The 576,716-nt window shown below is 42.3% G+C and overlaps 20 protein-coding genes and 1 long non-coding RNA gene across 37 annotated transcripts; 18 read left to right on the top strand and 3 right to left on the bottom strand.

Annotated features, from left to right (window-relative positions):
- The first annotated feature begins 55,732 nt into the window (after positions 1-55,732).
- Positions 55,733-168,654, top strand: LOC117738063 (A disintegrin and metalloproteinase with thrombospondin motifs 2-like). Its single transcript, XM_034544357.1, has 23 exons — positions 55,733-55,820; positions 57,335-57,744; positions 105,516-105,684; positions 142,994-143,199; positions 150,857-150,940; positions 152,597-152,753; positions 153,786-153,891; positions 154,226-154,369; positions 154,813-154,945; positions 155,610-155,639; positions 156,701-156,814; positions 156,924-157,069; positions 157,305-157,480; positions 159,217-159,350; positions 159,442-159,565; positions 160,037-160,117; positions 160,219-160,382; positions 160,605-160,761; positions 160,882-161,017; positions 161,205-161,412; positions 161,725-161,854; positions 162,341-162,427; positions 165,638-168,654. The coding sequence occupies exons 1-23, from the start codon at positions 55,733-55,735 to the stop codon at positions 167,683-167,685; spliced, it is 5,232 nt and encodes a 1,743-aa protein (XP_034400248.1). The 3' UTR covers positions 167,686-168,654.
- A 12,263-nt stretch (positions 168,655-180,917) lies between these two features.
- On the top strand, positions 180,918-182,164 carry LOC117737367 (C-X-C motif chemokine 10-like). The gene is made up of 4 exons (XM_034543286.1): positions 180,918-181,047; positions 181,185-181,308; positions 181,610-181,687; positions 181,861-182,164. The coding sequence occupies exons 1-4, from the start codon at positions 180,984-180,986 to the stop codon at positions 181,928-181,930; spliced, it is 336 nt and encodes a 111-aa protein (XP_034399177.1). The 5' UTR covers positions 180,918-180,983; the 3' UTR covers positions 181,931-182,164.
- Positions 182,165-186,684: 4,520 nt separating this feature from the next.
- Positions 186,685-187,925, top strand: LOC117737366 (C-X-C motif chemokine 10-like). The gene is made up of 4 exons (XM_034543285.1): positions 186,685-186,840; positions 186,974-187,097; positions 187,336-187,413; positions 187,587-187,925. Exons 1-4 carry the CDS (start codon positions 186,777-186,779, stop codon positions 187,654-187,656), a joined length of 336 nt encoding a protein of 111 aa, XP_034399176.1. The 5' UTR covers positions 186,685-186,776; the 3' UTR covers positions 187,657-187,925.
- An 848-nt stretch (positions 187,926-188,773) lies between these two features.
- Positions 188,774-196,035, top strand: LOC117737656 (putative monooxygenase p33MONOX). The gene is made up of 8 exons (XM_034543744.1): positions 188,774-188,958; positions 189,909-190,017; positions 190,128-190,315; positions 190,480-190,591; positions 190,845-190,972; positions 193,352-193,491; positions 193,682-193,872; positions 194,807-196,035. The coding sequence occupies exons 2-8, from the start codon at positions 189,990-189,992 to the stop codon at positions 195,007-195,009; spliced, it is 990 nt and encodes a 329-aa protein (XP_034399635.1). The 5' UTR covers positions 188,774-188,958; positions 189,909-189,989; the 3' UTR covers positions 195,010-196,035.
- A 6,485-nt stretch (positions 196,036-202,520) lies between these two features.
- gfpt2 (glutamine-fructose-6-phosphate transaminase 2) lies at positions 202,521-220,482 on the top strand. The gene is made up of 19 exons (XM_034543780.1): positions 202,521-202,642; positions 203,619-203,726; positions 205,099-205,206; positions 205,334-205,459; positions 205,866-205,924; positions 207,391-207,525; positions 208,623-208,684; positions 210,397-210,473; positions 212,622-212,736; positions 213,418-213,581; positions 214,387-214,482; positions 214,721-214,818; positions 214,975-215,095; positions 215,266-215,423; positions 215,517-215,631; positions 215,842-215,969; positions 216,678-216,845; positions 216,938-217,099; positions 219,226-220,482. Exons 1-19 carry the CDS (start codon positions 202,636-202,638, stop codon positions 219,268-219,270), a joined length of 2,052 nt encoding a protein of 683 aa, XP_034399671.1. The 5' UTR covers positions 202,521-202,635; the 3' UTR covers positions 219,271-220,482.
- A 492-nt stretch (positions 220,483-220,974) lies between these two features.
- On the top strand, positions 220,975-235,176 carry mapk9 (mitogen-activated protein kinase 9). The gene is made up of 12 exons (XM_034543290.1): positions 220,975-221,191; positions 226,564-226,710; positions 227,794-227,923; positions 228,504-228,562; positions 229,683-229,821; positions 230,127-230,292; positions 231,009-231,080; positions 232,013-232,195; positions 232,648-232,772; positions 232,852-232,915; positions 233,246-233,317; positions 233,528-235,176. The coding sequence occupies exons 2-12, from the start codon at positions 226,595-226,597 to the stop codon at positions 233,662-233,664; spliced, it is 1,263 nt and encodes a 420-aa protein (XP_034399181.1). The 5' UTR covers positions 220,975-221,191; positions 226,564-226,594; the 3' UTR covers positions 233,665-235,176.
- Positions 235,177-245,423: 10,247 nt separating this feature from the next.
- On the bottom strand, positions 245,424-271,358 carry LOC117738062. 2 transcript variants are annotated; one of them, XR_004610074.1, is made up of 4 exons: positions 271,273-271,358; positions 264,729-270,733; positions 263,572-264,566; positions 245,424-245,465 (listed from the first exon to the last, which is right to left on the bottom strand). It is a non-coding gene; the product is annotated as an uncharacterized LOC117738062 (long non-coding RNA). The 2 variants fall into 2 exon arrangements; XR_004610073.1 differs by lacking the exon at positions 245,424-245,465 and having other exon boundaries at positions 263,493-264,566.
- LOC117738060 (ras-GEF domain-containing family member 1C-like) lies at positions 271,322-289,771 on the top strand. Of its 4 annotated transcripts, none has more exons than XM_034544352.1 (14): positions 271,322-271,667; positions 281,771-281,986; positions 282,185-282,307; positions 282,543-282,680; positions 283,960-284,181; positions 285,188-285,262; positions 285,883-285,981; positions 286,495-286,597; positions 286,692-286,771; positions 286,860-286,955; positions 287,048-287,143; positions 287,226-287,349; positions 287,721-287,793; positions 287,876-289,771. In XM_034544352.1, exons 2-14 carry the CDS (start codon positions 281,777-281,779, stop codon positions 287,898-287,900), a joined length of 1,464 nt encoding a protein of 487 aa, XP_034400243.1. In that variant the 5' UTR covers positions 271,322-271,667; positions 281,771-281,776; the 3' UTR covers positions 287,901-289,771. The 4 variants fall into 4 exon arrangements, with proteins under 4 accessions (XP_034400243.1, XP_034400245.1, XP_034400246.1 ...); XM_034544354.1 differs by lacking the exon at positions 271,322-271,667 and adding an exon at positions 271,941-272,452; XM_034544355.1 differs by lacking the exon at positions 271,322-271,667 and adding an exon at positions 272,473-273,354.
- Positions 289,772-290,499: 728 nt separating this feature from the next.
- On the bottom strand, positions 290,500-291,553 carry tmem126a (transmembrane protein 126A). Its single transcript, XM_034542932.1, has one exon. It carries the CDS (start codon positions 291,156-291,158, stop codon positions 290,541-290,543), a length of 618 nt encoding a protein of 205 aa, XP_034398823.1. The 5' UTR covers positions 291,159-291,553; the 3' UTR covers positions 290,500-290,540.
- On the top strand, positions 291,554-298,958 carry clk4a (CDC-like kinase 4a). Of its 2 annotated transcripts, XM_034542929.1 has the most exons (13): positions 291,558-291,728; positions 293,168-293,328; positions 294,639-294,873; positions 295,507-295,609; positions 295,896-295,962; positions 296,063-296,179; positions 296,275-296,441; positions 296,549-296,643; positions 296,737-296,866; positions 296,950-297,032; positions 297,120-297,199; positions 297,335-297,425; positions 298,236-298,958. In XM_034542929.1, the coding sequence occupies exons 2-13, from the start codon at positions 293,168-293,170 to the stop codon at positions 298,416-298,418; spliced, it is 1,512 nt and encodes a 503-aa protein (XP_034398820.1). In that variant the 5' UTR covers positions 291,558-291,728; the 3' UTR covers positions 298,419-298,958. The 2 variants fall into 2 exon arrangements, with proteins under 2 accessions (XP_034398821.1, XP_034398820.1); XM_034542930.1 differs by lacking the exon at positions 295,507-295,609 and having other exon boundaries at positions 291,554-291,728.
- Positions 298,959-299,983: 1,025 nt separating this feature from the next.
- Positions 299,984-409,278, top strand: si:dkeyp-44a8.4 (collagen alpha-1(XXIII) chain). Its single transcript, XM_034542931.1, is given in 32 exon segments — positions 299,984-300,289; positions 300,804-300,873; positions 376,599-376,663; positions 380,716-380,742; positions 387,713-387,739; positions 387,825-387,851; positions 390,203-390,229; positions 391,120-391,146; positions 394,950-395,024; positions 396,723-396,839; positions 398,978-399,004; positions 399,123-399,149; positions 399,306-399,359; positions 399,446-399,505; positions 399,980-400,024; positions 400,112-400,189; positions 400,376-400,399; positions 402,820-402,864; positions 403,320-403,364; positions 403,457-403,537; positions 403,623-403,676; positions 403,833-403,898; positions 404,002-404,028; positions 404,113-404,172; positions 404,254-404,325; positions 404,425-404,451; positions 404,572-404,625; positions 404,722-404,808; positions 405,033-405,131; positions 406,077-406,115; positions 406,291-406,299; positions 406,888-409,278. Coding segments are annotated over 32 exon segments (1,887 nt in total). The 5' UTR covers positions 299,984-299,995; the 3' UTR covers positions 406,939-409,278.
- A 2,062-nt stretch (positions 409,279-411,340) lies between these two features.
- Positions 411,341-416,257, top strand: rack1 (receptor for activated C kinase 1). Its single transcript, XM_034543422.1, has 8 exons — positions 411,341-411,554; positions 413,112-413,283; positions 413,958-414,105; positions 414,777-414,872; positions 415,057-415,167; positions 415,463-415,603; positions 415,807-415,917; positions 416,144-416,257. The coding sequence occupies exons 1-8, from the start codon at positions 411,446-411,448 to the stop codon at positions 416,207-416,209; spliced, it is 954 nt and encodes a 317-aa protein (XP_034399313.1). The 5' UTR covers positions 411,341-411,445; the 3' UTR covers positions 416,210-416,257.
- A 511-nt stretch (positions 416,258-416,768) lies between these two features.
- nme5 (NME/NM23 family member 5) lies at positions 416,769-418,787 on the top strand. Of its 2 annotated transcripts, none has more exons than XM_034543734.1 (5): positions 416,769-417,165; positions 417,596-417,801; positions 418,187-418,287; positions 418,374-418,492; positions 418,633-418,787. In XM_034543734.1, exons 1-5 carry the CDS (start codon positions 417,040-417,042, stop codon positions 418,714-418,716), a joined length of 636 nt encoding a protein of 211 aa, XP_034399625.1. In that variant the 5' UTR covers positions 416,769-417,039; the 3' UTR covers positions 418,717-418,787. The 2 variants fall into 2 exon arrangements, with proteins under 2 accessions (XP_034399625.1, XP_034399626.1); XM_034543735.1 differs by having other exon boundaries at positions 417,599-417,801; positions 418,633-418,716.
- A 1,539-nt stretch (positions 418,788-420,326) lies between these two features.
- Positions 420,327-424,077, top strand: hnrnpaba (heterogeneous nuclear ribonucleoprotein A/Ba). Of its 3 annotated transcripts, none has more exons than XM_034543079.1 (9): positions 420,327-420,438; positions 420,942-421,195; positions 421,586-421,754; positions 421,841-421,999; positions 422,086-422,217; positions 422,337-422,427; positions 422,590-422,745; positions 422,855-422,940; positions 423,371-424,077. In XM_034543079.1, the coding sequence occupies exons 2-8, from the start codon at positions 420,957-420,959 to the stop codon at positions 422,923-422,925; spliced, it is 1,017 nt and encodes a 338-aa protein (XP_034398970.1). In that variant the 5' UTR covers positions 420,327-420,438; positions 420,942-420,956; the 3' UTR covers positions 422,926-422,940; positions 423,371-424,077. The 3 variants fall into 3 exon arrangements, with proteins under 3 accessions (XP_034398970.1, XP_034398971.1, XP_034398969.1); XM_034543080.1 differs by having other exon boundaries at positions 420,332-420,438; positions 420,930-421,195; XM_034543078.1 differs by having other exon boundaries at positions 420,361-420,490.
- A 351-nt stretch (positions 424,078-424,428) lies between these two features.
- On the bottom strand, positions 424,429-429,330 carry phykpl (5-phosphohydroxy-L-lysine phospho-lyase). 3 transcript variants are annotated; one of them, XM_034543074.1, is made up of 13 exons: positions 428,884-429,330; positions 428,087-428,205; positions 427,818-427,977; positions 427,660-427,734; positions 427,487-427,574; positions 427,281-427,397; positions 427,067-427,149; positions 426,771-426,996; positions 426,236-426,390; positions 425,368-425,457; positions 425,130-425,263; positions 424,936-424,981; positions 424,429-424,630 (listed from the first exon to the last, which is right to left on the bottom strand). In XM_034543074.1, exons 1-12 carry the CDS (start codon positions 428,940-428,942, stop codon positions 424,959-424,961), a joined length of 1,329 nt encoding a protein of 442 aa, XP_034398965.1. In that variant the 5' UTR covers positions 428,943-429,330; the 3' UTR covers positions 424,429-424,630; positions 424,936-424,958. The 3 variants fall into 3 exon arrangements, with proteins under 3 accessions (XP_034398965.1, XP_034398967.1, XP_034398968.1); XM_034543076.1 differs by having other exon boundaries at positions 428,087-428,179; XM_034543077.1 differs by lacking the exon at positions 428,087-428,205.
- Positions 429,331-429,650: 320 nt separating this feature from the next.
- LOC117737873 (protein FAM53C-like) lies at positions 429,651-435,858 on the top strand. The gene is made up of 5 exons (XM_034544104.1): positions 429,651-429,700; positions 431,743-431,992; positions 432,107-432,167; positions 432,258-433,087; positions 434,460-435,858. The coding sequence occupies exons 2-5, from the start codon at positions 431,909-431,911 to the stop codon at positions 434,712-434,714; spliced, it is 1,230 nt and encodes a 409-aa protein (XP_034399995.1). The 5' UTR covers positions 429,651-429,700; positions 431,743-431,908; the 3' UTR covers positions 434,715-435,858.
- Positions 435,859-436,235: 377 nt separating this feature from the next.
- Positions 436,236-448,465, top strand: ctbp1 (C-terminal binding protein 1). 5 transcript variants are annotated; one of them, XM_034543118.1, is made up of 11 exons: positions 436,236-436,417; positions 437,521-437,569; positions 437,884-438,027; positions 442,460-442,614; positions 442,875-443,019; positions 443,100-443,306; positions 443,568-443,782; positions 444,507-444,637; positions 444,729-444,856; positions 446,113-446,230; positions 446,351-448,465. In XM_034543118.1, exons 3-11 carry the CDS (start codon positions 437,967-437,969, stop codon positions 446,526-446,528), a joined length of 1,338 nt encoding a protein of 445 aa, XP_034399009.1. In that variant the 5' UTR covers positions 436,236-436,417; positions 437,521-437,569; positions 437,884-437,966; the 3' UTR covers positions 446,529-448,465. The 5 variants fall into 5 exon arrangements, with proteins under 5 accessions (XP_034399009.1, XP_034399013.1, XP_034399011.1 ...); XM_034543122.1 differs by having other exon boundaries at positions 436,265-436,417; positions 437,884-438,021; XM_034543120.1 differs by lacking the exon at positions 436,236-436,417 and adding an exon at positions 436,564-436,686.
- A 6,351-nt stretch (positions 448,466-454,816) lies between these two features.
- spon2a (spondin 2a, extracellular matrix protein) lies at positions 454,817-465,941 on the top strand. The gene is made up of 6 exons (XM_034544347.1): positions 454,817-454,974; positions 458,522-458,750; positions 460,647-460,867; positions 464,258-464,449; positions 464,794-464,965; positions 465,116-465,941. The coding sequence occupies exons 2-6, from the start codon at positions 458,522-458,524 to the stop codon at positions 465,301-465,303; spliced, it is 1,002 nt and encodes a 333-aa protein (XP_034400238.1). The 5' UTR covers positions 454,817-454,974; the 3' UTR covers positions 465,304-465,941.
- Positions 465,942-467,137: 1,196 nt separating this feature from the next.
- kdm3b (lysine (K)-specific demethylase 3B) lies at positions 467,138-484,764 on the top strand. 2 transcript variants are annotated; one of them, XM_034542908.1, is made up of 25 exons: positions 467,138-467,618; positions 472,625-472,792; positions 473,516-473,629; positions 473,849-473,954; positions 474,327-474,451; positions 474,689-474,742; positions 474,890-475,588; positions 475,697-476,894; positions 476,970-477,186; positions 477,340-477,554; positions 477,678-477,830; positions 477,991-478,098; positions 478,228-478,355; positions 478,454-478,751; positions 478,862-479,115; positions 479,311-479,583; positions 479,718-479,889; positions 480,006-480,096; positions 480,610-480,740; positions 480,838-480,957; positions 481,245-481,268; positions 482,690-482,829; positions 483,151-483,327; positions 483,452-483,586; positions 483,899-484,764. In XM_034542908.1, the coding sequence occupies exons 1-25, from the start codon at positions 467,409-467,411 to the stop codon at positions 483,977-483,979; spliced, it is 5,391 nt and encodes a 1,796-aa protein (XP_034398799.1). In that variant the 5' UTR covers positions 467,138-467,408; the 3' UTR covers positions 483,980-484,764. The 2 variants fall into 2 exon arrangements, with proteins under 2 accessions (XP_034398799.1, XP_034398798.1); XM_034542907.1 differs by having other exon boundaries at positions 478,451-478,751.
- A 1,549-nt stretch (positions 484,765-486,313) lies between these two features.
- Positions 486,314-498,083, top strand: reep2 (receptor accessory protein 2). Its single transcript, XM_034543689.1, has 8 exons — positions 486,314-486,518; positions 488,524-488,596; positions 491,248-491,324; positions 491,631-491,751; positions 491,899-492,012; positions 492,919-493,099; positions 495,502-495,665; positions 497,754-498,083. The coding sequence occupies exons 1-8, from the start codon at positions 486,487-486,489 to the stop codon at positions 497,823-497,825; spliced, it is 834 nt and encodes a 277-aa protein (XP_034399580.1). The 5' UTR covers positions 486,314-486,486; the 3' UTR covers positions 497,826-498,083.
- A 2,940-nt stretch (positions 498,084-501,023) lies between these two features.
- On the top strand, positions 501,024-505,256 carry LOC117737085. Of its 2 annotated transcripts, none has more exons than XM_034542732.1 (5): positions 501,024-502,916; positions 503,511-503,577; positions 503,708-503,786; positions 504,541-504,615; positions 504,812-505,256. In XM_034542732.1, the coding sequence occupies exon 1, from the start codon at positions 501,281-501,283 to the stop codon at positions 502,379-502,381; it is 1,101 nt and encodes a 366-aa protein (XP_034398623.1). In that variant the 5' UTR covers positions 501,024-501,280; the 3' UTR covers positions 502,382-502,916; positions 503,511-503,577; positions 503,708-503,786; positions 504,541-504,615; positions 504,812-505,256. The 2 variants fall into 2 exon arrangements, with proteins under 2 accessions (XP_034398623.1, XP_034398624.1); XM_034542733.1 differs by having other exon boundaries at positions 503,708-503,837.
- The last annotated feature ends 71,460 nt before the right edge of the window (positions 505,257-576,716 follow it).

Raw genomic sequence — 576,716 nt, 5'->3', positions numbered from 1 at the left:
AGGTTACCTGAACACAAAAGAAAAGTGGTTCAGAGGGAATTAGCAGCCATGCTGGAGTTGGGGGTAATAGAAGAGTCCAACAGTGCCTGGTGTAGTCCCATTGTTCTTGTGGTCAAGAAGGATGGATCTATACGGTTCTGTGTGCACTATTGCAGGGTGAATGATGTGTCACGTTTCGATGCTTACCCAATGCCCCGGGTCGTCGAACTCCTGGACCGACTCGGCACTGTGCGTTTCTTTATGACACTGGATTTAAGCAAGGGCTACTGGCAGATTCCTCCGCCTTTGCCACTCCGTATGGGTTATACCAATTCACCACGCTTCCCTTTGGGTTGTTCGGGGCCTCAGCCACGGTACAATGCCTCATGGACTGGGTGCTGCGTCCTCACGCTGCATATGCGGCCGCCTACTTGGATGATGTGATCATCCACAGCACCACCTGGGTGGAGCATGTGCAGCGGATGGGCGCGGTGCCGGAGTCCCTGAGGCAGGCGGGGCTGACCGGGTCAGTGTGCAATTGGACGGAGCAAGGTACGGTATCTGGGAACAGATTTGACCAGCCCCTCAGATCCGGTCCAGTGGACGGAGCAGTGCCAGTTGGTGTTTGAGAAGGTAAAACAATCTCTCTGTGGGGAGCCACTCCTCCATAGACATAACTTCTCTCTTCCCTTTACCCTGCAGACTGATGCATCCAACAGAGGGCTGGGGGCCGTTTTGTCTCCAGCAGGTACAGGGAGTTGACCGCCCTGTGCTGTATATCAGCTGCTAGCTTTCGGAGAGGGAGTCCAGGTACAGCATGGTGGAGAAGGAGTGCCTGGCCATCCGGTGGGCGGTCGACTCCCTGCGCTACTACCTCCTGGGATGCTCATTCACCCTCTGTTCGGACCACGCCCCGCTCCAGTGGCTCCACCGCATGAAGGATACTAACACCTGGATCACTCGGTGGTATCTGGCTTTGCAGCCTTTTAATTTCAAAGTGATCCATAGGCCGGGGACGCAGATGGTTGTGGCCGACTTCCTCTCCCGATCTCACTGGAAGAGGGGGGGGGTGTAGGTTAGGCCGGAGGGCGTTAGGCTCAGCTGCAGAGGGGAATGGGGGAGTGCGCTCAGGGAACGGTACCAGGTGGAGGCCTAATTGGCCTCAGCTGTGGCTAATGATGATAATGCTCCCCATTATGAACGGCAGTAGGTACGAAGGAGAGGGGTTCTTGCATTTGGCAGAGCACCGGACGTACGCTGCCGTCAACGAAGTAGATCCACGGACACAGGAGGGCGCTCAGGGGCGAGGCCAAGAGAGTGCGACGGAGACCGCATCTACCTTAAATAATAAAAATCTGTAATCAGTTCACGTCTACAGCGTCTCTGTGCTATGGGTAACATGCACCTGTTACAGCTGACCTATCACCTTCAGTGAGGCGTTTGAGGCCCTTCTACTGTTATGACAAGTCTCTCTGGTGTGAATGTAGAGCCGCATTCAGCGCAACATTGGACTGGTTATATGCTTTGGCACAGCGCTGGAACGAAGTATGCAGGTTTCACAGTCTGTGTGCGAGACTAGTGCTTTGAGCATGAACGAGTAGAGAAGCGGAAATTGGAGCCGACTGAGTGCAACAATTGGTTTGTTCGAGATGATCCACTCCAGCAAAGAATCCATCACGGCGATCGGCGCACAATGCATGCTGGTTAGATTTGTGTCCAACTTGATCCCGACTTGCTCTTACGTCATGCACACTTGGTCAACTAAAATCTCACAAGAGCAAGGCAGCCGTATTAGAGCCAGGCGCCGAAGTAGGGCTGTGGTCGAATATTCCTCTTTGGTTAGGAAGGTTCCTAACGGAGTGAAATGACCCGGAAGTATCTAAGTGGCCGTCATATTAAGTGCTGGTCGAATTCTTTAAATGCAAAGGAAAGGAGCTTCAGTGCTTCCTTATTTAGCTCCTATAGCATAGGAAACAATGGACCTTCCTTTATGAAAGGAAAGGAGATAATGCCGCTCCACAATTCCTTGCGGCGGCAACATTTAAAGTGACATGTCATTCGGCCGTTCACAAGAACAAGCGATCATGGTCGAAAACAGCAGATCATGTAAATAAGGTGTTTCATAAACTATTGACTGCATATCCTTATGATCATATTGTAACCTGCATATAAACCATAACAACAAAGAGTGATATGAGACATTGTTGGTGGAAGATCTTATTTCAGCATGTTTGAAACTAAACAATGAGACACTTTAGTAGATTTGTTCTCTCTGTGATGATGACGCTGCTCTGGTCTACATTCCAGACGAGGCGCAGTTCTCTCGAACGAGCCACTTGTTGCTGTGGGCAACAAAGGACCGCAACACAAGGTTGTGAGCACTTCATGCGCCAAAAGTGCGCAGCCCTATTTCTGCTTCAATAGGCCTATTGCTGCTGTGGAGATTTTATTGTTTTAAGCAGCTCTGTGTTCTTTTCTTTGGCGATGTTTTTGCTGTGGATTCCATAAGCAGTTTATTTAATAAATGATACTTATTGCACCTCGTAGCTCTTTTTATTTACTGTTGGTCATGTCTCAGTTGTGTCCTCCTTTCTCTTTAATTCTAGTAAGATTTCAGTGAGAATGGAAGGCAGTTGAATAATTGATAACGAGCTGAACGATGGTCAAAGACTAATAAGGTTTTGAAAATGTAAAGAAAAAACATTCACCTACATTTTTTAAAATAGGGTTAAGATTATTTTATTCCACTAAAATATCATTCAGTAAAATGAATTTACACAAGGATGAAGTCTATGTATGTCTGAGATGTGTGCTTTTATTTGTAAGAGAAGTGACACAACTTAAACATTTTTCCACAAAGAATAATCCCTCCCACTTAATCAGACAATATTGTTAATCATTAATTACATTAAAATAATAAAATGTGATAGTTTTATCATATAACATACGTAATCATATATATGTGTTCTTTATCCTCCCTCCCTTTTAAAAATGTAACAAAGTAACATTTACTCAGTTTAACAGATTTATATTTGAGTAAAATTGTATTACATTTTGTCACCATGTTTTATTTTATATTTAGTCTTAGTCCTCCTGTCAAATGCCATTGTTGTTGTTGTTGATTGCTACTCTCAGTCGTCATGGCTGTGCTCATTGCGTGTCATGTCAGAGAGATGTTGTTTTTGCTAAATTTTCATCTCGCATTTTTTTGTCAGCAATGTTGATACAATCAGTAAGTGTTTAATGACGTCAGTGCTGTCTCGTCTTAGTAATGGGAAAAAATATTTTTGAATCAGTTTGCCCAGTTTAAGCAGTGGCCTGCTCCCTAGGGTTCACACGGTGGGGGGTTTCAAAGCGATCGTTTCTCCATAGCTGACCCCGGATCCCCGGATGTGGACTGTGGTTATAATCTTGCCATTGGCCGCCAATTTCAGCCGGCATTCTCCTCCCCTTCCATTTTGCAAAAGGCACCGTTGCTGCATCCTATGTTTTGTGCTGCCCAAGATGATGATTCGTTAAGAGAAGTACGAACAAGCTAGAGCGTGTTTTGTATTCCCCCGATAGCAGAGTGATGATGTGTGGAGCCGGACCTTTTTTTTAGCGATGACACAACACTGTGGAGATAGTCTGGCTATGCGATACTACTACTTCTGTAATAAATAACTAAACTGAGGTTTAATTGTGAGCATCCGATAACTGCTGTCGCTGGTGCAGCAGTTATTGTTACTGCTGTCAGAGCTTGTGGGAAAGAACTGAAGTTGAATGTGAGAGGTTGTTGGCTGCGGTTGTCCCTTTGTTTACTGTTGTTTAGTCTCTGGTATTTATAGGTACACTGCTGCCTGTTTTAGCTAATTACACTGTGGAAGCCATAGGGCCTTAATGACTGGTTGGCTTTCCAAAGCATTCTGAGCTTCCCCTCAGTTCATAGGAGGCAATTAAGGAATTTGTGTTTGAATGTGTATGTTTTCGTTTGTAAACGTCTGCCTGCGTGCATGCACATGCAAATTTCTCAATTTTTCATGACGAATAACCCATTCATTCTCAGCTATGAAATTGCCCATTTAATTGGGGCCCAGGTCTCCTGCAACCTCAGCAGCTCACTTAACATGCAGACACAGACCCCAGGAATGTTCTTTAATCAACCTTAATTATAGTTTCCCAGATTCTGCTGCTCCCAGGTCAGTTGTTAATCCAGGCTTCTGGTTCAAAAGTTCAGAGTGTCGTTTTATCAGACGGCAAGTGCCTCTGAACACCTCTTCCTAATACTAACCAACTCAAACACCAATGCAACTTACATGATAAGGGCCTCAGCTGGGCACCCACATATCAATGCTTTGCTAACCGCCTGTGTTAATTATGAACAATGCTGAACTTTGAAATGCCCTCTGTGTTTTGGTTTGTGTCTGAGGGTCCAAATTCAACCAATAAATGTCTGAGTATTCTCAGCATTTAGATCAACAGTGTGGCATTATTAGTTTGTAGCTACATCAGGAGAATGAATGCAGACACTGTCAGGTAACACACACACACACACGTGAAGTGTGGATGTTATAGGCATAGTTTGGAAGAACAGCTGACATGTTTTCAAAACAGTGCATGCCGGGTTGAGAGTGTGCTGGATGGGTCAGCGAGGTTTGACAGGAGAGAAACAGTCTGGTGTGAGCTGAAGATACATATTTCATCTTGTCTGACTGTCCACAAACTCACAACCTCAAGAGGCCTCATGTTTAATCATGACCACTTAAGTCTGAAACCATTTTGTAAAAGGAATAAAAGGTTGGCAGAATTTTGTTTCAAATCTTTCCATTTTCACTTTAAAAGGGTTTAGCTAAATAATTTGTGTGGTCTGACCAAAATGAGGTAAATGTTTGCACGTGGTTATGTGAATGTGAATTAGTGTGTGCAGAAGAGCTTGACTGATACTGAATTTCTGAAGGCAACACAAAGTGATATTTCCTTTAACAATATGTTGTCTAATTCTCCATTATTTTGGGGGGTAATCTTTCTTCTTATATTGATCTTTCCACCTCTTAGGGACAATAAATTAATCAGTCTGAGAAAAAAAAAAAAGATTCTTTCACCAAACTGCTTTCAACTACACATGATAGGGTGTGATGGTTGATGCTAAAGTGGGTGGTCCATGGGGTCCTGACTAATAAGATATCCTAACCTTAAGTCTTTGTCCCTCTAGACCAGGGGTGTCAAACTAATTTTCACCGTGGGCCACATCAGCATCATGGTTGCCCTCAAAGGGCCGGTTGTAACTGTAACACTGTAGCTATACATGTTACTACCCGAACATATTGTTAAATAACTGTGGGTGCATCGCAGCCGTAACAAACCGGTGATTAACCGGACAACCACTAGGTGTAGGGTTCTCACCATTAGTGCGCTTCACCTCTGATTCTATCTGCCATGTTACCACTCCTACCACACGGTTCAGTGGCAGGATGGGCTCAGGTTCCTTGGCAGCTCGGGGTCAAACCGACGAGACAGGCCATCCGGCTTGGTGTTCTGGGACCCCCCAGTGGTAAACATCTCCTTAAGCCGGGTGAAAATCTCCTCAGCTTGGGAGACCACAGGAACGGAGCTTGAGGAGAGGTGAGAGCATGAAGAGGAGAAGCTATGGTTTCTGATAAACCGCCTGTAAAAGTTAGCAAAACCCTTGTTCGGTTATCAGGTGTAGGCCACTGAGCCACAGCGCAGACTTTAGCTGGATTCATTTGTATCTTTCCAGGGGCTATGATGAAGCCCAGAAAAGACACAAAATTGGCATGAAACGCACCTTCTTCTGCTTTAACATAAAGCTGGTTCTCCACCAGGCGCTAGAGGACCTGGCGGACATGGTGAACATGAGTCTTTGTCAGGGGAGAAAATCAGGATGTCGTCCAGTTAGACAAATAAACCGATTAAGTAACTCCCTCAGCACGTCGTTGATCAGGAACTGAAACACTGCTGGAGCGTTGGTCAGGCCGAATGCCATCACGAGGTACTCGTAATGACCGGAAGGAGTGTTGAAGCCAGGCTTCCTCTCGTCGCCCTCTCTAATGCGGACCAGGTGATAAGGATTTCTCAGGTCTAACTTGGTGAAAATCTTGGCCTGTTGCAGTTGTTCAAATGCTGATGACATGAGGGGCAGAGGGTACTGATTCTTAATGGTAATGTCATTTAATGGTCCATAGTCGATACAGGGTCTCTGGGAACCATCCTTTTTCCCCACAAAAAAGAACCCTGCTCCTGCTGGGGACGATGAGGGGCGTATGATTCCTGTTTTTAAGGAATGTACTCTGTCATAGCTACCTTCTCAGGGCCGGAAATAGAATAAAGTCTCCCCTTTGAAATCGGTGCTCCCGGGATAAGGTCAATGGGGCAGTCATAAGGTCGGTGGGGTGGCAGAGAAGTGGCCTTGCTTTTGACAAAAACTTCCTCGAGATCATGGTAGCAACTGGGAATGGAGGTTAAGTCTGACATATCAACCTTTAAGTCTGTGTGGGGGGAAACAGGAACAGAGTTAATTAAGGTCAGCAACAATGCCAATTTCCACTACTTTGCTAGGGTCTACACCTGACCCAACCCCTCCCCAACTCATAACCCTCCCTGTACACCAGTCAATGTGGGGGTTGTGTTTCTTGAGCCAGGGGAACCCTAGGATCAGGTGTTGAACCGAGTGAAACAGGTGAAAAGTCATTAGTTCATAGTGATCCTCAATGCACACTGCCACAGGTTCAGTCACATGTGTTACTTCAAATATGAAGCTGCCATCGAAGGCACTGGCTTTCAAGGGCTGAGGCAAAAGTTCAGTCTTAATACCCATCTTGTGGGCAAAACTCCAGTCCATAAGACTTTCATCGGCCCCAGAGTCAACTAACACTTCCAGTGAGAGTGTGCTGTCATGGTGTACTACCTGGATGTTAGTAAGTGAGCGAGAGGGACTGTCAGAGGTGGAGAAGCGACTCACCGGGGGTCCCCTTTTCACCTGGTGGGCCTTCCCTTTTGCTGGGCACGCTTCCAGTAGATATCCTTGTTCCCCGGCAGTAGAAACACCTCCCTTCCTGCAGGCGGTGGTGAAGTTCTTCTGCAGACAACCTGGCCCATTCCAGCTGCATGGGTTCCTCCGAGTCGCCGGAAGATGCTGTTCTCCGCAGGACTGGCGATGAAGGGCGACCTCTGGCGTGATCATGAGGGACTGTAGCTCGTGACTTGTCCTTTCAAGCGATGATCAGTTCTGACAGCTAATGCTATCACAGTGTCAACATCTTCACACAAATCGAGTGGAACCAATATACGGCAGCAGATGGCATAGTCTGAGACAGAGTCCACCCCTTGCCTGATGCTGCTCAGCTCCCGTGCCGTTTCTCTGCCTGACGTGGTGGGGTCGAAAACCCTCCTCAAAGTCTCTTTGAACTGGTTCAGTGACTGACAGATTGGTGAAACACAAGACCATTCTGCCGTTGCCCACGCCCTTGCTCTCCCAGTGAGATGGGAGATCATGAATGCCACCTTGGATCCTTCGGTGGGGAAGGCTGATGGCAATTGTTTATAATGAATCTCAGTTCACTATGAATGAGCGGCATTCCCCAGACTCACCGGAGAATTTTTCAGGTGGAGCAAGGCGAGGAACTGGGGCGTGGGGAGCCGGAGGCACTTCGGCAGCCACCGGAGCAGGCGTGGCTGAGGAGTCTTTGGTCAGGTGAGTGAGCATCTGATGAATCTGATTAGACAGGAGATTCACCTGGGCCGTCATGGCGGACTTGAAATCCCATTGACAGTTTGCCAGCTCTGTCACTCCGTGTTGCAGGGCGGACAACTGATCCTCCTGCTGATTAAGGCGGGTGCCTTGGGAGTGAATGGCTGCCGTCAGGTGGTCTGAGTTGGCTGGGTTCATGCTGACCAGTTCGTTCTGTCACGACCGAACTATGGACTTGAACCCAAATCCGCGACTTGAGGCAAAGTTTCAAGATCACAGTTTTAATAGGTGATCAGGAAATCACGAGACAACATGGACACAAGACAAACTGATTAAATTAAGTTAACAACATTTCTTGTTAGTAGTTTTAAAAGCCTAAAATTATGTAATTTGCAATTTTTAGTGCAATTCAAAAAGATTCAAGTATACAACATTAACTTTTCTTCTGATAACCTTATCAATAAGTAAATACTGAAAAAACATTGTGCTTTGAAGAAAATAAGCAGCACTCACTTCAACCAGAGGTGTAACACTGACGAAGACCTGAGTCTGGAGGAATTAATAATGCGAGAACTGGGGATATTTTTTGGATACAAAGTCAATGCACAGATGCGTCCTCATCCACGCAGTTCCTGGAGAAGCTGTGTGCGGCTACGGATAATATATAATATTAATATTATGAACCCAGACACGAGTGCTTGATGTTCCAACGTTTGTGCTTCTTCCACAACATGTACAAAGCAGAAATAGTGGTTATTTCTTCCAAGGTGGAGATAAGCCGCGCCTCCTTTCCGGCGCTTCTAGAGCGAATGATAATAGTAAATAGTAAAGCAACGCAATAATTTGCTTTCTTTTGGTGTGAACGCAGCATGAATGAGTGAATAGACGGTACATAAAAAATTACCTTTAAAATATAAGCACAGGATTTTTTCTTAATCTTTTTTTCCCCAGGCAAAGGGGATCATATGTATTTCAAGCCTTGTGTTTGACACCTGTGCTCTAGACCATCCATTCTGGCATCAACCATCAGTGATGAAGGGTCCATAGCAGACATTACTGTGTTTTAATAGCTCCCAATCCAAAACGGTTGCCGTCCTACCTGACAAAGTTGTGACCTATTGATCAGACTTTTGATTTGATTTGTCAAAACACTAACAGCAAATATAACTGTAACTTCTGTTACTAGATATACACTGGCACCACACAAGGATTAAGGAGCAGAAAGACAAATGTGTGTGTGTGTGTGTGTGTGTGTGTGTGTGTATGGTTGCAAGCGCAAGCCTCTACACGTGTATAAGAGATTGTGCTATTCTCCATGACACAGCCACACATCCTGCAAAAAGCACTTTAAACTTCATATGATATTGCCTCCATCTTCTGCTCAAAAAACAGGAACAGCACATCAACAAATTAGATCTCTGCTTGACTTACAATCACGCTTGTTTGAATAACACAACTTTGAGTTCTTGGCAAGGCATCAGCCTCAGCCCTGAGCAACCAACCCAGATACCACTGCTGGTTTTATGGCTGATGAGACATGTACGGTTCGCTAGCAAAAGCTGCTGCCAAGGGAGGTTCTCACATTCCTCTTCTGGATGCTGCCAATCACTGTGATACTGTGTTGGTCCATTTAAGCACAACCAAGCCCGACTCTGGAGATCCAGCATTGAAGAGAAGAGTACACAAGATCCAGACAGGGCTTGATCTCGGCAGTCAGACAGGACAGTGTGTGGCCTCTCTCCACTGGGGCTGGAATAATATCACTCCCCAATCTAGGGCACGATAGCTATGGCTATGTTTACTTTTGTATTCCCCTAAATTAATACCTGTATGGCAATACGTTAGCCTTATTATTTCAGCTGCAACTCCAGTGGTATGAAACAGAAGAAAATGATTCAAAGCACAAGCGATGTGCCAAAAAGTATGAAGCTTCAATCTACATGATATTGACATTCACTAGTAGTATTAGTATTATAGGCCTACTATTTATATAATTAGATATAGAAACATATCCAATAACTCCAGAAAAGTCCAAAGTCGACATTTATTGAAAAAAGATTGATAGATATGTTTTTATCTGTTGTGAGGGTCAGCAAAGGCAGATGACCCAGTTATCTCCTTGGGTATAGAACTTGCTTCGTAGTCTAGGCCCCATGTCTGTTGTAGAGGGAGTGCTTATCCACAGACTGCTGTTGGTGCACTTTATTCCCCATCACTCGGGGTAAAGAAAAGGGAATTATCAATGTGTTAAACCAACTTTGTAGAGGAGGGATTGACAAATAATTTGCTGAGAGAGGGAGCTATTGTGAGAGACGGAAGGAGTGGAGGAGCTGAGGTGAGAAGAGACAATGATGCAGCTGGCGGGTGAGCCTCTGAGAATTCTGGAAAAAAAACCTTTGTGTCCTGTGGCATCGATCACGTGACTGCTCTGTTGTCACGAGACCAGGTGAAGGGCTTTGACTGCAGAAACGTGTCTGCATCGCTGAGTGATTTCATCTTCTTCTGTTTGTCTTTCATGTTTTAGTTGCGCTCGTGTGGAGTGTGACACAGCTGTTTGTGCGAGCGTCTGTGTGTGAGCATGCACGTGTTTGGAATGATTTGAAACCCGGCAGACTTACAGATGCACACTTTATGGCCGTATTAACTTTCTTGGGAACTGATGCCAGACCTCCTAATTTCCCACGACAGTCCCCTGTGTCAGATGTTTCTTCAGCTGGTAATAAGCAGCTTGGAGTGGCAGGGTTTTGCTCTCTTTTGAATATGGTTTGAGAGAAATCCTACCTCTCCGTTTGACTTGTCGCCATTGCAGATGGAGGATAGCGCACCTGCCGATTAGCCCAGCAGAGGACAGCAAGCAGTCTCCTGAAAATCAAAATGTCCTCACCGTCCTTCACAGAAGCACTGCTGCACTGTGTAACACAAAGGCCCACAGCACAGAGGTGGTAAATGTCTGTTGTGTAAGCAGCGCGAGCCTTTGAACTACCTCCCCTTGTTAGAAAACCAGTGGGGGCACCTGTTCTCCCTGCCCCGCCATCTCTTTAACTCGCGGCTGGTGACACCTGAGTGTTTGTTGTCAGAAACCAGTCTATTAGTTTGACCCCGTGCCTGTTCTTTCAGAAATGGCAGCCTTTTCCTTCCTGTCGCCACTCAGCTCCTCGGCTCCCCACCTCAAGCAGAAATGAACACTGAGATGTCTCGCTCTGTTCCGCTGACCTCCAAAAAGTTGAAAGAGAGATGCCACCGAGTGCGGAGTCAGAGCGGAGAATGACGGATGGCTCTGAGCAGTCTTAATAGTGTTGCCCTCCAACAAATATCTGCCAGGGCTGAATGATGTGCGCGGCCTCTGCTCCCATCATACCGTGTGCCAGGTTCCTTGGATGTACTGTAGATGTAGAGATAGAGAGAGAGCCGTGTGGACAAATAGCACGACGGAGAGGGGTGCGGAGAGGGGGTTAGTGTGACATTGGGAGGCAGAGAAGAGAGGTCTCAGCTCTGCCAGGCTGCTTGTCTCCACGCGGTGCAGAGGGATGGTCCTTGGCTCTTTCCTGGTCTAATGATCCGTTTGACGTCTTCTTTACGGTGATGCGTAAAAGCAGGTAACATCTCATGAATGTCATATTATCATGACGCCACTGTTCAGTCACTGTAGCACAAAAACATTTGTGCAAAGATTTGGTTCCTGCACAACCACTAAACTGAACTACAGTTTTATTATCACCGTACCTACGCTACATTCTCCTAATCTATACCCAGGTCACAATCTTTGATCTATATTTTAGATGGTCAGAGTCCGTGTCCAGAATAGATAACGATATCACAAGCTTGGCACTCCTGTCTCGTAAAGCCTGGCAACTTTTTTCATAAATTATTGCACGCCGCTGCGAGCCGTGGCCCTGAGGGTTTTGGAGGAGACCTTTAGCTGAGTTGAGTCTGCTTTACACCTGTAATATAAATTAAGTGCAGGCAAGGGAGGCGAAGGGATCGACACCTGAACCTCCTCCATGAAGCACAAGCTGCAGCCAAACTTTCCCATCTCATGATTTATAACCTATGGATGCAGGATGTAAAGTTTGTTATCCTAATGTTCTCCTCTGGTGACCTTATTGACATTTTCTAAACAAGTATATTGTCAGTGTAGAAGGCAAAGTAGGACCATGAAATCCATCTCGACTACCCCTGCTGCACATCTAAACTTCATTATGCCTCGGGTTTTGACTGCCCGAGATTATCATATATTGCTGTTTGAGATGGACTATTTACAGAGCAGTCGCAAATATTGAAATAAGGTGATGAGGAGAATCTTTATGGATTATATTTAAATATTAATTTCTATTGGATATGTCTCCATCATTCTGTGTTGACAAAAACCGAGAGAAAAGTTTTGCTGGTAATAATAAATGTGGACCCTTTGCTTCATAGCTGTTGTTGATTTTTATTCCAGACCGATTGAGTGTGAATCTTTCAACAACATAAGCAGAGGACTTGATCAACAGCAGGAATGTTCTATTATGGGACAGAAACCAGAAGGGCTTGTTGTGAAAGTTACCTTCTGCTCAGAAGCATGCTCATGCTGGACACACAGACTGTTGTACTGGCGTACTGGAAGGAAGTTTACCCTGTTAGGAGATTGATGCCACTCTTTTGTGTGTGTGTGTGTGTGTGTGTGTGTGTGTGTGTTAACTATAAGCCTGGAGAAAATTAGCTTAGCATAAAAACTAAGCCAGAGAAAAACGCCTAACCTCTCCAAACAGTGGTTGTCACTTCAAGAAAAAGCAAAGCATTATTTTGGGGGGGTGGGGGGGATTATCTCAAGTGCAATGCACGTCGCCTATCCAAAAATATATAGTAGGATTCATTTTCTGTTCATTCTTTTTGCGCTTGAGTGATGACGCTATGAATAGCAGCAGCATCCTGCAAATGGTAAATTCCCAATTCAAATTATGAATCAACAGCACTATAATTACAGCCCCTCTAAAGCTTTATGTTGTGTCCCATTTGTTTGATGCATATGAATCATCCGGCTTAACGTTATAACAGGAAGCAGAGGGAAACGGCTAAGTTAAGAAATACACAAACACAAACAGAAATGTACAAATGACGACGTCTCTAACAATAGCATGGGTTGCCAGATACAGTCAGTTGGCAAAGGTTTTAATATAGTCTATAGTCTATCTGTGTCCAGGCATGATGGCAATAATGTGACGAATCACTGTGCAGATGTAACTCCAAGAAGTCGCTGTTTGTGTCTGTTGTTTGCCAAGACATGGTCAGAGCATGCACCACCCAGATAGATTGTAGTCTTTACATTTGTGTTTGTGTACAGGGAAAGGAATTTAGAGATGATTTTGAAGCTTTAGGGCTGCTGATATTTTAGGCTAATTGCTTCATGGCTCTAGATCCATGTTTAGAAGCAAATGATGTTCTTCTATGAGCTCATGACATCACCGCGACCGGACCTGTGGGATACTCAAAGCCTGTTTTCATTAGATTTCAGTGTGACCTCATGTTATCTCCTTCCTGGGCCTCCAAGTTCAGAGTCAAGTCAAGTTCAGGCATGTTGGAGCTGGCCAAACCATTTTAGTTGTGCGGGGAGAAGCTTTCCAGAATGACATGACAAAGTGTTGGACTCTGTGTCATCAATTTAGATACAATAACATCAGGACAGACTGGACAGGATATTGGCCTTTTTTAAATGTATATTAAGAGTGTGTGAGGGAGAAAAATTGAGTCGTGTCTCCCCCACCCCCACCCACGCTGTGGATGTTTGCTCATCGTTGGAGAAACAATCAGCAATTCTGGAAGCTTCCACAAGCCCTATTAAAAAATCATGAATCAATTTAAGCTTGTTCAAAATTTCAAACAGAGCTTTCATTAAAAATTCACTGGGACCTCTCTGTCTGTTGCTTGTAAATACATCATTGGTATTGCTGTGGCTGATGAGGGCTGCCTCAGAATAAGCCCAGTGCTTATGTGCTTGATCTTTGACTTTGGTGTCAAGGGCAAAGCTGTAGACCTGGTTCACAAGGTCTGTGTACTGATAGCAAAACAGCAGCTTTTCAAAACACATTCAACCGTTGCATTAGCTATGTGTCGTTGTACCCATATTAACTTGAATTTTACACCGTTATGGTTCCAGACATTCCCATCTAGCATCCTTTTATCATTTACAATTGCTCTTTACTCACATTTCTAATGTGAACAACTAGGTGTTAACAATGAAGTGAGTTATGTTAGATGCAAGCACTTTCTTACCTGCAAACTCTCTTGTTTTCTCTTTCTTGAGCACACACACACACGCACGCACACACACGCACACACACGCACGCACACACACACACACACACACACACACACACACACAGACACACACCCTGCCTGCTTTCCTTGGTTTCCATGGGAACCTGTGGCGAAGGAACAAAGAATTCAAGGACAGGTATGTTTGCAAATGAGAGTTCCTCGGATCATATGTGTCCACTGAGCCACTATCATAAGCCCATCTCATCCTCCAACTCATACTTTTGTTCTCTGACACTAACAGGGACGCTTCTTCTTATGGGGAAAATAATTTGAGACTAAACATGACACATGATGCTATTTGCATGTTTGCCTGCTACGAGTTTGGTACATCTGCAGACCATGCTGTGTTTGCATGTTTTCTCTTGGATGAGTGTGTGTGCACCACGTGTTTGGCTGCATCACGTACAAGAACAGATGTAAACACAGACATACTCCAATATGGTCCCGGATTGACCAGACTGTCCTGACTTCACTGAACTATCTGTCTATAAATAACAATAACGAACAGTGTTTTGGAGGTAGTTAAATCAGTTTTAAAAAAATGCATATCAAGGACAGTGTTTCAACATTTGTGAATGTTCTCACTGTGTATCTTCATGCCCTTATCAGTGGGAAATATGAACACAATATCTCACTTCAAGCGCTCTGTGAATGTGCTGTTTTCATCTCACGTCTTTCTGTGATCGCTTGTCTACTGTCCCTCACAGACGTGTGTGTGGGTGTCAGACTTTGGTAGGTTACATTCATTAAAGGTTTCTCGTTACTGCAACAAAATATAAATCAGTACTGGAAGCAAAGGGATATTTTGTGTTCTATATGTTATATGTGTTAATAGTTGGCTGTATTTGAGATAACACTTAAAACTATTACATGAAACTGGTTCAAAGTATTATTTTATTAAAGCTGCGCAAAAAAAATATCTTGCATTAGCAAAGGCTCAGATGTCTGTGTAATGTGAACGTTTTACCCACAGGGCTTTATAGCTCTTTCAGCTCATTTGGTTTACGGCCCACACCTTTACTGTTCTGGTTCAGATATAGTTAGTGAATATGTGATAGTGAATCTGATCAGTGGTCTATCAAAGCCAGGTAATTCTCTTTGGTCATGCAGGAGGCTTATTGAGGCAAACATGGAGGTGGCAGCCTTCATGTAATAGTTTGTGGTAGTCTTACATTAGACAAAAGCCATTGTAGCACCAGTAGCCTTCAAAGTTAATGAACTTAGTGGAGCATTAAGCAAACGTTGGGTGTTGGAAGTCAAACCAGAGCAAAAAAGTACTACTAAAAAGACTACTGACAAGTAGTTGCCAAAAACATGACCAAAAACATGACTCCAAATGAACGCTAGAGTTGCTCTGTGTCTGCCGGGTTCATAAATGAGCATTTCTTTTGCCAAATTTCTCCTAAATGTTTTCCACTAACCTCAAGTGAACAAAATCAATCAATGCAGTTTTAAGATACAAAACAATTATGTTTAAAACATGGTATGTTATGAAAAAACGACATATTACTATCTAGCCACTATTAGTGTTGGGTAGTCTATAGCTTAGGTTGTCCATATTGTGCATGTGTGTATGTCCTATGTATTACAGGCTGCACTAAAGGGCATGACTCCAGGAACACACACATGTACAAACAGGCTTTTCTGCCCCCCTATAGCATTGCATACCATATGTCATCCCTCGAGGAAAAGCTAGCTCAGGCTGTTGCCACAAAGTGTGTATGCCCTGCTAATCCTCAAAACATCACTGAGCCATAAAAAAACACACTTGCACTTTTTATTTACCTGTCACTATGTGGCACCTACATGTGCTCACGTGTACACACTCATCACACATGGATATGTACAGTAATTCTGTCATCACTGTAAACTTGTGAAACGTGTTAATACATTTGTATTGTGTATTGTTGCATGCTTATCGCTATGTTTTCTTTGCCTTCCATCAGGAGGTGTCATTGACCCTGCCTGGTTGGTGTAGGTTGTAATGTTAACAGGCTAGATGTTGTCTGGGTGATGGGCTGATTAGTAGCAGAGTGGCGTTCTCACAACCTCCACACATCTGCATGGCAACCAACTTGTTTGTCTCCTTTCTGTCTTTCCTTTGTTTGTCTTTAACTCAGGGTCATAGCCAGCGAATAAGGCTCTGTTAGAGGGAGAGTGTGCATGTGTGTCCTCGTTATATATTGGTCCTGTATATAACACAGAAGCATCAGTTGAGTTAATTAAATCCACATTTTCACATGTACAACTCAGAGCTTACTAAAATGTTGTAAAACTTAAGTCATGATGACAAGCTCTGATAAACCAATGATACGCTATCTGCCTTGCACCAAATGGCAAAAAAGCAAAGTCAGCAACTAGCTGGTGAATGACCCGGTAGTATCTAAGTGGCAGCGGATGGAATTCTCTAAATGTGATGGAAAGATGCTTAAATGCTTTTTTTCCTTTTCTTCTACTTTAGCATATAGGATACACTGAACCATCCTTTATAAAAGGAAGTGAGACAGGAGGGCGGCCAGAGACATGCAGTAGCAGCACGGTGCTTCATCATTTTGGGCTTTCCTGTTTATGACCGCTTTGGTCTGCTTAAGTCAACAGCCAGACAGGGAAGAAGTAGACCTGGTATGCATTTCTTTCCATCATACTCTCACACTCCCTGTATTGGTTTTAATTAGCTGTTTCACTATCTCTCTCTTTTTATCTTTCTCTCTTTCTCTCTGCCTCTCTCGCTCACTCTTTTCTGTCTGCCAGTGTTTTTCAGGGTGTTTTCCCTCATGTCTTTCATCCAACTATTGTCTGTCAATCCATCCGTCTTCTCCCTCCCTCTTCCTGCAGAGACACTGTGTATGTGTCAGGTCTTGGCATGGGTGGCATGCTTCCATATGGAAGTGTTCAGGAGATGATATAGAACATATGTGACCCAGCTCGCTGGCTGGAGACGCCGTGGAGATCACACCATGTCATTAGTGGCAGTGAGAACGCCAGCACTGCAGTGCAAGGGAGGAGAAAGAAGGATAAGGACAGATATAATTAGGTTAAGGAAGGAGGAAAGGGTGAACAAGAAGGAAAAGAACGAGGTGGCGCTGAGTACATTTTGTCCTTTGTGGAGCTCAGTGCATGCGTGTGTGTGTGTGTGTGTGTGTGTGTGTGTGTGTGTGTGTGTGTGTGTGTGTGTGTGTGTGTGTGTGTGTGTGTGTGTGTGCGTGCGTGTGCATGTTTGTGTGTATGTGTGTGCGCACTGGCCCCTAGCTGGTTCGGTCTCGGCTCTGATGTAAGCCGAACTTGGCAGAAAGACCAGGTACACTCTCAGGCTTCAGTGTACGTTCAATGTGTGCTTTGAACCTCTATGAGGACCAGCATTAACACGTTGATTTAGACTAAACCTTGTATGTAGCTAGATCTGTCTCGATCCATTAACTTACAATTTTAAAGAAAACAAGTGCCTAGTTAAATACAATACTTTCATAACATTTTGCTGAAATGATGGCTCGTGAAGACATGTGCTGATGTCGTGCAGCTTCTACAGACCTCAAAATGAAAACCAAAACTCAATTGCCACATTTTCCAGATAACGCTTCACAGTTACTGAATCTGCTTTGATTGTTGCTGTCATAGTCTGGCCTGTGTGGAATAATTTGGTCGAGCCAAAGTTATTTTTGTTTAAGCTTATGAAAGTCAGCAAAGCCTAATTGTATTTCTAACATTGCACATTGTGTTAGAAATATTGCTCATTTACAGATATTTCATTGCATTTTCTTTGCCTTAGTCTTGAGTAATAGCCAAACAGGGAGGTCTGACTGGGACGGATGTCAGCTGGTCTTGCTGTATACATAGTGGAGGGTGCAGCCATGATGTAAATGAAGACTTGCTCGCTGTCACCTTTTGAAATGCATCAAAATATGAACAGATAAATAGCAAATTAGGTGCACTTCCATCACCTGGTTTGGAGTAAATAAACTAGGCTGCACAGTTTGGGCTGAAGATGGCAATAAAAGCCACGCTTTACGCATGGTTGCTATCTGGCAGTAAACAGAGTAGAAGTAGTAGTAGTAGAGGTTGTGAACTGGAGTCAAAACAAGTCCCCTTGCCTGATATATGTGTGAGAAATGAAGTGAGGTTGAAGTCGTTAAATGTTTAAAAGGTGTTCCACACATCAACTGCTTCGGAAAAGGCAAAAAACACCTCAAGTGAGCAGTAACACTTTTTTTGCACAAATGAGGACTTTTTTACTGCTTTTATAATGCAATACTACTTATGTTCATTAAGTACATGAATGGAAACATGGCCACCACAAGGCTATTTCACTCCCCTTGGTGGTTACGCTTTAAAGTGCCGATTGACTCTTGTCCCTCTGTGGCCTAAATGCAGGACGGTCAAAACATATGGTCCTTTTCTGCTCTCTGAATGAACCAATTTCTGGCATTTAGCGCTCCTTAAACAATCATAGTCAGAAATAATAACCCCCCCCCAGAGGAAAGACAAGTAACTGTAACGCCCCAGACCTTCTGGGTAGTTTTTGTTGACACTGTCTGTTTCTGTTTTCTGTCCACCTGTGACTCTTTGCCTACCTCTGCCTGCCTTGTCTGATTACCCGTGTACCGAACCCGGCTTGAAGTAAAGACCTTGTTTTGAACCTCATGACCTTGCCTTGAGTCTGCTTTTGAGTCCTGCCCCCTGTGGCTCCCAGCACAAGTGCATAAGAAGGATTAAAAACACAATGTACTCTAATGGAGGGGGAGTGACTTCTGTGAAAGCTTCTTTAACCTTTTCTTGTAAGTTTTGGGGCAGAACGTTTTAGTCTGGTCTGATTATTAATAAATGGATCCACTGCACACTATCTGATCACTACAAGATATCACTCTGATATTGAACCATACAATACATTTGCCGCACATTTAACGCAACTTTTATGAATACTCCAAACTAGATTTTGTTCTGAAAGATTTGCTGGCCCCACGCACCTAAACTATCTGACATCTTAAGGAGGCTGACCTAACCTAAACCTACTGACAAGTCAACAGTTGTGATCAAGACAATCTTAAAATGTTTTCTCATCCTACACTGACTTTACTCAAGTTGAACATATTTGTGACGAGTTAAACCTTCAAAGGAGAAGGAGTTTTTAATCGAATCAAAAAGAGAAAATCCTATAGCTACTGTCAAGGTTGTATCGCCGAATCAGAGAGTAGTTCTTTCATGAAAAATGCTTATAGCAGCAGGTTTTCTTTTACGAAGCATGAAGTCCCTAAAATCTGATTATTAGGCACTAGATTCAAATTTATACCCTATTTTCATCAGTTAGCTGTGAGATTTTTATATTGTGAGACAATCTTTTTTAATGGTACAGGACGAGAGAAGTGTGAAGAAAAGTGGGGAAGAAAAGAGAAAATGAAATGGAAAAACTATAGCCTGTGGGGTGAGACTGGAAGCTGAATAATTTAGAGGGAATTATGAACATTGTAAAAAATTGAGTTAATTAGTTGACGGAGTGGATGTAAAATAGTAGAGATTGAACTCCATAGAATATAACAGAAAAAGGGTCAGAGAGAGCGAGACAAAATGGTGCAGCAGAAGTATTATCCAACAGAGACAAAGATGGCGGCTGAGAGAGACGGAGCTTGTTTGCTCAGGCATTGATTCAGGGCCCCTCGAGGCTGCGTCTTCCATTTACCAATTTGTGTCTTTCCTTCTCTCATCCTCACCTCCGCCCATCTTTCTTCTCTCTGGCGGATCATTCGTCGGGAACAAACAGCGCCGCTCAGGAACACTGGACCCTCGGTTGCCGGGCAACCACACACTGTCTTGATGGAGCGGAGGCAACTTCAGAGGCCTCTGTGAGAACAGTATCAAGGTTTTTATTAGACCCTAGTCCCAATAACCTCCACAACACACACACACACACACACACATACACACACAAAGTGTAGCACAAGTATACACACATGTAGACAAACACAACACATGTGGAAATATGCAACTGTAGTTTAAAAGATGTATAATCTGTCTTACTGTTACCATAAAGCAACTGCAACAGATGCATGCACCCCCTCATCATATGCATTAGTGACAGAAAAAGCTCAACTTGTTGGCTAACGGCTGTTTCATATGTCCTGTATTTTACTATTCTGTTGAGGACGTCAACCTTCTCTATCGCAATCCTCTCTGGTTTTTTACGAGGTATAGAGGGAGGACTTCCTCTCTCCTCCCCGCTAAAGATAAATGTGTGGCTTTGATAATAACAGAGACAGTTATTAATTAAAGGGGAAATGGCCTCACTGCTCCCCTCTTTATTCACCACCATGCCACATGAGGATCAGATGTGGAGGGGGAGAATGTAGGAGTGTATGCGTGCGTTTGTGTCAGGCACTGACCAAGGTTTTGGCATTGAGTGTGTGTGTGTGTGTGTGTGAGAGAGAGATTGGGATCTGCTGAAAGTCCTTTGTAAGTTTTACTTCTAACTAGTTGCAAACTAAGGATTTACTTGATTAGGTTGCACCCAATGCATACTGTTGCGTTGTCCAATCAAAAGCAATCAACCAATAAAAAAAAAAAATCTTTTTCAGTGGCGGGGCAAATAATATCAGCCGGTCTGGTTGTTGATGTACATTTATCTGCAATTTATTTATATCTGTAAAATCTAAAATATATAAATATGTTTGTGTCAACCAGATGTGTCAACCATACTCCATACATGGGTCTGATTAACATCAGTCGGCTCAGTAACATTTGGCTGAGAGGAAATATCTAGTTACAACTAATCTCTACATAAGAACTATTTTGTGTGGTGCAACATGTGTAAATTTAGTGATTTGTGTAAATCTCCACATAGTGATGTTAGGCGATAAATAGGTTTAATTTGAATTCAAAGGAAGAGCTGAGTAGGTATATGCTGACCCAACCGTGACGCTCTCATTTTCACACACACGCACACACACACACACACACACACACACACACACACACACACACACACACACACACACACACACACACAAACAGCATTGTTGGGGATACCTTAAAAGCTTCTGCAGACAAGAAACACAGACATGGGCAAAAAAAGAGAGACAGACATCATGTCCCACTTGGTCACAGCTTAGTCCTCTGTGTTGCTAGTAATGCCCTTATGCTCCCCTTTTTCAAAGATATTTGACTTTTATGACAGTTTCTGAATACTCACGCTGGGTAACATATAAGCTAAAGTAAGTAAAGCCTTTAGGGGCAAGCTAATGCATTAGCTACTAGCCAGAGGATATAATCCAGATATAGGGAGCACTATGAGAAATCTTTGCAATAAAACAGTGCGAGGCGTGGATCTTTAGAGGTTGGGTATAGTGATTAGAGGAATGTGGGGCTATAACTCAATCATCTCTAAGAATATAGGTGTGGTGAGAATCGATGTTCGCTAGAGAGCTTTAGAGAGAGAAGGAGGTCCAACCTCACCCCTACAGCACAAGACAAAAACATGCAGTTTCAACTGCCTCATAATAATTTTACATGACAGTAAAACCCCTGCACGACACATCTCTACTACTTAATTCAGACTCGTTGTGATCACAACTTGGCTATTTAAAACAAGGTCTACTGTAAGACACATCATTTTTTTCCCTCTGTTTTCTTTTTCTGAGTATTTCTTTTTTCTCTACATTAATTCCAAGAATTGTGTATCTCTGATTTCTTTCAGTATTTATTGTATTTATTTACTTATGTGACCAAAGCATGTAGACATTTCAATATCAGTGACATTAATAAGCTGATTCAAAGGCGTTCCACACAATTTCTGAATTTCACAATTTTCTGAGGGATTTTCCCTCAGTGACCAGAGCATTAGTGAGGCTGGCCCCTGGTGTTGGGCAATAAGGCCTGGCTTCCAGCTGACATTCTAGTCTAACTCTTTCCAACTAAGACCAATTCTTCTTGGACCTTGCTTTGTGCACAAGGACATTGGTCACATTAAACCAGACTTTCCAAAAGACTGTTGCCAGAACGTTTGAAGCAAACTGTTATATTAGTAAATAAATAGTTATGTTCGCTGTCGCATTAAGATTTCCCTTAATTGGAACTAAGGTGCGGAGCCCGAACCGTGAAAAAAATGACCAAATGCATATAGTATACTTTATTTTTTAAATGTCGTTAACATGTTTTTTCAATACAAATTTCATCCCATAAATATTCAATGAATTGAACGGAGGATAAGAGAGAGAGAGAGAGAGAGAGACAGAGAGAGAGAACATCAAATGGATGACACACACACCTGCAATCCAGCTGCCATGTTATAGACACTCATAGAGAAAGCAGAAGGAGTGGACGGTCAGCAGAATGCTCTATTCTCATTGCAAACCATGCACAGGTGTGCTCTCCCATGGCTCTGTGTCTTAGCATGCAAGAGTATGTGCGTTCATTGTATCTGTGCACAAGTGCATTGCTGTGTGTGACCCCTGGCCCTCACACATAGCCAGCTTTGGCTTATACAAGTCCATCCTAATTCATGCGAATGAGGTTTTACCTTTTCCAATATGAGTGGTGCTCTTCCACCTGATCCTGATCCACCCAGGTGTTTCTCTCTGGTCCCCTCTAATACCTCCCATCATCCTCTTAGAGGGCCATAGGTCGATTAACCACAATGAAATGTTCCAAAGAGAGGCACACAAGGTGTGTGTGTGTGTGTGTGTGTGTGTGTGTGTGAGTTGATCTACAGTACGTGATTATGTGTGCTTGAGTCAGTTTACATCTATCAGTTGTTGCCGATAGGAGGTGACAGATTCCATACACCATGCTCGGCTTTACCTAAAAACATTTTTCACTTTCAGTATTATAGTAAAGACATTACAATTGGCTTTGCACATTAATAACAAGCTTTATTTATATAGCACGCTCATTAAACAATGTTGACCAAGTGTATTAAGTATTGCATACTATAGTATTGCATATTCAGGTAATAGAAGATATAATTGTCAAAATAAAATGATAAAAGTCCTTGTGGTTCAAATAAATATTCTAAAAATAGTTGTAATCACTGTGTGCTCTCTTTTGTACCAGATTTAGAGTCCAGTTGCTGCTTTTGGAATATGATTGAGATGTGCAAAGCACTTTTTGTCAAATCCAAGATACAGAGCACTACAGTAGTCTAGATATGTGAAAAAAGCATGAATACAACTATCATGTGACCTTAGTTGTTGTTTTTTTACACTAAACTAAACATGCACTAAAGAAGGATAGAGTGATCAGCTGCTACAAAGCAGAGAAAAGGTCAAGGTCAACTACAACCGATGAATGACCAACATCAGCTGCTAAAATCAGGCCATTCATCACACAAAGTAGCATTGTTGCAGTGCTTTGAGCCTGAAAACCAACTTAAACTGAAGAGCCATGCTTGCTCTCCAATCAGTGAACTGTCTCTGACATAATTGTTTGCATTCCATTTTGAAGATTAAATGTATTTTTAACAGTAGTTGCAAAAGAGTGTTGGAAATAGTAGACATATTTTGAAAGCAAATATAGATGACAGCATCCACGCCTCAGGATTTGTCCAGGGTCATTGTAGTACTTTGAACCTGCTGACCCAGAATGATCTGTTTTATGTCATCCACTCCTTCTCTGTGTGCATTAATCTCTCATCCCTATCGCTCTGTCGCTCCTCCTCTTCCACGGCCTAAGCTTAGCAAAAAATCCACTCAGGGACATTGACAGTGTACTGAAACCTACTGACTAAACAAAAAGTCTGGTGATGTCAAGGTATGACTATCGGATTGAAAGGGTGAATAGTAGAAACAAGATTGTTGGCGCAAGAACAGCGATCGAGACAGCAAGTTCCTCCACGAGTGTACTTCCTGAGCGGGACATATCGGAGCTGTATCGGAGCGAGGCCTCCCAGAGAGCAATGTCTTCTGATTGCTCCTGACACCTTCTATTACAGGGTTATGTGGTCATCAACAGTGGTTTGAAAAAAGGGGTCAATGTGTGAATGGAGCTGCTAAAAAACAGAGCCTGTTTCACACAAAACATGAAGGCGAGAGACTCTCCATTTACCACAAACTCATCTCTCGCTTTCTCTCACCCTAACCCTCAAATGAAACAACACAGCTCTCCAGCTGTTGTTGAACACTTTCCAGCGTGTGACAAAATGTTCTAAATCCTCAACGTTATTTTATGGCGACTGACTATATAACTAATCATAGTGCGGTGTGCTGTTTATTGCATTTTTGGCTCCACGTAGATGGAACCAACTCTGCCGCTAGGATGCCTGCGGCAGATCCGCCGTTTGGCGAGGCCTGTTTTACCCTGTTCATTTGCTGTGGAGCCCCGGGGGAGACGGAGAGGAGTGAGGTCAAGGGGAATTTGAAATCTGATCCCCATCCAAAAACAGTAAAATGACATTCCAATAACCCTGAGATTCTTGCTTGGGCCTGCCTTAGATAACAGCCTCGGGCCAAGGAGTGTGTGTTTGTATTTAATTTATACTGAGAGCATGCGTGTACATGCATGTGCATGCAGTACGTCTTGCGTATATGGCCACCGCCGAGAAGAAGCAAGTATTCAGTTATTTTTGATTAAATCTAGGGGAGGTCATGTATTTTAAAAACAATCAATTCATGGGGTGACTATGGGTCAGTGGTTAGCATGCCCGTCTTTCAATCAAGAGGTTGGCAGTTCAATCCCCGCCCTAGTCGATGTGTCCTTGAGCAAGACACTTAACCCTGCATTGCTCCCCGTAGCTGTGTCTACAGTGTATAATGTAAAGTGTCTTTGAGTATCTTGAAAAGCAAATTTAATGGATTATTATTAAATGGATTAATTACTCAAATGCTCTGACAAAAAAATTAGAAATCAGATATCAGTGGCTGTCTATTCATTTCATTCAGGTCGAATACCTTCCTGTCTAGCTGCCTGTCCGGCGTTCACTCTGCACTCAGCGAAGTCTTCCACTAGCTGCTATCTTAGCAGCTGTGAGTCATAACAATAGCCATGCTTATGGTTTACATTCATTCATGATCATTTTAGGGGAGGGCCTTTGGAAGGAGTCAGTGTTGCAACTTTCTTGATAGATTTAGCATTTTCTTTAGCTATTGCTGCTAGCTACTTTTATTTTGAAAAGAGTTGGCAACACTGGGCTTGAATGATATTTAAAATAAAACAGCATACTCTTTCTTGCTGGTTTTTCCAATATACTTAAGCTTAAAAGTGGCAGTAATAGTACAGTGTCCAAATCCTGGTTTTGCATTTAAATCAAACAAAAAACAAAAATAATAGCATCATAACATAGTTCCAGGCACTCATTACACAGAATGTCCCATTCTATAATCATATGTGTTGTAGGTTATTAATGTTGATGATTTGATGTGTTCACATCACTTAAATGTGGCAGCTGGTAAAGATGGAGCTCATTTTAATTACTTTAAATGCTGCGAATGTAGTGAAATAACAAGTACACATTTCCCTCTATACTGTAGTGGAGAAGAAGTATAAAGTTACATGAAATGGAAATACTCAATACACAACATGTTACTGAAATACCGTACTTGAGTAAATGTACTTGATTACATTCTACCACTGAGAACGCAGCCTCAAAGCGGACCTTTTTAAAACACGTTCAAATGTACAAACTCACTTTTGTACTTTCTTTTTTAAAACCAAAGAGACCAAGACAAAGGAGCATTTTCTTTGGTTATGGCTTCAACATAAAAATACACAATTTTATTGATGGAAGTAAAAACAGCTAAAAGATCAAGAGTCAGTGTTTTGTGGACAACATGGAGCAGTTAAGCGAATCCTTCCTGTGACACTGATAACTTCACAGTTGCAGGGGATGTTTTGAGATCACCGGGACATGCAGTGTGTGGTGTTTATGTTGCGTTGCCTGGACACTTTCTGGAATGTACTTTGTCTTAGAAGCTTCCAAAAGCAATGTCTTCAATGTTCTCAGTGTCATTTTGTTGTCTGTGAGTGTTGATGTGTTAATGCTATCTCCAGAAATGTGTCTGTGTGCGACAGAGAGCGAACAAGAGAGAGAGAGCAATGACGTGTAATGCTTTTTTATGTATGTGCACACATCTATGATTCACCGCACACACTCGGCACACGCTCTGTTTTTCCATCCTACTCGTGTGTGTGTGTGTGTGTTGACTTCAGCATGTCCAGCTGGCTATGGACTCTAGAGATTCCAAGACGTTATAGGTTGAGTAGGCGTCCACTTTGTGCTTGAAGGTGGATTTGATTAATACATGTAAGTGTCTGTGGTTTTTTTTTTAGCCCTCGGGTGGACTCCCCATCATCTCAGAAGCAGCAATTAGAGTTACAGAATGAAAAAACTTCTCCCACAAAAACATTATGTTGAGACATTTCTTTCTATACCAACAGTCGGCACGCTAAAGAAGAAATGATTAATGAGAAAAAAAATAAACCACTCTAACAATTAGTCAGAATGAGCATAATATGTAAAACATGTTCTACTTCATAATTTCCTTAGAGCTGACCTAAAATTGTGCAATCATTGCATTCCTCTGTGGGGATGTAAACCTCATTTTTCCCAGACTAGGTCAGGTTTCTGGTCGTGCCTGTGTATCGCTCCAATTTCCCAACAAGGTAAGCCAGCGACACTTTCACCTTAATGTTTTGCATGCTTCTTTTAAGTGTCAGCTCAATGTTTCTAAATACCTTTCAGAACTGACATCAATAATAAAATAATGTAAATTACCCCAAAATATTGGAGACAATAGCAGCTTTGAAAAAAACTGCGGGACAAGTCAGACAGTTTTCATTGTCCTTTAAAGAATATACAGAAAGTTTAAAAAAACAAACAAGTACATCTTGTTAGATCCGACCTGTAGGCGATTTATTCATGTTTGTGTATCTGGCTTTGTATGCTATCCTTTGTTCTTTTTATGTCTGTTTGTGAAACACTGTGCTGCTCGCTTTTATGCGTTATATAAATAAGCTTTACTATGTCCAGAAAACACAAGATATGTTTTTATATTAAACCTTCATTGCCCAATATGCGACTAATAGCCAACAAGCTAGCCTTAAGTATTACAATTGCATGGAAAAATAGGATTTTCTACAAAACGTGATGTTTGTTGTCAAAACTAAGAGCCAATCAGCTCTCTGCATTTCCCATCATGCCTTGGGTCATGCAGTCGCCTGCTTCTGAAAACTGCAGCCGCCTCGCTCTCGTAAGGTTATCGTTGCCTCCTGTGACAATGTTCATGACGTCAGAGCAAGTCGGGATCAAGTCGGCCACAAATCTAACCAGCATGCATTGTGCGGTGATCGATTGTGCGCAGGACCGGCTCGTCTCGAACGAGCCTATAATGCTCATCTGAAGTATTGACGGCAGACTTGATGCTGTTTGAAGTGTCTCACCCGATCTGACAACGATTGGGTTCCCTTCAAGTTGAGTTAGTGTGGTACGTCCACATTGTATAGTGGAACACATGCCAGACGGGAGTTTTACCATTTGATGTGAATTTAGTGAGGTCGCTGATGAAAGTGGTGGGAACTTTCCTGTATCCATTGTGCAGCAGATGCATCAGGCAGGAGCCAGGCCCATCTGTGTAAATCCAGTCCATCGCCGATCATTTACTCTGTAAATCATTAGGGGTGTCTGGAGAGGAGACAGGGTTCCCCAGCCGGGGACAGCAAGCAGACAGAACACAAACCTCAGGCAGGGTAAGTGGCTTCTGCTGTATGTTTACACTCCTCTATCGATGAGTGTTGCATAACTTTTGGTCGGGCACTTACCTAACCACTTTTTTCCTCCTCCCTCCTCTGAGGTGTGCCTCTTCATCTGTGAGGAAAGCCGACCAATCACGTGGCCCAGAGAGCTCCGACCACGCCACACTGTTCCCTCATCCACGCTTGAGCTCCTCCCTAATTGGCAGCTCAGACATGTGGTTCACACTGGTATCTAATTAACGGCTGCAACTGGACCTGCAGAGTAAAAGTTAAAATGTTTAGGTCTCAGTTACTGTGTATTTTTTTAATATATTTTGGTAAGACGTTTGGTATTCATAAACCTTTGATATCCATTACTTCATCCCGTTAATTTTAAAAGGATCCCATCTGAGAAATTCATGAACCATACATGGTCCTGCAATGCTTGAGCTTTATTTACAATGTGAACATTACCATGATCAGATTTGTAATGTGCTTGTGACAGCCGTATTAACCTCAGCCCATGTGATTATTCTAATATATTTCACTAACCATATTTTAGTTTGGTTTTACTCTTTACCATACACATATAGACTAGTCCTAAAGCCACAAAGCAAAACACTACTACTAACTGTGAAAGAATACACAAATGAGAATGTGAAGAATGAGAAATATTCAAGGTCAGCCACATGTAACAACACAGCAAAACGCAGCAGTGAAGAATGGATCTTCTTGTCAACAGAACAATCACTAAAGTCATCAAAATCCAACTCCTGGATGAGCTGAGATTCATTTAGTTAAAACAAACACTGTCCCTCACAGTGGATAGAACTATACCTTTAAAGGTGTTTTACTTGCTTTAAGAACATTTGCTCTATCACTGTCACATAACTTTCTCTTCAACAAATGTTTCCACAAGCACATTATTGCCACATTGTTCATTGCCATTCTCGACCTGTCCACCAGATGCCTTGTGTCTTTTCCACCTCCCCCAGTCACCCAAATCTCACATCTGGCCACTCCCTCCTGCCCCGCCGTTCCATTCTGCGACCTTTCCTGCCCACCTGCTTCCACTTTCTCTCATCAGCCCTGCAGTACACATTGCGGCTCTTTTTCCGCAGTCAGTTGCCAGCCACATTGTTGTTGAGCCTCTGCTACCTGGACCTGAACCCCATATGTACCTGCCTGATCTTTTCCCTGCCTCATTCCTGCGAAGGTCTGCTTCTGTTTGGACATGCCAGCAAGCCTATCCCTTTTGCAATAGTTTATTTCTGAAATTGCACAATAACTACAAATGAAGCCCAAGTATTATAAATATATTGATGTGTGTAAACTGACGCTCAAAGAGCAAGATCTCAGCCAAGATCTCCACAACTAAGCACATGTTCAGCCTTTTTTTGAACACTAAACACACATTACTACATTAAACACATAAATCTAATATCATGTCACTTCTTCGCAATATCAAGGCACTGCCTTCTCAAAATATTTTCCCATCAAACAATTGACCCAACATGGCTGTCAGGTGTACAGACATTAAATTGTAAACTCCCCAACCAAGCGTAAGCTCTATAAAAAAGCATTAGGTGCTTGCTTTCTTGTCTCCACAAATATGTTTGATGTGTAGACAATATTCTATATATATAATTTGTTCTGTATGCAAAATGCAGTGGTGTATAAAGTACCTAAATATAATCGAATGGGATGAACCATGTGTGCTATAAGGTGACAACATTGGGTTTTTATAAATGATTGTATTTGAATGAAGTGTTTAAGTTAGCACAATATCTGAGGTGTTCTGCTATGTGTGAGTCCTATATGTCTTTATTATCTTGTGCTTAAGCAATTGCAGAAATATTTGACAATTGATAATTAGAGGTAACATTATGTCTCCTTCGCGTACTAAATACTTTCCCATCAGTGGTTCTCAGGTGTCTGTCCACAGAGCTTCAGCCAACACTTCACTTGTTGTGTTTAAGTGTATATACATTGCTTGTGTGTTATTGTTGGAATACTTTGCTCCATTGTACATTAGGAGGCTGTAGTCTAGACATAATATAGAATTTCACTGAGCCCAGCTGGTCACCTCCGGGGACATTTTGAGGCGTTTTCCCCTTTTAAGGAGATGCCAGACACAGTGAGCTTGGCAAATACTGGAGGTGTGCAGTGGAATACATTACTGGACAGCCAGAACACACAGGCAGAGATTTATTTTGCTGTGTCTGAAAGAGTCCACAAGAAAAGAGAGGGTATGCACACAACATGTACTGTGTGAGTGTTTGTGTTCACTGAGCATTTCTGTGGATAATTCATCCTTGGTGTATATATACATTTGTATAAAGATCAATAACATGTTCTTTGTGTAGCCCTGAGTACTCTGGCAGAATGTAAACTGGAGGTTTGCATTAGGGTTATTGATGTCCGTCTCTCTGAATCCCCTCCCAATATGTATGTGTGTATGTAAGTGTAATTGTCACCTATCCGCTGGCTGCAGAAAGGGCTTTTAGGATTTTAATTGAATGGTGCCTGCAGATGCAAAGTGTATTTCTCAAGAGAGAGTCACAACCCCTTTAATGTTTCCTGTATTCTATTAAAAGGTACTGGATCTCAAAACAGAAGAATAGAAACCTCTACGGCTCCCAGTTTGATCGTAGGTGTTTTAAAACACAAACTAACTCCAGTTAAATACAAAACACACGACAATAATGTATCTTATACTGTTAAAAGGCCTGTTTACTTCAATGATGTTTGTAGACATGGAACCAGACCTGGGCTTTGGCTTTCATATGTGCTTCCTTTGATTGTCAATATGTCAGTTATTCAACACATCTTCATCTCAGATTATCAAATTAATCCTCAAGTCTAACTGAAAGAACTGAGTTAGCTGTAAGAGATAATTTGAGCTGGCGGCTAACATCATATTAGACTGGATTAGTCTAGCCAAGTGTGAAGAATGAGGCATAGGTCTATCATTTTAAATGTAGACATTAAACTCCCCATACAAGCAAAATAAAACACCTGCCTTTTGAAATTATGCAATTTAAAGGAGCACAATGCAGACAAGATCTAAGAAACACCTTGGACAACTTTTTTTGTTTTTTTGTCCGGATGTTAAATGTTGTGTTTGAACCCAAACTGCCCATCTTGACTACCAATACCTTCAGGCCAGTCATACTTGAATGACTCAATCGTTTCACTCAAGAAATGTGTACAAGCACGTGCAAATGCTTGAATGTAGCTGTCTATTGAACCCATGTGTTCGTGTGCAGCTCTTGTTTTAGGGCTGAATTCTGTGTATCTTGGCAGCAGTTGGACCACGATAAATCAGCATCAGGATTGATCCAGTGTTTTTCCAGCTGGGGTGTATTGCATTTAGGAATGAGGAGTGTTTACAAAAACACCCAACCCCAGTTTGTCCCTATTATACAAATATATACTGCTGATTCCATAGACAGTGAGTTGGTGTCAATTTACGCACATGCATGTATGTATACACACATCCACACTGGTAACAACTGGTAACCAAGCTATTAAGACCACCCCCGGGTGCAGCACTTTCCAATTGTGTTTAGATTGTTGCGTGTTATCCTCCTGCAACCTTGCGATTGCTGTGTGCATGCGTGTCTGTGTGTGTTCTGCAGAAAGGGCCAGAGGTCATTTGGCAGTAGAGTCAGGTGTGTCTGGCAGACAGCCTGCTCCTCAGTGAGACAAACCCTGTCTCTAATTCAGGCCCAGTCTGTTATTGGCATATGGATATGAGCCAATAACTATTATGTAATACTTACCGCCTCACACCGTGGATGTTACAGCAACTGACACAACATCATCAGTTCCGATCTAGGAGCTTTTATTACCCATTTCTCGCAATAAAGATAAGTGAAAGCACAATAATACATGTAATTTAGTGAATGGAGGGGCTGATGTGTGATTAAATTCCCCAGCATTGAAGCGTGTGCTTTGTTGTCAGCTTCACTGTGCTGTGTGCCTTAGAAAAAAATCAGTTTAGTGTATGTGTGTGACAATGTGTTTTCTTTAGTCAGCAAACTTCTGAGTAGAAATTAGCTTACATGAACGCCAACATAGTTTAGATCTGTTTTCTTTGCGCACAGCTGTTTGAACCAAATAGATGGGCTGTGGGATGCCAACTCTACCAGCAAAACCATCTCTTTAGCTCAGTGAGGACTGACCTTTGAATGAAGTAATGGACTTTTCTGAATAATCTGTTGTGTTAAAACCAAGTTTCCCTCAAGTTTGTGTCAGTGGTTTAATTGTTTCTCAAAGTTGCACAGTTTCAATTGAGACTAAATATGTTGGTTACATTTCAGCGTTTTAGCAATAAAAGCAGCTAGAGGCGTTGGTCAAGTAGGTTGATGATGTCATTGATGACGAGGTTGGTAGTTTAATCCCCGGCTGCTGTGGTCTACATGTCAAAGTGCCCATCGGCAAGATACTGAACCTTAAATTGCTCCCAATGGCTGTGAATGTTAATCACTCCTGATGAGCAAGTGGCCCTTTGTATAATATCCTCTTCCATCAATGTACGGATGCGTGTGTGAATGCGTGAATGCAGACTTGTGTTGTGAAGCACCTTGAATAGTCTCTAAGACTCGAGAAGCGCTGTACAAATGCAGTCCATTTACCATTCTGTGGACATCTTGCTCCTTGGTTAGTTATCAAATGAAACCACAATTCCATGACGAGACTGAATTAGATTATTGGATTGTTTGTAGGTGTCGAGAGCTTCATGGCTTTCCAGACATTTTCACTGAATTCTGATATCTCAGATTGTGATTTCGGAATTTCAGCGAAGAGGCTTCCCACTCACCGGTTCATAATTATGGTCTGAATGCTATGATCGGATATAAGTCACGATGGATTCCAACCATTTCAAGTGAAAACGTATTCATAAAATGCACATGTCTTAAGATACTCTTGCAGAATAGTTTGTCAATCTATATGTATTTAAAAATAGTCACATTTGTGCCAAATTATAGCTTTACTCACTTTGTCATTAGCACAGCGAGCTGCTCTGGGTAATTTACTGAATGAGTGTCATGCTGAGCAAGTGGACAGAGAAGTAGATTGTGCTGTTACAGAAGTTGCTGTCAACATCTTGATACCTTTTTGGTTTTTGCCATTGGAATTTGTTAAATGGCAAACTTTTGTGAAGTAAACACTAACTGACTACAGATATATTAAGATATTTAAAACAGTTGTTTTATGACGGTAAGTTAACAAAATAAAAAGTATACATGATTGAAACGTGTATTTATGGGAAATGAAGTATAAAATTCAGGTGGCCTTTTTAAATCTTTTTTTCCTCTTCAGAAAAACAAAGAGAGGCTGCAGCTGGCGACAGTATGTATGGCAAGACAGATGTTTAAGTATACAGTAGGCCATGTGTGTTGTGTTTGTGGAATTTTCCTTGTCGCTTCCTGCTGCCAAGTACTTCTGTGCTTCAGTGCTACAAGACTGCAGGGATCTTTATCTACAGATAGTGTGTGTGTGTGTGTGTGTGTGTGTGTGTGTGTGTGTGTGTGTGTGTGTGCACGTGTGTGTGAGATATTGTGTCAGGGTTAGACCGTGAACTAATATGAACTCTGGATCTGCCAATGCTTTTATGGAGATGAAAACTAAATGGCACAAATTCTGGAGGACGTACCAGTTCATTTGTCTCCCTCTCATTCGCCCCATTTCACTTCCTCTATACATGATCCCAAGAAGTCTGGGTTTGCTCTAGACGGCTGGTCTCACCTGGCAAGTGTCTGGCTGAAGGGGAATGTGTTGTTGGTGGCTGCAGTCATAAATACATGTTGGTTTACAGAACACAAAAGACTATTAGATGGTTATGACTGAAAAGGGACGAGAAAGGGAGGTTAGACGGAGACGAGTCAATGAACTCTGATCTCAGATCACGTGTGTGTGTGTGTGTGTGTGTGTGTGTGTGCGTGTGTGTGTTTGTGTGTGTGTTTTTCTTGCCATTCCCTTTCTTTTCAGCTTCATTCTGCCCAAACTTGTTATATAGCAACTGTTGGTCCACCTCCACTCATTAGCCTTTCACATGCTGGTACTTAACTCAGTCTCACTGGGATTTACCTCCAGCTGACACGGTTCTGTGACGGTTTTGACTTATTTCTTCTCCACGCCGTACCGTCACCCACACTTCAGGATGACGATAGCCTTCAAGTTGATGATAGCCATCTCCACTTTCCACACGGGGACAGTTATTTTGAGGTGACAAGTGCTGATTTCAGTCGTTTGATGGCTCATAGAAATCCATAGTGACTGCTGTTCAAAACTATCAGATGTGTTTTATGTACCTGACTGGTCTGGACTGGCTGTATATAAACATTGACAATATGGACAATGTAACACTGAGGGGCAGATTATTGAAGACAACAATAATGTCATTGAGAATGTGTTATGCTGCAAACGTCTCTTTTAGCACCTCTTTCTGTCCATTATTTGGAATCAGGCTATATTTCATAATAGAATACTCAGATGGGGAGCATAGAATTGAAATAGAGGGAAATAGTAAGCGCTACAACAAGATGGACGTGTGGTGCTGAGCTCCTCAGAGTCGGTTATTCAATATACCTCTTATTAATATAAAGCCGCACATATATTATACTAAGTTGAATATGAGAGGAGGGAGATTGCAAAGGAAGTGTAAGTCTGACAAGAAAATGTATAAAAAACAAGAAAACCCGGTTGTTACCAAAGTCGGTAGTCAGGAAGACGGCGGCAGAGACGACACAGAATCAGCTGCAGGTGAAGAAGCCACCGTAGTTCACCAACACGTGCTGCTGGAGGGCCTCGCACAACTGTCTAAGGAACTGAGAGGATTCAAACACGATGTGAACGGATGTCAAAAAAACTATAAAGGAAGACTTTAATGAGTTTAAAGTTGAAGTCATACGCGAGCTGCAGAGTCAACACTCAAGCATCACCGAGGCACAAACCCGTATAGCAGACCTGGAATCAGCGTGCCTGGAGATGAAAGACACGCTACTAACTGTAGTGAAACAAAACTCGAGCATGCGCAACAAACTTGTTGATCTGGAGAGCCATTCCAGGAGAAACAATCTTTGTATTTATGGAGTCCCAGAAGGTAAAGAAGGGAGATCAGTCATTGAATTTGTAACCGAGTTGTTTAAAAACAATCTTACGCTTCCCGACTAAATTACAAACCATCCGAAATTATACAACACACTCTTAATTTAAATTGGAGTTCTAAAAGAATGACGTACCTCGGGAAAACTATAACTTAATAATTTAGGATCTATATAAAGTAAATTATACTAAAGTAGATCAGGACATTAAGAGTGATATGGAGAGATGTCAGTTTATTGTTCAACCATGACAACAGATACCGTGTTAGGGGAAGACAGGTATCTGCTGAAAATTCTGCTAGCAGCTATAAAAGGCTATTACGAAGAGATGGCACATGATAGAACCACCATCACAAGATGGATGGTTGAAAATCGTGACTGATATACATGATATGGAAGTATCATGTATGGAAGAGCGATGTCGTGAGAAGAGGGAGAAATGGACGATGTTTATGGTCAACGATAACACTTGAATGTTTCTCAGGATTTATCATGCTTTTGAGAGGACAGAGCAAACCAGACCCCTTTTTATTTATTTATTTTTATTTCTCTTGCTGTTGTTATTATTTGTTTTTCATTTCTGTATATATGTGTTCTGTCTGTGGTGAAAAGACAAAGAATAAAGTGTAAAAAATAAATAAAAATCTGATCAACACAAGGTGAATTTATCCCAGAGAACATTTGTTGTCTTAGGCTGCATTTTAATTAAATTGTTATGATATGACCTTGTGGAATAAACTTTGTATCAGCATAAACAAGACAATGAAGAAGTTAGGTTGACTTGGAATTACTTTGTGATGTGCATTTGATGGGTTCATCACAATGTGCTGTTGTCTAGGTGTACACACACACACACACACACACACACACACACACACACACACACACACTTGAATCTCAGCCCTGGCAACTGTTCTTCTTTCTTTTTTTAATTAGAGCAAAAGATCAGAGAAATACCAAGTGTCAATACCGCAGAGAATGAGAATATGGCAACGGCGACCTTTCAGAGCTCCCTGATCTTTTATAATGTCAGGGATGGAGCATCTTGTTCTTCTCTGCCCTGAGTGTATGCCCCCCGTTACGCCCCCCATATGGATATATAGAGAACTGCACACTAAGAAGGACCGTAGCTTTTTTTACACGGCTATATTTAGGGATGGGTATCGTTTGGTTTTTTTCCGATACCGGTGCTAAAACGATACCTTTAAAACCATACCGGTGCCTGAACCGAAACTTAAAAAAAAAAAACACACAAAATGACGATTGACGACATTAAAGACATTTTTTTATTGCCAAGGCACATTTTTTTCTTCAACCTGAACAAAATATTAACTGTTTAAAAGTATATTATAAACAATACAACATTCTTGGCTTCAAACTACAGCTTCAAACTTTTTAACTACAATCTATGAACAATAACAACAATTTACAGTATACTTAAATAAATATAAAGAAATTCAAAACACACACACACACTCTGTATACAGCTTCAAACTTCAGCAATTCTTTTGCAGAAATATGAACATATTTGGCTTCTCTGGCAAAATATGACACCTCTCCTGACTAATTGCATGTCCTGCACAGGAGAAAACCCTCTCAGATGGTGTCAATGAGGCCTGTACACACAGTTATGTGTCTGAAAGTGCAGACAATATGGGGAGGCTGTCCCACTTCATCCACCACCAGGCTGCAGGGTCTTGTCCTGATGGGATTGAAGGCAGACTTTTGTGGATTTCAATCTCTTTCTGGACCTGTTCAACGATGGAGAGGGCACTGCCTTTAGTGGTCGTTGCCTATAAAAGTAGTGTTTAGACTAATGCTTCAAAAGAAATGCATTAATTTGAATAAATAAAATATATTTTTTCTTTTTGACGAATTGTATTAATGGAACAGATCTTATACAAATATTGTTTTCACATCACTTCTTTTTTTACCTAAACCATGGAGATTCCACAGTGGAAAAACAATGCAGTCCCTTGACCACGGTGCATGCCTCTGCTTTCAAGTGGATGTTATGCGTTGCCAGATGTTTTATTAAGTTTGATGTATTCCCCCCTTTACACACAATTATTTTGTTGCATTTTGCAAAATATAGCCACACTTTTCACCGGTTTTCGATACCCAACCCTATTCCTCATTGGTGGAAATAACCAGTTGGCATCAGACATGTTGCTAATCTCAACAGGTCTTAAAGCCTTTCATTAGAATATGTCAACAGAATTTGTAGTGGTTTTCAGCTGTGTGTAGATACAACGGCAGGAAGATTTAATTGGCGACTGTGGGTCAGTGGTTAGCAGCTCTGTCTTTCAATCAGGGGGTTCGTGGTTCAATCCCCGCCCTAGTCAATGTGTCCTTGAGCAAGACACTTAACCCTGAATTGTTCCCTGTAGCTGTGTCTACAGTGTATGAATGTAGCATGATTGTAAGTCGCTTTGGATAAAAAGCGTCAGCTAAAATGACATGTAATAATAATAAATAAATAGTTCATGTTTCCTCTGAAGTGCAGCTGTAAATGCTAGAGATTGTATGGCCTTACTTATTCTCTTTTTTTTCTTTAACTGGATCCAGTTTGAGCGATGCTATGAGGCACTATTGCCGCACTCAGCCACGGTGGCCACATGCTCCTTTCCCACATTCCCAAAGCAGCAGGCAGAGGATGAGATAAATCACCCAGCCTAGAGGTCCACTGGTTGGGATCATCTCTATCTGTGCAGCCCTGCCCTCTCCTTCCCATGGATGAAGGTGTTAGCAGTTAGCACAAGTATCAGCCTCAGGCTGTGGGTCAAGAGAGGATTTCATTGTGCTGCTGGTGCCCTGGTCAAGTGGAAAGCAGCCTTATCTCCTAATCCTGTTAAATAAATGGCCTGCATTTATGTTGTCAGTAGGCTGGAATAAACAGGACAGAGTAGGAAGATCCGTAAACAATTGCCTGTCAGATAAATGTGCTCTTTGCCCTTCTCTGTGGATCATGGTGGAGGTGGTGAAATGATAGCCTCGGAACTGTATGACCCTCCACCAGTGTGTTTGTTCTCCTTGTGAGCCACTTACGACTTAAAGCATTATGTTCACACAATAAAAAGGACTTTATGATTTTCTTGCTAACCTCATAAGTGCAGCAAGAGAAAAATCCAAGTTGAAGAGATAATAGCAGAAAGGGCAAATCTATCAAAGGTTGCATCAGAAAGATTGAGAGTGAAAGAAAAACATCGCTTGAGTAAACGGGAGCCACAGCGAAGAGTAGCAGTAATGTGTGTGAGTGTGTAACTGTTAAGTGAGTGCATGCACTGCTCCATGTGTAAAGATCATACAGTATAGCTGTATTCTCATGTACACGTGTGTGTGTGTGTGTGTGTGTGTGTGTCTCTGTGTGTGTGTGTGTGTGTGTGTGATCTCATGTTCATGCATGGCTGCCAGCAAAGTGGGTTGGCCTGGCTGTTGTCCTACGTTTGTTTAGCTGTGAATTCTTCCTCCTGATCCAGTGACTCACAGCCTGTGGCTTAGGCAGAGTTTGTGTGCCCAGAAAACACTAATCTGGAGCACACAGACCCAAGACCACAGCATCAGTATTACTTCATTGCTTTCAATGGACGCTCAATAACAAAGGATTGAAACTTGTTTGAAATGGGGGTTTTTAAACTAAAAATCACTGAGTATTGGGCTTGTTTGGTCATTTTAAATAGTTCTGTCAAAGGTAATCAACTTCAGCTGACTTTTACAATCATATATATGACATGACAACGCAGCTTTTTCAAACTCCACCTGTCTTTGTCTGGACTGAGGATGCTGTGCTGGCTAAATATGCGTTATGTTTGACTTCATGCGATTGCTTTTATTATAGAAATGTCTCCTCAACTGCATTTCATTTGTTGCAATCAACAAACACCCTGTAAAGAGTAATTTGTCAGAGATTGTACTCAGTGCCCAAATCAACCTTTTACTCAAAAGATGATTCAGAAATGATGGTAAACATCACCCTTTGTTATTGTTTTACTACAGTACCTAATGCATTACTGAGCTGATCCCTGTAGATTAAAGGGGAGTTCCAGTTTCCTAGAACTTGGGTGAAGGGCGATCGCGGAGGTTTAATCCCCAGATCGGTATGCTCGTTACCTTGCATGGCAGCTGGATTCTCGCGATGTCGCAAGATAACGCAGGATCACATGAAAATCCATCTTGTCGTGCTTCAAGTTATGCGTTTGTGTCCTGTAAGCCAGTGCAATCCGTGTCCTGTGAGGAGCTACTGGCAGCTGCCGACTTGACTTACTGTAGGTGTGTGAGAGGCCTTACAGAGAGGCGACAGTTCCTTCAAAACAACAATGGAGGCTCCGGAAGAGGTGAACATAGATTTTTGCAATACTGTCAGTTATTTCCGTATTTCTTTGAAAGAAGAGCAAATAACGAAACTGAAAGAGCTTGCCCTTTTCCAAATGGGTTTCTATGACTGCTTCTCAGAGGATTCTGTTTAACAAACCATCTGGCAGGTCAGGTTAGGAAAACCCTTTGGGAGGAGAAATCCTTGGCAAACGGTAAAACTATAAAGCATACTGTCCCCTTTAAACATTGACCTTACTGTCATAGTTGAGCAAGCACCCTTTTACTTCACTTGGGTTTCACCTCTCTACAAAGTGGTTTAGATAACCAAACTGTGGCTTTGTTTACGACTTGTCTGGTCATTCGACTGTTGGGGTTTCCCTCCCCAGCACTAACATCCCCAATTCATTGTCATTGTTGTTGTTACTTTGGTAAGTTCAATGTTATCATTACCAATAGAAACGTGGAAAGAAAATAGCAAAAATAAGACTTGAATTACAATTCAGTGGGATTTTCTCTTTAATTGATTGCCTCTATTTCCCCTTTCAAGGCGTCAGCTACACCTCTCTCATTAATTTGAGGAAGGACACTTCAGCAAACTTTATACATTTCTGTCTGGCAGCTCTCAGGTGAGCCTTCTGACTTTGACAACCAACCAATATAATCAACAGGTATTCAGTTCTGAGGACAAAAGGCCCAGTTACGTCAACAGAAATTATATAGATTTTTGACAGGTCCATCTTGCCTTTCTGAGATCAAAAGTCATGCCAGTAGTTTCCTAAACCTTAACTCTAACAGCGATGGAGCAAAGCCAGTTTGAGGAGCACTTTAAAAGACGCTGTCAAGGCTGTGCAACCAAAGCTGTTTTCCTTCCTCTGAGTTGTACTGACTGCTAATTTATTCCCAGAGAAACAGCACTGTGTGAATATCATATATTAGAAATGTATAATTATTTGGGAATTGTGTGGCAGTCATGGCAGGAGAGAGACAGGGACTGGGAGAAAGCAAGAAAAAGTATGTATTAATAGTGTGGTCGTGTGAGAAACAGACTTTGTAAGGCCAAAGGGGCATTAAGGGGGTGTGAGGAGCAGTACTGGCAGTACACTCCGTTATTGTGTGTGTGTGTGTGTGTGTGTGTGTGTGTGTGTGTGTGTGTGTGTGTGTGTGTGTGTGTGTGTGCGTGTGTGTCTGGGACCCAGATGGACTGTACTGAGGTTACTTGGAGAGAAGAAAGGAGTCGTGTTGCTTGGGAAATGGACTTGCCTAAAAAAAACTGTTTAGTTCGCTACATCCTTCTAGAAAAACACTTCTGCACAAAATGCTGTTGTACTGCTTTGTAAGCAGTCAGACTGCATCTGCGCTGAAGTTTGGGTCAGACTGAGGAAGACGAGAAATCAGAGTTGAAAAAGAGAGATGGGAGGGATACAATGAAAACTGTGTGTGCGTAAGTTCACTTTACACACTTTACATCAAGTCGAATAAAAACTCTTTACTCGATGTATGTTAAAGTAAAACCTTAACCTAAATCCTTTTGTACACATTGCATGAATGCTTTGACCACACACACACTCCTAAGGATTGTTATACAAGTGGCCAGCTGGGTGGAAATCAATCAGGTAAACTAGGTCAGGGGAGGAGAGGAGAGAGAGATGCGGGAGGTCTCAGAGGAGCCGGCCTTTGTTCCACATAGGAGGTGGATTCAGAGAGATGCATCAACAAAATGCCTTTGGCGTTTCCCTAAGGGGCAGAAAACACATCAGGTACCCAGTACACGTCTGCATATGATGCATGAACACATGTAGACATATCATTTCTTTCATTTTTTTTGCCGGTGTCCGTGGTTCAACACGTGGGTTACACAACATCTGATCTAGGCTCAGTTGATCTCCCCCCGGTCTCCGAGGCGATGCTGAGGCATTACTGCCCTGACCCCTCCTTTTCCATGGAAACTCCAACAAGAAACCGCTGGACTAAGCCCCATCCAGATAGACGGATGACCATGTTATATCCTCTGTAACCTAATAAAAGCTCCACGTTCCGCTCAGCAGCTATGAACAGACAGAAGCAGCATTGGATCAAATCTATTCAGAGCCAATTTCTGCGTATCATTCCTAATAACTGGTGTTATTGCCTCCACAGTGTTTTCCCGTATACACAGAGACGTAATGAAGCGCATAATCAAATCAATGAGATCCACATCCCCACATTCATATAATAGAAAAGATGCTCTATAAGTTTACATGCTTATTCATGCTGTTCTTTCAATTATGCACTGCCATGTTCTCAGGATTTATCAATATTTATGTTTAGGTGTTGAATTTCAAATCATAAGTTATATAATAATTTGATTATGCATTGACACAAATTATTTTGCATTCTCAGTCTTTGTGTGGGTGTGTGTGTGTGTGACAATCTGCTTCTCCGCATGAGCTGCAGGGCAGTTCCATAAAGTTTAATTATATGTTGCATTCCCAGTGGAGAGGTTGAGATTAAACTAAATTAAATTGTGTTGGGGTGCATAAAATGTTTCTGTGCCGCGGAGGATATAAACATGCTCACGCATCAGAGTAAACGCATGCAATGGAAGCATTCCGTGGAACAAAAGGGGTAGAAACCATGGCCTCAGTGAAAGTGATTCACCCAAAGTGAAAAACGATTATGCTAGCGTCATATGGTCATTACAGTATATCTGTCTGTCTGCTGTCACACCTTTGCTGAAAATGACCTGTGTGTGTTGAAAGTTTAGATCAGGCTGTCACACAAAGTGATACCTCAAAACATTTCACCTTAAAAGATAAACATGTCATGTTTTTGAGCACCTGGCAAATGTAAATCCCATATTCCTTTACATTTTCATCTCTGTTTTGGTCTCAACCGATCCTGAGAAATAGATGTGTGTTCAGCTGCTAAATGCTCCACTATGCTCACCAGCTAGAGTCTGACCTTTTCACCTGAAGGTAGAATGACCATTTCACTTTGGTGCAACTCGAGACGACTGTTATGAGAGCGATGAGAGTAATCCAGCAAAAGTTGCGGGCTGAAGAAAAGCAAAACAGTGAGCTGATAGAAACTTGATTATTATTATATTGATTATAGAGTTAATCTATCCACTGTTGATATGAAAATATTGATTTGCGTATCTTAAAAACAACTAACACTTTTTGGAAAAAGTCAGCACTAAATACTAGTAGGGGACAGAATGTGAACCTCAGGTATGGAAGGCCGAAGGGGTCACGGGCCCTGACCTCCACACCTTTTACGTGTTGCTGCCTTATACAGACGTAACAACTCACTGTCTTTACCTTCAGATGCTGTTTCTACCTCAGACACACAAATGCCATAAACACGCGTTTACAATCATGTGCCTATCGACACATTCATTAACAACTGATACACTCGTTGGATATTACTCCATTATGTCCACAATCTCACATAAGAACTTTTCATCTCTGTTTTTCCTCCCATCTAGTCTCATCAACTCCACCTTTGAACAAGATCAGTTTTTGGTAAACACCACGATGTTAGTGTTTTGGTCTCTTTTAGGTTTACTTTCATAAGTTCTGGTGTTCAAAATATGGCTCAGTGTGCACTGTGAGTGTCCAACTATTTTGAAATGGTATACAAACATGCCATGAGTTTAATGAGGATTAGGGCAGTGATTATGTTTTATTATTATTGCAATAATAGTATGACACATTTTACATTTAGCTATGTTAATCCAAGGACAATTATATATAATACAGAGAAAAATGTGGATGTCTGATTGCTTGTTTTATTTCAGTGCTTCAATATTTTTGTATTCTTAGAATAGCACAAAAGAACAGTGTGTGAAGAACATATCGCATGTGGTCTTTGTTTGAATGAACACGTGTGTGTGTGTCAGAGTATAATTATGGTGATCAGAAGTGGTCCTGATGCGTTCCATATGGGGAGTGTCAGATCATTGTTGAAGTTTGAGCCCACTGATTATAAACATTCCCCTTGTGTGACTCTACTGCATGAAGTGGCTCCTAAAGAGCAGCAAAATACAGGTTGCTGTTTAAATGTAACATTGAGGTGAAAAACCTGTCTGTGAGACACAGTCCTCAACCTCTTTGTGTAACTTAGTAGACGGTGTGTGTGTGTCTGTGTGTGTGTGTGTGTGTGTGTGTGTGTGTGTGTGTGTGAGAGTGTGTGTGTGTGTGTGTGTGTGTGTGTGTGTGTGTGTGTGTGTGTGTGTGTGTGAAATGATAGAATAATGCTGTGAAAATAACAAAAATATGAATAAAGGCAGGGGAAGTATCTGTTTGTGCAGGGTTTTATACTTTGATCTCAGGGTTCTATGCTCTAATCTCAATGTTCTATAGTCTAATCTCAAGGTTCTATACTTTAATCTCAGGGTCAGATGCTCTGATCCCAAGGTTCTATGCTCGGGTTGTCCGATCTCAATGTTACATGATCTGACATCCGGGTTCTCTGATTTCAGGTTTCTATGCTCTAAACTCAAGGTTCTATGCTCTGATCACCGGGTTCGAGGCTCTAATCTCAGAGGGCAATGATCCCTGAGATCATAGAACGCTTTGGATAAAAGTGTCAGCTAAATGAAATGTAATGTACACTGCTAAGCCTGTTTTAATTAGTGAACAATATTACACAATAAGATGTTTTAGCCATGTTTTCATTCCGTCTGGTCCTCCATTCATCACCTTCTGTCCTCACTGGTGCCCTAATCTGTCAGCCAGCTACCTCCCATGCACACCCTGACTAACTCCCTCCCTTTGGCTTCAGACCTTTGACCATGCTGAAACTGCTATCCAGGGCAAAAAGAAATGCAGGGAAAGCCCACCGTTCATTCTGGTGTACACAACTCAGGCACTTATGCATGAGCATGAGCTTTTCTCAGAGAATTTTAAAATGTGTAGAATTCAAATATGATGGTTTTGCATACAAATATTTGAGATCTTTATTGGTGGATTGTGATAAGGTGAATTTGTTGTCTAATATAAACATTTTGAGACATTAGAAGATTTCCTTGGATTTTCTAAATCATGCATGCTCAGATTAGTTTTGTTCACTTTTATATTTTTCACTGACAAGGAATCAAAAACTGCCTTAACGACTGTCCCGGGCCTTGCCTCATTTTCTTCTGAGACACTACACACAATGTACTTGGCTTGACAATCATATAGTATAACTTCAATTGAGTCTCATTAGGTGATATATTCACACTCCCTGCCATCTGTATATTGATTAACACTGGCTGACATCATGTATGTTAATATCAACTCTGCATTTGATTAATAATAGAGTCCACTAAACCAAGGATAACATTCATACCAGACTCATGTTAATTCATTAGTGCTGCATCAGTAAAAGCGCTTCCTATCTTTGTGTCACTGTAACACCGGCGTCACACCAATCTCTTCTGAATTGAATTGTTCACGTGTGACTGCGCCAGCCTCGACCCTGAACCCACACTATGCAAGCGAGGAGAAGAAAAGTTCCTTTCAATCACTAGGCCCTCTTGCCCCCTTGCACTGATAATGCACCTATACAGGATTGTGAGTGTGTGTGTGTGTGTGTGTGTGTGTGTGTGTGTGTGGGCACGTGGCTTTGCTATCATACTTATCATTCTTCTGAAAGCTGGACATGCCTCTCAGGGATTATCCCACCTCGTGAGCAGCATTGTGACTAAAAGTCCCTTTGTCCACTTCATAGAAATGTTACATTTCCACTTGCTGATACACACACAACGGGAAGTCAAATGTTGGTGTTAACACAGTAATGTACAGACAGTTAAGTCTCAGAGACTATTTTTACACTAGGTTGGTTTTCGAGTTAAAACAAGAGCTGTTTTGATGAACAATAGCTCACATTATTTCATGTCACACACATTGCTGTTGCTTGCAAATTGTAGGTACATTTGTGAGTCGCATGCTCATGCATGGGTTGCAGTTTTTGTTGTTTGTTATGATTACTGAAATGTGTACATTTTTATCAGAGAAGAAATTAGCTCACGTTACAAAAGGCATGTTGCAAATATGGTGAAACTGGCTTCCGTAGTGCATATTTGTATAATGCATCATCAGAGTTAAACTGAGTACCTACGGTGTACTTTAGAGGAAAAGAGACTGGACTTATATTGTAAGTATTTAGTCAGCACTGTGTACCTCTGGTGTACACACACTGGAGAGATACAACTGCAGCTGGATTGTTTCGAACGCAGTATCACTTTACATTTTCTATATTAATTATAAATGGCTGAACAAACCGGTCCAGTGATTTGCAGGGGAATTACATGGTAGATGTCGACACCATTAGATTGGAAACCAGATTGATACATATTTAAAAGTACAGAAAAAACATTTCAAGTTCTTTAATATTGTATGGACAATGACAGTGAAGCAGTTGTTGGCAATGAAATAAAGTGGCAGGAATCAAGAATCACATTTAAAATCCTTCTCTTCACCTACAAAGCCTTGATTGGTGATGCACCATCATATCTTAAGGAGCTTGTAGTACCATATTGCCCCACTAGAGAGCTGCACTCACTAAATGCGGGGCTACTTGTGGTTCCTAGAGTCCTAAAAAGTAGGATGGGAGCCAGAGCCTTCAGTTATCAAGCTCCTCTTTTATGGAACCAGCTTCCACTTCCAGTCCGGGAGGCAGACACAGTCACACATTTAAGAATAGACTTAAGACTTTCCTCTTTAATAGTGCTTATAGTTAGGGCTGAATCAGGTTTGCCCTGGCCCAGCCCCTAGATATGCTGCTAGAGCTCCTCTCTCTTCTTCTCTCTCTCCTTACAGATTGCCTTCATTGCATATTACTAACTCTACTTCCTCCCCGGAGTCTTTGTGCCTTCTCGCCTTATAGGGTCCATTGGAGCTGGCTGTGTCTGAAGCCGGTCCTCGCTCCTGGGTCCTGCCCCCCTGCCTCCTTGCCCCTGCTTCCTGCATCCAGTCCCTGGCCTGGGCCCGGCCTCCTTCCCAATGGCCCTGCATCCTTCTTTGTGTCTCCTGCCTCAATGGCCTGGCCTAATTGGTCCGGCCTCTTTTGCGATGCCTCCTGCCTGGTGGGCTGGCCTCCTGCCGTGCCCCCCCTCCTCCCTTCCTCCTTCTGCTTCATGGATTGTGGAGGTCTGGATCGTGGTCCATGCCTACTACTCATTATTCATAATTTCTGTCATATTCATTGAATAAGTTGTAACTCTGTAACGCTGTTCATTCTGTACACATGACATTGCATCTGTCCATCCAAGGGGAGGGATCCTCCTCTGTTGCTCTCCTGAAGGTTTCTTCCCTTTTTTCCCTGTGAAAGGTTTTTTTCTGTTTTTTGGGAGTTTTTCCTGATCCGATGTGAGGTCTTGGACAGGGATGTCGTATGTGTACATATTGTAAAGCCCTCTGAGGCAAATTTGTAATTTGTGATTTTGGGCTATACAAAATAAACTGAATTGAATTGAATTGACTTTGAGTTTTTCAAGCCTCAAACTCTGCATTCTGGCCATTGTCATCTTAGTTTTCAGCCATTGCCTTCTCGCTCTTTGGCCTTCGCTATCTTGTTTTTCATGGTACCAGAAGTAACACTAGAGTGTAAAGCGAAGTAAAACTAAATCCTGTACATGACATTTTTCAGCAAACTAAATATTACAATACACTTTATTGAACCTTAAAACACACTGTGAAAAGGATAAAGTTCGAAGATACAAACACGGACAGCTCACAGACCAGACAACGTTGTGATTCTGACCTGTTAATCACATGGTAGCCACGCCCTAAAGGATTCCCTGCTTTATCATCTATTTCACTCTAAATGGGGCCATACTTTACTAAATGAACATCATGTTTCATTGAAGAAGACTTCAAACTAGTGATTGAGACCATAAACTCTTCTACAATGTTTACTGAGTAATAATTCAAGTGGGAAGTAATGTCCTTTTCTGAAAGACTTCCCATACGATCTGACTTTTCTGACTTTTCGCCTCCTGATTGGCCAGGTTTAAGGCACTTCATACAAAGGCTTCACTTTTCAGAACCAGAGGTTTCCACCTAGTCTGCACTCAGGTATGGAGAGAGTGTTCACGTTACTGAACTTTAGGCAAAATTAACCCAGATCTCACAATTGTCAGTGTGGAAGCACCCTTAGAGTTGTAGTAGAGTGGAAGACATGTTCTGTCTACCAATGTGCCAGCTACTCTCTGATGTGCTTAAAAAGACTCTCTCAGACTCACACACCCATATACATTCTTTCCCACCAATAATTACAGTACAACAATAGTACTCATTCCTGGGCAGGACCTTGAGCTTCCTGTGGTCTGGTTGAATGCAGTGGCCAGTATGCCACAGAGGTCAGGGAGCAGAATCTTTCTGTGCTGGCAGGGCAGCCTGGGAAAATCCACTTGTCCTATGCCTCAGTTGCTTGAACAAGCCAAGTCCACAAACAAAGATTAAAATCATCCAGAAAAAGAAAATTATATATATATATATACATCCTACTTTTCTTAGGAGTGTGGACGCTTTATAAATAGTATTTAGTGATGTGCAAGAGAGGAATTTAGAAGAGAAAACAAGATGATTTCCCCAACAGCTATTAGAAAATGTGAGGTTTCTTTCTTACGTACAGAGCGTAAATATATCCAGTAAAACACACTTGATTACTCTTTTTCAGATGGGTTGCATTAGATATTGGTAATGCAGAAACAAGCCTGCCTCCATGCTCCAGATTCGTGGTGATTACTTATCCAAAAGAGCACCCGGGCCAATCAGATCAGTTAAGGGCATAAAGGGAAATAGGCCACAGGCACCCACTGAGAGCTTAGATAACTATGGTGCATAAACAGTCGATAGCAAAGGCAGTGCGTGTGTGTGTGTGTGTGTGTGTGTGTGTGTGTGTGTGTGTATGTGTGTGTGTGTGTGTGTGTGTGTGCGCGCGTGCACGTGCATGACCGACCAAATAAACACACACCTGAAGGTGGTCCTGCAGTAGACGGCAATGTATTGGCATTGCCGGTGAATAAGTAAAGGCACTATTGACCTGAGGGTTGAGCTCCATGGGCTTTCACAGTACTCCACCCAATGAAAAGTGAAATGTATTGACAAAGCCAGTTAACCTAACCATGAGAGCATAAAATCAGTGTTTGTAGCAGATTGCTGTATCCATTTTGCAGTACTTTGTACATGTCTCTATCTTTACTGCAATATAATTACACAAATGGTTCGCAGTAATCATTGCACGTATTTCTGCATGGACTCTGCTATTAGATGGACAAAGTGCCAGTATATATTCCCACTTGGTTGTAGTGTATTAAATCCATTGTTTATGTCACAGTCTGAAAAGTCTATACCACAGTCTTTGTTTCTCCTGCTGTTGCTTCCAATAGTAGTTCATGATGATCCATATGCTTGTTGACGGTGCAACATTACGATTGTTGGTCTGATCAGAGTTATGCTTTGGACATTATGGCTTTCTGTCAACCTCCCTTATGCAAAGTTCAACAGACCTCCAACTCTCTTCTGTTTAGTCTGTTTCCTTTAAATCTCTGCTACTAATTTTTTCTTTGTAGACAAAAAACAACATAATGAAGCAAGGCACATTGTTTATGATATTGATACAGTGGTATTGGTTTTATTGTGGGGTTTGTCCAGTTACACTTTCAGCCAACTCTTGATGAAGTACACTTGTATGATGTCTGCCGTATTTAGATGTGCATAAGTGGTGTGCTTATTTACGCATGCACACATACACACACACACACACACACACACACACAAAGATGCACATACTTATCTACAATCCTCTGTGCATTGATCTCCATGTGGAGTTATGTGAATTGACTTTCAGTAGCCACCTGTGCCGAGGTTCATGGCTTTGGCTTGATGTGCTGTCATGGGGATTTGATGTCTTATCATGTAACCTCTCTGAGACACTGGGAACACCTGTCCTTGCACTCATAAGGCATGCTAATACATCAATTCACGTGGTGGCATGATGCCTGACCTTGCAAGGACAGCAGGAGTTATTGAAGAGACGGGCCGTGGCGACCCTGCAGGACACAATATGGCATATGCTCACTCCGTATAGCCTTTAACACATGCTGCATAATCGAGTTGCAAATGTGAAAAAGCTGCATAATGTTCAGGTGGGGTACATAAATGACCAAGATCAATAAAACACATATTTGAACAACCAAGAATCGGATCTTCTTTTTATTTCAAAATACCTTTGATGAATAACCTTCCGTATAAAAAGATGACATTCCTTTGCTGATGGCAACTGGAGGTGAATATCATAAATGAATAATACAGTATGTGTGGGTTTTATTCTTGTTCCATTGTTGTTGCGTGTTATAGTACAAACAGTTATTAAGAATTTGCTTGAATGCCACCACGCAGCATTTACTGTAATTCACAGAAGTTGAGGGTAAACACTTCAGTTGTCAGCTAACATGATAACTTGTAATTAGAAATATTAACCACATACAGTGCTGAAATGGCACATTGAGAACACAACATATTTTCTCCACTCGTCTGACCATGTAACTCTATTTCTCCACTCACAATCTGTTTGCACATGCACAGACAGCGGACGTCTGAACACTCACCTCCCAGAGAAATACAAAAACACGTGCCTGCACACACACACACACACACACACACACACACACACACACACACACACACACACACACACACACACACACACATCTTGCCAAACCTTGCTATAATAACCTCCACAAACACAAGAGTTGGTGTGTGTGTCTGTTTGTCTGGGGAGAGGTATATTATTGTCTGTCGCTCCCCTGCTCCTTCCAAGTGCACTTTTCAAGGTGCAGGGCTTGGTATCTCCATGGCAACAGCAAAGCGACCAGGATCGGTAGCGAGGGAGGAGGTAGTGGGAGGTGGGGATTGAGGAAGGGGAGAGGGTGGTGGTGGGGGTGGGAAGGGGTCACATGCTGGGTACATAGACTTTGGAACACTGTGACATTTTCGGGTGTCGTGACGATGCGGACTGAAGGCACATAGGGTGTGGCTTCCTTCAAGAGGTGTTTGGGTGTGTGCATCTGGAGTGATGCTTCCGATGTCTGTGTGTGTGTGTGTGTTCTCAAACGGCCCGGTGGAGATCTATGCACTGAGAGCCAGGTGTGATCTCAATGCTTGGTGAAAGATCACCTATCACTGTTATACACTCGCACACACACACACACACACACACACACATACACACACACACACACACACACACACACGCGCGCACACACACAAACTCTTTCTCTATCAGTGGAGGCTCAGTGTCTGTGTTTGTATAGTAGAGACCTCTAGTTATTATTGGACATTGTTTACATGTGCATGTGTCCATGCTGGCCTAGATATGTCGACCTCTGTCCATGTTTCTCCTCCTTCTCGTTCTCTCTTGACCTTTGCTCTCCTCTGGTTGCTTTTGCCTGTCTCTCCATCTTTGTCTGACATCTAGTTGTGCTTTTCTTTCTCCTGCTTTTCTCCTGCCTTTCCCCCATCTGCACCCTGTGTCTAGGGCCTCTGCAGATGTGTGTGGCATCGCTGCAGGCTGTGATGCAGATCATGAATAGCAAGGTTCAACAATAAAACATAATATTTCACTCAACTTTACCAACAGAGGGAGAGTGAAAGATAACGTAAACATGATTTGTAAAGAAGGACATTTCTTTATTTACAATATACTTTTGTCTGTATAGTGGACCTAATTAAAGTTGCATTCACACTACGAGCCACAGGCTATGAGTTATTTAAATGGAAACTGGTGACATCAAGCTATAAACTTCAAAACAGTGATTCACTGACAATGTAGCTGGCCATGCTTGGCCATTTTGTTGATTGTGCCACTCGTAATGTGAACAAAGAATTAGCCTCATGGGTAGATGTTGTGCACAGTAAACCCACTCAGTGATTTATGTTCAGTCTCAGTGCAGAAAGTATGTGCGATGTTCATATATGGCAGTGAAAAGTAAAGGTGTAGAGGTCAGGGCTTTGGTAGGAGTTTGCCTTCAACCTTGGGTTCATTTTGTGTCTCATACTAGTTCTGAACACATTTTGCTCGGACGTCTTTCTTTTTCTCTCTTAAAGTTGTTTTAAGTGTCTAACCTCGACCCCTTTTTTAGCTGCCATGCACAGATTTTACTAGAACAAGTAAGTAAAAACTGCTAGCATATCTAGATATGTTCAAGATTAGTATGATGTCTAGTATGTTGAATAGAAACAAAATCACAAACTAAATGTATTTTTGGTGTTGCTAAATATAAATTAATTTGCAGGACATACAGAAGGTTGAGTTTACGTTTCAAAACTGTATTACTTATGACATCAACATTTAACTGATCTGTGTTGAAAGAATTGAAAGAAATAAGGCGATTGCCTTCAGAAAAGCTTCACTCCTACCACGTTGCTGGCATACAGTTCCCAAGTAGTGCATAGTAAGATAATGTATGATTCAAGAGACGGAGGTGGAAATATATTCAGTATGCTCTCCAGAGCTTCCTTCAAAGGTTCAGTGATGATGTGGCAATTGAGGAATCCCTGGTGTTTCACTTATCCTATAGTTCATGAAACCACTCTTAATTAGGGGACGTGGTCATAACAGAATGTAAGAAAATCTGAGAAAGTGTTGATGCCACAAGGTAAAAAGCAGTTGTGTGCACATGGACAGACCATATGTCTGTGACATAGGTTTCTGAAACGGTTTAAAGTATTTTAGTTAAAATTTACTGTTTTTTGGTATATTTAAAAACGGGAAACCTCCAATGGTCAATGGTGTTGTGGCTGAAAGGGGGTGAGGTGAGCTATCAGCCACTTTTACTGAATGTAACAAGCTTAGAGACCTTTCTATTTAACGTCTCACATTCCAGTGAGCCACCAAAATGGAACAGGGCAATAATAAATGCTTTTATTTGCCCATCCAATTAATTGCCACCATAGCGTGGTGGTGTGCCCCAGTGACCCTGGGAGCTGTGTTGTCGGGGTCTCCCAAGGCAAAGTCCCAGGGTAGGGCCCAGACCAAGAGTAATTCACTGACCTTATATCAATCATCCAGAAAAGAGTTGTCGCACCTCGCCCGGTAAAGGGAAACTAGGGCCTCCCCAGACCTGTGAGCAGACAAAGGGGACCTAGGTTTGCCAACCTCGGGCATCCAAGACTCTTGGGAAGTGGAAGAAGTGGAGTGGTAGCAACTAGATAGTCCGGCCTGCACGATCTGATTCCAAGGGGTGCTTTGTTTTTGCACTTCTGTGCTAAGCACGAATAGGCCATAATAAACACCATGTTCGATCATAGGGTGGCTTATAGGTGTACTTGGTACCAGAACACACTAGGCCAAAGATCGAACTTTGTGGTTGTATCATTAAATATACAGCCGTATGTCTTGGACACTTGGGTGAAGAGAGGAGCAGAGCTATCAACTGATCACCAGAGTTGGATCAGATGGCTGGAGAGGCTGCTGGACAGACCTGGTAAACCCAAATGTGTAATGAGGGTGAACTTGAAACCTGCCTGAGGACCCTGTCTGTGAGGTCTTCAACTCCCACCTCCTGTAGAATTCTTTTCAAGCATGTGGGCATAGAATCCAAGTGTGCCAAGTTCAAAGCCTCCATCTGTGAGGAGCTGTAGTCAAAAGGTCATCAGTGTCTGTCTTGGCGGCAATCTAATAACCTCCTGGTGGCCATCCAGTTGAAGGAGCCCTTTCGGGCTTTGCAGGCCCAGGTATCCGGAAACAGTAGACAGGTACCAGTCTAATTGAAAGGGCTTCAGATACAGTAGTGGCCAAAGCAAAAACCAAGGTGGGGTAGTTTGGGTATACTGTTGAAAAGGACTTTCAGTTGGCCTCAAGGAAGTTCTCGCAAACCGTGAGATGACTGACAAAGGGAAAGCAGGGGAATCCCTGCCAGAGGTTGCAGAGGAACTCGAAAAGCTGCTGAAGGCATTGTTAGGCTGTCTTGACACCTCTTCTGTGTTACGTGGAGGTTATGAACAGTGCCTGTGAAGTGGCCGAATGGTGGTGGTGGCACCCATTTTTAAAAAGTGGAACTGGAGAGTTTGCTGGAAGTACAGGGGTGTCACACTAATCAGCCTCCTCTGCAAAGTTTATTCCAGAGTGCTGGAAAGGAGGCTCTTAACCCTTGCAGAGATGTTGGAAGGGTCATGGGATTTTTCTCATCTTGTCTACATGTGTTTTGTGGACTTGCCACCATGTCCCCCGGGAGTCATGTTGGGGGAAATGTGGGAATATGAGGTACAGGGTTCGTTGCTACAAGCCATCATGTCCTTGTATAACCAAAGTGAGAGCTGTGTGCCTATACTTGGCACAAAGTCAAACCTGTTTACTGTGGGTGTTGGCCTCCACCAGGGTTGCCCCTTGTCATTGATCCTGTTCAGAGGATCTCAAGGCATATGAAATGCCTTGAAGGTATGAAATGCTACTAAGGTTCCAAGATCTGAATCGAACCCAGGACTTTGTGGTTACATGACATGCCCTGTAACTGTCCGACTACCAAGGTGCTGCTATCTGTGTAGTCATTATCATTATTACCACAGGAAAGTTTATACTATATATATATAGGACATAAAACACCACAGAATAGTTGCAAATGACCATAATTGACCATAAATGGTTTTCAATGAAGTTCCGACTACGAGATGGTTGGCTTATTGTATGCTAATAAAACAAGAAAACCACATTAATAATACAAAAATAACAAGCCCAATTACTGACATGTCAATCATAAATCTAAGGTGGTGAACAAGGAAGAACAGTATATCATATTTGTTTCAACAAATTCACAGCAGTTCAGATTTGAGTCTTTTAACCAGGATATAATGATACAATTATGTTACAGGGAAAAAATGACATTTGCAGCAGCGGATGGCAGGGCCACCAAGACAATTAACAGTTATTTTGTTAAAAAATCACACTTTTAATTTGACTATAGCTTCACATTAATATTTAGGTGACATTTGAAAAACACTGCCTTTGGGTTGCAACCAATGCTTAACTAACTAAACTGCATGTGCAAAAAGTTGTTTGAAGAGAGTCTTGAATATTAACATTAAACAATACTTTTCTCTTACTGACCATACATACAAAGAGAACTCAGCTTTATTGTTCTGTAAATGTACCTAATTGATCCATTAATCACATTAGCGAATGAATCGTCAACAATTTATCTGATAGTCAAGTAATCGCTAAAGTAAGTTTTTGACTATTTATCAGACAAAATAAGCAATTTGACAATGTTACTTTGAGCTATGTGATCGCTCTAATACTCATCAACTAAATGATTACTGATGAATCAAATTAATTTGATTAATCAATAATGGAAATAACTGTTGCCATATTGTGGGCTTATACCAAAATAATTTGCAGTATTGACTTTAGTATGATATATACAATTTACCTAACGTTGCAGGAACAATATATACTTAAAAAAACTATTTAAAACTAACTGGAGTCGGCTAAATGGTCTCATTGTTATGTGGTAAGTCATTATTTAGCATCTTGAAATTATTTTATTATAATTAGTTTTCTCTTCTGTGGCAGTTTCTGTAAATAGTGTAGCCTACCTGCAAGGAGACACTACAGTGCTTCTTTGGATCTCTGTCTGCTGGTTTGTGTTGCCTTAAATGTCTGGGCACACAAGTGAATTCAACACCAAAGAATATAAATAATAGCAGGGCTTTTTAAAATTAGGATTGACCTTGCTACCTGGATTTGGTAATATTCAAAGACTTTTTTTTTTGTGTGTTGTCCTTGTTATTCAATTTATATTATATTATTTAAAAAAAATAAAGAGAGAAGAGAATACATTTCTGGAAATGTAATTGGTTTTGTTCATATCAGTAGTTCGCCTTGTGCTGCTCAACGATGTTTGCAACAATATAAGATTAGTGGTCAAGACGGGTAAATGATGTGTTAAATGAGGGCGAGCAGGTTAGGGCTAGTAAGACTTTTTCTGTCTGTAAATTGGACCCTTGGGCCCCGAACAACTGAGTGCATTTCCGCCAGCGAGCCACGCGGGGCGCTGCTGTTCATCCAACCGAGGACGCTTGACGGGATATTCAAAGTTTATGCAAGGCTTGCAGCACACCAGGGACCGGCGGAGGGGAGAGTTGAACAGTAGTTTTCATACCAGAAAGAGCGTCCAAGTTGGCAGAATAAATGACCCTTTGGCTCGCCGCATGCTGGAGGTGTTCATTTCACTGCATTTCTTGTTGGTGCGAGCTGTCCGCGGGCCTGTCAGTCAGTCTGCAGCACGGCCAGCGCTCCCTGAAGTACCCGCTCATCTCACACAGCGGAGACACACCGGGAGTGGACGTGGAGCGTGTGGAGTGTCGGGGAGTTGTCAGAGCACCAAGTAAAAAAAAAAAAAGTGGGGGAGCACACACAATGTGAAAGGAGTTGAGAGAAAGAGAGAGACATAGAGGAGGAAAGAGAGGAGGAGAGTTGTGTGTGAGTGGGAGAGAGCGAGAGAGAGAGAGAGAGAGAGAGAGAGAGAGAGAGAGAGAGAGACTTCGGCAGAAAAGGAGGAGAGAGAGAGAGAGGGGAGGAGAGCTCCGTCTCTCCCCGTGCACTTGGCAGTCTAGTTGCGGGCTGCTGTGCTGTTGCTGTCGTGGCGTGGCTGGTCGCGCCGGGCGGGGAACTTCACCACACTGGAGCCCGGAGTCCCACTCTCTCACCTGCGCAGTTCGGAGCTGCCATGGGTCTCTCGCCTGGATTTACTGTCCTAATTATTTTACCGGCCTTTCTGCTGCACACCAGCGGCCTTTACATCGCCAGTAGCGTTGGTACGTACAGGAGGGTTAAACGTGGTCAGTGTTGATGTTGTTCTACGTATCTGCTGATCTCTCATCAGCATGGCTGCACGGGGGCTCTGCGTGCGTCTGGAGCTCAACGTAGCGGCAAAACATTGTTTCTCGTGCTTGTGTTTATTTTTTTCACATGCTTTTTTGCTGTTTTTGCAACAACAAAAAACATTCTAGGATGCATTTGCAACTTCTGTGCGTCTTGCTGTGGTGTGTTCAGGGTCTTTCTGGAGGTCTCCGCCGTGCAAGTGCAGTGTTGGGATTTGCTTTCTCCAATCCAGGGGGATAATGTTATCTGAGGTGTAAAGGGGCATCAGATGCACCGGTTTACTGTCGGATCTTGCAGGGAAGTAGTCTAACATTATCTGAATCTGCCGCTGTCGCATCTATCGATCTGTCACAGGACGCTGGAGTCGGATGCCAGCCTATTGATCACACTATTATCAAATCATCCCTCTAACATGTGAGCTAAAGAAATATTAACAGTGTGTGTTAGATGTAATCAGTCAGCTGACTTTATAAATTCGATATGAAAGATGGATAACGTTGTAAAAATACTAATAATAATAAAATATCACATGTACATGAGGACCACATTTAGGTGATAGCCTTACTGTCTCTGACTGTGATGCATTGACACCTTAATATGGCCCTGGCTGTGTGTGTGTGTGTGGTGTGTCGCCTTTAGAATGCACCTGTGTTTTTTACTGCATGAAATGTTCCTTAATCCAACACAATGTGCATTAACTGTCTTTAGGAGTCAATACTGACAGTGAATTAATTTCCATGAAGTTAAGATAGTAATGATAATTAATGATGAAATGATAAATGGCTGCAAAATAATTCAAATTAATTAAAGAGGCGCTATATTTAGTTTTCCTTGGCTTATTCAGTCGGTGTTGAGGTTATATAAATCACTTTCCTCAGATCGAGCAGCCTGACAGTGAGAAAACCGAGTGAGAAAGTCGCAATTAGCACCTTAATCTTGTACTGGCTTTCCTGTTGATGGTAGAAGGGCACAGGAGGTGTCAGGAGCGCAGCGCGCTCTGCTGAGGCTGCCGTTTCCAAACGCGCACTGCCGAGCACCGGGGTCGCCTCTGGGTGGGGCTGTGTGTGTGTGTGTGTGTGTGTGTGTGTGTGTGTGTGTGTGTTTGATAGGTTACAGCTTTTATTTATTATTGTAATGCAGACTAAAGAATATAAAATCCCATGCCTGACATTTTAGTAATCCCTTATTTTTCCTCCTACCTCTTTTCCATCCTCCCATTCAACCTCCACCATTGACATTTTTATCACAGTTTATCCCACATACTATTTCCATGATGTATCCTCCTAACCCTGCTGTGGTTTCTTTTTCTCATATTAAACCTGCATTGTTTTTCCTTACCACATTTTCACATTTGCACCAGATAAACAGTCTTTCCACTCTCACCTGCCACTGCCTCATGTTGTCTCTCTTGTCTCTCCCTCCTCTGCTGCTCCTGTCCTGTTCCCAGACTCCCTGCAGCATGTCCTGGGGGAGTATGGACTGGTGAGGCCGATCAGTGTGGACGCAGAGGGCCGCTTCCTGTCACACGCCGCCTTGGCTAGCCGCATGGCAGGAGGGCAGTCCCGTAGGCGCCGGAGGAGGGAGGTAGGAGTAGGCAATGATGAGTGGGAAGAACCAAAAGGAGAGCCTATGGCCTTTCGGCAAAGGCTTTACTACAACGTCACCATCTTCGGCCGGGAATTCCACCTGCGTCTGCACCACAATGCCAGACTGGTGGCCCCCGGAGCCAAGATGGAGTGGCATGATGACAGCGACAGCACCCGGCATTCTGAGCCACTGCATGATGAATGCTTGTACGTGGGGGACATCACAGACACACCAGGAGCCTCTGTGGCTATCAGCAACTGTGACGGCCTGGTGAGTGGACAACCTGTGTTACCTTTTATCTATCTGATGCTGCAGTGTTTACCGAGCTCACTGTAAGGGTGCTTGTGAACAAAATGACATGAGGACTATAGGCGATAGGAATAGACCCTTGACTATGTCTTTTTCCCTGTGAGTGTTTCTGAATGACCCCATAGTTCCGAAGTTGTCTTGGGGTCAATCTTTTTACATCTCTTTTCTCCCTCCAAACTGGTTCCTTTGCCCCCTATACTCAAAATGGGGAAAGGTGTATTAAAGGAATACACAGATGTTTCACTGATAACCATTTATTTCTATATCTCAGCACAATGCTTTCAGAATGACATTTAGATGACTTGTCCTGTATGCTGTAGGACCGGACAAATAGCGGACACTTCAAAAGCATTTGAATTCAAGCTGCCACCATCAAATATTTTGGTTGCACAACAGCCTGTGTTGTAAATGCTTTTAATAGAGCGGAAGATGAATTGAGGAAAAGGAACAGAAATGGCAAACAGTTGGTGAATGGATTTCGGCAAGGGAGAGAAGTGAGATATAGGCCGTGTGAAGAATGTTCACAGGAACTGCTAAGAGGAGAGGATGCAGAAAGATGGAGACCAGTGACCGAGGAAGCCGTGGAAGGGACAAGTGTGAAAGATAAGTCTCGCGGCGGCAGTGGAAAAAAGGCAAGTAAATAAGAGTAAAAAATGTGACAAGGATGCGGACAGGGAATAATGGGATTGGGGGTGGTGTTCCCTTCGTTAGGAAAAGTGTTCATTAGTCAGTGGGATCAGCCCGCCACTGGAGCTGAGTAGCAGCGACTGGATCCGTTTAGGGTTGAGGACACAGGGGACTGAGCAAGCAGCTGAGAGAGTAGGCAGGGAGCCAGGACAGCACAGGCCTGACATGCCCACTTAGCCTGACACAAGCAGCAGCAGCAGCAACTCACTGCTGCTGCTGCTGGCTCTCGCTCCAGCCCGTCACTCCAGGGCCTTTTGGTAATTTCTAGGAAAGGTTGCTGTCAAAGTGTAGTTGGTTATAGATAACAGATCACCAGTGTGGCTGACTGCACATGTCATGCATGACAGGATTTTGAAGGATGGGTTCACATGTTTTCAAGTCTTTCTTACATAAAATAATACTCATATGCCTGTGTTTTTGATCAGCAATTTATCCTGTCCACATTGGTGCTTTCTATTGTGACTCCAATTTAAAAGGTGGGCTGCACGGTGGTGTAGTGGCTAGCACTGTCGCCTCACAGCAAGAGGGCCGCGGGTTCAATTCCCGGTCGGAGCGGTCCTTCTGTGTGGAGTTTGCATGTTCTCCCCGTGGCAGCGTGGGTTCTCTCCGGGCTCTCCGGCTTCCTCCCACAGTCCAAAGACATGCTGCAGGTTAATTGATCTCTAAATTGCCCATAGGTGTGAATGTGAGAGTGAATGGTTGTATGTCCCTACATGTGCCCTCGATGGACTGGCGGCCTGTCCAGGGTGTCCCCTGCCTTCGCCCTATGTCAGCTGGGATAGGCTCCAGCGCCCCCGCGACCCTAATGAGGATAAGCGGTATTGAAAATGGATGGATGGGCACAAAATCCACAGTCCTCCTGATCTGCAGAATTGCATTCTTAAAAGTACCCTCTCGAGTTTTTGTCCACTAGTAGTGCTCTGGAGCAATGTTTTTTTTACGAGCCTTTCCTCCTTTTGTTTGCTCCATACACGTGCACAAATATGGACATGTATGCACTCGAGAATGCGGGTGACGCGATACGCAAATTTATCAATTGGGGATGGTAATTTAGCAATGTGCCCACAAAGGCCAGCAAGAAGAATACTGCAAGATTTATGATGGAGGAAAAACATTCAACACAGTTATCAGGCCTCAAGGATTCACATTATATATTTTGTTGAAACATACTGATTGTAAATGTAACTGTACAGGGCACCTTTGTCAAGTGCAAGCTAAGATGTGGCTTTCACAATTAAAGTTAGATGAATCAAGTGGGTGTCTTCTAAAGTTATGGTCTTTTTTTGTACAAAATGATCATTCTTTTTTAATGTCCCTCCACCGCAGCATAGCAAAAAAATGTTGATTGAAGAAACAAAGAGAATTCTATTCTAAAAATAATGTAATATATGAAAATATTCACTTTGTTTGTCTTACTCACACACTGGCTTTTTGCACATAATAAGGACTGTGAATTTAGTCTCCCATCACTTACATTAGAGTTGCATTAGAAAAGCATCTCTTCAGGGCCAGAATGGACCAGAGGAATTATGTGATTGTTGTTTCAAGACGGGCGTAAAAACAATATGAACCTACAGGTTTTTTTTAGGCTGTTTTCAAAATTTGATTTTGAAACTCCTGTGGAGTAAAACAATATTGTTACACTAACAATTTGTAGGACACATATTATTAATATGAGCACTGTAATATCCACACTAAATAGTAAAAACAAAAAAAACGAAAACCCCTATAATAATCACATTAGCCACTTATATTTAATTTGTTTCTCCTCGCCCCTGAACAACTCATGTCATTACTAATCAATTCTTACAACCTCCTCAAAGTTGCCAAGAAATACAGACACGCTCTGTGGGGCCCTGCCTAAGCTCTGCCCACATTTGCCTTTTTAACCCCAGCTCTGCCCTGCTGTGCCCACTTCCTCAGTGACCCAGCCACCTGGTTAGAGCGTCTTCTGCCCCGCGTTACCATTCACAGCCAAGAACCTCTTGCTGGCTGTGATCCGGGGTGTGTGATGGCGACAAGGAGGGAGAGAGCCAAGACAGGGACCGATAAGGTTCAAACCAAAATACAAGAACATTATAATAAAGAGGCAAAGGATGGGAAATGAAGAGGGCAAAGGGTATAGATTTAAAGAAGTAACAAATGACCAGAATAAATTAGAGAGCATGAGAGAGCACAGGGAAACAGGAAAATCTTTGAATGGAAGAATGACCTTTGGAGGGAATTGGATTTCTGTGAATAGAAGCTGTGATCAGCTGGTTAGTTCTTTGAGAGGAGGCAGCACTCTGTACAGTATAAGAACTGGGGAGTGTGCAGGGCGAAATTAAATTAAACTGCAGGTGAGACTGTGTTTCTGTGTGTCTGTTTGTGTGTGCAAAGTGCAGAATGGGGAACTGCATGAATCAAAGAGAATACAAACTCCTAAGCTGAGGAGGTTTATGCATGAATGTTGGTGTGTGCAGTATCTGGGAACACCTGCATTTGTACGTATGAATTAGGGTTGAATAATTCCTTGTGACTTTGAAATAATTTTCACTTACTAATAATGACAAGACATGTGACAGATGGCTGAATTCCATTTAGCTGCTTTGGTTTCAGGCTCATGTAGAACAGAGCCATTGTTGATATTATTAGTAACACTTTTTCTCCATGACAATCTCAAAATATCTGCTGTGAAAATGCCAAGTTATTGGTTTACCTGTTTGCCTTTAAAACAGTGATCTGCAAATAATCACTCAGTAACATGTCGATATTCATTCTTTTGTCTTTATCGGATAAGCATTAGACAACAGTTCCAAATGATATAGGACCATTGCAGAGAGGTTAGTATTCAATAGTTGGGGTTGGAAATGCTGGCAGAAAACTGATCCAGGATGTTTTGGAGTAACATTAAGGCCGTCCTCTGCTATATTGATGCAAAAGCATGGAGACGTCCACATGTTGATCTGCACTGAACCTTTTAATTCCAACGAAATTCTGTTTTGCAGTTGAACTTAGGTAAGCATCCATTTTAGCATGACTGGTAATAGGAACCGCCTTTAGGTTAAACCTGTTTTATTTGTGTAATGCTGCAGGATCTATGACAATTAAGGTACAATTGAAATTTGGAGGTGGTGGTTTAGTTTCTTTTCGTCCGTCATCTCAGACACACAAATGCTAAGAATGAGGGAAACCTGGAGAAATGTTTCTCAGCAAAGAGGTGTCGATTTCAGCAAGAAATCACATATCAAGATCTCAATTCCTCAACTTCAATTCCATGTGAATGCATATGTGCATGGTGTGCATGTCTGCATGTGTGCATGTGTGCATGTGTGCGTGTGTGCGTGTGTGCGTGTGTGCGTGTGTGCGTGTGTGCATGTGTGCGTGTGTGCGTGTGTGCGTGTGTGCGTGTGTGCATGTGTGCATGTGTGCATGTGTGTTCGAACCATTGGCCCCACTTGTGGTCTTTCCTTTAGCCTCACCGATAGTATTTGTTCGGAGATGTAGAGGCTGTGTCTGGCTGATTTAGTGCACATGTGGGTGTGAGCTCAGGTGCATTTCTAGAAGTGTCATAGTGATGGGAGTTACACAATTATGTCTATTTAATTTCACCATGCTAAATAATTATGCCATTGCGATGTGCTAAAGCAGTTAGGGGACTGTTACACTGTACACAGTGTCAGAGAGCAACGCTGTCAAACTCTCAGCTAGAGACGCGTTAATTTTCACTTTGAAAGTTCATAAATTTTCATAAAATAATTAAATTTTGATGAAAGTTGGTACTTCTGCGGTTTATGAGCCTTGTTTACTGGAGCATAGTCAGAGCATGTCCTCCACACAGTACTCATGTGGTAACAAGGTGAAGAGGTCTTATTCTTTTACAGAGATTCTGTTCGGAGCGATTAGTATTATATGTGACCGATTCTAAACTTTTAATGCTCAGCATGCACCAATGCGATCCAGCTAAAGGTAAACAACAACATCAAGGCTATGTAAAACTATAGATACACAGAGTGAGTCAAATCCATAAAAGTCACTAAACGTGTTAGATTCCCTCATCTTCCACCAGGATGTACTTATCTTTTAATTAAACCATGTACAGATACCCGTGCAGCAATATTGTTAGAGCTGTGAAGTAAAACATTTCATGTCAACAGATTATGTTTAAATAATCCCAGCAATTGAAACAAATGATCGTGATTAATAAGCATAATTGAATTAATTACAATTCGGAGACAACTACTTTACATGTTGCACTCACTTGACAAACACACACACACAAACATACTCTCTCGTTGCACTGCAGATATCAATCTCCAGTGTGCGGCTTCCGGTCTTCCAGATGGGCCACAGCTCCTCGGATAATCAGCGAGTTCTGACAAATGGTGGGGCAGTTTCAGGTTACCGTGGGAACAGAGGGTCACACAGGCCAGAAATTAAATCCAGCTGGGTGAGAGGTGATCCTCGTGTTTTAGAGGTTTTAAAAGAGGAAGTGCGTTTGTTCCCCTGTCATTTTGGGGGTTGCTCCTGAAATCCAGGTGGGTGCACACCTGGATGAGGGAACATGTGTTTCCACAGCGGTGATGAACATTGTACACTTTCACACACACTTTCACACACACACACACACACACACACGCACACACACGCCACACCTGCAGCACGGTCAGATGCTCAGACACACTGCAGGGACGGACAGCAGCCAAAAGCGAAGTTCCTGTGAACCATCTTCACCTCGCTGCAAAAACCTGTGCATACATTTCTCTAATTGTCTCCGCCCCCATCGCTTAGCTCGCTCTATTCTCTTGCGCTCTTCTCTTGCTCTCTCTGTCTCTCGTTTCTTGGCCAGCAGCGGTAGCGAGTAAGCAGGAGAGCTCTCCTAATGATGGTATTAAAAGAGTCAGGAAAATGACAGAGAAAGAGAGAGAGAAAAAGAATGTGGCAGACACCCACAGATTCGGAGCGTTGGCAAAAAAAGAAAGAGCCAGCAAGATGCAGGGTTCCTTTAGTGAGCAGTCTTTGTCTGTTTTTAGCAGCAGATCTGCTCCCTAGTGTTGATCCGACAAGTGGTGTTGAGGGTTAAGGGTGTTGCCCGCTGTCTATGCAGAAAAAAGTTTCGAGCCTCGAAGTTATAGCTCTAGGTTTTGATAACGAGAGGATATTTAATGTCTGCTATTTGTATATCACCATTTGTTGGCAGATAATTAGCACTGATCCTGTGCAGGTGTTGCCCTTTGTATATTCTGATTTGCCATATTTATGTTTGGCTGTGTGCTTCAGTGTGTTCATGTGTGTTATTAGCGCACAGCAGGAATGCTGGAAGGCAGCCGTGTTATTTTGGTGCTTTCATTGAAAAGACTCAACATCAACAGCAAGGAGAAATGCCAAAGCATTGACAGGTGTTTTATTTATTTATTCACTGTGGGCGGATGCATGGAGATGTTTATAAAAAAATCTTATTTAGGGTTACAATACTAATTGCACAGATACAATACAGATATCGGCCATCAGGCCAATACTTTGGGTATCGGTGGCAATGGAGCCAAGTATATAATCTATATACAAAAATATAAATATATTTTTGTTTCTCTTTAAGTTTTAAACAATTAGTTGTTGCTTTATAATGGTTTACAATTTAATTTGAATTCTGTTTCATTTTGAAGATTCTTACCACGTTGCTGGTGTATGATTAATTATTGTAATAATAATTTAGTTTTAGTAATTTAAGAAAGCAATGTTTAAGCCAGATGTTGCCTTAGACATGAACGAGTAATCCCTAACATTTCCACACAGTGAGGTTCACAGTTTATTAACTAAAGGATCATATCTGTATCGGCCAATAGTCAGATTGCTGCATCCCTTATTTAATTTTTTTAATGACATTTTGACGTAACATGACTATAATCAAAACTATTGTAAAGTTGCTGACATTACAAAGCCACATAACACACGCGCAGTCTGGACGTACACAAACCCAGTTCTGAGCCAGCAGAAGGCTTAATCATGTGAGAGTGTGTTAACAAAGGGGCGAGACGATCACAATTATAGCCCCAGAATTACACTAAATGCCAGCGACACGGGCTCTTGCGCCAGCCATGGCCCTGGAATACACTCAGTCATTACCTCTGCATTAGGAGTCAATAGAAAAGGCAGCCCTGGGCTGAACCAACCCATCCATCCAGCCATCCAGCCAGGCAGCCCGACAGTTTAGCTTGGTCAAGCGTGGCAGCTCACTGGGCCCTACAGTGTGTTATTCCACCCCGGGTCACACGATAAGCAGCTCTCAACTCTAATCAGCTCAAATTGAAATGATGACATCAATTACAGCACGGTGCACAGCTGTTATTGACCCCAGCCCTTACCGGCTGTGTAGAGTAGGCTGTGTGGAGAGGGGAAAAAAAAGCTGAAAGCTGATGGTTGAGGAACGCCTGCAGGAACCGCATGGCTGGAGGGAGGGCCGGGTGTAGAGAGGCCAGACTGCTGAGGCATGGTATGAATGGAGAGACGGACAGCAAGAGAGAGAAACAATGTACTCTGTATCTGATTGCAGGTTCCACCCTGCAGTGTAACTCCACTCAAACACACAATTACTCAATCTAGAGCTATTATCAGACAGAGAGAGAAATAGAGGAAGGGGGGGGGGGGGGGAGTCAGACAGAGCACAAGCTCATTCTAAGGAACACTATACAGAGCAAAAGAGTGCTTTTACCAGAGCTGTGATTACTGCCGCTCATACAGTGCACTTAACCAGCCCCCTTGACTCTCTTTCGTCTCGCTCTCTGTCATTCACAGAGTGCTGGTTTGTTTGAGTGGTTGAAATAACAGGATTCATCCGAGAAAATGGAGCAGCGGAACCCCAATGATTATAACGAAACACCTCTGTGATGTCACAATAACAGCTGGTTGTTTTGATGCTAAAATCAGGTCCAGCACGCTTGAATGATGAAGTGGAGACGGAATAATTCACTGTACATGTGATGATGTCATAATACAATACTGTGACGTCACAGTGATATTCCAGACTTTAGGCTTTATGTTTAACGGTGTTATAGTCGTTGCTTGTTCTTTTGGTTCATATACATGCACTGTGTTTTGCACTGTGTGGTGCAGGTGGTTGAAGTGCAATCACAGAGGGGGGCACAGTAGCACTTACTCCATACAATTCAAATCGCACATCTCTACTTCCATCCCAGTGTAGAGGTGAGTGCAGATTCCCAAAACAGGAAAATGATGTTGTCGGAGAGATGCAGAGTGGTGAAGCATGACTATAAGAATGGCAGACTACACTCCTTTTATGTTTGTGTGGAGAGCACAGGCCATCACATTCTCACACCCGACTCAAATACAGACGCTTTGTGGCCCTAAGCTTCAAACTATGACTCTCTACGTACCCATTTAGAGGACGGAACGACACTTTCCACTAAATGGAGTGTCTTTTCAAAATAAACTTTCATTTTCACAGGACGTTTACATTTAGTGAACAAAACCACATTGTTAGGTTCAGGAAAAGAGCGTAGTTGTGACTAGCGACTGAACTGACAAAATGTCAACGTTAATTCTTACTGTTGTTATTGTTGTTATTGTTTCACACTGGACATGAACCGCAGACTCCTGGACAAGAGTCCTGTGTCCTTCAATTATCATCTGTGGAAGGCGAAAACAGCATTTCATGGTCGGAGCAAAACATGATGTCTTGCAGATTTTAAAGAATCAGGTATGACAATAATCAGAATCAGGTTTAATTGGCCAAGTAAGTTTGCACAAACAAGGAATTTGACTTGGTAAGGTGACTCTCAGTGTGCTTACACAAAATATACAACACAATACAATACACAATACAATACAATACAGTATACAAATATACAACATAATACAAATATACAACACAATATACAATACAATACAAACAAACAGTGCAATGGACTAAGGAGTTTAAGAGTATGTAAAAAGCACAAGAGAGCGCACCACCGTGTCGACCATCCGCGGCGCCATCTTGGAGAGCAACTGTGATGTTTCAGTAACCAAGACAATGTAAATCACTCCCGAATAGCCTATACTGTAGTGGTGCAAACTATGGATTACAAAAAAATTAAAAATAGACCAGACCTTGAATAGAATAGTTTTTTCTTGCCTGCTGGACAGTCATCACCAGTTCGTCAACCAGCTAGTCCCACCGGCCGCAGGACCGTGCAGGGAACTGATCGATGCCAGAGCCACATCAGCAGTTCTCCAGCTAACAGGCCCCAGCAGCCTCTGAGGACAGTCTTGGAAACAGGACGAGACATCGTCCACCGTGTGCCATCATCTTACCAAACCCTTCGTCTCCTGTGGCCACCGCGTCCTACCTCCCATCTGCAAACATAGGCGGATTCGTGCTCTTAAACTTTTCCCTACCTGATCCGCACAAAAATATCATAACATGAGAGAGAGAGAGAGAGAGAGAGCGAGAGAGATGAGGAAGCGAGGGAGGCAGGGTAGAAAGTGGCAGTAACACAAAGGGCGAGGGAGGAAGAGCGCGGTGGAATCTTAATGTGCCCAAACCTGAAGAAGAACAACAGCAGCATCATAACGGTTGCCACCTGCTCAGTCAGAAGGGAGGGAGGAGAGAATCTCGCTGATTAGCATGAAGAAATTCACTTTTTATTGTCTCTTACTCCCCGCTAAGGTCACTTTCCTGCTTTCAGAAGCTAGTACGCTTCTCTAACTGATCATGGATGTTCTATGTTTGCCGGCTTTCACTGCATGAGTGCATACATGAAAGAATATGTGTGCATTTTTTTCCCAGCCTGATCTATTTTGCATTTGTTCTTCCTCTGGGTTGACTTGTGTATCTGTCGTATTTGTAATTTCTGTTTGCATGTTCCTTAATCGAACAGAGCCGGTCTGTCTGTCCTCATCTTTGTCTGTCTGCATACAGTTTCTATGCTTGAAAGTCATTTTGCTTGGCGCGTGATGCAGCAGGCGGCTAAGCGGCAGGAATCGCACTTCATAACAGAAACTCACACCCTCCTCATTTTACTAAGGCTGCTTGTTTTTGTTTTGTGCAACAGAGAAATAATCACTTTTTCTCTCCGAGTGTTTTATGTTTGGGGGGCTTTGTCAGTGCATGAGGAGCTCGGGAATTGTTAGTTTACCAGCATATGTAATATATTATATAATAATATATTGTATTCTAATAACTGACTCTGTGGGGGCTGGAGTGGAGCAGCAGAAACAAAGAAACACATCTAGCACTTTGATCACTGGGACTGATCGTCTGCCAGAGTGTACAAGGAAAGCTTTGGATACTGCCTTACAATTATGTAAGATGTAATGGAGACTTTGAGATGACCTTGTCCATGTATAGCTTTGTGTGCGATTGAGTTACCGAATAGTTGGGCTTCCGAGGTGTGCTGGATGTATCTTCTGGATCAGGGACGGGGCCAGACATCAACACTTGCAAAAGCTAAATATTTAGTTAGCAAGTAAAGGTATATTTATCACACTATAAATCACACCAGTCGTCTACTGAGTTTAAGATTAACTTTAGATTAAAATTCCCTATTAAGAGATTGGAGAACCTGACCAACAATATCCAATAATTGTGTGATCTTCAGACGAAAGATTATACAATCCTGTCAGTCTAAATCCTTGTAAATCCCAGAGTGTGAAATGTTTACAGTTTATATCTTGAGTCAGTCACATTCATCACTTAAAATCCCTAATTTATGACGATTCCATTCAGAATCATGTCTTTTGCATTTAGAGAAACAACAGCATGTGTGACAAATTGCTCGTTCCTGGGGATAGGTCTAATTATTGTTGAAAATGCAAGCTCTTACATATAATAGCTATGCTGGTAATTCCTCAGGTGGTAAAACATGCTGTGGTATTTGGCATCTTGTTGGCACCTATCTTCTTTGTGTTGGACTTTATGTGCTTTAAGTGCTTAGCCCTGTCTCGTGCACTGCATGGCCAACATGTTTTTAAGTGGCCAAAGTTGCCACACTTTCTCTCCCCATGTAAATATCTGATACCAAAACAACGGCATGGTGTGTTAAGTCCACTCGAACCCCACTGTGCCTACTTGTTGAAGGGGGGCTGTCGTCAAACAGACTGTGATTGCCAGAATGTTGTCAAGCAATGTGACTTATCAACATTTTCTGAATTTACTTATTTAGGAAATTCCCGATCATGATCGGTGTTTTATATGGTTTATGTATGGGCCAACCCCATTTTGCAATTATGCGATTCAAAGCCTCAACTTGCCTGTGTTCTGTTGAAGTGTACTTGAGCAAGTCCTTAGTAGCTGCTCGCTAATGGCTGCTTGTAGCCAGTCCTGACCGCTGGTCTCCCTGGAAAGACGACAGAAAGGCCGAGCTGGGATCAATATAGAAGCATGTTAATATAAGTTTATTTTGTTCTACTGCTGTATATGTTTGTGCATTTTTTGTGAGGGCTGTTGAGGCCTCCTACACTGGGATGTATCAGTCACATGTGTGTGGCTTAGTGTGGCACGAAAGTGCATTAAGGTGTTTAGCTATTAAAATAGGAATGAAGGAGGAGATAAATGATAAAATAGCTCTGCTGTCAGACTTAGTCTATTATTGGCTATGTTTATGGCCATAGAAAGAATTGCGTCCTTGTAACTGCTATCCTCTCTCTCACTCACACACACACACACACACACACACACACTGCTCCTCTAAGAGTGCGATGATTGACAGCATCTCTTGGAACACAAAGAAAAAAAAAAAAATTCTCAGAAGCTAATCCTTTGCCTCTCTCTTTCACACACATTGACACTCAGACGCAGACACACTGGGGAGAAGGGACTTATTGTCAGGTTGTGCTCGATCTCCACAGTTCATTTCTAATCCTCTCTCTCCCTTTCTGTACTGTCCCCTACACACACACACACACACACACACACCACCACCACCACCCGGACTGCAGTCTAGCTCTAGGCTGGGATCCACCACACAAGTCCCCATTGTGGCCAAATCAGCGAGACTGGCAACATGGTGAGAGTGGAGGGAGACGGCTGCATGTGAGGAGGCAGGCTGGATGAGGAATGAGATACAATTCAAATGATACACACATGGAGAACGGGGACTAATGGAGGAAGAGAGCAGAAGGAAGTGTTCTTTTTCCCTTGCTTTTTGCCCTCCTCTCCTCTCCCGGCAGCAGGGTGCTGGCAGGGCGGGTGTGGCTGCAGATGACTCTGATGCGATGTGACAGGGCCCTCCTCTCTGTCCTTTTTGCTGCTGTGTGACAGTGTGAAGCCGCAATCCACCTCCGTCTCTTTCCCCTCCTTCGCATCTCTTCAGCTCTCACCGGTTGGGGGGTAGTTATGTACCCTTCCTCTCAACCGTCTGTTTGCATGCTATGTGTATGGCCGTATAGAGGTGTGTGTGTACCTTTCGCTACGCCATCTTTTCAATTTGACTGAGCATCAAACACAAAAGTGTTTGTGCCAAAGATGACAATATTTAAGGAATAACAGCTGTATGTCAATTTCTTCAAGAATTAATAAAAAAAAGGTCCAAATAAACATTAGGAATTATTAACCATGAAAGGAGACCGTAGAAGAATAATTTAGCATGGAATTCTTTACTCTTCAAGTATTGATTTGAGTTGCATATGAGCAGCAAGGTATTTGAGATCACATTTAATCCGGACATTTAGGAAGTTAAGTCTCCTACCAGTTGGAGGAACTTCATTTTGGCCGCTTGTATCCGAGACGTCGTTCTTTCGGTCACGACCCAGAGTTCGTGACCATAGTTGAGGGTTGGAATGTAGACCGCTGGTCACTCTTCCCAGCATGCATTGTTAGAAGCTGCAGATTTTGTGTGCAGATTTTGTAAAATGACTCAACACATTCAGCTCTGAAATTGCCATTGCCTCCAAATGTTTCGTGGGATTCCGTATTACTCACACAGTCTTCGTTGTAGTAGTGTTTCTGTAGGGTTGCCAGTTCCTTGGGTTTCCCGCCAAACAGTTGGAAAGCAAAGTAGTCCCAATAATTCCTGCAGATGAAGGTAGCAAAGTAATCACTGCCCCGATTTGTTTTGCTGAGGCCCTTACGATTTCTACATGGGGACGGAAAGCAGAATGGCAAATTGACAACGAAATAATGTTATGTTTTTGGTAGTTTCCAGTGGCTCGTTGCTATTCTTATCTTATTTATTGATATGACAATGCAGCGTTTGGTAACTGTGCACGTGTCATTGCCTCGCAGGTTTCATCACCATTAGAAGTGTTAAATCAACCCCTGACTAAGTAGGATGAGAGGTCTAGAGCCTGACAGAGGAAGAGAAAGGGGGCTCAGATTAGGTTGATGTTCAGGGCCGAAGTACTTTGTGCCTGATGTTTTTTCTTTCTTGCTGTTTCTCCCTCCTCCACTGCCCATCCATCTTTATCTCCCTTTTGCCCTCTCCACGTCTCGCTCTCGCTCCCTCCCACTACAGTGCGCAGAGGTCATAGCCCCAGCTGAGCCACAAGCTGTTGTTGCCTCACACTGACTACTCTACCTGCTAATATGATCAGTGAGCCCAGTTTATCACTTTACTCTCAAGCTCCGCGTGGGGAAGATCACACAGATGCTTTCATAAAAGATGGCGTGGGATTGAACACGAGCAACCACACCTGGACGGCCGATCATCATTTTAGACATCCTCAGTTGTTTTGTGTTGATGAAGTGTTAGATGTTAAGCGATAAGTGTTGTGGTGTTTTTGCATTCCTCCTCCACAAATAAAATGGTAGTGGGCTCTAAAATAGAGTTTTTTTCTGAAGGTGTTTGTTTGAAGAAATTCCATTTTCATTCACAGATGTACCATCCAGGCACATTTATTGCCTCAGATGTTCATATGTTGAATCACTAAGAATGTGTACCAGTCCAGACAGAGTTAAAGGAAGCGGTACAGGCACTAACTGAGACACCTGGATGGTGCCGTGGTCAAACCACAATGCCACTCTATCTAACATAGACTGTAAAATGACTTTCTATGTTTTGAGTCACTTAAAGATTACTTACCAGAGAGGGACTTTAACGTGCTGCCCCAGCATTCAAGCGCTACCCTTTTTTTCTGGGAGTGCACGTTGTTGTTTGTTAATAGAGAGTGAGTTTTGTTGGTGGTTTTGCTGCTCCTTGCGACTTTCCTGTGTGCCAGAGGATTTTCACTGGATGTAAAATGAACTGGCTATACATGTCCACAGCACTGGTGTCAGGGATTTTCATCCAATGAGTGTTATGTCTTTTGATTTTCAGCAGACGTATGACAGCCAGGACCTTTGTTTGCTGAGTGCCGTTTGTTTACTCTCATTTTCTTCTCAAATGCTGCTGGACACTGCTGCTGTTTTTTTTTTTTTTTTGAAGCAGCTGTTTTTGAAGCTCATCTCTCACTGTCTACAGGAGGAGGGGGTGGGTGAGGCGGGGGTTGAGGGTAATTTGGTTAGGGGAGGTAACTATGAGATATGACAGAGAGGGAGGCAGGCTTTTTGACACAGCCACTCGCTGGTGCTGTGCTGTGATGTATAATGGCAATACGAGTGAGCTCGCAGAGAGCAGAATGGCCTGCACGAAACACACACACACAGCAAATTGCACACAAATTGAACCTATGGGCTATCCTTCTACCATATGAACTACCAAGCACAAGCCCTTGTGCGTTCTCAGGATTACGGTATCTGTTTGATCTCAGTGAAAGTATTACATGCAAAAGAATAATGTGCAGGACGTCTCTTTGCAAAATTGTATAAAACCGTTTTCCACAAGGAGCTCTAGCCATTTGTGCTCCCTTTCAGAATATGATAGTTTAAGTGGCTTATGCTGAAGCCCTGGCCGGCAGTGCACAGCTCAGAGCAAGAGCGAAAGGGGGCTGATTTCCTCCCAGACAATGTGATTGTATAAAACTGTGGCTGTTGACTCCGCTTCCAGGCCGCAGTAATTGGGGGCAATAGAAGAGCCTGGTGTTTCCCCTCTAGACGAATTCTCTGGTTTAGCTCAGACAGGGTGTGAATTAGTGTCTACTGTATTCTTCAGCTCAGCAAGAGGACGATGCACATGTGTGTCAGTGTGTGTCTCTCCCCCTTCCCCTCTCCTGTGTATGTTTGTGTGTGTGTGTGTGTGTGTGTGTGTGTGTGTGTGTGTGTGTGTGTGTGTGCGTGTGTGTGCGTGTAGGAGAGGTATTTCTCAGGGTGTTTGTGGGTGCACAAGCGCACATTTATTTGTTTGAAAGTGGTGGGATTCCCTGGCGATTGTCAGTTTGATAGCTTGCCTTTTATTTTTTTATTTTTTTACTGGTGGTGACTTTTCTCTGAGGAGACTCTGTATAATTGTCTTTTTTTTCCCTCTATGTGTGACTACATGTGTGCATGAATGAGTAATGCTGCATAGGACAGGCTTTATACTTGTCTGCAGATCTGAGGATTAGAGATATCTGTTTTCAACCTGATATGTTGTATTAACAAAAGCTTGTGGATCAGATATTGGAACAGGGACGCTGTGTAGATGTGTTAACGTTTTAATTTGCACCCCCAAATTCAAGCAGTACAACATAGACTCATGTACACGCTCATACAGCCTCAGGCTGAATCCTTAACCCTTCAATCTTGTCACTTGTGTTTGCTTGCGTACGCACAGTTTATTTCAATGTAATTTTACTCTGTTTAATTGAATGATGATTTCTTTTTTATTAGAATGGCATTCAAGAGCATGTGCCTTATTTCTGTCTGCATTTCTGAAGTATTTTGTGATACTTCATGTAATGCAAATCTTTAGAATGAATACTGTCATGAGCTGTGACTTTGTAAAGCTTTTGCTTTTGCTGGTTTATTAAAGTCAACCAGGACAATATTTTAAAATGGATAGACTGCACATATAAATAATCTTCTGTCTTTCAGCTGACATGGCAAAACTGTGCCTGTACACATCATATCCAAATGTTGTTATTGTGAAACATAGTTCAAACTTGTCCAGAAGTCTGATAATAGTCTTGCTGATTTGTGAACCTATAGTGTCCAAAGAAGGAACAGTTTTCATAATTACATCAAAGTGGTGCAAGTACTGATCCGCATTGAGCAATGTAGAGTCCATAACTTGTAGCAAAAATTGACCCGTGTTTCTGGGTCTATGCACATAGCTCACACCAACACCGCTTGTAGGTGAAAGCAAAAAAGGGTTTCATTGATCCACTTTCCCTCATACAGGTTGGGGAAAACCAAATCTCTTCTTAAATAAATGTTGCCGTTTAGCTCGACACACACTAAAAGTCTGGAACTCCTTCCACAACATAATCCACACAACGCAGTCAGAAAACTGTGTGGCTCCAGTCTGACCCAGATGCTGCTAACAGTCGCAAGTAATCAATTGTCTACGGCAGTCTGGGTTAAAGGCACGTGCGTGTATTTCTTACAGTAAATAAAAACAGCATTTTTAACATTGAAATTCTCATTAAATTTCAAGATATACTGTATGGAGGCAGGTAAAAAATGGTTGCAAAGACTAGTTGCAAAGGGGCGGAAAGTTTCCGGTAAATTTCCGGAAAGTTTCCGGAAAGTTTCCACGGGAATTTTGTCTCGGGAATTTTGGGAATTTTGAAAAAAAAGTAGTTGAGAACAAGACTCTGCACGTCTAGCTCAGCTGGACCCTGAATGCAGCTGGTTAGGAACATTGTCTGCCAGATACATAAACTTTTTTGAACGTCTTTGTCATCAGTGTTGCTTCTGAACGTTTCAGCCCCTATACCTGCCAAGTGTGAGAGCGCCGAGTTGCGTAGAGGCCAAGAGCGGTATTGCAGACAGATAGAGATTTAAATTATAGCTCGCAACATATTGAAAAAAATAACTGAACTAGTTAATTTTTTGGAGCTGTGAACTATGAACTGAACTAGTTCATGTAGAAAGTGAACTTTCCCAACACTGTTTGTCATTACCTAGCATATTGATTACTTGGTAAACTGAAGCCATGTTCAATTTAATACCAAGTTTATTTGTATACAGTAGAACTTTTTACAGCAGTGAGGAGGACGTTGATGAGGTCCAGGAAGAAAGCATTTAGACCTGAAAGGATTCAGGGAAAAAAACAAAAAAATTGGGTTGGGTGGTGGCGATCATAGGGAATACACCTTTTTTATTCAACGTTCATGTTTTTGTTGTTCGATGAAAGAATAAAGTTCTACTCACAAAATGTCAAAAAAGTCAAAAATGTCATTTTTAAAAGTTGTATTATAAATGTTTGCATGCATGTCTGCTTATGACAAGGTAAATACAGTTAAATTACCCCAAAATTTCCAGTATATTCCCGTTTATTGCCGTTAATTCCCGTGGAAAGTTTCCAACTTTGAATATTCCCGGAATTTTGCAACCCTGGACAAGACACACAACTTTATTCAGGTAAATGTTACATTAAACAAAGATTTCCCTGTACATTTAAAGGTACACTGCAAACACAAAATCTCAATTCAAAACGTCACTGACATTTGAAGTCCATCAACTGATCTGACGACTTGAATCCTAAACTAACTCAAAGTGCCTTGAAACTGTGTAGCTCGGTTCAAACAATCAGAGCATGCTTGCAATGCATACATAGTTGTCGCTCTTCTGTATATACAAAAATAAAATAAAACAAACAATACCACACAGTTAAATCTGAAATTAAGAACATGACATTTGATCCATTAATAAATATAAATGATGCAGTATATCTCAATATACTTACTACATGTATCTTTGCGCATTATTTTCGAACATGTAAACCTGTAGGATGGTCTTAAAATGCTAAATGTTATTGACCTTCAGTCCTCTCATGAACGCTCAGCACAAGTTGATACAATCTGTAAACATCGGACCAATTTAATTACAAGTGTTGAAGCAAAATGTTTGGCTCGGTTAAAAAACAGCTTCTCCCTTCACACTCTTTTACTTTACCATCCAGACTCCCAGTTCTTTTAACAAGTGCCTCCAGGGATCACTGAACACTTCTGTAACAATAAGACTGTAGTGAATAGACATACTGCTTGAATATTTGACCTTCTTCAGGAAGTCAGAGTCACATTTCTTTCTTGACATTCTTTGCATTTGAGCAGGACATAAGGGTGTATTTTGCACCTTTGTTCTATTTTGTCTTATGGGTTTACCTCCATCGTGTCGACACTTTGGACGAACGACAAATTGCAAAAATGTTAATATTTTTTCAGGGTAGCGGGCAATGCGGTATGTGTCTATGATCATATTGTAGCAATGTATAAAAGAAAACATGCTACCGAAACAATAAATTGGACCCAAAATTAAAGCAATAACGCCATTAGCTGCAGTTTATAGGTGCAAATTGCTTCAGTGTGGATTTCAGGAATAGGATGTGGAACACTGGGGGAAGGGCTGACACATCACCTCAAAGTTGTGTTCACAAGGCCGCCATGAAACCTTGAAGTACTTGGAAACAGGCGCACACACTGTAGCAGCCTCTGCTAGTCTTGTTATCTCTCACCACACCCAATGCAGACACGCACGCAGCTCCAAGACGCTTAGACAGCTGCATGCCAAAGTCATTGTCGCTTGCAGGGAAGCACATCATGTTAGAATCATCAAACTCATCGTCATTGTGGGATATTTGTGTGTTTGGATGCGGTGCATTTGCGCTTGCATGTGCGTTTTGTTGCAAACACAAGGTAAACAATGGAGATGATTGATTGTATACAAAGTTGCAAAAAAATAAAAAAAGCTTCTTCTCCTTAAGTTTCTATTGCCTTCTTCTGTCCCTCAGCTTGATTGATCCACATATTCTCTCACTCTCTCTCTCTCTCTCTCTCTCACCTCTCCAGACAGAGAGAGTGAAGCTCAGAGCATGTCTGGGAATATTCATACTCAATTTGTGTGTCAGTGCTGTGGAATCACGGCTGCTGGCGGAAGCCCTCCTTTGTCATGGAAACACCAATTTTTAATCTCGGATCCTTAAACCAATGGATTTGAGCCTCTCACATCGACTAACTAACTCACTGACTGGCGCATGCACCCTGGTATAATTGATGCATCTGAAACGTGTGTTAAATACGACTTACACACATTATATTGCAACGAGATGTGAAGATGCAGAATGAGACGAGCTGAGGTGTAAAGGATCAAACAATAACGTGGCTGGATTAGTATTGGGGTGAACATTCTCAAAACTGCTCAAAGCAAAGTACTAACTAAGACTGGGAATGGAATACTCTTTCACAGCAAATGAAAATAAATCGGTTTAGTAAAAACCATAACTAGCTGTTACACTGTTTTTAATCTAGAAAAATGCAACCTGGAGCATAAAATTGTGTCTTAACTGGAATATTTTACATGAGGATGTTGCCGTCGACCAACTAGACTTTGGCCACACCCTCCCTCCGACGGTATCCCTGGCTACCGCTGGTAACCTTGGTGATACCGGTGGAGATATGCTGCAGTCAGTGGGCGTTGCCAGGGCGTGATATGAAAGCATAGCTGGAGCTGTGTGTGTGTGTGTGTGTGTGTGTGTGTGTGTATGTGTGTGCGTGTGTGTCTGAGATCCCCATAGCAGCCTCTGCCAGAGCCTTCATTTTGACGTGTCCTTTGATGACGGCATTGGCATTCGAGCAGCCACACACACACACACACACACACACGCACACACACACACACACACACACACACACACACACACACACACTCACACACACAAGGGAGAGGGGAAGGGGGTGAGATCGAGGGAAAGCTGTGAAATATGAAACAGGAGCAGCTAAGTTCAGGTACACTCTGGCATAAACACATATTAATTAATTGTAGAATAAGAGACGAGGTGTTTTTCACGTACTTGTACTGTATGAAGTGTAATGTGTCCACGTCTCTTGCTGTGGGCCTGTGAGGCCAAAAAAACAGAACTTTCTCTCTGTGATTTATGGCCAAATAATTTAGCCTCATCAACAGTATTTGTATAGTGTATCTCCACAGCAACACCGCTGCACCTTCTCAGCATCAACTAGCTCTTTATTTGTTAATCGATAAAGAAATTAACATTTGGAACTATATAGTGTGAACATAATGCAACTGCTGATGCAACTTTTAATTGCAGTTCTCTGTTTACTTAACAAATTAAATCAGTTTTGTTATTTAATTTAGTACAGTCTACCAAGTATTTCACACACCAGCATTCTTTTTGCCAATAATCTTAATTTTAGTTCTTAAAGCTAACCCATTTGTCTTTTTATTTCTGGGATAAATACTGCTAAGATAACATGGGAAAGTAAAAAATTATATACATGAACGCCAATGAGAACGAAATGAACTGACACTTTCTTTTCATTTTGCTACTTTGTGCTAATCCTGCACACTCCTGCCTTTTAATGTGCATAATCCCTCCCCGTGTTATCTCAGGCGAATGTACAAGGAACAGCACAGCAGAGCGGAGGAGATGCACTCGCAGGCTGTAGCCAGCAGCTTCCCAGAGAGGGTTGAGGCGGAGGCCAGTGATGTTCACTTGTCTGTCGAACACGCACACTGTCTGTCTTCTGCCGGAGAGAGACTCCCTTTGGCCGGGGCTGCCTTCATCAACACATTAGCAATATGCTGCGGACAGCGTTTTCGACTTACTACAACAACACACAGACACTATCCAGAGATAGAGGAAAAAGTGGGGAGGAGGTGTGAAGAACATAGTCACTGACTATAGCTAATATGTAGATGGATTCATTGCCATACTGTCTATGTTTTGCCTTGTTTCATTACATTACATTTCATATCATTTAGCTGACGCTTTTATCCAAAGTAAGTGCAGTAAGTGCATTCAACCATGAGTACAAACTCAGAACAACAAGGATCAAGTAAATAACATTTCTTCAAGAAAGCCAAAGTACAAAAATACCATGAGTAAGTGCCATACAAGTGCCACTGAAGTGCTAATCTGTTTTTATTCAAGGTTTCCTCGTCCTCAACCTTGCTTTCAGTCGTTTTCCTTTCTTCACGACTCTCACTGATGCCCATCTCATCTCCTCTCCTCTTTTCCCTTTAATCAAATATTTGACCTACTGAATGGATATAATTACTGGTTGGCCAGCACTGGAGGTGTCCGATTGCTGCTCCCCCTTTTCCTTGCAATGTATCACTATCATGACAGCAAGGGGTGTATACATGTGCAACTCCGTGTAAAGTGTGTTGCACAAGTGTGTGAAAAAAATTCTTTGAAACGGCAAGTTGAAGGAGTGAGTGTGGACCTGTGTACAAATGTGTAGTTAGATGGCCACTTGAGACTGTGATAGCAGAATGGCTTGTTGGAAATGGCATCTAAACTATGCTAATGCTCATAGTTTTTAAGCACAAGCGGCAAAGCCATAATTTACATTCTTTCTGTGAAGGATCCAAAAGATATGATGATCATAGCTGCGCACTGTTTGCTAGTAAAACAAAAACAAAACCACCCTGACTTCTTCATGTTATTACACAGAGAAGTTGCTGTGCATACAAATGAGAGAGAAAGAGAGCATCTTCATGTGTGTTTCTGTGCATGTGTGTTTGCTGGGCATCAGTGGGCGTGGGGTTGCACAGCGGTGGCCTTCCCAAGTGTAAAATGAGCAGCAGTGGAAGGGTTATGTGAGTGTCCAGACCGTTTAGATTTAACTATGAATTAATAACCAGACTGGATCACAGCGCTGGACGAAGGGCAGGCGGCTGAGGGGGCGAGACAAAGGAGAACAACAACAGAGAGGACTGGGGGGTGGAAATTACTCCTAAAGCCATTCTGTCAGCACGTTGGTGGATGCCAAAAAATATTACACACGGAGGACATCTTGACTGTAAAACCTCCGCTTGACTTTACCTCTTACATACATACAGTTAATAGAGAGATTAGGTTAAGGCACCTAACCTGAAGCTACATGCTGAGCATCTTCAAGATCACTGGTTGATTTGAATTATCCAACAACTTCACAAATTGAACAAGGCCACAGTGAAACTACTTGGCGGGCATTGCTTAACATGAGGCATTTGTCATCTAGGACAGCTGCTACTAACTGTCTTTTACCGCTGTTTACTACTGAAAATGACTAATTCTTCATATTTACTGTTTTTTACTCCAGACAAACATTCTTGAGTCATAGTCATCACATTTTTTTAGGCAAATTTAGGCTTCAGCATTTCTCACGGCTGTTCGTAGGTGAGCATGTACGGGCTACGTTCATAGACCATCTGCAAGACTGTTTCTTCAACGTGATCTCATCCCTACTCTTCATGTTTTGCTGCTTGGGCTGAAGCCCCTTGCGCAGTATCTTGTCACGGAAGGTTTACGGCTGTTTAAAAGGTTGCAGTTAGATTTAGGCAACACGACTACTTGGTTAGGGCTCCAACAAAAGTTCATGGTTTGGCTTAAAATAAGTATGCTCGTTAAGTAAATCAAGATACTGACGTAATGTCATGTGACTTTTGGTTTCACACATGACACAACTGCTGCTCCCCGCTGTTGGATGAGACAACTCTTCTCGCTTCTGCTCGGATTTCTTGCAGGTGCAGCTGGGGTCAGGAAAAAGTGTAAAGTGTAATGAATGCAGTCTACTAATTTTCCATTTTAAAACAGTTTCAAAAGAGCAACATCATAATAATGGTGACAAACACTTTGAGATTGAGTTGTGTCCGTAGAAGACAAAATGTGAGTGGAAGGATGGTCTGTAAATTCAGTTATGCTCCACTTCTTCATATCACACAGCCACTTCTTAACTGTTGCCCCCGTCGTAGATCAAGCCCCTGAGGCCTGATCCTGTTCTGTGGTTCCCGTGTCTGCCTCCTCACCCAGTGAGGGTTAAATAAGTGTGAGGGAATTTGAGGGAATGTGGCAGTTGTCCCAGTCCCATTCCCTTTGCCAGGCCTGTCCATGAATTATTAGGCTAATTCCAGCTAATGAGGGCGGTCATGTTAGATAGATGCGGACATGGAGCCTGTGTGTGTGTGTGTGTGTGTGTGTGTGTGTGTGTGCGTGACATAAATGGCTGGCATCATTTACTGTAACTGCAAAACCACGTGCAAGCCTGACCAACTGACCCCCTGCATTACCATAGCAATCAGGAGTGGTTAAACATTGAGTGTACTGATGTGGCATTGATTTTCAATGCCACATCTTTGCTTTGAAAGGTTGCTGTCCTTTCTCTGTGCTTTCATCTGCAGCCCCATGTAAGCTATTCAAAACCAACTGTGAAACTGAAAACAGCTTTGTTTCTATGTTTCTGTTCTCTGTGTGTAAATACTTTTCTTTTCAAAGAGGCCGATTTCATTTGAAAGCCCCGGCAGTCCTCTGTAACCTTACAGCTCCCAGGAATATCAATGGCATTGCCACTGTGCTTCCTTGACACATCTTGAAGCATCTCCTCCACACAGAGTGCACACCATTCTAGCTGATAGATGTTGTGATGCTCTTCGAAAGGCTGGCTGCTCTGACAGATATCTTTGCTGTGCACGCTGTGCTCTTCTCTCTCGTGTCTTTCCTGCCGTAGAGAGCTGTTATGGCTGCTATTCACTGGGTGGCCTTCTCCGAGGTTTCTGGCATAAAGACGGTTTGACCTCCAGTGTGATCGTGGGAGTGTGCGTGCCGAGGCACAGGGTTAAGCAGAAATGCAGCAAAGCAATATGTGCGCTCACCCCTACCTATTGTGTCCTCACATACCACCAAGTTACACAGTATTCAGTGTGTCTCCTAGTCGTCAAGCACAACATTGATGACTTCACAATTAATTCACAATATGGAATCAGAGGTATCTGAAAACTGATTTATTATGAATCATAAAATGTCTTTCGCAACAGGAGTCATTCATATGTAGGTTGCACGTGTCTGTCATCTCTCATTCTGATCGGCACAGCAGGTGTGGGGCAGAAGCAGAATGGTCCAGGTTGACCTCTTAAAGGGGGAGACCTAAATGTCCTGCTCAACACAAGCTTCTGAGAGCACCAATGGTCCTGGTTAGTGGGACGAGCTGGAGGAGAGCATGTCCGCCCAGTGTCTCTTGGAATTAAGTCCATATCAGTTGATTCTATGTCTCACAATTTATTTCCAATATTCTTGTCTGGTGGTAGAAATGGAACAGTTACAGCTGAGCACTAGTTGGTCACAGAAAAGGGGCGATATGGATAATATCCTCTATCGTGATATAGGTTTTATATCACGATATCGATATACTGTATATCACAATTTCAATTCAATTCAATTTCTTTTCAGTTTATTTTGTATGGCCCAAAATCCCAAATTAAAATGTTGCCTCAGAGGGCTATACAATCTGTACACAGTCGACATCACTGTCCCAGGACCTCACATCGGATCAGGAAAGACTCCCCTAAAAATCAGAAATACCCTTTCACAGGGAAAAAAGGGAAGAAACCTTCAGGAGAGCAACAGAGGAGGATCCCTCTCCCCGGATGGACAGAAGCAATAGATGTCATGTGTACAGAATGAACAGAGTTACAGAGTTACAACACATTCAATGAATATGACAGAAATTATTAATATAATGAGTAGTAGGCATAGACCACGATCCAGATAACCACGATCCATGTAAACAGAAGGAAATAGGGAGGAGGGGCATCAGCAGGGCCACGACAGAAGGCAGGGCAAAGGAGGCAGAGCCCAGGAAACTAACTATTAATTCAATTCAATTCAGTTTATTTTGTATAGCCCAATATCACAAATTACAAATTTGCCTCAGAGGGCTTTACAATCTGTACACATACAACATTAACAATACTATAGAAACTTTGTATGGATAAAATAATCAGACAGAAATGTCATACGCATGAAAAAACTTTATCACATTGATGCAAAAATCTTATACAAATCCAATATTGTCATAAACAGTCCAACTCAGAGTACATTCAATATTGACGACAGTGGCTTCATTATACCAAGATATATCACAGTTAGCATGGTATATATGGCAAAATGTGTGACAAATGTTGTCTCACAGTATATTAAATGTGTTTATATGGGGTGTATCACACAGCTGTAAAATCACCATTAGATAATGAAACTATATCCCCGTTAATAAACAGTGAGTAAACAAAAGTACTTTAGCCATATTTCCATTGGCTTATTTTCAGTCATTATTCTGATGTTATCCTCTCTATCTTCCATTCTCTGTGTCTCTTGTTTTAACTTGTGTTCTTGATAATCAGAAGCCCATCATTGTACTGTATCTAGTTCAGCACTTGAATATAACATCTTGGGATTTCAAGCTGTTGGAGTTGTAGCCTGATATAAAGATAATCAGTTTTTGCACATTCTGCACACGTTTGAACAATATATATATAATATTATATATTGGTTATTATATTGACCTGGTTAAATGTTTTATGCAGTTCATATATAGTCCTTTACAGTAGTTGCCTCTCCTATTTTGCCACACTCTAAAGCTAACAATTTTCAGAACGATGCTTCGGCTGTCCCTAAGTGTCATTTATCCGCTCACATTACACCGCTAGAATGTGAAAAGATGTCTGATGTATCCGTTTTTAAAGTGTGTCGCCCTCCTTCCTCACTAAACACAGAGTCTGTTGACTGTGTCAGAGAGCTCAATAGTTCCATTTGCAAATACTCCCCGTGGAACCAGAAGTCAGATTTTATCTGTTCCAATGCTCCATTTTATTTATCTTGCTGAAACTTGATCCATGCGTGTTTCCAGGGCTATATATTTCTAAATAGGCCGAGGTTATCTATTCTGGTGGAGGACAACAAGTCATTTCAATGTGTCCACGGTACTCTGACACTTTTTTGACAAGATGATTAATCAATTAATTGATTAATAGTTGCAGCCCTCGTCATTTGCAAAAGTGTCATGCTTTCACCAATAACCGTGACAGCAGCGTGTTACACATTCAATCAAGAGATTACACTCTTGATTTGTTAATGACTTCTCTTGTGATGCCTTATACTTGCTCACTTATTTTGGCATTTGAGAATCCATAAACAACATGTGTTTTGTGTTTTTACGTCATGAATGGCTAACATTGTTAATCCGTTTCACAAACCGCAATGTACAACCCTCCTCATGTTGCCTATTTCATGCCAGGGATGACAAGAGGAATGAAGGCTTTTAAATCCCTGCCAAACACACACTAACACACACACACACACACACACACACACACACACACACACAGAGAGGACCCCGTTGGCAGGTAACTTTCTGTCTCAGTATCCGGTGGCCTCTGCTGTAGCGCCAAGATTGCCAGAGGCCTCTCGGTTGTGTTTGAAGTGCAACAAGCCGCCCCTTTCCTCGCTCATGTCGCAGATGGGGAACCCGAGCTTGGCATCAGGAGAGAGAGGGGGCATCCCAGTGAGATCTGTCACGGGAAACAGGAAAGAGTATGAAAGGGAAAGTACATGGCACATACAGATGGCCACAATTTTGATAAAACGATGCGTTGTTTTAAGTCATTTTCTATGCAAAAAGGGCCTCTGGAATGTGGATGCTGGTTTTGGTCAAACATAACAAGCTATTTTAATGTCAACTTTTGTTCTGGAAAATGATGATGCGCATTTTTCTTTAATGATATAGACCAGAAAAACGAGCTGACTTGTCGATAATTGTTTGTTGCAGCCCTAGCGGGAACAGTCGTTACCTTTACACATACACATATCAACAAGATTATGTTGATTAGTATTGTTGATTTTGTTCCTAGCTTAGCCTTTATTCCCCAGAACCGGTCAATCTTTCTTCTCGCTCAAGAATTTGCCAAAAGATTATTGCACGATAAAGGCCAGACAGAAAGCACAGCCAGGTTGTGTCTAGAGACACACGTAATAAGCGCTCCTAGGGAAACACACACAGGACAGTCAGACAGAGGAAAGATCAGAGATGTACACAGACGGTTCGGTGCAGACGGTGCCGCTCACATCTCTATTGGTGTCTGGCAAGAAGAGGAGACATCAGGTAATTAAAAATAAAAGTGAGACAAAGAACAAGAGAGAGGGAGAGTGGGATGGAAGGAGAGAAAGAGGCCAGTAGTGAAAAGATAACTTGTCATTAGCAGTGACAGCAACCTCCACGTTGAAGCACGTGGGTTCTCCCACAGAGCCCGTTGTGTATGTGAGCCGCGGGAAGTTCTCCTGGAGGGACAGCTGTCACCATCAAACTTCACATTTTGCATTTTCAGATGGAGTTTGATTTCCTGTGCATGAATGCTTTTCTGCCCTTCTCCACGTTCACAGTGCAGCATTGCCGCCGTGTGTGTTCGTGCTTGTCCAGTGGTTAAATATTAAGCAGGAACTGTCAGGCTCGCTCAGAAGGAACTTTGCGTTCAGGCTAGTCCAACTCGTGCTCCCAGTGCGCAAGAGAGGAAACATGAGAGGCAGAAGGTGAAGAAGTTCAATCATTTTGCGGTTGAAGGTGAAAACAAAAACACTTTGACAGAGTTAGAGTGAAAGTTTTCACAGGGAAGGAAGAACTCATGTGACAGATTTCTGCCTCTCTTCCCACATCCTTCGCTGCTGTCCACTCTTAAAGAGAGAGAGACTTTGAGCTGCCATTATGAAAATGCAGCATGTTTTCAATTTCTGTTTGTTTTCTGTTGTCATGGCAGTGGGAAGTGAAGTTAGCATGTGGCAGGTGCCTGTTGGGTCGACCCCCGGCTTTGAAGCTGACAAGCGCTCCGAAAGAAACACTCTGAGGAGTTTGGATGGTTCACTTTCCCACACCCACACGCGCACACGCTCATGCATAGTGAAACCAAGCATACACACCGCACACACACACACACGCACGCACACACGCTCATGCATCAGGGAACAAAGCATACGCACCGCACACACACGCACGCACACACGCTCATACATCGGGGAACGAAGCATACACTCGCACACACACGCTCATGCAAGGGGGAACCAAGCATACACACCGCACACACACACGCACGCACAGACGCTCATGCATCGGGAAACGAAGCATACACACCGCACACACAGTAAACATGATCTCAAGTATACTGGCAGGGGCGGGGGGCTTGCCTCGAAGTGTTGAATTCAAAGTTGATTGATGCCTGTCAGTCTGTCTTTAATATGCAGGTATTATATATGAGGAGAGTCCGTTTATTCAGAGACAACGAGAGAGAGAGAGAAGCAAAGAACATGTTGTTAGAGAGACTAGACCAAAAGCACATCCAGCATTAAAATGATTAGAACAACACTTTAAATGAAGCTTGTGTGTGCGTGAGAGAGCACAGAGGAAGACGCATGTGCCTATCAGACAATAAATAGCGAATAGTGACACATACGTTTGTCTCTGCACTTCCTCATCGTTAAACCTTCGCCTGTAAACAAACTGAAGCAAAAGTCCAACATGCCGGGGCAAAAATGAATAAGTAAAACAAAAGGTCACACATGCACATAATTCATGTGGTGCTGCCATTTGACTGCATGTGCTGCTAACCTCAGTGCAGTGCAGAGGTAGGAAAGTGGCCCAGCTCCCTCTCTCTCGCTGCTCCAGCTGATTTGAAGTGAATGAGTCTCTCATTCTGTACGCCATGTAAATATTTCAGCAGTTCAGACGCCTGCGCTAAGCCTAGCCACAGCGCTAACATGTCATTGACCATTAGTGCTGACCTGCCGCTTCGGCTTCTCAGCTTTATCCTTTCCCTCTTTTTGTTTTTTCACAACTTTCCTCTTGCTCCATTCCGTGTGTGTTGTGCATGTAAATGTTAACCATGGAGAAATCGGCTGATTTGTGATGTATATTGAGATTATGAAGAATAATTAATTGTGAGAGCTTGAGAGGCAACACTTGGGGTGCTTTCACACCTAACCTGTTTGGTTGGGTGTGAACAAGCTCCCGTTTGCCCGTTTGGTTCGAATGGCTTGCTGTGTTTTGAACACTGTCGAAACAATCGTCCTTTTTTTTAAAAATGTACGCAAGTTATTTGTTAACCGTGGCTCTTGTTGAACACCGGAAGAGATGAATAGATAAATTAGTGAAGTGTTGCATGACTTAATGTCAGTCACCATGATTTGGATTCCCCCACATGGGTTCATGTAGAATGCAGTACCTGTCATGTCTTCATGTTTACTCCCCGTGGTTTGTTTGTAATCAACTTGTGTGAACAACTAAATGGAAATAAAAGGCAACAATACATATGTTTTCCCCCTCGGTGTGGACCAAATGAATCAAACTACAGGTCTTAAAAATAAATGCGAGTGCAAAGTCAGTTTTTTGTTGGTACTGATTGAAAGGTGTCCGTGGCTAAGAGTATCAAACGCTGGCCTTGAGTGCTTTCTTGGTTCATACACTTTTTGTATATATATTCTTTGATCAGATAGCTTTGAATATAAAAGGCTCTTTTATTTGGACAAGGTTCTATTATAGCTGCTTTGTTAAGCTGAATTGTAAGATTCATTTTCTTTTTTTTATGAAAGATTTAGAAAAACCTGTCTACTCCTCAAATTAAGGTGTGCTAAAGGTATTGTTTTGGAAAATGAGATCCACCCCAAGTTGTCTGACCTCCAGAACCTTGGTTGAGCATGTGCAATGTCTTTAGAGGAACACATAAAATAGGTATTCAAACAGAGGATTTTTGCACAAGGTTAACAAAAAAACAATAACAAAATACGCACATATTTTAATCCTTTTATAAACCTTGATTTTCAGTCTTTGTGACGCACAAACACACATAACACAGAGGATGGATCAATCCAGAGAACAACAGGTCTGGCCTGTCAACTGAGGCACAGTCTGAGTCCAATCGATCCAGAGGCAGGTCTTATTGGTGTACAGACTATTTGGATTGGAACACACACACACACACACACACACACACAAACACTCCACAGACATAGACAGATGTGAGTCATAAGCTCTAGGTAGGAATCTTTTATACTGGCTTTGCTCCTGTCTACTAATCCGCCTCTACCACATAGATGCTGTTCTGGGGATATATGTGTATGAGTGTGTGTGTGTGTGTGTGTGACCAAGTGTCTCTGGAAAATATCTAGGGAGCTGATGGATAAAACAGGCTCCTTTAAGAGCCCCAGTTCTGCGTTTAAACTGCCAAAGATTCACACTAAAATATAAAAGAGGAGGAGAACATGGAGGAGATGAAGAGGTGGTGGCAGCTAAGAGAGATATGCATTTGTCATATTCACCTTCCCTCTTTGGTTCTTGCTGGGTTTAGATGACCATCAGACGCTTTCACATCAAGTAGCTCAAACAACTTGAAAGCGATTTGATTTGTGACACATTTCTTCCTCTGTCCAGCAGTGTGTTTCCAAGCAGTGTTGCTGCAGCGCTAAACAATAAGTGCAAAGAGCCAAACCTCCAGAGATGTAGTTAGAAGTTTAGCTGAAATCCAACTGACTGCAGTCACTCTGTGCTCATGAGGAAACTATTGTGCCGTTAATTTAAATACGTCTATCCATCAATAAATGATGTAAAGCCTCAAGTTTGGAAGCAGACTTAAATACAGAGTAAGCTTGGGCATATATGGTCATTCTTTACATTGGAAACACTGTGTAAAAAAAGGTCAAACTGAAGGTTAAAATTCTTGCTTTTGCTGGAGGTTTACATGGCCTTCTTCAACAGATGGAAGTTTCCGTTGACTTAAGTGCACAAGTTTATGAGCCTATCCCATCAACATCTGCATATACCACCATACTGAGGGAGGCGCTGGGATCTGTCCAGGTTTGGAAAAAGGAAGTGAACTTTACTTTATTTAAGCGTACTTTACATGGTTTTGATTACGTTTTGCACCGTATGAGAGTTTGCAAATGTTCATTCACTTCAATTCATCAAGAATTTTCTCAGATTTCTCAGATTCTTCATTCACTGCAAGGACATGTAAGAAAAAAAAATCTTTAAGGATTCAAGGATAAACAGGGCGAGTAATTGTTATTCAAACGGTCATTTTATATCTCAGGTGGACTGTCACATAGAAAACTAAACAAATAGGAACCAACACATAATTTGTCAAAACTAATTTGAATTCATGTTCTGTTATTTCGTGGTTATTCTGCTGTCCAACTTGAGAGACTTGTTGTGGTAAACTCATTGTAAGACAGTTGCAATTTTAAAAAGGCAGCAACTTAGCCTTAGCTCATCTTAAGACATTCAGCATTTCTTGATATTTTTCAGTAAACTAGAATTCAGTAAGACCTTTTAATTTAATTTTTTTGAGGTAGTTTACATGTTGAATAAAAGTGACGGCCCTTGTGTGTGAACTTCGTGGTACGGCAGTGACCTTAGCACATCCCCTTTTATCTGCCAACTGGATAACGTTCAGACTGTGTGTCTCAACAACTTACCCTTTAAGATTTTGCACGGTATTAGTTTTATCACCATCTCTCGCTCATATTTTCACATGTGCCACTCTCTTTTTGGGCCACTTCAAACCAAATGTCTCCAACTACGTGTGTGTATGGTGTGTTGGACGCTTGTCCTGCATTTGTTAAAGTGATGTCCAAGTCATGTCTAGTGTGTTTTTGCTAATTAAAGCTGAATTATTGATAATGTATTGAATTATTCAGGGGGATAATTAGATATAGAAACAAGGGTAAACCTATAGCTACAGAAAAGGAGAATGCAAATGGAGAGTGAGGAGGGTACGGTATGGCCTTTATTCTTTTGGATCGTTGCCAGCCCTCTCTCTCTCGCTCTCTGTGCCTCCCCCCTCCTGTTTCATTCCCTTTCCTCCATGTTTATATCATTCACATAACTCTGTTGCCTGATGTCTCTGTCCTTGACTCTGCAGTGTTCATCTCTCTCTCAGTTTCACCTCTTCTTCTGTTCCTCCTTCCGTCATTCTATCCTCCCTCAATCGGTTTCCTCCTCCCTTGCCTCCTCTTTCTCGCCTCTACCTGCTCTTTTCGCCTCTCTCCTGTGCCGCACCCATGAGACTTTTCTTCTCCCTGTTGCTATGACATTAGCTAGCTGTAGCAGTGTCAGGCTCGTCTTGAGGGATGAGACTAAAGAGCTAAGTCTTGCTCTTTTCATTAATTACTCCCCCATCTCTTTCTCCTCACCTCCCTCCCTCCTCCCAGCCATGTTCCCCTGTATATCACACCCTGCCTTACTCTCCCTCCCTTTCTTTTTTGTCTCATCCGTATGCCTCTTTGTCGCTCCCTCTGTTTCCACCTGACTCTACCTATCTTCATGCGTGCATCCCCTCCCTTGTGTTCTATCTGTCTCTCTGTCTTCATCTGGCAAAAAGAGGAGGAGGAGACTGAAGGGACATAACATCACACCCACATCCTTCTTATGAAATTGTTTAGATCATATGGGAGCCTTCAGTACTCCACCCATTTGCCTCTTGCATTTGTCATCGTCTTCCTCTTTTTTTGGGGCGTGAATCCATATAAAGTGATGCTTCTGGTTGTAAATGTGTCGCTCCATGCAGCTCAGCGCACACATGCACACTGTATAGTTCTGCAAGGTGTGTGTGTTTGTATGTCTGCTTGTGTCTTGGCCTAGGCTTGACCTTGATTACAACGGTGACGGTGAGGCTCCTCATTAGTGCTGGACTGGAGGAAATAGTTGGGTAATGAGGGAGCAGTATTGTCCTTAGGCACACACACACAAACACACACACACACATACACACACACAGATGCCAATGCACCACTTTGTATTAGTGCTTGCATGCACCTGCTGACACCTGCGGTTATGCAAGATCTGATACATAAGCCTCATGCACACACACACACACACACACACACACACACACACACACACACTCCTTCTGAGTACATCTCAGTCTCATGGCCCCCCACTCAGTTGTCTCGCCTCACCTTCTGTTTAGTGTTTTTTCTCTCCCACACACATTCTGCCTCTTCCCCCCGTCTCTGTCTTCCTCTCTCTGTTCTGCCCACCAGGCAGACCTCGCAGACCTCGCTGCCCACTGAGCTCCTACGGGCCCGGAGCATCACAGTGTTGCCCTCTGGTGGTAGCGCTCACACGTCAGACGGAAATGCCTTGAAATCTCCACACCGAATTCCATTCACAAAATGTCTCAGTCTACATCGAAAAATGAAAGTCGTGATGCAAATTTGATTGAATTTGTCAAATTTGATTGATTTCACAGACAAACTAGACTGTTTATTCAAACTTGTATAGTTAATTACTATATATATGCAGAAAATAATATTGTCGTTAAATGAAGAGCAACCCAATCACGGCGTAGCCCAACATGTTTCCATCTCCCATCAAGATGTTACTGTGATAAATTTTATCTCAATACTAATCACTTTTTGATCAGCCACATAAGTACCTTGTTCACACTCATAAGTGTGATTTTGTTATTAAAATCAACTTAAAACATTTGAGATCAGAATACGCACACCTCTTGTTTTACTGCTGTCCCACACTGCATTTTGCAGGATTATTATCTTTTAGTTAAATGGATACTTTGGGTGTTTGAAGTGGGTTTGTATGGGGTACTTATCCCCATTGAAAAAAAAGGCTCACCTAAAAAAATCTATATTTGTGTATGTGCATGCTTTATTTTGAATATTTTCACCACTTAACCTTGCAGTCAAACGGTCCTTTCCGATGAGGAACTGACCTGAAAGTGAATCTCTTTTTTTTAAACCATCAGATTTACAATATGGATAAGTTTCAGTTTCAGCTTCTTTTTTTTTTTAGGTGAGTCTTTTTTTAAGTTGATAAAAGACCTTTTGCTGCTCCCCCGTCCACTGCAGTACATGACTTTGCTCCCATGTCGGTACTCCGGCCTGGTTCTCCAACCTGGGTGCGTACCAACCTCCATCTACTCCAGCTAACACACTGACTATGAATGACAACCTCATACAACCCCACTTCAAAAGACCTGAACAATCCGTTGGAATGGGAACTACTATTTGTCCATTTTCATAATTCAGACTTACATTTCTGGTTTATAGCTTTGAGAGAAAACAGCTCATGTTCACACATATTGATTGAAATTTCCTGGAATATGGAAATAACATGTTAGAATTCTTAATTCAGGTGGAATTCTGCTTTAAGTGTTTATGTGTTCAGTACTTGTATCACTCCTATAGAGCATGTATTGTTTTTTACACATGTTTTATGAATGTACCATTTCCTGCTAAATTGATTGTTTCAAAAGAGACTAACCATTTTGAGCTGTAATACTGCTGCCGTTGTAAACTCTATATGTGCCATGCGAGAATGAAAAGCTTGACAGGCATAGCAACAGTAACTAAGGGTGGTGGGGCTCAGCGAACGGTCAATTCCTCTATGGATTTATGCCAGATGTGTGCATACATTTAAATGAATTGTACTGTGATGGTGAGGCTATTTGAGCAGCGGTGTGTTATTCACTGTGTAATAATACCTTCTTAGTTTTTCCACAACTGACCAGGTCTTCACTTCACACACACATTATGTCGGCTGGATAGACAGTCACCCGGGACAATGCATACTAGAAGTTATCCTGCGCAGACACACACTTGAGTGAAAAAGCACACACTTTTTTACCCATAAAAGATGGTTTATTTAGCATTTTCTTGTGTCTATGTGCTCTACATGTCGTTAGCTGTACAATAAGAATGAAAGCGAGAGTAAAAGATAAATAGAGAATTACTTACTGGAAAACAAAGAGGCTCTATGGTCCTTGTGGTCTTGGTTCACTGACGCTCCCATTGATTGCCCCAAACGGCTCCAATATGCTTCACGCACCAGCCCCCTGCATCCACTCCGGTATATATAGTTGAGGCACTTTCGTCCTTGCACTTTCGTGGAGAGAGTTTTCATTGTTTCGCTAAAGAAGCACTGACAAGGTTTTAAGAGTCTCTTTTCTTAACAGGAAGTAAAGTAAATATGATGGATACGCTATTGAAACTCCTGTTTTGGTTAGTTTGATGTTTTTTGAAACATAATGATGGAGGAGCTCTCACATTTAATGTACTAAATGTCAGTTTTAATGCTTAAGTACAGCAGGATTTGTTAAATGAAGGGGTAAAACATTACAACGTGTATACATTTATAAACGTATAGGCTTTAGCTTGGGCAATGATTAGTAATAAAACTGACGAATGATAACAATTTGTTATTGTACTTGCTGTCTCCTTCAATGTATTTACGGGGATTTCACCATTATTGTGACTGCTCCAGCATTATTGAAACAACGTGTTTAGATTGCGATGTCACTAACCAAAGCGCAAGTTGTCCTTGATACTGCCTCCTTACCTCATTAGCACTTTACCACACGCCACACACACAGTGGTTCTTGGAATACTAGTCGGAGGTCTTGGTTTTCTTTTTTTGTTGGAAACATGGATACCTTTTTGTACAGAGATAACAGACACTTTAATGCTGGTGATTTTCCTCTAGTAATATTCAGTGTGCGCAGATGAAGTCAAGGCGCACGTGGACAGGAATGTTTGTAGTATCAGATGTGTATATTTGTGTGGACTGAGAAGGCTCTCCCTTCTCTCTGTCTCTTCTGCTGCATTTTCCCTTCTCCCTCTCCATCTATCCAACAAGAATCTGATTAATTCTCACAATTGTCCCGCTTTGATTGCTCCCCTCAGAAGGAGTGCAACCAGAGCCGTCGACAAGAGCATGAGAGGGAGGTCTTATGATTCAAAAGTAGATAAGGGACTCTCTGCCTCACACACTGCCTTCATGCATTACCACGTCCACAGAGTTATAACAGATTCCAGTGGAAAGGGGGAGTAATGTGAAAAGAATAGAAGCAGGAGGCAATGAGACAGGTTAGGAAAAAGGAGGGAGATTAAAGAGGGATTGGTTCAGGAGAAAATCTGTCATGCCACACAGATGGATGATGTACAATAGTAAAAACAACATGAAATAAAAATGTATACCTCTCATCTATCATGACAAAAAGCAACAAACACAAATTGAAGGATAAGATAGAAATATCAAGTTTATAAAAGTGTATTTCAGGCAAAATGAGCTTCAGTGAGTCAAAGACTGTCAGCAGATCGCCCCACAGTGCAAGCTCTATCAGCAAAGGTGTATTTTTTCACGCTTTTGTGTCTGACTAATGGAGACAACAAACAATAAACGGGCAGTAGTGTAATCGTTCGGGGCAACACCTTTATGGTGGTAAATCTATGTCCACTAAAAGTGCTTTTTTCTTCCCACTGACCAGCTGGGGTTGTAATCCTAAGAGTCTGGCAACATTGTGGAAAAGACCCGACAGAGAAATAAACCATGTTTCTTACCTTTCGCTTGATCCGTTCTGTTTGTTATGGTGTGTCTCGCTTTGGAAGTCTTGTTTTGAAATCCCATGTTGCATCCACATTGTCAAAATCAGCTCGACTTTCAGCCATGACATTGAAAATATGTTAGATAACACTGAGCTACGCTTTCTGTACTCCAACTCAACAAACTCCGAAAACACCGGCACTCCTCTCCAACCGTCACCCACATTTCCACCTTTCCTTTTGGCAACAAGTCACTTGAAACACAATAACAAGCAATAGGTAAAGAAAAAATATATTATATTTCTCTGGAGTTCCCTTTCTATAATGTTGTCAGACACTATCAATCTGTCAGTGGTGAAAACAAGCACTTTTAGTGGACATAAATTGACTGTCAGGAATTGCCCCGAGCGATTACATTGCAGGCTGTTTAGCGGCTACTGGCTGCAGGGCTTTTGGTCAATACAAGACCAATTTCATAAATTGTCCCCATTAGTCACCTAGACACAAAAACATGGGAAAATAGGGTCCAGGTTGAAAAATACCAATGTTACCCTTTAAGCCAGAAGTACCCTGTTGGAAAGGTAGAGCTGTAAAAGTTGCAATAAATCATAAACCATAGCATACGTGCCAAAATAAGTTGTATGACCTTTGTTACGTAGGTGTAGGTTACATACAGTTTGAGGGGAGGTGCAAGCCTAAACCTGCAGAGAGTGCTCACTTTTGTTATGTTATCCAAACCTAAACAAGATGGCTTCTAAATGGCACGCAAAACATCTGTCACATCACATCTTCATTGGTCAGGTAATCAGGAGTTTGGGATTTCTTTCAACATATTTCATGGGCTCTCTAGATGCAGGACCTAGATAACAATCAGAAAACCTATGGATGTAATGCCTTTCTTTGAAGGCCTCATGGTGGATTCTTGTTTGTGGCAACTTAAAGTAATTGTGTAAGCAATTATTTCAATGAGTTGGATCTTTGCTATGGAATAATACAGTTTTATAGCTGGCACTACACAATCTCTCACTGTGTGGACCTCTTATCACTTGGAAGAACACAGTGTATTGGCACATGGTGACACCAGTGCTTATAGAAAGACACATGTTGATTTTAAACCACAATCGTGCAGCAGGAAGCCACTAGTCACACAGTTTTACCATCACACGTGACATTAATCACCACATGCAGAGAGAAATAAATCAAGAAGTAGTCAGCAGTGGTCAAAGAGACAGAACAGCACAGAGGATCTATTAGATTAGACCTGATGTCTGGAAGTCTCCAACAGAGAAGAAATATGGCCTGACAGAGCAGAACGAACTGGCCGTACAGAAACAGCTTGTTCTAACATGAAATATATTTCACCTAGAATTACCTGTGCATTTTCTGCAGGTCTCGATCCTGCTTTTAAATATATATATATATATATATATATATATATATATATATATATATATATATATACATATAATCGTGGTTGCTTATTTTTGCAGCTTTACATCAAAAGTTACACTTACCCACAAACACACACTTGCGTATCATGCTTCCACAGGTAACATTATTTGCTGGGCTAATGAAGCGAAATCAACAGGCAAGTCAGCCCAATCCTGCGATCTCTCCTGGTGGCCTCAAGAGAATAACGTTTGCATTGTGACGTAGTGAGTGCACAAGCATGCCTTATATGTGCATGCGCTTGCTTGTTTCTTTGCCCACATTTGGGGTCAACAAGGTGGAGAGCAGTGGGCAGCTCCCAGTTATAGCAAACGTTTGATTGTCTCTAGTTGCTGCCCTGACACAATGTGATTGGCTGTCAGGTCCAGCAGTCAGCGCACTCGAGCAGGTAGGGGAGGGTCTTCACTCTGCTCTGTTGCTAGGTTACAGGTATACCCAATAGATGTGGAGATATATAGATAGAGTGGCGATAAGGATGGGTGTGGATCTGAGCGTGAATCCGAGTGTGTGTGTGTGTGTGTGTGTGTGTGTGTGTGTGTGTGTGTGTATGTGGGTGTGTGGGTGATTGTCACAGAATCAGGGAGGGGTTGGCAGGACTGAGGGTCAGAAGGGTGGAGGGAAGAGTGAGACAGAAGAGGAGCGACAACTGAGAGACACAGAGGGATTTCTTCAAAAGTGAGAAGAACAATTCAAGTTTATTGTGTTTTAGATCAGAATCTTCTTCATACAGACAAACATAGATGGAGGGATGTAGTTGTGACTAGCTAGCAGATCCCAGGCCTGTGGTTGGTTTATAATTCATTAAAGTGTCGTTATATTAATCAAAGACTGCTTTAGACAACACTGCTCTGAGAACAGCTGTTCTGCTGCACTTAGATTGCAATCATAGAGCGGTCAGTCGCCACTAATCGGGGTCATTTATCAATACGGAAGACCACACACACAAATGTGAACGCACAGAAATACACTTGCACACTAACACACTAACACACTAACACACACACACTAATCGATGGCAGAGCTAGACCGGTAAGAGGAATTGATGGGCGCTTAGCTGGTGCTCTTTACGTGTGCGTGTGTGTGTGTGTGTGTGTGTGTGTCTGTGTGTGTGTGTGTGTTGTGTGTGTGTGTGTGTGTCTGTGTGTGTGTGTTGCGTGTGTGTGTATGTGTGGTGTGTGTGTGTGTGTGTGTGTGTGTGTAAAAGTGTGTGTTAGTCCGCTTGTAGTCAACATGTTACTCGGACAATCATTTTTGTTGCATTAAACAATGCAATTGATGGGTAAATATTGCATTGCAGCAGTCTAGTGGTTGACAGTGACTAATATCATTTGGCCCGGTTTTAGGAGAAGAAAAAAACACAGATAACATTCAGGCTTTAATCATAAAAATAGGTCTGTGCTTGGGGGTTGTTAAGAGTTCTCATGGCTTTTCTTTTATATGTCTACATAACGTATCATGTTTAGTTTCTCTTTCTTTTTTTTTTAACCCACCTCTTGACAGGTGTGTACGATGAGTCTGCACAATGACCTGTTATCCAAAAAACACCCTTTACTGTGGAGTTTTGCAGATATGTTTCTGTGTATCTTTGCAGAAATGTATAATAATATTAATGTCTACCTGAGCAAACAATTAAGCCCCAGTCGTCACCATTTTGAGAAGCAATAGAAATGTTCCTCCTCTAGTATATAGCACCTTTAAGTTATGTTAATACAGTTGCACAGCCAGGAACCAAGAAGAAGTCAAACCCCAGTATTCTATAATTGTGTCTGTCCATGGCCTGTATCTGTTGGAATGTGTCTTGCATAAATCATTGTCTATCCCTAATGCTGTAATGTGAATGCAGGTCTTATTTTGTCAGGATCCTGAATGTGTTTATTATGGAGATCCCCAATTTACACAAGATAAAATTAGGATTTCCAAGACTTAAACAAACATTTCCTCAGAGATTGTCTTTGTTGCTCTGCCCCAGGGTCTGTTTGGAGTTCTGAGCTTTCCTTAATGGCATTTTGGCATTGTTGCGGATGCTGTAAATGTAACACAACATCAGCCACCCTGAACCTTCCTCTGGGGTTGGGGTAAGTTTGATCCAACAATATATCAGCTTGATGTTTCACAGCCTCTGCAAGCAAACTGCCACCTCCATAGAAAGTATACAGGCCCTCTGCTAATACCTGAGCCACACAAAGACAACAGTAGAGACCCAAGTGTGGATGCCTCTGATGATTGGATCTTATAAACATTCCCTCCACTTGTCCTTACTCCTCCATGGTGGTCAGGCCAAGAACATTTGGCTGTCTGAGAAAGCTGTCAGACTGCTTTAGAGAAAAAGAACGAAAGACTGAGACAGAGAGGATAGGGAGGGAAAGGACCTTTGCTTTAATTCAGTACTGACTTGATCATGAAGTAAAACACTCTAATTCATACATTCTCTCCAATATTTTTCCTTGAAGTTGTTTCCATCTGTTAATCCAACATTCCTTTAAGACGTATCCTCGAAACCATTCTTGTTTCCACTGCTTTAGTATTATTTTCTTGTCTCTAAACGTTTACTCTTGTTAATTCTCATCTGTCATCTTTCAAAGTCGCGAATATTTACCCACTACTTAATTTATCCATCACCTCCTCCTGGCTGGTTATCAAACATATCTTGTAACTGCTCTCTATTTCCTTTATGTTTCCCTCACTCACACTGGTGATGCATAATCTCAGTTTGGACAGAAAACAGAGGGATGGAGCTTTTGTCTTGATTAATAACAACAGAAATTGGGAGTGAGAGAAAGCAAGGGATAGGATACTGAGGCAGCCTCCTTTTCAAACTGTCTGTCTGGCTGGCACTCTCTCTGCTGTCTGTCCGCCAGACTGTCAGTGACTGTGTTTATGTGTGTGTCAACGCTCTCGCTCTGAACCAAAATTTCCACAGATCATGCGGTGAGGCTTGCCAGATTTGGCTTACTACTGCTATTCTTAGGCCCGTGCCATCCAGAGTCTAAATACTATGACCTGTGCTCTGTTGTCTTTTGTCTGTCTTCTTTTTCCAACACCTGTCTTTACTTTCACACATTTAGAGAGCCTCTTTCCCTCAGTATTATTAGAAATGGAAAGAGACGGATAAAGGGAGGGTGGGATACTAATGGAATTGTAAGGAAAAAAAATTAGGGGAGAAACAAAAAGAGAGATGGAAAGAAAAAGAGGGAAGCAGAGAGCAGATTATATGGCAGCAAGGAGGGAATATGAGGATGGAAACACAGAACTGGTTGACCAAAGTGCACCATTGGCGCCCGACTATAAGTAGGAAGATTTTCCTGGAGATAACCGGCTAAAGGCTCAGAGTGGTGTTGTGGGGAACTCACAGAAGGCCTTTCCTGTTTGTTGATGTGTCCTCTTCTTCCTTTGATTGCTGCATTTTTACAGTTTCTTTTTTCTTTGGAGGGGTCACAGACACTTGATGGGGCCAGCCTTGAGAGTTAAAACGCAAAATGACACTGACTTTGTGTGTGTGTGTGTGTGTGTGAGTGTGTGTGTGTGTGTGTGTGTGTGTGTGTGTGCGTGTTAGAGAGAGAGAGAGAGAGAGAGAGAGATCCAGTATTACAGTATTAAAAGGATTAGCACAACACTTTAAATGAAGCGTGTGTGTGCGTGAGATAGCACAGAGGAAGAAATATGTTCATATTTATAATTCAGAGTGAGTGAGTGAGTGAGTGAGAGAGAGAGAGAGTGTAGTTTAGTTGACATACTGGGATCAAAAATAGGTCAAAGATGAACAATTTGCAAATGAGGTGGAGAAAGCAGGAAAAAAAGAAATAGAGGGTGACTGGGACAGGGCTACCATGCATGTGTATGTATGGGAGGGTGTGTAGGTGTGTGACCTTTTTTAGAGACCACTCTATGTAATCAGCTGAGCAGGGTGACAGGGATGGAGCTTCATCGCTAAGTCCTGCATGGCTTAAATCACACTGGCATCTGGCTTTCTCAAACGCACGCACACACGCACGCACGTGCGTGCGTGTGTACGTGCGTTTGAGAAAGCCATATGCCAGTGTGCACGCACACACACACACACACACAATTGCAATTTAATAGGACTTAAAAGCTTTTTGTGAGCATGTGGACCTCCAAAACATGTTTTACTAGTTTGGGGATATGATCTGGTTGACCTACCAACACATATTCTGTGTCCTATTTAGCATCTCTCCGATAACAAAGCGGAAATGCTGCAATTAGAGAATTCTTTAATCTCTCTCTCAATTCAATTAAATTCAGTACAATTCAATGTGACTTTAAAGTTTCCACAAACAATGTGGAATAACGAATCATTGAGGGGTCATTAAACTCTTTTAAATCTAGGATTACAGAGGTTTTATAGACCTACTATTCTTTTTAGAGACCTTATTGATCTCCGTATTAATTCATGTCACTCACACCGACAGTTTAAAATGCCTTCCCAAACTTTAATACTACTTTTGACCAATAGAAGTAAGAGAAACAAACTCCGATGCACACTTCCAGAACAACTGATGTCATGAGGACTGCAGTAGTCTTTGTAATACCTTGAGGCGCATTCATACATAGTCACACAGATTTTTGTCTTGAAAATGCCTTTCATGGAGACTTCCTTGAAAACGACATGGGGCGTGTCTAGACACTGTTTTGAAGCTCATGGGAGAGGTCTGCCATTGTTGGTCCCCACGGTGACACGAGTCCCCATGAGTCTGTTTGCACTCAGGTAAAAGTCCCCACCGGGATATAAGTATAAGAACACACACACACACACTGACAGTATCTGTGAGCATTTAAATGCATGTGTGAGAGTGCGGTTGAGCAACTGACAGTTGAAAAAGACATGAGAAGGTTTATGTTTGACAGGGCCTCCCTTCTTTCATGTGTTTATGTTTGATACATCTCCTCCTTGTTGCATATCCCTGATTAACATAAAAGTGGGTAATCACCTCGCTCTTCAGGACATTAATCAAATAATGTAATTCACTTAATTAATCTGTGTTAATACGTTACCTTAACTGCAGTTCTCTCCCTCTACCTGCTCCCTCTGCTCTCTACCTTTTCTCCTGCCAGAGTAAAGCAGCGCAGTGCCAAGAGTCACACGAGTCTTCATATAGCTCCCCTGAATGTTTTGAATAGCTTTGCTTCATGCCGCCTTCATACATTTCAGATAAATCAACATTTTTGCCAGAGCAATATTCATAATCCAAACACAAAACGTGGCTTTCTCAGAGCTTAGCGGGGGAGCATAAAGGTACAATTTAATATTTACGCTGACGCATTCTCTTAATCCCTCTCTCTGAAGTGTGTCTAATTTGTCAAATCAGCTTTACTATTGTGCAGGCCTCCTTCTCTTATGACTCAAAGGGTGAATGAATTGAAGGCTTGCACAGTATGAGTGAGTCACTATCAAAGCTATATTTGTCCATGGATGTGTGTGTTTGTGTTTGTGTTTGTGCTTGTGTGACAACCTGTGAATGTGTGTGTGCAACTGTGTGTGAAGGTAGCCAGCAGCAGCAGGGTTATTAATCAGATCAAACACACACATAGTGACTCCAGATCAGACACACACACACACACACACTCGCTCACACACTGCTTGTGGTGGACCGAGCTGAAGGGCCCTGACCGGGTGTGACTTTGATCTTTACTACAACATCCGCTCCTCCACTCCAACACGGCTTTTCTGCTGCTCGTCTGTCTCACGTGGCTCTCAGGACACTTACCCAGGACTTGAGTTAGTCCTTTCAGATCCTCAAATAGAGCTTGCTGTGCCTTCAAACACAGAGGATCCTCCTGTTGTAACTGGACTCTGTGTGTACGAGCAAGATCTGGCTATAGGTTTTAGAGGGAGGGTTGTGGTTAGTGTCACCATCTCAATGGCCACGACAGGAATAATAGCATGTGAGCGTGTGTGCATGCTTTCTTTGATAATGAGCCATATTTGGATATTTGGTGCAGGTTGCTGATTGAGCGAATGTTTTTCTCTTCTTTAATCTTGATGATAAATTACACTGATGTAATTTGCATCATTGTTCCTTGTGAAGGAAATCTACTCTAAGAAGGGTTTAAATTGATTGGAATAAGAACCGAAATACATCAAACGACTCAACAGTAAGACGTCTTTCTAGCTTTGCTTGTTCATTTGAGTCTTTGCAATGCAGCAAATGTTGACAACATTTACAACGAAGTACGGATAACATCATATTTAATCTTAGTCCTGGTGGTATCTAACTATACTTTCTTAGACTTCAGCACAGAAGATGAGAAGTGAAAGGAGGTTTGTTTGTGGCGCTCAAAGCATTGAACTACATTGAACTACTACATGTGAAAACATCAGCGTGTCCTACCAGAAAATAAAATGCATATATGATCGACATAAGGTTCATTATTTAGGTTATTTAAGTTATAGATAGGGTAGCAACTTATTAAGGTTTACTTCTGCCTCGTCCATTTCAAACCTTTTTTTTTTTTACTTCATTCAAGATGTGCTGTATAAGTTCACTCTTCATTTCATTGAATTCAAATATTTTTTTTCAATTATTATTTCAGTACATACAATAAATCTATTGATAAAAAAAACTTTGAATAATACCCATACTACAAACTTTTATTGGATGTTTTTTAATGTATTTTTAGCATCTTAATAATTCATAATTACATTATTAATAATTTCTTTAAATCTCATAGTATAATGTTGGCACCATTAGCATTCAATTCAGAAACTGTTTATTTTTCTACTAACAAAGCAATGTTTCTATCACCATGTTGTCTACAGTACATGCTGCCTCCACTATATGCATATGATCAGATTTTGAGACAAAGACCCAGTAACAGCGAATATATAATAGAAATCCATATAAACTCCAGGCTCAGCCATGACGTGTTCAGTTAGATGTGCACTGACACGGTGTGTGTGATGTGAAAATATTTTATAATCAATGAAGATAATGATGAGATGCAGAAGGCAACTGTGTCAGATGTAAGTGTCTCATGAGAGGAGTGAAGCTAATAAGCTACATTTTAACATGTCAAACCTAATAAAACATCTGCAGACTCATCACCCAAAGGAGCACAATGAATTTACTGTAATAAGTGAACAGCAGCTAGCAGCTGATGCCACAGCGATCCCGGAAGAGGCGAGTCATCGAGTAATGCTAAATATATAACAATTAAAGGAAAGTCATAGCAGCAGATGAAAAATCAAGAGGTTCTATCATCTCCTGCTTCACCTTGACCCGACCTGTTCAACTGACGTGGCCACACTAATATTATTATTATGAAAGTTAATTAAAACCCTGGAGACCGCTGTTTGTGAGAAACGAGAAGTCAACGTTGATTTATTCCCATATTATTACTCCATAGTTATTTTAAAACAAACCACAATCTTTTTTCTAAACCTAACCAAGTAGTTCAGTTGCCAAAACATAACTAAGTTGTTTTCGTGGAGACAGAAGTTTATTTATAAAGTTTGTATGCAAGTGGAAATTTAAATCATGGTCAGATAGACATTTACAGACTTTTTTAATAACACATTGAAATCATACACCCACTGCTGAGATCAGTGGAGCTCATCCTTTACAGTGGTGTCCTTGGAGGATACATTTCCATAATTCAGTTTCAGAAATAAGTCATCAGAGTTTTTTCACTGTTCAAAGTAATAGGAACAAATTACAACATGTAGGTTCAGTCATTCTTCAAGGTTCATCCTTGATAAAAAATCCCCATACAGTATTGGTTTGGCACTGCAGGATAAAGCTTGACTGATGTTGCCCAGATGCTGTCACCACCGCGCCTGGAGCTATGAAAAATCTTGCGTGACTTGACAGTCGATGGGAAAATAACAAGCTCAATTTAGGGGCCATCTTAAAAATGCATGCAAAAATAGCAGAGAAGTTTTACCATGCTTTCACAGTAGTTAGACAGTAGTAGTAGTTTTTTTTCTAGTGGTGTTAAACTACAGCGCCTTCTTTCTTTATTAGAGTAATTCAGGTACATTAACTCCACTTCGACCAGATCATTTTGCATTACAGCCGTTCCAACAATGGGTCGTCATTGTTGACCTTTGCATGCAGCTTATCTCCACGTGGCCGTTAACCCTACCCTGTCTTTGAATAACCCAACGGGTGTTGCCACATTAAGGCTGCTGGTGTAATGCCGATGAGTGTGAATTACTCTCAGTAGTTCTGGACACAGTGTTTGGACAAGCCTCCCTGTAATCCCCTCGACTGGGACTTGGCTGCCCTTGCTTTAGAGGAGATGAAGACAATGCTTCTCACTATGGAAATGCGTGCAGGCCCTTTGATGCTTTATACACTTTGGCTTTTTCAAAGCAGTTGTCCAGTTCTTCTGCTCCCTTGCACCTTCCTCTCTCTAACTCTCCGCCCCCACAATGCCGGCTGCGATCGATCCAACCATGTCTCCCAGTCCCACATGTCATCTTTTTTCTTTGACACGGCTCTCCTCTCTCCGCTGCTTGGTATTCTGGAGTGGGAATGCATGCACCATCGCAGATCCATCAGCTCCGATCGGAATGCCGCACCACGGCTCGGGGAAATGGAGGGATGAGAAGGGTGGAGGCAGAAAGAGGGAGAGGGGCGGGGAGGGAGGGAGTGTGAGAGGGCAGGTCAGTTGCATGTCGACATCCTTCCAGGACCAAAGCCTCAGGCTGGCGGGGAAAAAGAGAGAGATAGAGAGGAGTGGCAGAGGAGGAGAGTAAAGAAAATGAGCACCTTGTTTATTTCTGAGGGGCCAATTTTGTTAATATCCGTTTCCTTTCAAATCAGCCTCTCTGAGGAATTCAAGAAGCACACAAGTTATTGTACTAGATTTCCCTTAGAGCTCAATAAGTAGTAAGCGAAAGGGAAAGAATAGATTTTAGAGCAAGGCTGCTCTCATAAATTAAAACCCCTTATGTGTTAAGTTCAGGCTCCATGTAGATAGTGATGTAAGTGAAGACTTTAAGGATAAAGGTGTGTTCAGCTCCCTCTTCTCATGACGGCACCTCCTACAGTGGGCGGTCAGAGGACTAACGCACATTTTATATCTGTTTTTCTGTTCTCTTCACATTAAGTCATATTCATGTTATTTATAAGTGGTTGAGAGAGCTCAATTCACTGTAACAGAAAGAAAACACATACAAATAAATGATGAAACATGTTGCCCACAAAAGAGAAAGACATTGAACTTCAAAATAATAAACATGTGGAGTAGAGCTACAGAGGAAGGACAGACAGGCAATAGGTGGAGGTTCTGCGTGGAAGACGGAGCAGTAATATCATTACAAAATCGAGAAACATTATTACAATAAGTCAATAAAGTACATAGCATGAATATTCAGTGTAGTAAGTCAAAGAGTGCTATGTGTTCATCCTCTCAAAAACCTCTTTATCATCTCTGTCTGAAAATAATATAATCTTTTTTATTTTTTTTTACAATAATTCTCCCCTTTAAATATATTCTGTATATTTTCATCCATCCCTGTAATACGTTTGTAGAGTTTGACTTTACTTCTGTCACTATGGAATCCATATTAATTTAGGCTGTGGGTTAAATGTGATGACAGATGTAATAGGTTCATATAGACATATACCTCTGCTTCGCCATCAGCTCACTTTTCTCTATTTAACTCACTCATCATCCCTTCCTTCTCTTGTCAAAGCGGGGGGAGAAGCAGACAAGCGCTGATCGCATCGATGTTGTCTCTCTTCATTTATCGCTCTCTTTCTTTTGCGCTCTTCCTCTCTAAAGCCTCTCCATCCTCTCTGTGTGTTCTCCCCCATGACTTTCCTCTACAGCAGTGCGTTGCCTTGGTAATTACTAGTTGTCTTAAACAGACAGATGGAATAAGAGAGAGTGACGGGCAATTTTCCCAGTGCCTGTTTTCCCCGTTTATGTGCACGCAACTCCTTTGTTGTGTGTGTGTGTTGTGTCTGCATGCTTCTTAACTTCTCACCATCTCTTTCGCAGTCTCTTCCCTCACTTCCCTGCTTGCACTCTCTCCCTGTGTGTTTGCGTTTGTGCACTTGTCGTGTGTTTTTGTGAGTATGTGTGTGCGTGCATGTGTCTGTGTGTGTGTGTGTGTGTGTGTGTGTGTGTGTGTGTGTGTGTGTGTGTGTGTGTGTGTGTGTGTGTGTGTGTGTGTGTAAGGCGGTCATGGGGAATTACCTGACAGAATGTGTTAGTCCAGGATGGTAGTGGGACCGTTTCATCTCCTGCTGTGTGTGGGCCATTTTAGATGCCAGTTGTCACTCTGGACCTGTGCCCCAGGAGGGATCACTGCTGTCCCGTCTTCTTCTCTTTCCTCCCAGCATGCCCCTAACACAGCAGGGGAGTAAAGAAAATGACTATTTCTGTCAGGGCAAGAGAATATGTGAAGGGCGGATGGAGAAAAGAGTAAAAACCAGGGAGGAGCAGAAGCTCTGTGTTTTGTGTTTATATGCATTAACATGATGTCAGAGTTCACCTACAAGTATTCATGTCATCCTACTAATCTCCCCCACTCTCTTCCAGGCTGGTATGATCAGGATGGAGCAGGAGGAGTTTTTTATCGAGCCAGTGGAGAGGGGTGACGGAGTGAGAGAAGAGGAGGAGGAAGGAGGGAGGATGCACGTCGTCTATCGCTCCTCCGCCGTAAAGAAAGCGCCCATCAGCAGCACGGCCGCAGACTACCACTCCAGAGGTCAGTCTGTGGCTCCGACTGAGCCACCCTCCACTTTTACACACCCTTCACTGAATGCTGCACTCTTCAGCTCTGTGCTTTATTCAACTCCATCTTCCTGACGTGGAAATAATTATGACACTGACTGCAAGCTTAGTCCCTGACGGTTCATCCTACAGACTTTGTGTGATCACTGATGTTCTCTGCAGTACATCTGGAACCCTACGCAGACCACACTCCCCTGAAAGTATCTCACCTGCTTATATATATCAAACAGCGAGTCGCAGCGTGAGCACACCCTACTGTCAAAAAGATTACACCAACACACTCAAACGCATCCTCCTGTCACTGCACTCATTTTCCAGTGAGAAAGGAGCGACATATGGAAATACACATGTTTGATTGGTAAGGTAAAACCCTCTGTATCTTTTATACAGAGGGTTGCCTCAACAATTAACAGCTGGCACTCATCGTCGTCTGCCTCCATTTTCCACTCCACGGGTGAAATAAATGAAGTGAAACGACAAGTCGTGCTATTGTTTTAGAGGAAGCATAATACTTGGAGTTTGACACAGTGTGTCGGCTCTGGGATATCAAGGAAGATGAATGTGTTTTGAAATGGTGCTTTAAAACTAAAGGTCTGAACACTATTATGCAAGCAAAATTATATTTTCATCATACAAATTCAGTTGTGTCTTGTATGCGGGTGGAGGGTGGCTCAGTCGGAGCCACTCTCAAATCGTATGTCTTTATAATGAAATTTGAAAATCAATGTTACCTCGTTGCAGTAAAATGAGGTTATTCAATTTACTTCAAAGTAATGTCACATCACTTATAATTGTTGACACAAGAGGAATTTAATCAATTTAATAAAATTAATTTATCACACAGTTTTTTTAAATTATTTATATTTTAGCTGAGCGTATAGAAATTGGAAGTTTTATTCCATTAGGAAACTGACAATATTCTTTTACATAAACCAAAGGGACAAAAATACATACATTTTTTTCCTGTTGCTGCTCTATTTTGGTAACTCTCTACAGTAAGATGAATGTGTGAAAAAGCACAGAAATATATGTGCTTCAAGCCTGCATGGAGCATTTAATGAGCATGAATAATAAGAATATGGAGCCATGTCTTAATATCCGCACATATGATCCACATCAACTCCTACCTAAGACATTAGATAACATTAATAGACATTAATAGATAACACATGACACCAAACATATTTTAAACTAATGTACAATGAATCATATATCTTGTTGCTTTAGTTTTGCATCTATAATATTAAGGGTTCTATTAAAAATTGTGAAAGAAGGCTATATTATTCATTACTCCTAAAATATATACACTGCAGATTGTTTTAGTTTTTTTACAATACCATTGTCTACTTAATTTTAATCTTTTTCGCTTGTTAGTATCTTTTGTAAAGGTAATCTTAAACCAAAAAAACATACCAAAAGAACAGGAAAATAGTAAATAGGATAGTCAGTGTAGTCAATGGTGATTGCGCCTACGGCTTATTGATGAAATGAATGCAATATCTATACCTTTGCATTATTACCAAATGTCTGTGGTTATATTCCCGGGAACAATACTGTGTTATAGTTGTTCTCTAGTGAATACACACAAATATTTGAGCTATATACAATTCTGAAAACGTAAGGCTCATGTTTTAACAAAAAGTCTCCAGACTGCTGAACTCTGAGCTCTGAATCCCATTGTTTCAACTCCAATAGAAAATCAACCAGGACTGAAATCTTAAGCATCAGCCTGCAGGGAAAAAATATAACTACGATGCCTTTCTCAGGCTCGTGTCAGAAGTGGGTGCCCGGTCACCGTGATTGATCTGATGCCTACAGGTCAATCAATTGTGACCCCAACCTGTGCAACAGTCGGCATCTTAACCAACCACCAAAGCAAAGATATTCTCACCGAATCAAGTCTCCCATGTTGTACAGAAGCGAGACGAAGCGCCTTATAACGAGTGTATCACAATAGATAAGATCTGTGTCCTCCTATTCATAGCAGTTGACTCAATAATGTCTAATAATATACAGAGAGAGAGAAAGAGAGACAGAGAGTTTCCATAGGAACACCCAGTGAGGACAAACTGCATTAGAGTAACACAGATCTGCTCCCACTGTTACTGATACCTGGCAGTACATCCACACACACACACACACACACACAGGATGTAACACACGCAGCTTACACAACTGCCTTCATCATACATTTACACTTCTGAACACACATACGTGCTGCATGCACACAGACACGCAGACACACACAACACGTCTCACTGCTCCTTGTTGTCTTTGAATCTTTCTTTCTAATGAAGAGTGGGGTGCAGATCAATAGCGTATGATAGAGCGGGCCACAGTGTGTGTGTGTGTGTGTGTGTGTCTTTGTGTCTCTGTGTGCGTGCATGTATGGCGTGGGCATGAGTTCTGTGGTCGTCTGGCTTTGAGTGCTGGGATTTTCAAGGCCAAGCCGACAGACAGACAGAGAGACAAGCAGGCATGTGCTGCTCCCAGTGGCATTTGATGTGGATTTTTCTCTTCGTTTCTCTTCTCTCTTTCCTTTTTATCTTTGTCTTAGCTATTCTAGACCACAGCATTATGTAAACATAGGTTTACCTTCCAGTTCTTACATCATATCACTGTAATATCACAGCCATGTGGATGCATAGGACGCACATTATAGATCCTGCTGCCATTACACATCTTTCCATGTATAAAAAGAAAAGAACAAAGAAAATGTTTTATTCCCTCATATTGCCTTTCTCAGACAATCACTCCTCCCCGTAGATCAATCAGGGGCATTAGTGAATTAATTAATAATCAATCAATCATCTCTGGACATCTCCTTCGCAGCCAGTTATTGAAAGTTGGACTAATTTCCTGGCTAAAGACAGAGGGAAGTAAGTTATATTTAGCAAGGTAATAGAGAAAGGAGAAAGAGAGAGATGAATAAGGAGCGAGATTGATCGGTTTCTTACACCTTAAGCTGAGGAGGTGTAAATCAATGTCCTAAGTGGAGAGAGCAAGCGTTATTATTAATGTGGCACGCTCGTCAATTAATCGCTGCGCCGATAGAAAACGAAGGATTGGCATTCTTTTTTTTCTGGGCGGACAAAGCTCCGTCCGTTTCTTCGCCCCTTTACAATTTAATTGTATCTGTGCTTTTCATCAGTGTCTCTCTGTTCTGCTAATTTAGTTTCCCCTTTCCCACCCTTTTTTTGTGGGGTTTACTGTAGCTGTACGTGCAACTTTTTGCCTGAAACAAACTATTGTCTTGATGCGTTTAAAAGAACAAAATGTTCAGGCTGGACATTAAGGGTGTGGTTTGGTATTTTGCTCGCGGAACTGGACTGCCTGTGTGGGTGTGTTGTTTAATTGTGTGTTTGTGCCAGTGCAGTGTTTTGTCCAGGGTACTGAGACTTGCCCAAACAGATGGACTACCAGAGGGCTTTTTCCCATAATTCCCCTCACCTAGTCTGCTACCTGTACTAAACTCCCACAAAATGATTTTACATAAAATTCACAACTTTTCTTACTTTTTCTTGTTTAGTTACGCCTTTCAGCACAGAAGCAACATGTTATAATTCGGTAGCATGGTAACTATCATTACCATGCAGGGTTATAGAATTGTTGTTAGATAATGCAGTCCTTTGCAGCTGACATTTCAGAGATCTGTATTGTTCTCAAGGTACAAAGGTTGCCTGCAGCTTCCATGGAAAAGCGATTTCAATTAGCTGGTGGCCTGACAATGGGCGGAGGTCTGAGACCGCTACGGGACAAAAATCTGCACAAAATCTGCACAAAGCCAGCATTGCTGATCTGTGCTGTTCTTCTTTGTGTTGTGCGTTACTGTGCTGGGTTGATGTGAGATGTTGTTGTGTTGGTGGTGTATGCCACGTCGCACAGCACTGATACAATGATGCGTGTGCTTGGGCCTGAGCTGAGAGGAAATTGGAGGGGGTCAGACAGAGGCCAGCAGGAGCTCCCTCGAGAACCCTCTCTCTCTCTTTCTCTCTCTCTCTTTCTCTCTCTCTCTCTGTCTCTTACTTTACGCCCTTCTTCTTTCTCCCCATTGCTCTGTCTCTGCCGGTGTGACACAATGATAGACATATGGTGCGAGGGTTTTAAGAAGAGACTTGTGACTAAGCACTTAGAGATGTGAGCACACACACACACACACACACGCACGCATGCACCTCATAAATGGCCTAAACTCATCTTCATCATGTAACATTTGCAGTACAACGTGCCTCTTGTTGAAATCCCAAATAGCCACCTGAACAACCCCGATAAAGTGACCTTATGAGGCTTATTTAAGAGATTGTGCTGAGAATGTCCTCTAAATCCTTTACTTTGCTCCTGCACTACCACAAGCTGCAGGTATATTGAGGAGAAATTCCTAAACCGACATCCTATTTTGTATTTTTGTAGGTGTGAAAGTGATAAAGATAATTAAATTAAGGTAATTAAACTTGTGTCCAACCTGTCTGACCACTACATTGTAAAAAAGGAAATCTCTTGTAATCACAATTTAGCAGATAAATTGCATTTACTCAATCAGGTTTCTCAAAACACCACACATTTCATTTCTTAACTGCAAGATTAATGCCTCTCTTGCCATTTCTATTATCTAGCCAAGTTCCCTGGTGCAACATATTCCCATTTCAGCACAGTCTTCCCATTTGCCCCAAAGCAAAATTGTCTGCCTAAGCCCTCGTCTGAATAAAACCAGGAGCCGTCTGTAAGTGTCTTTAGGCTGCTGTTTTGAGCTCTAAAACCAGTAGTTTAAGAGGGGAATTCCTTCTCATAATATATATATATACAGCCTATGTAAACAATAGCATCTGCCAAGGCTTTTCTGAGGCTGAGCATTTTCAGCACAATAACACTTAAAGTTCTCCAGAAACATTAACTTCAGTGAACCATTATAGCGTGGATAAATATGGGTTGTCCAACATGTAAGTATACTCTACTCAGGAAAGGAAGGTGTTACTTGGAAATCATCCAATTAAGACTTTCACAGGATCCAGTGTGAGAAACTCAATATGCCCCCGAAAGAGTTCTCAAATTGTGATTCTACATTTTTAATCCTTTTATTAAAATATCGGTGTAATTTAATTTTACCTAACAAAAACCTTTATAACAGTTTTGACTTGTTTTGTATTCATCAAATTAAACTCTCTATAACAAGATATTGTTCTCAGATCAACTGGTTGTTCCATGTTGGCCACATTGTAGCAGCAGCTGAAGCTGATTTCAGGTCAGCAGAACAGCGGCGCCACATTCTGTTTCACAGCTTGCATTTTGTACGAAACATGTGTTTTATGTATGTAATAATGTGTAATGACATATAATAATATGGGTGTTATATTGGGCAGCAGGGATCCACTTTAGATCACCAGTGTGCATTAGTGCACACCTGCAAAAGCACGCGCACATGAGCCAAGCAGAAGCATACACACACACAAAGGACCAAACCCATACACTGGTGCAGGCATACTCTCACATGTGTGCACTGTACACACACACACACACACACACATACAGAGATACAGTATTTACTGTATGTGGGAATGAGTGCTGGCCCAGGTGTGCCTCTGGGAGGAAATTACAGTGTTAGGAGTGGAAGTATTTCAGCAGCCAGCTGCTTCCTTTCTTCCTCTCTGCGGCCACTGGTCCATCCCTAGAGAGCACGGCTGGCTTTTTACCACACTGTGTGTGTGCGTGCGTGTGTGTGTGTGTCAGTCATACATGTTGGGACCTATGGGTACCTCACTGTGCGTTTGCAGGTTTTATTTCTTGCCTGTCTCACTCATGACTGACTGACAGCATGTGTGCGTCCACCAGTGTATTAATGTGTGTTTTTGTCCGTGTGCCTGCACCGCGTTCCTCTGTGTGTGTTCTCCCTCCGGCTCGCCTGACTCCTCACCTGCTGGTAAGCTCCCAGCAGGCCCCTCCATTGAGCCATCGCTCAGCGTGTCCCAGCGGTGCTTTTAAACAGAGCAGGGCTCCTGGGATAATAGCAGGGTGCGGCCGACCTCTGCTCCAGTCCGCGGCCACCGCTGCCGCAATGACCCACGCACACAGTCTGTGTGTGGGTTTCTGTCCGTCTGTGAGACAAAGAGAGAGTGAGCAAGGAGAGGATGGGATGGAGGGGAAGGGATGCCTTCGAAGCAGGAAGAGGTACAGAGTTATTACAGACTTAGTGATTACTAGAGTCACTGTAATCATGGTGATCAGAGTGACATGGCAGTAAGCCTTGGTACTGCCTCTGATGTGGTGTTCATATTTTCAATACCAGACTTTTGATGTCAAAACCCTGCTACATAACAATGTGCGTGTCGTTGTGTTTCTTTATATTTCTGATTAACATTATATTCAGAGGAAAAGTTTGTGATAATGAAGCAGTGGTCCCAATCTGGAGAACTTTAAGGTCGCAGGATGATTACCTGAATCTAAAATACTGGAAGAAAGTACAACATTTTCAGACAAAAAAGTAATATTTCCTTTCCTTTTTTTTTTATTGTGTCCTTTTCTTTCAGCCCTGTATGTCTCGTAACTATATCAATGATCGCCATGAGTGCAGTTAATGCCTCACTACTAACTCCCAATGTCTATAATATATTTGTTCTAACCGTAACACCCTGAGAAAAATGTTGACATTGAAAGATAAAAAACATCTTCAGGGATCATAATTATGGGCTTTGCTGAATGAAGATACACAGTTTAGTTGTACCTTTTCAGAAGCCTGAAGTGTTGAGTAAGATAAGATATATAAATGTAGAGATTAAACATAGGGTTAGTGTTTTTCACGGAATGTGTTTGACGGCATTAGAGAACCCATTCAGCCATTATGATTAGATCATGCAGCTGTCGAGATGTAATCATATTTTTGTTCACAGTTTAGATCCTAAAGGTGCAATCTACAAAGGAGCAGGATCCAGAGCATTAATAAAGCAGCAAACTACTAAACAAATGGAGTCGCTCTCCCTCCCTCTGTGTTGTAATCTGAGTTTCGTCTTGCTTTGTTTTGGTTTGTCTCTGACCCCAAGCGCACGACAACAGCAAGGTTTAGTTCTAGCCGAACACACGGCGTAGTTTATTGAGCACAACAAGTCGCTTAGAAAAGAAACACAAAAAACTCAAAGTGTCCCCTTAGTCCACGGGTGATCGAACATCAAACCCCAAAAAATCCAAGAAAATACTCCACACAAAAAGTCAGCAAAGACACGAGGGAAAGTTCAGTTACGACACAAGGAGGAAAGTCCACGGACATCATGGCACGAACTCGCAACGTCAACACAGACAGTCCTGATCTTTATCCCCCCGAATACAACGAGCTGACGAGCTGCAGCCGTGGGACGAGCTGAGTGGCTTCAGGTGTGAGTTGGAGCGCCCCTGGCTTGTCCCCGCCTCCAAGCCCGTAGCTCCCTGGCAGCGTGCTCTGAGGTACCGGGTGTCACTGTGTGAACGGGCTGAGGAGGGAGTCCGGCTGGCTGAGTCCTGACAATACCCCCCCCTCTACGGGAGCCACCTGGCGACTTGCCAGGCTTCTCGGGATGGGCCTGATAAAAGTCAGTCAACAGTCCTGGGTCCATGATGAGCTGGCGGGACACCCAGCTTCGTTCCTCCGGACCATAGCCCACCCAGTCCACCAGAAACTGGTACCCACGTCGGCGAACATCCATCAGTCGGCGAACCTTCCACTGAGGGTGCCCATCTACGATCTTAGGGGGAGGTGGAACTGGGGCAGGAGGCATCAGGGGACTGTGGGAGACAGGTTTAATTCGCGACACATGGAACACTGGATGGATCCTCATGGAGGTTGGAAGTCTCAGCCTCACCGCTGCAGGACTGAGCACCCTTGTGATCTCAAAGGGTCCAACGAACCGGGGATCCAGCTTCTTAGCGGTTGACTGCAGGGGAAGATCCTTGGAGGACAGCCAAACCTTCTGCCCCAGTTGGTATGCGGGCGCTGGGTTCCGGCGACGGTTGGCTCCTCGGCTGCCACGTTCAGCTGCTCGGAGTAAGGCGGCTCTGGTGACCTCCCAGATACGACGACACCTGTTCAGATGGGTCTGCACGGAGGGAACTGCCACTTCCGACTGCTGAGCAGGAAAGAGCGGCGGCTGGTAACCCAGAGACGCCTCGAAGGGGGAGAGGCCGGTGGCGGAGCTGACCAGGGAGTTGATGGCGTACTCGACCCAGGGGAGGAACCGACTCCAGGAGGATGGTCTCCTGGCTGCCACACAACGGAGCGCAGACTCCACGCTCTGGTTCATCCTCTCAGTCTGTCCGTTTGTCTGTGGGTGATAACCAGAGGAAAGACTGACAGAGGCGCCCAACCCCTTGTAAAATGCTCGCCATACCTGGGAGATGAACTGGGGTCCTCTGTCTGAGACGACGTCCTGGGGGAGACCATGAAGCCGGAACACGTGGCTCGTCAGGAGGTCCGCCGTCTCCAACGCCGAAGGGAGTTTAGGGAGGGCCACCAGGTGCACCCCTTTACTGAAACGGTCCACTACCGTTAGTATCACCGTCTTCCCCTGGGAGGGCGGAAGTCCAGACACAAAGTCCAATGCCACGTGGGACCAGGGACGGCTAGGAACTGGAAGGGGCTGCAGTAGCCCTGCGGGAGCCCGGTGAGAGGCCTTGCTGCGGGCACAAACGGGGCAGGCCAGTACAAAGTCCTTTACCTCGTTCCTCATAGTAGGCCACCAGAAACGGCGAGCCAGAAAGGTGAAGGTGCGGTGGACGCCAGGATGGCAGGCAAACTGGCTAGCATGTCCCCACTGAAGCACTCGGGACCTGACCGACTCCGAAACAAACAGACGGCGTGGGGGCACGCCACTCGGAGCAGGATGGGAGCGCAACGCCTGTCTCACGACTGTCTCGATGCCCCAGGCCACCATGCCAACCACCTTGCCCTTGGGGATGATGGGAACTGACTCCTCAGCAGTCAGGCTCCTCCCTTGGTGTAGTCGGGACAGGGCATCTGCCTTAATGTTGCGGGAACCGGGACGATAGGTCAGAGAAAAATCGAACCGACTGAGGAAGCCGGCCCACCGAGCCTGTCGACCATTGAGACGCTTGGTCGCCCGGATGAAAGTCAAGTTCTTATGATCCGTCCAGATGGTGAACGGCTGCTCAGCCCCCTCCAGCCAATGGCGCCACTCCCCCAGAGCAGCTACCACTGCCAGCAACTCCCGGTTCCCGATGTCGTAGTTCTCCTCAGCAGGAAGGAACCGGCGAGAGAAGAACGCACAGGGATGAACCTTCTGATCCGCCACGGCTCGTTGGGAAAGAACCGCCCCCAAGCCGGTGTCCGAGGCATCCACCTCCACAATGAACTGCCTCTTAGGGTCGGGATGGAGTAGAACTGGGGCGCTGGTGAACCTCCTCTTGAGAGCCAGAAACGCGGCATCGGTAGCTGGGGACCAGATGAACGGCTGGGAGGGAGAGGTCAGCCTGGTGAGAGGTTCCGCCACGACACTGTAGTTCCGGATGAACCTCCGGTAGAAGTTGGCAAACCCGAGGAAGCTCTGCAACTCCTTTCGCGACGTGGGGTTCGGCCAGTCCACCACAGCCTGGATCTTGCGGGGGTCGGCCCGAGTCTGACCCTTCTCCACAACGAAGCCCAAGTAGTCGACAGAGGTTGAGTGGAATCGGCACTTCTCAGCCTTGACGAAGAGCCGGTTAAGGAGGAGACGCTTGAGCACCCGGCGGACGTGCTGGACATGATCCTCGAGGGTCCTGGAGAAGACCAGGATGTCGTCAAGGTAAACGACCACAAACTCGTCCAGCATGTCGCGGAGCACGTCGTTCATGAGCGCCTGGAATACCGCCGGGGCGTTGGTAAGGCCGAACGGCATTACCCGGTACTCGTAGTGACCTCGGGGTGTCTTGAAGGCGGTCTTCCACTCGTCCCCCTTCCTGATTCGAACCAGGTGGTAGGCACTCCGGAGATCCAGCTTGGTGAAGATGGTAGCCTGGGTGAGGGGCTCAAGGGTGGAACTCATGAGGGGGAGGGGGTACTTGTTCTTGACCGTTATGTCGTTCAGTTGGCGATAGTCAATACAGGGTCGGAGGCCCCCATCCTTCTTCTTCACGAAGAAGAAGCCCGCTGCCACCGGGGAGGACGACGGCCGAATGAGCCCTGCTGCCACTGACTCCGATATGTACTCGTCCATCGAAGCCTTCTCCGGAATAGACAGGCTGTACAGCCGACTGCTGGGAAGGGAAGCCCCAGGGCGGAGGTCAATTGCACAGTCGTACGGCCTATGTGGAGGGAGCGACTGAGCCCGGGTCTTGCTGAAAACCTCTCCCAGATCGTGGTACTCCGGAGGAATAGAGGAAACGTCCGGGGGAGGGACACTGGGGATTGGTCGGGGTAACGGGCTGGGGGCTGCCTGTAGACACTGGGCGTGGCAGGAGGAACTCCATTCCAGTATCATCCCAGAGGACCAGGCAATGTGTGGCTCATGCTGTACAAACCAGGGGTGCCCTAGGATCACAGGGGCCAGTGGGGACTGGATCAGGTAGAACTTGCGGTTCTCCACATGGTTTCCCGCCACAGTGAGGGAGATGGGACGGGTGCTCTGGGTGATGCGGGCCAGATGGCGGTTGTCCAGTGCAAAGGCCTCTACGGGCTCCTCCAGTGCTTCTAGCGGGATGTTAGCCTGGGCAGCGAACTCCGAGTCCAGGAAACACTCATCCGCCCCAGAATCGAGGAGGGCCCCCACTGTAATCCGCTGATCCGCCCAGGCCAGGGTGACGCTAATCCGCCGGCTCGGTGGTGCAGGACTACGGGAACAGGAAAGGTGACTCACTAGGATCTCCCGAGGTCCTGGTGAGCCTAATCTTTTGGCCGGGTGGGGCAGCCGCTGATGCGATGTCCCTTCTGGCCACAGTAGAGACACAGGCCTGCCCTGAATCGGGCCTCCCGTTCGGTTGGGCTAAGGCGCATGCGTCCCAGCTGCATGGGTTCCTCGCCAGTCGTCGTCTGTGATGAGGGCAGGACGGGAGTAGGGGGAGTAGGTTGAGCTACGGCGAGGGTCCTCTCCTGTGTGCTGGGTCTGTGGGGGGTGGGAAGGGATCCCCGGAGGACTCGCTCCCGCCTCCTCTCACAGAGGCGTCCATCGATGCGGATGGCGAGGTTGATGAGGTCATCAAGGGAAGAGGACTCCTCCCGTGTGGCTAGCTGGTCTCTCACCGCCTCACTGAGCCCCCTCCGGAAGGTGACCCGAAGCGCAGGATCGTTCCACCCACTCTCCGCAGCGGCCAACCTGAACTCCACCGAGTAGTCCGCCACCACCCTGTTGGATACTGCTCAACCGGGCACCAGGGTCCTGACCACTGGCTGGATGATGGAACACCTTACGTAGCTCTGCCACAAACTCCCTATAGGAGAGACAGAAGCTGGCACCCATGACCCAGGAAGCGGTAGCCCACTGGGCTGCCCGGCCGGCGAGCAGGTTAATCACATACGCGACTCGAGCGGTGTCAGAGGTGAACCTGCTAGGCTGGTGAGTGAAAACCAACTCACACTGCATGATGAAGGTGGCACAAGTCTCAAAATCACCCTCGAACGGTCGGGGGCTGGAGAGGCTAGGCTCCCGTGGTACTGGGTTGGAAACCGCAGGGTTAACCGGAGAGGGATACACAGGGGGCGGGTTCACAGGCTGGTTCAGCGGCTGGGTGGTGAGGGCCATCGTCAACGCCCGCAGCTGTAGCAGGATCTCGGCTTGTTGGTCTGCCGATGCCGCCTGCTGACGAGTCAGGATCTCCACAGAAGCGTGGAGCGGCTGGACCTGGGCTTGGAGGTTCTGCACGGCAATGGAGGCCGCCTCCAGCTGGTGAGAGTGGGTGTTGGTCAGATGCAGCTGCCTACTAAGGGCAACCTGAACAGAGCTGGACAATCCACTCTGTGTCGGCTGGGGTCGTCATGGCGAGTTCGTACTGTTATGGTTTGTCTCTGACCCCAAGCGCACGACAACAGCAAGGTTTAGTTCTAGCCGAACACACGGCGTAGTTTATTGAGCACAACAAGTCGCTTAGAAAAGAAACACAAAAAACTCAAAGTGTCCCCTTAGTCCACGGGTGATCGAACATCAAACCCCAAAAAATCCAAGAAAATACTCCACACAAAAAAAGTCAGCAAAGACACGAGGGAAAGTTCAGTGACGACACAAGGAGGAAAGTCCACGGACATCATGGCACGAACTCGCAACGTCAACACAGACAGTCCTGATCTTTATCCCCCCGAATACAACGAGCTGACGAGCTGCAGCCGTGGGACGAGCTGAGTGGCTTCAGGTGTGAGTTGGAGCGCCCCTGGCTTGTCCCCGCCTCCAAGCCCGTAGCTCCCTGGCAGCGTGCTCTGAGGTACCGGGTGTCACTGTGTGAACGGGCTGAGGAGGGAGTCCGGCTGGCTGAGTCCTGACATGTTTACATGCATGCGTGTAGTGCACTGCCGTCACACGGCAGTTACAGATGAAAACGACATTGTCGCGGAAGGACCCACCCTCAGGTAATTTAGCACTGTTAGCTGCGAGCCGCCGGCTCAGCAGACACTATGTTAAGAGGCGTTGAGAGGCAATAGAGATGCTAATCTCCTTTAAATTACCTTTACCAAAGACAAGACCCCTCGTAAAAAAAAAAAAACATTTGTGTTTGAGAATACATGAGCAATGGCCGTGTGCATGCTGTCGCTTGACTATGAATGTGCAACAGTAATAATAAGGCGTAATATAATAGCATCTTCGTTTTCATGATGCAGGCTTAAGTGCAGGGTTCGCACAAAGCAGCAGGTACAACTGTGTGACTACAGTTACGTGCAACAGACCTCCCTGGAGGTGACCAGTGTTCTGTGATAGCATCAGTTATGTAACCTAAGGGACAGAAGCTCATGGAAGATGAGATGGCGTGTGACTTCCTTCCTCCCACTTCTGTCACAATGCTGCAAACACACACTGTACACATGCACACACACACATGCTGTGTTAAATCTTGCACTCCTCAGAGGAGTGTGGGAGCCACTGCCATCGCTGAATAAGCTTCCTTGATGTGCACGCTTGATCAGGGAGATTTGACATTGTTTTCTAAAGTTAAAGCTCCTACACAGTATGAGTAGTCACTAGCTGAAACACCATGTAGGTTAATGTAGCAATGTGTGTGTAAAGCGGATGCAATACGTTAGAGGTTAATGGAGCCTCTCATGTAGATGAGCTTACATTGGGAACCTCAAATACATTCACCACTATTACAGCAGTTTCCTGAGGCTGAGTCTCTGTGTGTGTGTGCAGCAGGTATCTATGATAAACATAATGGAAGTGTGTTGTGTTGCCCTTTTATTGGTATTTGTCTCTATAAATTCTATATTGCTGCCATGATAAATTTGAATCGTGTGAACAAAAAGGCAGAAACATGAAACAAGAGAACATTTTGACAGAAGAACCTTAAATTCAGGTTCATTTACTAGCTTTTTCTGGAGCCTTCATACGCATCACATAATCCAGACTCAGTAACTGTTCATCCACATTATCACACTGTTTGGACTTACACATTAAGCATGAATGTTTATTCTTCACCGTGTATGTATTTACATAAGGCACACTTTCTAGCGCTTACCAGAGTTGTCAACTGTATTACATTTAAAGGTACAAACTAGAAGTCCAAAAAGTCCTGAAAGTGTGAGAGCTACTCATCTCTCCTGTGAACAGATGCATCCACATGACACCAAAACAAAGTCCATCTGCTGAGAAAGATCATGTGAAATGGTGGAAATCACCAGGAAATTATTTTTATTGTAAAATTGTACGATTTTCTATCTGTGTACACAATGGCAATAATGTTCAGACTGCTGCTGTCTGATTAACAGAGTGATGTGTGGTGGGAGTTTGTTAAGCTGTAGTCAATTTGCCACTGTGCACTCTGGGGAAGTTCAATTGAATGAAACACAGCTCTGTGCTTCTTTATTGAACGATGGCTATAATCCTATGAGCATCGAGGACAGACGAGTTTATGGTTTAGACTGTGGGTTAAAAATGGGTAGGACAGGTTGCAATGTTTATCTTATTTTAAATAAGTGATGAAGAACTGTTGGATCTCGATACATAAGAGAGAGGGAGGAATTCAATCATCTTCATCTTCTTATGTCGTCATTTGATATGTCTTGTAGCATTAATCTGATGTGTTCAGATTTAGCTCAAATAAAAGTGTAGAATAGCTTTAGAGATCAGAGGATGGAGAGAGGAAGGAGAAAACAAGGCCCGCTTAGAGCTTAGCAGGGGCTGAAAATACACATTTGTCATTCTGTTTACTGCGCCCACTGAACTGGAGTGACTGTCAAGTGCTGATGGGTCATGTTGTGGTTGTCCGTACGCTCTTGGTGCCTGACCTTTTAATGGCGTGTGCTTGTATGGAGCAATTACAGTAACACAGTGATGGGAGAAGGCCATCTGCGTGCTGGGTTATTAGTCTTCATTTTTCAAAGCTACAATGATACTTTTTAATTGTGCTTCGTCGTCTCACAGGCTCTGTTTCCACCCTTTATAGTGTGGCTGCCGCAACATGATTTAGTTACTCTTGGCAGGTTGAAAGGCCATGTCGGGCAAAACATGGCCTTTCATCCATAATTGAATACTGTAATGAATTGCAGTTTGATATATAATTTTACTTATAAACTATATAATAACTGTATAATTCATTATAGAAAATGATCCATATTATTACGTCAAAATTAAATATTGAAATCACCGCCAGAAGGAAAATGTACAGTAAAATGAAAAGCACAAATGCCTGATGGGCAGTATTTAGTAGTTTTTTCTATATGACCTGTTTATGATTGGATATATACAGTTAAACGTAATACCTCATTCTCAATCAAATGTGTATCACAGAAATACAAATTGGTGGAGTAAAATGTATGGCGTGTTGAATGTGCACTCAGATGCAGGAACAAGAAAGCACATCTTGTCACTGCAACGTATTAGACATGGTAGAATGCATAACCTAAATTTGTTATATATATAATCCCAGTCACTATCCCAGTTCATATGTTTCTGTACTTTAAATTAGCTTTGCTAAATATGCTTTGGATGAACGATAATTGCTGCTTTGGATTGCGTTAAGGAAAGTGTAAATTATTTTTTAATGGATCACTGTGAGCTTCTCCCAAAGTTGTTTTTTGTTTTGTTTCTGAAACAAAGCAATCATGAATCATAAAAAGAACGCAGAGGTTTGTTGCTCAATCAAATGCAGTAACCTTAAGGAACTCTTGATGATATATATATATATATATATATATATATATATATATATGTGTATATATATATATGTGACAGTGACTGTGAAAGGCCTTTGCCTTTATGAAATGTGTCCTCTGCAGCTGTGGTAACAATCACGCTGAGACAATTAAAGAGAGCACGCTGGCATGTCTACTCTTTCCGTGTGTGTTGCCACAGAGCAGCTTATGTGAGAACTCTGCCTCTCCTGCCACGGGTCGTCCTGTAGCAATGAGAGGGAGACAGATCATCCTCCACAGCAGATGTGCTGACGCCAGACAAAAGTTAGTTCACTTCCCTGGCATGTAACCCACATTCCCCCTTGTGATCCTTCTCTTCCTCCAGACTTCCTACCGTCGCTCAGAACTCTGGGAGATTTCTGAAAAGATTCCCAATCAAGCTGACAAACCCCAGTGTTCTGGCTTGTGCTTGTTCTGCTCCACTCTGGGTGTTTCTACTAGAAGCTAACCCCCGCCTTTGCTGTCTTCTTTTGACCTCTATTGTTCATCGTTTCCTTCCTGTGCTCCACCATAAACCATCTGTCCCTTTTTTTAAATGTTCCTTATTTTTGTTATCCAGCATCCATATTACGTTAGTATATCCAGCATCCATGTTACATTGTTATATTCAGCATCCATGTTATGTTATTATATCCAGCATCCATGTTACGTTAGTATATCCAGCATCCATGTTATGTTATTATATCCAGCATCCATGTTATGTTATTATATCCAGCATCCATGTTACGTTGTTATATTCAGCATCCATGTTATGTTATTATATCCAGCATCCATGTTACGTTATTATATTCAGCATCCATGTTATGTTAGTGTATCCAGCATCCATGTTATGTTATTATATCCAGCATCCATGTTACGTTATTATATTCAGCATCCATGTTATGTTAGTGTATCCAGCATCCATGTTACGTTGTTATATTCAGCATCCATGTTACGTTAGTATATCCAGCATCCATGTTACGTTGTTATATTCAGCATCCATGTTATGTTAGTGTATCCAGCATCCATGTTACGTTGTTATATTCAGCATCCATGTTATGTTAGTGTATCCAGCATCCATGTTACGTTGTTATATTCAGCATCCATGTTATGTTATTATATTTAGCATCCATGTTATGTTAGTGTATCCAGCATCCATGTTATGTTAGTGTATCCAGCATCCATGTTACGTTATTATATTCAGCATCCATGTTATGTTAGTGTATCCAGCATCCATGTTACGTTGTTATATCCAGCATCCATGTTATGTTATTATATCCAGCATCCATGTTACATTAGTATATCCAGCATCCATGTTATGTTATTATATTCAGCATCCATGTTACATTAGTTTATCCAGCATCCATGTTACATTAGTATATCCAGCATCCATGTTATGTTATTATATTCAGCATCCATGTTATGTTATTATATCCAGCATCCATGTTACATTAGTATATCCAGCATCCATGTTATGTTATTATATTCAGCATCCATGTTACATTAGTTTATCCAGCATCCATGTTACATTAGTATATCCAGCATCCATGTTATGTTATTATATTCAGCATCCATGTTACGTTATTATATTCAGCATCCATGTTACGTTATTATATTCAGCATCCATGTTACATTAGTATATCCAGCATCCATGTTATGTTATTATATTCAGCATCCATGTTATGTTATTATATTCAGCATCCATGTTACATTAGTATATCCAGCATCCATGTTATGTTATTATATTCAGCATCCATGTTACGTTATTATATTCAGCATCCATGTTACATTAGTATATTAATAATCCATGTAACAATAGCTAGCACATTACTGCTGCGTGTGGTCAGCAGTGTGCTCTGTTGCACCTGTAATTACTGTATTGATGCACTCATTTTCTGTCAGTCCGTAATGCTGCATGTTACATTCTGGTAGGATAATTTGTCAAATGTAGGTGCACGGTGACCATTTAGCGACATATGTCAGTCTTCGCACTGCAACACATCCCCACTTCTGGTGTAGACAAAACAAAGGAGCACTTATTTGTTGCTTGGCTAAATGCAGAGTTAAATACATTAAATGGATGTTACTGTAAAAATGACAATGAAAAACGGGATTTGATTTAATGATACTGTTAAGGATTATAACTTTAAATGACAGTTCTCACCCACATTTCCTGCCCCTGAAGCCCCTCTGGCCTCCCTCATGTGATGACTTTGAGCCAGGTTGGAGATCACAGTGGGTCTGACTATGCAAAGAGTGGCGGGCTGAGTTCAGTTCTGGCACATTTTACAAAAGCATTTGAATTCTCGTAAGGCATCGATATCACTCGAGCGTAGTACTCTAGATGTTGTTGACTTTCTCATATTTCATAACTTAGTTAATGTTAAGCTTGAAACATTTGCATACCTTGGATGTTTGCAGTGCATTTTCAATCTTTCCTGTAGAGTCTCTGTATCTTATGCTGCTTGTTGTCTTTGGCTATGAACCAGTAATAAGTCTGCACAGATTGCAAAGGTTGCACTCATTTGGGAGATAAACAAGACAGAAACATCATAGCAAATAAGCAGAGGACGGATACGAGGAGTATAAGACAAAATGATAGGCGAATAGCCTTCTTGTTAAATTCCTTGTCACTCCAGTTCAAACCTCCAAAAGCTCAAGTTCATGGCAGGACTATCTGTAATTTAGCATTGAAAAGAGAAACACCGTTAACAATTTACGTCTTCTTAAAATAACTGCTGGGAACAGTGTTAAATGTTTCACCAACAAAGCTGTCATCGAGGCCTTTCAGAAAAAGAAATAAGAATCTGCAGAGAGGAGCTGTTTTCAGATTTCAGCGCACAAAACAAGAATACTGCTTTAGTGATGGCAGCCAGACTGTCACAACCTCTATGTGGGTTATTTTTACTCTGAAAGCAGATGAACACGGCAATTACTAATGTTTAGCTGAGCTGCTAAGACACCAAGCTTGCTAAACCCTGCTAATTAAGTCCAGAGAGCGAGAAAAAGAAGGAATAATTTTGTTGAGCTATAAGAAGACATTCTGCTGTTAGTGGAAAAGTTATAATCTGCTTTAATCACAGCTTTGATGGGTTTGTGCCTCTTCTCTATTGACACACCCACACAATCTATAAATGAGGAGATCCCTCAGTATATCTTGTTTTGTGTAATTGTGTGATGCTCTGTCAAACTGTTATTTCATGATACTAGCAGGCATATTCATCTCCCTTAGCAGACTTCAGCTAGAGCACATGAAAAACACACACAGAGGCAGACACGGTGGTGGTGTCTTCCTGTGGCAAGCGTGTTGCTCTCTCTGTCTAGGTAGTCAGGGCTGAGATTGCCAATAAATAGTGGCCAGTGGCCTTCAGCATCACCAGCGGGGAGAGATTTGTGTCCTCGTACCTGATAGGTCCAAGCCTGAGGAAGAGAACAAACCATCTCGTTAATCAGGGAACACTGTGGGGACACGGTGTGTGGGTGTGGAGGTGTGTGTGTTTCTGTGCCCCTCACAATCGGTGCTGGTGGCACGTTGTCCAAATATTGCGTGTGTTTGTGTGAGAGACGGAGAGAGATATGGGGTCAGATCAGTCTCAATAATTGCAAATGCACAGACAGACTTACAAATGCAAACACAAGATTTACAAATGCGCACAGAACAATTTACAAATATGTTCGATTTACAAATGCACATAGAAGGATTTACAAATAAATTAGACTCACAAATGCACGCAGAACGACGTGTCTGTGTTTATTTATTTGTCAATCGCATTGCATTTGTTTGTAAATCTTGTGTTTGCATTTGTAAGTCTCTGTGTGCATTTGCAATTATTGAGACTGATCTGACCCCATACAGAGATGGAGAAAGTGAGTGGTGTGTGTGTGTGTGTCTGTGTGTGTATATGTGTGTGTGTAGGTGTGTAGGTGTGTGTGCGAGCAATATTATGTCAGGCGATTGAGATGGCAACAGTGCAGAGCTGAGCCGATGTATGACAGATGACTTGGTGTTAAAGGCTGCAGGAGCAGCCATAACTCACACACACACACACGCACGCACACACAAACACACACACACACATGTGCATATACTCCAAGCTGTCGAAGCTGTCACAGTACAGTCTGAACTGTGCTTATAGTCCTCCAAGCACCAATTTTCACCTTTAGGGCTGCCAAATAAGGTCTAGTGCGATGTCAAGTTTGATTATTCTCACTCCGAGACCTCAAATAACGTGCTAAATTCTCTGCGTTTGCCAAATACTGAACTTTTCATGAATAATATTTTCCAATTGATCACTTTTTTAAGCTGACACAGCGGGCTCGCACCAAAGCTGCACATGTACAGAAGTGTTTATACCATATGGTGCTGCAAATCAAATGTTGGTTCTGCTTTTAATCATTTTCACTTTTAATTCTGCTTTAGTATGAAACCCTACAAAATATGAAGCTTGCGATTGTATTCAGCCAGAGTATGCAACGTATAGTGTTGTGCTCACATATGGAGAACAGCATTGAATATAAATTCAGAGTGAGATGATAAATACACACTGGATCACAGGATTTAGATTTCAGTAAGCTGTTTTCTGTCTCTCCACTCTAATCTCATATTAGCTCACATGAGGATACGGTTTCACAGAGAGATGTATGGTACATGCTAATTCCTTAATAAGAAAAGGTAGACTTTGTAAGTAAGTCTGAACGGATTTTGATTCCTTAAAATAGCACCAAAAAGATTCCCACAGCGCATCGTTCATCACAACGGAGCAAAATGGATTTTCTCTGTGGATTTTCATACAAAACAAAGGCCATCTTGTATGTGACTTAAACAGAGTGCATTAATTTAGCGTCAGCGTTGTCCGACTCACTATGGACACGAAAATTAAAATGTATCAACATCACAGCAGCCGAATCAGAGATGTCGTCTGTGTCTAATCCACCCATTTTTCTTCCACGTCAAAACATGTCAGTTAAATTATTACCCACAATGCAACTCAGCAATGGACAGTTTGGTCTGTTTTAATGAAAACGTTTCACACCTGCAGTAGTCCTTCCCAAAACAGACTTTAATATATAACATTGAGCTTCACAAATAACACAGTTGTCGCACTCACACATATCTGTTGTTTTTTTTACATTTTGGCCCATGTCCCATCTGCTATCGGCTAACATGGAGGGGGCAAGGTTTATGATCGATACTGCAGCCAGCCACCAGGGGGGGAACAAGGTGTTTGGGCTTCATTTTTGGGGAGCTGTCAAGTCGTCCATCTTAACATACAGTTTGTATTCAGAACTATACTTTACTGTTAAAAAAAAAAAACTCTTTAAAGCAGTGCAATGTTGCTGTTATGACCTTTAATGAATTTTCAGATATTACAACTTCTAAATTAGCTACCAAATGAGTTGAGTTAAGTCAGTCGTTGTATCATATCTCTTTTCTTTCTATCTTTTTATATCTCCATCCACAACTTATTCCGCTCCTTGCGTTTTCCTTTCCTTCCCCCAGCTCCATCATCCGTTCTGTCCTGGAGGTAGCCTCGGGGCTGCCAGGTGTGTGTGTGTGTGTGTGTGTGTGTGTGTGTGTGTGTGTGTGTGTGTGTGTGTGTGTGTGTGTGTGTGTGTGTGTGTGTGTGTGTGTGTGTGTGTGTGTGTGTGTGTGTGTGTGTGCGTGTGTGCGTGCGTGCATGCTTGTATATGTGTGTGAATGCTTGTATATGTGTGTGTGGTACTGAGTGAGCTGCAGTTTTTTCAGCTGGTGCTCAGTGAATCAATATTATTTTAAAGTTTGTTGGGTTCTTTGTCTCCAAATGTCTCTAAGTTTGATTGTTCTCTCAAGTTTGTGTCTCATTGGACATTTGAATTGTCTCCAATGCGACTGCAACTGCCTTTCTCTCTCAAACTGCAGCAGTTTTCTATCCCTGGTGTGTAATACAAAAAGTATTATTGTAATTAGAAATAAACTTGAGTTTAAAACAAAAAATTACGTCCATGACGTCTTTACAACATTAAGATTGCTGATATTTTCACATTATTAATCCATTGGCGGCAGTTTTACTGTGATCCTTTGAATCCCAATCAATATCAATTTCTTTATAAGAAATTAATTTCACGAACAATCCAAAGCAATAATGTGGTTGGTCACTGAAAATATTCTCCCCCATCTATATTCACCGTCTGACATACCGAGTAGCAGCCACAGGGTCAGAGCCAGAGAAGGTAAAGGTGATGTGCTGTGTTTAAACACATGAAATATTAATAGTGAGCCAATTAAAATAGGGGCGGCCGGAGTGTCCCAGGAATCCAGAGCAGACATTAGCTCAAAGATAATAAGATGATTTCCATCAGCTATAGCCAGACAATGCATATAACGACAGGCAGTTCCAGAGAGACCGCGAGTGTGTGTGGGGGGGTCGGGGGCAGCGGGTCGGGGGGCTCATCAGGAGTTAAAGTCTGAATTGTGCCTCCGCTTGAGGGTAGATGAGGGCTGAGTATCAGGACGGCCTGCAAAGGTGGACAAAAGCAGCATGAAGTGTGTGTTGCGTGGACTATATATGTGTGTGTGTGAGTGACACAAGATTGGGGAACACAGTTTCTTTTCAATTCCTAAACTGTGCCATGTACTCTGTAACTGCATTACAATGTAAAGAAACACTGATTACATTTCTCTTTCTCTTTCTCTTTCGTTTCTGGTTCTTTCTCTTCCTCCCCTCCTTGTCTCAATGCAGTTCAATGTAATTCATCAAGGTAATGGGAATGTTGTAGGTTTGTTGGCCGCATAAGTACTCACACACACACACACGCGCGGAACAGATATACACTCATACAATCCATAGAAAAACAGCTGGTATACTGTCCAGTCATATACAGGGAAACTAATCAAGCCTTTTGGTTCAGTACATACAATAATTTAATAATGACATCATATTTTAATCAGTATTTGTAGATAGAATTAGTGAATACCCTACTTCCATTTACCACGTGTGCTGCTGTAATTTGCTGACACAAAGGACACAAAGCGCATCAAATCACACTTTCTCCTCGCAGCCTCACTTTCTCTCCTCTATTGTGGCCCGCTACAGTATTGCTATTCTGAGCAAAGTTCTACATTACAACCCAATGGATACTGATGTCCACTCGTGCTTTTTGTTGGCCCCAGTGTGTGTGTGTGTGTGTGTGTGTATGTGTGTGGGTTGTGTCTCGTGCTTTAGCCAGCTGCATCTCACATGCCTCATGCATGACTTAACTAAGCGAATGCCCGTCTGTATGGTGGTTTTTGTATATTTGTAAGTCTATGCATTTGCTTGTGTGTGTTGCTTATCCAAGTTTACTTATTGTTCATGTGTGTATGTGCATGTCTGCTCTTGATAACCAGACACACTTTGCTCCCACTTCTCTTCTCTATCTCACACAGAAACACACAACCTGACACAACCCGACATCGGATTCATCACCATATAATCACCATGTATTTACCTTTAACATCCTCACCTTTATGTAATTCAATTTATTTAATTTACCTCAGTAATGCAATGTCAGTAATCCTTTTGGAGCGATTCACAGTGTAATATGCCAGTGACAGGCAGAACAAATACTTGGCTCACACATTGTGAGTAGGCACACTTCCATATGTATACACACACACACACACACAGTGGTATTCACAGAGTAATCAGCGCTGCAGCTATTATTAATGAGAGAGAACCAGATCATTAATATTTAAGCAGTGTCACTGGGGCCAACGCCATGAGAGTGTGTGTGGTCTCTGTGTTTGTGTGTGTGTGTGTGTGTGTGTGTGTGTGTACACATATAGAAGAGGGGCAGAGGGACTATAAGGCAATTTCCTCAGGCAGCGTAGTGAGACCTACTCCATTACAATAGGATGGACAGAGATGGAGACATATTACTCCCTTAAACAGAGAGGTGAGGAAGACAAAAACAGAAATAGCTGAGTTTGGTCCCCGTCCTCTAGTTCCCGTCCTCTCTTTTCCTTTTTCCCCTCTTCTCTCCGTCAGTGGTTTTGCTCTGTGGAGGATCAAGAGGCTTGAATCGGAAACAGCAGATATCTCATTACATCACACTGCATGGGATGGGCCTGGGAGCTTCCTGTGTGTGTGTGTGTGTGTGTGTGTGTGTGGTTTCCTGTCTGCACTGCCAGCGTGAACCCTTCTAAATGAACACTGTTGTGGATTGCGCCTCTTTGGTCTGTGCCTGGTCCTCCACACTGGGCTTGCTCTGGTGACAGCACATACACATGAACACACACAGACATACACACATGTGCTTTTTCTCACACCCACAGGCCAACATGATGAGGTCTAAGGGTGAGGGTGTGACACAATAAAGAAAGGAATTAGCATAAACACTGTAAATAGTGACATTCTTCCTCTCTTTCTCTCTTTCTCTCTTTCTCTCACTCTCCCTCATCCCCACAGCCTCTCTCTGTGTCTAGGATTAGTGGGTATTACTTGCTCTGCAGAGCGAGGAGAATGAGACAGGTCTTACTGCCAGTTGCTAGATTGGGAGAGCGGGAATAATATTCCTTTATAATAACCTCTCTTTATTAAATCGAGCTGGGGGACATACAGCAGCCTTCTCCGCCCCCCTGAGCCACTCGTCTGTATAGCTGCCAAACATTGTCTTAAAATAATTCAACGTTTTTCTGATTAAGTCATTGTTAACATATTAATCGACAGGTTATTAGTTAATGGTGAATCCTATAATAAGGGGGGGGGGGATTATTGCTATAAATGGGATTATTTTGAAATTGAGTTTCATCACAATTTACAGATACCAAATAAATGGTTTTAAGAATCAACTTAAATCGTTCATCCCCACAATCCATGGATCAGCATTAAATTGTCTGTCCATCATGGAGACGTAATGACTTGGGTCACTGCACCTATTCAGCTTCTGGGGTTTTACTGAAAAGAGGGCTAAAGTGTTTATTTAATAGACTGTATGTTAAGTTCAACAGTGTGGACACTTTCCAGAAGATGTCCACATAATATTCATGTCATTACTTCATAGTGACATGCTGCCATTATGTTTAAGTGGAAGGAGGGTCCGTGCATGAAGTATAATTAATCTACCATTGTTCACATTGTACCATGAATGTCAGTTTCGGGGTATTGTCTAATATCATTGTCCTACTTGTGTTTATCCAAATATATTCTGTGTGAGTTTGTTCTTCAGGAGCGGATGCTGCCTCAAGGCGGTTCATGCTTGGCCTGTGTTGTTGTCGCATTGAATGAACACGTGCAGTGCAGTTCTGCACACCAATACGCCAGCTTACTCCATTATCCAACTTTAAATGAAAATTGAGTAAAGGAAGTCGAGACCTGGAAACAGAGGCACGCTGGCCTTCAAAGTAAAAGATGTGCGTTTTTGCTCCAGCGATTTATTTAAGGAGAGCTAAATTAAATAAATAAACAAATAGCCTAAACAATAAACATAATATATAATTGTGAGTCATTTTTCTGCCACCTTCCCACAACTGATCGGGAATAAATTATTTCTGTATGTAATGATACATTATATTATCAATGTATGTATTTAATAAAGGCTTCTTAAACTATTTGGGTGAATGTTTCAGGCTAACTGTAGATTGAGCCCATTTACCTTGAAGTTTAACTTTATTGCTGGCTCCGTTGTCACCCCACTAATCTCTCCCATGTAAAATCCTTCATGTTTATTTACTGTTTTCACTTTTAACTATTCTGCATAAAATAAAATAAATGAATATATAAAAATCCTTTTTCTAGATAATCCTCTGGCCTTTATGTAACATTATGAATCATATGTTATTACCACCAGAATACAAGAAACAACACTTACTAAACACTTAGTAGCCTTTATATAAATATAGCGTTTTTTAATACGACAGACTCCTACAGGGTGCACATGTGTAATCTGATCAAAGCTCGGTTCTGATTTACAATTCATATTATTAATAGAAATAAGATATAAAACATCTTTTCACTTTTCAATTTGCTTAATTTTAAGAAATTAGAGACATTCTTTTCTACCCATGCCTACTGCTCTTGGTAATATGGAAACATGGATTTTAGGCCAGCCAATCAGCTCCTTTCCATCTTACAACTTTATTTCAGACTCATTTGTCATATATTATTAAGTTGTAATCATTATTATTGATGCTTCCTTGTTAAATCGACTCTTTCTACAGTCAGACTCATCCCACATCTCAAGCCAGTATCATTGTTGATTACACAGGAATAATGGCCACAGGTTTCTTACACTTCCTCAGCTTTTGAGAGTTTACTTTCAGAACTTCACCACATCAGCTCTTGGATTATTTAACAATATAGGGCATGTTAAAGGCAAAACACAAGAAAAATAGTCCTACTATATTTTAAAAATATATAAATGTGTATCTAGCAGGGCAATATCAAAGTAGAATATTCCAGATGCTATAAATGCTCTAAATACTTACTGTTTTACTCTGACTGTAAGGTTATGAATTGGTTATAAATACATTAACCTTGTTTCTAAAGAATTACATTTGGTCTGTTTGGTATATTGCCTATGAGGCTGACCGTTGCTATGGTGAGGACATAAATTATATGTGTAAATCAGCGCTGTTACAAAAGTGTCAAATGTATTCAATTTACCTTTGTAACTTGACCCACCTGAAATTTGCATGTGCACAGTTTTTCTTTGACCTTCTTTACAGATCCAGCTTCTTTTTGTTTCCACTGCAGCTGGTAAACCTTTGTTGTAGTGATTCAGTCGGGAGACCTTCACACTGCCAGTTACCTAATACAGTCTACGCCAGTGGTTCCCAAGCGAATGAGTCCAGTCCAGCAAATGAAAATGCATCTTCAGCCAGATTTAGCAGAGATTAGCATGTTGTCATGCCACGCCATCCACACACAAACATCATCAGTTACATCGGGCTGGAAAAGTACATTTAGCCACATGTTGAAATCAGTTTGGTTCTGCTTAATACATGCAGGTAGACGAGAAAGTACTCATTAGCAAGTTTAAAAACTTTGTCGTGATCCCATCAAAGTGCCCCGGTGGTTGTCCCCATATTGGCCATCTGCCTGTGTGTACAGTGATTTGATTACTTGGGAGCTTCATTAGGATAGAGAGACAGGATAGAGAGACAGCGCTGTAGCTCTGCCTACTGAAGTATAGAGTTACCGTTGCAAGGAAGAGGTTGCATTGATTAGCCATATGCCTGCGAGGTGGATGGGTTTGTAGCCTCTCTCTGTGTAATCACAATCACCTCTGGGGGACTGAGAGCTGGGGAAGTTGGATGTGCAGAGACATATTGTGTCCGGGATACGTTCCCCCAGTGCATCTTTGCATTAAGATCCCATCTCTCTTGGTTACCAACAAAGCAGTGATAATCTAGACTTTGCAAGGGTTTTCCAGGAAAGATATGATCCAGGGTACTGTATGTCTATCAACAATCAGATCAGGCCGTAGTGGTGATTGCCAAGCGCCTACAGGTTGACTCGCTTGTTTGATTTTTATAGCATGTTTTGACGCGTCAACACACATTGACTTAAAACCTCTTTCTTTATATCCGGTTTTTCTGTCACTTTTTCTCCACAGATTTTGCTTCAGTGACCTTGTGTTCGTTTGATAGACACAGTGATCCAGTCCAAAAGCACTAGATGGACATGTGATTGTTACATACAGTCGACATACCTCAGCTCCATCAACGCTGGCCTCTGTTAAAGAGCGCTCGCTGATTACGGGTTTGATTAGATTGTATCAGCCTCTGTGCCAGCGCTGCTCCCTGTACGGAGCCGCCTTTGTAAGAATGATGAATGGCTCTTTTAATTGTTTCTAATTGACAACTGCTCTGAAAGACTTTGTTATGAAACACCGCCAATTTAGTAACACCGATACACTGTAGTGCTTTATTAATTCTCTCCCGTCTGGCTCGAACGCTGGGCAATTGAAAAGAGCCGTCTGTGCGTTTGTGGGCCGACGAGGCAGTAATAACCGTTGGTGTAAAAGCATAGCAGTTTTTTAAGGTCGAAACACTCTTTTTATTTTTTATTTTATTCGCCTCCCCTGTTTTCCAGTCTGTGGTGAATCCAAGTATCCACGCCTTAATTGTTTAAAACATTACAATGATATCTCTAGTGATTTACTGCCCTGCTTATGTAGCTGGGTTAGAGATGGTCTATAACTATGTTACAGCCTGGATTACATGTTTGTCATTATCATTTATGATGAGGTGATATTGGAGGATAAATTCTCATCCTGCCGCCCTTTGGAAGGCATGCTGGGGAGCTGCTAGGTGAGAACATTTGCATACATATTGTCTCACACCTTGAAATAGACTTACTCAATATCTACCCTTTCAAAAAGTACATTTAATGAATAAAAGAGGAAATGAAGGAAGCAGGAAAGAAGAGAATGCAACAACAGAGGGATAATTGGAGAGGGGAGCTTATAGGTGGTCATGGAGACACCTGCAACCTGTTTGTGCCATTTGGTATTTATGTAGGCCATTCACACAGGTGAGCTGTTGGAGTAGCTTTTGTTTATTTGGCTGATCTCAACTGCTTCGACTGTGGGGCAAGTTGTTACTGTGGGGCAAGTTGTTAAGTATGTGGCTGTCTATTCAAATCATCCTGGTGTTCCCACTTTGATCTATCTCTTCAGAAAATGTCAATCGTGAGTGATGAAAATGAGAACGACAGGATGTGGAGATGTAGATCAAAGAAAAGACAAGGAGTGACGAAAGGGCCCAAATGCATGAGACTGTCGGCGCACCTCGTGCGACACCTGTGGTTAGCTGCATGCTAAGCATGAACACCAAGGCACCGCCAGTGGCACTTTGTCCAGGTATATTTTAGCACCACATGAGTCATGTTTAAAGTGTGTTATTAGTCGGTTTGGTTTGCTGTCTGGTTGGTTGGCTGTTGTAGAAAACCTTTAAAAAACAACTGACTTCACAAGCTGCTAAATGTTGCTAATTAATTCTATCAAAATATCGCCCTCTGGTTATGAATGTTGATAGAACGTAGAAAATGACTCCATAGGTGCTGGGTGTTAGAAACTGGTTTTGATTGTAACCCAAGCTTTTGTATCTGGCTTGCGATCATGAGAACATCGCTCTCCTTTGTTATCTCATGTCTTTTTTTTTCATGTTTTTGTCTTTTTCTGCTCTCTCTCCTCTTCCTCCCTCTCCACTCCCTTCATCCCTACAGCGCTCAGGTTGATAGATATTTGGCTGTCATAATAACTGTGGTCCTGGGTGTCTCAGGTGGCTGGCGTTGGCTGTTCTTTGGGTACTTCAAAGCCATGACAGGACATTTCTTTTGGCTATAGGTGAGGAGAAATAAGGTTACGAGCAGGGAGGACAGAAGAAAGGCAGAGCAGTAAACCAGAGGTTTAATATTTCTAGATTTGATCATGCTTTTAGTTTTGTTTGATTTTATAAAGATCTCAAGAAATAGTTTTTTTATCTCAGGAATAGCAAAGTGAGTCAAGAGCCTCCTCAGCAGAGGAGCATTTAGCTGATAACAAACAAAAAAACAATAGAACTGAGCTGAGAGGGCAGTGAACACTAAACATCTTCCAATGAATGCTAATGTTGCTCTCTGTTGGCTAGATGTGTAAATAAGCCATTGTTTCTATCGTCATAATACCTTCTTAAGGTGATATGTCAGTGTTGTGTTTCCAGCGTATTGTGCTTGCCCCAAGTAGCCACAAAAATCCATATTTGGTTGGATATCAACAAAGTCAGCCTCAGTCAAATCGAATAAAACCTTTTTTTTATTTATTTTTTTAAGGTCCTAGAAAATGTGTAGTACCACTTACATATATATTGATGTGCTGACACCAGTGCCCCCTACCTCCAACCTCTTATTATCTTGTTTTATTTTAATATATATTTAACATGATGGTATTATGACTACTATTTTATCCATTTCTTTTGTTTTGTTTATTATGTATAATGTCAAGCGCTGAACTTCAACTTGTTTTCTTAGTGTTTCTTGATATTATTATTGCTGTACCACATTTAAAGTCACTCCTGTTATCTTTTTGCAACAATAACAAAAATACCGAAATTGATCTGCCAAAAACCCTGTGCATTCTGTGTCCAGCAAAATGTCCAGCATGCTTTGGTTACAAAGCAAATATTGTAGAGGAAAAGGAGACATATTGACAGGGAACATTTTGTAGGTAGGTACGATATATAAACATGTCCTCTTTATGTTGATTAAAAACATAATCGCGGCAGCATAACGTTTACTACAAACATATGAGTTGTATAGGGACATCAATTTCAGGAGACAGGGTTGATATATGAGATTAGAGGATGAGGTGACAGAAGGAGAGAGGGGACAGGCAGAGGCAGGGCTGGGGAGAGAGCTGGCAAGGGGGCCACAAACCCTTCAAGCCAGCGGGAAGCTGTCTCTGCAGAGATTTATAGGTTCTCTGGGAGCCGGACCTTGCACCTTGCTGTCAGCCTCTCTCTCTTTATCTCTCTGTTAATGCACACGCCAATTCCCTGTAAGATTGATCCATAGTTTTCTTAAAGTGGACAGGAAGTGGAGCTAGATTTGAAGGTAAGAGATGTAGACGAAGAATGTCCCCTGTCTGCATACACGGTGGTCTGCATACTGCTGCTGTTGTGTGTTTATCTTGGCTGCCCTGTCATAGCTGGAGGTGTTCTCCTACGTTTTGATTTCATAAGAGACCTTTATAAATGTCTGGCTCTCTGAGGCAGATATAGACAGACACGGGAAAGGACAGGTAGACAGGCACTCAGACAGGTCAGTTTCAGACTGGATGAGACCTGCAGTAAGCCTTATATATCAGCCTGGCTTTGCTGTCTTATTGGACACTAAGGCTCTGCAGTTTACATCGAACACCACAGAGAGAAGAGAGAGAGAGTTTGCGGTCGTGATTGATCTTTGCCAACATTATTGCCTCTGTGGATGGCAATGATTGGATTACTGTGTTTTGAGATGTGTTTGCAAACTTTACTTGGGCCAGTCTTCTTTGCTGTAATTATTGATGTGACAAGAGGCGCTCACAAGGCTCTTTACAGCTTGTGAGAATTATCGCCACTCAACTTATGCTCATGTGTGACAACATGCGCAATCACCAGCGTGAATTCTGTCAGTTTCCAACCACTGTTGTTTCAGTGGGGCTGCTTTGCATTATGAATCTGCAGGTAACTCTGTATCTAGACTTAATGAAGAAATAGCTCAGCTCGTCTAATGAATCAGGACATGGGGGGGGGGGGGGGGGGGGGGGGGGGGCGCACTGCCCCAACAGCCTGGTGTCTTTCTGACAGACAGTTATGTAAGAGGGGAGAGCTAAAGGTTGCCTTGTCTCCTGAACCACCAGAAATCCAAACAGACAAAACGAGCAGCACTGTGGTGGATAGGTGGCCCTCTCGCCTGCTGATTGTAAAGGCTGCTTCATGCAACAGGGAGCACGGGAAGATATAATGCATCAGCCTAAATATTATGAATCTTTGGACATGACACTCACAGTCAAGGCTCGACCATTCAAAACACCTCACCAGCAATATTGAAATCACCGTTGAAAATAAACAGCCTTAAAGCCTTAACCTAAAGCGGTTATTAATAAATGGGCAAAGTTCATTGCTTGATGTATGAATAATTATTATGGTCTTCAGGGAGCTGTCCATGTAAAATTAGATTGCTGATTGCCAATCTAAATAATTAACGGCAGTATGATTATGGGAAGCGTAGTTCACTATGGGTTCCACACGCTGCAGTCTTTACAGCTGTCATATGGCAGCTTAGAAATAATGAGCATTCAATATGGGAACATTGTGTGGGACAGCATGGCATGTCGCTACCTGCCCACATGCTAGGAGCCACGACGACGGTCTGCTGTCCGAGCCACTCGTCACCACGACAACCCATAAAACTGTCACCGGTGGAGACAAAATGTCCATGCCCTGAGCTATGCGAAGACGTGTCTGTCAGTAAATGAGTTCACATGTGTGGATAACTGTGCCTCCAGGTGGACAGAAAACCTTGAACTCCGGTAAGCAGTAATGAGTTCACACTCTTCCCTCAGGCCCACTGCCACTCATATGAATGAGAGAAATAACCAAAATGCTCAATGCTCTAATCATCACGCTTGAGTGGAGACTGTGAGGAGGCAGACACCCTCAAAGTCACTTGAATGCAATACATTTTTATTCATATTTGACAATATGACTATAGGCAATGTTTTTACTGTAACTAAACATCCAATTTCTCGAATAACTATTAGAAATCTGTACAACCAATACAGCAAAATAATCCATCATTATTCTTAAAGCCTCCAAGATAAGTACCAAATAAATGCATAGTACTGCATTTACTGTAAAGCCCTGTTCGCACAGGACAGCAGTATTACCTGGGAACCTCTAGTCATTTTTAATAATTGTGGAAGTCTTCTGTGATCTTAATCTTGCCATGTTCTTAATTTGTCAAGCCATATATTTTATAAATGAAAGATTTTACAACATTTTGGGTGCAAATTCTGGAGGCTCATCTCTAAAATATATTTAATATAAGTGGATGTTCAGAATTTGCCATGTAAATGTGACGCACTAAATCACATGAGGTCCCCTGAAAGAATCGTCCTGTGCAAATAAGGTTTATAGCACATCTTGTAATTCAGCAGCTCTCACCACACTTAACCTCCTAAATTAACATAATTCTTTTGATTGTGTTTACTTTAAAGTCCTGCAAGACTTTACCATGAACTGTGAGACTTGTGGATAAAGTCTGAGGTATTGAAAATAACTACTTTGTACGACATATCTAACCTCGGAAGGCCAAAGTGTTTATTGCCGTTCTGAACGGGGTGAAAAGTTGGCTATGATGGGCCACGCAGCCCTTTAGCACAGTCTCTCCTGTCATTCATAGAGTTGAACTCCATTGTTAATTTAAAAAATAACACAAGAAGTTGCCATTTTGTGTGTGGTGTTGCTGTAAAAGAGTATTTAGTGTCACCACTTCACTATATTATAATTCCTCTGTATAAATACTGAGTTTACTTTGCTACATAAATCACAATTCACGAGGGTCTAACGTGGCAGTTATTTTGTTGTTTTTGAGGAACCAAGTTCACCTTAAACCAAAGACCCTTGCTCAATAGTAAGATGTGGATTAACCTGAATTATCATCAACATTCTCTCTCTCTCTCCTGTTGTGTTTTATAGTCTCTCCTTACTCTCTCGCCCCCCCCCCTCGCCCCCACCTGGTATTCAGCGGGCAACCAGACATTCTTGACATTTTGCAAAGGTTGAAAGACAAAGAACCTTTGTCTCCTAATAAGGCCGCGCTCTGCACCCCACCTGAATGAGAATACTTGGGAGGAGAGGGTGGTGTGGGTGTGTTTGTGTGTGATGGTGGAAGTGGACAGGGTACATACAGTAGGGATACAGACTGGAGTGAAAATGCAGATGAAGATAGAGAACGGGTGGGTAGGACAGGAAAGGGAAAGTTTCAGATAGGAACACAGTGTGTGTGTGTGTGTGTGTGTGTGTGTGTGTGTGTGTGTGTGTGTGTGCGTGTGCGTGTGTGTGTGCGTGTGCAGGAATGCGGCGTGGGAGGAGGAGGTTTGGAACTAAGAGAAAAGAAAAATGAACATTGTTATGATCAATCCCCTATCTGTAGGATGAGGGTGATAACAGTTTGGTTTCAGAGGCTGTAAGCGATTGCTGTGAGGAGCGCGGTGCCGCACCCTGGCGCTTTGCCCGCCGTCACACAGAGAGACTCGGATGTTCTACAAGCGAGCGATATTCTCCATCACTGCAGGAGCTTGATGCGGAACTCAAAACACCCAAGGTCCTTCTCGTCTCTTCTCATCTCTCCCGCTCATATCCATCACACCCCTCTGTTCTACCTCTCACCTCCCTCACCGCCTCCCTCAATCTCCTTATTCCTCTGCAATTCTGTCTGAAGAACTTTCTCCAAAACAGCTGAAGCGAGAGAAAAATAGTGTTCCAGCGACTGGAAGCAAGGACAGAGGTGCGACAAAAAACAGAGAGGTTTAAATAGTTAGAGCTCGCCACCTGGTCAAGCACCTTCCAACCTTTCGGTTCAGTCACGTCTTGTTTTCCACTCTGCCAGTGTCGCTTTGGGTTATCTCTGCTGTGCTCGTTCCACTTACCATACAGCTGTGGCCCCGTGTTATGCAATTTCCCCGCATTGTCTCATTCAATTTTGTGAAGGCGCAGACTTAAATGTGAGAACGCAATAGCTTTTTTTCTGTGTTTTGCTTTAACATTACATTACATAAGCAAAAAAATATCTAGACCTGTCTTTAAAAGCAGATGGTGCGGTTATGACATCAGGCTCGTTAAAGGCAGTTATAACTAGGAAGGCCACCGCCCTAAATCCAGCTCCCTCAACTAACAAGAAGACATGTTCACTGTGCGTGTGTGTGTGTGTGTGTGTGTGTGTGTGTGTGTGTGTGTGTGTGTGTGTGTGTGTGTGTGTGTGTGTGTGTGAGATAAAGAAAGAGGAGCTATGAAACGGAACAAAATGATGAGCTGCAAAAATCTTTAAATCTTTTAAACTCTCCTCTCGTAGTGTCTTGTCTTTTCTCAATATTAATCTATATTTGCCCCCTGTTCTACTCTCTATATTATGTCATTCACTGGAATGTGGGCAGATATGGGATCATATTCAGACTTCCAGATTAATTCTGCTAGTGACTCAGGAGCCAATATTATCCACGCGGTCGTTGTTTTACCCATGAGCCTGTTGCCTTGGCAACGTTGCATAAGAGGGAGTGGAAAAGCGGGATGCCCCTTCCTGATTGGGAGACAAGGTGGCAGATCTCTCTTCCTCTCCCCTCGTCTTCCCTGTATCTTCTTCTCACATCTCATAAAACTCTTGTTCTAACTGCATTCGTCAAAACACTGGAGCTCCAACTGTCCCCTCATGCCACGTGTTGAATCAACTCGCACCTCTAAATACAGCTCCACTGTCAAAAACAGCATGTCTATTAAAGCATGTCTTCAACTTAGTTAAAGTTCCTGATGGAACAGGGAAGTATGGCCCAGTTCGACATGTTTGTCCCCACAGTGCTCACAATGCATACACACTTGAACACGTCATCCTTTTGGCCGTGAGGATAGTGCTTTGTTGAATCCACTGAGAATACATGTTCAAGACTGCATGACTCGGTCGTCCATGGCTTCCATGGCCATGCTGTGTCTACATATCAAGAGGATGAGAGAGAGGGAGGATGGCGCATGAGGAATGGATGGCATTGGCTCCGGAGACAGGACAATTTATCTTCTGTGTCTGAATGACGCTTTGCTTGCTATAAAAAGGGGAAAAAAGGAAACAGGATGGACTCTGCAATTAAACTTGAGTCAGGACTGCGGTTTATCTAATAATGCATAAACAACATAACAACGCATTGTTTGCCATACCTATGTAAGCACAAGTGAAATCATTGCTCCTATAGGTTGCACACTTTCCGATGAAATAACCTCAAATTGAGTTTCTTTAGTTATTTCCAGCATGGAGCAAGCCAAGAAAAGAGCAGGGTCGGCAGCCCCAGTGTGAGCGAGCTGTCTTAATCCATGTGTTTACCATCTGCTGCTTTTATTCAGATGGGAGTAGAAATATTTGGTTGATTAGGAGAGGATCTGTGTAGGATAGCCACACCGTTACCACTGGTTACGAGTGACACACATGCCTCATTTTATCAACTGATGTCTCGGAAGGTAAACAGAAGACAGACACAGTCTCCATTGAGGGGGTCAATGTGGAGGTGGTAGGCACATACAAGTACCTTGGGGTAATTCTGGACAATAAACTGGACTGGTCTGCCAACACGGACGCAATCTACAAGAAAGGGCAGAGCCGGCTGTACTTTCTGAGGAGGCTGCGGTCATTCAACGTCTGCAGCAAACTCCTCGGGATGTTTTACCAGTCTGTCGTCGCCAGCGTCCTCTTCTACACGGTGGTGTGCTGGGGAGGAAGCACTAAGAAGAAGGATGCAGGGCGACTGGATAGGCTGGTGAAGAAAGCTGGCTCTGCGGTTGGTGCTGAACTGGAGTGCATCACTTCAGTCGCCGACAAAAGGACCCTCACCAAACTGATCACCATCATGGACAATGAAAGCCATCCACTCTACGGTACCATCACTCGACAGAAGAGTCTGATCAGCTGGAGACTGCGCTCGCTGCCATGCAGAACTGATAGACTGTGTAAATCATTCATCCCCAGAGCCATACAACTGTACAATAAATACAATCTGTCAATCAAAGGTACCTCACTAGAAAGTTCACTAGGAACAATGTTTACTGGCTATGTTAGCCTTTTGCACAGCCCCCAACTTACTTACTTACTCACTGTTTACACTGACACGTTTTCACTGACTACTGGCTATGTTGCCCCCCCCCCCCCTCCTCCTCCACCCCCAGCATGGACTCCTAATAATGTGTGTTTTAATTGTTTGGACAATCTTTTTTAATAGTTTAATAGTGTGTATGTGTATATTATGTTTGTGTGATGTTTGGAGTTACTTGGATCCTGAATTTCCCTTAGGGGATCAATAAAGTACTTATCTATCTATCTATCTACACAGACATCAACCTGCAAGTGCTCAAATAAGTGCATGTCCATACAATGGATGTCAATGTGTGGCACACACAACCATATCAGCCAGGTTGGGTCAATGAAGAAGTTTATTTGTGATTTGTTTCTTTTCAGTAAGAAAAGGTGAATGCACGATGTCCTACCATTGTTTAGATCTACAAAGATTGTAAGGCTTTGTTCACACTGCAAGTGTTTTGTGATTTAAGTGTGCACCGGTCATGGGTTGACCCACATGCGGCAAAAAACAATAACAAAGACATCATATGCAGCCTGCTTTTGACAGAAGCACACTTGGAGGACACTGAAGTCAGCGTTTATGTTCAGTGGAAGCCAGCGAATGTATAACGATCGTTGTCCATCCACTTAGAGTTGGGCTGATTTCCGGTTTTGCCGGGGTAAGAGGAGGGTAAACCGGTTTGATTTCATGCCAACTGGCTGAACCAGCCTTTGTCAGTTTGCACGTCTCAGGAAAAACTTAAACTGCACCAATATGGTAACATTTTGGAGTTGAAGCAGACAAAAGAAATGAGCCAAAAAAGCAAGCGGACTGGAGGCACTACACTCTCATTCATGGGCTCTGTCAGTCTAATTCATTTGGTTTGACATTGTGTATGTTAATGCTGTAGTTGGATGTATTGAACACCATTGGTGATATACAAGTTAAATATATAACCTGGTACATGAAACATTTTTTTTGTTTTAGATGGCACACATATTTCCAAAATGCCAGACTTGAAGATCTCGCCTGAACTGTTTGTACTAAAAGCCTCTCTAGTTATGTTCTGCTTCACTTTATCAAAGTCAAACGTTGCAGAGAGACTGTTCACATATGGCGCTAATATTGTGTAAACCTACAGCTGCATCATTCCAAAGAGATAATCATCCTGAAAGTGCTTTTCTTTTTAGGTAAACCTGAAACTTTTTTATTTTTGCTGTGTATCATTTTCATTTATTCTAACCAGTAACATCTACTGTATACTGATATCTAAACATCTGAAAAAACCTCACATGTGTTCTCTTTATTATAATACACATTATTCAAATAGCCCTTGTGGTTGCAGAGATGAACTCAATTTAGTATGGCTGTGCAATTTTTTCGCAATCTTTGATAAAAAAAAGTACGTTGTTTGGCTTAATTTGGTCCTTTTGGGTCACTGTCTGAAAGTAGCCTAAGATTAGGCTTTCTTTAGTTTGAGTTTTGGGGAAACAGATAATTCAGGTTAATCGGAATAAAGTTGGCTGATCTGGAGGTTTCTGGCTGGTTGCAGTTCATCACAGATTACATGCTCATGTTATGCTATCCTTCTAGATAACGGCATCAAATTAGTTGGATGTTGTCGAGAGATTTGTTTGACATTTGTCGTCAACATTTCAATCTCTCCTGTGAGTTCATGTGCCAATTCTGTATGACTTAAATAACCCTGTAACGTGTTGATCTCCAGGTGCTGACCTCGGCAGTCTGATGGACCTGGAGTCTCTGTACCGCGGTGTGGAGCAGAGTATCAACCACACGCGAGCGGGGCGAATGCGCAGGCAGAGCCTGGACAGGGCCTACAACATCGAGGTGCTGCTGGGCGTCGATGACTCGGTGGTCCAGTTTCACGGGAAGGAGCACGTCCAGAAGTACCTGCTCACACTCATGAACATTGTAAGTGTTGCTGTCACACAGAGTTAGATACACGTACAAAAACACAGACAGAGAATGCATGTCCATTAAAAGAATTGATCAACTGCTATGTCAATTGCTGACATAATGGTTATTTTAGAGTTATTTTATTTTTATCACCAGTGATGGAATGTATAACTAATCAAGTACTGTTCAAATTTGAGATACTTGACTTTACTTGAGTATTTCCCTCTTTTGCAACTTCATTGTTCTACTCCACTACATCTTATAAGCAAATGTTGCACTTTTTACTCCACTACAATTAACTGACAATATCAATTACTCCAGTTATCACACTGTCTGATACCTTTCCTGTACAGTGAAAACTAAAACTAAAAGAATCAGAGTGTTTCTGATTACCTGAAGGATGAAGTATTCTTCTATTGGTTTAGAACATTATTCTTGTAGTTCTTCAGCTAAATAAACCCATCTTGTATCAGCTGGAAATTACATCGACACTAAGCTGAAAACAGGGCGGTTTTTCTGAGCTCATGAGGAGTTGACTGTGAGATAAGTGATTCTCATAGGACAGCAAGGCTACACATATGATGATCTTATAGAATATGATGCATTGCTGTAGATAAAACTACCCAACAGAAGTTAAGCAGTTGCACAACCTTAAACATCACTTATATATATATATATCCAAAAACATAATATGATATAAAAACACTCACAGGGACTTTTAAGTACATTTAGCTAATTATACTTTACATAAGGTTTTGAATGCAATACATTTACTTGTGCTGTGGTATTTTTCCACCACAGCACACCAACATGCTATCACACAAACGTATAAATGCATCTTCACGTACACCCATCATCAGAAATGATGAAATTACATTAGTTCTCTTGCTTTAAAAAAAATAAAACCATTAAATGGGAAAGCTGTTCCATTTGAGTTGAATAGAAAGTAAATCACAGTGAGGTCAAAGAAAGAGGGTAACACACGCACACACACACACCAACTGAATGAGGATTCAATTCCCTTCCTACATGTTCTCATCCAGCAATCAGCCGCGGGTAATCCTTTCTTCTCTATCTGAATATGATGAGATTTCATTTGTTTGAGTGAGTGTGTGTGTGTTAGGTGAGCCCTGTGCTCTGAAGGGGCTTCTACATATCATTTCATCAGGCTTTGTGTCATGTCATCATTCATCTTGTGTGTGTGTGAGTGTGTGTGTGTGTCTGTGTGTGTGTATGTGTGTGTGAGAGAAAGAGAGAGAGAGAAAGAAAAAGAGAGAGATGCAAAAACAGCAGGCAGTATGCTCCAGGCCACAACAACACTTAGCCAAGCACTCAAACTCCCAGGTGTGTGTGTGTGTGTGTGCGCATGTGTGTGTGTGTGTGTGTGTGTGTGTGTGTGTGTGCGTGTGTGTGAGTGCATGTGTGCGTCTACATGTGCTTGTGTGTTGGTGTGGCAATGAACAAACTGCAGACTTTAATCTTTGCAAATTAAACCTGTGGTGAGAGTGCTGTTTGCACGCGTTTGTGCGAGCGCTCATTCTGTTTGTGTGCGTGCCCCTGTTTGCTTTGGCTTGTGTTGCGACCCACTGCGCAAGGAACCAATCTCCGACTGTTAAGCAGCTGCAAGCCTACAGCAACAAATGCTACCACACCTCTTTGCCTCAGCTCAGCGCTTGAGAAAGAACAAGAGCCACTGTGCTCTTTGCCTCCCCTTTTAGATATTTGTTAGACAATATAGGTGAAGAGAATACGCAGCCCTGTCGCAGCCCCCCTCTAATCTGTGGGGAAGAGATGGTGAGACAGAGGGAGAAGGAGTATTTTAAACAGCGCATTCAGAATAAATTACTGACAGCCAGATAAACAGAAATAAATAAATAAGGGCTGCCTCCCACGCGTGGCATCTGGGCGACTTTCTTCTTGAAAGTTTGCTTTGCTCACTTTAGGATGGGTGTGCTCTCTCTCTCTCTCTCTGTTTTGTGTTTCTTTCCCTCTCTGTCTTTCTCTCAGAAGTTCCACACTGAGCTCTTTAGCATTGGTACTTCTCCCTGACATAATTTATGGCAACAAATCCTCACCGATGTTAAAAAAACGTTCTAAGTATAATGTGAGTGATAACACCGGTAGTAAGGAAGTAAGGGCCCTGTTCTGACATTGTAAAACCATCAAATTGGTATCATGATGTCTCCTCACTTCTCCCATTCCAGTATTTTTTCCTGTTTCCACCTGTTCTTCTCTCCTTAAATTCCTCTAGATTCTTTTCCAAACTCTCAGAAACTCATCTGTGTTTACGTCAAAGTGTGTAAAGTGCTCCTCTGTCTTTTGTTGCAGCAGCTGTCGTACAGGCACCCTCAAAGGATAAATAAAGTGCTTGCGAAAGGTTACACTGTAAAACTACAATGTTTGCATTGTTTCTTGAATTTCTTATTTTCACTCATCTATTGTGTTTTGTAATTACACTCTGCATCTCCCTCCTACTTCGTGCCTCCGTCAGTCTGTTTGAATGCCAAAGTGAGCCAAGGGGTCAAGGTGGGCGTGTGTGTGTGTGTGTGTGTGTGTGTGTGTGTGTGTGTGTGTGTGTGTGTGTGTGTGTGTGTGTGTGTGTGTGTGTGTGTGTGTGTGTGTGTGTGTGTGTGTGTGTGTGTGTGTGTGTGTGTGTGTGTGTGTGCGTGTGCGTGTGCGTGTTTTGGAGGGTAGGGGGGGCGGTACCGCTGTCAGCAGGACATCAAAGCGCCCCCATAGAAAACCACTAAATCGTGTCTGCAAAGTTCAACGGGAGTGTCAAAGTGTGTTTTTTGTGTGTTGATGTGTAGGTTGGGTTGAATGTGTGTATTAGTGATTCTGCTTCCCACTCCTTTCCCATGTGTTTACCTCCCTTCAAGACAGATCACATGGCATATACTGACAGAGATGTGGACAAGGAGGATAACACAAACAAACCTTAAAGGGAAGACTTTTTTTACCATTGTCAAATTTCAAAAAAGAGAGCGAGTGAGAGAGAAAAGGGCAACACAGGAAGAGAAATTAATTAATAAGATACAGTGAGGTGAGTTAGAAAAAAAGGAAAGGGAAAGGGAGGATGAATGGTTATTCAGGTATAGTAGCTATGTGCCTTGGGTGACAAAGTGGGAGAGTGTGTTGTGGTAAACCCTATAAAATATGATGTGTGCCAAATGCCAAGTAGAGGCCATTGTGCAGTAATCTTCCTGTGGCGAACATGGTGATAGATTTAGTGGCTAAAAGTGATCTGTCTGTCTACTCTCTGTCTCCCCCATTAATGGAGACTTTAGATAGGTGCTAATCACACTCTCCGTGGATATGAATACCACTGCTGGTGAGGGAGTGGCACCTGTGTATGTTTAATTTAAATGATATATTGGCATACTGAGGTCTATTTTGTCTGCTCCAGGATGTGATAAGCATAATTTCTGCAACAGCTATCTGGAAGGGGTGTTGATCGTTCAGTCTTGTCGTTACCAAAGCTCCTGGAGGCAGAAAAAGTCATCTTATTAAGTGGTAGGAAGAGCTGGGAAAGGAGAGGTAGTCCAGGTAATAATAGACACCTTGTTAGCTGAAAGTGTCACAGAATTGTGAGGAGCACTGTCAGACTGAGAGCTACAATTTCTGGGTCTCACATTTTGAAATATATATAAGTGTGTTGACAAAAAGATGTCGAAAAGCTGTCCAAAGTCTTATCTAATTTATGTAGCACTCTAGCCAAATTTTATTTGATGACTCAGTTCTGTCTCATCAGCAGCTGAGGGTGTTTTTAATGCATATTAAATGAAACTCACTTTCCATGATGAATTGGTTTTATATAAAAATATTGATATTATAACACATCTAAATCTACTTAAATCATATTACTACAATGTGGGCAAATAGACACATTATTACTGTTAATATGTCATTAAATTATGATAAAGTAAGCAATCTGTATTATACTAAATAGATGTGAACTGGTGAAGGAGGTGCCCATGGCTAATAAAGTTCAGATTAAAAGTAGCAAGACAGAACTCTCTAGGTCTTGGGTTTCAGTCTGAACCGTCCCTCCCTTATTCTCTCTTTTAGAGCATTTTGCTTTAAAAGCAGTTAACATTCCTGTGCCCTCCCTCCTTTTCATGCTTTAGATTTTAATTGAATTAAACACTAAACCTGGAAAAACTATCCAATTAACAGGTTGTAAATGCTCAGACCAACAGCAGCATTGAAGTTATTGATGTTTTCTGTTTTTAGGTGACACGAAAGGACATGAGTTTTGTTTGTAAACATGAGTTATATGATGCAGATACACATTTGTTTATTTTGTAATTAAACGTTTTAATTATACCGTATATAATCCATGTGGTTAAAAAGTACCCCTTGCTCCTCCTTCAACACTTTTCTCTTACATTCTGTCTTCATTCCGTCCTGCCTTCTCCAGAGTTAAGTGTTAAGTGAAGTGACAAGCCCTGGCTGCTTCATTTACCTGATAGGAATGAGTTTGTGCCTTGCTGACCTCTCGGCCTGCATCAGTTACGACACAGACAGACACACACAAAGCTGGACAAATCTAGGCTACCTGCAGCCTGGGTGGTAAGTAATGACACCTGGCGTCACCCTTCAGCAGCATTAATGAGAGACATGCCTGTACAGTTGTTAGCCATGACCTCCGTGAGTGGAGGTGTCTATATGTGCACATGCACGGATAAGCACACGCCAATGACCATGTGGGAGTGGGAGTTTTAAGATCACGAATCATTGTGCCATATATCTGTGTGACATGTCCAAGCATTAAAGTGCATGAAGACAAATCAGTCTAAACTTGGGAGTGGAAGTGTGTGTGTGTGTGTGTGTGTGTATCTGTGTCATTAGAGTAGACCTCTTAGTGCCGGGGTCACCTGGAAGTCAAATGCCCCTAATTGGCCTAACGGTTGTCAAGGAAACGGGCTGGATCAGCCCAAGTGTGAACGGACCCACCCAAGTGTCCATGTCATGTCAGACAAACAAACACTGCTACACACACACACATATATACACACACACACACACACACACACACACACACACACAGTCATTATGTGTCACTGACTCCCATATACTTAAGCCGGCCAAGATAGCGAGGGAGTGAGACAAATGTTACAAATGATCCACAGAAACAGAAATATCAGCAGGTAACTAGACAGAGTAAGTTGAAAGCTGCACACACACAAACACACACACAGTCTCAGACAGGGTCAAACTGAGAAGACAACTTAACTCTGTCTTTGTTTGGTGGTTGCTTAACAACTCTATCTTTTTTAATAAGAACTGAAGGTCGCCCTAAAGAAAACTTTGCCTTTCCCGTCTTCTCTCATGCCCCTCACTCCGAAACTTGTGCCTACAACTCACAGTCCTTGTTTTCAGGAACTAACAATATAAGTATATTAAGATAAAATGATGTTAACATAATGTTTTTTTGCCATTAAACGGTATAATTTGCCTTATATTTTACATTTGTCTGACAGCTATATTGACTAGTTACCTTGCCGATTAGGTTTTGACATGCAAAACATATGAGACATTTATAAATATTTATGATCACAGTACAACAGTAGTATGTCAAGATAAAACCCTTGAGGTGTTTTTTAGACATGTCAGAGTACTACAGAGAGTAGAGTTGTACTATGAGTGTAGTATAATATGTACGTATAATAATACAGAATATGTTTCAGTTATCGTCGTGTAGGAAGGATCCAGGTGCTGCGCAGGTCAATGAAACTCAGCTTTGTCAAGTAGGAGAAAAGTACTAAAGAAGCATCACTTGACAAAGATGTGACCAATGATTCGGCGGGGAGGGTTTAACAAAGTTGCATTATGGAAAGTGTAGAATACTGTATTTTTGATCCATACCAGAATGAAACCTCAAATAAATCTCAGCCTCTCATGCATCAATTTTGTCCATTTATATTTAATTCTGTCTCTTGCAAGCCCCCCAACTTTATGGAAAAGCAATACTAAATACCAGCTCCTCTTTTAATGTTGTTGTATTGTCATAAAATGAAAATGATCACAACCCTCAAGTAACGCCCTCTTCTATTCACAGTTGAAGGTCAATTATTCCAGCTTGGAAAACCATCACATGGATGCCTACAAAGCTCTCCTGGCGTAAAAGGCTTCTTCCACTGAAACCGCTAATGTTGCTATCGTGATATTTGGCCACATCAGCAAGTTAGCTTATAATGCTGCCAACTGTAAACTTAAAATCTCGGAAGGTTCATTATTATATTTGATCAGACAGATTTTACCAGACAGATGATCCCAACAACACAGATGCAGATGCTGAAAAAAAAAAATTCTGAACATTCTGAAAAGCTGTTTACGTTCCCACCACATTTATGTGTTAATGTCATCAAAGAAATGTTTTCCAGGCGAGTTTGGTTAACAAATTAGGATTCTGACTTGAAGGATCACTCCCCTGAAATTTTCCAAAAAAGCTTGCTGAAATTTCCAACTTTACATCACGTATGGAGCATTACGTTATTCCACTTGAGTCCCCTCTACTTAAAAAGAAACGCAGGGTACATTTGTTTTCTAAGAATCCATCATTTCCTCTCCCTTGTAAGCTCCGTCTCTTTCCTCACTCTGTGCTCCCTCTCTGCTCAGCTTCGTGTCTCTCCCCCTCTGCCTCTTGTCTCTATTCGTAGCATTCCTCAACTCTACCTTTCTCTCGCTGGCTGGGTGTGTCTGCAATTCCGTTCTTCATCTGTCTGTGTGTGTGTGTGTGTGTGTGTGTGTGTGTGTGTGTGTGTGTGTGTGTGTGTGTGTGTGTGTGTGTGCGCAAGTGTGTGTTTGTACAGTCTGTGTGTTCCTCTTTCTCCACAGCGTGTACATCAGCCATCTCATTACGGCTGTCTGTTTTTACATCCCTTTGCCTCATTAGGCACCGCACACAGTCACTGAGGAAAGCAGGCCTCAACTCCAGCGCCAATGTACCCCTCTCTCTCTCCCTCTCTCCTTTTCTTTGCGTGTGTGTATGTGTATGCGCGTGTGTGTCTGTCTGTGTGTGTGTGTGTGTGTGTGTGTTTCGCCAGCATAATGCTCTCTGCATCTCCCTTGTCACACATTACCTTGTTTCCTTGCATTAGGCTCTTTCCTTCCTTGCATCTTTCTTCCTTCATCTCTTCTCCATCAGTGCTCATGGGAAACTGAGTTTATTGCCCTCTCCTCAACTTCCTTTTCTCTCTTTTGGGGCCTTTCTCTTCACTTCTAGTCTCTCATATCATACATCGTTTATACATTGTACTACTGCATTTATTCATGGTTGATTAGTGATTATAAATCAGTTTTAAGCCATTTATAAGTTATTACTTTTTATTAAAATTGAGTTGTTTGGAATTGATGGATTATTATAAAAACCTTCTATTTATGAGTTACCAACGTTTGTACCAGTAGGCCTAGTGGTTTATTAGAGAGTGGGGAAAATAACTTAAATGTGCATTAATTGGTGGATTACTGCCTTCACAACCCAGCAACTCAAAAGGTGTCCTCATGGGTTATAATTGATTTGTAAAGCATTATTAAGTTAATTACTGTATCAACCACTACTTAAGCTATGTAATACAACTTACAATAGTCTTTAATATTAGTTTAGATATTGTTGTATTTCTTCTTCTGAGACTTGTGTTCCCTCTTGTGTTTTTCTGTGGGACTCCAGGTGAATGAGATCTACCATGACCAGTCTTTGGGAGCAAAGATCAATGTGGTGCTGGTGAGGATTATCATGCTGGGCTACGGCAAGGTAAGACCTGATGAGTTCTACTCAAACTTCGCCTGTGATGCAGTTCCTGAAAAGTGGATGCCTTGTCTCTCTCTCAGCACTATCTCTGATAGAATGTTGCTCCAATTGCTTTAAGTATACTTACAGTAAGCACAGGCAAGTCGTACATGCATACAGAAACACACACACACTCATAAACAAACACACATGCACACACACACTCACACACAATCATCATCACGCACTGATGCCCGGAGCCTGTTATTCCAGTGGACTGAGCAAAAGAGGAACTAAAAGCATGCTGCATCCCAGGGGAGTGTTTTCAAGTCGCACGCCTTCACAATTCAGCACCAAAGCACACAGAAACTCTGCCCGTTATGCAATCAGCCTTCCTCCCAGTAGGCTGCTGCACAGAATCATGGGAAGTCCAGGCAAAGATAAACAATCAATGATAGCCCTCCCTCATTCATAAACAGAGAGACCGGCGATGGGGGTAGCATCCTTTTTCTTCTTGACTGTAACTCTATCTTCCTGCCTGTGCCAAAGAGAAGAAGAGAGTGGGGTGGAAGAGAGGGGAAATCATAGATAAAGCAAGAGATGGCAGGAATGGAGAAGGGCTGGGATTACCCCACAGAAGGGATTTTATTGCTGGATAGGTGCTCTGTGATACACTTATGCTGCCGTTGCCTTATCTCTTCCTCTCCTCTCTACATGTCGACTATCCCAGTGGAGCCCTGGAAACACACACACGGACACACACACACAAACACACGCACACACTCCTACATTGGTCATTCTGGGCCAGCCCCTAAGCAGCTTCAGCCAAAGCTCTGGCTGTCCATCATCCCCAATTACCGTGGCAACAGAGCTGCACCCAGACAGCCTGCAGATTGGCTATGTGACCCTGAATGCAGGCGCACACACACACACACACACACACACACACACACACACAGTCTAATAACACACCATTCCAGTTACATCTCTAAACATAAAACACACTGAAACACACAGAAGCACCTGATGAACATGATGAAGCACACACACACACATGTACCTACTCTGTCTAAGGTGTGTCTGTGCAGTGGCCGACCATAAGTCTTCACTGCAGCACCCTGACAATACACACATTCTTCCCTATTTGATTCAGCTGTGCATTGTGAGTGTGTGAGTGTGTGACAACAGTGAGGAAATGCAGAAAGTGAGACATGGAAAGCGATGTATAGCATAATGTAGGGAGAAAGAAGAGGGGAGCAGAGATCCTAATGAGGAAGAGAGTGAGAGGTGAAGGTGAATGGAAGGAATTGCTGGTATCTGGGTGCTTGTGTGGGTGTCGGTATTGTGCATTTAATCATAGGTAAATATTCTCTAATTGGACATGTTTTTGACTATTAGTGCATAACTCATTAATAGGCAGCTCTGTGTTCAGTGTCTTATTCATTATTGAAATTATAGGAGCATTATTGTGTAAGTACTGTGGATCCCTTGGAGTGTGTGTGTGTTGTACACCTCAGCAATTTGCGCTGACAATATATAACATTGTGACACTGCCCCCTACAGGGCTGAATAAAATGTTATTGTACAAGAGCTGAAACAAGAAGCAGGTCTAGTTACCTGTTTTTGTAGAGTCTTTACCCCCTCTTCTCTCTTTCCCCGTATGTGCCTCTCTTATTCCAGTCCATGAGTCTGATTGAACTGGGGAACCCATCTCAGAGTCTGGAGAACGTGTGTCGCTGGGCCTTCCTGCAGCAGAAGCAGGACACGGGGGACGCTGAGTATCACGATCACGCCATCTTCCTCACACGCCAGGAATTTGGCCCCACGGGCATGCAGGGTATTCTAAACTCTTACTGATTAATAGTACATACATCGAAACGGCATGCCCACCCTCTTGAGTGCCTTGAACTCAGAAGTACACACAGAAAACTCCCCTCTTCCTGCCTTTGCCTCATGAAGCTGCATAGTGCACTGTGGGTTCGGTGGTTTTCTGTGCAGCAGAGTGCAGGCTAACAGGCAGGCCCAGGGGAGAGGCCTCTAAAGGCAGTGGCCTAGCTATTCACAAGCCCTTCAGCTGCCCTTGGGCTCAGCCTTCAGCAGCAGAAAATCAATAGGCAGAGCAGGGCCAGCCACAGTCCCACAATTAAAGGCAGTACAGGACAGACAAGCACACAGGGAGTTGGAAATTGGAAAATGTAGGAGTGGAAGGCGACGGTTTAGGGTTAGGATTAGACACGCATGCACACATTTGTGTGTGTGTGTGTGTGTGTGTGTGTGTGTGTGTGTGTGTGTGTGCATGTATGTGTGTGTGTGTGTGTGTGTGCGTTTGTCTATGTGTAAGTAGTATATATTAGGCATCTTTGGGGAGGAGCTCACAAATGTAAGGTCAAAATGGGAGTATAGTTACCCCAAATCAGTTTCATCTCACAGATCCCATGAATGCACATCATTTAAGCAGATGTGTATTTCAGTATATGGAGTAAAAAGTTGCAGAGAGACTGACTTAAAGTATGATTTCAAATATGATTTAATTTAAGAAAACCAATACAATTGATGGGTTATCACTGATGTGTTTATTTTGGAGGGCATGGAACATATATCTATCTTCCTTTTTTTCTTTTAAGAAGTAGTACACCATCTTTCTTCGTCTTGCTCCTTTTCCATTATGCGTATATGAATTGGCATTTTGCGTAAGATTAATTGTTGACACAATGAAATGTATTTCAATGAAACTTGACCTTTTCACGGCTTTTCAGAGCTAATAAATTAAGTTAAAACATTGCAAAGTGTTTTTTTTTTTTAAAGCTTTTAGTTCAACACAATAAGTCTACAAATCTTGACGAGTGGGTCTCTCATCCTGGTTGCCTAGGTTACGCCCCGGTGACGGGCATGTGCCATCCGGTGAGGAGCTGCACTTTGAACCATGAGGACGGTTTCTCCTCTGCCTTTGTGGTGGCACACGAGACCGGACACGTGTAAGTGCATTTGCCTTAATGAAGTCCTCAAGCCTGCTCTCATGGTGCAGAAAAAGACAACAAAGCAGTCACTCATGTGACCGTATTGATTCATTACAGTGTCGGTCCGTTGGTTATCTCAGTCAATATCTGATAAGAGAATTGCTTCTGCCCCCGTCCCCTTACTTGTTCTTCTTCTCCTCCCACATGTTCCCAATCTGTCTCCGCTGCTTAATTTCCTCTCTCTCTCTCTCTCTCTCTCTCTCTCTCTCTCTCTCTCTCTCTCTCTCTCTCTCTCTCTCTCTCTCTCTCTCTCTCTCTCTCTCTCTCTCTCTCTCTCTCTCTCTGTGTGCAGGTTGGGGATGGAGCACGACGGCCAGGGGAACCGCTGTGGAGACGAGGTGCACATGGGCAGCATCATGGCTCCGCTGGTGCAAGCTGCCTTCCACCGTTTTCACTGGTCCAGATGTAGCATGCAAGAGCTGGGACGCTACCTTCAGTGAGACTCAAACACATACACACCTCTAACCTCATGGAATTTCCTTTCATGGGATTTTAAAGGTTGACACTTTCATCAATATTTAATAATGAGTTTGCGTCTCGTTGTTATTTTCTGTGATTTTGTTATCATAGAAGTTATTATATTACAAAGTGTACAAGTATTACTGCCAAAATGGTCTGGTATTGTGGTCCCACATTTGATGGTTTCACGAAACACCATTAAATATATTTTGGTAAGTTGGTAGCTCCTGAAGGCTGATTCACCACACATACTACTCGTAAAACACTTGAATGAAGAAGGGGTTTCAATAATAAGTGTATAAGAGATAAACCAAGTAGTGATGTTATGAAAATAACATTTGAACACTGATATCGCAGGATGACATACATAATAACTGGAAGAAAATAAAACTCATCCCAATTTTTTGGCTCCTCTTGTAGTTCCTATGACTGTCTCCGTGACGACCCCTTTGACCACAACTGGCCGTCTCTGCCTCAGCTTCCTGGTTTGCACTACTCCATGAATGAACAGTGTCGCTTTGACTTTGGTGTGGGCTACACGATGTGCACCGCGGTAAGAGATCGTGGTCCCTTTACTAACATAACATAGAGTTTACTAACACTAACGTACTGACGGTGACGTCTACAACAGTCACTTTCTCTCCGGAGATGAGGCAGTTTTTCAGAGTTGGGGTAAACGCTTTGAATTCAGTCCGTTCAGTTCATTCCGAATTTGCTGAATTTCACTGTGAAGATCCATTTGTGTGGGAACCCTTGAGCTCTGAAGGTTTTCCTTGTGAAAGATGGCACTTTCATCCTCTATCTCTGATCTACATTGCAATGAAAGAGTCACACATACACAGCTATTCACATTCAGCTGATGTCCTCTGCTTTCCTCTCCCAGCCACTGGTGGGATTGGCATCTTGCTTAAAAGCAGGTTATTGGTTTTTTATAGATGTTATTATTTATTTCTGTTGTTAATATTAAATATGAGTTGAAGACATATTTAATTGAACATAACACATAACCGCAGTTCCTTTACATGAGTCTGTCACAAACAGTACACCAAGCTTCAGCATCTCGCCAGGCATCTAACCTCCCATTGTCATCCTCACCCACTCTTTGACTGTGAAGCCACTGAGGCACACTGTTGCTTGATTGACAAAGGCCTTATTCAGGGGCTTTGCACACATTGCTAGATTACCCTCTATTCTCTTGTCAAACCCATTCCCCTCAGCTACAAAAGGCGGGCCAGTCAGGAACGCAGGTAAGGTAACCCCCCCTCCCGAAGACATGTGGCCCGTCATTTGTTTTCTCAGATTTTCTTTTTCTATTTGTCCTCAGAAGTCGTAATTGTTTGTAATGTTGCTCCTTACTTTTTTTCTTTTTTTTTTTACTGTACTTTGTTTCTCTGTTCTACCCATCGTCATATTTTGGATGTTAGTCTGCAGGATTCTAAAATGCTTTCCAGAAACAGTGGCAGTAAAAAGCCTAAAAACACTGTGACTATACTGGTTCATTGACTATGGTGCAGTTCAACAGTTGAACTGCAAATCTCTGTGTTGAATCACAGCAGCGCTGGCAGGAAGAGCCTCATTATATTGGAACACTATATAAACGAGTGGAAAAGGTTGGAAAGATGTCTTTCCCATCAAGGGCTGAGCCAGAACAGAGGCTGTTTTTCCATGTTTCACTTCAGCTTTTAGGATCCTCCAGTCTGATGTCATTCGTTATTACCTACCACAGTCTAGCTATTGATTGTTACTCTGACCTGCAAAGGTCCGCGGGGGTCATTGTGGGTATGAAAGTCTATGGAAAGGAGGGAGGAGGGCACGGCCCCTCAGACACTGGACTACGGGTCAGTTTGGTGGTATCCACATCAATGGTTCATATCAGAAAAAGAGGAGAATTTGGTCCTTGATCTGTGTCTAGGGACATTCTAGACGTCAATGAGACCTCACCTTTGGCCTTTCAACCTTTTGCCCTCTGACCTCCCTTGTGACCTAATTAAACCACAGGCTGTCTCTCTCTCTCATCCTTTGGTTTAGTTTGCATGAATGGCTGTGTGTTTCTCAGTGGAGTGTAGTGTATAGTGCAGTGACACAGTGCAGGGTTGATGTTGTTATTGTTGGGTATAATACTGTTGTGGTTATTGTTGTAGTGATATTTCTCTTCTCATCTCTATTTTTATTTTCAGTGTTTAGTCTCATTCCAGCTGTCTCATGATGGTTGACTTGTATTATAGAAGGCCAGACTGTTGCCCAGTGAGTATGCTGTGTAATAGGACTTTTATTTGTAAGAAGGAGTCTCTCTCTCTGTGCCCTGCAGTATCGCACCTTTGACCCGTGTAAGCAGCTGTGGTGTAGCCACCCAGACAATCCCTTCTTCTGCAAGACCAAGAAAGGGCCACCCATTGATGGCACCATGTGCGGGAATGGCAAGGTATTTATACACTATTTTACATTAACATATATTCTGTCGAAAGACCTGGTTTGATGGCACAGTGTATCCAAATGGCATCTGTCTCTCTGGCATTCTTTGCCTATTGCAGCACTGCTTTAAAGGTCACTGCATCTGGTTGACACCTGACATCATAAAGCAAGATGGAAACTGGGGAACGTGGAGTGAGTTTGGCCAGTGCTCCCACACCTGCGGTGGAGGAGTACACTTTCGCACACGTGACTGTGACAATCCTAGGTATGAAACTGTGTGTGCGGGTGTGTGTGTGTGTGTGTGTGTGTGTGTGTGTGTGTGTGTGTGTAAATGTCCTTCTGTGCTTAATTGTGCTAAATTCAGCCTGAGTTCGACTTGAGTTATTGCCAGTTAAGTTCTCATAGTCTTCTGAAGGTGATACTATGTGCAAGTGTTAAATGTATCATGTCTAGCCTGAGTTTTGAATGATAATGGGCTCTGTGCACTGCAACCCTCTCAGACCAGCCAACGGGGGCCGTACCTGCATGGGGGCGACTCACCAGTTCCAGATGTGCAACACCAACGAGTGCGAGGATATCTACAGTGACCCGCGAGAGGAACAATGCCACGCTTGGGACCCCCGCTTTGAAATCCACAGCGACAAGCACCACTGGCTGGCTTATGAACACACAGACCGTGAGTATACACCTGCAGATGGAAAGAGGATGAAGTAGTAGATGAAGTAGACACATAAAGAGGCTGTCAGAACATGGCATGATGCACAATGGAAGTTGTAAATACGAATGAAATCCAAAAAGAGGAACACACATAATTCTTGAATTTGGTTGGGTTTTATATATATATATGTATATATATATATATATATATATATATATATGTATATATATATACATATATATAGGTGTTCTGTTAAGGTCATTGACATCTGGCTGTCCTGCTGAGTACAGCTTTAAGCTACGACTACGCCCTCCCATAAAACCACGGCATCTCTTTGGAAATCTCTTTGACGACCATCTTCTTTGAACTCTTTTCTCTCTCCACCCATCCACTAATGTCATTTGAACTTCACTAACCCTCTCTTCCTACATCGTTTTCTCCATCAATGTATCAGTTGGCACATGAACAAACTATTACAGTTATTTACTAAATATCTGAAACGTCTTTACATTATTGAGATGATTTAAAATGCGTGTGTGGGGGGGGTTGTCAGACCACCCTGTCTCTAAGTGGAGGTGTCACTGCATTTCTGGTAGGTATTAAATTATCATCCAACTAAAGGGCAGCCCTAGAGTAAAGTGCTGAGCTGTCTCCATATGTAATCGGAGGTCACGCTACGCACACTCCGCTAAGAGGAACCTTGCTAAATTGTTTTTCTCCGTTCTTATTATTCCTAAATGCCATATTTTTCAGCAAGGCTTTCTCAGTCTCAAATTACTTTTCCGTGAGTGTGTGTTAGTGTGCGAGCACAAATGTTTGTGTCTGTGTGTGTGTGAGGAGGAGAGAAAAAACAGGGAGGTGAAATTGAATTCCATCCATGCTCTGTCATCTCCTGAGCTTCAGATAGTGTTCGGAGAGAAAAAGAGTGTGTCTGCTACGAGGGTGAAGTTGTAGTATTTGTTTAGAGACGTTTTACACACTGTTGTTTTTTTTATCTCTATTTAGGTGTCTTCCTGAGTCAACAGATACACTGTAATATACTCAAAGAAACATGAAACGTAAAGCTGCCCTGTGTGTGTTGGGCTGATCAATCAGCTGTTTAGAGGGATTCATCCAATCGCTGTCCGTTGGTCTGTTTATTAAACCGTACAAACCAAATAGTCTCCTGTTTTTTCACAAAGTGCAAAATATTAAATGACCTCCTGAAAACATTGGGAGGCTCTCAAATATTAAGCTTACTATTTTCTATTCGTCCGCACAAAATGTATATTCATGTTGAAAGGTGGGGAGCAGCTGGAAAAATGAACTGGCAGCTAATGTACAGCAGATCTTAATTATAAATACAGGCTAGCTAATAGTTTGCTAACCTCTGCAGTTCTGCTCAGTTCAGACTAAGAAAAGCGTGTTTTATCCAAATATTATAATTCTACAGTAGCACGTCTGCCACCTGCTTATTAGTGTCAATGCACCATAAAACAAGGTCTCTGGAGTATGTCCATGTGTAATAAACGTGATGAAATAGAAGTGTTCTTTCTCACTGGGATTAACTGCCAGGTTTTGTCTCTGGAGGCTCATATAGTTGTATTATGAGTCACACAGACAGACACAATGAGACAGAGCGCCACACTGACTCACAAATAGCTCATTCAGAACATTTTAAAAGAATCCCATGTTAGTTGTGAAGATGAAATCATCAAAATGGCTCTCAAATGTGCCAATTGGGTAATTTTTGTGTGTTTGTGTTTGTTTCATAGCTAACAAACGCTGCCACCTGCATTGCCAATCCAAGGAGTCCCGAGACGTGGTCTTCATGCAGAGAGTGGTCCTGGACGGCACACGCTGCTCATACAAGGACCCGCACAGTGTGTGCGTGCGTGGGGCGTGTGAGGTGAGTGGCGTTATGTGTGTGAGAGAGCGAAACAGCTGCTGCGCTGTGGTCAGATCTGCATGTGTTCAACTTTCCATGTCCTCATGAACAGAAAGTGGGCTGTGACGGTGTGGTTGGCTCCTCAAAGCAGGAGGACAAGTGTGGAGTGTGTGAAGGAGACAACTCCAGCTGCAAAACCTTCAAAGACACCATCATGCGTACTGCCAAGAAACAAGGTGAGCACACACACTGGCAGTGACAATACTTATCTAAATGTAGCACATACATGACATCAGATGTAGCAGCTGTCTATCATGGTGGTTAGTAGGAAAAGCGGTTGTCCAGTGTTCCTTTACAGTGTGCACAGCACGTTTAGTTATATTCAGCTAAACATCGCCCTCTAGAGGAAGATTAGAAGCAATGTCCAGTCAAGCACTGGCAAGAAGTTACGTCTATGAGCAAATGTTTATTCGGATACTTTCTAGCCTTTGATGTCAGAGCACACCTACATTACAGCACTGACATTTCACAGAATTTGTATAATGTTTACTTTGGATGAAAATAGTCAAGACTGTAAGGGCTTTAACTAGTGAGTAGGGGTATTTGGCTGAAAGTAATAAGAGCTTTTTATGGGATTAGCTGAAAAGCTGGCTTTGCGTCGGGAAACAGTAACATTTGTATGATGTCAGGTGTCTGCTTCATTTTAGGTTTCCTCAAAGTTCTTGAAATCCCCAGAGGTGCGAGACACTTACTGATCCAAGAGCTGAAAGCAACCTCACACACCTTAGGTATTTGTATATTGTTTTTCTTTCCTGCGTGTTTATATAGTATTGTGTTGTATACTTGTGCGGTACTAGTGCAATCAATGAAAATTCTCACCCATCTACAGCTGTAAAGAATGTGGCATCAGGGCTGTTCTTCTTGAACGGGGAAAACGATTACCCAGAATCCCGCTCGGTGATAGAAACGGGCGTGGAGTGGGAATATGAGAATGACAACGACAAGGAGACACTTCAGACCACTGGCCCTCTCAGACATGGAATTCTGATCATGGTACATGTTGAAATAGTGAAAATAGTGTATACTTTGGTCAGACACACCACACCAAACAATACAAATTCCACTATTTATATATATATATATATATATATATATTTATATATATATAAATAGTGGAATTTGTATTGTATATATATATATATATATATATATATATGAAATGATGTCAGCTATCGAAAGTGTTCATTGGGTTTTGTCACTTCTTTCTCTTTGTAGATGAAATTGCATGGAGATGAGGATGTGAATTTGTCTTATAAATACATGATGAACATGGACAGTGACTCTGCCATTCAGAACAACATGCTGGTAGAGGACAGTGCCTATGAGTGGGCTCCAAAGAGATGGTCCTACTGCTCTAAGGCCTGCGGCGGAGGTAAAGCACAGCAAAGGAAATACTTGCTGTGAAACCATTGCGTCTCTGAGATCAACTATAATGAATGTCTGTATCTCTCTGGTGCTTACATTTGTAAAATCCTCCATTCCCGTGCTGTAGGGAAGCAGTACCTGCGATACGGATGCAGAAAAAAAGTTGACAGTAAGATGGTCCATAAGAGCTTCTGTAACAAATCCAACATGAAACCTAGAGGAGACACCAGAGACTGCAACCAAAAGCCCTGCCCCCCACCCATGTATGCATTGTTATATATGTTACCAACTGAATAGAAATAACTAAACTGCGATAGAGACCACTTTAGGCTGTTTCTACATTCAGCAGGCCTTGTTTTTCCTCCTTTTCATTGTTTACTCCAGAATTTTGCCATTTTGAATGCCATCAGAACTCTTGTCTCCCTCTCTCTGCCCCGTGGTGTCCTCCAGTTGGGTGACAGGGGAGTGGCAGAACTGCAGCAAAGCATGTGGAAAGACAGGGATGCAAATCCGCTCAGTCAGCTGTGTCCAGCCGTCAGATGACAACACCACACGCTCCATCCACAATAAACACTGCAACGACGACCGGCCCGAGACTCGCAGACCCTGCAACCGACACTCCTGCCCGACCCAGTGGAGAGTTGGACCGTGGTCGCAGGTAAAATGCAGGGAAAATACTTAACCCTACGCCAATACCATATTTTTGTATGCCCAACAGCTGGTATTTTTGTGTGACTCAGTGGTTTAAATATTAGACTTCCCCATAACTGTATTCTTGGCAGCGTTGAAAGGTCTCTGAGAAACCGATGATGTAATCTTCACTGTGACTTCTTAAAGTAAACCAAAGAAAAGGATTTTTTTTTAAATTTCATGACAATCATGTACATTGAATGTGCTTGTTCTGATTTATGTCCATAAATACCAAGCGATGTGTTCTAAAGTGCTTGTTGGTGATGTCCTGTATCTCCAGTGCTCAGTGTCATGTGGTAACGGGACCCAGCAGAGGCAGGCGTTGTGCCACACCAGGGACAACACCATCGGCCTGTGTCTGGACAGTAAGCCCGACACCATCAGAGTCTGTCGCATGGATCCATGTCCCAGTGAGTGTTAAGGAACCTCCAGTCACTCAAATTATTTTATTTAGACAATTGTCTCAATAATTTCACTTTAATAAAATGTTGATCTTACTTTCATAGTTTTGGCCAACATTCCTATCTCCAATTTTAACATCTTGCTAAAAGAAAGGACAATAAATAGCTCAGTATGATGGGAACAAGCAGTCAAACAATGATAGATTTTAAATAAACTCTTATGTTAATTAAGTTATTTGGAAGTGTTTAGTTTTTTCCTCAGATAATCTGGCTAAACAACACTTGTGTTTCTTGCCCTATTTGAATGACAATATCCCCCATCTTGCCAGATCTCAGCAATTACTTGTAATAAATTGTAAATATTCTTAAACAAAAAAACAGGCCCAGATATCAGTGTAGAAAGGAGATGCTGGGAAAGGTGATCACAATGACTATTCAAAGAGTACCCCTCCCACCTTAACTGCTGCATTACTCTCTCCCTTTGCCTCTCTGCAGAGGGCTCGTCAGACCTCAACAAGAACGGCAACATCCTGATCCAGTGGCTGTCTCGCCCCAACACCAACTACCCGAAGATCTCCTCACGTAAAACCTCCCTCTATAGTTCCCAGCCTGGCCTCCACAGCGGCAGCCGCAGCTGCATGTTTGTCCTCTGCTGGGCCCTGCCCATCTCTGTCCTCCTGTCTCTGCAGGGCCGGCCCCGGCTGGCCCCCTGACCTTCCCCACGGCCCGTGCCTGTACCCACGCCCGTGAGCGAGCGGCAAAGCTTTCGCTTCTCTTTTTTGGGGGGGGGGGAGATGTTGCCTCTCTCTCTGTGTGTCTGAGACGGCTCTGACTGGGGGGAGGTCTCTGGCTCCTGTGTGTGCTAGTTGGTTCTCTCTTGCTCTGTCTCTCTCTCTCTATCTCTCTCTCCTTTGTGGAGCATTGTGTTGTAACCGCTGGCCAGTCGAAAACTCAAAAGATCAACAAAAAAATTGATGTGAAAAGGATTCGAAGTGGCAAGGCGAACAGGTTTTTCATGGGCACCTCCTGAGACGTGTCGAGGAGCCGTTCATGTGTGAGGGGACCCACTCTGCATTTGGCGGCCATACATTTTGCGCGAGCTAGCTGCGTGTTGTCATGGGTTACCACTCCTGAGATGCAGCTGCGCTTTTTTCTTTTTGTAGCGCACTGTCATTGTGGGGAGAAACAGGTGTGAAAATAAACAGAAAAGGTATATAAATATCTATATAGAAAAAAAAGTGATTTAAAAAAAAAATATGAAAGCTTTATTGTGAATGTGATCTTGTCACAATGAGGACATCTTTGCTAAAGTGCTCATCTGACATCCTGGTTCCATTGGAGGATGAGAATGGCGTCTCATTCTACGTTACATTCTCAGATTGACAGGAACTCAGCACAGGGACAGGAAGTGACATAAGTAAACCTTCTGATTTTGGGGGGAGGGAACTGTGAGGTGAAGGATCTTGAAGAAAGGCTATATTAAAAAAACACACACAAAAAAACAGGGTAGTCTGACCGCTTGAGGTTGCTTCCCATTTCACCTCATCATCAGCCATCCTCTCTTTGACTGTTATACTAAAGTTCAATAAATGCAGCTTATTTGTGCTTGCAGACTTTAAACAAATACATCTATAAATATATTTGTATTTATATATACCTATAAATCTAAATCTATATGAGTAACAATAATATTAATAACGTTTTACCATGAATAAGCTGTAGCTTATTTGCCTAAAACCTTTGGACTGCTATTGATCGCTTAGATCCTTGACTGTTATGTGTATTTTTTTATTGATTTTACATAAATACAGATGAATATTTAATAAAGATAAAGTGTTTTGGGGGGGAAGGGGTTAGACCTATATTATGCAGGACTTGGTCAGTTAGTTGCCTCTCCATTCTCTCAGATGGATCAGTGGTTTACTGTCGCTTCTTGTTTTCTTTTAAGGATAGGATCCCGTTTTGTCATGCACATTTGCATCCATCACCTGTATGCATGTGTGTTAGTGTATCTCTGTGTGTGTGTGTGTGTGTGTGTGTGTGTGTGTGTGTGTGTGTGTGTGTGTGTGTGTGTGTGTGTATGTGTGCATGTGTGTTTAGAGGAGTGAATTAACAAATGTTATTAAATGTGATATGCTAGTTTTGTCAGTCAAAGTCTGTCTGATTGTGTGTGTGTGTGTGTGTGTGTGTGTGTGTGCGTGTGTTTGTGTGTGTGTGTGTGCATGTGTGTGTGTGTTTGTGTGTAAGGAAGCTTCATCATTCGGGCTTTTACACATTGCGATCAGATACAGAAATACCTCATAAACTTTGATTTGAGAGTGTCCGATGATCATTTTATGTTGATGAACATTAACCACATGAACAATGCCTTATCTTGGATTGAATGTAATGGCATTTATCTGTGAAAGAGATGGCTTTACTCATTCAAAGTTTCACTCGGAATAGAGGCAGCTTCAAACCAACTTAAGAAACTCACACCCGCCAACCATCAAACCTACCAAGGTGATGTTGGACCAATGTCCGACTACTGGGAAGGGTTTACAAAGGGCCTAGGGTATTGACACATATGGCATCTAGAAAAAAAAAACACTTCAGACTTGTCATTGTATTGTGATCACTTATTTCTGTTGTGACTATGTAGCGAGCTATCCAAGGTTTCCTTCTGCTGGAGTTGGACTGTATGAGACCAAGCCAGACCTAGCAGTGCGACTGTATATAACATTGGTGTTGACTGTATTTAATAATGTTCATGACTGTTATCTTCTTCTATAATATTCTATACTATGGGTAACTGTTTTGTGGCTTCACTGGCCTGCTGCGTGGGGCTGGCTAACGTTTGGCTAACGTTGAAGAAACATTCAGATGGACTACGTGCACTGCGTCTATATGCACTTTGATTTATCAGGGAAATTTTATTAATGTTTTGTAAATGTTTCATATGACACTTAATGTGCCATTCCAGTTTTTACATCATCATGGGAATTATGTAATTCATTTAAAAAGCAAATATCATTTCTGTACTTCATGTTTTTTGTTTTTCAATCGATAAACAGATTGACTGGTTAATTTACAAGTAATGAAGTGTTTTACCAAAGTGACTGTGAACTTGTAACTTTCGATACAGTTGAATTATTTTTCTTAAGAAAAGAATATATCTATATATTGAGCAGGTACATCTCATTGTTTCAGTTACTGTCATTCTCAACAGCAAAGTTGTATCAATAAAAATGTTTTGAAAAGTGTGATCTTTCTCTCACCAGGAATGTTCAGTGGCTAGATCCTTTGTCAGATAAAATGTCAAACATTGCCAGTAGAACACAGTTAAGTTTACTGGCATGGTACAAAAAGGGTACAAGTCAAGTGGTTGAGGATTACAATTTAACAACTGAAAAATTATCAAAGTGAGAAAAACTCAGACCTGAGAGTTATATTTACAACACAAGACTGGCAACCCTTCTTTTTCCATTTCAGTTGCTCTGGACTAATCTCATGACTGCTCTTGATGTTTGGGTTTTCCTCCTCTTCCTTTCTGCATCATCTGCTAATGGTCTGGCTTTTCTACTGTACTCTGCATGGTGTGAAACCAACACACACACACTCACACGTATGCATGTACTTTTTATATCTACGAACATACACATAAAGACTAATGCTAACGTACTTATTGTTGCACATTGCACATTCTGTCACATACAAAGATATATTCCAGCAATCTTATACATAACACTCACCTCTTCATAGTCTCTACCGCTAGCTGCACCCAGTCTCAGCACTCTATTCTCTCCTCCACAGGCCGACGTTGTCATGGAGACCGCTCTGTGTTCTGTCGTATGGAGGTGCTGAAACGCTACTGCCCTCTACCGGAGTACCAGCGCATGTGCTGCAAGTCCTGCAGCAATGTCACCATTGCAGAGCCTCCACCCAACTCCACTTCCACATCCATCCTGCTCAGTGCTTCTCCACCCACCTTCAGCTCAGGCGTCAACACCATCCGACCCACCAGAGCTGTCGTCACCACCATTTCAGCCTCTAACATCAATCCCCAGACCACCACTCATCCTCCTACCTCGATTACTGCTTTTCCTCATTCCACCGCTTCCCAACTAAGTACTACACAAATGATCACCACTCATCCTCCAGCAGCCACCAGTGCTCCTGTCCTCCCTACTACATTTTCCATGGCAACGACCTCAGTTATCACAACTTCTCCCAGTGTTACTGGCCATCCACTACCTCTGCCTGTCCCAGACATAGACGTGAACACAGACCCACAATTACAGAGCACTACAAATAGTCCAGCAACATTTTTTATAACTGCCACACAGCTTCCAGCATCAACCAGTCCAACAATGACAAATCCAACAGAAAGCAGTACAAAAACAGGCGCTACACAAAAACCAAAGCCCAAAAAGATTCCGCCAAAGAAAACCTCCAAAAAGGTGATTCCACCAAAGGTCAATCCAAAGAAGAATACTGCACTAAAAAATACTACAAGAAAAGCGGTTCCACCAAAGATCAATCCAAAGAAGAAAACAAGTGATATTTCAAAAAAGAAAACCCCATCGAACAGCAATCCCCCCAAAAATGGACCGGACAAAACAACTCCAAAAAAGACTACTCCACCTAACACTACTCCAAAAAAGACTGCTCCACCTAACATTACTCCCAAACAGACTACTCCACCTTACACTACTCCCAAAAAGTATATTGCACCAAACAATACTTCGCCAAATACTACTCCTAAAAAGATTCCCCCTGTAAAGACCGGTCTCAATAAGACTCCTCCAGTAAAGAAGACTCCAGAGAAAATACACAAACCCACACTTAAAAAGGAGGCTCCTCCAAAAGCCAATCCCAAAAAGAAAATTCAGCCAAAGACAAAAGTTACAAAGAAAAAACAAACAAAGACAAAGCCTCAAAAGACCCCAAAACTAGGTCCCAAAAACACCACATTCTTTCAGGCCAAAGTTAATCAGACTAAGAGTAACCCAAAAAAGAAAACACTTAAAACAATGCCTTCATATTATACCACAGCCCCCACTCCATATACAACTCCAGAACAAGTGAGGGAGTACTTTTCTTCCACTATCTCATCCAGCACCAGTGAATATGCAACAGCTGCAGGCATGTTGCCTGAGTCCAGAATCAACGCTTCTTACATCAATAATAAAACAGCAAATATAGATGAAACTCCACTGTGGTATCATGATACTTCAACGACAACACCCAGCACTTTTGGTGACTTCACAAGACAGACCGGAACCACTCATTTTGAAGAGGTCAACATGCCAAGTGGAACCGTGCCATATAGTGATGTCACAATGACCAGCAGCGGCGATGTCATAGTAACCAGCGGAACCATTCTCAGTGATGATGTCATCTCAGTGTTCAGCGACGTGAGAGTGGTCAGTGACACCATGGTGCTGGACGACGGCCTCACCATGCTGATCCCAACTATCAATAGTGAAGATATGACGGACCTCTCTTCCTCGCCCTGGCTGGACCTGTCTGAGTATATCCCTGTGACCATCCCTGTGCTCACAACAACCTCAGACCCTGCCACAGCCTCGCCTCCTACCACCATTACCCCAACAACAGAAAAACCAGCCATCACAACCATCACCAGACCTCAGCGAAGACCAGAGGAGAACAGGGAGAACAACTCCATCGACGTCATATACAACAGGGTCACTGGCGTAGACAACGACATCTCACAGAACAATCTGATCCCAAAGCGTCGAGTCAACCTCCGAGAGAGAACCAAGAACAAACGCATCCAGGAGCTTCTGGAGGAGAAGAGGAACTTTCTCCTCCGGATGAAGAGAGGCCATGCAGCATGATAGACCAAGCCTTCTCATTTCTCTTATAGAGATGAACATTATCTTTGCAGACATTTTAAACCCTCTGAACTACCATGACGCTTTCTAGGCCTGTCCACAGAAAAGAAAACTCTGTCATATCACTATCAGGACTGTGAGAATAGTGTGGCCAAATGTTTGAGCAGTCACTTTGAAAAAGAAAAAGCCCTTTAGAGTACAGATTTAAGCAGATTTGAAGCAAATCGCCACGTCTGTGTTAATACAACAATGAGAAACAGAGGGGATGGGAATTGTAAATCCAGTTTCCCAGTTTGGACAGCACTACACAAATCCAAGCGTTCATCCCTCCAAACCACACACAGTGACAGATTCATCAATGATGTTGTTTGTAAAATGGTATTATCCCTACTGGCGCTTATGGAGCAACACAATCTACCACCTAGAAATCTTCATCTCCATATGAAATTACAGCCCAGGACTACAGCTCTTTTCCCCACCAACAGATATATCTCATTCCCTATTGGTAAGGCCAATGTTCCTTTGGGTTTAATTGAATTGTGCAAAGTTTACACTACTTTGACTGTTGCCTTTTCCGAAGTAAACGCCATTCTGACTACGTGGGGTTTCTCATCTTTCAGGAAGTTAAGATGCAGCATGTTGAGAGACATTGCCAAACATTTGGTGCTCCCTGATTGTTGATGATATATTTTTGATATCTCACTAAGCCAGGTGGGAAAACAAAATAAGTGAAGACAAGAAAATATATTGATTGCATTTTCTTTTTTTATGGTCAGTCAAGTACAGTGCTTTTTATGTCTGTTGCTAAAAGTGGTGTCACTTGTGCATTTATTTATGTAGAACAATTTAAATTAAATAAACAAGCCTGTTTGTATTAACTCTATCCAAATAGAAGCTTTGGGGCCAGTTTGTTTTCTTTTGTAATTTTTGTATTATTGGTACATCTCAACCTTTCAGCAGCTGCAAAAGCATCCATGGATCTTTCTGTACAATATCTGTACATATGAAAAAGAACTTAATGTTTAATATTTATTAAAGTTTAAGTGCCTGTGGTATTTTGCAATCTGTCAGTGTTGTGTGCTTTTTGTTCCAGTAATATCATGCTTCCCTTCTTTATCTTGTTGGCTGCAACCAGTAGTTGTTATGTCACAATCCTGATAAACAAAACATGAGCCAATTACTGTAAGCCTCACTGCTGCATCAGTTTTGGGTTAACTGAGATATGACACAGAAAGGGTCAAATTAAGCAACAATCGCCTTGAATTATCAATAGCATGCTTATGAAAGTTTCTTCAATTGACATTTTACGCCCAATTGCACATTAGTGCAATATTTTAAACATGTGGGAGACATAGCACCTATGTTAACTATGTTCACCTTGTTCATGTTTGTGCTCAAACCCTTTACTTGGCCTTTTTATTAATCAGAATATTAGGTTCAGTCAGCATGGCTTTACAGAATTCCTGACTTCAGTAGTCGTTCTCATCATGGGATTAGAAATGTGATCAAGGAAATTACTTGCCTGCAGTGTCATTTTTCTTCACTTTAAGCACGAAAGGATTCACTTCATCTCTGATGTATATATATATATATATATATATATATATATATATATATAGATGTATAAACCTTTGCCAATTAAATCCAAACTGCATAGCTAGATATTCTTGGGGTAAGAGGGATAATGTGTTTTCTTATGATTTTGGTGAACTGACCCTTTAGCATGAGATGAGCCCAACAACAGCCATGTTTCTATGAGTATAAATTAGCTGTAAATGCATTTGATGGGATTACAAGATGGACAGGAAATTACTTACTTATTATTATCATTACTTTGGACTCACTCTCCTGCTCAACGATTTGACTAAACATCTAACTTTGCATCGACTCAGATTGGTTTTGTGAAACTTGATTACTCACTTCATTCATACTCTGGTTTATTGACAATTCCAAAATATTAATATTTTTTGTAGCGGTCTATCGATATGTTACATATTATAATGTAATTATAATAAAAATAATGTTGGCCCATTTTTCTGAAGGTTTCCTTAATTTAGAGAAACAAGAGCAGATAGTTTTTTCCATGACAACTGAGGTTATGATCTTGTTATTTAATTAATTAAAGCATGGCGATTATGTTATGCTTCAACACTATTTGTTGTTATTATTTCCTGTTTACATTTTTCACAAGGCAATCAGTTCTTTTTTGGTTTTGTCTTCTTTTCCCTTTTATCCATTTTCCAAAGCTGACTTCATCTGGCCTCTGTAACGTGGCTACATCACTCTTTGTTACACACACTTTAATCCTGCAGTGGGGTCCCCGTGATGCTTTTGTCATAAGATCCATTATTCCATCAACCCAATTTTGTATGATTTTGTCAATCAATTTCTTTACATTAACTTTGTATAGTTGATTTAGTTTAATGGCATAACTAATACAGTTTTGAGAAGAACATTTTTTGCCATGATGGTTGTTTCTTACTGTTGTTTCTTATTTCCGGGGTCCCCAGTCGATAGTCCTTCTAGAGCGGTGTCTGGAGCGAGCACGTGCACCCTGTGCCAGACCGAGACATGCATTATTGAAATTACCGTAATTCTTCCATTGACATGCAGTATATTACGGTAATGGTAAAAACCAGTGGCAGGATTGTCTCTGGGGGAGCGGTGGAAGTGAGCAGAGCAGGAGAGCAGCAGGGGAGAGTGTTTGAGAAGTGTTTTAGACAGATACAGTTCTCACACATTTATTGCTAAGAAAAAAGAGAAAAGGGACCAGGCAGCCTGTCACCATTACAGCTCTAGAAGGGTTAATGTTGAATAAATTGGTATGAGAATTAAAGGTTTCACTGTGCAGCAATTAAGGACTGCATGGATGCAATAATGCGCACCTTCAGTCATTGTATCGCATAAAAGAAAAAAAGCATTGTATACACACAAATACTAATGTATCCTGTATGTATTTGCATCCTCACAAGTTCAGTTGATACATTTCTTTGGTTTGATAATAATCCATATGTGTTTGTTTCCTCTAGACACTGGTTCAACAGGCGTCTTTTTTGAGAGAAAACTTAAGGTTGGTCTCCTGACTTGTTGCGAATGAGTCACCCCTTGAGGTTGGTTCTCATGATGAAGGTACAAGGGGTCAATAAACAGTAACAGTACCATCTTTCAGTTTCATGGAATCAAACAGCCCACCATGGTGAAGATTATGTTTGTGATCATGATCATTTTTCTTGAGATTGTTTCTGACTAGTGCTGGATTTCTTTAAATTTTTTTTTTAAGTTTTCAGTTTTGTTCCAATGGATGGATCGAACCTCAAAACAAGTGTTGACAAAATTGTAATGACACAAATTGAACACCGTAAGTAAATCAAGATGTATTGCATGTGATTCCGTTTACTGTAACTGCATTATATTGTAATGTGTTCTTTGATATTTGTACACCCCCTGTGATTATAATTTTTCCCAAAGAATATTTCAAAACAACTAGCTCTTGGAAGTCTCTCTGAGGAAACTCCACTCTCAGCCCTTCAAAGGACGATTCTGATAATGTATCAGCGTTCCTCTGGCAGCTGGAAACTCAGAGATAATAATCAATAACCAGGCTCAACAACCAGAGACTTTCTATGGATCCATCCTACAACTGAAAATGTCCAACTCTCTGTACCTGCTGAAGCTTTTATCAGCCAGATAAAGAAGAATCATTTTATAATGACTGAAAAGTCATCATGTGTTTTTGCTGACTTCGATGACACATTAGTGGTTGAGGAAACATGGTTCAATTTAGTTTATTGTTTGTTTCCACAGGTAAGCCCGCTGACCACAATTTGAATGCAGCACAAGAATATGACATCTGCAGTGCACACAGCACAAACATCCGTTTCAATAGCCTCTGGTTGATGTTCATCTGAGAGCCGTGAAAAAAACATGCCAGCTGATGAAAAAAAGATTTCCATGTAAACACACACACACACACAGCAACAAATACCAGCATGACGAGAGTTTAATCTTGTTTTTGCAGTTTCTTTCACAAATTTGAATCTTGAAGGCTTGTTAATGTCGTGTCTCGCGTTAGTCATTAGCAGAATGCTCATTGATGAATGCAGTCAGTGTGCAGTCTGAGAGTCTCTCAAAGTGTGACGGATCAACATGCCTGCGTGTCTGTCTGTGTGTGTGTGTGTCTGTGTGCCACATTTAGACATTGTGACTAAAAGCCAGGAATATTTGTATTGGTTGGATGCAATTAAGATGTGACTTGTGTTACTCGTCAGCGGTCATGCCCCCAACACACACACACACACACACACAACTCCATAAAACTTTCCCCCATGCCCAGGGGCAGAGTTGATGTCCATGTGTATGAATCCTCTGGTGAGCAGTCACACATATACACCAATATATTGCTCATGAATGTGTCATATCATAAATATGACATGTACATCAAATGAGGTAATAGAGCTGCTAAGAATAACTATTGTTCAGCCTGACCCAAATCCTCAAAAAATACAAGCTGTAATGCTTGTGAAGAATCTGCTTTATTATTCATTACTTTTGAATGTGCCGTTGACCAGAAATTGTGTCAGTGTGGGATTTAAGTCTTAGTTTATTTAAACTGCACCCTACTGTGACACACACACACACCAAATTATGATGCATGTAACATGCTTTACACAATTAATGTCAAACATGTTTACAAAAGCTCCACAATATGTATAATAAACAATATACAGTAAGTCATTATTTAGAAATCTAAAAAAAAATTCCACCCCTTGTTTTTATGTTTTGTTCTTCCCTCTGTCGTTCTCCCCCTCATTTCTCTCTCTCTCTCTCTGTGTTTTTCCTCTCTCCATCAATACATTCGGCCAATGACGGTGCTTGGGCTAAGGAAATGGATGGCAAGTCTATTTTTAGAACCAGAGAAGGAGGGCAAACAAGAAGTAAGCTTGGGAGAGAGAGGGCGGGAGGAGGAGGAGTGATGTGAGGAGACGATCAATCTGCAGTCTGCTGCTGCCTCTGGTCAGAGACAGTTGGAGCGACAGCGAAGCAGCAACACTGGCTGGAGATACAGCATCGAGAATAAAAAACAGATTCAGCTACAGGCTGATATTAGAGCAGAGAAAAGAAGAACAGACCGACTGGACCAGGCAAGGAATAAGGTGAGTAAGAGAGAAAATTGTGCAGAAGATCCTGACATAATTTCTGAAAATGCATGAGCTGAAAATACACAGGGTGTCTATTCTGTGCCTCAGCACAGCGCTGCTGCCTTGGAACCATTTTTAGCTGTTGTATACCGAAGGTGTGGTCTAAATTTAGCATTGGTTACACCTTGGAAGAAACTGGGAGAGGCTCGCATTTTGGTTGGGCTTTCACTATTTTTGGCATCGTGGTTAAGACAAAAATATATTGTGGGCTAAACTCAAGGTTTTAACAATATGGGGTTACATAACAAAATATAAGCTGACACATTCTGTGGCTTTACATGACTGAAAGAGTCATCTATTTATGTTGCCTCCTTGCTGGGATTGTTTGTATTTTGGGCTGTTTACACTGCAACTCCAGAGTAAGCAGGAGATGGAGTCTGAAATGGGAAAGAGGAGGAAAGGAAGGCTTATATGTGATTTATATTTGATTGAGTTAGGGGCTCGAATAGATAGGGTTTGGTTTTGAAACGCTACACACTTCAAAGTTATTTGTCCAGATAAAGCAGCAAAATTATGTCATTGGACCCTTGAAAATATACTGTATGCTAAAGAAAATGTGTCTGACTATTGGATATAGAGCAGTGTATGACTATGATCTCCTCAGTTATTAGTATCAGAAATGCTGTTGAATTAAATAATGTTTTGTTGGATGGATTGTACATTGATGTAGGGATATAAACAGTTTTTCTAAAGAGCAGAATCTGGCAGCCACAATTCATCATTTCAATTTGAGCAGCCCATCATAGTCCACTGGTATTACCACACCAGGTTATTGTGTTTAAATCTTGCTTTGAGCATGAAAAACCTCAACATATTCAGTGAATTACCTGTAAAACTGCTTATATTACACACTCTACTGTGTTTGTGGCTCAAAACATGACGTCTTTCCTCCTCGTCTTTCTCTCAGCTATGCGGCCGCGGTCCAGACTGCTGTCCAAGAGAAGACTCCCGCTGCCCACAATCAGAGAGGGCACCGAGGAGACGGTGAGGGATTTAAATGAGGCCAACACACTGCACATTGCTGGCCACGGCCAGGCTGTCTCCTCAGAGGACTACCTCCTCTCCATCTGCCACCTGGCCAGCCCCACCTTCACCGCCAGGCACATCTCCCCCGACCACATCCACACGCGGCAGCTGGACGGCGTGCACCAGAGGCTGAGGCTGTCAAGGCTCAGCGAGACTACTTCTACCACCTTTGTATTCAACCCGACAGAGGAAGCACACGCCACTGACATGCAGCAGAGAAAGGAGATCAAACTGAATGGCAAGCTGATGATTGGCAGCTCTGACCCTCTGGAGTATCTTTATGGACACCAGAACAACCTGTCAGGAGGTGTGAGGGGGGCATTTGCCGAGGAAAAGTTTATAAGGCAGCATGGGAGTTTATGGGAGGGCCAGGCTCACTCCAGAGCTCACAGCATCCCCCACGCTTCAAGCCCAGACCTCCCTTTCCAGCGCAAGAGCAGCTGCCCTGAGTTACACACCAGCACGAACACATCTATTTTTAACATCTCCCCAAAGCACAGCTTCTCCAGTGTGGAGACCAGGAGAGGGAGCCCAGCAGACAGAGGGGCAGAGGGGAAGAGACAGAGTCCAACCATCAAACAATCCCTCATCTCCCAGTGGCTCTCTGACTGCAGGTCGGCGTGGAGGGAGGCGCGTGTGCGAGCTTGCATGCTGCCCGCCATCAATGAGATATAGGGCGCAAATGTACAGACATTGTGACAGAAGACATTCCTCAATAAAGTCTCCCATCTTTTCAGTGAATGAGACATTGACAATAGGGGATACATGTGTATGCTGTGGATATATTAAAAAGGGATTAAATACATTTGAAAACATACAGAGGCAAATAAATTGCCATGATTGCCCATCTGTAATGTTATATCAATGGAACATTTACTTTTACAGCACTCGATGTATGCTGGTGATCACACACACACACACAAACATAAAAATGGAAAAAACGTTTTTGTACCTTCCTGTGTTTTGTGAACTACGTATGAATAATAAAGAAAATGTTTTTATACCCTGAAAAAAAGAATCTGTGCTATGATCTGTGTTTTCTTGTGTGTGTGAATCCTTCATAAATGAACTCCTCTCGGGTGGTGCCAGGCGCTGGAGTTTCTATGGCAACTGTCGTGGGATCCTGCTCTGGTAAACACAAGTGTGGAGAAGCCCATCTGAGCAAAGACGACAGCGCTGAATCTAAACATGCGTGATGCAGGTCATCTGTTGCTTTAGTTTAGTGGTACGACTGCACGTCGACTGCATGCCACAACATCCCAAAGCAACCCCTGGGTGTAGTTTTCAATCTTAAACACTAGAGGGCAGGCTTAGAAAATACTTTGTGTTCACAAATTGTATTTCCTCTTGGTGTGCCACACAATGCACAGTCTATTGAAAAATAGCACATTAAAAGGCCACGCTAAAAGTGACAATTTACCCAAGTTAAAAAAATGAATTGTCTATTTAAGATATAAAGTATAGTTAGGCCAAGCTGAGACATTGGCTGTTTATTCAAATAGTACAAAGGATAATTCTCATCATCAATCAACTTGGTTATTAATTTTTTTGATTTAGCCAGTCTTTCTTTCTGTAATGATAATATTGTACTCAATCAGTTAATTGCTAAGATATAAGACTGGTCCTGCATTTGCCATCAGAACTACGACCGATGGGGCAAGAAACACGAACGTTCAGATAATCACACAGATTTTAAACAAACGTACGCCAAGATACTACCCAAACATAATTTCATGTTCAGGTATTTATTTATTAACGTTTTGGGTGCTCACTTCATGGTTTGTCAAAAAACTGAACTGAAATGTGTCTGAAGTGTTGGTTTTCTCTCTCTGCTTGTCCGATTGTCTGAGCCTTTGTGTGTCTTTGAGTTGTGCGACTTTGATGGAACGATGTTCCCATGTGTTTTTTAGTTTGATTACAATTTGCATTAGAACGAATTGAGCTGACTATTTAAAACGGCCATTAAGTTTGTTAAACACTGAGTCATGAGTCAGGAAACTGCTGAAGAGAAAAAACACCTTCAATGTCTAACGGGTCTTTTCGGGGCTGGAAACTCTCAAAGATTCTCTTGCGGTCATGTCGACTCTCAAGTCTCTCTTTCTTTTCACACTTACCTCAGTACACCGAAATGAGAGGCAAAGCCTGTTGACACAGACTTGTTAGTTTGTCAAGACTGGTGGGGGGAATATTAACTTCATGAAAAGACAAATCAAAAAAGATAAATCAGTCTTTCTATGCAGGATGTTTTCAGAAATATTAAAGCAATAGTCGTAGTTATGGATGACAACCCCATGACAAACAGGTGTCAATATAGTTATTGAAACAAATAAGGAATTGTCTCGACCATACTGTGGAGGGAACCAACCAGAGTTAGGAACCAACCATAAGAACAATCCTCAAAATATCAAATGAAAGTAATGCGTAACCTTTTGACCTGCTCCATCAAGTCAACATAATAACTCTGAATAACAGCCTGGAACTCCAGTCCATGTAACTTCTATGTTTTAAATGTGTAAAGAGATAAAGCGGATTTACTCTAGTACTGCATTTAAAGTTACTAACTGTTTAAACTGGAATGAAATAGTCTCATTACAATACTGATGCCAAATATGACCCAAATAAACAAGACAATCAGAAGATTGTCTCTGTCTATGTTTTTATTCTTAATGCTTGTCATTGGTGCTACTGGGTCGGATTCAACCAAAATCTGATGAAATCATGGAGGTTCACCAGAAATTCTGGCTCAGACTCCAGCCGGGCCCTCAGCAGCGACCAGATCCGGCTTTGCTCCGCCTCCAGCTAGGAGCACCGCTTTGCCTCGCTGCTCTGAAGTTCCACCAAATAGTTATTGTCCTTCTTAATGTCATAAACTGCTCTGCTTCTAGGTTGTTTTCCCTTTGTTTGAGTCATGTCATTCATGCATGTTTTGTGTTTCCTGTTTTATTTTGGTACTCATCTCCTCAGAGCAATTCACTTCCCACTTTTGTGTGTTTTCTCACCAATTTTGATTGTCTTCCCCACCCTGATTAGATTCACCTGTACCTCATTAGCCCTGCAGTCAACAGACCTCCTGCTCACTTGTTCACACTGCCCTTATTTATACCAGCTCAGTTCTTTTGTTGGTTTATTGTCATTGCTGCATTCTTTACCTGTAATCTGCTGGCATTTTGGAGGCTCAGTCTGTTTTTTCTACTATTAAAGTAACTTCACTGAGTCTGTATTTGGGTCCTCTGTGCCTGTGCTGCACTCATCAGTTGTGCCACTAAACCTCTCAGCTGTTTTCATTTAACCCTAGAACACTAACACTACAAATAGTAACAACGTTGGGTATATTTTACCCAATATAAGGTACCTGATAAAAAATACTTCTCAGCAAAATATATTAAAATACAACAATACAAGGCAAATTAAAGTACTCTTCTATTATTTTAAACTATAGAACTTCTCATACAACTTGTTTCATAGGGGGGACTCTGTAAAAAGTCAAAAGAATTAGGGAATGAAACATGAATTTATAACGTGCCTGGTGAAAAAAAACTGGGATTGGAGCAGGGAGACACGCCTACCTTCGATGACGTCAGTGAGCAGCCTGAAGCTACACAAGGGCCCACCCACGCAACTCAGACAAAAGCAACGCAATGAAAAGTACTAACCACAATCACATGGGTAAAAATCACCCGACGTTAGTGTTCTGCATAATACATGAAAAGGTAATTTGATCCAATATTTCACAAAAGCAAAAATATGTAAAAGGTCTAACTTCATGTATTGCAGAACTCAGTTTTCATCTTGCCATGATGCATAAAGAGTGTGACTGTTGGGAGAGGCCACTAAACTAAACTACCGAACAGACTGGGCTAGTTCCTGTCCAGTTGGGCTACTTGTGATTTAGGTTGGGCTGGGAGATGAAATGTGAACTGCTTTTATCAACATTTGGCAGGTTTTTGAAAATATTGTGAAATCAATATCACCAAATATTACCAAAGCTGTCATTTTATTGTAAAACAATATTGATATTGTATTTTAATTTATATAAAAGAATGTTAAAGAAATATTTTATTTACATGAGTTGTATTCACTTATTATGGATAACTACTTTAATGTCATCATTGAAATGATAATGTGTATTTGTTGTCTGACTGCACACTTTGTGGGTTGCAGGATATGTCTAACATGTTCATTTATCTGGAGCATCTACCGCAGTACAATTCTACTTTCTTTTTAATGCATCAGTAATAACAAGCTAATCATGTAGTAATGTATCATTGACAAGGCCCTGTTGTCTGTATAATGAGTACTTCTACTGTTGATACTTTAAGTACAGTTTGTTGATAATACTTCTGTACTTTGGCTTCAGTAGAAGTTTGAATGCAGGACTTTCACTTGTAATGGAGTAGGCTACTTTAACATAAATGGAACTTTTACTTGTACTTCTTCAGCCACTATCCACTTGGTATTTCATCACAGTGTTTCTGCTGATTGATAAAAATCGCTTTTTTAAATGAAATGAGAAGTGCAACCACTCCAGGCTGTATACACAAAGTCTGCAGAGGAAGAGACTCTGCTGACGTGTGTAGTTCCTGTCGGTTTATTCCTACACGGGGTCTCACTTTGTGGTTTGGACTTTTGGTGAAGAGCTGCACTACTTCACAAAAAGGAAACGTGAATTATTACATGCATAGCCAAACCCACATTTACACAGCCAATAAGGGCGACTGAACAAAATATATATTTTCCATGAGCCGTGCTGGTCGTACATGTACCGCCACTGGAAGCTGCTGCAGGGTCGCCCCTTTTTGTTCCTGTGCCAGAGCACGCTGCACTTTACTGATGTGAGCTGGTGCACTCTGCGGTCTGAAAACCCATGAAATATTAACTGAAGGGAAGTATGAAATATTCAAGTTTGCTGAGTGCAGGCTGAAAATAGAGTTCATCAAAGGTCTCAGAAATATATACCACTGTGAGCCGCTGCTTCATAAATACATCCCCTGATAAATAAACCACAGAAGATCTTGATTTGACACATTTTCTGCCCTCACATTTGTTGGTCGGAAAATGACTCCATTCCCCTTAATGCGCTCTCCTCTTTGGCAGTAGTTTGAGGGAAGTCACACTTGCTGACCACTGTTTAGTCTGAACATTATAGAAATAAATGAAAGTCCCTTTCAGTGCCCTTCATTGTCAGGGAAGAACCCTGCGTCTAAAAATAGCACAGCTTGGCTGAGACAGATTTCTGAAGAATTCAATAAAATAAGTCTCTTTTTCAGGATTAAGAAAGGTAGCTTGGTGGAACATCAAGCACAATTATATTTTGACTATAAAGTCCAGACTTTATAGTGAAATATATATATATATATATATGGGCTGCACGGTGGTGTAGTGGCTAGCACTGTCGCCTCACAGCAAGAGGGCCGCGGGTTCGATTCCCGGTCGGAGCGGTCCTTCTGTGTGGAGTTTGCATGTTCTCCCCGTGGCGGCGTGGGTTCTCTCCGGGCTCTCCGGCTTCCTCCCACAGTCCAAAGACATGCTGCAGGTTAATTGATCTCTAAATTGCCCATAGGTGTGAATGTGAGAGTGAATGGTTGTATGTCCCTACATGTGCCCTCGATGGACTGGCGGCCTGTCCAGGGTGTCCCCTGCCTTCGCCCTATGTCAGCTGGGATAGGCTCCAGCGCCCCCGTGACCCTAATGAGGATAAGCGGTATTGAAAATGGATGGATGGATGGATGGATGGATATATATATATATATATATATATATATATATATATATATATATATATATATATATATATATATATAATGCTTGAATACACTATGATCTTTTAGATAAGGGTTGCATGTTCCCACTAGATTGTCTAAGAAATGCACCGTCACAATGCTTCAAGGGTCGGTTCACCCAGATTAGAAAATAAGATATTTTCACACTTGGCTTTCAGCCACGCAAATAGTTTTGGTTTTACTGGCCCGGGATTAAGCAATCAACTTTGGAGGCTTTGGTCCTCACCCCCAAAGGAGATAGATATCTCAAAACCTGGACAAGCAAGACCAGAACGTTGTACGTGGCTAGAAACCATTCGCCTACATGTATGTGAGAAAACCTTTAAGTTTGGTAATCCAACCCTGTAAAACATGCCTTTTACTCCAAATGTCTGAAAGTTAGAGATACGTCCTGCGTCGTTATTATATATACCTATTCTTTCATTCCATATTTGTTGAACAACTTAGAAGAAAAGAGAAGGATATCAAAAACTGAGAAGGAAGAGATGTGAAAAGATGTCCTTTTTTAACAAAAAGTGAAAGAGGACATGAAACTGAAACTTACATTTATTTTTCCTGAAATCAAGCATTTTGTTTCAAGCCCATGACCTGAGGAGGACATACCAGATCCTATTACAGATCTGAGTTAACGTCTAATGATGACCAAAAATGCAGAATCCCTAATACTAATTTATTCACACAATAAATGTCATGTCACTACCACGCAGCTACAGTGGAAATACATAAATTCACACTTGCCTTCATATTATTCCAAGCACCCTTATGTTTGAGTCGGTAATGTATACACGCTGAAGGCGTTAACCACTGATGCACACAACATGCATATAGAACCAGATGTTGCAAAGACCACCTGCCCACTGTTGCCAAATTTAAAATAGTCCACACAAATCTACACTAACTTGAATAGAAATGTTTGGATTGAAATGTTTTGATCTTTATTCTTCATGGTATGAAGATAAATAGTGTGCAAAATGTAAAGAAAAAAAGAACGTCATACGGCAAATATATTTTTTAAATCTTAAATCTGGTTGAATTATAAGCAACCACAATGGAATGAGTGAGTAGTTTCTTTTGTTGGTGGTTTTTGAAGTTTCACTTTCCAGTCTCAAAAATTCCCTTGATCACAGGAAGTATGATGAGGTTTGTGTCTGAAGAGAGTATTTAAGACGACCCTTGGCTTCTACCCCTCACAGTTCTCTTTGACTCTATTCAATCTCTCTAGCTGCACTTGTTACAGCTCCTCTTCATCACCTTCATCACAGCACCAGTGTCTTCTTCACCAAAGAGGAAACCGACGATGTCCGGCATCATGAAAGTGTTTCTACTCCTGGCTGTCATGGTCTGCATGTCTAAAGCCCAAAGTAAGTATTAATACTTCTTTAGCATTTACTACTCTAAAATGGACAATGTGAGGTTTGTTATATACATTTGAACATACTGTAAAAAGTGAAAAATTAACTGAATCAATAACATATTGTTTCTTTATCTTTCTCTCCAGTCGGTCATACATCAGGAAAGCAGTGTCTGTGTCAACGTGTGAGGAATGGAATTGGCTCGAGGAATACCATAAAGGACGTCCAGGTCTACCCAGCAACCATCTTCTGTGACAAAGTGGAGATTGTGTAAGACACGCTGAAATCTTTAATTCAGACTGTGGGATCGTCGTGCAATAATGTGTCCTATTTAGAAAATTATTATTTGCTATTAGCCTGTTTGTGTGCTAATTGAAGCTTTTCAGTAAACCCCTCACCATAACACCTAGGGTGGTATTTTATCATATCTCACCAAGATTTATCAAGGGTTCAAATCTGGCCTCATTTGCAGAGAAAGTTATAACGAACCTTCACATTTGAGGACCTTTTATTCCTCAATCTACCGGTCTGATTCATGTTCCCCTGTTTACCTCTGATGTCATTTCAACAGCGTCACCATCAACAGCGGCCTTCGCTATTGCCTGAACCCCAAGTTGAAGGCAGTGCAAAAACTCATGGCTTCCATCATGTGAGTATATATTTACAGACATGAACCCGAGCCTCATCTTCAGAATACACCGACCACCCAACTTCTGATATGAATCGTTCAGTGAATCTCCATATTTGATAATGAATAATATGAGGCCTTCTCCCCACTGTTGTAATGTGTCTAATGTGTGTTCTTCTTCTTTGTAATTCTAGTAAACGAGGATCCTCGACTACAACCAGACCAACTGAGCTCACTTCCACCACCAACACAGCTCGCATCTGACTCTTTATCTCCTCCGATCAAGAAGAAGAGCAGATGACCTCTGACCCCCACAAACAAAGGCACCTTAAACAAATGCAGATGTAGTTGAATTCAACTTGTTGTCTATTTATCTTCTATTTATACTGATGTGCACTAACAGTATAATCTCCGTTCTATTGTATTTCCTTTTAATCTGTTTTTGTAAATAGATGTATGTGTTCTGAACCAAGTTTGATGTATTTTGACGTCAGTGTTCTTTTAATAATAAAAAAAAGAAAAGAAACATTGAGTAATTGTTTTTTGTTCCAGGTCTGATACTGTCTGTGCCCTATAAATCCACAGTGCTACCTTGTGGTTCAGGGCTGCCAATGCAAGAAATACAGTTTATGTGCAATCTCACATATCTCATCCAATTATAAAGCCAAGCATTAGATATTTTAAGGTGTCTTCTGAACGAAATGAATGGGTCTTACTAGAACTTACATGGATCAGACACCAGAAGACACCAAAGCTGCAGAGACTCTGAGATTATAGGGTGAATAACCCGCCAGCACTATGTGTTTGTTGGCATATAAATATTCTGGTATTTGATTGATCAAAAACTTGTAAGCATCACCTTGGAACTATAACTGAGTAACTCAAGTTCACACTGAATTTTGTATATAGATTTAAGTTATATTTCTTACCATCCTCACATACATGTCTGGTTACAAGACAATAGTGATACCATTTACAGGTGCCTGTCCCACCTATTTGGCCTTGACCCACTTTATCATGCTGCTTTGAGATATATTCGAAACTAAGGCTACAGGACTCATCACTGCAGCTGTAAATTGGTCTTCACTTGCTATGCGCAGCATTGGTATATTTTAATGTACAAGGACATTGTGACAATGCCCTAAGTTTGGTTAACTGAGACTGGATATTTTGTCATGACATTTGGTATTGGAATGATCTGCAAACTAGCCTCAATGGAGACTTCCTCATCTCTCAAACAGGGTTTAAGGTTTAAGGTAACTAAAGCTTTGTTCTTGTAACATTTAATTTAGTATCATCTGTATGTTTCATGTCTTCTGTTGATGCACATTAAAATAGATTTTATCTCAACTGTTAAATTGATTAAAAAACAGAAAACTATTCTACCTTAATCCTGACGGATCCACTGATTCTCATAGGCTGTAATGCTCCACACACACACACACACACACAAACAAACACACGCACAGACACACACACACACACACACTGTGGCATCCAATCCCTGGAGATTTACCCATAAAAACCAGAGCAGTGTCTGTGTCAACGTGTCAGGAATGGAATTTGGTCAACGAATGAAATAAAGGACGTCCAGATCTACCCAGCAACCATCTTCTGTGATAAAGTGGAGATTGTGTAAGACACACTGAAAAGGCTTGTATCTTCCTCAGCTAACTTGACATTTTAATCCAAGTCTGGCCTTGTGGTCCGAAGGTTTCCTCTTTTAGTTTGAAAGTCCCCTCAGCTTGTGTGACTTCCAGTCTTTTTAGTGTTACACCTGTGTTTCAACCTGCTTCCTTGTAGTCTACGTACTTTCCCTCTTTCAGTCAAGTCATCCGTGCTTAACACTCAATGTCTTCCGTCTCGCGCACACGCATGTCAAGTCTTTATATCAACTAAATCACGTGTGACCCTCCTTAAAGAAGGACACCTCTGCGGTTGCGTCCACCAAGCGCCCCAAAGGCACCTACAGGTGATCTACCTCTGGTGTTGGACACCCCAGGCTTGCCTCCCTTTGAATCCTTGGCAAGGGCAGAGCTGAGATGGCTGTCGGCCAAAACGGCTTTTCTCCTTGCTGTCCCTTCTTCAAAGCATGGAGGCGAGTTACATGTCGGTGAGTGATTCATGTCTGAGTTGGAACTCCGATGGCTCAGGTGTCACTTTGGGGCCTAATACAGTCTTTTTTCCCGAAAGTGATGGCACGCTCATATCTCAATCATCCTATCCACCTCATGTAGTTTGACCCTCCCCAGGGAGAGGAGAGGTCAAGGCTGCTGTGCCCGTTGTCGGCCTTCAGAGCTTGTGTGGAGGTCACTGCATGCATGAGGTGGCCGCATGCTGAGTTTAGTCTCTAGGAATCTCATGAACTCCCGAGACGAATCCGTAGGACTGATCTCAGTGATGATACTGGAACTTACCGGGTCATCTGAGGTCACACATGACTTTGACCTCGACCTGCGTGTGTGAGAGACGGAAGACATTCAGTGTTCGGCACTGCCTCTGGCGGGCATCCATGACTCATAGAACTGTTGTTACATCCGTAACTTTTGATTTCCTTTCTCACTTACTCATGTCCTACTGGTTTGTTCTTGGTTCTGTTTTTTGTGGGGGGTTTTCTTTGAACTATGCCTCAGTCTGCTCCCTCAGTGTTTTGTTTTTGGAACCATCTTTTGGGAATAAAGGTTGCCTTTTGTTTAATTCAACCTGCCTGTTTGGTGTTCTACATTTGGCTCCTCCTGGAACTCCTCAGATGTGACCGGTCTCAGTTGTAGTAAACATGATAATCAACTCTTTCTGAGGCAATAATAACCTGCACATTTTAAGCACTTCTATTCATCTATCTACCTGCATGTAATATATTAACCTGTTGAAGAAAATCACCTGAGCTCACCTCTACTGTTCATTCTACTGTCACCAACAACAGCGGTGTTCGCTATTGCCTGAACCCCGAGTTGAGGGCAGTGCAAAAACTCATGGCTTCCATCATGTGAATATATTTACAGACATGAATGTGAACCGTATCTTCAGAATACACTGATCACCCAAAAATAAAATCTTTCAGTGAATCTCCATATTCGATAATGAATTACATGATGCGTTCTCCACACTGTTGTAATGTGTGTTCTTTTTTGTCATTTCTAGGAAACGGGAAACCTCTACTACAGCCAGACCAGCTGAGATCCCTTCCACCCCATACTGAACAAAAAAACAGTTGCAACTACATGGAAATAATATGAGCATTTGTTGCACATAATAAAATCCTGTTTTATTTATATTCAAAAGTCTAAATTGTAATTTGTTAAACTAATACGACTTCTTAATGTATCATGTGCAAAAAATGTTCATGTTGAGTCAACCTAATCTGCTCTATAGGTCTCGGCTATTGAGTTACAAAGCTTTGAGTGATTTGTTCATTAATTACACAATTAATTCAGATAATATTTGAGGAAACCTCTCAAATAACATTTGCATTATCTTTGGAGAGTAAAGACACACAGAGAGACGAGCAGAATCTCTTAATGAGCTTCTGGTGTGATCATCATGGCCTCAGAAGCCCACCGTCTCACTTCATCTGAAACGGCTTGATGCCGACAGCCATCAATAAGATATCTGTGGTGGTGAGGTGACTGGAGAAGGAGAACAATGTGGAGTCTACATGGCGCTCCCTTTTTTTTGTCTCCCTTGTCTGGCATGTCAGTACCGTGCAGCTACAGTGGAAAGAAAACAATGACCCAGAGGACATATTGTATATATCAGATCTAACGGGGTTAATATCACTACAGATTAGAATTAAATGCGGAATCCATCGAATATTACTGATAATACTGACTTAGTCTTAGCATAAATACATGTCATTACAACCCAGCTACAGTGGAAATACATATATTCACACTTGCCTTCATATTATTCCGAGCACTCTGATGTCTGATTTGGTGATGTACGCACGCTGAAGGTGTTAACCACTGAACATGCTCACAGAAGTTGTAAAGATCACCTGCCCACACTTTGTATTGCCAAATATAAAATAGTCCACACAAATCTACATTAACTTGATTTTAAATTGTATCCAAAAGGGTTTTTGACCAAGTCTATACTCACTTAACAGCATAATATAAAGATGTAATGCATCTTCTTTTTCACATTATGGTATTTGTGACAGGTTTGAGTCTCGGGCAGGCACCAAAGATGGCAACACACACAATTGTGAGGGCAGTAACTGTTTTTATTTATTTATTTGTCACACTTCTGGTAGCGAACGATCCGGGCATCCGCTACCCGCTCTTCCCTCCTCTCCAGCTACTCCTGCTCTTATATGGAACACAAAACACACACACACAATTGATCCCAGCTGAGGCTGATTTACACATCATGACACGTTCCCTGAACCACACCCCCGCTCCACCCACTCTGCAGCTGAGCCTAGCCACACCCCGCTGCCACAGTATTCTATTATGATCCAGACATATTCAGTTCAGTTGTCTTTACTTAATTGCTTTGTTTGTTTTAGATGAGATGATTGAATGAACCCCATCTACTTAAATCCAGGAGGAAACAAATGTTGACTTCATATTGGAAATAAGTATAATTGGGAAATAAAAACACAAGTGACCCAAATCCCATTAATAACTTATAAATGACGAATATATGTTTAATAAATGGTTTGTTTGGGTCCTTATTGTTCGTGGTATCAAAATAAATAGTGTGCAAAATGTTCAAATATATGTTTGTATAGGTCATACGACAATTTAGACTTGCTTATGTGGCTTTACAGTCACAGGTTACATTTTAGTTTTTATATTGATATTCTCTTACATATCAAAATGTACTTTTAAATGTAAAGTCTTATCAAATTATTAGTGACCACAGTGGACGACGAGTGGAAAGAGTGAGTATGGGTAATTCTGTGGGTTTTGAAGTTTCACTTTCCAGTCTCAAAAATTCCCTTGATCACAGGAAGTATGATGAGGTTTGTGTCTGAAGAGAGTATTTAAGACGACCCTTGGCTTCTACCCCTCACAGTTCTCTTTGACTCTATTCAATCTCTCTAGCTGCACTTGTTACAGCTCCTCTTCATCACCTTCATCACAGCACCAGTGTCTTCTTTACAAAAATGTCCGGCATCATGAAAGTGTTTCTACTCCTGGCTGTCATGGTCTGCATCTCTCAAGCCCAACGTAAGTTTTAATACTTCTTTAGAATGTACTACTCCAACATGGACAATGTGAGGTTTGTTATATACATTTCTACATGTGTTGGTAGCTGTAAAAAGCGAAATATTAATTATTGTTTCTTTATCTTTCTCTCCAGTCGGTCATACATCAGGAAAGCAGTGTCTGTGTCAACGTGTGAGGAATGGAATTAGATCGAAGAATACCATAAAGGACGTCCAGGTCTACCCAGCAACCATCTTCTGTGACAAAGTGGAGATTGTGTAAGACACGCTGAAATCTTTAATTCAGACTGTGGGATCGTCGTGCAATAATGTGTCCTATTTAGTTAATCGTTATTTGATATTTGCATTTTTTGGGCTAATAGGAAGCTTCTCAGTAAACCCCTCACACAAAACTAACTCCTTGGCTTTTATCAAAGATTTATCAAAGGACCTTTCATTCCTCAATCTACCGGTCTGATTCATGTTCCCCTGTTTACCTCTGATGTCATTTCAACAGCGTCACCATCAACAGCGGCCTTCGCTATTGCCTGAACCCCAAGTTGAAGGCAGTGCAAAAACTCATGGCTTCCATCATGTGAGTATATATTTACAGACATGAACCCGAGCCTCATCTTCAGAATACACCGACCACCCAACTTCTGATATGAATCATTCAGTGAATCTCCATATTTGATAATGAATAATATGAGGCCTTCTCCACACTGTTGTAATGTGTCTAATGTGTGTTCTTCTTTTTTGTAATTCTAGTAAACGAGGATCCTCGACTACAACCAGACCAACTGAGCTCACTTCCACCACCAACACAGCTCGCATCTGACTCTTTATCTCCTCCGATCGAGAAGAAGAGCAGATGATCTCTGACCCCCACAAACAAAGGCACCTTAAACGAATGCAGATTTGAAATGGAATACATGTTTTGTCTATTTATCTTCTATTTATACTGTTGTGCACTTACAGTTTGATCTCTGTTCTATTTTATTTTTATTTGATCTGTGTTTGTAAATAGATGTATGTGTTTTGAATCAAGTCTGATACATGTTGGAATTGTCAGTGTTTTTTAAATAAAAAAATATAAGCTCAAAAGCATTAAGTACTTTTTTGTTGCCATACATCAATAGTGCTACCTTGTGGTTCAGGGCTGCAAATGAAAGGAATGCATGTTGTGTCAGGTCACTGATCTCATACAGAATTTGAATGCCAAGCATTGAATATTAGAGGGAGTCACTCTTTAGGGCGTCTTCTTAACACGCTATATGGGTCTTATTAGAACTTACAATGGGTCAGATACCAGAGGACACCAAAGCTGCAGAGACTGAGAAACAGTGTGAATAACCTGCCAGCACCATGTGTGTATGCTCTACTCTGACAGGGGTGGCTCAGATCAGTTGATTCTCATAGGCTGTAATGCTCTAAACCTATCACACACACACACACACACACACACACACACAAACATTCCCTAGAGATTTACCATAACCACTATATGCCACAAGGTTTATTACATTACAGTTATTTGATCACTTTAATTTCCAGATTTAGATTAATAATGCAAAATAGTATATACAATATGATATATATATATATATATATATATATATATATATATATATATATATCACGTTTTTTTCTAAAAAGAAATGCATTAATGATCATAATTCAGTAACATAACATACATTATTCTGAAATGGACTATTCTGCATGATGAGTACGTTTTGGTACTTTAATATTGATGTTAATACTTTGACATTTTTGAATGCCGGACTTTAACTCGAGCAGTGTGCTATTATTAAAACCTCAACAGCTTCAGTGAGACATGTCCGCTCTTCCTCCATCTATTTAACGGCCGGGTCCTCCACCACGACACCGCACACTGCATCACACGTCTTCCCAAACAGGCTGCGGCGCTCCAAGTTTCGGATGACCACTTCCGTCGCCTGCGTTGTCGGAGGACGACTCGGCGCTCTGTTTACTCTCTGCGCGTCCAAAAGTCATGAGCGAACAAACATGCGGTATTTGTTCGTTCAGTCTGTCAAGTCTGCGCCTCTGTAGCAAAGAACTGACTGTGGCCGTGGAGTGATTTCAATAGGAGCGCAGAGGGACTATAAACGGGGTGAGTGAGGTAAGTGTTACAGTGAATGGAGCGTGACAAGCTGGTGTCCTTCATCGAAACGCTGCAAAAGACTGAACAATATACTTCTTCTTTTTTTTTTAGAGACAATGAAATGCAATACATGGAGTTATGCTCTGCCGTGTTGTCAGTATTTACGTGTTCTCCCTACAATTAGCCAAAGTGAAATTGTTGTTCTCGTTCATAGATTATTTTAGACGTTATTCCCACATTGTGACTTCGCCGGGTCCTGTTTTTGCAAGTCATTGCACGCGACGACACAACCATTGCAGCTTTGGGTTCAGCTGTCTGCAAAGCACACTAGACGACACCTAAATCTGCTAAATCTGAATTCTGCCAGCATATAGATGTTGCAGATGGTGGACGGTCTTCTCATCATTCATTCAGTCTCAGTGAAGGAACAAGCAGGTGGATTGCAGTTGAAAGTGAGCCCTGACCAGGCTGAATGATAAGGAGCACTGATAACAGGTTGTCAGGTTCATGATAACACAAGAGGACTACTTTAAGTGGCGTTCCTTGCCCGTTACACAATAAGGTATTCCATGTAGAACCAGTTCCATTTCATTAAACGGGCAGTATTTCCTCAATTCAAAAAGTTGCACTTCCTTGTGAACATGAGCCTGCTTTATTTCAGAAGAGCGGTTTCTCTCTGCTTTGGGCAAAGGAGAGCGTGTATGTGAGGGGTACTTACCCAAACTGATATTAATTACAGTGCTGTAACCAGACTCTTTGGTTCTATTTGGAGCAGGTCAGAAAAAGGACACGGTGCACTTTACAGTCAACACACGCCACTGTCTTTATTATTCTTTAACTTACCCATGCTTGGGCCAATATAAACACACATGTAACATTTATGTATTCATTAACGTGTTGTTGGATGACACACTTTGCCTCCAGGTGCAGGCCTTTCTATCTGTCTAATGACCCTGTAACACTGTCAGGTGTTGAAGGTTTGGAGTCAAGTGGACCATCACACTGTCACCCTCGAGTCTCCTGGGCAGCCCTTCTGATCCGCTGTCAAAATGACCTCACGACGGGGAGACATGCCAGGTAATGCAGGAAGAAAAATATGTTTGTGTGATAATCTTTTAAAAATATGTAAAATGATTGCTAGTTTTAAGAAAATGTCAGAAATAGTTCCTTATATTTGCATCCTTTAGCACTTGAGTCTAGCACATCATCCGGTCTCTTTGGCGCCTTTTCGGCTCCCATTGGAATGACTCGCCGCAATGTAAGCTATGATGAGCTAATGGACGCCGTCATGCATTCACCACCTCCAGACCTGTCTGTCAACATCTTGTGGAAAAACCCTATCATCCCTCAGCACAAGTTCAGGAAGACTGGAGAGGTGCGTTCCTGTTAGTTCTGACTATCTGAACCAAATGCTTTTGAAATTGTTAACACAGTGTTTGTATGGGCTTGTGTGAAACTTCCTGAAGGTAAGGTGCATGGAATTGGTTTGCTCGTATTATTTTGTAACTGGTTTGTAATTGTATAACCGTGTGTGATCAGGTAGGCGAGGTGGATGGGAAGTTGCTGACTTTTGAGGCAGCATCGGCAGTCAAGTCCCCGGTGCCTGTTGTGAAGACCAACGCCTCTTCTTTAATGAGCACACTAATGATCAGTAAGTCAACAAAACCAATTGAATTGAAATGATGAACATTTATTTTAATTTTGAAAAACATCTAGGCCCTACCTGTGTGTGTTAAGACACATATACACTAACTTGCATTGCTACATGTCACAGAATTATGTAAACATCACCCATGATTGGCCAAATGGCTGCCGAATATGGATAAACAATTTTCAGAACGGGTTAGTATGGAGTGCAGCATATGAAAACACAGATTAATGTTGATGTGCCCATCCTCACTTAGAGCAGAACCATGAGAGCCTCCAGAAGTTCGAGCACCAGGCAGGGCTCACTGATGCCGGGTATTCTCCCCACAAGGGGCTCTCTGCTGAGGAGACACACTTTCACCGACTGGGCGACGGCACAGTGCCAGTGAGTATGAACAAATGTAGAAGCCTTGATGTGCCAAGGAGCAGTAAAAAGTTACTCTCTGCCCCAAAATAATAATGAACAAAAAGTCAAAAGAAAAACTCCAACACACCTGCTTGCTTACAGTTAATTTATATAGTTTAAGACAAAATGAAAGGTTTCAGGTCTGACTTTCATTGGATATACATGCTGAACCTGACTGATAACAAACTGGGAGTAAACTGTGTTAAGAGGTTGTTTTTTCACTTGTATTTTTTTCGACCACCAGGGAACTTTTGGCAAGACTGTTTTTTTTAGATTACAATGGATTGAAGAAATTTGGTTTGGAAACATTACATTGTCACGCTCTGGATATATGTCTTTATGATCATAATGTAGTGCTCTAACATCCCACGAACACTGACAGAATGATGTCTGTGTCATCAAAATATAACTTGCACAAATAGGAAAACAAAATTGGCTGTTAAATATTAACCAGTTGTAAGAATTACGTTTTGGGCTATATTTTTTAAATGGTACAAAGACCGTTTTCCAGTGACAAAGCTGACGCAGGAGAACCTTGTGCACTGTGGATGCACAAAGGTTATGTTTTCTCTTTAGTCTGTATTTATACAGTTTCCCTGGCCAACTACCCATGCTCACTTTTCAAGTGCTATCACCTGACCTACAACCACATTATAAAGTTTTGAGAAGTTGAACACAAAAACACAAACCCTTTATGATTAGTGAGGACTACATTCATACTATAAGTATGGTGTCTGTGTAATTACTCAAAATAGGCACGTTTTATTCTAGTAAATGGTATGATAATAATATGTTGTTTAGCAGTGTCTTGTGTTTTTGATTGCAGAGTAAACATGGAACATCTTGGTAAACAACAAATTACGTAATCAGCTTTGTGCTGTTCCATAGACTGGAGTTTCCGGCAGTCGTGTTGCCAGGCAACTCCCATAAATGATTCAAGCCCTCTTATTTAGTCAACCGGACCAATCACCGAGCTCCTAACAAAAGAGGCATTTTGGAGGCCCACTGTGGTGTGTTCGGACGTTATCGTTTGTGTTTTCGAGAGGAAAAACGTGTTAAAAACAGCTAATTATGGACAAAATGAAGGGATTTGACGGACTGGAACGTCAAAGAAACCGTATCATAAAAAGGTATGCTAATGATTTGTGTTTAGGTGCAGCTATTTGTACAACCCGATCAGAAAGCAGGCCGTTAGCAAAGCAACATTGTAGGCTAACGTTGGCTAGCGAAGCTTGCATTCAAGCTAACCCGTGTACACAAACTAACTCATAACGCTAACGCGAAGCCCTTCGTAACATTACATCTCCCGACTCTGACCTTACTTAAACGAGTTGCTGTATGGCACTTAACTAGCTAGCTCACGTTAAGTTCGGTGCTAAGATAATCGAAGCTAAAGGGAGTAAAAGTCACCAGAGACCGCTCCCATCATGGGGCTGTTACGTCGGTTGTTTTTTTGTCACACTGTTTATGAAACCGTCATGTCCCTATCTCGCTAGCTGAGACTAGTCTCACTTTGGGCCCCTCGTGTATTCTAATGTAAGGTAAGGTTACTGAAATGAGACACAAACTGGCACCAGTTCAACTTGCCATTACATTTGCTAGCCAGGTAACAACATATTCTACACTTGCCCCACCTCACGTGGTATCATTAGTTAAGTGTTCATATCATTTAGTTGTAATCGTATTTGTAATGAGATGAACCTCCATTGCCATGAGAAGAATGCAGGGCCACACATAATAGAGTTTGCCTATGTATTTAGAAGCTCAACATATGGATGGGAATATGCCAACACTGAATGGAAACTAAACCGTGACACTATTGTTACAGAGATCATTACTGAAATAAATCTCAATGTCAAGGCAATAATGTTTGAACATACATTTGTTGGAGTACAGTTGGTTAGAGTTTTCAATATCTTTGCACATTTATTGTTGGAGTAGAAGAGGAGTGTTGCAAAACCATTGCAGGTTATATTCAGGTGGACTGGTGGTTTTCTGTATCTCCTCCTGTCTCTGTTCATGGTCACAGGGTGATATGATCAGAAGTTCTGTGACGCACTTTAAAAAAAATCAATTTTGCTCAGCAGTTTCAGAAAAACACTGCTGACCTTTTTCATTGTGTATTCAGGGAGTGTTTGCTCTTAAATCTGACCATGGCTCTGTCTCTGACACCTTTGACACAAATATGGGCTATATGGTCTAATATGGACATAATGAAAAAGTGTGAAAAGGAAAAATTATCCAGCCACAGTTATGAATAATCTTTAAAATAATCGCTTTCATGGTGATTATGGATCAGTAATGGTGAATTTCTTCATTATTTGTGTGTTTCATTGTTTGTTTTTTCTGTCTTTGCAGAAGTTGAGAATGCCAAGCGGGGACTTCAAGGAGGAAAGGTGTACAACATCAACACAATCCACCCCTTCCGTCACCCCCTCCGTCACCCCCTCCGTCACCCCCAGTGTTACTCCCCACACATCACCGGCTGTTAGTCGCAGGTAGGCATCTGGCTTCTGGAATGTTTAGCTCATGTGGTTTAATCTAAACACAGATCCAAAATGTTATCGAAATGGATGGAACCAAACATCTAATCCTAACATGCTTCATTTCCCAACCTGGCTCATATTGTGTACCATATGGCATATCCTTCTCATGTTTGATTTTTTTTGTCCATGGCTTGCAAAACAGGAGCTGGTTCCAGCTGAGTCCTGCACATTTGCTTGCCACCCCAGAGCTTAATTGTCCAAACCCCAGCATAGACATGGGGGGAAATGAGGGAGGCGGAGGAGGAGGAGGTGGAGGAGAAAGGTGGAGCTTCTTTGGAACTCGATCTGTGGTACAGAAGTCCCCCACTGACCCAGGCTGTGAAACCAGCACAGGTGAGACATTTATTCCCAATCTTAATTTGGATCTTGTGTGTATTAAAGTATAAATGCATAATAGATGGAAGAGGCTCTCATAGCAGGTAGAACCCTGGACCACGACAAACTCTGGCGAGACGCTTGTGTTTTAGTTTTTTCTTTGAATACAATAATGCTGGTTCCACTGCCTCAGATGAACCCTGATTAAAATTGAACAGCTCTTGAAATGATTTTCCAATGTCAGGTTGGGGTAATGTTCCTCAAAATCTGCAACTCAAATATATTGGCCCACCACCCAAAAGATGGGACCCTCTTATCACTTTTATAATACAAAGACTAATATTGAACAAACTAAATCTCAGTCATTAATGTTTTCTGGGGACTGTTTAACTTCTGAACTCATCTATGTGTGGATTAGTGGTTTGCTTTTTATGCTTCTGTGCCAGGGACAGCCATGGCCAGAGGAATTATGTTTTTAGGTTTATCTGCCCGTACTTATCCGTCCCATTCGCATGGACATGATTTCTTAGGAACACCAGCAGGGAATTTCTTCAAATTTTTGTCCCTAACCTCCACTTGGATTCAAGGATGAACTGATAAATATTTGGTGGTAAAAGGTCTCTGTGACCTCACGCCTGGCTCATTCTTGTCAACGAGATATCTCCTGAACGCCTTGAGGGAATTTCTACAAACTTTCACTTTGATTTAAGTATGAGCTTTGCTGAACGTTAATGGTGAAGTGATGACATTTTTTTAAAGATATGGATGTTACATGCTGGCGGCGCCAAATAACCGTAGGGCGAGAATACTAGTTATGCCCCTGAAACTATACAAAGTCAGAAATAACAATATTTGTTATTCAATCATGACACTAAAGCTACTCCCCGTTTTTATAACGGCTAGATTTAGGTTATTAATGTCCACATTTATCACCTTTTCGTCTCTTCTTCAGGCTTACTGCAGTCCTATTTCGGCATGCAGAAGTCCTCTACCATGGATGGCACCAACACCCAGGTCAACTTCAAGCTGGACGACCCTGCCAATTTCATGCCCCCCAAGATGGAAATCTCGGGTATTGAAGCCAAGCAGGCACCCACACGGCCACACAAACTTAAACCTCGGGACATGAATGTTTTAACACCCTCGGGCTTCTGAAGACAGACCAGCTGTGTAGTAACATCTTTAAAAAAAACTATTAAAGATATGGTATCAACTATATCTGTAATAGTTTTTTTTCTCCGACTGGTTGCTCACTTGCTTTCGTGTCCACCTTTGTCCCCTCTGAGAGGAAGGTGAGAGGAAAGAAGAACACCTTGTAGTATTAGTTCATCAGCCCCAGAGTCAACCCCGCACTGTTACTCCTCCCAACAAACCTACTCGGATGGATTGCCATCTTATTTTAGTCCACACCATCCCCTTCCTATTTCCAAATAAAACATCATATGAAGTAACTTCACTTGTCGTCCTTAAAGGTAGTATTGCTTTGTAGTATTATTGTTGTTCTGTCACAGATTGGGTGCATTGACATGCATTGTCTTGGTGTCCTTGTTCCATTGGCATAAGATGGAAGTTGTTGAAATATGTTGTCAGTCCTTTGCTCAAGCTAATCACTTAAGCATTGCCTCTCATAAAACTGACCAGCTAGTTCAATTAAGCACACAGATGTGTAGTTGTGTCGTCTTTTCTTCAGTTAGCATGCTCAGTATAGTCTGGGATTACTGATATGTGCCTAAACTTGCAGCATGTTTGCTTTTGGCATTGTTGCCATCAAAGTACAGCTTTTTTTTATTTTTTAGTATTATTATTATTATTATTGTATGGAAGCGCATCTTATTTTACTTTGAGTATGACTGATGACCTGAAGTGATGTTTTATTTAATTTTTTTGTAATCATTTCACCTTCAGCATTTTCATATTGTTCTACATTAAATCAACATTGATTCTAAATAGTAGTGTATTGAGGTTTATCCTTTTTTTTTTAATGCATCAAAATAATGTTCAACATGCTATGAAAATACAGAGCATTAAAGTGCTCATTTTCTATTTTGCATTTCCTGTATCGCAATTTAAGAATCCATGCTGTTTTTATTTGAAAAAGTTGATGAATTCCAATAAGTAAATGCACAAGGGAGATAGTCTCCCACTTACATCTGTAAATAAATCTGATGATAACAAGCACAACTATTCTGTTTCTTTTCTTCATGCAAACATATGGAAATATAAGCAGCCTAGGCAAAAAACCCACTGTTTTATTGTATTGTGCACACGATGTTTTATCTCAAGATTGCACACTCATTTATAAATTCATTCTATTTGCATTCACAACAACGTATTTTCTTTTGTAAGAAAGACAATTTCATGATTAGCGTATCCTGTTTCGTAGAAGTTGTGTGTTCTTGACCGACCAATTTAATGTTCTGAGTCACACGGGATCTCTCTTTGTGTTTTTGGTTGCTTTGTAAATCAAACTACAGCAGAATGTAAACACACAGCCTAATAATTAGGATGAGCTACCATTTTACTTCACTTATATTTGAATGTCAGAATTTCAAATAGGTGTCTTTACATTTATTAATTCTATACCATGCATCAAAGTAGCAATATAATGCCAGTTGATAAAAAAATAAATACAAATTAACTGTCCCTAACCTCAAATTTATATTGCTATATCAACATATACTGTATAGTGAAATTTGACACCAGATGGTAACCATGTGTAAGGATTCTACCTACAGTCTTTGGCCAGCAGGTGGTGCAATAACCTCAATAATACATGTTATAGTAATTAGTTTGACTTTAATGTTTCACTATCTGTTATATTACCCAGATTAAAACCAAGAACAAGGGTGTTGATGCTGGAATCAGATATATTAAGTAGCCATGATATAATGTTATACCCAAATGAAAAGCATGATAGATAATGAACATATTAAATTTTCCACAGAGATATGAAGGAGGTGAGAAGAATCAGGAGAATAGCAGTCACTGTTGTCTAGTCCGTCAGATCCTCTGCTGTGCACACATTGATTTAATTAGTCTTGTTCTAGACAAGAACAAGGTAGGGAGATTGATTTTTGTTGGAACAACATTTTCAGGATATTGTCAACGATACTGAGCATTAATAACTACCCAATCTCTCCTCTCTACATCAAAGCTAACATCCAGGCCATCTGACAACAAGAAACAGCAGAGAGCAGACTCCCTCACTGTCGGCTCAGCCATAAACCGAAAGGTTTATAGCCTTGTTAAAGCTCTAAGCAGTTATTGTCTGCATGGTGTTCTGTTTATTGTGCGTGTGTGAGTGTGTGCGCGCGTCTGCGTGTGTGATAGACTTATTACAGGGTGTGTCTTTTGCCGGGTTATATTTCTTACACCAGGATGCACATTCTGTACAGGATATTTATATTGCATGTTCAGTCATCTACAAAAGTATTTATCAAAAACAATCTTCATTCTGATTAAGTGCCGAAGTTCAAACAGAAGCAAGGCCTCAACTTGAGCTACTGCATCACTTTCGTTCTCATCAACTTTAAACGGTGACTTGAACTAAAGGCAACCCTCCTTTACTTAATTAGAGGCTGCTGAGCAACCACGTCTGGTATTCAGGTGGTGCAACAGGAGCAACGGTGAACATCAAATGAGACAGGCGAGTGAAGACAAAGAGCTTTCTCTCAAAAGCTGGATGGACAGACACAAAATGAAAGGCGGGCCGAAGATAAGGGTAAGAAAGTGCAGTCGTGGAGAAAGAAGATGTGGTGTAAAAGTTTGGTATAAGTGCAAACACAGACAGAGATAGGCCTGTTCAGTTCGGGGAGAGGGATCCTCCTCTGTTGCTCTCCTGAAGGTTTCTTCCCTTTTTTCCCTGTCAAAGGTTATTTTTGGGGAGTTTGTCCTGATCCGATGTGAGGTCAAAGGTCAGGGATGTCGTATGTGTACAGATTGTAAAGCCCTCTGAGGCAAATTTGTAATTTGTGATATTGGGCTATACAAAATAAACTGAATTGAATTGAAATTGAGACTCGGGACAACTCACACAACAGTAAAGCAAAGGCAAGAGAAACAGTGGGTGGAGGAGTCTGGAAGTGAGAGAAACTGGGAAATAGAGAGTAAAGGGTGGAGTGCCCCAGCATTCATGACATAATACAGATGGCTCTCTCTCTCTGGGTCCGACATGACGTGGTTGCTTATCGCCCCATTCTCGGCTTCCCGCCCCCACCTCTGCTCCGATCCCACACAAATCATTGAGCTCACTCCCAGATGTGCAATGGCAAGCCCCACCCCACCAGAGTGACCACAGACCAAAACAAACACCAGGGTCTCTCTCATCTGCAATCTGACATGACACATTCACTACTCACCTATATTTCAAGAACCGGTCTGGCACGATTTCCTACATGACAAGCTCACAATTAAACACAATTAGTTATACTCTAAGAGCTACACCCAATATGACACAACTTAAAACGTGTCAGTCTGGCCAAGCAACCATGTCTAGCAACAAGTCATTGTCCGTTTTAAGAGAAACCCTGCTCTTTAGGATCACCCTGCTCCCGTGATCAAGGTGTGCGTGTGTTAGTAATGCTATGTTTTTGAAAACTTTGATGAGGGCTATGAAGTACTTTCATCTAATACATGTAGGAGTTGTAGGAGCACTTTATGTCAGGGTGACTCCAGGAATATGTGGGGAAACCCTCCCACCAGCTCGATTCAATTACAGGAATTTTGTAAGATACAGATATTGGGCTTCTGATATCTGACCTGCAAGTCCTCAAGTGGTAATACACTCCTTTCATTCGTGAGATGTTCAACGTTTTAACAAAGAAAACTGCTGTGATAAACTGATAATGATAAAATACCTTACTTTTCATTTATTGCTTCCAATCTATTCACTTATTATCACAACTTGTTTGTGTAAGCATCACCGACCACAGCAATGAGTAATGGAGTGTTTTTCAGAAGTAATTCTCGCCATAACAAGAACACCATTGTGACAAAACTTAGTAAGGGATTTGAAGGGGGTCCTTTCTGACGTCTGCTGCTGGGCGGGGTCTCTGATGTAGGCTACCCCATCTGACATCTGTGTCTGATTCACAGTGAGCTGGCCCGGAGGTGAACCCAGCAAGCTGAGAGGACGGTGGGGTTGGGTAGCAGTTCTTCAGGTACTGTGAAAGTAAGCATCAATCATGCCCACTTGCATAGGGATAGGGTTATAGTGTTACAGCTATTAACACAGATGTGGATAACACACAAATCAAATCAGTGTGCTGATGTTACGCAAGAACAAACTGCTATACCTCACATAAATTGTGAAGACGTCTGTGACAGCATCTCCGTGTCCCGAAAGACACCCCTGCAGAAGACGAGTGCAGCTACAGTGTGTGTAAGGAATGTATGTAGGGGAAGCAAGAGTCTGAGTAGTAGAGTAAATACTACTGTGAGACATGTGAAGTCTCAAAATGTCAACAAATTGTATGTTTTGCCTACAAATAATATTTGACATCCTTTAGCTCTTGTCTTGGTTCTCTTTCCTACTGATCTGAAACTATCGGAGGTTTGTTTAAAAATCAATGAAAAACTACAGAAAACTGAACTGAACAATTGACGTGGACAAGCGAACATACTCTTTTTAAGGTCATCCACAGGAAAACATTGTTTTTGTGTATCAGTTTGAGTTTGTCTGTCTTTTTCCCCATCTTTTGCTTTCTTTGTGTATTCATGTATACATATTGAACTACAATGTTACCAGTTTTGTATAAGCCAGCCTCCACCCTGTGGCCGTCAGGCCGTGTGTCTCCGTTCATCAGGCGTTCTCCTGCCATCCCCCACTGAGAAGCAGAGTGTAATGTTGGGCCCTCCTGTACTGGCCCCCAGGCCCTAACATGAAGCAGATGTGGGAGGGGAGATCCCCCTAGAACAAGGTCTTAACAGTCCGCTGGCGCTCACTAGAGCCACATCCGGTTGATGCACTCACTGGTGTCTAATGCTTAAAGGGAAAATACAAGAAAGCTTTGAGCACTGGAAATGTGTTTGTGTGTGTGCGTGTGTGTGTGTGCGTGTGTGTGTGTGCGTGCATAAGATGATTCATTCATTCCTTCATTTATTATGATCTATTGGTCAGAGTCTTTTACCACAATAGCGTCACAACCCTGCACGTGGAAGGTCGAGTTTGAAGATAGGTGTCATTAAAACAAATACAGATTATATTGACTATTTCTTTTATAGTTGTCGTATCGTGATCACTGTCAATCTTGGGGCCTCACCCACACTCATGAAGCCACACAGGTTTATCTTCATGTATCTGGTATTGTCTGCTATCCAACAATTAGAGATAATTACCCAATGCAGCAATAATATACAATCATAAGAACAATGCACATGACAAACTAGACGGCAGAAGTCAAAGGTTTAAGGCTCAAAGTGAAGACCATTTAAAATGGTCAAACTCTGAAATTGCTTGATTAGCTGTGTCAAAGCCTTTTGGTTTGACCATAATTTTTTATCTTCATACTACTTTGATCTTTTTGGTGGATCTCATTGGATTAGATTGTCATAGAGCATGTTATAGCTACGTATTAATCCCTTAAGCCAGGAGAGGAATGCAGTTCGTTGGTTTCTGTCACTGGTTCTCGCTCACGCACATCCCCAGCACACCTGAACACGTCATAGTACAAAGAAAGACATGTATACATGTATAATATTAGTTGTGGACTGAGCAAAGGGTATTCACATTGAGATCAGGAACATTTTTAAGTGTGCATTTACAGTATAGAAAAACATCCACAGTATATAACACACAGTAATATTGGAATTAAGTATTTTGTGAAGCATTGGGAATACTGGCAATACAGTCAAAAAATATATTTATGTAATTGTACTCTTTCATACACACAACAGGTTGTTTGCAAAATGGTCAATCGCTGTTCTCCTTCATCACGATCACATACAGTTGGATGTGGTTTGGACAAAGCGATGTGACGCGTGTGACTTGGCAGGACGCTAACACATTCCTCGAGCAGAGATTTGGACAGAGAGAAACACACATGCGCCCATTTCATACTTTTCTGATTCTCATTTTTTGACACTGTCTCTCACACTCTCTCGCCGACTATCTCCTTCCATTCACTCAGACTGAGATTAGCAGCGTATCTGACTCATGTTTTTCAAAATGTCGACTACAGTTAAAATGTATGTGTTTCAATAAAGGATTAAACTTACGTCTTTATATTTCCCTTTAGCGTCCGTTTTAAGAAAATGCACATGTTTCACACATGCAATTAATCCATAAAACCTATCCAAGTCAATAACTTTTGATCATTAATTTTCGGCCTGGCATCCGATGTGAGCTCTGGCCCGACCTTCGCACGGGTGAACTAGAAGCAATATAGGAGTAACCTGAGTGATATGTTTGATAAGTTACAGTAAGTGCAGGACTTCATGCCGGTGACCTGGTAGGCCTAATACAATTTACATGTTGAAGCAATTGTATGAGTGAAGTATCTGAATAAACAATAAATAAATGTACATTATCCAGTCATTTATCAAAATAGTGGTTTTGTCATCTCTGTTTGTGTAATTTAAATCTGACCTGGCATTTCCCGGGGGCCGCCATTACTGTTTCCACCTGTGTACATGCACTAATAAGTTGTGACTCCTGGTATTCATTTAAGAGGATGGACAATAGAATATTACTCAACATTAATATATAAAATGTGTCTCAATTTAACTAGCAGGCTATTCAATTGCTAAAGGTTCCAGAGTCCAGGAGACATTCAGAGACAATAAGGAAGCAACGTGTATTAGGATAGGAGCATAAGAAGTGGTCTTTTAAAAGGTACATACGTATAGTTAAAAAGCAGTTGTTCTAAGTTCTGTTTGACATCAACATATCATAGGAGTAGAAATATGTGAAGCATTTGCTAATTGCTCTTTAATACAGAGATCACGTCATGACCACACCTGTAGCAATGGTGTGTTATCTGGCTTCTGCATCTTCAGGTTCCTTGTATTAAAGGACAATAAATTTCATAACGTCTGTAATTGCTATACAGTAGCCTCCATTTATTAAACAAATATATGTTGTGTGTAAATGTACAGGGCATCCGATTTTCAACATAATTAATAAATGAATAGATTATTACATTATTTGATAAGAAACAGGGAAACCAGACGAACCAAAAGTAACAGGAAGTACGATAACATCGACATGCAAATACATATTAATTATCTTTCTCATTGTCATGAGGTTTCTATTATGGTTGTTCATTCAGCTTTAAGGGTTGGGTCAGAAGTCAGGGCCAAACCTTTATGAAACTATCTTGGGATCAGCCGAGATGCGACATTGGTCCAGGTGCGAAACGTGTGTGTAGGGGGCGGGGCGGGGCGGGGGCGGGGGGGGGGGGGGGGCAACGTTGTACCAGCATCGCTGTTGCGGCTGGTAATGATTGACGATTACAACGACATTTATTTCAATTATACAATACACATGATGTAAGACATTAACCATCTCCTCAAGAGGACAAACTCCTGCTTGAAAACTGCTGACGTTAACAGGCAGGTCGACAATTAATAGAGCGTATGCTCGCCTCTCAATCTGTGACAGGTGAAGTCGGGAGGACTGACAGGGCAGAGGGGGCGGGGCCTCTGCCTCCAGGAAACACCGTGACTCCATGGGCGTAGTGCATCGTTCTGGATTTAACAAGGCAGAAGCATCACTCCGACAGGAAAACTACAAGTCGTTGTCTCTCAGAAAAGGTGTCCAGCAGCGAAGGGAAAACTTGAGTCATGTGTGGTAAGTTTGCTTTGTATCGAGTAAATGTGTTTAGAAACTTGTTGGAGGGAATTTAAATGTATTTACGCACCAAAATTGCCTTGACGGGTTCCGACGGTGCCCAGTGCGCTGACACCGATTACATGCGATGAAACGAGGCATACAAGTTACCACACACTTGGGGTCGTGAAGTTATCTCGATGCTATTATATAGTCACGCTGAGAATATGAATTCTGAACTGACACAGTCGGAGAGGTGGCTCTGTTTTCGGACCTGTGCGGCAGCTGCGACGTGTCAGTATTTCCACTCACGAATGTTGACAGGCGAGTCCTACCAATTACTTTAACATCCACCCAATATCTTGCGCTCAGGGACGACGCTCGTACACCCGTCACTTAAGTAGCCTCGCGTGCAACACTCTCGAACGAAGGGGCACGTTTACAGACGAAAGTCAATGTTTAACGGCACTTCGCAGTCTGCGGGTGTGTGCAAGGAAGAGGCCAAGACGGTGTGAGCTTACAGCAGCCTGCCTACCTGGCTGCTGCAACACTGAGAGCAATGTGCGTCCGTCAATGGTCAGCTGTGTGCTTGCGGGAGGAGAGCTTCCCAGAACATTCCTACACGCACACACACACACACGCACACACATACACGTACACACGTACACGTACACGCGTACAAACAAATGAGTTTTAATTGAATGAAGACACAAGAGCTTGACCGACTCATGCTATTAAATGTAATGAGATGCCATTTCTGCTCTGTTCGGCCTCTTGTGCGTCCGTGTCCTTCCCAAACAAATCTATCCGTGTAAGGTGAAGATTATGTCGACTTTAATAATAATAATAACAATAATGTCAGCTATTGGCGACTTGTACCAACATTGTAAATGTATCCTTATATGCGTGGATCAAACGACGCAACTGTGCTCTCTCTGCATGTGAACTCTGCCGACACGGGTTCAGTTCTGTTTCTCTCTCTCTTCCTTTCTAAAAGGGATCTTTGCCTACCTGAATTACCGAGTGACTCGCACTAGAAGGGAGATATTTGAGACGCTGGTGAAGGGACTGCTGAGACTGGAGTACAGAGGGTACGATTCAGCAGGTAAGACACTCGGCCTCACAGCGTTGCCATACACACACACATACACACACGTACACACGCACACACACACACACACACACACACACACACACACACACTTACACACACACACACACATACACACACACACACACACACTTACACACACACACACACACACTTACACATACACACACATACACATACACACACACACACACACACACACATACATACACACACACATACACATACACATACACAGACACACCAAGGCTTACAGCTTCCAGTACTTCTTGGCAGCACTTGTGTCACGTCCTTAAAAAATGTAATCTGGACAATATTTGCAATCAGCAATCAAAGCATTAAGAAACACAATCTGCCAGAAGTGTTTAGATGATTTGGAGTTGAGTCACTGTGATATTCCACCGACACGCAAATCATTTTATCTGGGAAAATGTGACGTTGTTGAACTGTAATGAAGCAAAACTGGTGTAACTGCCAAAACCTGTTACGTGCGTGCATAATTAACCTGCTATTGTTCACGTTGTATCACGAATGTGTTTATGCAAATATATTCTACGTGTCAGTTTGTTCTTCGGGAGCGGATGCTGCCTCAAGGCGGTTCATGCTTGGTCTGCGTTGTCGCATTGAATGAACACGTGCAGTGCAGTTCTGCACACCAATACGTCAGCTTATTCCATTATCCAACTGTAATATTATATAATATATATTGTTACTATTTAATATCATAATGCAACATTTCGTAAAGGAAGTCGAGAGCCTGAAACAGATACAGCTCGCCTTCAAAGTAAAAGTTGCACATTTTCAAATCCGTCGGCTCCAGCTATCAATTTTAAGAGCGCTAGATTAAATAAATACCCCTAAACTGACAAATTAATTATACTTCATGCACAAACTTTTGACAGAGTGGGCCATATGTATTTTTTCAATCATACCAAAACAATTTAAATAGAAGTATTAAGAAATAATAATGTAATTAAATGTGTATAGCTACCAAGCTCATTTGACTTCTATCTAAGAATGTCTTGCCATTTGGACATTTAATATTGTTCAAACACATTCACACTACTGTATATACACACATACACACACTTTGTGTTTGTTAATCCTATTTGAGTAAGATGAAGCCATACAACTAAGATGTCTTTTATTAGCTGTTGAACACTACGTCTTACATGTGCACACAAACAGACAAACCCACATAAATAATACTGTAACATATTAAATCCTGGGTCACTACTCATAACCTATCTGCATTTTTTTTTATGATGAAGGTATACATACAACCTCTAGTCCCTATATACAAGGCTTTCTGTTCGCTTTCTTTCCCCAAAAGTATCTATTTCATTCTCCTCCTGTCTTTTTGCAGGCGTCGCTGTGGATGGTCCGAAGAAGACGGACACTGATAACAACAAAAACACCACCTGCATATTCAAGACGAAGGGGAAGGTCAAGGCTTTGGATGAAGAGCTTTACAGTGGGTTCTTCGTAAAACATGGTTTCTAATGTTTGAATTTTGATGACATTTTTTAAATGTCCCTGAAAGTCTGTTCAAGTTTCTGTCAGTTAAGTGATTGGTGTTTTTTTTGTTGTTGCTTGTTCAGAGAAAGACTCACTGGATCTGGATGAGGAGCTGAACATCCACTTTGGCATCGCTCACACTCGCTGGGCAACACACGGAGAGCCCAGCCCGGTCAACAGCCACCCTCATCGCTCCGACAAGGAAAACGGTAATGTTCTTTCATGCTCACATACCAAGTTCACCGTACAGTATAGATTCATTTGACACCCATGCTTAACCAACTGTAAATCTATGCAAAGTATACTGTAGAAATATCAACATAAATGGCAGTTTTAGGCTTTCAGTGAAACACCTTAGATTCCTTCGATAATGAGGAAAAATCGAGATCAACAGCTTTTTTACTGTGACTCTTTGAAGATCATGTTTTTAATGACTTTATTGTCTTCCAGCCTATACATCTCAGCAGATCTCTCAAGATACCCCATACCTTAATATAACATACCTTCTGTTCAAACCCATCTCTTTGTCATTAGTGTGCCATGTACAAAGGCATGTCAATAATGCACTGTAATAGTTGTTGAACTTTAGCCCCTCTGTTCACTCTCTTTTTTCAGAGTTTGTCGTCGTCCACAATGGCATCATCACCAACTACAAAGAGCTGAAGGCGTACCTGGTAAGTGAACTTATCATCAGAAATTTCCTTTGAATAAACAACGCTTTTCAAAGCTGCTGAGGGACATCTACAAGCTGTATCTGTCAAGCAGCTCCATAACCATCTCTTTGAGAAGCATACCATTCCTCAAATGAGCACAAAAGACTAGTGTGACACTGTTTGCCATGCAGTTCTGTTTACATGTTAGGCAAATGTAAACTTGTGGCTGTATAATTTAATTAGTTTGTTCAGCTGGGTTTGTAAAAGTCCCTCTATCCGCTGCATAAGCAACCACTGCAAGTGAAGTTGATCAAATAAGTTAATTTCATAAAATAATTACACTAAAAACTGATTTATGTAAGACTTTTCTTTTGTTTATATATCCCTCAAGCTGTCAGCACGAGAACTATCTATTGAGGCAACATTATTCAGTATTACTTATTAACTAAGGAGTGACTTGTTGCGACATTGTACTTGGGCAAAAGTCAAACCTGACTGGTAAATACATAGAATAATCATTGATAAAACAAATAAAGAAAATATGTTGTTTGGTAGAATATTTATTGATGGAGGGAGACAATCAAATTAAATCAAATGCACTGCCATGTTTCTACAGTAGCCCAGAGCGAACAAACCAAACACTGGCTCTAGCTGGGGGTAGCTAGTTGTTAACATTACAATATGTTAACAATATTAATATGAGACAACGTCTCACGATATTGATTTTTGCCTCTCTCTCAATGTACTCACACATAAGTAGTATTAACGGACAGATAAATGTAAATAAGAGGCGGGACTGCTATGTATGCAAGTAGTGGACAAATATGTGTCAATGTGAGCCCACAGCAATACAAATACCATAGCAATTTGAACATAAATCTTTCTGTAGTTATCAGCCACAACAACAACACTGGTATTTTCTCCCCCATTATGAGTCTCTGTGTGAGTCTCAGCTGCTGTATAGGAACTACAAAGGATGTGGTTTTGAGTTCTTTGCTAGGTGTTTATATTTCTATCTGTCTGTGGACGCAAAACTTTACAGGTGTGAAGTTGACATCAAAAGGATGGTAGAGTTTAAAGATGATTGAGGTCTGAGCGAGGCAGCCGGAAGCAAGGGAAGTGGAGATTGACTGCCCCACATTATGGCCCCGGCTCGTTTTGATGTTGCGAGTGGTGTGATCCCACTACATGGTTTCTTGTTTGAATATAATTTAAATCAGTGACATGAAGAATGAAAAACTAGAGGCTTTTACCTTTGTTTGGTGATATATATTAAGTTATATCATACTCTAAGCTACAGTTTTGATATTTCTACTGTTACCAACATTTGTTTCAAACATTTTAAACATTTTAAAAAGTGACCAGAATAAAAAATATATATAGATGGTATTCATGAAAGACCTGCTGCAATCTGATCTAGCAGGAGGACTGACAGTTTATGCTCAGATTGTTTATGTCTGTATTCATATACACTGTGCCTTCCTCAGATCAACAAAGGATACGAGTTTGAGTCAGAGACGGACACAGAGGTGATCCCAAAATTGACCAAATATGTTTACGACAACCGAGAGAATGACAGCATCACCTTCTCCACCCTGGTAGAGAGGGTCATTCAGCAGCTGGTGAGTAGTTCACACGTAGCACATAACTGACAGCACTGACTGCTACCACGATAACACAGTACCCCGTGCTAACTGCAGCGAGCAGTAAAGTAATGTAAGCAAGTTCATTCACTCAAGCATTGTACCATTTTTACATTCTTTACTGGAGTATTTCCATGATATGCCACTTTCTAGATCTACTCCACTACATTGCAGATGGAAATATTGGCTCCACATTCACAAACTTCAACATTAACATGCTCTTTTCATTCATCAGTGATAAAAACATAACAATTATTATTCTATAATAATAATATGACACTGTGAAAGGAGCCACTTTACTTCTGTTACAATCCTATAGCTTAGTGTCATAAAATATTGTACTAACCATTCACCGACACACACACACTCATTTGCTTATTTTTTTAATATGAGTTTGCATTTCCTCTCCGTTAAAACGATGTACACCCTCAGAAAAACAGTCTCTATAGTAACCGCCCAAACAGCATCACGAGTGACATCATCAGTCGCAGACACACATTTCATTCGGGTGAGATGGGTCAAGCCTCTCTGCTTCATTGTGTGACTTTCATGCGTCAGAGCTTCACACTTTTATTGGAGCAGGTTCTCTCTCCTTGGAAGAACAGAGGTGGCACAAGCAGCCATTTTGGATTTGGAGTAATGGGAACCAGACAACAGCGTCACAACCACAACACCCTCCCCTCCGTCTCTTTTAACACACTCAAGTCGGTTCTGCCTCTAACCACCGCAGGCAGCATTGCAGTTGGTGCTTTCGAAACACAGCTGATGTTGCAAATATCGTACAATAGAGGTCTTATTTCTTTTACCCCCCAGTAGTGGTGTATGGGTGTACACCACTACTTACAACACTCCCAAACCCCACAGGGCCAGAAGAAAAGACGTTTGCTCGTGTCCTGAAAATGTTTCTCTTAAAAGTTACATGCTTTCCAGGAATACATCACTAACTTTGCCTTTTATATTTTTATTTTTATATGATATTAAGTTGTTCCTCCTCAGTCTGCTTCCACGTTGGTGCATTTCAGTCTTTCTTTAAGCAAATGTAAACTCAGTTTTCTCTCTGCTTCTTTCTGTCTCAGGAGGGCGCCTTCGCTCTGGTGTTTAAAAGCCGTCATTTCCCTTCGGAGGCTGTGTCCACCAGGTTAGGACCACACACACACACACACACACACATACTGACATTTCATTTGGTTCCGTGTCTGAGCATTGGAGATGAGTAATCCCTGTTATGCTTTGAGGAGACTTTAATCAGTCATTGTGGCTTATCTTATCTTCATCGAATACATGTGACTTGTTATGACTGTTGCAGAACGTGCTTTGCATATAATGATGGAAAGATGTTTTCTGCGTAAATATGTGGAAATTCGCGTCTGCTTGCATGTGTCAGTGCGAATTGCATCTTAAGACTCATGCAGAGGTTGAATTCCGGTTCCCCCTCTCCCTGCTGGGCCTCTGGCCTCTACACCGGTTTCTCTGTGACTCATTAACGAAGAGACTCCAGAGTTTCCGGTTTCTGCTGCCGGGAAAACGGCCCTGCAAGAAACTTGAAAGACTCACGGTTATTCACTTATTATTCACTTTCATTTTCATTTGTACCTTTCCTGGTTCATCTGAGCCGTCGTGGATCAGGGGAGAGAAAGATTGCTGGAGCACGGGAGTGACAGAGGGAAACAGGCAGAGGGCAACAAAGTGAGGAGCGATTAGTGGGCTGTTACTTATGGCGTATGCCAAGACCTGCTGCAGTGAACTTTAGCATCTCATCTGTCGTGTGCTTGTAGTTTCTAGAGAAAAGATTCAGATATCAGTATATTGCACATATTGCTTTGACTTACTCAATGCATTTTTGGGGGTTGTAGAATAGTCAGCATTTCCTGGAACAGAGGGATGAGGGGATGTTTGTGATTATAAAGCGATACTAGTCCCACCCTCCCTTTGTCACCAAGCATCAACCTCCCAGCAGGACTTTTACTCTCCTTCTCAGATTCCCTTTCTTTTAACTTTCTCTCAACCTATTGTTCTGCCTTTCTCTTTCTTTCTGCCCCCCCCCTGTCTTTCTCTTACTTATAATCATTAAGTTTCTTCCATCCCTTTGCGTCCCTCCTTCCCGTCTCTCTCCCTCAGGGTAAATATTGTATTGGATGGCGACCACATGTTTCTGTTTGCAGGCGTTCCCTCTTCAAGCCCCACGCCCCTTAAAACAAGCAGTGGTCTTACGTCAGTGTAGCCGAGCCCCAGAGAAGGGCTAACAGAGAGAAAGGAGAGTTCAAGACAGAGAAAGACAAGAAATGGTTTCTCAAGAGTTGTCATAATAACTCATAATAATTGTTGGCCATGAAGTGGTTTCGTTTTGATATCCTGTTTGCACTGTGGTCACAAGATGGTTTCAACGTAGTCTCCTTATACCCTCCTCCCTCAACTTTCTGGTCGCACCTTTTCTGCCTCCACTGCCAATAGGGGAAGTCCACGTGGAATTAGTAGCCGATGAGGAAGCAGTGACTCAGTCCAGGAACTGTGAGCAAATCCGAGAGGGATGTAGACAAATTCAGGATTTGTTTCTTGTCTGATGTTAAAGATTAGAACGTTTAGACTATATTTTGAATAAAGTGGAGCCTCTGCACAGGGACAAACCCAACCTCCGGGTTATGTACAAAAGAATGAATAACTAATGTTACAAAGATTGAGTTTGAGATGGTTCAGGGAAGAAAACAACTTCACAAAGCTCCACATGAGAGTGTACGTATATGACATTGTTGTGTGTCTATAACGCCTAATCCTATACTGTCTCCCACTTCCCCCACACTTTCTCTCCCTCATCCCCTCTCCGTCACTTCTTCCCGGCCTGCTTCATACTAGGAGAGGAAGTCCATTGCTCATTGGGGTGCGAAGCGAGCTGGAGCTGACGGCGGACAACATCCCCATCCAGTACAACGGTAGTGAGCCCTGTTCCTGTCTCTGTGTGCCATTACCTGCTTACACTGCACCCTAAACCTCTGGTGCACACATTCACAGCAGAGTGTTTTAATTATATTTCATTTAATCAGCATATATTCAATTTACAGTCCATCACCACTTGTAAACGCATCTTAAAAGGATATGGCAGGCAAAGACCCAAACCAACGATGCCTTAAGGCTACGTCCATCTCTCAACACTTTCTGACTCTCAGCCCCAATCCTTCTTCCTGAAGTTGTAAATCTTCTCACAATCATGAATCATTTCCTAAAGCAGCTGGACACTGTAGTTTAGTGCAAACTCAAACAGGAGTAAATATTTGTCGGGGACTATTTCCAGCCGGGCGGTGTATGTGGGATCGACTCAAAATAAACTACACTGCCCTCGTTTATCTTAATGAAGGGATATGTCACCCAGTACAACAGTGAGGCTCATTGGTTCGTTTTTAATAGTTTTGTGGAAACAATGGAGCTTAAGCTTTGGCTACAGTTTTACTTGTTAGTAGGATAAATTAATTGTTGGTTTTGCTCTTTTCATTGAAATGGAAACACTTTATATGACACCCATGTCTATAATGCATTATAAACATACCTTTTATAGAACAGTAATTACAGTTATAAGCATAAATATTCATAATGCTGTAACAATAATCATAACACATTATGAATAATGGTATAATGCCTTATAAATGTCAAGTAACATAATACTTTTAATTCCCATCGTTATATATTGGTAGTTACTCTAAGTGGTTATTGATTGCTTTAAGTAAAGTAAAAAAGAAGTTTTCAACTTTTTGTTTTGCTCTAGCATATATTCTAATTCTAATATGATCCTTGCAAAAAAAGGTCAGTGAGTGAATCAGCAATTATGATACTTGACCTTGTAAGTTATTGTACTTTAGTTATTGAACTTTAGTTTTATGATCATTGCTATGAATCACGAGTGCATATAATTATATTTATACTGCAATCTAACATGATGTGTATGTTTATTATCCGGTAAACATGGGCGTCATTGTAGGTGTTTCAGATTGAGAAAGATATGTAGAGAGCAAGCAACAATAGCTTTAAAACATGTATCCTATGAAGCGGGCATCTTCTTTCTTTACTTTCTCCCTGGAACACAGTGTAATATTTATATCACTCTGGAATTCCTCAGATGTACTGAACAAATCCCACATAATGGCTAACTGTAGAAGAAGAACAAGATGTTTTTTCGGGTTCTGTTATCCATTGTGCAATAATTCTGTTAAAAAACTTGCTTCGAAAAACCATTTCCCTAAATTGTTGCCAGGGATTTCTTTGTGTATTTTCAGAGTGTAGTGGTCCTTTGGAAATCCCTCTGGAGAGCGGATAAAGAATGTGGTTCTCACTTTTAGAGTTCCCAGAATTTGTCTTGCAATATTTCAGATACGCTTGTTACAAAAAGCATCTGCTGTTATGATTTTACCTTGTTAGCAACAACCTGGTTGTTTTGCAGTTTCTTCTTCGTCTCTACTTGTTCTGTGTCTTCACTGCTTTATCTGTCCATTTAGAATATATGGTTCTTCTCTAATGGTTGAAGTGGGTCCAAAGTTCAAGGCAGAGTTGGATGGTTTGGGGCCAGGAGTGGGTCAAGCAGGGTGTGTCGTTTTAATGGTTGAAAAAGATCTTTTTTAATTCTCTCGTTTTCTTTTCATACTGTTTTATATAATGACTGATATCTCTTTCAACATGCATCTTCTTCAAAAATCCCTTTTGTTTAAACAATTTATATAATAAAATAATAATAATAAGATCATGGTGCAATAGAGAACACATCTGATCACAAATACCATTCCCTGATGCTTTCCACCAGGTCAGTCACATCAGTTTCATGTCTCATTCATTTGTTAACAAAAAGCAATATGGACATTTATGCATCATCACAATCCATTAAAAATATTCTGTCTTCTTATCTGTTGAACGTCTTCTGATCTTCACGTAAAATCTGAAATCCTCGACATGACAAACACATTTCACAGCAGTGACCTGACTCCATCTGGAAGTTTAGAGGAATCATTCAATTGATGAGCACATCTTGATTGTTTTAGTCATTCAATGTCACTGTGCGATCTCCGATCCTTGACCTCTAAATTCTTACCCCATAGCTAACTTCAAGGATGGAGTCGAGCAGAAGAACAGCCATAATCGTCCCGACTCCAGCGCCATCAACTCTGTGGGGGATGGCAGGCCTGTGGAGTATTACTTTGCCTCTGATGCCAGGTGAGATCCCAAGTGTCTGTGTAGTTTGTTGTTTAATTAGATTTGTATTTGTCATGTTATTAATTTCACTGTCTCCTCCCCTGTCTCTCTCTACTCTACCCATCAACGTAATAATCAAAAAGAAAGAAAGAGGTTCAGTGCCCTGTATTAACACCAGACTAGCGGACATAATTCATCACATATCTTTACCAGACGGCAACCTCCAGTTCTGAAAAGTGAAGTCAATGCAGCAGTGCTTTAAAACTGCATTCTCTCTACTGGCCAACAGGGGGTCCTCTGGTTGCAAAAAGAAGTCTGATTGTATAAAAATCTATGAGGAAATTACTCTAATTCTCACTTGATTTATTACCTCAGTAAACATTGTAAACATGAAATTATGGCCTCAATTACTATAGTTTCTAGTCTTCAATACAGCATAATGTTCATTTGTTTGTCTAGTAGATCTTTAACCCTCTCACAGTTGGTTTCCAGTTCATAAAAGTTAATAGTAACCCTTTTCGTTGCCTAAAACAGTCTTATTCAACATTCAGTTATGCTTAGCTCCTCCCTCTTGTGTCACAAAAAATAAACAAGACGGCAAAGAGCAAAATGCCAAATTCAAAATCGGTGTATAGAAACCAATGGGTGATGATGTCATGGTGACTAAGTCCACTACATCCAATCTATGATCTCTACCCACAGTGCCATCATTGAGCACACCAACAAGGTGCTGTACCTGGAGGATAATGACTTGGCAGTGGTGAACGGTGGAAAGCTCTCCATCCACAGGCTGAGCCAGCAGGTTGGGGAGGATCCAGTGAGGGCAATCAAGACCCTGCAGATGGAGCTGCAACAGATCATGAAAGGTCAGATATTCGTCAAAAAGATAGTTTTGTTAGGTGGTGGATATGAGGACAATAAATTACTTATATTTTATATTATTTGAGACGGGTAGTTTAACTTAAAGGGTAATTGTTAACATAACAGAGAACACTAAGAACACAGCTTCCAACAGATCTTACTGATGAATAAAACATTGTACTTTCAGGTCTGACTCCATTTCGGTGAATGAAAAACACTCTCCCTGGTCTCTGTTTTCTTACAATGAATGCATGTAAAAGTAGTACCAGGAAACAGTGGTAACATAGAGTTTAGTTAAAGAAACAATCCCACCAACTTCAATTGTGCCATAGAAACAAGGTCACAGACGGAGGTGTGTGCCCCGTCTTAGTTACCTAGTCCAAACAACACAATGCCGGTCTCCAGCCTCGACAAGAAACTGAGACACAACATCTTATAACCAACATCTTATAACCATTCTGATTAGACACATGGTGGGACTTTTTCACTTGCTGGACCGGGTCAGTCAACCACAACACTGCAAAAACACATATACTTCATATTTTATTCCTCAACGTATTTTTCCACCACGCCTACTGAATACACTGAGAACATGATACAGAGCTACAGATCGGGTGTAGTGCGTAGACTTGCTCGCCATCTGTTGGCTGAAAGTGAAACTAAATACAGCTGTCAGTTCTTCAGCCTTTTTCAACACAGACTCAATACACCTCTGTATTCGGTCTCATGGGGACATTCTACATGTCCTCAAATGTCATGAGGAGTACTGACCATATAATCTAAGTCAAAAATATGCTCCCCTCCTTGCAGGTAACTTTGATGCCTTCATGCAGAAGGAGATCTTTGAGCAGCCGGAGTCAGTCGTCAACACCATGAGAGGACGTATTTGTTTTGACACAAAAACAGGTGACTGGTGATCTTTCAAACCTGCCCTACCTGTAATGTTTAAAGATATGTAGGGCACCTGAACATGTTCCCAAACCCTTGTACCAATATTAGCAGGGACTAAAACAGGATAAGAGGATATGCAGTTTGTTGTTGTATCCTCCTTATTGTTTGTCTAATTTGAACGGAGTATAAATCAGAGACTAATATGTGCCCTCATTTATATGCACACTACTGTAACTCCCATCTATTTCCACAGTGATTCTCGGTGGGCTGAAGGACCACCTGAAAGAAATCAAACGATGCAGGCGGCTAATTGTGATTGGCTGCGGCACTAGCTTCCACGCTGCAGTGGCTGTGAGTAGAGCTATCAAAAACTCATAAGCATAAACACGATCATTCTGTGAGAAAGACAGCTATTAATATTATTTTATATATATATATATATATATATATTATTTATTTATTTAAAAAGAAAGCTAAAATTGTTGCTTTTGTTTCCTTAATTTTCAGACCAGGCAGGTTCTCGAGGAGCTGACGGAGCTGTCTGTCATGGTTGAGCTGGCAAGTGACTTCCTGGACCGCAACACGCCTGTTTTTAGAGACGACGTTTGCTTCTTCATCAGTCAGTCAGGTGAAAACAAAACCTCAAATTATTGGCTTCTGAGATCATCGTTTGAAAAACATCACGGTCCTGCGTGAAGTCTGTATCATCATCTTTTTGTGTTTTACCTCCAGCAGTTGCCTTATTGTGCTGTAATTCTGCATTGTAAGCATATTAAATCATTCCCTCTGCTTCCTCAGGAGAGACAGCAGACACCTTAATGGCGCTACGCTACTGCAAGGGTCAAGGGGCTCTGACAGTTGGTATAACCAACACTGTGGGCAGCTCCATTTGTAGAGAAACCGACTGTGGAGTCCACGTCAATGCTGGGCCTGAGATAGGAGTGGCTAGCACCAAGGTATGGTTTATAAAATCAGTTTCACAATCTGGCAACAGCAATATGTAAAATAGACAGTTTGTTTTATGAGTGTTTCTTGTGAATGTGATGCAGGCCTACACCAGCCAGTTTGTGGCCCTCACCATGTTTGGCCTCATGATGAGCGAGGACAGGCTCTCCCTACAGAAGAGAAGACTGGAGATCATTGAAGGCTTCCGGGTGCTACCTGGTCAGTCAGAAAAACACGAGTAAATCAGAAATGCAAAGCCTTCATGGTCTCAACAAGAGCCACAGTATCTTTAATGCAGACTGACAGATGCTAAACTATGTTTGGCCAACATTGCCAAATCAAGCTGCACAACAAAATACTGTATCTTTTGTCGGAATAAATGTGCACTCAAATTCTCTCTGTGAACAACTAAGTCTTCTACTCTCTTAGAGCTGATAAGGAAGGTGTTGGCTCTGGATCTGAAGATCAAGATCATCGCTGATGAACTCTATGAACAAAAATCTCTTCTGGTCATGGGCCGAGGTTTCCACTACGCCACTTGCCTTGAGGGGGCACTGGTGAGTTGAGAATGCCACAGTAATCCATCAACACTGCAATTCACTTCTCCTAGAATAGTATGAAATATGAAAACAAAGTAGATACATCAGATGACATAACAAAGTGTAAATGTCGGTAGTGCTCTATGTGTCCTCCTTAAACAACCGTAGAATAGAACATCTGTACATTTCTCTTCGTAAAGTCGTATTACACAATTACACAAATTGCTTCCTGAGCTCGACTGAAATCCAAAACAATCAGTAGTTACAACCTCCAATCAAACAGGCAAGTTAGGTACGGCATTCCTAGAACCCGCTCCATTCTTGGTGAATGCGTTTTTTAAGTCTTTGGACATCATTTTGGTGTGAGTTACAGAGACAATTTTTTTATAACCATGCAATATTTTAAAAACAGGATTAAGGATTATTTGAGCACTGGATGTTCTTATGCTGAAACTAAATGACAATTCTTTGATTGATGCAATTAGCTGGCTTGTTTTTAAGTCTGTTGTCTCTTTTTGTGATTTTAAATGTTGTTTTTAACTTTTTGCTGTCTGGCTGTTATTTGTGTTATTATGTGGTGTTTATGCAAATATTTACACTGACATCTAGGCCAGGACCTCCTTGTAAATTAGATTCCAAATCTCAAGGGTTAAAGGTTGAATTTAAAATGGTGTCATGTTATAAATGATGTTCTGAGCTAGTTTTATTCTTTTCACTCCAATGCAGAAAATCAAAGAGATCACTTACATGCACTCTGAGGGCATCCTGGCCGGGGAGCTGAAGCACGGTCCTCTGGCACTTATAGACAAAGACATGCCGGTGATCATGATCATCATGAGAGACGCCTGCTACACCAAGTGCCAGAATGCTCTGGAACAAGTCACTGCTAGATCGGTAGGTCCTGTAACAGACCTGCAGGCACTGGAAAACACACCTGGACCTTTTTCCAATTGACTGATGTTTTTGCTTGTGACTCTCTCCATCAGGGTCGGCCCATCATCCTTTGTTGCCAGGACGACCCTGAGATCAGTCAGATGGCCTACCACACCATCGAGCTGCCGCATACTGTGGACTGTCTGCAGGGAATCCTCAGTGTCATCCCCCTGCAGCTCCTGTCCTTCCACTTGGCCGTCCTGCGAGGATATGATGTAAGTAATCTGACTGTTTTTCATATGCAGTGAGAATTTGTATTTTTGCTTTAAAGTTTGTTTTGAGTCATAAAGTATTGCCTTGTATCAACCAAAGTTTTTTATCTGCTAATTTGATCACTGATCTGAGCCCCAGAAATGAAGGAGGTCATACAAATATCTGGTCATTAGCAGGAGATATTGAAAAGGTCTGTAGCTATTGTCACATATCAATATTATGTTAGGAAAATTATAACCATATTAATTTGGTCAAAACTGATTAGAAATATTACATTTAAATGCAAATTTATTCTAAAACAGTGTGTGCTTATATAATTAGCCTTTTCTATCTATTTACCAATGGATTTCATATTTCTGAATATTAGTTTTAATGATATACTAAGTCTGAAGTTCAGATACATGCAATGTTCTCAATATTAATGTTTTTAATTTAACTGAAAAAATATAATTTCAACATGTCAATGTAATTTGCATGCAGCACAAGACCCTTGGAGGCTATTTATTGCTTGCAGTTAATTAATTATTAAAATGCTGTAGGCCCTACAGCAGATCAGTTTGCAAAGCTCCACTTACTGAAGCTGCATGTGTGTCTGTATGTGGAAATACAAATGTTTACTGAATAGAGCTTTAATGCATCATAATACAACTTAATGCAACTGTTGTATGTAAGCTGTTAGTTACGTTATTTAGCCAATCAGGACTGTGCTGCACACCGGCTGCTAACAGCTAACGTAGCTAGGTCTTCTCCTGCCAACACAGATTGGTTGTTCATAATGTAGCATCATCATGGACATTTTCTGGTCACCGCAAGACGACAGGATGTTGATTCTTGATCCCCGGTACCTACAATACCTGTGTTACTGTCTAGAAAAACACATTTTCTTTATTTCGCATCATGAAAGTAAGCTAGCTAGGGCGTTTGCAAACTTTAGTCGCCAGATCTTGTGAGGGTATATTGTAGAGACAGAGAAAGATCTTAAACAAAGTACATTTTTCCTGGATTTGTCTGTCTAAAAAATGCCATTTTAGTGTCTGAATGTTGGGAAGATATGTTGCATGTGAAAATGGATCCAATATTTACTTTGATGACTGTTTGAAAGAATCGGTCTGGATCTGTGTTCACTTTAACTTCTCCCATTGGCGTTAATAGACCATAGACTGTATATAAGAAGTGGACGTCGTCACTGCAGTTTGCCGTTTTGTTCGTCAGCATCATGGTGACCAGTGAACGGGAGCGACCATATTTGGACAGTGGATGAGTGACGTAGAGATGCCGTATACGGCTCTGGTAGCGATAGCGTTCTCCGCTTTGTGTTTTTTTTTACTCTAAATAGAACGCTAATTTACTAAATGAACATCCTCCTGTTTTGAAGAATACATAAAATTAGCGACTGAGACCATAAACTCATATTAGCATGTTTACATGTTTATGTTTAAATCAAGTGAGAAGTAAGGTTATTTTCTTATAGAATTCTATCCAATCGGACTTCTTTTTGCAACCGGAGGAGCCGCCCCCTGCTGGCCACTAGCGATAATGCTAGTTTGAGACCTATCTGCATTGGCTTCACTCTTCAGAACCAGAGGTTGCTGCCGGCTCAGGACCTGCCGCTAGCCTCCTAAAGGGGCGGTGCAGTGGTAACCCCCATGTAACCCAGATACAGAAAACGGACTCTGAGTGGAGTATCCATTCTGGTGACTGCTCTCATTCTAATGTGTCACATGGAGCATAGGGCAGTGGGTGTGCATGTGAAGCCCACAGGCAGGTGTTTACAACCCTCTGGTTGGTTAAATTGTGTAGTATTAACAATGATCTTTGTAAGGCTGGGTTTTACATACTGTTAATCTTGCGTTTTCATCTTTCATCCCTCTAACCAATTTGGATGATGTCCTTGAGTAGTTTACACTGTTATGGTATGTGTAATCAGTGACTTTTCTTAAGAACAGGAAGTTGTCAGTGACTCAGAATGTAATGGTTTTTTGAGATTGTTACCCACCTTTTCTAGCTTGCTAATGTGTGTTTGTTTAAGCCTGTGTAAGTGTATGTTTCGTAGATAAAATACAGCAAATACACTATTTGACACAGCTCCAAGTTATTTGTTCCAACAAGCTTCTTTCTCTTTTTGCAGGTTGACTTTCCAAGAAACTTGGCCAAATCTGTGACCGTGGAATAATTACAGTATGCAAAACGCAACAGAGGAGATAGGAGGCTCATAGATCAGTCCAATCGTGCAATTTGTTCAGTGTGTGTGCAAGTGTGTGTGCGTGTGTGTGCGTGTGTGTGCGTGTGTGTGTGCGCGTGTGTTTGTGTTCGGCGAAATTGGGGTTAAGTAGGGCACTTTGTTTGTGTGTGTTTGTAGGGATGAGGGTGTGAATGAGAGAAAAATCTAAAATAGAGAGATATACTGTACAATGACATTTAAAAAAAAAAAGAAGAAGAAAAAAGAAGAGAAATGTGAAGACCAAATCCGACCAATAAATACACTGCTGAGGACGTGCCAGTGCCATTGAGGCTTTCTCGGAAAAGTCTCTGAAACGATATCCTCACATCCAAAGCAACCAACACGCTGTGCCTTCTTCTTATCTCATGATGAGCCAAGAAAACACATACTAGAGACTTAGCAGAAAGGCATTAATATGGTGTATTGAAGTGTTTACAGTTGTGCAATATGGGGACCAAATGTGCATTATGCATGCACACAATCATGAGTGAGGTGATATATTCTCTTTATGTTTTTATGGTTTTCTTATGTCCACTGGGGGCAGCTTACCTCTCTTTGACCAATGGGAAATGTAGGAATCAAACTCTTTTATTTTAGAGTGAGAGAGTTCTCTAAATTATGAAAATCTCTTTTTTATATATATGTTGCTGCACATTTATGCCATCACTGTTCCTGATGAGCCATTGCCCCATAACTTCAATATTTTTAGCAGTTACCGGAGGGAAATTCATTGATCTGACTTTCACATTATTACTTGATTATTTTGGTATTTTTTCCGGTCCATTTTTCTGTTATTACATTTTAATTTTAATATTGTATTGCTATTCTGTTTAACAGAACTGCAGCTACCAAAGACAGTTCATGGTAGATCATGAAACTTTTCCCTGGACTTTCCTTATACTTATTCTTGTTAGAGTTTTTTTTACAAATGATGATAATCATAAATATTTAAAGAGCATTCATGCAGCAAACAAATAATGTACCGTGACTTTGAATAACACTTTTGTTTTTAATAATAATATTCTGTATTTATCAGATTTTTATGTTTCTAAGGGCTTGGAAGGGTTTGATTAATATCTTTAACTGTGATTGTATTTTATACTGTGTGTTTTATATACATAAGGTACTATCAATCAATAAATAGATAAAGGCATGTTATTCAAAGTGTGCTGTTGTTGTTCCTCTTTTCTCCATTACTGAGACAGGCGGATGATAACTGCAGGTATCGTTTTTATTCATTTATTTATGTGACGAAGTGGTGGGTGCCTATACCATTCAGTGTAATCAGTACACTTTACTCCGAAGTGCTTCCATTTTATTCAGATTTTCACTTAAAATCTAAAGTTACTTCGAATAATCTGATTTTACATCTTACAATCATATAATTTATGAGGGATATAACGAGACACAGTGGAAATGAGCTAATTAATGCGTAATAATTTAATAACAATAACCCAACATTGAGCTGTAGGCGGCGACTCCTTTTGTATTACTTACTCCAGAAAAGGATCTGATTACATATTATTCTATGGATTCGTATGCCAATATTTGAATCAAGAATAACATCCAGAGCATCCAGAAAAGTTTTTCCACAAAGTTTGTGTGGAGGAAAAAAGAAAAGTTTGCGCATACGTAAGCTATGCGCGATGACGTCACCCGCATGCTCGCGCTGAGCTTGTTGTGGCGTTCCCTTCCTCCGCATTCGTCCCTCCGTGCTGCCGCCGGAGTTAGCTGCGAGCTGGAGGAAGGTCTCTCTGTCGTGACAACCCATTCTCATAAACTTTTCCAAGTCCAGGTCGTGCCTGAAAGACGGAGCGAGTATTGTCTGTGTTTTCGATGCACGGGAGTGCCCTGGGAGCTGCGAAGGGAGAAGGTAGGTCTCGCCGCCGCCGCCGCCGCCGCCGCCGCCGCCTCCGCCGTCCGTGAGTCCGTCAGAGCTTTCACTTCAGCCCCGGCCTGACTACCGCATTGCTTCCGACACACGTGAAAAAGACGGGCAGAGGAGGCCTCGGGAACTTTGTAACCGACCAGAGGCGACGTGAACGTAACCGGCGTTTATGTCCGTGTGACTTGGGCGGTGTGAACGTGTTCTTTCTGACTGTTATACCACCAAGTGCCAGCGGTGCCAGCGGTGCTGCGGCCGCGGTGTGTCATACAAGGGTGACTTCATACCTTTTTGTGTGTGTGCGCGTGTGTGTGCGCGCGCACGTATGTGTGTATCTTTTTAAGTAAGCATGCTGCGTTAGGAAATTCTCAGTTTTAGGCTGTATTATACTGTATGTCATAAGGTTGCCCAATGATCTAACCCTTAGACCTATTCTGATGTTACTAACGTTCACGTTACATTGAGCCAAATGAATGACATGTTCGTAGGACGAGTGTACAAACACCACCGTTGCCACGAAAACGGGTATATGTGATGAAAGCTAATGCTAGTGCTATATTTTATTTGGCATGGTATGTCAGAGGCAAGTTTCTGCGTGTCAACATATCAGCCACCACGTGTACATGGAATTAATCTGTCATGTCTCAAATGTGTACAAGCATCAGGTTGACACGGGTTGTTATACAGTACAGTGAGATCGTAGTACATATACACACAGTACAATCCACATGTAAAAAGGAAAACAAGATTGTTCCATGGAAAGTATCAAGACCCTTCCCCCATTAACACATCTTTAGCATCATTCATCCTTTTCAAGAGACTGGTGTTACACTCTCCACTGGCATCTCTAGTGCAGCAGCAGGCTGGATGTAGTCACCCCTGTGTGTAACTGCCACATCAGGATGAGATGCAGAGTCTTCAGGCCATGATCTGATGTCATAGCCAACTCACTGACTCCCAACCAGCTCCTAACTGAGAGCCGGTGCCACGTCAGACCCCTGGGCCCCACTGGACTGAACTGAACAGTAGTCATGAGCTTGGGTAGAGGATGGGGAAGGTCATTTCTCGTATTAACTTCATGATAAGAGAAGTGTTCAAATAAACAAAACCACATGCCTTTTTAACTGTGGATTTTAAGGGACAAGAAAAAGAGAACATCATGCTTGTCTGCACATCTTTCATTCATATTAATATACATTGTAATGCCATGATTAGGACTGTGGTATATGGAGAAAATCAAATCAAATGACAATAGTTTTGACCAAATACCTTAATATTGTTAAATTTGGGGTGACTATTGGTGCCTTCAATAAATACTGACACTATGAGATTTTTTTCAAATAAATAATCATCAGTAATGTGGACATGATGACAAAGTGGGTAAGGCAAATAATACAACAGCTAGAACAGTCTGTTAAATTCAGAAAATGACATCACTTTACTGCAATGCAGCCTTTAAAACCAGAAAAAGACAAAGCTTATGCTATATTACAATATCCAAAATATAACACAATGTCTAGTCTCATATCCCAATAGTGGCATAATATTAATATATTGCCCAGCTCTAGCCATAATAAGGCATTCTGACGCTTTAACAAAAAGATTGTAATTATTTATGGTTATAAGATTGATATGGGCTCCATGGTTATGGGAGATATCAGAATTTTGTTTGGAAGAAAAGGTCAGTCCTTAATTGTAGAGTTGGTAGTTTGATCCCAGGCTCCCATTGTTCACGTGTTAAGGTGACCTTTAGCAAACCACTGTCCCTCAAAATGCTCCAGATGTGTGTGTGTGTGAATTTATTCCCCCCCACACACCCAAGCACTTGCCAAGTGAATTTAATTTGTGTTGGTCTCTATAAATACAATTACTTTACAAATTGGTTAATACTGGTCCTAACGAGAAAGCAACCAGCTACATTATTCCTACATAGAAAACAATACACTGACCGGCTGTCTTTGCAGTGAAAGTGCTCTTGCATGCAGCCTTTATGTTTGGGAAGCCGAGATTGGTTATTTACAGCGTTCTCTGAAGAAACATCTATGATCAGTTTGTACATTAGAATATCTATTTGTTTAGACCAATATTGCTACTGTATACAATTTGTGTTAGTTCCCTAACTTCTGTTTTGTTTACTGTAGTCATTCTGCAGTATGACTAGGTACTATGATTGGGTACAGTCCACAGCCCCAGGTTTTTACGACCCTCTGGTTGGTTAAATTAGCATTAAAAATGTCTCAAACTAAATAGAAAATAGGTCTACAAATTGTATCATGACACTGTCATTATTACTAAGGTCAAGCAATGTGATTGTACTGCTATGATTAATGCTATGATTACATCTTCGCTAAATATATCAGTGATGTAATAAGTAGTTAATCTTGTTTAGTCTTTCCTAGTTAAAATCATATTAGTCTTTGATGTTTCCCACTTGTAGCCTACTTGCAATGGCTTAGATTTCCCTCGGTGACGTTAACTTTAATTTACACTAATCAAGCCCCTTTTAAATTTTAACAAGTTCCCCATTGGCAATGCTGTCCAGAACAATAGCAGGTGTCTGCTGGTGTCTGGCTGGCTTTTTGAGCATACATGCAATTTCCACCTCACTGTCAGCTGTTCTCTGTCAGACTCCATACATATCTATGCTGAGTCAACTGTACATTTAGCCTGTAGTTGTGCCTCGCTTGGCAGTGAGTGAAGGAGTCTACATACGCTGTGCTTGCAGCAGCTGAAATCGGTTATGGTTATGATTAATAGCCACATTAAAAGTGTTCTTTCATTTGATGTGTACATCAGTGCACCAGACTTTGAGGTAAAAACATACCGGAGAAAGATATTCAAGTGCCACTTTTAGCCAATGCAGCCTAAAAGCTAAAACGGCAGAGCCAGTATTTTTCTCAGAGGGAAAGATGTTGGAAAATATTTGTTGCATATGGTGTTCAAATGGGGCTGCACGGTGGTGTAGTGGCTAGCACTGTCGCCTCACAGCAAGAGGGCCGTGGGTTCAATTCCCGGTCGGAGCGGTCCTTCTGTGTGGAGTTTGCATGTTCTCCCCGTGGCAGCGTGGGTTCTCTCCGGGCTCTCCGGCTTCCTCCCACAGTCCAAAGACATGCTGCAGGTTAATTGATCTCTAAATTGCCCATAGGTGTGAATGTGAGAGTGAATGGTTGTATGTCCCTACATGTGCCCTCGATGGACTGGCGGCCTGTCCAGGGTGTCCCCTGCCTTCGCCCTATGTCAGCTGGGATAGGCTCCAGCGCCCCCGCGACCCTACTGAGGATAAGCGGTATTGAAAATGGATGGATGGATGGTGTTCAAATGCTGTGGCCTAGAATCCATGCTGCCTGCATGTTAAGGGACACCTTAGCATGGTGTGTCTGCTGCACCTGCATTTTAAAACATAAAATATAATAATTGGGAAAAGCTGTTCTTTGAAAAGCTCTTCTTTGAAGATCAAAATATTTATTAAAATATATCTGTTAATACCACTTTTTACGAGGCCACAGGGAAGATGGGAGGAACCCAGAAAAGGGCAGAGGTGTGAGGGAATGTCATGAGCATAAAAGAACGACAAAGAAAGACAAAGCCAAGGAAAATGGGAAGACTGAGAGAAGCAGGAAGAAAGTAAAGGTCTCTGCAGCTCTCCCCTTGGGTGCAGTGAGAGAGCCAGCTGGATGTGTGTGTGTGTGTGTGTGTGTGTGAGAAGGAGGAGAAGCTGAGAAGGCAGAGGAAGAAAGTAGATAGAGATGAAAAACATTCATTTTTCATCTGAGTAATGCGGTTGCAGTCCCACACAGACTACACATGAAGCCATATTTCTGTCGGTGTTTACAAACGTATTTAACTAGATCAATATTTTAAAAATGAACAACGATGGTGACAGACTTTACTGTGCCGTGATTAACATGGGGATGAAAATAAATGTTCAGCAAATAATACTAATAAGAAAGTAATGTACAGTATATGTATGTTTCCTATCAAATTACTTATATATGTAAAAGGTACCAGACCGTAATACACAATATCAGTTGATTCATTTTGTGTTAGTTTTATCCTTAGATAAAAAAAATGGCTTCAGATGTGTTCTTTTGTTCGTTCGTTGTAGTGTGACCATAGACTGTATGGTGGTACAATAATTTACTAAATGAACATCATGCTGTAAAGAAGAAGACATACAATTAGCGACTGAAACCATAAAGTCATATTTACATGTTAACATGTTTATGTTACTGAGGGTAATAAATTAAGTGAGATGTAGGGTCAGCTGACAGTTTGTCCACATCTACTTACTAATGTAGATTACTGCTCACTCACTGCTGTTCTTTATAATGCTGTCCTAGTGTCAACGCTGAGACAGTAGCTTTACAATTCACCCAGCTTGAGGTGTTCTTTTGCTCCATTCGATCACAACCTCTCCCCTGCTGCTTCTTTCTGTTTCACATTGTGTCTCTCTGACCAGGAATATCAGCGAGTGTCAAACAGACGAGGCTAAAATATCATACTCCATTTAACTGGCTGTTTTCTGAAGCAGTGACAAACGGCCGAGACTGCTCGCTGTTGCATAGCTACACAATTGTGTGTCCTCGCCCACACACACACTCACAAACCCTGGCCAAGAATAATACTCCTCCTCCACTTCCTGCCTGAGGAATCAATGCTAACACTCACTTTTTTATGAACACACAAACATATCAAGTGTTAACAACAGTATCAGTCACCATGTGCGCATCTGATGGCTGTACACACACATGTTGTGAAGCTGAATGTGAATCAAAGAGTAATGAACATGCTTACGCCTAATGCTCATTGCATCAGTGTGTGTGTGTGTGTGAGTGTTATGTATGTGTTTACTGGGCGCAAGTGTGTCAGCATGAATTTAGATATAGCAGCGAGAGCCTCGGGAGCACCCAGCTGTGAGCTGCCTCTGTTCAGCACTACACACACACACACACACACACACACCAAAACATTTTGCAGCCCCAATCCACAGATACCGTTGTCAGATGTACATACTGAGCAGAAAGCGGTGATGGAGTGGTTGGCTTTAGGACTGGGCTTGAAATGGAGGGAGTGATGCCAGGGCCTGACAGATGGAACCATATTAGGCCGCGCCATTCACTGTGGATCATTTGAGTGATTCGGTGGACTGGAAAAAAAGGTTTCAAGTTTCTTTGTCAGTGCAATAACAGCATCACCCTGATTGAGGCGTATTAACGGGCTTCAAATTGTTCAGCATTCTGCACGGCCATCTGAAAATAGATTTGTGTACAGCTGAACTGCCTGGCGGGAAATCAGTCATGCTGTTTGGGCGTTAATCTGTTTTTTTCCCCCTCTGTGTGTGTTTTGTTGGCCCCCTTCAGACAGCGCTGGTGGTCCTGACTGTTCATCAGGATGAGTGAGGCAGAGGGCCAGTTCTACAGCGTGCAGGTGGGAGACTCCACCTTCACTGTACTCAAGCGCTACCAGCAGCTCCGCGCCATCGGCTCCGGCGCCCAGGGCATCGTCTGGTGAGAGGCTATACTTTTATTAGCATTTCAGTGATTGTGTCACCAGCACAGGGTGTTGGTAATAGCCACAGTCCTGCCAAATTTGATACATATGGCAGTTGTTGCATGGGGAAAGAAAAGCGGTGGGACTATTTCATGGCTTAAGTAACATCTGTACAATGACAAGGGAAAATGTCTGCTGTGAAAAAGGCATGTTATGTCTGTAACATCAAGTTTCATTTGATTTCCTCTTGAATAGCTTTAAAATGAGAGAAATCATCTTATTCCTCACTGTCTGACAGTGTGACATATGCAGTTCATTCTTTACTAACTTGTCCTCACACTTCATTAAAGCTATATGATGTTTACCTGGATAAACTATTCTCACTCAAGGTGTTTTGGCTGCATCGTTGCATTAAATGGAAATATTCTAAATGTCTTGTGCATAATTTTATTCAAATATAGCCAAATATTCAGACCAAAATGTGGTACGGAAGTTTCATTGACAGTAGAAATGAAGAGGTTCTTTTTGATTGATTTTACTGAGATTCTATTTTTCCTTTTGATATGGGTCAGTTGGTTTTGCACCACTGTTAGGTCTAAATTGTTGTTCCATGACAATATATCAAGAAAACTAATGGCCACATTTCCATGAAATTTGCTGCAGACATTATTATGGCCCTGATAAAGTTTTTGGATACAAGTCACAGACCTTTTTTTAGGTACCACCGTGAAGGGACGATTTCTACCTGTTCATAAGAAATATCAGACTTATTGGTGAGCATGAGCAATTTCAGGATAAGCCCTTTCCAATAACTTTAACCCAAGTTCTACCCTAAAGAACAATGTTAGCTGTGGATACAAGGCTTCCCGTAAGCTAATAACTACACTGCAGTGAAATTAGCTTGTTCTACTGTGGAGCTGCAAAACAAATTAATTCCTTTTATTTGGGAATTTAATTACCTGCAATTCTTTCTTTGTGTTGACAATAGATGGGTAGCTAGCTTTATAGTTAAACAACAGCTTTTCTGTGCAGAATGCATATATTGTCTTCCTTGATAACCTTTGTCTGTCTGTTCCCTCCTCTGTGCAATGTGCGACCAGCTCTGCCCTAGATTCAGTCCTTGGTATACCGGTGGCAGTCAAAAAGCTGTGTCGACCCTTCCAGAACCAGACGCATGCTAAGCGTGCCTACAGGGAGCTGGTGCTGCTAAAATGTGTCAATCACAAAAATGTAAGGCTTACATTTAAAGGTTCACATGTTTTAAAATCTGTCTTTGTGGAAAGCAATGATCGGGTGCACATATGTTCTTTGGTCTAATCACACCTCCTGCTGATACTGGCCATTAAGAGATCCTTTCCTCATGTGTGGGGTTACAAAATCCGCAGTACTTATTTTGTTTTTGTGCTATATGCCTGATATATTAAATACTGTATTATAACATAATAAAGCAGATATAACTTTTTGTATTTCTTTAATTCTGCAGGGCAGTTAAAAACTGCTTGCATTCAAATGTAAATGTAGCTTGTATCCTCACATCTTCTCATGTATTGTTTCATGAGACACTTCTGAGTTCAGAATTACATTCCACTTTTATTTACCTGATGTGATACAGTCGGATTGGGATATGACTGGAAGCACAAATACTTTATTTGTCTGTTGTTCTAAGAAATACTGAACTAATGTACAAACTTGAAAAATGTAGATTACATTTCTTGCCCACGCTCTGTCCTCCGTTGGCTAGCTCTCCACAGTGGAGTGGCTGTAGATGGGAGAGTAACAGTGGACTAACGGCCTGTCTCTCTGCCTGCAGATCATCCGTCTGATCAATGTGTTCACGCCTCAGAAGTCCCTGGAGGAATTCCAGGACCTGTGAGTGTTTTTTGGCTTCAGCAATCTACTCTGTTCTTCTGTCGGATTCTGAGAGTTTAGCTGAAGCTAGCATTTAACTAGCATCCCTCTATGGACCTGTCACCCTCTGTATTGCACTGTGTTGCTTGTATATGCTCTTTCTGCTTTAAGTGCTTCTTTGCGTTTGACACCGTTCTTTTATAAACTCCTTTACAACCTCTTTACTTAACCTTTTAAACCCCAATCTATTTTCTAGGTTTCTGCTCGAAATAACATACCCAAACTAAAAAGGGTGTATTTCTGCAACCACAAAGGCTTTTTGAATAATGTTGGTGTTATAATAAAAGCAAACCATGTGTGCTTTTGTTCAGATGTGTAAATATTATTATATTTGTTACTGGTTAAGAGTAAATAAAGATGAAAGACAGCAAAAGTTGAATTTCCCGGTTCGCCTAGAAAGAAAAAGCACTTTCAGAAGGATTATCTCCTGGAAGGATGCACAGCAAAGGTCACGCTCATAGCACATTATGGGACCAGTCTCTCTGCAAAGTTTGACTTTGAAAAAGTAAAGCAGAACAAAGTTAGAGAGGTTTTAGTACAGATTCATTAGAATAAATGGGCATTTGGGCAATTTGAATGTTCTCATGTAATATAGCAGTCTTTGTTGATTAGAAGAAGAAAAATGAATAAAAAAAAAAAAAGCCAAAGATAAGCAACATTTGTGACTGTAAGCGATAAAGCGATTCATGTTGCTGTGTTCTTTGGCTCATATCTCGGTGATGCTTTGGTGCAGAAGACATTTAGAATCTGTGGAGTCCTCTTGCTTTTTGCTATCTGGCTTTTTCTGATAGCATCGAGCGACGGGTTTCTAGTTCCGGAAACGTGCTGAGTGGGCTGACTCCTGACAAAATGATGATTATGATATTTTAATAATTCTTTCAGTTGGTGTTTGAGTTGTGTGGTAATGGCTTACAAATTCTTGTAGCACAAGTTCTCTTTTTTGATTTGATGTATAACATCAATATATTTGCTCATGTTTATTGTAAGGTTTTACACAGTCTAACTATAATGTGTAAATTGCCCCCCATATGGGTGCCGTGGGGTTTAAAAGGTCACTCGTATCTCTTGTCCTACCCTTTAGGTATCTTGTGATGGAGTTGATGGATGCCAGCCTATGCCAGGTGATCCACATGGACCTGGACCATGAGCGGATGTCCTATCTGCTCTACCAGATCCTCTGTGGCATCAGGCACCTGCACTCTGCTGGCATCATCCACAGGGTAACAGGATGAGGATTAAGTGTGCTGTGGGCTCTATGTTTATAAGACACAGCCTGCTCTGTTGCACCTGTAACCACATCCAACAATGATGTCACCCTGTACTGGCACACCCTGGAGAACACTTCCACGTTACTGCTTGGAGTGGATGGAAGACTTTCAACTGGTGTTCATTTAGCATTTAATCAAGTATCCAGTCGTAATACAATTTATATATTATATAATAGTTGTCCATTCTTCTCTTTCTCCCGCTACCACCTGTAGTGAAATATATACCTCATTATTATTGTTTTTTTCTCTCCCCGCAGGACCTGAAGCCCAGTAACATTGTGGTGAAGTCGGATTGCACTTTAAAGATCTTGGATTTTGGCCTGGCTCGGACAGCCTGCACTAACTTCATGATGACCCCCTACGTGGTGACCAGATACTACCGGGCCCCAGAGGTCATACTGGGCATGAAATATAAGGAGAATGGTAAAGACAGGCACGCAAAAAGAACTGTAGTTTTATAGATCCCTAAAATGAATAAAGCTCCACCAACACTGCTCTGTCCTTTTACAATCATTTTCAAAATCAACAAAGGTACTGTGAAAACTAGCTCAACTACAAGGTGATATATAAAACATGAAATATCACATAGCGCTAGGATCAGAAACAGGAAGTAGTCGGAAACCTTGTCAGGCATTCACAGTGAATAGTGTAGCCTGTCCACAGTTTAATTTTATGATGAGACTTGACCTTCAGTGTTTTGTATGATCTGGAGACATAAACAGCACACAGAGTGAAGAGAGAAGTTTAAGGCCGTTTGCACATTTTAAAGCGAAGTGTCAACTCACACAGTGTGAGAGAGAAAGAGAGACAAACTACACACATCTTACTCTTCACACAGGCAAAGTGATGAAGAGAGCAGCAGCTGTGTAAACTGATAAGCAGAGATGCAGAGGCGAGGAGAAAGGCCTGGAAGGCTGCGTCTGGTTTCCAAGCCAGAGAGAGAGAAGAAAGCCAGCCTTAAGATAAATATGATGAAAGCATCTGGCCATGGCACAGCTAGAGAATGGACCAAAATAATGCGCGCTTGTGTTTAGCATTTCTGCTGTATATTTAGCATTATACTATGTGGTTGATGTTATGTGATCAGTATTTAATATGTTTTCTCCGTGTTTATGTTTGCTTGTGTTCTCTGTTCCCAGTGGACATCTGGTCAGTAGGGTGCATCATGGGAGAGATGGTAAAGGGCAGCGTCATCTTCCAGGGCACCGACCGTATCCTTCACTGCTCTCACCGTCTATGTCGTTGTCCCACTTCTTCCATCTTTTCCCCGATAAAATCTCCATGAAACATGAAGTATTTCACTCATTTTGACAACCTTCTTGTCTTATAGTTCTTCCAGCACACTTTCCCACTTTCACCCTCAAAACATAATCTGTTGAATAGGACCACTCAAGATGTCCAGCACACGGTTTATTGCCCTCTTTGATGATTATTAATCTATGGAGTTGTTTTTCAGATAGCTATAGTCCCTTTAATTGATACTGGGAATTAAATTGAAGCAATTCAAATCATTTGCATATATATTGGCCGTTTCTCTGTTTCTAATGGGTTTGGTCACCTCTACACTCACCAGCTCCTTTTAGTGGCACCCTCGATTTACACCTGAGAGGCTGAAAATGAATACAGGGCATAGTGCGATTCCAGGATAGATTGCTTTTCAGCGGGGGAAGTAATAGCTTTTTACTGCAGTTGTAAATCAGGCAATGCTCATATCTTTATTGTTGTGCTTTTTAAATGTCTTAACCACCATGGATTGTCATGACATTTAGTCCACACATTCATGTGGACGAAATGTAATCACTTTGGTAATAAAAGCACCATCGTTAGGTTTCAGTTTGTGCTAGACTTTGGTTTATGACCAAATAACTGCAACACTAACAATTTTTCCATCAACCTCAGCTCTAGTTTGTGTTTTCTGCTAATCTACAAATGTTAGTAATCAATTGCTAATATTAGCATTAAGCTCAAAGCACCACTGTGCTTACATGCAGTTTTACATATCTGCTTGCATGACTGTTGTCTTGTTTTTATATTTATATGTTAAACCATAGAGTTTCAATTTCATGTATTTGTCTCTTGATCCAATGCCTTATCAAATCAAATAATTTGCATCTGAGTTCTCCATAACAAGCGTATTGTCCAGACATCGACCAGTGGAATAAGGTGATTGAGGTTCTGGGCACGCCCCATTTGGAGTTCATGAACCGACTGATGGAGACGGTGAGAAACTATGTGATGAACAAGCCGCAGTATCCTGGCGTCAGCTTTGCCGAGCTTTTCCCCGACTGGGCCTTTCCTTCTGACTCAGAACATGACAAACTAAAGAGTAAGAAATATGCACACTAAAATACACTTCTTTACCTTCAAATGCATATATATGTATAATTTTTTTTTTACCCTAACATATACTGTATATTTAAGAGTATTGTCAAATGTATCGTTTTAAAATCTCTTACCAAGGACTCTAACACAAAGATGGTGGTTAAATAAGGGCTTTTGGCTACAGTATATTGATGTAATGAGACTTTTCAAAAGTGAATCCCTTATACAACTACTTCAGTGATTGACCATGTAGGTCAAAGGTTGTTCTGCCCCCATCTGTGGCATTTAGAGTTAGCAATCACAACATTGAAACGAGAATAAATCTTGACATTCCCAGAGTGGTTACCCAACCCTGCAAGGGGGGAAGTAATCAGTTTTCACAAAGACAGCTTAAATGAAGTGAGGTCATGGGCCTGTTTCCATAGTAACATTACCCTTCCTCTGTTGCCATTACAGCAGGTCAAGCACGGGACCTGCTTTCCAAAATGCTGGTCATTGATCCTGAATGCCGCATCTCCGTAGAAGAAGCCCTCAATCACCCGTACATTCACGTGTGGTACGACCCCGGAGAGGCCGACGCGGTGAGGATCCTGCTGCAGTGGTGCTTCACTGTGACTGTGTGGGACCGCGCTGATGTATGTGTGTCTTTTTGTTTCACAGCCTCCTCCCCAGATTTCAGATAAACAGCTGGAAGAGAGAGAGCACTCCATCGAGCAATGGAAAGGTAGGATGCACTGCCCTCTAGGGAAATCTATCAGCAGTGCAGCTTAACCTCCCAAGAGGAAACCAAACCCAGCCTTATGAAGAATTATGTTTCTTACATATCTATATGCAGATATACTGTATTGGTGCTGTGCAAAGCATTCAGAGTTAAAGCAAATAATCACCATTGTGGGATAAAACACTGCCAAATCATTCAGCTAACACACAATTGGACAAACTGAGAACAATTGTTCTGATAGAATGACCACAGAAAGTTCATCAGCCACAAGTTCACGATTCTGAAATCCCTGAACTACACAATAATAGCACTTCATGTTCTGCTTTTCTACAGTACTCATTTATGAAGAGGTGATTGATTGGGAAGAGAGGAACCAGAATGGACTGATGAAAGAAGACTGTTCAGGTACAAATATGCATACTCTTCATACATTTTCTCCAATATTGGACACCAGACAGAGTGGTGTCAGAGCATAATTAGCTTCAACTTAATACTGGTTTCCTGAAATGTGTCATTGTGTCCACAGCTGTACCATGAAAAATGTATAGGAAATGCTCTGTCACTCTAAATATTACCTCAACTTTGTTTCCCTCCATTGTGTGCGTCATGTGTCAGATGTGGTGTCAGGTTCAGCCTCCCAGTCGTCATCAGCCAACGACATCTCGTCCATGTCCACGGAGCACACCGTAGCCTCAGACACAGACAGCAGCAGCATTGACACACTGACGGGGCCGCTGGACGACAGTCAGTGAACACAGTCCATGGCCTCATCTTTCTGCCTGCCTCAGTCCTCCACTCGTATTTACAATATCCAAATATCAATCCACCATCAATTTCCTTTCACTCCCCCCTCATTTTCTGATCTTTTTTTTTTTTTTCTTTGTCCCTTTTTCCTTCTGTGTTTTTCTTCTTTCTTCTTCAACGTCAATAAATAGGTCTATTTTTCTATTTTCTTCCTGTTTATGATCTGCTGATCTCTCTCCATACAACATCAAACTTTTATTTTGGACTGCTTCCCAGAGGTCAAAGCTGTCTATTAGGTCAAAGGTTTATCTTCTTCTTCTTTGTGGATGCTGTTTACCATGATCAAGTATGTATGATGTATGCATCCATATTCATGTTCAGGTTACCAGGAACAGGTGGGGGAATTGTTGATGGTTCCGTATGCCTTTTGTTTTAATAGTTTTATTTTTTTAGCAAATATTTTCTTGAGACCAGAGGTTATCAAATTAGAGTAGACACGCACTGAAAATAGACCACAGCGTCCAGCCGCTGTCATGCACGCCAATAGAACAAAATCTTAGCGTAAGTTGATGGCACCGATCTGATATCCGTCTGATGATGATCAAACACTCATCCAAAGTCTGAACGATCTTTTAGCTAGCGCACAGATCTCCACAGTGGAGCTTTCTGCACCGTTTTCTAATTAATTGACTTGAGTGATGTGGATAATAAGATTTTCCTCCCGACAGCTGGGGGAAGCTGTGGCTGCAGTGTTACATTTACTTTCCAAATATAATGTACTGTATGATGAGGTGATGATCTGACACTTCTAGTGACTATTGAACCTGTCATTACTAATTAATACAGTGTGCTGGTTTTGTTATGATCAATATTTCTGTAGAACTGCACCCCCATTGGACATAAGGTACCGACTAACAATGTGTATGTCAGAACAATATCATATTCCTTTAAATTTGGGAGAGGCAAAAAGATACATGTAGTATTTATTTTTGTTCTCTTGCTAAATGTTGAACGCAATCACATTGAGGTCTGTGTAAAATAAGCCTCTTGTCAAAGCGCCTTTTCTAAACCCTTCCATTAGCCACACAATTCACCATGAATCAGACATCATGTAGATAAAGGCAGTGAAACACAAATAAAGGTGTTCAACTTGCATGAAGGCGTTAAAGATGCCAATAAGATACCGTAGTTCTAGTTATAAAGAGAAATCCGTTCAGGTCAGTTCTCTTACTTGCAGTCTCTCGATGTTCTTGGTTCTGAAAGCCTGTTTGATGCAGATGTTGTATTTTTTATTTGTGTTGTGCCTTGTGAGCCTTTGTGTGTGTGTGTGTTATCAAAATGTACTGTGCACCGCTCTCCTTCATTATCCCCTAAGTCTAGGGAGGAAGTTGTCTCCTCAACAAAAAGCAAACATGTTGTGGTTTGAAGTGAGGATGTGACTGTGGGGCCCTGAAGGAAAGTCTGGACCTTGGAACTCAAGACGGAAACTTAAAGATGAGAGGAATGGACTGTGGAGCTGCTTTTTGCAGGACTGTTTGCACATTGTGATGGACATGCAGAAAGATGACACTATGGAGTCACAGAGGTTTTAAATGTTGCACACTATGCTTTTCCCTTTTTCAAAACGTGACCTTATTCTTTCAGTCATGCCTTAAATGAGCTGTGGAGTGGCAATTTCACTCTCACACATCGTATCAGATAAGGTTTGGGCATTACACTGCTACAGACCTGTTTACCATGTTTACTGTGTTAAAAAGGAAACGCTCCATTGTATACACTGCTTCTCACATTTTAGTTCAGTTTATTCCTCCTTTTATTTTCACAGATGTCCCGTGTGATTGCAATGACCACAATATAATCACCTGGCCGACATCTTTTGCCCTTACGTAACTAATAAAGTGGACATCGGTGGTACGTTTTATTTCAGAGATGTTTTTGCATGTTTCTCAGATTCTTAATGAAAAAATAACTACATCACGTAAAATCTTTCCCAAGTAGGGAAGGAAATATTCTGCATAGATTGTGTGAAACTACTATACATTATCCTATCTAGAGTTTAAAGACTAATGAGTCTTGTGCTTTTTGTCCTTCTCGTTACACACAGTTCACGTCATCACACACACACACACACACACACTTCATGTATTCTTTTCTCAAAAGCTCTTGACGATGCACTCGGTCTTCTTGGCCTCATTGTTGAGCTCTCCGAAGGTGTCAAAGAACTGCTCCATCTTCTTCTGCAGAGTTGCGTTGCGTAGTTCTGCGGCGGCCCGGGTCCTTTCAGACTCCGCAATCTTATTCTGGACAGCCTGGTACCAGTGCTGCTGCAGTGTTAGGTTGGCTTTCAACCGAACGACCTCCACCTGCAGCTCTTCATTCCTTTGCTCTAGGCTGATGGTAAAGACGGGAGAAGGACAAGAATAAAATGGCTAGATGTATATAAGGCTGAGAGCTGAAGTAGGCTTCTTTTCTTCTGCTGATGAGCAGGAGTGGGAGGAGAGATCAGTCATGTATTTATTGGTTATGCTGCAGCATCAATGTTGATTGTTTGTAGGTTTGATGCCTAATATAGTTGGAGAAGGCCGAACAGGTGGCTTACAGTATATCTATTTCCTTCCTCTATGTTACGCTATTAGAATTGCTGGTTTCCTCTTGTCCATGCCAACCAGTAGTGACCTTACACTGAGACCTGCTCTATCTATATCAGTAATAAATGAGGCATGTGTTGTGTCTAGGTCAGCAGCATGGCCCCTTAAATTAGCTCTCTTTCCAGTGTCATGAGCTGTTTCTATCAACCACACAAGATGTGCTTTTTAACTATGAACTGTGGGTGTTTTTTGTTAGTCGGGAACCGATTACAATAGGTGGCACATCCAAGTATATACCATAAAACACATGACACATTTAGATCTTCACAGTAGACTGAGAACACACAAACAGAAGTGGTACAACTGAATGGAAATAAGGACTTATTGAGTAGTAATCTTGTGCATTTTGGGAAATGTAAAGGAAACTAAAAGCAGTTGTCTGTGCGCTTTGAACTAAACAGGATGTAGGGTGACGCTCGGGGTCAACTGAGTGGACACACACTTTCTGAGCCTGGGAACATTGTGTCACCCTCCACTGGAAATACACAAAGGGCTGGGAAACTCACGGGCAAATCAGTGAACTAAAAGTGGTACTGCAGCCGACAGCATAAGCACGTTCAATTTAGGACAATTATTGTACATGTGTGCCTAATCTCTGTTATGTGAGTATTTATGTGTGCTGTGTAGTTTGAAATGGAAATGCAAGACAAAAGAAAATGTCCATTACCTGAGTATTCGTGCCTCGTACTCCTCCCTCTGTCTGACTATTTGCTGTTGGAAGCTCGTGAGGAGGCTGCGAAGGGCACTAGCGGAGGGGTCTGCCAGGGGCACAGGAGGGGGCACCCTAGGAGGCCAGGATAGCGGCTCTGGGTGCTGAGCGTGAGCTGGGGGCCACAGAACCTTGCACTCGGTTTGGGATAGTTGAGGGGAACTTGCTGTAACATGTTGTTGGGGAGGTGATGTCAGGAGCAGGAGATGATCCCTCTGCCTAAACCCACAGGCTCCTGAGTCCAGCTCTGGGTCCTGTTCATGCTTCTTGTCTGGATTCTGCTGCTGGATTCTGGTGCTGTTGTCTTCACTCGCTCCCTCGCTGTCCGTCAATCCCCGGATCTGCTCAGGGGCCCATGCTTGGCACATCTGCCCCTGCCAGTGCTCCTGGAAGCTTGTTTCCATGTCGTAGACCTCTTGGAGGCTGTCGGGAGTAGCAGCGTCGGGGAGGTTATCATACAGAGAAAGAGCACTCCTGTGCTCCTCGCTCTGGTTCAGATGAGCTCTGTCCTTGGCTCCCCAGCTACCTTCCCATTCTCCTGCTCTCCCTCCTCTTACTTTGTTTATTATGCATGGACCCAGCTCTGCTTCCCAGTCCTGTCTTCCCAGGCCTCCTCTCCAGCTGCAGTAGCTATGATCTGGCCAGGCGCCAGTCCCTCTTCCCCCACCGACCAGAGTGGGAACCTCATTTACAACTGGGGCCAGACCAGGCAGAGGGCTACAGGGTTCTGGGAGTCTGGTTACAGCAGGGCACACAACCCTACTCTTCATTTCTTTTTCCCTAGCCCTCCCTCGCTGGGCAAAAGGTGGACAGTTGTCGTACAAGGGGTCCGTGGAGCAGGAGCTGTCTGTGGTGGGGCTCTCAGTAGTAATACAGTACATCTCCATGATTCAACCAGGCACATGTGGGTGCTGAGAGCCTTAGACAACTACCTCTGTCTGCTGCAACTTAGGATTCAAGTCTTGGATTGTAGATTTGTGAGCCTCCCCTGTGCTGATGCGACGTGGGGAGAGGAAGGTGCATGAGCCCTCCTCCCCTTTGACTGGCTGTGCCCTTGAAGCTGCTGCCTAATGGCAGACAGGTTGTAGTGTGTTTGTGTGTGTGTGTGTCTGTGTGTGCGTGTGCGTGTCTTTAAGCAGGACTGACATCAGCTGTTACTTTAGCAGAGCTTCTGAGGGAGGGACCAGGGTGTAATATAGTCTGGCTCATTCCTAAAGACAGTCACACATAACTGGAACCACAGAAATAGACAGTGGCCATGGGCACAACGTGTGAAGCACACACAATGAACCCCATAATCTGCATTTAATATTTGTCACAAAACACATAAAGCTGCAAACGTTAAAGACTGGATATAACATAAACATTTTAACATTTACTTGTACTGGGCTCTGCTTCAATGGGACTTTTACCTTCGCTGGCTCATTGATTTTCCTTCTCTGTTTAATGCACTGTGTCTACATTAACACCGTAGGATGCGTTATTACAGCGTTAACAGCCAAGTGCTTGTTCTGTAGACAGAGTTCACCCCACAGAATCTGCTACAGTGCATTTATCACTTATCTTTGAGAGCCGCTCTGCACTTAACCAGAGAAATCCTGTCAGCAGCAGGACCCAGGTGACAAATCATATTGTGTCGCTTGGTATTATCAAATCATGGAAATTGCCGATTTAACCCACATTGTATGGCAGAGAGGAAAGTGTCGTGTTTTTTCAGTGGTGCAAGTGAAGGACATACATGAATGAAATGAGGAATCTACATAAGAGAGAGGATAAATAACAGAGGCACACTCACTAATCATCACCGGTGTCATGGTCAGTGTTTCTTAATACCACAAGGTGGAGCTATAGACTGCATTATGAAAAGCCTCTCCATAAATGGGCGGTGTATTGTATATCACTTGAGATATTTTGAAGACAAGAATGATGATTCAGAGCTATACTATTCCCATAAATATGATTTATTGTGATGCTCAAATGTAACTTTAAGAGAACATGGTAGTCATTGTGTCTGCTATCCATTATTTAGCATGTTGATGATACATTTTCATCTAAATGTTTCCTTTTTTGTGCGAGTTAGTTTATTTTTGGAGCCGCAAATTACGGCTATTGATCTATTGAATAAACAGCCCAGTGAAGAGGTCCCTCATCAGTGTGATGCAACGGTGGAAATCCCCTCAAGTCAAACGGCTGCACAGTATAGAGGAAGTTCTGTTTGTCCACCTACAGTGTAATGATTCAAGGATTTGAATGTGGGCAGAGTTTCCTCTTTGTGCCATCCTGAATTGATACAGGAAGATGCATCTGGAATATGAGAAAAGTGTTGTAGCGCTCCAGGTGAGACCCTGAGATATCCCTTAGACAACAGGGGCACGCATCTTTAAGACAACAACCAGCTGGAATACAACACACATGCTTTTATCTCGTGCATGTCCCTCTGAGGCTTTGCCCTGACCTCCGTCTGCATTGAACATACGATGGACGGCCTCGCTGTCTTTACCCCCGCACCCCTCACCCTGTGACTTATCACAGCTGGGTCGCCCCCACGCAGAGGTTAAGTTTACTCTAAGACCCCTTATCTCCCCGACCCTCCCTTCTCCACTTCCTGTACAAGTGCGTAGTTGTTTGTAGCCATGACGACAGAAGAATCCATGGCAACACAGATCCCCATGGTTTTAAATAATACAGGTGAATAGATGGAGGTGGGGGGGGGGGGGGGGGGGGGGGGGGTTTGAGGAGGGCCCTTGTTAACGAGAGGAGGGGTCTGCTTAACAGTCACAGTCAGCTTCTCTTTGTTAGTACAGAGGCACAGGGTGTGTGTATATATAGAGTATACAAATATATATGTATAGCCATTCATGAATTTGTATCTATATATTTGTATTTGTATATATATATATACAAATATATATATACAAATACAAATATATAAATACAAAATCATGAATGGCTATACAGCTACACCCAACGGTGTGGCTGTGGATATTGGGCTGAGGAGGGAGGAGTCGAGCAGATAGGCAGCAATGCACCGTCAATGAGAGAAAAGAAAAAGAAAACAAGCAGAGTTTGTCTGTAATGCGATGCAGGTGTGTTTTGGAGAGATTAACATCCCTGCCGTGTGTGTGTGTGTGTTTGTGTGTGTGTGTGCTTGCGTGCGTGCATGTGGGTGTGTGCTTTAAAGCTGCAGTGCTACCTGAGCAGATTACATACCGCCTCTTCACTGTTTTATTAAGACAACCATGGTTTCCTATTCAGCTCTCACTAAATGAAACAAACAATTCTGTTTCTTTATTCCAATAAGTGTAGCTTTACTGACTATTAGAATGGAAAGTACATTTACTCAAATACTTAAGTACAGTTTTGAGGTTATTGTACTTTACTTAAGTATTTCCATTTTACTTTATAATCTATTCCACTACATTTCAGAGAAGAAAACATACTTTTTTTATCCAATTCAATATGTTAAATTGATAACATAATCTCCTTTACGGTCTTCTGCAGCTTCGTTGATTTTCAGAGTATTTACACATTTCAATGTATTTAATATACGTAGTGCAGTAGAACAGAATATCAAGTGATAATGTGGGGTTCCCTTTTTATCTGTTTAAAACTGATTTTATACAGAAGGAAATTCATCATAAGGTTATGAATCCACAATGGTGTGTATTTCTAGCAACACCATGTATTTCTGATGCATGTATTCATCTGCACTGGTTATTCACACCTCTGTTATTCATAAACGTTCTTCTCATATCCAGAATTCAACTGAGACTCCGTTGAACCGTATCATACCTCTTCCTATCAGAAAGCGTCTGTGCCTCACGCTCATCCATTTTAAGCGGTTGTCTGTTTGTTTCAATGTTTCATTAAAAAATGTGGATTATTTGACGAGGCACTCGCCGCATGCATAAACCCTTCTGCGCGCTCTCAGACAATCCCACTGAGATGTAAACATTGGATATGTGCGTCACTGGTACCCATGTGTGGGTAGGTTATGTTGCTGCTACGCTAAATTGGATTAAATTGCTTTTTAAAGCCACCTATCCACTATAAGCATTTATCAAAAATACCCTCCGCACATGTTAACTTCTGACACGTTCACGCCTGTGCGTGAGTGTCCACAGGCTCTACAGTTTCATTACAGCTCAAATCATTAACATTTTTATTAGATAGCTCTTACTATCATCTCCTGGGGCAGCTGTGAGATGTGATTATCTACCCACTAAATTTAATGCAATACATTTGTTTGCAGGGTTTTTTTTCTCATCATGGAGCATCTCACATTTTGACAGTCAATTAACAGACCTAGCAGAGTTACCATGGGAACAACTTATTTTAGAGTAGACAGAATTGGAGAGGAGGCAACACCTTTAACAACCAACCTGTCTGACTGACTCCAGCACAGAGCAATTGATGCGTGTGTTATATGTATATATGTAACTGCCACTTTGCATCCCACAGCTGTTATCGGTGAGACAGATGTTCACTCTACTCCAGCTGAAAATGAAATAAAGGGAAAGAGAATTTCAGTGTAAATCCCTTTTGAGCCGGCATGTTATTAGAGTGTCCTTCTGTTAGATTCCTGGGTGGGCAGGCGACGAGGAAATGTGTAGAGTTTAAGCAATCACACAGATATGTTGGCTGGACGCAGAGGAGGGAGAAGTAAAATAATGGAAATAATCGAGGAGGGGAAGAGGAAGAGACGGAAATACATTTAAAGTTCGATGTGGAACAACTGAAGGGGGTGCAGACATGGGAAAGCATGAAAAGCTTAGAGGGATGCAAATATTTATGCGAGTAGAAAAAAAACAGCACACAGGCCAGGAGACGGATGATAAAAAAGGAAAATGCTGCCTATTTAATGACTTACTCAGGGATACTCCAGAGCTCTCTTCCAAGGATCTCTTTGAGAAGGAGCATGTTTGAAGTGTGCATATGTGATAGTCCGTCTGTCAGTAGGAGGTGGAGCAGGAGCTGGTAGAACAGACAGAAACACAGATACAGAGTGTGTGGAGGTGAGATAGCGAGGGAGGAAGAAGAAGGAGTGGATTGCTGGAAATAAAGAGGATGTGAGCATATCAACGCGCTCCTCGACACTGCGCAGACCTCACTAGACATTGGCAACGTCGGAGCATGACACCGTGTATTTAAGCGCCTAAATATCTCACACTTATAAATCAATAAATACGAAAGGAAGGCGAGAGAGAAAATGCTTTTATATGAACAAAAATACAAAAGCAAGCAATGGAACAAAGGGAACCGCATGGGAATTCAGGCTGGGAGATAGCGAATCAATAATATAAAAAACACAATGAAAAGAAAACGGCAACGGGAAAGATTATGTCTGTAAAAGCTGTGAACTCATGTAACTGCACCCACTGATGCAGGGGGCCATCAGCTTTTGCACGCCCTTGCGAGGAGTAAGGACATGTCCGACCTTCTAGCTGGCGACTAATGGGCAAACAGGCCTGACAGTTCCTCAGTTTAACAGGACGATGTGGGCTCACTGTGTTGGTTCCCAGACCAGCAGAGTGTGCGTGTGTGTGTGTGTGCGTGTGTGTGTGTGTGTGTGTGTGTGTGTGTGTGTGTGTGTGTGTGTGTGTGTGTGTGTGTGTGTGTGTGTGTGTGTGGCTGAGCACACATTTGAAACAAGTCCAGTTTGCACAGAGCACCGGGACAGCTCGCCTCATTGGCCGGCCCCACGGTCACCGTGGGAGACAGTCCTGGGGCGGCTCATTGGGTCTGGAAGACTAAACAATGGGATGGGAATAGCCAATGTGAGGGTCAAAGGTCAGCAGAGTGGATTGCATTTATGATCTGTCACCTTCCTCACTGAGCGCTGGTATTTCAATTTAAACACACACGCGGAACAGACGGCACACACACCTTTCATGTAAATAAATGCTCTTTTTTATGAGCACATTATTCTCGGCAGAGAGAGAGAGAGAAATAGTGCTGATGCAGCATTGCATATGTACACTGTCCAGGTTGACAGGCCTTGATGCAGCATGGGTAAGACACCTGCGTTACCCAGGGTCCCTCTCAGAGAAAGTCACAGCTCATATTTATTTATACAACTGATACAAACTAAGATAGCAGAACCGAGGGCTGTTATGCTGCAGCTGAAGCTGGATGTGTGTATTTATGGGCTCACAGTCAGTGTGGCTTTAAAAAGGGACTGCATTGTTGTATGGATGAACTCAACATCTCTTTTGACATAATACAGGGGTAAACCGATGGTGATGATTGTATTTGCACTGATGGTGTGCGCATGCAGGCCTGTGTGTGCTTGTGTTTCAGTTGCCAGACTCCCATCCCCCTCTGAGAAAAGAGGAGGCCGTTTGTGTGCTGTTTACACTGTAAAGGAACAGGAGCTGTGCACAGCTTTCATCATGGCAGCAGACACACAGGAAGACTGTCGCTCTATCTCACAAGGAAGATTATGATATATTAGTTTTCTCCATTATTTATATCTCTAAGTCTGAGATATTTATGATGGAAACTTTATTTGGAATCATTATTTGGACATAGGACCTAAAGTGAGAATTCCCGAAACGTCGGTCCTCATCCTGAGGAATGTATATCACAAAAGCAATCGCAAACTCACAAAAAGCAACTCGAATATGATTTGCCAATTTTGTGACTGGGCTTTGTATAATGAGGTGTGCTTTGGACAGAAATGGTAACACAGAGGTGCCACGGGAGCTTCAAAATAAAGGCGTATCTTAAAGATGATGATATGTATTGGTGTTTTCACTTTGCAGTGATGATATTGGATCATTGATCATTGAATCGATAAATATCGCAGTTTTTTTGGAGAGAGCAAAATAGATGATGAGAATTTCTAGAGAATTTCTGCCTTTTATCTTTGCAGATATGAACTCACACGCACACACAACAGGATGATTAACCTGCTGCGTGTGAAGCCAACCCACAAATTAAACACCTCTCAGCACACTTGTAAATTTATTCAAATTTCTTTATTCCAAAACAGGCTCCATATGCCTGCTGCCTCACACTACATAGCCAACTATATGTTGTACATATGCCTTAATATAAACATTTAAAAATCCTTTTCTGTCATCCATAGTTTTCACATCCTCACAACCCACTGTAGGATGGATATTTATTTATGTTAATTATTGCAGAAAACATAGTTTCAAGCTCTGTTGGTGCGATTCCAGCAGCCAGGTATGGAGTAATATGATACATTGTTACCTTCGTTACTGTTACAAAGTAGTTTTTGGTGTACTTTTGTAATAGCATTTTACTTTATAGCCAATCTCAAATATTGTAGCTGCTTTTCTGCATTTCAGGTGCATACGTAAACACAAAAAGTCATGATAATGCATAGTCTCATCGTCATAATATAAAAAAGAATATGAAAAAACACAACCACAAAGGTGTGTTCTGGGGCGTGGCTAATATGTTAAACGCTAAAACGCACATGGTGGGGACAGAGAGACTGGGACTGGTTCTATTGGGACAGAGAGGTCGAGTGGACTGGTCGTGTAGTGTTGAGAGAATGAACTGGAAGAGGAGTTCCCCAGGAGCCGATCGAGGAGGACTCCAGACTCCTGCTCAGGCAGGTGAGTACAGCTCAATCTATGGAGGAAAACGTCAACGTTGCCTGGCAACGTGGCATGCACACACAGTGCACTAACACACGCGCACACACACACACACACACACCTGAGCTCTCTTTTTCCTGTGTTTGTGGCTCAGAAGAGTTTACATTGTTTGAACAGTTGAGTGTTGGTGTGGACACACCAACTGTGGTGTGACGCGTCAACGCCGAAATGTTATTGAGTGAATTCTTTAAATGAACATTGCTGTTGCTGGAGTGTAACTCTCTAATAGTGTCACACACACACTGTCCCTTCTCTCTGACACAGAGGGGGTAAGGCCATCACAGCCCACTGGAGCTCTGGCCACTGTGTCAAAGGTTGTTTGCAGCAGATCCATTTAGTCATTTTGACAACCTTTTGATATTAATGATACAACCTTTAATATGAATTATACAACCTTTAATATTAATTGTATGATACAATTGCTACACCATGAAGCCTTGGAGGAAGTGCATCCACATTCCTGGCACATTACTCTAGATATAATTGCCTTCCTCATTGCCGAACACGGGAATTAACACATATTTGCTTCCTGATTTAAAAAAACAAAAAACAAAAAAGGCAACGTTTCCCCTCCGAAGCTGCTGGTTGTGATCCCAGGGAAGGCTCTCCGTCTGTTTGTGCTGCTGTGGAGAAACAGAGAGTGATCCAACTGAAAGGCAAACTGGAAAGCAACAATAAAACTGGGTGAAAGCAGCACTAAAGAGCCACAGGCACATGCTCTGTGTCTATTTCACACAGTTGTCTTCCTCAGTGGGAGGGCTGATGATCACATACTCACCCGTCTACTTCTGTCCGTGGTTCTGCACATACCACTTACAGCCCTGCAGGCACAGACATTTTTTATCTATAGATAATTCAGGCTCAGTGGAGACTACAAATGACAATCATTAAAATCACAGAGCAAACGTTTGCTTCCTTCTCAGGACAGTCTTTCAAATTCCTGTGAATGATACGGAAGTGTTTTATGGCGCACAATAAAAAGACCAATACTCCATCTGTCACGCTTAAATCCCAAACCATTATGAATCCCTCCTTGAGCAAATCCAGGTAAAATTGAAAGGGTCTTATCTTCTACAAGATGGGGTAATGAGTGAGAAGGGAGATCATAAAGTGGAGATTTAATAGGCCGAGGCTGTTCTTTTAATGTACCTGCTGCTGCTGCTGCATGTGCCCACATTCATCAGATGCTCTTTAAATTCTCTCACACAATGACAGGCAGTGGGCTCATTCAAGCTTACAGAGTATTCATACAAGATCAAATTATTGAATATAATATTTTCGCTCTCTATCTTTATCTCTCTGCCGCTCTCGTTTGCACACATGAGCTCTCGCTGTCTGCTTCTCTCGCTCATCCTCACGAACAGGCTTTCTGGAAGATTTTCGAGATTTGCTTCCCATTGGGAAATGTGTCGGGGCAGAACAATTGAAATATTCCTTTTATTTGCATCGGAGTAAAAAATAATAAAAACATTGAGGGCGGTAGATTGCTTCTCCCTTTTTAAAGGAGGATCATTTTAGAATCTCTCAGATGTGTCACCCATTTGCAAGAATGAAGGGAAGTGACAAAGAAAGCGAGACGTCTTTTTAAAAAATCTATTTTGAGAAGGAAAACATTGTTCAGTAAAATTGTGCCGACGGCATGACGGCACTCACATTTAATGTCAGCTCACATCTGATCTGATCCATGTCATTCCACCTTTTCCATATTGATTCATGGCGTATTATTACATGCTGTATGGTTACAAGGCCGCATCAGTCACCCTGCTCTCTGATAGCACTTTGTAGTTTAACTTTATTGAAGAAATTGTACTTGCTTGATTCTTGTTGTTCTGAGTTTGGACTCATGGTTTAATGCACTTATTGTAAGTCGCTTTGGATAAAAGCATCAGCTAAATGACATGTAATGTAATTGAAGGCTATCGCAGCCATTACAGCATTGTTACATGACAGTCAAGACGCTCTAATGTTGCCGTTGTCGTCCTTGCCCACGATTCCTCTCTACATATCTCTATCCCAATAGGCCTTTCTCTCAGAAGATGATTTAAATTGCCGTTGCAGGAAAAGCACAGGTGTAACTAATGACATTAACAGTGACTCTGTGACATTGGAGTGTACCACTGAGTGTGACAGTGACCCAGCATGCACAGCACCAGGACCTCGAAACTGAAGCAGCTAATTGGAATTCAGCCATCAATAATTTACACCTGTGCTTCTTTTTTTCTCCTGTTTCAAGATGTTTCTCTGAGAAAGGTGATAAATACAGTATGTAATATAGTCATTTGTATAGCATATACTGTTTGTTTCAATCTGCTTCCCTCTCATGCAGCTGTGAGCAGGTCAGCTTTGTTTCCTTTTTGCATTTCTTAGTGTGACAATGGTGTCCACCAACAGCTCTTTGGAGCGTGCTTATTCTTTTCTACTTTTCCCATTGTGAATGCACTACATGAGAAATCCTGCTTATGTGTGATATGTACGGGACTTGGTCACAGCTCAGCTGATGACACCAGACCAGCTGTCATTGCTGAGATTTAAATGCAGTGGACCAATAGCTCACATTAATGCAGAAGGACTTCTTGAAGTGTGAAGAAAGTCTATTGTACCTGTTGATAATGTGGCTTGTACTTTGTGCACACTGCAGTAAGTACAGAGGGTCAAGGTAGCTCTGACAGTGGTCAACAACATGGTACATTATTTCAGTTGAGGTCTCTTCTGATCATCTGACTGGTCCTGTTTCTTATACCCTGTTGGACTCAGCGATAAAGTTAGTGGAATGTTCCTTTAAATGTAAGCAGTGAGACAGGAGTTCAGTTCATACTGGAATGATATCCTCTTCCCCGCACACGGAGGGTTTCTCTACAGGGAGTGCATGGTTGTCTGAGGTTTTGGCAGCTTTTATTTGGCACCACCATGTTTGCGTCGTTGGTAGAATCGGTGTAAATATTGTAAATGATAATCTCGTTGTAAACACAGAGTTCTTGATTTGCATTACTTTTTCTCGACTGTTAAAATAAATGATATCTGAAGCTATTGTTAATATTAAAGACAGAATGATTGTGCTATTTTTATAATATTTATAATATCCATCATGATATTTGTCTATCTCAGCACGTTTTATACCTGAGGCTCGCAGCAACTTGCTGGAGGCACTGAGGTGTTGCTTGTAATCATTAAACATGTTGTGTGGCAAACCGTGATTTCTGAAGTGGCTGGAGGCGGTTTCTGTACCTGAGCTCCTCATTGTTTCCCACATTCTTTCCTTCTGCACAACACAAGCTCCGACTGTTTTATCATATTTGAAAAAGAGGTATCCTCGTACCTTGGTTTACGTAATTGCTTTCTGTGTTTCATCGGAGACATCATTAAAGGAGAGGCAGCACCCAGTCTCACACACACTTAATGACTATTCCCCTGGATCTTATTAGGCCTCATCTTCAGGAAATCAATTAGAGAAAGATTACAGAGACTTCTTACCCTGATTAGCCAGCAGTTGAAAAAAGAAATGCGGAGTCATTATTTAACCATTAGATCCACATCGAGGCAGGCTAGGAGTGAAGGATGCAACAAGCCAGCCACAATACCACAGACAGAGTAATAATGGAAGAGAGAAAGGAAGGAAGGAAGGAAGGAAGGAAGGCTACAAAGTGCTGTCAGAGGGAGAAGGAAATCTAAATTGGCCTCTTGAAGAGAGCTGGGGGGAGGCAGAAGAAGGGGGACGAGGAAGGACACAGAGAGTGAAAAGCTTAGTAAGTGGGCCAGCTCTCTCTAAAGGTTCCTGTCACATTAGAAAAGCTCCACTGTCTACGCGGCCTCCTCTCTAAAGGTAAACCTGGTTTGAATGAGCTATCATATTCATCGCTCTTATATCCGAGAAACCAAATTCGATAGAGCACATCTCGGTATGAAAATGTGTCCAGAGCTTTTCTAAAGGGCTGTGATGTGATTTGGCCTGTCTCCTATCCATAGTATTTTACAGACAAAAGAGGAACCCACGACAGCCCTCCTCCTCCTCCTTCCTCTCCCTCCCCTCCTTCCTTCCCTTGCTGCTGGTAGTCATTTCTCAACTATCCATTAACTGCACCAAATAGATGCCTAGAGGAGGAGAGGGAAAGGTCCTCACTCTGTTAAAGGGATTTTCTGAGAGATGGAGGCACACGAAGAGAGTCACGGAGAGTGAGAGAGAGTTGGGTAACAATGAATGGTTGAGAGAGGAGAGGGTGAGGGAGTGAGAGAGAGAGATGTGGGCGGAAGAAATGGCTTTAAAAAGGCGAGATTGGAGGGAAAGAGGAGGAGGTAGATGGATTGCATTCAGCTGGGTGAAAAAGCGATGCAAAAAAATATCCCGTGACCTACTTTCGAACATGTCAGTCATTACGTTCCTCTTGGGCCTGTCGCTGGTCACTCATTAACTCTCTGCATAGCCTCTTATTAACTATGCATGAGATATAGGGCCATCATACAGAGATATGCTAACCTTCCACAGAAAACTACAATGGTAATATTATAGGAAGATGAAGTCCGTCCCTCTTTTCAAGCTGACCTCTCTGCCAGCAGCCTCAGACAGACAGGGATTTTTTTTCATAGAGAGATTCTTTTATTAGTTTTTCTGAAAAGCTGAAACATGATAGTGAGGGGTTTTGTCCACTTTCTTAAGCTAAATGGGTATTAGCTACTGTGCTGGAAATTAAATTCTGAGTACCTTATCATTCTAACCAAGATTAAGCAACAATTCTCTTGTTAGCATTCAACGACTGCGGCTGTGACGGCTCTTCTACGACTCAGGCTCAGCTGTACTTTGGTGAATGCCAACAAAAAAATGGTTGCCTTATATTGGTTCAATAATGAGCTGCTCATATTCTGCTGTCCGAAGAGAATACTCATTTAATTCAGTATAGGGACAGAAAAACTCTTGTAATGTGTTTTCATTATTTGAAAATACGTGGAGAAACAAAAGTCAGGATTTAACTTAATATTCAGGCTTCTCTCCTGAGCATCTGTTGTTAATGTGAATTCAGAATTACATATGAGCCAAAAATGTTCTATTAGAAATAACTAAATAATGTTCACAACTGATCAAAGTATACGGACACTCAAACTTAACACCCATTTTGGATTGTACCTATGATCAATTCCAAGTCGGATAACTATATAATTGTCTACAATCTACATGGACACAGTCAAAGCTTTCCCAAACCTCAAAGCTGAAAGTACGTGTCTATTAAAATACGTTTAGATCTCCCTTAAGTGTGACTCAGGGCATAAAGCCAGCTCTCGACAACTGAGGACAGCAAATGTCAGTAGGTCAATGTCAAGTTTGTTTGTGCATGAACTTAAACGTCCAACATATACTTACATTTCAAGACATCAGCTGAAATAACTTATATATTGATAATACCTTTGGCATCATGTTTTCCTTGACTCGTTTTGCTGTATGACCTTGTGAGAAGGTCACCACAAGATTGTGGGGTTGCCATGTCTTTGTTAGTTTCTCTCACTTGCCCCTTCCTATGTGTGAGTGCATTATTGACCTGAAAGGTTGAGTGTGCGCTTGTCAGGGGACACTTAAATACACAAAAGATTCTCACCCAGAAGCGCGGAGTGAATTTATAGATCACTCACACACACCAGAAACTGGGCCGTATTGCACGCAGCTCTCTGGGTGAGCATCTCCTCAATCTCCTGTCAGTCCTGCGATTGGAAGACTCACACACACACACACACACACACTTACCCCAAACATGAATGTGTATATTGTTAGTGTGGTTCAATATCGTCTGCATGGGAAGAGCCTTTGGAAGAATTCAGCCAACAACTTCTTTTGTTCTGGTAGATTTATTTCAACTCTTTCCTAGAACCGGAAGTTCGGCCCTTACATACACAGATTTCGTCACAGGTTTGTATGCATCATCCTAACTTCTAATTGGTGCTGAACTATCAAGGAGGGGGAGAATTCCATCTCCTCTTCTCTCTTCACAGGACTGAGCCCTTGCAAGGCCAGTTTTGATTAGACTATTCGATGACATATGGGTGTGTTGTGATAAGGCGCTATCTATTCTCGAGAAGCAAACATTCCCAGACACAAATTTCACCTTCTATGTGTTATTCTGAACTTGAGTAACCTGACAAAAGCATAACATTATGACAATATATAAGAATTTATATTATCAATATGCACACATCCATGATCTAAAGGAGGTTAGCAGTGGGACCAGCACACTGTGCATCCCCTGATTCCCATCACCACAGCACAGAGTCCCAGTTTGATACTGTAGAAATAGATGCCTCTGTCTGCTAGTCTGAGACCACAGCCTGCAACGGCGGGGTGTTTAACGGGAGGGATTTTTCTGCTGATGGACAGCCAGAGCCAGACGGTGGGGATTGGCCTGGATCTAGATGTAGATCTGATTCAGGCCCCAGACGAAGTCAGTTAGTCAGTCTCTCTGCCTGTCTGGTCCCAGTGGTTTCAGCCTCCTCTAACCTCAAAGTGAGGTAATGGATGAGCTAAATGCTTTTAGGTCTCCTTGGTGTTTTTAGTTTTCGTCTATTTTCCCTCAATAATCTTTAAAAACATTCCCCCTGGTACAGCTTATTGACAGCCTCTGGTCTTGAAAGCCCTACTTTTTCCAAATTCATAACAACAATACATTGATTATGGAAAAGTTAGGCTTGTTCAAATTGTCCTTTCAGTGGGTATGCATGTGTAATGGGTAGCAGCGGTGTATATTCACCCAAAGCCTTGAGTTTATGCTCTGGAAGACAAGGTTGCTATGACAACATAGGAAAGGAAGGAAAGGGTATCATCCAGAAAAAAGAAAGACAAACTATGTTAGAATGTGGGAACAATGAAAAGCAGAAAGGCAGAATAGTCCACTGTGTTGTGCGCATTCTGGTGTAAAACACCACAAAGGGATATTGTGTTGTCGTGTTTCTCCGTCCAGGTGTGATAACAACTTATCGTATATGACAGCAGACGGGAGTAAAACAGAGATGCAGGTAGGCTTAACAAATCACACATAACACACCCTGCTCAGAACGAGGGCGCCTACAGTAAACAAATGATGTACCCGGAACATGAATTTGCCTGTGGTAATTCTCTGTGGGGCAACCGGTGATTGTATTTTGTTCCCTTGTGTGTGCATGTGTAGCATGCTTCTGCCCATGTCTGTATCTGTGTCTCTGTGTGCAACAACAATCAAAATGTAATCCTTATACGAAAGGCTGGAGGATATTGACCCGCTCTGTAACAGGAACTCTCTTGCACAGATGTCCTTCCATTACGCCCACATTTGATCATTTTTCCTTCTTCCTCCCCAGCGGCCTTCACCCCCACAACCTCCTCACTGCCAGAGCTGCATTCATTAAGAACTAGAACTTTCCATATCTGCAGTCTGCAGACTTCCCATCTCTTGTCTCGAATGAACTGCATTGGTTACAACGCCTTTAGAACTGGTATTTATGTTTAACATGTAGTTCCAGTGTAGGAAACACAAAACAGGTGTGAGAGGTCGGCGTGGTGCTGCGGCACCCGCAGCATTAGACTTCTGCACCAGACACTTGGCCCGGTGTTCGGTCTCGTATTTCAAGTGAGCATTTAGTTGGCTAAACAAAAAACATAAAAGCATTCAAGCTTTAGTTGCATTCAATATTGTGGGGAAAATTAATAAAGGGTATTGCTAGAGAAACCTTTGCAGATTGTGTCACTATATAATATGGGCAGCATTACATTTCCTTCAAATTGTATTTAATTATATGAATTTTACTAGGAAAAAAAATCTGATTTTGATTTTAGGAATGTATTTTATTGAGTTAAACAATAATCAGATGATAATCCCAGGGCTGTCAAATCAAACTTAACTGAGTCTTTGTATATTCTCTCTTCTATAACCGCCATAACACACATTAGTCAACGCAGCCTCATGAATGTCTGTTGCTTTTCAGAACATTTTATTTTGAATATGATCCACCTGACTGGAGGACAATACAACACATTCATAAGCTTTGTCTGTGTGGCAGTGGGGTGTGGTTAGACTCAGCTGTAGAGTGGGTGGAGCAGGGGGGGGGGGGGGGGGGGGGGCTGGAATGGGGCTGGAATGATGTCTAATCAGTCTCAGCTGGGGCTGAGGGTTAATCAGCCTCAGATGGGTTAATCTGTCTGTCTCTCCCCAATAAAGAGCAGGAGGGACTGAGAGGCGAGAGGGAGAAGGAGAAGGAGAAGCGAGGAGCAGTCACTCAGCTGTATGGTGATTGTTGCAAATAAAAGGGTTCTTGAACTACATCAAGCCGTGTTGTTGCCTCTGTTGAATCGGGGACTCACCGGGTAACGGGGAAACCTGTTACAGTCTGCTTTGTTGGTGTCACGTGCTCCTGTGGTGGTGATTGGTGAATGCTTCTGGCAAGATGAGTGAAAGCTTTGGTGCACCCTGTCTAAGTGTCGTGCACGTCCCCGAGTCATCAGTCTTAAGTTGTGGTAGCAGTTCTCTCTCTTGGCTGTGTTGCCGCTCAGTTTCCACATAAATCACCTACCAGTGGGCTTCTCTGCTCGTCTCTCTGTTTGTTAATCCTGTTGCAGCTGATTGTTTCCCAGTTAGAAAGCAGAAGACGCCTTTCGTCTCTCTGTAAGATGCCCTGTGACAGGGTGCTTAGTGACTTGTTGCTATTTGCACGTACGTGTCAGCTGTAGCATGTGGGCTAATTCATCAACTGTCACACCGGTACTTCCAAAGACTGCCCACCCCTGCAGTTAGCTATTATAATGCTAATATTATGGATGGAGATTGGATTGGCATTTTGTTTTGGTCAGCTCAAGCTTCCCTATAGTAATGCCACACCAGACAGAGATACTGTTTTGTAGTAGCGGCTCAATTTAAAAGCCAAAACCATTGATGGAGGATAAATGAGGCGAATCCCAGCTACCTCTAATTTATATGACTAAAGACGCTGTTCCCTGCAGGCAAAGCACTTTGAGCCTCCCACTCTGAAGCAGGTGAATTGACTCAAGGTCTGTGTAAGTAGTTCAGAACACATCAAGTGTGAAATACACATTACTTCAGCAAGAGGAAATTGTCCTGTATCTGTCCTGTGATACCTGAGGCAGGCATACATAGTTGTGTGTGTGTGTGTGTTTGTACCTCTAGCTCTGTGAGAAGGAATTTTAAAGTGATGGCGTTTTGACTGTTCAACAATAGGGTTGTTTAAGGGATGTTTCAGTTATTTAGGATTTCGTAGACGAGTGTGTGTATGAACCGGGAACGTAAACATAATGATCTAGTCTGATGATGACAGATTGGAGAGCAGAATAAGATCAGTAAAGCCTTAGAGGTGATGTCATATCTAAAGGGTCGGTGCATAAGGAAGTCATTATTAGTCCTTCTCAGATGCAGGAACATACACAGTATTCACATTTTTTACTATTATTAAAAAATCAATCACAAATAGCAATATATATATATATATATATATATATATATATATATATATATATATATGGATGTGATACAAATACATAAATGTATACAACATGTCATATATACAATTAAACATACACACAGGGCTACTATTTCTACGCTGTTTGCCTAAATGCAACACTCTTTGCACGCATTGTTGAAAAGAAATCACAATCTTCGGTTTATTTTTTGTAACAAAATGTCTGCAGTCTGTTACATTTCCTTCCCATACAATATTTAACGTTAGTCTGTGATAGTGAAGGAAAAGTGGGGACCTAAGCAATATTTTTTGGCAGATAAGTCTCTAATTTGTTTATAATGTATTCACAAGAAATGAGAACAAAGTGAGTCTCGGTTTCTCAGTTTTCACTTCCTCTCTCGTTGGCCAGCCATAACTTTTTCTTTGTGCCGTCCTGGTCCATTGACCAGACTGTGGTCTCTCTCTCTCTCTCTCTCTCTCTCCCTCTCTCTCTCCTTCCTTCTCCACTAGATCATATAATGAATCACACAGTAGCACAATCAGCCTAAAACACAGACCATAAATCTCTCTTTCTCCATCTCATACACACACACAGCAGTTGTTTTAGTTTGTTCTTGAGCTGGTGCAGCATGGACTTTCTCCACTCCATAACAAGTGTCTTTGCAGCCTCGGGGCTGCAGACCTCCTTCTATACATCAACCAGACTCCAGGTTGGAGGAGGACATTTGTGTCCAACATCTGCTCCGATGTTAAGCATACCTGCGGTTCATCTGTCTGTTTGTAGCCTTACTTTTCCCTTTCTAAAATCACTCGTTGCCCGTTTCTCATGCGGGGGCCTACATGAGCCTTGTTGTTCGTGTGAATTAGAGCCCACTTATGTGAATGGTTTCATGATTGAGCTGGGAGAGAGAGGGACAGGGGCTAGTTATCCACTTGCTGATGTGGGACCTTGTGTAGGGAGCTGAATATACTGAGGACTAATCATTCAACCTAATACAGCGCTACCAGCTGTCTCCAAAGCCCCTGCAATGAAGACAGAGGATCTTGAATGGCTGTGATCAGTGGGAGCGGGAATTCATTTGTTAGCGCGTGAAAGTGAGAGAGAGAAAATAGAGCGTGCACACGTGTGTGTTCAAGCTGTGGAGTGGCGTTAGAGAGGAGCGAGCCATGCTGCTTTTACAGGCCATTTCCCCGAGGCTTTCTGAGCGCACAGACAGAGACAACTATTCATACGGCTTCGAAACGTTCAAGGTAATAGATGGAGCGAAAACAACCACGCTGTGCTACAAAGTGTAGAAGGACTGCTGGTACAATAAAAAGGTATTCAGAGTAAACTTTTACCAGTTTGTTGTCCGTAAAGCACCTCGACTCTAAAGTACAGATTAAATAGATGATAGGCTTTGGATTGGCAATCATAGTTTCTAGCAGCGTGGCTCCAGGGATGGCAATGCCAGCGAGGTCAGTCTCCATTGTATACCACAGTGAATGAATGGATTCATGAAACTTTATACAGACACGCATGGTCCCCAGAGGATTAAGCTTACCGACTTTGGTGACCCTCTGACTTTTCCTCTTGCGCCAGCAGCAGGACAGAAGTGTCTGATATTTAGTAGATTGGCACCAAATGTCTTCATTCCCAGATGCTGTATGATCATTATTGGAATCTTTCCTCTCAAGCGCCACCAGGAGGTTGACATGTTTGTTTCAGAGCGTCGGGTGTTACCCACAGGCTGAATTGGGATAACTGTTTTGTTTGCGCACAACTTTCGCTCACGATGCTTTCAGCTGCTCGCTCGTTCGCGCTTTTTCTCTTTGACAGTATGTGGGCGGACCCTGTAACCATTTTATCTCCAGATGTAGTTGATGGGTTACAATCCTCGTTTTTGGATTGGCCGGATATCACTCCCGACACAGACGCTAGGTGGCGGTATAAAGGTGGTGTTCAATCCGCCACTAAACACTACTGCACTACATCTCAGAGGTAAATATTGTACTGTACTGACACTATAACATACCATGATCTTATAAGATAGTATGCATTGCATAGATTAAACTAACCAATAAAGGAGTTAAAAACATGCAGCGTACACGTTAATGCAGCAATAATATATATCCCGAAACATTAGATATAATTGTAAAAACACTGACAACATTTTACTGTGCGGGTTCTTTTACTTTTGGTACTTTAAGTACATTTTGCTGATAATTTTTTATTTAATGCAGGAATTTCACGCGTAGTGGATTATTTCATCAGTATGATATTAACACTAGTACTTTTATTAGTAGTATTGTTTAATTAGTCTAGATATATTTCTTCATATATTTAAATATATTTTTGTTCTGATCGTCATTCCTTAGTTTAATTATTTGTTGTTGTTGTTTAGTTAGTATATTTATTTTTTGGTTTTGTTTATGAATTGGGTAACACTGTGCAAAAGTAATTTGCATGCAAGACTGTTTGAGTTGTAGGTGCAGGACCTACACACACGCATGTGTGTGGATCTCATTTGAACAGGGATTTGGCCCCATCGCCATTGTCAGGTCCCAATTTAGTGAGGTTGTCTGCTAACATGGTTTTGTAGACTCTTGTTTTTCAGTATGACTTTTGAACAGGTTTTGCCAACATCAAACAATTAAAGTATGAAAGCTGAAAAATTCTCCCGGTTTTCTTTATGTTGCCGAAATATATGCACAAAGCTACTGAGTGAAGAGTGATTTCATGATTATTTTGATTTTACCTTGCTTGTTTTTACTTATTTTACTAAGAACTTTATAATGGTCTTTATCAGCACTATCAAACGCAATAATCCTACTTTGTAAATGCAATGTAATGCACTTAAAGAATTATAATGAGTCTGACTGTGGCAGTGCTCTAAGCTCTTTTTATAAATGCAAACCGAGGTCTTGGCCAAGATTCACACAGGCCATCTGGGTACGTGTGAGGAGGTGCAGCTGATGCCACATTACCAACGTCTCAATCATTAACAGGAAACTAAATCACTAGTTAGGAATCAATATAGTGTAGTCAAATTAATGTTCTGTTTGTAGCCGGCTGGGAACCAAAGATACATTTAAAAAAGATAAATGTTTAGTTGGTGAATCATGAAATAAGGAGTGGGACATTTTTTGCTACTGTGTTTGTCCCCATTTATTTTCCATGTGCTATCAAGACAGTAAGAGATCATCAGCCTCCCCCCCCCCTCCCTGCATTTGATTCCCCCCAGGACAAACATGAATGACACAGAGCAAGAGGTTAGATAGTTATGCAATAAACGGAATGTCGAATCGGGAGATGCCCTTTCCAAATGCTCCCTCTTCTCTTCGCACCTAAGGGACTTTTCAGAGGCCTGAATCTGCTGACTCATTAATGAAAGCAAGAGAATACTGCTTAGTACACACTCTGTGGGGTTCTGTGGCACACACACTCATGCACGAGAAAACACAAACATGTGCTGCTCGTAATCCCCCAGCTCTGTCTTCCCCAGCCTCAAACGTCACAGCGAACACCACAAAGAAACAGTTTACCTCCCAGTTAGCTTTGGGAGTGGTGAGAAGCCATCAGATAACTGTGGCTGGAAAATGTGTAGAGAATCTGACACCTCGCTTCTCTCTCTGCTCTGGGAATACACATTGAGAGACGGACGTGCAGACATAAATATACGCACATTTGCTCACACACACATGCATGCATATGCAGTGTGTTCAAAACGTGTGCAGAGATAAGCACACACACGCGCACGCGCGAGTGAGTGCAGGGGATTCTGTGAAGGCACGGCTACACATGCATCAACCCTCTTATCACCCCCGCCCCCAATAACACAGCTCACACTTGCCATGAGTGGATTTGAATAGTATTTTGGATAAGCTGCCCTGACTGATTGGTGTGGGTGTGTGGGTAGTGGTGGGCACAACATCTTCAAAGACACATTGTTTAGTGATGAGGTGGGCATGAAAACAAATCCCCGGGACGAGGAGTATAACCCTTTGTGCCTCATCCACTACATATATGTTTTCTATAGAGATGACAGTTATGCAATCAGCTGTGTATTGAACCTGTCAGAGTCTTTAGCTGCCGTTGAGACACGCTCTATACATAGACGTCTCTTTCTGCAGTGGGCCTACACACTCTGACTCACCAACAGCCCCACGCTGGTTCTCCCACAGTGTAGATCTTGAAGATCAGCAGTGCAAAACTTTGTCCTTTTGAAAAATATTATTTTAGGAAGTCAACAGGGATGTTCCCAGTAAATCCTGGCGCACTGAGAAAGGAGCGTATATGAAAATGTATTGTAACCACTCTCGTCTCTGCAGAAAGGTGGGTCGTAGCTGGAGGCTGAGTGGAAATGATAGAAATAAATGCGCTGAGATGGGAATGCTCATGGACGTTTAGTGGTATTTCCTTTTCATGGCCTCTGATTATTTGCATTTCAAACTACGTCCTCAGGATATGATCTTTTCAATAAGCATATATGAATAAGAAATAGCAGGAAAACCGAGTCTTTACATCCTTTATTGCAGTATGATTGTCAAACACCCGTCACGATTCTATACATGAGGAAGGTCATATCCACATGTGTCATATCCCATATGCACAATCACTGGCTCCATGTAATTAAATGTCAGAATATGTTAATGAACCAATCAAAATGGATCTGCACTGAATTCAATTGAATCATTGTGAGGGATTAGCTGTGGCATGTTGAAGGTGATGTATATGGATTTTGCCACTTCATAATGTTAAAATCCTTTAATAAGAGATGAGTTTTTACCGCAGCGATAAACAGTGAAAGTGGGGTGAATGTTTAGCCTGAAGGAACATCTTTTATTACTGTACAACCTGTTCCAGCGTGCTCAACATCTCCAGTCACACAATACCGAGTGGGGTACATGTGTATAAACACACGTACTTTTGTACACGTACACAAAGAAACATATCCAAGCCCACATCCCAAATTTAGAGATGCTGTTTCTATGTCTCCATGGGACTTCTTTGTACCAGGCAAAATATCTTGTTTTTTCATCCCCCTCGGTTCCTTATCGTTTTCCTCCACTTCTTCGCCCTACTCGGCTTGTTTAGTTTTTTTCTCATTTTGCATCCATGCATTTTATGATTTGCCTCAAAAGAATCTCAAGTCTCTTCATCATGACTCAAGTCTGATGAATAACATCAATGCTACCCATGGATGACGACATGTTTGTGTCTTTGATTGAGTTTACTACTGCACTGTAGGTGCACTGAATAACCGAGTAATCTCACATGCAAAATAAATAGAAACGTATAGAAATTATTTTAGAAATAAATATGTCTTTACTTCAACATTATTCTGTTTGGAATATAGTTCTTTAAAGGTTCAAATTAGTTCCTTAGTTCCATATGTTTGTAAAGTGACCAGTAATTAAAGCTTTCAGTAAAATGTGAAGTTAAAAGCACAATGTTTCCTTATTAAATATTTATAAATAGATGAAGATGTAGCATGAAATATAAAAGGTCCATGTATCTTACAATTGTACTTCTGCCCAGTACTTCAATAAATGTACCTAGTTACTAGAATAGATCCTCCAGTATGCAATTTTACTGTATAGCTGTGTTTGACAAATAAAAAAAGAAAGATGGAAGCGGAGTAGATGGCTAATGGCCTCTTTGATAGCTGCCAATCTATGGGTCTCGAGCTGGTGGGAGGCACATACCCAGAGAGCCTCACTTCCATTAAAGTAATTAGAGAGTAATCAGCATGGGGACACTGATAACCCCCCTCTCCTCCTTTGTGCCAGACCTGTTGCTAGGAAACCTAACAGAGGGCCTGTGGAAGGACTTTTAAAAATACTAAACAGCCTGATAATAAATTCCCTGCATCATGGAAGGCATCACTGAATGAGACGCTGGCGAAAACACTGTAATGTGGTGGAATAGTGGCCAGGCCGACATGATGCAGTCTGAAATGTATCCATTTCAATAGGCCAGGTTAAAGAAGCAAGGAAAGTGGGAAGAAGCTATGAATAGGCTATGACGCATGTTGTGCTCTCTTTGTGTCTCTATTGGAGCGTTATCTGTGCTATGGTCCATGCAGCCCAGTGTGTGTCCATCCCAGTAAGGATGGAGCGGCATGTGGGTAATTATGGCGAAGAGGGCAAGACACAGGTTCATTATCACACATAATGAGATGAGATGTTTCTTCATCACACACACTTTAAATCCCTTCACCCTTCTCCCTCCCAGTTTTCCTTCCTCTTCCTCTCCCTCTCACTACCTCTCTGTCTATCGGACCATTGGTGTCCCTCCTTATTTGCCCTCTCTCTGAGACTCGCATTAATTATTATACATTTGCTTTCCTAATTTCCTAATTGCTGCCATCTTTATGAATTCCCCCTAAGGGTGTGCAGTGAAAAGTCCTGCAGGCCTGCACGCTGACTGGCTGTACTGAGATCTGCTCGTGCAGAGAAAGACTGGGCAGAGAGAGGAAGGAGGTGTGAGATCATAGGAATGGAAGAATAGTCTTTGATCAGCGGCAGCAACACAACTTTTCTTTTTGTGAAGTTTGTTTGCATCCAGATGAATCTTGAGTGGGTGCAGGGTACTCTGCACATGATGGGGCATGATGAAGGTGACACACAAACATTACAGACACAATATTCCTAACTCAGCCTGCACTATCTGTGAGTCAGACTATAGCAGCACTCTCATTGCGCCTCTCTTTGCATAATGTACAGTACTCTAAGGATCACAATCGTACACCCACTCGGTGCCCCTGAAGAGTTCTCTGCAGCTGTCCGTGACTCGGAGCGCTGCAACAGTGATCTTCATGCAGCCAGTTTCATAAAATAATCCACGGATTATGTATCCTCTGGTAATGTAAAGCCTCATATGTCAAGGATGACAAGCTGTGACCGACACAAGCGGGTCTCTGCATTCTTTTGCTGATTTAATGGCTTTAATAAACAGTCGCTTTTATTTTTGCGTGTGTGAACATGAACATTTCCTGATTTCTGTGAGTCTGAATCAATAGTGCATTTGTCTGTCCATGTGTCGGGAGGATCTGTATGGATGTCTCTGACAGTGTAATGCTGAAGAATCTTCTTTGCTGAGAGCATATTTCTGCTTTTTCCCTCCTCATGCTGATAGGGTGGTGTCAGAATTAATGATACATATGCTGCTGACTAGCAGCTACCAGGCAGTCACCAGGATGTGTGCCAGACATGTGCTCTGTGTGGTGAATTTCATGTTCATATATATATTACCCACAATCCCTCACCTTCGACAATGTGTTTTATCTTACTGTCACTGTTGAATGCTGACAAAACCCTCCTGGGTAGCAGCTATGCCAGTGAAATATTGCTAGGACATGAGTGTTCCTTATTTTCTCTCATCTTGTAAATTGCAGTCACACTATAAATTATTGTCGAAGATCAAATTGACCTCTTAATAATTACATTGAGAGTGGGATATTTTTACTTTAATGTGACAACTGATTCATTTTATTTTTCTACGGTCAAATTAATTTGTGCAGTGATCATATTTGGCTGCTTCACCGCTGTCTTTTGTGCTTTTTTGAGTCATGTTGTTAAGATATGGTGTTTATGTGTGTTTTGGTGGATGAGTTAGCAGTGATGTAGACGAGCTGTAGGTTCAAACCAGAGCTGGTTTCAGGAGTCAGAATATGTCTTTGAACAAATTCCTCACATGTATTTTGAACCACTTCCAGTTCAAAAGTGGTATATGTGTGTGTGTGTGTGTGTGTGTGTGTGTGTGTGTTCATGTATGCCAAAAACAGACGGTGTGTGTACACGTATCTAGACAGACCCTCATGACTAATCCTACAGTCCACCTGGTTCCTCCTTCATTATCGCTGCAGACGGCTCAGCCTTGTTCTCACCTTGTTCCCTTGTCTGATAATTCTCATATGTGTCTGGCTCCCAACAGGGAGATAATATACTCACCTCCAAATACCAACACATAGATAAGAAATAAGCCACAGTTATGGCACCACGGAAATCTGGGGGGTGGGGATTACAGAATAACGATCCAGGTGTACAATAAGAACTTCTAAGAAACAACATAGAGGCGGTTTGGAAGAAGAGATTTAAAACACGTTGTGGGGACAGTGTTACTCTGTTGTTCCTGACCTAATTTAAGACATGACCACTTAGAGCTGCAACCTGGAAGGAATAAGTGCATATGATAAGAGCTTAATGAGCCCTATTTTTATTGGTGTATGTGTCCGTGTTTATGAGCACCCGCTCATGCCTACCAGTAGTGTTTGTCATCCGTTCCTCAATATTGCCGTTTCATCTCCCCGTGGGAACTCACCTCTTTCTGTCGGGGAATCTTATGAGCGTTTCCCCTGATTGTTATTCTTCTCAGTTCTTCCTTTTATTTTTATAATGTCAGCCTGCTTTAAAGACAGAAACGAATACAAAAGATCTACAGTGCCTGGTGAGTTTTCGGGCTCCACTGTTGCTGCTGCAGAGATCTAACAGAAGACATGGCTTACTAGGAAGAAGCATTAATCCACTGACTATAGACTCACCAACCGGTGTACCCACATAAATATGTAACACTGTGACTGAGTGTGCGTGTATAACGAAAGCTGGAATGAGCCAAAACTAAAAAAAATATTTTCAGCAATGAGTGTGTATGGGGGAAGTGTGTGTGTGTGTGTGTGTGTGTATAAAGTTATAAAGTCCGATGAGGTGATGTCACACTCCATTACTCTCAGATAGCTCTCATATGTGTGCAGTGCATGTGTGTATGTTTAAGTGTATGTGTGTGTGTGTGTGTGTGTGTGTGTGTGTGTGTGTGTGTGTGTGTGTGTGTGTGGGTGGGTGGTCTGTCAGGATGGACTAGAGGTCGGTGCTACAGAGCTTGGGAGCAGAGACTCAGCACTGTTTAGATAACTGAAATGGAGGGAGGAGAGGAGGGAGCGAGGGAGCAGGTTTAGGCCACATCTTTCTCTAAAGGTCCCTGTCACATTAGAGAAGCTCCACTGTCTACCTGCCCCGTAAAGGTAGAGCTCATTATGAACCATCGTGTCTGGCTTTCAAAACCAAAAGTTATATTATATGAAAATGTAACATTTGTCTACTTCACCTACTTTACCTACTTCTTGAAACTGCTGTATGTCACAGTGCTTGAAGTGGAAAAAATAAGAGGCAGCACTCGCCTTATTGTCATGTCGGCATGTGTATCTGCTTGTATCAGAAATCACTTTTACGTTTTCAAATTTCGAAAGAACATTTTTGGCCCATTAATGTTATTACTATAGAAAACACAAAAGCTGAACGATGAACTTACTAAAGTTAAATAATATGTGACTGAATCTCATCTGATTGGATGAGATTGGAGACGATTGGGTTGGCTCGAATAGAACAGGATCAGATCACATCGGATAGGATGAGATCGGATCACATAGCAGGATGAAATGGGATCAGACTGGGTCCAACTGCATTGGATTGGAAAGGATTGTGTAGGAGAGCTGCCAGAAAACAAAGAAAGCAGGTGTGCATGTTTACCTTTTCGCAGGTTCACACATGCATGTGTGAGAGTTTGAATGATCCAGCTTGGAGACAGTCAAGATACGAGTCATCCTTCACACCTGGATCATGATGCATGCCCAAATCCTTTCAGGAGTGTGATCCCCAGGAGGGAAGACACGGAAACAGTTTATTAGACACCAGCGATTCTAATATTCGACTCGATGATGATGATGATGATGATGATGATGATGATGTCAGTATCTCCGTAGGGACAGGATGATGTCATGGACTCAACACTAATCATGTCCGAGGCTGCACACTGGTGTCTGGGAGCCTGATTGGATTGGCGACAAGCACAGTGGATGATGTCACCCATCTCACTTGGCATTGGCCCAATTGTGCCATGGGCACAGCTTGTGTGAATTGTGAACTGTGCTCATAGCAACAATGTCAGAGCTGATGCTTAGTGACAAAGAGAATGCCCGACAGAGGGAAGAAAGAAGGGCGCTAAACAAAATGAGAGTCACTTTAGCTGGAGAAGTAGCTGCCTGCAGGCTGTTTTCCGACCTGTTCTAGGTTTTGAATCAAAGACTCCTTCCTCCGAGAGTGCAGGCAGCCACAGCACTGTGTTAAAGAGGCCTGTATGGTGTGGGGGTGTATTACAGGCCCTCACAGGCCCCGGCCTGCTTTTTATGTCAGCTAACGATCCAGCTGGAGAATAGTGTGCAAGATAGGTGTTGAGCAGAGTGTGATAGACTACGAGACATGTCACAGTCTGAAACATAAACGAACACTCACTGTACACTGTTTGTCTGCATCGCTGTCATTTGTCACAGGAAGTGTAGGATGGACCGAGTCTCACCTACCCCTCCTCCTTTCCTCTCGCTCACCAATCTGAGGTGACAGAAATGGAGATGGAGTGTTTTTGCAGAGAAACCCCATCTGTCACCCTGGCAACGGGAGAGGTGGGAGGTGTATTATATAGCGACGACAAAGCAAAGGCCTGTCAATCACTCCGCCTCCTGGAGCCTCTGTTTGAGAAGTGAGAGGATGAAGAGAGTATCAATAAGAAAAGCGAGGGCAGACAGGAAGACGAAGTGTATGGACACAAAATGTGAGCCAAAGAGAGATAAAACAGTGAGTGATAGTGGGGTAATGTTTTACTCATTTATTGTCTGTTAATCCAGATGCACCTGGGCTGTTGATGAATGCACATGCAACGTTGCATTTCTCTCCGTTGTCCTATTGGATCTCGTTCAGTCCCATTCAGTGACATATTTGTCAATCCATCTTTTTAAAGGTGAGCAGTGTCCAGGTTTGAGGTGGAAATAGCTTCACTGTTCCTTTCATGTAATTCCTTGATAGGCTGGTGATTTGGATTCCTGGATAAATAGTATTCAGATTCAGTGTCCTCAGAAGTAAAAGCTCTTAATGTTAATTTGATGTACATCAAAACAGCTTACAGTTGCTATAGCACGTTGGTTGTGAACCATAAGTGACCCCACAGTTTAGCTTTTCAAGTTACACAGACTACACATTAAACCAAGTTTTAACAGATAAATCAGACAACTGCATAAACTTAAAGAAATTGTGATTATATATATTAATAGTTAAATATTCTTTTTTGTTTCAGGCCGAAAAGATTAGGATATAAGCATGGGTCATAGGCTAACACTATAAGGACAGAAAGTCAGATCAATAAACAAGCAAAGAAGTGTTATGAGGTGATACAGTGTGCTAAACAAAGAGGAAGGAAGGTGCAGTCAGCTACAGCCATTCAATATGAATATAACAAGTCCAGCACTCTAAATGCATCATGTAGCCTTCAGGCCATCCATTTAATCTTCACTCTGAAAAGATTGCATTACAGAGTGATTGACAGGAGACCAGTAGAAGACAGAGGAAAGACATCTTTTACATGCCGATGCAATTCATACCGAGATTCAGGTATACATGATATAATGGCTTGTAGATTGCAGTTTCTCTTGCACAGACCTTTTAAGGCATGAGAAATGCAACAGTGACATCATAACACATACATGTTTGTGAGACTTTCATCAACCAAGCAATAATCTATAATGAAAGACTCATAAATGACTGCAGTTTTTCCAGGGCTACTCAAAGCCGTCACGGGGAGAAGACACAACTAATAAAATCATGGGAACCAATGAAGGTGGTCGATTCTCAATGAGTGAAAAGAAAACATAAAAACTCTTCTCAGACAAAGAGAATAAGCACATTTCTCAAAATGTAGAAATGTATACAATAGCTTATTTATTTTTATTTTTGAATTAATGACACTTAATTTACAAAATATTCTTATAAATAGACGCCAAGTAATTCTTGGTTTATAGTTGTTCAAATTCTTGAGAGAAGGAAAATAATTAAAGTAAAGCATATAATTCAACTTCATTATCAATTTCAGATAATTGTTTAACATACACAATACAAACAGAATTCGAACAATATAAAATCAAACCCGAGTTTAACACAATTTTTCAAGAGACCCCAATTTTAAATTCTGTTTCACTCTGCGTTACAGCAATATAAAGAAATCTTCTAGTGGCGGGGGGATTCTTATCAATGCTCTTATATTGCACATTATTCAAGTTAATTAAACATAATTACAATTGTAAAAAAACAGGAACATTATTCTATTAGGCTATACTGTGAATGGTCTTCCTATTGTGTGTGTGTGTGTGTGTGTGTGTGCTCTGAAGCCTTGGGAAAGCCTTAAACATGGATTCCTGGAGCTTCACAGTGACCCAGTATGTACCAATCAGTCCCGTATCCTTTCTCGCTGTCTCAGTTTCAACATAAGACACGACACATGTCATAACTGTCAGGCACAACCATGTCAGAGCATCTCAAATGAAACACGCCCTTGCCCTGGAATCATTGTGAAGAAAAGATTCATGAGGCTGTTTGACAAACGAGTACACATCTTCTCCCCTTAGTCCTGCTAAATATTGCAGCTAACGTGGATTTAGATCAGTATTATTTTGCGCGTGCGTCTGTGTCTTTCAAATACATCAATTGAAACATCAAATAATCCTCTTGTCTGAAAGCAGGTGAGGAACATTGCAACCCTGAGATTCCTCAACGTGAATGAGATTAATAAAGAAGAATGTCTCTGACTATTTCAATAGATATTTTTATTTCTGGATTTGGAGAACAAATCATAAACCCTGTGTGCTTGAGCGGAGAGCACACTTCCCTACTATGTGGCCATGTAATCCCCTGTACCCTGCTGATCCCAGAACCACAGAGAGAGTGGCAGAAGCCGGTAGCCCCTCGGAGGAGCTCTGTCCCTGGGCAGGCTAAACACAGACAGACCCCTTCCCTGGGAGTCCCACAGCAAACAGAATAATTATGATCGCTGCTGGAAATCTCAGCGTGAGATTGAGGTCCAGGCATTCCCGACACATGACGGTAACAACATTAATTACATCTTCCTCCCTGATTAGAAAGGGTAAGTGTCGTGTGGGAGGATGAATAGACGCTTGTCATCATTCTGGTTGCAAATGACAGGTTGCAGCATGCACAGGTGAGGGAAGAACACAACACACACACCAGACACAACCTCCACACCCTGTGGAAGGTTGAAGATGTCACGCTGAAGAAAATCCCTTTTTTAGAATAACCTTTTCTTCTTCTTCTTCTTTGTGTTAATCTCTCTGTTTCAGCTTCTTGTTATCAAACATCTGGGGTTTCCTTCAGTGTTCAGACACAGACGTCTCCATCTTAACTTCACTGGCTTTTAAATGAATTTCAATTGATCAAGCTATTGCACAGGCTGACGGGAGGCCAATTATACGACAGGCAAGGAAACAAATTGGACAAATTTCTGATGTTCTTTCTGTACATCAAACATGGGACAGCTCTCTTTTGGCTTTCACGCATATAAGATACCGGTAGCTTCCAGAACTTATTACTGGCAGTGAAGATGGATGGTTTCTAAGACACACACGAAAACTCAAATGTGATGTCCCAGAAACCATATGAAGCCTAGATTTATTAGACAGCACTTGATGTGAGAAAGTTTGGTATGTCAAGTTTTGACATTTAGATCTCTTTGCTCACCACCATTTATAAGCTATCCATCTCAGCACTTGTGGCTGGTTCGGAGATTTACACTTGAGCTCTGTAAAAAGTTCAAGTTCTAAATGTTTTTAAATGTCTGGTGTGCAAAGTGTTTCAGTTAAAGTAATAAAATGCTTGGAGGAATTTACTTTTTTAAACTTTTTCTAAAACCAAAAACACAAGCAAAAATATATTTAGAACTGTTTCAACTCCAGATCATACCGTCGTGACCTTCTCTGTCTGTACACCTAGTACACAGCATTCTGGGTCCTGTTGTCAATGTCTCAGGTCTCGTTTATTGCATCTGTTCAGTCCTCACCACTTTCCTCATTTTCCTGCCAAAGGGGGGCCTACGGCTGGGAGTGTCAGACAACCCTCAACTCCTTACCCAACCACCACAAAGAAGTGCTCTTGTTTTGTCACCTCGGTCTGTTTACTTCTGAAAGGGGGGATGCGGGACGGGTGGCGTACAGACTGAGCCATTCGCCCGAGGAGACAGAGAGGCGCCTGGGGAAATGAGGACTGATTGGCCGACTAAGCTCCAACAACACTTTGGCTAGCGTGCACTCTTCACAAGTAGCAGTGGACCAACAAATGGGCAACAGTAAAGGTCTCTCAACTCGTATAGAAGCAAAGCATCCAGGAATCTGTGCTGTGAAGTCTTTGAGCTCCCTATTCATGCTTTTCCATTTTAGCTATCACTCTCCTGAATGCCTCTTCTCTCTCTTTCCTCCCACTCATCCTCTGGCAACCAGTTGTCTGTCTGTCCTGTGAGCAGGGGACAGTCTCGACAAGAAGCCTGAATGTTTCTACTGTTTTCTTCCTCCCACAGCATGATTGACAGGGTCGAACTATACAGCACAATGTGTTAGTAGCATTAGATTGAAAACCTAATTTGTTTAGTAGAAAGTGCAGCTGTATTTACAAGGGATTTATATTTGTAACAGATGCAAAAGCAATTTCTTTTTGTCTTTTTTTTTTCATTTTAAGTGGCATAAATACTAAATATGCCCCTGGCAAGGCATGCTGTGCCCTGCGGGAGAGGCATGGAAACAGGGTTTTTAGAGAGAGGCAGAGGAAGAGAGGTGTGGAGAGAAAACAGACAAACACTAAAGAACATCTGGAGGTCAGAGAGACAGCGGAAGAAAAAGAGATCTGAGCTTTCTGAAGAAAGATGTTGAGGCTTTGGGTCCGTCAGTACCCATTATGCATGTGACATCTTAAGTTTCCACTAGGTCACCTCCACTGCTACCTTTATTTTTATACACACTGTGTCCGACGTAAGCTGAAAGCAATTGGCACAGCCACGTTTTAAAATGGTCGTATTATTGTGCTAATACGGTGGGAAAGCTGCCGTTTCTGTGAAGACTATATTTGTGAACACAGCGTTCTCACCTCTTCTGGCTGACAGGGCTCGGTTTGATCTGTAACTGTTGATTAACTGCACTTCTCTGGGACTTCGCGCCTTCTCGTGGAACTAAGCAACAGCTTTTGATAAGAGCGCAATGTGGATGTTGTATACTGCATCCAAATGATTTGGATTAAAAAAACAAGGGGCAAAACTGAAAAGAAACGTTGAGACATTATGAGTGTGAAAACTGCAATTAGCATCCGTCCCCGATACTGTTGCAACACCCCCACTGTCTAATGCGAGCATGCAAGGCGAGAGTGGGGAGCAGAGGCGATGTGAAACATTTGAATGTGCCTCTGTCTGTTTCCTCTGCTATTCTAGAAAAGCTGTTTGGAAACTATAAGAGCCCTTCTCGCATGTACAGGTGCACCACAACACTCTGTTGTGTATTCATTAGTAGAGGCTTCTATTCAAGTGACTACACACCGTTACACACACTCACACATACAGGACTAACCTAAGCGTCCCATGAAGATTTAAGAGGCAGAGTTGAATATCTAAAATACTGAAAAAAAATACTCAGAGATAAACTGACCGCAGAAGCTCAAACTAGAAGCTTCTACGTGCTTCTGTATAGGCTGGCTGAAGCATTACTGTGTACTATACTGTGTATTATTCAAGTCTATTTATACACACACACGCACACACACACACACACACACACACACACACACACTTACACACCACTGGGAATGCATCTTCCATCTAGGGAAAAACATGTGGTTACCTCAAGCTTTGGCATTAAGACTTAGTTTAGACTGGTCAAAGGTCGGGGTCAGGCATTTGGCAGTTAAAAGTTTATTATATCATTAATTAATTTGAGGATGAGTACACGTGTGAAATCTCACACATGTTGGTTAATTCTCCCCTCTTACACTGTAGCAGGATCCTTTGCACCTGCTTCTGTGTGTGTGTGTGTGTGTGTGTGTGTGTGTGTGTGTGTGTGTGTGTGTGTGTGTGTGTGTGTGTGTGTGTGTGTGTGTGTGTGTGTGTGTGTGTGTGTGTGTGTGCGTGTGTGTGTGCGTGTGTGTGTATACTGTATGTAGGAGAGATAGCATTTTATCTCTGTCCTCTGCTACAATGTCAGACCCATCCTCTCCCTCACCCACAGGGCCCTGCAGAGCTCCAGGGACAGCAGCTCACACACAGCCCCTCACGGCCCGACAAGGACCTTTACCATCTCATCAGATTAATTGTTTTTCCTTCTCTCCGTCTCACGCTCTATTTCTTTACAACACTTCCCTTCAAATTAATTAGTTTTTGGACATTCCCTCATTGTTGTTTGAATTAGGTTAAAATTAATTACGGTGTTAATGGACATACAGCATGGCTCTTAATGTCAGATTTTAATTTCCATATTCAGAGTTGGCCCTTTCCTTCATGGGTCACGGTTAGCGAGTGTCACTCATCCCACAACTTTGTGGAGAACCTCTCCAGTCTGGAGCTCATGTATAATAGGATGACTCATTAGCCAACCAAAGAACAATTTTAAATAATGAATTAACATTCCTATTCTACCTCTTCTATTGGCTTTAAAATCACAGGCTATTATTGATTGTTTCTCACAACCGTAGTGACTGACATACACCCCAAAGCCTTCACTTAGATGCAACGCATCCTATTCAGTACATTTTACGTCTTGTAATTGTCCTGAAGTAGTAAATAGTTAAATAGTCAATCAGGTGAAAGGATACAATCCATAGTCTGGTGAAATGAGAGTGTCCGAAGCATCACAGCACCGAGAGAGAGAGAGAGAGAGAGAGAGAGAGAGAGAGAGAGAGAGAGAAGACACTGCTTGTTTACCAACAGTAGCGTCAAACCAGAAAAACGGTAAACTTCCAGAAATACGTTTCCCTACAAAATAAAAGTTTCGAAATATTATTCATAACCCAGAATAATTACCATTTCAGCAATGACTAAAGTTACAAGGATGACACCAAGTGCAAGGACCTCAACCGCATCAGGTTCACTGTGTATGGTTTGTGTGGTGAGTGGATTAACTTTACATTGAATTGGTTATATTTACGACAAATGTAACTAAATTGACAGCTGTTCAATGAACCCGTCAATAACGTTGACAAACTAAAATGATTCATATTCCTGTAGGTCACAATCTGACACTATTTGACACTATTTATTATCTATCGAGGCGCAAAGCACATATATTGCATATATTGCAACCCGTTCGTTATGGAGTGTCGTATTTTGAAAACCGAAAGCGGAAGCCATAGTATTTCGCCTACTTGACGGGTGCGCGAGTATAGTTCCCTCTCCTCTCCCGTCCTCGGTCTCACCACTTGCTCCGGGGACGTGTGGATGTGCTGTGCGCTGCGCCGTATCTCCGTGGCGCAGGACAGGACGGTCGCCACGCCTTCAGGGACGCGCTTTCTCTCACGGCGTCAGCCCTCCGCCCGGTGTGAACACCCGTCCACAGCCGGGACATCTGACACGCGACTATCAACAGACATTTCGCCCACTTTCACCAATCAGACTGAGTCCGGCTCCACTTCTCCCACCGACGCCAGTTGAACAGGCGGCTTGGTGCGCTCATTCATTTGGGAATATCTGGAGCGGCAGTTTTATTGATTCGACATCTGATCCAAGTCGGATCAGAGATGGGGATCAAAGTGTAGTGCTGGTAAGTATAAAAGCAAGGTTACCCCGTTACTGATATTGCTATATTGAGATGATGCTTACGGTCGCTGTGTGTGTGTGTGTGTGTGTGCGTGCGTGGTTGTGCGCGCGCGCGCGCGTGTGAACTAGTAAGCGTGCGAGGTGTTGGAATGCTTTACCTATATACGCTTTAGCCTCCGCGAACGCACACCTTCTATTCGATGTGACCAGAACGCTGTGTCGTCACGGTTCGAACTTTACTAGCAACAGTGTGATGACATCATGGTTCCTTATCGTGTTCGAACACACACACGCACACACACACACACACGCATACACACTGGAGCTGATGCTGGCATCACTTTACTACGACAGAGGCATCCCAGTCTGCGGCCGTGGCGTGAGTCAGCGGTGTGCAGTTCCGTCTCCAGGGCGTGTGAGGGGATCCGATCATTTGGGGCGCTGGAGTCACTGCGTCTTCGGCCTCGGACACATTTACGGGAGAGAATGCTGGACGAATCGATAGGGGACATTGTAGCAGTCGATGGATAGCATTGAAAACAAAGACGCTATAGCCACTGATACGTCGGACCAATGTCACATGCGCTGTTTTGATCTGGTTGACCGGCTTCATGGTGCAAAGCGTATCTCGATGTGTGTAATTGGCAGCACACTGTGTAAACTCACTTCGGATTTGGATATGTACATTCAAGTGGCGTATTTATTCTACAGGTGTGGGTGGCACTGTTGACTTTTTTTTCTTCTTCATGGCAGTGAAAACCCATCTGCATCATCCTCTATCCTCTAAGAGTAAGCAAGCTTTTCACCCAAAGGCACTGCACAGATTACCAATACAAACCAACAGGATTTGTTATCTGTCTCTTGCATCTTACTGCAATGTGCATGAAAGTAAAACCAGGCGCTGTCAGAAACCAGTTAGGTGTGGGGAAATTCTATCTGTTGATATTACCAGTTAAGGCACTTCTGCACCCACACCCTCATCTCTCTCCTCCACCCCTCAGCCAGGCTGCACCTCTCAGCCTCAGCCGTGTAGCACTGGGAGTTGAGCATCACGTTTCGAGACCGTGCTCCATCAGTGTGGAGCTCCCTAGATGCAGCAGCAGCTTCTCTTGCATCTTTCTTAACACATGTCCTGCTTCGTAAGCTATTCCCCCACTCCCCCTGCTTAGGGTGCAACCCTGAGAACGGTGTGTTTGCTCACTCTCACCTTCTCCAGCAGTATCTGTTTCTGTTTGCCCAGATGGGTGAAAGACAAACATTGTTTGGTTCTGCCCGTGCTAGCTGAAGAAAAGTTTCCTTTGTGAAATGATCAAATGCTGTAAATCAATCATTTGATTCTCTTCAGTCTTGCATGGAATACTCACTGGATTATTTCAATCCCCTACCATAATCAGCCCCCTGTGGCTTTGTCCTCCTGTGATCAAGACACAGTGCAGCTCTTTCTTCTACCTCTTCTTCAGTCAAGCTCGTCTGTGCTGGTCCCATAAAGCCTCGCTGCTTACAATTGACATGACCGCATGCTGTAACAGTACAGTAGATACGGGTTGTACAAGCATGAGTCACCCAAGTATAGGGGTCTGTCAGAGGTATGCAGGACTGCAGCACATGTTCCCTCCAATTCAGGCCAAGTGTGCAGAGAATAACAGGTGTGCTGTTAATGAGGTGCCGTTTGGCTCGTGAGATTGAGAGAGGTAAGTTCCCAGAGAGTGAGGCCAGTCATTGTGAGTGTGTGTTTGTGGAGAGAGACGGGGAGGGAGAGAGAGAGAGACTGTCTGGGGCAGGTCGACAGGGAGGTGAACACAGTAGCTGTTAGTCTGGTAGCAATGACAGCTCTATCACCACCATAAGGTTTATGGCTGTGAGTGTGTATGGGGGAAGGGGTGTGTGTGTGTGTGTGTGTGTGTGTGTGTGTGTGTGTGTGGAAATTATAGATCATACGATATTCTACAGACGTGACAGAATTCCACTGCCTTGAACACAGGAATCCACTATACAAACTTCCAGTTTATTATGTGATTGTTAAACAGACATGAGGCACTCACACTAATTTATTTTCTTATTGAAGGATCGCTCACTTATTCATGCTGGGATAAGCTTGAAACCCATCTTCTACCCCAATGTGTTTGATGGATATGGTCAGTCGTTTGTTCTTTTTTTTGGTCAAGCCAACACATTTTGTTGTATTTAGAGAAAGGGAAAGTACATCAAAACCAAAAGAAGCAATTCCCACCTTACATAAACAGCTCCTCAGCCCGGCAGGAGCTCGATGGGAAACAGGACAGAACATTGCGAGGGCCCGAGTACCTGACAGGTCTTTGGCTACACGGCAGCTTTGCCACTGACACGGGGATGATGAGAGAGAGAGAGAGAGAGAGAGAGAGAGAATGGATTTTGATGTAATAAAAGAGAGAAGAGGGGATGTCAAAGTAGGGACTCAATAGGCATCTAATTAGCTCCCAATAGGGGCCTTGAGTCCATGGAAGCTCTCTGTTCTCTCCAGAGCTGGTCTTAGCTGCCTCCACATGGTCTGCATGCTGTCATATGGGAAGGTTTTGGCAGTCTGTCTTTATGGATCGGTTGGGTCAAAAAGCAATTGAATATGATTAGATCACCTGTGTGTTCAATAAACCACTGGAGTAAGCATATAGATTACTCCATCAGGTATATGCACCACGTAATGACATTTTACCTATAATGTCAACAGTATGTTTGATAAGAATTGGAGTTGGCGAGCTTCTGCTCTCTCGAGGATCAGTTCATTTCTGATTAAACGTTTTATTTTGTTTTGTTAATTAGTATTTATGAATCTATTTTATTTAAGTCAAATGTACCCTGTGGAGTTTGATGGGTAGTAGTCCTGTTGCGGAAACAACCCGAGAAGGATCGCAGTGCGCCAACAAAAGAATAGACAAAGAGGAAACCTAAAGCTAATAAGCGTATATACAATCTAGCTTTTAAAATATTAATATTTATCAGACAATCAATATTAATCAGTGTTGTAGATATAATCAATGATACATGAAATGTGTTTGGTGAGAGTACATTTAAAAATAACTCCAGTACATACTGGACTAGCACATACTTTATATTGGTACTGAAACTGATGTATCAGCACTAGTATTGAAAAATGTTGGTCTAAGTAGACATTTCGTAAACAAAGGTAAACATAACAACGGTTGGAATTATTGTGCGTGTGCAGGGTTAAAGTGGGGTTGGAAACACAACTGACTTTATAAACCTACCCCAAAGGGATACAGTAGGTCTGAACCATCTTTATATACGTTAATCACATGGTTCTACTTCAACAATAGCGTGATCATTTTAGCATTCAATGTACAAGATATGTTGGTAAAATTGTGTTCTTGATATCAGTAACGCCATCATGGCCACTGGGCAGTCCCCCGATAATCTGTTCACACCAGGCTGCTGTGGTGGCACACTGTTGCTGTGGCTGACATCACTCATCAATAGAAGGACATGCAGGAAAGTGTGATTACATGAAGACATTTCAGAGTATAAAGGAACCATATTTCTGTGAATAAGAGTGTTATCTCAGAAAGCATTATGGACACAAAAATGGGAAGTTATCTAAATAAACTTTTCATATGGAGCAGGTCTCTACTCTTTAATTTACAGAGACCCAATATTCCCCCATGAGCGAGCACAGAGGCAACAGAGGAATGAAAAAACTCCCGTAGATCGAGACCTCGGGCAGAACCTGCCATCAACACAAAACAAGTAGTTGTGGATTAATGAAGCATGCATTCTGACCTCTGTCTCTAATTGTATGAAATCACAAGAGGCATGAGTTATGAACCACTCAATCTCCCAACACTAATTAGTACGCTTCAACATCATACATCAGCAGTGACACACCGCATGGCCTCTGCCCGCGATTGTTGTAATGAGAAGATAGATGTACTTTAAGGAAAAAGAGACAGCCATGATGAATTTAGTAACGTCTGGTTATTAGATTTGCATCTGTTACCGTCTCGCTCATTAGTTTGCGGCAGTTATTGTGCAGGTTTGATTGAGAGTAACATAATGCTTAGTGGGTGTTTGGATGACGTCTAATTTTAAAAGAGTGCTTATAGGACTATTGAGGTAGTGGCACGTAGGCATTGTTCCATTCATCCTTTCTTTCTGGATGCCCTCCATCACTGCACTTCCCATATTCCTCCTTGGTGAGCTGGTAATTCCTCATAAGTGCACTTGTGGCGAAATGACGCCTGTTTAGGACGGAGACAAAATCACTCTTATCCGATTCGGAGCGTGGCATCAAGGGTGGTTGTAAATTGGAACATTATGAATAATACATGACTGTTATTTAAGGCATTATGACCATTGTGAATGACAGATCTAGGGCACTTAAGGCTCAGACATGCGCAACGTGCCCACTAAGAGACAATCTATGCTCAGCTTTAATTATCTCTAAGTAACATGATACATTGCCTGGACCCATCACATGTTACAAGCCTTCAATTCATTTGAATATGACATTTCCATCCACTCCGAACAGGGGAAATAGATTCAGAAGTGGATTTAGTGGTTTGAAAGAGAAGTCAGTGGATAATGCTGCTCAACCCTTAGTGCACAGACCTTCTCTTCGGCTCATGGTTTGGTGTATATGTATATATATGTATCTATAGCCAGGTAATAGTTATACTTCAGAGATTAAAAGTGTGCAGTTTCTCTTGAAGTCTTTGCATCTTGCTTTATCTCACTGTTTTTGTTCTTAGTATGAGAAAATAGACTAGAAGCGGCACCTTTTGGAGAACAGTCGGAGAGATGGTTGTGTTCGCAGTGAATGAATGACTTCACTTGGACTTCGATACGCTCTCCCAGTCCTTTTTACCTGCACGTGCACATGAGTTCAAGCGCACGCACACAAACAGAAACCCAAACACACACATGCAACTGTGCCCAAACCCACCTCAGGAATGGGGAGGGCTACACATGTGCACAGGGTGTGTGTGTGTGCTCACGGAGGAGAATTCCCCATGAGCTTTACATTGGGATTGATGGAGCTGGTGGGTGTGGAACAGGTGCCAGGATGTCAGCGTCACCGCGCTCAGACACAACAGGGGAATTCCAACAAAAGGGATTTGGGATGTCGAGCCCTGAGTGTGATTCCCAACCACCTTCAGGCTTGTACCGCAGAGAGAGAGCGGCCGTGGAATGGGTGGGGAGCTGGAATGCCTCCACGGTAACTCAATCCTGTGTTTGGCTGCTGTGTGGGTGCAAGTGTGCATGCATGTGTTTTGTCATGACACAATGAACTCATTTGTTTTCAGCGTCACTCCTCCCCAAACACACACGCGCACACACACACCATTAACCAACAGTGCGCTGGTTAGATTGTGTTGCAATTGCGTGTTTGCGCGGTGACATATGTGTGGTATTTTGCGCTCTCCCTGTTGTCAGCGGTGCTGTGCAGTCACCGTGCAGTCACCGTGCAGTCACCGTGCAGCTCAACAGCCAGATTGGCTCGGCCCCTGCACCTCGGCATTCAGTTTGGACGCCAATACCCTTTTGGGCTCCTGTTGAGACTGGGGATGATGGTAAGGGCGCAGGGCCAAAACAACTCTTGTGCCAGCAGCTCTCACTGGGCGACAGGCTGCTGTGGGGCCATCTGTACCGCCGCCCTGAACGGGCTCATGGAAAGTAGGGCGTGGAGAGGGAGATAAAGGAGGAGGGGAGGAATGGAGGGGACATGTGTAAAGGAAAGGGGAGAAAAAAAGAAGCTGGCTGACAAAGAGGTGTTTACTCTCCCTTCCATCAGGAGAATACTCCATTCTTTCTCTATTCCCATCATTTCAGCTTTCAAAGAACACAGTGGAAAAAATAGGCCAGAGCTGCAATACTCCAAGGCACACAAAACAGTGTCAGGACCAGAAATCCACGCATTCCTGAAATAGATGAAGTGTTGAAACTGTACTGTGTAAAGGCGCGAATGTGGATCCTAAATTAGAAAGGAAGCGTTCGACTATGTAAATCAGTCGGTGAGGAGGGGGCTGGGGAGTCATATGATGGAGTCGACAAAGCAAAAGAAGACTTTAGTGAGTCTCGCAAGAGGTGACTTTAACATTCATAGAGCCGAGACTGTCTGCACACTACCCTGAGGGGGAATACCCCCCCCCACCCCCCCCCCACCCCCCTCCTCCTCAGCCCACCTTTCTCTCCTATCTTTGCCATCGTATTCCTGTATTCCCCGAGCAAGGTAGGGGATGCAGTTTCCTGGCTTCAGAAATCTGAAGATGTGCAAAAACTAAAACAGGAACTAAAACAAAACATTGCTGCAATAACCATGCTGGATATTTGATGTGCTCACCTCTGATGATGTGCTGCCCCTCTAAGAATAGCATTGCTTCACATCTTGGTATGACTCTTGTTTTTTGGCGTTTCTCAGTATCTATATCCTATCCTTTATTTTAAAATATTACATATAAGCACTCCTAACTAAAGAGCAGATAGAAAACTATTTTATAGTTTAACATTCAGTTACAAACCTCGACTTTATCTATTTGATCCTTTCATCCAACAACACACCTACAATATAAAACTATCTTCGGAGATTTATTTTTCTATACCATCAGTATTTCCAACTTATTTATCAGAAAAACAGCTCATTCTTGTCCAAATAGTATTTTTGCTTCATTTCTGCTACTATGAATTATATAAAATAAAGAAACGTGTCCTTAACTTCCATTTGGAGTGATGATGAGTTGATATTCAGTACCTTTTTTAAAGTCTTTTCTCTTGAAGATCTTTTAAAAATATGTCCCTGACTGCAGACAAAGCATATATGTAGCCAAATTGCAGAGCATAATGACAACAACGACCCCAAAGGGACTTTTGATCCACCTGCCCCCACCAAGGAGCCTTAACTCTTCACCTTAGACCCTTGACTCCTTAATGAGAGAGGTCAGACAGTGGTTGGATTTGTCCTGAATAAGCCTCTTCTGTCTTAATGGAGGGCCATCTCTAATACTGATTGTCCTCGTCCATTAACTCCTTAGTGGCAGATCAGATTTGTCAGCGACTGTGTCAGCGTTCTCTTCAACGAACACACACACACACACACACACACACACACACACACACACACACGCAGAAACACACCCACATAAATGGAAGATTGATGAGTAATACTATAGTTATGTGGCGAAACAGGTTTTACTGAGACGAGACATAATTGGATACTTGAAAACAAAGATTAACAAAGTTATAAAGCTGTTTGAGAGCTTCAAGCTGCTCGATCTTGTCAGGAACGCCATTGGTTCATCAACACACACACACACACACACAGAGCTACACGGTCAAGGGTGCTGATGAAGATAGTGTGTCTACAGACACAGACATTCTGTTAATCATGATAGAACAAAGCAGGCGGATCCCCTGATGTCAACGATAACAAAACACACACGCACGCTGCAAGGACCTGGAACAATGACACTCCCCCAGCTGTCTAGACCGAGTGTAGGGCTGGCTGGCCTTTGCTGGAGATCTCGGGGGGGGGGGGATTAGAGCTCAACACTACACTCACCTGTTCTTTGCTACTTGTTTCTCAATGTGTTTTTTCACGCAGTGTTGATGCAATGTGACAGGCACAGAGGGAGCTGGGTGTATCATGAGGTACGGAAACAAGTTATACATAGAGTACAGCTGTGGATGACTTCTTGGTCACATTGTAGGAAAAACATGGTGTCAGCAATATGGTTGCGAAATAGTAGTAGGAGCTAGATTGATGTGTAACATTGGCGAAGTTCTCCTTTTAAAGAAACTCAATCTTTGTAACATGAAGGGAAATTAATTATTGCACTTTTGGCCAAAGTGGCTGCAGTTCAGCTAAAGGTACACAGTCTCGCCACTTGAGGCCGACTGTAAAAGCGAGTCAATCCCCCATGTCATGCTGTAGCATGTCGCTTGCTGCTAGCTGTCTGCTACATCTCCTGGGCCACCTCAGCTCACCAAGATATTTTAAAATCTTAAACCTAAAACTCAGACCAGTTCCACATCCGCTTTCGTGGCACAGTGTGAACAGTGAGTGTGTCATACACAGAAACGGATGACTGATCGACCGATGGAGACGCAGAGCTGTGATAAATTAACGAATCAGAGCTGAAGAAATGCTGGAGAGGGACTCTGCTGAGGAGGACGCGTTTGGGAGAAATAAGGAGAGTGAAGATTATCACAAACGATAGGGGGAATCATTGACAGTGTGGGCACGTAGAATAAAACTCTCAGTCACTCCCATACATATATGAATACAAACACACTGGCAGAGGGGTGTGTTTATGTGTTTGTATGCATGAGATGACTTGCAGATAAACTCCTGGATTTAGTCAAACACACTCTTAGAGCTGACCATTTTGTCTTCCTGTCAGTTCTATCACAGAGGAAGTTCCTTTCACTCTCCATAATGCTTTTCTACTGCATCTGTGTTACAGAGGCTTGTTGGATTTATCCATTTCCCTGTTTATCGGGCCGTGTCTACTCTGTGGCTGTTGTAATCCAATCTAGACGAGGTCGCTGCAAGGACACCCCTGGCTTTCCCCTTCTGGGACCTCATCTACACAGTGACAATCATGTTGAATACAAAACTTGTATTAAGGACATGATTATGATAGTCATATTTTTCAGCTGGGCTTCTGTGGTAATATCTCACCCTGCAAGTAGACTATTTAAAAGACACACACACAGCACAAATATAAGTTACTTTACTATATGAGTATAGTTTCAATATTTAGATGGATACAGCTCCATCCGATGTCCTCAGCGTCATCTGCTCAGCGAAACATATTTCCTCCTCTCACATCATTATAGCTCAGAGTAGTAGGCAAGAAGATGTCGGCCCTCTTTAACCACAACATATATTATAAGAGATATGGCTGTGGGTGTCAGCATTGTAAGTAGGAAGCAAGGCTGTAAACGCTCCCCACAGTGAGACTCCCCATCCCCCAGCCTTTAGTGTCTTGTCTGTGTGCATTGGTGTCTAGGTGTGTACGAAGTGCACGAATAAGTGCGTAGGGGAGAACAAAGGAAAGCTGAATGCCTGACACAGGAAACTTGAGACATGAGCTGTGCTTCTACACACCAGTGTGCACGTGCCCTTTCACCCCACGGACCTGTGACACCAGTTTATCGAGGTGGCTGATAGGCGTGGGGGACACCGGAGGGTGAAACGATTTCAGTAAACCTGGACCATTCCTAGGTTTCCTTCGGTGATTTAGAATGATGGCTGAAGCCAAGTCATCAAGACTTTTTTTATTTCTTTGTTATTTTCCCACCTCTCTTCTTCTGCTCTCTTACTGTATTTCTGTTACCATTAGTGTGTATATATTTGTGTGTACAGCCCAAGCTGTTGTCTAAGCTATAAACAGCAGGAAGAATATGGCGTGTTTACATCGGAAATAGCTTCCTGCATGTTGCTCAAGGTCTCACTGTGGGTTTGCCGCCCTTCTCGTGACTCCTGCAGGCATTTGAGGCTTTGTGCCCCTGATTTTGCCTGAAGGCACCTAGAGACCACCGTCGTCCTCGGTGATGATGAGTGATTCAGGTAGACGTAGTCGCCAGGTCAAATCAATGAGAGTATATATCTTGAATCTTGAATCTAATGCTTCCTGTTTCCATAGTATCTCTACTCTAGCGTATAGTGCAGTAAGTGCTTCTTTCCACTACAGCTGCAGCATTGGTCCATTGAGGGAAAGGACTTTTTTTTAAATGTAACCCAAAGCATTCTTAAAGGGAAAGATGTACAGGCCAAATATGGAGGCTACACTATCGCTCTCAGCTAGCAACAGTCTCCACGGCGACGGAGTTACCCACATTTCTGTTGTCCCTCTGTCTTGTTGATGTGGGAGACGGTTGGGGGGTGAATGAGTGTGTTTCTGCAGAATGAGTGTGAACAGGAGACGAAACACTAGCAGGATGCACAGCAGACAAAGGTGTGTTTGAGAAGATAGAAAGATGCATTTAAATGCATCTCCTCTCACAAAATCGAACTACTGTCAATAATGTACTCAAGTTTCCATTTCATAAAACCCAGTCGTGTCCCTCTTCCTCATTCTGTCTACATCCTGCTGTGTCTGTCTGTTGGTGTTTTAGACTGGAATGCCCCAGACTGTGTGCTCAGGCACCATGCTCACCACTCCCAGTGGCTTCAGCCCCCATCTGGCCTGTGCTGAGCCTGGGGAAGAGGAGGAGGCCCCACAGGAGGGCCCGGGGCCTGGTGCTTGCCTGGCTGATGGGCCCCCGATCACCTCTGCCTCCCTGGACACCCTGATTCATAACCTGGTGCCCACTGCTGATTACTACCCCGAGGTAAGCAGAAATGTACTACAGTCACTTCTCTGTTCATTATAAACTCCATCAGAAAGTCCATTTTGGTTATTAGTGGTACTTATTAGCCCCATGTCTCTGTTGAAAGAGCTACTCTTCCTTTAATTACAGAAAGCAGCAGTGTTTATTATTGATGTAGTGGCAGTGTCTTAGCGACTGTCTCCCTCCGTCCTTTGACAGAAAGCCTATGTGTTTACCTTCTTGCTGAGCGCTCGTCTGTTCCTCCCTCCTCCGGAGCTGCTGGCCAGGGTGTGCGAGCTGTGCATCAAACAGCAGCAGCTGGATCAGAGCCCACTCGATACGGTCAGCACTGCACCACACACAAATACATAACTCCTGTATGAGTATGCTCAAGCTAAGGAACAGGAACAGATCCGGGCACGGCCAAAGCATTCAGACATGCTTTTGCTCTTTATGAAATCAACCACTGTTTTTTTAAATTTTTTGCCAGATTGCTGACTCGGTCCTGGTGTTTTCTTTTGCTGAAGCAGTCACATATGTAGACCACACTAACCCTCTTTCACTTCTTCAACAACAGGCTAAAGTGCGCAAGTTTGGTCCCAAGATCCTGCAGCTGCTGACGGAGTGGACAGAGACCTTCCCATCTGACTTCAGGGACGAGAAGATGGCCGGACACCTGAAGGACATCATCCACAGGATCGCTCCTTGTGATGAGGTATACCGATGACATTCAGCCATATGGTAGCAGTCTGGTCATCTTTACCAAAGACAGGAATTCTTTTTTCATTTTTGAAAGGATGCTCAATCTTATTTATAAAGGACAAAATAACAACATACTGCTCATGAAGTTTCTACAGGATAATCATTTGTGCTGGGATGTAAGACCCCGGATTTTCATCCGTCGTGTAGTTGTTGCCAATATCGCCTTCGTAAGCCGAAGCTGCAGCGAGAAATGCGCTGATGGGGAACGAAATTCAATTATCATCACTACCACTGTAGCGAGGTGATGGAAGGAGTCAGAGTGTCAGTGTAGGATGAGTAGCCACAGCTCTGTGTTACACACTCTTCCATTACAGGAGAGGAGAGAGGAAGGAAGGATCTTAGAGGAGTGGCTCTATTTTCAGCCTCACGGGGAAATGGAGAGAGGGAGATAGATGGAGAAAACAGCGGGGATGGGATACAGGGGGACGGAGAGGAGAAGGTAGAGAAAGGAGGAGCAGGGCGATGGAGTCAGAGTGGAAGACCGTGAATAAGGGAGGGAGGTGAAGAGGGGACAGAAAGAAGGGAAGGGCAGGGGGTGATGAATGTGCTACTATTTGCAGCTTGCTGTCTACAGTATGGGTATGTGTGTGCATACATGTGGGAGCTTGGGGGGGGGGGGGGGGGGGGGCGTTTGTGAGGCAGACTGACCTCATGGTCTCGGTGACCAGTCATCTGGGGGGAGGGGCACAGAAACACATTCCTGGACACAACAAACGCCACAAAACCTTGAAAACACATCTCGGTTCTACTGAAAAGTTACATTGAACTTAATTCTTGGGCTCATTAAATCCTTTCAAGCCCCATTTGATAATGTCAAAAGGCATCACAGCTGTTCTACGAATAAAGTTTTTTTTTTTAAATCTTAATGTTCACAAAACGGCAGTTAATGAGGTAACAATTTACGCATAGAATTTGCCAGAAAAATCTTAATTCTTTATTAATCAAAAAGGAGATGTTAAAAATTACATTTACAGGATGACGCAGACATAGAGCTAAAACATTACTTGAGCATTCCTGCCAATAACTATAATTAATAACGGTGTGCTTATTGTTCATAAGTTCTCAAATAAAGAGCTGTAGTAAAAAGAGTGAGCATGCTTTGGGAGAGAGTGGAGTGCTTACACATGGGCTCACAATTGAAACAATGATTCATGCCTACTGATGATGAAACATGTATATATTATTCATTAAAGTCGTTATTGAAAGCCCCTCTCCTCTCCTCTCCTCTCCAGGCATACTGGAAAACCCTGAACCAGGTGTTGCAGAAGCTTAGCCAGCGACTGGCCCTGATGAGCCAGGGGGAAGAGAGCATCCTCAAGGTCTCCCTTAACGCCTCCTCCATCTCTGACAAGCTGGTGGCTTTCAAAACGAAGCCCCCGCACATCCAGAAGGACATGCTCTCCATCTGCAACGACCCGTACACACTGGCACAGCAGCTCACCCACGTGGAGCTGGTGAGTGGAGGGGGGGTTAGACAAAGGTCAGGGATGGAGATGATAACAAGAATGGATGAGGAGGAGTGGAAAGGATGCTAGAAGGGTGCAGAGCAGGAGCTAATTATAGAGAAGCCTGGATGGAGACAGAGTCCAAGTCACGGACAGAGAAGTCAAGAACCAAGGATTATAAGACATCAAACAAGGAGATGGGGTGGATTGAACGAGATATGAGGGTGATAGAAACTGATGATGATGATGATGATGATGATAATAGTACATTTACATTATGAACCTGTACCATTTTGAAGCTCACTGTATTATAACCTTGATTATTACTTGTTAGCACTAATTGGTTTACACCCAGTATAATAAAAAGAACAAAGAGAACGATGCAATACAACATACATGAACAAAGGACCTCTGCAGTGTCCCTCACATCTCATGCTTGATGCCTTCAGTCTATTCATGTGTGTCTTGATATGGGCACATGTATCTGTGTGTGTGTGTGTGTGTGTGTGTGTGTGTGAGCTTGTACCCTTGTCTGAGCGGTGACATCACCCCAGAAGTCAGTGATGTGCCCGGGGCTTCAAACAAAGGGGATAAAACCGCTGTGGATATATGTGACCTGACAGCTTCACACTCTGGCACACACACACACACACACACAAGGAGAGAGACAGGCGTGTGCTGTGCACACATACAGAACTATTTCTATTGTTGGTTATAGCAACATGTGAATTCTGATTATCAAGAATTAGATGTCACTGTGTATATGGCACGTGTGGGTGCCGCGCAGTTTTGTTTTTGGATTATATCAAGAATCGAGTCCAATGAATCATTTAGATGTGCACGTCCATGTGATTGCACAGTTGCCTTTTAATAAAGTGAATTTGTCTCCAGTGGCACTTTGAGGAAATAGGATTCCAATGAGTCACGTCAATGAGTTATTACTTCCTCGTATTGATTGCCTTCCATTACTGAAATGAAAGAATTATTAATGGGACTGTCTGTGTGTGTTTTCCAGGAACATTTGCGTCATATTGGGCCGGAGGAGTTTGTCCAAGCCTTTGCTCAGAAAGACCCACTTGATGGAACCCAGGTAAACTTTTATTTTGATTGTTTATAAAACAACATTATTTTTCCTCTGTCAATATTATTTTTTATGTATAAATTCTCTTTTGTCACATCAGTGGAAACCCACAGTCTGTCCTCAGCATTTTATCATATTGTTTTGTTTTGTTGAGTCAGCATTCTAGATGAGATGTAAACCAGTAGTAAAACATTAAAGGCTTTTTGTATTGTGTGGGTTGTTTAATGTCTGATCAGGATTAGCTTCTTAACAGGCTATAAACATGCCAGCAGACCACGGAGGTCACATACAGCAAAGCATTGTGAAACCACAAGCTGGAGCAAGCACACATAACTTATTCATCTTCTTCTGTATAACTGTTGAATGCTTTCACTCTCTCTTCTTTGTTCACTGTGTTTATTTCTCTCTATTCAGTCTCCGTCTCTCTCACTCATCTTCTCGCCCTCTGTCCTTTATGGGCTTTTTTTCTCGTGCTCTCCATTGATCGTGTTATTTCCACACTCCCGGCTTGCTGTCTTTGTCATTTACACTCACCTAGAGTGGTCAGCCTGTAGATAGGAAGCTAATTAGGAATCAGAGGAATTCTCTCTGGTAACGCCGATACTGACTTGTTTGTGTGTCATCGACAGCCATGCTTCAGTGACCAGAAGAAGAAAACCTCCAACCTGGAGGCTTATGTCAGGTGGTTCAACAGACTGTGTTACCTGGTGGCTACTGAAATCTGCATGGTGAGTGGGTGCTCATTTATTCTGACATTAGACTTTAGAAGCAGAGAAACGACACTCTCATTAAGTATGAAAAGGAACACGCTGTTCATGTGAATGGGACAGCCACTGATGAAAAGCACTTTAATCCTGAAGTAGGAGACAGAGAGAGGTGTTCCTTATTTTCCTGTGGTGGCGATGCATTTCTGAAACGGAAAACAGAAATGTCACTATATACTATAATTGAATCAGCATTTTTAGAATATAGTGTGTTCATATTTCCAATGATAATTCCTGAAAAAAAACTCAATATTGCAGTCCAGTATTTAATTTTTATAAGGTATGGAGGGGCAGGAGACATATGCAGTTAGTTGTCACAGAGCGCCACTGCCCCCTAACGGTTACTCTGTGTTACTACATTAATACTAGCCCAGATAATTCAACTGTCTGTGCCAGGGAGACTATATAACGTTCACTATGAAAAATGAAGTCAATATGAAACAATAAAAAAGGTTCTTGTGCCTTTTGTTGTTGCAGCCAGCGAAGAAGAAGCAGAGGGCCCAGGTGATAGAGTTCTTCATTGATGTTGCTAGGGAATGTTTCAACATTGGAAACTTCAACTCCCTTATGGCCATCATCTGTGAGTCTGATTTTGCAATAACTCAAAGTATTATCGCAGAGAATTCTCGCGCACGACCTGCTATTGATAGTTGAAATCCATCTTTGTTCCATAGCCGGTATGAACATGAGTCCTGTGTCACGGCTGAAGAAGACTTGGGGCAAAGTCAAGACTGCCAAGTTCTTCATTCTTGAGGTAAACACAATAGAACTGTTCACTGACTGAGAGGTACAAGACGGGTAATAACTTGAACTTGACAGTGTACTGCTTGTTGCTGTGACAGCATCAGATGGATCCGACAGGAAACTTTTACAACTACAGGACCGCCCTGAGGGGGGCCGCCCATCGCTCTCGGACTGCCAACAGCAACAGAGAGAGGGTAGGGCTCAGACGCACATCGCGGCACCCATTACATTTTTCAATTTCATCTTAATATTTCCGTCATCGTGCTGCCTGTTTTTCTTTCCTCAGATTGTGATTCCCTTCTTCAGTCTGCTGATCAAAGACATTTACTTCCTGAACGAAGGCTGTGCCAATCGGCTGCCAAACGGCCACGTCAACTTCGAGGTGAGCCGGGCACCTTTCCTCCTGACCCTGCCTCATTTTAACCGCCCTCAAATAATTTACTCAGTGAAATTTTGTTTCTTAGAAATTTGTTGAGTTGGCGCGACAGGTCCGGGAGTTCATGACATGGAAACGGGTGGAATGTCCATTCGAGGAGGATCGGGCCATCCTGCACTACCTCCACACTGCTCCCATCTTCAGCGAGGATGGTGAGAACCTGTTTCTACCGGAAGCCTCAGGCATACTTTCAGCTGCGTACTGGTACTAATCAAGCGGACGCTGCAAACTTTCTTAAATAAAGGTCCATTTTTAAATATTCTTGTTAATCAGTGTGCCATAACAACATTATGGTTTCATTAAGACACCATACAAATCAACATTTCCAAAACATTTTACTACACACTTGTTGCTAGAGTGCCATTGGTTCAGCTACCGCGTGCCTGAGGTATCCTCCCCTTCCTCCCTGCTTTAGAAACTTCTCTGCACATGTTGATCCAAGTATTCCACTGTAGTTTGTGGTAGTTTGCTCTTCCTTCCTTATCCTCATTTCCCAACCATTTCTTTTGCCATTCTTCCTCAGGACTCTACCTTGCATCCTATGAGAGTGAGAGTCCAGAGAACCAGGTCGAGAAGGACAGATGGAAAGCACTCAGGTAAGAATAATGACCACAACGTGTACAATGAGAGATGCTCTATCGACACTTCATGGACCTTTCTTCTCTTTTCTGCCATCAGGTCTAACGTTCTGGGAAAGACATGAAGCACTGACGGCAGACGACCAGCAAGAGAGCATGTGTTCTCATTGGACTGAAATGAACTGTGAAGTAACCTAGCTGGTACTTAGGTGGTTTTTTTTGTGAAGAAATTATGAAAAATATGAAACACGATGAACAGGATTCATCAAGAAGAGTGTTAAAAGAAAAAGTTTAAATGACGAAGAACAAATCACAAAAAGTGAATTGAAAAGTTTAAGCTATGGAAACTGGAGCAAAATGCCATCACAGCATATTAATCATCAGTGATGAGGTACAGTATGTCGGCGAGGGAACAGCCTCCCCTTCCCCCTTCCCTCCATGTGTGTTTACTCTGTGAAGATATGTTTACTACTATAGAGAGTACAGTTACAGGGAAAACCTCTTTATATAATGAAATTCCTACTGATTGTCGTTTTTGTATTTGCTCCGTCTCCCCTTTTTTCTCTCTTTATCTTCATTTGACTTGTTTCCCCCTTTTATGTGGAACGTACTGTAATGAAACTTACAATGATGTGAAGGGCGCTGGCTAGCCCATATCAGCTGTCTAATTTTATAGGTCTACTGAAGGATGGCAACTGTGTGTACATGGGAGGATAGAGCACATGCCTTGAGCATTTTACCGGTTCATCTCACGTGTACTTTTATATGTTTGTGATCCAGATATTCATACGTTCTTGTGCATTCGGATTGTCACGGTCTTGTTTTGCATGAGAACGACTGGAAAAGCCTGTTTATTGGTCACCTCTTCTTGTATTATAATTTATTGGATCTTATTTTGGGCGGGGAATATGAACTGTTTAAAAAGTGTTTACTACTTTTAAATGTTTTGTGCCAGTAATGCGAAACAACTACAGTATAAGTTAATAGTCACAATGGGAGCGAGGCCAGGTGTAGATTGTATACAGGTGACATTTCCCCCATATCTTTCTGCTCTTCGGGAAGTTTTCTCTGACTGACATTCAGTTGTCTGATTATATTTATGGAGATTTCTGTGCTGACAGATGAATAGTTTTTATTGTAAATTTCCTTTACTGATAATGAAGTCCAACAGCATGCTACAACAGGTATTTTTAAAGGGGCATTAAGCGTATCCACCTTGAAAAGATTACTACTGCGACACAAACTTTGCAGTGATGATGCATTGTGGGATTCTGTGGAAGGACAATGGTGAATTGGAAAGGCTGTAAAGTAAAGAGGGAAACGTGTGCCATATGAATAACTGGTTGTCTGGACAATTTAGGTTCCTCTGACTTGAAATGTGTTATTTATCGTTTTGTGGGATTGTCACTGAGCTTTGTTTTTGGCAGTTTCGTTGTGGTTTGGGAGCCATTGTAAAGGGTGGGTGGCGGGAGAAGAGGAGGGTTATGGGGAAGTATGTAACTATAAGCTTTTAAAAACAGTCATATTCAGTTTGCTATAATTGATTGATGTCAATGATTTCTCTTTAGGAGCACCTTTCCCTGTCAGTGACAGACTGACTTTGATTCTCCCTCCTCATTTGTCATCGATAAACTAGCTTTCCCTGAAACACATTCCCCAGATAAGTTAAGACTAAAGCGCCAGAGATGTGAAGTCCAACCTGCCCTTCAAGATGAAGACATGTTTTAATAAAACATTGCCTGTGTTGAACATGTGTTTTCAATGACAATTGCAATATTTGACATAGCTCTTTTGAATGGTGTCATCACACTGCCAAGTCCCTCTTTGAATATTTGGCTTTCACACATAAATTGCTGTGTGCAGTTCAAGGACTGGAGTGCATTCAATGTTTTTCAAGGTTATCGAGGCCAAGCAGACACAATTTCGGACCCAATATCACTGCAAAATGTGTGACTAGCCTTTAAGCCATTAATAAAAGTAAACCATGCTTAGCGTATTGCTTTCGGTTCTTTTTGTGTATGACGTTGCTTGGTTTGATTGATTTCCACTTTTCATTCCATTCAAGCTTTGTGCCTTCAAAATCTTGAAATAAAGCATTGCACTGAATTCACACAATCAGGGGTTTCAAAACAAAATAATGAATGAGCCCTGACATTTGATTGATGCACACCCACTTTGTCATTTGCATTTAAAAAAAAATTAGGATTAGGAACGAATAAATGCCACAAACCCTGTGAAAACCCGGGCATCTGCAATCCAGGCATAACTCAAAGATGAGTAAATTGATTTGGAATGAAACAGCCAATTGCAGCCCCATTTTAAACATTATATTCAAAAGGACTGCTAGTAACTATAATTTCCCTTACATGCTGATCTTTCAATTGTTTTCTAAATCAGTTGGTTGATTTGTCTACAACACACAAAGGTCAAATATTTAAAATGCAGAGAAAAGCAATACTGTAACTAGAAACGTCAGCAGCAAAGGACAAACAATTAATGGATTATCCAAATGCTGCTGATTATTTTTTTCTAAGCCTGAATAAATTCATTGTTTTAGTTTCAGAACATGTACTGATTAAGATGATGCAAAATAACAAGTTTCATTATGTTTAACCATGTGCACCAACAGCTGGGAATGTATGCAATGATATACAATCAATCTTTGAAAGGTAGCCCGCAATTTATTTTATTTGTGGGGGACAAAGTCTCACGAGTAGCTGTGAATCAATGAAAACAACGTATTTATTTTAAAGGCCGAGTACATTTTATTCCTCGAAGATCTCTCCACCTGAGCCAAATGTTATCTGCGCCAGTGAGGTGTACGTGTCAAAGTGCCTGGAGCTCAGGTAGGTGCCGAAGACAATCTGAAGCACCATCACCGCCCTCATTCTCTTCAGTATCGGTCTGGAAAGGTCCATCCAGTACCGCAGCATATTGCCCTTCTCTGGCATCGGTGCTGTGCTGTACCTGGTTGCAAGCCCAACATTCACAGGTAAGGCCAGGAGGATGGGGTAGACCCCCCCACCGACCACACCAACAAGTGCACCTCGCATCAGGGCGCAGGTGTGACAGTTGAGGTCACCCGACATGAGGGGGACGGACACTGCTGCATTGTACAGGGCAACTGTCGTCAGAAAGGGCAGCACAGCCATCGGCAGGCTGGAGGCGAAATGCGCCTGCGTGACGTTCAGAACTCTGCGATACAAGCTGTTGGATATCAGTCCTGCAAGCCCTCCGTTCCCCCCCAGATACATAGGTCCATACATGAAGAATTTCTGATCATTGTCAGGTAGTTTGTCGAAATTCTTCGCCAGCATTTCAGTGACCACAGGTCTTGACAGCCCGTGTCCAGAGACCCGTTCCTTCTGAGTATTTTCCGACATCTTCAGAGTTGATGATCAAATGAAAACGACGACGTCCACTGGTCTGCAGTTAGATCCCTGTTTACAATTTGAATTGCTCCGCTAACACATTTGGGTAAGGTTGTCCTCAAGTTGGAAACAGGTCGCAGCCATGTCTTACCCACAATTCAAAGCGGTCCGGGGTTTGGTTGCCCTGTGTGTAGCCTGTTAGGCTATCAACCTTCAACAAATTACATTTTAAATACTGAAAACCTCAAACGCTATTAACTATAGTTCTATTATTATTAGTATAATTGTCCTATTTATATAGTTTCCCGGGATAACAATTGGTAATTTATTAGTTGTGATACGTGCGGCGCTGTTTGCCTGTCCCTGAAAGGTCGTACTCAGGATAAAGGAAACGGTGTTAATGAGTGGGCGGCGTTATTGTGATGGCGTCACGGAACAACCTTCCGGCGGATTCTAGACATTTTAGGGAGGGTCGCCATCTTTGAAGACGAGTAGTCGGAGGCATTTTGTTTTTCTTTGTTCATACTTAACGTGATATCATAACCGATAAACCTACGTTTCCGAATCTCTTGTTCACACCAGGTAAGAACAAGGTCATGGATAGTCACTATTTTATTCTGTTTCCTGTTGTTCAGAGTTAGTGCATTCCCCGTAGTGCTGGTTAAGGTTAGCTAAGATTAGCCAGTTAGCTCAACCGACATTCGACGTCTCGCCAACATTGCAGTTGCTCAACTAGCTAATTAGTTAGCTGTGATTGGCGACGATCATTTACTTTCTCCGGAAACTGCAGGTAACCGATGGTAGATTAGGACGCAACTCTCTATAACTGCAGCAGTCAACATTTTAAGGTATCAGTAGACTATTTGTTTTAAATGTTGTACGTTAGGCAGGGTGACGTAACGCGTGTGTTGTTCTCTGGGACGTTACGTCGTTAGTTGTGTGGTCAACGCTCAATGGGCCCGGATATCGAGCATGGGCTAACTCGACTACTTTCTGCTTTTTTCCCCACGACTAACGTTGGCCATTTGATCCAAGTCACTAGCGTTTGATTTACTGTGTCAGGCCGATCGGAATAGTTCACACGTTGCAGTGGACATGTCGTTAACGTTGGCCCAGAGTTATAACTTGTTTGCATCAAGTGTTCTCCAATTAGTGTATTACATCTTCTGTAAGTTAACGTTAGTTTAAGCGTCTTTGAGTGTCTAGAAGGCTATATAAATAATACTTATTATTATTATTATTATTATTATCGTTTAACGTTGCCCAATTTATTTTGCATTCACCGCATGGCGGAGTGTACATTTTGTTTCTTATCGCCCAGCTCTGTTGTGCATTCGGCGTTTGACGTGATTTGGGGAGATTCAAGAAGTAAACGCAAACTCGAGAGGACAAAATAACAAATTAGCTAGCTAGCTACATGACAAGTGGGTTGCACAACCTGCATATTTCATGGTTGAGTGGAATTGAACACAAACTGACAATTATGTCACGTGACGAATCTTCTGTGTTGTTTTTTTAAACAGTCCCGACTTGGCTATCGAGTTACATTGTGCGGTGGTGTTTAACGATTCATGTAATTGATCAGTAATCTTATGACATGGCTATTTAGCTATAGGTAATGTTTAGCTTGTGATCTTAGCGACAGTATAGTGCAGGTTTATGAAGGTATACGACTTACTTTACCCATCTTCGTTATAGCTGACATTGTTTGAAGTAACTATGTATGGACTTGTGCTTCTGAAGAAATACAGTTGAATAACTTAACCATTAGGTAACTGGACTCAACTGTTATTTCTTTATTATTGTCTACATCGGAATTTTATCAACATTACTTTTTGGATTAACATTTTGAGCTCTACTACTTATCTTTATTATTATACAACTAGCAATTTGTAGCTGGCTACTGTACTATAATACATGCTACTGACTCCATCGCTACAAAACATTGCAATAATTGATAAATAACTGTTATTTAGGATTATGCAGAATTCTATTTTGAGCAGTTTTCCTTTTTCTTTCAGATGCGCCACTCGAAACGAATGCGCTCCCCAGGTGTCTGGCTTGATGAGTACAGCTGGGAAGAGAGAATGGAGTGTCGTAAAAGAAAGAAACAAGATTCGCACAGCAGCGAAAGGGAAAATAAGTCCAGAAGAACTCACCTTCAACAGAAGATGGGTGATGGGTAAATATACTACTATTATACTATTAGTATAGATAGATAGATACGATCAGTATTTGTTGTGTATATAGTGCCTTCTCAAATTCTAAGGCCTTTTGGGGCGTTTTGGTGTCTTATTCTAATTGAGGTCCAAAAGCTATCAAAACAAGTTTATGAGCTTGGAGAATCATATTGTTGGATTAAGTTTCAGATATACTTAAATTCCACATGTTTTGTATCAAAATAAGTGCATTTTATTGACCACCTCGTATAAAAGTTGTTCACCATCATATCATAACATGTATAGGAAAAAATGTTGCAACACATTTGATAAATAGCAGGATGAAAATCAATAAATGATCAAATGATATATATATATATATATATATATTTATTAAATTAATAAATAAGTTATATCTCGTGTCTTCGACCAAAGAACATTTCTGACATCATCTGCAAGTTAGCAATTTCAGTGTTATGTACAGTGTTCATTTTTTGCAATTCTAGCTTTTTATGGGCATGTATGATGGCGGTGGGGTTACATTATATGTTTCCATTTCTACTCTAATTTTAATTCTGTAGCGAGGCAGACTTCCTCCTGGAAGACAACTGACACCAGCAGGGTGCTAGGACCCGAATGGTTTCTGGGTCGTTTTTAGATTCGTAGATGCAAACACGGCCTGCTGGAAGGGATCGAAAACATTCTAAGCAATCGCAACCGTAATGAGAAAACTGTGTTTTCACCAAGGTCTATAGGGAACTGTTTAACGTAATGGTTGTTTATAGTTCTCTGCATTTCGTATTGGCAGAAATGATACCACATAGTTGTCACCTTCTGGCACAGATATCTGCAGGTGCAGAATAACATATAGTATTACACACTATCAGGTTGTGCCCAAAATATTTCAGCTACTTTCGATGCCTCGCACTTTAATTCTGCCTACGTGGCTGACATGCATACAGGACAGCATACTTTTGGTTGCCATGGAGACAGTTGTATAAATGTTAAAATTGCCATAATTTGTTACATTACATTTTTACATTATGGGGGAAGTACTATTTACAAAGAGAAACAGCTAAGAAAAGGCCTTTTTTAACATTGCCTCTCAATGAACAAAGGGGTTTGGTGGCTGTAAACTAGTATGTTGCTAATTAAAAATGTTACATAAAAAGCTTGGGGATACAGTGTCGGGAAACACATGGACCATTACACCATTTTATTTAGTCTTCATTTCGAGAGCGTTCTCCCAGACGAGAAACTTAGCTGTTCCTCGGCTGACCTATGCTTTCTAGTCCTTATTTATTTATGTGTGTCATTTTGTGTTTGACTGCAGGCACTATTTGGAGACCCGCAGTTTGAACCAGGGCCTGGACTCTCGGGACGGAACCACCCAGAAGCACAGTTTGGGCATGGCGTGTGAGGAAGTCAGCCGTGAAGGCACATGCAAGGACAGAGACTGGCACCACTACAGCAAGTCATCTGGGCGCAGTGGACGCAGCAGGCGAAGCAGCCGCAGGCAGAGAGACAGAAGACGCAGACGTAGCCACTCTCGCCACAGGTCCTCCTCGGTACGAGAACCTCCTTCTCTCCTCTACTCCCCTCTCCTGTCTTTGCACCAAATCGAATGGGTCATCACTGGTGTTTAGCCAATGCATAACACCAATCTCTTTGTCTCTCTGTATCTGTGTGTCCCACTCTACACTATTAAGCATGATTTTCAATAATGACTAGTAGGGCGGGGGGGCTCAGAGATTGTGAGTGTTTATATAATTGCTAGAGAAAAATAGACCCAGTGTTTGTGCTGAAATCTTAGTTGGAAGTTTTGTGACTCGATAGTTAAGAATTAAGTTGTTTTTCGAAAGAGTTACAAAGAACTACATGCAGATAGACTGTAATCAATCAAGTTCAGTTTTTTTCTGTACTACTCTGAGAGTCTCATCTGAAAATCTTGTTGCCATGTTTTTCTTCTGTAACACACACTATGTGGTGGCTGGCTCCCAATTTCTCTGACGGGGCTGAATTTGAATTTGCTGCTCCGTCCATTCGTCTGCCGATGTTACTGAACGGGCCGAATCTATCCACCCCTCCACCTCCCCCCCTTGGCCTGGTTGAATGAATGACGATGTCGCATTGTGGTGGCCTGGTGCTGGCTGACTGATGGGTTATTGATGTGATGGCGGATTGCGGCGATTCCGGTGCAGAGGAGGAGCCAACAGCGCAGGAGCAGGAAAAGATCCAGGAGTGTTGAGGATGATGGCGAGGGTCACCTCATCTATCACAGTGGAGACATGCTGAGAGCGAGATGTATAGAATATAATCTTTTTTTTTTCTACTGTTCACACTTTGTCTCTCTCACTCTCTTGTCTGGTTTTTATTTCCAAACAATAGTATTAGTCCAAACAAGTATTTTGTTAAATACTGCTTGTCAGTGTAACATATTTAGCATTGAGTTGTATTCCAGTGTTCAGAAGCCTGTTTATAGTATTGTAGCTAAACAGAGCTATGAAACATCAGGCAATGCACCAGCCAAAGGGCAGTGTTTCACTTTGTCAGTGCTGTGTTTCTAACTACAACTCTCTATTTTCTGTAGATGAGATTGTGAGTACTCTAGGAGAAGGTGCCTTTGGGAAGGTAGTCGAATGCATTGATCACTCTAAGTAAGAACATATTATTTTCAGATGAATTTTTTGTGATATTTCTTTCTCACTCACTTCTCCTGCATTCAATATTAAAAGTATTTACGTTGTGTATTTCCAGTGATGGAGCTCGAGTGGCTCTGAAGATCATTAAAAACATAGGCCGCTACCGTGAGGCAGCTATGTCTGAGGTAGAGGTGCTTGAACAGTTGAAGTCTCTTGACTCTGATAAGAGATAGTAAGTAAATCCATAATAACTTCTAAAGTATTTTTTCAGAATGTCTCCACACAAGAAACTGACTTTGCATCTACTATACTTCTCCTCCGCTTTAGTGCTTGTGTACACATACTGGACTGGTTTGACTACCACGGCCACATTTGTATTGCCTTTGAACTGCTTGGCCTCAGCACCTATGATTTCCTCAAGGAAAACAATTTCCAGCCATTCCCCATAGAACACATCAGGAACATGGCATACCAGATCATCCGGGCTGTGCGATGTGAGTAATTGACACATGGGTGTAAGAAAATACAGTGTATAAAAAAACACTGTTTTTTATTTTAAACACTACTTAGTTTAAAAAATGTATGTGGTCTTGTCTTTCAGTTCTGCATAACAACAAGCTGACTCACACAGACCTGAAGCCTGAGAATATTCTCTTCATTGATTCAGAGTATCTAATGGAGTACAACCCTGAACTGGTAAGTGTAACCATACCTGCTAAAGTATTGGCCAAATGCCCAAACTTCTTGTTTGTCTCCGTGTGACTAGCATGATTCTGTTCCTGTCCTCAGAAACGAGATGAACGCACATTGAAGAACCCCGATGTGAAAATTGTGGATTTTGGTAACGCCACATATGAACACGAGCACCACACCTCTGTGGTGTCGACCCGTCACTACCGTGCTCCTGAAGTCATTTTAGGTACGTGGCCAATATGAAGCACTGTTTAGAAGCTTAGATCATTCAGTGGTGATTTGTTATTGAGTTACGGTCGTCTCTTTCAGATCTGGGCTGGGGCCATGCCTGTGATGTCTGGAGTGTCGGCTGCATACTCATTGAGTACTACCTTGGATCTACTCTCTTCCAGGTAGGAGGCGGTAGAGAGTGATACAATTATTAATACTGTGACATTTACCATGGCATTTGAAAATATGTGTAATTTGTGTGCCTGCAGACCCATGACAGCAAAGAGCACCTTGCTATGATGGAGAGAGTCCTGGGCCCCCTCCCCACAAACCTCCTGCAGAAAACCAAGTATGTAAACCGCTAACTGGCCTGTGTGATTGTCTAAGACACAAATCCCCCCCCCCCTAAAAAATATTCACACTGAGGCAACCGTAACATATATTTTGTTATTGCTACACATTTCATTATCATTATGTTGTACAGAAAAAGGCGGTTTGTTCACCGGTCCAAGCTTGACTGGGATGTCCACGGCTCTTCTGGGAGATATGTCAAGAAACACTGCAAACCCCTCAAGGTAAGAACAATATTACTGAAGACAGTCTGTTAAGCTCCTGTGCACTAAGAATTCCATATGAAAATACATCAATTAATCGAATGTGACTTTGAAAAACATGTTAGCTAGCAGGGTAGCAATCGGTACATCCAAAGCCAGCTGAGTTCTGTTCAGAGTTACAACACTGCACATATCTCTAAACGTCACAGTAGAGACAGGACTCCTAATTTGCTACATGCAGCCACTGAGCCCAGCTGCTTGAATAAATGAAAAGGGATTAGTCTACTTCAGGATTGTACTTAATTTTGAGGTAACCGTACTTTACTTGAATCTTTTCTCCTTCCTTTTTCGATGCATCTCGGAGTGAAATACGGTTTTATCTTCACTACATTTATTTGACTAAATGAATTGCTAGTTCAGCTACTCTTCAGATTTTACCACTAAATATAAATCACCTAATAAACAATGATGTATTAAGTAGTACGTAGCCTAATTATTTAGTATGTAAAGTAGCTCTTTTACCAGTTGTAACAGTTAAGTGACAAATGTTATTTGAATCATAATTCAGTAATATTGGCTATGTTTTCATACCAATGCTTTTGTATTTAAGTAACTTTTTGAATTACGAACTTTTACTTGTCACTGAGTATTTTTACACAGCCCGGCTAAAAAAATTGAGCGACACCAAACTGGTATTTACTGCAGTGCTCTTTTCTGTTTTGTCAACCATGTACAATATTTACCTAGTTTGTAATCTCCAACTACACTTAAAATGCAGCCCTTCAAGATTAATCATGACACACTTTACAATTGTCTTTCCTTTCCCATCAGCAATACATGCTGTCTAAGGGCGAAGACCACGAGCAGCTGTTTGACCTAATTGAGAAGATGATGGAGTATGATCCAGCCAAGCGCCTCAGTCTGGAGCAGGCCCTCCATCACCCCTTCTTCTCCTGCTACCGCAAGAGCAGCAGCAAAAGCACCAGCAGCAGGAGTAGCAGCAAAAAAGACTGAACTCTGAAACCTGTCGACCTCTGTATTGTGACCCTGATCAGGGTCTGACCTGCCTCTGCATCCCGACTCTCCAGGAGAGGAGTACCTTAACTGACTGTATCAGTCCACTGCCCTGCTTTGCTGTGTCCTGTCCTGAGCCAACTGTGCTTCTGATCAGTCTTTCACTCAACAAGTTATGTTGTCATCTGTAGCATGTTTTGATGTAATGAATCCTCCAATTTATTTCTATTTATTTACCGTTGTAATTTAATTTGTACCACTGAAGCAGATAATGGTAAAGCTGTTTTTTTAATTCATGAGAAGTCCAATTGTGTCCATGTTCCTTCTCTGCATTGTCACGGTGGTGAAAGGGAATGTTATTGCCTTACCTGCATCAGTCTCTCAAATAATAATTTATTCAGCACTGAAGAGGGGGGAAAAAAGCGGGCAGAAAATCTTTGTACATAAAATGTGTTCAGATGTTTCCTTTTTCACTCAGTGGTTGTGTAACTTTTGCAGTATAATGTTCATTTTCTCAATAAACGTAAATAGACAACAGAAGTGTTTTTGTTTGTACTTGTGCCGTTTAGGTGCAGCAGCTGCATTCATCCACAGGATGGCAGTAAAACGCTTGATTACTCAAAGTGTTGCCTGAAGTCACTGAAGACCCACGTGGTTGAGTGCTTAAAAGCTGTTGATCCTCAATGAACGAAAAAGTCTGCAATACAACTGAATATTTGATCTTAATTGATGACAACACCGGTTCGACAACGAAAATAAATAAATGTATTACAAACTGAATCTGTATATTATTCAAGCTGAGTCGGCAACGACATCATGCAACCTCGGCTTGAGTTACCGAGATAGATTCCTTTTGTGAACTTCAACCGGAGATACCTCTTTGTACTCAAAATGTTTTCACCCATTGACAATATGGGGCCTTGTGGCGACATAATCTACTTTATATTTAAAAAAAAGTAGATTAAATCTGTTAAAGGCCAACATGAACCGGTCGTGTAATTCAAAGTTTTATTAAATATCCCGCAACTGTTCATTGCATGAACAAGGCACATCATCATTATCATCTGTCACTATTCGAGTTACCTTCAGTTGGTTTATAAACTGACACTGGAAATACATAAAACATACTGTGCTGAGATGCCTGAGTGACCAGAAATTGGCCAAGACAAACCCTCACAGGCAGCTGTCAATCCGCAGCCTCCCACGTGGTCCGCAGGGCGGGCGCATCGCAACTAGTTGAACATGCAACTTTAAGGCAGGCAGACAATTGGACCCGTTGGAAGTTGCACTTGCACATCCATATAGGAAACTCCTCAACAGGAAACAACGACCTGCAAGTTAGAAGGCGCCTCTTCTCTGGTTGGCATCCAGATCACTCCCATCTGTCTCCGGCGTAAACCCGGCGTGCGCTGCTGCTGCCTCTTGTTCCAAGACTAATTTAAGAGCGCGCTTTGAACCCTGAGTGTTGTGAATCGATGCGCTGCCCGAGTACATTTTGTTAGCAGAACTTCAACAGCTTAGCAAGGCATTGTTCTTATTTGTTCTGTTCATCAAGAGGACTTCAGCAGGATTTCAACATGGATACAGCCAGCGACTCTATCGGGGAAAGTAAGCCGGTGTGTCAGTGTGCTCCCAAGTCCGCGGTCCAGCGGTGGCTTCCAGGGTTTCTCATCGCTCTGTGCTTGCTGATGTCCCTGAGCTCCATCACCGTGTGTCTTCTGATGGGCTTCAAGACCTTCATGCTGGAGAACCGCTTGCAGATGGAGATGGACAAAGCGTCCGTCTTCCACCCGCCGCACACCGCTTGTCTAAACGAGGATGGGACTCTAATTCCAGAGCTGAGCTCTTCAATAGGGAGGCTCGTTGAAGAGGTACATGACCTATACTGTCGTTGATATATATATATATATATATATATATATATATATATATATATATATATATATATATATATATAGTCTGTGCGTTTGTGTGAACCTCAGACGCACTGCTCGCTGGTGCGTAACATGTGCGTAATAGCAGGGAACGCGTGCAGTGAGGCACACAAACGCACAGACTTTGCCCTTTTTGGCAATTGTACCCTAATTATTCTCTCTAAAAAGCAATCCCTTTTAATAAATGACCTTAGGGATCAATCTTGCATGCAGCTGGCCAATTAGTTGGCAGTTAAATCTCTTTACAGGGTGACACAACCTCTGATGAGACACACTAACCTGTAATTGTATTACATGGAGGAAGCTTCTCATGCTGTATGCAATGGAAGAAGGATTATGACCTCAAAATTGTAATTGGTGCTCATTGAGATTATTTAAATATTATTCCATGCTCTGATTGTTTCTTAATGATCTCCACATTTTTATTTTACTTTGGAATGTGTGTCTGCAGAAAGTGGTGGTGCTGATGCCAAAATTGCGGACAACTAGGGATGTTGGCCAAGAGTGCTCCTGTCCTCCAGGTATGTCTCTGCTCTTTGTAGCATTGGTACCACTTACCAACAAAACACAAACAAATCAAACAAGACACAAACAATATCTTCCCTATCAGGTAAAAGTTACAGTCTAGACACAACTGACTGCTTGTAAAACCTGATTGTTTGTCTGCCTATGATGCTTTTGGCAGCTCTCTTGAACATTAAGATTGTATGAGTGTGTGTGTGTGTGCGTGTTGGTGATTACGGCCCCGGAGCCATGTGTGGGGCCCACACTGTGATAGCAGGGCTCTACACTTAGCAGAGCAACGGGGTCGGGACGTCCAGCCTGAGCCCGGCGGCTCGTGTCAGTGGGGGATGCTTTAAAAGATGGAGCAGCGGTGTGCCAAGATTGGCACCGTTTGGCTTGCGGTGTTCGTTTCAGAGCTTGTGATGGTGCCACGGGTGGAGAACAGTGCGTGATCCACATCATGTTACACAGAGTCCCACGTTGTGCCTGTGAATTAAAAAGAAGAGGATTTTCTTTTTTACTTTGGGTAAAGCTGCAGCCATGTGTCCCCCATGTATTAATGAACATCAGTTGATGTGACCAACTGATCAGATGTGTATTTAACACATGAGCTATTTAACCTTAACTATGGAGAGGAAATTGTGGTTTATTTCCAGAGGAATTCACTTGCATCCAGATGTGTGTGTGTGTGTGTGTGTGTGTGTGTGTGTGTTTTATTGAGGCAAAGAAAAACTGAAACTCAAGTGAAACCTTGCCATTATCACTTAGTATCTGCTTGCACACATTTTCTTCTATTTAAAGTGTTGTATCCAAAGGTTACAGCAGAGCTTGAGCTTTTTGAGATGCTTATCTTCCCATTTGGGGAGTTTCTCTTCCTGGCTCTTGTGTCTTTCTCTTTCTCTCCGGGTGTGAATAGCCGTGCAACAACAAGAACAGGTGAAAGCGTTCACAAGTGGAATTTCTGGCCCGCTTTCAACACATTCTGTTTTTCAGTCTGAAGTCTGCCGTGCCAAGAGCTGGCTCTGACTGGCTTAGCGAAGTTGGTGCAAGTGTTTGTTGTTTGCATTGGATTCAGCTAAAGACCCTGATGCTGACACTGCATGTGGTAGTTCGTTACTGTAATTCCTCTTGTATACATTCAATGCTGTTCTACTCAGCATGACTTATTAGAATTGTAATTGGTATATGCACCTTGTAAAATGTTGCAAAATTAGGCCACACCTGCACTGCCCTTGCTGGGTACTGTACTTGCTGGCATTTTAATGTAATTTCTTTTATTAGATTGTATTATTGTATCAGATCCCATTTTCCTGTCAATTCTACTGAACTGCTGTGTAATCATGCGGTTTTTGCACTGAAATACAATTCCTCTGCAACTATTCAGAAGTCTATTTAGAGTTCTATTTTTCCAGTTTCTTGGCTTTAAATATGGTATCTTTTTTTGGGGGGCTGAAACAAAAGGCTATTTTTATTGCGGCTTTTATGCAACCAAATGCCTGAGAACATTTATTTTTTTCACATCCCACATTTTACATTCAATTCCCCAGATTGCTCAACTTGTTCTAAGCCGATAAACTTAGATTTGGGGAGACTTCCCCACTGCTTTTTGCGCTGTATGAAGTATGTGATTTATGTAAAAATGGCTTTTATGTAGATTTATCTGAGCCGAGCTGTTCCTAAATGTGTGCATCCCATCTGTGTCCTTGTGAGTGTGCAGTCTGGTCATGGTCTCATATGGCTGTGTGTGGTTTTGTGCGTGTGTGCGTGCCCGCGTGAGTCAGAGTTTCGGTCCCTGAGCCTTTGAGGGGCCGACAGCGGCACCTCTCTCAACACGACACTGTAAGAAGAGACCCTCCTCTCTCTTTAGCACCAGCTCTTCCCACCTGAAACTTGAATCTCTCACCACCAGGATCACAGGCCAAGGTATTTCTGCCTGTATGTGTGTGTGCGAGACACACTGCCACACAGCATGAGTGGCATTTCTGCCATTAAAGCTATGCCCTCAGCATCAGGGTGCTCTCACCTTTCAGCATGCATGAAGACAGGGGCCCAACAGGGGGCAGCACTTTCGCAGCAGCGCTGGACATTTTGTTATTGACGGTTCTGACTGAATGACTTCATTCTGATGAAAAATTAGAATATTTTGAAGGCAAAGCCCTCTGGTTCAATCCCCACTGGTGTAGCAGAGACACTGCCTGTACAAAGCATTTGACACTAAGGGACATTTACCTGCTACAGCATTGTTGTGACACGTTTATGCTCACAGATCCAACACAGACAGCCGTCGTTAAGGCTGAAGGGAAACGATGTCGCTGAGACCGACTCTGCTTACAAGCTTCAGGTGTTTGCAATTAACACCCGCCTGTTGCCTCAACAGACACACACTACGTATGCTCTCACACAGATCTGCACACACACACATTCATTACTTACACATGGACACAACACCTTTATGGTGCCTGAGCTAATTAGAACCATATGGGGCCTGCATGTGTCCTGTGTAGGGGGAGTGTATTGTCATCTCTGCAATTTGCAATAAAGGCTGTTTAACAGGTCTGATACCAGCTCGGGGGGGAACACAAGCGGCCCACTATTGGGCACACGACCAAAAATAAATACCAGCCAGATACAACCGTTAGCGTGACTCAGTCACCGATGCAGTTTTTATTTTATAAGAATTGCAATCTTCAGTGGTGCAACCTCTTGAATGTTTCGTTGAATTTAAAAACACAAACAATTCGTCTTCCCTCCTAAAAAAAAAAATTGATTCTTTGGGTGCTATGACCGCTTTGATGAGACACTTGGGAGTGTGAGGACTTTTCTTTGTCTTTTGGGATGTTGGTCGCACAAAACAAACCAATTAGAAGATGTGACCTTTTTCCTCTATATTTTGTAGACCAAACAATCGTTTAATCAAGCCCTTCTTGATGTATTGCATTTGAAGTAGATTTAAGTTCAAATGAAGTCAAAGTCAGGACTGAGCTTTCGGTGTTCGTGTATATGAGGGCAGGAGGTCAGACCCCTGGTAGTGCGCTCAGATCAATTTCCATCAGATAAGAGCTCATTAACGCACTGAAGGGAAACACAGGCCCCTCATGTGTCTTTGTGTGTATTTATATAACAGAGAGCATGCGTGCAGCGGGGTTCCTTGACGCATTTAATATGTTCACATACATACAAAAATGCACATGAATACTTATCTGCTCTATACAGCTATTCATATCTTTTGTGACACTAGGTTCCTACATATGTGATGGGGGACAATTTTACTCCAGCTATCTGTCAGTGTGACGTGTTGTGTGAAGCCCATCAGCAGTCTGCTGGTGTTAACCGGCCTGTCTGGGGATCAGTCTCTCACTCAGAAGGCTGACCGCTTCCTGCTCCCTCACCTGGAGAAGGAGAGGAGGAAAGCCGGCTTTAGAGAGGCCCGCGATGGAGCCAACACCAAGGGCTGCATTTTGTTTCTAAAGCCATAATAAATCAGACCGGAAGCTTGCAGCTACCCATATAATCTGTTGCCACAGGACCAATACAGCGACCATAAAAGATCCATTAATGACCATTTTAAAAATAGTAAACGCAGGAAATTTGTTTTTATATGTGATCTCGTTTTAGATTTGTTCCGCTGTACTATGAGCTGTAGGCAGTCTTTTTTTTAAAGTATTAATATGCTGGAGAGCAGCACATAACTTGCTGTGTGTGTGGGTGTGTGTGTGTGTGTGTGTGTGTGTGCGTGTGTGTGTGTGCGTGTGTGCGTGCGCACCCATGTGCGAGTCTCTGCTTGAGTGTGCTTGTATGTATTTTGTGCACGTGTGTTTGTTTTGATGTCTGCAGGCATGTGTAATGTGAGGCTCCCAGTGACTGACTAAATTGCTTTAAATTCACTGTATATGAAGTCAGTTATGAAGAGGATATCCTGTGGCAGAAAGCACAGGTGGCTTTTTACAAAGTGCTGCAGATGTCAAACCAGGGAAGAAAATATACAGTTTAATAAAAGTACAACATACTTTTTATCCTGCTGCAGCACAGAATTGAGTTGGGTTTTCTGTCAATCTTTTTTTTTACAGATGCTTCACACACATCTACTCTTTTATTTCCAGAATATAGTTTCCCCGACTATGTAACCTGTCTTACTATACATTTACGGGAGGGAAATATAAAAGTATTAAGTAGATTCAAACAACAGTCTTTAAGAGCAAAATGATTCCCAGGAAATGTTGATGTTTCCTGTATTTGTGGCTTCATGGTGGACTTTGTCAGAAATAACATATCCTCCCCCTTTCCTTGCAGCCTGCTTTGTATTTAGCACTATATCACAGAATAATAGATGCCCTCGTCATGTGGAGTGCAGCTGTGCGAGCCTTGTGTCCTCAGGTTACTTTTAACCGTCTTGTGATGTGTCTATTATTCCCTCTGGGCACTGTAGGAGTCAAATTAATGGGAGTGACTCTTCTTGATATCTTGTTCACATTGGGAAGAGGATCTTGTACGCTTTGAGTGTGCTCCATTTATTTGTAGAAGCCGAGGGGAATGCAGCCTCTTGGACAGTTTGGAGCTATGGAGTTTGGAGATGGTTGTGTTTGTATAATTGGAAACAAAGACTCCACAAACAAAACAAAAAAACTATATTTTGAAGTAATTGAGATAATCTTTTCACTTGAAGCAATTCACCAGACTAGTTTATCTCATTATCTAGTCTGATGAGGATGAAGTACAACCTTGAACATGTGAAAAATAAGGGGATGTAGAGCCAGACCTCTGTAGCTCGCTCCTGACCTTTGCTCGAGGCTATGTTAGCCGCTATTAGCATAACACATCCAAATCTCTGACGCGGAGCCAGATTTTCAACCCATTTTAATTTATTTGTATTACAACTAGGCTGAACTGGAACTTAAGAACAGCTGATGCGACTGGCTCCAGGTGTGCATTTGTGCTTTTGTATGTATTTGTAACACGCACACTACTCGCATCTCACCCACATCTTTAGACCCCGCCCCTCTCTGTCTCTCATCAGCCTTCTGATGTTAGCTTTGTAAGAACCACAGTGTTTAACAGCAGGGCCGAATTTCTTCCTTTTTAAAAATAAACTGCTGGACACAAGTCTGCAGCTCACAAAGGCCCACAAGGACACGCAGAGGGGCAGAGGGGCAAAGGGCCGGGTGCCAAGTAGCGATGCGAGGGATGTGCAGAACACACGAGAAAGGGCTCATCCTGTGATGGTAGTTACAACACTTGTTAAAAGGAAAACATTGCCAGATGCAATTATCTTTTGTCAAAGCATCTTATTCGCGATGAGGTCATTGAGGGAGATGATGTGCAGCGGATTAAGAAGGTGACACCGATTGTAACTTATTTATAGGACTTTGTGTCCATGTGTTCATATTTATGCATCAGATGGAAGGTCGACCCCTCTTAGCTCACAGTGTAAATTCCAAAGATAGCCTGCAACGGCAAGCGTCTGTTTATATTTACATCCTTGTCTTTGTTCCAGTTCAAGTCAAAGAAGTGCTGTAGTAAATGTTCTCATAGCTCCAAATAGTGGCGCAAGGAAACCGAGACAAGAACTGTTCTCGGACACGCGGCCAACCTAAACATGGGCCAGATGAGGGTTTCGTATTACCTCAGGTGAAAGGAAATGTCAAGGAGTTCTGGACTAGTGTGTAGGACTCTGGTGGCATCTAGCGATGTGGTTGCAGATGGTAACCAACTGAATATCCATCCACTCACTCCTCTCTTTCCAAGACGGCAATAACGTGAGCTGCCGAGTGCAAATCCGTGGAACTGCCGTTCGCCTCACTCGGAAGCCATCCACACCATAATAACATATAACACGTGTTACTACGAGCAACGGACGTCAGACGGCGGCTGCCAGTCTGCAGTTTCACAAGTGTGTTGGAGAACCACGGTGTGTTTTTCTAGTGCCAGTGCTGGTGTCGGCTGCAGTGGAAACGTTGCGGTGCAACATGGTGACTTGGTGAAAAGGGTCCGCCTTTAGGTCGCAGTTTTACCTTTAATAAGTTGTTATTTTATCATCTTTACAACACTATTGGATTTAATGAAGTGTTACTAACAAGCTGTTTACAATTATACAATAGAGAACTTGTAAGGAGGCTTGTCGAAAATGAGGAAAACACATGGCACCAAGTAAAGCTTGATTCAGAGGAACATCTGATTTGCTGCTTTCCACACAATAACGCTTTGTCTTCTGCAGCCGTTGTTTTCATCGGACGAGCGTGCATCAAAAGCATCAAGTGATGTGTGAGCCACGGGGACGTGATGCTTCTCTTCAATCTTGGATTGATTTAAGAACATCGCTGCATAATCATTCATGATGTTTCTGGAGCAAGAGAATCGTAAAAGATGACATTTTAAAGGTTTTTATATAGTAATTATTTTTGATAGGTCCATATTGGATATGCTTGTTTTCAATGATGTTTTTGTCCAGAAGGAGGCTGCAAATAATGTCAGAGCAAATTAGTGACTCGAAACATTTGAACATCACATCCGTTCAGAAGTTTAGTCAAATGAAGCACATATGTTCCAATTAATTTCATGTTGCTTCAAGTGTAAAGGAACACGTCTTAAACTATTACAAAATAGTCGTAGTTTGGAGGTATTTTTTAAATTTATTTCTAGGTAACCCTAAAAAGCTCTATAGTATGATCAAGCCATAATAGATTTCCTGGACGTCTCAAATAATCAGTCGGTTTCTAAATGTTTTCAGCGAGAACTAATATAGCCTCGTTGAGAGCAAGTAGGAGAGGCACAAGCTTACTGAGCAGTGCTGCCAAATATGGAAACTATTATATTGTTTTCTTTAATTATCCCAAGTGGCAGGTGACAAGGTGAATAGCCTTTTAATGGGGGAGCAGAAAAACTCTTTAACACCACCGTGTGGCCTCTTGGCTGGCTGACAGCACTGTGAGGTCAAACGATCTCTCGGTGCTGCAGTATGTTCCCAACCTGTTTAATAAAGCATCCAAGTATACAGGACAGTTAAGATCCGAGGCCTAAAAGGAACTCTTTTAAATTTAGTTTTGAAAGAAACAATAATGCTGTCACTTGATAACTCCAACAAACCTGTAAAATATGTATACTGGCTTTAATTTAAATCCCATCATCTGTTAGGATGTCCATCAGGAATGTAGCGAGGCTGCACCGGGACTCACACGAACACACCTGGATTTATTGGACAGACAGCATCTCTGACGTGAACCCAGACAAACAAGGGGTCAGAACTCGAGCAGAGGTTATCATGCCTCCCAGACACATAGTGAATGAACAGTGAAGGTATCTTTCCTCAGGAGCCATTGTGTGAAGGAGGGCATTGGTGAACCAGCTGGTCTCACTGTGCCGAACATGCTCCTGCTTAGTGTAAAAGACCCTCAACAGGCTTGTCACTCTCCCAGCACCTCTTTAATGAGAGCTGAGCTCGTAAAACTGGGCCTGAAGCCTTTGAACATGCCCTCAGCATCACTGGTCCATGTTATTCTGTCATAACAGGGAGGTGAGGGCATCTTGGAGTGGAGCAGGATAGCTCTCACCAACTTAACACCACTGCTTGGAAAGGGTGTATTTACATGTGTCGGGCCTGTTTTCTCTCTCAGCGTGACCTTTTCCAAATGTGTCTCTGTCGTTATGGCCCTTGTGTTCTTCTTCCTGTGTCCCATCTTTTTGCTTTTTTGCATGTGATACACGTCTGTCTCTTTTGTTTCGTGCTCTCCATCCTTGTCTCTCTCTCTCTATATATATATATATACATATATTATATATATGATTTGAGTGAGTGTATATTTAACTCTGGGATCTGGATGGCCTCAGGCTGCACAGTGGGTCAGTCTGTTCGCTGTGTACATTAGCCTAAAGTTCAGCCAGGAGTGAGGTTGGGGGGATGGAGAGGCTATCACGCATACTGTAAACAGACATTGAAGAGATGCAGAGGGAGATTCTCAGCGTAAGTCGGCGCTGCCTCAGGTGTTTCTATCAAACAAGCTAATTTCCTGCTTTTATAGGCGTCAGAACAACAGATTACTGGCAGCGCTATTTTGCTGAAGAAGAAAATGTGCCAGTTGACCTCAAGCCTTATAAATTACAACTCTGCTATGGAATGAGAAATCTGAAGAAACCCCCTCTATTCTATATTTCTGTCTTTAAGAAAAAAGAACTATAGATTATCAGGCATTTTGGTCATTTTTGAGGGAGTTTAATCACATTAAGCTCACACACATTAAGCTAAAACCCTGAATGTCAGAGTTAACCAACCAAGATGCGCCGTTGTCACGCTGTCGTGTTTACAGCCGTATGTAACACATCTACGGCTTAACAGCGAACCGCAGTGTCTGCAGTTCATCAGCTTCATTGTGTGTGAAACAGCCTGCCAAAACCGTTGATGGGTCGTTTCACCCTCTGTGCAAAATCCTCCAATCAGGGTCAGAAAACCTCACTGCCATTTCCCAGCAGTGTGGATAACAGAATATGATTACAAAAATGTTACACTGGAATTACCCCGTCTAACTGGATCAGATCATCGGCCAAGCTAGAGCTTGTGTGTGTGTGTGTGTGTGTGTGTGTGTACTGTATATCTTTATGTGGGCCAGCAATTGTGTGTGTCTATCAGAAGGTTAGTAGCGATAGTGCTGTGACGGTGCGGGTGTTAAATATGTGTTAATGAGTGCACAGTGGTGGACACACACTTGCCACCATTAAATCGAAACACTCGGTTTCTGTCAAGAACGCTGTCGCCGCTGCTGCTCACTGTCTTAACTGCCAGATGTCTGAGTGAGGGGGGAGTAAATGGACTATACCGAAATGTACTATACATGTTGAAGCTTTTTGTCAGTCTTCCATCTGTTTTTACATATTGAGCTTGTGTGCCGCTGCATTCTTGTTGCAGAAAGTGTGTATATGTGTGTGTTGTTCATGTGTGAGCGCGTGTGTGTTCCTGAGTTTGTGCATACCATCCAACAGCCATCTCCAAGGGACTACTTATCTGCATATTTGCAGTTTCACTTGAGAATCAAAATTAAATGAGTCCTGAGTGCATTTTGGGAGCCAGAAGAGATCACAGATGTCCAGTCAGCTCTGGTTACACATGGAGTAGTATCTGGGTCGAACATGTGGACAATCTATCAGGTCCACCATCTCACTTTCCTCTCATTTTCGCTCTGACCGCATAAAAAAAAATGTTCCTCCATCTTTTCTCTGTTTTCTCACCTTTCCTTACAAATCCTGGACAGTCAGTTCAGTTATTTTGAACCCACTTGGGGTTTCGATGGATTGGATTCTGAAGGTGTTGAAGCATCAGATGCATGTGAATGTGATATAATGACTCTCCACACTTGCGCATGCGTGTGCTACAAGATAATTGCCACGGTTCAGGAGCCGCAACCTTGATAAAGAAATAGAAAGCGTGGAAAACAAATGCTTACGCACAACAAAAAACATCCACATGTCAGGATCTGGAGTTGTGTGTCGTGTTTCCTGTTTTTATTTTGAAGTCCCCGTCTCTCATGTCCTCTGTTTCTCTGCACTTCTCGTCCCTGTGATTGTCTGCAATGTCCCTGATTGTCTCCTCCTGTGTCTATTCACCTGCACCAGCCCTCTGTATTTAAACCCTGTTCGTGTCATTCCCCTTTGTCAGTGCGTCTTGTTTTGATCGCTACAGATCACGTGTGTGAGTCCGTCTTTTTGATTTTTCTGCTTGGAATAATTCTTGGATTGAGCAATAAAGTTGCCTTTTTGACAAATTGTCGGCTTTTGGGTCCAGTTCCTGCGGCTACACCCGTGACACCACATGCATTTATACATTCATATGGTGCTGTCACTGTTCTGTTTGCTCTTAATCCTTCTTAAATCCAGGCACAAGGGATGCACTTTTGAAACTGAGCAAGCCCCTTCTTTGGTCTTGTTTATTTACTTGGAGTGTTTTCTCACGTCCATGTGGTTCTGATCGTGAGATTTGGAACAAGGACAAAGACGGGGATGAGTAGAGAGAGTGGGGAGTATCAGAGAGACTAATGAACACAATGTGATTCTGATCAATGCAAATGCAATAATATAAGCTAAATGGGAAGTGGACATGTGAAACCTAATGTTTAAATAAGTTTAAATTGCACTGAATCTCATCTCAATAAGCAAATATGCTATTATTGTAACACCATCTTGGCATGCAGTGCTGCCTCTTCTGCCCCAAGCCCCATAGATCCCGTTTTCATTGTAAACAAAGTGTGGCTGTTTAAAGCAAGGATTAAACCAAAAGAGTATGTATACACAGCTATAACTGCCCAAATGGGCCTTTAAATAGAGAACTGGTTTATAACAAACAGCGCCTCAATGAGGAGACCTGACCCGAATCAAGCTACTCATCTTAAAACATGTTTTGAGTAACAGCCAATACAATTCTCTAATGTAGTTTTAATTGGCTCCTTGACAAATTCAAGTCAGCACAGGAGAATTGTAATGTTGATCAAATTAGTGAGAATGATTAAGATGTTGTTTCTCGGAGACGTTGGATGTCTGGGCCGTGGATGAACATTTTTTCGGGTCTATTTTTATATAATCTTTTACAAAGGAGCATGTTGATTTGTTTCGAGGCTTTGATGTTTTTATGCAAGTCATCGAGTGATCCAAGCTTCACCGCTGCAAAAGGACAGACTTCAGGGACACTGAATGATCTGTTGCTTTACCTGCCGTTTCCTCATTATTATATATATATATTATATCTGTTAACTTTACTTATCCTGATCCATTTTGCGCTGCTGGTAGACAATTTCCTTTTTAAAGGAGCTGTATTTAACACTCAGAGCATTGATATAACAGCAAACAACTACTTGCTGTGTTTTATTTAGTGGAGGAACGTCTAACTGAGCAGAATGAAGTCGCTCTCTGTGGGTGCTTTTATCCGGTCTTCTCGCTTTGTTGAAATAGCCGAGCCGGCCGGCCTTTTTAGTGCATGATTGTGTGCGTGTGTGTGTGTGTGTGTGTGTGTGTGTGCCCCACTGACCCAAGGAAGCGTGGCACCAACCCTCCAGTCCGCTACACGGAAGTGCTGTTCGTGCTGTGAGCTGCGATCAAATGGTCCCATGCCTGTGTCTTACACCGCTCAGACATGCCCAACACATTTTTCACTATTCAGTCTTTCTTATGGCAGGAAACGGGGATCCTACTGAGTCCTTTTAACAAGCAGATGTCTCCTGGCACGGGGACGTCCCGTTGATTTATTTGTGGCAGATGTTTTGATCAAATAGGATAGACGTGACAATTTGTCTGTCTGGTACACCCATTAATTCGCAGTGCAGATCAGCTGATGTTATTCGGTCTAATTACGTCTGAACTTTTAAACTCTCTGTTTTCACATTGGCCCCATTGGGTTTCCTCCTTTATCGGTAAGACAGACAACGGTAAATGGAGCGTAAGTACCAAGATGCTTATCTTTCCTGTCCACGATTTGTGCTCCCTGCACGTCTGAATGCCTGTGTGTCTCTATCTGTGCAAGGTCATATGCTTGTGTGTGTGGACAAAGAAGGCAGAATACACAGCATTCGATGGCTTCTTTGCCAGTTTGAGATATAACATGGACCGAGGGGGTGACTGCAAGAGATCGGAGGGGTGGAAGCGCTGTGTGGACCCCAAGCAAACAGGCCAGATAAGATCAGAGTGGAGGGAGCGCAGCTGGAAGCCTTCCTGCGTTGACCCCTTTCTCCGCCTCTCTCACATTCCTCCAAACCCCTCGCTGCCCTCTTTCTCCCTGTTCTCTTTTCACATTTTACCTCCTAAATTGTTTTCCCTGCTTCATCTCATCATTCTCCCACCCACATTCAGCATATTGTTTCATCCGTTATTTTGTTTTTCAAACAATATCCTCATGTTTTGGAGTTTCCGTAGATGTTTTTTTCTCCTTCTGTGCAGCGTCTCCCCTCCTGTTCTTGACTTTACTGCCTCTTCTTTCTCCATCTTCCCTCTCCTCCTCCTCCTCCTCTCCTTCTCAGCAGGACCTCAGTAAAGTGGGGTCATCCAATAGCATGTAATGCTGTGTCTTGCCTCTGTTTCTCCCCTGCTCTTTGACCATGTTCATTAATACTAGCCCCTCTAAACTGACCGATTGCCTTTCATGTTTTCCCCGGGGCCATTTCCTAGACATGACAGTAGACCTAACATTTCAAAGTAAGGCCTCTCTGGCTTTTTGCATGGATTTACATTTGTGTGTCTGCTTAGGAGCAAGAAAAGGCAAAACAAATTGTGCAAAGCAGCTGTGCTTGTTATCTTTTGTGACCTTAATTAATTACATTAATTGAAGCCAAGGTAGCGTTGTTCATCAGGAGTGAGCTGCAGTAGCGGTATTCCACATTCAAATGAGTGAAGAAGATGAGGAGGATTAAGGGGGAGCAATATGAAACTCTTGCATTCTGTGACGTCTTGCAATGATTGTCATGTATATTTAGCTCTGTGTATGGCAACACAAAAGACAGCTGTTGTTGCCAGCTCACATTTATTTTGGCCTTCCTCCTGTCACTTTAACCATACCCATATCTGTAAATAGTCTGAGCTGCTGACAGACTGTTGAGAAACATCCCACGCTGCAGAACTAAGATATTATCTTTAGATTTTAATACAACCAAGGGTTTAGAGATCTAAATGAACTGAACTGAATCTCCCGTTCAGTTTAAGATGTGTGCTGCAGATCACCAGCATCACTGGGGTTGTTTGTTCAGCCTCTTGTGTCCAGTAATTATCCTCAGCCCACAACCTCACAACCTCTTGACCTTTTCGTAAGAGTGGTGGCCGATAATCGCTCCTCCTGTAAGCTTTAAACCCTAAACTTTTTAGTGCTTCCAAACCCCTCCACCCCCCAGGCCCTACCCAGCCTCAGACCCCTCTCCTCCTCCCCCCAGGGGTTGGAGCTCCATCAGCACGCTCTATTCTCACACCAGAAGTGGAGGAGATGGATGGGGTTAGTGGGTAAACAGAAGAAATTACATTTCAGACATGTTTTCCAAAAAATAAGTGTGCATGAATAATATTAACACCATCATTTTGCTGAAAATGTTATTCTACAACAAATTATTAAATATATATTTTGCATTGGCTATGAGAGTGCAGCTTTTTTTCCTTTACACTTGTGTTTTCCCCGTGTTCAGCAGCTCTCCAACACTGCTGTCCGTTCCCTCTCTCTAGTATAAAGAACAACCTTATTGTGAGACCAATCCAGTTTGGCTTTGGTCTTCTTTGGAAGTAGGTGAACGTGTGCCATAAATCCCTAATCTGCTTAGTTAGAAGTGGTAAAACCCCAAAACAAATCGGGGTTGACACAATATTGGTTCTCTTGTTCTGGACTAATGGTGTAAATCTTACTGGGTGGGATGCAAGACAAACATGAACATAAAAAGAATAATGAGTACCAGGGCTATCGGTCTCTTTCAGGGGTAACGGTGAACTGGAGGGGGTTGGGGGGCGGCGGTGGGGTGTTAAGGGTCCCACGACAGGCCTGATCTGTTCACCCGGAGTCAAATGGCACTTCACAAAAAAACGGATCAAATGACCTGGCTTTAATGGTCCTGGAGTTGTCCGCCTGTCTCCTTGTCAGTCTGTTGGTCTGTTTACAGGTCTGCCAACTGTCAATCATCAGTCACTTAGCCTGTCACATGCGTACACACGCTCCATGTCCTGGCCCCTCAGACCAATATCTGAGCCCAGGCGCTGATACCGGACTCGACTGTGGGTGAAGTTGGAGCTGAATCAAGTTAGTCAAACTCTTATTGGATCCATATAGCGCAAAACAAAAAGAGCCCGAGGAGGATCTCTAACCTGATTATAAAGAGCAAACAAATATGTTTCAAAACAGGGGCCAGTATAGACAGGTATATGAATATGTACACAAACACAAAGCTTGCATGCCAACATATACACACAATACAGTACATACACATACATGGACATCCATGTAGCCATAAGTGCATGTAATAGAAAGAAAGACACACACAGAGTTGGATTCAACCCAGCAAACCCATGTGAACTTTGACTGCACTCCAGCACAAACACAAACACACACACACACACATACACAGAACAGAGAACATTAACCCACCAAGTGCAGGAGGCGTAGAAAGGAGCAGGAAAAAGAAGAAAAGAATAGCGTCTTTCCTGATACCTTTTTTCCTCTTCTCCAACGAGTGCTATAGAATGAGACTATTGTTGTCTGGCCTCTTTCTCCTCATTCCAGCCATCCCTTTTTTTCATCCTACACAACTGTGCTCTTCACATAGTTTGGATACCCTATATGATTGACATGGTCTGTGGAAAAAAGGGCCTGCCTCATGAGACCCACACCATGCCGTCCTCTCCTGCTGGTTGTGATTGTACGTGTGGTATTGGGCTCTTTAGTCTTGTGTACTGTGAGGTCCCATTTGGGCTGTGTGGTGTGGTATTGTGGTAACATTTAGGGGGCGGAGGGCAGACGAGCTAAACAGGGGGCTCTTCTTTAAAGTTAATAAAAAGTCCTTGGTTAGAATAAAATCCTGATTTTTCATTCAGGTCTCTTTGACAGACTCACACAGACATGTGTGTGCGCTCTTGAGGTACTCTGACAGTCCTGTCTCTGATTTAGATGTTTTCTGCAAGTGCAGCCCATGTGTACAGGGTTTGACGCTACCTTTGACGCACACTCAAACACTGCAGACGGCTCCAGCAAAGCATCAGTAACGTTGACCTCGAGAACCTGCATCTGGCTGTCATCATGAACAACGGTGCCTCGTCCAGTGCACAAGCACAGGAGACATTTTAGAGGAAACCGAGAGCCCCAGAAATCACTCCGATTGGCTGTTTGTCTAAAGCTGAAGATAGACTGAAGTGAGGAAAGCAAACAAACGAGTCAAATCAAGAGGGCACACACAGAAGGCTCTTCTCATTTTTCATCTTCATCTCTGATCATTTCAATACACAAATATTTTCACAACGACATGGCCACCTGGGATGAAGTAGTGAGTGAGCGGTGTGAAAATGGTAGGCAAACGCGGTTTTGTTTGATGTATTCATCACAATAACGGTTTGTATATCTGCAGACTGAATGACGAATACAGACTATCGCCACCGGCTGGTATTTCCTCTCACGCAGGCGCAGAGTGTACATGGTAGTTGACTCTGACTCATGAGGCAAATTCTTAATCTTGTTATTAGATAGTTTCACTTTCCAAAGTTGTATCTGCATGCGCATCGACCCTATCGACGTGGAAAGGTTAATGCAACACACGCCACACTTTTTCATTTCTTTGCTCCTGCTTTAATAACTGGACATCCCGTCTCTGAGCAGTTTCTTCATGTGCTTTCTCCCCCGCGGCACTTTTAACCACACTCAATCAGTAACCCCTACTTTTGAGAGATTTTTGTTTTGTCATTTTTCTGGTTAAATTGATCCCAAACTAAATAAAATGTTCAAAGCCGCAATCCTTCTTTCGACCTAAGTTTTTTGTCGGCATCTCACATCCTTTGTTTGACTGGATTATGGGCACAGCAGGGCTCGGCCAAAACCGCCACGCTCACTTTCAATTGACAGGATCTCAGCTGTCGTTTGATTGGCACTCTGGTCTTTTCTGGGCTGTGATTCAGTCAAGATGTTTCCACTTTGGAGGATTGTAACAGTATAAGGCAATAATGAGGTTGCCAGCACATTATTTGACTCCACACACATACACACATACACACACACAACCAGACGCACACACACACACAACCACACACACACACACACACACACACACAAACTCACACACAAACACAGTCGTAGAGGGCTGGGACTCTTGATTTGAAGGTGACTTCTTCTGTTTGTTCACTTCGCTGTTTCCTTGTCTAATCAATCCTTTGTTCTGTTCAGTCTCTTCTCATCAAGTCGGAGTACAGATGACAAGGCCATTTACTTACACTGTGTTGGAGAGGCAGGGGGGGGGGGAGACCACTGTAGAACATAATCATCAATGCTGACTTGAGTTGATCTTTCTTTCCTCTCTCCCTCCCAGATTTGTTCCTCCCTCTTTATATATCATCCCTCTTTCCCTCTTATTCCCACTCTCTCACTCTTGCTCACACTTCATATCTTCCATCCATCGTCTCCTTCAGTTTTTTCTTTCCATGACCAATCCCTGTCTATCTCCTTCTTCTACAGAAAGTGCCGATATAATTTGCCTTATATCATTTGATTTGATGATTTAGAAAAATAATGTCCAGCCAAAGTCATCTACAAAAACTGATGCTACATATTATTTTTGTTTTGTGTCTTTTAATAGTTGAAGCAAACTTCATGATGAAATTCTATTGTTCTTTTGTGGAAAACCACTAACAGTTGAGGCCAAACTAAGCAAGTTTAAACCAAACACTAAGAAGGATTTGTAGACAGTTTAATTTGGATCTGCTATTTACGTAGCAGTACTCACTCTTTTCCACTCAGTTACCGGTCCGCTGACCCGGGCTGTCCTTAACGTCTTTGGACGCATCTCTTTTCCACTCATTTCCTCCACACCTCTCATTCAGTTGCTCCCCGGAGTATTTGGTGTCCATAAATCCCCAGAACGTGGGCTCTCTCTCTCCCTCATATAGCCCTCATGTGTCACTAGAGACATCATAAACATGTGTGCTAGCCTATTAGCACGCTAAGTAGTCCATTCCAAATTCCTCTGATATTTTTTAATGAAGCCACTTGCTGTAGGGATCAGAGCAGTAGTGTTAAATTTAGGTTCTCATTAACCTCTCTGTGTCTTAGTTTCCTGCTATTGTCAGACCACAGGCTTTACGGATGTGGGTGGGTGTGAAGTTAGTAACCCGATGATCAAGTGCAGAGAGCGGAGATGGGTTGAAGGATCATCACGTCAACTGAGGGACAGATAACTGGTAATAGATGTGTCGATGGATAGAGCAGTAGGATGTATAGATAGACAGAGTGATGGACAGATGGAGGTGTGAAATGAAAGCACCTGGTTCAGAGAGTGAGGAGGCCAATCCTGGGAGGGATCAAGGGGTCGTGACCCCTGACAGGTGTGGAGGATGGATGCCATCACTGTATTCCATTCATGAAGACAGCAGAGATGGGAAGGAGTTGCCCACACTGGTTGGGGGGTTTGGGGGGCTGCAGGGGTAGATGACAACTCAACACTTCACCAAATCATGTGTGTGTGTGTGTGTGTGTGTGTGCACTCGCACTTAAAGGATATTAATGCCCACTTGTAGCTCCAAGTACTTTTTAAAGGCCACTGTTAAATACAATTTTGAACTTATTCTCCTTTATTTTTGGCCGAGAAGTCAGAACATACCTCAGTGAGCCTGATTTATCCAGTGTTTGCTCAGTCAGGTATATTTTATTTATTCTAATAAGAGTTTCTCCTGCCAAACCAGAAGAAGATAAATATACCTCAGGGTTGAGCATAAGGGAATCACTTTCCTGTCCTCCACTGAGACGGACTTTTGCTGCTTGGGGCCTCGTTCTGTGCTGAATTAATTGTGCTTGTTTTGTATTAAATTAAACTCACACAGGCAGTAACCTATTGAACCAATTTGGAGGAAAATAGTTAGGTTACTTGTTAGTTGCTGAATTGTGAAAAATATTTGGCAAAGCAGTAATGTATTTTAAGAAGAATAAAAGAGTCTGGTCACAAATAAAGACTGGAGCCGAAATGATACAGACAAATAACTTTTTGGCATTTTGGCATTTTCAAGCAAAATGCCAAACAGATTTTGTCAAAATGCCGTTTCAGATTTTTGGTTGTGAGCATTTGCTGCATTTCTTTATTAACCTGAATAACTTTGGGTTTTCAACTGTTTGGTATTTGAATATGAAGCGACTTCTTTCCATTTTATGATTGAATGATTCATCGATTAATCGAGAAAATGTAAAAGACTAAAGCCACAGGACAGGATGTGTCCATTCAAATTAACAGTATTTGCTGAGGTTACGCTCCAATGACCTTCAACACTGCTAAACGTCTTACTCCACCTTTGCTATCTTTGACACAGTGCTATGAAGTTCATAAAGACAACATAAATAGGCACATGAACCCCCATGCTGGTGAGTTTGAGATGAGTACAGGATGTGCAATGAAGTGCAACATGAATTCAAAGACAGAAACCGTGATGGAAATCCTGTGTGGCCAATTTAAATGAAAAAGAGGGAGTGATGGAGGGAAAGAAAAAAGAGGTCAAATTGGGTGACATCTGATTGGTGTGTTAAGGCTTTGAGTGAGGCGTCGGCTCGTGGTTGGAGTTTGGTTAGTGGCTGCTCATGTGTGGTTGTGGGTAATTGTAAATGTGTGTGTATGTGTGGCTCGGAGGATCTGGCAAATCTTAGCTGACGGAGGCCAGGATGCCAGACACCCTCGGGAATGTTGGGAATGCTAGATGCCCTTTCCCAATGACCTGTGTTTGTGCGCATGTGTGTGAGCGAACAAGTGAGAGATGTAAGGGAGCAAGTGGCCTTGAAGAGTTTTATAAGATCTCCCGTACAAACACAGTGACCCTGTAGCGATGCTCCATACTAACAGCCGAGCTAAATGGACTAATACGTTTTCCATGCCTGCCGTTGCAAATAGACTCTCATTATACGGAGATTGTTTCATTTAAAAGGCATGTAACCTTTCATGCTTGGGGCTTAAAGCACAACTATTTCTAGTTTTTCATTAAACTTCTAACTCTATATTTGTTTGTTTTGTCTGTGAGTGGGCTAATTAAAAAATATCTCAGGAAATCACGATCAGCTTTGGACACTGAATTTGTGGAATGAAACCAAGCACAGATGTTTTGGGGCTAAATAAATCAAATATGAAGGTCTTTGACATCATTTTGCTATGTTTTGCTCACTCTTATAGTCTAATAGTTCAAAACAACAAGCAGTTAGTAGTCAAGTCGGCAAAGTCTGATGTATGCAATCTTCTCTGTGCATTTTAAGGAAGCTGTGTTGTGGTCATTTTTCTTCATGATAAGTCTATCTGTTATTAATGCCCTTGGCATGGAGATTCCAGCCTTGTGTTTAGCATCCGTCATGCTCTTATCAGAACTGTTGGGGGTAAGGCTTCCTGATCGATCGCCTGCTCCTGCTAAGTGGACACCCCCAATTTGTTAAACGGACGACCCAGAAAAAGACAATTTACTCTCGGAGGAGTAAATGTTTGCTGCGGAACATAGATCGCTTTTGGGAACACTGAAGCTCAGGAGTGTCTTGCAGCAGAGGAGTGAAGGCCATGTTGGGAGGAGTGTGGAATGCTTTGGCCCGTTGTCGTCCCACTGGTCTAGTGATGGTGGTGTCAGGTTGACTGTGATCCAAAGTTACTTGCATTCCCATCGTCCCCTCCCTAAAAACATAACACCGAGCAGACCAGTGCTGGATCATGGCATCAACCCTCCAGCCATTATTGTCCCACCAACTTCTTTTCTGTCATATCGAGAGAGGAATGCTAATCCGTCTGTCCACATAAACATACATCAGATGTCAGAGGGGGTAAGATGCGAAGGACACGTTCACCTTGTGCAAATGGGCAGACAAGTGGATAAACAGTCGGGCAGACAACAGACTGAGGCTCAGCCAAGACCCTCAAAACAAAGCCCACCGGAAGGAGCTTGGCATATTTTAGACTTAGTATTATAGTCCTTATACAAAAAAAGCATATTTGAATGTGACCATAGCCTGCATGCGTATACACACACACACACACACACACACACACACACACACACACACACACACACACACACACACTCACTATTACTACAAGCTATTCTTGTCTAGCTACTCATCTAAAAAAGTGCAGAGCTGGTTATGTTACATTGGGAAGGGCCGTGGAGGATTTGGAGGGCAGATTCTGAAGCTGTATAAGCCCTCAGCCAGTTTAATGTCACTGTCATTGTTGTTGGCTCCGTGCTGTGCTGCTGACTACACAACTCCTAAGAAACTTAAACTTCCCCATTATGGGAATAATTCTTCTGGTTAGGTGGAATGTGGTGGGCTCAGTCTGTGTGTGGCCAGGCATCACCTGCCTGCAAAGTGGCCTTAAATGCTTAGCTGCCCTAGGGAAGGTTTTGTGTTGCCACGCTTCGCTTTGCCTCCACACACACACACGGACCCTCGAGGCCGCTCGTATTGGAGAATTCAGAGCTTCAGGGCTTTTGTGTGAGATTCAGTTTCAACAGCAACATATAAATAGAGGATATATGTCCCTACACTAATGAACGGACAGAAAACTGAGGAAAATGGAGGATAAATGCAGATTATTTTTGGGTTAAAGGTTAAAACACAGAAAAACGATTGTACAAATAAATGCTAGGCTGACAGGACTATGTCTCCATTGTCACACATAGCCAACGGGGGAATTTTTGGGGGGAATTACTAGCTAGTGTGGTTTGTTCCTGCATCAACACTGCCCCCTTTTCCAAATTACACTCCAAAGCCTCAGGAATCCTCCCCACTACATCGGCCATTACCTCTCACAGAATTGTCTCATTGTGAAAATAAGTCCCATTAAGCTGTTTGGACTTTCTGTAGCAAGCAGTTGTGGTCCATTGGAAGAAACAATGTTGAGCGAATCAGGGGAGATGAGGCTTCTCTAAAGAATGTTGTGTTTACTGCAGGACATCAATACATTTAGTAATGTTCAATATGTGCATCTCAAAGGGAACATATTTTAACACAATAGCAGAGATTAAGAATAATGGCTCGCAATATTCTATATTTTTTCCAATTGTCAAATAATCCCATAAATTACCCAAACCAACAATGAATCGATCATTCTCACAAGTATTGTCCGTGTAGTCAAAGCCGCTGTCATAGAGCTTCATGGATGTTCAAAAACTATTAAAAACACATCAAAGAGCAGCACTGTTGCACTGACATGTTCCTTCATCACGATAAACTCGGGCGCTTTAGTTCATTGTGAGTACACTGTGCGGCTGCCACTGGCACACACATGCGTGTTAATACGCAAATTAAAATAGTCCTCAATATCTATACTATTTACTCCTGTTTGGGTAACGTTTGCTACTACAGTGCCAGGCTGTTTTAGGAAGATGTCTAGCCTTTTGTAAAGAATGAAGCTATATAGTTGTGACTTGTCTTACATGTTATGTATTCAGGAGGAACAACTGGGCTTCGGGTTCTCACCCCAGTCAAGGTTAGGAAGTCAGAAAGTATTGAGAGACAGAATAACACACTGTTGTTTTTTGTCTTTTGGACGTTGTCAGGCTTATCCTTTTTTTGCATTACTTAACCGACCAGTGCCGAACTTCCCAAATCATTACCTTCGTGTGGCCTGGCATGTTGCAGTTACATGTGCAGAGTGTGTTTGTCGTGCAGTCACTCTCTGATGTCTATCACTGGGATTAGAAGTGTCATTAGTTCCAGCTCTGCCAGGTCCAGCAGAGCCTGAACAAAATTGTTTTTCTGGAGACACATGAAGAATAGGAACATTTGCACACACACACACACACACACACACACACACACACACACACACACACACACACTCGCACACACACAGTACAACAAACAGAGTGAGAGTGGAAAGGTTGGCGATTGCACGACTTTGCGTGAATGGACCTGTGTGTGTGTGTGTGTGTGTGCATGCACGCGTGTGTGTGCGTGTGCATGTCTGTCTGTTTGCCATATGCTTATGATTTATGAGGGTCTAATAGAGGATTTAAAGTTTAAAGAGGACTCAACTCTTTTTGCGTCGCTTGCAAAGGGAAACACAGTTTACATCTTCCTGTACTAATGAACATAAGTGCACCAGTTGGCGTGGCTGCCTGGTTAGATTTGTGTACGTTTTGCTACACAAGCAGATGTTTGTGTGTAAACACTCTTTCTCGTACCAGATGGGACATCAAATGGATCTCTGGAGGGCCGAAAAGGAAAACGTGTCCTTGAGTGCTTTTAATAGATGATTTATGGACACAGACTGTGTATGACTTCTCATTTGGCTCTAAAGGATCTTCTCACGCTTTTTGACCAGATTCTTGAATGAGTGTATCTTGTGTATTAAATGTATTGTTACTTTCCCCGTGTGTATTCATTTCACTAATATCACATTTAATGGCTTCTGACTCGGTCGTACAAAGCTCGTATTTTCTGAGTTTTGAGCCTTTCTGGGAATGTTTTTTTACCATGTTTGCAGGAGGCTCCATGTACTCAGATTGTAATGTCTCTTTTGTGTGTTGTGGAATGTGTTTGAAGAGTTGGAAGGAGTGCGCTGCCCTCTGCCTCTCTCTTTCCTTCATGCTGTCTGAAGTGTGTTGCCCTTGTTCCTCCCATGCCGCCCATCCGTCTACACTCTCAACCCCGTTACACTCCCATAGTGCCTCCTTTCTTATCTTCTCTATCCTTCCACCCTCTTTCCCGACAATTCTTTGTCCTCCACTCGCCCTTCACAAACTTCACCTGCTGTCCAGGCCTCAAGCTCAGTCTGTCTCCGTCTATGTCAGTGCTGCAGGTGTGCCTCTATTGACAGGTCTTCTGGGAGCTTCAACCCCCACTATGCCTTGCTGCAACTCTTCAGCTTCCACGATCTGGAGCTTGATGCTGCGGTAGAGGAATGTGTCAGAGGCTGGAGGTCCACTCAGTGATGAGTCAAATACACATCCACAACTTATGATTTCTGTTTGAAGGAAGCAGCAATATTATGGTGTGAGGACAGATGGCTGCCACTTCTCATCATCTTCTCAATAAATTGACCTCACATCTGGCCGAGGGAACGGCCACAGACCAAGCTGTATGTATGTGAGCGATGCAAGTGTGTCTTATGCATGTGTGTGTGCAGAGGGTAGAGGTTGGATCCCTGCGTCTTTTTCCAGACGCAGGGATCCAACTTGGATCATCTTTTTCCAGATTCATTTCATTAGTATCCGACTCCTCCTCCTCCATCTTCATCCACATTTCTGCCACCATGGCCAAGTGTTGAGTTATTATTGGTCTGTGATGTTGAGCTGGTATAACTCTTCTGCTGGGCCACACAAACTGCCCAATGCACAAACTAGAAACAACGAATGCCAAGGCTTTTGGCTTTGGAATAATTAGATTGAGAAATGGAAGCAGAAAGTTGCAACACGCTGTGAAGTAATCCACAGATATCAGTCAACCTTGTTTGACAAAATTAGACATTTCCCCTCATCGGTCCAGATGTTTTTCCAGCAAGAGACCCTTTTAAAGGAGCGTGAGAGTAGTGATGGGCAACACCCAAGTTGAAATATAGATGCTTTTAATCTATCTTTCTTACATAAGCACATTAGCGAGGAGAGGCTCATGTGAAAGTGGTTTACACCGACGGTGCAGTTATGCTCTGGCCGACAGCTGTTGAAGGCTGCTGAAGTCATTTTGGTTAAGTGAAGTTACCTCTCCTGTTGGACGTATTGAGACCCAGAGTCTCACCACTTTACCTCAGCTCTTTTCTTAAATGTGGCAGATGCTTTGCTACAAATCAAAATCAAACTGAAGGTGTGAACAAAAGTTTGCAATTCATTTTTTGTGTATTCTTCTGAAAATACTCAACTCCGACACTTTGGCTTTGCCTCCGGCAGACAGCAAGATGACAAGCCCAAAAGCGCTGACGGATGAATCTCACACTCAGTGGAATTTTGATATCCTCCTCTTCTTTTCCAGCCCTTTACTCTATCTTCATTTTCCCCAGAGAGAGAGAGAGAGGCAGGGCCAAGCTGCTCTCTGTCAGACAAGCTGGGCTTCCTGGTGGGTGATAAGTGACGGAGCAGGGCCCGAGTGGTCAGGATCCATGGGGAACAACCCCGGGGAAGCCTTTAGGGGTCGGGAGGGCAAGTCAGAGGTCTTGGGTGAGGAAGATGAAGAAAGACTGGGTCGAGCTCCTCGAGGTAGCACAACACAGATGGCCATGAGGGGTAATAAGAGAGGGAGCTGCTGTTGTGGTGCAGGCCAAGGCATGGGAACTACCACTACAGAGATATTCTCTCTCTCTCTCTGTGTGTGTGTGTGTGTGTGTGTGTGTGTGTGTGTGTGTGTGTAAATGACACCTTTTAAACTAGCCCTCCCACACTAATGAGCTCAAACACTCCACTTAAAGCATAATAATCAAACCGGAGCAATTAAGAGGTTTGTTTTCTGAATGCCTGTTTGAAGCAGCTAACATGCTGACCATTAATCTTTCATGGAGCTTGAGGCAGATAATCCACATTATGTTACAGATAGGTGCACATATTTGGGCAAGCTATTTATTTACCATGAAATTTAAACTACAGGGTCATTGGCTCATATTATAATTTGTATCATACATGCTGAGGGGTATGTGTGTGTGTGTGTGTGCGTGTGTGTGTGTGTGTGTGTGTGTGTGTGTGTGTGTGTGTGTGTGTGTGTGTGTGTGTGTGTGTGTGTGTGCGTGTGTGTATGTGTGAGAGAGAGAGAAAGTGAGAGAAAGTGAGGAAATCCTCCTGGGATGAGAGGGGTGTGTGTGGATGTCTGGATGCACGTTTGTACTCATGACTGATTGTGCAGGGCTCTTAGTGTGGGTATGTATTTGCAGAAGATCACAGGACCGGACTTCAGCCGTGGGATGACCCCTAGCTGAGGTCCTGTAGGCTCCCGGGGGCCGACCGCTGAAGTGGGTCGCTGCTCTCTCAGTGGGTGCTCTCAGTAACGGCATCCTGTTAGCACACAATAACTCTGTTAGCTGGAATAATGAGATTTTTAAAGAGCATCATAAAGGTGTTATGCTCAAGGAGATAAAATCTGAGTTGAGTTAAACTCAGGAAGAGGCACAAAACAAGGGAACATAACAGAGTCTTGTTAGTCACGTCATCAAACTGTGGTGTGTCTTCCTCTTGCAGCATGTTGGGCTAATTACCTCCTGTCCTGCCTGGTTCCTCCGCATAATACAAATCAAATCTCTCTACAGATGAGCATTTCCTGTTTGGCAGGAAACTGACTTCAGAGATAAGGCCTATTTGCATAAAAATGGCAGAAAAAGGAGAGTAGTGTGTAATTATTTGCAGGGAGAAGGCGATTCTGGTCAGAGCTTGTTTCTACTCGAGGGTAAAGTCCTTGTCCTGATAGTGGGTTATAGCAAGTTATCTTTACACCGATCCTTTGATTCATTTAATTTATTTGATGTTCTCTTATCACAGATGTCGGCGGCCTAAGGATAGTTCCCATGGCATGAGAATTATTATGCAGTCCAAATGTGCTGATTTATTGAGATGCTATCGAGCGTCAATGTTTCTTAGATGCTTAACAGACCAGGAATCTACCACATCTGACAGTGGGGATGTGTTTGGGGCGATGCTTTTTGCTGTGTTGGAGATCATGACACTACATTTTATGAATAGTTGGACATTTTGGGAAATATATTTATATTCTTTCTCATCAGTAACCTGACAAGAGCGATACCACTTTCATATTTGTTCTTTAAATATGCAGATGGTTGGCTGAGCATAAAAACTGGAGGCCGGGGGAAACGGCGAGGCCGACCGTGTTCAGGGATAACACGATCCTCCTACCAGTACCTCTAATGATCATTGTGATTTACAATAAATAACTTGTTTAATTGAAATAAATATGAAGTTGCGGTTCTAAAGGGAGAAAAGACGATGCACAATTTTGATTCGGTTAAGTCATCTCATGACCTCGACGAGCTGTTGTCACCTTCCCACTCGAGAGGTCTCCCTGCACACCACTCCTCAACAACAACCGCAGCACGAGCCGCCATGCATCCATCCATGCATTAGCGCGAGCTCACCTTCCAAAAACTGGCTGACTTTCAAAGTCGGACTTTGCTTGCATATGATAATGTGTAGCTGCAGTTATTGTCAGATGAGACGTGTTTTGCGGCCGAGGAGATGTCTGTTTGCGATAGGGTTTGGTAGGAACATGCTGCTCTCTGTTTCAGAGGGAGCTGGTCTGTGTTGGTCTATGTTTCGGGGTCAGGTAATGATCTGAGGGGGGCTCATGTGTGTCACTTCAAACACTTGTTATGCTGTTATTTGAACCTCATGTCTCAGTTTCATGTTCAACATTCTTCCTTTTATTTTATCTCCATCAGTGAAATTAGATGCCAAAAGCTCCCAATGTATGTTATGGATTTATTTATTTTTCAAATGCACTTTAATATGTCAGACATTGTAAGAGTGCTGGCCTGTCATTCTGTGGTCCAGCAGAAGTAGAAACACATTATGCATTAACTCAGTGTCAGGTCAGAGACTGACTCTGGCTTTCTTCAGCCACCCTTTGAAACACAGGAGCCAAACTCACGACAAACTTGTGGTTTTAACTTGTGGTTTTCTGTCAGTCTATTTAAGACTAATGAAAAATGGCATCATCATTTTTTGGAGTTAAAGATGAATGGTCTTCAAATTGTTTTCAATTCTAAACAATTCTAAACCCAAAGACATACAATTTTGAACTATATACACAACTGTTTGCTGTGCTGGCTCCTCATTGGTGGAACGAGCTCCCCATTGACATCAGGACAGCAGGAAGTCTCTACATCTTCCGTCGCAAACTAATAACACATCTTTTTCGACTATACCTTGAATAGGGAAGGTAGCGCCGTAGTAGCACTTTAGTAGCACTTAAACGTCTCTTACTGATAGCACTTTGTAGTTTAACTTTATTGAAGAAATTATACTTGCTTGATTCTTGTTGTTCTGAGTTTGCACTCATGGTTTAATGCACTTATTGTAAGTCGCTTTGGAAAAAGCGTCAGCTAAATGAAATGACATGTAATGTAATGTAATATATAGAATTAAAATAGAAAAGGATATTTGAGAAGCTAAAACCAGTCAATGTGTGTGGTGTTGCTTAATAAATTGCTTTAAATTATCAAAATTGTAGGTAATTAATTAGTTCCTTAAACTAATTGATTATTTAATTCTTTCTTCTTTTTCAATATTTTCTGTAATTTTCCAAGATCTTTATAAAGAAAAACTATGCCACCACACCCTCATTACCCCGACCCGCCTCTGTCTAGGACAGGATTTACTTTTTGCAAGGGCGGCTTTTTGAGTCAGACGAATGTACCGTAGAAACGCATCTCTTATCCGAGGGATGCATCAGGCTCCAGGCCCCCCATGGGAGTGTGTGTACTGGATGCGGTTGGTCAGAGGTCTGGCTTAACTGTGGCAGTTTATCAAACTACACTTGACCAATGGTAGCACTGATAGCACCCAGTGGCATGATTGATTACAGTCTGAAACGTGGCCAACTTCACCACAGAGCACATTTACCCAACCACAGAACCACACACCCCTAACAGTGGGATTAGAAGCAACCTGATTGACTGAGAGAGACTTCTGGCAATACTTATCCATCCTCTGTGGTTTTCCAAGCTGACACTGTTGTTGCTGGAATAAAGCTGGGACTGGAATGATGACTTTAAACTGTGTACAGATCCTCTTCAAACTAATTCAAACACATGGGATATTATAAATGTTTGTGTCTTCTCTGTTGTTAGTGGCAGATTTACATGATACAGTCTTACACACACACAAGCATTTTATTTTCCACGGGCACCATTGCTCGCACTAATATACAAACATATTTCTAGGCTACACCCTGTGAGTCAGCCAGTGTTATTGCCATTGCTTGGGCACATACCTGTCAGAGTTTATGGAAATTAAGTGCAGGTGAGGAGATGGAAGAAAGTTTTCCGATCTGTGTTCTGATCTGAGGAGGGTTCATTTAATTTGTATGAGATTTAGTATGAAATATAGCATGAACTACAAATCATGCGTACTATATGAATATTTTTTAAAGTATACACCAAATTGTTCCAAATTGTTGCACATTCTTATTACAGTTTAGACAAGAGAATAGACATGAAAAGTGCTCTGTAATACTGACAGTAATCCAACACAGTCACCATTTCTTTGACAAAGCTACATTATCATTATGTGGTAATGCAGCTACAAACAGGGACAGTTTTGAAAATTATTAAATAATATGGATAGAGAAAGTAAAACAAATTGTGCTGTGTAAAACTAAAATAAGAATAATAGCAAAGCTCTTGCATTTAGAAACCTGCAAGTTTTCTGCATGGGAGTTTAAAAAACTATCTAAAAATGTATGTTTTGCTTTGATCAATAGCTAGCAGCTTTATAAAATCCATTAGATTTGATGGACTCATACACACCCACAGCAATGTGTCTGTCCCAGTACATTGTGTGTTGTGTTCACTGGGTGGTTCCTCTGCTGCAGCTGGGACTAAGTGTCTCAAGGCCACTAATGTGGTAGCTTTTGATTTGGGGAAGAATACTTCTCATTCAGTTTCCTGTTCCAAATCTTTGTTTCCTTTCCAGCCAACCTTTGGGCGATCATCACCCTGTGTGATTATGGGCTAATCAATCGTATTTACTGCCTGGCATGGAACAAAAAGCCGACAGATAACTGTTTCTTCTGCACTTATGTGGACCCCACAGTCTGGTGATAGTTAGCTCTGGTGAATCATATACATGACATCTCAACAGCCACTTCTATAAAGGTCTTCTTATGGCAGAAGCTCCTAACAAGCAGCACATGGTTTCAGTTTTAGGGAGGCATCTCTCACTGTTGTTGTACTCTGTGGTTTGTTGCTCCAAAGCTACAGAACAACTGACACGTACGGCAAAAAAGGAGGGGTGGGTCCTGAATTGTAACACAGTTGTGTTCAGGTTACATGAGAAGAGATGAGATAAAGTTAGAGTAATGTAATGTCATGCTACTCAAAAAGCCAGGTGGAGGCACGCATTACATCAGAATCGACTTATGGGAGAGCGAAATATTTTTTTGCCTCTGTGATTAAGCCAAGTCATTGACTTCTCATGAATGGCTCTCAAAAATGTATTTCAGACTGACCTTTATTTACATTATTATCTTATTCTATCCCTTTTTTGAATTAGCAGCCCTGTATTTTAAGTGTTGTTGGGACTTAATTAGTCACATTTACAGACTTCATGGCCCATGCAGCAGTGTACAAAATGTAAGCAGATAGACCCTGAAATCAGATCTGCCTCACCATTTGATAATCCTGTGCAGCCTGTGAGCGCACGCCTGAGCAGCTCTGTGGAGCTCAGTGCTGTTCAGCTAACGGCGGTCTGGCTGGTGACCTGATGAGGTTCAGTCAGGATGCAGGTTCATAAAACTATTGCACCATCTCCCGCTGTGAACCCCAGCAACACCGGGATAACATCCAAATGTTCCCCTGTTTCCTTTCTCTTTGGTTCTGTGGCTCTCTTATTAAAGTGTGTGTGTGTGTGTGTGTGTGTGTGTGTGTGTGTGTGTGTGTGTGTGTGTGTGTGTGTGTGTGTGATTGTGCGTGTGTGTGTGAATCATGAACTCATGTGTCTTATCACAAGCAGAAATTGGATGTAAATGTATGAATAGTTTGTGTTGAATAGCTGGCAGCATGCTGAGAGGAAGCATTTTGTTTTTCTTGGAGCGTCACACTGACCTTCATTCCCCTCGCACAACCTCTTCCCTCACCAAGACTTTAAATCCGTGCACATGTGACCCACAGTGTGTTGGTTGAAGTTATCAATAACAGCACAAGATAACACTTTTGAGTGGGGAGGATGTTTGATTTTAGGAGTCATTTTTGCTATTTCTAAGCATTTCTTAAACAGCTTTTGACCCTATAAAGCAATTCCTTCACAAAACAGCCCGTGTCTTAAAGGAATAATAAAATCTCATCTGCCTGCTCCCTGATCTCTCATGGTATAAAAGGCTCTGATACGGGACTGAGGAGGTTATTAACCAGCTCGGTGCCTTGCGACGATGACTTCATTACGTGGACAAAGGCAGAGTGAGCCCGAGGATCTGACGGGTGTTTGAAGGCTCTTGTTGGGGTTAAGCTGCACTTTCAAGGAACATCCAGTTGTTGGAAAACCTGGCTCTTCCAGTCTTCCTGCCCCCTGCCTTCTTATTCCTGTCCAGTTGATCTGAAGTCATCTGTCCTACACACACACAATGTTAACTCACGCTGTCTAGCTGAATAGATATGAATCTGGGCTTATTGTCATTTGGATGCTCATTTCCTGCTTCTCACAACTCACTGCTCTGTCCTTAAATACACACACACACACACACACACAGACAATCACACACAGTATGCCCAGGGCTCGGAGGGAGGGAGATTAAGAAGCTAGTCATAGAGGTTAAAGGTTACTAAGTTCCTACCTCCTAGGGATTCTGGGTCAGTATGGTGTGCAACTGTGCTCACCCTTGCGTATGTGCCCATGTGAGCATGTGTGTTAAAGGTGGACAAAGCCGAGCTTGTGTGCACAAGCGCACAGCTGCGAGGGCAACATCGTGTTGATGAGGTCTTAATCAGAGCGCTTACAGCCGGGGTTAGAAGGTCGTCGGGTGATGCTGGATTTTGATTGGGCTCCTGGGAACCCGACGGAGCCCGAGGGCATGAAGGCAGGGTGGCAGCGGAGGGCCACTACACCGTGACACGGCTGATTTCTCTCGGTCAGTACACCCAGCATGCTTTTTTACATGGACACACACACACACACATATTTGATTTTCCACCACACACGGACAATAGCCAAAGGTTTGTTGTTACAGGGCAGGAAGAGCCTACTGTGCAGCTAAACCAGCTCTCCAACCACCTTTAAAACCTTTAAATCACCAGCATGGCTCTTCTCCCACTCCCTTCCCAGCATGCAGAGTGCAAAGTTGCGTTGAGCCCAATGAAGGCTATCAATCAGCTGAATCTGTCATAAAAATGAAAGAATAAAGACAAGAAAGCTTTATTGGACTTTTATAGGGAATCCCTCTCCTTACTGTTCACTGCTTGATCTCATGCCAAGTGGCTGGAGGCAACGATGACTCACATGGTTGCGGAGCGTTCAGACAACTGTTTTAAGAGGACTGGGAGATTTGTGTGTATATGTGTTTGTCTTTGCAGACTTTTTTTAATTTTATTTTATTCTCTTGAAATACCAGAACAATATTTGAAAGTAGAATCAATCAAAGGCTGCTACTGGAGAATTTGGAGCACAGCTTTCCTGTCCACATATATTAACTGAAGAACTTTCCCCCCACGGGCCACTGAAGGTGATTTGTGGCTGAGGCTTTTTTTCCAATGTGTTCTAGGAAAGTAAAATAAGGCGGTTTCTGACCAGACTCCTGTATGAATGTCACCTGAAGCAAGTGAAAATGTTGGCAACGTGCCACCAGCAGTAGGAGAAAATACTGACCACACACAACAATTTCACCAATGGAATATAAAACAACCAATATTGTAGACAGCAGCATCCAAGGGCTAGAAGATGGATTGTTTGGGGTCAGCCAGTGCAGAGTTATGGGAGCAAACTCTTCTGGAAGGCCAGCAGACTTCCAGTGAACATCCTGTTGTCCCTCAGCAGAAGACATCCATGAAGGGATAATGGTCTCGTCTGGCTTCAAAGCAGACATCCCCCATTTTCTACTAAGCTCTGAAAGGTTAGCGAAGATTACTATAAAGTGAAATATGAAAGAAGTAAAGGTGAAGCAGAGGTCACTGCAGAGCAGCTCCTCTGGTTTTCCTCCATCCAGCTGACTTTCACGGGAGGAACAGCGGCAGTCGAAGCCAATCAGCTTCCTTGACACCCTGTCAGTGTAACACATACTTATGTTCTCAATATATATTATCAGCCTGTATACCTTTCATATTCTGACATGGCCAAACCCCGTCTTATATATCATGCATGACCTTTAATATGCAATATTAGAGCCACGTCACGTTTCGTAGTGATGCTGAACATCTGTCTTGTCTCAGGAGGCAGATGCTTTGCAGCATCCTGACCTTTTCTCGGGATCACGTCAAATTATAGGCCTTTCTTTTTTTTCCTCAAAGGGGTGACATGTTTGAGTGTTTATTTCCTACCCAATGTTTGCATGCTCTTGTTTATTCAAGCCGGGTCCAAAGTGTTCCTCAGTGGCTCCCTGAAGATTAATAGGTGTGCAGTTTGGCAATAAATCAGCAAGCGAGGATGAGTGGATGACGACATGTCGGGCTGCTGAGAGAGAAGCATCCTGCGGTTAGCTGCTGGACTCTGATGCAAACATCTTCTTTCACTTGAATGGACTCAGCTGTTGGAACCATGGAGGCTGCCCATATATTCTCTGTTCTCCTTCCATATCTTCCCATGACTCGACTGTTAAACACATCTTCACCCTGCCTGCTCTTGCATTCTTTACCACTTTGCGTTGTCTTTCTCTTGGACACCAAGACCTGCTAAATCAAGTATTAGCTGTCCCTCATTCCCATGAGAATCTTCGCGGCTGAAGGATCTAAGGAGACGTTACATTTGTTATCCTATCTGAGGTGGTCAGCTGCCAAGGTGTGATTGTTTTCATATTGACAGTCTCTATTGTATCTTTGACGTTGCTCTTGTTTTCTTTAGTCACTTTTTGAGAGTGTCAATTACTATCCGCTTGTTGCAGGAATGCTGCTGGCATGTTGTCCCAGTGTTGCGCATATACACATGCTTGGACTCATACTCAAACACACACATATACACATACACACGAGATTCTGAAGCACTGTAATCCAAGCCACATTGGTTCATTTCATTCTTTCTCTGGAGGATCGATTGAAGTAATTAGATGCCATGTGAGATGCCATACTTCGACCATTGCAACATACCACTTGTGAACTCATGTTTTATTTGCAATGAAGTAAAGTATGGTAACTGTAATATGTCAGGGCGTGGGATGTGGAATACCGTAAATGTAGTTAGAATATATGCCAGTCAAAGAGCTGCGTTAGATTAGTCAAGTGAAATCAATCTAACACCATTACATTTGTCTGTGAGAATGTTGGCACAGTGCATGTATCAAAATACAGCTTGTGCACACGGCGATGTACTTGCTGTGGGTCTATTTTACAGCTGCATTACGGGGCTCTCGGTGCTTCCAGTCTGCTGATTTGGACTGCAGGGTGTATCTATAGGGAGATTAGTGGCCTTCCGCTCCCTCAATGGGCTCCGTTAGTTTTAGGACTTAGCTTTGTCACGACAGGAGGGCTAACTGCTTTCCAAACAGCTCTTTCATTCAGCGTCAGTAACTGGACTCAGCGGCTGGGAAGGGAAACAAGCAGAAGAAAGAGAGGCATCTGGTAAAAAATAGAAACTGTAATGACATAACTCACCTTATGAGTCATTAATTAGGGTGAGTTAATCACTTTTGTTGTAGGTTTTTAAATCATTCTGGAGAAGACTGCTGATGGGGCCGACCTTTAAATAAATGCCATTGGCAAGCAGAGGATGATCAGAGATTAGGAGGTAGATCATTATGTTAATGTGTGATTATTTGATAATTGATAAATGCCTTGAGCAAGAGCATGTGTAACCTCTGCTCAGCTCCGAGATGAAAGACAGACCTCCTTCTCAGTGTTTTGGTTCTGTAACACTTTTGTTGTTTCAGCAGGCGTAAAAGCCTACGAAAGATCTTGATCGAGTCAGCTCCATAAAGCGAGGGGGGGGGGGGTTGATGAAGGAGGCTGGGCAGGGGACATCCCTGCCAGGGGTTGGCAGATGTGTGACCTGGCCCATCACTCTGTGACAAAAGCAACAGCTGACTCTCAGCTAGAACCATATTGGGACCCTGCATTGATGCATCCAGTCTGCATGGGAAGAAAGAAAAAATGATAGATACAAAGAAAGACGACGGTCGAGATATGAGAGAGAGGAGATGGGCAAAGTGACAAATGTACTTTTCACAAATAGAAGCAAAGGGAAAAGGGTTTGAGAGAAAGAGGCGCTCTCCTGTTATTCACGTGCAGCTCATAAGCAGTTCCTTTTCACTGAATGTACCGGCGGAGTGGTTGCTCAAGGCATCCGTAACTACCCGCTCACTCAACACAAGCGTTCCATCACTCTTTCCATTATCGTCATAGTGTGTAATAAAACCAGTTTGTTTCACTCTTTTCTCAATCACTCCCCACATCCCGCTCTCCGTGCAATTATCTTCCTAACACGGAGTCGGGCTGTGTCGGTTCACCAATTTGTACGAAGCTTACAGTGGACAGGAAAAGGCGATAGCGATTTATTAGCCAAGTTTGTATTTTAATAAAGAGCAGACACAGCATGACACGGATGTCGGCTCCCATTGGCAGAGAGCTCTGACAGAGATGCCATCAGTGAGCTAATGGCATTGTATCTCTGTGATCTGCTCTGCATAAGACCTCCAGTTGTGCCGAGAGCCTGGACGCTGCAGAATAAAAACGTGCCACATGTTGATCTTTGTTGTTTTAGCCCTCAGGGGAGAGAGGAGAGGCGATAAGGATCTCTGCAGGCAGGGTTTAGGCCAATCCCTGTTGTTCAATAGGCGTGTGTGTGTGTGTGTGTGTGTGTGTGTGTGTGTGTGTGTGTGTGCGTGTGTGTGTGTGTGTGTGTGTGTGTGTGTGTGTGTGTGCGTGCGTGCGTGTGTGTGTGTGTGTGTGTGTGTGTGTGTGAGAGCTGTAATAAGAACAGCATGGTTTAGGCAGCAGAGAGAGCAGAAGACAAATATCGAGCTGACCTGCTGTTATCAGGAGGTCTTTAACAGAACATATCCTAACTAGACTAAACAACTGATCAAGCAGTTGATTGATTAAATTCATTGATCAAGTTAATGATGGTTTTAACAAATCATACAAGTAATTTATCAAGTGTAAATACCAAATATTTTCCAAAACTCTTTACTTGCTTTTCTCTGTTGTGTCAAATCCTTTTCATTTGAATACTGTTGGGATCATGAACTATTGGGAAGACATTGCAACGTTGAACGTGTTTTCTCAATCAGCTTCCTAGAATGATTAGCTGAATTGTTGTGTGTTAAACTTTAACTAAATTATTGTTTACATTTTAATCGTTGCTTCTTTATTCATGAATAGTTCTTTTTTATAAAGAACTATGGGTTTCCGCTTTGGGATGAGGAATATTGAGAGGGACATTTTTCATTATTTACATTTTGTACTGTACATTAACCTCTCAAAGCTTACAAATAAACAAATATCAAACGTCCAGTTTCGTCGTCCTGGTTGCCCCGAGTCCGTGCAACTTCAGTTCCGACTAGCGTTGCGTGCTGGTCCCCAAATATACCGGCTTACTTTTAATTTGATGTAAAACCAAGTGCATTTGGACAATGTATACGTAACCGTGTATATGGGCGTCTGTGTTAATAGGGATCAGATTTGAACACTTGTCATGGATAATATTCAGAAAACGAAAAAGGACAAAGAAATGGATGACGGTGTGTGATGGAGATTCGGTGCCTCTCTTTCACTCTTTCTCATTTGAGACTACTTGACTAACACGAAAAAAGTGAACATAGGGCGAGGGGGGGGGGTCTTTGGAGGCTGTGTGTGTGTGTGTGTGTGTGTGTGTGTGTGTGTGTGTGTGTGTGTGTGTGTGTGTGTGTGTGTGTGTGTGTCAATCCCAGAGGAAATACAACTCAAGTCTGCAACCATGTCGAATGGAAGACTGGCGTACAGGTTGTGTTGTAGGGAGATTAGAAGATGTAGGACTTTCACTCGATCATGATAGGACCATAACATCATGCACCAGCCAACGGAGTTAGGGCCTGTTTTCTCTCTAACAATGTGTTGATCACAGCCAGGGTCTGCTTTATGTTTACAACAGCCCCTTTCACTGTGTGTCCCATGCTCTCATTCTTCCCTGCATACAAGGTATGCATGTGTCGTCACAGTGTGCTTGTGTCTTTTGTTCTGGCTCATTTGGTTTAAGATCACACATCTGCTCTTTCCAGGTTGTTTTAAGCTGTGCAGCACCATCTAGTACAGGAGTATCCCTTATCTCTGTAGCTGGGCTCCCTCAGCCACTGCTCAACCTGTCTCTCCCTGTCCACTTGCATCGTAGAGTGAATGGTTCAGTCTTTGGGCCTCTGCATGACTTTTTGAGGTTATAATGGGAGTGCAGATCTCAGTTGATCCTTGTTGATCCAGATCGTGAACTGTAGAAAGATGTAAAGATTCTGACTTTGATGAGCTCTACGATGGTAATCTCACTTCGATGACTGTCAGAGACTCTCTGGTGATGCTAATGCTGCTCATTCAAGAATAAAACAGACACACAAATTAGAAGTAAGGTAGGGAGGAGGATAAAGATGAGCCAAAGTGAGGGATGAGAGAGAGTTTATTTGGAGGAACAGAATGGATGCAGAAATGGATGGAGAGAGGAGAGAGGGAGAGAGCGAGCGAAGCAGCTCGTGAGAATGATGGACCAATTTGCTCAGGCTGTTTAGAAATGTAAAGTGATGTTTACGGTCATGTTGCTAGTATTTGCAGGTAGAGACATCACTCTGTTGTCTTCTCTGCCCAGTCTGTCAATAAACTCAACTCTAACCACTGTGAGAAAGTGACTCTTCACCAGGGAATAACTTTCAGTGCCCAGAGTTTAGGTTGGAGTGGCCATTAAAGTGCCAATGTTCCTGATTAATGGATAAGCTGTGACGTAAAATACTCTACTATTATGAGGTGGTGGACGCTCCACCAAAACAACAGAGAGGATTGTACGATTTCCTCATGTCATTGTCCGATCCTGTCAATGGATGAAAGATTCATGTACAGTATAATGCAGCTTCTCGACTTCCCAGCTGCCAAAAGGCTCCCCCTTGTGTCCAGAGTAACTTAAATGAGGGATCTCAAACATAAAGCATATGATCAGTGTGTTGCACATGCCGTCCCAGAGTATCAAGACATAAAGACATCTCTGGGCATTACTTACAGCTTTGGTGCAAAGACCAGACTCTCTGGCCAAATGTCCAAGAGACATGTGAGAAAAAATAGTTATTTTACAACTGGTATTTCTGAAGTAATTCTAAGTGATTTCTACAACCACTTTATCGATAATATTTATTTTGTTGTTCTCCTATTTGTTTGTTTTTCTGTTCTCCTGTGACGCATAGAACTTTGTTTTTAAATTGCTATACAAATAAAGGTTATACTAATAATGATTATTATCATGATTGGGATCATTAGGCCACAGGTGTGCTGTTCTGTGTGTTCGTGCTCTTTGCTTCCCTCTCCATGAGGAGTAATTTGAGTCTTAGACATTGACAGTGAGGACACTTTTGGAAAGTGAGGATTTTGGCTGGTCCTCACGTCTTCAAAGTGCTGTGCAGAATTGATTTTAGGGTTAAAGCGTTGGTTGAGGTTAGGTAAGGGTTGGGGTTAGGCATGTGGCTGGGATGGTAAAGGTCAGGTTTAGAGGATCCCTAAAAGTGTAGAAGTTCAAATGTGTGGGTAATTTGTGGTTTGCAGGAGGTTTATTTTGATTGGAGAGCTGAGACATTGGTGGACAGCTGGGTATGTTGCTGCTTGGCTTGCTGAGGGCTTAAGATCACACACACAAACATCCACAGGCTCCCTCCTCATGCATCCTATGCAGGCATACATGTATGCAGGCTCACAGACGTATGAGCACTGATGAAATTAATTGCATTGATATTATTTACTATTAACTATGCTGTTTTTTTCTCTCTCTCTCTCTCCCTCATGTCCTCACAATGGCTTCCAAATTCATCCTTCCTCCTCATGTCAGGTATGTGGTTCAACTTTCCCCTCCCCCTTCCTCTCTCCATTTCTCCCTGTTTTATCACACTGCCACATATTCCCAATTTTCCAATCATTGCTTCTCGCTAATATGATAAACCACCACATTGTCAAGACGTTCAGCACATGAGCATGAATGGCCTCCATGTGTTGAGTCGGCAGTGGTACGGATCGGGGCATATAGCTGTGGTGCATATATTGTATGCACATTGACAACGTGCCAGTAAATATCATTAATCACAGTCTAGTTTTGGCTTGTCTGAGTCAGCCATGTGGAAGTGATTTCTGCGACCAAAACACTGTTTAACTTGGGGTCCTGCGATGTATTCCACTCGTTCAGCATTTTACTGTCTACTTTTTATTTTCTGTTTGAGTCAGACTTGCTCACACGGTGACTTTGCAGTTATTCACCCCATCTAAAAATACATCCTCCCCCCTTTTTCAGCCCCTCCTTCCTCCGAGGAAGTAAAAAGTACAAGTTTTTTTTCTGTTTGTTTAAAAGAATAACATTCAAGCCCAACGTTCGTATGTTAAGTGTGGGCATGCCTCTGTGAAGCACATGCGTCCGTACGTGTTTGTGAATGAGTGCATCCTTAAGCATTTCCTGATGGGTGCTTGGTGGGTCCTGCTGCTGTGTACATCCCAGCAGAGACACAAGTGACAAGGACCCCCTTCTCCTTCAACCACCTCTGAGACTTGCGAGGCATGGAAGTCTCCTGTGGTTGGGGTGCAGTCAAGAGTTCAGGGTGTCTGTGGAGGGCTAAACACAGCCTGGTCCACAGATTATCTTCTGTCTGCTCTGCAATGAGCTTCACCATATCACAGATGCAAACACTGCAACAATCACAGCGTGCAGATGTAATTGTGTCGACAGTGTCATCATGGGTTTCAGCAGCAATTTCAATCCGATGTTGACAAATATAATCACGTCTGGAGTCTAATTGTCTGGTTATAAAAAATATATAAAGACGTCTCGGTGATTCACAGTATGCGTCTAACAGCACTAGCAATACATGCCTGAATCTGAATACTGAATGCCATACAGTATAAAGAGCACTGGAATCAGTGTCGGAGGCGGGGCATGAAGACATAATAGCTTGGCTGCCTCTGAGTATAACTATTGCAAGAGAGGTTTTCTATTTATTAGTCGTTATTCAGACGCCAATTTGTTTGATAATTGCTGAACTGAGCAGCTCTTACCAGTATTGGTGTTTTGAAGCTTCTGCATAAAGTAATAGTCCAACACATATAACACTGTATGTCCCTGTTGTGTTGCCGTAGCCCAAGCTGCAGCAGGTCTGACATACAAAGTAATATTAAGTTTGTTATATTTGTTTAGTTCAAAGCATGTTTTGAGAAGCCATGCATTGTGTCACTTTATTTTGCTGACTGGCCAAGACCTGTAGTAGCTGCTCCTGGGATTATGAGTTTAACAAGCTTTAGGCCTTCCCTAAGATGACTGGACTGATCATTGCTGATAGAATGTAACAATTAGAGAGCTGATTAACTGGTAAGAGCCAGTGAGCGTTGTCACTGTTGTCGATGCAGCACAAAATCTGATGACTGTTCTTCTCAGTGGAGGTTAGCCTGGTTTTCCGACACTTCAAAAGGAAATGCATACAGTACAACAACAAACTCAGAGCTCAGCACTTGCGGCCGCTATTGGATACTGACTGTAGAATCAAAACAAATGTGATAAAGAAAATAGGACCCCCTCCACTGGCCCAACGGATGCGTGCTTTGGGGAGGAGGGGCACAGCTTGGCCTGCTGGGGGGGCTCTTTAATGTGCCGGGGAAGCGCCACGCTGGAATGCTCTGCACAAACAAGCCACATCTCACATGTGTCGACAGCCGGCGTGTGTGTGTGGCAAGGGGTAGGAGTAGAAATGCGAGTGTGTGTCTGTGTGATTTTTCTGCCAAACAGTCCAGGTTTTGTATGGACCTCGTATCGACCACAAACCCACATTGTGGTTGTCAGTGAAAACAGGCCTGCAGCAGATCTAAACAGTGAGAATATAGCTTGAGTTTTTCCAGGTTCTGTAGAATCACAGTTTTGTGCCAGTGATGGTTATCTTTTTTTACAGTAGTCTCTTGAATGACATCAGTGTTACTGAACACAAATTACAACTGCCCAATCCTTTTACCTCTATCTTCGTTTACCGCACAGCGCTTTTGCCCCATGTGCGACAACGTTTTTTTTCCAGATTCAAACCCCCCTCCCTCACCCCCTCCACCCACACTCTGTCTCTCTCTGTCCCTCTCATCTTGCCTGTGTCTAAAACACTTTTCAAGAAGGACACATCTGGTAAGAACAGTAAAAGTTGCACATAAAACATGAACACATAATTTTGTTCAAATGGCAAAAAAACACGAGAAGTCCATTGTGTACCTTACAATATAAAGCATCTGTGATGCATACACAGTAAATCAATTACTTTCTGTACACTGTAATGTTATTACTTTACATCTTTACTGTCTCATTAGAATTATTATGGGACCAATTACCTGAATGCATTTTCTAAAACCTACAAACATGTCTAAATCATGGTGGAATTTAACACAAAACAACAATTTCTGTGATGTATGATTAGGTAGACACATATTACTGTTATTGAGACAGTGCCATTCTTACTAGTGACATTTGTTCACATGTCATTTCCCTCTCTACTACCCTTTAGTGAATAAAGACCCAGAACATCTGTTATTCTTCTTAATAAATAAATTAAAATTAATTTAAAGAATGAAAAAATCCCCAGGATGAGGCAGGCCTAAACATTATTTCAAATCATCATGAAATACTTCCTGTGGGTATTCTGCATTGATAAACACTAGACGTATAATGTTTCAATGATTTTAGAGGTACAACACATTTACCCTGCTGCTGTGGTGTGTTGGTCAGATGTGAGGTTGTCCTGACCCAACTTGAGTGGGGTTGTGTTTGTGATTAGACTGCAATGATGTCTGAAGTGTAAACACATGCATGGGTGAAGTGAAAAAGCAGGTAGGAGTTACATTGCAATAAAATTATTTAAATAACCTGGAGATGAAAGTTCAAAAAAAGTTTCAGCTTTTTTTTTTCTCTTAAATTGAGTTTAAAAAAATGGATCTGGTGTAGATTATCTCTCTGCACAATTGGGATATATTTACAAGTTTAGCTTGGATATCCTCAAGGAAATCCAATTCTTAGTCAGTAAACAAGCTTTCTGGAGTGGTTTATGTTTATGCATGTTTTGTATTGCTCTTTTCGTCATGCTGTGAGTGCTGCCATTTGTTGGTGTTGGACTTCTCCCTCTTCAGATACAACCTTTACAAACTGTGTATCATGTTTACATCATTGTGTAAACAGCTCATGAACTGCGGAAAATTGAACCGCAATATAAAATGCGTATTTTTTTAAAAACCAAAAGAAATGTGTGTGAATGATTGGTCTCTCATGTTGTTGGCCATCTGTCCTTTCATGCCTGATGGCAACCACATTGATGGGTTTGCCTTTATAATTCCTGCCAAGCACTTAAAGGCGAGAACCACATAGTCAGATGAATAACCTCTCTGAGACACAGAGGCTGGAAAGGGACTAAAAGAGCTTTTAATTAGACATTTGTGATTTATTAACCACTTCATTCTCAGTAAACACAACCTTGGGCAGGGTGGAGTGAAAATAGAGAAACTCACCATCTCATTTCTTCATCCTAGATATGTTTTACGTGAGTAAACCTTTGTCAGACTGCCGAGCATTTACCTCCACATGAAAGCAATTCGTAAAGTTGAATAATTTGCATGGATAAATGGATTTTCTACACCATATAAGGATAACTTTGGTAGTATACTACATTTTTCTTTTCTCAACACATATAAGACCAAAATCAGCAATGAATCAACAAGTGTTGCCTGTGTGGCATAAGCCTGATATAGCTTATTCCTCTGTCCAAAAACAGCCATGCAGTCGTACTCGCTGACGGGTTACATTACAATGACAAAGGGCTCTGTAGTTTATTTTGAGTGAATCCCCCAAACACCATCCTGCTCCTGAAAATACTCACCAGAGTGCCACATCAGCTTCTGAAAATAGTCCCCAACAAATGACTCAAACATTTTCTGAAAACACATCACAAATTCAATACAACATGGAACCTGGACACAAAACGATAGACTATATAGACTATACAGATACTATATAGATAGTTATACAGCATATAGCTCAAATAATTATACATTTGATCCTGTTTTAGTAAAGGTGGATTGTCCCAGTAAAGACATATCACACACACACTTAAAACATATTTGGACACATGTATTTTTACAGAAATGTACAATCCAAGTGAAACAAGCTTGGTCTGTGTGTAATTGCCCACTCGGTGTCCAAGTATCAGACGATAATATATTATATATTATAAAAATGTATCCACTGATTGAGATCTGGCTGAGCTATGGCAGCTCTGTAAATCAAGTGTGACAGCAGCTGGGGAAGCAGACAGTGAGTGTTTTGCATCTTTCAAAAGTTGGGTTAATGTGACCTGCACATTAATCTCCTGTAGTTTGCTTGTACTGCATGCTGGATTGATAAACTGTCTTTTTAAGCTGTTGAAATACACTCACATTTTAATATGCGTTATGTGCTTGTGTGCATCCTCTCAATCCTTTAATCTTTCTTTCCCAGCTATGTATGTTGACAAAAGTGCTGAAATGGACAAATGGTCCCAATTAATAAAGTGTGGAGACATTGTGAAGGTAACTGCGTTGAATGAAACAGAATACTAGCCGTACAGTGTAATTACGTGTGTGTTTATACAGCGCACAGACAAAGAAAAACATCGGAAAGGACAATTAACCTCAGTGACTTCATACTGATGCATTGGCTCTGCAGCCATTCATAACCACATCTTCTTTCTATCAATGAATATGAGGAATCCTGAGCTTTTAGGAAAATGGCGTTATTCTTCAGTTTTCCCTCTCCAGCTCTGCTCATGGTGTCATGTCAGAGACGATCAGCTCCCTGCTGAGACGTCAGGGCAAAAGGTTAAATGTGATCTGCCCCTCTGCTCATTATCCTAAACCTGTGGTTAAAAAAGAAGGGAGGAAGAGGGACAGAGTATAAAAGAAGAGAGGCGAAGGGTGGAGTATCGGACCGGAGTGAAATTTAACTCATGGGGAGCCGGTTCAATCCCCGCTCTCCCCATAGTTGCATGTCGAAGTGTCCTTAAGCAAGACACTGAACCCTCAGTTGCTCCCCGGGCGCTTCACTGCAGCCCACTGCTCCTTAATAACTAAGGATGGGTTAAATGCAGAGAAGAATATCCCCACTGTGGAATTAATAAAAGTGTACATCATTATTATTATTATTATTATTACTATTATTTCATGTTTTTTCTACATTTTGAACATAATCGACTTAAAGCAACAGTAATTTGACAAATTCAATAAATAAATACCACTTCCCCCCCTTCACAACAAGATGTGCAAAAGATGGATGTAAACAGTAATTGTAAATTAATTAATTACTTCATTTTTTAACCAGTAAAAATGTCTTTTCTCTACCAGAAATGTCGCGAAGCATGGCTGTAGTCTCTGTGTTGTTAAGTCATCTTGTTGCACTCTCCTCAGAATACTGTAACTTTAATAGTTGTAGGAACTTGGAAAGTGTCTGTTTTCACTTAAACTGAGCACAGAATGAGGATGGAAACAGAAAATAGCTAGCGAGGGAAAAATATAATTAAACAGAGGGAGAAAACACAACACAGACAAAAAAACAAATAGTTGACGCACGAGTCAGGTGAACCGTGTATAAATCCGACTTGTGAAGGGATGTTTGCTCCGTGTCTGCAGCCGTCTGGCTTAGAAACAGACCTCAACACTGATGGATGTGGTGTGAAGCACTAACACACTCTGTATCTGCAGGGTGGGGCTCCAACTGCTTTCTGATGGGCTTGTTGCGCAGTCTGAAACTCCCTTTATACTCCAGGGCTCCGTAAATCTCAGCCCACGACCCGAACAAGAAACCTTTAGTCCCTCTCTGGGACTTTTCCTCATTAAAACCTATTTCTCCCCATGTCATCAGGTTCTTCACTGTTATATTTATTCATACGATATCCTGGTCTTACTTCCTATCTGAGCTGTATTAAATCATCATATAATGAGTGCTTTAAAGATATATAAAGAAAAAATAGTCCAATAACAATCGTATGTAAAGTATACGTCGAGCAGTCCAATATCAGATGGTACGGTGATGTGGTAACAGATTTCAGTTCTGTTGGAAGACTTAAGCTCCTCGGGCGATGGGAAAGTACAGATAAATATCAAAATGAAACACCGTCCCAGCTGGTCGAGATGGATATGAAGACCATAATGTGTCTCTGTGTGTGGACAGTATGTTTGGAATTAGTAACAAACCGTTAGAGGATAAGCATTTACATATTTGTATCGGTGAATGTTCACAATGCCTCAGTCTCAAAATGCCACATTCATTCTCAGCTCACAATAACTTTGATTTGACAACAGTGTGGCAAATTTCAATATTTGTGTCCGTAAGAAAAGAAAATCCCCCCTCTGAATTGATTACATTGCCTGTGAATTAAACCCAGCTGTAGTGTAGCACTCTGTGCATCTGCCGTGAGCGCCAATAAAAGGTCAAGCACACAGGCAAGCGCTCATTCATTCCTGATTAAGAGTCCTTGGTCCTCATTCATCGAACACCAGAGGTATACTTGATGACGTATTACTTCCAGAAACTACAAAGAGACCAGCGGGTTGCTTAGTAAAGGGGTCGGACAATGATGTATCGCTTTTATTTTGCAGGGACAGATGGCCCATTACTGCTTATTACAGGCGGTTCCCTCTGCTTACAGCATAATTTGTTTCCAGTTAGTACAGTAACATGGGCTTTCCTTAAACACAGATGATGGCACATGTACTTCCCCCACTCCATCTCTTTTATACACACACACACACACACACACACACACACACACACTCACTCACTCACACACACACTATAGCAGAGGCCTCCTCGAAGACTATAAAAGAGGCCCCTTCTTTATTTAATGCACATTTACAGCCTTAAAAATGAGTCTGACATGTTAGATGTTGCCATCTGATTGAGTAATCCCTTTTTCTGGTGCGTATCAAATTCTATGTTTTCTATGCGTCCACTTGTTTGTTACTGGGATGGTAATGTGCAGAGCAGCTGTGCATCAGGCCATTCACCGATGCCCATATGATGTGAAGTGCTGAAGAAAGGATGCTAGCAAAGATGGAGCTGAAAGGGATAACAGCAGTTCAATCAGAAGAGACCATATAAAGAAAGGATAATGTGTATTGTTGACAGATGATATGTGATGATAAAGTCTCAGAGACTTTGGAGCTTGGACTCTACAGGGAGATTTATAATTGAGGGCCGTCTGCCCCGATCAGCAATACGATAAATCCCCCCGTGGAGTCCAGACCCGGTGGTGATGGTGGTGGAAGAGTATGGTCTTCCGACTGAACTTGCGCTATCACTTCATTAAAGAGAGCGAACAAGGAAGGACGAGGGTAAAAGGATGGAAAGTGCAAAAAAGGAAAACGTAGGTTATTGAGTGGAAAAGATGCCGGAATGTCAGAGAAGACAAAGAGCAAGTAGAGCGGGCAGAATAAGTGATTTTGTAATCTACAAAAGCTGAGCCAGAGTCGTTTACCGTCGGCCAAAAACATGTCAAAAGTAAAAAAATAACAGATATGAAAGTTTTGAATTAGCCACACTGGCCTAAAATAACAACAGCTATATATAATACTTACTACTATAATACACAGTTGCTCTCTTTCTTAATAATACTGAAATGTGAAATGAGATATCATCTACTTTCAGATGTTTCTCCTCCACAAGAAGGACACATGCTGAGCATCTCTCGTCGCCCCTCACCACATTTTAATGTTCATTCACATAGATAAAACAACCATGAATTGGATCAAACTCCCCATCAATTGTGCCAAGTCGCGGTTATCGATGAATTATTTCCAGCGATAGTTCACATACATCTTGGCAAATGCATGTCATTTTTATTATTATAATATTGTGAAGGTGATGCAGACACTGAGCAGAGATACTGCCAAGGGAAATTCAGTTTGGATCTCCACTGAGCAGAATTGTTAAAGCCTCACATACCGTTTGACACACTGTTTCAAGTCTCTGCTAGTTGATCTTCATTCTGTACACCCTGAACTGAAATGCGTTGGCAAATGGCTGACAGCTAAACGAAGTACATGGAGTGTAGCTAATTATCTATACACCGATAAACCACTGGTGTGATCCTTTTAGAAAGGCTGGGCTGAGCCCCAGGTGTCAGAGATGGGTGTGCGTTGTCCTCCCTGTGGAGCTCCTGCTGATGTAGGAGCATGTGCCACAGTTTGATCCCCATGTCAGGAGACTCCTGTTCAGGCTACAGGTCACCTTGGCCCTGCTCCCTTTCCCGCAGGGAGAGGGGGACACCTGATCTGAGGTCCTGTCAAGCATGGTTAACCAACACCCGAGGGGCTGCACAGGGGTCACTGATGTGGTGGAGGGGGAATATGGGCCCTGCTGGTGCCATGCGGGAAAAACGTTAACTTGTGGATTAAACAAAGTTTATCACATTTACTAATGGAGTTTAGAGGGTAGTTTGTGGCTCAGTCTCCACCAATCTCACCCCCCCCCCCCCCCCCCCCCCCCCCCCCCTTCGCTGCCCTCCTCAAGGGGGGACCATAATGGTCCGTCATGCGTTTCCACTGAAATTGATGATGTTACCTGAATGAGTCAGATCGCTAAGCTTTTCCCAGGGACTCATTTTTCGGTTCACTTGCTTTAACGGGTTGCTTCAGCTGTGCTTTAGGCTGTGATCGTGTGCAGACCTCAAAGAGTTCCTCAAGACAAAAACACAAACAACAAAGTCAATAAAAACGTGTTTTTCATGATCAATATGACCACAAACTGTGTACTTATTCTGCTCAGACTGACTAATAAGTCTACTTTAACTTAAATGATCATTAGATTGTTCCTGGGCATAAAATACATCCAACTTTAGAAGTGTGTCCCAACACAAGAGGTGTCAACTGTCTCCACCCTGAACACGATGATTTGAACCACACTTCCTTTATCCATCATTAAACAGGAGATGGGGACGCTTAATCTTTAGCGTATGATGTGGATTGCGAGGCATAAACACAGCTTGTTGTTTCCTGTGATGAAAACCTTCTGCGGCTCTCACTCACTTTATTTCATGATTAGGGTGTTTAGAAGGAGTTGACAAGTCTATGGTTTGCCAATTTTACTGTAAAGTTTATTCTCCAGATAATTTATCACCGTGCTGTCATTTCTTTTCTTTTTTTATAAATGCTAATTACTGCTATGTAGCCATCGTCACAGAAGATCTGTCATCTGCTCCTCTTTTCTGGAAACCCTACAGAGGAATTCCTCACTGAAGGATTTATCTGACCTCTGTGATCAAAAGCTGAAGAGGTTTTTTATCATAGATAGCAATCTTGATGTCAGGTTTCACAAGACAAAACTGAGAATAAAGCAATAAGACATACAAATATTAGATTAATTTCTAATCACTTTAATGTTTTCATCACTTTACATGTTTTTTTCAATTTGGGATTATATTGTGAGACCTTTATATTGTATTTGACCTTTTTGTGACTGTTTTTCACAATATCATTGTCAATAATCGTGCCGTTACAGCGCTGCGTGTAAACTGTTTAATCACGAAACACAACACGCACTCCTATCCAGTGCTTTCTGATGTCTTCAGGACCTGTCAGTAGTTCAAAAAGAGTTCCAAGAGTAAAACAAACAATAAATGACTCGCCTTTGTGAGAGCATTAGAAATGAAAAGTTCATACGCTAGTCACTTATAACCGTGCAGATTTTGTGATAAAGGTCAAAAGTGACTTTCAGAATGAGAGGTTTTGAGAATTAATGCATCAACATATATTAAACTCATGCCTTCATCTAATATAGTCTTGAAAGGAGAATTTCAATTCCTCTTCTCTTCAGTCATATCTCTGTGTTTTCTTTTCCTCTCTGTCTGTCTTGTTCTATCGTGAGATCGTGTCCTCAGCAGTTGTGATGAAAGGGATCTACTGCTGGCAGTTGTTTGATTGTCTGGTTGACAGCTGGCCCGATTGTTTATTTTTCTATTTATTTCCGGCGCCCTGGATCTCGGGCCGCTCGCACATCGGCAGGCCCAGGTCGGTGAGAAAGGGGAGAGATGCATGGAACGATGTGTGTGGACTGTGACGTTTTACAACAAAGTTTCTTGGGAGTTGTTGGATTTGATACATCTGGACCTGACTATATATGTACATGTGTATGTTTGTGTAGATGCACACAATTACATAGTAAGAGCTGTTTTATTTGCCTGCCTGCACTACAGAGGGGCTCCTGCAGGTCAGATGACTCAAGAGACACAAGCTCATCCTCTGATTTCCGTCAAGTGCCGGCTAGTTACATGTGTTACGGTGATGGCAGGTGAATGTATGCTTCCTTCTTCTCCTCTTTCCCTCTGAGCAATCTCAAACAATCTCAAAGAAGGCCCAGAAGCAACAAAGCTAAATGATGTGGTAGCAGATATATGTTTGCATTTACATTCCTAGTAACAGTGAGTTACTTGCATGCACATAAAACACGACCACGCTCTCATGAATAGCAAGACTAAGTGTCTACGGCTCTACAGACATTTTGAACCACAAGCATCCACACACACACACAAACAAACATCTCTGTGATTTCGGCCCCTCAGTCTTGCATACCTAGTAAAAGTGCAATCACTCCTGCACCAGTGCACATGTGCGTCGTAGCAGGGAACCATTTCCATTGCCATGTTTCGTGTCTATCCGTCCTCAGGCGTTGGAACAGGTTTGTTCCACTGGCTGGAACTGAAGAGAAGGGCAGGTGAGGCCACGCGGCCTCATGACCTCTTAACCCTTGCTGTGTTAACCTCTGGCACCGGCTGTATCTCCTTTAGCCGCTGACAGGATGCAGCGATTTGCCCCGAGAGGTGTCTGTCCATCTGTTGTGTCGCTTTGACCCTGACCGGACATTCCCAGACTATTCCCACACCTTTGACCCTGCAGGAAAAACCTCTGTTACTCATCCTTCCTCGCCTCTCAGTTCACCAGACCTCTCTTTTGGCTACATTTTCCTTAACTAAATTACATCGTCGCTGCAGGGGGGAAAGAAGAGCCGGCCACGAGGATGGACAATCAATGTCGGACTTATCAAAGAGAGGCTGTTCTTGTTGTTTGTCCTGGAGGGCTGCTGACGACGATGATGATGATGATGATGATGATGATGATGATGATGATGATGATGATGATGGTGTTTCTGATGACGACATGAACACATTTGTGGGCGCACTAAGGAACAGGAAGCCCTGTTAGTAAACTCCCTCCTGATGGTGAAAGAGCCACAACTGAGCTGCGGTCAAACGTCCTGCTGACTGATTTGTCAAAACAAGCTTGTGATCTCTTTGTTTCCAAAGATGTAACAGAAATCTAGATGTTTCTTTATTCATTTGTTGCATTGTGTGTGTTTGTGCATGTCATTGCATAAGAGCACCATGAAACCCGAACCACACGTCTGCAGCCTGTTTGCTCCCCATGGGTCGCATCTCGTCTCTTGTTTCGAGTCGAGGAGACAAAATCTGTGTTCCTCTCTGTCGCGCTCCCAGGGGCCGGCTGAAGAAGGCAAAGCCTCCTCCGAAAGCACAATATGTTTGCTCTCTGGGTAAAGTGTGTCCTTCTCATTATGATCTTTGATTTGATCCGTTGGGCTGTTTGTGCTGTTCCTTCATACAATACAAGCCTCCACAACCACAACAGGACAGTAACGCCAGCCGCACTGTTCGACAGGGGAGACAGAAAACACGACCAGATCAAAGTCTGACTCTCCATGCTTGGAATACAGCGAGAGTTTCTTTATTATTTGAATGGTTTTTCTGCTTAAATACAAATAGTTGTGTTTATCTAGTGTTCCGCTAATTTATCTCTCTGTTTTTAGACCTTTGGTCGGGCCCAGCGGCCTCAAATATTCAGACGGATTGTCAGTTTGCCTTGTTTGCTTTGTGTCAACTGCCTTTTTCTCACTGTTTGACATAAATCTTTTAGCACATTAATTTAGTCTGTTTTGCTGTTTTGAACTCGCTCAGCTTCACTCAGACATACAACGGTTGACTTCTGTGGCCGCTGTGTCACAGAACGTTTATGCCACTTTCTCAAACTTGCATTCTTACTTCTTCAAATAATTTACAGTGTCTTACCATTTGGTTTTTGGGGGGGGCTTTGAAGTATTTCCTCACTATTTTCTTTTCACAAAAAGGACTTGATCGAACTGGTTGGGAAATTATTGGTTGTGCTTGTTGTTGACTCTGTCAATCAACTCATCGATAAATCAACTACTCCTTTAATTACGGATGGCACCGGCAGGGCACGGATTTTTTTAAAGTGGAAACGTTTAGTAGTACAGTAACATATTCCCTGACTGACAAATAAAAGCAAGTGAGGACCATCAGGAATTATTTGAATACACTTCATCCATGTCTGGCAAATGGACCAACAAAGGCTTTTGTGTCCTTGAGGTGTCTGTGCAGGATGTCCAGGGACCAATCCAGTGAGACAGGTTCCTCCTTTGGGACAGAAGCTAACTAGAGACATGTGGTGAGGTGATGCATATGGCCAGGTATGTCGTCCCTTCATCATTTGTCTGCAGGGTAGATTGACTGAGCAGCACCTGGACAGGATGCATTTTTCTCCCTGATTCGTGTGCGATATACATTTCAGTCAGACCTGGATTATACAGATGTTCAAATTACTGAGTTTTGCAGCATTAATCATATCTGCTCACACTCATTGTTAGTATCTCTCAGTAGTTTTCTCTTCTCGTCTGTTTACAATATACCGTTTTTTCTTTTATGAAGAACAGAGGGAGAAGCAGAAAAACATCTTGCTTTTCCTTCCTGAGTCCAAGAACAGCAAGACCTTTACTGGAAAGAGGCCTCACAAACTGGCCTAGCTTCTACACATGGCTGAAAGATGAGGAAACTCAGTCTCTGATATTTCTTTTCTCAAGAAGGAACTCACTGTTGAACAACTGGTATACTCACTTGGTTAATAAGGGTTCAAAAGAGTTCAAAAGAAATACATTATTATTGTAAAATTGTTGTCTTGAGGAGGAAACGTTCCACAAGCTTCTTCTCCTTTCCGCCCTTATCTATACTTTTGAGGACAGTAGTTAGGACTTGATGGTCTTGATGGTCATGGTCAGCATCCACAGAAAACAGCCAAACGATGCACTACAGATGATATAGTGCTGGTGACTTTGGCAGCAGGCCTGCAGAAAAGATAATCTAACGCCACCAAGATGTCTGGAATGGCCTCATGAGTTTTCCCAGCAGTGTGCCTGAGGTCTGCGAGGTCCAACTCTAATTCACTGGAGAGAATTCAAACTGATATTCCCCATCAAAGGACCATTTCTCCCTGCTGGCTATAAGCAGTCACAACTTCCCCACTTTCTTCATCAAAATCCAAAGTATTCTGCTTGACTGACGAATACTGGGACAAGCTTCATGACCTATACCCTGAGATTGTTTTATTTAAGCAGGGGGGGGGGGATTGAACAAAAGAGAACGTGTTAGTGAGACAGAGGAAGGACCAGGACAGTTGAAACTGATGTTTGGCCTCCTTCTTTTAATGTTTCCTGGAACTGGACGTTTTGAAATCGGAAACATGTTAATGTTACTTTTAAACTTTCCAAAATGTAATCAAATCTAGGCCCAGAAAAAAACATGGTACAAGTTGACGCCCACAGCTAACTCATTGAATGAATGGAAACATTATTCTTCGAGTTTACATCCCCAAAGCATGTTGTGAACTGTAGTTACTAATGCACAGCATTGATATTATCTTTTTTTCATGTTGTGCTTTCAATGTGTTATTTGTCATTGCAGAGGAATAACATCCACATGGTTCTGACAAGGCTTTGCGTTCATTGACCGGCTGTTTATGCAGTTGTCAGTGTTCTCCAAACAAATGTGATGTTGCTTTGATTCTTCAAAACTGTGGATTTCCTCAAACATTTACTTCATCGGATTCCTCTCCATCCAACCACATGTGCCCGCCTTTGCTCTGTCAGTGTGTCTCTGACTGTTCAACATTTTCCTGCAACCTCTGCCACTCAAACAATCCCATGAGACCAATTACTTGGCAGGTTACACTCTTAAAAGCTTAAAAGCCATTAAATAAATGAGCCATGCAATCTAAGGTCATTATTGTCAATTTAGGTTTATTGTGATGCTCTCAGATGATGTAATCCATTTTTCTTCATCTTCTTCATGTCACTGCTTATTATAATGATGACACAATACCATTATCTCAATGAAATATGAGCCTCATATTCAGTCCTGTTTTTGTGACAAAGATTGACATTTTACCTGGCGGTCAGAGAGAATGGCTTGTAAAGTGTGTGTTCGGATTCGTAACCCACGTTTCTGAATCTCAACGGCAGTATTGATGACTTAATAGATGGGACGGATGTAAGAAAGGTTAAGGGAAGGGATTGGTAGCGCACATTCATGTTCTACAATAATCATTTTGGAAGTTTAGACAGGTGGAAGGAGTCGTTGCCTTCATGCTTTGGGTAAACTGCGATAGGCCGAGTATGTGTAGGAGAACCCTTTCCAAATATACAGAGAGGGTCATTTTCAGCTCCCTGCTCACTGGGCGTGGGGTGCTGAGCGGCCTATAGTGCACAATAGCTGCAGGCCAGCGGTGATCAGTGGCCAGCTTCCACTCACGCCATCTCAAAGGCACTGCAAATAAACAGAGAAGGGTGGGAGCAGATGCCTGTGAGAAATCACAATGGAACACAATATGCGAAAGGAGGAGTTCAGCAATGAGGGTAAATGATGAAGGGATGATGGAGGGGATACAACCAAAGGAGGAGAAAATAAAAAAAGACATCAATAAACAATGGCGTCCCAGGTCTGTCTGTGGCCCATTATGGATATGTTTTCTTTTGTTTGTTGATAACCCTGAGAGTAGCACATTGTTTACCCGTTTTACCGCATGGCACCGCTTATTACACATGGTATTTGCTAAAAAAGGAGCTGGGAGGGAACTTTTACACACGGAACAAAAGGTAGAGGAAAGGTCAGGCCGTTGCCACTGTTGGTTTAGCATCTGGCTAACAGAGGCTTAGCCTCTCGCAGCGTGTTTTTGTAATATCTTGCTCAGATTAAATTCCCTGTTGGTGCAGCTTGAATGACCAACTGTTCACCTTGTTGCTGTGGGTCTCTGAGACCTCAGGAGTCAACATAATCATTTAATCTCAACCCTTTTTGCTCCATGCCTTTCAACTTCGTGATATCTGTGTTAACGTCAGCTTCTGTACAGGAGCTTCAGAGGACTCTGGTGGCGTCATATTATCTTTATCTCTGTTTCTCCTCAAAGGATGGGGCCCATGTGTAAAACGGCTGAATAGAGTCCATTCTTTATTCCTGCAGACCCAATATAACCAATCGACCTCCCTCACTGTAACAGTCTCACTGTAAGAGTGCTGTTTGGGACTCTGTCTCCTTCTTTCTCCCTTTATCTCTTTCACGTGGTAGCTCTGCTCCGACCAAAACTGTACACATACCTGCCTTACGGCTCTCGTCTCAGTCAAGTGTCTGTCGTTCATACGATCTTCAGCGAGGGACTGTGGGTAACAACGTCCAGACTGTGCTGCTACTTAAGGGGCTCTCCCTCTATTGCTCAGACTGTACCGCAGGTCATAATTAACCTGAGACAAAGCATTGACCTGTGACAAATAGACTGTAACACTAAACCCCCCCTCCCTGCTCAGCATAGCACAGTCGGCACAGCACGACTTTTGTCCCGCTTCAGTGTGATGGAGATGGAGGGGTCCAGCACATCAAACCTGGCCTGAGGCGAGCAGCGAGAAGTATGTAGACGCTACAACAGAGGCAAAGCTTGGAAAATAGACCTGGAACTGCAGAGGAATTACTTCTGAATTACATTAAGTGCTGTCCCCCACAGCTAGAAAGTGATATCATCCTGCACTCACTGATGGTTATTTAAACTGCAGCTGCAGTGAGGATTATTTGTAGTGGACTGAGAGTAAAATGACCTTGAGAGCACCTCAAGGACAGCTGTCTGCTTTGTTGGCCATAAACTGATAGTTTATTTAGTACTTGTTTAGTACTTTAGTAGCCAATTGGCTTGTAGCTCCGTCACTGCGAGCTAAACACACTTAAATGGCTCTTACTGATAGCACTTTGTAGATAACTTTATTGAAGAAATTGTACTTGCTTGATTCTTGTTGTGCTGAGTTTGGACTCATGGTTGAATGCTCTTATTGTAAGTCGCTTTGGATAAAAGCGTCAGCTAAATGACATGTAACGTAATGTAATGTACTTTTGTACAATCTATAGTATTCTAGGGCAACAGAATCCTACATTTGTATAGCTAGTACTGGTTCAGTTAAGGATTAGGTTGTTGATTTAACTTCGTGACCATTTTAAAGGACGTAGTTAGTAGTGTTTTTGTGCTGGTTTCCATAATATGTAATTTAGTTCTGTTTATAATAACCATAATCACCAAATATTAGAAATGCCTTTAAAGACCTTTAATGTGGTCTCTTGTTTTTAAATTGCATTTCAGTGGGGGACTAGACTATTTTACTAAGGGAAGCACTGGGCATATACTGGATTAGACAAGAATATATCTTCCAGTCTGTTTTAATCATTCATTTTCAATTGGTTTTAATTTTTTTGTTTTTGCCAAAATATATTCTATTGTGATTGTGACATGCAACAAAATGCATGTCAGTTGCTGCTTGTCTGGTCGTTACTTAGTTCTTCCCTGTGCAGATTGTCTGAGTTTGGCATATTGTGATCGTTTAGACCGTTCTTCATATTTATATATTTTAGAAATGTACCTGCTATTTGGACAAAGAAGGATTTCCAAGCTGTTAGTCACTGAAAGAGCTGATTGCCAAATGGCTTTTATAGTGTACACATGCTTCACGTCTTGTATTGGCCACTTTTGAAGCAATAGCATTAAGATTTCTGATTGTGGGAGATAACATTTTTATTTATTAAATATTTTATAATAATTAAGTATGTTAAATGACCATGAAATACATACTGTATTTGATGTGTAAAACTATCATACTCAAATTCTGACACTTGCATGACCAGCTTTACAGCTCTGTACTTGCAGGGGTCATGAGAATATTATGACCTCAAAACAAATGATTGAAATAGAAAGGTAGAAGGAATGCTCAAGTCAGTTTTAGTTGGTCGGTTTAATCCTCATCGTCTCTCCCACATAATCCTGTCATCCCTTATTCCCGTTCCCAGCTAATTGCAACAGAAAACACACACAGACGCTCCCCACAGCTTTTAACCATGCCGTTACCACAGGTATGTTAACTGGGCCTGGCTTTGGTCTCCGTGCATTAGCTGCACATTCCAGTGGTGCGGATAATGGGAAGTCCTATTAGGAGCTATTTGTGGCTGTGCTGTAGCTTGTTTCACCAGCTCCCAACATTAGCCAGGGCTCTAACCTCATCGGGTGAGGGATACAATGGGAGTGAGGGGCTGATGCTTTGTCTCCATTTGTCTTGTTTGTTTCTGTTGTCGGCCTCCCTCCCTGTATATTTGCTCTGTGTCGTAGCAGACCGCCGTGGGAACGTGTGTTTGTTTATGTGTGCATGTCGTGCACTTATTTGTGCCCATTTCGGCCTCCATCTGTCTTTGTGCTTCAACTTGTGTCTTGCTCTTCGTGCACACGTCTCATACATGAATTTCACACCGTCCCCTCAAAGTGGTCTGTATTTACATACACATGTACACTACATACATGTACGAGTACATGTGACTCTGTTTGTGCGTGTGACCGCTTGTGGCCAAGGCATCAAGGGGTGGCCTGCTGACACTGAGCCATGGCAGGGGAGCTTCCTTCTCCCCAGCTCATAGAAAGCAAACAAGCTAATCAGAGCCAGGACTCGACCCCCTTTCAACTCTGCAGCCATTCAGTCAGCGAGACAGAAGACGGGACGACGGCCGTTACAGTTACTGTGTGTGTGTGTGTGTGTGTGTGTGTGTGTGTGTGTGTGTGTGTGTGTGTGTGTGTGTGTGTGTGTGTGGTGGAGGGGAGCATGCAGATGTGCCCGCAACAAACTCTGGGAAATGTGTATAGTCTAAACTCTCTTAACGCTTCATGAGCCACATCTTGATTAGCGACCCTCATTAGCCTTTTTATACAGGTTTTCACTCGAAATACACAGATTTCACAAAAAGAACAGTCTAAACTAATTTAAGGTCCATTTATTAACTATTTTATTAGTGCCTGAGTTATAATGAGTTTTATCAGCAGAAGGATGGAAAGTTTGTATGAACTTAAAATGACTATCATGAAACATTATAAAGACTTCTCGTCCGTGGTGACTTGAAAATTGCAAAGTTTTGTTCTTGACTTTGTGAAGCAGAATTTTCCTGATGCAGGAATTTTATTTCACGATAACCTGTGTGGGTTTCCTGCTGCAACAAGACATCGATCACTGTACTGTAGTTAGTAAATAAGTTCATGACTGCTTCTGGTTACAGAAATTGAACTGCTGATTATGTACCAGATTTACTCTTATTATATTAAAAAAGCATGAAACATGATCTACAGTATCAGTATTTAGACAGCGGTGTTTGCATTGCAGTGTTTTTCAATCCAATTAAAATTCATTTAAATTCTATTTAGATTTTCACTTATTGTTTTACTTTAAAAAAATGTTCACTGATAAATTCTGTGATTTTTGTTGTGTCTTCATGGCCTAGTGGTTATAACCAAGGTACTATTTATATGGTGAACCTTAAAAGGTAAGGAAAATCTTGTTTCCTAAAAGAAACATGAAAATAATGAGCCTCATTTGTTATGGTTTTCCTACTACAGTTTATTCAGGTGTGTTGATATTTTTACTGACCTCCACCAACCAATCTCTCTCTACCTTTCCCAAAGCCGCCTTTCCCCTTCATTCATGTGTGTGTACTTTAAATGACCTTTCACAAATCAACAAACATAATATTCCACTCCACGCCTCTGCTGGTGTTTGGATTTATTGTGGTGTACAGGTTGCAGTAAGTACAGAAGCTATAAGACTCAACAGAGTTGCATAGTGTAATCAAATATGTTTCTCCAGTGTGTGTGTGTGTGTGTGTGTTTATCAGTGTGTGTGTTTATCAGCTGGTTTAAACTCCTCCATAAACCTCAGTAAACACACGTTCTCCTCGCCCTCTCACCTCCCCTTGAAGAACACAAACAAATAAATCAGATCAAATTAGCATTAGCATACTTCACAGCATACACACCTTGAGGCCGAATAACCTTGCTTTCACCTGATCACCACCAGTGAGTAGTAAAGAAGCTGCGTTTAGACAGGTTTGGGATCACCCATGATCCTCCTCAGCCATCCTTGACCCGCTAAAGGCCAACGGGAGCGAGCTGGTCATAATTTATGTGAACTCTATGCTCGTCCCTTGAACCCCTCTGCACAGTGTCAAGTTATATTTGTGAATTTTGGTCCTGTCCATATCTTCTTCTGTCAACACTCTCACGCTCCACATCCTGACTGCCCTCCAACCGGGGAGAGGAGAACCACAGTGAGAGTGAAAGATGAGCGCCGCTTCACAGCAGCTCTCTCTGCGTCTTTGTTTCATGACAGAGGCTATTTGGCAGCTCCGTTATCTGTCTCTGCTCTTCTTCACTCGAAGTCTGGCCTCCCCCCAAGACCGAGAACACACGCACATCGATGTGCTGAGTACATTCATCACACGTTTTCTCCCAACAAGACTGAACTCTCTCTGGTGGAGGCTAATGGAGTGGATTTTAATGTTGACTAACATCAACAAGATACACGCTGACTTTTGTGTGAATGAACCCTATAATATAGTGTAGAGTTTAGACTCATTGTTTACAGATTCTTTTGTGGTTTTTCTTTTTAAACGTTTTCACTTAGAAAACCACAATTTGTAAAAGAAACTGAATGGTTTGGGCCAATTTTCAAACTGTGTGTAAAAAGTGTGATTTTCTACCATATTGTTTATATCCAAACAAAACATTGTCTCAAAGTCCCCATGTTTCAGGAGATGGCTCAACGAAATGCTTCCTATTTTGCAAAGATGGAACGATATCATTTTAGCAAATGTATTTCTCAAAGCTTCCCCCTGAAGGTGTGGAAACCATTTTTGACATTGCTTGATGAGACCTAAATGTAAAGCTCATGAGCTTTGCTGCATGTTGTCTCCGTACTCTGGTAAACCTCTGCTTCATTCTGCATGACTGATATTCTGTTTTTCTTGTTATTTTAGTTTTGTGTTCTCTCACCCTCTACCCAGAAGGGCCAGCATCCTTGTCAATGATGCTGTCGGTAGGCAGCTTTGTATGTGTTATTACCTTTGCGAGGTATCCCCTGTCTTTCTATTATTCTGTGTTATGGTATTGGGTGTTCTATGTCTTGTTTGTGTACGTCTGGTAAAAAGGAAAAAAGGAAAAGGTGCAAGAGTTGATTATGTAAGCAGAAAAGGCTGCCAGTTCACGTTGATTAACTGCAATCATCTACATCATTTACACGTATTTCAGGAGGACAGAGAAAGCTGTTACATGCGATGCCTATTTCTTAATAGTATACTTAATGTACTGTGGACTCCTTCACTACATGTTGTTATCATTTTGTATGTCAAACCATGTACTCCCTAACAAAAAGAAGAAAAAAAAACTTTGGGGTAAAACTCATGACTCTATGAACACAGTTTGACCTGTTTGTTTATACATTTAAAAAAGTCCAGTCAGAAGTGTAGCCATGAGTATCTCATGACAAGAGACAGGAAAAAAATAGAGAGGAAGTCCGGAAGAAACACACATACAGTATTTAACTATATATCCATCCATCCAGTACTGTAATAGAGATGCCTATCAAACACAGTCTTAAGTGGAAAAAGGTGACGTTCCCTGTGACATAAATGCTGTTTTTCACTACCGTGAAAATGAAAGTCCTCACAGATGTCTTCATATGGCAAACACACTCGTTATCAAATCAACGGCTGCCTCTATTCTGCCCGGTGTTTATGCCATCGGTAACTTCAGAACACTATTGAATAAAGGGGAATAAGCCTCCCTCGTGGCTGCACGGTGTGTCGGTGTCAGATGGATTACTGAAGCATATATAAAACACATCACATCACACACATGGTCCCTGAAGCGATCGTTGCACAGTGGCCCAATCCACAGATTCGGTCAAACAAACATCAAAGAAATTGTAAGTTTAGACAACTTGATAGTCTGTGTACCGCAGCAGAGGAAACCTCATACTCCGTTAACCTGAGAGGCATGCACTTCTAGGTTTCTCTGATTTGCTTTTACATGCACACCTTCCTCTTTCCTGCCTGCAGTGACACATCGCATGATGACACACATGTAAGTGTGCTGTGAGTCTGTGTTGCTTGGTTTGGTGTGTGTGTGTGTGTGTGTGTGTGTGTGTGTGTGTGTGTGTGTGTGTGTGTGTGTGTGTGTGTGTGTGTGATTTGGGCCAGTGCGATACAGAGCATGAGGTCTGTGTATCCCATGTGAAAGTGTGTGTGCGTGAAAACCAGGCTTGAAGCAGGCACTCATGTCCTTGTGGTGAGTCATAGTGTAAGGACCTGGCTCCGGGGAGGCTGGAAGCTCTTCAAAGTGAGTTTTTTGCTGTTTTGATGGAAATGAGCTGAGGATCTGGATGAAAGAAGCAGAGAGATTGGTATATAGCATGGCTAATGTGTGTGTGTGTGTGTGTGTGTGTGTGTGTGTGTGACACCTTTTTAAAAAAATAATCCAGAAAATCACATGATTGTGTGCCTTTTGAAGTCCAAACACACTCCCACGAACATAATAAAAGATCAAAGATGTATTACATTTTTATGATTTATTTATCATCCTTTATTTCATTCCAACAACAGTTTAAGAAAGGAGATTGACGACAGACTTCCATACTCATCCATACTCTCATACGAAGACATTGTATGAGAAACATGAGAAAACGGCAACAGATTAAACCGTGCTTCTGAGGCACGGTAATGACGTATTCATGTGTACTAAATACAGTATACATATTTGCTTTAACTTGGATCCCGAAGTGTTTACTGTTCATTAAGTCGAAGATACAGACATCCTAATGCTATAGCGACCACCTGGCTGACCGTGCAGCTGCACAGTGCGACACTGGCCTTGAGTGCAACTGCGTGACTGCGGGGCCTGCAGAGCTGTAATGAGGGAATCCATCAACAAGGAGCAAAGAGTCCGCACGGCAAGAAGCAGGTGCGACTGTATTTAGTTCCATTTAAAAAGAGAAGTTTTAGACTTTTTTTTTGTTATCAACAAAAAATGGAAATGGAATAATTATAGCAACTTCAGGGCTGACGTTTCTGGTGAAAATCCTTGAAGCATTAAGTAAATGACCGGTTGACAAATTAACAGGCTAGATGATGAATAGAAAGACCTCCGGCACAAAACCTAAATAGTTTCTTTACTTTTGCGCTCCACCTTTTTTACCCCCTTTTTCCAAGTATGGCAGTAACAAATGTGTAACACTTTGTTCTCCTGACAATATTCAATAGAATATACAGTCAGTCAGTCAGTCTAACCTCTGTGTGTGTGTGTGTGTGTGTGTGTGTGTGTGTGTGTGTGTGTGTGTGTGTGTGTGTGTGTGTGTGTGTGTGTGTGTGTGTGTGTGTGTGTGTGTGTGTGTGTGTGTGTGTGCATGTGTGTGTGTGTGTGTGTGTGTGTTCTAACAGCTGGGCTGGTCCTACTGAACCAAAGCACCGTGGATGGCTGCTAATAACCCACCCTAATAGTCCCTACATTACCTAATGTCTTTCTGCGATCTGTTAAATACCCATTCATTATAATGCCAACAGTTAGTGCTATTGTGACCAAGGTCCCTGAGGTGGGACCTGACGCTACATGACGGCTGATTGACTCTGCAGTGGTACAGCGGCCTGGCTCAAGCGCTTGGGTGGTGATGCTTGGTGATTACCGAGGGTTCCACAGAGGTGAAGCCCAGAACGGAGCTCCCTCAGCAGGGTATACAGTTAATGAGCACTGGGCGTGCTGCTGGAGCCTCCAGACTGGAACGATAGGAAATATACACACAAGCTGGATATTGTACTGGGAGACAACCACAACCACACACACCGACAGTTTCAATGTTCATTAGATTTGTGCTCCATTTCCTACTCACAGTGGAGCAAAGGGAGAGCCTGCTCAGGGAGCTTGCAAGACAAGTAGCTGAACATTAAATACACATTTGATGGCTTACATTAAAGTCCTATTTTCTAAATCTGGCAAATTTAACTCTTAACAGCATTCATGTGTAGATGCAGTAATGTAATGCAGTAATGGAGAATGTTCTGCTCCGCTACCAACCTGCTGAGACCATCATTCCACAAGTGTTTTATCAAAGCTGAGTTTTATGATAGTATGAGGCTTAGCTACACATGTCTTGATTACACCACTCTGAATGTAGGGCCTAATTAGACGCACGGAGGAGACTCCCCGGAGGATGGCTGGATATATACTCTGGGGACTCTGGGAACTTTACTGGAAACCATTAAGGAAACAAGACATTTCCGACCGCGGGGAACAAGAGAAATGACTGAAAAAGGAGGAAAAAACGAGACGCTTCAGGCCTGAATTGTTACATGATTGTAGAGTGTGTGTGTGTGAGGGGGGTGGGGTTTTGCATGTGTGTGTGAGGCCTCTTTGTCCAGGTCGCGTGCCAGACATGGCATGGTAACAGCATGGCACTTTCGTCAGCTCATGTCACTTTCTAACGTACACACACTATAACCACAGAGAAACACACACACTAACACCAAGCTGTGAGATAATCACCTCTGTCCAGGCCGGTCCCTTTTCCATATAGCCATCAATCAATCTACTATTTTCATCAGGTTTTCATTTTGATCTTCAACTTGTTTGCGCCCTGTGGCAGCGGCTGCTTCAATCTGTGTTTGCCCTGTGTTTTCTATGTACCGGGGAGCGCTCTGTAGCTGCAGAGTAGGAATAATACACAGTCGCAGTCTTCAGAGGAAGCCAAGAGAAAAGAGGCCGGTCGTCATGTCCCTTTCAACTGCTGTTGGAGAAACTGACCAAAACTGTTCATTCGAGTTGAAACGTAACGTGAAGCGTGGGGTCGGGGATAGTTAGCAGCAACGCAGTTGAACAGCATTGGAATCTGTAACGGCACCAGGGAGCAATTGTGTTTCCCTCCCTGGAATGTTTACGTATTGGTGAATTATTCTGAGTATGCTCCCAGTGTTTATTTCTACAATGGTGTCTGGCTGCATGGCAGAATGAGCAGCCAATCTGTCCACTCTGAAAGTGGATTATGAAGAAAACAACTGAAGCAAACACTCAGTCCAACTGTATCCCTCATTATTAGAGTAAAGTCAGCCCACCTCCCCTCAGGCTGCCCTTTTCATATGCACCACCCCATATCCAAACACTGTTAAAGACTCCTGAAAGCTCGGCATAATGTTTTGATATCTGTCATCGTATGCTGTTATAAAGGAGCCAATGGGAAAGGAAGTCACATTTATTTGTGGTATCCATTCCCATCATAACACACTTGCTCCAGTTTCCCATGGGATGTTTGTTGTGATGTCTTGTGGCACCAACGCAAACAGACACAGTCTGCTGGAGGCCCAAAGGCCTTGTGGATGTGTTTAGTCTTGGTGGCCAGGACACAAGGAGAGGATTTTGGTTTTCTTCGGATGTATGCTTTTTTATCTTTACTGTGGTCTCTGGCGACAGGAATTATTTGCCCTTGGGGCTTTTTTATCTGCAGGGTTGAGGGACAATTCCAGATTATTGAAACTTTGGATTTATTTTCATATATGATCATCTGACTGCTTAAGTTAAGTGGCAGCACGTTGGTTAACTAACTTTGAGAAGGAGCACAAACAGCAAGGTCCAGATTAGTGTGAGCTTCTCTGCAAGTTGATCAATATTACATTGAATTGAAATGACAAGGAAAAATATTACCCTGTACAAACAGACCCTCAGGTTAGATTCCCACAAGCCCCCAATGTGGGATGTTTAATTTCTAACTAAAGTGTTTCGATATAGACAGGAGTTAAGAGGGAGGTGTGTATCGTATCTCGTATGACGGTTCTGGAGGGCGGGGAAGCTGGGTGAAAGGTGACACCCTGGCAAGTGGTGTTTACGAGACTAGAAAATACCAAAGGACAACTGCGGGCCGTCTTGAATATGAGATAGAAGGAGAGAAAAGAGGAGGAAGGTGTCTGAGACAAAGATGTACGTGGGTGAAAGTGAGAGGAAGACGAAGTCGAGATTCTAGACAGGAAGAGGTGACAGCGACATGAAGATCACTCTCAGACTGACACCAACGCTTAACCTGGAGGTCAGAAAGAGAGAGAGGTGTGAAATATATAGTATGACACAACCTCCTGGAAGAAACATGGCAGAGTTTGTCTCTTGTCTATCTTTTATTGGGTGAATGTGTGCTGGACAAGTGTGGCTTTCCAAAGAAAATGTGAATGGGTGTGTGTGATGGACGGAGGTGACCTGTGTTAGAGTACAGTGGCAGATTTATTGGCTCCACCAACCTGAAGGCTGGTGGTCGCATGCTGACTTTGTTACATGCTTCAGCCAACACACACACACACAGACACACACACACACACACACACACACACACACACACACACACAGAGAACATTGGGACACACTGAATACCAACCTGCCGATGCCAGGTCATGTGTGTTGAGGTCTAAGGAATCGATAAAGCAGGGCATGAGGCTTGACTTCCCATCTGGCCTCAGGGGTAAACCATATAAAGCTTGATTAAGATGGAAGACACGGGACATTGATCAGTAAAGAAACAAGCTCTGAACCCGGGGATGAAAGAAGAAAGTTAGATATTAATGATAGCGAGCAATACGAGTGCGAAGCTCAAAACCGCCAGACGTGGATTGATGAGAGGCCGAGGAAGAAAAAAGGCAGAAGTTTCTCAGGGTCTTGCTGTTGCCCCTCTCTTCCTTACTTTCTTCATTCATTATCTCCCTCCCTTCTGCTGTCACTTAGCAATAAGTGCTTTTATCTCCTATGTGGTGATTTGGTTATGAAATATAAACCTTCAGGATTATTATTCTGATGTCGACCTGTAGTGCATGTTTCTGCTACTTCCCCCTCCCCTCTCCCTTTTGGTGTGTTTGGTGTCAGAGGTTTGTCTTACCTGATGGGTGCAGAATATTTGTATATTTGGACTTAACAGATGTATTCAAAGAAATGGTTTATATTTTGGTAAATATGTTTAATCTTCCCATCTTTTCGAGAGTTAGAGGAGAAGATTGATATCGCTCTCCTGCTAAACGTGACCAATAGACAGTAAGCTTAGCTGAGCACAGAGACTGGAAATAGAGCAGTGTTGATGCAGAGCTAAGCTAACTGGCAGCTGGCTGTAGACACAAAGTGGTATCAATCGTCTTAACTAACTCTCAGAAAGAAAGTGAATAAGCATATATTACTAAATGTCCAACAGTACAATTAGAGTAGGATGGTTCATGAGTAGACGGTATGCTTAGAAAACTTCCAGTCACTCACACAATTTAAATATCTGGAGTTCGTCTTAAACGGGTGTTGTAGGTCAGACCTGCTCCTTCTCCTCTTAGTGTTCCCTGCCCAAATCTAAGGCTGGAATTTGAATTTGGCATCTGAAACATTTGGTCCCTTGTGGCACCTTGATTTTCTACATTAATGGATCTGTTAAAAATTGGCTTTTAGAAATGACTTCGACAGAAGGTTGATTGAAAGGGGAGAAGTGTGGTGACCGAATCTTGAGTATTTTAAGGCCATTTTGGATTAGCTACAGTCAGGTGCATGCAGACAAAGCCTCCATTGTTGTAAAACCCCAGATATTTAGTTTTACTATAAACCTCCTCTGACCGATTTACGAGACAGCCCCATCCTGTGAATAAAAACATGAAACATTTTGAAAGCGCCACCACTTGGAGTGGATGGCAAGGGCCCTAAATCACTCTCGAAACTGCCCACAAAATGTATTTCTTGTACCGATGTATCATTTTACCCACAACACCCGTTGATCTGGGACTGCGGCTCAGTCCAAGAACCTGTCTGTTGGCCAGAAGGGCGTTACGTCCATGAGCGGTTTTCTTCCCTCCGCCTGCCTGGCAGAAACTTGAAGCCGTCCGAGAGACGCTCTTGTATGGCACATCAAGCTGACTCCAAATCTTGATTAGTTTTTGGGCTTGGGCTGGGTCAGCACCTCATTCCTTGGTTTTCGTTCAGTGAGAGGGCTTGGCAAATAATGTTTCTTCTGATATCTTTTATCACTGACCAAACAAATCCGGATATACAGAACCTCATTTTCCATTGTTGTTGTTGGCAAGCTGAAAAATGAGGGAGTTTGGCTTTTAGGCCGGCAGCAGCAGCTGAGGTAGCTCAGCAGGAACCAGGTACAGCAGGATAGCTGGAGGCTGGTCAGTGGTTCATATTGGAAAGAATATATCCCATTACATTCAATAGTAAACGTATATGGAGCAAATGAAGGTGACATGACTGACTTCGGATGAGGCGTTAGAAGAGCATGTGTTGAGTGAAATGAGCTAAATGATGGCTTGTGCATTGCTCTCTCTCTCTCTCCCTCTCTCTCTCTCTATTTCTCTCTCTATATCTCTCTCTAGCTCTCTCTCTCTCTCTCTTTGCAGCTGTGGGCCACTATCTTTTTCCTACGCGCTCCCTCTTATGCAAGGTCACTACATTATGAACTCTGATACAGAGATGTGAATGGTTACCAGCAGTGAACGCACATACCTCTGTCATGCGCTCCCAGCTGTGTTTAACTTTCATTACTGCAGATGAAGGCTATCAGACATATCAGCTGTGTCAGCCATCTATCACATTCGCAGCTGTCAGGCAGACAAACTAGCATAGTTTGAGACGCACATACACTCACACAACTGCAAATACTCTTACACATCTGCCGAGAGAAAAGCAAAACTCCAGATACCTTCAAGGGTATTTATTGAAAATGATGTTGTATATAATGGGTGGATGAATGGTGGAATGTAAACTCACAACAGTCTGTAACATCAGACTGATCCAAGTCAATCACCAACTCTGTCAAAGGCTCGACAGCCATCCCAGCCATGTTCTCACCACAGGAACCTGAGCAGCACATTGGACCAAATGTGGATTCCACCAATCGGATAAAGTGACGCATGACCTCCTCCCATAAAGTTCACACTGGGGCAAGTCTGCACCTGCCACATGAGCAGCACACACACAGACACACACACACACACTACACTGTTCTAGCCCTCGAATCACGCAGTATTGAAAGAGGACATGGTTTAGGTTACATGAGTAACATAGAGCGAGGGACATTCAGAAACCCTGCATGGTATCTCGAGGCACTATGAAATGATATCCTCCTTACGCACACCTTACGCACACCTTACACACACCTTACGCACACCTTTGAAATAAACAGATGATCCTCTCTTTAAAAGAAGCAAATGATGACCCTCATTTTGAGATATCTAAGAGGTTATGAGCGATCCCAGAAGGAGCAGCACTGACGTACGTGCATGTTCCAGCAGGCTGCTGCAGCCGCTCAGATGACATGGTGCTATATGGTCTGCTGACTGTGATTTAGTCCAGTTGAATTTCAGCCAGAATTTCATCATTTTGATTGATTGCGGGGTTTTTTTAATTCAGAGTTTCACCTGTTCATTAAGGCTAGATATTGAAGCTGCAGTACCAACTGACTATTTACTGATCTAAATCCTGACTTTGCTTTTGTTAGACAACGTTAAACACTGATGCATTGAGAAGTTTGACTTTTTTTGTTAAAGGGGATTAGAGAAGAACATTTTTACATTCCCTAAACTAAGGTATTGAAAAAGGTAATAAAATGCAAAATGCAGATATATATATTTATCATCAGTATCTAAAATGAATACATTTAAATAACTCTGATTTAAAAAACTAAAATAATAAGCCCTATACCAACCTTTATTATTACATGATGAGATCTATATGTATTAATCGGTACTTCTATGTGTCTCATATTGTATATAAGTGCAAATGTTCTCCTACACAACAGTTTTACCGTTTCCAATAGCAAATGCCTTTTTTTCAGGCAGAAAAGTCAGAACCTATTGTTATGAATGTAAGGACCCTAAAGTAGGTGTGGCAACATCACAGCTGTGTGCATATAGTTGGCATGCATGTGAATATGTAAGTGTTCTGTTTGCAATAAGCCAAGACCCCAGAATGCAGATGTATTCACTCATATTTGTTTCAGTTGTTCTACACTGAATGGCACTTGAATTGTTTCAGGGAGCCATGTGAATATTTTCCAACATGAATATGTTCTTGCCATGTCGTCTGTAATAATGAAGAACAGAGAATTTGCTTCATTTTAAACCCTCGAAATGAGTAATCCAAAAGATATTACATACCATCTGTGCCCACATTTTGCTCAACGCTGTGAAAAACCATTGTGGTCCCACATTGTCAAGCCATTAAAAATAATAAGTTTCAGAGCACAGTGGTGCTGTGTGGAAGGCCCTTAACATCACATCTGATAAACGCTGGACCTCAACATAAATGTTGCCGCTTTATATTGCCTTGTTCACCTAATTTGGCTGCTCCACATAATCAATCACATCCTTACGTAATTCTTGATCTACATATGACATGGCATTGGAGGTTATTTGCCTGGGCCAGAATGGTTTGGCAGTAATTACAACCCGACGAGATTCATAGACACAGTGGATGGATCAGTCCAGGTGTGCCAGGGCTAGTTGGATGACTGCGGTAACGACAATAGAGAAAAAATAAGGTGAGGGTGGCGAGGAAGAGGAACAGACCCAAGCTTACATGGCAGAGATGTGAAATAAAGGAATGGGCAATTAATCCATGAATGTGTTTAAGACCAGGAGGAGTGTTAAATAGTCAGTACAGAGTCCAAAGAGGCAGTTACACTGTGGAAAAGCAAATAAAGCAAGGTTTAGATGGAAAAAGGAAAGTTTTGAAAGCTGTGGCAGGAAGTAGGAGAAACAAATTTGACAACACATATCTGCTTACTGATCACTTTATTTTATGTGCCCGTTTCTGAGAAGATAATACATGTAATGTCACGGATAAACATGTCTGCAGAGGCCCATTTGGGGTAATAAGATAACTCACCTTTTGCTTGTTATTAATGTAAGCAAGCCCTCTTCCATGTATTTATGTAGCAAGCAATAGTTCTGGTATGTCAGTTGTGTGTGTTCATCTCAAGTCATGATCAGCCCCTTTGCACCGTGTTGCCCACAAACTGCTGGGTTTGTGGGCCCGGCGGGCAGCTTTGATATTGCGTGCTCTCACCTTGGCTTCCACAGAGGCGGTCATTAGCCTGTCGGCTTCAGCTGTGAGAGAAGAGGAGAGAGAAACCAGAGCAAGGAGCTAGCTTAAAGTAAGGACTAAGGGCATGAGGGGTGAGACACCTGTGAAAAAGGAGAGAAATAATGGCCGAGATCTGAGTTTGATCAATTGGCAAGGAATTGCACGGGGAAGCAGGACTGGAATTTGGTTTAAAGAAAGCCGAGGGTGGATCTGTCAGGGTTAAAGAAAGAGGCTCGGAGGAATAAAGCTCCCTTTTGAACATTCACTCCATGTTTCCTAAACTGTGGCCCGCACATTATATTCGGTTACACCCACAAACACACACACACACACACACACAAACCCACGCACACACACACACACACACATACACCGACAAATGCTGCGGTTTTCGTTTAAAGTCATGGTGATTAGTGCACTTTTCTCTTTAGTTCTTTACATATGAAGACCCACCCCCACTCTCTCCTGTTTTGCTCTAACATGTTCCAGAACTTCAAACTAGAACCACATTTTATGAATGGATAAGGGATACAAAGATAAAAGAGCATTTTATCCGGTTGTAGACCACCATTCGACATAGACTGGCACTGGACGAAACCGACACTTCAAAATACCCCTGTCAAATTACCACTTCTCGCATTAATGCTGCTGACGTTCGTCACATTAAAGACTCTGATACTTTATCTTGTGCATTGAAAGGAAGTCTGGCACTTTGGATGTTCAAGGCCCAGTCTTGCCATATTAAGGCTCCTTCAGGTGACCCATGTATTTTGGTAATCCCTGCTCTGTGTGCCAGTATGTGTTAACCCTCTTGTTTATTCTCCTTAAGGACTGGATTTCCCACCTTCAGACTTACTGGAAGTCCTTGCAGCACCGATGGCCCCAAGCTGATAGGATCTACAAACATTACCCTCATTCTCACCTCGACACCACACCAATAGCTGCTGTCCTCTGCCTTCAGGCACATCTCCCATTTGTTATGGGATTCACTGGTTCCCACATCTGAGGGTAGCGATTGGTCACAGGAGGTTCGTTAATAGCCAGTGCTCCTCAATTCACGCATGGTCGAACTGTTTGAATGTGCAGGATTTCTATTTCTCAAGCTAAAATCATTGAGGATAAGTGTGTCTGTCGAGGTGTTGGGGATTGCTCATTTGCGTGCAAGTGTGTTTGTACGCCTAAAACCCTCAGTGCTCAGATTCCTGCGTCTGTGGATACAGTCCCTACTTATGGAGGAACCACCCAGGAGTATGGATGAATGGTGCCGAAAACCAAGCCTCTCTCATGCACGCCAACATGCCCAGCGTCAACAAACACACACATCTGAGTGTGAATGTGTGTACATGTGCGATTCACTTGTTTATCTGGCGTCTACCCATTTAAGGCATTGTCACGCTAGGGCTATCTTTCCAAAAAAATAACACACTTGAACTCTTAATGTTTTTCCAAGTCAAAGACGGTCTCTCCTGTCCATTAAAAACAATTACTATGTTATGATATACAACAGCATCAGGGAAGAGGAGAGATTCTCTTTTTTGCCATATACTAAGGAAGAGAAAAAGTTCTGCTTCTTTATTTATATCATGGGATGAGATGCTTGACCTCAGTGGCTCCCCAGCTCAACTAAACAATTTGTTGCGGGGGGGGGTCCCTGTTTGTAATCTTCAAACAGCCTTTTTCTGGCTCACGAACCTGGAAAGCACCTGAAGTCAAAGCCTTTGTCTTCTGGCTGCTGAACTTTGGGTGCTCTGATCCTCTCTGTTGGGCTCTGCTCTTATTTGCAGAGCTCGCTGGTGGACTCTCATTGTTTTGACTACGTCTGTCTCTCTGTATGGGGCGTGTCCGTCTCCGCCTTCGCCTCTCATTAGATCTGACACACGGTGACTACCTAGGCAGCCTTTCAGCTCCCGCATGCCACTCAATGCAAACCACCTGCCGGACATCACAACCACCGAGGTCTGCTTCTTCCACACCTGTGCATGCTCACAAGTAAATATAAACACATGATCAAAGTCTCCCACAAATGTAAGCTCTGTCGCACCGAAAACACAAATGAACTGTCAGAGAATATAGAAACCCAAATAAATGCAGGCATTTGGGCTTTTTGTTGTATATGACCCAATGCATAATGCAAAAGACATAAACAACCCTGCAACTCTAAAAGCATGCATGCATACTTACACACACACACACAAGCAGGTTTACAGAAGCGTCACTCAGCCCTGACAGAGCGTGTCAAGAAAACTATACGTTGATCACACTCACATGGGCATGAAATAGGCGTCCATGCGTCCATGCCCTCACACAAATACACTCTCACACAGACGCCCTCACACTCGGGTACGAGAAATCCACTCTGAAGTCACGCAACACTTGATGCTGAGAGTAAAACAGGAAGGTCGACTCAGCATCGATGGGTTCTCGGCTTCTTATTACTCAATCGCAGACGGCCTTTGCATGAATACCAGAGTGCTGTCAACTGCATAGCATCCCTCTCTCTCTAACCCAATTTCATTAGTCGGAGAGTTTATAGTCAACACACAGGTTAAGAGTTTATAATACATATAACACTTATATATTCCACAAGATTAACAGGTCATGTGATTGTAGTTTTCAAAACACATAGAAATATTAAGAGAATAAAATATTAGTTTGATAATTTTCTGAAACTTTTGTCAGCATTTACTACTATCTATTAACTCTGAGCTATTTGAACCATTTGCTGAACATTCATTGCAAATACCCATTTCATTTGTATTGCTTAGAAACTTAAACATCTTGAACTGATGATATGTCTCAGAAGAAGAAAATTATGCAGATGTTTTCATCTGCTTTTTATCAGTGGTTGGTGTTGACAGTACTTTAAAGCAGCACTTTCACTCCCAAATCCCAAATTAGTCTATTTGAATTGATGTTATTGGAGTGTCATAACTGCTTCTTCATAAGAGGTGTTGGAGCGCTGTGTGGTCATAGGTAACCCTCATTACACATTTAAGCCCAATTTATTAAATTTCCATAATATGTTGTACATTTAGTGTATAATGGTTGAGTCTGGTGCAAAAAGTGAAAAAAAAACACCTGATGTTTGACATAATGGGATAATTTAAACACAGTGCATACATGTGGTGCTGATCTTTATTAAATCTACATTGCTAACACGAGAAGATTTGATGGGATGTGGTTGGATTACAAGTAACTGCTCTTTCCTGTTTGATTCTGGTTATCTGATCGCACCCACTGTGAGACTCTATGGGTATGAACCCTTTCTGAGCCACTGAACCCGGGCTGACCTCGGGCAGCAGAGATGCATGGCAGCTGGCGAAAGAATCACCGCCATGTGAATCACATCCGTTGTCTTTTTCTCTTTCTGTTGCTGTTTACATCCACAGCATGTGTCCCCCATCTTATTGGAGCGAAAGTTGGACAAACATGGGGGAAGTGCTGACAGATCAGTTAGGAAGTGATAGTTCAGGCAAGGAGGCTTTACAGCTGGGCTGAAAGAAGGGAATCATCACAATCACATCTCAGACCAGGGAACTATTTCATTGATAGCAATTGACTTAGACATCTCATTATGAGCCAATAGATTCCGTCTAAAATATTAAAACAACTCACTCACAGTTTAAACAAATGCTGTACCTCTATAATCAATATTTCTGAGCCAAAATCTTAGGTTCTGACTGTCGGAATCTCTGCAATTATATAATATAATATAATAATATATTATTAAAATGTCTTGAGAGCATAAGTTATATGACTATGTGATCAAGAGCAACTATCTATAGTCCCCCCTTTGTCTTTATGTGTGGATGCCTTTATATAGACACCTCTTCCACATTTTTGATTGTAATTGAAGGAGATTAGAGGGAAATCTGAGACTGGGATTTAAAAATATGCCGTGGAGACACATTGCCTCCAGCTGACATGGAAGCAAGAAGTTAACCTTCACTACTTACACCCTTCCTCTCCACACCCCTGACTCACCTTTCTCTTCCTTTGCTGTTAAATTAAATGCCCCCCTGTTGCAAGAGGAGGTTTGGATGGGTGTAGTGGAGAGGAGGGTGGGTAGATGGATGGATTAAGTCCTGTGGTCTTGCATACGGAGTATCACATTCTGCTATTTTCATTTGGCACTTTATTGCTCCCAGTTGCTGGGTTAAACAAAATGGGGCCTAAAAGAAGAGAGAAGAGGAGGGGGCTGCTCCACCAACCCTGCGCTTTGTTCCCTGGTAGCACTTTGTTTGCGAGAAATGTCACAGTAGCTTAATCAAGTCGTGCCAACGGCTACGAGAAACAGACAGAGCAGACGGAAGATGGAAGGATGTGTGTGCCAAGACACCAAAGGTGGGGTACATGTAGCGAGCATATTGACATGCTTTTGGTCACTTCATGTGTGAGTTTATGCATGCTGTTTTTAGCATACAGACATATTTGCCACTGGGGAAAGTGCTGATGTTGAAATTGCTTTTAAACACGCTCAGGTTGATTGCACTTGTCAGCATGGAGGTTTAATATGTCTTAGTATATGCAGCAAGTAATTCCATATGGGAATCTGTATGTATGTGCATCTCTCTGTTTGTGTGTGTGAGCTTATACAGGACTGTGATGTAAAGTATGTGTCGTTCTCCAGTCCCATCTAAAGACTAACAAAGTACTCTAGGCAGAGATCCAGATGTTTATTTCTCTCAGTCTCAGGTATTTGACATTTTCACACACATAAACACACTTCTAGTCCTGAGGGGACGGTTGGACTGTGAGCTGGCTCCCAGTCAAACTTTGGACCGCATGTTTTTCGAAAATACAGAGAAGAAGTTTAGGGTTAGCTTGAGATACAGCACTTCAGGCGAACAAGTGCATGCAGCCATCCACAATATCAAACGCACGTGTTTGTGTGTGTGTGTGTGTGTGTGTGTGTGTGTGTGTGTGTATGTGTGTGTCTGTGTGTGTCTTCTCATTCTGTTCCAGGGAACTCTTCACAACATGCGTGAAGTGAGTGTGCATGAGTTCAGCACTGTTTGTGTGTCTCTCAAAGAGATTGGTTGTAAGCACAGGATGTAGTTTTCTCTCCTAACTGTCTTTGTGGAGGTCCATCTTTCTTTCTTTTGGAGTTGTTCAACACCTGTAAGGATGACCTCATCCTTCAGCAGCTTTCCTCCCATCTCTGCAACACACTTTATTGTGTGCATTTGTTAACTCTCTGTCTGCTCCTTTGGCATCCTCCCGTCTGCTTTACAAAATGTAAACCAAAATATCACTTGAGCTTTGTTTTTATCTTTGAGACGTGCAACCTTCTTGATAGCCTTTAACCTCTAAGAAAAGAAGAGAAAGGAAGTATAATTATGATAAAGCACAATACTGTGTGAAGTAAAACATGATCCACCAGACTTTCTCTTACTCTCTCTAACTTGCAGACTGTTTCTATTTATGTGTGCTTGTGTGGCATTTTTCGACCCTGGTATTCCACAACGTAGCCTTCAGGAAGTCAAGACTGACACCTAAGTCATGTCATGTGGTTGCACGTGTATGTGTTGGTGTGTTTGTTTGTCTGTATCTCAGTGGGTATGTGTTCTCTGCTCTCTCCTGAAATAGGAATCTGAACTACTTCCACACATGTACACAAACACACACACATACACACACACACACACACACACACACAGGCACACATACGCTCTACTCTCCAGTGCTGCTGTTTTTCACATTAATTCCTCCAGTCAGTCCAGTCCTATATCAGCTTGTCATCACCCACCTCCACTCAGGACCAATCCCACTCCCACATTTCAGTCACATTGACGCCCACTCCTCCAACATGCCTTTTATGTCTCAAATAAAGGTACAGCAGGCATGGCCGCCCATGACCCATATCTTATAATGCATATCCCTGCTTGAGGAGGAACGTTAAATGGCCAACGACCATGTTATACACGGGTGTTTAAGGAATTGGGAAGCTATCCATTCCTTCTCACTGACTCCCTTTCTGTCATTTTGACCTCCAGTATATCTCCTTCTCTGTCCCTGCAGTTTCATTTTTCTATCTCCCCATCCCGCCCCTCTTACACATTCCTCTCCCCCCTCTTCCATCTTGTCCTCCCCATCTCCCTCCCCTCCAGCCATGGAGAAATGCTCCGGCCCTCTCTGCAGAGGCCTCGGCCCCCCATCGAACAGCTCCGGTCTGCCGTTTATAGCTGCGGGGGCTGAATGTGAGGAAATAGAGCCCACTATCCGATATGCAGACTGTTCATATAAATGCTGCTGCGGGCAGAGTGTGGGTCTCTATGTTAGCTGGCGTCTGAGGTTTGAAGATGTAGAGGTGTTAAATGATTACAATTGTTTAAACATACATTTTAAATGAGTCAGTAAGTGCACATCTGTACTCATTCTCCATTGTTACATGTTAAATGGTTTCTTCCTGTTGCCAACAAAGTCTGGCAGCAGCTACAAATGGCAAACTGAATCAGATAAAGAACTAGAAGAAACTGTTCCAAGGTGAAAATCTGGTTCAGTGGTACACTGTGGCATGGGCCAATCTTCAACTCGACACAGGCAGCCGTTAACTCTCTTTTTTTTTATGCTATTTCTTAAATCCTTCAATTCCAAAGTAATTGATAGCGTATTGCTGCTGCATAAAGGAGGGAAAGAAGGATGAAAGAGGGAGAGGTGGACGGTAGAGGGAGGTGGAGGAGCAAAATTGAGCTCTCTTTGAAAGGGTTGGCAGAGTCAGGAAGTGATTAGGCCACTACAACAACTCCAATAATGACAATAGGGAAAACATGTCTGCAGCCCCAACCATTTAAGATCAGGACCAGGTCCCAGTATGGTTCCTATTTCACTGAGTTATTTGAGTAAGGGAGGGGGAATATGGAAAGAAATAGAAGAAGTAAGGTGTTACTACCTGGAGTAACCAGGAGGGTTTCAGGCCAATGAGAATGCTTAGTTACTTCTGTTTTACCTCTCAAGCTTTTATGCCTAACGTTCATTTTACAATGACTATATAAATTATTACACATTGCTTGAAACAATGGGTCTTTGTCTTCCTTGCATTTCCCTCAAAGGTTGACAAAAGCAAGCTGCTCAATTCTGGCAGGCGACTGACGTGCCTCGTTCCAGTTGTTAACCTAAAGGGGAGCAGTGGACAATATTCCTGCAGAAACCTGTGATTTTTTACTAGAGTTTTGTCAGTTGCACCATCTCTTAAAGCAATACGTCTGTTAAAAGACCAGTCAGACACTGACGCAGAGCTGTGGCGGTGAAGAAATGATTCATGGCCTTGTAGCAGCATGAGGTATGCGACTCAGACTCTGGCCACATCATCTCCTGGTTTCACTAGAGGCCTTCTGTTATTTTTCACAACTTTACCAGGCTTCTCCATCAACAGCAGACATCCTTTTAGCGGAAAGGCTTTGGTACCATCTGCAGGGTCAGAGGCAGAGAGGAATGAGCCTGATGAACCTGATGTTCAGCCAGAATGTGAATCAGTCTTAAGATGTGTGAATCGCCTGAAGATCCAGGTCGTTCAGTTCAGTCTGACATAAAACCGTACATTTGTTTGTGAGTGTGACGGGATCTTTGTTGTCACTTTGTTTAAGTTGCTAGCATCTGAATCTTTCCCTCCGTCACTTAAGCACAAATAATTCAGTACTGTGCCAGCTCACACAAAGTGAATGCCAGGCAACACACGACCACCTGCAGTGAAACAGCAAGTGATGCTCGCTTGTTCTCTACTCATCCGCGCAGTGCTGATTTGGGGGATTTACTGCTCTGTCTGTATGTTTTCACAGGGCCTCCTGGAAAGCGTGGAAGGATGGGAAGAAGGGGGGAACCTGGTAAGTGACGCTCGCCACCTGCTTTGTTTGTTTATACCTCCTATTCTCTGTTTTCCTGGAAGACTCTCCATCTCCCTCCGCTGTCTCTCCGTCACATGGGTGACTGGATAAGTTCGAGGGCCGTTATAAGCAGTGACCCCCGAATCAGGCCGAGGGATGATGGGCTACAGTCTGCCCTTCTCCCTGTCCCTCCCTATTTGCGCCGACATAGCGCTCACCTCGGCCATGTGGTTGCACTAACTTTGCCCAGATGTCAGTCGTTCTCGCTGAGCGGTAGCAGCTGCAGTAGTGCGAGCCTAATGAGATTCTCCCTTGCCAACATCACTACTCGCCATTATTCTCTTGCTTTGTCTTTCCTGCCAGACCGTAAAAAACACTCATCTAGGAACCAAAACTGTGCAGAGACAAAGACACAACTCTTGTTACTCAAAAGGTCGTCATGACAGATAGAGCGGATGTTCTTTAAGTTTGAGTCACCCTCATTTTAAATGTTGACTCCGCCTAATTGTGGCGCGACACTGTTAGACGATTTGATCAAAACCTGCAGGACTGTAGTTGTTCTGCAGGATATGTGTCAGGTGGGAACACTTCCAGTCTGGTTGTGATTCATTGTTGTGGATATTTAGTAGATGAGCTCTGTTCCTGTGAAGATGTTGTGAAAGCTCACCCGTACTTACACTAGGATACTTTCGGATGCTAACTCACTCTTTCAAAGCAAAACAAATATATTTGAAATTAATTCTTGCAAGCTGTTTTAGTGGCTGGATTTACTGGACTGTGGCTCTCAGTGCCAATCAGTATTGAGTCCTACTGAAGACATACATCTTTAAATACAGGCACTTTAGTCTTTTAGCAAACATTACTCAAGCAGAAATTAAAATTGTATTTGTAGGGTGGCATGACAATGTGTGTTTTTAACAGTTTCTGGACATCAACGGTAGTTGGCTTTGGTATTGTCATGAGATTTCTTGACAATAATAAAAATACAGATTATCACCAGATTTCCTGTAACTCCCCATATCCTCTTAATTATTCAACCTCTTAATCAACAGAAATCCCTCCAAGGTGTGTGGTTATATCCGACGATCACCAGGACAAATACATGACTGTGTTTTATACAGAGGATTATTATTATTACGGGAAGGTTCACCTTTGAGGTTTCTCCCAAAACACGACACCCATAGGCTGATCGTTATTTATCACAGGATGGTCTGCATCTGAATGAGTGGTTCTGTTTAGGTCATGTCTCTTGTTGTTTACGTTTGGGCGCTCACGTTGCAGCCTGGGTTATATTGAGCGGGGTAGGTGGCACCGAGCGGCTGTTGCGCCATCCTCTAGCTGATGACTTTGGGACGACTTTTTACAAGACCAGACAAGGTTGTTCCCGTTGCTTCAGAATAACAAATGAAAGTGGGGAAAAGAAACAGAAACACAAACTTGAATAACAGGAAAGAGAGCAGACAGAGCAGTTAGGCGTCTGCAGCCTTGTCTCCTGCACCAACCCTCACTATTTGGCTCTTCAGTTGGCTCTTTTATTTGGTTTCTCTTCTGTTTACGTCTCTCTCTCTCTCTCTCTCTCTCTCTCTCTCTCTCTCTCTCTCTCTCATTCCCTGTCGCTTTACTTAAATCTCCATACTCACACACACACACACCTGTCTCAAGTTCAGTGGTTAAAGCCGGTCTCACTGCGGCTCTCCAACTCGTGTGCGGTTGTTTACCTAACTGTCCGGCCCACGGGGTCCTTGTCCCGGCGTCTAGACGCAGCTACGTGTGATTGACTTGGTCTTCATGCCTCATAACCCTCAACACCTCTCTCTTCTTTCCGTTTCACGTCTCGCCCCAACCACATACATTTTTTGCATCCCCCCTTCTATTACTCTTATCCCTAAAAAAGCTTTTCCCTTGAACCAATCAGCAAACTTCAAGGCTAACATATATTCTGGTCACGTTAGCACGACTTTTTTATGTTTAAATAGTAACAAAACACCACAAATAGCCCACTTTCCCCCACAGGAGGTCTGTTTTCAATCTTGCTGAGTTTATGTAGATGTTTGGTGTTGCATCCACGCTGATGAACTGTGTTGTACCAGGACCAGCACTGGTGGCATGGCTCCAAATTGTGCCATGGACTGTAATTTTGTTAACAATCAGCATCATGATTGGTTTTGAATTTAGATCAGATACATATGAACCAATCGCTAATATAGAATATTTCATGGCAAAATTATATATTCACTTTGTAGGGGTTTGGGTTGTTTATTAGTGCCCTCGGCATTGGACCTTTAAGAGTGTTTTCTATCAAAATATTCCATTAAGACCACTGGAGAACGAGTGGAGTCTTTTGATCATTACTGTTGTTTTTGGTTAGGCTAAGTAAGAAAAGCAGCATGTACATGTTGCTGCTGAGGCTCAACATCAGAGAATTTCAATCAGATTTGAAAGACTGCCCCGGAGAAATCTCGGAGACATCTTTTTCTATACTTTAAAGGGACGCACTTTGCCAGCATACCCCCGACCTTTACACTGCCTGTTTGTCCTCCATCTCGTACGCCCATATCTTGTTAGGAAACAAAGTCTTGACATGACTTCATGTCCTAATGCAAAACATGGCCCATTATCCAGAAGTCTGTTTATCATAACGGGTTCACCACGAACTCCATTGGCAGCAGCTCTAATGAGCTTGTTCTGTACCATATTTAGGTGGTTAATTATGGTCATCATCTAACAAACCACATTGCCTTCGCAGTTTTTATTTTGTTGTTCACCACTTTTCCGAGGAATTGATTGCTGTACAAACCAAAGGTTACCGTAACCTTCACATGCTGTGCTTTGTGTGTCAGATGTAGAGAATTTATTTACTAATGTCTGATTTCTCTTTTTGTGTTGCAGGACTGCCTGTAAGTACAATTTCATCTCATCCAGGTAGTATTAAAATCAACTCATGAGTTATTGAGCATAGAGCTGTTACAGTTTCTCACTCACATACAAACACACTAGTATGCATTATATCCTTTAGTATACAAACTATGGGTTTTCATTCACAGCAGTAAAACATGAACACATGAACACACAGACACACTCACACGTGCATCCACAAAGCGCAACAACAAATGGACCACCTAGGGAGTGATGTGTGCGTGTGTGTGTGTGTGCATGTGTGTGTGTGTGTGTGTGTGTGTGTGTGTGTGTGTGTTTCATGGCGATGGTTTGGAAGTGGTGACTTATTAGCAGCGACGTATTCTCCTCTGTGGGACTATCACTCCTGCTGACAGACTCTTACACACACAGCAAATACAAAACACACACACACACACACAAAGACTTGTACCAACTGTAGAGTATTGCTGCCTTCAGGTTTGAAATTTCGACATTTTAAAATTAAATGATGTTACCTCTCTGGAAAAGTGACCCTTTCCTGATTTGATGTGATTTATTTATTTGAATTCATTTGGTCACATATGGCACAGGACTGATATGCATATAAGGCCGTATACATTCAGAGAAAAGTGTCTGTACAGTTGGTTTACACAAAATGTGCATGAAACTATTTATTATTTATTTTCCTGAAAACAACCAAAATCTAACCTTGAGCACATAAAGGCGAAGGTGTGGTAATGCGGAGTCACCCGATAATCCACAAAGTAACAATTTGTTTGATTCAAGTTTATCGATTTGAAGCCGCAAAAAAAAATAACTCAAACAATTTCGATGGCAATTTGTTTTCTAACTACACAATCGTACAAAAATCCAATATGTGCTCATGTTTGTAAGCAGATGTAAAGAGGAGCCAAAAAGTTTAAAAGTTGCACTGTAAACATACTGAAGTGTAAAGTTACACCTGCACTCAATCTTCCTTAACTCCAGCTTCAAATGTATACAGAGTCATTTAGTTATTTCATAAAGTCTTTATTCGAACCAGTGAAAACTGAAGCGTGATCCTGTTTACCATTTAATACTTTAGAGTAAAGTGTACCAGGTCTTGTGACTTGGATTAGTGTATTTATATATGCAGCTGTTGGTTTCTGTTCTAACCTGTCTCGATGCTTCATGCTTTAATCTCTAACCTCACCAGGGCAAGGCTGGACGGGATGGATACCCGGTAAATTTGATTTGTTATTCATCCTGTCACTTTTCAATTCACCCAATCACATTTCCCTTACTTTTTTTCTGGATTTATTACAAATTTCCCTGCAGCTTCATACTGGCTTTCTGTTTTTTTCTCTCTGCACATACAATTTACTCGAATTGTCACCTGTTTCCTCACCTCTTCATGCTTCCTTCATTTTTGCTCCTCACTGATGATGCATCCTGCCCCATGACTGATACGTGGCTCAAATACAGTTGTATTTAAAAGCAAAATATGGTTGTAATTAAGCACACAGACTGCCCAATGGTAAAATTAAACAAAAATATTTTATTTTCCACAGGCAATTTGAAACTCAACTTACTGACTCGATGCATAAAAAAAGTGCCATAAAACATATTTACCGCATTTGTGAAAAATCAGTAAACATGAAGATCAGTACACACAAATACAGATTTTGTGAAGATATCCATAAACATAAACCACAAAGTGTAAACTGTCACGACCGAACTATGAACTCGAACCCAAATGCAAAAAATCACAGTTTAATAAACTGGAAAAAACAAACAGAAAACCAATAAGAACAAGGTAGCAAAGAAACACAACCTGGCAAATAGCAAAAAACTAATATGAACAAAGTAACAAAATAACATGACATGGCAAATGGCAAATGGCAAATGGCATGGATACACTGGTTCTCTGGCACAAAGGACAAGACGAACTGGCCCCGGACAAAGAGAGACGCAGACAATATATACACAGGGTAAGGGCACAGGTGGAAACAATCAGGGGCGAGGCAGACAATCAGACCAGCGGGGAAACACACAGGGGAAGGAACAAGTTGCCTGAAACAAGAGGAAAGTTAACTTTCAAAATAAAACAGGAAATCACGAGACGACATGGACACAAGACACATTGATTAAATTAACTTAACAACGTTTCTTGGACATGACATAAACCATATCAATGAAAATGTAAAACATTCACCCACAAGGCACACATTATGGCCTTCAGATTTTAATGGGTTTACTAATGTTTGAACAATTTAAAAAAAGATGCACCTTATTAAAACCTTTAAAAAAAAGAAGAAATGAATATATAGAAATCAGGAGAGAATTGTAAAAGCCATAAACCAATAATACATAATACATAAAAACAAAATGCAATAACTGTGAACACCCATGGCTTCTGAATGCAAAGCGGATCACTGTTGTCCACAGTGGTGGAATGTAACTTTACTGAGGTACTGTAGTCAAGTATAATTTATAGATATTTAAGTACTGTGAGTATTTCCACTTTATTTTGCTTTATAATTCTACTTTCCCACATTTCAAAGGAAAATATTGTACTTTTACTCCAATAAATTGATTTGATAGCTGTAGTCTCCATTTATTTTGATGATTTAATGATATCAACTAATGAAGTAGCATATACTTCTTTTCCCACTGGAGTTCCACCAGTGATGCATCCTGTAGAGTGAGATTCAGGTATTGTGTTATCCAGAGATACTGCGGCCTCTTGTGGCCAGTTAGACTCCTGATGCTGCGCATGGCTCTGTTGCTGCTTTGTGGTGTAGCCATCATCAAATGTTCATCATCTGATACAGATACACCCTCATCATTCAAGAGCTTGGGTTGCATGATCAGATGTACTCCTCAGAACTGGACGTCTGCATGGTGTGCAGTTCACATGAAACATTAGCATGTGCAGGCTCCAAGTGTGAGCGTGTTACATGTCCAGTGAGACGCTCTGTCCCGCTATCGCGTGACCCCGGTGTTGTGTTCCACACCGTCTTATTGGTTGTGTCGTTGTCTCACTGGCAATTTTGGGAAGTTCATTACCCATGGGGCTTGCTCACAGTCCGACTCCCAGTCTGCCTGGCACTGCTGGGCCCTCCTGACGGGAAATGCCTGCTGCTAATTACACACAGGTGGGCCGAGTGCACAGAGAAGGGTGTGCACATTTGTATTTGTTTGCCTGTGACTCTATATGTCGTTGTCACTGCCTTTATTAGAAATCCCATAGTTGTGGCACATGCTGTTTTTTTTACTTTGAAACATCTGCTTATTGAAATGATGTCACGTGCGGTGTATAATCCGGGTAATCCTTCCAGGTCTAGTCACCATAAGGAAATCAATCTGCATAGTCCTTATATAAGTATAAGAGGCAGCCTCCTGATGCGGATATGCAGACTAAAGAAGCTATATGAAGTTACAGTGAAAAAAACAGTAGATTAATCATAATGGCAATAAACATGGACAGTCCATTATTTCATTTTAGCAGCAGAGATTATCAAGTTTCAAACACTGAAGCTTAAAGAGGGAAATTCTTCAGTTGGGTCACAGTGTTTGTGTATCTGTGTCCGTTTGTGTAGATGTGATTGAACGCCATCCAACCGCCCATAGTTTATGTAGATCTCTGTAACAAATGCCAGAACTGTAAGTGGTCAGTGGTCTGTGTGTGATATGTTTTCACTTCTCTCACATGGAGAGGGAATGCGCACATCAACACAAATAAGTCAAGTCAGTTTCCGGAGGGCTTGTATTGTGCAGGAACTTCTTTTTCTTTATTTTCCCATTGTTAAAACAAACAGTGAGATTGCTTTCCAGCACTTTTTCACTCTCGCATTAACATACTGTACACATTAACACATAATTTAACGGTAAAGTACGTTTACTCAAATAATGTGCACGTTTTTAGGTTCTTGTACATTACTTGAGTATTTCCATTTTCTGCTACTTTATACTGTATTTGAGAGGCAAATACTGTACTTTATCCTCCACTAAATGTATTTGACAACTTTAGTTATTTTGCTAATTGAGATTTATGATACAAAATCTAATCAATAAATTATTATGATGTGTCATTATAAAGACTTAATTAATCCCTTCTATCCAGCAGTATATAAAACTAGTCCCACCTTTACCGGCTGCATCATTAACATGATGTACACGTCAATGCATCCATAATTATTATTATCCATTGCTATCATATTATTTGGAAATTAGCCATTTTGCTTAATGAGTATGTTTACTTTTGGTACATTTACTTAAAAATAAAATGTTTATTGCATGACCAAGAGTATTTCCACTGTAGAATTACTACTTTTACTTGAGTGAAAGGTCTGAATACGTCTTCCAGCATGAACCAATTGTCATATAAGCTATGTGCATAATTGTGTGCATGTTTACCAGTGTGTGAGTGTGCATGTTCTTCACCTCATTCAGGCAGCACACACATGTTTAACAGTTGTTAGGTTCATCAGACTAATGCATGCAGCAGTCCACTTCCATTGAAGCATTAGTTATGTGATAAACAGTGTTAATGGCATGTGGCCTGTGTGTACCTCAAGCATAACGCCATAAGTGTGTGTGTGTGTGTGTGTGTGTGTGTGTGTGTGTGTGTGTGTGTGTGTGTGTGTGTGTGTGTGTGTGTGTGTGTGAGTGTTTGTGTGTGTGTGTGTGTGTTTGTGCGTGCTGATGTATGTTTTTTTCTCCTCATGTAACCCCTCTCACTTCTTCCTCTCATAAATCACAGGCGAGAGGTTTAAGTTTCAGAAAAGAGCCTTCACTGTCAAACAATCAAAGTCAAGCAGGCTGACAGAACAGTGCAGAGGGGTAAACACACACCAGTTGATTCTCATTTGAATGTCCTGCCACTGGCGTGTTTATACAAAAGTGCCAGTCTGTGACAGACAGCGGCCCTCACTCAGCAGAAACAGGCCAAGGCCTCTATTGTTCAGCCTTCCAGGCCGCTGAGTGCAGATTAAAGCCAGACAGTCACCCGAAAACATGTCAGTAATTTTCTGTCCCACACACAGCACTCTGGTATGCTTTATTGTGCTGACTTAGAGTGGAGCTCTAACCCTGTGGCAACACGAAAGTAAACAGAGAGGGGGGACTGAAACATATTCACCAGTGGGTAGGTGGACCGCTGCGAGAGAGGAAAAGGTATCAAAGGAGGAAAGTAGAACCAGGGGAGTGGAAAGGGTTCGCTCGCTCTCACCATCTTCCTTCATTTTGACGGCACATGGTTTAAGCTCATTGAGTCTAATGTGAGCGACACATAACCATGTGTGTTTCTGGCTGAGATGTCTGCTCTGATGTGCAGACACCAAGTTTTCAAGCAGCATCCTCAGAAATTACACCGTGCAGGATAATTACCAGTCTGCACCATAGGGAGTACAATAAAGACAGCAGAGACACTCCTCGCCATGTTTCATTGGGATTAAGACACACATGAGCATGCACACACACGTACACAAACATAGACCCAGACATATGCCCCCCTGCAGGCCAAGTTATTTTCCAGAAATGTGTTTAAAAGCCATCTAATTGATGGGAGTCAAAACATTTTAATTTTGTCTCTACTGAGGGACGCTGCAGGACAAGATGGCGACGTCGACTAGAAATAAAGAGCCTCACTTACAGGGAAAAAAGGGGTTGTCTTTTTCCCACACATTCACTTGAGGTTTTGGTGGTAATCTCTGGCCTATTTTTTTATTTTCTCAACATTAAGCTTGTTTTTTTTCTATGTTACTCTAGCCGTCCTTTTATTCGATGACCTGATCCATTTGTTGTTTTAGACTGAGAGATTTTAATATTGCTTTTTTGGTTTCGGCCTGTTCTATTTGTATTTTTTTTATTTTTTTTTCAGCTCTTTTGCATCTTTGACTATTGTGTATACTGTAGGTTTGCACCACACTGCCACACAGTGGCTCTTAAAAAAATACAGATATTTTAAAGTATCTCATCTAATCAGTTGTAGAAGAGCTTCCTGGACTTATTGCTCCAGGTAGCTAATGCTGGGTCATATTTTTGTCATAGAAGTTTGGTCATAGAAGTTATGTATCTACTATATACTTCTAAAGGATGCAAACTGTCAGCTGCCAGTTATTAGATACATGATTTTACTGTTGAGAAAAAACCCTCCCTTGCACACAGACACACACAGCTATCTTATACCTTCTGCTCACAGGCCACTGTGTGGCTTGTTAGCAGCCATAAATCAGTCTGTTTTTGCTCCGGTTCAGACTTTGCCACAACCGATGACCTCACCGTATACACCTCATCTACTCCTAACTCTACCTTATAAACGCTGACAGATGCAGAGATATCACTGCATACAAACACACACACACACACGCATAGATCCAGAGACATAGACACAAATACCCGGGAAAGCTCACTGTGACATTTGTAGGCTCATACCTGCATGCCTGACATGATGAACACAGTGTGCTGCATTTAATAGAGTAGTGAAACTATAACCTGCTCTGTTCTGTATGTAGCATCCAGCATTACATCCTTACTCCTTGCACTGCTCTCAACTTCAGTCAGGGGGAAGTTATTGATTATCTGACTAGTCCCAGTAATTTTTTCCACTACTGCTGATTTCACAAGGGACCCGATATCAAAACGACATCAGGAGCCTCCAAGGCGTTTTGCTGAACTTCTTATAACCCTCTTTTATACAGACTAGCCAGTTACGTTTTTAAAGAGGGTTTATAGCCATAGCCGTCACATTACAAGACTAAAGAGGGGCCGCAGATACGACCACATGAACTATTAATGAGAGCAGCTCCCGAGTATCATTGCCTCCTTGCTGCTTCTCCTCTTTCCTCCATCCATCAAAGCAGGCAGCGATGACACCGGTAGGTTTTTACGACAAGATCTCAGGCCGGATAGCACCCAGTAAAACAGGGAGCATAAGAGAAAAGCCCAATTAATGAAAGCCATCCAAGGACAGAAATGACAATTGTTGAAGATGGTTTCCAGTCTGCAGAGCAACCAGGACTGTGAGCGGTTGTGCAACTCAACGACTCAAGGGATCCCGTAAAAACTGTAGGCTTAAGTTTGAGTGCGGCTATTAAGGAGGAAGTCAACATTAGCCTTTACAACATACATCACATTTAAGTGTTTTAGGGAAGTTTGATCCAACTGCTCCTTCAAGTTTAAATAGGGATCTAAAGGTTTGGGCCTTTGAACTGAAAGGCTGTGTTTTTATAGAGGTAAACAAGGTGGACCACTCCAACTGCTGTTTCAGCACTTGTGAGGATGGACGGGGACTTTAATCGTGTTTAGCTGCCTGCTGGATTATCTCATCACCACAAACACACAGAGATGCGGGAGATGTGGCGTTGTGTGAAAGAGTATTCCATCTGGACCAAATCCACCCTGAGTCTATTATGTTGGACACCGCACTCTAAACCTTAGAATAATTACAAACCACCTGGAAACGTCTTATTATTTGAGTCTCATTGTACACACAGACACACAGACACACACACACATACACACAGAGTTAAATGGGTGCAGTATCAAACATTTGTATAAAAAGTTCTTAATTTTCCTACTTTTTCATCCAATATTTGCAGCTGTTTTCTCTCCGTTGTTTACATGCATGCCTTTTAATGTCCTCCCTTGAAACGTTTGTCTTGCCAAATCCATTTAACTGCTTTTCCTAACCGAAGATCACTTACTTTGTTATATGGAGATAAGACTCAGACGTTAACAATACTAATGAATAAAAGCCTGGAGGGGTGTTGTCAGTGGATTTAAAACAAATGGTGTCTTAGTCATGTTTTTTGCTCAGACTAACAGACATTTTTGGAAGGATTTGGAAATAAATGTGTTGGAAATATAACTGTTTCTGAGACGAAAATGAGAAGGTTGATACCAGTCTGATATCTGTAAAAAGTGTACTAATCAACACAGTATATCTCGTCTGTTTATAATGTACAAAAGCTGAAGAGTAAAAAAGATATGTGGTGGTAGATTGTTTCCTTACCAGTCGCAGTGATTAGCTAAGCTAACTGTTCCTTGGCCCTCGTTCATGAGACTTAAGAGTGGGATCAATCTCATCATCTATTTCATGTCATAAAAGTGAACAATTATATTTCCCAAAATGGCAAACTATTAATTGAATGGTTCTTCGTTGCTCTCGTTTGTCTTTTCATCATTTCTCTTCATCTCTCCTCCAACAGGGTCCTCTTGGCTTGGATGGGAAACCAGTGAGTATTCCTGTGATGAAATGTGTAAAACCTGCTTCAAGTGACTGACAATAGTTTGACTTTAACTCTGTGTTTCTCCTCTCAGGGTGTTCCAGGTCCCAAGGGAAGCCAGGTACACCATCACACACGTTTTGTTTTAGTTTTCTAAATTACACTAAAGCATTTAATTCTCTAAGAATCCAGGTGGGTATGTGACCTGTAAGACAGGTGATGGTTTGCTAAACTTCATCAATCATCTTTACTTTTCCCAAGGGGACATTGCAAGTGAGTGAAAAAAAAACACGGTAGCCGTCTTGTTTCTTGTTCCACCTCTTAAGTCATCCCAGGGCTCATAGCCACGGGGGACTCATGGCTCAACTGAACCGGGTGCTGAAATCCCCTTTGCACTTCACCTCTGAGTCCCATCCATCACTTTTCCCCTACCCTACCTCGCCGCGCCCCCAGACACACCCAGGTATAGCGTGGAAACAGGCGAAGCAGAGCGAATGTGTTACACACCAGTGAGAAAAGTCAGAGAGAGAGAAAAGAGTTTACAACCTCACAGAAGCTCTTTAAAAAGTCATTATGGGACCCCCTCTAACCCCCCCCCCCCCCCCTCCCTCCCTTTGCCCACGAGAAGAACGAGTCATCTGCTGAAAGGTAAACTCTTCACAGCTTAATGAGAGCTGTTTGAAAAGCTCCTCTCCAAACACCATTAAGCTGTTGTTTCCTACAAAAGGAGAACTCAAGCTGAGCCTGTCCTTTAAAGAGGACTCTCCCCATCGCCGAGCGTATGCCGTAATAAAACCCCAGCAGGTGTGACACAGACCACGTGACCAGGGTCGCCTGAGTACACAAGGGATGCTAGGTGCGATGAAAACAGGAGAATAAAGGATGAAAGCAGTTTGGTTTGTTGTTGGATGACGGCCAGGGGAGTCAAAGGGTTAGTCTCCAAGAATAAATAGAGTTTAAAGGAACATTGACGAGATAAGAGGGAGTTCAACCACCATAAACTAAACTAAATGTCATGGTTATAGATTAAAAACAAGGTCAATATTTAACCTTTTATCTTCACAAAAACAGTTTTTCCCACTTCTAAAATCACATGAAGAATAGAAGAATAACTTTATATTTATTTAAAGCTCATGGACTAATTTTTTTTTATAACCTTTGTAAGCATAGACCCAAAGTTATTGACACAAATATCATTCCTGCCAAAAGCATTACAGATGCTATTAAAACCAGGGTAAAACTCTGACATCAAAAACTAAACATTTGTAATAAAGTAAACTTCCAAATGTAGTTGCTCAACATTTGTTATCTCTTTAGAAACTTTGGGATCTCAACTAGAAATTAAAATAAAGTTGAAGCTTGATTTGAACAATGTTTGACTGACTTGGGGAACTAGGAGATTAAAGAGACTGAACTGAAATTACACACCTAATACTACGACTACCTGCAGGTCACTTCGTCCTCCTCCTTCATATCTTCTTTCCATGAACAGAAGCTTAGAGCAGAGCAGGAGATGAGCTGCTGCTCCTTATCATGTCGCTAGTCACGTTAACTCACTGCTGCTCATCCTCTGCACCAGACCCCCCTCCTCAGATACATACTGGGACACAGTTAGAGCTCCAGTCCAGACAAAACGTCTGACAGACAGTGAAGACGAGAGGAAATGTGGATCAAATCAGAGAGGGCGGCTTCACACCGGATTGCATGGCAAATTTGGAGACTGAATCGAAGCAGAGTGAGGGAACAAGAGTGAAATACAGGAAGAGTGGAAATAATAGACACGTTAGAGGATAGAGTTGTGAGAAAAGTGTCCGGGATGTCAGAGGTGAGAACTGCTCACTGTAGTCACTTTTAGAGACTGAGATCAGAGACAGCCGTTCTCCCTGTCAATCTGCGGTGTGTGGTGCCGCCACACTTGGGGTCCTTGTGCCTCTGTGACAGGCAGGCAGACGGATGGCCGAGGGCACGGCACAGCCCAACTGACAGGGTTTAGCTCATCTGCAGGCCTGGTGTTCATGAAACAATGTCAAAGGCCCAACACACACTGTCACTTTGTGTAAGCGTCTCACATATACATGAGTGTATGCCCTGTGTTTTTAGTTAGCGTTTCCAGCATTCCACGTCTACTAAAACATCTTCCCCTCTGAAAGAAAGACGCAACAAAGGAACATGCAGCCCCATTATGTTTTATGTCTCAGCAAAACAGTTTTTATCTCACAAAGAGAAGCCTTGAAAAACCCGCTCGCTCCAACCACATGTCAGATGGTACTCTTATTGTGAAATATGTTCAGACAGAAGTGATTTGTGATTGAGAAGTCTCAATGACACACCTGCATGACTGCCTCGCCTCACCATTTGATTGAATGCTCCCTGCAAGCAGCCAGTTTAAGGTGTACTGCACTGTGCATGTTGCTCATATGATTTATTATTTATCTTGACCAACTGTCTCTGATTATCTCCTCCCTCCTACAGGGACCAGCCGGACCCAAGGGAGAAAAGGTATGGATTTCAACTGTCCTGCCAGACAAGTCAATGATTGCACTGTATAGATGTATTTCTCACAGGCGGACAGCTTCAGAAATGCAGGCACACACACACTTACACACAAGCTCACAGGTGTTCTCTGCAGCCCTCCCACGTTCACGTTTTCACTGCGCGCCCATCAAACGAGCCATAGATTACATGTAGTTGTGTATGAGCTCGTATGTCTCCGCACATTCTCACATCAAGGCACCAAACAGGTTTACAGGCCTTCCTCGGGGCTCGATGACAGCCAGATGTTTCCCCGCTCTGTGAACCTCTGCCCTGCCCGAAGTGACCGTAAGAGCTGAACGGGGCGGGCGGACGAGGCTGTCGCATGCGGTCGTTTGTGTACGCACCGTGTTACTTTGTGTGTGTGTGTACATTTTTTTTTTTTTGCACTCGAGCGAAAATTGTCCGGATAAGCGTAGCCACAAGAACAACGGCAGTAAACGGCATCCGTCGGAGCAGGATTCAGTTGGATGGGCGGGAATTGCAAATCATCATGACGGATGAGGCTGGGGTTTGGAAAATTGGCTCCCTTTGTGTAATCATGCTTGTAGCTCTGTGATGAGAACATGAACTCATCAGTGAACCAACAATCCCCAACAAGCACTCCTACTTTTACTTCCATCCCGTCCTGTCAGATTGTGGTGTATCAAATGATTTATGCAGTAAACGTTGACTTCCTGAGATGGTTTGGTACAAATGACCTTGGAGGCACTTCCTTCCCGTATTCAAGTGTTAGTTTTTAAGCCTTTCTGTCACAGTTGGTCTAGAGTAGCAGTATTGTATTATATGCCTAGTCCTGTGTGCTTTTACAGTGGTAATAGCTGCTGACAATTGTTATGTTCCTGTTTTTCTCCCAGGGTGACCAAGGAGACGTTGGTGCAAGAGTAAGTCATGTTTTCTGTCTTTGACTGAGATGTTATGACTTGATATGTTATGTTATGTTATTTTATGTGCATTTTAGCTGACTGGGCTGGAAAGGCCTTTCCTTTGATTGTCTTCCTCAGCAAATCTTTGCAATTTAAAAATCCTTCCATTTATATCTTCCTTACAGTTTTTGTCTTCTTTCTTTTTTTGGTCTTTCTCTGTCTCTGCCAGTCTCCTTTTTTGATTTGCACTGCTTTTAAGGTCACGAGACACTGTGATTTCACTTCGTTTTACACTTTATTTTGAAACAACTAAAGGTTCAACACAAAGTTTATGTGTAATTAAAGCTGGAACAAGCATTTACAAAATTTGGCATTTGGGGAAAAACACATTTAGATTCAAATAAACAGATTGATACCTCTCAACCACAATGCAGATACCTGGCTGTAACCACATCTGCAGCTCTCTATCACGTATACGTGCAACTGACTGTCTTAGGTCTGCAGCAAGAAACCAACACCAACGCAGGGAATGCATGCAGCTTTATTCAAACCCAGACCAGACAGAGAAACAGACCATCACAAATAGGAAATTCTAGTTTTTACAACATCTGAAAAACTACTAATCATTTCCCTGTTGTCGCGCTGGGGGGACTTTGTGCATGTGCAAACAGACAAACGCATCTGAACATGAGTTTAAGTCACATTGTGTTCTCCCCACATGACATTCAACACTTGGGCTTTTAATAAGTCATAAGAAAGTCTGTTTACCCTGTGCCGCTTGCCCAGCAGCTGCATCAACAACGCAGTCCGCCTTGTGTGATGAGTTTTGAGTTGGCCATATCTCCAAAGCCAGAGATGAGAAATGATGATATTAAAAAATGATGGAAATACTTAAACGTCACCATCAAAACCCAATGGTTGGGACGGTGCACCACAGCTGCCATCTAGTCTCACCCAAACTATGTTTTCTTTTTATTACGGAGTAACCTAGCTCTTCATCTGGTCTATGTTGTCTTTTCATGTGATATCATTCCACCCACTATGAGATCTATGTAATTATCTCTTGTTTGATTCACTGTGGTTAGAAAATATGCCTCTTTGAAGAAGTCTAGAATCCTCACACTGGTGTGAGGATTCTAGACCTGATATTAAGTGTAATATCAGGTCAAAGTCACATTTACTCACCTGAGGTAATTTATGCATTGTTTGGGGTTTAAACTCAACGATTCAAAATCATTTTCTCTTTGATGTTAAATTGTAGAAACATAACGTAGAACAGAAATGATTAGTCAGTTGATTGATACTTTAATGTAACAATTTGTATAATTGATATAATTGACTACTGACAATAGGGAATAGGGAATAATAATATATATATACAGTATATATATTAGTCAATAATTTCCATATTGGCAGTGGCCTGTAATATGAGAACCATAACTTCAAGTTTAAAAAACGCACAAATAAAATGTGTATAAAAGCCTCTTTAAAAGCCACTTGCTGCTTGTCTTTATTATTGTTAACATTCTTGAGAAAATATCCTTCAAATGAGCTACAGAATAATAAGATGTGTGGTCATAAATCGTCTAAGAGTTGGATCATGGCAATATTGGCATAACAGTGTGTGTTACAAGTATTGGAATGAGACTGAATGACTATTGTTTTATAGCAGAGCACAAATCGATTGTGAATTTGACAGGGCTATTTATGATGCGGCTCAGAAATATAACAGAAACTCCTGATTCCTTTCGAGGTGTACACCATTTGGTTTCCCAGCTTATCTCCTCAGATTTTGAGTTGATAGTTTGTGCAAGAATTCAATCTTTTTGGCATTATACATTACATAGTTCTTCCAAATAGCAAATATTGCATTTGGACAAGGTTTCTGGAGCTTGGAAGTCGTCGGTTAAGTCTGTACCCGAAAAAACCTCAGTTTCGCTTAGAGAAACAAGCTTGAATCAAAACAAACCCTGCAGCTCCTAAAACTACTGTATTTATGAAAGAGGTTTGGCATCGGGGGTCCATTTTCATAGATATGGTTAGCAAATGAAAAGTTTTTTTCTTTGAATGTTTAAAACATGATTTCTCACCAGTTCAATCACTGCCGATAAAAGATGTAGCAGTGGGAGTATCATCATCAGTATATAAGCTCAGTCATCACCTTGCCCTGATATCAACATTGTACGGTGATTCACCTCTGAAATCTACGAGAGGATGAGAGAAAACATGTGAAAACAGGAAGCAGCCATGAATCTATGTCAACCCGTGACTTCCTGTCAATTCATCATGTTCAGTGCACTGAGGCTGAATCTGGTCCCAGAACAGATTACAACATGGGTGTTAAAACACAATCAGATGTAAAAGAACCACCAAAAACATATTAAAAAAGGCCATGTGTGGTGTTGCATCTCAAAAAAGCAACTTTTATTGAAAGGCAAAAAGACGGTAGCCATTTTTCCCAGGCTCCATACTGTCAAAAACATGTTGTGAATGCATGTTTAAGTTTGTCTGGCAGCTTAGTTGAAAGACAAGCCACGATGGGAGTTTCATCTCCAGCCAAAACCGCCTCTTGCCTCCCCTGGAGCAGCTACAAAAAGCCCATGGTTAGACGGGGCTCCGAGGTTGAATGGCTGATTGTCTTAGTATCAACCGACGGTCTGATGAGAACAAGGTAAAGGAGAAACCAGCTGTGAAACAGCCTATTCTCTTATGAGAGGTTGAAGGAGCATATGTGTGCAGTATGTGGTCTCCATGGTGGGAACGGTGGGAATGAGTGATTGTGACAGGGGGGGGGGGAGGGAGGAGTGTGTAAGCAAAGAGAGGAAGAGGAGGGGTCTACGGTGTCAGAAAAACCTCAGCTATCCAGCGCTCACCGCAGCCCGTTAACGGGAACCTCATGAGTGGACGAGCATCTGCGCTCTTTCTCTCCCTCCTATCCCCCTGCTGTTATTCCTCCCTCCTTCATTCAATGTGTTTTTGGAGGGAACTCAACCAGAGAAGCGACGCAGTGCTCCGAACTTTGTGACGGCAGACAAACTCTGCTTTTTTCAGCTTGGCAGACCGTCATTAGGGTTACTGTCTGTCGGCTGAGAAGAGCCAAGCCACCTCTGTTTGGTTTGGTCACAAAGGGACGGAGGGGAGACATTAGATGAAACGCACACACAAAATTAAATACATGTTTGAACAAGAAACCCCAAAGGGGACAGTTACTGGGTCTTGTTTTTGATTTTGCAGTATTTCTCACTCTTTATGTCTCACTATTTGCAGATGATGATTGTTCATTCTCAAATGTATATCTCGGCATGCCCTTTTCTACCCCATTGGTATGCCACTGTAAGTTATTCACCTTTCCCGTTGTCACTTCCTCTCTTCAGGGCCCTCCTAACTACGGCACATATGCAGGTCTGCACAGTAATCAGATTCTCACCGTCAAGGTTTGTTCCTCCAAGCAAACTGTCGCGTAGTCCTCCCAGCAGCCTCCGCTCTCTGACAGGCTGCTCATCTGTCGCTATCGCTGCAGACAAATGGGCAAAACGCCCTCCTTGAGCTTTCTCTTTTGGCTTCCAGCTTCAGCGGCCGCTGAACTCTCATCTGTTTTTCTTCCAGCAGTTATTTCCCTCTTGGTTGGATTCTCATCTGCAGTCTCTTTATTAACGATTGGTTTCTGGTTTCTCTTTCCCCTCTCGTTTGTCCTTCAACATGTCCCCCCCCCCCCCCCCCCCCCCTCCACCCCACACACACACACACCTCTCTTTTTCCACTCTTTCCTTTTTCCTCCTGTATTTCTACTTCTTGTCCCTGCCGCACCTCTTGCATCTCAGATGGTCTTTCCCAGATATGACCATGGCTTTCTCTCTGGAGAGCAGTCCGGTAGTTTTCAGAGACGCTTTCTGAAGGTACACCACAATGCATGTGTGCACTTTTAACACTTTAATTAACATTCGTATGCATGTTTTGATTAGCAATGCATCTCCCTTCTTTCGTACTTTCTCAGTTATGTTGCATTTCATTGATACCGTGGTTTTTTTCTGAGTGTGCTGGCTTGTTTAGTTGTGTATGACTTATTCTGTTTAATGGTTTATCAAAGTTCTAAAGCAGCCAGAAATGTATCAAAACATCTTGGAAGATGAGGCACACACATTTCAGAGAGACTCCAGAAAGGTGTACTTCTCATTACAAGAAGGATAGAAAAGCGTTGTTGGTGACAGTTACATTGAAGCCTTATTAGCTTAATAGTACAAGAAAATAAGGTTTTCGTCTACTAGTTGAAGGTCTCGGTAATATCATTTTCTTGCTCTACTATGTTGCTTGCCACAACGAAGCAAATGCTAATGTTCATAGAGATGAGTGAGTACAGAGGAAGTGTCACCATGTGACTGTTGGGACAACAATGGGCCTTCAGTACATCCCCTTCTGTGGGGACTTCTAGGACTTTAATGGTTTCTGTTTGGCCTAAGCAAGAGAGTGGAAGTCATCAAACAAGACATGACCCCCAGTTGGATGTAGATCCAGTGATGAAAGGGTATTTGATAGTCAGATGATACTCTGATATTGGTTTTCTGAATCATAATCATAAAAGAAACACTTCATTCAACAGATGGCATTGTCCTCAATTAACGCTTTCTTGTATGCAAGAGTGCATTTGTCAGACACTTTGTCTGACTCACCAAAAGAGGACTGCTGCTATTGGCCAACTCCAGTCTCCAAGTGTCCCTTTTTAAGTCTCCATCTATTGTATGACATTGGATGACTGGAGTGAATTTAGTTACTAAGCTACATGCTAATGCTGGAAAGGTTTAATTAGGATTTTGAATGATGTAGAAAGGCCTAAATGATTTCCATCCATCCATCCATTTTCAATACCGCTTATCCTCATTAGGGTCGCGGGGGCGCTGGAGCCTATCCCAGCTGACATAGGGCGAAGGCAGGGGACACCCTGGACAGGCCGCCAGTCCATCGAGGGCCTAAATGATTTATTAAACTAATTATATTTAAGACATTTAAAGGCTATAATCCACATTTTTATACCGACAATGAATTAGATGTCTATTTATAAATTAAGTCACTCACAGTAATGAACCCACTGAGGTCCATTAACCTCAGTTCTTATCAGCTCATCTTTTAGCTCATTGTCCGGTTATTTTCCGACCCACAACCATTAGCTTTGTTTTCTGCGGTTTCAGCTGTTATTTATGAAAAACTCTTTAATCCCACCGTATGCCAAGCACAAAACCAGAGATGGACAAAGTTAGTAACTATCTGCAGGAGTATTAAGCAGCTAAACTGCAGGTTTCTCCCAGGAGTTAGTGGAAACTAAAAACAGAGCTAAAAAAAGGGTTAATATTGGACTTAGATGGACACGAACATGGCTCCGAATGAATGCAGCTCCAGCATTGCTACTTGTAAACCAAAGAGGTTTAGGCCTGCCCTTGACAATTCTGATTGGTTTAAGAAATGCAGTAATGGGTTTAAACCTACGCTGATACAGACCAAGATAGACAATACGAGACAACATCTATTAAGACATAATGCTTTTTCATGGATAAAATATTTCTTCCCCTAATTCTTCTGTGTTTTCTTCTTTTTTTTCTCAGGGTGACCAAGGCCAGGCTGGACCTGCTGGTCCTCCTGGTCCTCCAGGTCCCCCAGGTCCCAGAGGCCCCCCTGGGAACACAGGCAAGGACGGGCCACGTGGCCCTGCTGGCGAGTCGGTGAGAGCTTCTCCTCATGCATCACAAGAGACAAATGTATACCCACAACATGAACCAATGCACCCATACACAGCCACACTTTGGTGCTGTTATTCTCGTCCTCCTTTATCATTCTCTCCCTTTTGCTCACCCTCTAACTAAGGTCACACCACAAAGAATGCAGTCATGTAAAACATCAGGAACTGCCGTTACCCCAATTGTGTTGACCTGGTGGGTTCAAGCCCAGGTTGTTACAGATTGCAAATATGTGTGTGTATGCTGTGAGTAAATGTGCATTTATGCACATATATTAAGGGGGTAAGTGCAGTGAACCCAAATCTCCATTCTCCCTGGTTTGCCAGTGAGCTGTGGCTTACCTAAAAGCTTCCAGAATAGCAACTTCTCTCCTGGCCTCATCTGGTTTGTGTAAGAAAGCAGCCACAAAGTTCCCCAACATGCCCCCCTTTCTCCCACCCTCCTATACCACGACTGTGTCGCTGTGCACCCCTGAAACAGATATGGCACTGCGGCGAGTTCATGGCCAGTTTGCCGGCCTCGCCAAACAATAGCTGTGCTCCTCGCCTAAGACAGTTTATGTTTCTCTAAATTAATGTTCTGCTTCCCAGAGTTTAGTTCATATGCAGTGGCAGCATAAAGCTGTGGCTGTAGGATGGAAAAGCGAGAAAGAGGCTCGGAAGGTAATTGTTTTTTAACCAAGTGATGGAATGAATTCGGTGTTACCCTCAACTGGCACAGGGCAGCGAAGGGATTCAAGGGAAAATGTGGGTGTCACAGTGGGTGAGTTGAGAGATTACACAAAAACGACAAAAGAGAAAGCCCGCGCAGTTCAGAAAATATATATTCTTCAAGTTGATTAAAAGCATTGCAAAACTAAAACAGCAAAAACAAAGCGTCACTAGTGGCACTTGGATCAGCTCCATGTTGAGTGGGCTGAGCAGGAGAAAGCAAGTGAGCCTGCTCAGCATGGGCGTCCTTAAACCATCGTTGTTTGTTTCTTTAAAATGGAAAGCTCAAACAAAGTTGCAACTAGTTTCTGCCTGATGTGTAGCTACATGAAACTCCTGTGGTGGATGTGTCCGTATATAAATGTAGGGTTCTTCATATGTAGAAACGTATCTGACATCAGAACTGCTCTCCATCCATCCTTTGCGCTCAGGATAAAAAAAAGTACTAAAAAAATGATTTGCAACGGTGATTTGTTTCCCGCTGCTATGCAGGAAAGATGAAGGAGGAGGTGAGAGGGGTGAGAGAAGAGTAAGAATGAATACATATAATAAAAGAGGACCACATAACAGTAGAGAGGATCAGGACGACAGTTTGTATGTGAGGGCAGAGAGCAGGAGGACGAAAACCAGCTGGGACACTTCGAAGTACCTTCTGCACATTATTTTTAAAATATGAGGACAGAGTGGAAGGCTAATAACCAAGTTATAGCATGCTTTTATTGCAGTGCAGTGACCGATCAAGTAAACACATCAACTTGGTAGTAGGGTGTGTGAGAGAGTGTGTTGCACAAGATCCCAGTAAGTGGTCTCGGCCATGGATGACTTCATAGCAGATGTTGAGCTGCTCCAAGCAGACGTCCACCTGGCCCTCACAAACAGACACGATAGGTCTGTTCACCTAAACAAGCCACCAAACCACCGACGGACAGATGCCAAAAAGTGGACATGGAATACTCTCTCTGTGTTTGTGTTGGCTTATCGCTCATCATCATACACCGAGTTCTGGCCAGTGCTCCGTACTCATCTCCTGCAAATGGGAAACATTGAAAATGTGATGACGCATCAAAGGAAAAGGCAGCAGAAAGTGTTTTAATAATTGTTTTTTCTCATTTTGTGTTTTGATGATGCTCTTGGAGAGCGCTATCTAAAACACCCGCAATCTCTCATAGGAGTTCAATTGGGTTGAGATCTGACTGCGACAGCCATAGCATATGAAACCATTCATATCTTGTTTATATTTGTCACTTGTCTGGAGGCTAAGTACTCTGGCTCAGAACAAGAACGTGCTAAACTCAAGTCCATGCACTCGTCATGCCTTGCTAAACACTGACATCTAGTGGCGGAAGTGGTTTAAGTCGTTAGTAAAGATTTATCTCCGGTCTCGTCACTACGTTTCTCTTCTGTCCTCCTCAGGGGTTTCCAGGTCGTGATGGCGTTGAGGTGAGTTCAGATCAAATCCAGTTCAAGCCATCTGATTGTTGTTCATGAATTATAAGTCTGTGATTATCATTTCTCTGTATCTGGATAATTATGGTAACCAATTAAATTTCTGCTTCAGGGGCCACAAGGATTGCCTGGGAAGCCGGTATGATCATTACTAGACATCTGACCTTGAGTCAACTCAATTTACTCACTTCTTGTTTTCCTCAAGTGTCTTGTAACATTCTGCTGTTTGCTACAGAAGCATCATGTGACCAAAGGTTTGCCCTTTTGACATTGATGGACTTTTATGAATTGACAGGGAGTAGATGGTGAGTCCGGCTATCCGGGACCACAGGGTCCTCCAGGACCAAAGGTACAGATAAGCGTCACTCGTTAAAGTATTTAAATGTGTCTGTCTTTCCGTGGATTGTGTTGAAGGTTTTCTGTGTGTGAAAACAGGGCGAGTCTGGTATCGGAGGAAAAGGAGAGAGGGGCATGGATGGACTCCCGGGATTGAAGGTAGAAAACTGATATGAAATTGCATTTAAACACAAATCCACTGAAATATGTTCAATAACCCAACACTACCTCACTACACTTATGTGCAATATGTGCCATTTTCTTACTTAAAACAATATAATTTAAAACTGTACCCCAAACTGTACATACTAGCACCTCTCTTGTCCTTGTACATAGTACCACCCCTCTGTATACATCACCACTTCTGTACAGTGTTCTCTTTTATATCTTGTATTTTTCTTTTCTTTCTTATAATATTATATTATTTCTGAAACGTTGACTCGGAGAGCCTTGCATAAGAGTTCCAATGTGTCTGGACTGTTGGTCCAGGCACAAATGGCAAATACAAATCTTGAATCTTGAATCTTGAATCAATACTTTTCTGAGCTATAACATTATTTCTATTTAAAACAATTCAAATATCTATTGTCTGAGAGAGTTTGACCATAATATGCCATTTGTGTGATCAAACAGGGAGACAAGGGGGAAATAGGAGAGCAAGGACAACAGGGAGCCATGGTATGTGTATGAACAGAAACACTTGTATTGTTATTATCTTCAGTTGTTTGTGTGTCTCTCGTTCATGTTTCTCTGTCTCTGCCTCAGGGTTTTTCTGGTGAAAAAGGCGCAACGGGCTCCTCAGACATCATCGACTTCAACGGGAAGCTTCTAGATGCTTTCCAGGTGAGTGATATGAAAGCGTCAATGACACCAGATATACATGGTTGCGTCCATCAGACATTTATCACTGAATCTTAAGTTAGGCATCAGGGGAAACTTAAACAAGCCCAGAAATGGTAGCGTGGTAAGGAACACTATTTTCTTTTCAAAACCGCAAAACTGAACATGTCGCCCTTTTCTTCTTGACAGGCCATCGACACCATCAGTGTTTCGGTAACCTGCCGCTATTTCTGCATGGTTTTGGTGGAGTGATCAGTAACTAACACCTCTAATGATCACACAGACTTGCAAAAACAACACAACCCGTGTGTATTCGCATCTTATCACACCTGTCTCAGCCAGTGGATCTGTATGTTTTGGTAGATGCCACCCAGAACTACATACTTCAGATGTATTGGATCTCCCTCTAGAGGCTACATCTAAAGAGCATTACTGAATGTCCCAGGCTCTCTGGCGTATTCATTTGGGATGAAACACACAGCCCCAGCAAATATAGTGCAGCTGTGCTCTTCTATCAGATAACATGCAGCCTAAAGAAGCATGCTCAATCATGCCGAGAAACCACCAAACCTTTTGTTATACTGTTCTGAGTGTGTTTTCATGCAATGTTTCCAACATGCCTCACATGGTATGTGGCTGTAACTCGCTATAGTGCAGCATGGTGTTTTTTTATATGCATTTGTGTTCCACATAACCGAGTGCACAAGGGGAATGCATTAGAAAGGAAGGAAGGGGAACCCCTCATCGCCACAGTCTCAGTTACCGTGCAACATGCTAATAAGAGATGACTATCTCTGCAGTGGAGTGTGTATTTGATTAAAAACCACTCTGCACCAGGTCCCCTCGGACCTGATCTGAAATGGGCTCCTGCATGCAAAGCTGTAGACGGCAGCGTGAGACAGTTACAAAGAAGTCTGTGCAAACACGAACCTGAGATCTTATCAGAAGCCTTTGGCCAACGTGGGTCAGTTGGCACGTAATCACACGCAAGGTCTCAGCTAGAGTTATATCCATCAAGCGGGGAGTGTTCATTGGCCACCCAGCTCTTGTTATGATCTATTCACTTGTTTGTGTGAAGCCGTATTGGTTTATTCTGTGGTAAAGATGTATGTGACGTTGAATTTGGTTAGAATTCTATGCTAAAATTGGTTGCCTGTTACTGTCATTAATTGTACAACTTTTTGTATAATTATTTGCATGAAAAGCCTTCACTTTCAATTGATTGAATATCTCAGATCAAATAGTTGTTTGTAGACATCTATTGGTTTCCATGGTGAAATGGACGATAAACTAAAAGTTAGAAATTTGACAAATCCTCACAGAATCCTCGTGTTCAAACATGGGTTGCTCTGTTATGACTTCAAGATGTCTGAGGACTTTAGAGGGAGAAGTAATAAGCGTAACGTTGAGTATGTAGAGATTACGTTTTTTAAGGCGCTTCCACTCATCAACCGGCATTGAAGACAACATGGAATATGCTATTCTTCATCCATGGTGTTACATAAAGTCAGGTGACTGTTCCTCCTCCTTGTAAACGGTCTCATCCCGCATCAAAACAATCTACAGAACATGAGGCCAGGCTACAGTTGTGTACCACAAACCACATTCAGCACAATCTTTGTAAGATGAAATTGCTTCAAGTTGGTTGTGATCAGTGAACAGAGAAATCATCGGCTGTGATTACTGTCAGGCCTGCGTTGGCCCATGTTCAAGCCTTATGGTGGAGCTGTTCCACCGTTGTGATAAACAGAGTAAACAGACATACATATACAACATGTCTGAAAAGGACAGATGTAAATAAAGCAGCTATAATCTGTATGTTTAAATTAAAAACGGATCACATGACTACATGTTTGTGAAACGGTTCATCAATGGTGACCAAACCACAGAGAGTCCTCTGAGCTATCTGAGCTATCTGAGGTCCAGGTCTTTGTTTGCTCTTTCCAACCCGCAGCTTTATTATTCACTCTCACAGCTCTCATGTTTCTTGCCACAACAGAAAGACATTTTCATCAACCTGGCACATGTTCCCCCATTGGTACGCAAGAGAGTTTTTTGGCAATGGTCTGGTATTTAAGGTAGTTTGACTTGTTCTTTCCTCGCCCACATTCCCCAAAGACCTGCCCTAGTCTGCCTCTGATTGGCTAACATTTTGTTAAGTTTGTTGCGGACGAACATGCGGGTGATTTGTAGGTCAGATGTGGATGTTTTCATAATGATGGCAGCCTTGTATAGACCTCTCATATGTAATTACAATTTCATGGTTATGGGAGAACTTTTTTAAAAATGTTTTTTTAATGTTACTTTTATGCACCTTTCCTTTATGGCTGGAGTAAAATTACAAATGTGTAAGAGATTCACATGTTGTCATAATAAAACTTTGACACATCGATTAACAGGACAGTTATTGAGCATCCATTTCTCAAACATGACTCCAAAAGAATGCTAATGTTGCTCCATATTTGCTGGATGTGCAGCAAATATCAACTTAAAAGGTGTTGATGTTGTGTTTACAGCTTCTTTCCACTGCCCCCAAGTGGCCAAAACATTATTGCAAGTAATTCTAAGATTAGACACATCATAAAGACTATCTGGACATGTATATCTTTTGCTGAATTTCTTTCTCTCTGCAGGGTCCACCTGGACCACCTGGACCGCCCGGCCCTTCAGGGGAAAAGGTAAGGGCTGAATCAATTAATTATTATAACTTAATCTTGATATGACTTCTTCCAACTACAAAAGCAGTTCATTACACATGCGTTATCTCCATAACTGATGCATAGATGTCCGTAGTGTCATCAGGTCCTCCAGCAAGAACCAATGGGAGAAGGGCGCTTTTTTCCTATATTAATTATTCTAGAAGCCAAACGTATTTGAACAGATATTATCCTTGTATGCAAGACAATGGCAAACACACCACAATAAAAAAAATGTTTTTACCAAATATGTCATACACTGTATACACTGGTGAGAATAAAAGATACCACCTAAGTCTTAGAATCTCTGTAATCCTACCAGTGCACTGCCACCAGATAATAAAGGTGCTATACTATAAATCAAATTAGATTGTGTGTTAAAACCTGAGCCAGTCATATTCATCAATTTCATCTTTTCTCTGCTTGTCATCTTCTAGGGTGAGCTTGGTTTACCTGGGCCAGCAGGAATCGATGGGGAGAAGGTATGGTTGCAAAATTACACACAGACGGACTAAATGTCTTATAGCATTGTTTATGTTTATTATTGAACTGACTCTCAATTATTTGTCTCCAGGGACTTAATGGGGACACGGGTGAGACAGGACCCCCTGGTGAGAGAGGAGGGAAGGGAGAGATGGGGCTCTCTGGGCCTGCTGTAAGTAGTAAACATGTTTCTCTGACACACAATCAGTGGAAAGTACATAAACAGCTGGGAGTTCATCTTGCTTTTTGTGGGTCAGGGTATGGATGGATACAAAGGAGAGAAAGGCGACTGCAGAATGGAAGACAACCTGGTTAGTGAAACACACATGCAATACAACATTCCCTCATGAATGTGTATCAGATCAGTGCAGACAACGGCTTCAAGGACTGTACCAGTAATTGTGTGTTTTAGCCCATTTGATACAATTTTGTAAATCTCTGACTTTTCTAATTGCGATGGTGTTCAGGTTCAGATGATTTCGCAGCCAGGCCCACCTGGACCACCAGGGGTCCCCGGGTCGCCTGGATCTATGGTGAGTACTTATAATCTCTCTCCAAATTCAGGGAGAAGCTATTCAAGTCAAGTTTGTTGTTTGCATCTGTAGCTGCTCACACTCACTCACACATGTTTTTCAGGGGCTGCATGGTATGCCTGGTCCTAAGGTAAGACTGCAGGAGCATATACTGGATGTGGTAAAGGCTTTGACATGTGGTTTGGTACTTAATGTTCCTGTCCTTCTAATGCAGGGTGAGCCTGGATTCGGGATGAAGGGAGATAAAGGGGACTCTGGTGCTCCTGGATCCAGAGTAAGTGACCCATTATTATCATAATAAAACATGTTAAACCTCGACATGGCACAGGGATGATAATGTACTTTTTAACTGCAGGGATTAGACGGTCTCCAGGGCACAACTGGGCCTGCAGGGTTAGTAGGTCTTCCAGGTGCGAAGGGAGAAAAAGTAAGCACCTGATCACCTCCCTTAATGTCTTAACTAAATGTTGTATTGTCTTCAATAAACCACTCATTATTATTTATATCTGTGAATGTGTGTTTGCAGGGCAAACATGGGGACCCTGGACTAGACGTGAGTCTCTCGCTAGGATTCAGTCTTGACATTTTCAATGAGATCTTTTTCAATTGAATTGGACTTGAATCTGTGTCCAGTGATAATCTGCCTTTGACCTGTTTGTGCTTCTATCTCCAGGGTTTCCCGGGTCTGATGGGAGGGAAAGGTGAACGAGGGGAAAGAGGAGACAAGGTCAGTTCAGAACACAAACATATATATTATTATCTTCATTAAAATACAATCGATTTAATTTTCCTCAATGTTTTCCACCTTCATCCTCACGTTCAGGGTGACCGGGGATCAGTGGGAAAGAGGGGTCTAAAGGGCCAGAAGGGAGAGCAGGGTCCTCCAGGCCTGGACCAGCCCTGTCCTGTGGTATGTCACTTCCACACACACAGACACACACACACACACACACACACACACACACACACTCTCTAAAACTGCACATTATAATTGATTTAGTTACTACCACTGTCCTCTTACCTTATACAGTATTTCCCTGCTTCCTTTTCTCAACACTGTTTCTGTCATTTTCTGTGTGTTTCTCTGAGTTTCCTCCTCATTGCTGTGAATGTGTAACTGGCTCTTGCTGACAGGGTTTCAATGAGAGTAAAGATGTGTCTAAGGAGGCAAGGCTTTCTTCTCCTCCATCTCCTCTTCTTCCTCCTTCCGGCCCTGAGGCCCCCTGTCCTGTGGTAGAGTATCTCTGTCTTCCTTCCTCCTCCTCCTCCTCCTCCTCCTCCTCCTCCTCCTCCTCCTCCTCTTGCATCACTATTTATCCATCTACTGTTGCTATTTTCTAATCAATCTCTCAAACTCTATTTTACATGTTATGTTAGTCACCAACTCATACTACATGTATGTCTAGTTCAGAATTCACTATGAAGAGAGAAATTCACAGATAATATCAAAAGGTTTCAATACTAACTGGCTGCGGGAAAAGACTGTGTCTACTCCTGATATGTCTTTATATTACATCTTTGTTTTAATGTGTGAAATAAAGGGATGGAAGATACCTGGTTACAAAGATAAAACATTATTCTAACTGCCAAATAAACTGAAAGAAAGTCTACAGTTCACCCACAAAAAGAAGCATATAGAAATAGACGCATACATAGAAAACAAGTGATTGCCACCATAAATCAATAGTTCTGTTGTTTTTTTTGTATTTGCACCACTCACATATCTATTAAATATAAGGCTGCAGCTAGTTAGCTTAGCTTAGCATAAAGAGCGGCAGCAGGTGGAAACTGTTTGCCTGGCTCTGCCCAAAGATAAAAAGTTACTGCCCTCTTGGAATAGGGGAGTGAGTGGAGGGGTATCAGTTGGTTGCAATCTCCAAATACACAACTGTATGCCACAATATCCTACACACTGTCCCTTTAAAAGCCAGTCTAGCTATTTCGTCTTGGTACCAGTCTTTTTGCTGAGCTAAATGAACGGCTACCAATAGTAGCTCTTTATTCAAAATGTATACATATAAAGATATGAGAGTGGTTTCAATCTTAATCTAAATCTCTGCTGAGAGTGCACACCTTGGACATTGTCACAGGTGTCACATGACTGTAAGGTGTGTTTAAGCATGCATCACATGACATTTTCTGTTTTGTAAACATTCCACTGCTGTTTTTTCTCTGCAGGGACAGGATGGACTGCCCATACCAGGCTGCTGGCACAAGGTGAGTGTTAAGAGGTTATTTTAAAAATATATTGTTAACTAATTAAAGGAGGAGCATTGTATTATGATGGCATCATCAGAGGGTAGTAAAAAGCTAACACTATGTGCAACCAACGCATACATTAATAATCATAGTGTTAGTATTAAATTAATTGCTTGACTCTGATTTGATACAGGGACATTTTGTAAGTATATTAAAGTGTGTGAGCTTGTAATCATAAAGCATGAGTATTTGAGATCAATAGTTATTTATGTTTGTATTTTAATTTGGTATGCTACTAATAATGTATCCCTACTATTCTTCTTTTGCAGTGATGACTAACCAGCAGCATGGAATCTGTACATATTGATATGGTATATATTGCAGTTGAATACTACACCAACAACCCACTCCCTTTTTTTTCTTTTTTTCGTAAAACATTTTATATAATATATTGAGATTTTTTTTAACAAGGACATTTTTGAGTCTACAGTATTACAAAAAAATGTTTTAACTTTTGAGAATGCAGCTATGGTTTTGAGAAGGAGAAACTGAACTGGCAGTTGGACTTTGAAGGACAGTCCAGATGACAGTGCTGGAGTGCCTTGACAGTCTAGCGATCTCACTAACAAAGCCTGACTTGCTGCCTGATGGTAATCATGAACGTTGCATGGATATCATGGTGTGTGCACTCACTCAGTCTCACGGATGCTTGGATCGATGGACAGATCTCTTTGGGAGTGGAAGATGGAGGAATGTGGGTCAGTACTCTCTTCTCTCTGTTTTCTAAAAGGAGGAAATGGCGAGACAGAAGCTCAAACGCAAGCGTCTCTCTCAGCCCTGAATGGGTGTGGGGCCTGGTGGACAAAGGACACATAAACAGGCAGAGAGCACAAGGGGCAGATTGGCCTTTTATGAAGAAGACTGAGCCATGTAATGCCTCAGTGACATAATAAACCCTCAGATCCTCCGTCATGGAAACTCTCCAGTAAGGGGGGCGACGGAGAACCCTGCATTTCCACACTCACCTGAGAAGTAAAGACACACCTGTGGCTGATGATGTTGCACAATAGCTTCATAACCAGTCGAAGTTATTTGGGAGTCACTGATGTCACTGGCACATAAGGAAGGATATACTGCACAGATACTTTGAACAAGTTGTGGGGATCTCTTGTATGGCTCTTTCGTAAAGGCTTTCACTAGTTAAATACATGATCATAACAAAGCACGGTGGTGTTTAGCATCCCGACAGCTGTATCACTTCCTCACTGAAAGCTCAAATTAAAGTAGATTCCTTTGCATTTACAATAAGCAGTTTTAATAGTCTTTCCATTTGAACAAGCCACTCAGAAAAGTCAGTAAGTCTACCTTTTTAAGACTTGCACTTGTGGCAGTGGTGACATGTTTTCTTTTGTTATATTATTACCAGTTTTTGTCCAGTTACAGTTTGCATTCCTGTGCATTGACATGTTTGTGGAATATATAGATTGTGAAACTTCAAGGCCAGATTTGAAGCAACTATTTACAGTATTAGTAATAAACCAGTGTTTTTTTCTTGCCTTGACAAATCATTGCCAGTCAAATATTTTCTATAATGTTGCTGCATTTTAACTGATTATTATCCTTTAATCACTGATGAAGACATGTTTAATTTACTGTTGCCAATTTGCTCTGGACAGTGTAAGTTCTTGCTGCTGACTTAAACTTGTGTTGTTTGTTTGATATTGTTTAATCAATATAATTATTTGAATTGAAGGACTAACAGATTACAATATGAAATTTGAATCAAATGTATACACAACCATTGTTTTTGGGGTAATCTTTTTTTTCAGCAGTACACCTCTGGACAATGGTTTATAACTGTCAGTTATTTTTGCATTTTGAGTGTGTGATTTTTTTCAATTATCACAAAAACCTTTTAAGTCTTTACTATCAAATGACTTTTACTGGTGTGTTTTGGTCTTTCGAATACATTTTTCTCAGATGGAATAATTCCATGGTGCTTATATACTTTAATGTACACATTTTAAAGCTATACTCTGCATATGCAAAAACACACACATGTCCACAATAACACATGTATCATTGTTTAAAGGAATGTTGAACATAAATGAAACTTGGGTTTACTAATGTACTAATATCAAATATTTGGCTACATATATACAGGACAGAGATTCATGGAATCAATATTTGGTCCTCTTTACATGGACAGAAATACATACACCTGAATGGAAAATTCTGGTTAAGTTTCTTAGAGGATGTCTGTATAATCTAAATAGATATTAGTTGAACTTTTTGATACAATATGAATAGCATTAAGCAATATATTCTGGTCAATCGCTGGGCATGACTGAGGATCAATCATTTACAACATCAGAATGTTGTTTATTTATTTTGATGATCTATATTCAACATGGACATACAGGCTGCTAAACATAGCTAATTCCAATTATAGTAGGATTGTACACAATATCTTCAAATTAATCGGAGGAATACAAATATACATTTATATGGATATATGTTATTCCAATGAGGTACTCGTACCAGAAGGATAACAGTGTTGGTTCATAGTTTCTACTGAATCCAGAAAACACACAGGACATTAGTTATGCTGACTAATGGTGTCAATTTGTAAATAAACATATCCACTGGCTCATATTACGTCCCAATGATAGAGACCAGATATCAGTACAATGTGGAATTACTGACATCACTCAATTTATTTCCATATCAGTGGGATAAATATGATGAACAGTGCTGCATCGCTCATTTATACAGTTAAAGGTATTCTATAGACCTTTTCTATTAAAAACCAAACATGTAAAGGAGTTGCATTTCATTAAGATACAATAGAATAGCTGGCATACAAACTTTATTTGAAAATCATTCAAAAAAGGTTTGTTGAATGAGAAGTAACTGAAAGCATAATTTCACTGGAAGCTGATGGTTATCTGCCACTTAACATTATCATATGTGTTTATTTCTTTTGCAGATTCTATCAATTTTAGTTGTACGGCGTAATGGAGTCAGTAAATGGCACAGTGTCTGAATACAGTTGTGTGTTTTAGTCATACTCAGTATCACAGTACTAGATTGATTTTGTGAGAATTACTTTGGTTGTGTATTTGGTTGTAAAGGAATGAAGCTATTTTTGTAATTACTTGTCTAAAAATGTAAAACATGAAATGTGGTCAACTAAACATGTAAACTGAAGTAAAATCTACAGTCGTATGTTGTTTTTGTCCACTGAATCAGAATCATGTAACAATATTCAGTTTCTTTCATTTAACATTAAAATATAAAATCAAGATGTTCTGCCACCCCTCCCTCATACTGCATGTATGAAAAATGCAATTATTAAACCAAAGAAGGAAAATTAATTTGCCCAGAGAGAGAAAACACAGAAGCTGTGCAATGTAACACAGTAGAGACATACCATAAAAAGAACCCTACCAGAACATATGGTGTAATATAAAGACAGGCATGTATTGTAATACATATTTACGCAAAGGGTGTCCTGTGAGCTCAAGTTCATGCAATACGTTAGAAGAGACAGCAGCTTTCCTCACAGCATTAGACTCTTGCAAGACTGAAAGCAACCAGTTGAATGATTACCAGTGAAAAAATTGGATATTTCCTACATTTCTAAAGTTGAACAATCTCTTCAAATATGTGGCACTATACTTTAATACACCTTAGAATAAACCTTAAACCAAACACTAAGAGTCTACAGCCATAGCAGCGATGTGAGGCTGTTCTCATGGACAGCAGTGCATTAAAATGCTGACACCACCATGCTAACATGCTCACATTGACAATGGATATGCTGATGTTCAGCAGGTAATATTCATGCTCACATTTTCTAATAGCACAAAACACAAGCTAAAGCTGAAGCTGATGGATAAGAATGGCCTATCACAAACCAAAGTATCGTAAACATTATTATTATTATTTTTACCTGATAAACGCCATAGGAAAAGTCAGGGATCACCAAAGTTATTATATTTCATCCTTAGGGGAACATGTTTGTCTGTATCATATTTGAAGGTTGTCCACTTCATTAGATATTTCATTAAAAAACTTTCCATGAATGCATTCTGCTGAATTGAGGTTGTTGTTGGCCTCTGACGCCCTGTGGAAAGCTCCAAATCAAAAGTTAGTTAGTTAGTTAGTAAGTTAGTTAAAAAACAACACAATAAAACACTGGCAGAAAGTATCTTCTGGCTCAAATATGCCTGGCAGTGATATTTTTTAAGAATTTTAGCATTTGACAAATCATTCCCATATGTCCTCCATTGTTACAGTTGAATGAGCTCATTGTTTCTAAGTCTGAACAACATTTTACACAAGTGGTTGCAGTTGATGAGGAAGAGAACATTGGAAAAAAGGCATTTAATTGTTTACAGCAACTCGGTTGTTTATGTTTTTCATTTTAAACAACAGCTTGTTTTAAATGAACAAATTACCTTATCTTTGTGGTGCAATGTTTGTGACTTGTGAATTGATGTCACATATATGAAAGTCATTAATCATCATGGCATTGTTCTATATCTATATTACTTGCATGATGAATACATTTCCAGTGGAGGGTTTCTCCTCTCAAAAATAGAGTTTAAATTAAATGCTACCATTAACTTTACTTCAGTAATAGCATTCACAATTGGTAGTAATATTCTTTTTCAGTATTCTGTCTATGGATCAACAACGAGACATTCAGATAATGGTTTTATTTATAATAGTTGAAGATAGACAATTTCTTTGTAAACAAATTTTGTTATATTTATATGTATTGTTATATTTCAAGCACAACAATAAGTGCATATTGTTCCAAAAAGATAATGAAAAACTACAACTTTATTAAAATGTCAGTCTTCTAATGATTCAATACGAGCACTCCCATCAACACTCCGTAACAAAAGGAGGTCATTCTTAAACTAATTTATAAACCAAAAGAGGGATTAAAAATGTCCATTTGCATGCAAGAATGAGGCATTTCCCCATAATGATGATATGTCAGATATTGTCAGATGACTTAAATAAACCAGATCTTATTTGTTGTTTAAAATTTAACGATTCATACAAATCAGACTTTTGATGAACAGCGTTATTGTCGTCCATCAGATCACTAATTTATTTCCTCATAGCAGCGTTGCTTGAATAAAGCGTCCCTCTCGTGTGCATTGTCCACATTTCCCAGAATCCTTTGCGGGCCGCTAACCCCTCATAGTTATAGCATCCGGGTTTGTACTTCCTTTTCCTCTGTGCTGAGATGCGATGAGGACCTAGGCTCCCCTAGACCTGAGACAAATCCGAATCCATCCTTGTAAAAGGCACCACCAAACCTCGCCAAGATGACCGAACAGATGACAGTGAGGGGGACCCTGAAGGGGCACAGTGGATGGGTCACCCAGATCGCCACGACGCCCCAGTATCCCGACATGATTCTGTCGGCTTCCCGAGGTGAGGATTCCCCCTCCTGGCTCCGCCAACATGGCCGACGTTAGGTTAGCATTAGTCAGCGGAACTTGCAACTGTAACGTACGAGAACAAAAACGACAACGCTGGCGTGAGTGGATTGTGCACACGCGGTTAACAGTCAATTACGGGCGTGAAGTTGTGCGTATTTGTTACTAGGACGGAATCTGCTCGGACTTGAGAGACCGAGGCCGGTTAGCTTAAAGTAGCTAACACTAGCTAACGTCATCTGTAATGCAGCTCGGACACGTGTAATGACACATTCAAAACGTATACTGGAGGGTATAGGCTCCTAATAGTAGAGTGAGCTTTCTATCAGTGGTGAGGAACGTGAGTTTAGCCCAAAATGTTCCCGTGTGAAAGTAATGTTGCTCTACAAAAAGTACTCGAGTAACGTTAGAAGTCATCAAAATAACAACTTTAACTTGCACCTGTATTTAGTTGTGAGGAAATTACAAGTCCTCTATTATGTACTGTTTTGTGATCACACTTGAGACACAAACTGGAAATATTGCGTGGTGTCTGTGGCAGGTCATTATTACAACCGGGTACATCAAACTCTCCAGTACAGTGGCCATCGGTGTTTAACCCCCAGTGATTATACCCATTCACTTTTACCTCTGATCTCTAATGGTGACAGTCCTGCAAATATGAGGGGGAATAGAAACACACTTATTTGAATATGAATAGGCTAATTATAGGACAGTGAAATATCAGACTTTAATTACATGCTGAATTGTGTAGACTTCTAATGGTGAGCTTTCCATCTGTGTTGAAGAACATTAGAGTAGCCCAAAATGTGTGAAAGCATTGTTGCTCTACAAAAAGTACTCAAGTAACGTTAGAAGTCATCAAAATAACAACTTTAACTTGCACCTGTATTTATTTGTGGAAAATGCAAGTCCTCTTCTGGAATAAAGAACTGCAACAGACGTGTCCTTTAAACTTTGATCTTTCCAGTTTAGATGTCCTAAGTCCCAGTTCCCGTCACAAATGGCCACAGATCACATCCAGGTCTAGGATCCCATGAAGACAATAAGATTAGCCAGAGAAGTGGACAAATAAATCTCCCATCTTGCTGAAAGTCTCTGACATTGCTGTGATGTTTAATCATGCATTACCTAGGCAATAAAAGTGTTTACTTTGACCTGGGGAAGGCCAACAACGGCACACAATATTTCCAATGCCTTGCGCTTTTCACCAGACCTGGGACCAGCTAGTCTCACAGATGCAGACCTCCACAGCGCTGTTTGGGTGCTGGAGGGGGTGCGCTGACTACCTGCCTCTTTAACGGATCATGAATGCATAAAATAATAAAGTAATCATTTTCAAAGTAAAAATAATGATTTCCCACTAAATCTACTTTGACAAGTCTAGTTAACTCGAATGTAACTACCCATCTCTGCATGCTAACATTCCTGTATGACTAAATGTTAGCTTTCCGTTGACAATAATAAAATGGCATGTTAATGTTAATATCAGCTGTTTACAGAATGAAATATGGACACAAAGCAAAACATATCCTGATGTCTTGTTTTCCAGATAAGTCTATCATCATGTGGAAGCTGACCCGTGATGAAACCAACTATGGTATCCCCCAGCGCTGTTTGAAGGGCCACTCTCACTTCGTAAGTGATGTGGTCATCTCCTCAGATGGACAGTTTGCCCTGTCCGGTGCCTGGGATTCATGCCTTCGCCTGTGGGATCTTACATCGTACGTACAGACAATGGCAATCTCTAAAGTACTGGTATAGATTGTCAGTGTTTTACGGTTATGTTTCTTATAAATTGCTTGGATGTTTTTTGTTTGTAAAAGTTTAGCAGGAAAGTGTCTTCACTGCTGCTAGGAGTTTAGGATTTGTGAACTACAATCTGACCATATAACTAAATTATAACTGCAGAGACCCATTTTTTAATTCAATAAGTCAGTGTCAATATACCATGCTTAACTCAACTGAAGCACAAGTTTAATTCCAGCTGCAGGTTTTAGCAATGATGAAAGCTTTAAAAGTATCTGTTTAACATTGATGATAAAGAGGCTGTTTCTGAGTTATACCTGCATGTGTAGAATATGAATAGTCCCAATTCTTCCATCCATTATTAGTGAACTTTGGATTCACGGCTCTAAGAAATAGTTTGCAATAAAAGTATGCAGGTTGAGGTGAATATTTATAGATCAAGAATGATTATTTCAACCCACCGATAATGCATTACACATGTACATTTGCTGGGTTAACTTTTGTAGCGTAAACACCCACTAAAAATTGGTTTAATGTGATCTTAACGTGTGAAGCTGTGTTCGCCATGCTTCCTTCTAATTTGGTGTCTTTTTTAAATACACAACACTTACTTTATAATAAAAAATTTAAAAAATGTTTGCTTCCCCAGTGGCGTCACCACCCGCCACTTTGTTGGACACACCAAGGATGTTTTAAGCGTGGCCTTTTCCGCTGATAACCGCCAGATTGTGTCTGGCTCCCGGGACAAGACCATCAAGCTATGGAACACTCTTGGAGTGTGCAAGTACACCATCCAGGTGAGCTGCCAGATAATGTTGATGGGATTTATGATTAGGACAACACCCCAACTCATTATTAGACTGAGAAGACAGGGTGCTGGACTGTGGATAATGAAAAGGGGAAGACTAGGACAGTACACCAATTTGACTTTGTTATATTTCCACACAGAGGTTTTTGGCAAAACGCTCCTCAGTGTGCCAGAATACACACTGAAGAAGGTCGTCTTGTGAGTAACAAGTTGGTCTTTCAGTGGAACTAGATTTTAGTGAATTTTAAATACTGGTCAATGTTCTTGCGCCACTTGGAATTAGAAGCCAAAACTTGTCTGTCTCTACTAGTCGGGGGGGTGGGAGGGGCAGGGACTGCCCTTTTTTTAATATAAAGTTTCCTCAAATTCAGTTCAATTTAATGTCAAAATGACAACTGCTGCTGTAGACTAGCTGTCTACGCCAGTTGGGTGTGATGGTCATTCTTTAATATCATAAACCAAATGTTGCAGTGATCGTGGTTAGTTGAAAATGTGTAATCTAGGTTTATGTTGCTAATAAGTAGCTAAACAAAACAATGCAAACATCTGTTTTTTTCCCGCCTTGCTTGATTACATCTGGCCATTTAAAAATACAAAGCACTAATGTTGGGGAACCAAATCATCTTGCATTGAAAATGTATGTTCCTTTTACATTTGCAGGATGAAGGTCATTCTGAGTGGGCGTCTTGTGTACGCTTCTCCCCCAACAGCAACAACCCTATCATTGTCTCCTGCGGCTGGGACAAGATGGTCAAGGTACTTGATTCTTTTAAATGTCCTTAGCTTTTCCCTGAGTTCTCTTGCAATTGAATTTATGTTATTCTAACTATTTGGTTTGACCTGTGATTTTTGGGAAAACTGGCTCGTATTACCTGAACATCACCGTTGATGAGACCACAACCTGAATAGCGCTACATAATTCCTGTCCCTTTTCTCCTAGGTGTGGAACCTGGCCAACTGCAAGCTGAAGACTAACCACATTGGCCATACTGGATTCCTGAACACTGTGACTGTCTCTCCTGATGGCTCCCTGTGTGCATCTGGTGGAAGGGTATGAAATAACCCTTTTTTAATTGTAGACTATCGCAGAATGTTTTCCCCACCAGTCTGAACTCAACTGAAGCACAAGTTTATGTCTAGCTGCAGGTTTTAGCTGTGATGAAAGCTTTACAATTATCTGTTTAACATTGATGATAAAGAGGCTGTTTCTGAGTTATACCTGCACTTAAAAATGTTTGAAAATTGTATGCAACCAACTCAAATATTTAACTATTAGGCCTATGGTAAATATCCTAGCAATATAATCTATTAATATGGCTATTTCTGCGTATTTTCTCTTTGTCTAGGACGGTCAGGCCATGCTGTGGGACCTGAATGAGGGCAAGCACCTCTACACGCTCGACAGTGGCGACACCATCAATGCCCTCTGCTTCAGCCCCAACCGTTACTGGCTGTGTGCTGCCACTGGCCCCAGTATCAAGATCTGGGTAAAAGACTTCATTCTAATTGTCATGATCAGTAAAATGTGCATTAAAGCTACAGTGCAAAGTGCAGTGATGAAACTTCCAATGCCAACTGTATTATATGATGATAAAGAGGCTGTTTCTGAGCTCTAGCCTTTTATATAATAAATTTAGGTTGCATCAACTTCTCATTGATCCGTCGCTGATGTTTTCTTTTCCTCATGTAGGATCTGGAGGGCAAGATCATTGTGGATGAGCTCAGACAGGAAGTGATCAGCACAAACAGCAAGGCTGAACCACCACAGTGCACTTCACTGGCATGGTCTGCTGATGGACAGGTACATCGCATAGAATGTTCCAGTACAATTTCAGTGGCTATTGTGTTTAACCCCCAGTGATTATACCCATTCACTTTTACCTCTGATCTCTAATGGTGACAGTCCTGCAAATATGAGGGGAAATAGAAACAAACTTATTTTAATATTAATAGGCTAATTATAGGATGGTGAAATCACAGAATTGTATTAATCAATGTTCCTTTATCCCTCTTATTTTTCTTTACAGACCTTGTTTGCTGGCTACACTGACAACCTGATCAGAGTGTGGCAGGTCACTATTGGAACTCGCTAAAAGCTTTTTCGTCGCAAGCTACTTTGAATAAAAGACTGTTTGAGAAAAGCTTGTTACGTCTTCCTTTCAACTCTGATTATGATTATAATGCATGTTTATTACCACCAGAGCACTTGTACTGTTTCTTGTTTTGCTATAACTTTTGTTTCAGCAATAGGGGAAACAGTGTATTCCAAACTGTAAAGCAATAATCCAAAAGCAATTATTTGACAAATAAGTCTGAACAGTTAATTAACCAATGTTAAGTGATAATCGGTGGGAACTGTTTCGTTACCTTTCGGTGTCAATGTATACTTTAGCATTCAGGAGGAGAGTGAGTTTGCTTAATTACTGTGGATATCCTTAAGATCTGTCAGGTTGTTTTTAGAGTTTCTATTTGGGTGAAAATTAAGTATGCTCTTGAGTAAAGGAGTCTGACGCTGCATCCGAAATCCAATTTATTTATAGAATTGAGGAAATATAATGCGTGTATATTTTAATAAAATCACGCAGACATGTAATATGCACACTAAGTGGGCCGAAGTTACTCCTTCATTTATAGACGGTGACTTAACAGAGTGCCACTTCAAGACGAGACTAATGCAAATGCCTTGAGTACATTGTAAGGCGCTATACAAATTTAATGTATCTATTGACCGGTTTGTGTTGCCGTAGATTTGTAATGGTATCCTAGCAACCCAAACAGACGTGTAGACGAGTTGGTAAAACCATTAAGTGACCACTCCAATATTACATTTAACGGCTAACAGAATTTAGTTGATAGGACTGACGGAAAGTATCGTAACTTTTTTAGCTAACCTAGCATTAGCTGTTGAAGGCTGCAGGAGAAGATGAACCGAACGCTACATCCTCGCATCTATGTGGAGCAAACTCTGGCTCTTATCAAACCAGATGCCATCCACAAGGCGGACGAGATTGAGGACATTATCCTAAAATCGGGCTTCACCATCCTGCAGGTTGGTTAAAATGTTTTTTGAATACAGCGGTCGTCGTCGTAACATCAACCTGTCTAAACTATGGGGGCTGTTGTATGTTGTCGAGAAAGGGTTGATGCAACCGATCCAATTTCTGAAGTAATAGTTTGTCTTTTTGTTGACGATGACTCTCTCTAAACAAGTATTAATAACGAATACATCAACATGGCTCATTTATCCAAAAATATATTGTACTCCGCCTGTACTTTTGGCTGATATGCAACATATATTTTATAGCAACAAAGAAACGGACACAATGATATAGTTTCACCCAAACAATGTCCTGCTCAACATATCGTTACACTTAATTAAATGTTAGGTGTCTTAATCAAACATGTTCATTATTTCAAACAATATATTCAGCATCCCTACACATTTCACTGAAGTATCCAACACTTTATTCCTGTGGAAGAAGCGGAAGCTGCAGCTAAGTCTAGCGCAATGCAGTGATTTCTACACCCACCTGTATGGAAGGCCCTTCTTTCCCAGCCTGAGTGCCTTCATGAGCTCTGGCCCCATCATTGCTCTGACTCTGGCCCGGGACAACGCCATCGCCCACTGGAAGTCTATCATCGGGCCTGTCAACAGCACTAAGGCCAAAGAAACTCGTCCAGGGTGGTCAGTCTGTTAACTTTTATTTTGTTGATTCAGTCTTTTTGTTTAGTTGTCTGTTCCTTCTGGCAAATGTGTTTTTGTAGATAATGTATTACGATGAATAAATTATATATATATACATATATATATATATATATAATTTATTCATCGTAATACATTATCTATATATATATATATACAATGGAAACAAGCTGTGGTTTTCATATTTGCACATACAGACATAATTGACTGTGATTCTGGGCCTGTGGCTCCGTATTATGACTATGGGTCGTCCTATGACTTGCTATCATGATTCCTTGATTTTAAATAATGTAGAGCGGTAGAAGTTTGTAGTCACGGCAACATTGCAGAGATGTTTATCTGAATGTGATGTACTTCCCTCCCGCAGCCTGAGAGCCAAATACGGCACTTCTGAACACAAAAACGCACTCCATGGCAGCGAGTCATTTCATGCGGCTGAAAGGGAGATCAAATTCATGTTCCCAAACTGTAAGCAATACACAGAACCACACTTACTGTTGTTCATATATAAATGTATTGGCCACTAATGCACCCCACATGCTTTTTCTCTGCAGCCGTAATTGAGCCCTTTCCCTCAAGAGAAGCCACCGAAGAATACCTGAGCAGGTATGTAAACCCAACTCTGCTACTTGGACTCACTGAGCTCTGCAAGCACAAGACACACAACCCCTGTGTAAGTATTCCATGCTCAACATTTGAAGATATACAGTAATTTATTAGCCAGTTATTTATTGCTGTTACCATGTTGTTTACTAGTGTTGAGCTTTGCTCCCTGAAACATATTTCTCCACGATCCACGATCCACTCCAATAGATTTGGCTTGCTGACTGGCTGATCAACAACGATCCAAATAAGCCTCGAATATGTGATGGAGCCACTGTGGAAGAAGCAGAATGACAACAAATACATAATTTATATACAAATATATCTTTTCAGTACAATGATTAAATAAAATGTATTTTCAGTGCTAATCATTTGTTTTGTTTGCTTTCTCGTAAAGTTGGCCTATATTTGTAAACCCTCTGTTCTCCCTTGAACCCTGCTTTAAAGGGTGTGAATTGATTCTTAACCTCAATCAAAGTTTAGCAGTTGTACATGAGAACACGAACAACGGTTCCTAATCATTCAGTAAAACAAATATCTCAGACTTCTTGTTTTTTAACAAAGCCCCCCACCCACCAGGTCTCATACGGCATTGTGAATTGTAGTAACTTGGCCAGTGGGTGAAACCGTTTTTATTTGATTCAATGAGCATGATTGCACCGAATTAATTGGATGAGTTGTGTGACCGGTATTTCGATGATTACATTCTCTAAGTTGGACAAAACACTCACAGCTTCATCTCTGGTTGCTCCTCTGGAACTGGTGCTCAAACACAGAATTACTACATCTTGTAAAGAATCTAAACAGATGAATAAAACTGTCTAACAAATATGTTACTGGATGAACAAAGTTGTTCAAATGAGCATGACAGTATGATACCCAGACTGCTTTACAGTATGTTGCATGTTAGCTCACATAGTGCTTATTGATAATAATATCAATGACTTACAACATTAGTATTAGGTGATAGTTGTTCAGCAATCAAAGAAAAATATATAGAAAATATTTATATAAGTTATTATGACATGGTTTGATGTTTTTAGTCATTTTTTTAAAATTTCATGTGACTATGGGTTATTTGGTCTGCAGTATGTACCTCTTGAGAGTAGCTTTGTATGTGGTTTCTAATCACTGTGTAGACAGAAGGCAAAGGATAAACAGGGATTAGCAATAGATGCCTGGACAATAAATCAAGGGAATTCTCGTTTAACAAACATAACCACACATGCCATTTAATATCAAACTGTCTCCACCATCTACTGGAACAACTGACAATCTGTCATATATGAATCAACACTTCTTAACCCGCCGCCCAAAGAAAACTGCTTACAAACTTGATATGACAACTTGACATAATGGTGTTTATTGCAAACCTATTGTACTTGATAATGTGATTACGTTATTGTTTAGTGTCTGTTATTTTATCCAACCCATGTTTAGTATTTCTTTAACACTTATACGGCAGTCCTTGAAAGAAAGTCACCTTTAAAGCATAGCTGTATACATACATACACATAAAAAGCTTGAAGGCAGCTCCCTGAGTTTATCCATCATTATTGTTCATACTGAGATGCCAAGATCTACATTTTGAACAGTTTTCACATAAGCAGAGTGCCGTTCATTTTCACGATCCTGGACCAGACTACAGTTGCATTTGAGTGCATGTGTCAGGTCTAGAATGAAAAGCAGAGGAGTAACGCTTTAACACATCGATTAACGCAACAGTCGCAATTCATCATATGTTTTTAATTGCCGAGCAGCGAACAACTCTTTTTCAGTAGTCGCAGAAAGGGTACTCGGAGTTCCTTCCTGTGTGCCGCGGGCGTGAACATCTTCTGTGGAAAGAAAGGCACGTGCATGTAATTGGTCGGAGTCGTGAGTGACAGCGGTGATCATCCAATCAGACGGCTTCTCCACAGAAATGGCGTTTTTTTCTGCCGGTTCTAGAAAACCAACCACGAGTTGTCGTCGTGTGGGAGAATCCATCTTGAAGAGAGCTCTCCGGTTGTATGACCAGTAAGCGGGTTTTCGTACTTCTTTAGCCTTGGTATTTTCATTATATTGTCACGTAAGTATTTAGATTTTCGTAGTCTTTTCATTCTTCGCCGGGTAGATGTAATCTATTTAATCATTAGAAAACGTAAAGCGTATAGTGCGGCTAGCAAGGCCTTTGCGTTATGTAACTGCGAATTTGAGTTGTTCAGTTCAGGCTTGGTTTATCAGCGTGATGCAGATGGTTCGGCTGTTTCTAATCTTCAGCCCCACCACAAGTACACTGGATGCGGAGTGGTTACTTTGTTGTGCAAGTTTACGCTATAGAGTTGCCATTTGCTGACACTCTGCAACAAATCCGAATGAATGTAAATCTAGGACGCGATCCTGCCGGCCAAAATGGTGGGAAATGCATGGACTGGCACCGTGTTAATGGCGAAGCATGTACGGCAGGAGGGGTTATATATCCGCCATATTTCGTTTTAATAATGTGTAAATATAATTTTCTTTTTTTGGTGGGGGTTTAGGTATAATAGTGCAACATGTCTGAGACCGAGCAGCAGTATATGGAAACATCAGAAAATGGCCACGAAGTCGACGATGATTTTAACGGAGCCGACCACACCGAGGAAACGAACGACGAGAGCGCCGTGAATGAATGCAAGGAGGAGGAGGAGGAGGAGGAGGGCGCAGGGCCCGACGCCGACGCCGACGGCAACTCGCAAAACGGTGGGACGGAGGGCGGACAGATCGACGCCAGCAAAGGCGAGGAAGATGCAGGGTGAGTAAAATGGCGTGTGCGTTTCTTTTGCGAAATCGACATTTGTAGTAAGCGCCCGCGGTTAGCCATGTTTCTTTGTTCAACCGGCCTTTGTTGGCGCCATATGCAGAGCGGGGGGGGGATGGGCGCTTCAGCAGGGATCAAATCTAGCGTCTATTAGCTCGCGACAAACCCTCGATATGCTGTGGTCGTATCGAAACTATTTCCGTTTTGTTGAATTAATGCTCTAAATCAACTCTAAGCTGCATTGGCTGTAGCCGCCCCCCCCTACGTCATTGGGTCAACAGATTTTCTAGAACAGTGTGTACATTTACACCCCGCCCGGGCCTAGACATTTAGAGTAGCGGGACTGCCTGTAATGCTAAACATATCCCCCATCTCTCTGTCCAGGAAAATGTTTGTTGGTGGTCTCAGCTGGGAAACGAGCAAGAAGGATCTTAAAGATTACTTCACTAAATTTGGTGAGGTGACAGACTGCACCATAAAGATGGACCAGCAGACAGGCCGGTCAAGAGGCTTTGGATTCATTCTCTTTAAAGATGCAGCCAGTGTCGAAAAGGTCAGTGTGGAGGAAATAATGTCAGCGCCCCAAGTAACTGTAACAAGGCAGGCCAGTCTCAATACCCGCTCTGGTTTTTTTTAAAGGTTCTTGAACAGAAGGAGCATAGGCTAGATGGGCGAGTGATCGACCCCAAGAAGGCCATGGCCATGAAGAAAGATCCAGTCAAGAAAATCTTTGTGGGAGGCCTTAACCCTGACACTTCAAAGGAGGTCATTCAGGAGTACTTTGGGACCTTTGGAGAGGTATGATATTAAATGCATATCAATTTGTTTAGGAATGGAATGCTTCAGCTATTGGTTGCTTTAAAGTTTGTTCTCGTCTCGTGTAGGTCGAGACCATTGAGCTACCACAAGATCCAAAGACGGAAAAGAGGAGGGGATTCGTATTTATCACATATAAAGAAGAGACTCCTGTCAAGAAGGTCATGGAGAAGAAATACCACAATGTCGGTGGCAGCAAGGTAATGGCATATCTCACATTCTGCATACCGATGAAATGTGGTATGATGTATTCAGTTTCGCACATTTTGCAAAAGTCATGCCACACTGCAACATAATGTGCTCTTGTGTGGTGTTCCAGTGTGAAATTAAAATAGCTCAACCCAAAGAGGTCTACGTGCAGCAGCAGTACGGCGCCCGTGGATACGGAGGACGCGGCAGGGGCCGTGGAGGTAAGAACCTTTTTTTAAAAAAAAATGTTTTGATTGTGTCCGTGTACCAGCAAAATCTTTCTTTTAAACTATATTCCAAGTAGACTTAAAATTTGTGCCGAATAACTACCTGGGTCCTATGTGCTGGAGAGTTGTGACAAAGGCCTCACCTGTTGTTTCTAGGCCAGGGCCAGAACTGGAATCAAGGTTACAACAACTACTGGAACCAGGGATACAACCAGAACTATGGCTACGGACAGCAAGGCTACGGATATGGCGGCTACGGCAACTATGACTACTCTGCTGGTTATTACGGCTATGGGGGTGGCTACGATTACAGTAAGCGATAAGTGCCCCCCGGGAAAGAAAAAAGAATGAGAGAAACTTTATTTTCTTGGTCCTCCTTGTTGTACAGAAGAACTCAGTCCCTTTTTCTCTTGTCCTCCAGACCAGGGCAATACAAGCTATGGGAAAACTCCAAGACGTGGAGGCCACCAGAGTAGCTACAAGCCATACTGATCACACGTAGTGCAGGTATGCATTTTTGCATCATCCGTGGTAGTATGAGAACATAGCTGTAACCATTGGTGCCTTTTTGACCCCAAAGATCTCCATCTACTCTAAATCCATTCAAGCATTGTGGTGGGGTTAGGGTAGGCTGTGTTGTGGGGTCTGTGATCATTAAAGATGGATTCATTCCACCTGTCAGCCATCTTAAGATGCACCTCTACTACTTGATCAATAAGGGTTGAGTTGGTGGTGGTTGAGAACAGGAATAAGGACCGTTTCACCTTTCACCAGGGTGCTAGGTGTAATAGTTAGCGGTCGTGCCCCTCCCCCCAAAAGTGTGTCTGTCCATTCACTGACCTGTCAAACTCATTCATGCACCTGTTTGTCTGTGTGTAACTGCATGCCTTATTTGGTTTATTCTCAGTAACGTTAAGCACCGTGTTTTTCTCTTAAGGTCTAAAGTAAATAAGAAAAAGAGATCCATGGTCTGACCACAACCAACATGGGCTCTGGCTTTTCCTTTGGAGTTGGCAGAAATTTGGACTCATGCTCCATTTGTACAGATCAAGTGAGGAACTGGGGAAGCAAATGTCACTTTTCCACTTTTTATTTTATATTGTTTTGTGTCCATTTACATTTCCAGCGATGGAAGTGTTATTTTTACTGTACTTTTTGGTACCTTTTTGAATCTAATGTATTGTATGGTTGTATTTTTACATGTCTACTGGATTTACAGATGAGCAAGAGCTTTTAAAGCTTACAAATAAAACAATTTTCTTTTCTTTTCTTTTTTTTTTGGTGTTTCTAGATCTTTAGTTATTTTCTCCCGTGCTGAATGTTGGATGCAAGTTGCATGGCTTCAGATGTGGGGTGAGGCAAAATAAGGGATTTAAACTAATCAAAGGGTTCATTGTAAGCGTGTTAAGTGAATGTTTGCAGATCGCCTAGTAGACGAAGACAACCAGCATTTTTTTTTTCCTTTTTCTTTTGGCTTTTAAAGAGATTCTTCCCCCATCATGTCTGCAATTTTAAGTGGCTTTACTAGTGTTATTCAACTGAACGCAAGCCTGTTAATGTAAGAGGGTACTCCCTCTCTCACTGGAAACTCATTCCTCTAGTGTCTTGGGCAAATTGATAGAAATAAACTTTTGGTTTATATTACACATGGATCCTTTTGTTATTATTTGTAAAGTTAATGTTAAATGTTTTGTACTGTTAAATGGCTTGCTTGTTTCGTCTTGAGTAATGATAACACCTCTACGGATGCCTCAGGGAGAGGGCTGCACTGCCTGCAGGAATACTGGTGGGGTGTTAATAACGACCACACTAGATGTGAAACTGCAGTACTTGAGCATTTTTATGAATGTGAACAAGAGGTAAAGATAGTGGTCTGGTAAGTGCTCATCTCAACTACTAGTACTGTATCTTGACTACATGTTGCTGATCAGTGTTGTAAGTTGGGACTAATTAACATATTGCTGCTATGCGGAAAAGAAAGGAGTCAGGATTTAAAGAGAATGATTTGTTTATTAGTTTCTTGACTAAACATTTGTGGGAGTTCATTAGTGTTACATTAGCATCTTCCATAGCAGATTGTCTTTCAGGTGGCAACAATGTCCTATAGCTGGCAACTCTTCCAATTGGCTGTTTCATCAGATATGTGACTGCATCTCCTAATTCTACTGAAGTGATTTCTCAAAATGGCACTCAACACCTGGGGGAGGGGAGAAGATGATCAGTGATGGCTCTAGACAGCTGGGATCCTTTTCTCTTTTTTTTTTTAAATGACCTGCGCCCACTTTCATAGTTATGAAAATGTACTGACAGTAATTATGAGTCAGACTTTGATTAATCAATATCAAAAACCGACCAGTGGTGAGCCAAGGACGGCAACATGTTCTAAATGAAATGAACCGGCAACCTCAAGTATAGACACACATCTCTACCTCTGGACTTCATGAATGTGACCGTCTGACAATGTCTGATGCAATTAAAAGTTTTTCTACAGGTTTAACAAACCTTAGATGTCTTCCTTTTCCGATTTAACTGTCACTGGCTTCCATGTCTGTGTACAAGAACATTGAACGTTATTAAATCACAAATGTTAGGTCTATATGGATCTTTCACAGTGTTCAAACTTCCTTTCGAGTCGATGCATACCTAGGAACGCTCCTGTAGTAACGGCTGTAGGCTAATGTGTCTGGAGAACTAACCTGTGAGGATGCGGTCAATACATTGTACCACCAGCTCTGCGTCCTCCATACTGAAACACATAGGAGGTTTAAACTTCACCACGCTTTCCCAGGGGCCATCTGTACTGACACAGATGTTATCCTCCTCTTTCAACCTAATGTAAAAGGAACAGAATCAAATCAATAAACGCCACGTGGCAGAGACTGAATACAAGAAAATGAAGTTGTAAGTCGTCAGTATTGCACTTGTGTTCGGTACCTCTTCACCACCCGTGCTGCTGTTTCTGTGGCAGGAGTCTTATGCTCCCTGTCGGTAACCAGCTCGAGGCCCACAAACAGTCCCACACCTCTGAGCAAATAAATAATAAAAAAACAGAGCTATGAGGTTGACTTTAACCCACATCAACATTGAATCAGGTAACATTTGAATAATGGAACATATTTTAATTAATTTTGCAGCATCTTCCTGTGTAATTAAATATTGAGGGAAGAGTGATTATCTACCAAAAAGTGTGCTTAATTTAGGTGTATATAGCCTGTTTGTTGTGAGAAATCTTAAATATATAAAAAGTAGTATTCCAGTTTAACAAGGTATGCACTGCTTTCAAAGGGCATGTCTTCAAGTTACTGCTGTGTTTATACATATTTCCCCTAGTTTTAGTTGAGCTTGGTAGTCTTATGAAAGGAATCTACACTCTTGGCTAAGTAAAAGCAACTGCTTTTCATAGGCCCTTTTACAAGACTTTTTTTTTTAATGTCACAGTAGTACTTTAACATACTTAAAAAGTCACGTGCACTTTTACACATGGACATTATTTTGAAACCTAATAGTGTCCAGTGTTAATGAATGACATCAGTCTCTTAGATGCCCACAACTCTCAAGCCTGAGCACCCACCATGAATATTGTTTTCCACCAGAGAGAGGTTGATTAAGCACTACACATTCAAATTGTCAGCTAAGATCAGTAAAGACACCTGTGTGGATGTATCGAGAGAATGTAGGAGCCTGTTTTTCATTGTTTTATTTGTTATTCAAATCTGAATAAATGCCATGGATTCTGGAGAATAGAATAGCATTTGTCTTAATGAGTTTTAATGCCTGAGTGCATTAGTCATTGCATCCTTACCGGACCTCGCCAATCGTTTGATGTCGTGTTTGTATCTTTGTGAGCAAATCTTTAAGATGTGCTCCCACCCTTTTGGCGTTTCCTCTTAGATCGTCGTTCTCTATCACATCAAGTACTGCCAGGCCAATTGCGCAGGACACTGGATTCCCTCCGAACTGCACGAAGTTAGAGGAAAAACAACTCATCTCATTTCTCTTTATATATGCATGCTTAAAGAGATTTCAATATAAATATTATTTTGCTTAGAAGCAGAACATTGTTTGCAATTGACTTTGGAAATTCCATAATAGTAATGTATGTTTTATGCAGCAGCATAGTTGTAAATAAAAAAAGTGGTACACTTTTTACCTGAAAAGACACCATCTCTGTGACCCACATCAGTTTAGTAATAAAACAAGGTCTTACTATGATGTCACATTATACTGAGAATGAGTTGAATGTTGTATTCCTTATGACAAAAAGGCACCCTGCCTGTCTCTCCAGCTGTGAACAGCTGTAGAAAGCATATAATGTGTTATGGCTACTGTATAGTCACCGTATTGAAGTACTCCACTCCATTGGCTGTGAAAGCTTCGGCTATTTCTACAGTGGTTGCCACACAAGCCAGGGGATGCCCATTGCCCATTGGTTTACCCATGGTCACTATGTCGGGACAGAAACCCTCCCCTTGCAGCTGGAACGCCCAGAAATGACTTCCCACACGCCCAAAGCCGGTCTGCACCTCGTCTGCCACAAACACTCCACCAGCTGAGCGCACGTATCTGTGGGAGATGCACCATGTTAACACTAATGTACAAAAAAAGCAGAACCTGAAAAGGAGTCACCACTCACTCTGCAACTTTAGCTGAGTATCCTTGGGGCAAAATGATTTGTCCTCCGACACCTGGCAATGATTCAGCAAAGAATGCCGAGATCTGTATAGAAAATAGTAAATAAGATATACAAATGGCATGCATTGGTTATGTTTATTACACCATTATATGTTATAAGTCTTAAGAGCATTGCTCATTTGATCCATGCTCCATAAAACTGTGTTAAAGTGTACCTTACGACCTTTCCTGTGCACCTCCTCTATTAGGTCTTTTACTGTATCGGCGTATGCCTGGCCAGGGTTCGGGTGATCCTCTCTGTATATGCCTCGGTAAGTGTCTGGTAACGGGGCCTAGGAGGATGAAACACATTCTTTCAGATAGACAGGAGCCCACTGTTGGTCAGCGGTTTGTGTGATGATGGTAATATATATTTACACACCACATGAACCCATTCTTTCTGTCCGGACAGTTTCCGGAACTTGTATGGACTAATGTCGATGAGGGACATTAGATGCCCATGGTATGCACTAGTATAAAATGAGAATTCATTGTAATTAATAACTGAGTGTATTTTCTGAGGGTGAATATGTTGCAGGAGAACAAAATACTTACTGGTCAAGCGCAATGACGTCATCATGCTGGGTGTACTGCTGTGCCAGGCGTAGGGCAAGATCATTGGCCTCTGAACTGTCAGAAGAACAGATGTAACATCACTGGAATGGAAACTTCAGGAATACTATTCTGTGTCTGTGTGTTGCCGTGAAACTTACCCTGAGTTAACAAAGTAGAACACACACAGTTTCTCAGGCAGGGTGGCAGCCAGGCGATCTGCATACAAGACTATGTTGTCGTGCAGGAATCGTGAATTGGTGTTCAGTAGGTCCATTTGTGCTGCTGCAGCTGCAGTAATGCTGGGGTGACAGTGGCCCACTACAAGAGGAATCATACAGCATGTTACTCACGCATAACAACGGTAGTATAATGTATTTCACAACAGTAATAAATGGACTGTGCACTGGATGATGATTAATGTTTTTACCATGATGAACGTTGCTGATGCAGTCCAGATAGCGCTTGCCGTTTTCATCAAATAGATATTGGCCTCTTGCTTTCACTATTTTAACAGGGTCATCTGAATAAAACAGTCTACATGACTGCCTGCGATCGAAGAAATTACTCGACGTCAGTAACTTTCGTGCTGCCACTGCGGTCATGTGAGCTGGCATCCGCGGATACTCAGTCAAGTGAGCCGCCGCTTGGAATGTAATGCACCTCTATTCATGGTGTTACGGTACTGAGGCTTGTACGGCCCAAAAGCACGGAGATAGACCCTTATTCAAGCAATGATTTGTCCAATTTCATATAACAAGTCAAAAACAACATTAATTTGGACATGAGCCTATATTAAATATGAAGTTACACTACTGTTCATAATTTCATAATATTACAACTGTTATTAAAGCAGATCCTTAAACGGTTATAACCATTTAAGTATCTGCTTTAATAACAGTTCTAATATTGTGAAATTATGAATATCATCATTGAATTTAAGCTGACTTTCAATTCAAAACATTACAGTAGTGTAACTTCATATTTCATATAATGTCCAAAATAATGTTGTTTTTGACTTGTTATATCAAATTGGAGAACTTATTGCTGAGAAATGTGTCTCTCGTCGTGCTTGTTGGGCCTCACAAGCCCTCGTACCGTAACACCATGAAGACAGGTGCATTACATTTCAAGCGGCGGCTCACGTCGCAGCACAATGTTCACAATATGTCAACCAGCAAGTATCACGAAAGTCACACAGTACCGACCCGTGTCCCTTTTACATACCCAATAAATCTCTTCCTCATCTCGAGAGTTTCTTCTTTTCTGAGTTTTTCAATGGCCATTTTCTCTTTGTGTTTTAACTCTGACGGACTGCTGAGGCCAATGGCAGCTCTCCTTCTCTTTGGACTTTATCCGGAACTTGGTGTCCTCTAATTTGCACTACTGCCTGCTATAGGAATTAATCGGCTACTACAATTATTCTATCACATCCCTTTAACATGTCTGATTGCTTTCAAAAACTCAAATATAATTGTTCTCCCCTTAACCGTGTCTCCGCTGTCTGTCACCTCTCCTCGTTCTGCAATCAAAGCCCTTCTTTCCCCCTCACACGTCCTGCGTGAAATCAGGACGTGCACTACTGTCTCCTTTCCTTGACACTATTGTAACCGAGCGTTCTGGGTTCGTGTGTGAGGTTCACTTATAACCGGTTAATAATCAGGAGTGGCAGTCTTGACATCCACCACGCATGATAGATAGATTTGTAATTTATATATAATACTGGTTGTTTGGTTTGTGCTGTGGGCTTATTTAGAAGGGCTCAACTGTGGGGTTGTTAATGGGACAGATACTTCAAAAATAAGTGCAGCATGTTCTGCTATGTTTCTCGTTTCAATTGGGAACACGTTAGAAATAATGGTATTTTTGGAAAAGTATGCGCTATATAAGTATTGTGGGGTTTCCTCACATTGCATTTTTTAAGGCCGTTCTTTCTGAATACCTCTGTATTGGTACGGTCCAAAGGCTATAAATACCCCACTAATCTGCTCTCAGTCCGGTGCGCAGTGTTCAGCCTCGGTTGCTAAGGAACCACTGAATGCAGGTAATACATCAGGACAGCTGTAGCACGTTAGCTTTCAAACGGACTGCGTAACCGAGCTAATGCTCCGTACGTGTGTCAATGTCCCTTTTCATATTTTAGTCTACCGAATCATTGCTGCAACCGCGTACAATGACACGCCGTTAACCGGTAACGTTAGCAGACCGAGTGTCAGGAGTCGTGTTATCGACTAGCGCTAGCTAACAACACCGGCTAATAGCGATGCGCTCCACGGGCTGCATCGTGCTGCTGAGCAAGCTCACTAAAACGTTATACTGACACAAACATCGGGATACGATGAAGCCTGTACGTCTGTATAAAAGGTCCTACAGTATCAATGACAAACGTGTGTCGTGCTGCTAATGTTTTGGACGACGCAGCGTTAATTAGAATTGTCAAACATAAATGTGTTTTTATTTTTTTGGTAGATTAACGTTAGAACGCTACGCGACACTGCCTTACACTTATTTGTTGTTTTGCACGTTAGTAAAGACTGTGTCTATAGGCCAGAACTGCTTAACGCTAATTATCCGTACTAACGCTACGACATTTATAGTTGTTGTGCTACATGTGTCTCGCTAGTCGTTTTAAGAAATATCGCATAATTCATACACAGGAACGTTTAACGTGCGTGATGTTAGACGAGATGCTGAAGTTATGTTAAAGTTGTACACCAGCTGGTGGTTGACAGCACTGCTCCTGGCTGTTTTAGATCAAATGGAGCCGGTGGGGTGCACAGCTCTTAACAGTGGCTGCTGCCACATGATGAGGTTTAGCCTGTGCTGGCGAAGTAGCATGTCTTCTGGCATGTGGAACTAGGCTAGCGATGTAGCACCATGTTTGCCACAAGGAGGAAGGCCCTGGAGGCCACATCTGACTGCCAAAAGCCAGTGTTAATTTAAAGCCTCTTCAATGAGGACTCTTTTGTATTAACCGTTTAAATTCAGATTAAAGACCCCGTAAAGTTGATCCACGTTTATGTTTCAATATGTTGAGGCTTGTCTGGCTTGAATGTCAGCATTACATGTGCTCTAGATTGTGGGTGCTCTGCACTGTTAAACTGCAGTGCAACAGCCCAAACAACATGCTACATTTGAATGCTGTGGCTAAAGTGTACACATTGTCTTTCATGTTGTAGTTTTAGTCTGAGATATGTGTCTGTGCTGTGCAAAGGTTTGCTGGTATGGTACAGTGTGGGTGAATCTTTAGAGATGTTTGTGCATTGAGTAACCGTTGGATCTTAAAAGCTAACTGCTATTTGCATGCAAAGTAAATATTAGAGGAACGTGGACGCAGGTTGTCTGGCCCTCTGCTCAACATCACACCATTTTGGCTTTCCTTGCTAATCTAAGCCCCTGAGACCATGTCACTGTTCTTTAGTTCCCCTTGCAAAGATACTATGGCATGCCTCCAACCCCTATCCCCATTCATTTTTCCACACACTTCCCCCATCTTTTCCCTTTTCGTCTCTCCCTCCCCCTTCCATTCACTTCACAACTCCAACTCTTGACATTTTGTTGGACCCAACTGACTGATTGTGATGGCATTCCCCCAGAGGATTTTAATGTAGACATACTCTGCGTTTTCTTTGACTTTTTACTAGTCCATGTTTGTAGTACCAGTATGGCCCAGTTCACTGTGCATGATGGAATGTGAAGTGTTTCTTTGTTCTGGCTCTCCTCATGCCCATGTGTTCCCTCTCTGCCTTTGTGAACATGAACTTCTGCCTTTCATGTGTGAATGAGGCAGCATGTAGATCCTAGCCTGGGTCATGTGTCGCAATGTGGTCAGTACTAGGAACACTTTTTTTCAGGCATTCTGTTCTTTCTGTAGGCTTTTCTCCACGACAACACTTATTGTATGTTGGAGGAAAGTCGCCATTAGCAGATTTTACACTCTTATCAAAGGACAGATCTGTCTATAAAACATACATGCTAATGTTCAATCAAGTTCATTTATTTAAATGAAGTGCTTTCTCTGTAATGTGTTCAGTAAATTATTGCCATGTCATTGACCAAATGATCCCTTTTCATCTGTCCCTCTAGGTGGCTTAAGCATGACGGTGGCATAGTGAGGAAAGCTGGTCAGTCTGGCTGGTTGAGGTGTAGAGGGGACACCACAAACCACGCCAGTATTCTGACTAATACAATTTCCACTACCCTCATTAAATCTCCTCATCTCCATGTCTATCGCTGGATTGTTGCTATAAATATGGTGACTCTTATCACAGAGCAGCTCCGTAAGCAGAGTTTGGAAGAGCCTTATTACAAAGTTTTCTCATTCAATGTCAATGTGGTAAGTTGGATACTAAATCTTGTTTTTCTTTTAAAGGGCTTTTTTTCATTTTTTGGACCACTTAGTTTTATGTGTTCTATTTTTTTCTTTTTACGTTTTATATTTCTGTTTCAGTCATTACCTGCAGTCGGTTCCAGTCCCACAGTCTCATGGAGTCCTTGTAGATCATCACAAGGTGAGTTCATTTAATTAAGTACAGTTTTTGCAACCTTTCGGTGGAGAAATCTGCCTGCCTAATCTCATGTCTGTCTTTTGGCATTTTCAGAGACCAGCTCAGCTACACACCAATCATCCAAAGCCAACCCTGTGGGTGATTCCTGTGGACTAGACTCCCCATGGTGTCGTTCCCACTCTGGCGAACCTCTCCAGAGACCAGAGGTTTCTTTTTCAAACCAGGTTTTCCAAAGCTCACCACCACCACCTCCAAAACGCCACTGCCGGTCACTCTCTGTTCCAGAGGACCTGTCTCGGTGTCGCTCCACCTGGCATCCTAGTGCATCCAAGGTTTGGACCCCAGTCAAACGTGGCTGCCAAAGTGGAGGAGCATCTAGTTCCAGCTCTGGAGCCAGCTCTTTGCCACTTTGTGGTCCCAGTTCCTCTTTCACCTCTTCTTCCCTACACTCATCTTCTAGCCCTACCTTCTTTAGCTTAGCACTGTCCTCTGACTCGCCACTACCATGGAGCTTCTCATGGGACCCCTGTGACAAACTGAAAGGAGCCTGTTCTGCCTCCTTTGTGACTCCTTCCTCCTGCTCCTCCTCACCAGCTCCCCTGGTTTCCCACTCAGTCCTGCATCGGCGCTTCTCCCTCTCCCCTGTGCACATTCAGGATTCCTCCTTGGTGCTCCTGCCCCCCCAGCCCTCCCCTGTTTCTGCTTTGAGATATAGCTGTCCTGGCATTGAACACCCAGCCCTGTCTTCATCTCCCACCTCAGCCTGCAGCACACCATCCTCCTCTAGGCGCGATCTGCACCTGGCGCTGCCGCGTTGCCACTCGCAGCCCTGTGACATGCGCAAACCGCGCTTGAAGAGGCGCCATGACCCAGATGTTCTACCCTGCCCCAGGCCAGGCCTTGACTTCAGCAAGATGACACAGGTGAGTAAGAAAGCTCAATATGCTGAAGGTAGTTTCTGTCAAGCTCCTCATTGATGGTAACCGTGTGTAATCAGAGGGCCTGGGTTTAACTGTCCTATGGATCTTGGAGGGCAATGTAGGCCCATGGTAGTACCCCATCCCCAGCAATTCGGCACAGCTAAACTATTCAGCTCTCTTCATTTCAGACTGGCGTTATTGTATGGATGATTGGTGAAGGAGTAGGACCCCAGATCTGTTTCCACAAACTTGTCTGTCATGTCAGTGCACTCAGGTTTGGGTTCTGGGCTGTGATTTTGGTGCAGGCAAAACAAGTGTCTCAAGCTGCATTTTTTTCTATCTCCACTCGGCAATGATGCACTCTGCTGAAAACAGTCCGAGTCAGAATTTGACCCGTTGATAATTTTACTTGTCAAAGGTTTCCTTGGTAGCAACCGCCTAGTAAAGCAAAACCAAGTTGCCCACTTTTTACTTGATGTTCACAGTGGCTCTCAAAGCAAAATCCTTAAATGCAGACTCCTTTTTCTGCACACGTTCTTCTGCATGGTGATACAGTAAGAAGAAAATTGTTCCGACATGAAACTAATCACAAAAGGGTCTATGGATTATTTTGACCAGGTCATGATTTCTGGAAAGAGGCATTGCTGTTTTTTTTTTTTTTTTTTAGAGCTTTGAGTGCCACTAGCACCTTTTTTAATTAATTAATTTTTTTAAGTTCCATTATTTTCAAGGTATAATGCAGGCATATCTCCCTCGCAACAAATACAATCTAGATTGATTAATGGTACTACAGTTAAAGGAATTTTGGGGTGACGTGTCAAGTTATTTTCTAACTTATTTTCTGCTAATATTATGTCACCAAAATGAACCACCCACAAAATTAAAATGTAGGTAGCTAGAAGGTAAAGTATGTGGGCTTGCTCAAACACTCGTGGTACTTTCCTACGCATTCTAATATATGAATGTAAATGTTTCAGTTTATGAATGGGATTAAATGCTATTTATACAAATTACATAATTTTAGACACTAGTTTCTAGAGTAAATGCTGTTTAGGTTGATACTTTGCTTGTGTTGGTCATGTCGCACGCATCAGACAAGACCATTAACTCGATCAAAAATCTATACTTAACCAAACAAACAGTCACTACATCCATGCAGACTTCCTGGCATTGCAAGTGATGATGTCACTGCACCATCTATACTTTATTATATTTTGGGTGTGTGGAGATGTATCAAGCTGATTCCTCAGCTGCATTAATGATAATTAGACTGGTCTGCAATTAGACTGGTGCGCAAGTGTTTTGCCACATGTTAAATGATAGAATTGTGACATGATGACAAGATAATCATGACTCTTCCTCTTCTCCTGTGTAGATTGGTAATCACGAGAGCCTACTGTGTGGTACAGGTGTCTGCATAGTTCCAGTGTCTTCCCAGGCAGAGCAGTGCTCAGCCTTCTCCCCTGCCGAGTTTCTGGGACGAGCCAGCATTGGGCCACTAAGTGAAAGTGAAGAAGATGATGATGATTATGATGATAAAAGAAAAAGGACTGCAATAGACGGCGAGCAAAAGACTGCTTTTGAAAGAGACTGCACAGAACTGGACTTAAACCTTATAGAAGAGAACTGATCACTCCTTGACGCTAGAGTGTGATAACTGCATTCAGAACTATGTTAAGCACACTTGTAGGCTTTGTCCATTCTTGGAAGAGTCCTTGGGAACCTGCTGCCCTTCTAAGGCATATGTTTAGATTTCATGATCAAGAACCAAGCAATTAGAAGCTAATAAAATTACGATGTTATGATTGTAACACTTAGTTTAATATTCAACATTTCACAAAAATGTCAGTGCCTGCGTATTCAACACCCCATAGGGAAATGTGCACGAGCAAATAAGCTAGTTTTATTGCGCACAGAATTTTGACTAATATTTCATATTCAGAAAAGTCTTAATTTACGTTAACTATTGGAATGCAGCTTAATTTCCTTACAACTCGTCATAATCAAAGAACTCTGTATACTGGAGTTATCAGAATGTGCTTAATGTTTCCTCACAAGTGATTTGAGTACACAGTAAAAGTCAATAGAATAGACGTAAACATTCCTCAGTGCGCAATCAAATACTGGCAATGTATTTCTGAGAAGCCCAAACAACATAAGAATACCAATCTATATGTTAATGGTCTCATGTATGTTAAATGGGACACATTCCTGGATTCCACTGCTATTCCTTAAATCCACCACAGATATTGTCTTTTTTTTATCTTTGTTGTCTTGTCTTTTTGAGAGTAACTTCATCAAAGGGAAATGTTTTTTTATAGGGAAAGGACAGCGCTCCCTTTTTGTTCACATATTTTCTTTTTAAGAGTTCTCAATTGCTTGAAAATAAACAGACCTTCAAGAATAATACTGCGTATACTATAAACTGACCATGCCTTAAGCTTAAAACAGTTCTTGGTGCTCTGGTCTTCTTTTCACAGCCATACATTTTTGCAATCTCCATTTGCGCGAATTCAGATATTTTTGATGGCACATGCACTATAACAGTCAATTGAATAGTGGAATCGATGCTGCAGCGGGACTCTATAGGGCACAATGTATGGTACTGTACAGTGGTTGGAGTGAGTACACACATTGAGCCAATTGAGAGTATGACAAAGGCGGAACTGATGTAGATGATTTGGTGGCCTTTCAGAAATTATGTATTTTCAGCTGGAAATACTACTGTTGCACAATTTATGTACAAATAAAATTTAATAGAGAATTTTTTTTCCAAAAAGTGTATTGTCTTCCATTCACAAATGTTTCCTGCTCTCCCGCACATCAGGGGCCAATAGATTAGAACATTATTGTGACACCTAGTGGCTGAGTTTAGTATAAGACGTTGCATAGAAATGCATTAAGTCCATTCTGACTTTACTAACTACAATTTCTGTTGAGGGCAAAACAAAAGGTTTCACAAAAAGCTTAATACAGCTTGCTTCAACTGAATACAAATAACGTCTCTTCCCGAGGCGAATACCTGGATGGATCTCTGAAAAACTTAATCGGCGGATGAAGCGAAATCCTCCATAATTTAAAGTTTTAAGTTTGATCATTGTATAAAGGCGGCATGTTGCTCTGAAAAGTTTTGCAGATGTGAGATTGAGATTGCCGTTCCGCCGTGGACAGTGAGGGCGCTCCTTGCAGTCCACCGATGCTTTTTCACAGACTGTCTGACCCCCCCACCAACAGGCCACTTCCTCTTTTGTCTAATTTCATGGCGATCGGGAGAGAGGGAACGCCACCGACTCACGCACACTGCCTCAGCACTCTCGAAAGAGTTTATCCGGGGTAAATAACTGACATTACTTGCAAGATTGGGTCACTGGGTTTTCAAAGTAGTTTTCTTTGAATTCAGTCATGTAGACGACTCACATGTTCCCTGTAGACTTAACCAACTGTTTAGCCCGTGGGTCAGATATTTCACATTGTAGCGCCACTCGCTGATAACAACTCGGACGAGCTGGGCTCCCCCCGCCGTTTGCAGCTCTCGCTCAGCGGCACGCTACTTAACGGCGCAGGCGTGCTAACTTTAGCAAGGCTGCAAGCGCCTCATAAATGTAGCTATGGTTTTTTTTCTTGACACGCGTAACAAGTTTGTGGCAGCGAAATGACACCAAAATGCTGCGCATCTTCGGGAGTTGGCAGGGAATTGTAGTTTTCACTAAATGAAGCTACTTTAAAGTCCTCGACTGTTTGTGTTTAACGTTAGCTAGCTAACATCGGCTAGCTAGCTCCCGTGCTATGTATGTAGTTAGCATCAGCGTTTCAGAAGTTAATACCTCAGAACAAACACGTTAATTGAGACAGAGTAGCCGCTTAATACGAGCTGAGTGACTTTAGTATTTTAAGGAACGTGTACATATTATTCATCATTCAGTACCAGAAGCGGGTTAGCTAGCAGCATTAGCTAGTTAACGGTCACTTGGCTGCTAACGAGAAGCTAATAGTAGTTACACTATTAACGTCAAGTTATCGGTACATGTCGTAACAGCGTCGCTATTTGACCGGTGACTCCGCCGTGTTGTCTAAGGTAACTGGTTATTGTATGAGAGAGTGGCGTTAATATTGCAAGAGAAAATAAAGTTGACCACAAAGTTGTAATTCATGATGGACAGCCGTTAACAGGTTAGATGTAGAAACACACTGGAGGTTAAGCCACTGTTACTCCTCACGAGCCACTACTGAATCAGTTAGAGACACACAGTACCTTTTTAACTAACCTCGGTTGTCGACCGGGGTTTCACATAATACTAGTTACATTTCATTGACTTCTCTGTTTGAGTCATGCAACATGGCGTTATTGTCTTGACGCCATGTGTTAACCAGACACCTGTAGTGATACTGTAGCATTGGCATGATCTAAAATCAATATGCCCTCTCATTGTTTACAGTGGAAACGAAGTTGTCAATCTGACCCGCACAACGGACTCAGTTCTCCAGGTGAGTCACTTGTCTGTCCCTGGGTAAATAATCCTATATAACCAACTTCTGGTTTTCAATTTGATGAATTGTGAATTCTTCAAATTTATAGGTATCCATGTTTTAATAGTAACACGTGACTATACTTTTGTCATACAAAGAGGAAATGTAGTCACTGCTAGTTTTCAACAAACCAAATTCAAAATACAGTTCTGCCACCTTTTCTTTTTCACAGTTTTGATCACTATTTTTTTTTTTAGTTCATGTGGAAATAGAAAGACAGGAATTATGATTATTATGTTCTTGACTATCTGTTTGTGTGCGTGTGTGTGCAGGTGAAACTAAGTGGACGACATTAAAAGGCCTCAATTGGACTTGGATCTGTTCTTCTCTGGCCCAGGTTCAGACTGCGCGGTCTATGGCTCTGATGGACAAACACAAACAAGTCAAGCGGCAGAGACTTGACCGCATTTGTGAGGGTGAGATTTATACTCGTAAACAAAGTAAAAGTAAGAATTTAAATTTATTAGGTATATTTTGTTATGTTTATATAAAATAATAAAAAATAAAGTTATACTTTGAAGGCCATCAAGTCAGAAAGTTGAGCCTTGTATTTATGAAACATAATGATTGCAAATATGTGAGCTTGTAAAACACAATATTTTACCTGCAACTATCAAGGCAGACCAGAGTGAGGGCAGATTTGAACAAAAAAAAACTTTGAAATGTTTATTTAAAAAAAATTTAAAACCATATGCTGACAGTTCTATAATATGTTATATAATGATTCCCCGCTCTGGGGATATTCTGGTGTTGATTAAGGTTGAAAAATTATAATAATTAGATAAATGTCCAACAAATAAGACAAAATTCGCCACCTAGCGTAAACTGCCCTCTCCCTAAGGGACTATTTCACAGTTTTGCTCTCTTCTTCTTTTTCTTCTTCTTCGTCCTTGGGTTGACTGGAATTACTTTTTTCCCAGAACACAAAGGGATTGTGCTTTTTTTCGCCAATGTCCACTCAGGGCCTCTGTACATTTGAGGGTGAAGCAGGTTGCTGTTTGTCAATTTATATTTATTAAATTGGTATGCAAGGAAGGTACGGATGGAAGTGATGCACTGTATTTCATATTGAAGAAAACAGAAAATAAGTAATTGTTATATTGCTACACAGTCATGGATGGTACGGTTCACATTTCTATAAGAGACAGTATTCTGAGCTGTTGTGGAGAGTAGATGGTGGAGATCAGACATAATGGTGTGCTAAAATGGAGGGAACAGTCTGGGTGAGTCTCTGGAGACGGGTGAGAGGGAGAGGACAAGGTGAAGGGTCGTGGCCACAACTACAGGGAAACGGTCCAGCTGTCTCTTTAAAAAACGACAACAGCCCAAACTGCCCTCGGCCTCAGCCTTGGCTATGCTAATGAGGTTAGTGCTGGTTGGCTGGCCCTCAATGAAGCTGATTGGTGATTGGAGGCTGTGCGTGGGGGAGGGGCTGGGCGTGGATGACAGCTGGGATCCAGCCAGCCAAGAGCAGGCTGACAGAGAGAGAGGGAGAAAAAAAAGAGCGATAGAGGGAGAGCAAGGGGAGAGAGAGAGAGAGGAAGACAGGCTCACAGACTTCATAATGCAAGGTTAGGCCTGGTGCCCGTGTTTTCTATTTTGGCATGTGTTTTAGAAATTTTTGACGTGTTGTGGTAGAGATCTACGGTTTGTGTGGAGCAGCTATGCGTGTGCAGTTTCCCTTTTATGTTCAGTACGTATTGGTTTTGTCACAGCCGTCAAGAAGGAACTGAATACTCGTGTTTGTGTGTGTATAGCTGCGTCTGGGTGGAGTATCGCTGCTTGCTGCATTATCATCGTTTGCTGCCCCTCCCCCCCTCACCTCCTACTCCTCCAACTGCGGCCAGAGGGAGAGAGAAGAGGAGGAGGGAGTGAGGGGAAAGAAAGGGAGAGGGAGGGAGAATGAATGAATCACTGAATGAATTGTATTGTGTGTGCGGCCATGCTTGCGCTTAGTAGGCCTCGGGTATGCCAGTGTCCTATACTCAAATTACTCTTTGTGTAGGCCTACTTGTATATTTCCAGAACTACTTTTTCAGAGGGGTCTTTGTGATAAATCTCGTTGGGTTTTTCTACATAGTAAGTGGCTCTTTGTGCCTTCAGTGTGTAGCAGTAGGCCTGTTAGCATTCTTGAGCCATCTGCAATAATTGTGAATCATACTGCTAAATGAAGTGCAGTAGAGAAGTACATTGTAATACATATTTATAACTGTCCCAGGCAGTATGCGTTTCTTAATTTGTGTGTGCTTTACATGGGAACATACATTGGGAAATGCTCAAACGCCAGGAGGAAGTGTTCACAAATATTTGTTTTCCACCCTCGGCGACCAGCTCCCTTACCTCCTCTGCAGTCTCACCATTACCTCCTGCCCTCTGTCCAAGTAAATGTTCCAGCTAGACACACTCCCCCACCCTGGGACATACAAACACACACACCTGTCACACAGCAGGGGCAAGATAGTGTTTAGTGGTGCATGTGTGGGGCCAGTCCAAGCCAAGAACTGCAGAGAGGGAGAGCTGTAAAAGGTATTTGCAGATATAACTATAATTTTCCCCTCATTTCATATCAATGCATTGGCCGAAATGTGGCAGTTATTTATGGCATTGATTTGTGTTTGACATGCCCCATTTCCTTTGTTGGCATAATGGTAAGTGACCATGGTGCACATGGGCCAATATGCAGATGTTCGCCAGTAAGGTCTGTGTCTGAAGAAAGGGGAGAACCAGAAAAATAAGAGGGACTCTTGCAGACAGGAGAATTTAGGTCATGACTCAGACCCCCTCATGAACCCCCACCGCCTCCTCTCCAAGACCCCGTAGTTTTCTCCACCCCTCCCCCAGCCCCCACACTCCGTCCCCTTCTCGTCCTTGCCCACCCCCTCTCTGTGTGCACTTCTCATACAGTGGCAGGTCAGGTTCCCAGACTTCTGCGTCATTAACCAAAATGTAACTTTCCCCTTATGAGTGGTCTAAGGATCCGAGTAGAACAGAGATGGATCAATGAAAGCTGGATGGTGTTTACTGGTTCCAGGCATGACTAAACAGCTGGAGTTCAATACCAAATAGGCATGGATGCTGGTAACCCGTCGCAGATTTAAGCTTCCACACTACTACGTTTTTGTTTAAAACCAGGGTTTTAAAACAAAAACAATCTCCGTCCACACAGACGTTGCAGCTTCGTTTGCAAAATGATGACTAGAAAGCCTAAAAACAAATATCACATCACTATTCACATACACTGGGCATGCAAGTGCCGGTGTAAACAGGAAGTAGATTGGTTGCTTAGTTACAGAAAATCCGAAAGAGTATTACCGTAGTCTTTAATAATGAATGGTACTGCTTGATACTTAAGATCATCCTCTAAACTCTTACTCTATAAACTCAGACATATTTCGTGGAAGATTCAAGAGGTTTTGCTTCCTCCACATGTTGGCTGTAGTAAGATTATAAAATACAGAATTCAAACAGCTGCTAGTTTAGACAACAAGGTCAGCAATGCCTGTAATCAGATTATCCATGTTGAATTAACCTGCTAGTCAATCGATAATCAAGGGTGTTTGTGTTCTTCCGGAAAAGGGTCATGTGATATGGGCGTGACAAATCAGGGAAGGACACGTCGAGATTTATGACCCAATCAAGTAGCGAATGCGGGAGTCTACAATTGTCGTTTCCAACCTCATGCGGTTCTGCCGGTCCACACTAGGAGGTAACCCCTGGCGTTTTAAACGTATCCCATTTTGGCGCTCTAAAACTCTGGCTCAGTGTGGACACTTGGTGTAAACGTAGCAAAAGACATGCGTTTTAAAATGGAAACATAGTAGTGTGGACATTGTCTTAGTTACACATAACTTTTCTAACCATACAAAACTCTTACACACATCATCCTCGTAGTTGCCTTGAGGTGTTGGAAAAATCAATGAGTTATTATCATCTAAGGAGTGTGGCAGTTACGACTGTTAACTTTAGATATGTGTGCAGTCAGATTTAGTTTAAGTGTGATGACTTTCATCACCGTGGGAAGTCCAGACTGTCATTAATCTCTAGCTCAACCTTGCTGGTTCTGAAATGTAAGTGGTTGGTAGCTGTGTCCATCAAGGTGCATCCGAAAGTTGTCACTGCAGTAAGTAGTGGTGTAACGGGCCGCAGTTGATCCGTGAACTGAATGGATCCCCCACGCGGTTCCGCACTTATGTGAACTACAGATAAGTTCAGCCATGATATTGTGAAATAACGTTTTACGGTTGGTATCGGATCAAATTCAGTAAATATATGCGATCTGGAGATCGACATTGATTCTGCCTGAGTAAATCTATGTTGAAATTGATAGGAGAGCTAGTTAACGTTGGCAGCACTGAAGCTAACAGCTAACATATGAAGGTTCCTTTGCGTTATGTTATGATGGGTTCATGCTCCATTCAGTAAAATTATATAATGTTATGATTTGTTCAAATGTAAACTTGTAAATGTAGTTTTTGCTGTGAAACTTGAATACATACAGTTGATTGAAGGAGCTGTTTTCACAGCAATATAAAATGGTTATTATAGAGGAAATTATAATTATCAGTATCCACGGTACAGAAACAGGATTGGGCACTTGTAAGTTCTATTATCTCCTTTTTCCTCTTCTCTGTAGACCTGATCCGTGATATGATCAGAACAGTGGCTTTTTGTGGTTCATTGTATCCCTATCCGTACGTTTTAGATTAAAGCATGTGTTCATTTGACTCTGTTATTTAGGTAACTTTTAAATTATTTAAGCATTTTTGTCTCAGATTTGCAATGGTTATTGAATATTAAACCTCTTGCTGATTATTATCATCATCATTATTCTCTTTCTGCCGGACTCAGGTATCCGACCCCCCATCCTGAACGGGCCAATGCACCCACGGCCCCTGGTTGCCCTGCTGGACGGGCGCGACTGCACTGTGGAAATGCCCATTTTAAAAGATGTGGCTACAGTGGCCTTCTGCGATGCCCAGTCCACACAAGAGATTCATGAGAAGGTAGGAATGACACCCATGTACATACTGTGATCCTAATCCATGAGGCCAGAACACTCAAATCCTTAATTCTTTCTGATGTAGTATGAAAGTAATTAAGATCTGCGCTGTACCCCCAAAAAAAGCTGCCTCTTTTATTCTATCAAGCAGAACGGTCTCCATCACACAGTCAGTCCCTCAGTTGTTGAAGTGGTGTCATATTTAAGTTTTAAATGGAGTTTAATGTAATATAAAATGATTTCTGATGCATTTGTCTTCTGTAGGTGCTCAATGAGGCAGTTGCTGCCCTGCTCTACCACACCATCACTCTGTCTAGAGATGACTTGGAAAAGTTTAAAGGCCTTCGTGTTATTGTCAGAATTGGCTCAGGCTTCGACAACGTTGACATCAAAGCAGCTGCCGAGCTAGGTGAGTGGGTGGAACTTTAAACATATTATCTGCACAGAATAACACAGAGATATTAATATTTATTTTAACTGGTCATCCAGGCATTGCAGTCTGTAACGTGCCAGCATCGTCTGTGGAGGAGACAGCCGACACTTCGCTATGTCTGATCCTCAACCTGTACAGGCGAGTCACCTGGATGCACCAGGCCCTCAGGGAGGGAACCCGTGCCTCCAGTGTGGAGCAGATCAGGGAGGTAGCTGGTGGTGCTGCTCGAATCCGGGGTGAAACGCTGGGCATTATCGGTCTAGGTGAGTGAAGAGTGTGGACGTGGATGTCTAGATTTGTTCGGGGGCACCAGCGCCAGTTATTCTAACATTTCCTTAAATCAGGTTATTTTTTAATAAGGTTATTTTGTTCTCAAGTGCTTTAGGAGCTCTGTTTAATTTAAGCTTGACAGTTGATAGTCAGACTAAAAGACCCGTTTCAATAAAAGGCTGAGTTGTACTTTATTTCCAACAAAGGCACCACAGCAGCTGTTAATAACCTTACCATTTATCTTTGTCTTCCAGGACGTGTTGGCCAAGCAGTGGCTCTGCGGGCTAAGGCCTTTGGATTTGGCGTGATTTTTTATGACCCTTACCTGCCTGATGGTGTGGAGCGTTCACTGGGCCTGCAGCGCATGGCCACTCTGCAGGACCTTCTTATCCACTCTGACTGCGTATCCCTGCACTGCAGCCTCAACGAGCACAACCACCACCTCATTAATGACTTCACCATCAAACAGGTGTGTGCATGAACAAAATGTTGTCTTGTGTTGCAACATTCTTAAATGTTGAAGTGTTTATACAAGGAAACATATAATCAATGTCTTGTAAACTGGATGTAAATAATGCAAATGGCCATCTCATTAAAACAAAATTAGGGCAATTAACTGAACATCTGAAATGTGTTTACGTCAATGGTTTTGAGTTTTGTTTTATCAAATTTAAAAACGGATTAAAAAAATCGCTTCAGTAAGAATTAGTTGTAGAATTTATCAAGGAAATACAATAAATTATATGCCTGCATCAGCTAAGTAAATGACTGTATCCTAATGTAATCCTGGCTTTTTGTTTAACAGTGTAACGGATAAAGAAATTTGTTCTGCTGTCAAGTTCAATATTCAGAACCCTGAACCATTTATATTATCATCCAGACCAATTGGTTGGTATTCTGCAAATACAAGGAGCAAGCTCAAACATTACCAGCAAGAATTGGCATTCTGTTTTTATATGCTGCTTAAAGTCCTGACTCAAACCGTAGCTGACAATGTTGGAGCTCAGTTGTATAGAACATCTAGAACATTTATGTTTGTTCTTAACCAGTTGTTGCTTCCATATTTTAGGACTGTCTGTATTATAGAAATAGAAAATATTTGTGCCATATTATTTTAGTCTGTGCTTTCAGCCTTTTTTAGTATGGCTTGCTCCCCATAGTTTAAGCATGCTGTTACTAATTCTGTGATACAGATGCGTCAGGGAGCCTTCCTGGTGAACACGTCAAGAGGTGGTCTGGTTGACGAGAAAGCATTGGCTCAGGCCTTGAAAGAGGGCCGGATACGAGGGGCTGCCCTGGACGTCCATGAGACGGAACCTTTCAGGTAACCATGATACTCAAGTGACAGCCAATAGCTGTGGCTGATGCACAACTTCAGCACTCTTCTCTGTAATCTCATTTCTTTTTCCGAACAGTTTTTCAACAGGCCCTCTGAAGGATGCCCCCAATTTAATCTGTACCCCGCACACATCCTGGTACAGTGAGCAGGCCTCCGTAGAGGCTCGCGAGGAGGCAGCCAGGGAGGTTCGCCGCGCCATCACTGGTAAGACACTTCTCACTGAGCAGGATCAAGCCTGTTGTAGTGATAAATTATAGATGCAGTAGTCGGGAACTACACAAATCCAACTCCACTGCAAGTTGTAATGTTTTCATTCTGTGAACACTGATTGGTTGGAGGGTGTACAACATTGATGGTGATTTACAGAAAGGAATAAATGTATAAAGCTGTTTTTAAAGAATGGTGGATGATGCCTTGATTACATTATATGAGTACTTCATAATAGGGCCGTACCGAATAGTTAAAAGTCTCAAAGCTTCAGTCACGTTGACATTGGAATGCTGCGTAGTTTCAGTTTTCTTTCTTTTTCTTTGTTTATTATATATGAACAGATTTCAATTTTGCACAGTTGCAGATACAGATTAGGCTACACTAATGTTATGGGTATTATACTATTTGTAGATTTTCTTTTATGGGCAGCAAGCGGGAGAGCAAACATTGGATCGCAGTGACAGTTTTTGAAAGTCTAGACACCAACAAACATGGATTGATTTTTGTATTTTGATATATGCCCATTTAAGTTTTTTGGACTTAACAATGCTCTGGAATTATTGACATTGTTTGGATCACAAGTTATAAACAATCCTATGCAGCCACCACTGGAATCTAATATCATACTATTCACAAAAGAGCCGGTTTGTAAGCGGTACCTGTAAGTTTTCTTCACATCACCTGTCTCTCCACCACTCTGCGTCAGTGGGAAGACTAAGTCCTGAACTCTGTGGAAAGTGAAATCGGAGGATATTCATGGTCATGTGCCTTTGCCTGTGCAGAATAAATGCATTGGAGAAACAGTGAATCGTGTAGCCTAATCTTTATCTGCAACCGCAGAAACACTGCGTTTACACAGAATAAATAATTATTTTTATTTTGTTTATTAGGGTCCGAGCAACTATTAGTCCCTATTTGTTTTACCTGTATTTTAATTATTCTTTTATTTTTTTAGCTTTTAGGATGTTATAAATATTTTATGTTAAGTGTCTTTGAATATCACGAAAAGCGCTTTATAAATTAAATGCATTATTATTATTATTATTATTATTATTAAATAGGCTGCGCAGTATTCAAATGTAGATTTAGAATTTGACAGTCAACATTATGAATGTAGCTTCAAACTATTTGGTACAGCACCACACTATATTGAAGTTAATTATTGGGTACAGCCCTGAAATAAATCAGGTAGTCAAAAAAAGTTTTTCACCAGAAAACCTCTGAGTAACGGCCTGTTTCCCCCATTCAAGGGCGAATCCCAGATAGTCTGAAGAACTGCGTTAATAAGGAGTATCTGATGGCAGCCTCTCAGTGGCCCAGTATGGAGGCAGCCACTGTTCACCCAGAACTTAATGGAGCCACTTACAGGTGAGAGAAGTGGGTGTAGAAGATGAGACCGGACAGGGTAACACTTCAGGATGTTCAAAAGATTATAATTTTTTTTTTCAACTCAAGCAGCTATTGTAATTTTTTTTTCATCTGTTTCAGATTTCCTCCAGGTCTGATCAATGTTGCAGTAGCAGGGGGTCTCCCAGGAGCTGGTGCAGGGGTTGAAAGCCTCGTTTCAGGAACCCTGCCACACGGCATCACCCCTGTCTCCCACCCCCCTCACGCCCCTTCCCCTAATAAGGTCGAAGCCGACAGAGACATCCCCTCTGACCAATAGCCCCCCCTGCTGCCACCAGCACATTCCGTCGCCTCTGGAAACCCCCCAGCATCAGACACAGCCCGCCCCTCCAGTACATCGGCAGCACCAGTTTGACCTGATGTGGATCTACACAGTCTTGTTCCTCAGATCACATAACCAGCCCAGGAGTGACCTATCCACAGCTAGCCCCATCCCACCAACACCCTCAGAACACACGCACCACACACACATACACACACACACACACATACATACATACATACATACATACATACATACATACATACATACATACACACACACACACACACACACACACACACACACACACACACACACACACACACACACACACACACACACACACACACACACACACCCCTCCATCCCTGTCATCCTTTCACCCACCCACCTGCCATCCCCCTCTCCCTTTCACTCCCCCACAATTTCAGCAATAACTGTGTTCTCAAAGATTCAATGATTGGATTGGTTTATATCCTTAGTTGGCTGTTGTTTTAATGGAAAGTTGACCTGTTGTAGTTCTAGGTGTTAATGTTTTTTTGTTTAAAAAAAAAAAAAAAAAAAAAAAAGATGAAAAAAAAAATTGATATAGCATTTCTGACATGAGGCTTTACAGTCTATTGCCTCCTGCAGTCCTCCTCTGACCGACCAGTAGAGGCAGAAAGGTTGAAGCCCCCCCTTTGTACATTAATGGCTCATGTTACTGCTCTCTTCTTCTTTTTCTCTTTTTTTCTCCCCCCCTCCACTTTTCTTGTGATGGGGGCAAATGTGTACTAAAGTAAACCAGACAGAATCGCAAACCGTACATCCTGTCCTCCCCACCAGGCGTCTAGCGACCCCTCGGCTCTGTTTGGCCCTTAGCTCTCCTTGGCACTGTTGTCCTCTGGCTCAGCAGAGGGATCTGTAATGCAGTCAGTGTGGAGCTCTATCAGACTGTAACGTTTTTGTATCTGCTCAGCTCATACGCCATATGGTGATACCCAACATCCTTTGCCACCTTTTACTGCTGTGACCGTCTAGTTTTAGGACAGTCAACGCTGTATTTACACATGCTTTGCCCCTTATGAATTGTTTTGTCATGAGATGATAGCGTTATATCAGAGAGCGCCTGGGCATGAATTTCATCTCATGCTGGAGTGCTATGTGAGGTCTTCACACAGTTTGCCCACAAAGAATCGAATGCAGCAGATTGTTCTGGCTGTAAAAACAAGAGCTTGCCAGAAGCTTCGCCAGCAGAGGGCGCTGTCTGACTGCTCGGAGCTGTGTGCTGAGAGTTGCACACAGCTACTTTCAGTCACGGTTAGCTGTAGTGATGGAAAAACATGATCACACACTGCCAACATTCAGAACACAGGACAGGTGACCAGGGATCGATTACCGCCTTATTGTTTTATAAGAAATCACTGCATCCCACCACCACCCTGCAAAACCCACCCACCCACCCTCCACTCTTCTCACACGGTCATGGCCCACCCTACTCATCTGCTCATGAACCAGTATGCATCCACCAATTCCTTTTACGCGTGAGGGAACCATAGAGTTTAGTTTCCCTGTAGGAGCAAGGGGACAGTGTTCTTGCATGCTGGCTTTGTTAATGACAGTGGTGTGTGAGTGTGGGTGGGGACGTGTGTGTGTGTGTGTGTGTGTATGTATGTATGTATGTATGTGTATATATGTTCCCTCACCCTGTTATGATAACAAGCTATTGTCTTTCCAAAGGAATAGTCCCTAGGAGTCACTCTTTAACGCTGTTGCCCTGGTGTCAAGGAAACACCTTTCTAGTACCTCAGTAACAGATATTGAATGTACCGTGCATACCCTTTTATTTTTTGTACAGATTTTCTAGATACTTCTTTACTGTTCTTTATCAGAAGGATGTGAAATTGTAGCAGTAATGATACAATAAAAAAAAAAAAAAAACATTGCCCCATGAACTGAATTGACAAAATCCTTTTAGGTTCGCTATAGGTCACTGAATACTCAGGCTTTGAAACCAATGCGTATCTTTTTGCCCTTTTCTTTTATTTCTTCATTGTGGATATTTCAGCACAACGCTTTCCCATTCTTAGACTTCAGTCAGTAGTTAATGTGTTTCGACCTCCGTCTTATTGGCTATTGAAAAAGAAGGAAAAAACAAATGGTGGTCGTCGTAGTCTGCTTTTAAAAAAAATATAAACTAGAACAGAAGTAGATGCAGTTTTTTGTTTTACTTCCCTCTTCATTGTCAGGCTGCTCTATCTATAGTGCATGTGAGGTATTCTTTTAGGGGAAATACTATTGGCTTAATGAATTTGTGTCATCTTGCTGTTTCCCTCTGCTCCTTGGCCTTTTCCCCCTCAGAGTGTTTTCAACACGCTTTGCCATTTTTGTCGTGGTCAGTTTCCAGTGATGTACAGTTTTCCCTCAGAGTCTATGAGAGACATGGAGCATGTCTGTGTCCTGAGATGCTAGGCTCCTCTGTCATGTGATGAGTATATATTTTTAAAAATAACCCCCATAGTTCGGAATATGAGCATAATAGTAATCTTAAATTTTGCTGTTGATGATGATTATATATATATATATATATATATTTTTTTTTTTCAGTTCAGCAGTGCACTGTTATGAAAAGCATTCTGTTTTATTGTAGGATTTAATTTTTATGGATATGCTGTCTGTGTTCTACATGTTGTACTGAAACATTTCGGAGAAAAAACAAGAGATCCCTCTACTGGTGATTTTTTTATTTGTCTTATCCCAACTGTCTTTTCCAGCTGATATCCTCTGGGCCTTACTTATTCTCTCCCTGTAAAAATAGCTGTTATAGAAAGTCGCCATGGAACCACTCACTGCCTTAATACAGTTGACCACAGTAGGTAAAGTCAGGAGACTCATCCAGCTGAAAAGAACGGGCCACAATCAGGGCTGCTCCGCAAAAAGCTCCTCACACCCCGACAGGCCTAAATCTGCAGCACGTTGCATTTCCTTTTCACTGATGAACCACATTTAGCCTCGTTTTCCAGTGTGATGTCTTACTGCGCATTGATAAGATGTTATAATTTTCTTTTTTAACTTCGAACAGTTCAAGTCACCCCGGCCCCGTGTTTGTGTGGAGGCTAACATAAGCACAGTGCGTATGCTCACAAAGCCACAGCTGATATTTCACTCTTGGATGTGAGAATGCCCCCGCCCACCACTACCACTCTGAGGCTCTTAAAGCATCTTTCACAGTGCTGCCGGAGCCCCAGTGGGGCTGGGAGGGGGAGGGCACTGGTGTGGTCTGTCAAAAAAAGCAGAAAATTACGATGAGAATCGGTCACTTTTTCTCTCTCAGGGTTCAAATGCACACATATCCTTCAGCAGTCGCCCTCTTTCTCATGTCCCTTGTACCAAGTCTTTCGCCCCCAGAATGTAGAACACCCTCCTCCGTTTTTAGAAACCGCTCTACTCGGTCCCCCTTTGTGCACAGGTCTGAACTTATTTTTTTCTGTTTTGGTTTCTTTTGGCACTGATATCTAACCATCTAACAAGGAATGAATGAATGAATGTGTGGAAGTGACTGTAATGTTAAAATTGGGAAATGTATTTTTACAACATGTGAACATTTTTTTCCACTCAGTGTGAATTGATTTTTTTTTCTTTCACCAGACTGCAAAAGAAAAAAGAAAAAAAAAAGTTCTCCTGTAACTAGGCTCTTAAGCTTTATTTTTGTTTTGTTTACTTTTTTATTAGAAACAATCATGTTTGTGATGGTAACTTCCGATGGTAAACGCCACACCGTATTTTAATAAAATCTTAAAAATTAAACATTTGCTCTCGTTGTTACCTTTCAAAGTAATAGGATTTCTCCACTGGTCATGAAATCCTGTTGTGTACTGAACATTTCACTCTGTCTTTCTTTATTTAATTTGAAAAAAGGATCCGTGCTTGATTATAGTGGTCAATAACATGGTGACAATTGATGCCAGCTGCCAGTGTGTCGTCCCACTGATTACATTTTGCCCTAAACATAATTGTTTACTACCCCAGTTGGTCAGATCTTTCATATGGCTATGAGGGGTTATGCAATGCCTGAAAGGCCACAGCTTCACAAGGGGGCAGGCTAGGTGGGGTGTACGGGAAAAGGGGCTTCTATGCTACCACATGTGCATAACCAGGAGGCTACTCTTAAAATGGAGTGATGGTACTCAAAGCTGAAGTCCACTTACTAGAGGCACCTTCAGGAGCCCGCTGGCACCCTAAGGCGTAAGGGTTCCGTGGTTTGGTTTGGTTGCGTTTATTCACCCCATGATGATTTTTTTATTTTCATTAAACAACCAATGATTATTTGCAGTCGAAAGCTGGCTGTCCAAATGTTGTCCAAGAAACTGTCAAAGTAAAAAGCATGTCCTTTGTCAGACTCGTGATGGACAGGAACAATAATTAATCACAAGCAAAGCAGCAGAACCAGAGCTATACTCTTTATTCCATCCAGTCGTCTTCTCTTGTCAAAACCAGGCACCTGCATTACCCACAATGCAACTCCGTTACCTGCAGTTCTGTCAGAGATTTGGGGCGTGTTTTGCTAGTTCAATGCGGCTCATGTAGCCTTGATCCCAGATGACGAGTGGGCTCCAGATATCTGGTAAGCTCACGTCTTTCTAACTCCACACACTCAAACTTGTAGTCTCCATCCCAACCAACACTGACTCAAGTGACCTCACATGAGGACGTTTTCCAGACTTGGCACAGCTCCCTCTGAAACCACAAAAAGTCTTGTACATCTTTTTGTAGTATTTCCCATGACCTGGAAACAGACTTTGGTATGCTGATATGTTCCCCTTTAATGTAGGTAGATAACTCTGGTTACTTCTTTGTTTAGGGCCATCTTTATATGTTATAGGTGAGATAATCTCCTGTAAACAGTTTCTGGTTATTAATGAGCTTTTTATACAGACCACTGTCCTCTCAACAAGACTTTAGGCTACAGCCATGCTTACTGGTTAATGCTTGTGTTTAGCATGTTGGTATACATTTGCTAAATAGCACAAACACTAAGTACAGCGCAGGCTGCAGCAAATGTCATTAGTGTTGTTGGACATTTAGTGGACAAAACTCTGACTTTATGATAGTGCTGCTAGATGAAAAGAGAAGGGATGATCTATTGTCACAGTATATGTATGTATGTATGTGTATATATATATATATATATATATATATATATTGTATATGTGTGTGTGTATATGCATATTACCTAACATGTGTATAGTATGTGTAGTTGCAGGAGACCATGGGTGCAAGCAATATTTTTAACAGACCTGAATCACTCACACTCATTGCTTTCCAAGTCCTACTTGAAATTGTGCCAAAAAAGTGCAGCGGGGCATCATGCGTCATGCTGTGCAGACAGATTTTTATATTTGTTTGTTTAGCTCAAGACAAGGATATGGAGGAGAAGGGAGTCTTGAAATTCTCAGATTCCATCAGGTCTGGGAACACACCGGTAAAACCAGCCAAATGGGAGTGCTGGTTCCCGTGCTGCTGCTGGCTCAGTAACATCATTAAACTGCTCCGTAAAATGGGGCATCCTGCGTCGGTAACCTGCATTGGTTTCAGTGAGTGGGTCATTCAAAAAGAAGAAAACAACTCAAAGTGGTTCAAAGGTCATGTAAGATCATTTAACCAAGGTCAGAAGGTGTGTGTGTGTGAGTGAGTGAGAGAGAGAGAATGTGTGTGAGAGAGAGCGAGAGAGAGAATGAGTGTGTGAGAGAGAGAGAGATAATGAATGTGTGTGTGAGAGAGAGAATGTGTGTGTGAGAGAGAGCGAGAGAGAATGAGTGTGTAAGAGAGAGAGAGAGAGAGAGAATGAGTGTGTGTAAGAGAGAGAGAGAATGAGTGTGTGAGAGAGAGAGATAATGTGTGTGTGTGTGTGTAAGAGAGAGAATGAGTGTGTGTGTGTGTAAGAGAGAGAATGAGTGTGTGTAAGAGAGAGAATGAGTGTGTGTAAGAGAGAGAGAGAATGAGTGTGTGTGTGTGTGTGTAAGAGAGAGAGAGAATGAGTGTGTGTGTGTGTGTGTGTAAGAGACAGAGAGAATGTGTGAGAGAGCGTGTGTGATTGATTAGTCTCATGACAGATGACCTACCCTACTTGGAAAGATCGTTCCACCAGCTCTAAAGCAGAGTGGATAAATATTTGGTTGTCTTTGGAATAATAGAATATTATTCCAGCTACTGAATGATTCATATGTTGCGTCACTGTCAGACTGCAGCAGGTTTGGGATCCTTTTCAAAAGATACTGCAATGCATCTTTATTTGACCTTATACTGAATTACAATAAAAGGCAGATTATCTTGTGTATTCCCTTTATTGTCATCTAATCCCATAAAAAGCCTTAAGAAAAAGTCCAGAACCAACAATTAATTGATCTTATTAACGAGGATTGCGTATTTCTTGACAGAGCTACACAAAGCCGTGTAATAATGGAACACAAACACTGTCAATATTATCCATGTTTGTAATGCTACTCTTTCCTGGTGTCTGTCTGTCTGAGTGGTCTAGAGGGTTTGCGGCGGTTGAGCTGAGACACTGGAGTGCGTATGGCCCAGCGCTCTGTGATTAGCTCAAGGTTTTCCTCTCATTGCTTCACTCACTTGGCTCGAGTGACGTGGACGTAAGCGTTGACAGGAAGAAAACGTTCAGCTATCTTGGAGATTTGCGTCAGTCAGGCAATTTGAAGCCATTCTGCTGCTGTATGCAAGCTGCCGTGTGTGTGTACGTGTGTGTGTGTGTGTCCCGAATAGTCTTGTTTAACTGTAAACCGTGTGTTCTAGCAATTCCAGTTTTCATCAATTCTCTCACAGGTTGGCAGGGACATGAGTGCGTCTAAATGTCCTTTGACGTATGCCAGTGCAGATTATTAGCGGTTTGGTTTATGTGTCGTGTGCACTCATACAAAACGCACACCTGTGTATCTGACAGTGCGTCAATGATGTTTCACATTAGTGAGTGAATCTGGATGCTGAGCTCACTATCATTGGTCAGTGGGCAGTCTGTGTTTTTCCAATAACCTACTTTCCAGACAGACGGACAGATGAGAGGACTGAATAACTGCTTTGCAGACAAAGACAGAGGAAAGAAATGGAGAGGAACCAATGGGTGTGATTGTTTATTTGATTGTTTATGACCGTAGGACAAACAGTCCAAATTGTTTCCTGATCCACAGCTAACCCCACTTCTCCTCTTCCAGCTTCCTTTCGTCTCTCCTGATTTCTGGAATGCTCTCGGGCGAGTCATACAGAGACGTGGCCGAGTCGATTTAAAGGTCCGCAGTTGTCCAATTGCACAGTTGTCTTTGGTTGTGGCGGATGTTAGCCAGGTCGACTTGATAGTGTGTCGAGCTGTGCTGCATTACATCTCAACCATGACCTGTGTGTATCTGTCTGAAGCAGATTGTTCTGTGCAATATATTCTGTGAATGCCTTGTTGCATCAAAGCCATGGATAATAAGAAAGAAAAGTTCCTTTTCTCTCTCACAAGCATGCATATGTACCAACTTTTACACACAGACACACACACAGACACATACACACACACACACACACTCACTCCAGTCTTAGCCTTGACCTATTGATAAGTGAGCAGCACCCAGTAACAGAAACCTCCCTGGTTGTCCATGTGTGTACCAGCTGTGGGAAGGGAACTGGTGAACACACGTTTCTCACACACACACACACACCCTCTGACCCTCGGCTGAGATCACAGCTGGATCTGGCACAGGTCAGAAATATTTGGAAAGGGAAAAAGACAGCAACCATTAAAACGAAATCTTGATTCTCTGCAATGTCCAATCATTAAATGAGCTGTAGAAATAAACGCCTGTGCTGCTGTCCAGACGCCACTCGTCTGTTATCCAGGTTGCATATCTGTGCGTGAGCCCTATTTCTCATTTCTCTTTATTTTACTGCCATTATTCAGCAACCAACACCATACAAGTCTGACAGTGTGCTCCGAGAAACAGGGGTAAAAAAATACACAATGCTGAGTGGTGAATGTTAAGCGAGGCCAATGTGGTGTTGATTACCTTGTCAGCAATGAGGTTGCTGAGTTTACACAGCCACTCAAAGACTGGAGAAAGAAAGAAGGGCGAAAGATAGAGGGAGAGAAGAGAGGGACAGTGGAGGAGAGGAGTGAGGCTGTTAACTGCCTTTCCATACAAGGAGAGGTAGGGGGAGAAAAGAGGAGGGGGAGGAGAAAGCGAGAGGCAGCGAGAAAAAGAGGTAATATGAGGAGATACAATGAGAGAAAGAAGGGAGGAGAGAAAGGAGATAAAGACGGAGAATAGAGGGATAAAGGCTGATAAGGCTGCACCAGACAGCAGCTTACAGTGGAGGAAGAGAAGAAGCGAGTCGAGCCGTTTCCTCTGAGATCCCAACAGGGTGATTCTGCTGCAGCTTCTCTCTGTCAATGACTTGCTGACCAACACAGGTAGGACACACACTTAGCCTCCCTTCATTCTCCGCTCGAGAGTCTGAGAGCACACATGCAAGTGTGAGTGTGTTTTTAGACAGCATATCCTGTGCGCTTGTGGTTTTAACATAACTTTTAATTTTGGGAGTAAAAGCAAGCAGTGTGAGATGAAATGTTCAGATTCCTTACTTATGTAATAAATACCACATTGCAAAAGTATTTTCTCACGAATAGAAGTTATGCACTCAAAATGTAAAAGTATACAATTTGTAAAGTGCGTTATGTAACTATTGCCGGCAAACTATACATAGCGTCTCAAAAGTCAAAGTTACAATTCTTTGTGCAAAGTTTCAGAGGGATATTTTATTATACTGTTAATATAGTGAATTAAGTTATGGGGTTGTTAGGACTGATGCTTTAACATGATGCACCATTTTATGTTGCATCATGTTTCAGAAATATAACATATGTTTTTGTAGCCTAGAATCTTATTCTGTAAAGTAACCAGTAAGTAAAGCCGTTGGTGTTGTCTGTATAAAAGTATAAAGTCCAACTAACACAAAATTGTACCTTAAAGTGGAAGAATGTATGTTTCATCATTGAGTGTACGCCTTGTTTGTTCTCATACACTTTTGTCCAAATTGCGTCCTTTGCAATGGATGTTTGTTTTTTGCTTATTGTAACCCTGAACACAAATCAATTGCCACTGAATTCACATTTCGTATTTAATGATTTTTTGCACGTTTGCATCTGCTTCACCTTAATTGGTACTATTTCTATACGATATACAGGTGCTGTATACCTGCTCTGTCCATCCACACCGGTCTTTCTGCTGATATTGTGGAGTTTCTGACGACCTGTTGTGATGCATGCACGGCTGAGTGTGTCTATCTGTGTGCATGAAGATGAACATTACAGGCCCACAGGGGTGTGTTAAAGGCTTATTCAAAACAGAGGGATGCATTTCCTTTCTCAGCTGAAGTCCCCAAAATCCAACACTTCCCCAACTAAAGATTTCTGAGAAACAATCTTAGGGAAAACAACAAATTACCTCCCTGCCATTCCCTTGTTAAAAATGGACATACCTCCCGCTGTGTGCACAAATGTGTGCTTGTGCGTGCATACCTGCATGCCTGTATATATGAGCTGAGACAAATGTGTGTATTATCTCTGCATGAGTCTGCTGTAATTACACAGTGAAGGTGCCCATGTGGAGGCAGCAGCCACATTTGGCTCCGAGCCACATCCCCCATAGTTTTATTGTGTCTTGTACCTAAAAAAACTGCTGCGTGTGTCTATGTTGAGTGATGAGAGCAGGTCGGTGTGACTGCATACATGTGTATGAGAGTGTACACCTTATGTCCACGGAAAGTAAGTGTGTGCCTCTGTATGCATCAATAAATGCCATACAAAATTTCAATATTACTGTCTGTATCTCCAGGAGCGCCTGCAGACATCAGCTGGTTGCTGTGTGCTGATAAAGTTCAGTGTGTCAGTGTGGGAATTCAAGAAATGTCTCTTTGGTGTGTTATAGTGTCAGTGTGACAAGTTCAGAGAGATGGTCGAAGGGTTTACTGAACCAAACTCTGTGTAGATTAGGGTTATCTGATTAATGGTTGTTATGGCAACAAAAAATCACATGCCGGGCATCAACAGGCTACACTTAGAGTATATCCAAAACCAATCATTTTGAGGAAGAAAGATCATGTTCAGTGTGTGCTATGTATTGACAGTTAAAACACTCATCCTCATTTGTGTGTAAACAAAGTTAACTTTGCACCAGCCAGTCACAGGACTGACCTCATTTTCTATCCTAAGACATAGTTAACGGAGCAGACAGCACAGCAGCAGTTAAGATCACGTACTGATGTGTAAAACCTCCAGCTCCACGAGGTGAACTTCCATTCACCCAAGCTCACAAAGCTGGGACAAAAGAAAGAGAGTTACTGTTTTTAACTAGTTGCATGAACAAGCATTTCAACCTGGATCTCTATCTGCCTCCTGTAGAGCCGCAAAGTTGAAGCCATTGAGATGATCCGACAGTGAGATCAAAGCTGGGCTCTGTGTGTCATGAGGTATTTTTATGGCTGGCTGTTAAAACTGTGCAGTGGTTAATATACATTTAATGGAGACAGGGAGTTGATAACACACTCTGTGACATATAAGGCTGCAGTCAGAAAAGTTGCTGCTACATTGGCAGAGTAATATTATCTGACCTCTGGAAATAGACTTCAGGGTCAATGTGCAGCTGGACATGAGTGTTATGTGCATACGTTGTGTGGGTGTGTGCACGTGCAAGTGTGCTTGTGTGTTTGCGTCCACGTGTGTTATTGTGTGCCCAAATTTAACTGTTTGCATTCTGCAGCTGCTTGGGCGTTTAGTTATAGTGTAATAACCCATAGTAACGCCACACAAGGCTGCAGCCACGAAACATCACTCTGTGACACACAAACACAGAGAATTGTATCTGTCGAGTCACAAATGGCAATCTTAAAGTTAATACATTTGCCAATGAAATAGGAAGATGTTGAAACATCATTTTTGTATTTTTAAAAAGTACTTTCATGAAAGTGTACTCCCATCCCTGCAATAGAGGCATCACTCCCGTATATCACGTATTTATTCATGTGATATTATTTTTTATAGAAACAATAAAACTGTGTGTGTGTCTACCCCCCCCCCCCCCCCCCCCCCCCATTGTCAAATTACTTCTGGTTCTTTCCATGGATATTTTACAGCTCACATTTTGAATGCAGCCTTAGAAACAAGTCTGGAATAAATTAAGATGGAGCATTGTTGCGGCGCTTTCAAAGATTCTCACACACAATAGAACAGCCTAGTCTGTTTCAGTTGTTGGAGAGCAGAGGAGGGATGATAAAACGGGTGTTGAGGGTGAAGAGGAGTTTAAGGTAAAAGGCTGTGTGTGCAGAGTGTGGCCACGATTTACATTCATCTCATCAAGCAAAAACTCTTCAGCCCTCCCCAATGAAAAGTAAGGCAGAAATGTGTTTTAAACAATTATAATGCAGGTGCCCTTCTCCCCGCTCTGCCTCTTGTAATAGAGTGAGATTATGAGTCAGCCGCTGGTGGTCGGTGGATGGTCAGTCGGTGATGTCAGTAGAGCAGCAGAGCAGACAGGATTTGCATCGGTCCGCAGAGATGTCATCCGTGGCCTAGAATAAAACAACAGCGCTATGGCAGACATTACATGGACTAATTTGCCGTGTAGCCATAGAGTGGCTGTGGAGCAACACACACCGGGGAATCTGACCTTATTTTTCATTCAAAGGTCAATAATAGCTTCAATCATCTTTGTTCTTCGATAAAATGGATGTGTTATGATATGAGGGCGAGAGTGTGGAATTTCCCGCTTACTGATTTTCCACGATTGTCTGGGTTTGGTTTCCTTAATGTTCATGTTAAGATCCTTTCATTTGCTTGCTGATAGACAATGGTGACATGCCAAAGTGCTTCTGACAGGCCTCTTCATCAGCTTTTGATTATAGAATATCCCACATGTTTAAAACTCTTTCACAACCATTTTTCATTTCTCCATTTCTTTCAGATGAAGTCATCAGAGCACCTGACCTGCGGTTGGCTGCAGCAGCTACTCGTCGTACTTCTGAAGCTTTGTCTCACTTTTGCTGGGCCTTTGCGACCACTCAATGGGACAGACTGCACAGCCAAGGGTCCTGCTTCCTACATCCTGGTCTTTACAGGTCACTGGAGCCCACAGGCATTCCCCAAGCAGTATCCACTGTTCCGGCCCCCTGCACAGTGGTCCAAGCTCATAGGTGAGAAAGACAGCCAGGGACAAAGAAGTTGATTATTTAAAAACCTGCTATTTCTTATGGAAAGTTTTACACCTGGTAATCCATTGAATTTTGACCATTATTTCAGACTTGACCTCAATCAGTCAAATGGACCCATACATTGTTTTTGTGAGAAAGAGGACACAAAGCTGGGACAGAGATGGTGACCACAGTGAGATGAAGGGACACGTAGCTTCAACTTAAGGCAGATGTTTGGCTCCCCATCATGTGTCCGAGGTCTAGTTCCTCTTTGTCAGTATCCACGTATGCACACAGACACATACACGGGGGTGAGTGATGTTAATAGAGAAATAAGAAAGACAGTCTAAATACTACCAGGTGGGGTTTTCTTCAGCTTCTGTCTGGCCATATCTTTAAACTTCTCTATTTATTCAGCTCAACCCTACACTCCTTCCCACATTTCTGCTAATTTACCACAGTGTTGGCAGTAAACACTGGAGTAGTGGTTTTGGGGCTGGTGAAGGTGGGTGATGATAGTTGGGGTGTGGTGGTGTCAGACTGCTTACCTCAGAGCCAGGAGGAGGACAAGAAGAAGCAATTCGGGCCCCTTTATTCTGCTTTTTATTTATTTATCCCCAAGCCATGGAACATGGGATGGCTGGCAGATGTTTGTACATTTGTGTGCTTGTGTGTGTGTGTGTCTGTGAGCTGGACTGCTCTCGTGCATCACTGTCTGCAGCGGGCGTGGCTTTGTCTGGTTTCCAGTTCTTCCAATGGTGCCCTGCTGCCCTGCCAGAGGATGATGTGCTACGTACTCCGTATAGAGACAGGCACCGGAGATTCTGATCACCCATAATGGCTTTTAATGTGTGTCCCTTTCCCTTAAGGCATAGGAACAAAATGAGAAGAAAAACACAGGGGCCTCAATGGGCTGACAGTCTGCTGGTAAGGGTCAAAAAGAACGTTGGAAATGGAGTTTGTCACCGCATAGAGAAAAGCATAACCTGTCGAGAGGTTTGGGGGCCTGCAATGGTTGTGTGATGCTTAACTGTGGAGACCTGGGGGTGAGGAGTCAAGGACACTGCCAGAGGGAAGAGGTTTATCATGGCCAAAAAAATAAATAAACGCAAGCAATTTAGGAAGGAAGGGAAGTGGGCTTTAACTTCTTGGTGGGGCCTAAACGTGACGTGTTATTGAGTTTCAAGGCCCTGATGCTTGTGGGAAATTTGTTAGGATGGAAATGCAATTAAGTGTGTAAGTAATGGTAGTTTGGGGAGAAACAAGATAGTGTGTGAAGTGTGCTGGGCAGGTTGTGTGTGTGGCTCAGTGCAGTGTCTGTGTTAATACACGTGTCAAGAGCATTTAAGCATAACTGCATGGTTGTGTGCCTGTAGACAGCTCTGAAAAGTGAGGTAAGGCAGAACCATCAGCGTGTTTCTGGCTAACCTTACTCTGCCCTTAAAACCACTGGCCCAGGCAAGTGGCTCTGTGGGTTTCAATATGGCGCTCCCATGCAAACAGTTTGGCCTAAATCATTCTCTTGATTCTCAACCGGTTTCAAAGATAACCAGAACTAAATATGAGAATTTGAATTAAATGCCTGTTTGGAAAAAGTAATAAGGGTAAACTCCTGACCTATCTCTTGGCAGCTTCCGCCTGTGTTGTTTTAGCAGTAATAAAAGGAGAAAAGAGCTAACTGTAAAAGTGCAATAATGCCAAAGACGTGCATGCTGGCAATTCCTTCAGAATTGTCTGTTTAATTGCAGGATGTCGGAGGCAGCCGAAGAAATACATACAGGCTCCATCGTGGAAATGATCTCACCGTCTGGCTGAGGCTCTGTGGTACTTCATTGACATTGATATGCATTCCAGTGAATAAGCATCTTACTCCTTTCTTCTCCTCGTTTTCCCCTTCAGCGGTCAGCCATAATCGTCATTTTCGTCTGTGGGAGCATGGTGCTCCGGCTGGTGCAGGGGTGCAGAGCTTTTCCGAGGTCGGGGTTACGGTGGAGCTGATGAAGGCGGCCAAGGAGGCCAGGAAGAGACGCGCGGTTGGCGCCATGCACCGAACAGCCGGCATCCCTAACGGCATCGGGCACAGCTCCACGGAGTTGCTCATGCAGCCCCGGGGCTCCCTGGTAAGCAAAAATCAAACTTAAGTAGAAGCAGTACTCATTCACATAAGCACACACATGCTCAGACACAGTAAGTCACTGTATCTGACTAAACCTACTCAGTCATCTGGTGACCTGGGCCTCCCCATGACGTCGTCCATCTGCTCTGACCAAACACACTTCTTTCCACTATCCAATCAGACTATGTTTAATCTGAGTGCTGAAGCTCAGCAGCCACAAACACCCACATCCATCCTTCGCGGTCTGCACTCTGTCTGCTGTCTGTCCAACAGGGGCCTGATATTAGGTTTAGCAAAAGGAATAGCTTGACAATTTGGGGAACACATTGAGTCACTTTTTTACCGAGAGTTAGATGAAAAGTTTGAGAAAACACTTGTGTCTGTGCGGTGCATATGAAGTTATAGATAGAAGCCGGTTAGCTGAGCTTAGCATTAAGACTGGAAGCAGGAAAACAGCTAGTATGGCTTTGTACAACAGCAACATAATCTACTAACCAGCACCTCTAATGATTACTAATTAACTTGTTATATCTTGTTGAAGTAATGTTACATTATGCAGTGTTATGTGCTGGACTATCTCTTGGCCTGGCACAGTCACTTTCTGGGAACAGCTGTAGTCTCATATTATCTCATTTAAAATTGCTGATAAATGTGGACTGCTGGGTTGCATTCTCAATGTCCAACTACGGTATCATTGCTGGACTACAGGGTAACACTGTTGCGGAATAGTGAGTAAGTCTGGGGGCAAAGGTCATGGTCAGACTCGATAAATTTGGTCCTAGGGCTTAAGCAAAGTATTTGAGGTAGGCATGAGTTATGGCACTATGGAAAAATGTGCCATACCATTTCAATTTAAACTAGAAATGAACTATTCATTTATGTATAAATAATGTGTACCCGATACACATGGGATAAAGAGGTGCAGAGGAAAGGCATACATACATTGGAGTTTTTAGAAATAGGTGTTGCCCTGCATGAAAGTCTGGTGACCTACATTTGTTTATTGGTTACTCCACTGCTTGTACCCGGGGGCCCATAAAAATCATAATCAATCCTGTTGCAGGGCATCTTTGGTAACTTGTCATGGACAGCAGCTTTACAGCTTTTCATCTAGGTACGTGATGTCTGTGCTTGCTTTTAAATGAGTCCATCTGTTTTTAGATCAGTGGACAGAGTGCAAAAACAAGCAGGTTATGAGTATTGTGTGTTTATGAATGTGACAATGACAGACGAAATGATACGAATGTGTTAAAAGCTTCATCTGCTATTCTGCTTTTCTGTCCGTATGTTTCTCTCTCTCTCTCTTTCTCTTTCTTGCACACTCTTATATAAATCCCATGCTTTTTGTCTTGCACACAAACCAAAACATTCATACGCAATGCCCCAAGAATCCCAAACACATATTATTCCTATCTCCATATTCATGAGCCCTCTGCCATTTTTGTTAAATGTGTAATTCAAAACAGACAGATCCTGGCAAATAAGTACCATTCAGGATCCAACTGCCATTACTCTTAAAGTATCTGTATCAGTGGCACCACAGAAAATGGGACAACAACTGAGCATTAAAGTGCTAGTGCTGCTGGACTGAGTGCATGATTTTAAGGGCTCTCAAGGGCTCCGCAGAAGATTAGCTGTGATGAAGAAAAAGTGAAAGGAATCAAACTGTCTTTGGTCTAGAGATACCTCCTGGCCTGTATATTGAAAGCAACATGGACTGATCAAGCCACTGACGTGGGATACCCCTGAGTAGACATCCTCGCTGACTGGCCCAATGGATATAGCAGGACGGGACTTCTTGGAAAAAACGCTGTTTGAAAGGAGCCTGAAAGGACAAGAGGAGGGAGGGATGTTAGCAGAGGGGGGAGAAAGGAAGGAAGGAAGGAAGGAAGGAGGGAGGGAGGGGGGGGATCAGTGGATGATTCTAAAAAGCAACAGAGCTGCTTCTGATTTGGTTTCTTCTGCCGTGCGTCACAGGCAAGAAACAGACCCCATGTGTCATGCTGACTACCTGCCTGCCTCCTGTCCCGAGTGGTCTTTTGCGCCGGGTGAACTGGTTTGAAGTTTGTTCCAGCACTCTTCTATCCAGCGCTCTCTGTTTGACTCCAGGCCACCCTTTCCAAGCTGTCCAAAGCTTTCCAAGCCCACCCATCCTACCTCGAACCGCAAGTGAGGAGGCGTTCTTTTTAAATGCGTTTTTTTCTGGGCTTCTGCCACCTCAGCGTGTGCTGACCCCCAGGCCACTTCCTGTATGAGGTCACTAGCTCTCAGGAAACATCCATCACAGAGGAGACACAGTCTAACCCTGCACAGGAAACTGAGTTGGTGCATGTATGTATGCGCAGTGCACACACACACAGTCTCCAGTGCCTTCATTTATAATTGACACATTTTATAAATCCTGACATCATCAGTGTGTGCGTGTGTATTTTACTAGCTTATTTCTTTTCCATTAACTTAATACATTCTACAAACAACATACTGTATATTAACAGACAGGGGCAGCATAACACATAATACTGCGGTGAGGTAATCAAATTACTTGGCGACCAGTTGATGTTGTTTTTTTCTATAATGATTTTTCCCCTACTTTTCTACTTATCCAGAGTGCTGCAGTTAGACCTTTGACTGGAGCCAGAATAATAATAATCCCAGCTGTGCTTTGATTGTTTGTTTGTCTTCTTGTGAATTAAGTATATCGCAGCATTTCCTGTGTAATTTTATTTTGCAGTAACAATTTGACAAAGTAAATAAATACAAGAAAACTAAATCCGCTCATCAGTGCAAAAAACAATATTTACACAGCAGCACATATGAAACAATCTTGGGGAAAAGATATAACTATATACATCAGACTTTATTACTCCAATTGGGCAACACTTCCTATCCCCTGCTTCTGGCACCCCTCACTTGGACCACACCCATGTTCAAACTCAGCCTTCACTTTGATCCCAACTACACACCTGTAAAGATTTCTGACTGCATTTGCACTGTTGTGACAACACAATCTGTCCACAGAGAGACAGAAATTTTGACACCTGGCAAAGAACTCAAAACCTCTTCTGTAGGCGTTTCTACTAAAGTAGGTGTTTCCAGGACCTCCATTTGCCATGAAGACACACACACAGACTCACAAAGATGAAAACAATACCAACTGGTAACCAGAATAACTGGTAACTTGAAAGCTCTGTGAGGCTGTACTTTGGCAGTGGTGCTTTGAGCTAAATGCTAATGTCCACATGCTTAGTTCTGCAGGTAATTTAGGTGAACAAAAGTACATTATCTGTGTATTTCTTTCATCTAGTTCAGTTTTCCCCTCTGTTTATTGTCTGTCTTCACTCTTGGACATTAACGCTTGATCTAACGGCCTTCTCTCTCTTTCTCTGACCGACAGTTGTCCCTGATGGTGAAGATCATCCCCAGCCCTGACTGGTTTGTTGGTGTGGACAGCATAAACCTCTGCGAGGGCAGCCAGTGGAAACAGGAAGTGACCATTGACCTCCATCCTTATGATGCCGGGACAGACAGTGGATTCACTTTCTCTTCTCCTAACTTCCCCACAAGCCCCCGAGAAAACATCACAAAGGTGAGGTCTCGCACATTCACAAGTACAAAAATGTTCATCAGTTGACACGTTGACTTAATTTAGTCATTCGCTCCATGGTGAGGCAAAGCAAAGTCTTATACTTTAAATAGGTGAGCAGTGTGGGAATGGGTCGTCATTCTTAGCTGTCTGCACAAATGATTACTTGGCGGCCCTCATGCCTGACCTGAAGTGATTTGAGTGAAAAGGGCCTCTCTTACATAACAGAACAGCTCTCCTCTCCCAGCATGTGTTTGAAGTGGCCTATTGTGTATTTTAACTTTAGTTGACAACATGTCGGCTCTCCTGATGAATTTTGCATGACGCTTTTTTGCTGCCTCGCTCAGATCACATCTGAGATGCCGAACCATCCCGCCAACTCCTTCTACTATCCACGTTTAAAGGAGCTTCCACCTATTGCCAGCATAAGGATCACTCAGCAGAGCAGATCATCTGACCGTCAAATCCTTATGTCCAATCATATCCTGCCAAACTCTATCAATCCCCGGCGCTTCTTCGGTAAGTCCAATACATCCGTGGTACATACACATTTCACCTGGAAGTTAATTACCTTTATTTCTGCAGAGATTTGTACTTCTTAACTCTTTGACTTTCTCTCTTTACTCCCAAGTACTGTACTTTTCTCACATCTCTTTCTTCTCGATTCAGCGACCCCATTGGACTGTGAAGTGTCTCTCTGGTCATCCTGGGGTTTGTGTCTTGGTCCCTGCTCCAGAGGTGGTGTCCGCCACCGCACACGTTACATCCTTTTGCGGCCGGCCAATGCTGGCGTTCCCTGCCCTGAGCTGGAGGAGCAGGCTGAATGCGTACCACGCAGTTGCATGAGACTCCAGTAACCCACAGGGTGCACAGATACGGCCAGTATTCAACACTGGGACTCACTGCTGGACTGAGAAATGTTGCTGCATCTTGAGCATCTCCTTGATAATGCAAAGGATCTTTTGTTTTTGTCACAGTCAAATTGTGGAAAGGAAAGACCTGCTGCCTTCCCTGTGCAGCCAGTTAGTATTGGAGTGTACCCTCCTCTGGATGTATTGTAATGACAATAAAGGGATATTGAAGTCTGAGTGTAGCAGAACGGTGGGCAGTTAATTTGTGTTTGAGATAACACTTTGAATGTTCAGATAAAGTGTGATTTTCTTTTTAATCAATTGTCGTGGATGCAGAATAGAAAAATTGAGGGGAAGATGAATGAGAAATGTGTTCCCTGTTTGAGACTTCTTATGGTTTATTCGTCATCAACTTATGCATTGAATCTGTACACTGATAGTAGCACACCATAATCACAACAGAGTCCTTGTACAGTGCATACTTTTACGGGCACAGAGGGATTTGTTTACATAGGGAACCTATACATGCTTGGCACATACAGCTCTTTCAAAATAAGCTCACACCCCGATTTATAAATATCACCTAATAACTGACTTGGGGCTTTGAAATAGCCTACAGAAGCCGGACTATTTTATAATAAGATGCTTTTTTAGAAAAAGAAAGATAAATATTTGTATTGTTATTATCTCTTTTGATATTTGTATGTGTAGATTTTGTATATACTGTATGATGTATCTTATCTTGTATCACTCTTGAATAAAAAAGGGGTGTGTTTTTCAAATAGAAAACCTCTGCATTACTTTGTTCTCCATATGACTTTTCAGTTGGAAAATGTTATTATGTGAAAGCTTTATTTAAAATTCTTGTAATACCAAATAAGACTTTTGATTTGCACAGTTCCAGTAATACTTTATGAAGTACATTTATTTGTGTATGCTAGAGCTTAATTTGACCAATATTGACCCTTCTTTATTTGTGTCCAAAGAACTCACAGCTTAAATGTAAAAATACACAGCCATTAATATCAGTGTGAAAAGGTTGTGATGCCTTATAGTCACTAAAATAGAAGTCAGAGCTCTACATATTTATAGATGAAAATTATATTTACTCCACAATATTGCTCTATTCTAAACGTTGATAACTCAGTACTTCATGGTCCAGGTGCTACTTTCTTTTTGGTAGCCTATTTAGATTATTAATAAATGAATGTCTGAATGTAAATGAACTGTTCTACTGATATGAATGATAATAATTCATCCCTTGATATACTGACAAGTTTCAACACTGCACAGCATTGAGGAGTTTGTGGCAGTGTAGCACCTCCTAGTGGTCACATTCAACAACAACAATACTCCGACCACCACTGTGCTCCTACAATTTATAGGAGGAGAATGTCTGCTCTTTTCAGGAGGTCAAAATGTGAAACGCCTAGAACTCAAAATTCACCACATCTGAGATCACTTTTTACCATGATGGAAATACAAAGATAAAAGTGATTTTTTTCTTCTTCTTGAAGTTGCTTTTATTTGGTTGGATTTTCAGTTTATTTGATCATGTTTTAATGTGTATTTTTGATTATATATATATATATATATATATATATATATATATATATATATATATATATATATATGTATTAAAAAAAACTTGACTCAAAATCTATATTGGTATAGGCCTCAATAGGCCCGAATGAGTGATTTAACTTTATATTAGCAGCGTTACCACTGCGGGACATCTTAAAACTAAACCACAGGGCAAAACGTCACCCCAGACGTGATTCACGGGACGGTGTCCAGAGGGCGCTGTTTCCACGCGCTTGCTTTCTATCTCCGCAGTGCTGCCTGTCGACGAGGAGTGCGTTTGATTGTTGCAGGGCTCAATGGCGGACAGAGCAGGATAGTCGCGTTAGCACCGAGGACAATAACATCTCGACTGAGTGAATTCCCGGCGTGACCTGGTCCGCTGCTGCGTCCCCCCACGGGTGCAACGTTTGTAAGGCGCTCTCTCCTTTAGTAGAAAGTCGCTGCAGCTGTTTTCTGCTCGTCTTCTTGAGTTCCCGAGCGGATAAGTTATCCGTTCATGGTGGCTCACTGACGGCAGCTAGCAAGCAATGGAGGTCTCACTTGAACTGGTAGGAAAGCGTCTGCTTTTGCTCCTCGACGACGGTAGGTCTGCGAATGGTTCGGAGCCGGAGCCGGCTGCGTGGTCCCGGGACTGGCTCCGGGGCACGGTGCGGGCAGTGAGCGTCATCGGCCTGCAGGTCCCGGAGGTTAGCGGGGAAGAGGCGACAACAACACCCGCTGCTGCTGCGGGGCTGACGGTCAGTGTTTACATACGAGAGAGGACGCTCTGCGTGGATAAATACACACTAACGGATGTGTATAGCGTGTAGACCACCTCTTAAGTCGGCCTTTAACACTACTTAACGCCGGTTTAACCGTCAACGTTGTAACGTTTGTTGGCAGGTAACGTGAACTCGCGCAAGCTAACGTTACAAGTTGTGGGCGAAGCTAAACTCGAGGCCGGGGATTCTCTGGCCTTTGCTTTGTTCGCTTTTTTTCCTCTTGGTAACAAATGACATTAAGCTCTACCAGAGATTATTGTAACCTCGTAGCATTACGGTTTAAAACACAGATGCGACAGAGATAACAAGTCGTACACGATATTGAAACCAATCGCTGGTTGAATAACGGCGTTAGCTCGTAGGTTTCCTTCTAGCGTTAGTTTAGTTAAAGGCCTCACAAGTTCATACGAGGGTGAACAAGGAATCCCTCCGACTTCACTGTGGGGGTCCAGATTAGTACATGTTCAGTCCAACGCACATGTGTGTAATATAATAACCTCTTAAATGTAGTTTTAGTTAATATTTTGCAGGGTTGATAACTGCAGAGCGACTTTTGGGTGAGATGTGTACATGTGGGGTGGTGGTGGGTGACGTCTCGTCAAACACTAAACGGACTCTTTTACAACATAATATTACAATAGTAAGCAATTACCAAGTAACTTTAATACAAATGGTTGATTAATCTAGTATAAACACTTTATTTGGACATTACTTTAAGGAGATTTAAAGGGATAACATGTACATATAATACAATTGTGATGTATCAAAACCTAGGTTTATTGAATTACAAATCAAATGGTTTGAAATAATGTTGAGTTACAATTACATTAATGTTCTTTGTCTTTGATAATTAAACAAAGTTAAATAAATGTTTTTTTCAAGGAAAATAATTAGTATTGGTCCTTTTTATGTTGTTGCAGAAGTACCATTTTTATTAGTGTCAAACAAAACAATTAAACTGAGATTTCCTCCCTGTAAAATAAGAAGGTGCACGTTTATCTTTTGAGAAACAACATTGGCTTTCTCATCTGAGGTGTGCAATAACAGAAACTGGAGAAATTAGGTCCACCAATGAAGTAAACATTAATAGGACTCTGGCTTCAATAGATATTATGCTTACATTTACCTATCAGATTCCCACAACTCTACAGACGTTTGTGAATTGATCTCAACCATTTAGACCAAATGCCAGTTTTCTTATGTTACACGAGCATGACAAATAACCACCATGACAACTGGATTGTGCAGGAATGGTCAATTCTTACATTTTAAAAGAGGCTTTGTTTGGACGCTTGATTCAGTAGTCCGTGAATAAGCTGGCAGTGCAGATTCTTGGCAGGAAGAATTTACATGCATTTTGGATACAGCTTAGTATAGTGCTGGGTAATATGGATCAAAAATCATGTTGGGGTATTTGTAAGCCAAAGTCATTTCAAACAGTGAATACAATGCAAATCAAGGTTTCCCCTTGTTAAATAATATACAGCTGCAAAGCATTGACAAAAAAAAATTATAAAGACAAATGAGAGTATAAATATAGGTTTTCCTCTCCTGCTTAACAAAATACACAGCTGGGCTAATAACAATACAAATGTAATGGGAACAAAAATAACAGCAGGTATACCCTGTTTAAGAAGTGGCACCAACAATATTTTGGAGCACCACCTACATTTTTCAAATTAGGCTTTTTAGTTTGAACTTTGTAGGTAGAGTAACAAAGGTGTTGTGCATTAAGAACAAATGAATATTCATAGAGGAAGTTGGTCAATTGATTAATTGCGGAGGAAAAGACCTCACCAGCGTAAACACTGGGTCCGCAACATAACCTCAATGGCGTACATCTTTGGTGCGACGAGTAGGCACACCATCTATGTATACAAGTATATATTTTCTGATTGCCGTCTTAGTTCTAAATAGTGGAGTACAATATATTATGCCGTTAAAACGGCATAAGCGAATACCATAACATATTCAATATATAAAGACAGCAGAGCAGCCAGCAGGTGATAACGGGTATAATGTTTTCTCTGTGGCATTGTTCTCGTCAACGATTAATGACTCACTAAACCTGAATGTTTTCCCTTCCATTGAAGAGATATGCTTCTCCCTGGCTGCTCATCATCACTACTTGCAGGATTGTTTCCGGACAGTTGGAAAAGCTGTCACGCTTAGTCATTTTGAAAGCGCAACAGGCAATGGTATAATCATTATCACTTACTTTGACCAGTGGTGTACCTTCATCCCTCAGTCAGTTACTCAGTGACAGTTAGAAAGAAAATAAATAATAAAAATGTAACCAGCAGGTCCAGATGCACGTAAAAGTATACTAAAGAGTAAAGCCTGCATGACAGTCATAAAATAAAAAACAAATATCTTAAATGAAAACAAGAAGAGGTCTTTTACAGCTGAGTCCTGCTCCAGATGTTTAGTGAGTTGAACAGGTGCAGATCGGCGCACGATGACACTAATTGAGGCACAGACACGACTACTGTGTCGAATATGTTTGATGGAAAGAAAATATGCAGTTTACTCAAGTTTTATTATTTCTCCTCTTGAATATGATTTAAGATTTAGTTGTGGCAGATTTTTCAGATTCACAATACGTATCTTCAGAATTTGTACTGTGGAATATTGTGCAAGAAAATATCCCTCCACCCTTAATTAATATGGAAGTATGGCGCAAGAATATCAGGACATCGGATTCTGTCAATATCACCCAACCCTAGTTTTGTGTCACATTCTTTACTGATCTCTTTATTGTACCAGCCAGACAGCAGTGTCACCCAGTTAGTGTAGACATGACTATAAAAGCACAATACTTCTGTCGTACTTTATAACACCTTTTAGGGATTCGATTGTTGGTCTTTTTAGTAGTCTAGACGTATGTAGAAATATCCAGTGATATCTAATGAAGAGCTACAGGGTATTTATTGTTGAATATTGACACTGAAAGCTAAACATGTAAATGTCCATTTATTGGTTAACTTTTACTCCTCCTTTCCTATGCCATCCCGAACAAAATGGAAATCTCCTAACACCAACTACTTCCAGTAATCAGCCAGAGGCATTCATCAATGGGTGTCGGATTAGTTTTGTCCAGGTAGCGGTCATCTTTAACGGACTATTCGTCTCTCACAACCTCTGCTCAGGACGAGTGTTGAGAGAATGATCTTGTGCAGTGGAAGGAAGGTGCACACGAGTACCTGAAAGTAAAATTTAAGTTTCAGTTTAAATTGAACTTTTCTTTCTCGCGCATAACATTACCACCCGGAATTTGTATAAATCTGATTTGACTACAAGCAACGACTGTGGGTGTCAGGCAGACTGATAAAGACCAGTCGGTCTCTCACAGTTTGCTCTGTTAAAGAACGCAGCTGTTGTCAATAGTTTAGCTGTTTCTGTGTTTTTATTTCACTTAAAGAGCCGACTAAACCTCTGCTGTGGACTTAACAACCGCAACAACTAGGAGCTGTCATGGTGTCTTCAGTCAGTGTGATAACAGTCAATAGTACAAATCGCACACACATTGTTGTCAAGTTTACTTTGTGACTTTTTGTAGTAGTTCATTTAGATTTTGAAATCTTGGCTAAGAAGTGTTGTTCAGTTTTGTTATCTATTATAAATCTATGCATATCAGTTCTATTCTGTTAATTTGACATAAAAAGGAGGGTGCATAGTTAAAATATCTGGCATAAAGAATGAACTTTCAGTCAGAATAAAGTACTGCGTTAAAACAGTGCAGGGGTCTACATGTGTGGGGGCAAGTTGTTTGTGACAATGACACATGAAATACAATCCAGGAAGTCAAGTTTGAGGAAGAGATTACTGGGTTAAGAATTAGGTTTGTAGTATCACAGACAGAATGGCCTGCTGGGATTATGCATTGCAGCAGAAGGTGAACCAGATTCTACTTTTTTTTGACAGACAACCCTACGTTGTTTTGCCAGAGCCTCCTCTGCTGTCATCCCAGCTGCACCAATGAACCGGCTCCGTTCAAATGAATAGGAGGGCTGCGTTTTTCTCACAGGGGTACTCTCGCGTGAACGCACCCTCAACTCAGAACTGCTCCATGGCATGCACGGCCAATAAGGTTGTGGTTGTTCTTGGGTTGTTCTTTGCATTTCACTGGTATGTCTGTCAGAGTAAATTGACAGGACTGTCATCCTCACTGAAACTACCCTGGATAAAATAATATTTAATAATATCTTCGACTCAGACATTTGTAACTAACTGACTAATATCTCAGTCCACTCAAGTTGAGGTTCTCTGGTGCGTATAATCTTCTCGCACATTTTGGAACAAACTGGAATACAGGTGCAAATTGGTTCAGCCACATCTACAGGCTATGATAATTATCATTCTGGATATGGATGAATGTAATAATAGGAAATAATACAGCAGATTACACATTGAATAGATATGCTTTGATACACTTTAAATCAGCAAATACCATTAACTGAATGTTGCCATTTTTAAAGGCTGTGTCTGTCATTTTAAGACAGTTTATCATCAACTGTTAATTTTAAACCAGAGCAGCTAGATAACTAATGATTGATAGGCACTCCTCCTGTGATCCTTCCAGGTGGTCTGTTCATGTGAGTCCTAGTTCTATGCAACATTAAGTGTGTTATCCAACTCTTGCACTAACAGTAAACAGGCCACTCTGTCTTGCATTAAATGTGCTCAAGACAAATGATCATATCATCATTGTACCAGTGACATTTACAAACTTGCTGTAGATGCCAGATTCTGTCAGGCTGTAATAAAAGAAACAGCACTGTTGGCGTGGGCAGATAGTAGCTTGCCAGTCTATTTGCAGTAATTCGTTTTTTTTGTTAAGTTACATTCATTACTACTTTCATTGTATACTGCATTTTATATTTATTTGATTTGCCATAGTTGCAGTTACCGAGGAAGCTGTCTCGTATCACTTTACAGTCCTTACGTTTATGTTCCGCTTCTTTCTTTTTTTCCACCTGCAGGTATTTGTGGAGTTTGAGAACGCTTTGCAGCGCTGTTCTTGGGTGCAAGTGTTTGACAAGGGGGTGAAAGCCGTGTTGGTGGAAGACTCTATTGTTTGGGCCAGTCGAAGTGATGGGAGTACCGGGACTGCTGGAGCCCCGGCATCATCCACAGCCTGGCCTGCTCTGGTGAGTCAAGCCTTGAAACAATCTGGGTTAACTTCTGAAATGCGGAACAAGCTTCAGGACAAGGCCAACCAAATAGACTCAAAGATGTTTGAGCAGTGATTCAATTTGTGTTGACTTCTTATTACTAATTTTAAATAACAAAATGTTCACACTTTTCAAAACGTTGATGCAAGAAAGTCCACGTTCTTTTGACGGTGATGATATCAAGGAAGAATGCACAGGTTGGATTTATAGTGTGTACGTGTAATCTTGTATCTTGTGTGGACAACATCAATTGAAAAGAAATTGGATAACGGCTGATATGAATTTCATCCATGCATTTGAAATGAAATTTGCACTTTGGACTAAACCCCGATATAGGCTACAGATGCTTTTCACTGCCCAGGCCCACCCTCCCCACTCAGACTTTCCATAGAAATCCATAGTCGCACTCCAGTTCACCCTTCAGCTTGAATGGTTGTTTTGAATTGTTTGTGCCCAATGCAGACAGTCCTTTGGCTCTGCTTGTGTGTTCATGTGGGTATTATGACTGGAAACACAGGAATCAGATATGACTCACTCTAACATGACTACAAAATTCAAGGCATGATGAGCTCTGGTGTACATTTAGCCTATATGTTTTGAATTACATTTAGAGATGTGAGAATGTCATTTTCCTGTTGAATTTAATGCAAATAACAAGTCAACAGTCAAAGAATTTCATGTTGTTCACTCTTTCATCAGGTCTTCCGCTCCTTGGTGGACAGAGTGGGTTTAGGATCGTTGGTTCCTGTGGAGTATTTTGGAAACAAGAACTTTGAGTTCCTACCTGATAACAAAACTGTCCAGAGGTTTGAGGTGTGTACTTTTGTATTGCAGTATGTTAAACTTTTTTTAGTAGTGTTAAGTGCTGGAACTATTAGTTTATTTGTTAAAATTAAAAGTTTGTTATCATGCCAGGATTATTTAGGATATTATGTAGGATATTTATCAAAACTTTATTGGACAGGATATTTGTTATTTTTTTGCCATTTAAAAATATATATATACCACCGTGTGGTTTGTGTCCTTATGCAGGTTGATAAAGACATAAGACACCCGTTGCTGTTGGAGCAGCCCTCACTGCAGACTGCCATTTCCAGCTGGCGTGCTGACTTTGAACTGCAGGAGATCTTCAGAAAGGGTAAGACTCAACCTTTTTTCCATATTATTTGAAATGCTTAAACTGGGCATTTGTCATCAAATGTTGGTAACAAAATGATGTTGAGCACTGAAAACATACAGATGGACTAACAACAGTGATCGTACAGTGACCGTTCTGATGCATAAAATGTTGATGAAACATAGCATGAACGCAATATGCAAAGATTTGATAACGGATAAATCAGCTTGGAGTGTAATGGTCATCTTGTGTTGCATTAGAAACTTGCTAGATTGAGAGACTTTCAGGCCTTTATCATCTTCACGTCTGTGGTATTGTTGACTTGTTATGTGAGGCGTTTCATTTAAATCTGCCAGAATGTAACTCTCCTTTTTTCCCTGTTCCGGCCTTCAGGTTCATACACTATTCAAGGACGCAGGGTTCGCGTGTACCAGCCAGAGTTTGAGGAATGCTGGGCTTCAGGACTGGTCTCGCAGCACGACCCGATCTCACACATTATGGAGATTACCATAGATAAGGTAACAACCAAAGCTTATGTTACGTGTTGAATTGGGATGCAAATTGTATCAGATACTTAAGGATCTAAATACCAAAACAAATAAGCGATACAATATCAAACAAATGCTTCCTGGAATGGGCGAATGCCAAAAGTAAAACTGAAAATTCAGAATGAAGTAAATCTAGTGGTGGATTGACAGTACTGCCAGTTATGGTGTGCAAGAATTTCGCTTAAATACCATCTTTTTTTGCTATAGGGCGAAAATCAGACAGTAGATCCTCGCGTAATACATGTCATGCTGGCAGAGGAGGTAAGGTTGTCACATTATCTATCTGTACTTCGTAATTGGTTGCACTGAATTGTACCTGTATCTTCCCTTTGGGGGTCAATAAATTATTACTGTGTATTAGAACGGATTTTCGTGTTAACAGAATTACTTCTTGTACTACCTTTTTAGCTTGGTAAGAATGGGCGGCGAAGGAAGGACAGTGAAACAATGAAAGGTGACTGTGGACGCAGACGTAGGACTGCCTCTGAAGGTGATGATGACTTGAACTTGAAGCGTTTTAAAGGAGCAGTAGATGCGGGAGCTGATGGGCAAAAATGTGGCGACTCCAACAAAATGCCAGCAGAAGGGATGGGGATCTGGGGAGGAGACTCTGCAGAAAGAGTCAGCAGCACAACCAAAAATGGAAGCTCTTCAGAAGGAACCTTTGCTCAGGGCAGAGTGTCGTCCCCAAACACCAACTCCTCACTCCAGATGGACCAATCGAATGCTACTCCTCGTCATCCTGCCCATGTCAAAGAAAATGGGCGCTCACTCTCCACACAAGGAGCAGCAGATTCCACCACTGCAGTTACTCACACCCCCACCCCTCCCCCCCTGAAACCAGCCCCCTCTCCCTTCTCCACCACATCTTTCCCCTCGCTAGGCCAGATGCCAAGCCTGGTCCCTGGAGCTCCAGTCCCCAAGGCCTCTCCAGCCCCTCAACCGGACCGAGATGAGGCCTTCCAATCAGCTTATTCGAAAACAGCTGCTCTTGTTTCCCCAGGGCCTGTCACCATTTCTTGGTCGCACGACAGCGGCCCAAGTGTGGCACTTTCTGCGTCTGTGGGCTTTAGTCCTAAAGCCCCCACCTGGGGAAGCCAGACTGAGGTAAGACAATCCATATGATCAATACCATTATATGATGCCTTTTCAAGTCATCACAGTTTTGTTTTCTGGTATTAATATCATCTTACTGTACATTGTTTTGTTTCCCAGGGCTCCAAAACGGCATCAGGCTTTTGTTTGCCCCAGACTGTGCCCACGGCTTCTGTATTTGGAGATGTTACCTCTCAGACCAATGGCGCTCCTACCACTACGACTGCCTCACAGGACACTCCCAGGCCCTTTGGCTTTGGCTTTGGCGGAGCAAAGAACGAGACACAATCCAAACAAGACCAAAACTTGTTTTTCCAGTGCATGACCCAGAATTCTGGATCCAGCCCAAGTCCAGCTGCTGGTCCGACCCAGTCCAAGGACACTAATTACTTCACCGCAGTGTCTGAAAGCTTGAGTAAAGAGCCCCCTAGCCTTTTCAAGCCTACAACCTCCACTGAAGGGCTGAAAAAGCCTGAGCAGCCCAAAGTGCCTGAGAGCCATTCATCAGGAAATGGTGTGCTCAACAAATCTTCATTGGCCTTCCAGGGCATGGGTGGCTCTGCAGGAGGAAGAGGTTCTGGTATAAATGTTGGTGGTCTGACAGGGGCTGCTGGAGCTTCTCAAAGTATGTCTAAGAAGAGCAGTAATGGGACTTCTGTGGGAGGCTTAGGGCTGCAATCTGGTTTTAATACTTCAGATAGCCACCAGAACCTTTTTCTGCAGGCCTCCAAAGAGCCTGCTAATCCATTTCTGGCATATGGGGACAAAACCTCCCACACCTCCTTTGCTGGCCTCACTGGGGCTGAGCCGCAGACCCTTGGCCATGCCTCAGACAGCAAGCCAAACCTTTTCACCATGGCAGAGCCACCGAAGGGGATTTTATCTTCCTCTTTCCCAGTGCTCTCAGCAGCTGCTTCACCCAGCTCTTCTTCCTCTCCAGCACCAATCTCATCACAGAGGTCACAGAGTGATGGGACTGTGACAAAGGAGGCACTAGAGGCTGGAGAGATGCCTACATCCACCTCAGGCTGCCCCATGTTTGGAAGCACTGGTCCTGGTGGAATGGAGGAGGTCCCTGTGTCCTTTGACCAGAGCCAATCTCAGAAGTTTACCCTGGAGGAAAGAGGCCAATCCTCAAAACGTGACTCTGACTCTAGCAGCAACAGTGACCTGTCAGACCTAAGTGATAATGAAGAGGGCCCTGAGAAAGGCCAAATCCCAGGAGGACCTCTTCACCCTGCCAAGGATGGGGCAATGTTGCAGAAAGCTAAAATCCAAGGGGCTGCTAAAGGCCGGCCACGTAACAAGCCTTTCAAAGGTAAGTCTTGTCCACTCTTTCTCGTTTGTGGTGACAAGCGAAGAAATATAATTAACACTGATTTGTTTCCCCCAGTGGGCCAGTCTGTACTAAAAGACCAGAGCAAAGTGCGTCGTCTGAAGCAGTCTGGTGAGTCCTTTCTCCAGGATGGCTCCTGCATCAATGTTGCCCCTCACTTGCACAAGTGCCGTGAGTGCCGCCTGGAGCGCTACCGTAAATATCGTACTACAGGCGAAGATAGTGATGATGATCACGACCCAAATGTGTCCTGTCGGTTCTTCCACTTCAGAAGGTACATGTTTATATGCTTGTGCTGCTCAATGTCTTGCTTTGTGGTTCTGAGTGTTTAGAGAAAAAGTCATAGAGGGGCAAAGAATAGAGGAAGCAATCATCAATCAAGCATGATGTGTTACTGAATTAATTCTTTTTTTCTTCCCATGACCAGGTTGGCTTTCACTCGTAAAGGTGTACTGCGTGTGGAGGGCTTCCTGAGTCCTCAGCAGAGCGATTCCATGGCCATGGGTCTGTGGCTACCTGCACCAGCTGTCCTAGAGGGCCTTGACCTTGATACATCCAAGTACATCCTGGCCAATGTGGGAGACCAGTTCTGTCAATTGGTCATGTCTGAAAAGGAGGCCATGATGATGGTGGAACCTCACCGTGAGTATAAAGACATGGTTTTATTCACTTTTAATGTTTTATCTTGTCCTACATTTTGTCTCAAGACTCATCCTGTCAAATGTGTCTATTTTAATCCTCTTTTTTTCTTGGTCTGTCCTTCAGAGAAAGTGGCGTGGAAACGTGCCGTGCGAGGTGTCAGAGAAATGTGTGACGTGTGTGAGACCACCCTGTTCAACATTCACTGGGTGTGTCGCAAGTGTGGCTTTGGAGTGTGTCTGGACTGCTATCGGCTCCGTAGGAACAGGCCAAGGGAGGGTGAGTCAATACTGAATGACATTCAGGGAGCTTTTAGAGTTGTTACCAGTTCACTACTATTAAAATAATACAAACAAGTGATAACAGGGTTATTACTTTGTGAGATATTTTGAGGTTGAGTGTGTTGGAAACACACAGGTTATTATGTTCTTTCCTTCAGATGTAGATGAAGGTCCGGAGGATGAGGTTTTCTCTTGGTTGAAGTGTGCCAAAGGCCAACCTCACGAGCCACAGAACCTTATGCCTACGCAGATTATACCTGGGACAGGTAACATGTACATTCTGATTGAATCATAAATCTATCAATCCCTACCACAAGCATTAAGTAATTAGATATAATATTGTATTGATACAGTAAGAGTTGTAAGGATTGTTTTGTTTGCCTTTCTCCTTTTAGCGCTTTACAACATAGGTGACATGGTGCACTCAGCGAGAGGCAAGTGGGGTATTAAGGCTAATTGTCCCTGTACCAGTCGACACACTAAGCCTCTAGTACGCCCTGGTGCCCCCAATGGGATTTCACAGGTACGGTTGTGCCACATATGTTTTTAGTTCTCCATATCTGCATTCTGAAAAGTGTTCAACTTGAAGGCTTTAATGTCTGGTTGTGCTTGTCTCAGCAGTCTACAACAGGTAGTAGTGGAATCCTCGCAGGTGCAGCGTCTGGTATTTGCATCACCCTAAAATCAGAGGGAGAAACATCAGCCATCAAAACGGAAACTACGCAAACAGCAGCGCCATCAGACAGTGGGGGAGGAGAAAGTGTGGGCAGTGTCAGTAACTCAACCAGTGGTACATCCTCCCCCTGTAACCTCATCCAGTCCTCTGCCAAGGAGTCTCGCTCATCGGGCGAGGGCAACACCTCTGCTCTGCACTGGCTGGCAGACTTGGCTACACAGAAAGCCAAGGATGACACCAAGGGTAAGTAGGAAAGAGGAAATGCTGAATCAGTGTATTCTGAGTGCATGAGAAACCTCTAAATCAATATTAAAGTTGAAGTTACATCCCTATCCTCTTGCCATTTCTTCCAGAATCCGGTTCTCTGCGCTCCATGATGAGTCGAGACAGCCGGCCTCCCTTTGGCCTGGACTCACTCAGTGCCCTGTCAAAGCCTTCTGCTTCCAGTCCTAAGCTATTTAACAGTCTGTTACTGGGCTCCAGCATGACCCAGTCCAAACCTGAGGGGTCCAGTCTCCGGGATCTGCTCAACTCTGGACCGGGAAAGCTCCCCCAGGGGCCTGGAGAGAGTGGGGTGCCATTCCCTTCTGTATTTACCTCAACAGGGGTACGTGGAAAGCTCAACACATTTATACTAAAAAGCCAATCAGCAAGATCACTTTCTGATTGAAAAATGTATAAGTTGTAAGAAAACTACAAATACAATGTCACACTTTTCCCTTTGGTATGCATAGTTAAATATGGAAAGCATAATATTATTGGCATATTATTTTCCTAAAGTTAAAGTGGTTTTGTCTGTTAGAGTGACAAGCTGAAGAGCAGCCTCCCAAACTTCCTGGATCACATCATCGCCTCCGTTGTGGAGACCAAGAAGGCAGAAGGCCGTCGGACCGGGGCGTCTGAGGGCGGCGAGCTCGGTGTTTTGGGCAGCCGCAAAGACGGAGTAATGGGCCTTAGTGTTTTGGAACCACATACCTCACATTCCTGGCTCTGTGACGGACGGCTCCTCTGCCTACAGGACCCCAGCAACAGCAACAACTGGAAAATCTTCAGAGAGTGCTGGAAGCAGGGACAAGTAAGAACCACAATTAGTAAAACTCCTGAGGCATCTGGCAGCAACATGATGGAGCTGCACAAGAAAGATTGCTGTTTGAGATACACGGGTTGAAACTTAATTCTCATCTGTCTAATCTCTTCTCTTGTGTGCAGCCCGTGTTGGTGTCAGGGATACATAAACGCCTGAAAGGTGATTTGTGGCGGCCTGATGCCTTCAGTAGGGAGTTTGGAGACCAGGACGTAGACCTCGTCAACTGTAGGAACTGTGCTATCATTTCTGATGTGAAGGTCCGAGACTTCTGGGACGGCTTCGAGGTTATCTCTAGTGAGTGTACAAACTATATTATTGTTTGCTTTATTAATTGATGCCCAAGGCACTGTGTTATTTTAGTTTAAGGTTCTTTCAGATATGTCAGCTAATATGTTTTTCTGTGAATGCAGAGCGACTTCAAGATAGTGAGGGCAAGCCCATGGTGTTGAAATTAAAGGATTGGCCACCAGGTGAAGACTTCAGGGACATGATGCCCACACGGTGAGGGTCCCAGCAACATGTTGCTGCTCATGTTTTCTATGCATTTGCTCACCAACCAAGCTACCTGCTTCATTCCCAGAGTGGTTTCCAACTATGTATCATACTAATAACATACAATAATGTATATTCTTTAGGCTAACCACACATATGATTCATAAATATCTTGAATGCCCAAAGTCTGTTATTATTAATGGAGTTTTAGACATTTCTCACAGACCACAATGGGTATATTTATCCTTTATCATATTGTTAATATTAGTATTTCTTTGCCATTCTGGCGCATTTATGATTTGTACCTCAATTGGTACCTTCATGTTAGTATTTACATAAGCTTGTTAAATGGCAAATAACCACCGTAATTGGTCTGTTTCTTTGAGGAATATCTCAAATTACCAGTTAACCAAGTTTAAGAAAGATTGCTTTTGCTTTATTTTTGTGAAATAATTAATTATTTTTACAAAACACATTTGTGAATCTTATTTGTGTTGCAATATTCTTTCATACTTTTGCCAGGTTTGACGATCTGATGGATAACCTTCCTTTGCCCGAGTACACAAAAAGAGATGGTCGTTTAAACCTTGCTGCCCGTCTGCCCAACTTTTTTGTGCGTCCTGACCTCGGACCTAAGATGTACAACGCCTATGGTGAGAAGGATTGGCTTCGTCCCTGTCAACTCGGTTAGATCTCGCGTTCCTTTCATCTTCTCTCTCTTACTCCCTCATTGTCTTTCTTTCCACCCAGGCTTAACCTCTTCTGAAGACAGGAAAGTGGGAACCACTAATCTCCATCTGGATGTCTCTGATGCTGTCAACGTAATGGTCTATGTTGGTATCCCTCAAATAGAGGGAGACCCAGAGCAAGGTCAGTGGAGTTAAACACTCACTTTCTGCCCCTCTCTTTGTTTTGTACTGTTCTCTTTTTTCACTTCATACCAAATCCGAGACATTGTAAAAAATATATGTAGGATAAAAGAAATAACTAATGTTCAAACATTGAACATTAACCACATTGATTACTCTTGAACACTCTTAAAGATGATTGTCACAGCTGTTTTTAGTTGCTCTAGGCTTGATTGGCTTGGATAGGACACTGAAAAGACCTTTCAGTGGGTCACTCATTTACATTATGACAACATTTCTCTTTCTCAGAGGCAGATATCAATGGACGCAAAGGTCTGTAGACTTTCAATTGTATCACTTCAGTAGCATGCCCTTCTTTTTGACTAACTCCCCTTCTTCAATCCTCCGCTCCATCCTTTTGGTATTATCTGTGCTGTAGAGGCCAGAGCACTGGGACACATCTATTGGATTCTACTGTGGCATGTTTTGGTAATTTCTATGTAACGGCTTTATTAACAACTTCTATGAATAATGGATGGCAATTACATTTCGGGTTTTGGTCTTTGGAGATCCTGAATTTCTTCTTTGTAGATTAAAGGGTCGGGTGAAACATTGTGTACTGTTGTGTGTGAACATAATTGACATAAGTTCACACACAATTTCATGTAATTTACGGAATTATCTATTTTGATGAGACCAATAAGTGTCATCTATAATTGGCATCCCTATTCCCTTGCAGGCTTCCTTTCACTCAGTGACACTAGCACACACCCAAAAGTATCACCCTTTCTGTGAAAGAGTAATTGTGACTTACCAAATAATAATTAATGCAATACACACACACACACACACACACACACACACACACACAGCTAATATGTTACCTATATTGACCACCTAGCTAAATGCATACACATAGTTAGCTAGCAAAGAGAAAACTCTGGGGGAAAACATCTTTGAGCAAGTGAAGGGCAAAGGTCCACTGAAGCAAACACAGTCACTTATTATCTTTCTGAATGACTGTCAATGAGAGGTCAATGTATTGTCAGGTAGTTAGCTGCTCCGTACGATCAACCCAATGCTGTGAATGTGAATATTATGTCAGTAAATGTTATTGTCTTTTTCTTTGCCCCAGTGGTTCTCAACTGGTCCAGCCTCATGATCCACATTTGTCTGAAGTCAAAATCATTGAAAATTTGAACCATTTTAATTCTTCTTTGCACTAGAGACCATGGTCCTTTTTATGGCATTTCATGTTTTACCAAATGCTGTCTTAACGGCTTGTGATGTTTGTGTCACGTCAGCAACATAATGCAGCTACAAACAGTATTTTAAAAGTTGTGGGAAATCAGTGCACTTTAGAATGAAACTGTTAATGGCCCCCAATCCTACATTTCACTTATAGTAGACCTGCATCCTCACAAGTCATGATCCGCCAGTTGAGAACCACAGCTCTTTGCCTTTTTGTCAAACGATATGATGGATGTACATAAATTCAGTTGTTTAAGAATAATTCTATGAAACATTAGACATTCAGATTTGCTTGACAGTACCAGTCACTGGGGCATGACGTTTTAAGTCATCAAACTGGAACTAATTCAAGAGAGTAGTCTTCAATGTATTAATGTTGAATCATCAGCAACCACAGATCCAAACTTAATTTAAGAAAGAATTGTCATCATAGAAACACGGCTGATAATCCTCTGGTGCCCTGTATGTGTGTGTCTGTGTGTTGTTTCTGTTTGGTCCTTCAGAGGTCATGACCACTATTGAGGAGGGTGATGTAGATGAAATGACAAAGAGAAGGGTATACGAGGCAAAGGAAAAACCTGGAGCTCTCTGGCACATCTACGCTGCCAAGGATGCTGAGAAGATCAGAGAACTTCTCCGCAAGGTCAGCAGCCAGAAGACTTCTGTCTAAAATAGCATGTGATCTCTTGAGGTTTACACAGACAGTGATGTATTTTATGAAAAGTGCACTACCTGTAGCAGATACAATTGGGTTCTAAAAAGCAATTACCTTTCAGAAAACTCTTTGCTGGCCACCCAACATTAATTTAAGACTACATACAGTCCATACATTTATGTTTATCTGAATCCTTGGTTTTCCATCCACTACATTATTGTTTATTATACCAAGTTATCATCAGCTGGTTAGCAACAACACCCGAAGCCAATAGTGCGGTTCTTATTAATCGTGGATTATCCGTGTCAGGTGGGAGAGGAGCAGGGTCAAGAGAACCCTCCAGACCACGACCCCATTCACGACCAGAGCTGGTACTTGGACCAAGTTCTCCGCCGCAGGCTCTATGAAGAATATGGCGTCCAGGGATGGGCCATTGTACAGTTCTTAGGAGATGCCGTATTTATCCCCGCTGGAGCGCCACACCAGGTAAGACATTTCTGTGCTCTATCTAAGATGCTTGCTATTGATATCCTTTTATTTAGAGAATTGAAGACACTTAATTATCTTGTTTCATTAACATATTTCTACATTTTATGCTCTCCCCCTCTAGGTTCACAACCTGTACAGCTGTATCAAGGTGGCAGAGGACTTTGTGTCTCCTGAGCATGTAAAACACTGTTTCAGACTGACGCAAGAGTTCAGACACCTGTCCACGACTCATACAAACCACGAAGACAAGCTACAGGTTGGTGTGCTTTTCTCTCAGGATGTTTTTCAGTGTCACGTTTGAATGATGTGTTTTAAAAAAAAAGTATGCATCTGTTAACGCAACCTTTATCATCTGCTGGTGTCATTGCCAAGAGAAGTGATTCATTCAGGTTTATTAATAGCTTAGAGTAATTCAATTAAAAAGTATAAATTGATGGAAATCAATATAAAACTGAATGAATTTATACAATACAGACACGTTTGTGGCAAAATAAAAAAAGCCCTCGTCAGTGTGATGCGTGGTTTCCATGCCCTTGTTTTAACAGACTTCTTGTCATTTCTTTCTCAGGTGAAGAACATCATCTATCATGCAGTGAAGGACGCTGTTGGGACACTGAAGGCCCATGAACCTAAACTAACACGCCCTTAGTTCCTCACTTAATGTAATCCCAAAATAACCAGCCTCTGAAAACCCCCTGCCCCCACACACACACACACACACACACACACACACACACACAGTATACATTAAATACCTACACACACAAGTACAGGCTGCAGAGTACAAATATAGAGTGCAGGTTCTTTTGGGGCAGTGAAGGTCTGGGTTTGGGGAAAGAGGTTTGATTTGGGGAGGGATTAGACTGGATGGTCTAATCAGCGCTTTGATAAAGGAAGTCCTTTATCGCTGTTACACAGTACGCTCAGACTTGTCTAGTTGTTTTCCAATTATAATTTTTTGGGGGGATTAACTCTGTATTTAAGGTCAGTGTGTTTGTTCTGTTGTTTTCATTGTAAATGTTAGGGAGGTAAACGCTGATTTGCCTTTGGAGCAGAGGTTCAGCTTCCATATAAGTGACTGACAAAATGCAAGTTCTGGGCTAACTTTCCTATTTTCATGACGTTGATATTATTTTTCTTAATTAGGAGCGAGGTTAACCTGTGTTTGTAGATTTCTTTTGTTGTTGGGAGTTTTTAAACAGCTGATTGTTTCTGCCCTCTGTGGCTGTAATGAATTTGTGAAGCAGCCAGTGAGGGGAAGCAGACCAAAGTTTTGTATTTTGTTTTTTTATTTCACTTTCAGAGTAAGAAGTCTTTTCTTTTTATACACCACAAGGCAATGATCAGGAGGACTTCAGAGAGGGCAGGTTTGATTATTTTTTTTGGTCACTTATCTTTGTCTCATGGGATGAATAAACTACAGACTTCCAACAACATTGTTCAAGAATCACAATTGCAGCTGAATAGAACTACTGGCCATTAACATTGTATCAATATATATATATATATATATATATATATATATATATATATATATATATATATATATATATATATATTTTGATCTTAGCAGTCTGTTTGATTTTTCACATTAAAGTTTACAAAAACTACTGTTTGTCCACGGTTTGTTTATTACCCACAAAATCTATGCCTGTACAACAAGGGTCTCTATATAACACAAAACTATATATTTAAATGTCTAAATTAGGGCTGCGGCTAACGGCGGCTTTTTTCTCATCAATTCATCTTTTTGATAAAAAACAAAAAAATATAAGTTTACAGTAATAATAGTAAAACTGAGAAAAGCAACAAATGCTAACCATCAAGTACTTAAATAGATGGAATTTTTCTGTTAATTAACAATTAATAAAAGTAGTTGTTTCAGTACTAAATGTCTCATCTAAATATAAGGTCCTGTGGTGTTGAGAATAGTTGGTGTGTTTTCATTTTTAATTAAGTTGTGGAAGTATTACAATGTTTAATTTCTCCGAGCCATATTAACATTTTTATTCTAACAAAGCTGCTTTCATTTCCATTTTGAGTGCTGAATCTTCTTATTTTCCACTTTAACTGGCTTGATGAAGCAAATTATTGTTACAATTGTTAAATCTACCGTATGTAGCATTCAGGTGTATCTTTTGGCAGAAATGTAATATAATATAAATATGTTTTCTTTAGTGCAATAATAATCATTGTGTTTTAGATGCCTAAGAATGAGCATATGGAGCAGGTCAGAGAGGGCCACAGTGTTTGTTCAGTAGCTGAGAACAGACAAACCAAACACTGGCTCTAGCCAGGGCCATTCACTTTATCACGTGTTTGCATCAGTCATAAGAAGACCTCAGGAAAAGCACCAGGCTTTGAAGTACATTTTACATTGTGGCAAAACAGTGGAATTACAACTTCCAGGTCAGTCGCGTGATGCGATGTGGCCCAAAAAGATGTTTCATGTGAACGAATTGGTCACTGCCTCCAGTTCTCTTTACATGCACGCACTTGGACTATGGGAGAAGTGGCCGTTGATTGCAATCTGCAACCTCGCCGCTAGATGCCGCCCAATCCTACACACTGCACATTTAACGCCATGGTATTATATGTATTACATTTGAATTTTTTTTTTACTACGTGCTCTGATATGTGTCCTGTGTGGCCTTCGCTGCTCATGCCTTACTTAGTAAGTAGGTCACAATAAATGGGTCAGGGAGGTTTGACTGCAATGTACATAACCAAGAAGGACAATAAAAGCATGAAACCATCCAAGACCTATCATCATTTTATATTACAAACAGGATCTTCTTCAAAGCTATGTTTCCTGTTAGTAACAGTCACTGTATAATAATCTGCTCTGTTATTAAGCACCAGTGGCTCGTGTGTGTCACTCTTAGTGCTCTTGATATGCATCATCTTCTTGAAAGGACACATCTTCCTACAGCGCGGCACTGGCCCTTTAAGAGAGAGTCTCTCCAGTTTGGAGACAGAGACTGCAGCACATCCTCGGCCGCTGCTCGCCCACCTGACAGCCCAGCGGACAGGCAGCACCGGGTCACACCGCAACACACCGCGTCCTGGAGGGGGAATGGGGGGCACCTAGCCCGCTAGCTGACCACCTCGACTTCTCTGGAAGCGGCGAAAGCTCCCGGCCGGCGGTCCACAACGATGGTGTCCTGGATGATCTCGAGGATAGTCGTGTGAGTACGGGACCGGGCTGCATCTGTTGTTGTGCTTTTACGGCCCCATTCATCAGCTGTCTGATGCTCAACGCCGCGCACAACTAGCTAGCATCCATTTCCCGACCGTGCGTAGGGACGGTTCAGAAATGTGCAAACAAATACCGCGGGTGAAGCTGTTAATGAGTTGCCAAGCGAAGCAACGGTCCCCTCGAGCCGTTGCTCCTGGTTTCGTAAACGAATGCAATCCGCTAACGTGCGCTGGCTAGTAACCACCTGACAGACGACGTGCTGGCAGGATAAGGAGCCGTTAGCTGCCCACGTTGTTCAAGTGAAACCTGCTTAACATGCCGGCCTCGCTGCAGACAAGGACACCACAGCCTGAATATGGCCGAGCATCACAGCGCCCATATGGCAACAGGAGTTAGTAAACTGTGACGACCAGGTGAAGCCCAGATTTAGATTCAGGGACTGGCCAGATACATGTGTACATTTTCAATAATGCATCATGACTTCACACATCTCTTTCTGTGATCAGTAGAGAAGTTCAGATCTGGACTTCCACATCACATCCTGACAGTGTGGATGACTCAACTAAAGCTAGCAGCTGCCATCATCACCACCATCATCACCACCATCATCATCATCATCATCATCATCATCATCATATTTGCAGACATTTTATTTTACAATGCTGCATTAATGTAGTCTTATATCATCAAGTGACTGATTATCAAGATATTGTGTTGTCTATGTACCTGTCAGTCAATGATCCCGTCAATTTCTTGTGGATTTAACCAGGCTATACTTAAGATTGGTCCCCAAATGTAACTATGATGGTGGCTTTGAAAGGTCCAGGTGTAGATATGTTATTGGTGTTTCAACTGCTTGTTTGGATTACATAAGTAGAGCATTGGCAAACAGTTACCTTTGCTTCTAGCTGGCTCCGCTTCTGAGCTCTTTTCGCTAGTCATCCATTGATGGGAGACAAACAATGTCACTGGATATGCATCATAATGGCTGCGGTATAGCCAACGCAAGATCAATCATTTGTGATCTCTTCTCTCTGCATTAAACATGCAGCTGCCTCTTTGTCTTTTTGGGGTGAATAAGCAGGTTAAATTACTATGTGCTCAATATCTCTGGTCTTTGTGTCTCAGCGAGACGATGGGATGTCCACAAACTCTGTGAAATGAACCTGAGATGGGGACACAAAGAGGCACAGGGCGTCTGCTGAGGGAGACAACTGGCCCAGATGTCTGCTACGAGTCGCCTCCGCTTACTGTACAAAGCTGAGAGGCGCCGCACGCATGACTGAGCAGCTCAGACACCAACTGGGACCGTGGAGCTACATGAATGCTGAGAGAAACAGTAGATATGCAGCCGGGAGGACAGGCCTCATTGAGAGAGTCTGTGTGAAAACCATTCACTCCTTAGTCTAGATAACATGTTATATGTCACAATTAGCAGTTCACACTGAAAGCAGCCCACAGACAAACTAGTGACTCTATTCTGCCTGCTATCCCCTCACTCAGCATTTTTCATCCTGTCACATCAGCACAAATCACCATAGTGGCACAGCGACGCGACCAAATGCACATTGCGTGTGTGTGTGTGGGGGGGGGTGTAGTGTCCCAGTCTGCACACGGACTAACACATGGTGACCCACCCCTGGCACACTTTTTTGTATTTCTTTTCCCGTTTTGTCTAACTGCAGTTTTCCTGACTCATTAACATTTTTGTTAACCCATAATTAAACCAGTGTGTTTTGACAAGCCACTGCCCATCAACTCTACTCTACTGTGGCAACACCAATCAGGTGAAAACCACCAAGAGACAGACTTTGCTGATGTAGCCCAATAACACAAAAAGCTACTTGTCTTTACATAAGCGTATAGCCAACATGGCTAACCTGCTTTTTAAGCAGAGATACATTTGTTAGGTGTCAGAGTTCACACCTGGAGGCCATGTTGTCAGGCTGAATCCCCCTCTGACCCTTGCTCCTCTGCTCCTCTGCTTTCTGCAGCCTGGCCTTTGGGACGCTCTACCCAGCATACTCCTCATACAAGGCTGTCAAAACGAAGAACGTGAAGGAATATGTGAGTATCACCCCTTGCTAATGTTTTCAATGCACAGAAGATGAGAAGGAATGTATTACTAAGCCCGCAGATATCATTCTTTTACATCCAAATGTTCATGTCCATTTAGAATAAAAGAAGAATTTGGAACAAGACAGTTGTGTGCAGGTTGTCTTTCATCTGTTTGCGCTGTCATTTTTATCACTTAACGCCTGCAAACAATATATGAATGTGCACTCCCTTCCTATTGATTACATCTGCCATGCTGCAGATTGTGAATACCTGACTTCATCATCTAGTGTAGTTGTTCCCAACTTAGGGGTTGCAAAATATATGTGATGGGTCGTACCATTACTCAATAGGAGAAAAACAAACACATAATTCTTCAATACTGACTTTCAGTCAGGAGGAAACCAGTGAATAAGATTAGGAACAACTGATCTGGCAGACGTTTTACACCCATGGCATGTGCATGAAACTGCCCAATCCCTTGATACCAAAATGATTCATAGTTTAAAATTACACTTCAGTATTTGTCACAACGTCCTATAGCGCCTGCAAATTTCCTCTGTTCACTGTTATTTTAAAACTCGGCAGAGTCCATCGAGTTTTATAACATTGAAACTGAGCTGTTGGAACAGTTTGCATTATTAAAACCCCCCAATATCTTTAAAGGCAGGATGAGTAGGATTTTTCCAAAAACAAAACCCACTCATTAATCACTTATTACCATAGACTGCATATAGGGAGTGGATGTAGTTGTGATGTAACCCATTGGTTTGTGGGCTGCGGTTTTGAAGCCTTGAGTTCACCATTTTGACCGTCGCCATTTTGTTTGTGAACGTAAGTTACCATATTTGAAATGCGGAGGAGTGATGTAGAGACGCCTTATAGGGCTCTGTCAATCACAAGGTAGCCCCGCCCTAACGCATACACTGCTTTAGCTTATATTTTACTCTAAATGGGGCCATCTTTTTACTAAATGAGCATCATGCTGTATTGAAGAAGACTTGAAACTAGCGATTGAGACCATAAACTCATGTTCACAATGTTAATTCAACTGAAGAGGGGAGTAATTTTCTCATAGACTTCTATACAATCAGACTGCTTTTTGCAACCAGAGGAGTAGCCCCCTGATGGCCATTGGAAAGAAATCAAGTTTAAGGCCCTGCAGCATTGGCCTCTCTTTTCAGAACAGGGTGTTGCTGCCTGCTTGTCAGCCACAAGAGGTGTGTGGAGGTGTGTGGAGGTGTGTGGAGGTGTGTGGAGGTGTGTGGAGGTGTGTGGAGGTGTGTGGAGGTGTGTGGGGATCATAAGCACGCATCCAAGTAGAATCTACGCAAAAAAAACACGAAAATGCGTGCGCTTCTAGTGTCATTAAGCCGGAGAGGAGGGGCCAACGGTTTATTTTGTGTTTGCAAACCGCAACCGACAAATGTCACTCATTTTGCCTTTTGAAAGGATAGTTTAGATTTTTAAGTGGAGTTTTATGAGGTACTCATCCTTAGTCAGAGTATGACCGACATTAGGTGAAGTAATGTATTGTTGACGGGGTCGGCAGCAAAACTTGTTTTAGTCACCTAAAAGAAAGACTTGCCTTTTTAAAAAAACAATGTCTATTTAAGTGTCTATTTAATATAATGCTTTACCTTGCCATGTCAGACAGCCCTGTTTGACCAGGAACTGGAGCGGCAATATGCATCAATGATCTCAATATGCATCAATGATCTCAATATGCATCAATGATCTCAATATGCATCAATGATCTCTCCAAAGCTACCACACTCATTTGACAAAAGCTGTAATTTTACCTTGCGGATCACGGTAGTTGCTAGTATACCACTGCCTGTGGATAAGTACCTCAAACTATCCATTTTAAGCTGAACAAAAAAAAGAGTAGAAATAATGTTCAGATTAAATAACTAGTGGAAACCAGGATGGAAAGCAGTAGATTCCCATTCAGTTTTTTTTATTTTTTACTTTCTTTCCTTTTAACAAATGGGTGTCCTCCCTGCTTACCTCAAGGGATGAGAGAGGAAGGGTCCAGGAAGCAGATGAGGATATAGCAGCATCCTGGCCTCCCTGGCACTCTGCCTAGTTTTGCACTGGTTCTCCTCCGAGCAGGTTACCATGGCAAAGCCCCCCCCTGCCACATATACACACACACACACGCGCACGCACACCAATTGCTACTCAAGCACACAGCTACAGAAGGAACAAATGAGGGATGGAGGAGTGAGAGTGGAGGATGCCATTTTTAGAAGTGATGTTTTCATTCCCCCCTCCTCCTGTTTCTGAGGAGACAAATGATTCATCATTGTGTGTTCATTTGGCTGCGTACCTGTTAATGCCTTTAGACATACCGTTACCATGCAGGGCTTTTCTCAAATGTTCTCAATAATCTAACGTATTGGTATATCAAATGTGACAATGTATTTCTAATGAATTGAAGTGCCTAGTTTATAGCGTTTCATTGCGTTGATGACGATGCCCTACATTTCCTTTGTCTCCGGGACATTTACCGTGCACAGTCTGACGGACTAAAACATATGTTGCATTGCCATGTCTGTTTTCTTCCACTCGTCTCGGCACGTGTGCACTGAATGCTGGGGTTTTCATGCGCTATTTGTGTGATGTTATTTCTGTCTTCACTTGTGTGTGTGTGTGTCCAGGTGAAATGGATGATGTACTGGATAGTGTTTGCGTTGTTCACGACAGCAGAGACGGCCACAGACCTGCTCCTATCGTGGTGAGTCAGGAGCTGGCCATGATAGCAACCCTCATGCCCAACTAGCTTGTAATAAGTAATCTTATGTAATATCAATAGACACATTCCTGTGTCTATCTCGTGCTAAGTGCTCTTGATATTTTTAGTACAATGACTCCTATTGAAGTATCTTGTTTTCACTTAATAAAATGCAGCTCAGACAGCGATTCAGATCATGCTCTTCTCATTGTTGTCTTTCTATTTATAATTTAGGTATCTGACTCATGTTCCTAGCTTTTTCTTTTCTTTTCCTCTCTGCTGATGGTATACCTCTGTTTTATTACCCAGGTTTCCATTTTACTTTGAGCTAAAGATTGCCTTTGTGATCTGGCTCCTGTCCCCATACACCAAGGGCTCCAGTGTCCTCTACCGCAAGTTTGTCCACCCCGCGCTGTCCAACAAAGAGAAGGCAGGAACATGATTTTTTTTTTTTTTTTTTTTTTGTCTGACAATTATAAACTGGTTTGCACATTGAAATATTCAGATTTTCCTTTTCCTCTTTTTACCAATTGCTTACATTGTTGTCTACCTGTTCAACTGTCATTGTGTGCTGTAGGAGATAGATGAGTACATAGCGCAAGCCAAAGACAGGAGTTATGACACCATGATGAGGTTTGGAAAGAGGGGTCTCAACCTGGCTGCTAATGCTGCTGTCACCGCAGCCACCAAGGTGAGCTGTGTGCTTCGTGACCTATAAACGTGGAACATGTTAGAATGTTTTGAAATGTAAATGTTAAGGCTTTCAGTTGTTTGGACCTCTATCCTCTGGGAGGTTTGCTGTACTATACACCAACATTTCTAAGGAAGTACTACAGTTTGTTCAAAGCTGCCTTGTATCACTTGTATAGTGTGATCACATCCCAATGCATACTCAATATGTTTGTGATGCTGTATGTGTCTTCTTGACATAAATTGGATTCCCCAAAGTCTATTAAGCTTGTTTTCTAATGTCTCTTGTTAATTTCAAACATGACATTATGGCTAGACCAAATTAAATCTTCCGTCAAGCATGCTGGTCTCCAAATAATAGAAATATGCATGCGTGTCAAAAGAGGAAGGCAGCAGCTTGAAGGTGAGAACTGAAGGTGCCATGAACGGCTCTTGAACTGATGTTGTCATGTGCGGTTTTCAAAAGTGTTCACACTTTTACACACACATTTACACAATGCTAGTTGATGCTCTGCTCAAAATTATCACGCAAGTCTTCCTCGTTTCTGTTCATATTCCGGTGTTCAGGTATTTTCTATACAAGCAGTTCATACTAACCGCTTCGTTGAATGACATTCAAGCAGACATTTATTGTTTATGCACAAAAATTAAGTCGGTGTTCTGCATCAAAGTATAGAGTATTAAAAAGTATATTTGCCATTTAATTCTGTTCCATCTTGTCAGCCTTACGTAGGTTAATTTAATTTGCTAATTTTAATGTTTGGTGATACACAGACCGATTTTTAATTGTTTTTTTAAATGTTCGAATCGCCTTCCTCTCAGAAATGCGTGCTGCAGAGATAAGCGATACATATTATCATGCTGTCTCCTATCTGACGTGTCTGTTTGTTTTTGCTGTGATGCCCAGGGGCAGGGCGTGCTCTCGGACAAGCTGCGGAGTTTCAGCATGCAGGACCTGACTCTCATCAACGCTGAGGACGAGCTGTCTCTGCACACTTCAGACGCCCGCATGAGACGTGACCCCATGGACGAGTTGAGCTCGGGGTCTAGCACGCTGCCCCGGGCCAAGAGCACCGCTACACGGCAGAGTAAGGCCTCTCCACACGCACAACCCACACAGCTTTAATAGCAGCTTCACATGGAGAGGCATGGAGTCGTACACATCAGAATAAATACATACATACTGTGTGTTCAGTTTGCTCATTGGGCAGGGGTGCCACACGGAGGACTTCCTTTAGTTTAACTTTCATCAGAGCAGGATTGGAGCTAGTCCCGCCAAGTGAAGTCATGTGATTTAAAGCACTGTAGGATGGTAGGGAAGAGGGGGAGATGCAAAGAAGTGTGTGTGTGTCGGGGGGTGGGGAGGGGGAGGAGCATGTGACTCCAGTGGGAGGAGAAGCTTGGAAGGAAGACTCTTTGTGTCTCACTGAACTGCCGGTTTGCTGGCTGTGTAGGCCTGACAAGCTGTGAACTGAATACAGAGAGACACAGAGGCAGTGAAACAATGGACAAAGTGGCACATTTTTATTTAAACTTCAAAAGAAACCACGGGCAACTTCAAAATCCAGTCAGATACATTCAGTTCAGTGTGCTGCTCCATCTTTCTTTTTTAAATGGCGAGAGTTCAGATCCAGTTTTTAGGGTGATTTGTGCACAGATGTATCTTTGATAATCTTTTGTGTACAATACAGTATACGTTGAAGATAATCCAAATTCAAAGGTGGTCTTACTATGATTCAGAGCTTTCAATCACATCTCACAGACTTCATTCATTGAATGGAGCAGACTGATCAAATAACGATTGAAATATTCCTGCTAAGCCGCCACAGTATTCAAATCTAAAATCATTTCCCAGTTTTTACAAAAACAAAGTAAATAGAACAAAATTATAATGCAAAACTATTGATGCTAATACTTCTTTACATGATGTAAACATATTGAAATGTCCTGTCTACATACATTTACAAAACCCAATGAATACATTGGTTTTGAATCAGAATGGCTGTATAAATTGGCATGTTAATGCTCTCAACTGTTCTGAATAACAAAATAATGGACATAGACTCATGTTTTCCTCATTTCTTTCTCTCTTCAAAACCTTCTTAAATCGGATTATGTAGTGCCGCAGTGCAGGGTATTTTCTTGCCCTTCTCTTTCAGACTGCGCTAGTTCTAAAAAACAATTAGTTAATTGATCTGTTTAACTGAAAATGGAACACCAACAATGTTGACAGTTAAGTCATAACTTATTGGTTTCAGAATTATTGTGATTACCATTTTACTGCTATTTTTCTAGCAATCTGTAGACAAAACATTAATTTGCGGGGCTAAAATAATCAATTAACAGATTAATTGATAAAAAAAAATATATGCGGTTGGAGCCATAACGTGCACTCCTCTTAAAGGTGCCCTGTTGCGTTCCCGACACATTTTGTGTATCCTTGAGGTCGAACAAACATGTAAATAAAAGATAGTTTTTTAAATCCTGCATTTTTTTTGTAAGCGAGAATACATTGATGTATTTAAAAAAAAAAATAATGTTTGGCACATGACCCCAACCTGATGATCAGTGGAATAATGTAAAACCATTGTTACAAGCATAGACCTACAAGAGGTCCAAAAACTCCCAAGTCCACCTTCAACTGCATCCACCAATCAAATGTGTCGAGTTGTTCCTAATCTTGGTGATTTGCGTCCTCTAAAACATCCTTGTCTAGTTGTGCCCCGCTATCAAGCTCTAATACAGTATCAACCTACAAATTGTCTTTCCCTCGTCAGACTGTTTAATTTAATTATTTTCAAGAAGCCTTAAGGGATAAAACATTAGTCGGTATTTCAAATGAAAATGATAATAAAAGTCTGAATTACATTTTTTTTCTTATGCCATTAATCATCCTATGAATCTTGTGACCTCATACAACACAACCGAGGCTGCAAACCACTGCTGTACATGGTTAACGTTTATACTTTCAATCCTAGTGAAAGGTTTGTAGAAGATTTGTTTCACACATGCTTCAGCACCAGAGACTGTCTGCATGTTGCTGTAAGCAGTCTGGAGTCGAGTGACCGAAGAGCCCTCTGCTGCTCCTGTAGCTTCTGGTGTCGGTGCACTAAAATAGAAGCATAAATGATCATCCTATCTGACCTTTTGTAAACCCAGTACGTTTCAGGTTCTGTTATGGTGGCTGGGCAGAAGAAACTCTTTTACCAACCATTTACTTAAAAACCGGTGGAAACAAAACCTGTAATTTGCAATGTGTCCACTGGGGGGGGGTGAGAGGCTGTGACTGTAGTGATGTTGGTCTGCAAATGCATGTTACTTATGAATCACAGTTCCTTCAGGAGTTTCAATCCTTTTGGTTCAGAAGCAAGAACATTTAGAAATCCTACTGGCAAATAATAGCTGCGGTGTTAAGTTTGGCTGCTACTGGCTCAATCTCTCTGCTTTCTCAGCTGTCTGGTGAATCATCAATTTTTGTCCATTCCTGCAGCCCGCTCTTTGGCAGCCACGTCCCTTGTTGACGACGCTTCATCCCAACACAGTTCTGACCAATCAGACACACGGACTGAACACTCTGATGAAGATGCAGGAGACAAAGCCCCCAAACGTGCCAGCGTCAAGGCAACCAAGAAACCTCCTGCTGCTAAGACAGAAGTAGGGCCAATACACACACACACACACACACACACACACAGAGTCTGTACTACAAATAGTTGCTCAGTTTCCCATTTCCTTCAATTAAAGCCCAAACGATGGATGTGTTTGGCAGGCCAATAGAAACACTCCTGCATTGTGAAGATATGGGTTACCTCCCAATTCTCTTACTTATCATTTCCTCGCTTGAGCTGGAAGTGGTTCTTCGCGGCCACATTGATGGCTGTCCCAAAGCCTGCTCAGAGTAGCGAGGAGGGATCTCTGAGGAGGGATCTCTGAGGAGAGAGGATGCACGAGAGCAGGCTTCCACTAAGTGTTTTAGCGGGTTTGTGATTGGACGCTGCAGCCGATCAGACTGATCACTGGAGTTTCATACCAGAGTGAAGACGGATCACAGATTAAACTCAAGTTATATAACAAAATATATGTTAATTGTAGGTCTGAACAACAACATTACCACAAACAACTTTCTTCATTCATAAAAAGATGTTCATCTTCATGATCTGTTAATTCCCTCAATAACTTGTATTATGGATACAATTATATTCAGAGAGATCTAGAGAATGTGTGTCTGCAGTGGTACCTTTTCCATAATTTTATAGTCATTTTCATTCCGTCACGTGAGGCTGAATGAGTTTTGAGTTATGTCACCTCAATTTCCACCGAAACATCCAGCCTAATAACATTCATTCCAGTGTTCAAGAGAAACCATAATCGTATTCTGGGTTATTTAATAATAACGTCACAATCAGAATTTTATAACATACACAAGTAATTAATAAGTAAGACAAACTCATTCTGCCCCCAAAAAATGTATCCTGCGCTTATAAGCAACATAACACACTGTATATAAATACTCAATGCAGTTTGTTTAACAGGCTACAGAGAATACATCTCTCCAGTGATGATTTCTGTCTTTATTAGTATAAGTACAGTGATGATTACTGTATTTTATTATAAGTACAGTGATGATTACTGTGTCTATTAGTGTAAGTACAGTAATGATTACTATGTCTTTATTAGTATAAGTACAGTTATCAAAAGCCTCTCCAGCTGTTAAAGCCGACTGACAGCTGATCCAGCTGTGATGAGCGGCCGCCGTCGCTTCACGTGACCCTACTGAGGAAAGGACCTCATTTATTCATCTGGGTTATTTTCAGATCGGTCAAACCTCCTCTAGAACCCTAGAAGATATTATACGACTAGAAGATATTATACGACTGTATAACTGTATGATACAACTCTCCATAGTTGTGTTATATTAATACTCGATATATCAGCCAACTTCAGTCCAACCTTTTGGACCTCTTCTCCATATTTAATAATTCACGGTTGTGTTTCTACTGTTTAATAAACTGTGTCAGTCTGTCTTTAATGGCGTCTCCTCCCTGTCTCTCTCTCCTCTCTGTCTCTCTCTCCTCCCTGTCTCTCTCTCCTCCCTGTCTCTCTCTCCTCCCTGTCTCTCTCTCCTCCCTGTCTCTCCATTCTCTGTCTCTCTCTTCTCTCTGTCTCTCTCTTCTCTCTGTCTCTCTCTCCTCTCTGTCTCTCTCTCCTCCCTGTCTCTCTCTCCTCCCTGTCTCTCCATTCTCTCTGTCTCTCTCTTCTCTCTGTCTCTCTCTTCTCTCTGTCTCTCTCTTCTCTCTGTCTCTCTCTCCTCCCTGTCTCTCTCTCCTCTGTCTCTCTCTTCTCCATGTCTCTCCCTTCTCTCTGTCTCTCTCTCCTCCCTGTCTCTCTCTCCTCCCTGTCTCTCTCTCCTCTCTGTCTCTCTCTTCTCCATGTCTCTCCCTTCTCTCTGTCTCTCTCTCCTCCCTGTCTCTCTCTCCTCCCTGTCTCTCTCTCCTCCCTGTCTCTCTCTCCTCTCTGTCTCTCTCTTCTCCATGTCTCTCTCTCCTCCCTGTCTCTCTCTCCTCCCTGTTTCTCTCTCCTCCCTGTTTCTCTCTCCTCCCTGTCTCTCTCTCCTCCCTGTCTCTCTCTCCTCCCTGTCTCTCTCTCCTCTCTGTCTCTCTCTTCTCCATGTCTCTCTCTCCTCCCTGTCTCTCTCTCCTCCCTGTTTCTCTCTCCTCCCTGTTTCTCTCCTCCCTCTTCAAGACACAAACCAAGACTGTGAAGAAGCCAACCAAAAAAAAGGCCACGACTATTAACGCAGAGACGCCACCATGAGGGCTGCAATCCACACCCCGCGGCCTCCACCCTCTCCACACACAGCCTGCAGGCCCTTCTTCCTCTGTTTGGGTTCCACACAGACACACTGTGTGTATATATATATTTATCTATATATTAAGCACTGAATTTGTGACTCTTGCTGTTTTTTAGAGCAAAGTGCAGGCTTTGGTTTTCAGCAGTATTTGGGCACCCTTGGTCCTTTTACAGTTACTGGGTTGATGCATACTTTGCCTCTTTACTTGCATCATATGTATGTGTGTGTGTGTGTGTGTGTGTGTGTGTGTGTGTATATATATAAATATATATATATATATATATATATATATATCACATTCTTCACTCTTAGTTCTAGATTAAAGTTTCTTATGTGTCCCTGTGGCTACTCCTGCATGGTTCCAATTCAAAAACAATGAAAATGTCGTCCTCTACAAGTCTGGGTTTTCATCTGGACCTGACCCTGATGGTAACGAGCCTCAGATGTTGTCTCCAGAGCACAGACAACATCACCAAAATAGTTGGCTTTCAGTTTATTGTGCCTAACGTTGTTTTCTTTTTACTGAGGAGTAAGAAGGTGGTTGAAAGTTTCAAGCATTGGCCAACAATTGGAGACCTCCTCATTACTCTTTCAGACATAATAGTTCCCACTTTTGACGACAGCTCGGCTCAGAACATCACCACCATGTCTTATTAGCTTATGCACCTGTCTAGTTTAACAGGATGACTTGTGATCATACCGGTTTTGGTTCTTTATTTTACCTTTTTTAATTGTCAATGCTTTGACTGCATCTTCAGTCTCATAGCTCTTGGAATATTTTAGCTTCCCCTCATTAAGTCTGTATTCCTCTGAGTCTGGCTCTGTTAAGTTCAGGTCTCAGTGACAGCAATTTTCTTCCTGACTGCTTTAAAGTGACTTTCACATAATTTACAGTACTGATGTGAATGGTTTGTTTAGTGTTGGCTGAGTTATCCTCCATCTAGACTCCACTCTCATTTGTTACACTTGTTTTATTCAGGTCATGTGATTTAGTAATAAGTATGATCAGTTGTGCATAGCCCGGCCTCCCGATATATACAGTAGTCATGGTGTTTTTGAGGTAACATATGTGCTCTCACTACAGTAGAAGGTCATGGAGAAGCTCTGTACTTTCTCACTCCGTTTACTCTGCTGGGTGGTAACAGTCTGCCTCTTTGCCATATTTAAGAATCTCGGAAGCCAGTATATCAAAGCAAAGCAATATGGAACAAATTAAACCAACTTCAGGACTGAGAAATTATTTTCTTATCCCTGTGCTGTTCCAGATGTGGAGGAAGTGTCAGACCTGGCTCAGGGTGTCTCTAAAGACACTGGACTTGTTTTTGGACTGGTTTCTGCTGAGTAATTTAAAAGCATGATACTTCTGCACTCATTACTGCTGTCTGTAGTGTGACATGAGTTTGAACCAGTAGAGGGAGACAAATCCACCTCAACTCTTGGCAGAGTTACTAAACAAAATGTAAACGCAGTGTAAATAGTAACCTTGACTGTATATACAGTATGAGCTTGCCTTATTCATCCTCTTGGCTTGAATCCATTGACTTTATTCATCATTTGTGTGCTTAAAAAACATGTTATGATCTTAAACTGGAAGAAGCTCAGGCAAGAAGTGATTTATTTTTATTTTTATTTTTCTGTCTCTTCTCATTAATTTTAACTCTCAAATTAAGGAACCTCTAGACTGAGTCTAAACTGTTTGTATATTGCGATGTGCTCTACTCAGCCTGGCTATCAAGTATTCTTTGGGCCAAAAGTTGAAAACACTTTTTTTTTCATCTTAAATGAACATTTGCTCAACATTTTAAAAGAAAAAGACAGCATGCAATGGAAGAAATATATATATATATTTCTTCCTTCCATTAAGATACAGCCCTGCATTTTAATCTTGTTTTCGTGCCAATTTCTTTTAATATTTATTGTTTATTATTTTCTCTGTTTTGAAATCAGTATTGTATATTGTTTGTGCCAATTCTCAAACTCCTTGTCAAAAGGCATTACAGTATGTGTGCTGGGACAATTGTATCTAACAAGGTCATATATCTTTTAAAAACTACTAATAAAGAAAATTCAATCCATGTTACTGCTTTGTGTAAAGTTGAAATCAAGGACAACCCTTTGACTATCTAGAGCAGTGGTTCTCAAATGGGGGAACGTGAAGCCATTCCAGGGGTACGTGAGACTTCTCAGCGTTGTACCATCTACAAGTATCCTCTTACAGGTCTGACTCAAAGTATTTGCAATCAGACTGCTGTGCCTTTGGGTATGAGCGGGAGCTTTAGGTCCAACAATATGATCTGGAATTTGTTACATTTATAAGTGGGGAGTCAAGATTAGACCAAAAATATATTCAACAACCATATCGTAAAAATGAAATAGGTTCTATAAGCACATGCTTTTGTCCTCCTTGTGCCTATACTCCCATACTCTAAATCAAAGAGGTAAATAGTCCAAGTTAGAAAAGTTGGCCCGTGGAGCTGCGGTAATTGATTTTCGCCACTTTCCGGCACAATAACTCCTCAGTACTGAGAATAGAAAATCTGAACATAAACATTATAGAGTTGATATTGAATGGCCGTGGTATCAGACAGTAACCTTTTTAGACTAATAGCAAGGTTTAAATAACCACAGAGCCTTCAGATGTAGTTTTGATTTTGCACATTTACCCTAAATGAATATAGGAATATGTTTGGCTAGAACACTGCACACCAATAACCATGCTATCAAAGACTGTCTTGGGGAATGAGAATGCATCTTTATGTCATCATATACTGTAGCTACAAAATATAACTACACCAATGCCTTCACACAGTGCTCTTTCTCTTCTGTTTGTTTTGTGTCAAAGAGAATGCAGATTTCCAGCTCATCACAATCCCACTTGAAACCACCTCCATGGTGCAGTTGGGCAGTAATTTACCCAACTGAGTCCCATCAAGGGAGTTTTAATAATTTAACATGGTTGTGCAGCTTAACTTTCCTTATGACCTGTGTGACACATTTGTGATCCACCCTTTAAACTTGACAACCTGCATTCCAGCCTCTATGGACGAAATGAAACTTGGCATAGAAACAATAGACGAAATGAAACTCGGCATGGAAAAAAAACAAGGAACGGCATAAAGGTTGACACTATTTATACACGGCACATTTTTATTAAATTAAGGTTGTAGCTCGTCTACCTTACTGCGGTCACAGAGAGGCATCGTTTGGGTTTTAACAACGTTTCGCTAACAAGTTCTTGATCAAAATCTGTGAGTGTCTTTCCAACTCTACCAAACTGAGCACTGGCACAAAACTGTAGTGAGAGAATACAGAAATCCAAAGGCTGTTGGGAACAGATGATGGACTTTCCAAACAAGATATAAATTAAGGTTGTAGCTCGTCTACCTTATTGCAGAGAGGCATCGTTTGGGTTTTAACAATGTCGTGTTCAAAATATGTGAGTATCTTACCAGATTTAACAATTGCAGATACATTCAAAGACCGTTGGAAAAAAATTATCCTTCCAAAGAAGATTTTGAAGTTTGTATTTGAAAAGTTTCCACTGTATGAGGATGGTGATGCTGTGTATTCTGGTAAAAGATGGCAAATATTTTTGTACAATGTAAATAAGACAAAACCTGAAGGGGACAAACAATATGCAATAGCCATGGTCTTCTTGAAAGACGGTACAGCCACATTTTTTGGACCATTTTATCCCAAATTTGAACCTAAAATTAGTTTACACAGTGAAGAAATTATAATTAATCCAGTCGATAACTTTCTGCGCAAAACAAAAACAATGGCAGAACATATTTATATCTATTCACTTAACTCCCCATGCTTGGAAAGGGGACATAAGGACCCCTGTATGTTTCAGCTTTTAAAGAAAGCCATTGAATGGCATGAGCTTTATAACGTGTCTTTATGCGTGGCATACACCAAGTGTTGGGGCTTAAGCGGCCCCAATTATTTTAAAATACGGAAGGCAAATCGTTCCCCATCTAAGAACAACTCGTTAACTTCACCTATTGAAGACGAGGATAAAAACACAGTAACAATAACTACAAAAGAACTTATGAGCCTGGAAAAATATTCACCTGATCTATATTCTAATATCTCTTTCACATTAAATGCTAAGTATTTAGAAGACATTCTTCACAAAAAAGATGTCTTCAACTCGTTAACATCACCCTTTAGGTTGGTGGATAAAAACATAGCACGCAAGCAAATTAGTTTAGCAAGAAAAGAACTTGTGAGCCTGGCAAAAAAATCACCTCAAGGCGTGCTTGAAGAACATTTGGACTGTGGAAGGAAGATGCTGAATTCTGTCAGCTTTCTTCCAGCAATACAGAACGAAGTTTTCAAAGCATTACTGAATGCGTGGGAGGAAGTAGTCAACTACAGTTTAATGACAGGAGAAAGCTTTACTGGACAATTCAATAAATATATATTATATCTCTTTTGGAAAGAATGTAAAGTAGATCTGGGGAACAACTGTCCCTTTAAGCTGCAACATATTCCTCCTAGAAAATTTTCATGAGCACGTCTGTGGCACGTCTGTGGCACGTCTGTGGCACGTCTGTGGCACGTCTGTGGCACGTCTGTGGCACGTCTGTGGCACGTCTGTGCAGGCGTCAGGACAGCGTCAAGCAATTGCCACTCGTTGGTCATCCCTGACATGTTAGTTTAAATGTATTTAAATGTAATTTGCCGTCACTTATTGACAATTATGCAATTGTACATGTGCAATTGTTGATTAAAGAATAAAGATATATATAAAAAATTTAACAAAAAACTGCAGAGCTTTCCTGTGAATGCATGCCCTCTAAGCTGAGGGGACATACATTCATGACAACTTATATTCGAATAAACAAGAGATGCCTCTCTGTAACCGTAGTAAGGTAGACAACGAGCTACAACCTTAATTTAATCAAAACGTCCGTCCTCTGAGAGGGACGAATAACATTGCCCGGATAGCCGTCCACTCAGGGGCGGAGCGATCAGCTGTACGGTCTCACTCAGTTGGCCATGCCCGCGGGATATGCCCCGCCCACCTGCCCGAGGACACGAACCGGGTAAGTAGCAAACTCTAAGCTGTGTTTCTGTGTACAGTTGCATAGTACATTTATAGGTCATATATAACGTTAGTTATCATAGTTATATTTTACTTTATTTGCTGTTTTTAATTTTGAATTGTACTTATGGTAATCAAAGTTAGCTTATGTTACAGCACATAGCAAATCCAAAGTAACATTAGATTAGTTCAAAGTTAACAAAACCACATTTAGGTGGGATTTATTTCAGTCTGGGAGGTGGGTTTTATTTCAGTCTTGAGCAGAGAGAACAAGACCCCAATGTAATGTCAGCTGGGGTTAAATAACATTATCTAACATTGAGGCAGGTAAGTTAACGCTACTGGTATATATGTAGATTGAGCCATTTCTTTTGCCAATATCTGTTTGCATTTTAGCAAATTGATCCCATTAAAATATGCTGAATCAACGTAAGCTATTAGCAGTACCTGTTCACAGTGTAATGTATGCACTTTGATAATGAAGAAAACCGAAAAATGTGAAGATTCTTAGAGAAGTTCTGAGTGTATCCAGTATCGAGTAATACTAAGACACATCAATGTAATATATTTTAAATAAATATATGTTCTGTTGCAGTTTAACGATCACAAGTGGGGCCAATCTGTTGGACGATTTACGCATCCTTTCCTGCCGCATGAGAGAAGTAAGATACAAAAGTTATCTGACTATACTATCAAATACTGACTGGGTTGACTTGATGATGCAGTTAAAAATCAAGTTAACATTTTGCTGAAAGCTGAGTATTGTTATTTTCACATTTTCTCACTTTATAGTTATGTCTTTGGGGACTCTGCCGGTGACAGCCCAAAAAAAGAGAGGTTCCATCAGCACCTCACCTGGCGGGGCAGGAAGGTGTGGATCACACACTGTCGCCTGCTCTGATGAGCACTAACTCAAACGGCTGTGAGATTCAAATTGAACCTTTCAAACGTTTCACTTTTTAAACTGCTAATAATTGTTAATTGTGTACCACATATATTGCATGCAAGACACACAATGCCATATTTAATCAAAGCAAATATGATTATTAGGTTTGCGTTGTCGAAATTGTGTTATTTTATTTTATTTAATCATTTTGACCCCCAAGCCGTTTTTCCCAAAGATTGCGAAGGTTTGCATACCCATACTAAACACAGTTTACCACAAGGGCTATTTGAATAATTCTTTTTTCTTTATATAATAAAAGGAAACACTTGTGAGAATACTTTAATATGAGCCTATATGTTACTAGTTAAGATTAAATGAAGATGGCACACAGCACAAATTAAAAACGTTCAGGTTTGCCTTGTAAAAAAATAACTTATTTGTATGATTATCTCTTTGGAATGATGCAGCTGAAATGTTTAAACTTCCTCAGCATCCGAGCACAATATATGAACGGTATCTCTGCAAAGTTTGAACTTTTATATTACTAATGGCGTTCAATACATGCAAATACAGCATGTAAAACAAACAAACACCACAAAGCAACTGAATGTTGAATCAAAATGGAACATATTTTATTTTAATGAACTGGAAACAAAAATATATATAGTGACAATATATATTATATTAAACTGACCTTGACAGCCATGTGGCATTCACTCCTTAGTTATTTTTTGTGCAGCACCGAGGACTGAAAATGTGTCAAGTTCACCTCCGCGGTTGCCACATAACGTGACACCCAGGCACCCGGTGGACGGTAGGTTTATGCATTTTTCTTGCTAAATCCCATGTGTAGACTAAATTACTATCGCTGGTGATGAGTGATTTATTTATTCATGCTGTGCGTCAGATCACCTTCATGTAAATTGTGCGATGATATCATTAGCCAACATGTTTCTTCTGCAACATCATTATTATCTTGTACTGATTCTATCCTCTTCACTTGATTGTAGCCCCGGTTTGAAGACCCCGTTCATTGGAGGGAGAAGGACAACAAGGAGGCAAACTGTTGCCGCGCCGGCACAACTTCATTACTCACTACTTTTCTATATGTGACTTACCTTTGGAGGCATTACTCAACAAGACCGTAAATAACATAATAAGTGTGATTTATGGTTTGAGTGCTTTGTTGAAAATGTTAAGAGATATTTAATGGATATTTAGCAATCTTTCACATGTGCTTCCTCACCTCAAGCATCCACTTGAAATTATCATTATCTGTAGGAACAATGGACTATTTCATGGTGTATACTGTCACCTTGTGGCTCGCTATTTATTCTACAGTAGATAAGTAAAACTTATTGACATCATTTTAACTATGTTCCGGTTACAAATGAAAAGATAAAAAAACACTTCAATGAACAAACGGATAAGAAGGGAAAACAGATTTTGATTAAATCAGTTATTTAAAGGTAAGCAGGATTGTGCAAAGGACAAAAACTAATCAGAGGAAATTAAAGAGTAAAATGTAAAACAAAAATAAAATTAAAAACACCCAGGTCGGAGCTGACCCTCAGGGGGTAACTGCTTTATAATGTGGGAGCTACAGAGCAGCAAAAGGTCGGTCACCAATGAGGTGAACGATTCAAAGGTATACGTTAACATTCACTTTCAGACCTGAATGACCCCTATGGATGTGTTACAAAGGCATTTATAGTAATCAAATTAAACCACACTTGGACATTATAATTTGGCAATGACAATTGTGCTTCATAATTTCTAATAATTTCATGCAAATGAATGCAAAGAACATATCAGGCGTCATGTTTAGTGTGGAACAGATGTAACACAAGCGTTCGACACTTGGAGGAGCTGTCCGCCCAACAACGGAAGACAGAGGAGGATCGTGAGTTCTTGAGCTGCAGCTTCGAGCTGAAGGGGGCAGCCACACTCTGTGTAGTACAGTTTGCTCAATATGATGCCTGTTTTAATTGAAAATGTAAAACAAATTGGTCAGCTCTTTGCAGGAAATTCAAGTTTTACTTTCAATAAGTACGCATTCATTGGAGAGAACACATTTATTTCCACTTGCAACCTTTTTCTGAGACACTTTGCTTCCAGTGTTCATGACACACTTTATTCATCTCTCTGGTATCACAGGTAAAGTGATGTCTTTTAATCCAAACATGGCCCATAAACTGGCCTGTCAGAGGCTACTCGGCCACATCACTACTGAGGTGTAAGGAGGCTTCTCTTCCTACTACTTTCAACCTTTGAGAAATATAGTTTTAGACAGCTTATGTAACATGTCAGCTAAACGGGGGAGACATTTTTGTGTGTGTGCGTGTGAGTGTGTGTGTGTGTGTACGTGAATGCGTCAGTGTGCGCATGCGTGTGTTTCGGGGCATACAATATCAGTGTTTTAGAGGGTTGAAGGTGTTGGCAGGGGCAAGGAGCCAGGTCAGTGTCGGGACCTATCTGTCCGTTTGGGTTGGAGGTCCTCATGGTGTTACAAGTGCACCTGTATACGTGTATATGTGTAATTATGTGCTTGTATTGTGTTCAGGTGTGTGTGTTTGTGTTAGCTCTGTGTTGGGGCTGGGGTTACTATGTCGGATCTTACAAAAGGGTTGAGTAGTTGATCATTAAAAATTCATAATGGACAGGCTGTCGTGTTACTTGCATCCATCCTTTTCTTGATCTTGATTCGCTATTGTTTGCTTATGTTATCTCCCTGAAAAGATATCCGTACTTTAGACTCAACAGTTTTTAGTGCTAATGAATTTGTAGTTTTTCTTCTCAACTGTCATTCCTAGACAGATCTTGTTGTTAAAGTGCGTCTCTGACAATGTGGCCAACCAACAAAGCCAACCATGTCTCAGAACTAAACATTGTTCCTACTTCCTTTGCCTTTGACGAGCTTTTGTTTGCTTTCCCCCTGTTTCCACTCTTATTATTTCCTCTCATCACTCTTATCTATTTCTATCTTCTTTTTCTCTGTTTCTCCAGCACAGTGATAAAAAGGATAGCAGGTATCCATAGCAACATGTTTGCAAGTCTGTTGTGCGAGTGTGTGTGTGTGTGTGTGTGATCTGTGTGTGCAGCCTCTTGTCCAAGACACAATGGGTAATTACCGGAGCTTACCTCTGCGCTAATTAACCGTCGCCGTGGTAATTGCAAGGGTCAAGTGAGCAGGATGATTGGCTCACCTTCCTGCATCATCCACCACCCTCTCCTCTAACACACCTCGCTTCTTTCCTCTCCGCTGACAACTTTGCTTCTCCACCTTCACCCCTACATCTCACCCTCCCTCTCTCCCTTGCTCTCGTTCGCCCTTTTTCTTTTTAATATCTTCCTCTCAGCCTCCTCACAGTCATTTTTGCACCAAAAGGACCATTGCTCACATTTCTCTGTAACTCCTTGGTTGTTGTGGATAGGAGCAATATCGCTGCATTTTTGGCTACCATCCCTAAAAATGTACCTCTCCCTCTCCCACCCACTCAACCTGATTGGGCAGACTGACAGCTGGCTGACAACCAGGGGTGGAGCTTTTGACCTTCACAACCTCCAGGAGTCCACAGCAGCATCTGATTAATTTACCCACAATATTTTGTGGCTTTAGAAGGCAGCAATAAACAGCAGCGTTTGAACTCTTAAACATGAAAAATGGCTCAACTGAGGCTTGTTTTCTACTGTCAAATCCATATGTGTTTCTTTTAATATTTTTTTAATAATTAAGCTCAACAAGCTACATTTATAAACTGGATTGGTTTGCACATTAGTAAATCCATACTAAGTTTGTGTTTCAAGTCATTCCTTTTTTATTGATAACAACGTTTCAAACTAATGATTGACTTAATCGGGGTGCGCAATAATCATTTTTTTTCTTTTTAGAACAACAATAAATCAAACCACAATGGAAAGTGGTTGTTTGGACTTGGTAGCCAGAAAGATGCCTCCAAACAAATGAAAATGTTTCTCCATAACTGCTGGATGTGCAAAAGATTGCTGACAAGTTCGCCATATCAACTTAAAAGGTCTCAACTTGTTTATTCTGCGCCCGAGTGGCTAGAAAATGAATGCAAGTTTAGGAAATGTAGTTAATAAAAACTTAAGTAAAGTCCTAATGGGTTGCTAGGAAACATCTGTTGCAATCAAGCAATCAACTATCTATACAATGGGTAACTGTCAAAAATCAAACAACCCTTTTATAAACGTACCCCCAATTCTTTTGTAGATGTAGTTATTACTTTGTTTTACGCATAAATGCAGACATATATATTTCAGAGTTAGTAGTGTTTGTGCAGTTTAGAATGAGTGGGAAATATTCATAACAACCAATGCTATTTGGGGTTAGACTAAGACTGTTAGCATAACATTTTATTAACAGTTTATTAACACTTTTATTTTTGTAATTTGAGATGCAGGCCAATTAGTCTTGTGAAATGTAATAATTGTTAAATAGCATTTTGATAAAATGTCAGAGCAGATATGTAGAACATATGTCAGTATAACGGGGTCAAGATAACACCTTGCAGTAAGTGGGTGTACATATTCTGCAGAAATTAATATCTACATAAGAACTATATGTGTGTTGCAACACATTTGTATTACACATAAATATGCACTTAGCAGACATATATAACTCAAAAGCTCTTTGTTAACACTTAATATTTGAATCATGTGTCCACAGATAGAAGGCCTGGAATGACTCACCTTTAGCACTACATCTGCCACTGCTGGCCTGGGATTTAATCCTGTCAGAGTTCTCTTTTCTCTGTCTCTTTTCCACTACATATATTTCCCTCAATTCTCCTGTTTTTGAATGAAATATACAACAATTTCACTCTAAATGGTAAAAGGGATTATCAAAATTTCCATGCAGTAGCAATGTCTGCGTTTTGTCTTTTCATACTCAAATTCCACTGTATGTAGCTTCAAAAATGCATCTGTTTTGCATGGACTGCCCATGTCTTTCCTCCCTTCTGGCAAAGAGCCAAGGTGTCTCCTATCTACGCATCACCCACTTCTTCTATCCTATCCCCTCGTTTGTTCCTTGGGGTTTCAGATTCTCCTCATCTTTCTTGTTCTTCTGGCTCATGAAAAGAAATCCATCTGCCCTTTAGGGTAAAGAGTAAAAAATAGTCCTGCAGCTTAAAACAGACAGAAGAATGGATAGAGGTCTTTAGGAAATAAGAAATAGGTGGATAATGAAAACTAAAGTGTTTACTGGAGCACTAAGGTGAGGAAGCATTGAAATGTGTGGTGATAGAAAAAGAGTGAGCCGCCGACATTACATATGGACAGAAAGAGGGAGAAAGGAAGGAAGGCTAAGGAGTTAAAGGTGTGGTGAAAGAGAGGTCAAGTGAGAGTGTTGGATGCAGATAGAATAGAGGACTGAGTGAAAAAGGAGCTAGAAAGAAAAAAGAGAACAGATTGATTAGGAAGAGGATGGATGGAGTGAGAGATGAGAGAGCTGGAAGAGGGGAGATAAGGTGAGATGTGGGTTTGACATCATTACCGTCAGCAGGGCTTGTGTTTACCGCTCCTGTTTACGGAGGAACTCATACTGAGAGGCCACCTGGTGAGCTGTCAACACACGCACACACAGACACACAAAGACACACACACAGGCAGCCTTCACATTGGCGCTCTCCATGGTGCTGAACCCAACATAAAGGAGCCCAGAACAGAACGGGGCAGGCCTCCTCCTCTGCTCTCCTTATGGAGAAGCTCCTGTCAGAGAGGGAGAACCAGGGTGGAGGGAGGATCTATATTTAACCACTCTCCTCATTGTTTATTAATGAGCGGGTGTTTAGTCAGACCTGGGGTGCTGTTTAATGTATGATGACAACGGTGCTCTCCAGGGACCTTTCCCATACTCCTCGTCCCGCGTTTTACATAACCGACACAGATTTGGGGGGGTGGGTTGGGCAGGTTGGCCATGGGTGGGTGGTGGTGTGTAATCTAATGTGTGTGTGTGTGTGTGTGTGTGCAGACAAGAGGAGAGCCTCTCCCTTGCTGCTGAGTGGTGTACACATGGGGAGGTTTAACAAGGGGCCACACTGAGGTTCCCATTTCTTCCTTATGCTGGGAGCAATTTAGAAATGCAGCTGCGAAGCAGCAGTCCTCTTTTGATATGATATGGATCCACACATCCAGTAACAAAACTAACTTGATATCATTTACAGTCTTTCCATAATGGCACATTCTGACATGTTAACTAATAAAAAGAGTAGCAAAGAAAACCTCACTTCTAAAAATAAGCCTTTTAATATATTGCTATGATGATATAGATTCTCTGTACTCACAAAGTTAACCTTGTTTAACTTGAAGCTGCTACGAGGAACTTTTGTCTTGTGTTGTGTTCCCTGTAGACAAAAGTGGGAGTGTTTCCGTGCACCAGACTCCCTTTAGAAAACCTCTCATGTTACTGCAACCGTGGTCTGACAGTCTCCCCGACACCTGTTTCTGGTTCTCCCGTTCTCCCGTTCTCCCGTTCTCCAGTTCTCCCGTTCTCCAGTTCTCCCGTGCCTTCCTTCCCTCCAGCTGTGTCAGTGTTGGCCTCTAGGGGGGACGGGCTGAGAGGTGAAGCTCTGGGGGGAGGTGGGCCGTTTGATCTGGATCTGTCCTATGTGGGCTGGTTGCTGCTGGAGGCCCAACTTGGAGTCCGAGCTGAAAGAGTGTCGGGTGAACCCGGTGGCATTAATGACGAGCATTATAAATAACTTTATGAATATAGCCAATCTTTTTTGCATTTACTCATGCAGGTCATATATAGGCAGCCTTATTACATTCATACTGTTTACTAACCAGTTAAAAGTTCATTGTTATTACTGTAAATATTATTATCTGATAGTGATTATTCTCTTTCTGAAATCTACGACACAATAATTATGCTACGGATATTGGTTTCTGTGCATGTTTCATGGCTCCCCGTCCCACCTCCCCTCCCTCCCAAACTGACTCACACACCCACAGAGCACACCCATGCCCTGCTTGTAGAAGTCTGAACACACAAAGAGTGAATGAAGATATCCTGCCGAGGCATGCATGAGTGACACAGGCTTGTCCTGACAGTTGCCTAGAAGACCTCTCTGGGTGCGGAGCAGAGGAGTGAAAACAAACCAATTTGTTTCCCCATGCAAGACCAATAAACATACAGACACACGCAAATAAATACACACCGGAGGGGTGAGTCACGAGATCTCTGGGCATCCGCTCAGCTTTAATGTGCTGAAAAGACAGGAACGAGAGAAACCAGAAGAGAGAGGGAAGACAGGCTGGATGAGGCGGAGAAAAACAGACGAGGTTAAGAAAAGGAGGGGGATTGAGGGAATCGTAGTCAGGTTGGTGAGGTGGCAGATGATGATGGTGTACAAAGATAGATATAAAACCTAGTGTATAGCTTGATTGGAGAATAAATACATAATAATGTAACATAAAGCAGAATTTAATTAACATTCAAATAATCTGCAATTTAATAAGGCTGTTATTACTATGGGGACATTCAATTTGCATGTAAGAGGCACACACACAAACCAAGCTCGATTTACAGTGGAACACGAACTAAGAAAGTACTGCAGCGTTCATCAATAATAAAGAAGAGAGAATTTGGAAGACAAAAGAACAAATGAATCATACTGTTCCAGAGAACTGGGCAGACAAATGGTAGCATTAACACCTGTGTGTGTGTGTGTGTGTGTGTGTGTGTGTGTGTGTGTGTGCGCGTGCGTGTGTGTGTGTGTGTTATTAGAAAGCTCAAAGCTGACAAAATGCCCAAACCACATGACAAATGAGTATCAAATATCTAGAAAGGAACACGGCCAACGTTATATTTGTCACAGCTTCAGCCTTTCAATAAGAGCAAGTTTATTTTTGGTCAATGTTTTCTAGAGCTGGCACGTGGAGAAAATGGATAACTGGACCACGTTGACATAGATAAGATGATTCAAAACAGAATGCAGGAAATCTCCACTAAGAGATAACAGAGATAATGTTTCAGTGAAATATCAGCAGTGCTGGGTTTGTGTACCCTACAAATCAGAAACCAAATCTCCCAATTTATGGATCTTGTATAGGCAGATGACAATAATAACAATAGTTCATGTGTCGAGTAGGAGCAATAGTATTATCGAACCTCAACAAAACACCTAAATGTAAACACTAATATTAATAACTCAAGCTTTTGCTTTTATTATTATATAATTTGCAGATGTGACAGCCACTGACCCCCTTAAAAATAAACAAACTTAATCTGCTGATATAAGGTAAGTATTACATCATATACATCAGTGACATGAATGAAATACAATGTAATTGTACAATTATTGTATACTGTCATTTAAACTTGATCATGTTGCTGATACTGACATTGCAATCATTTGCATCTAAAATCCATAAATTCCACTTCTGCTATTATACAACTGAGCTTTGTTTGGGGTAACTGCTAAATGTGTAAATAAGCAACAGTTTTAAACAAATTTGCCATATAAATCCAAAAGGTCAAAGTATGGATAATCATATATAAATCCAGATATTCATATGATTATAGCCGCTTTAAAGGGTTACAGATAATGGAAAGTCTGTCCTTCATCCTTTTGTTCCCATACGACTAAACTGCATTCACAATTATGTTTGAAGGGAAACAAATGTCTCTCGGATTACAGTTACAGTTTTAAACTTGTGCTTGGTAAAAACAAAAATGAAACAAAACTACATCATACTTTTGTATTAAAACAAGTCTGTTATTTAAGTTTCGGATTAATATTATAAAGACTGTTGACTTTTGGTTCTCCCCCAGAGATGGAGGCATTTATGGATATTTATGGTTTTATGGCCGCCTCGGGTGTGGCTCACGCAGCTGATGACCAACCACTCAGCACCTGCAACAGGAAACCAGACACAAAGCAACAGGGACACCTGATGCTGGGGAAGGAGGGTTTTACAAACACGGGACACGGACAGTGGTCTCCTGGATGACACTGTTTGTTTGATTCGCCTCATTCGCCTTTGCCTCCTCCTCCTTACGTGGACTTAGGTGGACTCATTAGGATTATTGTTGTGATAGGTAAAAAACAAATCTGTTACGTAATTGACAAAGCAGTTTTGTTCAACGGGTCCTTTTTAAGAGACCAGACTGCTGTAGTAGCTAATGCAGTATGCAAAGTAATCATCTGAACTAATGAATTATGATTCACGGCAGCCCAGACCGTGTTCACCAATAACAGTAGACATTCTTCATCATTTCCCTTTCTCCATGTCATCTCGTTAAATCTCTCCTCAGCTCAGGACTCCAGTTTGTTTCTGCTGGTTGCACTGTGTTGTGATTAAAGTCCTGGTGACGCTGCTGACATGCAGCTCTTGTTGAGACTTTGTCACAGAGTAATTCATTTTGGTCTAAGGTGTAAAAAGTTGCGGTTATTTCTTTTTCATTACAGGCCTGCCTTTCATAGTAGATTAGATCCCAGCTATATCCATTGATATATGACCATGTCTTTTTTTGTTGCCATTATTGCTCATTAAATTAGATGCACCAGCTTCTTCTTCTTCAGAGTTGTTTCTGTTAGTTGACTGTTTTGCTTGTTATTCTTAATTTTTAAGGGTGATAAATTATTATTTTGCGGCCAGTGTAATATGTCTTTTTTTTGGAGTGATACAATTTCCTTTTTTGTTTTATCTTGTGGTATTTCAATGTAACTACATCTGCTATGTGTGTGTGTGTGTGTGTGTGTGTGTGTGTGTGTGTTTTTATGTGTGTGCTGTACAGTAAAGCTCCTTTGAGTCCATGTTTAAATAAGTCTAACAGGCATTTCACTGTTACATGGCATCGGGAAAGCCCTTTTCCACCCACATCTGCTGCTGCTGTCCCCGGGAGTCCACACACACACACACGCACGCACGCACGCACGCACGCACGCACGCACGCACGCACGCACGCACGCACGCACGCACGCACGCACGCACGCACGCACACACACACACACACACACACTACAACTACAGCCTTGAATAATGAAACACGACCCTCTTGATATGGTTTCATAAATATCACATACATAATTTGACATTAATGGGTCTTGCTTGCATGTAATCCTGCCTCCCTATTTGTTCAAACCAGCCACACAAACACAAACTCCTGGAAAGTCAAAACCTTGCGAGCCTCACTTCCTGCAGTCTGTCGTACGACCTATAGACAACAATATTACAGGCTGTTTACTGAAAGTATGTGTTTACAGTACACATGTACTCTCTGCTGCCTATAGGTGTTGTTGTTTGCTCTGACTTCTCACTGTGAACGCAGGCCTCACAGCTGCTCCAGCATGGGGGAAGCCCCTTCAACATCTTTGTGTACTAGTGTGTGTGTGTGTTTGGTTTTGTAATGAGGCTGCTGGTTTCTGGGGAAAGCCCAAGGGCTAACCTCCACCCACTCACTGTTTCTGGATACCTCTCTGCGCATCACTGTGTCTCCCTCTCTGTTTCAGTGTGTGCTTTGAGGGGTTATGTTCACCCAATTCAAGTGGATCGGCCTCTGGATTCCTCAATCGCTCAGGACTCACTTTCTCCCTCTTTCTCCCTCTATGCCCTTTGCTTTAAATCTTTCCACGCCCTCACTTCCCCTCACCACTGTACTCTACAAGCCAAGAGCACAGAGACAACAGTTATGTTGTCTTCATGTGGAGCTTACAGTGTACATGGACTTTCTACTGAGACATTACTAAAACCACATTTAGAAGCCTCTACTCCTACGCTGTGCTTGGCTGTTTAAAAGGCCTGATACACTTACATTTGGAGGCAGCGAGTAAAGCCACATTTATATCCACTCAGTAAAATCATATTACATTTGTTTCTCTCCCTTTGCTAATATGTTAAAAAACAATGTAAAAGATGGAGACACGCTTTGCTGGTAGAAGCTCCAAGGACCTTGAGACACTGTTTTTTTAAAATACACACATTTCCACAGCATTAATGGTGTAATAGTTAGTTTTGCATCTTCTATACAAACTTTTTTTTTGTTTTGCATTATTATTTGTATCCATGCTATTGGTCGACTTACAAGCTCTATGGATACTAGTAAGTCGGTTTGTCCACCACTGGTCCAGACTGAATTATGGATTGCCATGAATTTATTTTACGAACGTTCATCTCAAGAAATGAACGTGGCTGCTAAATGTCATGTTAACATTGTAACGATGAACATGCTACTGCTGTCCCCAGTACAGCTTCACAGAGCCACTAGCTGTAGACTAGTCTTCTTTAAATCAAATGCATCTTTTGTTTTTGAACAAATCCCTGTTCAGGGCAACATTTGTTGAGCTATTAGTCATTAGCATTATGTAACATTACTCAGAAATTCAGCTTTGATAAAAAGAAACAGCTTTGAGTCCATTTTTACAATGCAGTGAGGTGTGACTGCACTGCATTTCCCATACGTTATAAATGGGATTACATGAATTGATGTGAGAGGCATTGGTTGTGCTTTCTTCATTAGGAAAAAAGACACTCATACCAGAAAAAACCTCACGAAACAGATGTCAAAAACTTTTTTCGAACAAGTATTGCCTTGAACAGACCCTTGAAGCCCTTATTACAAAAATACCAGACATAAATCAAATAATATAAACACTTTTCTGACAGTTTCAACAACAACTAAACCTACTCTTTGCTTCTTTTCTATTGAATTGCATACATGTCATTTGTCCACACCTTGTTCATGTGTCTAAATGCATCCAAAGGTACACACTCTTATCACTAACATCTACCGATATATCATCCCTGTAAAAGTTCACAATCCTAACCGCCGTGTGAGGCTATTCTGCTGTGGAGCTGTTCAGTGTGCTGAAACTAACAGAAATGCAACCAAAGCATGACACACGAATCAACATGTCAACTTGACACCCACTCTGTAAAATGCCAGAGGAAACCCCCATGGAGGGTCATATCACAGTTTTCACACCATTTGTTTCAGAATTCATTCTCACTATTATTGACTAATCAGTCGTGTGCCTGTCTGTGGAGTGATACAGTGTGATGTGTGTGTGTGGGTGAGGTAATAAGTAGAGTCTGTAAGTAGCAGTGTGGTGGGAGGAAAGGTACTGGCTGTTATTGGATGTAGAGTGGGAGGCAGGCAGGCCATAGGAGGGCTCCCCTGGTTACTGTTGCTCTGTGGGTGACTACCGGCAACCAGGCTCTCCTCTCTCCTCATGACATTGTTGCTGAGCCGAGGGGGCGATGAACGGGACTACCTCTCTCCCGCTCTTCAACTCATACTCCACGCCCCCTGCCTGTTGTCCTTTTCCCCCATTTTTTCCTCTTCTTTTCTTTCCACAATCTTTCACTCACTTCTGACTTCAGTTCCTGCATCTTTCGGTCCCGCCGCTCTTTTTCTTTGTGGGTTTTCCTCAGAGTCTCTCCCACGCTGGCCCCCCACCCTCTGGTCTTGAATGGAGGTTTCTGAACTCTGCAGTGGGCTGAGGAAAGACCTTTTCTTCACCGCCCCAGCATGTCCACCCACTTGCCTGAACCTCCTGCTCTCCTTAACGTGTCGCTTTCTTCTCCGTTTAATTTTTTTCCCCCTGGCAACTTTCTTTTTCATATAAATCCCACCACGCACCAAGAGCCCCAGTCCTTGTATACTCCTTGTAAACATTGTAATGTCAGACTTTTCGTCTTTTATCATGTTTCTCTCTTCTTGCTTGTTTCCTCTGACCATCACTTTGTGCGTCATTGCTTTATGCCTGTTTTCACTTTTTTGTTGCTATCTTTATTGCTGGGTCTGTGTGTGTGGTCAGCTGTTCTTAGCGCTACACAGCTGATGTCAGTTTGGATAGTCTCAAAGCAATAAGGCAGTAATCTCTTAAAGGCCCAGAGGCTTTCAAGTCCACACATTCTCTCATCTCTCTCTTCGTACACTGGTACCTCCCTCCCTCCTTCTCACCTTTAGAAAGAAAGACCATATTACCTCTAAATGGATCTTTTGTTGCGACGATGCCCTCCTAGCTCTCACACACACGTACACACACACACACAGCGATGCATACATGCCTGCTTACACACTCACAATAAGTGCATGTACACACACTCATGCTCCTCTGGACGTTGCTCTGCACCCACCATCTTTATGAAGCTGAGAATTATCTCACCATAGGTAATCATAACTTGCCATACCTGGGACTCATACAAATACACTTTGGCTCCTTTTCTTTTATAATGTGTATACAACGGTCTAATATAGAAGCTGATCGTCTTGAAACCAGTGGGAATATTCAATGACCCAAAGCTATTTTCCGTCTCTTGACTGTGTCACATTTCTGTGGTAGACGTGAGCAGCGCAGGATGAACAGTGCAACTGTAGCATATTTTCCTCATCTGTCTGTGTGTTTACACCAAGGAATAGCTTCAGAGCACAGAAGCATTAAAACCATGTCTTTATAGCGGCGTGCACAGAAGTAGAAGCATGCTATGTCGTTTGATACAAAATGTGCGCTTAGGGTAAGCATGAAAGCAGGACGGGCAGACCGTCAGGAGAGAAAGATGCCCCCAAGCTAACACTTATATAACAATATGTCTAGGATATATAGCACACAAAGGATCCATACTGTTGTTGGTCAACAGTAGAGTCATTTAATAAAGGCCTGTAGGAGCCTGTAGTGCTGATGTGCATAAGCATCCCACAATATTTTCCACTGCCTCAAAGTTTAGAAGAAACTTGTGCTGATAGCACTTCTTCAAAAAGTTTGTATTCGTTACTTGTGTGCCAGAACTGCACCAGCTAGGAAGAGGCCTGAGTTGCATACTTAGACTTTCATTGGATCCTTAGCTGTCTCTATAGCAACCACTGTAGGCAGTTGCTGTGGTAATCACTAGCTGTTCCTGCCCCTGGCAATGTTAAGTGTTTGAAGTTGTCCCAGAGGTGCTCCGCTGAAAGGGTTAACTCCACCGCTCCCCTGATAGACATGTTCGCCGGCACGTTTATTTGTCTCTTTGATGTTTCCCAGTGAAGGGGTTATCTGGCATCCGGGTCTATCTGGAGGTGTTTGGAGTGAACAAGCGGCGGGCCGCTGTCTGACATTGATGCTAAAGCCAAAAGAATAGGTCAATGTGTCTGCTGGTTTGTAGATGCGCTACACAAACGAGATGCCCACCACTCAGCGCAGCGTGCCGCCCTGGGGTGAAGGGGTGTCAGAAGCCGTTAGCCAAAGAGAGGCAACGGCCGCTGACACCAGTCAGAATGGCAGATGTCCACACGACTAGGCAGGGTGGCACATGAGGGCACAGGACAGGCCAGAACTGGCTTGTAGAAGCTGTCCCTCCTGGATATGGCAGGAAGCGGACAGAGGCGTTTTCTAACATGGGGAGCAGATTGCACCCACCACGACTCAACCTCTCTTAAACTCAGAGCCACATTAAAGGCTGACCAAATTGATTATGAGCTGATAATGGAGGTGACCTGATGGAGCCATGAGCCATGTGTGCATAATGTGCGTGTGTTTTCTTTGTGAGTACCAAGAGTTTTAGACTTCAAAGTCAAGTCATCCCTCACTTCAAGGGAGTGTTTAGAGTTTGCGAATAGGTGTAAGAACAGGATTGTTTAGCTCAGGTTACTGCTGCAGTTCATGTTGATGATAGGGTGTATGGAGTGAATATAGATGGTCCTCAGATACACAAGTGTGTGTAAGTGTGTGAGTGACAGAGAGAGGATTAGCATCTGTGGTCATGTTTTTAGTTATTTTTGAGTTCTGCCAAGGCCTGTCAAACCTGACAGCACAAGCAAATTGTCTTCACCAAATAAGTCAGGCAGTATAGATACTGAAAACAGCCATCATGTTACTGTCAATCTCAGATCCAGACCAGCACCTTCTAGTGGACAAAGCCTCTGAGAGAAAGCTCTGAAAGTAATTTGGTACAGCTTCCCTGATGTGCAGTGTTTGTCTGCTCAGTCAACCAGAAGCACTACCAGGTATCTGTGTGCAACCTACAAAGACTGATGAGCTCCATTCTCATCCAATCATGATTTCCCAAGAAGGATTATATTGCTGTGAAAGAATAACATATCGTTTGCATTGACCAGCAATTAGACTGACCATTTGTTATGTATAAATTGAATCATTCTAATTATATATTCAAGGTTCATTTTCCTCGCATGCAGCTTCAAAGGATACTGCCTTGTAAACAGAATGGTCTTGGAAGCTTACAGTGTTGAGAGCCATCAGTGATTTACTGGTTGACGGATTCATTACCGACTGTGGCTAACAGGACTTCTATCAATCTGGAATTAATTGATTAGCTTTGCGTGGCGGAACATTTCTTTGAGCTTGTTTATACTGTGTTGTGGAGAAGGTGGCGGATATCAGGCAAGGTGGGACAACTGAAGATAGAGACGGTGAAATTTTGCACATCAGGTGTGTTGTATGTTCTGGCGTTGGTGAATGATCAGCGTGATGAGTGTTTGCAGGAGTTCCATACACACCTTTAAAACATCTTTGCATTTAATTAGGCACACAACCTGAGCACCAACCGAAAGTCCTCGGTTGTCGATGCAGCGTGAGAGAGAGGTGAATCCCAGGAGTTTTAGCTAAACTTATGTAAGCCCTGATCTGATGTGCTGGAAGGCCCCCTCTGCCTATTTATCTACACTCTTCCCCTCTTTCCCTTTCTTCTCTTCCCAGAGATTACCTCGATTACTCTTGCAAGACATCAGAAGGAAATCAGGAAACATGGAGAAAGAAAGCAAAGAATTACTGTTGCATGACTGAAAGTGTGGCTTTATCGTTGCTTGCGGGCAACCGCCATCTCAGAGTGGAGTATGCTTTGGTCAAATAGAAGATTCAGTTTTTTTCTGGAACATAACATATGCACGGGAAAGCTAAGAACTGACACGACTGACAGCTATATGTGCGCAAATGGCATTTTAGCCACGCGGTTCATGAATAAAGTATCCGTTTAAGATCAAACGTACAGCAAACTTCAATTCAGCTGGCAGTCTCTTCAAAGGCACGCAGAAGATGGCGCTGAGGCAGATACATTATTGTAAAGCTACATCATAACAGATGACACCATTTCTCATTCCATATTGTTTTCCATCTTTAATTATAAATCTATAAGTGAACCAACCCCCTATTTTTTTTGCCCCACTGTATTACTGCATTTACACACAAGCGCATATCATCCGGAGTGATTGGCTCATAAAACATGTCTAATCTGCTAATACTGAATGAAGAAAGCCCATCATGTTGCCAATATTTAAGACAAGCCTTCCTCTCCCCCTGCCTTTGTTTTCATCTCTGATGGAAATAGCAACACATGGGCCACTGTGTTTGTCTTTAAGATGGCACACAGCTAATCCTGTGTGAAGCTGGAGGGATCTCTTCAGCTACTCTTGTCAGCGTTGATTTGTCAACAACAATCTTTTCATTTCCTCTGTAAGCTGACACCATCATGTCTGTGCGATAATGTGATAGAGGAGAAGCTGGATTGAATCTGAGCGGGGTGCGTTAAAAAACCAGTCTGCCACTCTGCCACCGAACCAGTGGAGCCGTTGTGGGTTTGTGCACTGTGGCTTTAAAAATAAAAGCCCAACAGTTTAACAAACAAGCCGACCAACAAAACAATGTTGACTTAACTATGGTGTTTTTGAGGATGCAGGAAGGAAAAAGTATATACATACTGCAGAGCAGCCATTTAATCATGCAATTGTTTGAAATAAAGGGACAAGTATTGAAGGTAATTAAAGATTCCAAGCATGGCCGCCTGGCCGATGAATATGGAGCTATGAGCAAAAGCAAACAACAATTAAAAAACCTCAATAGAAACACCCAGCTTAAAGCGAGCAATCATGTCCGAGATATTGGGCCTAAATGAGGATGTTGTTTTCTCTTTTCTGTTCTGTCAATCTCCGCCAGAAAGCGATTTCCTCCTGAAGAGTGGCGGCCAGAACTAAAAGCACGTTTTAATAAGCGCACTGACACATCCATCTTTGTTTCTGAGAGATAAGTCACAACGAGCGCAGAGCAAAGCATCCGGGGCTCGCTGGAAGGATGCCCATTGCTGCATATCAGTCGAATGTGCTTAAGCACACAAAAACACACAAAACTCGCACTTACATTCAAGCTCACATGCACACACATACATACATACAGAAGAGCTGTCACCCTAACTTAAATCCTATTTATCACCAAACCAATGGAATATTTCCTTCAAGCCGAAGGTGGTTGGCATGTTCACTTTATGCCTCCTCGGAGATTAGTGAATTCAGCCTTGCTCTGTTCCCACTGTGTCTCCTTTTAAGTCTTTCCTCTCATACTCCCCCTTCTTCTTCTTCTTCTTCTTCACATCATTGCGCTGCATTAAATGTGCTTTTATTTGTTTATTTATTTGTTGTTTTTCATCTGGGGGAAAAAGGAGTGAAGTCTCAGATACCTGGGACTTATAACTGGCGAGGGCTGGCAGCTGCGCTTGTGATTGAGGAGCGTGACAGAAATGTCCTCATTAGGTCTCCGCAAATGCTGTGAAGGGAGGTATGGTGCTCAGGGGAGGAGAGGGTAGAGGAGAGAAGAGGAGAGGATAGGGGAGAGGTGAGGAGAGGAGAGAAGGGAGGTGAGGAGAGGAGAGGAGAGACGGGAGAGGAGAGGAGAGGAGAGAAGGGGAGATGAGGAGAGGAGAGGAGAGAAAAGTTTCAAAGTTTTTGACACATGGCGCCTTTTATCTGTGCAGCATCTCAGGGTTTAAAGTTATGTGTGCTCTAAAAGATATTCATGCACAAGCGCACACACACAGGCACAAGTCCCCTCCCCCCCTCACACACACACGCACACACACACGCGCACACACGCACACACACACACACACACACACACACAAACACACACACACACACACACACAGTGCACTGGAGTAACTATATGCCATTATTATACACTATTAATTAAAGAGAAATAATAGAAGCCAGATGAACTTCTGTTCAGCCTAATTATCATGTCTTTGATACCAAATTGTGCAGAAAAAAGAGAGCAAGAGAGTGAGCGAGCAACAGAGAGAGAGGTTCAGACTGGGACTTGGGACTTTGGGAGTGGAACTTGGTGAGAGGAGGATCTTATGCTGCATCCCAATATGGCACCCATAACCCTTCCTTGAAATCAAAGCTCAATTTCTTAATTACAGAATAAATTGAGAAACTCACACATACAAGGAGATAAAGACAGAGACGGACTACAGGGAGGAAAAAAGGGTGAAAGGAAATCAAAGGATGGAAGAAAGAGGTAATGGCAGGGTGTAAAAGGGTAGAGGGAACTGTTGCTCAGGGGAAAAACGGCAACAACAAACAAACAACAATCATCTGTTTTATCTCGCTGCTTTTTCTCCACATCTCGTCCTCTGCGAGCATCGAGTGATCTCTGAACTCCGTGCTTCCACGGCAACTCCCCTGTTACCTTGTTTACATGTTGTTGCCGCAGCCGCTTTTGCGGCACGTTGATCATTAACATCATTATATGCCTATGATACTGCATGTCGAGTCGCAAATCAAGTTTCCTTCCGTTCTTTCTGCTGGTCTAATGATCAGACTAAGTTTGCAACCTTTGTTGGAATGTCTCTTCGCTCATTGCCATTAAAGTCCTGTAAGAACACATCTGTTTGTTGTCAGTGTGACAAACAGCTCTCACCGTCAGAGTGCAACGCTGCCGGCAGCAGAGGCACCTGTATGAGAGATGAGATTCACGAGTACGAGAGTGAGAGGCAGACGAAGCGATGCCGGACGCAACAGGAGTGACAACAGAGTGATCAGCGGCGGCTTTCGGCAAAGGCATTGAGCAGTAAATGCAGTGTGAATAAGTTAAATCGGGGGAAGACAGAGAGATGGAGATGTGGAGAGAGAAAGAGGAAAAGTCAAAGAGATAGGGGAGAGGGAGAGAAGAAGAGGGAAGGAGAGATGGTGGCACAGCTGAGGTTGACACTAATGAGGAACCTTTGTGATGGGACCTGACAGAGGAGAAGAAAGCAGAATCCCCCGACACCGATGCTCCACAACACTCCTCCGCTTAATTGGGAGCCCACAATGAGGATGTGTGTGTGTGTCAAATAGAGTGTGTATCTGTTTTAGGAGCAGTAAGTGAATGTAAGACAAAGTAGACTTATATATGCTCACTTAATTAAGCCTACATATTGTATGTTGGTGGATAAATGTATGTAATAGCGCTAATGTAGGTATTCACAGCTCACTCCGTGTTCTTGGTGGATTTTCACACTTTTGGGTCCAGAATTTCACGCTTTTAGTTGATGTTGGCAAGATATGCAGCTTAGAGCATCCCATGCATGCTGATGGCTTTGAGGTTCACACATCGGATATATGCCATCTCCTCGCATTCTTTAAACGTGTCAGGGATCCAATGTTATAAGCCAATACTTCCGTCTTGCAGTAGCCATAAATGTACATGCATACTGTACTCAGGCAGCACTTACACGGCATGAACTACGGATTTGCACTCAACGTTACAGTGTAGCCCTTGTGCACATGCATGCACTTAAAACGTGCACTCGGGTGTGGACACAAGTGGGGACACTTGCTCGCTCCCCGCGGTGTAGTTTCCATCTTTGACTCTGAATCAATCATTTTTAATTTATCAGAGGGGATTTGTGTCGTGAAGGATGATGCCAACTCAAAAGAGGAAAAAAACACAACAACGGTGAAAAAGCCAGAGCAAATCCCTTCTCTGATGCGATTATAACACACAACCAAATCAGGGCTGACTTGAATAGACACAGAACACAAAATCATATTAAGGGAAATTCGTTGTGCATGGCTCTCAATCTCCCCTCTTTTCTCTTTCTGCTTCTCTCGCCCTCATTCTCTCTTTGACTTTCTTACTCCATTTCTTCCTGTCCTTCTTTCTATCTGTCATCATCACCATCGCCTCCCGATTTTTCAATGCCAGTGACCTGAAAAATGTGTTGCCAGAGACTTATTCGGTCGCTTCCTTTTCTCTTCTCTGATCCTCTGTTTTCTGCCGTCAGTAGTGATTCTGCCATCCACCCTTTCCCCAGGGACAAACTCTGTTAGCTGCTCATGTCACAGGTAGCACCCAGGCTTAACAGCAAACCACAATACCATAAATATACGGTAACGGATGAAAGGCAATCTCTTTAACGCTGTTGAAATGTGGCCACAGGAAAAGCTCTTACAATAATGTTTGATTTTAATGACAAAATAGCTCCACTGCAAGCAGGTTAAAAAAAACAACAGCTTCCCGATCAGCAATAGAGGTGAGTCAGGAAGAGAAACTGCGAGGTATAGAGAATTATAGTATAGAGCGAATGCGAGAGAAGACACTGAAGAGATGGATAGAGTAGGGTTGTTATGTCAGAGGCAGTCGAGCAGCTCTCATCTTGCCATTATCTCAAGCACCCTCACATTACCATAATAATGGCTTTTAACCAAATGTAACACTCTCCAAAGCAGCACAGGCAGAATCTGTTTTAACCAAATGTAAAACACTCATCGGCAGGCAGATTCAGAGCGGCTTAATGTCAGCATCACCATAGACCGACGAGTGCTGTGTGGAAGGCATGTGTGGGTTTGAGTGGGAGTTTCAGGCTAGATATAGTCTACTGATGTATTCATTATTATCCATATACTGTACAATGATAATTGTGTGTGTCATACACACACCCACAGATATACATCCCTGTTTGACTGCTGCAAATGTTCTGCGGCAACACATGCCAGTTCTCCGATATGTGTGTGTGTCTGTGTGCATGAGAGTGACTGTGTGTCTTTTCCAAATAATGCGACACGTGCTGTATGTGTACATACATGTGTCGGTGTAAATGTGTGTGTGCGTGAGCAATTGTGTGAGTCAGAGTTGAGCTCCAGGTCTGGCCAGGTACTCTGCATGTGTTTCCCCCGTCCAGATGGCCTCTCGGCAGGCCTGGGCCGGGGTGCAGGGTGTCCTCCTGCCCTCCCACCCAGCCACCGCAGAAGGTCGACTCGACCGCGCCGCCCGCCTGCCCTGCAATGCCGCCTCCCAGACCAACACCTCCCTGCCAGATGAAGAAAAAGTGCCAGAAAATAGTATTGAAAGCCTGTTTGTGCCATCTATGTCATTAAGCAGGTGCCTATATAATAATGACCTTCTGTTAGACTAACCAGAGAAATGCATACGGAAACATTTCTTTTTGCAGGTCCTCTTTCTCTTCTTCTTACTTCTCTCAACATGTTCATATTTCTGTCTTCCCGTCTTTTCCTTACATTTCTCTATCTTCTTCCTCCTTGTCTGTCTTTCTTCTGCCATGTCTCTAGTGTTACAGTTATTGTGCGAGCGTGTGTGTGCAGCGTGAGGTGCCAAGAGGGTGTGGAGACCCACAGATGGTCAGGGTGGTTCCCACTCAGTGAGATCTGGGTCAGAGCCCGCTCTCAGATTAGTGGGCCTCACTCGTGAAGCACCACCCACGGGTTTTTGGGCAGACCTGGATCTGACACAGAGGTTTTGTTTTGTTACAGAGCGACACACTCATCCATGATATCATATTGGTTCCGCCAGTTCTTGAAAAAAGGCATGTCACCTTTGTGTGCCCCTAACTGTTGTATTAGTTCTTATTTTTAGGGCTTTAAATATCAGCATTCACTGTAAGTCTTGTTTGTGTGCCCAAAATGCACATGTAAATAGAAATGCTGAAAATGTTAAAAAACCTTTCGCGTGTTGGGGTCTATCCTGGCCGGTAGAACTGAAAAACAATGCAATCCCTTGACAATTATTTTCAATATCTCCTATGGCAGAACTGCAACACAATAGCAAACCAAAGGCAATTCTCCAGCCACCACAATACAAACTGCATCTCTCATCTATGGATATGCCAAACAGCCAAGAGGTTCCTGAATTGTAAATACAAATGTAGATAATGACTGTAACAATAACTGGTGTGTTTTTGCAGACTTAATGTGTGCACAGGATCCGTTTGGTAGCAAAGGTGGAGCTGTTGGCTCTGTGTATCTGTACTTAGGGTCTTACTCAAGGACACGTCAGCGGGGTAAATGCTTGCAAAACAGTTGGTTGGGCTCAGGTCCGACTGAAGACTTGAGTTAGAATAAACCAACTCACTGAAATGCTCTTTTTGGTAAATGCTCAGTAGATGCTATATGATGGCCAGTCAGTAATGCATGCTTCACAAGTGGTCATGACAGAACGTACAGAGAGGTAATGGTGTCACAGTGTGTGGAGCAGCATCCCATTGGTTTAACCCACAGCATGCCATCACTGATCCTGTCAGCTCTCATTCTTTACAATGATGCTCATGTCCTTCACACACACACACACGCACACACCCGCATACACATGCACACACGCACGCACGCACACACGCACACACATACACACACACACACACACACACACACACACACACACACACACACACACACACACACACACAGATGTACATACACACATAAGAGGGAACATATGTGCATGCACACACACTGGTGGTACATGCAATGCCACGTGCACAGACCCACAAACACTTAAAAACACACATTCCAAAACAGTCTAATTAATTAATTACAATCACAGCCAGTGGGTGTGTGTGTATTGGGTACTAATAGGAAGTGACAGGGGCTGCGGTGATGTACTCATCACTCCAGGCTTCCTGCCTTTGCCCACCGCCTCCCCTGACAACCCCCCCAATCCCCCAGTTCAGCTTGACATTTCTATCTTTGTAGTGTGGTCACCTGTCATTCTTTGAGCAGCCAGTTAGCTCATCACTTGTACTGACACAACTGCATGTGCATGAATACACACACAGAAAAACACAAATATATATCGGCAGCTTGCACATACACATGCATGTCTGCTCGCATCCAGTAATTAGGCAGACACATGAGCTGTGTGACTTATGTGTGTGTACAGTATGCGTTATTCATTAATCATGTTGTGGAAAGGAAAGTAGGATAACATCTCCAATCTCAACCATGTATTTAAGGGTTTATTGCTGGCATTCAGTTTAGGGTTGGAGTTATGACTAGGTTGAGGTTATTATAGGCCTACAATGTCCCCCACAAGTATAGTAAGACAGGTGTGTGTGCATAAAGGCGCCATGTTCAGGGGCTCCAACAAACAGCAGAATAAAATGAATAAAGCCTCCACAGAAAATATGTGGCTTCTCACCTCATTCATTATGTAATGGGAGTAACAGCCCTCCTCCCTTTCCTCGCTCTCCTCACCTCCCTCTCTCCACCCGGTCCTCCCCTCAGCCATCCCCTTCTGTTCACCACCTGTACGGGAACAGATTCTCTCCTCTCTCCGCATGACACCTCAATCTGTTCTACAGCAGAGAGAAGGATGGAGTGTTGGCATTTTATCTTTTATGTCTTTTATATTGTTTTTTACATATTGTCTTTTGCACATGGTAGTCAGCGACTGATACCACCTCGGGTTAGATTCAAAAGGTTAGAGGTCTGACATTTGAACACAGAGCCAGCAGGGTTGATGTCCACATACACGTGACGTCGTTCATACAAACACATGCATGTGCAGGCAGTTGTGGGTGATTCTGTGTGCATGTGTGTATGACTATGTTTGTGACCTTCAGAAAATGGCTCACCTTACGTGTGTTGGTCCATATTTGATATATGAGCATTGCAGCTTTACTCTACCTTCAATTTTCATATTAATTATTAGCTTTTGCAGCAACATTTGATCGGTATTGTGTAAAGACTATCCAAATTTGTAAGATATGAAAAGAAGGAGAAGACAGTTGTGAAAGACATGAATAATGCAATAAAACTGTGAGGGTGGGATGATGATACAGATGGATACAGCAAGACAGGAGGGAGAATGAACAGCAGGTGAAAGGAGTCATTCACATACTCGCTCTCAGAGGGCTGATGGTTTCTTCTTATTGCTAAAGATACAACTGATGACAATTACAATAATCCTGTCAGTCCTCTCCCTCCATCTCTCTCAATCCCTCTCTTTTCTCAGTCCTTTTATAGATGAAAGGCTTCCACTTTTTCTGTCAATGGCCTGCAGTCATCTGAATTAAACATTGATTTTATCGGAAGTTTAGTCACTGCGTCCGTGACGACTCAGTGTCTCTTAAAAAACTCATTGCCTCATTGCAGATGAACGCAGAGCCAAGGAGAGAAGGATGAAGGAGATGAGAGAGTCAGAACAGAGGAAACGAGAAGAGATTTCAAGAGGACAACATTAAAATGAAAGAAAGGAGACAGACGGGGACAAAGGAAGCTGAGGAGGGAGACAAGTAGAACACAGGGGGGATGAGAAGAAAGAACAAGGGATTTGGCGAGCAGCAATTAAGGGAGGAAAGAGGGAGAGGAATAAAGATTCAGCGATGGATGAGGCACAGCTCACACAGAACAAAAAGGGGAAAGGGTTTTTTGAAGTGAATGTTCAAATCTTTCTTTTTTTCCGTCATTGTCCAACACCTGCCACAACTCATCTCCGTGACACTCCCTCCCTTCTCCTCCCAATCCCATCCTCCCTCACTCCCACCATCAATAAAGTGACATCGGGGCTAATCAGCTGGGCTACCACCGCGTTCTGCTTCTTCTGAAATATTAAAAAGTTACAGTTTCAACATCCTAGTCCATGCAGTTTCTGTTGCTTGCAGCGAAAGAAAGGATCAGAGATAAAATAAAGACAATTGTGTTTTGATGTGCACACAAAACCTCCTCTGTTTCAAATCCATGACCTCTGGTAAAATAGGGGGAAAAAGTTTTTGTTGACACCCGGTTCTCGAACAAACCAACCAAACTAAGATGAAAAAACAGGTTGACCTCTTGCTGGGAATGTAAACTTTGCTGTCGTGCCCCCCTGGCCAAAACTTTTCTTATTCTATATTTCTTTCCCTGCTTCCTCCATCTGTGGTTTGTTGTTGGGCACCCTGAGGAGATGGGGAGATGAAAGAGAGCTGGTCTCAGGGGAGCACCAGCATCGAATGGGGAGGCCCTGCACTCTCTCAACACTAAGCCCTGTAGCAGCACGCCAACTCTGGGATGAAACAACTCCAGAGTGGGACAACAACGAGTTGGGTACTCTGGTTCGCTCTCACCCCTGTTCATAAGTGTAATTTACACACACATTTACACACAAACAGACACACACACGTTGGAGGAAGTGGTTCCGAGTGAGCATCACGGATAAAACTCCCAGTCTCCACATTATTCATGTTCATAGGGTGTGGTGGACTCGAGGGAAAGGAAAAAAACGAATTCAAAGATAACAGCAAAAGTGCGTTAAGAAAGAAGAAAAAAAACTAATGGGCTAGTTTTCATAGAATTCATGAATATTTCTCTCTCTACCTCTACGTTCCTCTCTGAGGTCCTCTGGCAGCTAATAGTGGAGTTCCCTCTCACCCATGGCCCTGGGGTGGGCACAACTTTGGCTCCCAGAGTGCACTACTGCCCTAGGAATACCTCCCCATATGGGTCAATCTCTCTCTCTCTCTCTCTCTCTCTCTCTCTCTTTCCATTTTTCTCCCAGTGTCTCTCTCTCCCTCGCTCGCTCTCTTTTTGCTGCAGTAGGTATGAATAATTAAACCTGCATTTCCTCCCCTCTCATGTCATGGTCTGTCTGCCACCCCTCCTCCCCTCCTCTCGCCCTCACCACTGTGTCTCTCACTCAGGCTGAAATGTTATAACAGAAGTAAGTCATTTAGAAAAGGCTGCAGATCAAGGAGAGTTGAGTTCAGTTTGGAACTTGGCACGTTACATTAGCTGTCACTGTATGTTATTGACCGAGAGAGAGGGATGGAGGAGAGAGATTGAAAAGGAAAGAGAGTGAGAGAGGAAAGGGGAGACTGTGATAATGGTGAAGGATTAAGAGTGAGTTACCGGCATGGAGAGGGATGTCGCAACAAAGGTGATAAAGTTGTGTTTTCTCTTAAAGGTGTCGTAAGCTGCCCTTTATGAGCCAAACTCATGCACCAATTTGTAAAATGTCTTCCAGAACCTGAAGAAACCATTGTTGCATATATGACACACATATAGTTCTTGCTGTCAGAGTTGGCTTTCTATTTCCTTGTATTCTATATTACTTTATTTAGATGCAACCTGCATCAAGGAAATCAAAAACTTTGTGAAGCTACAAAAAAAAGTAGATCAGCTCTGGAGAGAATATAAAGTTCATGCACCGATATGATGGGAATAATCAATAACAGATATGATCAGAAGGACGATGTAAATACAGTAATGTGGTTATAATCAATATTTTGGGGGATAGATGATGTGACTAACTGTGTACGAAAGGGGTTACTCATAGAGACAAATCCATAAAGAATCACCACAGAGTTGCAGCCATGCAGAGCTTTGTGGTGTCTCCATCTCGTTATTTTGGTTCTTCAGCCCTTGGATTTCTCATCTCATAGTAAAAAAACTTCAGAAAACAATTGTACACCTGCCTGGCATAAAAAACTAACTGACAAAATGACCAATTAACATAACGATGCATTTAGCCGCTAAACAGACCGAAATGAGAGTGAATATTGGAAAAGGTGGCCAAAAATACAACTTCATATGAATGCTAATTTTACTCTCTACATCTTCCGCCGTAAACTAAAAACTATTTTTTTCCCGACTATACCTTGAATAAAAACAGATTAGCACTTCAGTGGCACTTAAATGGCACTTACTTATAGTACTTTGTAGTTTGGCTCTCGAAGAAATGTTACTTTCTTGATTCTTGTTGCTCTGAGTTTGTACTCGTGGTTGAATGCACTTACTGTAAGTCGCTTTGGATAAAAGCGTCAGCTAAATGAAATGTAATGTAAAGCTCCCTATCTGCTAGATGTGTGTGTGTTCCTCATATCAATTAAAACATAATTTGATAGGGTTGTGTTTACAGCACGTTGCCAAGTTATCAGCCTTTCAACTGTCTCGCACAAGCTCTCAACACGGCTACGCCAGAGTCCTCGGCCCAACAAAGTAAAAGAGGCGACAGGGAACCAGAGGGTGGCTGCTACGCTTCCGTGATGACGCAGTAGGTCGGGACAGTGTTATCAGCTGTGACCTCCAGATCAGTGCAGTAGCGGCGGCCAGTGGGGCACGCTCACATGCACTAACATGCACTAAAAGCAGGCACAGCTGGCCGGCTTTCACACAGCAATGGGAAGATCAGACAGCGCACACAGAGAGGGACTTCTTTCTCTGCTCAGAGAATATTATGATCTGAATGCTGCACCTTTCCAAATAAATGCATGAAATACAAAAACAGATATCGTATCCCAAACTTTTACATTAATTACATTAAGAGATAAATCAACTTATTTGTCACTTTCAAGTTCAACTTCTGACCAAATTCTGGGGTTCAGACCAAGTTAAGACAGGAAAAGTTATTTTAAGTAGTATTACTAAAATTGTCAAGAAAATCTGATTATATTAGAAATGAAAGTGTTACAAACCTACTATTTATGTATCACTTTTTACACATTTGTGCATACAACTGGAAACATTTAAAATGGGGATGGATGCTTGGTTGTTACATGGCAATAAAACACTGTAGAAAATAAGCATCACCCACTCTTGTCAGTGACAGTGGAGAACAGCGTATGTAATGTTACTCTCAGAAATGTGTGTGTCTATTGGGAATAGACAGCTGACTGACAGCAGAGCAGCATCTCCAGCCTGCCATGAAAGCTGCCAGTGATGCTGGGCGAACCCAAAAACTGAGTTGGTCTTTTGTCTTTGTTTGGCCAAGAGGGAGACAAACAAAATACATATGAGAACAAGATAATAGGAAAAACGTCTCGAGACAACTAAAAATGAATTTGAGTGCTACAGCCGCGTCCAAATCAAGGAGAATGGATTTTCCAAAGTTTATGTCCAACTGAAACATGCTCAACTCAGAGGAAGCTTCAGCATACTATATGAAGGTTCTTACATATTCTTTCAGTTCATATTCTTTCAGTTCATAAGGTACTGAAAGAAGATACCAAGTTCACAATAACTTTCACACTCGACCTGTAAATAAACTCACTTCAAATCAGCCTGCATTGCACTGCAAAACAATTGCGTAACCTTGTCTTGCACACCATTTTCACCATTTTTTTTCTTCAGTTTACCTGTTTCCCATTCCCCTATCTGAAAACACATCTACCTCTTACACTCATCTTTCCCCTTTTCTCCATCTCTCTTGCAACTCCTTCCCTCTTTCCGTCCCTCTTCCCCTCAGGTGCCGTATTACCATAATGACTTCTTGTGACGGTGATGTACTAAGCACCAGTATGGAAATGTAACATGCCATGGTGCACATTATCAGAGCTGAATGCATTAGATGTCATTTGTGTGAGTATACGACTGTGCGGTCATTATGTGTGAAACCGTTCACTGGGAAACAGGAGAGGAGGGGGGGATTGATGGTAAACTATATTCCATTTACAGTACAGTAAGGGTATTCTGCAGCTCGCGTGCAAAGAGGAGAGAGAATTAACAGGGAGATGAAAATAGGAAATGGAAATGGCTGCCTGTCATTCTTTTTTGCATACCTACAATAAACACAGCTGCACAATTGTGGCGTGTGTAACAAGTGAACTGGCTAAGGCTGGTCTGTGTGTGATGGCACAACCTTCATGATAATCTGTTCATAATAGTGACAGAATGTAGATGGCATGATACTTTTGTTTTGCTTTCTCACAAAAATGTCTGCAATCTCTGTGTATTTTTAGCCAACCCCCTAGGGATGGCATTGCCTGTCGATTGGTCCACCACTGTGGTCAAGACTTAAATCTCAACAACTATTGGATCGATTTCCCAGTCGATGAATCCTAAATTCCTTGACTTTTCCTCTAACATCACCATGAGGTAGTGCTCAGTGTTATGGCAAATTGATGTCTTCTTATAACCAGCAGCAGTCAGACCGGATCCTCGAGATGGATAACCTACAGTGCCCTCAGAGTCTGTTATGAACTTGGCAAAATTGCATTTTCATACCACACAACCTGGTCTTGTATGTGTGTGTATGTGTGTGCATGTGTGTGTGTGTGTACTTGGACACAGACCAGACTTTGGCCAATGTGACTCGGCAGTGCGCAGGGTAACTGTCCCGCTATTGGCTTCTGATGTATGCGCATGCATCTGTTTGTCTGTGGCTTATCTGGCATACTATTGGACCCAACTGCCTAATATCATATGTGCTCTTTTATGACTGTAAGCTCATGGACCTCCTGGGTTGCGGTGAGTTAAAATTTAAAATAAAAACTATTTTATCGACTGCTGACTTCTCACTTCTCAACTAACCGGAAGGGGCTGCCAGTGATCTAAAACTGCACCAGTAGAAAAAGACATTTCTGGCAATTGGCGAGGCAAAAAAGAAGCCTTACCTCGTCTGTTGCAGGCCACATTTTGCCTTTGTCGAGGCTCAACAACTTATACCCAGAGATAAGTTTGGCCGCATTATGAACCAAACTTCGTTTGAGAGGGGAGAGGGAGACAAACCTGGTGGAGATCTACTTAAACCGTTACGCTCTCTCCTTTATGCCTATAGGTCTATATATTGCTGTGCTATATGCTGCAATTATTTTATGTGACTCTGTTATCTACTCCAAGGTGCCATTTTGTCCAGGTCTCTCAAAAATAATGGGCCATCATTATGTCGGAATTTTATTTTGTCCAATACTTTGGCTTATGACCAAATAGCAGCCAAACTAACAACATGCATCAGCCTCAGCTGTACATTTGTTTAGTACTAATTAACAAATATTGTGTCTCATTCAGCACTACTTCAATAAAATTGAAACTTGTTGTTGGGATTTACTGTCCATATTCTAAGACTCCACTACAGTACTTTCATCATCGTATCTTGGTGTTGTATATATCCATAAAAACTCATCTTTAATGTTTAATTTTAGTCAGCAATGTTCTGCTTTCTCCTCGGCTCATTTTAGCTAATAAACATCCAATGTCATTGTGAGAACCACTTTACAACAACAATTTACTTCTTTTGTGTTGCTGACTGCTCCTCTTCCTCTTTCTAAGAACTCTGACCTCTTCCCTCCAACATAATGTTATGTCCTGTGTGTTTGTGCTCGTCTGTCTATGTGTGTTGCAACAGTTGTGAGTGTGTGGTCTGAGGTTTGTCTCCTCACTGCAGCAGGACCCTGGGATGAGTCACTGCGTTGCCGTGGGGACACGTCCACTCCTCATAAATATAGCAAACTCTAAGTGCAGAAAAATGTTCCTTTTTAAAAATGGGCAAAAAAAGTGAAGGGAACAAATATGTATGTATATGAATATTTCAGCACGTTTAAGCTCTGAGAGACTGCAATGGTCTGTTCTGGAGGCATTGTAATGAAAGAATAATAAATATGTTTATTGTGATGCATAGTTTTGATTGTGTAGATGCTTAGGATGTATTTATGCAGGTGAGAAAAGTTTCTAAATGCAAAAGAGAGAGCTCAAAGTTCATACGAGTCACGGAGATGGTGTGCTTTTATTGTTAAATAAAGGCAAAGAGGGTGGGGGGGGGGGGGGGGGTGAAGGAGAGTGTATCCGTGGGCATTGCTTCAGGGCATCACACTCTGAGTGTCAGAGAGGGAGAGACAGAGGAGTAGAGGAGCATCCTGTCACCTATCAATCTTATCTCTTCAGGTTTTATTTATTTTACCATTTCCCTTCACCTGTTTACACAAATTGTTTTTCCTTCAACCTCCTTGCTTTTCAAATTCTGCATTGCTCAGTGTGCGTGCGTGTTATTGTTGTGGAAACTCAAGAGAGGGGACAATGACGCCTCCAAACTCCAAATCTCCCTTTATGTCTTTAGGCTGTCAAAGTTATCGCTGTCAGTTTTCATTTACTGTACAATAACAGATCAGTTTATTGTTGCATTAGTTCAGTGAAACATGTGTTTACCACTGTGTTCTCTTATTCAAGCACTTGTGTGCTTCTGCCACCATTTCTCTCTGTGTTTGAAATAGTTTGTTGTATCCCGAAAGAACAGATGATAACAATGGGATTATGCAGCGCTAACTCTCAGTGATTCACTCTAAAAGTAGCCCCAGAAACCATTGCATTTCCGCCAAACTGGGTAAGAAAGTCAATAATTAATGTATAGTCTACCCACTCAATCCTTTTCACAGTCACCAGAGATTCTGACAAGATCACCACTCAGTCAGTCAGTCAGTCAGTAAGTCAGTCAGTCAAAGGGCCATCCTAGATAGATAAACACTCTCTCTCAGCCATATTTATATTCACATTCAGAACAACTTTTCCTGGAGAGTAGGAGGGAAAACAGCATTATGAGGAAAACCCATGCAGACTCGTGCTTGGAATCAAGCACTGTGGAGCAGTTCAACCACCATGACATCTTTTTGAGTGATTTCTTAATTTAAAAAAATGTCATTTGATAGGAAAAGAGTACTAGAATATATATTTAAAGAACTTCTAAGAAGTAAAAGTACTTGTAATAAAGGTAAACAGTAGGTCAATTAAAATGTTCTCTAAATAAACATGTTTCATAAAAACAAAGGGGGGGGGGGGGGGTATGATGCCATATGGTACTACTGTTAAATTAAAGAACACCTTTGATTGCAATAACTTATACACAACTGTAACAATATAAGCCCTTATGTCCAATAGAGGCACTCTGTGGTCAGTTAGAACTAATTATAAACTATAAATAAACCACTGCCTGCCTCAGTGTTACCTCACAATAATTAACCATCAAATTAATAAAAATTGTCAATGTCTTAAAATAGCTACAAGCATTAATAAGTTACATACATTAAATAATGTGCCAATTGAATTGAAATTCAACAGTGGAATAATACATCAGCAAAGCACACAACGTGGACATACAAATATAAACTCATACTCACATATTACAGCAACAGGAGAGCCTGCAGTTTTTACACACAGCCTAAGCACACATACACAATGCTATGTTGCTAGGCAACACAATGATTGTTGACGTTCTCATCTAGAATTCAGAATCCAGGGCCTTATTTCTCGTACATGGTTCAACTAAGTCGATCAAATGTCCTATTAGCCAGCTTAACTTAACCCAATGATTGAAATCAGACTATCCCGATTTCTCAATGGCTGATCAAAGATGATCATGTACGCATATGAGGAATTCCAGACCATAATCATGGAACATCTAACACCGCTGTGAGGGCTAAACAAGAAGCATGGCAAAATATCAGACAATTTAAATGTGTAATGCTGCGTTCACATGAATATTCACAATGCTTTACTCACAATGCTTTACGTGATTTTACTCGCCTGACTATTTGTCGTTTATTCATTTGATTCATTCACTTCACTCGCGCTGGAAAGGGGCCGTGGCTTATCTCCGTGGAAACATACATGTCAAACAGTTATAACTTCCGCTATCCACCATGGAAGAAATAATCACTATTTCTGCTTTATACAGCATCACCGACACTGTACAACAATGTAACACACTGTACAACAATGTACCACAATGTACAACAATGTACCACACTGTGCATTACATTACATTACATGTCATTTAGCTGACGCTTTTTTCCAAAGCGACTTACAATAAGTGCATTAAACCATGAGTCCAAACTCAGAACAACAAGAATCAAGCAAGTACAATTTCTTCAATGAAGTTAAACTACAAAGTATTATCAGTAAGAGCCATTTAAGTGCTACTAAAGTGCTACTACGGCGCTACCTTCCCTATTCAAGGTATAGTCGAAAAAGATGTGTTTTTAGTTTGCGACGGAAGATGTAGAGACTTCCTGCTGTCCTGATGTCAATGGGGAGCTCATTCCACCAATGAGGAGCCAGCACAGCAAACCGTACAACAATGTACAACAATGTACCACAATGTACAACAATGTACCATAAAGCTATGCATACAGTCTGTGAGACCGGCTGTGGGGTGTGGTGTTCAATGTATGGCTCGAGAAGGTCTGTAAATAAATGATTCCTTGTGGGCAGAATCGTTAGCGCTCGTATAGGAAGCCATCATCACGTGATAAGAACTCTCTCCCTATAAAATGATACTCCAACTAATATCGCTCCTTCCTCAATGGGATCTCTGAGGAAGGGAGCTGCCATTTTCTTCCGTGGGCGTGGCCAGTTTATCCACCTAGACTGAATGAGCCTGCGCTGGAGCAGGTTCAAATCTTTGGATGTGTTGCTATGGTGATTTTGCCAAACTTGCTTCGAGGAACCGAAAACCCTGACTTAATCTCATCCGGAAAATTATCCCACTAACCACGTTAGCCAGGTACAAGAAATAGGGCCCAGGAGTGTTCAGCAGTGTGTTGATCCACAAGCTGCTCCAGGTTCTCGTTCATTCTCTAAGCCCGTCCACTTGGCCTCGTGGTCCAACTGCACTACTCAAATTCAAAATGGGTTGAGCTGAATCAGGATCTACTGTCACATCAGGGATTAAAAGATCACCTGTATTTGCCAGGTGGTGCATTAAATACAATTAACCAGTTACATTATTACGATGCCAAGGTACAATAATGCCATAACCCAACCCCTTGTGTGATCCTTCCATTGCATTTTTTGTTCTTTTTTTGCACATGGCCTATACACCGTGTTCAAAGTTATTTACATTTTTACATGATTTTACAGTACGTAGTGTTGCAAGCAGTATGCATTAATTAGGGACATGTTCATCACAACATACTACTTTATCTACTTCATCATAATATTCCAACTTCTCCCCTATTTTTGGCCTGGGGGGGCACAGTCTATTTTTTTTATAGTGGTTGGTTATCACAAGGTGGCCACTAAAGCATACCCTCCTTTATTGTCTACTTTAGTCTAAATGGGACCATACTTTATAAAATGAATATCATGCTGTATTGAAAAAGACATGGAACTTGCGATTGACAATTCTTACTGAGGTAATAGATCAAGTGAGAAGTAGTTTTCTATCCAGTCTTCTATTATGTTGGCCCTCTACTGGCTATTAGAAATGTGTTGATGCCCTTACGCATAGCCTTTACTTTCACAACCAGAGGTTGCCGCTTTTTTATTGAGTAATCGCCTGTAAAGGAGGCTTTAAGAAATAAAGGAAACGTGCCCGCAACGAGGAAGGGATCATTTCATAGGTCAACACTACATTTGGCATTCTATTGGTTGGGGAATTTTTAAAGGGTTATTATTGCGCAGAAAATCCTAGCAGAGAGGAGCAATTTGTGAGCAGTACGCACAGAAGCAGCCTGAGTGTGAGGAGAAGGGCTGAAACTGAAGTGTAGGAAATCTGTGTAAGCATATGTCTGAGAGCAAGTGTAAAGTTTGAGCTGAAGCATAACAGTGCTATTTGCACAAGCAGGGGCTATTTGAGTGCAAAGCCAGGGTTTTGAGGGATAATCAAAACTGAACCTGAAATCAATGAGTCTTGCTCTCAAATTAAAAGACCAGACTCTCATATAGGAGAAAAAGTCCCATAGCAATGTCAGCTCAAATGCCATCACAACGATCCCACACCTACTTTTTCCATGGATGCTGCAGCGCTCTTGGTTGTCTGACATATCTAGTTTGGGGGACAGATGGAGGAATCCCTTTCTCATTGCCCACCTCTGCTTCAGCTTGCATCCCCTGGGAGGACTCACATTTCCCTCAACGCAGAGGTGTTTTCAAATTAAATACTATCTAATGAACTGGAAAACCTGCCCCCACTGTTCTGTGTGTGTGTGTGTGTGTGTGTGTGTGCGTGTGTGTGTGTGTGTTTATGTGTTTGTGTGCGTGAGTGTGTGCGCGCATTTGTAGAGTACGTGTTGGGAAAGTGCTGGAGAGCGGGACGAGAAAATAAAAATAAAAACAGTGTGCGAGAATCGGAGCGAGAGGTATTTGCATTGCAATCTAGTGATTGCACAGCCTGTGTGTGGCGTCATGAAGCGTGTGTTCGCTAATTGTATATCTCTGCAGTTCTAATTGCTTTAATTCCCTGTAATTAATCAGTAATTGCAGTGAGGAGCCACGCACTGCTTCGCTCTGAACGCAAAAGAACTTTTCAATATGGAGTACATAAATATAGATGAGAAAGAAACCTACAAAGATGATGTGGAAACAGAGAGAGAAAGAGAGAGAGAGAAAGAGAGAGAGAGAGAGAGAGAGAGAATAAAAGAGTGAAAGGGAAAGAAAAAACACGAACATAAGAAAGAAAACAAAAACGTAGGTATTCTCTGAAAGGCCTGAACCATGAAGTATATGGCAGTTGTCTCAATTTACCATGAATATATTCTGATGCGAATGAAAATGAGAGATTAATGGTGAAAGTGAAGCGGTCCCTACAGACTTGCAGCAGTTCTGCAAGTAAATCCCCAAAACTCACTCTCAAAGGTTCACTGTTCAGGCAACATTTTACTGCACCTCCTCTTTGAGATTTTGGGATATTATGTGTTTCTGTTTCAAAATGTTTTACTTATTTAAAAGTGTTGAGGATATGAGTGCATCTTTCCACAGGAAGGGTGTGGCAGCTGTTTCCAGGGAGACCCCTGTCCCACCAGATAGAATCCCTCCCACTCACTGTTGCAAGGTAATCCCCTCCTCCGTGTCTCTCTCTCTCCCTCTCTCTCTCTCTTAGTGTACCCTCGTCCTGCTCTCACTCCCTACCTCTCCATGCCTCCCTCATTAATTCCCAATTAAGACAGCAGCCCACCCACACACCTCCTTATTGCACATAATGCACATAAATGCTTCTTCTGGTCAGGCTTTTAATTTACAAAGGTTTGAGCTGAGGCTAGCAAACTCACTGAACTGTTGTAAATGTGTGTGTGTGCGCGTCGTGTGTGTGTGTGTGCGTTTGTGCGTGTGCATGTGGTGGTGCGTATGTTGTATAATGATCACTTTTCTGTTCCTTTCCCCAACCCTGGGTGAAAGCAAACCTTTGTCATTCTCGATCGTTTTTTTAAATGAGAGTTGGTGCTGGTCTTCGGTGACCTGCTTGCGCCCCTCCCTCCTCCACTGCCTTCTATCTGCCCTCTTACACCTCCCCACCAACCCCCTTCTTCATATATGGCTCTGGCTCCCTCATAACAAGCTGAGTTCTCATAGATCTACATCAATTTGTGTCACACCAGGGATTCCCTGAACAAAGTTGCCTTTGCCACATCACTCACAATAACTATGCATTATTAAGACTAGAAAAACAGCCAGCAAAGTGTCTGCCACATCCTAGGTTACAGAGCTAAAAGACACCAGGAAGAGCGAGAAACAGGCAAAGCAGCAGAGGGTGAAAGAGAAGACTAATGATAAAAGGTTAACATTTTAAATACCAATGTGGCCATGCATTCCTCTCTGTTGGTGATTTGACTGCTAAGCGGAAAGCTTGCTCCGCAGCTCACTAAAAGATTTCACAAGAACAATCTCATCGAGGAGCAGCTCACATCAGCAAGTGTGTGGCGTTGATCTATAGAATTTAGGACAATACAATTAAAAGGCAGCCTGTCAAAAGGCCCTAGGTAGAATAAATGACTTCAAGGAGCTTCAAGTTCACCTCCTGAGAGCCTTCAAACAGCACACAGCCCTGTGAGGTTCACACCTACAGCAGCCTGCACATAAACTGAGATTCATTGTGGGTCCAGAAAGGGCAATTTAAATAAAATAACATGCAATGTAACCTGATGATTTCCTAAGGGCAACAATTCACCTTTAAACTTAATTTATGATGTCATGATCTTTTACAAATCATCCATGATATGAGCAGGAGACGCTTTCCCGTGGCACGATTACAAACTGGACAATCAGGCTCTAATTTGAGATTTAATTAAAAGGAAGTCAACATGAAGAAGCTGCACTGACAACAAAATGGAAAATATGTTAACTCAGAGTATGCTTCATCGAGTATTTAGCCACTAATGAGTTTCATTTAACTGCAGTGCTGAAAGGTCATGAACCTCAACATTGGTCCATTTGACCATAAAATCACAGTGCAAATTAATTTTCAACCACTGCGGAGATCCAGGATTGATAACAAAACTACAGAAAGGAACAGACTAATTAAGCTCATACAATAGTGTTTCAGCAAATGCACACAAATAGAAAGTCTGCATGAAGAGGAGGTTGGGGTGGATGGATGGGACAATAAAACGTCAGACTTAAGCACTAGTGCCAAGAGGTTTGAGTGTAATGTGGCCTCTGTATACTCGTGTCTCGATCCCTAAAGGTACCGAGTGTTTTGAGCATTTCAGGTTGAGTCGAGTCGAGTTCAGGCTTACTCTCTGAGCAGTCTTAGCAGCTACGCTAAGCATATTAGTCGGTCACCAGCCTCACTGTTTAAAGCAAGTTGAACTTTGTCATACAGTAATGAGAGAGTTTGAAGCATTGTTTAAGGTTGTACTGCTTCCATTTAAATGTCTTACAGGAGACAGGCTTCAGAGTGCTAGCATATGGCTATTACTGTAGCCAAGTCATTTTTTCACCTAAAGTTAACCAAACTTTAATTCTGAAAAAAAAATGTCAACAGTGATTCATCACGGTTTTGGAAGGAACAGACAAACAATATTTTCCTTTTTGATAGGGTCATCAGATCATAAAACACTTCTCTGTGCTCTAGAGGGCATGGACGAACGTTGGACGACTTGCTTATGGGTTGTGAACATGATCATCCATCCTGTTGGTTATCACCTCTCCATGATATTGCACACACGTAAACACACCCCTTCATGAATTCACATTGCACCTTTACCTTCTCAACAGTCGCAGTAATAAGATCAAACTTGCTCGGTGAAACCCAACCTTTGTTTTATTCGATGGAGGCATGAAATGAGATTCTATTAATACCCGCAGCCCAACTGGCTGGCTGACTCCCAACGGAGGCAGCATTGAAAAGGTTAGGTGCGGCAATTATGCAGGTGGAGTTGCAGAGGAGATGGGAGTGAGGAGGAGATGATTCTGCCTTGATCACTGGCTCTAAACAAGGTGTTATCAGCTGCAGCAGAGAGAGAGATAGGGGGGGTAGGGGAGTAGGGGGGGGTTGGCTGCCAGAACGGCGTTAATGACTCGCCTTGTTTTTTGAAGCGAGGAGTTGCCTTTTCAAAGGCAAGGCAATTAGAGGGGGACTTGTTCCGTTGTGCTTGGGCTACTGTTGTGACTTAGTAAAGCTGTCACATACCGGCCAATCAATGCTGGTCAGGAGCGACTGGCGAAATGCTATCACACACACACACAGTGATATGACATAATGCCTTTGCTACACACACACACACACACACAGCACATCTATACCAGGGGTCAGTAACCTTTACAATCCAAAAAGCCATTTTGCCCTATTTTCCACCAAATAAAATGTGTCTGAGGCCGCAAAAGCTATTTGATATCACAGCCTATAAAGTTTATATATAGTTATATTATTTATACAAAGACTATTTTGTTGTATTTATGAAATTATAGAACAAAAATAAAGAGAATTCTTGACATTATATTGCTATTTTTTTTATATATATATAAAAAAAAAAAAATACAAATATATATATATATATATATATATATATATATATATATATATATATATATTTAAATATATCAAACTCTTATGAAGAGGAGAAAACAAATGACACAATCAAGTGTAGTCCTACTTTGAGGTCAAATAAAGACACAACTATGCAGGTCTTGACCCCTTGACCCCACATCATTTGTGTGGCTCATGGGGGAGAGTGGTCGTTGGTTCAATACCTGTCCCCATGTCAAAGTGTCCTTTAGCAAGACACTGAAGGCCCAGTTACTCCCCGGGCGCTTCACAGCAGCCCACTGCACCTAGAATACTAAGGATGGTTTAAATGCAATAACTTATTATTTAAATAAAATAACTCTGAAATAATTAGACCATGTCCACACTACTATGTTTCCATTTTAAAACGCATATCTCTCACTACGTTTACACTGAGTGTCCTCACTACGCCGGAGACTACAGCAAGGACGGAATGCGTTTTACAGGTTTTGTTGTTTGCTAATTTCTCGCCACATATCAAGCATACAGGTTAGCCAGCGTCGTTGGCAGTGAAAGCAAATGAATACGTCCACACAGAATTAAACTCTGTATTTTCTCCGTGACTTTTCTTTTTATTTATTTATACATTGACAGTTTACCGAGTGTGGGGCTTTGCAAATCATGAGTAGCTACCTGCAGGAAAAGACGCTTGACAGCAACGTAATAGGATGTGATGCACATTTTAGTAAAAAAAATTGTTTATTTTCAGTGACACAGTATCACCTCAGACTACAAGATAAGAGGTGTTCCCTTTGAAAGACTGTCCACTGTGGAAAAAATGAAAGTATTTTTTATATTTTTTGTATTTTTTATCAAAGCCTCTGAGCAACCTTTTCAGGTGCAAACACCAACTTTAAACACAGAATCGCATCTCATCGCAATAAAAATGGCATGCATGCATTAATGTTCGAGTGCATGCGTGCAGGATGTCATGCATAAAGTATAGTTATTATATGTCTGAGCGCTTTACATGGCAGCCACACACTGTAGCACAGGTGACACAGATAATTGGGACCCTTCAAATCTCATTATGCTGCCTTGCTCAAAAGAAAAGAGAAAACATGGAGAAATGTGCCATACCCCCCCCCCCCCCCCCCCCCCCCCCCCCCCCCCCCCCCCCCCCCCCCCCCCCCCCCCCCCCCCCCCCCCCCCCCCCCTCACTTCACAACCTCTCTCTTTGTCTCTTTTGATTATCCGGTAGCGCAGCAACACACCCACCATTACTTTGGTGCTGCTGCTGACCCCAGTCATTCATTTAATTGGCTGTTAATTGCTATTCTCTCTACAAGACACAATGTATATGTGGAGCTATATTTAGGCTCGCCCCTCGATGGCTCTTCATGCTAAATTACAACTTTCAGCCAGGCGCTGAAGGGCCCCATTGTGGCCTGTCGTTCTCCCCCTCTGTGACTGACTGGCAGGCTGGAGGAAGGAGTGAGACATCCCTCCCTCTCGCCCTCCCTATTTCTATCCCTCTCTCCCTCCTTCTCTCCTCTCCTCTCCTTTCATTCCCTCCCTCTATTAGCTGCTGTACTGTACAATCTGACACCTGGATCAGGCTGCGTGTCACTCCTTTGTCCTCGTCCTGTTTGACACAACAGCAGCAAATTTTCATCTGTTGCCAGGAATGTCTGATAGGACTTCACCCAGTCCACGTCAACTTCTTATCAACTTCTGTCTGGAGTGCTGAAGGAAAGGAGACATTTTCATTTGGTAGATTTTACAATAAGGACTGTAAAAAGTATTTGATCATGTATGAATTTATCTGCCTCTGTGTCCCCTGTGTTTTATGTTCTCCTGAATATCTTAGTGAATCATTTCCACAGATAGCATCAAAGTTGGATTCCTAAAATGTGTTTATTTTTTAAATATTTTTAATTTCTTCTTCTTTGCCAGTCCACTTCAACAGCACAGAGCAGACCAGCTGCATCTGAGTCATTTAGGATTGCAACACAAATAGACACACACACGCACACACACACACACACATACACACACACACGCACACACGCACACAGAGGAATGTTTTCGACACAGATGTGAGTTTGATGGATGACATGGGCCAACTGCCGACGCCATTCGGTGGAAATCCCGGATTACTCAGCCCCCACCACATACACACTTCATCTGTCCATATCTCGTCTTTCTGTCTTTCTGTCTTTCTGTCTTTTTCTCCCTGTCTGTCTTTTTCTCAACGACAGAATAACCAGAGCCACCATTTGTTCGGTTTAGACGAAGAAGGGAAAGGAGATTGTGGGAAGTGGGGAGGAAAGTGGGTGGGAGGGGAGTAGTCCTGATTTATGGCTCTGACTTTTCATTTGTAATACCCTGATTATCTGGGGAGCTGGGTGGGAGGGCGGTGGGGTAGGAGGGATGGGGCCTGGTGCTGGTGAGAGGCCTGAGCAGCTTAATAATGTGTACATGCCCATAGCGACGGGGAGATACAAGGCAACAAGAATGCTGCCCTCTCAAAATGAGACGGGGAAACGCCGGAGCAGTGCAAACGCCTGCTTTCAGCTAAATTAATCATAAAACAGTGTCTTTAATTTCACCAGCTAATCACTTCGGTTCCCTGTCATGCCGTTAAGCATCTCTGCACCTATTTGAAAGAGATTGAAGGTGATAAAGACTTCAAATGAATATGCACTTGTTTTAAATTCCTCCCTTTTGCTTTCTTAGCTTTTGCGGGATGTGAATCCAGCGAGATAGACAGCGGAGAGATAATTAGTGCAAAGTCTCTCCTAATGACAACTGCGAACGGTTCGAATCCCACAGACGCAGGTGTGTCATTGGTGAAACACAGATTTGTAAAATGTTCAAAGTGAGATAAGTTTCTCACGAGTTTCTTTAACTAAATAATTCAATATTTAGAACAAACTGTATTATTGGAGCGATAATGCTAATTTTGTGTGAAATGTGACAGATGATGTCTCTTTCACACATACAACGATTTTCAGTGAATAAAACCCCTTTGTGTTTCAACCATTTGCTCACTTTCTCTCTCTCACGGTGACACACACACACACACACACACACACACACACACACACAAGGGTAAGCACTGCCCTGAAAATAACACCCTCATCATCGGCGAAATTGTCCTAATAATCATCATTACGACATGAACCTTGGTCATAATAATTGGTACAGTTGTGCAGGCACGTTAGCTGGGAATGCATCTCTAGTTTTCACACGGTGCTATTATCCCAGCACATAATACCTTGCTGATTATCCATTCAATGAAGGCGTAGCTATCGTAACTGTTATGATAAAAGCACGCACGGCTGTGATAATCCACACAGCCCTTGCTCTCGCTCTGTCAGATGCTAATGATGATGGTGGGTGGTCATGCACACAAACAGCAATGGCTGGTGGGAAGCCCCTCCTGGTTCAGTGGTGAGCCAAATGAACGGCACAGCGTTGTGTAAATCCGTTTGACCCCGGACGGGCCAGCGCCGACCGCGCTGGGGAGAGGGCAAGGTGGGGGACATCTGTGGATCATATCACAAGTGTGGATTAGCTCATTTTGCTGAATTGATTAAGTTAAAAGGAGACACCTGTTTACCCAACGGCCTGTTAATATGTTGCCATGACAACAGCGAAGGACCCAGCGTCTCCAGCGTCTGTCTATTTCTCACTTCCTCCTCAATCTCCACGCTTACTTCTCTGCTGATGAGGCTCTTGCTCTGGCTCTCCTTCTCACAACGCACAAAAGCACACACACACACACACACACACACACACACACACACACACACACACACACACACACACACACACACACAGATGTCTCTACTGAGTCTCTCCATCTGAAGTTGCTGAGGTAAGAAGATCAGGTTTTCCAGTCAGTGGAGCGTGAGCGCTCTCACCTCTTCCCCACGGTCCACCCAGCAGCACCTGTGTGTGTGTATATGTGTCTGCATGTCTGTGTGTGTGTTTATGCGTCTGTGTGACATTTTGGGTCCAAAGTGGAGGAGGCTAAAGCGCACAGGTGCATCATTTCACATGTCTGTGTGTGTGTGTGTGTGTGTGTGTGTGTGTTGCAGGGATGTGGAAGGTATAAATCATCAAGTAAAGTTCTTGGCTGGCGGATCACGAGTTTTCATCCAAATAGCTGCAAACAAAAGCAGAGCAAGGGTAATTAAATACATCGTTTCAGGTGGGAAATACTCAATTTGAGTCTCAGCATGAAACAAAAGTTTGCAGAAGTGATATACCGCAGGAGGATCACTTGGCCGTCTCCTTTCTCGTCAAAGTGTTTTGCATTTAGTTTTGATCCTTTCCGCCTCCCTCTCCTCTTTACTCTGCTTCCCCCTTTCCGTCACTCCGTCTCTCTCTTTCACACCTTGCATCCTGGTGGTTGACATGTGCCTCTGTAATGTCTCTGACTCTGTCTTTCCCGCTCTGTCTCTCGGCTCCATTTAGGTCAACTCTCTAACCTGAACAAAGTGACGGTCCCCCTTCACACCTTTTTACATATCTTTCTTTCCTTTATTTCCTGTGTTGCCCCTGTCTCTTCTCCTCTGCTTTTAGTTTTTACAGTCGTTGTCACTCTGTATATGCACTTGAGTATCTGTATTTTGTTGATCTGTCACATTTCATCTCCTCCTCTCCGTCTCCTTCCTCTCTCCTCGGCTGTTTGTTTCTCCTCTTGACTCTGGCAGACTCATTATCTTTGTAGAACAGCAGTGTGCGTTCGTCAGCAGTGATTAGCAGCGTTTCATTCTAACATCGTTAAGGAAAGACAGTTTGATATTTGACGAATGAAGATATGGCATTCTCTAATCTTCCACCGCAAAACTGTGTCGTAGCAGATAGCGGCTTCGGTTAAGTTTTCCATAACATTAAAGCTTGCATTGATCATAATCCAATTAATGAACAAAAAAAAGAGAAAACAGACAAAAGGGACAGGGAATATAGAAAAGCTTGCCTCATTAAATAGAAAGAAATCAACTGTAATCAAATTGCTGAGTTTTCAGAACTGATGAAGTGTACACATTTAAAGATCTAATGAAAATGTTTGCAGTTAACATAATTAATTTGCAGCCCTTTTGATAAGTGGTAATGACTTGGAGATTATTGGTTTAAATGAATAGTTTTGTTGTACAGCCTCAGCGGAAGAGAGAAGTTGATGAGGAGGGGGGACAGTAGAAAGGAAACACTATCCTACTTTCAAAGTTCCCAAGGAGATGAATGAATGTTTTTTAAAATTACAATAAGACAATTAGACTCCTCCATAAACTAATTACTGCTGCTTTAATTCCTTTTCAGATTAAACTGCAATTGTAATAAGCCGACATCTCAAAGAAGATGTTTGTAAGCAGGGAGGAAAGAAACATTTGTAATTAAAGGTGGAAAAAGATTTTTCTCATTAAACACACATTTGCACAGGATATAAAGGTGCCGACATCCATTCTGAAGATACTTGTACGTCTCTCGCTCTTCTCTCCCTCTCTCTTTCTATGGTGATGAATTAGAGGAGATGCTGCTCTTCATCGCCTCCAGAAACAGACTAGCAGCCTGCTAACAGGAGGTGAGCCACGTCTCTGACAAGATATTAAGACACAATGTGATGAGTGAGGATTGTTTTGCTCTGAGGCTAAAAAGTGGGACACTTAACTTACCAAAAAGGAACTTTTCTTTTATTCCTGCAATGTTATTATTATGAGAAAGCGGTGGTAATGTTATTATTGCTCACATCCACCGCAGGCTTCTTCCCATGCTGTCAGCTAATGTTGATGATGCCCTCCCCTTGGTCGTCGCTCCACATACAAACAGCATCGCCTCTGATGGACTCAAAACAACTAGTTTCAGCACGACTGACTCTCTCTTATCATAATTTGATTATTTTAATGATCTTGTTACTAAACCTCAGACCCTGCACTTGCATACACCCGGAGGGAAGTCATGGTTGAACGCATTGTATGAATCTCACATGAGGCTCGGGAAATGTCCAAGGGTGACTATATACAGTGGTGTGTTTACCCGTGTGTGAGTGTGTGTGTGTGTGTGTGTGTGTGTGTGTGTGTATTAATGCATGCATGCAAATGTACTTGTGTGCTAGTGTGTCACTTTCCTCAGATGAACAGACAAACCCAGTAGCACCGACCAAAGCCACGCCGCCTGCCACAGAGAGTAAGATTATGGAAAACTATTCGCACAAAATAGCCCAGTGCATTATCAGTCAAACACTAACGCCAGAGGGGGTTTGATTGTGGGGTTTCATCATCGCTTATTGAATTATCTGGATTAATTTAACGCATTTAGGCCTGTGTGTTTTCCCTAGCTCGCAACTCTCCCGTCTCTTCGTTAGCGATAATTACACTAAGTGGGTCATCTCCTTCTGAGCTCCCTTTCTTTTCTTTCTCCCGACATAGCATTAGCATTTTCAACTTCTTAAACAAAGTTTGGCAAAAATCTAATGATAAAAACGTAGTGATTCACTCTGCATTCTGCGGATGAAAGCCTTGAAAAGCAGGCAGTTGAGTCAGAACGTGGAGGAGTGGAGTAGGAGAATAGCAGGGTTGAACTAGGGGTTTTCAAACTCACCTTTAATTTTATTCTCACACTCACACTGTGTGTGTGCCCCGGCTGTAACCCGCGTGGGCATTGCTGGTCAGTAACTAATGCGTTAGAACACAATATATCACAAGTCATGCTGGAGAAAATGTAGAAAAGGACATCAGATTATGTAACAAATGCCAATGTTTCATTCCAGTGGTAAACAAACGGTTAAAGTGTGTTTCTTCAGATTCTTCACAATACTGAGCCACAAAACTCTTTAAACAACTGTTCAAAGATGAGAGGAATCAAAAGGTTGTCATGGTAACAGCAGCCTCAACTCAAATCTATCAAGTGCTTGTGGCTTTAACTGTTATCTTATTAACAGTTTTGCATTAGATTGACCTGATCTGGAAATAGCTCAACAAGCCAATAACACAATTGTACACCTGATTGATCCCAAAAACACACAAAACGAGAGCGGTGGGGTCAAGAGAAAAAGCCAATTGAGTCATAATAACCTGAGCTATTGCTGAGAAACCTCAGAGAGGAAATATGGCTGCTAAGTCATTAGGCAGCTCATTAATACATTGTTTAATTGGTGTCTAATTGATCATGAATGTGATATAGAGCTGTGAACCTCAGGCACGTGTGCACATCAGCAGACTCTCAGGGGAACCATGGAGTCGGCAAAGGTCTGTGAATCGACTTGTAATGTCGACGTGCTGCACAGCTGTATGAACCACTCTTAGCTGGTCTCTCTACATCAGACTGTGAAGAGATAGTTCATTTCAATCTGATCAGAGCGTTAAGTAACCATGAGACTGGAAGTCAAAGTGGAGAAATATGAGCAAAAAAAGATATGCGGTGCAGCTGAAGGAGAAAGCAATGACAGAGGTGTAGTCTATTTTCATGCAGCATCTCTATTGTTCTCTTTTTCTCTCTCAAACGCAAACAAACTTCTCAGCTGAAGGAGAAACTTTTCAGTGGACCAGCTCGTTATCTCAGGTGGTCTAATGGAGAAAGAGGCTCCCTCTTTCTTTCTTTATTTTCTTTTCACTGCTTTTCAAATTGGTTTAATTCAGTTGAAAGTCTGATTAAAATTGTTTGTGAATCAAATAGAGGTGAAAAATAATTAGCCAGAATCTTTCTAAACTCCTTATCTAAAAAAATACATTGTCAGGATCCTTTTGGTATGTTTCTTATTTCACCATCAAGATCCTAAAAATGACTCAATTATTTATGTTTTCTTCTAGGTGAGTTTTAATTTCTCCCTTCAAGCTAAACACAATGTACATATATTGAGTGTTCATATTAAAACTCACCTGGAATGGTTTTAGTCCTATTTAAAACATGGGGTAGTGGTCCACTTCAGTCTCTTGTGGCAGAAATGACTATTGCAGCATCTGTCAAAACCTTTTTTTCCACTTGTTCTCAAGTTATAAACACACAGAGATCAGACCTAGAAAATGGACCACTCAAATGTTTTTCTTTTCTCGCTTGCCACTCACGGCTTCTGTAACTTTCTCATGTAACAGATAAAAGAAACTCTAAATGTGCTCAAAGCCCGACCTTACACTCTGTTACAGCGATGTAGGCTCACATACATAATCAATGGCCTTTGAATGAAACTCTATATAAGTTAATGGATGGTATGAAGAAATATATCACTGCATCACTTTCTCGACATTTGCCTTCTTCTATTTTCGTGCTTGTTTTTTCACTGCTATCTCCCCCTGTCATTTTGTGTCTCACCTGTGAATAATTCATGAGGAGCAGCACATACGATTATACTGGTTAAAAAGTAATAAGGCGCTGCCATAATAAAAGGTTGTCTAGCATTGTTTTACCAAGTGTCTCTCACACACCTGTGTCGTTGCTGGTCCCGAGTTCACATTAAAGCACATGCTTGTCGCCCCTGACAAAGCACAGCGTTAGGAGAGAGAAAACAAGAAAGCAAAACCACGACCTGTGGAGCATGGTTAGAAAACAGGCACCACAGAAGCCCCCCCACCTCCCTACCAGCACAGCGGCGCGATCTAGCCCAGGCTATGAGCTGTCACTTGGAGCTTTTCATGTCTGAGCTTGGGAAAGATCTGTAGACTCCCGTCTGAGCTCGGAGCTCTTTGATAATCGATGGATCTTACAGTGTGCTTTGTAACGACAGCGACCGTTCACGGCCCAATCAAACCTGCACCGCTGTCTTTCTCTTGTTTGTTCCCGGATTGTGCAGGCTATTTCCTGTTTGACTTAAAATGAAGCCTCGTGTTTTATGAGCACGTCAGTGTTGACAGCAAGGAGATACATCGGCACTACAAAGCTCCTCCTTTTTGAATTCAGTACAATATCGGTGCAGCCTCAGCATTGTTTTATGTGTAGTTGGAACAGTTGTACAAGGCTGACACAGATTTTACATAACCTGTATTTACAGTCTGAAACACTTTTTGACTTTGATAGCAATACATCAACTTCTTCATAACACAAGGACGCATTAAAGTTCCATTAGCCATTTGCCAGTCCCCTGTCAAGCTTTAGCAGAACAAGTGATCATGTAGTTATACAAAAAATCAGTAGTTGATCTTAAAGTGATACTGCGCCCAGAATGCATGGCTAAAAAGTTAACTGAATTAACTGAAGGTAAATTTAAGGTTGTTAAAGCAATACTCGTGCCCGAAATGTAAACACTGTCCCTTCGCAGATGGTGGTTGTAATATCATTGATCAGCAGCTCAGGTGTGAATTTCTCAAATAACACTAATTACACACATAAGTACAGCATTAACTATAAGGAAAGTATTAAAAACAAGTCCTTATAAACCATTCAAACTGCACCACAATCCACTTTGTCAAATTGTATCTATAAGCTCAGTGTGCTCTTAAACTGATTTCTACATTTGCTCCAAAATACGGCAAAACACACACAACTCTATTGTATTTAGCATATTTTGGACATTCATTCAGATGGGCAGCAAAGACATGAAATATGCTGCAGAAGATGTGTGAGAAGTTTCTATGGTGTACCTGCTACACTTTTTCCACTGTGAGTTGAAGAAAACTGCTGTTTTCAAACAAAAAGTAAACTTTTGAAACCCACTGTTCAAGACTCCAGAGATATTGATCATACAATTTGGGTGGAGTATCTCTTTAACAACCGAAGAAGTCTTGGGTTGATGAGATTGACTAATTGGCCTTGCCACCAGTGTAGGAAAAGCGTGATGATTTCAAAGATGTTGATGAAATATTTGTCAGAAAGGGTCTTAATAGAAAGTTAAAGTCTTAATCTAAGTTATTTTCCACCTCCAATCCATTTCTGTCTCATAAATACATAATTCAGTGGCTGTGAATCTAATTAAGTATTGAACATGCACAGATGGTGCTCTTGACCTCCTGAGTGCAGTGCGTTGTATGTATATGCTGCAACAACTGACACATGTGTCTCTGATTGCATGTGAACATACTGCATTTGGGTGTGTTACGTGTTACTGTATCTGAAGAATGGTATTCACTCTAGATAGCAAGGACACACTATTGTGTAATGTTTTTTAGTATGTGAATGTACATTCCTGTACATGTGTGTGTTTCATGGCATATAATCATTGTATGAATTATACGCTGACAGATGAAGAGCACCGTTTAAGTTGTTGTCCCCGTGAGTTAGACTAAACTAAATAAGCCATCATGCCGGCGGCATCGTGACATTTCTACTACCTGCTCTGTGTGCATCACACACTTGAATTTGTGTCTCTGTGTGTGTGTGTGTGTGTGTGTGTGTGTGCGTGTGTGTGTGCGTGTGTTTGTGTGTCTACATGTGTCTTCCCCACTGCTTTACAGTGGCCATAACATGGGGAGAAAATAGAGAGAGACCAAACAAATGGATGGAATAGAACAGATTGATTGAATGGAGATGTATAAAGAGTCCATGTTGAGGAGGCACAACGCGTTCACAGCGAGGTCAAGCTCCCCAAGGTTGTTTTGATATTTCCAAGCCACTTCCTTCAATCCAGTTGCGTCTGTGTACTATAGTTATATGGATTTATAAGTACACTTTTATTGTGTGTGTTTGTGTGCATGCATCTCCTCTTTAGCAGCTGAAACACTCATCCACGCCTTCATCAACTCTCGACTGTACGGCACATCCACCAAAATCACCAATAAATGACCATACATCCAGAATTCAGCTGCCTGTCTCCTCTCCCACTCCACCAGAGATCACATCACCCCAGTCCTTCAAAACCTCCACTGGCTCCCCAAACAGCACATAATCCAGTTCAAGATCTCCTCAACACCTACAAATCCCTTCACAACCTCGCCCCTTCATACCTTTATGACCTCCTGCACCGACATGCTCCCACCTCGCAACCTCAGATCTGCAGACGCTAACCTCCTTACCCCCCTACTCTGTCCAAACATCGGTTCTGTGGGGTCAGGACCTTCTCCATTGCTGCCCCCTCCCTCTGGAACTCTCTCCCCCATCACCTCAGATATTCTCCGTAACTCGTCACTTTCAAAACTGCACTCAAAAACTCCATCCATCCATCCATCCATTATCACCCGCTTATCCGGGGTCGGGTCGCGGTGGCAGCAGGTTCAGCAGGCCGACCCAGGCTTCCCTCTCACCCGCAACACTTTCCAGCTCATTCTGGGGGATCCCGAGGCGTTCCAAGGCCAGCCGGGAGATATAATCCCTCCAGCGTGTCCTCGGTCTTCCCCGGGGCCTCCTACCAGTTGGACGTGCCCGGAAAACCTCTAATGGTCCAGGAGGCATCCTGATTAGATGCCCGAACCACCTCAGCTGACTCCTTTCGACACGAAGGAGCAGCGACTCGACTCCAAGCTCCCCCCTGATGTCCGAGCTCCTTACCCTATCTCTAAGGCTGAGCCCGGCCACCCTACGGAGGAAGCTCATTTCGGCCGCTTGTATCCGAGATCTCGTTCTTTCGGTCACGACCCAGAGTTTGTGACCATAGGTGAGGGTTGGAACGTAGATCGACCAGTAAATGGAGAGCTTTGCCTTCCGGCTCAGCTCCCTCTTCACCAAGACGGACCGGTACAGCGCCTGTTTTACTGCTGCAGCCGCACCGATCCGCCTGTCGATCTCCCGCTCCACCTTACCCTCACTCGTGAACAAGACCCCGAGATACTTGAACTCCTTCGCTTGGGGTAGGCAGTTTGCCCCCACCTGGAGGGAGCAATCCGCCGGTTTCCGGCAGAGCACCATGGCCTCAGATTTGGAGGTGCTAACTCTCATCCCTGCCGCTTCGCACTCGGCTGCAAAACGCCCCAGTGAATGCTGGAGGTCACGGTCCGAGGAGGCAAACAGGACCACATCATCCGCAAACAGCAGAGAGGCGATCCTGAGACTCCCGAACGGATCCTCTCCGCCCCCTGGCTGCGCCTAGATATCCTGTCCATGAAGGTCACGAACAGGACCGGTGATAAAGGGCAGCCCTGGCGGAGGCCAACACCCACCGGGAACGTGTCTGACTTACTACCGAGGAGACGAACACAGCTCCTACTGCAGGCGTACAGAGACCGGATGGCCCGTGCCAACGGGTCCGGCACCCCATACTCCCGCAGCACCCCCCACAAAAACCCCCGAGGGACCTGGTCGAAAGCCTTCTCCAGTTCTACAAAGCACATTTAAACTGGTTGGGCAAACTCCCAGGACCCCTCCAGTAATCTTGCGAGGGTAAAGAGCTGGTCCACTGTTCCACGACCAGGATCGGAATCCGCACTGTTCGTCTTGAATCTGAGGTTCGACAAGCGGTCGGAGCCTCCTCTCCAGCACCCTGGCATAAGCTTTTCCCGGGAGGCTGAGAAGTGTGATACCACGATAGTTCGAGCACACTCTCCGGTCCCCCTTCTTGAAGATGGGAACCACCACCCCGGTCTGCCAGTCCATGGGCACTGTTCCCGACCCCCATGCGACACTGAAAAGGCGTGTCAACCAAGACAGCCCAACAATGTCCAGCGCTTTCAGCATCTCAGGGCGGATCTCATCCACCCCTGGCGCCTTGCCACCAAGGAGCTTTTTGACTACCTTAGCGACCTCTGCCCGGGATATGGGTGAATCCACCCCAAAGTCTTCCGGCGCTGCCCCCTCTCCGGGGGACATGTTGGCCGGGTTTAGGAGTTCCTCAAAGTGCTCTTTCCACCGCCCGACGATGTCCCCAGTCCGGGTCAGCAGTTCACCCCGCCTGCTGAGAACAGCCTGGGGTAGACCCTGCTTTCCCTTCCTGAGCCGTCGGATGGTTTGCCAGAACTTCCTTGAGGCCAACCGAAAGTCCTTCTCCATGGCCTCCCCGAACTCCTCCCATGCCCGAGTTTTAGCCTCCGCGACCATCGCCGCTGCAGCCCTTCTGGCCCGCCGGTACCCGTCAGCTGCTTCAGGAGACCCCTGGGCCAGCCAGGCCCGAAAGGCCTCCTTCTTCAGTTTGACGGCTTCCCTCACCCCTGGTGTCCACCACCGGGTCCTCGGGTTGCCGCCACGACAGGCACCGATGACCTTCCGGCCACAGCCCCGAGCAGACGCGTCCACAATAGAGGCTTTGAACAAGGTCCACTCGGATTCCATGTCCCCAGCCTCCCTCGGGATTTGTGAGAAGTTCTTCCGGAGGTGGGAGTTGAAGACTTCCCGGACAGGATCCTCTGCCAGACGTTCCCAGTTCACCCTCACTACACGTTTGGGCTTGCCAGGTCTTTCTAGCCGAGTCCCCCGCCATCTGATCCAACTCACCACCAGGTGGTGATCAGTTGACAGCTCTGCTCCTCTCTTCACCCGAGTGTCCAAGACATACGGCCGCAGATCAGATGATACGATTACAAAGTCAATCATTGATCTCCGGCCTAAGGTGTTCTGGTACCAGGTACACTTATGAGCCACCTTATGTTCGAACATGGTGTTCGTTATGGACAAACTGTGGCTAGCACAGAAGTCCAACAACAAAACACCATTCGGGTTCAGATCGGGCAAGCCGTTCCTCCCAATCACGCCCCGCCAGGTTTCTCTGTCATTGCCCACGTGAGCGTTGAAGTCTCCCAGGAGAACTATGGAGTCGGCAGGCGGCGCCCTTTCCAGGACCCCTCCCACCGACTCCAAGAAGGCCGGATATTCCGAAATGCTGTTCGGTGCATAAGCACAAACAACAGTCAGAGCCTTACTCCCCGCAACCAGTAGGCGCAGGGAGGCGACCCTCTCGTTCCCCGGGGAAAACTCCAACACAGCGGCGCTCAGCCGGGGGCTCGTGAGTATCACTGCTCAATACTTGCTCAACACTTGCTCGTCAAGTTCACTTTTGAGACTTTGGAGGCGGCGATGGAAGACAGTGGCTGACGTCTTTGCTTCTATGATTGCACTAGTTTTGCCAGGTGCTGTAAATCCTCTGGTGCCGCGTAAAAAACATTGCAAGTGCGTGAGCATTGTTAACCCATGCGTGTAGCAAACGCATAGGCTCAGTTCACTGTTCACACATGAGTCCGTTCAGAGCGCGTTGATGCGGAACACTGCCCTGGGAAGACTGTGAGCACACGTATCTGCAGCCTTTATGTTAAGAAATGTTAAGAATGTTAAGAAAGAACATTTACAAATGTATGGAGCTTTAATTTTTCCATGCTTAGTTAAATCTTCATATTAATTCTCTAATTTTTAAGCTTTAACATGTTTGGATTTGTTCACATTATATACAAGAAGCCACCATCGTCTGCCTGCTGCCAGTTACTTCCTCTTTTATTGCAATCCATCACTCTCTTCACCTCCCTCCCTGACGGCCTCAGCCTCTACTCTTCTCGTTTAATGTCTGCTATGTGCTGACCAGATCAATAGTCTAAAACAAACATGCACAGAGACAAACACATAAACACACTGATGTACAAACTGCGAGAAAAAAACAACCACACACACATTAAAGGAACATAGGTCCTTAAACTATAAAGGCCTCTTACTGTGGGGACAGAATTGGGTTTTGCCAATGTTGGATACAATCACAGCACCTGAAAAATAGGCAGGGGGAAAAGTGGCTTGAGCTGAGGGTGAAAAGAAAAAAAGAAGAAAAAAAAGGTAGACTAAAATCCGTCAATGCAGCACATATCCACACAAATGGCATCAGCCAAAGATGTGTAGGGCACCATTACCATCCTGTGAATGCGTATGACCGGAGTGGAGCTGAGGTGAAATGACTTGTGTCAGGTCTGCGGGACCACTAGTGGCTGACGGCCTCATCGAGCAGCCCGGAGCGGCCCGCATGCAAACCGCGCTTGCCTGCTTGTGTAAGCTTAAAAAAACAACTGATAATGACTTTTTAGCGTTTCTGATTTTCCCTGCCCCTCGCTGTGCAGCGGATGCGCCCAGTCACAGTTACTCAATCCCGACCTCTGGACGATTAGGCACCATCTCACTCCAAGCATGACCAATTCTTCTGCTCCCCTCTCACACACTCTTCACTCCCCGGCGAGGTCAGGGGACAGACGCGCGAAGGACTTAATTCCTTACGCTTCTGTCGTTTAAATCAGGTTGGATGAGTGTCATCCTCCTCTCCCCTTTGAAAGCATGGTAATTTGATTCGTTCTACTCGTGCCTCTATCCGCTCTATTTTCTTCTGCCTCTAACTCTCTTGGTTTATCGCCCAACTCTGTTTCTAAGTCCTCATCACGGTTGTGTTATGATTGAATTATGGCCTCTGGAGTGGCTCTATAAGCCCCTGTGTGGCTGCTGTGCTGTCACCAACAGACCTACAGCTCCACTCCATGCTGCCCAGGCCGCTCTCTCTCTGCCTTTACACTAGATGCCCGCTTGCCCTATCCACCCCAGCGCTGCCCTGTCACCTTGGATCACAAGGGAAGAAGGAAGAGAAAGACAAGAGGAAAGAAAACAAACACTGACCTCATAGCGGCATCTTTGCCTGCAACATTTATGTGTGTGTAAATCTATGACATGTGGCAGGAATGGAGAAGTGGTCTGGTTGTTGTTATCGGGATTATAAAACAGTAGAGCAACAGTCTTCTCTGTTTAATGTTTTTAATTTGTTATTGTAATTTGTGCAACACCACTTAGCTTGACCCTGGCTCAAATTTAAATGGTGCAATGGTGCAACAAGTTCTCAAAATCCTTTTGTCTACTGAATTAGATGGTTCAGATTAACAAATGGAGTATTTTTTATTTAACCCTTTGCTTAAACTGTAAAAATAGATATACTCTCCCTTACACTCTGAATGGCTTGCCTCTCCACATACATGTTCTCGGTGATACATGCAATACACAGACACAAAGAGATTCATATGCGCAGATAGTATGAGAGGGGTAGGGAGGCAGAGGCTATCCAAACAGTCTTGTTGTCTTAATTAGGCCTGACAGACTCTTCACAGAACATGAATAAAAAGCGTGGAGACCCAGACCTGGACTCATGCATAATGATCTAGTGAAGGATAGAGTGCCAAGGAACAACAAGTGTAGCTCACATTTCAAAAACATGTAATTAATGCACATATTAAGGTGATGATAGTGCTGTTTGCAAAATATGTAATGACTGAGGGAGTATCTTTGTACATGAGAAGAAAAATAAATGTCATTCTTTATTTTCCCTATTGATTCCTCCACTTTAAAAGCTCTGAATGCAACACGATACTTCTTCCATGGTGTTCCACTATTTTCAGAGCTTTCTTGAATTGCATGCAAAGAGTCGTGGCCTTTGATTTTTATCACACTTTATCGGGTCCTTGTGTGACTTACCTTCACTACGCTCGCTTCCTCTCTCCCTCACTACAGTGCCTCAGAATAGTCATATGCTCGTTTCCAAGGCAACCAAGCAGGACCTGTGTCCAGGGAGGGTTGACAGACATGAAACTGCTCTCACAAAACGCCAATACCTTTTTATTAGACTGTTGCAAGTTAGTTATATGTGTGTGTGATATAAAGAGCCAGTTAGTTAAAGTTATTTTAAAATGCAAACTTTTTTTTATTCAGGATCTATTTTTATTTAGACCTAAACAAAAGTGCCTGGTACAATATTTCCCCTCGCAAAATGAATAAAGCAAACTAGATTTTCCAGAGTAAGCGGCAGCCCCCCCAGAGGACAAGAGACTTCATTTCCTTTTCCCCTGGCTCACTACACCAAGTAAGCCCCATTAATGTAAAGAGAGAAATTAGAGGCTTACAAGAAGTGAAATGAAAAACAAAACTCAGTGGGCCAGCACTAAGAGTAACACTGCTATCAGTTGTCTAATTAATCTGTTGGCTAGGCGATGTGCGGGGAGCGGAGGGAGGGCCGAGGAGCTGCAGCGGCAACAAGAGACAAGAAGAACAATAGCGCTCTGAGTCTCACACTTCTTCACTGGGGTGTTGTATAATCCTGGTATTTTCAGCAACACAAGGGGACAATTAATAGCATGGGCGCTCAGTGTAAAGCGCTTCAAGGGTCAGAGATTTTGGGATAATTTTGTGTCCATTCCCACAAGGGTGATACTACACTTGTGACTTGAATCTACAAAGTAAAAATGTCCACTTAACATAACTGGAGTTGATGTAGACCATCAAACAGACATAAAGCTGAGCTCAGATCATTTTTAGGGCTTCCCTCAATTAAATGCTCTTACTCTCCAATAGGGAGTGCTGTTTTCTGTCTTCTGCCATGGGTGAACTATGTGATCAGGCCCGTCAAGTAGGGAGAGAGAGAGAGAGAGGGAGAGGCAGAGAGAGAAAGAGAGAGAGAGAGAGAGGGAGAGGGGGAAGAGAGGCGGCTAATTTGCTGTGCTGTTGTTGAACGACTGCTGATAGCTGATATCCAATCAGATTTAATTTGCAGGGGATGTTTTCATTATGCCTTGAACGTCAGTCAATATGTCTGGCCCAGCTCCGGCTCAGGGAGATAAGATCTTTTGTGCAGACCTGGGTTCAGTTTTCTCTCCTCCAAACCCAGAACTTTTTAATGTACAGCCGATCCACAGAACTGACCAGGAGTCAGTACACCACACTTGCGGAGATCCTCGTACAGATCTTTGAAGAAAACTTTCCCCCAGTTTGTGAGTAGTTTAATTACTGAAGCAATTAATTAATTAATTTAATTAATTAATTAATTGCTTCAGTGCTTTTTCAACTATGCTTTCTTTTCATCATCTCACCAATTAATTGGACTCAGTTTCATTTAATTACCAAGTTATATTTACTTTGACTTGAACAAAGGATTCAATGGAGCCATTGTGGAGTGAGAAGTGCGAAATGATAGAAAATTATTTTTTAAGTTCTTAAGGCACAAGAGTCCAAAATGATCAAGGCCGAAAAGCCCATCTTGCTTTTGACAATATGGTCCTTGGTTTTTTTCTTTTCATCCTAATCAGAAAGCAACAAAAGTCCTGATTAAATATTGCTGCACCTCACTACCTGTCAATAATCAATAATTCAAAAACTAATAGAGAAGATTAAAATTGTCACTGAGAAAAAGAAGCTGCTCTAAAAGGGCGTTGTGTTCTCAAATTCAGGTCTTGTAGGGGATATTATGAAGTCCTTCAGTTTTCTTAGAGTAACCCTGCATTTCCCTGTGAGTCTTAAAGATCTGAAGAGCATCAAGAGACATATCTAAAAGAAGTGCCTTCAGTTTTTATTCATGTTCCTTCCCCTTTTTTTCAAGTGATCTGCAGCTTCAGAGAGCGAAAGAGAGAGAGAGAGAGAGAGAGAGATAAAGAGAAAGAGGGAGAGAGAAAGGGGGAGAAAGAGAAGTGTTTTCCAATAGAAATGAGGCGAGTGGAAGAAGACTCTTCAGTCGGGCTGAGGCTGTCACTGTTCACTTCAAAAACATTCTGCCATGCAAAACAGCCAAAAGCCCCGAAAACCTGTTATATGACTTCTTTGAACATCGGGTGAATCTCATTCACAAGCAGGTCAGACTCTTTCAAACTTTTTACATTTTTAAATCGCGTTCAAAGAATCAGTTAAGTAATATCTCTCCAGCTACTTTTATTGTATTTGTTGGTCAAGAATTATTTTTTTTGGCGTTTTATTTTCTTTTGTCAATGAGGATCATTGTCTCACTTATTGGCAAGCAACAAGGAGTGAATTTGTCATAACCGCGAGCATTCACGCAAACACGCAAACACACACACACACACACACACACACACACACACACACACACACACACACACACACACACACACACACACACACACACACACACACACACACACACACACACACACACACACACACACACACACTTCTCATATTCTGGAGGACAGCTGCAGGGGTGTGGAAGCCTTGGGAAAATGGATCATGGAATCAGGCCAATCAACTTCCTCTGTAGCCAGCACCTGTTTGTCTGTATCTGCTGCTGACAATTTCACAATAGGAAGTGATTAAAACAGATATATACAGAGATTAATAGACACATTCTGTAAGTAAAAACAATAGATTACTGTCACAAACATGCCTTTCTTCATATTTCTTTTAAGGTATGCAGTACAGTGTGTATTTAGAATGTTCTGCTTGCTTGTTTGTCACTGAGATTTATTCAACAGAGATTATGCAAATTTGAGTCTATTACACGTCTATTACACGTCTATTACACGTCTATTACACACTGCCCTAATTCACTAAACCATGTTATAATTAAGACACACATCACCCTGGAGAAAACCGGGCACACACACACACACACACACACACACACACACACACACACACACACACACACACACACACACAAAATATACCATATATAGACCTGACTGAGAAAACACTGGATAAATCAGCCTCACTGAGGGATGTTCTGACTTCTCGGACAAAAATAAAGGAGAATAACAGAGGCCTTTAAAAAGCACATGGAGCTACAAGTGGGCATTAATATCCTTTAAGTGTGCGTGAACAAACACACACACACACACACACACATACAACAATAAAGTATTACCTTGAAACATTTCTCTCGACCAAAAAGAGAGACGGAGAGATGCTAAAATGATGACAGCTAATACGCCTTGATGTTTTTGTCACTCAGAAAACAGACAGGCTGAGCGCGTGTGTGTGTGTGTGTGCACATGTGTGTCATGATAGAAGCTGTGCACGTGTGTGCATGTGTGTACGAGCCAAGGCAGGGGGGTGGGTAGACGATCTTCTCTGAAGCGGCCCAGGCAGGCATCAGCACTCAATCATCCCAGATCTGCCAGACGACACCAGCAGAGAAAACACATTACCCGTGTCGTGTCGCCTCGTCTTCTTCTGTTTTCTTCTCTTTATTATATTTAGGGCTGCCTTGCCTCAGGGTCAGGTGACAATCTGCATTCTCTTTCTACAAGTTTTCTCAAGACTGTCTGGAGTTTTCTTTATTTTCTTTATTTTTTTTCTTTATTTGTTCAACGTTTTTTTCCTACCTCAGTGAAACGGGAGCAGTTGATGGTTTTTAATCCCTACATGAGTCCCTTTGCAGATGACTCTGCTGGCATGGTGTCAGAAAGAAACTAACAGAGAGCAGCGCTACACATTAGACAAAAGATGAATACCCTCAGAAGGGAGGGAGGGAATAGAGAGAAGAGGCAAAGAGACCATTTGAAGTGTCTGTCTAAGTTTTAGTAAAAAAAACGAGTTCTTTATAACTGCATATAAATATATAAATGAAACACTTAAAGACATTATCAGGCACTTTCATTCCCCCTGCCTTTTGTGTGCTGGTTGAGGTGGGAAACAGAAGGGAAGTAAACACATCTGCATATCTGAGTCATTGGTTCCAAGGGAGCTGTTATGAGCTGTCTTTGCATATCTCTTCTGCGTTGCTTACAGCCCACCAGCAACAAAATCAACCCCCTGCACCGCTGATGCCAGGTCAGATATTCCAACAGTCCTCTTACTGATGTGGCTAGAAGGGAGGGTGGGAAATCAGATGTCAGATTTAAAATGGCTCTGCACACTTTTAGTTTATACCTTTTTTTTTCAAGTTTGAACACATGAGCAGAGGAAGGCGTGGCATGTGTCGCTGCTGTTTAGTGTCCAGTTGACGGTAAGTTGGCACAGTTGGTGTAACAGACGGCCAAGACCGGTCAAGCCCTCTGTCTCCACGGTAGCCATCACCTGGACAACCAAGCGTGCCAAGCCTGTGGTCACATCTGAGGGATCAGAGTAACGGCATCAACTGGCACCACCAGCTTCAGAGCGTGCTCATATATACAAACTGCTCACACAACTATGGTACAACTTACGATTACAGCCCTCAAGGTACGGCACAATCAAGGAACCCATTGGCTTCCAGAATTGTGTTTCAGCCAATAAGCTCCGCCTCTTTTGCTCTCCACACTGACTGTTTACCTGCATGCAACCAGAGCCCGCTTAAACATGATTGGTTACCACTCAGACTACAAACAGACAAACAAAATCAGAACGTTTTTAATATAAAAAGTTGACCCCTTGCCCACAAGGTAAAGCGTAACCATTTCTAATTTACCCATCCAGTGTTGGCAAGTACCCTGTGATTTAGAAAATAATTACAACAGATTTATAAAGAGCTATCGAATCGTCCTCAAAAACTCCCAACTTCTTGCTCAATACAGGTCACATTGTATTATTAAAATAAATACCATGTAGTTAAACAGTTTCTACAAAATGCCAGATTACTGTTCAGGGTGTCATATTGTACGCAGAAATAGACCAGAGTAGACAACGCTGTGGTAGTGACCAAACAATCACAAGGTAGCCACGCCCTAAACTTGGACATCATGCTGTATTGAGGAACAATAGTATATGAGGAAGACTTGAAACTAGCAATTGAGACCTAATATTGTTTACTATGTTTCTGAGGTAATAAATCAAGTGAGAAGTATACAATCATCTTTTTCCAACCAGAGGAGTGGCCAGTAGACAGTTTAAGGGACTTTAAAGACTTTTTTTTTTAGAAATGGAGATTTCCCCTCGTCTCTATGTATCCATCTGTACACACTGGAGCACCATTGACAGATGACAATGTGAATTAGGAAGAACTACACCATTGATTAATTCCATTACTGTTCATAACAAGATAGTAGAATAAGTCTTGGACAAATGAAGCTCCTTTGTGTGTGTTTCTATGTCTGAATTTCTTCTAACCTTGAGATCCTTTCCCATATCCCTTGTAAATTGTTTGTACGTATGTGTGTGTGTGTGTGTGTGTATGTGTGTGTGTGTGTGTGTGTGTTTGTTTATTCCTTCTGGTCAGTGGGAGGACTCTTTCAGTATGGCTGTCACCCCCAGGACCAGGCTCATACAACAGGATAATGAGCAACTATTCTGCTCTGTCGCAGAGAACCAAACAAGGTTTACAAAGAGGAAGGACTCCAGGGGTCAAGGCTGAGCAGTGGCTCTCTCCCTGTCAAACATAAGCCACACACACACACACACATTTCTTTATGACTTCCACTTTCTTGCGTATGTCCCCAGTGTGTAGGGTTCACCATGGTAACCTTGTCTTCTGCAGCAAATGGCTGGGATGTTGTGATGGGGTCTCGACCAAAGTTTATTGATCAGCAAGATTTGGTGCCTGTTTCAAAGAAAAATCTGGTTCTACGTTGTTGAGACTTGCGATCGATAATAAGAAATCCCTGGAAACAAACTTGAGGAATTTATACTCTTGAGATTCACAGTTTATTGGCTGTGTTTATGTGTTATTTCTAGCCTTTTCTTCCAGTAGATCATTCTGAACCTATTTGGTTATGCGTTTATATACTGGGTGTGTATGTATAAATGTGTGTGCGTGTGTGTGTGTGTGTGTGTGTGTGTGTGTGTGTGTATGTTCCATGGATACTTCCTGTGGTTAGGTCTTTAGCAGAGATGATTCATGACTTTCATTGTTTCAGAAAGAGAAAATTCACACTATAAATTTGTCTCTTTCCAACACTCTATGTCACACATACACACATACACACACACACACACACACGCTCTCTCTCTCTCTCTCTCTCTCTCTGGCGCTGTTACGTTACAGTGTTCTAACTCCCACACAAATAGACAGAAATGAGTGCATCTTCATTTATGCTTTTCGGGGTAACTGACACAAATGAACCAAAAATATCTTTAACATGCACTAATTTCTCACTTCCTCTAGCAAGCAGCTCACAATTTTGGTTCTGAAAATCATAATCACATAACACTAGGCAAGATTTACTCAGTGGTGTCTTATAAATTCATTCATATAAATAATCAGTTTATATAACAGATTACAGCTGTGCTGTGCAGGAAACGCTGCCGCACGGTTGTGATTGTAGTACAAAGGATGAAGTCCTTTTCTCTGTGTTCTTCTGTGGACCGTGTGCTTAGCGGAGGTCACAGCAAACAATAGCCTACGGGAAGTGAGAGCAGCTAGAAAGGCACGAGAGCTTGTGAATATAAAAAAAGAAAAAGAATAAAGAATCCATATGTGTGTACGCTCGTTGGAATCGATTTGGGTATCGAACATTTCGTGCAACAAAGCACAGAAATAATTCCACAGTTAATCAAAGCAGCAACAGTAATAAGGGTGACTGTGGGTCAGTGGTTAGCAGCTCTGTCTTTCAATCAGGGGGTTGGTGGTTCAATCCCTGCGCTAGTCGATGTGTCCTTGAGCAAGACACTTAACCCTGAATTGTTCCCTGTAGCTGTGTCTACGGTGTATTAATGTAACATGATTGTAAGTCGCTTTGGATAAAAGCGTCAGCTAAATGACATGTAATGTAATAATAGTAGCAGTCTGCAGCTCACCTTATCACTACTGCCTATCCTGTTATCTGAAAGGGGAAAGTCCACACACAGGAAACTTTACAGTTCACTTACAGTATCCAATTACAGTTCAGTCAACACATTTTCCTTTTTCAAATGAAGCCACAACTTCCTCATTGCAGATTTTCCACGCCTCTCTGTTGCTCGCTTTCTCTTTTTTCCAAACACCGCGTCACTGGGTTGTGGTTCTCACTACTCACTGTGCACAGGAAGTGTGTTGTGGCAAAACAGGTCCTTGTCACTGTTTCCACTCCTCAGCGAGGACCACAGAACTAAATGTAACACCAATAACAAGATCACAAGCACCCAAAATACTCACTTCCCCATACATAGAGGCACAATTTCACTACACTGATCTATTTATACTTAACCATGTTAATATACTTATGTCTAGGCTGAGGCTAAGTTTACTGTGTGACGCAGTCGGCCACAAAGGAAACAGACCAAGCCAATTAGCGAGCCTTGGGGTTAGAGAGGAGCTACTAAAGTCAAGACAGATAGCTGCTAAAGCTTAACTGCCCATGATGATCACATGAATGAAGTCTGGTCAGAAAATGGACTGATCGACACCGACATGTGTGTAAATCTGATACTTGACGGCGAGCCAGCACATAGGTTTGACGCAAAATCTGATTGTCACCGATCAGCTTATCGGATTAGTTCTTTACTTGAACTAAAAGTCTGCTCAAGAAAACACAACTACAGATGTCTGTTTGTATGAATAACACACATCATTCCAGAGTTTAGGTCAGTCCTCTTCACCGTCAGTCAAATTTGAGGAACTGAAATTTCAGCCACCTCAAAACTTGTTAGATCTGGTGTCACATGTTGGTGTAAGAATAGAATATGATCGGCTATTTTAATTACACGTATAGTTCATGATTTTCATACCACAGAAAAAAGTAAAGGGGACATTTGTTTTGTGCTATTAGTAGCCTAATAATATTAGTAGGCCCTGAATGGAAAATGCAAAAATGAAAGAAAAGGACCGGCAAAAGAAATATGTGAAAGAAATAATATCCAACAAGCTTCAGGGAGAAAAAATATGAAAAAGACCACAAATCATTGTCACTCAGAGGATACATGACTGAAGCTGTGTTACATTGTTGAACGCCTTGAGATCAAATCATGTCTGAATATATCTGTAAAGGACCGGCAGCATCAATATCAGCACCTTAATCTGAAGCAGCTCCTTTCCACTCGGTCTTTGTGTCGAGGGTATTGTGAGGCCTCGATTGAACCCACCTCTGTGAGCTGCCAGCGTATGCTCAGTATCAGTGCAGTAGAGATGAGGAGGGTTGAGAAAGAGGCCAGTGGACTTGGACCACAGCCAGGACCACAGTGGGTTTAACTCTGGCTAAAGTTACGCACTGCTCACTGTGACTGGCTCCGCTAACTCGGTCTGGCTGGGATCAGAAGCCAATAGCGGGACAATTACCCTGGGCACTGCCGAGTCACATCGGCCAAAGTCTGGTCTGTGTCCAAGTACACACACACACACACAAACACACACACAACACATTTGCTGGTTGCTACAAATTTGCTAATTGCTACAAATTTGAAAAACAGTTTTCACCTAACCCAATTTTCTATAAAATGGAACATTTACGACATATTTTATATTTTACAAAACTATATACACATTTCCCCCGAATTCAGCCAGAGATCTCTGCAGACGTTGGTATCTCCACTAAATTAAAAAAGATTATCTGAAAAATATCAGTACGTACAATTTTAAAGTCCCTTAAAGGAATGACTTTAACTCCAATGACATGCCCAGCACGTGTCATTTTGGTTTAAGAAAACACAGCACCATTCTCTTTGTTTCTATTTCTTTGTTTTTCTCTTTTTTTTCTCTTTGTGACTTCCTCCCTCCTACTCATTCCCTCTCATTTGTTCCCAGCTCTGTGTCTCCATCCCTAACTCGCACCATCCCTGTCCTTCTGGGTCTATAGATAGGCCGATGTAAGGTAGAAGTGGTGGGGCTTTCGGAGGAAGCAGATAAGCTCTTTTTGTTACTCGTAGAAAATGAGCCAGAGGTCCTGCTATAAATAGGCAGATTTAGTCCACCCTACTACTCAGAGCTCGGCAGGAGATCAGACTCGAGAGTGCAACTTTAAGGCCAGGGTCAGTGTGTTACTATGGCGACACAGCCACGGCAGTGTGAGTGTCAGTGGGTGAGGGTGTACATAAGAGTGTATGTGTATGTACCCCCCCTCCCTGTTCTCCGGGTCTCTCCAGCAGCAACAGCAGCAGCAGTCAGGCTCCCAGCCCCTGTTGAGAGAGAGCATGTTGGGTAACAGCAGTCTGGAGTTCCCCTGGCCTCGCTCCAGACCTCCTCTCCCTTCCCTCCTGCCTCTCTCCCACAGTCCTCCGCTCCTTCGCCATTATCACCCACCCGCTTCCCCTTCCCCCCACTGGCTTTTTCATCGAGGAGAGATATGGGTTTATGGGTTTGTGTGTGTCTGCGTGGACATGCTTGGCTATTCTCAACAGTCTATGCAGCACAACTGCTGGTTTATTTGTCCTGTCCACAGTGGGTCTCCACACAGTCTCCTTTGGACATGTTCAGTGTTTTAAACACCGCTCTTCCTCTAAACTCCCAAATTAAACCATTATGTGAAACGGATCTGGAGTCATTGTCAGCATCTCAACATATCTGCTCTGACTCATTTTTTCTAGTTCCCCATTCTGAAAATGAGAAATGAAGCCTGCTTTCAAAACAATTTGGGCCTATTTGTGGCTCTGACCAAGCCGAGTCAGGATACCATCATCAACACAATTGCCGTCATCATAGCAACATATGTTGGGTAATGGGTGATTAAACACATCAGCTCAAAGTGTGTATCTCAGAGGGGGATTGGTAAGGTAGGCAGACTCTTTTTGAAAATCCCTTCAAAGAGATTTACAGTAAAAAATAAATTGAGCCGAATCAAAAGTTTAAAATGCACATTTATGGTCAGATCGAGATTTGGTTATCTTTGATTTGTTGGTGTTTTTTCACTCTAAAATGCTGACGTTTGAATCCTCTAACTGTCAGATCTCAAACATAAAAAGGTCTGCGATAGGATGATGTCACATATTGAGAAAAAGTAGGTGTATGAATGTGAAAGATGTCAACAAGGCAGCACAATTACCGAGATGGACCTGTTTTAGCCTGTTTACCTGCACCCACTCCATTCGGTGTTTAACCTCTAAGTCAGAGGAACAAGCTGCCGCATGCTTCTGCCACAAAAGCACACAACAGTAACTCACCCTGCCTTGCACCCATGCTCTGACAAAGCACAGCGTCACAGTTTCCGAAACCTCTCCCTCTCCACTTTTGCATCACCTTGCATGCAAAGAACTGAAATGTAAGTGCACTGGTGTGAACTGGCAAGTCACCGGATGTCTGACAGAAGTTTTATGGCTACATACAGTTCATTAGAGGGTTGTAAAATGTAAACACACATAATCTCAGATTTATTTAACTTTTCATTCATTTGAAATGAACACAGGTGAAACTGAATTAGCTGAAAACTAGAAGTTACACAATGTGTAAGAAACAAGAGGCAGCTATGCAATTTAGCTGAGGAAATGTCTAGCAACTGCTGACGTCAGCAGAGTCTAGCCTAAATATATGTACGATTATAAAGTTTCCCAAAAGAAACTTTATACGTGTTTATGCAAGACGGTCATCCGAGGGTAAAGCAGGAGATGAAGACAGTATGTTTGTAGCCCCTCTGATAAAGTAGATAAGTGACTTAAATTGGATCAGTTTATTTGTCTGGCTGGCCTTAAACAAGACCACAGTCTGATGATGTCTGAGCCACAGCCACTGAATGAGAACGACACACAAACAGCTTCCTCTTTCCACCCATCAGCTGCTCAGCCGCGCTCCTATGTCTCTTTTCTTCCTTTCACTCTATCGTTTTCTCCGACGAAGCCCAGTGATATCACGGAGCAACGGATGTGAAGTCACTTCCTGTTTGGTTTTCAGTCGCGCTGCCAGCAACTACAGAAGTAGCAGCTTGCTGACAGCTGTGAGTGGAGTTTGAAACATGCAAATAAACGGGGTCAAAGGTTAGAGCTCGCTGATTGTAAGTGTTCGTAAGCTCTTACAGCTGCTTTTCAAAGCCACATTAGAGTCTCTGAAAATGTTTTCTTTGTAGTTTGGTATGTGCCTCACCGTAAGCTTGTTTGCTTAGCTCTTACACAGGTGTCTCCAAATCAACTTCTCCAACAATGCAGGTGCACAAACTTTTTGCAGTGCACAACAAGCAGGGCCAAATAGCTGGAGGACAACACTCTAATTTACTGTATATATCTCCTGTAGTATCTATTCTGACAAAGAGAACAGTAGTTAGAAAACTGCAACTCCTTTCCTCATCATCTGTCGCTAGTTGAGAGTCTCCTGGTGACAGACAGGCTGTGACACCCAGCCCTGGTAATAGAAGGCAATTATAAGCCCTGGCGAGAGCTGTGGCAATGGGGAAAACTTTTATACAGTCCCCCTCCTGGGGCGCTGACATGCAGACACACTGAAATTAATTGCTACAAAACATCAGGCGAGCTTGACGCACACATGCGCACAGTCAAACTCCTGGAAAGGAGAAGAATGAAACAATACACATCATGCAATGTTGCATTGATGCTCGTGAGGAGGAAGAAGAAGAAGAAAGAAAAGGCAGCAAAGAGAAGCAGCAAAAAAACAAGTAGATCTCTTCCAACAAATCATTTTCATCTAAAATAAGAAGCCAAAGACAATAGACTTGGGTACCTTGGAGACCGGGAGGACTATTTCTCCATGGCAACCAGTTTGGTGTGTGACAATGCCGCAGTGCGAGTTTGAACTGCTAAAGCTGTCTGGGATTGCAGAGATAGATGGGGAGAGAGAAAGACTCGGAGAGTGAGACCCACGGAGGACTGTCTGTGAGCTCGTAATGAGAACACATACTGTCACAAACCCCACTGTGAGAAAAATGGAAGTTCACGACTTTCCAACTCACGCTATATTCTTTCTTTGACTCTTTAAGTCAATACAGAGAGAAATCCTGTTCCTAACTAAATTATGACACTGAGCATGTTTATGTTTCCAACAGTGCATATCCAAATATTCTCACGCGTAAACATTTCTCTAGTGTTGCTATGGAGTTGTTCCCCTGTTTGGCTGTTAGAAAAAGCAGCACCATGTGGCCTTCGTAGGAGATTTATTTTAATTGTGTGGTGTATTGCGGCCAAGAGAATGTCAGGCTATATGCTGGGTGTGTGCTGTCAGCACACTTGTGGATACATGTAATCGCGTCGGCCCTCGGACGTTATTGTCTGTGTGTGTGTGTGTGTGTGTGTGTGTGTGTGTGTGTGTGTGTGTGTGTTTGTGTGTTCAATACGCCACATGCATACTGTGTTTGAATAGCAAGACAAACGCAAATAACGGAGTTTGTTGGTGTGTTTCTTTGGAGCAATCTGTGTGTGTAATCTTGTTGAAAAGTGGGTGATGAAGATCAATTAAAAGCTTTCCTCTCCCTGTTTGCTGACTCTTCCTCATACATGCGTTAAAATCTGATTGAGATTATTGTTTCATGATCGCGACTCTGGTTGCTGAAGGGGGCGATTTCTTTCTTCAAAACTTGAGGTAGACGGAGGCTACTAAAAGTCTTTCACAAACTGTACACTTCTGCAAGTCTCAACGCCGTCCTCACCCATTTCACCTTGTCAGCATCACCCGACAACCATCAACATGCAATCTCCTTTGTGTGTCTTTATTTTTATTTGCAGTGCGCTTTATAGAAATTCATTACACTGTCTGCCGCCAGCGTAGGCAGAACAATATTCCCTCAGCTCAGCTGAACTCTCACCCTCCTTTAATGTAAACACTGCTCTTCAGTCACGTTTCTCCCATTAAGGTAAATTCCTGCATTGTGTATGAATATAGTCTCCTTAATCCAGTTGCACCATTAACCTGCACACCCAGTAATTTCTAAGTCCTCGCATGAAGAGAGAGAAAGAGAGACAACTCTGACCCTGCTAATTTGTAATAGATAATGTTAATTTAAAGCATTAGAGAAAATTAGATTACTTATAAATACTTATCACTTAAGATGCTTTCTTGTTTGGCTGGTGCAGAATTTAACTTTTCAAAATCTAATGTTGAACCTTCAGTCCAACTGACCCGGAGTGACATTTGGCCCCCGAGCCTCAACTTTAAAAAAAATCATTGTCCCATAAGCCAAATGCTTCTGACAGTTATTCATTTATTCATTTCTTCTTCCTCCCATTCTTAGCTTTCCCCCCCTTTTTTCTTGTAAGCATGTAAAGGGTGTTGCCGTTACTGTTGTTTGTCTGTCTGCCTCATCAGCCGTCATCTCTGTTGGCGTATGGCACTCAGAGTTAAATGATTATCGTACGATTGTAAAGGGTTGCAGGGCTTTCTGATGGAGACCTGTCTCCTCAGCCCTGTAGGCTATCCCATGTCTGCAGTCTCCAGCTGGGGTAGAGGGGAGGGTTGGAGGGTGGGGGAGAGATGGGGGAGGAGGGAGAGGGGCTTACCTGAATCAACCTGTCGTACCTGCCCTGAGGCCCACCTGTCAACAACCCAGCGACAGTCACTTTCTCTTTCACTCTCTGTCACTTTCAGGCTCTATCTTTCCATCACTTCCTCTGCCTTTGTATCTCTCCTCACCCATTTATCTCTCTGCCTCTCACCCTCTCTACTCTTTCACTTTGCCTTCCTTCCGACACTACAAAACAAATAACTCTCACCTGAGCAGATGTACCTCTCAACGCCTGTCATTTTCACTTCACAGCAAGTTATTGGGAAAAGCTTTGGCTATTGGACCCGAGGAGACTATTTGTCTTGGAAAGTTCTGATCTGACTCAAAACTCAAATAAACTCTGGAGAACAACTTAAAGGTTTGTGTGTGAATGTGTATGTGTGTATGTCTTGCCTGTTTGTATAACACCCGGTTTAGACAGGTCATCTTATGAGAGACTGGGTGATTTCAGGGTAGGTTTACCAAAGTTTCAGTAGCTCAGCTTTGTGTTCATAGCGCTTGTTTCGAAGAGGAAAAGATAAAAAACAAACCCTTTCTTGCCATCCTCTGAAAGCACGTCAAGGGCCAAGGACTGAGTGACTGTCTGATGCAATAATAAACCCACGATGCATGAAGCCGCTCTTCTACATAAACAGATGTGGACTGGCAAAGAGCCACGTGACTGTGGACTAAAGCTACATTTTTATTCCCAACAAAAATCTGAAGACGGTAGTAGAATAAAAACAGGTCTGTGAGTTTGGGTGTTTTCTGTCTACTGCGAGTTCGTATGCCCATGAGTCACACCCAAATGTGTTGGCTAAAGACAACAAACCAGTTGCTGCTCAGTCTGGACGCTGAGGCCACATCTTTCTGCCTCCCTCGCTCCCCGTCTCTTCCTGTCTGTCTCTCTGTCCACATGAAGACGTCAGCAGTGTGGAGAGCAGTTGGTTTTAGTCAGCTCAGTCAATAAAGAGCTTGGTCACGGTGCAACAAGGTCACACATCCAGGCATCTATGAAGAAAACTTAAGATGAATCTGGTCCAGGCCGTATCCAATTTTCTCCTCCACAAAGTGACAGACAGCTGATGACTTAAGTAAAAGTACCAACGATACAATGTAAAAGTAATAGTCTTGCATTGAAAAGAAAATCTACCTTATGCAAGAGTTCAGTATTATCAGTTGTTTAAGGGTATAAGTACTCCTTCTGCCTCTTAAGTATATATATATATTATTAGCGTGACAAACAACATTTTACACCTGTAGATAGAAGTGGCATTAGTTAGTACTTTATTTAAGTTATGTGGTTCTTGACCTAGGGGTCAGACCCCAGATAAATCTGAGGGGTCGTGGGATGATTAATGAGGCAGGAGGGAAAAAAACTAAGTTCTGTTACATAAATCATTATCATCTCAAATCTTCATCTGAAAAGCACAAGGAGTACCTCAAAAGTATCATTACTTAAGTACAGCACTTAAGTCAATGACCCAAATCTCCTCAATAACGGCACAACAGCTGTTTTTCAGCTATTTATCTTTTCATTCCAACTTATTTTATTTTGAGCAGTCCGTGGCTTCAGTGGTCATTAACTCGATCTGCTGAGCTAATACAGTAGCTTCTCAATCCCCAAACAATAGGTTAAAAAGGACAGTACACTGAACATGCACAGCAACAATCATCACTTCTATCAACATGCTTGGGTCTTGCCACCCACAGATTATGGTACACAAGGCTCAGACAAACACAGAAACCTGGCAACCTTTAAATGTTACCCATTGCTGTACTGTGACTGCTAAATGGTGTGGGGAAGCCCCGATTTTCAGCGCGCTGCCGGTGACTCATCAAGGAACTGAAAGGTCAGAGGTCAGACCTTTTGTCACAGGCATCAAACAAACAGGCCGGGGGCCCAGTGAGTCACACATCCTTGGGGACGCGAAGGGGTGGGCTTTGTGCTGTGTTCGGTAATTGTCTCTCTGTCACCTACCACCATCAGGAGGCGACAACAGGCAGATAAGCAGATAGAGCGACTACTCAATGCCTGTTTCTGTGTGATACGCTTACACCTATCCTGCTCCATAGCCTCGGGAGTAATATGACAGGGAAGGACGCCTGCAGTGTCTGTGAAATGCGAGCCGATTGTTTTTCAAACGTCGTCACCGGGGCCTTAAGCTTTAGTAGGTCAGCTCCCACAGTAAAATAACTTGTGATCTTACCCACATAATCATAGCTACGCCGCTAACACAAGGCCAGCATTCCACAGCAGCATTCCTGGACTCCTCTGAATGGAGAAGAAAACTGTCTGGCTACATCAGCTCAGCAACAGGTGGTGTGCTGTAATCTTCTGCATTGTAATGGGCTGTCTTAGATTTCAATAAGTGAGCCAAAGTTTATGATGAGTGCTGAGTCGACAAGTCAAGTATTTTAACACACAGACAGTAATGGATGTCTTCATCGAAAATGGTTTCCAGAATCCCATTAGATCCATTTGGGTTTTCATGTATGTCAATTAGTCCGAAGATTTTCACCGACCCCTTAACACGGTGTCGTACTGCCAGCAGATTTTTATGCCTCTAACGCCAGTTTGTCTTTTTTCTGCCGGCATCTCACTCCGTGTAAAAGGTCAGGCCGCACATTCCTGCTGGCGTCACTTAAAAAGCCGGAAGAAAGATGACATTTATCAAATAGCCTCCCATCTGTTCTCTGCTCCTCTTCCCATCACTCTCAGGCTATGGGTTAATATTCAGCATGTCAGTCTGCCCAAGACGATCAGGCCTCCGCTCTTCTCCTATTTAATTATCAACTCTCCGTGCATTCTATTTCATCATCTTAAAATCCACCACTCTCTCCCCAACTCGCTCAGCAAAATATAAGGTAGCTCTAAAATAACCAGGTCCTCTCTCCTTCTCTCTCTCTGTCATCACATTATCCCCTCCTCCCATCCTCTCTAGCTACATTATGTAACATGCAAGGTTTGGTAACTGTCATCGTCCACTCTCTAATCTTGGTTGCCCATCATAGGAGCACACATGGCTGAACACACCTGTAAGCTAATGGGGAGGGATTACACCTCTCGTCAGTATGAGCGGTGGAGGAGCAGGCGTGTCTGTCTGTCTGTCTGTCTGTCTGTCTGTCTGTCCTTTCTCCCCGACTGACTGCCTTGAATTGGCTGCTGACAAATGCCAGCACAAAGCTGGGTATTTGCTCCCACGTACAGTATGTAGGTGTGAGGATTCTCTCTCGATCTCTCTATTTTCTATTTTTCGATCGCCCTCACCCTTCCTTCCCACCTTCTCTTTTTCTCAACCTGCCTCCATCTCCTCAAGATCTATACATCTCTATTTTTTGCGCTCTCTCCCCCCTCTCTTTTGTGTTCCAATTCCTCTCCTCTCCTCTCGTTCACCTCTCTCTTTTTTTGGCTTTCCCTATCTACTTCCGCATATTTCCTCCGTGGCAGAATGAGGCATGATTAAATATCCACCAGTGCTTGTGTTGGGTGTGTTTGCGTGTGTGAACAGGGGCGTGGCGGCTGCGTAGGTAAAGGGAGAACCTCTCTTCCTCGTCCGGCTAGCAGAGCGTTGGAGTTTTATCAGGCGAGGACTCCTCTGGATGGTTTGTGTGGGCAGCAATAGAGAACACACTGAGGAGAATGAACCGGCTGACTCAAATACACACACACACGCACGCACGCACGCGCACACACACACACACACACACACACACACACACACACACACACACACACACACACACACACACACACACACACACACACACACACACACACACACACACACACACACACACACACACACACACACACACACACACACACACACACACACACACACACACACACACACACACACACACACACACACACACTAATTATCCTACCCCTGCCCTTACATCATCTGGCTTCCACCCCCTCTATGCATCAGAGTGAAGGGAGGCCCAAACAGCCACTGTGAAGTGTTTATCATCTTTATTACTTTTCCGACAGTTTTCCCCAACCTGATTTTATTACATTGTCATCAGATGATGAGTTTCTCATCTGCTCTCTCTGCTCTTTCTTCTTTGCTTTGCCACAAATGTATCGACCTTGGTATAAATGATGAAAGCAGTGGCAGATGCAGGCACAAGTTTAGATTTGGCATCACCACCGTTGCCACACAGTTACAGTCTCTTGGTGAAACTCACCATCATCATGTCCAGAGCTTCTGGTCTTCATTTCACCTGACCTCTCTTTGCTGGAAAACAAAAACGTAAACTCAAGTTCTGGAGCAAGTGCACGAGGAGCACCAGTTTCCTTCTAGAACAGATCTTTGCAGTGCCACATTCCTTCAAAAGTGATTTGATTTGAGCGTTTATATGTATCTCACTGTATGAATAAACAACATTACACATTCTCCAGCTGCGCCATCGACTTCAGGCTTATTTGGATTTTGTGAAGGAGCCTCTGCTCCACATCATTCATAATATATGACAGAATTTTGCTATCAGTCTAATGGGGGTAAACAGAGAGATTTGCCAGAGGCTGAATGGGAAATGCCTGGAAGAGAATACAATCCAGTAAAGACCAAGAAACTGCAGTGGTGTGTACCTGAATTATCTTTTGTTTCCATATCCATCCAGTGCAGGGAAACGTTATTCTTTCTCAGATGAGCCTGACTGAGATTACTGTGACGCCATGCCCCTGTAAATGAAGGGCAGTGCAACCACTGAGTCTAAATCAAATGACATTTCAAGAACGGAGAGTCTCACCTGCAATGCCCTCTCCAACGCATCAG

This window comes from Cyclopterus lumpus, chromosome 10 (genome assembly GCF_009769545.1).
Source record: "Cyclopterus lumpus isolate fCycLum1 chromosome 10, fCycLum1.pri, whole genome shotgun sequence".
Lineage (NCBI taxonomy): Eukaryota > Metazoa > Chordata > Actinopteri > Perciformes > Cyclopteridae > Cyclopterus > Cyclopterus lumpus.
Note: the sequence above shows the minus strand (reverse complement) of the source record. Positions and strands in the feature narration are given on the sequence as shown.

Bases quoted from the DNA above. Each gene is read 5' to 3' on its own strand.
- LOC117738063 (XM_034544357.1), top strand. From the start codon at position 55,733: ATGGGTCTCTCGCCTGGATTTACTGTCCTAATTATTTTACCGGCCTTT. The intron at 157,481-159,216 runs GTGAGTATACAC...TTTGTTTCATAG, and splicing joins GGCTTATGAACACACAGACC to CTAACAAACGCTGCCACCTG. The intron at 161,413-161,724 runs GTAAAATGCAGG...CTGTATCTCCAG, and splicing joins GAGTTGGACCGTGGTCGCAG to TGCTCAGTGTCATGTGGTAA.
- LOC117737367 (XM_034543286.1), top strand. From the start codon at position 180,984: ATGTCCGGCATCATGAAAGTGTTTCTACTCCTGGCTGTCATGGTCTGC. The intron at 181,309-181,609 runs GTAAGACACGCT...TCATTTCAACAG, and splicing joins TGTGACAAAGTGGAGATTGT to CGTCACCATCAACAGCGGCC. The intron at 181,688-181,860 runs GTGAGTATATAT...TTGTAATTCTAG, and splicing joins AAACTCATGGCTTCCATCAT to TAAACGAGGATCCTCGACTA.
- LOC117737366 (XM_034543285.1), top strand. From the start codon at position 186,777: ATGTCCGGCATCATGAAAGTGTTTCTACTCCTGGCTGTCATGGTCTGC. The intron at 186,841-186,973 runs GTAAGTTTTAAT...CTTTCTCTCCAG, and splicing joins CTGCATCTCTCAAGCCCAAC to TCGGTCATACATCAGGAAAG. The intron at 187,098-187,335 runs GTAAGACACGCT...TCATTTCAACAG, and splicing joins TGTGACAAAGTGGAGATTGT to CGTCACCATCAACAGCGGCC.
- LOC117737656 (XM_034543744.1), top strand. From the start codon at position 189,990: ATGACCTCACGACGGGGAGACATGCCAG. The intron at 190,018-190,127 runs GTAATGCAGGAA...TGCATCCTTTAG, and splicing joins ACGACGGGGAGACATGCCAG to CACTTGAGTCTAGCACATCA. The intron at 190,973-193,351 runs GTGAGTATGAAC...CTGTCTTTGCAG, and splicing joins TGGGCGACGGCACAGTGCCA to AAGTTGAGAATGCCAAGCGG.
- gfpt2 (XM_034543780.1), top strand. The intron at 210,474-212,621 runs GTAGTGAGCCCT...CTTACCCCATAG, and splicing joins CATCCCCATCCAGTACAACG to CTAACTTCAAGGATGGAGTC. The intron at 216,846-216,937 runs GTAGGTCCTGTA...TCTCTCCATCAG, and splicing joins AACAAGTCACTGCTAGATCG to GGTCGGCCCATCATCCTTTG.
- mapk9 (XM_034543290.1), top strand. From the start codon at position 226,595: ATGAGTGAGGCAGAGGGCCAGTTCTACAGCGTGCAGGTGGGAGACTCC. The intron at 227,924-228,503 runs GTAAGGCTTACA...CTCTGCCTGCAG, and splicing joins AATGTGTCAATCACAAAAAT to ATCATCCGTCTGATCAATGT. The intron at 232,773-232,851 runs GTGAGGATCCTG...TTTGTTTCACAG, and splicing joins ACCCCGGAGAGGCCGACGCG to CCTCCTCCCCAGATTTCAGA.
- LOC117738060 (XM_034544352.1), top strand. From the start codon at position 281,777: ATGCCCCAGACTGTGTGCTCAGGCACCATGCTCACCACTCCCAGTGGC. The intron at 282,681-283,959 runs GTATACCGATGA...TCTCCTCTCCAG, and splicing joins GGATCGCTCCTTGTGATGAG to GCATACTGGAAAACCCTGAA. The intron at 286,598-286,691 runs GTGAGTCTGATT...TTTGTTCCATAG, and splicing joins CTCCCTTATGGCCATCATCT to CCGGTATGAACATGAGTCCT.
- tmem126a (XM_034542932.1), bottom strand. From the start codon at position 291,158: ATGTCGGAAAATACTCAGAAGGAACGGGTCTCTGGACACGGGCTGTCA.
- clk4a (XM_034542929.1), top strand. From the start codon at position 293,168: ATGCGCCACTCGAAACGAATGCGCTCCCCAGGTGTCTGGCTTGATGAG. The intron at 295,610-295,895 runs GTATAGAATATA...TATTTTCTGTAG, and splicing joins AGACATGCTGAGAGCGAGAT to ATGAGATTGTGAGTACTCTA. The intron at 297,033-297,119 runs GTAGGAGGCGGT...GTGTGCCTGCAG, and splicing joins TTGGATCTACTCTCTTCCAG to ACCCATGACAGCAAAGAGCA.
- rack1 (XM_034543422.1), top strand. From the start codon at position 411,446: ATGACCGAACAGATGACAGTGAGGGGGACCCTGAAGGGGCACAGTGGA. The intron at 413,284-413,957 runs GTACGTACAGAC...TTGCTTCCCCAG, and splicing joins CGCCTGTGGGATCTTACATC to TGGCGTCACCACCCGCCACT. The intron at 414,106-414,776 runs GTGAGCTGCCAG...TTACATTTGCAG, and splicing joins TGTGCAAGTACACCATCCAG to GATGAAGGTCATTCTGAGTG.
- nme5 (XM_034543734.1), top strand. From the start codon at position 417,040: ATGAACCGAACGCTACATCCTCGCATCTATGTGGAGCAAACTCTGGCT. The intron at 417,802-418,186 runs GTCAGTCTGTTA...TCCCTCCCGCAG, and splicing joins AAAGAAACTCGTCCAGGGTG to CCTGAGAGCCAAATACGGCA. The intron at 418,288-418,373 runs GTAAGCAATACA...TTTTCTCTGCAG, and splicing joins CAAATTCATGTTCCCAAACT to CCGTAATTGAGCCCTTTCCC.
- hnrnpaba (XM_034543079.1), top strand. From the start codon at position 420,957: ATGTCTGAGACCGAGCAGCAGTATATGGAAACATCAGAAAATGGCCAC. The intron at 421,196-421,585 runs GTGAGTAAAATG...CTCTCTGTCCAG, and splicing joins AAAGGCGAGGAAGATGCAGG to GAAAATGTTTGTTGGTGGTC. The intron at 422,428-422,589 runs GTAAGAACCTTT...TGTTGTTTCTAG, and splicing joins ACGCGGCAGGGGCCGTGGAG to GCCAGGGCCAGAACTGGAAT.
- phykpl (XM_034543074.1), bottom strand. From the start codon at position 428,942: ATGGCCATTGAAAAACTCAGAAAAGAAGAAACTCTCGAGATGAGGAAG. The intron at 427,575-427,659 runs GTAAGTATTTTG...ATTTTATACTAG, and splicing joins GACGTCATTGCGCTTGACCA to TGCATACCATGGGCATCTAA. The intron at 426,391-426,770 runs GTGACTATACAG...AACTTCGTGCAG, and splicing joins GAGTGGAGTACTTCAATACG to TTCGGAGGGAATCCAGTGTC.
- LOC117737873 (XM_034544104.1), top strand. From the start codon at position 431,909: ATGGTGACTCTTATCACAGAGCAGCTCCGTAAGCAGAGTTTGGAAGAG. The intron at 432,168-432,257 runs GTGAGTTCATTT...TGGCATTTTCAG, and splicing joins TCCTTGTAGATCATCACAAG to AGACCAGCTCAGCTACACAC. The intron at 433,088-434,459 runs GTGAGTAAGAAA...TCTCCTGTGTAG, and splicing joins ACTTCAGCAAGATGACACAG to ATTGGTAATCACGAGAGCCT.
- ctbp1 (XM_034543117.1), top strand. From the start codon at position 438,966: ATGCTAATGAGGTTAGTGCTGGTTGGCTGGCCCTCAATGAAGCTGATT. The intron at 443,783-444,506 runs GTGTGTGCATGA...TCTGTGATACAG, and splicing joins ATGACTTCACCATCAAACAG to ATGCGTCAGGGAGCCTTCCT. The intron at 444,638-444,728 runs GTAACCATGATA...TTTTCCGAACAG, and splicing joins CATGAGACGGAACCTTTCAG to TTTTTCAACAGGCCCTCTGA.
- spon2a (XM_034544347.1), top strand. From the start codon at position 458,522: ATGAAGTCATCAGAGCACCTGACCTGCGGTTGGCTGCAGCAGCTACTC. The intron at 464,450-464,793 runs GTGAGGTCTCGC...TGCCTCGCTCAG, and splicing joins CCCGAGAAAACATCACAAAG to ATCACATCTGAGATGCCGAA. The intron at 464,966-465,115 runs GTAAGTCCAATA...TTCTCGATTCAG, and splicing joins CAATCCCCGGCGCTTCTTCG to CGACCCCATTGGACTGTGAA.
- kdm3b (XM_034542907.1), top strand. From the start codon at position 467,409: ATGGAGGTCTCACTTGAACTGGTAGGAAAGCGTCTGCTTTTGCTCCTC. The intron at 477,187-477,339 runs GTACATGTTTAT...TCCCATGACCAG, and splicing joins CGGTTCTTCCACTTCAGAAG to GTTGGCTTTCACTCGTAAAG. The intron at 477,831-477,990 runs GTGAGTCAATAC...TCTTTCCTTCAG, and splicing joins TAGGAACAGGCCAAGGGAGG to ATGTAGATGAAGGTCCGGAG.
- reep2 (XM_034543689.1), top strand. From the start codon at position 486,487: ATGGTGTCCTGGATGATCTCGAGGATAGTCGT. The intron at 491,752-491,898 runs GCAGGAACATGA...TGTGTGCTGTAG, and splicing joins CGCTGTCCAACAAAGAGAAG to GAGATAGATGAGTACATAGC. The intron at 495,666-497,753 runs GTAGGGCCAATA...TCCCTCTTCAAG, and splicing joins CTCCTGCTGCTAAGACAGAA to ACACAAACCAAGACTGTGAA.
- LOC117737085 (XM_034542732.1), top strand. From the start codon at position 501,281: ATGTCGTGTTCAAAATATGTGAGTATCTTACCAGATTTAACAATTGCA.